Source organism: Papilio machaon, chromosome 23 (assembly GCF_912999745.1).
Source record: "Papilio machaon chromosome 23, ilPapMach1.1, whole genome shotgun sequence".
In the NCBI taxonomy this organism is placed as follows: Eukaryota; Metazoa; Arthropoda; class Insecta; order Lepidoptera; family Papilionidae; genus Papilio; species Papilio machaon.
In genome coordinates this window covers 1,516,764-2,093,479 of record NC_060008.1, presented here as the reverse complement: position 1 = coordinate 2,093,479, position 576,716 = coordinate 1,516,764, and the positions used below count along the sequence as shown (strand labels likewise).

The 576,716-nt window shown below is 33.3% G+C and overlaps 9 protein-coding genes across 20 annotated transcripts in view; 5 read left to right on the top strand and 4 right to left on the bottom strand.

Annotated features, from left to right (window-relative positions):
* The window catches only part of LOC106720021 (mucin-17), an 81,123-nt gene extending 49,604 nt beyond the window's left edge, over window positions 1-31,519 (bottom strand). For all 3 annotated transcript variants that reach the window (XM_045683669.1, XM_045683666.1, XM_045683668.1), the window contains exon 1: window positions 31,226-31,519. In XM_045683669.1, coding sequence (XP_045539625.1) covers window positions 31,226-31,361 — 136 coding nt within the window. In that variant the 5' untranslated portion in view covers window positions 31,362-31,519. The remainder of the gene's footprint in view (window positions 1-31,225) is intronic.
* Window positions 31,520-38,460: 6,941 nt separating this feature from the next.
* Window positions 38,461-172,500, top strand: LOC106719867 (protein pangolin, isoforms A/H/I/S). Of its 5 annotated transcripts, none has more exons than XM_045683780.1 (13): window positions 38,461-38,836; window positions 59,914-60,376; window positions 95,123-95,186; window positions 113,012-113,109; window positions 158,598-158,721; window positions 159,610-159,706; window positions 160,606-160,701; window positions 160,917-161,027; window positions 165,823-166,030; window positions 167,203-167,356; window positions 168,727-168,796; window positions 169,976-170,118; window positions 171,202-171,235. In XM_045683780.1, exons 2-12 carry the CDS (start codon window positions 60,209-60,211, stop codon window positions 170,094-170,096), a joined length of 1,311 nt encoding a protein of 436 aa, XP_045539736.1. In that variant the 5' UTR covers window positions 38,461-38,836; window positions 59,914-60,208; the 3' UTR covers window positions 170,097-170,118; window positions 171,202-171,235. The 5 variants fall into 5 exon arrangements, with proteins under 5 accessions (XP_045539736.1, XP_045539735.1, XP_045539733.1 ...); XM_045683779.1 differs by lacking the exon at window positions 167,203-167,356 and adding an exon at window positions 166,476-166,641 and having other exon boundaries at window positions 171,202-171,225; XM_045683777.1 differs by lacking the exons at window positions 167,203-167,356; window positions 169,976-170,118 and adding an exon at window positions 166,476-166,641 and having other exon boundaries at window positions 159,613-159,706; window positions 171,202-172,500.
* A 4,530-nt stretch (window positions 172,501-177,030) lies between these two features.
* On the bottom strand, window positions 177,031-180,630 carry LOC123722326 (dihydropyrimidinase 2-like). The gene is made up of 7 exons (XM_045683796.1): window positions 180,566-180,630; window positions 180,208-180,356; window positions 179,719-179,906; window positions 178,555-178,639; window positions 178,157-178,306; window positions 177,704-177,829; window positions 177,031-177,110 (listed from the first exon to the last, which is right to left on the bottom strand). Exons 1-7 carry the CDS (start codon window positions 180,628-180,630, stop codon window positions 177,031-177,033), a joined length of 843 nt encoding a protein of 280 aa, XP_045539752.1.
* Window positions 180,631-180,674: 44 nt separating this feature from the next.
* Window positions 180,675-199,545, bottom strand: LOC106719947 (dihydropyrimidinase). The gene is made up of 8 exons (XM_014514442.2): window positions 199,398-199,545; window positions 198,283-198,377; window positions 184,829-185,013; window positions 183,958-184,034; window positions 182,897-183,097; window positions 182,275-182,421; window positions 181,929-182,055; window positions 180,675-180,787 (listed from the first exon to the last, which is right to left on the bottom strand). Exons 1-8 carry the CDS (start codon window positions 199,458-199,460, stop codon window positions 180,675-180,677), a joined length of 1,008 nt encoding a protein of 335 aa, XP_014369928.2. The 5' UTR covers window positions 199,461-199,545.
* Window positions 199,546-219,021: 19,476 nt separating this feature from the next.
* LOC106719932 (endothelin-converting enzyme homolog) lies at window positions 219,022-252,193 on the top strand. 3 transcript variants are annotated; one of them, XM_045683854.1, is made up of 15 exons: window positions 219,022-219,208; window positions 225,708-225,818; window positions 238,802-238,967; window positions 239,975-240,184; window positions 241,426-241,639; window positions 242,063-242,135; window positions 242,513-242,833; window positions 242,968-243,065; window positions 243,766-243,929; window positions 244,430-244,612; window positions 245,175-245,336; window positions 246,284-246,473; window positions 250,468-250,598; window positions 251,051-251,190; window positions 251,863-252,193. In XM_045683854.1, exons 1-15 carry the CDS (start codon window positions 219,176-219,178, stop codon window positions 252,037-252,039), a joined length of 2,373 nt encoding a protein of 790 aa, XP_045539810.1. In that variant the 5' UTR covers window positions 219,022-219,175; the 3' UTR covers window positions 252,040-252,193. The 3 variants fall into 3 exon arrangements, with proteins under 3 accessions (XP_045539810.1, XP_045539809.1, XP_045539811.1); XM_045683853.1 differs by lacking the exons at window positions 219,022-219,208; window positions 225,708-225,818 and adding an exon at window positions 231,799-232,143; XM_045683855.1 differs by lacking the exons at window positions 219,022-219,208; window positions 225,708-225,818 and adding an exon at window positions 237,354-237,412.
* A 5,332-nt stretch (window positions 252,194-257,525) lies between these two features.
* LOC106720064 lies at window positions 257,526-263,723 on the top strand. The gene is made up of 5 exons (XM_014514640.2): window positions 257,526-257,603; window positions 257,849-257,965; window positions 258,193-259,716; window positions 260,524-261,285; window positions 262,348-263,723. Exons 2-5 carry the CDS (start codon window positions 257,899-257,901, stop codon window positions 263,355-263,357), a joined length of 3,363 nt encoding a protein of 1,120 aa, XP_014370126.2. The 5' UTR covers window positions 257,526-257,603; window positions 257,849-257,898; the 3' UTR covers window positions 263,358-263,723.
* Window positions 263,724-266,325: 2,602 nt separating this feature from the next.
* LOC106719979 (glycine receptor subunit alpha-4) lies at window positions 266,326-270,125 on the top strand. Its single transcript, XM_014514479.2, has 8 exons — window positions 266,326-266,549; window positions 266,662-266,845; window positions 267,150-267,376; window positions 267,462-267,544; window positions 268,167-268,301; window positions 268,647-268,823; window positions 269,361-269,566; window positions 269,925-270,125. Exons 1-8 carry the CDS (start codon window positions 266,452-266,454, stop codon window positions 270,096-270,098), a joined length of 1,284 nt encoding a protein of 427 aa, XP_014369965.1. The 5' UTR covers window positions 266,326-266,451; the 3' UTR covers window positions 270,099-270,125.
* Window positions 270,126-287,995: 17,870 nt separating this feature from the next.
* LOC106719877 (growth/differentiation factor 8) lies at window positions 287,996-291,532 on the top strand (the record flags this gene model as incomplete). The annotated part of the gene is made up of 3 exons (XM_014514352.2): window positions 287,996-288,005; window positions 289,407-289,825; window positions 290,514-291,532. Coding segments are annotated over 3 exons (813 nt in total), but the record flags the coding sequence as incomplete, so codon positions are not given.
* Window positions 291,533-294,972: 3,440 nt separating this feature from the next.
* LOC106720057 (latrophilin Cirl) lies at window positions 294,973-575,748 on the bottom strand. Of its 4 annotated transcripts, XM_045683768.1 has the most exons (25): window positions 575,496-575,748; window positions 435,164-435,226; window positions 407,447-407,851; window positions 311,623-311,812; window positions 308,522-308,628; window positions 307,980-308,191; window positions 307,476-307,626; window positions 307,026-307,160; window positions 306,503-306,647; window positions 306,190-306,347; window positions 305,705-305,803; window positions 305,435-305,565; window positions 305,153-305,312; window positions 304,556-304,723; window positions 304,301-304,423; window positions 303,343-303,527; window positions 302,922-303,049; window positions 302,567-302,792; window positions 301,931-302,096; window positions 301,498-301,712; window positions 301,257-301,354; window positions 300,729-300,897; window positions 300,254-300,460; window positions 298,013-298,309; window positions 294,973-296,280 (listed from the first exon to the last, which is right to left on the bottom strand). In XM_045683768.1, exons 3-25 carry the CDS (start codon window positions 407,808-407,810, stop codon window positions 295,444-295,446), a joined length of 4,671 nt encoding a protein of 1,556 aa, XP_045539724.1. In that variant the 5' UTR covers window positions 407,811-407,851; window positions 435,164-435,226; window positions 575,496-575,748; the 3' UTR covers window positions 294,973-295,443. The 4 variants fall into 4 exon arrangements, with proteins under 4 accessions (XP_045539724.1, XP_045539723.1, XP_045539725.1 ...); XM_045683767.1 differs by lacking the exon at window positions 435,164-435,226; XM_045683770.1 differs by lacking the exons at window positions 298,013-298,309; window positions 435,164-435,226 and adding an exon at window positions 299,190-299,553 and having other exon boundaries at window positions 296,187-296,280.
* Between the last annotated feature and the right edge of the window lie 968 nt (window positions 575,749-576,716).

Genomic DNA, 576,716 nt, shown 5'->3' with positions numbered 1-576,716 from the left:
GTGGTTTGGAATATATTTTTAAATAGTTGTACGAGTTAAGCTTGACCTAGAATATAAACTGGATACATTTTGATCTAAACAAACAAGAACGGCGGCTTTCAATCTAAACATTCGAGAATAAATAACTGCTAAATCTAGATATTTAAATTTATATAACACTGGCTGTCACACGCGACTCCATCCGCACGCAATAAAAAAACTTAATAGATGTATGAAAAATAGATAGTAACCAATTCTCAGACCTACTGAATGTACAAGTGAAATTTCAAAAAAATCAGTCAAACCGTTTTGGATAAGTAAGGTAACTAACTAACAATGAGACACGAGAATCTTATATAAGACTAGCTGTCGCCCGTGACTCCGTCCGCGCGCATTTAAAAAAAACTTAATAGCGGTATGAAAAATAGATGTTGGCCGATTCTCAGACCTACTCAATATGCTCACAAAATTTCATGAGAATCGGTCAAGCCGTTTCGGAGGAGTTTAAGCACAAACACCATGACACGAGAATTTTATATATATGATTTTACTTATTGATTCTATTTACCGTCATTTAAAACCATCAAATACATTTATGGATGTTGACGGATCTTAAATTAAATGACGTTTAATAAAAATTGGTGCTAAACATACTTTGTGTAAGCTTTCCACGTAACCTTAGAAACTCGACTTTAATTAATAGTTAAATTCACACTATTATTTGCATTTATAAATAACTAGCTTTTACCCGCGACTCCGTCCGCGCGGAATAAAAAAATAGAAAACAGGGTAAAAATTATCCTATGTCCGATTCCTGGTTCTAAGCTACCTGCCCACCAATTTTCAGTCAAATCGATTCAGCCGTTCTTGAGTTATAAATAGTGTAACTAACACGACTTCCTTTTATATATATAGATATTTTAATGTTTTGGAATATTATTATCAAATTTATTCTTTTTTTACAATATTATAATTTAAAATACTCAGAAAAAATATGATTCTCTTATTATTTCTAAACATAAAATGTATAGAAAAAATTAAACCCATAAAACAAAATAGTATGCAAATCTGCTTATTAATTAGTAGATGTTCCACGACGGGGTACAGTCGTGTGGAAGATGTTTACGACTTTTTATATAAAACTACATTAGGTCATGGGACCGACCTAGTAACACGTAATACTTGTGTCGTACTGTAGGGTGGCAATGTTGACATATTTTCCCATCTATTTAATTTAAAATAAATGTTCATACATTTGTTTAATATTCCTAGAAAATTGGATAGAATATGTTAATGTCACCAAAAATGGTCATAAGTAAAATTTTTGTATGCATCGTATAAAGAAATCAATTTAATGTCAATTGGTTACTGTTTATTATCTACCTGTTTTAAAAAAAACTTGAGAGGTGTCAAGGGACACCCGGATGGAACGAAGTTCCTTTCGATTAATTAGTGAAGGAACCAATGTTTATTCTATGAATAAAAAACTTTAGTCTTCACAAGAAGTACATTTTATATCTATGAATTTTCGTTATATATTGTCACGTCGTTGCCATGGTGAAGTAGCGCTCATATGTCGTTAACATACTTACTATAGCAAAAAGTGTCGTGACAACTTTTCGTAAGAATTTTTTCCGTCTAGCCCCCTTTCACAACGCGCGATAAGGAACTTCGTTCCAAAAGTTTATAGGAATATTACTGTGACAAAATACTCTTAAATCCTTTTGTCCTGAAATAACAATATATTTTTGTACATGTATTTCAGCTACATTGTTATATTAAAAGTGTGGTCACCAAGTGGTACCAAGTTCGGTTGCGATGCCTCGCTGCGCTACACTGCTTGCGATCATCCATTGTTCTTACAATAATTAGTGATGTGACATCGTATATTAGATTTTTATCGATAACCGAAAAAGACAACATTTACAGCACATTTTTTGGAACACGTAATAAAAAGATAAGACAAACTTATATTTAACACAAGAGATACAATTCATAAACCATCCGTTGCGTTTTGTAGAAAATTTAAATGGTTCCTGTTATGATGAAAAATATATGAAAATATATATAATACATATGGGTGAAGTTCATATGTCCACTGCGATTATTAATAAGTTTTTCTTAAGCACGTTCAATAAAACTACATTTATCGAGATCCAACACAACAATGGCCTTCCAACTTACATTGATGGAAAGTGTCTTATTTAACTTAATGAAAAGAATCTTTTTTAATAGGATCGATTACAAAGATTACAAAGTCAATTGTTTGAAAGCTTTATTTTTTACATAACCACAACAAAAGATTCGAAATCGTCTATGGTCACGAAATGTTACAAGGACACGCTTGATTTATTAGACTCAATACAATAGACTTCACAGTAAACATGGTGTTGTGTAACTAAGCAGCGTTAAACTTATAAATGATAAAATAATTCATTACGTATGTGAATAGTTTATAAAACAATTTCACACGATCATTATGAACGTGCTATCGATACTTTTTATCGATAATCTTTACAAATGTTAGAGGGACATCACTAGATTTATAAGTTAAAAACCACATATGGTGTTTGTAAGTGGACCACCGTTATAAACTCATGTGGGGTAAATCAGTGGGATTTGGAATATGTCTAAGTTATTGTCTATCAAATAAACTATAATATTATTTCTTTGAATCGATATTGTCTATTTTAAACACGTTTCACTATTTTCAATATTTTTATCAGATACTAGTTGTCGACCGCGACTCCGTCCGCGCGGAATAAAAACAGCGTAATGAGTAACCTATGTGTCCTTCCAGACTATGTTCTACATCTGGGCCAAATTTCCATTGAACCGTTACAGAGACACCTTCAAACAAACATCGATCCATCCATCTAAATATTAACATATATCATATTTGTAAGATTTTGGAACAATTTAGCCTCACTGTCGACTATGATTTATTTATTGGGATGTTACTGCATTTTTAAATTGGACGTTTAAAGATTTTTAAGTTAAATTTTGATAATGAAATAAGCAAAATATGTTCTAATAAAATTACAAGAACTCGCAACATAACTAGATTGTAGTAACATTTTATGAAGAACGAATTAAAAATCTTGCATTCTCGATACAAAAACATTGCAACAAAAATGTGATCAACACGCCATGCAGTATGTTGTAGGTGACCCTTTACGACGTGTTTGTTTTTTAGTGCGCAGACTCGTGGCCGGACGCGACTCATTCAGTTCTAAGTGAACGAGTTTTGTGTCAATTGCATTGGATTCATACTATGGGTGCGGCAGTAACGTCTCTACCTACTTTAATCTGTCCTTACTGCTAAATAAAGCAGAAGATTTAATGTTAAGTTATCTCCAATACAAGTAAGTGGGAAAGTTTTTCAACAATGACACGCAAAGAATATGTGAGAAAACATTGCTCCTAAAGGAAGGGGGGGTTATTTCATCTCACTTAATCCTAAATGTTTCCTGACAAATACAGATCCCTTGTCAAAGAGAATTAGACGCTTTTGCTGGGTAAACAAATGATTGTTATTCCAATTTCCCTTTTGGCAGTGAAAAACGAAGATCAGAAAGTGATTCGCTTTTATCAAGATATAATACTATAGGAAATCTCTCCGGATGTCGCGTTCTAGAACTTTCTAAATCCTTTTTAGTAGTTGCGGAACGTGTTTGAGACGGACAGACGGACGCGCCATTAGCAATGTTAATATCGAAGGCGTGTGCTGATAACTTTCTTCCATATGTTTGTTTAGTGGGCCGCTCAGGTTATGCATACTGATTACGCATTTGTTTTTAGTAACAGCACCCACTGAGTGTCCGGTACACGAACGAACGATCAGACCCCTAGACCCCTATACATGGCTTCTTGCCTAACCAATGGTATGATTCTGTTTTTTTTTATTTTTAGTGAATAGAAGTATGGGTTAAGATTAAAGTCTGCATTTTCATATTAGTATGAGTGAAGTACCTTTTCTGATGAAGGACAAAGAATAGAGTTCTTTATATTATATTTTTCGTTTGCCGTAAAAATAAGTTTAAATATAAAAAAGTTGACATTGGTATTAACGAAGAAAGTGGTCAAGAATCTGCGGTTTTTTTTTTTTTTTTTTTTTTTTTTTTTTTTGGGACTGAGTAGTCACTGTTTGCCTTGAGGAGGCATTTACAGTTTCACCGGGCTTGAGGTGGCCGGGCGCAGATGGCGCTTAGCCTAAACCTCGTTTAAGAGTAACTAGGCTCGAGGGCTCCCTCAGGAGCCTCGGCTCGGGCTGTTACTTCGTTATTATTACCGGATTGGGAGGTCACCGAGCTCTTAGGTCGCTTCGGTGGACGCTCCATGGAGTGACTGGGCGCAAGGGCCCCCGAGAGGGGACCTCGCCTTGGGCTGTCACTCATTACGCGTTTAGCATTCCGATTCAAGGGTGCCCGAGAGGGCCGGACCTCGGCTTGATCGGTTGCTATTATCTGATTGCTATTATTAATACAGCTAACATTACTACCACTTCGGAAAGCGTTAGCGCTGGGAGAAGAAGTGGCGGAAGAAACTCCAGCAACGCTTCTACTATTAATAGGTGAAAACCTGCCTGCTATGAGGCCGTATCGCGAGAATGATTGTCGCAGCCGACAGCGACTGCGGCGTGTGATCTGTCTGTGATGTTTAGCCTTAGTCTGAGCTATAGTTATTGCATCGTCTTGAAAGTCAAGAACGTGCCTAGGTCTACGATAATCCCGACGAAACTTACCGAGCGCGATTGGATTGTAGGTGGCGGCACCTACAACAAGCGGATTAGGATGACCGACGGCAGAGTCAAAATAACGACGCGACGCCAACTTCAGGTGTTGGGCAATGGTGGGCAAGTCCAAATCTATATGAAGATTGCTGTTGCGCATGTACCACGGGGCTCCCGTGGCTCTACGCAAGAATCTATTTTGAATCACCTGAAGTCGATGTATTTGTTTCGGGGCGATGTGCGCGAATACCGGACTAGCATACGTCATGACGGGACGAACTACTGATTTATAGAGTGTCACCTTGTTCCGAAGGGACATTTTACTCTTTCTATTAATCAACGCGGAAAGACGACCTAGGATGAAAGCCGCGCGGTTCCTGACCCGGGTCACGTGAGCGGAGAAGTTAAGTTTAGAGTCAAGTATGACACCTAAGTATTTAACCTGGTCTTCCCAAGGTATTGGGCTGTCCATGAGTTTAATGGACGGAAGAGCAGTACCTTTCTGGCGTGAAAAGTATAGCGCCGCGCTTTTGCTAGGATTAATTTCGATCCTCCATTTCCGAAACCAGGCACCTAACGTGTTGGCAGCGGTTTGGAGACGTCGACATATAGCATCGGGGGAACGTCCAGATGTGTATACGCAGGTGTCATCGGCGAATAGAGCTAGCTCTACACCGTGTACGCGGGGAATGTCATTGGTGTATAGGGTAAAGAGAACTGGCCCTAACACCGAACCTTGGGGCACCCCGGCTCGAACGGGGTGCAATTGTGAGCACACTCCCTCGACGCGGTAGCGAAACGTGCGATTACTTAGGAAGTCTCGTATTATGCATACGAGACGGTCGGGTACTCCGTACTCATATAGCTTGTATATAAGCCCGTTGTGCCATACTTTATCGAACGCTTTCGCTACGTCGAGGAAGATAGCTCCGGTGCTAAGGCCACGTTGGCGTTTGGCAAGTATGTGCTCCGTGATGCGGTGCACTTGATTGGTGCATGAATGTTTGGCGCGAAAGCCAAACTGTTCTGCAATAGGCATGCCTTTTGTGTCCATAAAGGTGCGAAGGCGTGCTAATATTAATCGTTCGTAAATCTTCCCAAAGGTTTTGAGAAGGCTTATGGGGCGATAAGACGTGGGATTGGAAGGCGGCTTTGAGGGTTTGAGGAACCCTATGACTTCAGCGTCCTTCCACTCGCTGGGAAAGACGCCTTTGGTCATTGCCGCATTATAAATGGCTACGAGAAGTTGTATAATGGCAACTGGAAATAGTTTCGCCACCCTATTGGTGATGCCATCTGAGCCGGGAGCTTTGCGTGGACGTAGATTTTTAATTAGTTCCTCGACTTCGTCGCTAGTAACCGGAGGAATTGAGTCGAGAAGGGGTTCGTTTTTCCTCCGGTCGACCTCGCTGTCCACCCGCCGTAGGTGGTCAGGGTCGACCGGTAGGCTACTGGGGGAGCACTGGGCCTCGAGGCTGTCTGCAAGACATTCGGCTTTCTCTTCGTCCAGCATGGCTGGTGTTGTATTTGGGCGCGACAATGGCGGCATCGTTGAGTACGTGTCGCCTTTAAGTGACTTGGGAAGCTTCCAGAATGCTAAATGTGATGGCTTTATATTTCGAAGCGTTGAATCCCATCGTTCGTTCCGGATGGCAGCTATGCGTGTTTTTACTTCGCGCTGTAATTTACGTAGCTGTTTTCGGTTCGATTCAGTGGGATACAAATCATGAGCTCGGGTAGCCGCGTTCTTGCGTCTCAACAAGTCTCTGGCATCTGGTGGTAGTGCCCAGCGTTGATTGTCTGACTCTGGCATTTGCCTTGAGCAGTCCTTGATGGCGGTTTGGATATGACTTGTTAGAGAGCCGATCGCGACGTCCATATCGTTATCAGAATTAATTATGTCGGGGATGTCGTTTAGATGTGGGGAGTTAATATCTTTGAGCCTGGCACTAAGTTTGTGCCAGTCAACGACTGTCTTCATTGGGGGGTCAGCCGGTGCAGAGGGCCCTAGCTGTAGCAAAACTGGTCGGTGATCTGAGTGAAGCTCATGTATCACCTCAATATTACGTAAGGTTAGGTTAATATTCTTGATGATTGCAATATCAAGCACATCCGGAGTGTGTCCCAGTATGTGGGGGTAGTGAGTGGGCTCTAGTGGCGCTATGATTTCAAAATCAAGTAAGTCCGACAGTGAGTCAAGCTCACGGCCGCGTTTACTGATTCTGGTAGAGTTCCATCGAATGTGTTTGCTATTGAAATCACCAGCAAGGATGGTGGCTCCTCCGATAGATAGAAGCGATTCAAAGTCGGAGCGTATGATGGTTGAGCTTGATCTACAAGGAAGGTAGACCGAAGCTATCGTAATGGGGGCATGGCCAGTCATGGCTAGCTGACAGATCGAGGCCTCTAAGTGCGTTAACGCGGGCGTGTCAATCGGTACACAATGCAGGGATTTTCTATAGTAAATGACAGTGCCACCGCCTGGGGCGCCGGTCCTATCATTTCTAACGATATTGTAATTAGAGACTTTCGGGTCCCTCATAGTCGGTTTGAGAAAGGTTTCCTGCACGAGTAACACGTCGACTTGATGATCGCGAAGGAAGTTATGAATTTCGTCGCGTTGTTTCCTAACACCGTTCGAGTTGAAAAAAGCTACGATAATTGAACGCGGTTTGACTCTGCCATTATTATGCGCGAGGGGCGGATGACTACAATTATTTAACGCGTTTGCAGCCATCGGAGAGCCTAATTGTGTTCGAGAGCACTGACGATGTGCTTGTACTTCTTAATCAAGTACAGTCGGGTGCCTATATTTCCTGACGCCTTTTCGTATTCGTCGGCGAACGTTAAGACTTCCTCCATGTTGAGGCCTGAAAGACGATTGAGGGATTCAAACGGATTCCCTGTCGTTTTAGGTGGCGTAGGCATTGCCACCGGCTTGACCGGTACCGGTTTAGCAATGGGCGCGGTAGATGTATTGTACGCGGGTGCGCTAACGGTGGGCCTGTTACTGCCCCATGCGGGGGTGTTTTGTGCGTTCGTTTTCCACGATGGTTGGAGAGGTGGGAATTCGTTGATTGACGGCGGAAGCAGAAGCGGTTGACGTCGCGACGGTCGCTGGGGTTGCGATTGAATTCGCTTAGGTGCCTTAGGGCACCCGTGGTAGTTAGCGGTATGATCACCGCGGCAAAGGACGCATGCAGGCTTCCCGAAAGCCTCTAAGAGCGATTTATCTTTCGGCCTAGAACATTCCGACGTACCATGATCGCCTAAGCACTTCACGCACCTAGGGCGGGCGAAACAGTTGCGGGCTGAGTGCCCGTACATCTGGCATTTGTGGCACTGACCGGGTAGGCCATTCTTACGTGGCGGTTCAACTAGTAGCCCGCTAAGGCCACAGATTGACTTAACGTCAAAAATGGCCTTCCCTTCGGGCGACAGGTCTAAGTGGACCTGCACCAGGTCAATGGGCAATTTAGTGCGCCTGTTGGTCATGCGGAAGACGTTAATGACCGGAAATTTTTGGTCTTTAAGAGACTGGACGATATCTACGACGGGGATTTCCTTAGGGATGCGTTTAATCACCACTCTAAGGATGCGCTCTTCGGCGAGCGTGTAAGTATGATAGTAAACCTCCTTTTCTTGGAGGAAGCGGGTTACATATCTGAAGGCCTCGGCGGTCTCCAGCTGCATCCTGATACCTTGTGCCGTCGCTGAAGCAACGACCTTAAATTTATTAGACATAGCCGATTGGATCATCGGCCATTTGTCCTGGGCTTGAACATATATTGGCGGTGGCTTTTTATCGAGCAGCGCGCGGGCTGCGGGGGGAGCCGGACGGATATGCGACGGAGACTGAGTTGCCTCGATTGGGATAGCCATAAGGGCTGGGATATGAACCGGCTGGGAAGAGCCGGGTTCGGGCTGGGAACGTGGGCGCGGCGCCTTCTGAGGCACGGGAGATGGGGACGATGATGCTGACGAGGGGGCAGGGGAAGAGCGCTTCTTGCGCTTCTTCTTATTTTTCACTTCCGTGAATAGCCCGCCTGCGTCGTCGGGGTTTTCTGGGGATAGCGGAGAGTCTAACTCCATCTCTTCGGCATCACTATTGGGTACTGACGCATCGCTGGACGTAGAGTCTGACATAGATGGCCCTGAGCGGGCCTGGGATTCCGTGTCTGGTAACGAGGCAGTAAGTGCCTTAAAAACGTCAGGGAATTTAGTCCTGAGAAAATCCAGGACGGCAACTAAGCTCTGGTCCGCCATTTGGACTTATGGTGGACCAAATCTAATTTATATGTAGTCTCCCGGTGGGATGCCGGGGTGTGTATCCCTAGCTCCCTCCCTGCTGGGTTAAGCAGGGAGGATGTGTGCCTACTACGTGTAGCCCTAGTGTGTCCGAGTGCCGATCTTATTGTGCACTCGGGTGTGTACTTAGGTCTAACTAAAGCTACCCGTGGGCTCTAAAAGGCCAAGCGTGGACCACCGTTGACTAGGGCACTACCCAAGGCCAATGATGGAGGTCCCTTCCGGATTACGCGGTTCCCTGAAGGGGAAACGCAGGCGAACGGGGCTGCCTGACTAGCTTCGTTATCACCGTTAGGTATCCGCTAGCCTTTCTCAAAATTGCGATTATTAAGAAATTGCTCAGCGCAGTGAAAACTGCACTTCACAATTTCTTTCACGCAGTTCCCGAAGTCGGAAACAGTGACGTCGCTATCCCAAGAAACCAGATGGCTTGCCAGATGGCAGAGCAATAATAGTTCCTTAGCGGAACAATAGACGTTACGACGTTCTACCTAGAAACTATGATTAGCGCTTACCAGAAGGCGGGCGCAATAAAAATTGCGCCGACACAATCGGCTCGCGAACAAAGGACGGCGGCACCTTTTATGGCGCGCGCAGGTGCGGATTGCTCAACGTAATGTCGGGCGGAGCGACAGATGTGCGGCGAGCGAACACGTCCGTTCGCCTCAACAGTCTGTAGCGGAGTCCAAGAATCTGCGGTCCAATGGAATGCATTAAATACATTCACCGGCAAAATAAACTCGTCTCTTTTAGTGAAATCGACTTATCTTGCATCTCGCTTCCGCTTAAGGTGGACTTCCAACGAAAAAGATGCTGAAGAAAAGCGAGCGTTGTTAAAAGATTTATTTTTATCGCGACTCAAAAACTACGAGTTTTTTAACTTGAGATAGATTTCTAGAAAATATGACGTATTAAATTAATTAAAACAGACATAAACGTTTTCGATCGCATTGTACATAGCATGAACAATATTTATATTTTTATCATCCGAACAGGTAATTGGAAAACAATAAATGTTATTGAATTGACCTCTAAATTCCTTTCAAATAGTAAAGAGTAAATACCGAAAAGATTAATCTTTCGACCTCTGATCCTCGTCAATTCTTTAACTAATAAAGCTGGTATACACACGGGGGATTAGAAAATGTTTTACTGCCGTATTTTTTATTTAATTCACAGCAAACATGAGCAAAGATATATTATTGAGTTCCTTACAATACATACAGTGATAATTACTTCAATATAACAGAGCTGGTTTCAAACTGGTACCCGTTTTGTACCGGAGGCACAGTCGACGGACACGTGGCCGGCCCCGGTCACCACTACTTTCGATTCGCGAATCAAGGTCAAGTGGTAGAAATTTTACGCACCTACGACTTTATGCGGCGACCGAAATGACGTACGCCGGACTTAAAGACGGACACGACAAATATAGATAAATGTGATAGTTGTAATTTTGTATGAAATGCATAAAAAAGATAAGTAAATAAATGAGCACACGTATAACCCAATTTTACTGTACACTCTGAAGCCAAGGTAAGTCATTATATCTAGATAAGTTACACACTTTGTTATAACCTTACCAAAGGGTATACCAGTGCCCCTAAGAATAGTAAGTCATTTGATAGTAACCAAATGTAGTCTATTTTTCCAAAAGACATATCTGGACAGTCTAGACCCGACTGTTTATTATTTTATTATTGATTTAGTGAACTAAATCCTAAATTCTAGAAACTGGTTTTCAGACTTAATACCATTTAAGTGTTTTTTTTATGTTGACAATATTTCTAAATTAATGTATTTTGGTCGATGGTCAACGTGAAGTAAATTTTATGTACATATTTTCCACTTAAGTACATTTTTATGATAAGATGTTATATGTCCGTGAATTATCAATTTTTACAATGTACGGAAGAACATAAAAAAAAAATTGTAAAAAACATATTATTACAAAATTCTCCAACCATCAATTCAAGGGAGAAAACAAAATAAAAATAAAAATCATGTTATTATTTATTTATTTGTCTTTTTTCAAAAAAATATATTCCTATTTGTTTATACATCTAACTTTTATATTAATATGGAAAAATCAAAAACAAAACCAAAGAAGAAAGAATAAAGTATGCTCATATTACTATTAAAATGTATCAAATTATTCTTTTATTTAAGCCTGATAAATTTAAAAGTATGAAACTTGTTTCATCCGACAAATAACAGAGGTACACAAGAAAGTTGACAGTGACCTTGCCATTAGACTCGACAAATGGCAGGAACGTGAGATTCTTTACTTGTGTTTCTAAATCTCACGACGAGCAGTGAAATATTTGATAACGGGTAGAAAAATAGAAGGTAAAATAAATGATTTTACAGATATTTTTCTACGGTTAATTTATAATATAAATAACGATTGCTTATTGAATAAAGACCTTTATATATGCCGAATAATATTAGGTAACGGAAAAATATAAACATAAGTTCCTAACCTAAAGTCCTAAGCATTAGTTCTCATTGCTGAAGAAGCTGTTATTTCTGTTTATTTTCTGAGAATGAAATGGCAATATGTTATTGTAAAAAAAAACAGTCACTCACGTTATTAAATACTAGCTATCGACCGCGATTCCGTCCGCGCGTTATTGAAAAATGTAATAAGAAGCCTATGTGTTGTTCCAGTCTATGTTCTACATATGTGCCAAATTTCATCAAGATCCGTTAAACCGTTCCGGAGACATCTTCAAACAAACATCCATCAATCTAAACATTCGCATTTATAATATTAGTAAGATTTAAAATGCATATTATATTAACTCCGGTGTTATTTTTTATATTGTAGAAGCTAGCACTTGACCACTACACTAGACTTACGAAGGTCTCTTCCTACGTACACAGTTTATACATAATATTATAAAAATATCTCATTGTATGAAACATTAAAACAAAAAAGCTACTTTATACATTGTTAAATTAACATTTTCTTCCCACTTTCAAATCCAAATCATTTATTTCCGGATTTAATTAATAAGTGCTGATAAGGTTTATTAATTGAATATGATAATAAAAATCGTTTTAAAACACATTAAAATAATCTTTAATGTTTTTAAATAATTAAAATGTGTGAAATATAAGAGCCACAAAAACAAATTAAAAGTGTGCATTTCTTGTCATACTTGCAAATTGAAAATACGAGTTTTTTTTCGTAAAAAGTATTAATGTCCACGAAGTTCTTACGGTAAAGGAAAACATCTTGAAGAAACAAAAATACGCACTTGGCCAACGTAGTTGACTAAGAACCAGTCATCCCTGAAATAGGTTAGGCATCTAGTGTTCCAGTAATTAATACATGAGCTGAGGACGATAACAATTCCAAATACTGTTAAATTATTATAAACGTTAGCAAAACATAGCTTTATAATTTAACTAGCTTTTACCCGCGACTCCATCCGCGGCTAATTATAAAAACGTAATAAGAGCGTATGTGTTCTTACAGAATATGTTCTATATGTACGCCAAATTTCGACGAGATCCGTTAAGCCTTTCTAGAGATACCTTCAAACAAACATCCATCCATCCATCTAAACATTCGCATTTATAATATTAGTAAGATGAATTTACACTGGTTTTCAAATATAATGACTCTTTGTAAGTCCGCAATGTAACATAGTTAATAACAAGCAATTCCATATTATTACGCGCCGTTCGAAAAGAACACCGCTAGCTCGGTAACACTACTAACGGACTGTCGGTTAACGGCCATATGTTATCCATACTGTTACACAATCATTAGAATATATCAAGAATCATACATGTTAGTGGGCATTTAAGTACAAGATTTTCGGCAGAAAACGCTCTCAGTAAGGTAAAGCTAAATGTAATACTAAAGTTTTACAGTCAGTCTACTGAAAACTATTAGTTGAACTTATACCGTATTTGTTTCATTATTAAGTGCAAGCTTTTTGGAGTCAAAAATTTCTAACCATTCATTTTCAAACAAAATTAGCGAATTAAAATATCCTTTATAAAAACTTTTAGAACTAGCAACACTAGCAGTTGCCCGCGACTACGTCCGTGCGGAATTAAAAAAATGTAGTAATAAAATAGCCTATATCATCCGGGATAGTATAGCTTTTCAACAGCGATATAATTTAGCAAATCGGTTTAGTATTTTCGAAGTCTATTACATGCAAACAAACAATCAAATCTTTCCTCATTATAATCCTACTTCAACCTACAATCATTTTAATATTATAAATGCGAATGTTTGGATGGATGGATGTTTGTTTGTAGGTATCTCCAAAACGGCTGCATGGATTTCGCTGAAATTTTGCATAGATGTAGAACATATCTTGGAATAACATATAGGCTACTTTCTTTTAACTTATTAAACTTGAATTTTCCCATAATACTAAAACAGTTCAGTTATATATTATTCACAAATTACTGTCCGATACGTCTTTTGTAATCCCGGAACAGAATCAGTATCTAAAGGTTACTCCATTAAAGGTAATTGTACTTATGTAATGTAGCTATTTCCTATGCAATTGAAAATAGTAAACTGTTTATGCAATGATGGGTTTACAAGTGAATCGGTGTTACGTAATAAAATTAGATTAAGCAGAAGCACAACATTCAGTTGAGTTTAAATCAATTACTGTTAAATACAAACTATTTACTATATACTCGATGTCAAAACTAAGTAGTACTTTTTAAAATTAAACTTTATTTATAAAAAAAAAATGTTTTGCAGATAATTTGATATGATGTAGACCACTCTTTAAAATGTTTTGTTTTAACTAATAATTCTATATTTAAGAATTAATGAAAAATAGGAAATTTTAACAGTATTACTTAATTGTGACGTTGATTATAGTAGTCCCTTTCAATATTCTTACTAATATTATAAATGCGAAAGTTTAGATGGAAATGAATGTTTGTTAGAAGGTATCTTCGGAGCGGCTCAACGGATCTTGATGAAATTTGGTACAGATGTAGAACATAGTCTGGAAGAACACATGGAATACTTATTTAGTTTTTCATTTAATTCCGCGCGAACGTTTTAGATAGGCTTAAATAAAAAGTAAATTGAATAGTTTATTGTTTTATTTATATCCCCCAAAAAACTATGACAATACTTTTTATATACAAAATAATTTAACACTAAGTAACACAATAAGTCATGTGAATATTTTGAGCTAACAAAAAATGGTATTCCAATTGTGTTGCAGAATAACTTTCGGTTTCAAAAGCGAGCGCTTCAATTAGCGCGATCCAGAAACAACAGTGTTTACAGTGCGTTTCCACTGTCTGAACAGCATATTGTTGTCACACTTTATTCAAATATAATGTAAGAGATGACAATATAATTTGATACATGTATTTCAGTGTAAAGGTTATGTAAGTTGCAGTGACAGATTTTACTTTTTTCTTTTAGATAAAGAAGAGATGATAAGATTTTTTTGTCCTAGTAGGATAAAAAATCTTACCATAGAGTTATAATTATGCGGAAATAATAGACTAGCTGACGTCCGTCCGTGCCGAATAAAAAAAAAACGTAATAAGTAGCTTATGTGTTCTTCCAGACTTCTACATTTGTACCAAATTTTATCAAGATTCGTTATGCCGTTCCGGAGATACCTTCAAACAAACATCCATCCATCCATTTAAGCTTTCGCATTTATAATATTAGTAAGATTGAATTTGTGTTTTCAGTTTCAGTACAACACTTAAACTTTCGTACCTCCGGTGGAATAAGTTTTTATTCATTTGGCAAAGTAAAGACGGATATAATGAAGTACAAACTTTAGAAGATTAATAACAATTTAAGTAATTTTAGAAATGATTGGTAAATGTTGAGCCTGTCGCTTAATCTTACTTAACATTATACTCGTAAATACTAATTTTCAGATGAATCGATAGCTATTTGTTAAAAGGTATCTTCAGAATTTTTTTTAAATTCCGCGCTAACGGAGTCGCGAGTGATATGTTATGTTTTTATATTGCAAAGATTAACATTTCAACAAAATTGATTTGTATATTCTGTATCGAGTAGAATCTAAATCTTATTTTATAATAATTTTTTCAAGGCAGGAATCTAACACCGATTAACAAAAAGTTGTCGGATGGTCGGAATTCAACCGGAACAGAACGCGCCACTTGCGACGAAAGCGGCCCATTGATCTCCCGCCCCGTGACCCCCTTACTGACCCCAGTTGTTACTCATTGGCACTCAGCTAAGGTGACCACTCATTAATATGTGTATTGTACCGCGATAGTTCACTAACCGTACTAAAGTTACAAATGATTGTTCATTTAGGCACAGGTTAAGAATTCAAGGACAGAAAGAAGTTGAGATATTTTGTTTTTGGTAGTTTTCTTACTTATTTTACATAAAGAACTTTTATTATAAATTCAACCATATCTTGAATAATTAACAGAAATCTAGACATCGCAAATATTAGGTCAGGTTCGAAACTTGTCAATTTTATTACATGGAGCTCTATTCGGACTTTCTTCTTCTATGTGACAAACAGAACATAGCCTAAATAATGAATCGTATACTTCTATATTTAAAAAAAATATTCTATGACGCTTGGCAGTGAAGCAACTCATTATATGATGAAATTTTTTAATCGATTTTTATCAATAATTCTAACTTGTATATTAGGTACGTAATTTGACCTCGTATTTAAGTGATTACCACTCCTAACATAAACTTCAAGTATTTGTGTCAATGCAAATAAGTTAAACAAATTTAAATTAACTTCGAATCAATTTAAAATAGTTTGCGTCAATTACTATGACAAGTACTTGTTCAGTATTTGATCAATTTAGTACGCTGAAGCTAGATAATTAATTAATTATTAGATTAACCAGGTATTTCCTGTGAAAAAGTTAAAACAACATAAAAATATCTAATAATATGAAAATTTTACATCAAATATATAGATCTTAGATAACAAACACATTTCTGGCGTATTTTGACAACCCTAAAAAAGTTTCATCAAAATCTGTCACAGAGGAAAAATATACAAATATTCATTTACTATTTGTATACATAATATGTTATATACAAGATTTTAAAATGCAACAAGTTGTACAAGTTATAAACGCGTTGATGTCTATTACTTCCGCATTTTGTACCGTTGAAAAAACAGTGATAAAGTCACGCTATAAGTTGAACTTAACATCATAATCCTAATTTATTAATAACTTAAGAAAAAGTATTGGCTGTGTGTAAAAATATACTAGTTACAGTTACATACTGTACAGTTTAGAAAATCTTTCCCATCCTTTCCTTATAAAAAAAGGGTGGGAAAGGAACGTGGAGTAAAATTAGGCTTTATTATTAGAAGATTACAAAAATATACAAATATATTAAATTTAATAATTGAACACTGAGTTTCTTATTTGAACAAATACTAAAATTATAAACAATTGTACGTACAATATAATTACGTTATCTAGAACAAATAAAATGAATCGAGTAAAATGTAACCTTGGACCTAGATTAAATACTAGATCCAAATGTTTGCACTAGATTTTTATACGCAACAAGTTTACCTTCATTTCTAATGTACTTTGTTTTAAACATCCATACATAAATATCGTTTAACAGTTTTATAGTACATTGTTGTAAATACATAAATCAATGATATTTATTTATTGTGTATGTTGAACCTGATACAAACTTTTAGTACATAATAAAATACATTTGACCTATTTGGCCACTTTAATCTTTCAAAAATAATAATAATCTCACAGCAGTCGAAAGAAGATAAATATTGTTTAATTTCCTATGGTTTTTTTTTTTATCATAGAGCTTAAAGTACGAAACGCAACGCAACATCCGACGCAACTATTATAGGAAAGCTGTGAAGATGGCATCGAGCAGGGAAAGGGCTGGAAAGTGTAAACTAGAAAGTGACCTCATTGTCGGTGCAGTATGAAGCCTAGTGCATTTGATTGACGTCATAGCTTTCTCTTTACAAAATATTACCTTAAAAGACATAAAGGCATTATATGCGATTCATATACTAGCTGAACTCAATGAAAGACACTTTAATAGACAAAGGAGGAGAAATACCAGAGTGGGGTTATACTTTAAATCTTTTTTGTAAAGGAAAATTATTGAAAGAAGTGGATTAGAATTTGGCCAACGGCACAAACACTAATTAGACGAAATGTGGAAATACTTCACGCCTGCCTACTGTGGGGTCGTATATATCGTGCAAAACATAACGTGTGTGCCTGCATAATGCCACTTAAAGTAAATAAAATTTACAAAATGTCAAAGCATATAAAATAACAATTTAAAACCGGAAAAAAATTGCCAATGGGCAGCGATCGGCGATTCGGCGAATTCAGGTGACCGCTTGCTAGTTTGCATCTTATAATGTGATTTTAAAAAATCTAGTTTTAAAACAAAACCGTGGAAGCCATTGACAATGAAATTGCAAAAAATTAAGGCGTTCAAATTCATTAACCACGGTCGGTATTCGGCGCAATTTCCCTTTTGTTTACAATTGGTCTATTTTACTAACCATTCATAAGCAAGCTTAGTTTTGCGATCGATATTCGAATAATTTTTGTTTATCCATGTCATTCTTAGTTATCACTTTAAATCCAATTGGAATACCAATTGGATATCACTATATCGTGTAGTTTTATTAAGTCGAAATTTTATTTTTATTTTTTTCGAATAAATATCAGGTATTGTTTCAGACGTATATGACAATCGTATAGTTGCAGTAGTTGCAGTTGCATTTTTACTTTTAAAATGTTTAAATCTCGACTTTGAATCTTGAATGATTTAACAAAATTTCAATCACTAAAATTCAAAAAAAAAGTTATAATTCGTCTGCCCATTTTCATTACTTCAAGGTCATTGGAGGATTGTGCAGTGCCCCCCGCTTCCCTTAACGTCCCACTATACTTAAAATGCCTCCAAGGTATTTGAAAACCTCGATACATATTCGTAGTATACAATTAAATGAAGGTATTTATAATGTGGTTACGACAAAAGACCTTGAACAATAACCGAACAGATCTGTTATTAAAGTCCGCGACGTGGCCTACTTTTACGGATTTCCACTGCCGAAACAATTATACTTAAACATATTGTTATCATTATTTTCCATTTTGATTAGACAGAAACAGCAACATGTTTTTGTACAAGTTTCGACAGTGAATACTCACTACCACCTTCACCTGTTTATATCGCGATTATTCGACTAGTTCAGTTATTAATTTTTGATGTTATTATTTCATAATTGCTTACGTATTTGGTTTACAATGACTTAAAATTATAAGACAGAAGAAAACTAACAATGCCACACGTTTCTTGTGCCTTGATTGCAAAAAAATATTTATCCACTTACAGAGTCTATTTGTTTGTTAAAGAAAACAAGTGAAGAAACGATTGGTTAATATAAATTAAGAAGCTTTTAAAAAACTTTAAGACTGTGCTATTACTATATTCAAAGCGCTTTATTATAAAATATTTAATTAAATTCATAATGCATAGAAATTAATAGAGGAACATCAGATAAAGTATAGATGGATTGTGTGAAAAAGGATATGCGTAAGAAGGTAGTGAATTCATATATGACGGCTGATATAAATGTACGGAGTAATACATACTGTGCCTATATCGTAGGGAGAAGGGCAGGTTGATGCTAATGAATACACAGAAATCATTAATACTATTTTAATATTCATTAGTACAACCTAATTTCAAATAAAAATTCAAATTTATGAAAGATAAGCATTAATTTTCAACATCATTATGAAAGGTATGTTTTTTAGATTTTCCTTCCAAGTAAAAGGTATGGGATTTATTAATGTAAATACAAAGATTAAATTAATGCGAAAAATACGAAATGTTATGTCTATTTTTTAAGTACGATTTTCACAAAATACTCTCACAAATAAAATAAACAACACATCCTTTTAGGACCATGAAATACACTGTCTCTGTTACATTCAATTAATGTGTTTTTTTTTCTCAATGCAAACTTCATTGTCGTGTGTGAATGGCATTGTTTGAAAGAGCAACGTTATAAGAACACCTTGAAAGGGATTACATCATTTGAAGTTGAAGTAGCAAATGAGTTTAAAAATGAAAAGAAAATTAGTACTTAAGTGTGAATTAAACTTAAAACTTTTCCCATCATTTTTTTATATAACAAGGTGGCAAACGAGCAAGCGGTCAACTGAATACTCCTAAATAGCGAAGCGACTGTTGCACATAGACATTCACAATTGTAGATGCGTTGCTTACTTTTAATCGACAGAAGAGGTATGTCACAGAAAGAGGACATATTACCTCCGCCTATGCATCCTCTCCTCCGTCAAATCCATTTAATTGAATTAACAATTTTAAAGCATTAAGCTCAAACGTTTATAGTATTACAAAGAGAAAAGATTTCTGTTTTCATATAAAACTATTGGTACGATTTAAAAAACTCTTTTGCCATTAGAAAGCTACATTATCTCTAAGTAACATAGGCTATATTTAATACTAAAAATTCCGCTAGTAGGCAATAAGATAAACAGTTGCGAATGCATACAAAATAGGCATATTTTTTGGTAATTGGTACAATTTAATTCGTCTGTGTACACCCTCCATTTTGACTCTCAAAAACTGAACCCTAAACATGTCAACAACAATCAGAATACTTAACCTCTATACCCGAATTTAACCCTAATTCTACAATAGCGTGTACTTAACGTTGCAATAGTGCATTATGCAAAGTGTTTTCATCACGCAGACCAGAGCATCCGCGTGAAATAGCCACCGACATTTTCATTCGCTCCCTGAGCTGATACTATCTTAGAATACCTAATCTAATGAACGCAAATATGTCACATAACACGCAATGACATAATTTTATTGTGAACAAGTACATTACCAAAGTATTTGCACAAAATAAAATAAATAAATAAAAAAAGTTCATGAACCAAAAACAAAACAAATTAAACTTACAGAATATATCAACAAAAGAGAAAGAAAAAAATAGTTCTTGGGAAGAGGCTCAGCTGATGCTGCTTTCAGCTTGTCACTGAAGGCCACGCTGGTTTTCAGCCTCCCGTAATTACTTTAACAAGGTGCATGTAATTTAGTACAGAGGCAGTTCAGCCATTCATTCATTCATGTGTGCGTGTGTGGGAATAATACAATAATTTAATTTATTACTACAGATTAAAACTATTTTTCATTAGCCTGGAAATATTATCCCGCTTTTTAGCGGTTTCATACAACGAGATATAAGTAATCATGTTTTCCAATACGTTGTGTTACAACTTTGTATCTAAAAAAAGGAGGAAGCAAACCCGCAGGGCAGCATCATGTCCGTTTACTTTCACATCGAGTGAAAGCCGATTGCATTTCGTCATCTCAACAGTCCGTCACTCGTGTTTGTTTTACGTCGTTATCTTTGACATACAGTCGGGGACGTTTATTTCCTACCCATTTCGATGAAATACATTTAATGATGCAATTGGGTTGAAAACTTACTACAGACAGAATACAGCTCTTTGTTTTAATTTATCAGTATTTCTGTCTTAGTATCATATGGGAGCATTCAGGGATAGACATATAACAGCGTACCATCTTTCGGCTTCATCTCTGAACGTGCCATGGGATTGCGAAACGTTAGTTAGTTAATTTATAAAAAAAAAATCTTAATATTCATCACTAGTTGATTAATAAAAAAGCGAATGTTTAGATGGATGGATGCATGAATGTTTGAAGGTATCTCCAGAACGGCTCAACGGATCTCGATGAAATTTGGTATAGATGTCTGAAGAACATATAGGCTACTTAATAATTTTTTTTTGTAATTCTGCGCAGATGGAGTCGCGGGAGACAGCTAATATATAATCAGTTTGAATGTATTTCATATAAATTATAAGAAAAATATATATTATAATTAAATTATAAAGGTCGATTGCGCACGGATACTCTGAGAATCTATAAATGTCTCCTATAAATTGTAAATGTAGATACCTTTATGGATTTATAAATAGGTAGTGAAAGAGCATAAAAACTACGTACAATTTACAAAATCAAACCGAACCAATATAACCAATAATAAGTTGGAATAATTCAAGAATAAAATAGCTTTTTAATTTTTACCGATTCAACGATCCTAGACTACGTAAACGTTAACAATAATGTCGCGGGTTCAAGGTCCATTGCGCTGTCAATAAACAAGTTTGATATCAACATTCATGTTATACACGCAATGTAGGAGACGTAATGCCAATATGTCCGTGTTTGATTTTAAATACCTTATTTGAAATGTCAACCACCTTGTGCTGGTGAAGGGACTTACCTGAAACATAAACGAAACGGATTATTATAGGTTTATTTTGTAATATAAAAAATATTGTTACATTGATTGCGTGTTACAATTTTTTTTTATATAAACTTATTTTTATTATTGCTGACATATATAGTTCCTACGAAAATAAGAAATAAAAAACCATCGATAAAAAGTAGGCAACGCATCTGGAATTGCGGATGTCTATGGGCAGTGGTCGATTCTGTATTTCGACGGATTCATGTGACCGCTTGCTCATTTGCCAAAAAAAACACAGCAATTTAAACACAACACATAAGAAAAACAGAACTTTTAAAAGGATAAAGAAAGGACAGGGAAAATATGACATATAAAATTGAGCTTCCATTCCAATAAAGTAAAAATCGGCCCAACGGTAACCTGGAACAAACGCGGCTTGTGAACAGACAGACGAAAAATTAGTTTTTATTTATCAGCTACGCAAATAAATATGTACGAAATATGTTTTTTTTTTTCGTACACATTTATTTGTACGCAAGCCGCGTTTGTTCCGGGTTATCGCTGTGCCTATTTTTACTTAGATAGTAAGGTAGCTTAAATATGCGGGCATATTATAAGTTACTTTTATAAATACGAATATAAAATATATGTTTAAATTTGTTTATCAACATGTTCTAGAAGTTTCCGAATCATTGAACCTCAGTTCACTTCTATTGCGCTATTTGCGCAAATGTCTCAATGTTTCGCCGCTGTGATATAATATTCGACGCGACATCACAAAAAATATCAGTAATGTAAGTTTCAATTGAAACTTACACAACATTGTTGCCGTTTTAAGAAAAATGCGTGTCAATTCCTGATTTTGTAACCTACATACCTACTTTGTAATTTTAATTCTCTGATAAATGCTGTTGAAATTAGGTAATCCATTGTTTTTGGTTAACTCTGAAGATTTTATGAATGCATTTAATTCATTTTTCATTCGGATTAAAGCGTGAGATTCTTCCAAGTTTATTATTTGAGTTGATCGCCAAGAGTTTCATAGTGAAGATTTCTCCAACCCAATATTCACTAAGGGACTTCTTAAATATTAATTACACGACTATACGTGGGACTCTGAGGTCAAAATCTCCGTTTAAAACATATTGTTACCTTTATTTTGTCAATAATAATGACAGAGATGACGATATTTTTTATACAGATATTAGTCTCAGAAACCCGCGGTAAGTGTATGCCCAGAAGATTAGATGAGTCATACAGTTTACACTGCATGGATTAAGTAAGACATTTGATCCGACTTACTGTTTAAAAATCAAAAATATGCGTCATAAAAAATTACAAAAAACTAGTTATATGTAATTTTTATACTAACATGCAAAGAAATATGTCAATTTCACATTATGAACATTTTGTCAAATTCATTTAAATTCAAAAATTTTCTTATTAAAAATTCTATCCACGGGCCTCCTCGATTCGAAAGCAAGTCCATACAGTCAGTCAGATTTGTCGACAAACGAGCAATCTGTTAGGAGCGGCGGTGAAAGTGAATTCCACTTGACTAAGAAAGGCAGTAAGTAGGCCCTAGCGAATTCAACCCAATGATACGCTCATAATAAAACTTACGTTAGTTGTTTGTACTATTATCGTCTTACAACTTATTAAAGATTTTTTGGATGCATACGTTTCATAAGGCATTAAATAAAAGAAACCATGAACTAAATAAAACTAAAAAAAATTATCCTATGTCCGTTTCCTGGTTCTAAGCTACCTGCCCACCAATTTTCAGTCAAATCGATTCAGCCGTTCTTTAGTTATAAATAGTGTAACTAACACATCTTTCTTTTATATATATAGATATAGATATAGATGCGGAAGTTTAAATGGATGGATGTTTGTTAGAAGGTATCTCACGGGATAACGGATTTTGATGAAATTTGGTACAGATGTAGAACATAATCTGGAAGAAATAATATTATAAAGAAAGACTAAGGTGTGTTGTGAGATGTTACTCAGGGATTGAAGCAGAACGAAGGGTGAATTGCTATTGGTAGTAAGTAGTAATAAATCTTTATGGAATTAAACAAGTTGCAATATTGCTTGCTTGTTTCCCACGCACTAGTCCGCACGCGCGGCTGCACTCACCTCGAGCTGGCGGTATTCTGTTCCGCAACATTCTTAATTATACCTTACACTTCACAATCTCTTAAATAACTATTACAGATTAGCGCAATTTGTTACTGTACACAACAATTACACACATCTGTCATAACATGCGATATACGTTTTTTTGTTTAACACATTTTTTTGTGTTGTGATTCGCATATGTTTTTTTTAATGTTATGACTCTTTTTAATCACTTTTATTAAATAAAAGTCCATTATTATTTTACTTACTTTACTAAAAAAAACTCTGCTAAACTATTTAATTAATAATATTTTTTTACTATTCATAAAACATAGTAAAATAAACATAGTAATCAAAGAGTATCTCATTCTCCAGGGTTGCCATGTCGCATAGATAACATTTTTTAAGTTTGGTAACTTTGAATATTAAATGAGAAGAATTTGATAGCACCGTTGCAACCTTTTTCATAATATAAAAGAAGAGATGTATTTTTAATATCAATAATTACAAACTTTTATTTAATTTCGCCTGTCTCGATGTTTGTAATAAAATCTAGCAAATTAAATTAGATTCACTTTCCGGTTAAAGATTGAGATGAAACTTTACATTCCTGTTTAAATCGAAGTAAACAAAGCTTATAAAAAAATCACAAATTATAAACGATTAAACTATTTAACAATGCATTTGTTTATTCATTCTAATCTTAATAACAACCAATCAGATAAAAAATCATTTCGCATTTAACAGTGCGATGTAAAAGAAGTTTACACGCTATTAAAGACCACGCTTCGACTAATGCAGATCGAGTAAGAAAAAAATTAACTTAAGAAAGTATTCCCTCATCTCTACGTTTCACTAATTCTTGAAATTATATTTGAAGTGTCTTTTGGGAAATACTAAAGTACCGTAAATTTTAGATGGCACTATACTACTAGAAATGTTTATGTATATAACATATATGTAATTATGTTAATCTGTTAACTTTACGCATACTAGACCAAGGTCATTAACCGTAACGTTGAGTTAAACAATACAAACGTTACGCAAGTAATACTGTTCTTGACGAAATGTTAGCAACTAATTGTTTTTGACTCATTAATTTAATTTACATTTCCACATACAGTCGCAACATATTTAGAAATGAAGCATCCGTGTTGCAAATCTATCACACTGTTTTTGTGCTACCTTACTGTGGAAAACGATATACTTTTGTATGCGTACAATTTTTATATGTTGCATATAAAAATAAGTTCGTTGAAATGTGACACTTGTTTCTTAATAGCTCAATGAAGTTATTAAAATTGCTTATTGAAGCATAAAACCTCATTAAAGAACTTGAAAAAATAATTAACCTAGTTCCATATCAAAGTATATAATAGTATTTTTAAATTCGGTACAATTTCATATATTCATTGAACAGGAAACCGGTACGGATACGTAAATGACCTTTGGATGACCTTGATCGGTTATTCGGTTAACAAAGCGGTTAAATTGCCTCCAATCATGCATTTCCTGATCGCCTTAATTATAGTTTGACATTGCCCATATAAAATTATCACACGGCATTCTAGAAAAATATATCAAGGAAATATTTTATTGTCTGTATTTGTAATTGTTATTTAAAATATATATCAGGATTTCCAATCTTATTAATATTATAAATGTGAATATTTGGATGAAGGGATGGATGTTTGTTTGAAGGTATCTCTTCCGAACGGCTGAACGGATCTCAATGGAATTTGGCATAGATGTAGAACTTAGACAGAGTCGCGGTCGATAGCCAGTTGATTATAATTTTTTTGATGAAACTGAATAATATTAATATTGAAAGAAAATCTTACTGGATGTTTGTTTGAGGATATTTTCAGAACGCGTCAACGGATCTGGATGAAATTTGCCATGGATATAGAACATTTTTTAATTCCGAGCCGACGGAGTCGCGGGCGACAGCTAGTTATTTCATATAGCGAGAAATATTTTTACTAGCATTTCCATCTTCAATAAAAAAAATTGTTACGTATAACAATTTTTAGTACACATTCACTCAAACAAAAGGAACAAATTAAGTATGTCGAATTATAGTAATAACCTTTACAAACAAGTGATATAACTTGTGAAAGAGACGCATATTACTTCACAATGACACTTCCGACATATTACGTGGTCGTGACGTGACGTGACGTCATGTGACCATTTACAGTCAACAATTGTCATTTGACCAAATTATGATGCCTCGGCTTGACACGGATTCTTTTCAATGAATTTTTCAACCTACATTTCTCTTAATGATACTAAGTTTTGATTTCATAACTTCTCTCAGTTAACGAGTTATCAAATGTCTGTTTTTGTAGATCATTGGAATATAGATACAATTTATATCTATTCTAGTAATTAAATTACAAGCAAACTAAATATTCCACAGATTTATGTCATATATTTCTCCACTTAGTATTTAATTTCAGTTAGTCTAAGATAAATATTGCTTAACAAGATGGCTATGTGAGGTCAACATCACTTGTCCATAGTTTATCCTTACGAAATATGAGTTATATCAAATGGAAATATCGAAATATTAAAGAAGACTTCGTTAAAGAAGTCTTTTAGCGTACAAGTTCTAAGAATAATAAAATACACGTGTTATCTTTAGTAACCAAACAAAAAACTACAGCGAATAGTCGAGACGAAGCAAATCGAAAAATTAGAAAGTCTATAAGTCCGGATCACTAGCGTCCATCGTACACACACGTACAATCAGGGAATTTGTCGGTGTTACGACTTCAAAGCTACCGTCGTTTGAACGTTTTGCACACATTGAGACAACGCGGAACAACAACCCAATGGCTATGACAAAGCAACTTGTTTAGGCAACTCACTGCTTCCTAATTGGTTATTTGTAATAAGAGGCGAAGCATACGCGAACACCGCGGTTTTCCGCAACTGTATTTCACGCTCACATACGCAGGCTTGACCTTTCGGAGATTGTGAAAGTTAAGACAACTATCAAAGTTGTGATAATGATTACTATCTATTTTATTTTATTGCATCAGAATATAATAATAACATTGTAAAATTTATTCATAATATTTTTTTATTGTTATTAATTAAATTTTTTAAAAATATTTACTATTGTAACTAAGATATGTGTAGTTTTTGCCTTCTTTCTTTGTGTGGAATTAATGCGTAATTGTTCGGACTTGTCTATGACAATACTGTGTTAATATTTTTCCAAAAAATAAAATATGCGATCATAAATTGACAAGTTTATGACAATATTACTTGCAAAGAACATTTCTATATAGTTTTTTCGATGGACCAATCTTACTAATATTATTAATGTGAATGTTTTGATGGATGGATGGATTAATGGATGTTTGTTTGAAGGTGTCTCGGAAGAAGATGTAGAACATACTCTGGAAGAACACATAAGCTAATTATTAATTTTTTTAACGCCGCGCGGACAGAGTCGCGGGCGACAGCTAGCGTAATATAAAAATAAATACATTATATCTCAAAACAGATGATTGTAATGATAACAAGTTTAGTAATTGCTCTCAGTACAAAGTACTGAGCCGTGACCAACAGGCAATAGGTGAATGAACCAGCTTCTCAAATGACCCGACTATTTGAAAGCAATATACAGAAGCCTGTCTGCGAATTTTATCCAGGTTATTTAAAGCAAAATTAATGGTAAATTTGCATTTTGCATAAAAGACATCTCTTAGATATTTCAACTTAATTTTTGTAATTTTAATATAACAAATTTTTAAATTTTTAATTTATTAAAAAGTGAAACGTGGAACGTCCATATTCTAAATTGTAATACAAGATGTTTTGTCATTTAATTTATCTTTTTCTTTAACACTACTTTTTTATTAAATTTTTTTAAACTTTAGATTATCAAATGTGGCATAACTGATAAGGATGTAAGATTTTTTTACTATTGGAGTAAACCATAGTGCTCTCCTTTTCACAATGCAGTCGCAAAAGAAAAGAAACAAGACAATACTATCACGGCTAGTAAAACCTGGCTAGATATAATTTCTTTATAAAATTCGTTTTTTAACCATTTTCCTCACTTAAATTAAAAATAAAACAAGAAATGTGATGTGAATTTGTGAATGTGAATTCACTATTACAAAGGACTTAAAAAAAATTGTAACAGCTTGTTTTTAAAACAAACGCAATGTTTTTATACAAGTATCTTGACAGTGTAAACTGCTGTAGATATATATTGAAAGACAACCTGTATCGACATCCGTATGTCGGCCCGCCCGCTCGCCTGACCCACTCACTGCAGGTTTTTGTGTCGCGAGAAATGGTGCGGTCCCATTTGCAGCGACGATAAATTTACTTTTTTTTTACAATACGTTACTCATTTAAAATTAGTCCAGTGTGACAATATTAAATCAGAACGTATTATGTAAAACTATAGATCAATAGATTGGTTTTATTAAATTGCTATAATTTACTATTAACATTGGAAAATTCTACAATTTTTTATTGTACACGGAATAACGAGCACTCTTTTCTCATATGAGTATGATTGAAAATGAAGAAGTCTGAAGTTTGTTTGAAAACAGAAGACAGTCGAAACGTGGAATTACTTCCACTACACGACTGTCTTCTGTTTTGTAATATTGAACCAAACGAGGGGACTATTTGTGCTACAGCTAATGCTAACACGGACTCTACCATTATTAAAACTGTGTACTAAAAACTGTGTAGTACTACGTACTATATATTCCCTTGGACTAGAAATTGTTTAAAATTTTTAAATAATACATAATCATCTAACAGTCGGACCACACCCTTAGCGATGTAGAATCTAAGTCAATGTGCTTACAACTTACAAAGTGTGTGCGGAGATAACTTAACTCTTTATTACTTAGCATATTTGTACAAGTCAATTAACGGTTTTATTGTGAAAACTGATGGGAAAATATTTTTATGTTAGCTTTTACGATAACTTCGTTAAATGTCTTACTTATAAATTATAATTCGAATAAAAAAAATTATACAATGATACATTTAGTAAAAAATACGAATAAAAATGTATAATTTAAAAAATTATTTTTTTACAAAGTTATTAATCGCGTGTAACGGTGAATGTCCACTGGACGTAAAACTTGATTTATGTCAATTTCGCCATCCCTTTCATTGCTGTTGAAAAAAATAGAGATAGCAATAATTATATATAGTACATATTCCCAGCTTTAGATTTAATATTACTACAATTACAACAACATACAACTATATTTAATCTACAGATTTATATATAAATATCTCAGTATTAAATGTTGAATGCTCCGTTGTTTTATAGACTAATGACATTCCTAACATTAGTTGCAAGATATGAATTAAATAATAGGCCTACTTTTATGAATAATATAATATAAAGTTACCTTGATTGCAATATAATTAATTCTATAAAGTTATGTATAAAGTGTAATATAACTAACATCTCTGACTAACAACTCAAGCCTGTAACCCAGGGGTAAGTAGAGATCACGGACCTTCCATTTAGTGTGACCAAATAAACGAGCAAACGGCCACCTGGATTCACCACAATAACGAGGCGACTGTTGCCTATCTGCCGAATCTATCAGGATTTGACGCTGTAAGTTAAGCTAATTCAAAAAAAAAGTCAATACATTGAATTAAACTTCAAATGTGTTTCGAACTTTTAAATTACTGATAAATAAATGGGAACGGAATTGTCTTTACCAAACTGTGAACTTTCACTGTCACATGTACGAAACATATTGTTATGTCTGTTTAGAGATAGAGATGATAGAAGATTATGAAAGAGATGACCATATGTTTCTGTACACGTGTTTTAAAATTCACACAGTTGAGAGCTGATTCAATACAAGATATACAATAGCTTATATACTTATTTAGTTTTATAACCAGTGGTCGCCAGCGATTTCCTCAACACGGAATTTATTTTAAAAAAAATAGACTAAGTCTCTCCTGAACTCATTACCTACCTTCCATTAAAAGTCACGTCATCATATGTACGAAATATGATTTTTTTTTGATGTTGAAATTTTTTACGGATACTTCAATGATATTAATTGTACAGACTAACGTAAAAATTACGAAGAAAATTGTCACAACTGTCGTTAAAGTTTCTATGTATCTAGAACACAAATATGTAATGGATTATTACAAGATAATCATATAATTATATTTATCTAGTAGCTTTATTCTCTGTATTCAAAAGCGAATGGATATTCAACCGCAAATGACATTTGCCATATTGACCGCTCACCGCTTGCACAAGCGCTTACGATATAGGGGTCAAATGAAGCCCCTTATATATATAAATACCTAAGTGATTTAATGATCAACACATATGGTCAGGGCCTAGTTGCCTTTAGTAGAATTACGCTTTAAAAATATCACTGCGTAGTGACTTGACATTTTCATCTATACCTAAATTACATTTGCTAAAACAAATGTTTTCGTATTATTTTGTATTCGATTTCAATTAATTCGAATAACTCGTTTTGAGGAAAATATTGCGTATTTTAATCCAGAGGTCAAATAGTTGTTTTTCTATCTGTATATTAAAAAACATTGACGAACGTAATATTGGTTTTTTAGTCGATATTCTATTTTTAAAAAGACGATACAACTCGAAGGAAATACATTGTCTTCCCTCTCATTCTCATTGAAAAAAACATAGACAACAATAAACAATCTTACTAATTATAAATGCGAAAGTTTGATGGATAGTTGTTTGATATTTACTTTATATCTCCAGAACAGATAAACGGATCTTGCTGTTTGACACAGATGTATAACATAGTATTTAAGAACACATAGGTTACTAATTTTTTTTAATTTCGCACGGACGAAGTAGCGAGCGACATCTATTGGTTTTACAGGTGTTCGGTTGTAGAAACACACGGTTAACTATCAGACTTTCATCATTACGGAACTACAAGCAATGCAATTTAACGTAAATTTTCCTTTCATTTTCAGCAAAACTCATCACACCGTAAAACAACACCTTGACATTATTAAGTATTCTTAAAACTTATATCACTGAGTCATAAGCATATTAAGCCCCCTACACACCTTCAGTTTTAAATCCACAATTTTGAATAGTCGGACTGTACAGTTTAATCGCTTGTGTGGATAAAATTTAAACTGAGAATTAAACTGTCTTCTCAATTTTACCTAAAGTCATTTTAGTTGAGTAGTTCAACTGTTCAGTTAAAACTGAAAGTGTGTAACAGACTTTAACACGTTCAAGTTTCGTCACTTGAGATGCAGAACGATGAAGAAATATTTGCAAAATATTAAAGTTTTCATTTTGATATTATCAAAAGAGTATTACATTTTCCTTTCATATTTAAGTAATTTTTGCACGTAATTATTTTTTTGGAAAATTTATATTCATATTAATATGCAAATTACCAATTTTCTGATAACATTTATTTCTATAAAATACAAAGAAAGATCTAGAATAAAGCCATCACATGTTTAACTTAAAACGAGTGATGTAAGCGAAGGTTACGCGTTGATGTCTTTTACAACCATAAGTAAAAAAGCTTTTAAGCTTTACTTATAAGGGTAAGACAGCGCCCTCTTGCAATAAACATAAAAAATACAGTACTATTAATATAATATTTTTTTTAAATGGCACAGAAAATATAAATGTAAAATCTGAAAGAGTCTATGCAAATTTACAAACGATAAATTGCTTGAAATAATCTTTCAATTACTCAATAAGACCTTTTTAAGATTGTGATCGTAACTTAACAAAGAACCTTACCTTGACATGTCACTAGAGTGATGCTCAGAATGATCGCGCATAAAATTGTCCAAAAGCTCGTCTTCACCACGAAAAAGTTCTTGAATCCCATTTTGACACTTACACTTCCAGCAACTATTAATCTAGGCTGCAGCATAATAAGACACTATCATAATCGTGTTCCAAAAAAAAAAGTTTTTTTTTTTTAAATTATATTCACAACACTGACACTTGTGAGGTTTTTTTATCGCAGCATATCGTTGTGAAGGTTCCTTTACGTGTGGTGGAGTGAAAGTCGTTCGGAGGTTCGCGCGGCTGACGGTCGACTGAGACCCGACGACCACCTCCATCTCTCACCTCCTCGGAGTCAGGGGTACGCAACATTTTTATGTTAAGCAATTAATTAATTTGGTCTAAACACACTAAAAGAAATTAAAGGCAGCCTATATGCACATTTAGTGATGGTATATTATGAAATCATAATTTTTTCTATATAACAAAATTGATTCATAAGAAAAATTAACAAATAAGTTACTATATCTGATTATTCTTACGGTGAAGGAAAACATCGTGATGCAACCTGCACATATCTGAGAAGAAATTCAATGATATGTGTGAAGTCAACCAACCCGCACTTGGCCAGCGTGGTTGACTATGGCCTAGTCACCCCCTTACTTGGGGTAGGCTCCGAGCCCCTCGGTGGGGACGTATAGTGAGCTGATGATGATGATGATGATCTGATTATATTAATATATTATTTATTCCTATTTTAAAAAGAAATGTATGAACTAGATTCAAAATATATTTCTGACCTCATTATCATGAGACAAGTAAAAGTAACGAGTAAAGTAAAATTAAATAAACCTTTGAAAAAAAAAGTAGACCGTAAAACAATCTCAATACCAACACATTCTAAAGAGATTTAATTTAATGAATACAAAACATTAACAATAAATCGTAACTTAGATTAAATTAAAATAAACTGACATAAGATAGAGAGGTAAGCGGCGATAGCACTCCTCAAAGTTGCGACAAGATTCAATAAAGTTCACTGCATCAGATGTGTTAGTTGTAAAAATGATCCAACAGTTTGTAACCGCTGCTTCGACTTTCAAACTCGACTGTACACAGAGGGAGCTTTACGGGCCGCGTCAGTCGCCTTGTATACTTATACACAAATATTAAATGCCACTTGACTCCAATACTACTCATATTTTATTAAAAAAAAAAAAAAAAGATTTTACAGTAACTGCACACGGTGACTACTACTGACTACTGCAAACCGAGATGTCGTTCCGGAGATACCTTTTAACAAACATCCTTCCATCTAAACTTTCGCATTTATAATATTAGTAAGAGATACAGTCGAACCTAGGTAAATAAGAAACCTAAATAAGCTAGAATAATATCGATCATTGGGCCTAGCACAAATATTTGTGACAATTCCCATTGTATCGTAATAAAAAATATACATTAAAATTTCTGCATCGCCGCTATCGGGCGTAAAGCACACCAAAAATCTCATACCAATTTTGACGTAATTGACGAAGACGATATGAAGTCGATTGTCCCAAATATTCTTACTAGACACACTGATTGGACTGTATAATTAATTTCTAAATGTGATACGTGGAATTGTCAACTCGTATGTCGGCACCTACCCGAGATAGGTAACTAGGCCATAGTCAATCACGTTAGCACTGCGTTCGTTGACTACACATATATCTTTGAATTTATTCGCAGATATGTGCAGGTTGTATCACGATGTTTTTACGTGAATCCTTTAGTTATTTATAAAGTAGGGGAATCTTCCGAGATCGTTGTTTCAAAGGTCGAAAGTCATTGGATGTTCAAGACAAGTTATCTACGGCGTAGTTGTTAACACAGCGCCGGTTATCCTTGAATATTAATTAATTTTCGTCATAAGTAAAAAGTAATATTTCAGTGGTAAGCAATCAAAAATTTGTCGAATGTCTAGAAATATGAAATATGACGAAGGATGAATGATGAATGAAATATAAAAAAGGCGTTACGTTCGTTTTCACTAATTTCGACATTCGATTCTTAATCTTATGTGGAGTGTTATAGGATGTAGTTATAAATGTCTGTTAATCAGGACAGTTATTAAATTTTTCCTTTATTAAACCGACTAACGTAAGAAGAGAGACTATTAAGTCTTGCTTAAATCGTTTGTTATTGAAAGCTAGCGAATGAGTATAAATTAAAAAAATAATTTAAACGTTTATAACATTGGGATAATAATTATTTTCGTAAATATTCTTAACCGGACGTAATAAATGTAAATAATAGGACAAGTAGTATTTTAGTAGTCAACATATTTTAATAGCTATTTAATATAATTAAACATAATTGAAAAAAGGATATAGGATGTATTTAGTATAATTTTCACATCTTATAAACATAATTTTTTGCTTTTAATTAAGCGATTTTTATTTTTTGTAGTCCTGTTACCATTATGAAAATAGCAAACGCTTTAAATGTTGCCTTTTTTGTCGTACATTTAAATTTATAAGACATTAATATTAAAATTATGTACAATAAAGACTGTATTATACTTTGGTACGTTTATACCGAATTTATATATTATTATATATAAATTTACTAATTAAAAAAAAAACAATGTGATTTTTTAAATTTATACGCCCGTTTGCCAAGTGTAAGCAAATACGCGTTAACTCCAATACTTCAATGAAGCATTAACGTGCGACCTCTATTGTTAAAAAGTAAAAACATAACTAAAGAAGTTAATGTATATATGTGTATATTCCGCTAGAGGGCAGAATACCGTTCACTTGGTTTACAACGACATCTATAATACGTCCTTAAAAATAGAAAGCAATACTTGTATATTTTTAAACAGATGGCGCTAGGAACCTTAAAAAGCTTTGCCTTTTATTTATTTTAAACAGAAAAAGCAATCGTTTTGATTTATTTAAATTTCGTAGATTACATTGTTTTATTGAAATAGTGCTTGATGACTAAATTACGGGTTACCATTTGGTATATCATGTCTCTTCTCCCATTTTCATAGAACTATAGGTAGGTATACTTACGCGTACTAGTAATTTTCTATCTCTATCTAGGTAGATATGTATAACTTTTTCTTAAGCTCCTTAGAATTCTAATCCAAAGTTACATATATAAAAATAACTTTTAATAACATAACCTACTATTATAAATAACATGATGTGCCAAGCAAATTGGTTACAACAAATCGCTGACTAGCGGTGTTAGATTACAGAACACCGTCGATAGTGTCGTTTTTCAATGAACATTTTGTTGCCGAGTCGAAATATACCTATCTTAAGACCTAACTTTGATAAACATTGATGATATTGCAATGGTGTTTTTTTTTTCGTAAAATCTTCCAGTATTAAATCGTACACAAATAATTCGTTGAATTAATTCGACTGTCAAGAATGAACAAAATGAAAAATACAACACTGTCAATTTTCTACTTATTATTTTGAAGAATTGTGTTAATTTTGCATGTTTTTATACCACTTTATTAACGTAACTAACGTAGTGTGTTACGAAACATTTTAAGTTTCTACACTTATCCATCATAAAACATCGTAAATGTTACTTTACCTTCGTGCAGCATTATTTCGAAATTAATATGTTTCTTTTCGCTACTGGTAAAAAGATAAATTCAGTTAAAAAGTAAAACTATTTTTCACAAACACACACATTGTTTTTTTAACTAATACCGGTAAAACAACAATGGTTGTTTTTAGTAAAGTGTTGAAATATTTTACACAAAATAAACAACAACAATTGTTCTATTTTTAAACTTAATGTACAAATTTCACATGATATATGACACATTTTACATAATGTAACTAACTATGTATATGGTACATTCCAAATTAAATATTTTTATCTCGTCGCAGAACGCATTACATAATATGTTCATTGTTGGTACCCCTGAAAGTAGTCAAAAGAATACTTTTCAAATATTCGAAGCTCTTTTTATAAAATTAGCAGCAATATTATACGGATGATAAAAATTTATTTCGTACAGAAATCATGCTACTAAATCATAAACCTTACCTAATACAGATTAATTACAAAGTATTGTTTCGCTACTTTTTTAACCGCCATATTGATTTTTATTTGTTGCTGTCAAAAATGAGAAATGAGAGGAATAGAAATGAAATTTTTATTATTTAATATTATTTATTATGATTTTAACTGTATGTTTCTGAAATACCAAAAAATATAAATATAAAATAAAGATAATAATTGAAAAAAATAATCATAATAATTTTTTGGGTGACAAAATTCAACGCTCTGTTAAAAAAATTACTTGATATAACTACCTACTTTCTTATACCTAGATACTTTTATGTCACTAGCAATTAAATACGGTGTCAAGATATTACATTAGTCATGCTTTCTGCGAATCATGTTACAATTTCGTAATTTTTGTTACCGTGATATTCAAACATATAAAGTTATGCAATTGATTGATTTTTGTAATAAGCACATTCATAATTTAACACGTTTTATTACATTTTAGTTAACTAAGTCAAATAAGTATTGATTTTGGTTTATTAATTACCGGAGGCCTAATTTAAGCCCTCTTCTTCGTCCCAACCTTTTCCTACAAGGGTTGGGAAAGGGCAACGCATCTGCAAATGTCTATGGGCAACGATCACTTCGCTATTTTGGCGAATTCAAGTGTTCGTTTGCTCATTTGCCTTTTGCTTTAAAAAAGTATTTTTCACAAATATTTTAATAATATAAATAGATAAAATATTTTTGTTTGTATATTTTAGCAGTTTTAAATAAAAATTGTATTCTTTTCTTTTCAATGGTGTTGCCACTAATGATAGTTTATTTTATTTATCAGTCGTAAAAAATAAGTTTTCGCACTCATGATATTACACAATAAATTCGCTTATTAAATTATTTAATAATTATGAAACACATTTTTCAACGACCGCTAATAAATATTTATAAATGATTATACATTTTGAATCATTGTGCAAATATTATTAATGATTTTTATTTTAAAAATCAAACTTAATTAAGAAAAGAAATATGTACTATGTAAATTTAATAAAGTGATTCACCTGACTAGTGTTTCTTGTTTGTTGAGGGAAAAGCTAGTGACAAACAAAAGGTTCAATATATTTTCATAATTTTCAATTGTTTTTTATTTAAATAAGTTCACCATTGAAATTAAATATGGTACTTTATTTTGGACCGTTGCAATGACATCAACCAACTCCGACAGTTTATAATCTGACGCTTTATTTTAGGTTATAGCGGATGTGAGTTTTAAAAAGAAAATACGTGTCAAGTAGCGATTATATAATTTAAATATAATATTTAATATTTTTATCTTTATTTTGCAACTGACAAATTGTCACTTATCTGTTTTATAAATCAATTCACGTAAACCATCCTACGCAAAATATATTTAGGCAGGAAAATTAACGAACAATTTCCGCTATTTTTTTAACTATAATAAATTTTTGTGTTGCGACTCACTTTTTAATATAAAAATATTTTTTTATTAAAATATCCCTTAATTTAGTGTGACAATATTCATAATTGAAATTTTACTATATTCAAAATACTATATAAAAATTGGGATATGGAAGTTATTAGCACGTATTATTTTATTTATTTGTTTTGCAAAATTGTTCTATTGATTTTATCTGTCACTCTATTCGTCGATGCTTTGGATACCACAAGTTTGCGGACTATAACATTTTGGCGGGAACATTGATTGGACTCGGTGGACATCTGTAATTAATAAAGGCTTTTAGTTGATATGAATATTTGAAATTTTAACACGAAACAATAAGCTTATTGTAGCTTTAGCCTTGTTGTTATTGGAACCCTACAGTGGGTAGATTCTTACAATCTTATCGCTTTTACATTTTATCACGCATGACATGGCAACGTACATCTGTTTTATAAACACCGGACAAATAAGTCGTTCTATGATACCTAAACCTAGTCATAAGTATTACATTCAAACTAATCTTATGATTGGTGCAGAATTAAAACAATAGCCTATTGGATTCGAAACCACAACTTGTTAGTCAATATTATAAACACTACACAAGTTTCAGATTCTCGAATGTTTTAATTTTTTTTAATTTTGTAATCAAAGAAAATTTACTCTTCATTCCATAGTTTACTTTTTAAACAAACATTTATTGAACACAAAATAAATGACACCTATAGCACTAATTTCACTTCTCAACAAAAAAATATTTAAATATCAATTCAAATATGGAATTATGATTCCTATACTAATAATAATTGAGTGTAATTAGCAGCCATTGGAGATCCGTCTCCAAGCAAATGATACAGTGCCGCCAAAATTACGAACCGAAAGCTAAACAAACTATGAATTAGCCACCAGTATAATTTAATATTGCCCGAAGCTCGACCAAAAGGCGTAAGAATCGAAAAAAAGAAATCCTTCCGCAAAGAATTTAGGAGTGTCCGCGGCCGAGACCAAATCCGACCTGCTCGTTATAAATTTTGTGTAAGATAACAATATGTGCGTGTGGGTGTGTGGTACAGTCGCTGACGAGTATAGTTACGGCACGCAATAACGCTAACAAGCGAGAGAGCGGGACGGCGTGATGATTGTAGCGCGGCGTCTCCTTCCCGGCGCTGGCAACATGGCGCGCGGACTCGGGCGCAGGCTCGAATCGTATCGCCTGCCCACTCAAGGTTCGCTGACTGCCGTTCTTTTGTTTTTAATGTTGCTATATGCTAAAATTTTACTTAGAATTGGGTAAAATATTGTTTGATTAAATTACAATATATACGAAGATGCCAAGAAAAGTCTGTCATGTAATTAAAATTTTAAATAGTAATTTTGCTTTTACTTTTCTTGATCTAGATTTACAAAAATTTGACTTTTATAATTTTATTATCATATTCTAGTAAAATTATGTAACGAAACTACCAAAGTCGATTTATCAAAGAATAAAGCTAATACCTTGGTATTTGCGTTAATCATTCCTGAATTAAATATTTTTATAAGTTGAATTAATTAAATTTGGGTGAATACGTTAAAAATTTAATTCATCAATATCCAATAGTAACACAATTTTAAACTAAATTAACTACTCTAATTAATAATCTTATTTTTAGTTTTAAACAAAAATTATTTTTTTTAATTGTTTTGGGAAACGTTTAATGCATACTGGTCACCCCGAACCGCAGACGAAAACAGCGTCAAGCCGAGGACCTGCTCAAACCGAACGTCTGCATACCGATCGTTGGTTTTTTATATGCGCATGTCGGTGCACGGCCGCGCGCCTGTGTGCGTGAGTCTCTGAGCCGGTGTGAGTGTCGGCTCGTTCTCGCGCGCGTCGCACCATTGTTGTTTGCAGTAGACTCGCGGCTCTCGGACGGTTGTGGTTCGCTTCATGCCCGCCGCCCGATTCCGAACGACGACTGCCGGCGATAAACAAAATAATGAGTGTACAACATAACGTGCATCGCGAGTGCAACAAGCGACGACAGTGTGTGATAACGAGAATGTAACGTGCGTGTTGTGTTAAACAAAGTGCGTTTTTGAACGTGTTTTTGGAGTTCGCGGCGCGTGGACAGCGCCATGCCCGTCGTGTTTAGGTATGTGCCGGCCGATTAATTATGGCTCATCAGCGTTTGAAGGGTCACTGGCCCGTGGTCTGTTACCATAACATTGGTTGGAGAAAAGGGCGCCGTTTTACAATCATACACTAGTTTGTATCATGGCATGTCCACATCCGTCATTTCACTACGTTTTATGTGCATTCGGCGCCGTCGGCGTTTGTTATCAGTCTCGAGAAGTGTGTCGGGCAATTTATAATGTAATTAAATACGTTATCGTTCCCGGTGAAATGATCATGCCGCGTGAACGGTGAACTTTGCATCTATTTACGATCAATATAAAAAAATAATTAAAACAAGAAACAATCTGAACCCTCAAAAATAGTTGAATCATTTTCAAGAACCGAGATATCAAAACAGCGTCTCTTTATGTTACAAAAACTTAAACTGAATTAATTAAAAAAGTACCTACCTTATTTTTTTTTTAGTTACTAAACTGTTATCCAAATAAAAAATAAAATAAGTTTAAATATACTATTATAAGTCAAATTAATTTATTTATTAACACGTGTGTTGCAAATACAGTTACAATGCAACTACCCTAATCCTGTAATTTTTACTTAATCGGTTAAACTTTAAATCACACTCAACTTTATAAATTTATAAATTTTGTTTAATTTTATTAATCTAATATAAAGATAACCGACCAAATACCAAACTAAAAGTATATTTTCAAAACAAAACCGTCTACAATAATTACAAATGAAAGTTGTTAAATTTCCGTTATTTTAGATTTTTTAAATGCTCTAAATAATATGGGTTAGCAATATTCCCGCCAAAAGTAGCCACACATGCCATATACACTTTTGGTAATTGAAACGTAAAAAAAAATATACTTCGTATTATATTCGTATGTAATTATTGAAAAAAAAAAAGGTTTTTTTGCCATAAGGAGGTCATATAGTCTTGTCATTGCTTTAATAATGCTAGAAGATGTCCGGTATTTTTTTTAAATTGGCGCCAAATGCTTTTATCTCTGAATTGGAAAACTTGACATTTTGAATAGTCAAACTACAACTTTAATTTTTATTATGTATTTTTAAATTCGCAAAAGATGTTTTGGGAAGAAAAATCTTAGTCTGGAATCTTCTCTATGTCGCCATTTTGTTTACACCCTAATAAGAAATGGAGATTGTTATTTTGTAAAAGGAAACCTGAACGAAGGATAATTTCATATGTTACAGTCGTAAACGTCTTTAATTTAATTTATGATTCAACTTTTTTAAATGGCAACTTAATTACATTGTAATAAAAGTATAAACATACTTAAACTTTCTATAAAATAAGTTATAAGGGTTTTACAGATCATAAATTAAAAAAAAAATTACGCAAAAAGACCATAATAAAGTTTATGGCCTATATGTAAAATAACTTTTTAAAAATAAAACAATAAAATATGTCTTAACCTTAATCTTAAACACTTTATGTAATCGTTATATCCACATTAATATTGTTCAGAAGAAAAAACTTGATTGTATGTGACTATCAAAATTTAAAATCATTGATTCTAATTCCAGGAGGTTTTAGTCAGATAGCTAGGTTCGTTTTTTTTGTAAATTTCTAAATACCGGAGCATTGTCAAGGCGCAGTACTAGTCTTTTACTCGGCAGAAAAATTGTCCCGACGTGAACACTTCCTAATATGAATAGATAAAAATAAAGTGCAAAGAAATCCTTACACAAAAGTCCTTGCTAGGTTATAGGCAATTTCGAGATCGTTACCTATATTCTCCAAACTGCCTAAGTAGTATTGCCTTAAACTGGTATATTAAAGGTTAACCCTGAAAGTATTTCCTTAATATATTTTTACAGAAGTTTATAAAGATTAGTTTGCGTTTCTTAATGTTGTGTTGAAAAAGTGTTTTTTTTTATTTACACTAGTATTTATTTAAATTTAAATACAATAAAAATGTATTGTACATCTTACTTCCCTATTAGGGTAATACAGATGTCGTTTGTTCTTTGTACGAGTAAAAACACATTGAAGTTGGTAATTAGAGAACAAACTGTGGAATTATGAAAATTTCCGTCGGTTACAAATGACATCCCAAGAAGGACATTGTCAATAATTGTGATGGCCTTTGCTCGTTTATTTTTACGTTCCCTCGATAAATAAGAATATAAGCTTTTTGATGCCACAATGCACCTGCTCGATAAAAAGGTGGCTCTCCCTTATACCATGTTTTCTACGTAATAAAAATGTTATAACATATATTAAGCCTGGTATGAGATTCGTAATAATTTTTACCAATAATTACTTCACTTTACTTTAGGTTTTCACCGACGAGACACATGTACAAAAATAAATTGCCATCACTCTCAATAACTTCGAAAAAAAAAACAAAGAGCAATATGTTTCGACCCGATTGACAAGAGGGCAGTTACACATAGTCAATGTTGGCTTTTGGGGGCCTTGTCATAAATATTTCGCATAAATAATAAACTGGAATGTAATTTTCATGGAATATATTGATTGAAATTTTAATATTATTAATTGTGACAAAAAAAATCATACAAAATATAGCAAATAAATTTAATTTAAAAGTTTTGTAGTTACTTTTTTGTTAGTCATTTTTTTAGTTGCAATTTCGTCGTGCCGTGTCTGATACAAAAACCGTCGTGGGTTATTTATAACACCTTTATTCTTTTTAACAAAAATGTAATTCAGAAAAATCCTTTTTTTGTGTTTTTTTTACGGCGCGCAGTAAAATGCAACAAGCCGGGGTCGCGAGTGGACAATTCAAAAACTGTTTTAACGATTTATTTTGCAGGTTTGAAAAATGTTTGACACTTAGATTCATTTCATTTAACAACTTAAATTCTGTGTTTGTTTTATTAACGTTTAAAATGAAAGCTTTTATATGAATATTTAACAATACCTCTAGTTAGTTTATTTTTTGACTATAAGGAGTAATGAACGTGTGATTTAGGTAGTAACTAAATTCCTGTTTTGTCCTTTTGATTTTAGCCGAAGTAATTGTAAGGAGTAAGGACATAATATGATGCCATTAACTTTTGCAGTTAAAAACTGTAGGTACACCATGTTTTCACCGGTGTGTTCCACCGGAGATCCCGAAGTTCCCACATTACCTTTCTTCTCCCAAGGAGCAGGGTATCTTTTCTAAGAATTCCCCCGAGACACCAAAAAAAATTTTGGAATTCATAGAAAATAAAATGTTCTTGATATTCCTGGATTATAATCGTTCTTATAGTGATTAATTTTTAATTACCCATCTTTCACAATTATTATCAGAAATTAAGCCGGTTAATTAACATTTATTCATCTTTTGTACTACAATTGTATAATAAGTATTTGCTTGGGTGCTTTTATTTCGTTCAAGTATAATCATTAACCGAACATTTATTCCTAACATTAGGCATACGTTAAACCGGCGCTTGATACTGGCCGCTTTGTGTTCTCAGAAACGGACGGACGGACAGTCGTCTTATTTCGGCGGCTATACATAATGAATTATTCATTTAATCGCATTTCCTACGCTCATTGCTACCATGGTGGCTAATTAATGTTTAGAGACGTGAATTCACTTGCTGTATGTTTGTTCGTCACGCCTCGTGTGATAACACTAGTGATAAAACCTTTCGTTGTTGATGTTTACGATTTTTTTTAAGGAAAGTGGAAAGTAGTTGTTTAATCTAAGAAGGATTACAAGAATAGATTAGATTTTTTTGAAGAAAAATTCTAATCCCGACTTCTTAATGTAGATTTAGTTTGAGATATCAACATTAAGGGACTGTTTGGTAACATTGTGTATTGAAGTCACCTAATAGATGAACAGACGATGTTCTTTCTGTCGCGTATTCCTTTACATTTTGATGATTCTTCAAGCGATATCGCTAATCGGATATTACTTGGCTCAGGTCTAAGTAGCGATGTAGATGCTTGAGCCGAAATACCATGTACGCTTTACGTAGGCGCTTACACGCGTGCGGCACGCTATGAGAACCAGCGCGAGAGTCGGAATTCTAATGCGCTCGTGTTGTGACGAGCGCGGCAACAGCATACTGAATACCTCCGATGGACAATGTCTATTGCCTTATTATTGTGACACGTAATTAAAAACTATATATTTATTAGTTTTAAGATGCTAGAAATATAGAGCCCTGAGATTGGAGATGTATACGAACAGACGACATGGTATTACTTTTTGGGTATGGATACTAATCAGTAGGGTTATAGACATAAGTGCAGATAGTAACAAGGCAATATGAAATGCAATATATCTCTCCCACTCTAAAAATAACTGTGCTACTACAAAATTTAGACATCTTTAAAATTAGGTATTGTTTTGATAAGTTTTAATTTTTTTTTGTTATATACATTTAAAGGATTAAACTACATATATATGTACTTATTTTACTTTTTGTATATGCATTTTACCATTCGTAGTAAATCATGATTACCATATGTACGCCATTGGAATTGTTTACTTGTTGTTTCTTTGAAATTCCGCTTTTTGTGTCACATAAATCTCGTTTACTTCAATGCATATAGTTTATTGTAGAGACTTGGATACTGTGTTTAGTATTATTATTAATATGTTTAATATTATATTTTATTTATTGGAAACTCTTTAAATGATAGACATCTTTAAGTAACTTTGTCAGTGCCTGAATGATATTTAGTTAATGAATGCTAAATTTAAATCCTACTCCTCTACAAATACAAGGATCACAGCTTCTTCTAAATCGTAATTATGTATGACTTTCTTAGGACTAGAAAATCTCTTGTTGGCTCTAGAAATTTTATAACTTAAGATATATCTAATAGAATAAAATAATTAACCTGGTGAATATTGGTATATATATTTTTTAAACTGGAACCGGATGGAATGAGAAGACGCAAGGTAATGACTTTCAGAAACTATGTAAAACATTCTAATGTTTTATCTATGGGACTATGACTATAGTTTGATTTTAAATGTGATCTGAATTCAAATGTTATTTTCACCAAAAATAAATATGAAATATTATTATCTATTTCTTTTACTCACCTATATTCAGTATTTAAATTGTATTATTTATAAAGTTCTTTTGGTCTTAATTATTCACGCAGCTTTTATTTGTTTTAATTAGTAAATCCAAAATGGTGGACGATTCGGACCGTAACGTTATAAATTCTTTCAGCGGACACGGCATAATGAGGCGTTCCTAGAAGAGACAGGAACGAATGTCTGCTGCATCCGAAAATGAATACAAAAATGAAAACCAAACATACTATTTACTTACCACACTAAAAGTTATCGCATACTGAATCTTATCTGTATTCTAACAAGGTTAGAATTGTCTTTTTGCCGCATCGGTAGCAGCAAAATCGCTAGTTGGAATATCGAAGAGCCGCGCCAACTTTTTTTTGAACTTTTTTTCGGCAAGGGCATAACTAAGGTCACCAAATGCTTTTTTAAATTTCGGACTGTCTCAAATTTATCATATCAATTACAGATCACAAAAACATAGAAAATCTACAATTTATGTAAAACCTGGTATTTATAAAATTTCAAAGCAGTCAAAAAATCTAAGAAGTTTTTTCTGCTGACTTGATGTATTAGTGCAATACTATAGCAACGGATTTTTTCCTTAAAACATCAACAGTTTGGTCACTCTACGCATGACTTGTCCTTCTGACACAGCGCATACTTCGTCGTTGTCGTGGTAAAAGCTAATGAGTAATCACTCGAAGAATGATTGACGATGTCTTAAATAGCTACTGCAATATCTTAATTCGCAAATGCACTTAAGTGTTGTGGAATTTTGACTGTCTTTAGTCAGATAAAATGAAATAAATACCATACTGTCATGTATCAAACTCATAGTTATGACAGGCTGACATATTTTAATATATGATTATTTGTATAGTTAAAAGTTGTAATAAAAACTATGATTAAACTAAAGTTTCGTTCTCTTATTATCTCTGACATATTTAGATATTTTTATTATTAGACATATTTAGGAGTAAGAAGAGCTTACTCCTACATTCTTATCTGCAAGATTAGTCATACAGTTTTTAAAAATTTCCGCGAAATGGAACAACTTTCAATGAATCAAAAGTTGCCTAATATTTTAAAAATAAATTATTCAATAGGTAAAATTAGTCTTAACGTTTTTTAACCCTCCACATCTAAATATAGATACGTGTTAAATGGATGTATGTATGAAGCAGAATTTATTATTAAACATGTCTCGTGTAAAACTGTGGTAGTGTTGAACAGAATCCCACATGGAGCGATAATAATAATTAGCGATGGTGCGTTCAGACGACACTGCGCCCGGATTAGTGTGTAGTCCAAGTTAAAAGCGGATATGCCAATAAAATATTCACTAAAGTACGTGTATACACGTAGTGTAGTATACACGTTATAGATTACTACCATACGTACTTTAGTAGTAGTTGTAATAGATTTCCTAAGGTTGCTTATGTGAAACTACTTTTAAAAAAACTTACTAAGTACCCTATGTGTTCGTCCAGACTATATTTTACATCTGTACCATATTTCATTAAGATCCGCTGAGCCGTTCAGGAGTTGCCTCCTAACAAACATCCATCTTATCTGTCCCATTTACTTTATTCGCTTTTATTTCTCAATTTATATTTCACATATAAATTGCAGTATATACTGGTGAATAATAATACTCTAGTTTTTATAGTTGTTGCATATAGAAAAATTCACGGCCTAAGTCAATGTATACAGATGTACATTTTATAGCTTGATTGCTTGTCTCAGATTTATTTTATCGCTGATCCTATAATTCTTAAACCATCTGATTACAATGAGGTCATCATCATTTATTTGTTAGAATACGTAGTACTCTTTTTAATTAGAAATTGCTGCCATATGAAGTCCGTTCATATTCTACAGCTGACGTTCATTCAAGTAATAAGCATAGTTTCAGAATTTTTTTATTTTCTATGTTAATATGCATAATTTTTTTTTTGTATAAAGTTTTTGGTTTATTCACTTTATTGTGTAGTGTACCTACCTCTAGTATACATAATCTTATTAATAGCAACGCGTTTCAAAATTTTAATTTGATGATGTTAAGCCTGGAACTACTTACATTTGTATATCCGAAGAACGCATTTGATGGTATATATAGGTATTACTATTTTATTTTTTACAAATTTAGATTATAAAGTTTTTAATTTCTAAATTGAATATTAATTTGATACGCAAAACAGTTGCTAAAATGACAAGGGTAGACGAACTCCTCGCCCGGCTACTGCTATAAGGTTTCGAAACAAGCTTTCGAAAGATTACGTAGGCGCGGACAACCCTTCGTATACCGAAGCTCCGCATAATAATAATCGTTTTCCCAACGAGCTCACGCACCTCTGAACCGGTTCACTGTCTCAAGGACCGGTTTACGTTCGAATGTTGCTAATTGAACGAAAATAGATCTTATTACAATGTGTTAAAATCTATTGAATTGAAGTGTAGGTGTATTTGAACATTGTGGTGTTTTAAATATTAAAATTTGTTGGGATGTTTGTTAATTTTTTTATTCGGAGCGTGACTTGTTATGAATCTTCTTCCATAGATCATTCACCCAGATTGATAGAATCTTGGACTATAATTTATATCTTATATGACTGTAGTTTTAGATCTTAATACTTAACTTTATAGTACTGATTAACATTGAGAGGAAACATTTTATTAATAACAAAGTCTTGATAAGCCAAAGCCGTCATGTTGAACTTTTAATTATTTTTTTAAAGTCCTACCATTGTTGATTTTAAACATCATTTCGATTATAAAAAAAAAACTCACTTCATAGCTTCATTAAAAAATAAAAAAATAGCAGTTGCTAAAAAAATAGCATTATAACAGTAGCAGTGCTGTACAGCATAGCGATATATCGTTATGACTCCACTCGCATATATGTTGGAGCGTGTCGGGGTCCATAATTGGCTTGCTACTGGTTATAATAGGATGCTAACAAATGTGCTGTAAATTGCCACCGGCTCCTCGCTTATGATTTAGGCTTTATTAACACGTATAAGAAGATTGAGCAATATTGTTTATAAATTAAAAAAATCGTTTCGAATTTGTTCTGAGTATTTTGTATCTTTCCTATAGCCCCAATAAAAAATACTTGAAAATACAAAACACCAAAGTATTCTCTGTCTACACCACTAGATCTAAGGGGTGTATATGTTTAGCTCTTAATTCACTTTTGAATAGCTGTTTTGTCATATTTTTTTTAAATTCAGTGCTAATGTTTCTATCTTACTAATATTATAAATGCGAATTTCAAGATGGATGGACCATGTTTGATGAAATTTGGCACGATTGTGGAACATAGTGTATAAGAACACATAGGCTACTTATGAAGGTGACAGCTAGTTGCTTAATAATTTTGTTATGACTAACTTTACACTTAAACTTCTTCGTGTTTGAACCTCTTAACTACCTGACTCAAGAATAGCGTTAAGGATAAAACAAAAAGTATCGGTAAATATGTTCATTGTTAAAAGACTGTATATTTTTTGCGTCCTTTGTTCCAATTATGTGACGGAGCACTATTCTAGTTAGTAATAAACGTTGGCTTTTGGATATAACGAGTATATTGTTCGATGGATATTTCTTGTCAACATGCGTATTTAAGATACCGTTTTTGGTGTGACAGTGTGGGGAATAAATCATCAATTAATATTTGATTCATCAGATTGTTTTTGTATTTCAATTGTTTTTTTTAAAAGTTACTTGATTGTGGAACAACAAAATAATAGGTTATTAGCTGTTTGTATGAAAGGAAAGAAAAACGATTTTAAAAGGTCTACACGCAACCTTCCTTTTCTGTTTAATTAACAAGGCGTATGTCGATTGTTTTTTCCTACTATAAAATAAAAAAAAAATATAGATGATTCAAATGAAGGATTTCCATTTCAATATTTTTATCCAGCACTGAATTTATTCTGGTGTTAAAAAATTTTGATGTCAACGACCCCGTTTTGTTTATGGATTCTTAGATACCTTGTATGTTTTAGTAGTTTTTCTTGAATGCCATTCAGTTTACGACTGCCTTCCAAAAATAAAGTTTTCCACTAAACCAACAGCATTGCTAACTTGGAATTCGTAAGTAGCCACATAACGTCCTTGCTAAACGTTGAAATTCTTTTTTATTCTTTATTCTTAAATATGTAAAATGCGAGTAATTTTAGCTCCATTGTCAAGTTAATGGATAACTTCAATCGAATCTTTTTTTTAAAGAAAGTAATTTTATTTTTGTAACGAAACATGTTTTAGCAATGGAAACCTGGATAGGATATATACCGTAGATGTTTATTTAAGCACAATCAATGAATCTACACATATCGAACCTCAGAAGGTACACGTGTAGTACGTTATAATAGTTGCTTAGTCAATAACGATTAATAGATGGCGCTTATAAAATAGACGCATCATTTGAAAACTAATTATGTTATTTAAAACATAAAAGGATATTTAGTTTGAAATTATAATATGATTCATAACAAAGATATTTGTATAAATAGCAATTATTTAAGTAATATTTTACACTAGTTGTCGCCTGCGACACCGTCCGCGCGGAATAAAAAAAAAATTACTAGCCTATGTGTTCTTCCAGACTATGTTCTACATCTTGGCTTAATTTCACCAAGATAGGTTGAGCCGTTCCGGAGATATACCTTCAATCAAACATCCATCGATCCGGACATTGGCATTTATTTTAGCAAGATGTATAGGTAATAACTGGCCACCGACAATCCGCCGAGACTAATAAAAAAAAGAAACAACTAAAGATTTAGGCGGGAGTTAGAGTGTAAAATGTGATACGATTTAAAACATTAGTTTACAATTTTACAATAGTATTATTGTGTATGTCTGTACTCGGCATTAGATTCGTAAGTAAAGTTATAAATCTTACAATGTATTCATTTATGTATGTGCATATAAGTAAGTTAGCAACGATAGTGAAGCAATTGACCACCAGCCGCGGCTGCAAGGGATCGCGGAAACAGCTCACAGTAGGCGGCATTTTTTTGCTCTAGGAAAGATTTGTATAATACTGTACAAAAGTGTTTATTATTTTACATATTTTGTTATGTTAGAAATGTAGTCGGTTAGTCATGAATTCACGATAATCGTCATCGTGAAACTCTTCTAGGTTAGCTGTGATTTTTTTATTATACTCAATTCTGGTCCATCATTACAAATCTTAGTTACAGTTATATTACTTCTTACTATATAATAGTATATATGAAAAAGTTTGGATGTTTGTTAGAAGGTATCTTCAGAACTGCTCCATTAATCTCGCTGAAATTTTCTAGAGATGTAGAACATAGACTGGATTATTTTTTTCCCGCGGACGAAAAAAGAGAAATAAAAATATATAAGAGGGAGAGAAGGCAAAATTAACTTTATTAAATTCACTTGTGTATTTAATTATACCCGTGTGGATTATATTCGGTTAAATATAATAGATTATGTTGCTCTTTATATAACCCTTTTATCAAAATGTATAATTAATAACACAGTTACTACAATAACCTCAACTTACCTGTTAATTAAACGGTGGGCGTGTCCGCTGTTCACGCCTACGGCATCGCAGATAACAATCTCCATATTATAACTGCGTTAACGATGTTTTCCTCGACTGTACCTATGACTATTCACGGCGCGTTGGACTGGATCCACGCTCATAATTAAATCATCGCCTTTTTAATGCACGCACTTTGCTATGTAAATAATCAATAATATGCTAAGACTTTTTTACCTGACTGTACTTATCGATGTTTAATGTAGGAGATGAGCTTTGTTCTTTTTTGTATAAAATCGTATTGTTGGTTTAATTGTTTGATATTGTAGAAGATTTTCATCTTAATGCATTTACTGTTTTTATTTTAGGAAAAGAAGGTGAATTCTTGCCCTATATGGTACTTACGTACCCATTTTACTTTTATATGAATTCAGACAGTTTTCTCGTTTTACTGGAATATGTATGGGGAAATTAAGTCGCCTGTCAAACCCTGACGTTGTGGTATTTAAAATATAAATAATGCATCCACATGTAATAGCGTTGTTCGCAACCTGACACTACCGCATGCTACTGTGTTCTTACGAAATTGGGACTTCAATAACAATCATTCTTAGTATAAATTTGAACCTTAACCTTGGTGCATAAATTTCAAAATCCTTTGTTCCATAAATGTCAGCGTTGGGTATGTGACGAATTCGTAATCTGACACTAAACGATCCTTCGTCATTGCTTTCTTATTAAAAAAATTAAACCACCGGCTCTACTAAGAATTATGAAAATTATGATACATTCGACAATATTTCAATATTGTATTAATGCAAGCGTATAAACAATATACTTATGTGTTGCACTTTTTGTAATATAAGCGTTTGTTAGTTGAAGTTACGATCGACAAACAGCATTAAGTTCCGGAATAAAGTAGAAGTATGTAAGTATGTATTCTTCTACATTTCACCTTAGAAATGATGTCTAATACCTTGTCTGATGATTTCAGATGGTCACATAACCTCTATTGCGCGGTTAGGTTAAACCTTTGACTATCACATGTACTAATATTAGTAACCGGATGGATCTTAAGCTTCGTTTAACCGACAAGTCGAATATAATCTGTGGCAAGTGTGAAGTCAGTAAAACTACACTTAACTGTCGACTACAGGAAGTGCTCACGGTTCGAATGGTAACGACACGTCTCGTAATAACACTGTTGTAAAACATTAACGGTACATTGCTAAAGCGCTCGTCCATTGCTTGCTTTATATTGGTGTAAGGAATAGGCTTCGTGTGGAAACGGTTAAGCTACATTGTTTTAGGATATTACCTGTCTTACTATTGAAATATAAAACCAATGTTTATTTAACATTTACAATTTTTTTAATTAAGGGGATTTCGTTGGACTAATTATATCCTTGTGATATGTCCTAGTTTACGGTGGTTATGTCCATACACACAAAAAACTTGAACAAAGTTTCGGAGTGAAAACTTAATCAAAAAGCATGTAAAATAGAAAATATACAGTTCAAAATCTTGTGAATTACTTAATCTCGTAATTGCTAAAAGACTTTAATTAGTGTTAAAGGGACACAAGAGGATCAAGACGGAATGAATACATTATCTTTACACGTCACTTACATAGCCGGTACTATGATCACTGCAAGTGTGATAATGTCCTTTAAATGCTATGTCACGGCTGTTTTCTATAAAGAATTAATCATTACATGGTCCAAGCGACTTCTTATCACAATTAGTTTTTATGTATCGATCTATCGTTCTTATAATGAAGGCATGAATCAGCAGAAAACTGCCTTTTCTATCTTTTTCTGGATCGAGAAGCCGCGCTGTTAGTACCTAGTTATACTTAGCGGTTAGATCTTTAAATTACAAAGTTTATAAAATTAACTTGGGGTACCCACCGTACTGTAAAAAATTCATTAAATTAGCTTATGTAACTGCTCACTTCTCCATCTAACATTAGATATTTCAAGGTTTAGTTATTAGTTATTAGATTAGACTGACAACAAAAGAAGGCAATCATCGACAGATTGCCTTTTTTTTGGTAACTCCACTTTTCGAATGTATCTACTAAAGTAGCTGTCGCCCACGACTCCGTCAGCGCGTAGTTAAAAAAAATCTTAATAAGTATCCTATGTGTTCTTCCAGACTATATTCTACATCTGTGCAACATTTTATCAAGATCGGTTGTGCCGTTCGGGAGATACGTTCAAACAAACATCCATCCATCCATCTAAACATTCGCAAGACTATATATCGATGATTATGCTAGGTCACCTGTTACATTGATCTCATAAACTCTTGTTAAAAGTATACTTAAAAGTTTCGACTCAATACTTATAACTACATAAAAATATAAGGTTATAATTTTATATCGAGCAATTAATGTAAAACAAACATGAATTAAGTGCGAGTGGCCATTGGCGTACTTATATTTTGTTATGGATTGCAATTCACTTATGAAACAGTTCCTTTGTAAAGGTATATCTTATTGCAAGGTGTGACTCTTATCGTTTATAAATTTATTGAATATCAATCGACGATTTCCACCTGCATTAAACGAATGTATTACTAAAATTATAACTACGTAAGAAATATAAAAAAATCATAAATAAAGTTTCTCACAAAAAGGTGTTTTTGATTTTTGTAATTTAGTGAAAGCGTATTTTTTTTATTAGGAGATATTTTATTCGTTAATAATATTTAATATTTATCTTTGTTATCACCGTTACGTGATATATTTTAAAATCGCATTACATAATGTGAGTATCAAATAATTTATAAGGTGTTTAAAGATAATTGTAGCATGCAAATGTTGAATGTTGGGAGAGCCTCTTTTATACAAAAAAGTGTTATTATAAATATCAGCCAAAGCACTTTGTATGAATCTGCGTGCTCTTAAAAGCAAGTTAAAGAATTTTTTATTTTATTATAAGGTGTCAAACGAGGAAGCGGCCATCTCAATTCTTAATGCCTAAAGTTATCGTTGCTATCTTGAAACAGAAAAGAGCCATTTACCTTTCATATACATCTTCCCTGTTATAGAATAGTATTTTATTTTCATATATATCCCATTTTACTAAGCCGTGTGGTTATTATTTCACCATGATTGTCTACCACAAGGCTCAATATATGTTTTTGTTACAGACAGATTTTTTGTAAGCTTTGTATTCCCGTTGTGGTCACAACGAGGCTCGAAAGTCCATTATGTCCAGATAAGATATTGCGCTCGCATCATTTCGTTTCAATGCAACTGGCGATGTTAAAATTTGCATACTAACAGCTTTTAGGTTGGACCTTGGTACACGAATAGATAAAATACACCGGCATCTATTTACTCGTGTAGGGTTACCATCTGCGTAATATAACTTTATTTCATCAACCTGCCCGTATTCCTAAGGAGTGTTGGCACAGAACTACTCCTCCATACATCTCTAATAGCCGTCATATCTAACTTCATCCCCTTCTTACGCATATCCTCTTTCACACAATCCATCCATACTTTCTTTGGTTTTCCTCTCCCTTTAGCCATAATATAACTTCATTTGTCTAATATCATCATTGACAAAATCGAGACAGTAAAATGTTTTATTACAAGTTTTACAACAGTGTAAATTCACTGTTAGATCAAACATATTATATCTCACGCTTTTCTGTAATCATTACTAGCTTTTAAGAGATCAATGACTACGTGATAACGACACGACACTCTCGTAATGCCATAACCGTATACTGCCAATTTAACAGTGGTAGACAACAATAACAACTACAACATGTGTTGCACCAATGGGCCGGCTAGAACGGTGCTATACCACGACCATACAGAAGACAGGAGTGAAGTGGAAATAATTCCTCGTTTTCTTACCACCCTTATCTTAAAAAAAAAAAGGATGGAAAGTGCATTTGTGCGACACCTCCTCCATCGACTAAAGGTTGGCATCGCATTTGCAATTTTGGATGAAAAACTATGGACAGCGGTTGCTTCGCTATTTCGGCGAATTCAGGTGGCCGCCCGCTCGCTTGCCACATTGTAATATAAAAAAAATGTTTTATCTTTTCCAAACATTTGATGCGTCCATCGAAGACATGTTTTATGGTGACCCTTCCGTAGAATAATGTCTACTTGAATATTAACCATACGATTTCTACCGACTCGATCTCACTTGTCACGGTGTTTTGCATGACTCCTACGTTCAATGAGTTTACCATTTAGTACTCTACGAGTAAAAGTTTTTAGTCGGAGAAAACTGTACAAATGCAACGTCAGTGAATCCGTCAGTTTTGACTTTATAATTGATCGCTCAGAAAATACTGATTGTCGTAATTATGAACTTAGAATTTAAAAAATTTACTGAAACAGCGGTTCCTCTGGTATTGTAGATGTCCATGGGCGTTGATGAACACCTCGGTGTTCCCGCTGCTCGTATTTATCCTGTACAAAAAAAAAAACACAAATAAAATCCTATGACTTAAAAATGTAAATTCAACTATAATAACTGATACTATACATTAGTAGCAGCCATTAAATAAGTTATAAAAAACGTCACTTTACATCTACAATCTCTAGTACTGTATAATAAATTCAAAATTATTGATGATTGACTCCTCAATGTCTGTTGCATTCAATATATGGACATGTGTACGGCCAATTGATACGATACCTATAATTATACTCTCAGAGGAAAATATTTGCTCCGTATTTAGTACTCGACCGTTTCTGAGATTACCCGGAACAAACGCAGCCTTGGAGACAGACAGACAAAAATGTAAAAAAGTGGTTTTCGTTCTAAGCATCGTATAAGAAAGCATACTATTTAGTTGTAATGTCACTTATAATAACACTTACAAAGAAATGCATATATTACAACTTCGGCTGTCAAAGCGGCAGTTCCCAACCCATGCTAAGTAATAACCTTAATGCATTAGACGCTTATTTAAAAACCACTCGCTAACATGATTTGACTAGGGTTAGAATAAATTATTTTATTCATGGATAAGTCCTCAAGATACTGATTTGTTTTCTTTTCTTAGAATATTTATTTTTATACTTAGTGATGTTTATGTGTTTCGTAATCCATACTTCATAACTATGAGTAGGTACATTACTCGAAAATTATTAACATTTTATTGAGGCTCTATGCTATATTAAAAATGCTAATGATCATCTAAACAATTCTTAAAATTGGAGAGTCTGTATATAATTTTGAAAAAAAAATATATATATATATTTAAAACGAAAAAAAAAAATACTTTCTGTCTGTCTGTCCGCAAGGCCGCGTTTGTTCCGAGTATTTCCGAAACGGCTAGATCGATGTTGACGAGAAGGTAGCTGATGCATGCGGGCATATTATAGGATACTTCTTTCCGCGCTGACGAAGTTGCGGGCGACCGCTAGTTTTAAAATGAACTTAAAATAGAAAACTTGTGGTAATCCTAAGCTGATATAAGTAAAGCATCATAAACTTATATTAAGTTAATTTAATGATTGCTATGTCTCGTACAATTTATTTAATTTGAATTGGTCATGTCTCAGTGTGAGCATTTTTCACATTATCATAATTCCTGTGAACTTTACTATCGACTTAGATGAGCGTTTCCCAAAGTGGGCGATAACGCCCCCTTGGGGGCGTTTGAAACCTAGGAGGGGGCGATAAGGGGCCCAAAAATGGGGGGCATTGACATTAATTAAAGTAATGAAATTGTGGTTTTTAAGTTTAAGGAATGAATAAAAATTAGGGGGCTCTGAAATATAATTGATTTTCAAAGGGGGCGGTGAAAGAAATAAGTTTGACAATCACTGACTTAGATGGAGGGATTCAACTTTGGAACAAAACATTCATACAATAGAATATCTATTTGGCATATCTCACTACGTCTTTTTTCTATCTTACTAATATTATAAATACGAATGTATGGATGGATGTTTGAAATCAGAACGGCTGTGTGGAACTTGCTGATATTTCGCATGGATTATTAACATAGTCTGGAAGAACACATAGGCTACCAATTAAGTCTTATTTACCAATTAAGATTATTTTTTAAACTAGCTTTTACCCGCGACTCCGTCCGCGCGGAATAAAAAATAGAAAACGGGGTAAAAATTATCCTATGTCCGTTTCCTGGTTCTAAGCTTGAGTTATAAATAGTGTAACTAACACGACTTTCTTTTATATATATAAGATTCTGCATGAACGGAATCGTGGGCGACGTATCTAATAAGGTAAGTATAGGAAATGGAAAGGTTTTTTTATCCGTATAAATTTTCCCCTTTAATAATTTTTTTTTTTCATATTACATCGAAACAGTTTAAGAACTTGTATTAAACTGCAGGCTTCTATATGCCTATTTAATAAAGGCAGCCGTGAAAATCTAAAGGAATAGAAATAAAAGAAGGCAAACTCGACCACACGTCGCGAAGCTTCTCCGATGGTTTCACATAGCGAAATCGTAAAGGCCACCATAAAAGCTGATACCTAAGCAAGATCCCATTACAACAGCGTCGACCAAAGTATTGCCATTTACAGTTTTACTGTTTAACTGTCTGTTTATTACCTGCAGACTTATATATCCTATTTTCGAATACTTTGAATTGTACCTTTGCGATATCGAACATCTTTAGAGTTTTCATTTACTGTTAAAAATGTTAAATCAAGAAGCTAATCGTATTTCAATGATGGAGTTTGGATTCTATTATGTAAATATACAATCATACTAAGAAAGTAACAATAGTTAGCTATAGAAAATGTAGAAATAGGTGGATTTTACAAATACTCTTACAAAAATGTCCGCGATGTATAGGTAATCTTTATTGTTTTCTTAGGCTTTGTGACAACACTGATGCATAGTTTTATACTATTCTTAAAAAAGTACAGTCATATCCAATATTAAAGGATGACTGACGTTTTCTGTAATTTGTCAGTTGTTTCTGTAATTATAGCCTATTAAAAATCTTTACTTAATATCATCTATGCTTTATTTCATATAATTCGATACGATTTACGTAAAACGTTATGAATTGGAGTTTGAATTATTATAATTGTCTATAAATGCATTAGTTACTTTAAGCTTAAGTGCCTCGACCAATATCGTAAATTGAACGTTCTGGAATATTGCCATGGATACGAATCTATGTTTTATAAATGCCTGGATATAATAAAGAGAATTCATTTGCTAATATATATATATTTTTTTTTCGTTGAATAATTCGTTCACTAATGTTGCCAAATGGAAGGATACAAATGCCTTTTATATGTAGAATATTTTTCATTTAGCTTTTATATTTCGCACATTTTCATTTATGTTTGGAATTTATTTGTAACTTATTCTTGTGTGATCTCGAATTAAATTACATCATACTTAGATTACGTTGCTACAAGTTATTTACTTGTTTTATATTAACATATATATATTTAATGTATTTACTATATGTCAACACATTATGTACTACTCTTGAATACATCTCTATCAGAATTCACTCCCTTCTTACGGATATTCTCTTTCACACAATCCATCCATACATTTGCTCTTCCTTTACCTTTTTAACCATCCACAATCAATCTTATTTCTTTCTTATTTATGTGATCATTATCTCTTAATGTATTAACTAGGTATATATCTTTGTGGTAAACTTTGTTTCTCCATTTATGACTTAACTAGCTGTCCCCCGCGACTCCGTCAGCGCGGAATTAAAAAAAAAACTTAATAAGTAAGCGTATGTGTTCTTCACTATGTTCTACATCTGTGCCAAATACCAAGATCCGTTGAGTCGTTCCGGAGATCCTTTCTAACAAAAATTCATTCATCTAAACTTTTGTATTTATAATATTAGTAAAATTATATCATGTTTTTCTTTATCTATCTTGTAATCTATCACGTGCGAGCATATTTTGCTTCAGATTACAATATCTCGTCTGAAACTTCTTATATTACATAACGCTGAAGATAAACATACCAAAATAGATAGCATTTATTTACCTTAGTACATAATGCGTTTCAATGCCACTTAAAAAAGTAAATTACAAAACTGGTGTCCTCAATATACAATACCGAAAGTCATCATAAAATTATGTTCAGTGTTTTAGGCACACGTAGAAGATAAACATAAAAGTTTTTTTTTTTTATAGAATCTACGTTACAAATTTTTTACGCATACATTACCGTAATTATCGCATTACTGATGCATCTTGGCATAAATAACTTGGCGCTAGCGACCTGTTTCTAGCCCCGTGGCGTTTCACTGCGTTTTCGTTCCAGGGAACCTGTTACTGGAATTGATTATTTCTGCGCATTACTTAAACCTACTGGATTATCTTTCAAGTGTTTATCGTATTCTAGTTATATTTTTGTATGTTTCGGTAGTATGGAGAATTTTTAGTTCCAAAAGAAACACATTGATTGGCGTAGAAATGCATAGTTACGGATTTTATGAAGTCAGTCAATATTTGATTTGTTTGTGTCAAACGCATTATTTTAGAATACTCTACATGTTCGATTTTAAAAATCTACCCATGATGTCGTTGGTTTAAAAACTATTCAAGTGTTTCGTAAGCCACGTTATCATACAGGATGTTGCATAAATGTATAAAACATAGTGATCTTTATACAGCTCACCCTGTATAATTTGTTAGTCAGTGGACATAATATTCACACCTATAGAGTACGCAATCTGTTTGCATTGTATGCATGTAGTCGGTTCCATAATGCTAATGGTGTGTTGTCGTACTATTATGATTGCTCGTGCTCGTGCTATGTTAGGAATAGCTTAGAACTGGCAAATGATATTCAAGTACATACTATGTAACAAATATACTTTAACTGTTAATGTTATATATATATATATATATATATATATATATATATATATATATATATATATATATTCAGTACTATTTACCTTGAATTTCAGTACTGAAAATTGCGTAGAATCCTAATTTTTAAACAGAATCATAAAATGTTTTTGCACAATTGTTTCAGGAGTGAAAACACACAGAAATAGACACATTACGAACATATAACGAATAAAAAATGTTTAAGCGTAATTGCGACAATAATGAAATATCATTTATAAATAAATAACCGTCAATACTTGTCATAGAAAGTAACAAAATGGTTTAACATATATCAGTATTAACGAGGTTTCTTAGCCCTTTCAAATTTGATCCCATTTTTAGTCGTGGGCGTAGATTAAATATTTTATAGTTAACATTTATTTTAACTGCCAAATTAGAATATATTGTTATTTAGGATTATGTAGTAAATCACAATAACTGGATTTTTTTCATTTATTTACTAACTTTCTATAATTGTTTATATATTAAAGCTTATAAACTGTTGCTATACATAATATTTAATTTATTATGTACTCTAACTAAGTTAATATATAATTTTAAATGCGATTTTAATTCAAAAATTATACAATCGTGTTCGTCTTATAACGTTTTTTGCCAGTATTGCTTATTTGTATGGAAATTAAATGGATTATTCGGTACTTAGGTTTGCTGTAATTAAATATTTACACTTTATTTTTAGTTAAAATTAAATATTATTCAACTTTTTAATTACTTATTGTTATAAAATAAAGATTCCATAATTTGTTCTCTAGTAATTAGATTGTTCCACAGTACACGCAAAATACAGAGAAATCAGCATACGTTAATGCTTTATCTTCCACTTGTACCATTCCGTTCGTTGGCTCACCTAGTTAACTGCCTCAAGCACGTACATTTTCTCTTAATAATTTCATGATCTACCTTGCACTGGCAGTTCTCTCAATTTAGAAAAGAATTTTCATTTCCATCAGGAAAATAAGGAATAATGTTCCCTCTAGCGATATCCTTAGCCAGCGTACGCTCATTAAAGCAGGCCTATTAAACAAAGAGCTCTAGCGCTTCGTAACTCACGCCATCATTGACATGCATAACTCTCCTCGGGCGTGTCGGTCGACATTATTCATATTGCACCAAACCTCTACTACTTGTACATACAAACTATGACAAATGCATTCTACGTATCTACTACGAGTATAGCTGCGTGCGCGCACTGTCGGTCGCGTGACTTTCGTCTGTCAAACTAATAATCTCTATTTTTAAATACATTTGCATTTTAGTATAGTCTTACGTTTTAAAGGAAGGATACATATTTAAGAGTAAAGGTGAATAGAGTTTAGTTATAGCAATATTTGTGATCTCAGCAACTCAGTAACGATTTAATGTTGTAATGAAAAATGGTATTACTTATTATTATGATAGACACTAAGCATTGAAGACCTAATACTATTCGTGTCATCTGAATTATTTAAATCCGAAGATAATTAGAACAAAAGTACTTGTATTTTGTTGTATAGTCAATGCGTTATTCTTGAGGGGTTTTCTCAGCGATACTTGGCTTTAGGCCAAGAGAGGCTGTCGACGTCACTTGACAAACTTCTTGACCCGAAATACGCGGACCGCAAAATATAACTGCGTAAAATGGCGACTTTGTCATCTTTATATTATCACCAGGATGATCACTAATTATTTCTTTTTTTCTTTACAGATTCAACACAGCACACAAAAAAGCGGGACGCAAATTTAGCTTAAGTTCAACCTGACAAAAGTTATCTGTGATCTCATTTTAGTTTAGTTGAAATAAAGGGTGCCTAATTTAGATTAGTGATAAACGATTCAAACATTAGCTCATGCTCATCCAGCTCGAAGGACCATATTCAGTGAGTTACTTTTGTGTTAGAGACAAAATGGAATCGTAGTGCGTGGTCATGGATAACAGATAGTGGTGATGGATAGGTGTTGAAGGATGGGATAATGGAAGTTGGGGCGCTGGGTTCTTGAAAATGCCTCATGCGCACTCGAGTTCAGCGGCGAGCTCGGGCGGCGACGACCTGGGCTCCACGGATGAGGTGAAGGTGTTCAAGGACGAGGGGGACGGCGAGGACGAGAAGCGCAGCTCTGAAAACCTTCTCGAAGAGAAGTCTAGTCTCATCGATTGGACCGAGAGTGAGGTGAGTCAAATAAACTACGGCAGTTATTTTAACACTTTATTGCATAACGAAATTGTCAAGTAGAGATAAGATGGTTTACAAATCGGCTTATTTAGCAGAGCAAAGCAAATTTGATTTTAATAATGTTAATTTTCTTATTGCACTTCATAATCCATTGCAGTACTGGTTTTCAACATATACCAATTATATTGATACACCAGATCCGAAGAAGGCTTTCGTTTTATGAATAAAGTTGTACGAAATTAGTTTTTTTTACTTTATATGGGTGGTCGTAGTAAAAAATATATCCGTACAATTGTGTCATTAGATTAATTGTCTGTCAACAAAAGTGCAAAGTGAACGTACAATTTCACGTGGCGCTTGCTCTTTTGCTGCACTGTATCACCGGTTTCCCAGCGGGTGACAGCTCAGGTAGCTTTATTTGGGATTCTTCTCGGTATAGCGCCTAAGAATAAGATCGCAAATTATTTGGGGTACAGAATTATTGACATAAAAATATACATGACATGCAATATTAATGTTTATCTCAGTAGGAATAAGGATAAAAGTGTGCTTTGAGAAATTTATAAGTGCAATTGGTATAAAATAATATTTTTGTAAGAATTTGATGTGCCGGCTTCTATCAAGTTTATAGCCTCTCATTTTTTGTGCCGCACACATCAGTGAATGGATCGATTAGTTATGTTTACTGCACAAGGTGTGTCTCATTTGATAGCCATTTGATGTCAAGAATTTAGATAAAGCATTGTTTATGACAGCATCAAATTTTTATACGAGCTCCGGCTGGCTATTTAATATTCATACGTAGACGCGGTAGTCGACCTCATTATGTCCAATTCTACGCGTAGATTAACATCGGAACTGTTAACTGTAATGAGTAAAGCACTTAATTATCAACGAACGTACCACAAATAACCACAGATAGGCATCGCAGATTAAGATAGTCCTTCCTTTAAATCTCAAATTGCCCGTAAAACAAACAAAAACAACCGCAAACAGCGAAACTAACGTAAAATCAAAACAAGCGATTGAACGGGCGCCATACAAAAAATCCACCTTTCCCGAAATTTATGTAAAATATTGTATGGACGTCTACATAAATTACTCGCTCATTGTACCATTTCCTAAAACTCTATTATTCGCTAGCTGGGGGCGCGTATACAATGAAACTCTACCTGCATTTCGGTATTCCTTATAATAAACACGGACTCCCACCGCTTTTGTCGACGAATTTACCTGTCGCGAGAGGCGAGAGGCGAGCCAGTGCAAACACGACGGACAGATGAAGTGTACTACAAACACCCGTCCCTATTTCCCATTCACTTTTATCTGATCGTGTGATAAGGACAAAAGAATGATTTCTACTGGAATTTCGAAGCGTCGCAGTCACGGATGGTATAAATATTGGATTATACTTAGGTGCAATTCTGTTTTGTATGTCATAATGGTATCGATTATCGTACGTGATGCCATTACAATACACATTGTGAGCCTTCGCTGCGAATGATTTCTTTTTTAGATTATAGCTCTCGTCCGGTCCGGGATTGGATTCGATTCGTGTTAGAGATTTTTACGCCATTTCGAGTTTGGTAAATGCATTCGAAACTACCGCGACGATTTCGTTATATTTGTTCAGGCCACTTGTTACGCTATGTTGTACTAATTTTTTTTTATAGTATTCGGTATTGTACATGAATAGTTTTGTTTACTAATGTTATAATTGGACTGAACGAAAAAAAAGCATAGGATGTTGTGAACTGTCTTTTATTCAAGTTTTTGACCCATTTTTATTATTTCAATTAAATTTGTTTCCAGTTCCTTAGACTTACTTGTATTCTAACATGCTTGTCACATTAATTCATGGCTTTATGACGGACGTAGCTTAAGGATAATATCAGATCGCGTCTCGCTTGCGGTCTAGAAAAAGTCAATGTCTCGAGCGATATCCGTTGCGGTTGGCGTATCAGTAATCATACCAGATGAGCAACTGAGACAAAATCATTCGTAAATAACCACTCTATAGAAATAATTTAAGTTTTATGTTTTGACGAAAATTATACGTTAAACAATATAGTATTACTTTGGTTCAAATATTAAAGGATTGTTAGTTCATTAAATTCTGTAGTTAGTTTTTTTACGCAATCAACGCTTGAACATGATGTCGGTTGTATCTCATACAAAGAGTTCTTGGTCACCCCATTAATGGAAATAGTAGTGTAGTGTAATAGTGTAGTGTTTCATAGAAATGTATGACTAATTGTATTAAATCCATTATTCATAATATTAATATTTTCGTTAAGGTTTATAGTAAACGTTATAATTCACTCGTATATTAAACAATTTTAATGCTAGCTGTTGACACAGTTATCTTTTTCCATTATTGAGCTTCTGGATTTGTTTAGTCTGTGTACCGCACGCGTCTAAAATCACGTCTATATATAGAGAACAACGCGGCGTTGTCTGTGCCCACTTCCGTCCGCCATTTTGGATCCTGGGTTTCTTGGTAGAGGGCGCTGCCAGAACACTGAAATGTGAGACTGAAAGTGGGTGGGTTTAGTCATCTCTTGGTTTTAAACTTCTAATATTTTTGTTAAAAAAACGATGCGTTAAATTCTGTTTTTACAGTTGTTCATATTAATGTAGGTGTAATTAATATTGCCTATGTTAAACGACTCGACCTATCGAGCCCTTACTCTTGAATTAATGGATCTATTTGGACCAATAAAAAATATCTATCCATATTGATACGCTTCAAATCCATTTACATAAATATAGAGAAACTATGTATCATAAATTATTCATTATTTGTATTCGTACGAAAACAAACCTATTAATCTATATACATTTTGATCTAAAGATCAGATACGTAGGTCATTATGTGCCGTCATAAATATACTTTTAACATGTCACTTCTCATATCTGTACTTAAAAAAAAATGTAGCAAAACTAATGATATTTTAGCGTTTAATTTAAAAAAAGATAGATTTCCAAAAATCTTTACAATTAAAACGTTATAAAGTCATAAAAAATTTTAACTGTGTTTTCATAACTTATTTCAAAATTATTTATTATATAATTTAATTTAACATATCGGTAATATTCTGTTTATCAAGACTTGCTATATAAAATTATTTAAATGACTATATTGTAAGCATGAGACATTAACAACGCCTTAACTCAAATCCCCATATTAATTCGGCCTTGGCGCACATTTGGTTAATTAGTATTTATTGCATACCGACATCCCGACTGTTCTCATGCTTAATCTGACGGCTTATTGTCTTTAGAATTCAGTCTATGCTAAAGATTTGTCTCATTACATAAACCCATCATTCCTGACATTATCACCAATCTTGGGAACTGATAGGGCAATCATATCATATAATTTGAATCCTGAATTAACAAACAAGACGATCTCATCTAGACCGTTAACAGACTTGTATGTTCTCTAGAAAAAGTCAATGATTGTTAATTAATCTTCATTTTCATATATCTCATTCAAGATGAGTATAATTATATGAATTAATACACCGACATTGAGTGAAACGGACAGAGTTGTCGCTACCTTGCTACATAATTGAGCATAACTATCGTAACATGGTCGCTTTGAATCGGCTCCGACAGGCGTTTATACTCGCCCCGGGGCTTGCGTGTGTCGGCTACTAGCTGTTAAATTTTATGTCGCCGTCTAGTGACGGTCTTCATTCATGCGCATCCCACTTGTTTATGATAGCCTGGTATTTGCAACTTGTTAACTGTTACAATATGTCTTTAAATGCTTGTGTGTTGTGTAAATACGTGTTTCTGTTTGTACACGGAATAAATGGATATCGGTTAATGTTGCCTTATGATAAAACATCATATTTAACAATATAAAAAAATACATATTGTGAAATGAACTCAATTAAGACGGCGATTGTGACAAATGCAAGTTAATTCCAATATTACATGTAATTGCGACGTTCATCCTACAAATACGGCTTTTACGATGTTAACAATCGAATTTAAATCAAATAATATTGCTGTAAAGGGCATAGCAGAAATTATTAGCCGTTATTAATTTCACTGAGCCGTATCGGGTGAGCGTGGGATCATAAAACATATACTTCCTAATTACGATCCGCGGATAGAAGCTGTTTGTTTCTACGTAGGCAGTCGCAATGGCCTGCATAGCTTTTGTATTAATGCTATAGGGAGTCTGGAAATAGCATTGTAATTACGTTGATGTACCAGCAAGTGCGCTCAACGATACTTTTCTATTGTTATAGACCGGGTTTCGAAATGGTTTTTTTTTCCACTTTTTGTTAATGCGTCGAAATAGCTGCGATTGGTCTGAACTGTTTTTTAATATCTTGTGGTTATCGTCGATGAATAACTGTAAGAAGCTATACCAAGGCTTTGTTATGTTAAATTGCTGTGGAGATAAAAGAACTTTCTTTCGAATAAAAAAAAATATTACTCTCTCGAAATCTGAAAACAATGAGCTGATAATGCTTACATTACTTGTGTGGATATGATTTTTGGTAATAATTATGTGTTCAATTGCTTAAATCTTTATAAAATTTGCGATGAATCTCCGGGGCGGAGAGCAGAGCAGATTTTTCGCTTGCTCTTTGATAAAAAGGCGTGCAAAGGTAAATTAAACCTTGTTTCAATCTTATTAAAGCCCAAAATCTGCTGTGCTACCCGACCCTGGAACTTACTGTGTTTTCCACCGTCAAAACATTCATAAGAAAACACATTTCTCTCATTTTTTTCTAAAGATAAGAGAGATTACTAAATATTTTTGTTCGAATATTAAGGCGTCATACTCATATGAATAGTGCCTTCTAGTTCGATATTTTATAGTCATTGTACTATGTTAACCTTCGCGAATGCATTAGATATGCAAGTTTAGCTCGTTGGTGTGCAGTCATTTGTTGTAACACTGGTGTTGTTTCCGTTTGCATTGCGCGATGAATATGGAAATAAATTGCGGTGGCGACCCAGGTAACGTGATACGACGAGTTTCCACTGTATAACAACATTATTGTTATCCTGTCAAGTTCTTCCTTTAAAAGAAATAATGTTCTTAACGGCAATTTTAACGGTTAAAGTGTGTTATGTATATAGGTGTTATTTAATTGATTGTAAATAAATTAAAATTAAGTATTGTTTTAATCGCCACATAGTCAGTCTTAAAAATGAACTAACTTTTGTATATAAATAGTAGACAAATAGTGAATTTTATACCAAAAAATATAGTCAAACAGATTCAGCTGAACAGATTAACACTAGGTGTAGGTGTTTGATAAATATTGAAATGCTTTCGTTGGAAATATTTGAAAAAATGTAAAAAATTGTGTTACAACCACAAAATTGTTTACCTAACCACAAAAGTGACTATACTAAAGCACTTATGAAAGAGGAAATGCCAAAGATGGGGTTAAATTCAGATATGACGGCTGATAGAGATATATGGAGGAGTAGTACATACTGTGCCGACCCTACATAGGGATAAGGGCAGGTTGATGATGATGATTACTACTGTTTGTGGACATGTCATAGTTCTCATGAATATGTAAGTTCGTACCAAAATAAATATTATTTTAGAAGTAAATACATTGCTCACTTTATATGAAATAATATTAAAATGGTTTAAAAATCGTTCACGCAGTAAATTCGTTTATTGCTCGTTAAAATGATAAGATTACGCTAATCCAAGGTAATCTGGTTTATTAAAAGATAAGCCTTTTAAGTAACGAATAATATTATATGATATAATTTTATTGCAAAATAATTTTTTGCATAGTTTAATTCCGTAAACGACTCTTGAAATATTGTATTCTAATAATATTAAGCCATAATTTGAATTTGACTGCTCACGAAGTTCTAAATGTGTCTGCTAATTTATTATTTTAAAGACAGATTATTAAAGAGTAATACAGACTCCGCTGACACTCCATAGAAATGTTTAGAATAATGATGTAAACGAAGCAAGGAGAGTGGCTGATCAAATAAAAAAAACATATGAAATATATCTCTTATTTAAATGTGCATTACACGTGTGTTAATAAAAATATACTCAAATAAAAATCTGTATTTTAGAAAGTAGGATGTTATCAGCAAATCAATAATGTCCTGTCCAATATGAGCGATACGTTATCGTAGCCAGTAAGCCTGAAAGGTGGCACAGAGTGAAATATTACACGGTGAAGTGGTACGACAACTAGCAACACCGAATGCTTTGTGTGTGACGTGTTATTTACATGTCGCGTCTACGGAATTTAGATGATAGGGCTGCGGAAATTGTACCGTTCTAAAACCACGTGTGACGTAATACAATATTATGTACATGTTTAGGAAATATTTAAAACTTATCATCACTGGGTAAGGCTTGATCATCCAATGAATACCATAAATTAAGTGATCAAAGTACTTTTAAAAATAAAAACAGCAATTAGTTAGTATGAGTACAATTTACTTCTTAGTACGGTCTTAAATCGAATAGAGTTACATTTAGGTTTGAAAAACGCTTGCTGTATGTTCTATTACTGGCCCAATCACGGACAACCAAATCGTACCGCAAATAAAACTTCAGTGATAGTATAACACAAATATCAAGGGAAGCCCTTGTCTGCTAACCCTAAGATTCACAGCGCGTGTTATCATTCTAACTCGTCAGCCTTGGGCTTAACAGGGATAATAACCTTCGTGTTAATATTGATACGCACAACCTGGAAGATAACAGATATCGCCTTTGCTACAATCGATTTTTGTTTATACATTACGTTGTCATACATATCGCTAGCGCTTATAAAGTCTTTACTTGGTTCAAAGAGATTTAAACATAAAATTTAATTAAAGACCTGATTTACCTCAGACAGCCTTTTTATTTAATAAATATTCAAAATGTTCATGTCAACAAAAATGCTTTCAATTAAAGTAAATAACTTTGCCGATAACATAAATTGTGACTTAAAAATATTATAACAAAACATTATTTGGATAGAATATAACATGTCCTAGATTACGTCGATTTCTTTGTCATTGCTATGACGTATGTCATCAGGCAAGTGTTGTGGGACAATGTTCGTTCGGCATTTCTTTGGCTTATCAATTTCAGTCTCAAGTATGGGGTAGCATTTCAAATACTTTAAAACTAGGTTATAGCTTACCCTTTTAATACATGTGAAAACAGTTTATTTCCATACGAAAATAAAATTAAAAACGTTAATTCCAAAAGCTTGTTTCAAGAAGCTCACCATTGTTACTAACCCGCGTGTTCGCACAAAGCGTTTGTTTCCCCCCTTTTTAAAGCGCACATCTAAGGAATGGAATTCTATGAGGCCTATGTTTCCCAACCACAGCGTGGTTCTTTCAAGGCGGGACTGAATAGGCTTGCACGTAATAAGCTGTTTCCCTAGATTAGCGTATTCAACAGCTCGGAAGGTTTTCGTTTAACATCTTGTTCGCAGCAAGATATACGCTTTTTTGATGGAAAATAAATCATAGTTTTTTATCAGTGTAAACTGCATTTAAACTGCAGTGGAGTAACGTTGTTTTGAAATGTGCAATTTGTTTTTTGGAAGAGTTTTTTGACGAAGCACATAAACCGATGCAAATAACTGTGTAGTGTAGATATGACACACTAAATGTACATTAAGGAAATCCCTTATTGACGACAACTTACGACTCTGAATGGATATTAAGGCCCTTCGTACGCAAGGAAACGTTTGAAGTTGTTTCGCAGATTTGAAACTAATATTGTATGTATCCTTGCGTCGTCAGTATCGTGTTTTGTCACATTGTACTGTCACCGAAAAATTATTAAAATTTGTGCAGTGGACTCGTAAATTACACCAAAAATCTTATACTAATTTTAAAATAATTGACGATGACGTTACGAAGGCGATTGTCACAGTTTAAAAACTGTAATTTACAACTTGAGTCACAAGATATGCTTTGGATCTTTATTGTTTCAAATTTTAGGCTAGTAGGTTGTATTGCTTATAGTTTTATGTATTTTTGATGATAGTTTATAAACGTAACCAACTATCGAACGTTAATTAAATTCCGCTACCACTGTTTAAAACTGTTAAATGAAAGTCGTGAAATTCTTTATGATCGCCAGCAGTGTTTGTTTTGCTCAAGTTCAAAGAGTCGAATTAAAAACCGTACCGATATCGACAGTAGCATTTTACTAGTCAAACTGGCTGTAAAGATAAATCAGACAGAGTTAATGAACGTACAGTATGCTCCCCATTGTTAGCGTCGTGCTATATTTAAAAAAAGCCAGTTTATACTTTGGTGTATGTACATCGTAAAATTCGGTACATTACATTAAAAGTTGTAGAACGTTTTTTTATTGTCCTCTAAAAGAGGTTTATTTAAAGCGCTGATTCCACGAAAGATTGATTTGTAAAAATATATATGATGGAAGGTTTTAAACAGTTTTGTTCTTTACTGTACTTTTAATGATTAAAACTGGCTGCTAACTTTGCATATGCACCATTCATATGTATAAAATATATCGTCATTCCTGTCATTATCTTTGACACAAAAGAGATAGCAATATGTTTTAAACGGAGATTTTGTTGTCTGAAACCCACGTGTTTATTTTATTTAGAAATATAAATATATAGAAATTCACATTGAAAAAGGGTTGTTTCTGTAATATTCAGTTTTCATTGTGTGTAAATTTTACGATATTTTTTAAATCGGTTGTAAATGTTACCCAGGCTACATAGGACTTCATACCGTGTTTTAAAATAACTTTAATTTTGTAAATTTTTTACCATATTATCATAACTTAACTTAATCTTAATGTGTGCGAATAACTCTAGCGTGAAGATTTTATAATGAGAACATACTGTTTATTTAAATATTAAGCAGTCGTATTAAACAATTAAATTCACACTACCGTGTCAATTTAACCAAATTATTTTATATCTACCTAACAATTTTACTAACAAGATAACCATTATACAAAAACCCAACCTTGTTACGGTGTGCGACAACCGTATTTTTTATTTATCTCTTATGTTTATAAAATTTTTATTTAAATCGACACGCGTTATTAACCCCAGCACTAAGACTAATAAATTTTTTCGATGCATTAACTTTATTAATTTAAATATTATCACAATAAAACGTTACAAATGACGTAATAGTCTCAAGTTATTCGTACGGGTTATTTATAATAGTAACACGTTCATACAAAAAAAGTAGAGACAAGGAAAGTAAGAAGATATACATTGTGAATCTCAGCTTATTGTAAAAAAGACTTAAATCCATTTATGTTACTATTATACTAATATTATTAATGCGACTGTATGAATGTATGGATGTTTGTTAGAAGATATCTCCAGAACGGCTGCCTAGATCTTGCTGGAATTTGACACTGATGTAGAACATAGCCTGGAAGAACACATGGGCCAATTAAGTTTTTTTTTATTCCACGCGTATGGAGTCGCGGGATACGTCTAGTAAGTTTATAGATAGACTTATGGACCAAGCAAATTAGTTGGCTACCCAGTAAAAATTTATATAAAAAAGTTGTTTATTTACTCAACGCTCGAATGGTTTTACAGAATCGTATAGTCTCGATTAGTACTGGCTAATCGATTTTATAACCGAACGAACGTGAGAGCGTCGATGTTGTTTTTGACGATTTTATAGACAGAGCCTGTTTATCTCGTTTTATATACAGCTCTATTTTAACTAGTACGTTTAATGTTAATTATGTTCTAAAGTTTTATCGGTCCTACTGAAAATACTTCTAGTCGATCTATTAATTTGTTTAATAATATATTTTTATTTAAATTTTAAAGGCAATGTATCATCCTGTATTCTTAGTAGGGGATAAAGAGGGTAGTAAGTTTAAGAATTTATGACTTCATATTACGCACAATTTTTACTGTACTGTTAGCACTGAACATTTTAAAAGTTGAAATGAAAAAAAACTAAGCCCGTAATCTATACAATAAAATCTATAAATTATTTTATGTTACAATCTAAGTAGCTAGATCTAGAGATTGATTCTAGCCACATCTTAGTCCGACATGTCTGAGATAGAAGTTACGACGTTTGCGCAGCGATGGCATTACCGGGTGTCGGTTTACGCCTCACATAAATCGCCTTTGCTCGTCAATCCTTACTACTGCTATTTCTGGACGTTTAATTGCTCGCCCATACGCGGCGGATGCGATCGAGAAAACGTGGTTGGGGGCTTTTTAGAGACAAAAACGGGATTTATATCGTATAGAATGTATTGTTTAGATAACTATTGTTATATGTGTGTTCAGTTGTTTCAAAAACTAAGTTGTGTACAATTGAATCCATAGATTTTTATGTATATCTATAGTACTATAGTGACTAAGATGTTTAAGATCATAAGTTTAACTTAATTCACTTAGTGAAACTTATGCACAAAATTATTTTGTGACACATCTCTTTAAGGTATCAAATTCAACTCATTGTTTGCAGTCTACAAATCATGTATTAAGACACCATGTTTTTACCAATGATGCGCTTCATTTAGTAGACTAGATGTCTACTTTTATAAGATAATCTTATCAACGAAGAAGATATGTTGTATTTATCTGCGGTAGTTTTAAGCTTTCAAGTTATAAAACAAAGTCGCATCGCCGTATCACAGATTTTATCTTAAATTACACAAGGGAATACTAGTTAAATTCTTCAAATGTTTAGCTTCCGTAATCAGCTTACACAGGGCGGCTAACTGACAGGATTACTAATGTCAGGTCTGTGAGTGTAAATATTGCCTGTTTTTTCACTGGTGCAACGAACAACCTCTTTCGTAATGGTAGAATTAGTTGTGAACATGTTTGATAATCGTCGTGGTCTTTATGTTACTTGATTAGTTCGTGTTACATAGTTTTGTACAGTATTATGTGGGTATATTTAAATAAAATTTATTAGAATACCCTGCTGATGTAACTCACTTGTTTGGTTCAATGAATTACGATAGTTTTTTTTTTAAAACTATCACATTATTTTATATTATTTATTTAATTTGTTATTTATTTCATCATCAGCTCACTATACGTTCCTACTAAGGGACGTAATTTAATTTCAACTTAATTTTTTTTTGTATACTTAGTGCTATTGAACATATTATAATGTTTGTTTTGGCACTGAACAGTTCACTTCTACAATTAAAGTTGTTGCAGTCTATTTATCTCGTGTTGAACTAATATAATTTTCATCTGACAATATTATATTAAATGAAACAATACATAAATTTAAATACAAATCTAATAACTAAGTCAAAACTTAAATCATCAAAGACGCCTCAAATGTTTTAGATTTGAGCCCGCGCCCCGTGGCCCGCGCAAACAAACCAGCACGTTGACTCATATTCTCGAACAAATGTTATCTCTCCTCTTTTGTTTGTTTGTAGTATCATTCCGCTGGGGAACCGAACGCAAGACCAGTCACCATGAACTGTAACCCTACAGTACTGTACTCGTGACTTAATACAATCGCTTGGTTCACGTTGAACTGGACATTTTCTTCTATGTTCTTATTTAAATCATAAGGTTGTTTTGGATGTATGATTTCTTTTATAAAACACGCTTTCATGTTATATTCACATGTGTTAAAGCTTGTGTTAGTTTGATTTAGATATTTACTCATACGTACGAGGTGTTATTTAAGCATCAACTATTTTTCGCTATTGAGGTAGACAGAAGTAATGTGAAGTAGTGATGTAAAAAAATTGCGTTTGAAAATTATTTTACTTACTTACTTACTTATTTTTTATGTACTTTTTATTAAAAGGTTTCTATTCTCTTTTGTACACTTGAATGATTGTTTAAACATTGAAAACTATGATATTTATAGAATCAATTGGATCTCGCTTATGTTATCATTCAATATACATTTCTAAACGTTGATGTACTATGTAACTATGGTCTAAACAACTGAGAAGGGTACAGTGAACGCATTGTTTAAATATAAACAGGGTCAAATATAAATTTATCACAAGCAGCGATAGCGTATAAATGTGACTCCCTTGTCCGCACACGCACGACCTTATATTTTTATCTAAAACGGCCATTATTTACAAGTAGTTCGATTTATGTGGCAGTTGTTTTAAAAAGCTTACATATTGATTCTATTGTATCGGTTGTATCCCGAATCGTAGATGAGTTGGCACGTGGATCATAAGAGAACTCTGGTTTTCGATGTGTCAAATTAAATTCCGGGTATACCTATAGTAGCAGTAAAACATTTGACATTTAGTGATTTCCAATATATGCAAATACCTTTAATCAACAAAACAAAACAAAAAATTGTACAATCTACGACCGTTCATCTAACAATCCCAGAAGATTTATAAGCAATCACTGTTTGTATTAAAAAATCAGTAAAGAGTAACAAATTACAGAGGTCACGGCTGAGGCCCGAGTTTCGAGCACCTCGATGAAAGCCGTCTCAACGAAGATTGATTCAAACCATTAGTCTATGTACGCCATAGCGTAGTTACACACTTTTTCATGGAAGCATTTAAACTCTAGTTTAACTCAGCGAGATTGTGATGAGTGGTCAGATTGATTTATGTTATTTTTATACGCAATAGAATGAATCATAGGTGATCACTATTTGGCTCACAGTACGATCTGTGAGCACATTTTCGATAACAAAATCGTTAAAAAAAATATCGTCATTTATTTTTTTATTAATGTCCATTAAAGTTATTAACAAATCCATTAACATTATCTATAAATAAACACGCTAATGCCCTTCCAGCGAGCTAATGGATCATAAAATTACTTCAACACTTGCATATCGTAAACATTTTCAAGTAATAAATATTTTATACTTCGCCCATGTAAAATCTTATATTGTGTTTACATTTACGTATATTAATATCGTATGGAAACATTCATGAATATACTATATGTACATAATTACAATACTGTACATACAATTTTGTAAGAAAATAGTAATAATAAGTTGATGCATAGTATGTACCAAATATGTACATTAGAATTCCTTGTATTAACTTGTCGAAAGACTCGTATGTTCTGGTTAAAATATTCAACAAGTATTTGTATTCGAATTGTAACATAAAGTTAAAACCACATATCTTAATGTATTCCAATCAAATACCATTGAAATTTATTCTAGAAATAAAATTAAAAGCCATGCACGCACCTAATAAAATGTGAGTTTAATGCATTTCCTACATCGACAGCGACCCAGACCCGTAGCGGATAATTTGTCACGGAATGTGTACACTCTAATTAAATCGAATAAATGTATTCAGTCCCGTGCGTAATCTCATAAACTGACGAGATGTTTCGCTTTTGTAATATAACGAGATTTTATCGTAAAAACCGAGAATAAACCGATATACACAACACCTGCTCAGTCAAACACGGCCCGTGATCATTATGTTAATGCTCCTCGGAGAATACCAGCTCCTTCCGAGCGATAATAACCCCTATACTCATAACGTTTTATGTTAAAATTGATCGCGTTGCGATGTAATAAAGCCCCAAGAAAAAAAATGTACCGTGTCGAAACGAACGAGGTATCGAGCGAGCGCCAATTAAACGAAATTAACGCTTATTCCGTGTGTCATAAATCGATATCACGCTATACCGAAGACCTACCGTTACACCCTTAAAGGATTCGACGCGTCGTAACACTGCACCCGACCGAATGCACAATAACGGACCTTGTTTTGAAAGATGAAAGTGTCAGAATTACGTAACGATGGAAGCGCGAGTTACGCCCTGCTAGAACGCCCTTTCCCTTAACTAGAATGAAGGTGACGGCTCGATACGCATATCTCTTGCGAGAGAAAGACGCCAGACAAACATAGCTCTCGAAAAACACTTGTGAGATAACAAAGGCTGACTTCCACGAAGACGTCCAATAATTTGTCTTTTTAATTTTACGGCGGACTGCCATAGCTTTTAAATAATAGTTGTTTTTTTTACTCTACAAGTCGACCTCGGTCAGCCCATTAGGTCGGGAGAGTGCGGTGTATTCGGAAACTCATTACGACTCTTTCGCTGTGAAAAACTCTTTTATGACTCATTGTTCCTACGGCCTTGCACGAGTATTACCTACTCGTAGCAAAAAATAAAGTTCTTTGACCATCGTAGCATTACTAAACGCTTGTTTCTTGTACTGTTAAAGAAGAGGTCAAAAAACTCTTCAATTATATTTACTTATTTTTATAAAAATATTCCAATTAAATACAATGAAATTAAACGAACATAACATAAAGGAAATCGGAACCAGTTCTTTCCTCCTATCGTTTTAGTTGTAAAAACGCTCGTTCCATTTAATAATATTACCAATTAAAAGTCGAGAATTACAGGTCGTCAACTTTAGTGATGTGAACTACAGTTATTATTGGTTATCGAATACAAGAAGATAGAACGTTAAAAGTTCTAATTTCAGAATGCTAACTCACCAAAAGAAAGACTTAGACGTTCCAAGTTTTACTTAGAGACTCAGAATAAGTGACGAGAGTGTTTTACAAATTTTTGGGTATATTTGTTAAAAATTGCAGAACTCATAGTGATTCACATTGCATCGGGGGTATAGATCTAAATTCTAGCTAAAGCCTAAAGGAATATCCGATTAATATTTTATTTGGTTTCGGAATATAAAAAAAGAATTACTAATTGCTCTACTCTAGTCATAATACAAGGAATGTAGAACATTTGTCACCGATAATTTCTGGTTTTTCCTTGCTATTACTAATTGTCTTACTAATAAGTCACATAGGAATAGGCTAATAAAGGCAAGAACACTAGAATTTACACTGTTAGTAATAATCTTTCGTCTCTATGTGAAAAAACAACCCTGTCCTAAGTGGTAAAGGTTTAAAAGTAATTTTTCGAATGATATAAAATAATTTACTCTCTTGATAAATTTTTAATATCAAATATTAATATTATAAGTGTTAGATAACTTTTCTCTACCTAAATTTATAGTAAAATGTTAGCCTGTTGAAGAATGAAATTATCGATAAAGCGTGTTTATATTAATAGACATCACTGTATAAATCGCTCGGATTCGGGAATGCACGGATTCGATTTTTTAATTGTTTCGACCGGATTTCGTACATAAATGACTGGTGTTTTGTTACGATTTAAATGCATTTCGATGCAACGAACTTAGAACTGTTGGCGATTGTGATATCAAGTTTTTTTTAATCGAATTATTTATCAATTGTCCATGTCGCTTTGTTTGATGATACTTTTACGAGAGGGTTATTTTGTTAAGAAGTATGTAGCAACATTTTTCTACCACTTACGATGGAGATAGTAGTGATGTTCCGCCATTGAATGCACTTTCTCAAAGATTGGTCTTAATAAATATAAAACTTTATACAATATGGCCACTAATAATAAAAAAAATAATGGTATTTGTTTACAACATTTAAATGTCGTTTAATCTTTGTCATCAAACCTTTGTGTAGTTTTGGGTTTCTGAGACCAAAATCCCCGTTTAAAACATATTGTTATCTCTGTTTTTTTCAAAGACAATGACAGGGATAACGATATGTTTTATACAGATATTTTGCTCTCAGAAACCTACGGTTAGTTTATCGTCGAAAGAGTTTTATCGAGTCCATTATAAAAGGCAATAAGATGTCGGTCGGAAAACTAATTATTCCCACAAAGATTTAGTTTTAGTGGAGATTACAAGTGGTATTATGGTAACCCCATTCGACGCGCGGCCGGAACTCGTTAATGAGCGATTAGTGTTGCCAGTTAGGGATAATACTTTAGTAATAATAGCTGGGGTGTTGCCGTACGAGGGTCATTTAAATGGGGTGCTTTTTGTGGCTATAATTTACATTATTTTCAATCGTTTATGTCTCGATTTGACATTTTATTACAAACGTTGAATTAATTTGGTTCCATCTTACAAATGTAATATAGGCGTATTTTTATAAACGAATGAATTAACTAATAAAGTTTTCGCCCTTAATAGTTCATACTTCATAGAATAGTACACAAAATTATTTGAAGTTCCAAATAAGAATTTTGATTCTTGGAATCACAAAAAATATAGAGTTTATAATATAAACTACTTAGAATATCTTTCTCAAAAATAAATCTATTGGAAATTGAACCGTATTAACGATTCGCGGAAGGATCAAGTTACATAAAAGCTGTCTAAGAAGCGACGTTAAAATTACGTTCAAACCATTTTCACCTTTAAACTGTAAGAGAAAACGTTTAATTTTTATCGTCTTAAATTATAGGTTCGTAATTCACGTCAAATATAGGCTTAGTCCTTGAATAGTTCTATATTTTATGTTCAATTTGGTGTTGACGGGTATTTTTTAATAGTTTATGATCAGTTGACTAATGTAGTAACCACAGTTTGGACCACCCGCGATAGTTTAGTCTTTGAATAGACCACGTGCAAGATGAAAAGAATATTCGCTCCAGCTTCAGTAAGAAAATGGTGTCTAATTACCTCAATATCTATTTTAAAAGACATGGGGGTGCTTACGGCCAGTGATGGCTTTGCAAAGCTGTGATTTACTTAATCCATTAAAACTTATTAAACTACAGAAAAAGTACTTATTCGCTTATTTGGTAGGTTTTAATTTCTTATGAATTAATACAAGAACAGCATATTATCAAATCAATTGTATTGGTGTTGTAAAACGCTCCAGACGTAAAGAATTGGGAGGTCCAAGTTAACAAGGCTTTGGCAACGAACAGACCAACAAGCTAACAAGTCGAACGCTAACAGTGGAAATAAAAAGCTTTGCGTGATGCACACAGTGCCCGCGGCGAGATGCGCACACGCATGTACCGATAGCAAAGAAGAACTAAATTCTAAATTTGAATTACAATGTTTATTATATTAGTCCATTTCTCAGTCAGTAGTCAGTTTCTACTACTACAATATACTCTGACACTTGATAATGGCACATCTTATTAGGTATATTTATATCTGAAAAATAAATTATTTAGGTGACCAAAATTCCATCTAATGATACGTAACAATGTGGCTAAAGTTACGCAACAAGTTGAACATTACCTTACAAATTTTTCTTTAGGAAGTCGAGGGCACGGAAGGTACTCAAGGAAGTTATTTTACTAAAGAATTTGTCCGATACGTTATCCGTATAAGTGTTTCCGTTGTTTGCTGACCGTAGCCCAAAAAAGCGGGGGGAAGAATGGGCTTTATTTGTTTGGTGCGCGTCGCGAGTGACGGAGCGACGAAGCAAACGCGTGTGGCCAACACCGGTAGCGAGCAAATACCACTGTTGACCGTACCCCTTGCCCCCACCTAAGAAATCCGTCTTGTTTACTGACCGTACTTAGCTACCTGCGCGCCTATCATCCGTCGTGACTTAGTTTTTAGTTCGATTTAGTTTTTATTCTGTTTACGCTTTTATCAATCTAAAAATATACGTTATTATCTTAATTGTAAATTGAATTAGTTGTTTTACGTTTAGGAAAATACCGTAATGTGTTTGTTTTTAATATTATTTTTATACTCGCTATAATAGTTATAGACAAGTTAGCTGGCGCCCGCGACTCTGTCCGCGAGGAATTAAAAAAAAGTATTGAGTTGCATATGTGTTTTTCCAGACTATGTTCTACATCTGTACAAATTTCCATCCATCCATCTTAACATTCGCATTTATATTATAATATTAGTAAGATTTGGGTCAGTTTATAATATCACTAGTAACATTATAACGTGTTTATAATATTACCTATGCTTATGTAATATTATCATTGATTACAATATATAATAATATACGTTTAAATATATCTCATTTGATCATTTCATCTGTGGGATGAAACTGATGTATTAAAAAATTTATTGTTAATGGATACGACATATTCAATTTAAAACATTGTCTACTATTACCAAATTTATTCAATGAATATAAGAAAACATAACTATTGAGTTTTTTTTTCAAGTTAACATACGAAAAAAAATCCAAACTGTCGTTATCTTAATTAATCCACTCTATTTATCTAAACTACATAGTAATAAGAATAAACAGGGCAAGTAAGGTTATCATTCGTTTATTTTTAGTCATATATTTGTATTAAAATAAAAGGTAAACGCCTCAATTATGGCACGATGAGTTTCATGCAAAATAGATAAACATTTATAATGGAACGAATCACGCCATATAGATCGGGACAACATCAGCAAAACTCTTATCTACGACTTGTTATAAGCTACGACCACTAGCAAGCCTAGTTGACTAAGTCAAGGTTCAAGTGACATTTGTTTTTATTCTAATACTAGCTGCTGCTGCGACTCCGGATGTGCGGAATAAAAAAATATTAGTAAACTGTGTGTTCATCCAGACTATCAACGCATCCGTTCTGGAGATACCTTCAAAAAAACATCCATCCATTCATCTAAACATTCGCATTTATAATATTAGTAAGATTAGTAGGAAAATGTTTCTAATGTTAACTATATACCTGGTTTTGAATCTCTGATATAATCTTAAGTGAAATTGACATACCGCATCCATAAAACAGTATAGTCGAATTTCGAAGCTCTGTGGTACGATGTTATCGGATTGCCAGTCATGTGCCCTAACGAACCTGCCTCGTTTTTTTCCCAACCTCCATAGGTACGGGGTTCATTCTTTGTTTTGCTCCTACCTATTGATGTTCTGTGTTTTGGTAGTGCTTTACGGGTTTCCTTTTATGAATAAGGTTTCCTCGGAACAAATTTATTATTATTATAATTAATGAGAGTCTGAAATGTTAATAAAAGACTCGTACCAAAATGTCAAAGGAGATTTATTTTGACTTTCTGCTGTAGTAAAATGTTAAGTTCTAAAGTTTTGAATAAAATTCACAGATACAACAAATTGTCTTATCTCCTTTTCCCCAAAAAAAATTAGTGAAAGAATCAGTACAAGAATTTGTACCAATGGTGATCTGAGAACTTTTTACATCATTTTATTTTTTAGGTACTAAATGTGAGCATACGTATATTCCCTTACATGTCACTTGTAACTCTCGAAAAGCTTTCGATTTTTCTCCCATTCGCTCTCGAGGTAAGTAGCTCAACCCTAAAGAACTGTTGGTGCAATTACTTAAACGTCCACTTGTAACCAATTTGTTGAAACACGAGGGGTTAACTTTTTTTTTTCGCTTTTATACCATTGCGTTGTAGTTATCCGACATTATACAATTTTTTAAATTATATCCGTAAAAGTTTCGACTCCCATATTCTTAACGTAATTTATCTACCTATTATGTATTGTTTAACGACATGTAAAAGTGCAATATATTTTTCTACAGACATTATAAGGTACTTTCGCTTTCACCCCATTTTTTTCTGTCGAGGATTAAAAAGGACAAGTTTTTTTACCGTGTCGAAATCTGAGGGCAATATTTCTTATCTGCACTACACCCACGCTTAAGTCACCGTTATCTCTTGAAACCAAAATATTTGAGCACTCGGGATTTCTGTTGACCCAAGATATAAATACGAGTGGATTTTAAAATGGTTACTTTTTTCCTCTTAACTTATACAAAACAACTATTTTATATTTAAACTGACATTACACTGTTCGATCTAGATATATTGTTTACACGATTTGTACAGTAAAGAAACATTGATGCTATTATATTCTATTAATTGATTAATCAGCCAAGAAAACTGCCAATCCACAGAGTAATTATCAATTATGTTTCTCTTATATACTGTTACCATACTAATTTGTCTAGGATACTATAAAAATGTATGAGTTTGTCCTTTAATAATGCGACTCAAGATATATCTCCTGTCCTTCGTATCACTTATCTTGATCTAGATTATTAGTCGGAGAGAAATATAAAGGTAAACAAAACACAGTAAATCCATTCGGTGTGGTAGACAGTTGGTATAATTAATTTTGATATCTTGTTGGCTCTTAAGTTCGTGCGAATCCCTGCTCAGAACACAATTTAAAGCAGCGTGCTGTAGCGAGATGTGGGCACTGCGCAACTCGCCGATGACCTTGGGCCACCAAGATAATTGACAAGAGTTATAACTTGCTTAGAATTAAAAAATGTGCTTGTTATTATTAGATTGGTTAATTCATTTTACGTGAAATAACATAAAGTTGCCTAAAAAGGTGAAAAGGGAATCATAAGAAAGGGTAATAGTCCTCTAGTTTTAAATCATCAGAAATGTAAAAGAAAAAAAAAATATTAAAATCTGTCTTATGAACATCTGTAGATGATATAAACTGTATGAAAAAAAGTCCCTTAATATTGTTTCTAAAAGTAAACATATGTAATTCTATTATTAGAATTTAATTTAAACAAGACTACAACAACATTATTGATTAGAAGACAAATACAATCGTGTGTCCTAATCGGAAATTAATTACAGACATTCTGTCCGTGTGTAGTACTCGCTTAAATTATACAATCTAATTACCGAATGCTTTGATGAAATCAGATCAACTATGCGTTAACTCGACACTATAAGATACATAGCAGTCTGTCTACTGGAGACAAGCCTTAGTTTGGGTACCTACTTAGTTTTGTTGCTTACTATATTGCTTAGTTTTAAGACTTCTGTAAGTGGACGTAGGCCTCTCATTGATCACCGTGAATTCTTCTCCGTCGTTATCTATTGTGGTGTTCATCACAACTTTGAGTACCATGAGTTGTCTAATGCCATTCACGTATAACATTGTCTTTGAGAAATGCAGATGGAATAACTGAAAACTTAATTTTCTTACTAAATTACTAATATTATTAATGTGAAAGTTTAGATGGATGGATGGATGAATGTTTGTTCGAAGGTATCTTCGATACGTCTTCGGTTCTTGATGAAAGATCATATATAGATCATATTCTAGAAGAACACATAGGCGGCTACTAAATAAGTTTTTTTTTTAATTCCATGTCGACGGAGTCATTGGCGACAGGTAGTATTAAATATTTCTTATTTAAAAACAGAAATATGATTATAAAAAAGCCCGTTCAATGCGAAGTGATCACACAAAAGTGATACATCATTGAGCGAGGCATAACAGCTAATTAAGAAAATAATTTAGCAGAATGCCTCAGGCGTCAGTGACTCGGTCAAGTTGTAAATCATCTCGCAAACTATGCTTGTTTCCTGTCCCCGCCCGCTCTGCGAGACAATACAATGACGAATTGGGGCCGCATATAGTTGAGGTCACAATATGATGGATTCATTAATTCTTATTTCGATATTTGGACCTGCTAATCTTAGTAGTCATAGACAATCCTATAGCTCATTACTAAGTTTCCCATCCCAGGCATGTCTAACAGTTTTATGGATGTGACCAGGAGTCTTTATACGGTTACTTTTCCTGCTTTACCAAACCCTGAAGTTGTAAAACTCCAACACTATTTTTTATGTGAGACTATGACTAGATAAAATGCGGTAGTTTTACAGGTCGCTTGTACTTTTAAATTGACTAATGAGCAACGGTTATCCTAACGAGCATCCGATGTGCCACGTGGTGCGCGGTGAGCTAGGCGCCATAAATACAGACCTCGTCTGCGCCCGACCAGGTAGGCACCAAACGAGATGGATCCTTTTTTACAAACAACCATACGTTTGTTCTAATTTGAACTTTATTGTTCGTCGAATAAGATATAGAATGCAAAGTTGCTGCTTGCAAGTTATTTACATATTTCACTTTGTGCTTTCTCGCTTCTGAAATAAAGCTCCTTTTATACCATAGCCTTGTAACTTCTATTTTAAACTTTATTTGAATTCGGACTCTATAACGCTTAGTGAAGATTGAATTTTGCTTGTACTTGGAAGTATAATTTTTTCTGGTCATACCAGATTTTGGTGTTTCTTTTAGGTGTTTTTTGTAAGAGCGAGTTGACCAGGCTCGATGTGGTGGGTGTTTTGCGGGTTCAGCGATGTAATAACTGTAAATTATCCTCTTTGACTTTATTGAAATTCGTCCGGACGCGTTATAATGGGTGCTTTTTATTGTCGCACGTTCCTCGTACTGTGCTCAGTTTAATGCACTTGCCTGCCTCGGGTTATGACTAGTGTTTTAAATAGATTTACAATTGTTAAATTACTCTTTGGCTTATTATATAGACTAGCTATCGCCCGCGACTCCGTCCGCGCGGAATTAAAAAAAAACGTAATAAGTAGCCTATGTGTTCAAATCTATGTTCTACATCTGTGTCAAATTTTATCAAGATTAGTTGAGCCGTTCCAAAAATACCTTTAAACAAAAATCCAACCATCCATCCCTTCATCTAAACATTCGCATTTATAATATTAGTAAGATTAGCTGTTGCCCGCGTCTCCGTCCGCGCGGATTTAGAAAAAAAATTATTAAGTAGCCTATGAGTTGTTTGCCTATGCCAAATATTGTTCATCGACCCGTTCTGAAGATACTTTCTAACAATATCCATCCATCTAAATATTCGCATTTGCAATATAAGTAAGATTTTAGAACGGCGCAACTCGATGACCAAATTTTAAATTAAGTTTTAAGACTTTACTAAAATATGGCAACAAACTCATCCTATTTAACCTAACAATCCACTAATTATTAAAAATATGCTTTAAATTTGAAAAAAATTTGGTTTTCCTAATTTGATAATGTATTAAATATTGTCATAAAGTTGCATTTTAAATGTAAAATGAAGCAGTAGATGATATAAGATAGAGAATGTAAAGATAAGCGAAATTTTTAATGTAATCAGGCAATAAATCGTTATCCTTGCACTTAATGACGTCAGTCGTTACGTGCTTAGGAAATACGATAAATAAAAAGAACGAATTTTTCAATACCATTTGTTTGATAATTAATTTAATGGATTTTTGATATGATTTTCAATGTCATTTTGATAAATTTCAGGATATCTTTCTTATTTAAACTTATCATTTAGTCAATTGCAGTATATCTTGTAATCTTATAAACTATACTAGCTGTCGCCCGCGACTCCGTTCGCGCGCAGTTAAAAAAACCTAAATGGGGGGGGGGTATGAAAAATATATGTTGTTCGTTTCTCAGACCTACTGAATATGCACACAAAATTTCATGAGAATCGGTCAAGCCGTTTCGGAGGAGTTTAACCACAAACACCGCGACACGAGAATTTTATATTTTAGATAGTATAATACGATTCTCACTACCGTTGATGCAGATTCTGGTTTAAATTAAAAAAGTAGAAATTATCTTAGTAATGCTTCTTCGAAGTAATGTCATAGCAAATGTAAGGAAGTAAAAAAAAAATCCAAAAGGATACAAACATAAAGGAACGTAAAAACAATGTTAAAAAAAATCAAAATATCACAACGACCAAATGACTTTTCCGAAACATTACACAGAAATGTAAGCAGCGTTCTCTTTTGTAGGCTAAGGGCTGGGCTTTAGTACAATTGTAATGAATTCTCGCCCGACAAGAGTGGCAATAAAACAGTGGAGTAGTGTCGCCAGCTCTTTGTTCCGGCACTGCCTCGGAGGGGTCCGAAACAAGCTTTATTCACACCTACATATATTGTTCTTATAAACAAAAGTCAAGCTAAATTTCTTACCGTTGGTTTCTTAGACCAAAATCTCTGTATAAAATATATCGTCATCCCACTCATTATCTTTGATAGGGATAACAATATGTTTTAGAAAAGGGGTTTTGGTCTCAGAAACCAACGATTAGTCAGCTGAATTTTGTAAACGTAGTTTAAAATGTTTTTTTTTTTTTCAGAAATGGTTGAGAAGGATACTTTGGTATCTTTGCTTTGCATACAGTTAAAAAAAATATATTGAAATAGTCTTAAATGAATTAACCACATGTAGTATTTATACGTTCCTAGTGATTTATGCATTGACCGAATATTTAATTCTACTTAATAGTAACTTAACAAGATTTTTTATAAATTGTAGTAGTTAACTAATTAAAGTGACCGACATGTCCAAAAAAAAAGTGCTTTTTGCATAGTTATACAAAGGATTAATGGGACTATAAAAATCTGATGGATGTTGCTATTCATTTAAAACATGTATTAACCTACTTAGCCTTCGTCCTGAATTAACCTACTGAAATGAGACAGCAATAGTTTGTAGTTAGGTGAGAGCGGAACAGTTGCAGCTCGAGGCTAATCCTTCGATTCAATGCTAATGAGACTGGGAGGGATCTAATTGCGTGTGAACGCTCTAACGATATGATAATACTTATACTTGTCTAACATTAACTGTTTTATCGTGGGTTTATGAGAACAAATCGTTTAAAACGTATTGAGTATTGCTATCTGTTTTGTTAAAGACAATGACATGGGTGACGATATGTTTTATCAAGATGTTTTGGTCTCGGAAACCAGTGATTAGTGACTTATATAGAAACGACTAAAACACTCACGTATATATATCCGGTGTCGTCACCGACTAGTTTCAAGCCCTTCGGGGGCCCTTCATCAGCGGAAGAAATAATACCAGTCCCACTCACCCTGATGAAGGCCCCCGAATGGCTCGAAACTAGTCGGTGACGACACCGGATACATATACGTGAGTGTTTTAGCCGTTTCTATATAAGTTAGTGATAATGTCTCACGAAAGTTTGAATAATTCAATGATTAGTGATTTAATAAATAAATACATGTCCAGTTAAAGTAAACAATGCTTAACGGATTTTAAGGGAAGTCATAGGTTTTGATAAACAATGTCAAATAAAGTTTAAAGTTATAGTTTTCCAAATAGCCAGGTATAATGTAATTGTACAAAATCCGGTGTATCGAATATTTGCCCGATGACGCAACAATAAAAGTCAACTTCCACTATTTATCTTACGGAACGATTCGTGACCATCGAAAACCGGGGATACTAAAAAAAAAGAAAGAAAAACTTGGTCCGGTCCGTTCTGAGAAGTGAACTTGTTAGTATCACCATTTATTACTCCGCGGGTAACAAAACCGGCATCGCAGTGTTAATATTAAACGGTACGAAAATATGAAAAATCAATTTCTTGCATTATATTGCGAAATTTCACATTATCAGTTAAACAGTTTTAAATCGGCGTGCATGTTAATTCCTTTTTTTTGTAACTGCCAGAATTTAAAACGCGCGATTATCGTAATTGCTACGGCGTTACAAGCGTTAAATATTTTCGCTTTTAATTCGCATTCATTATTAATTCGAGTTTACAATATTTGTTTTCATTTGGACCATTTGCTTAACTACGATTAACTAATACAGTTCGAAAAATAATAGTAAACAATTAGAAATAATCAAATTTAATTACAAGTGCTTTGGTTTGTATTGGCATCTGTAGTTTAGCTTTGGATTGATGCATTAAAATGTGTCGCAAAGATATGGAGAAATGCATTCTGTATCTAATGTTAAAAAAAACAATTGCGTCCGCGTTGTAAAGGTTAAGGTGCCAGAGGTCGATAATGTGTTTCACTTCAAACTATGCGTAACGAAAGCTTTTGCCCACGACTCCGTCCACGTGGTATTGAAAATAATAATCTTAGTTATCCAAATGTTTTTCCAGACTGTTCTACATCTATGTCAAATCTCAACAAGATCCATTGAGCCGTTCCGGAGAAACTTTCTGACAAATATCTAAACTTTTGCATTTATATATTAGTGAGATGTGTGATGTTATCTTTTAAATAGTATAGGTGTTTTACCGTAATTGATAACAATGTACTTTAGCTATAACATTAATGTGTTACGTTTACACACTTTCATATCCAAAAAAAAAGAACAATTCGTTTACGTTTAATGCTATTTTATCATTCATGGTTTCAATTTTAATATTCAATACCGGATCCACAAAATGCTACCCGTTATTCGTCGGAATATATATCTGATTAATTATTTTAACGAATCAAATTAGTTTAATTTACATTTAGCTCAGAAATAAATATCGATATTTTTATCGATTCAATAATTATCCGTCCTATCCGATTTCTCGATTTTATTCGTAATTTTTTCGATTCGAGTAGTGACCGTATCTTCGCCCTCGTTTATAAACAAGATGATAAGATTGTGTCATTTGTTAACAACATCGATTACCATTAAATTGAAACTGACCATCAGTTTCGAGAAAATTATCGAACTTCGATGAGCGAGAGTTCAAGAGACTGAGATATTTTTCACGCTTGTTGAGGTTTTTCTATAACCCGAGTTTTTCGCTTATGGAGGTCGTCCTTTGGGACCGGACTGTGACTCTCGCTTATAGAGGTTTATAAGATAAAAAAGTAACATTATGTTTAATGGCATTTTGAAATACTTGGCAAATGTTGGACACCGGCCATTTTTATTATTTAATATAATCGATGTAAAATTATTACACAAAACATTTACCGTAGGTTTCTGAAACCTAAATCCCTGTTTAAAACATATTATTATCTCTGTCTTGTCTTAGATAATGACAGGGATGACGATATGTTTTATACAGAGATTTTTGTCTTAGAAACTCACAGTCAGTTTGACATATTTGGATCATAAAAATGACATCGTAAAATGTACTTATAAAAATCGATCGTATAATAGTGTTGGAAGCGATGTTAGTTACGAAACACGTTACGATAGTGTATGTACAGATAAGGCCGCCGTCAAATGGACTATTTGTGTACGTTCAGTATCGCGACATCGATCACCGTCGCACACGGATTATGATATCAGAGATTTGCACAGATTAGCCGGGGTGTTCCGTTTAGGGTTCCTCATATTCAAAAAATTCGATAAATGTATTTGAATACAAATTCAAAACCTTAACTCTTAGACTAGACAGGAAACTAAATGGACTTTCCCTATATTTCTTTTGCCAATCACTTCTTATAACTTGTTAATGTTCACATCAATATATTTTACAGGCTGAATCAATCAGGTATTTATTGGTATACTACATTGGAGGGATAAATTGAATATTTGTACCCATTAAAAACTTTTGATTTTTTTTCAATATTCTGTCCTCAGCGGTATTTCCAAACAGTTACATCTTTGGGACCTTCAAGAAAAGAGTTTGTATGGCAACCAAGGCCGGCTCAGGTGTCGCAGATTTCCATGGGCGTCGGAACAAATATGTTATATTAGGAGTTAAGTTGCTCATTTGCCTCCTTTTCTTATAAAAAAATAGGCTGATTTGTTTAGTTATATATATCAACGAGTATAAAGTAACAACTCTTTGTTGGAACACTATATACTTTAAATGTACATTTTTATCTCAAAGTGTGACCATAAACTTAAGTCGGTTTCTTAAAGTTTTTTTCATGTCGACAAAAATAGAAGACTCGGCTAGTTAGGCGGCTATCTAGCGCCACGAGTGGGCTCAAGTGGAGCGTAGGTTCTTGCCAAGAGGGTTAGAAATTTAAAATACTAGCAGAAATACCGTTAAAATACCTTTTATATTGACATCCCTAATTTTATACTGTCAATATCAGATTGCTTTTTGGAACTTCACAAATTGATCAAAATATGTACTAAACTCACAAAAAAATCCCTTTTCAATATGTGATTCCGTCCGCACGGAATCAAAAAAACAACAAAATAATAGGTAGCCTATGTATTCTTCCAGACTATATTCTACGTCTGTGCCAAATTTCATCAAGATCCGCTGAGACGTTCCGGAGATACCTTTAAACAACGTGCATCCATCTAAACTTTCGCATTTGTAAGATTTAACGTTCGTTAGTTTTATAGTTAGATAGTCCAAATGATCTATTGTACAAAGTACATGTGATGTGGAAGAAAGGGTTTTGAGATAAGATCACTTTTATAAAATAGGTACTCGAGGCACGTTTACAGAAGCTTTGGAATTTGGCGCATAACGACAAAAACCTTTTCACACTGGAAAAATAAAAAAAAAAATAACATAAATTAGGAAATAAATATCCACTTCAAAAAAAGCAAATGTAAAATGCAAATATTATTACAAAGCTGATAAACAAATATAACGGCTTAATTGAGAATAAATAATTTCTAGACAGTTTTTAACGTTTTAACACTAGGACTAGGATTAACATATGTGTGTTCAATTAAAGAAAGTAATATTTATGTTACTATCGGTTCTAGTTTCGATCACGCAATATATTACTACGTTCTTAAAGTCGAGTTCCAACAAAATAATCGGACTATAAAAATAAACTGATGACTTTTTAATTCAAATGAAAGATATAGTATAATTTCGTTATCAGATTTCATCGAGTTTATCTGATCTTATACGTTGATAAATAAATTATCATTAGGCTCTGTGGGATCTTCATACCGGACCCTTAAGGTTTTGTAACACGTGTATAGTTATTTTGGTAATTCTCGTACGTGTAAACTCTTAAGTTATTTGATATTACAGAAACATCTGTTTCAAAACTTTTTCAGATTAAATTTCTATGAACAAAAAGTAAACTTGTATGTACTATACGCGAATGTACTCGTAGTTCTAAGTAAACAAACAAATGTTAATAAAATACGATGTTTTATTAACATTATACGACTAGTTAAGGTATCGTTTTATTAACGCGTGCGGCGTAACGGATACGAGCGCATTCCAGTGAAAAAGCTACTTAAGCGTTGTATATTTATCGAATTGATCGATGGCCGCCGTCAGGAACGTTCCACCTTTAACATATCCTAGGAAATCGTTTAGATTATTCTCGCGTAATTAAATGTGACATTTAAAGGGATCCTTAATTGCTTATTATCTGTTACTACGACGCGTACTGTTGCAAAAAAGTCTTGTAAATGACAAGATAAAGTTCGTTAGAATGATAACAGAAGGTGCATTTAGTAGTTGTTTTTTGACTTACGATTGATAAATGTACTAATACCTGACGATTTACTTTGCTGGTTTACTTTTATTTATTTATTAAAGAGGTACACCAATTGCATGTTCAATAAGCACGAACGGGTACAAATAACACACATACAATAAAAACAAAGGAACATACAGATTACAGGCGTATCTAATATATAAAATTCTCGTGTCACAGTTTTCGTTGCCGTACTCCTCCGAAACCGCTTGACCGATTCTCATGAAATTTTGTGTGCATATTGAGTAGGTCTGAGAATCGGCCAACATCTATTTTTCATACCCCTCCCCATTTTTTAACTGCGCGCGGACGGAGTCGCGGGTGACAGCTAGTAAATCTATATATTTCGAAAATAGCAAGAGGGAATTACCCGCTTTTATACTTATTTTTCACATAGTATTGTAATTATATTATTTTTTAATCCCTGTTACTCGTTTGTTATTTTTTTCGTTTTTTTAATAATATTTGTAACTGGTAATTGCTCTCAGAAATCAACGATTAGTAAGCTATTAAAAGTTTTTATAGGGATTAGACAAAAACACACTGTGTTTAAAAAATGTGTTTACAAAAACAACATTCAACACAAATAATAACACTCTAAACTTGTTAAAGTACGGAAAAAAATCAGAGAATTTTAATTTAATCGTTACAATAAAAGCAAAACACATTTTATTTAATGTGTAAAATAAATGCATACTTTGCCAAGCGGAACATACGAAATGCAAGTAATAATAATTAAAATTTTTAAACGTATAATTCCGTTGTTTTTGTAAATAATCTAAAGTATTTAATTTTAATCTGATACAATCATATATCTCACGATCAACACGTTTATTCAATTAAAATTACATCTTGATGCGAGCGTTTTAGATTATTTTGTTTTTTGTTCTAAGGTCATGAAACATTTACGTTTTGTATTGCAATGGATATATGTAATAATGATGCACGAAATTGTACACTTTAGGTCAATTAGTAAAAAGAGGTAACGATTTTGATATTTAACATTGCAACGACCCGACTACCCGATACTTTAATGCATTGTAAATTTAAGGTACTTGTAGAGCAAGGACTAAGGCATACGAAGAACTTCATACTTTTCTTTTATTGTTTTTTTTTATTTAAGTATTTTCTTTAATACCTAATTAGCATTGCCAAGTTGAGAATTTTAAGGTGAAATAAAAAATATTTCTCATTTGTTTTTACAATACGGTAGCTAGAATTTTATATAGAAAAATCCTTTCTAGGCAAAAATTTGAACAATGGAAGAAAATTACACAGCGTTATTAACGTAAAGAACTATTGTTTAGAACAAAAGACGCAGCGACCGTGATATTAATTTCAGTCGCATGTTTATTTTAATGTTAGCTATAATGGAAGTCGACCTTAATTTTTAACTTTTTTTTATTACAAGACAGATATCAGAATATTAACAACTGAATCTTTTTTAAATACGAGCATATGAAGCGAAATACTTGTATTTCTTACAGACTACAGGAAATCGAATGCGATAGGTTCAATTTGTAATGATTTATTTTCTTGAAGGCACACTAAATGTCTCAACATCAAATAAACTTTCAAAAACTAAAATGTTTTAACAATATTATCGCATTTTAAGGAAAATGCATGCAACGAGTAACTTCTATTTGCAAAATGTTGAAAGTTATTCAGAAAATTAATTTCGAAACGAGGCGATTAAATAGTTCTCCACTTTGTCGCATCGGCAACACGCCATCAAAAAATTTACCCCACAACAGGAATTTAATCAAAGCCATCTGACTATCGTGTAGGTGTAGGGGAAACTATGCCTACACAACTATCTTTTAGGTTTAGGTTACATAAATGCTAACATATTATGTCATTTAGTTTACATCCTATAAGGTTGAAGGAAGATCTTCGATTTTGTATATTATTTGCCACCTGTAAACAATCAAGCGGCCAACTAATTTCAATAAAATATTGAAGTGACAGCTTCTTCCAGTGCCTCTTCAGTCTTGAAGGTTGGCCGCTAACTTGGAATTTTTTTTTTGTCTAATGCAGTGCGAAACAATTCCTCCGCTGAGCTAATCCCCGTTTGTAATATCAGAGAATGGAGTCGTAGCTACGACTTATCCTATGTCCCGCGCATCTCTTGCCTTCAATCTTGCCCATCATTGCCCATCTTGCACATCAGCTGAAGTAGCTTATACCAAGTGACAGCTGCAACCGTTCAAAGGAGACACATAGGAAGGGAAAGGAAATGGAAGAGGACTAGCGTTTGCTATTGTTATTGGTAATGTGAATCGTAGGTATATATGTACCTCCATATTTAGTCGTTGATACAAAAAATGTCGTTGTAAAACAAAATGTCAACTTGTTTGTTCGTTTAGTTCTCTAAAAAATTCATAGTTTTCAATACTGTGTTACAATTCAAAGAATTATTAAAGATGTTCTGTAACTTTTTGGATTGTATTTTGCGGTATTTTTGTTATGACAGCCGTAGAGGGTTACGATGACATACTCAGATGTCAAACTTAACCCTGTTCCCGCTGTCAGTTCCTTATAGGGCAGTATTGTCACATTTAATTAATGTAAACAATACTGAAGTATTTTGCATCAGTTTTCTTTGTGCCTTTTATAGATGTATCAACTTATTAACGTTCAAACATTTAGCGGCTATATAAAAATAGTTTACCAACTAATGTAGTTTATATCGAATAATTAGCATAACCAATGAACTTTAAAAGGTACGTCGTTGAATATATTTATTCTTAAATTGACTTATTTGTAGAATTATTGATGTCAAATTACTTATTAATCTTTCTAGTTTTTCACCTCATTGAGTCAGGTTTTATCTTGTCAATAGTTAATTTCTTGTCCTAGGCTAAAAAAAAATCTATTCTTACTTAAGTATATAAAGTAATATAAGTAAAGATTGTATTAATACATCCAATGCGTACAACAGGTCCTTCTATAGTATATCATTTGAGGAAAATTTTATCCTTTACTTAGTGTTACAATTAGCAAATAATTTTGTCTAACAAATATTTTGACTCTTTGATTCATAGAAGTTACAATTTTGCGTGTATTTAAGTATATAGGTTTATACGTAAATCAACTTTATTGCGACCTAGCCTAGAGTAATGGCAAGTGAGATGTACAATTCAAATTCTTCCCTTGAGTATGTCACGTTATACACATAGTATTACCGAATGGTTAGGAGGTATTTCCAAACCAGTACGACTTAGGGTCCTTCAAGAAGCGTGCGTATATCTTTCTTAAAGGCCGGCAACGCATCTGTAATTCTCTCAATTCTCATGGATGTCCATGGACGTCGATGATCACTTTGGTGTTCCCGCTATTAGTTTGCCCCCTTCTCTTATATAAAAAAAAAGTTAGGCATAAGAGTAATTTCTTAAATTACCAACTTGTTACCTATGCTATCAGTCGAGTGAAACAGTTCCTTCAGATCTGTGAGAGCGGGAAAATATCACGCTGCTATTAGTTAATCAATTCGATGCGAGAAAATATTTAACGACGCTAGAAGTTCAGCCGTTGAAATCGATTGCCCATTATTAACACTGTCCATATTTTATCTCACTGTTTAAACTGTAGTCTTTTTTTCTACTTCTTTCACCTGAATGCTGACGTAATACTTTTTGTTATTTAATTTTTATGTGGCAATTTTTTTTTTAGTTGCTCAAAATATTTATGACACATTAATCTTTAGCCGCGATAAAACTTCTATAGATAAGAGAATAACGATTATCCAAGATTTATAGTATACAATCTAATGCAAATTGTATGATATAGAATTATCCATCAATAAATTATGTTTGGGGAAAAAAAGAAAAAAAACTGTGCGTTTTAAATACCTAACCTTGTTCCCTTTTCGTCTGAAAGTAAGTTAAGCTAGTAAATGGATTAAAAATTTAAAAAACCGTACGTAAAAATTATCAATCCACAACTACCCCTTGACTTGACGTTAAAATGAACACAATTTTACAATCAACATGCTTCTTACTTTGTTGCCGATATATTCTATAAGGATAATAATTGTACATCAATTTAGTAACAAGAAATAAGTCCTTATTTGTCATAGATTGGACATTTAAGATACCTCTTCCTTTTTTTATCTAATTAAATTAAATACTTGTAAATTTTAAATGGATTCAAGTGAACGGATAGCTTTTTTATTTTTATTTAATGAAGGAAAATGTTATAAACACAAAATTACTTACAATTACGTTTGTAAATTGAAATTTTACTTCAAAATAATTTAAATTGTTTTATTTATTAGTCATCCATTAGTAGTCTACACTTGTAGCTAAAAATAATGACAACTTTTCAATGTACTACTTACATAAACACGTAAAGTAAATGATTTCCTACTAAACCGCTATAAAAATCTCTTCAAAGGTCAAATGACTTAATACATCGGGGATACTTGTTACCCTTGATTTGGTATAAGTGTCCGAGTGGGGTAAACTGATTCCGACTTATCCAATTACGTACACCCTCCCTTAAAGAAGGCATTATTATTAGGGGACTATTCTTGACATCACATAACGTTAGAATGTGAAAAAGTCGTAGATTTTCTTAAACAAGCTACTACTTAGATAGAAAATATACTTTTCTTTGCATAACGCTGTCTTTTGACTTACAATCGCACTCAGGGACGTTTAATTGTCATTTAAAGAGTTCCTGAGTGTAGATATCTTATACTTAGCCAGTTGATTAGTACTAGTGACTAATTCAACACAATGCTTAACCTTAGGAAGTTTGATATGCTTTTTTATTTCGGATAAAAATATTCGATTTAGCATTAAGCTTAACATTTCTGTTTATAATATAAGCCGTCTAGCTGTAGGTGTATTGTAAATGCATCTCGATGTACACAGCGTCTTGTGAAGGATTGAATCGGATTATGCATATGTTCTGTACCTGTGAGACTTGCGATATACGACACTTTAAATGTCCTTACCTATTTCTTTGTATACAATTGTTATTTCTCAGTGATTTGTAGTTTGTTTTTATTTTCAAAATAAACGAAAACATAATATTAATAAATTTGGATAGTGTTTTATTCAGATTCACGGACAGAAATAAAAATAATTTAAAAAAAGTCCTATATGTTTCTCTCTTTCTCTTTTGTTAGTGAATTTAAACAATTCAACAGCTTTGACTTCGGTAAAATGATAATCTATATATATCTATATATATAAAAGAAAGTCGTGTTAGTTACACCATTTATAACTCAAGAACGGCTGAATCGATTTGACTAAAAATTGGTGGGCAGGTAGCTTAGAACCAGGAAAAGGACATAGGATAATTTTTACCCCGTTTTCTATTTTTTATTCCGCGCGGACGGAGTCGCGGGTAAAAGCTAGTATATATATAAAAGAAAGTCGTGTTAGTTACACTATTTATAACTCAAGAACGGCTAAATCGATTTGACTGAAAATTGGTGTGCAGGTAGCTTAGAACCAGGAAACGGACATAGGATAATTTTTACCCCGTTTTCTATTTTTTATTCCGCGCGGACAGAGTCGCGGGTAAAAGCTAGTAAATTAATAATAATACAGAAAGTATTATTCTGTAAATAACAACTATTAAAATGGCATTTCTCTATCGTGAATGAAAGAATAGCCTCCCTCTGATATCGTTAAGGTGTCGACATTTCAAACGGCCCATTGGCTCCGTAACGTAGATGGAGGAAATTCGGTTATTGGGATTAATGAAAGCGGAAACATCTCGATTTGTTATGTCCATTATCGTCGCTGATATTGTCGAAGCATAAACTAAACGAAATGAATCGGATTGATACGGTCGCCCCTTTAGTTTTTGTATCTCTATATTTTGATAGTTCACGATAAGTGTAACTTTGTTTTAATTTATGTAAATTTTATAACCGAAAATATGTAACCAGTATTTAACTAAGGAGTTGAATAGTTTCTAAATAACTTTCTAACTAATATATTATGTTAAAGGTAAAAACAATAGCATTTGTTTTAATAATTTATTTCATTTTTGTTTCAGGAAAAATCTGGCGAACCTTATTCCGGGAAATTATCTGTGAAATCGGATTTAAGTCCTGTTTTCGGTAAGTGTTTAATACATTGAAATTTAATATTTTTTCATATTTTTATTCAGTTGAACTCACAGAAGATGCGCCTATGGTAACAGCGGACACGGTATTTCATGCTTGGACCACTTCGTAAGATAATCTATTCAAGTACGTAGCTTATCTCATTTAAGTTATGACGAGAATAGTTCATACTTGAATACCCAATTATCAATCCGGTGTGACAAGTCGTATGACGGGTTCTGGTTATGTTGCCAGGCTTTGTGTTTATATCAATGTTGATGTCAATATTTATTAATTATTCTTACACTGGATTCAACTTTATAGGTATTTATCTATTTGTGTTTAGTGGTGGTTTAAAAAAATGCCTTTAAGAATGATACAGAATTGAATTTTATAAATCAAATCTATGTAAGGTAAACTTTTACCTATATAAGGTATTCACAAACTTATTAAAACAGATATAATTGTAGCACCAATTTAAGAACCAAAACTTTCCAGAATAAATTCAAAGACAATAAATGACATTGTTAGCCAGAGAAATGTGTAGATATCATTTTTCATTTCAATTGAATTCGACTATACTTATCCTTGAATAAAGAAAGAGGTACATAAACGAGCAAACTAACTCATTATTTAACCACTTATAATATTAAATTATTCCACTTGATTAAGCGTTATTTCGATAGTGTATCTACTCATCAGTTTAAGGTATGTTAGTCTAGAATCTATATGCTTTAAGTTTATCAAGTTTGGATAAGCAGATTAACCACATATCAATCTAAATGAATTTATAGCAAACGAAAGAACTTCGTAACAAGAAACGTAATTTGGTATATTATTAAATAATTTGCGTTATTTATGTACATTTAGTTCAGTTAAACTACGATCTATGAAGTGTACATAAATCGTTCAATGTAGTGATGTGAAATTGATTTCAGTGTAAGTAAGACAAGGTGGGAATTATCACCGGGATTTAATGCCGGTGCTCGGCTCGCGGCCATTATGTGAGAATTATGTGTGTTTTATCGCCAGCTTATAATCATCTGTCACTATCGTTACAATATTTTCGTATAATTTCATCTGGCTCCAACTCTGTTTAGAGAGGTCATCGTGGTATATCGATATAAGAAATTTGATTTTTTTTATTGACATTTATGTGTTTACTAACTATCGATAGACACAATGCAAGTTATCAATTTCAATATTCAATTGAACATACGTATTTTTGTTTTGCAAATTAAACTTTGAATATTGTTAGTTATTGCTATAATTAGTAGGTTCAATTTCTTTTTTAATGGCGGTCCTTTTTGATTTCGCCAAAATCCAGTTCATAGAGCTTGGTCTGTGGTTTTGACTGAATCCAGGTGTCTTTAGGTGTGGGCTCTTGTTTATTGGGTGGGTTTCGTGATTGCACAAGGTCACATCAATTTTGGTTATAATTATTTGACAAAGTAATCGACTGTTGAATTACTTACCTAAAACAAGACAAACAATATATATAACAAAACAGATTGTTAGAAGGTTAGTAAAGACAAACAACTTATAGTCTAATGTTATTCTGGTTAACATATTCACATAAAATATTTACAAAAGGAGTATGTACGAGGCCTAACAAAGATTTGAAATTCGTCGGTCTGGGGATAGTGTCCGGTAGCGCTTCGTAAAGGGACGGTCTCCTAGGACAGTTAAAGAAAATGTGTTCTGCTGATCCCTCCTCAAGCCCACATTCACAGAGGGAGCTATCCTTGACCCTTATCTTAGCTAGGTGAACCGGGGTACAAGCGTGGCCTAGCCTTAACCTGCATATTGTGGACGTGACCCTCTTGTTGGCTTTTCTATATTTAAAAAACCAAGGCCGAGCGAGCAGTGAGTCTTGAACATCCGCGTAATGTTTGCCTTTATTGCGTTTCGAAAGGTTCCACGCTTCATTCCAGCATGATATAAGATCATCCTTAGCTAGAGACGTTAGATCTTGTGCATAGGTTGCATAATGAGTATCACTACCGGTTTTCGTGGCATCTTTAGCACACTGATCAGCACCCTCATTACCCACTATACCGCTGTGTCCCGGGATCCAAGCTAGGGTGACTTTTATGCCAGATACGTGACACCGAAAAAGAATTTCTTTGATATTCAGAACAAAAGGGAATTTTGACTTGGACCTGAATTGGTTTGCAAGGATAGCCTGTAGGCAGCTTCTAGAGTCAGTGAATATCACCGTGTTGTGAAGCTTATGTGATTCTATAAACATCAAGGCTTCAAGAATAGCTAGCGCCTCCCCTGTAAAAATCGAGGCTTGAGGGGGGCACTTAAAGTTTAAAATGATGTTGTACTCCGGTATCCAGATAGCGAAGCCTACACAGCCATCAGCTCTTATTTTTGATGCGTCAGTGAACATAGTATGCCAACCATTCCACTTATCATTAACGACAGAGTTAAATTTGGCGTTTGCATCGGGGTCGTCTTTGTTTATTCCGATATTTAGAACGATGTCCGGGCGGTATGGAATTGCATCATAGGATGTAAGAAATAAAGGATTTAACCTACATTGATAGACGGGACAGGGGAGGCTGATAAATCTAACAAAACTAGTGAAGAGGACTGGGTGGGACTTATGTCTCCAGTAACTGCTGGAAGAGATGTGTTCTGAAAGAGTATGTAACTTTGAAATAAGGGGGTGGTTGGAAAGCTGAAAAATTTTGTAAATGAATCTGTCCGATAAGTACTGTCTCCTCAAGTGCAACGGAGGTTCTGCACATTCGACCTGAAGGGCGTTGATGGGAGAGGACTTCATTGCTCCGATTATGATACGCAGACACTTTGATTGGGCCCTGTCTAAGGAGGTTAAGGCAGACTTATTGCAGGGTTCTAGAATGTGGGTGCCATAATCAAAATGGCTGCGCACCAAAGCGTTATATAATAGCTTTTGTGTGTACGGATGTGATCCCCACCATACACCTGACAGGGAACGAAGGATATGGATATTCTTTTCGCACTTTTTGATGATGTGATTAATGTGTTGGACACCGGTCATACGCGAGTCAAAAACGACCCCGAGAAATTTTACTGAGTTTCGCACTGGGAATATTTTGCCATCAAATGAAATAATGACGTCGGGAATAGATCGCATGCGAGAGAATGTCACTACACTGCTCTTCTCAACTGAAAGGGATAGACCATGATTACCTAACCAGTCATGGAGATAGTTAATAGCGGAGTTGAGGCGAGCAGAGGCATCCCCTAAGTCCTTGGCTGAGACGTATAGAGCCAAATCATCCGCGTATTGTAGTACGTTGCAAAATGAATTTACGGAAAGTTCTAGGTCGTAGGTATACAAATTGTATAGTAGTGGGCTTAAAACTGATCCCTGAGGGAGGCCCTTCCATAGAAGTCTAGGAGGAAGTAAAGAGTTTTGGGAAGAAATTAAAATGGCTCTAGCGGAGAATAAATTAAATATGAAGTTAACCATCTTCTCTGGGATACTCAGCTGGATCATTTTTTGTCTGAGTATAGGAAGAAGGACATTATCATATGCGGATGCAATGTCAAGAAATACCCCGACCAAGGACTCTCCTTTAGAGTAAGCAATGCGTATATCCGTTGCAAGGCAACCTACGCTATCCATGGTGCTTAATCCCTTCCTAAAGCCAAATTGACTTTTAGGAAGGATGCCTCTACTCTCCACAAACCACTCCAATCTATTTTTAACAAGGTGTTCTAAAATCTTACTCATGGTACATGATAGGGCGATGGGACGGTAGCTACTTGACTCGTTACTAGGTTTCGCTGGCTTGAGGATAGGGACGATTATTTGTGTTTTCCATTCATCTGGGGGGATTCCTAAAGAATAAATATTATTTAATATGTTTAAAAAAATTAATTTGGACGTAGGACTACATTTAACAATGAATGAATAAGGTATTCCGTCAACTCCCGGGGACGAGTCCTTAAGAGACTCCAAAACTGTAGTGAGTTCGTCCAGTGAAAAAGGGGCCTCAAGAATATCATGAGTAGATGAGAGCGGAGGGGGGAGGGAAGAGAACTCAGCTAAGGTGGGGACGTAAGGGGGAGCAAGTCGACATGAGAATGAATCGATCCAAACCGATGGGTCGTTGGAAGAAGAATTGTGATCTACTGATACAGATCCGCGAAATCTCCTGACATTCTTCCAGACTAATGAAGGGCGGGAACTGGGGGAAAGAGACTCACAAAACATGTTCCAGCCCAGTCTCTTTCGTTCGGATAGTGTTCTGACTGTCCTTGCAGCTACTTCTTTATATCTAATGTAATTAGCTGGAGACATGTGTAACGCGTATTCCTTCTCGGCATCTTTACGTTGTTTACATAAATTAGAACAGTCAGAGTCCCACCAAGGAAGTGATGGGATTTTACCCCTAGAAGCATTTTTAGTAGGAATTGTTGTCTCTGCCGCTGTAAGTAAAGCATTCCTAAAGATAGTGTAAGCATAATGGGTGTTCTCAAGGGAGACTGGAGAAAGATTAGCCAAAAGAGCGTCAACAGACTGAGAGAACTGAATCCAGTCAGCCTTAGATAAATTAAATTTAAGTCGAGGGTTACAAGGGGGGGATATATAATTAGAAGAGTCAGGAAAGGACATAACGATGGGGAAATGGTCACTGCCATGCGAATTGCACAACGTAAACCATGTGAGGCGTGTGGAGATGGCTGGAGTGCATAGAGAAAGATCTACAGCGGATTTTGGGTTCTGGCCAGGGAGTACTCTGCGAGTGGGGGAGCCGTCATTGAGAATGCAGAGATTATAGTCATCAACTAGGTCAAGAAAGGCGGAGGATATGGAATCGTTATGATAACAACCCCATGAAGTGTGGTGAATGTTAAAGTCACCCAATACAACAACAGGTGGGGGGAGGGCACCAATGATTGAGAATAGATTTGTTAGAATGGACATGTTAGGATCCGGTATATAAACGGATAGAAATGATATATCTAAAGTTCTAACAGCCACTACATTGAAACGGTCACTGTCATGTGGAGGTAGGGTCAACTGAGAATATGGGATGGATTTCGAAACTAAAATGCAGCTACCGCATTTTCCGTTGTTTTTATCATCACGAAGGCAGGCAAAACCAGGGACTCTGAAGCGTGAGCCCGGGAGTAGGCGTGACTCTTGGACAGCAAAAATCAAGGGGTTATGTTTATTTATGAGGAAGATCAGTTCAGCTTTTTTTAATTTAATGCTGCGACAGTTCCATTGTAGAATTGTTGGGGACATTGTTGAAAATGGAGATCAGCTGAGTCAATTTTTGGTAGACATTGTTCGGTAGGGCCACGTCATTCATTTTCGAAATGATGTTGATGAGGGTGGATAAAAGAAGTTCTAATAGATTTTCTTGTTGAGGGGGGTTGGGGGATAACAAAGCGCATCCATCGGGGGTGGTAGAAGGTGGTGTATTTACAATATGACGGTGGGCTTCTCTGTCGTAGCCTGGGTTTAGGGTAGCAGAATGAGGGCGTCGGGCTATAGTAATAGTCTTCTTATAAGAAGAGGGTTGAGAAATGGAATGTAGTGGCTGAGAGGGGTCGGAGTGAGCTGTTTGAGGATACGTAGACATAAATGGTGGAGTCATTCGAGCAGTATCGGCAAATGATCTACTCACCTGCGGGAACCTAGCTGATGCTTCTAAATATGAGATGCTTTCCTGTGACATAATTAATTTGATTGATTTTTGTCGACTGTGCTCTGGGCAGGATGTGTCAGTGGCAGAGTGGGGGCCGGAGCAGAACAGGCATAGTGGGGATGACTTCGAGCAGGTAATTCCTTCGTGGGGTTGGGAGCAAATAAAGCAGCGAGGGGCGGATCGACACTGCGTTGAAATATGGCCGAATCGGCAGCACTTGTTGCACTGGATAGTAGGGAGGACATATACTTCAACAGGGAGGGAAGTAAAAAAGCAGAAAATACGCTTTGGAAGCTTTTGACCAGAGAAGGTTAAGACTACAGATTGGGTAGGTATCCAGGTAGGAATATTGTTTTCTATCTTCTTCCTGTTCAGGCGGCGTGCTTTAATGACTGCGCCGCAGCCAGCAGGAACTTCTACCGATTGGACCAGCTCCTCTAAAGTCCATTCTACTGGTACATCACGCACAATTCCCATTCGTGTAACATTATAAGATGGGATGTTAGCTTCAAATTTAGCCGACTGAAGTGCAGGGTGTTCTAGAAAAGTGTTAGCCGCAGCAGCAGATTTAAATTCCACTGAAACCCTGTTGCGGCCAATGCGTTTCACACCATCCTGAATTATATTTTTTATGCTGTTCCTAAATAGAAAGTGTCCGAATTTGATGGGTTTCAAGGTGGTGCCGGCAGACACATCTGATACCGTTTTACTAACGTGGACTAGAAAAGGGGCAATGTCACCTTCGGAGTAACGGGTCTTACGTTCTACGAAATCGGGATGTGTGTACGTAGACTGAATCGACGGCGAAGTTTGTGAAGGGTTTGTAATAGTTTTTTTAGGGGGAATGTTTTCCTCAGTCTGTGGTGGTCGTTTTCTGGGATTGGGCGAATCAATATCCATCTGAGAGGAATTATTTTGCGAGTGGGGCGCACATGATCCTATATAACCTCCCCCGGGATCGTGCGGGTCATCCATGATTCTTACCTATTAACAATAGAACAAACACAATATATTTACACTCACGGTAGATATATACCAACACCAACACGAATTAGTAGCGCAAGTCAACAGCAAATAGGCGAATATTATCAAAAAAAACACCGGGAAACTTCGAAGACACTTGTGTTCACACTCGACGTCACCCGAACTAATTAGTAGGATATATAAGAGTTAAAGGAGAGTTTATAAGTATAGATGTTCTTTACAAAAATGTTCAAAAATTTTAATTGCGATATATGCAATAGTAACGCCTTTTTAACGGATATTTTAAAATGCTTTATTAACGGGAACATTTAATTTTAGTCAATAAATCGAACATATTCTATCAGAACAATAAAAAAATTGTGGTATCGACAGCTTAGTTAGTTAGTTAGTTGTAAGGGCTCGTTTTCCGCAACTCCACGGCTAGCGCGTATTTTGCGTGTGAGCAGGACCTGGATTCACTCCAGCCAACCCAACTCTCCAAAGAATCCCAGCAACCCTTTGATGTTGTCGGTGATCTCTGGGAGTGTTCTCGGCGATCCGAGATGTTTTACCCTGTACTCTTGCACTGCTGGGCAGTGCAGTATCACGTGGGATGCTGTTTCTTCGTCACCCATGCACGCTCTGCATAGGGGGCTGTCCGTATCGACAGCTTATCACAGTCTATTATCGACAGCCGCGCATCACTAACCGGCCACGGCCGAACGCCTCGTTATTTGTTGTTATTAGTGTCGTTTTTTTCTCATTTTTTTCCTCGGGAGGTTTTTGAGAACCGGTTACGGAGTCTAATCTGATCAGTTCACCACGACCCGAGCTCCGTGCCGGACCAGGAAAAAAAAATAATGCAACTGATATACAGTCAGCATCTATAGTCTAAACACAATTATAGACTTTATTTTAGTAAGATTAAGGTTGTATATTCTATATTTGCAATGCGATTGTGAGTGCAAAGAACGATATTGGGTATTGAAGATTGGCTTCAGTAACATAACTTTAGTATGTGTTCTGCATTCTTAATCTGACTTCTTTCTTTTAAATATATTTAAGGTCAATCGTAACATACTACATTGTAGTGCGGATCGCTTTAATGTTTGGTTAACTAAAAGTATGCACCAATAAACCAAAACATATGTCAGCCTTTACAAATTTAAGATATACTAGAAAAAGCCTCGACCAATAATGAAAAAGTTCAGACAGTATCAGTTCTTTGGTTATCAAAATTGAATACAAATTATATTTAGCGATGGTTAGTTTAACTATACTTTAAGACTAGCATAAGACATTTTGTTTATTACAATGATCGCTTTTTTTCGATTTTAATTAATTAATTAATTATAATTATATTAAACTTGCTGTCGTCCGCGACTCCGTCCGTGCGTTATAAAAAAAAACTTAATAGCCTATATGTTCTTCCAAACCATGCTTTACATCTATGCCAAATTTAATCCAGATCCGATGAGCCGTTTTGGAGGTACCTTCTAACAAACATACATCCATCCATAAAAAATTTGGCATTTTAATATTAGTAAGATTACTGTTTCAAATTTGTCTATTTCTGTACATTTAAACAGAGTGAAAATATTTATTTATAAAACACAATTTATCGTATTAATAATTAGGTTATTTAAGTTTAATTCCAATCATTAAATTATGACTTCATTATAATGACATTCGTCGTTCATTTCATGCCGCAGCCGAAGTTATAATTTCATTAATTCAATGCGTTAATACGCGATAAAAACGATTAATAACCTGCCGGTGTATTTTACGCGACATTATTTTATCTCGTTACATTTTGCGTTTTTTTTTTATTGTGACAAATGTGTAATTTGATATCAATTTTAATTTATTCATTGCATACACAATGATTAAAAGATTAATTGATGATTTAAGTGTGAGAACATGGCTTCTAAAATTGTTTTTTTTTTTGCCACACTTCGCCTTTATTTGTTCGGTTGTCATGACATCATCTTCATCTTATTAATATCATTTGTTTTCTTAAATTCACTTTGATTTGATTTTTTGCACAATATTCTGTCTCATTATTAAAGAAAATGATCTAAAGTGTGGCTCATGTTATATCGAGTGACTACGTGATACTGTTTAGCAATGTCTATACCGCGATAGGACATAAATCATTGTCTCATTTTCTTTCAAGATACAACAAATTTTGTAGGTGTTTTCGCAATGGAAACCCATGACTAGATGAAAAGTCTCGTTTTCGCCAAACTTTCTGCCTCACACAGCCGCGTTGTGGAATGGTCTGTCCTCGGTAGTATTTCCAAACCGCTACGATTTAAGGTCCTTCAAGAAGCGGTTTCTCTGGTAATGTAGATGTTCATGAGCGTAAAATAATAAAAAAAACAACAGGAAACACAGTGGTTATAACTTCTATCAATTAAATGATTCGTATGGTTTTCCAATATTTTCGTATGTGGGAATAAAAACATAAATAAATCCTGTGACAAATTATGAAATCATTTTTATTACAAAGTCTCATTTTCATAATTCACTCAAAACTATAGACAAGTTGTAGTAAACTACGTTTTAAAAGCTAATAGCTTTTATATCGAGATAGTGGTAAGATAAATTCGAGGCCATTTATTCTATTTTCGTAAATATTAAAAATCAACGCGAAAGTTTCATCCATCTATCAAATGCAACGTTAAATGGATTTCAGAGGATGTTATGTGTTAGGGTTGACTCATTTTTATTTTAAAAATTTGTTAATGGGCTTAGAGGCTAAGACTAATACTTGGTAATACTTTTAAAACATCCAATGTGACGTGCTTTACCATTGTTCACGTAGTCACATAACTTTAAGTTATGTTCATGTCTTTTCTATTCTAAATGCTCTATGTTCTTTACTACAGTGGTCCATTTAATCATTACGGTTAATGATTACCACAATAAAGTGGTTAACTTTTCCGTTTTAGCATGTTAATGGGTTGTTTCCATTTATCAGATATAGATAATCAAAAATTATATTCAAGGAATCGTATATTATCAAAGACCTTTAATATATCTTGAATCACAATCTAATCTGAAAAAATACGTTAAATGTATTACCTCGCATAGGATTTATTGTCTTTAACGTATTATTTCGTTTCTTTCTCGCATCAAGTAATTTACTATTACTATCTCGCTCACTCTCACAATTCGCGCGCAACCAGTCGGCCTACCTGTCGTGATGCACGCTGTTTTATGTCATTATATCCAGCATCTAATTGGAACTTGATATGCGTTCACAATTAGACCGTCGTCGTTAGGAGATTAACGAGCTTTTTACACTTATAATGTGAGCTGGCGCAAGTCACAAGCATACGGTGTGAATGTAGTCAAAACAAATTGAATTTAAGAATAAAATGTTGAAGAAATTTTTTGTATTAATACAGTTTTTACAACGTTATATTTATAATTAAGTACGATGAAAAAGTTTTGCTATAATGAATTACTTGAGATATCAATCTATCTAATAAATTTGCTGTCTGTCCTTTTTCTTGACCATGAACTCTCCTTCGCTGTAAAACGTTAACTGTCTTGATATAATATGTACTGATGTGGATAAAAATTCAAGTGAAATTTCATATTAATTTATTGTTATTATTGCTTTTGTATCAATTAATGTTTGTCTTTTCTATACATAAAACGCAATGTATTACCTAAAATGTTTACGGAATACCTATAAACTACTAATTGAAATCGCGTATATACCTTTTTACTAAATATTTTAAATCGCTTCCACTTACAGCCATTGCTGACTTATTCATTATACTCGTAATAAATTTTAGGATTTCATATCAATTTATAATTAAATCAATCTACTACTCAATCTTGTTTCTTTGTTACATTAGTTTGCTCATTCGTTAATGTCAAATAATTATGAATTTATTGAACACTAGCCTAGATATATATTTAACTTACTTTAACTATTAAAATTATAAGACTAACTGTAGGTTTCTGAGACCAAAATATCCGTTTAAAACTTATAGTTATCTCTGTTTTGTGAAAGATAACGACAGGGATGACTATATGTTTTATACAGAGGTTTTGGTCTCAGAAACCAAGAGTTAGAGAATTAAAAAAGTATTGATAGATAATGTATATTTAGTAAAGTAAATAGTGAGTTGTCTTTGAATCTTGCAAAAAAAGCAATAGTTCTTAACCATTCAAAAGACAAGCGATTTTTTTTTATTTCTTTATTTGTAATATTCACAATATAATACCTAATATTTTCTCACGGAACCTTTATAGCGATATAAAGTATACGTATAGGAGTCAGACAGGTTCCGGCGGGCGGACGGTGGTTTTTGTAGGCGATAAAGATGGTAATTGCTTCGCAGGGTGTACCTGACAAGTGTTTGGAGCTCTGCGGGTCATCAATCACTGCAGTTCTAAAAAGCCTTACTCCTTTTTTTATGTTTAAATTATAGTAATCTCATACAAGGCAGTCATAATGTCTCTTGATTTATATAAGTGCAGTTTCGTTGTGAGAATTTCATAGTATGGAGGAAAAGTTTCTGAGATTTCCTTATGTTCATGATGTACTGTTTCTGTGGGGTAAACTAACTAAACACGGTGTTAAAATAAATTGTTGACGCTTAATTTTTGTATAGTATGTACTTTTGTCTGCGACTTCGGTCGCGGTTAAAATAAAACTTAGTAAGTAGGCTGTGTGTTATTCCAGACATTTTCTTAAATATACCAAATATCATCCAGATCCATGCAGCCGTTCTGAAAGTACCTTCTAATTAGGTTAGGTACATCTTCTAATAGGTTAATAGCTTATTTAGACATGACTCGATTTTATGTATGTACCTACATATCCATGACATATAGTTTCATATTAACAATGATATAGCATGTGTATTCTCTTACAATGTGACGAGAAAATGTACAGGATTTCTTGCATTAATGAGATAACAACCGTATCTAGAGATTTGCATTTTGCACGGTCCTACCACAACTCTTTCATTTTATTAGTATTAATCATCATTATTTATATTATAAGACAACATATTTAAAAAATAAAAAAGAATGTCTCATGTGAATTTAGTTTTCGTAATGTCCATATGGTGATTCACGTTAGTAAGTGGTAGCCATCTTTTTTACGCGACTGTTGAAAAAAAGGTTAGGTGATATTTATCTTGCTAAAATTATAAATGCGAATGTTTAGATGGATGGATGGTTTGTTTGAAGGTATCTCCGGAAAGGCTCAACGGATCTTTATGAAATTTGGCACAGATGTATAATATGGTCTGGAAGAACACATAGGCGTTATAACATTTTTTAGTTCCGGGCGGATGGAGTCGCGGGTGACAATTATAATGATTAATTTTAAATGAATCCAAAATTGTTTAATATAAATTTGTTTAGAAACTAAGGAAATAGAGTGACTAAAAAAAATAGTTGTGTATTTTATTTGCGATAACCACTAAACTAATATTATTTCATGGTATCGATTTTTATCATTATTCACTATACAAATAATAATTCCCGACAACAAACCGCAAAAAAATACGTAATTTTATGCGACCGCAAACATATACGCAAGTCCATGTCCGGACCCCGGTTCGAACCCCGCCCGCCCAGGTAGTTTTATAACGCTTTATCTAAAGTCCTTTTCAATGTTGCCACTCAGTTTATTTATTAAAACGATTCAATGAATTTATACCTTTTGCTTTAATGCGCAATAAAATTTTATAACACGCGACATGTTTGGAAATATTTACCATTGGGACATTTTTTTATATTAGACCATCATACTAAACAAAGTCTATAACAGTCTGAAATTGCTTTGTTATGACAAAGAGGGATGTCAGATAAGAGTTTCTCAGTACCTACAACTAACACAAGATTTTCTATCCGTTAATATGTAACTTGTAAACCGAAAATTAAATAGTAAACAATGTCACTTTCCTTTAAAACAAAGGTAACAATATAGCGTTTCAGTTGGTCTCTCAAGATTGCTAAAGAGCAACGTATTTTCACCTTAATACTGAACTAAAATTTCGCACACGTATTATGCGAATTTCAAGTTAAATAAAGTTTCACCTAACAATCATGTACGTATAGTACAATTCAAACAAGTACAACAATTCTATTATATCTGCGGAGTGCTGGCTTGCGTAGCTATGTGTTCGCTGCAAACCCCGAGCCTCTGTAAAGTTTGAATATTATAATAGTTATACACGTTCCCGGAACATGTCCACCCCTGACTACAATACGTGCTTGATGCGTCAGATAAGATGCTTATCTATCGTACTTAATGTTGCATCTCTTGGCTCACCTTTTCGCGTACGTGACGTACCAAGGAAAATGTATCGTTGTACATTGGCATATTTGTTACGATTTTACAACATTTTATGTATCTTACTAATATTATAAACTAGCTTTTACCCGCGACTCCGTCCGCGCGGAATAAAAAATAGAAAACGGGGTAAAAATTATCCTATGTCCGTTTCCTGGTTCTAAGCTACCTGCCCACCAATTTTCAGTCAAATTGATTCAGCCGTTCTTGAGTTATAAATAGTGTAACTAACACGACTTTCTTTTATATTAGGTCCTTACATATGAAATTGGCGTTTTTCGTACTGGCCACTTTAATCACGAATTTCTCCTCTTTGGTAAGGAATTCCAAATTCAAATTTATACAGCTATAGACTCATGTATTTGTGGTTCGATGACCGTCATTCATTTGTTTTTTTCTTCTGTTTTTTTTTGTTTGCGTCACTCATTTTACAAAATGGAAAACTTAAAATATCGCATTATTTACGAGTACGAGTTCCGCCGTGGCACTAGTGCTGCGGAAACGACTCGAAGGGTGAATGATGTGTATGGCGGTCGTGTTGCAAAAGAAAACACAGTTCGTTTTTGGTTCCAACGTTTTCGTTCTGGAAATTTCGATCTGCAGAACAAGCCCCGTGGACGGCCTGAGACTCAAGTTGATAATGAAGAGTTGAAGGCTATTGTGGAAGCGGATCCATCGCAAACCACGTCCGAGTTAGCTGCAGGCTGCGATGTTAGTGATAAAACTGTTTTAATTCACTTGAAGCAAATTGGGAAGATTAAAAAGCTTGAAAGGTGGGTACCTCACGAATTGACTGAAGCAAACCGGCAAACGCGCGTCGACTGTTGCGTTACATTACTAAACCGGCACAATAATGAAGGTATTTTAAACCGAATCATTACCTGTGATGAAAAATGGGTTCTTTACGATAATCGGAAGCGCTCAGCGCAATGGTTGGATCCTGGCCAGCCAGCCAAATCCTGCCCCAAGCGAAAATTAACCCCAAAAAAGTTACTTGTAAGCGTTTGGTGGACTAGTGCCGGTATTGTTCATTACATTTTTCTCAAATCTGGCCAGACTATTACGGCTGATGTCTATTGTCAGCAATTGCAAACCATAATGGAAAAGCTAGCGGCTAAACAACCGTGGCTGGTCAATCGCTCCACACCACTGCTGCTTCACGACAACGCTAGACCACACACTGTGCAACAGACGGCTACTAAATTAGAAGAGCTTCAATTGGAAAGTCTAAGACATCCTCCGTACTCCCCGGACCTTGCTCCAACAGATTACCATTTTTTTCGAAATTTGGATAACTTCTTGCAAGGGAAAAAATTCAACTCCGATGGGGCAGTCCAAATCGCCTTCAAAGATTTTATTGATTCCCGTCCGACTGGTTTTTTTAGTAAAGGGATCAATGAACTACCTATGAGATGGCAAAAGTGCATAGAAAATAATGGTTCATACTTTGATTAATTAAATATATTATATTAAAAAATATTCGACTTTTTGTTCCTCCCATACAAAACGCCAATTTCATATGTAAGGACCTAATATATATAGATGCTAATCTTTAGACGGATGGATGGATGGATGTTTGTTAGAAGGTATCTCAAGAATGGTTGCATGGATCTCGCTGAAATTTGGCATAGATGTTGAACATAGCGTGGAAGAACACACAGGCTATTAAGTTCTTTATTAGCTCCGCGCGGACGTAGTCGTACCACTAGTATCTTAATAATAATCAATTTGTGTTGTTGATTCTAATGAGATGTAGGTACTTATCTAACTTTTATCAAAGAAGAAGAAAAAAACCGGTAGCCAGTTCCCTAATCGACGTAGTGTGGTGTGACTTTCACTGTACACTCGTGTGTACACACAGAAAAACGTGTGTACGATTGTGTTTAATACATATTACACGGCGCGGTCCGGACCCGGTCAATATTTGTTTAGGTTTCAGACCTACCGCGGCATAGATTCCGAGAACGACTACGCTCGATCTTATTGAATTATTGTGTACGATTTTATTTGGATGAGGCCTCGTGTGACCGATTTGTTCGTAATATTGCCCCTTGTTTGAACTTTTACTACTGTTACTATTAGAAGCATTTCCCTTGATGTATTATGAATCTAAAATTCAGCAAAAGTCTATACCAACTAGTTTAATACTAAATAGCACTACTAGATACCCACAAATAAGCAATTTACAACATTTTATACGCCGCACACATTCCTAAGAGTTTAAACAGGCGTACTTTTCATGAACCGAAAGTAATCAGCAGTTCTGTCATAATTATGCTTTTATATATGATGATTCAGTAAAAAATGCATTTATTAAGTGGTTCAGAATCTCAAGGCTAGATTTCTTATCAATATTTTATTAACATGTCAGTTCGCACATCAAGTGTTGCCCTCTTTCTGGGAAATAACCACTAGATATATAATTAATTATCTTTTATCATATCTAAATCAATACAATAAAGTTTTTATCTTTATGATAAATGTTTTTGAGTGTCGTATTCAAATATATTGTATTCAATAGCTTCTTAGTTAAATAGTTAGTCAATAATAATTAATTTAACATAACAGTAGTAGATCCCGCAACAACAATATTTGTTAGGTGCATGAATTGGTCGGGTCGACCGGTGCAATACCATGATCACACCGAAGACAGGCGTGAAGTGGAAGCAATTCCGCGTTTCGTCTGATGAGTGTGGTACCGGAGGCCTAATTTTAGTCCTCTTTCCCTTCCCACCCTTTTATTATTAGGAAAGGATGGGAAGGGGAAGTGGATTTGGCGGAAGAGGGGACGCATAGAAAGGAGAAATATCCTCTTACTGTGCGTCCTCTTCTCCGTTGATTAAAGTTAGGCAACGCATTTGCATTTGCGGATGTCTATAGGCAACGGTCGCCTCGCTATTGCAGCGAATCCAGGTGGCCTTTTGCTCGTTTGCCACCTTATGTTATAAAAAATAATAATAATAATATGAACATTAAAAACAAATAAATGAAATGAAGCCTGTTCCGACTATCACAATAAAAATCAGTCTCTTGAATACAGTATCTAATGCACACCAAATACCCTTTACGTGACTATTCTAGAAAATTATACAACAACACGTTCAAATCAAAAAAAGATTTGTTGAATTTATTAGATATATTATACAACTCTATTTATCAAAAGCCATATCACATTTTGGCCAAATACTTAGCCAATATTTGGATAAGTTATAAATAAATTGATATTAATAATATTTAATAATGTAACATGTACGCTGTACATGAAATATTAAATTCTCCGCTCATTCATCACGAGAGCTCTTGTGTAATAAATGAAATAAAAGCAGACGCCATTAGTGTTAGATAAGCGAAGCCGGGGGGACTCATTATAGTAATACTACGCCAGCAATTGAATCGCTGCTGACAAATTGTAAAGGCATAGCGCTCTCCACTTTTATTTATGTAGCTAAATAGAAAGATATATGAAGAGAATAAGGGTCTAAATAAGAAGTTATAATTACTGTAAAACAAATTACATGAATTTTATTATTCAACAATGAGCAAGTTTGTGACCTAATTGTTATGTATCTGTTTCATAACATTATAGTCATATTTTTTTCAACTTTTATGTTTCTTTTGCTATTGAGATAATTTGGTATACGCATTTATATTTATTTTTAAAGATTATTATTAAAAATAAGTATTTATTTTTATGTCATCCATTAGCTTTAATAAGTCGGGTTTTTTTGTTTCTTAAATAAAGGTTATTTAAAGACGATGACAGAGATTACAGTTTGTTTTGTAAAGGTTTTTCGTCAGTGAAAACTCACAGTAATATGCGCGTTTCTAATCAACAAAACAATATATAACGGGGTTAATAAAAATTGTTAAAAATGTCCAATAATAATATTCAAGTCGGCGAAATTAAAGACAATGCGTCCTTTACCAACTCACCGAGGCGGACTATCGTCGAGTACAGTCGTCGACAATTACTCTAAATGAGTCCTCGTCTCGGTATAATTTCCCCGTCAGAAGCCCCCACACTTTACCGACGTGGTTAGCACTGTACTCATTTACTTACGTGACTGTATTTCTATGCATTCAGTATAAATTTACCCAGGAACGTGAAATTTATATAACACTTTCGTTACGTGAGTTACCGTGAGTTTCTGAGACTCAAATCTCCGTTTAAAACATTGCTATCTCTATTTTGATGACGATATGTTTTATACAGAGATTTAAGTCTGAGAAACCAACGGTTAGTTGAAAATCAATTTGGAAATGTTGTAATTTTGTTTGTAAATTCGAAATTGGTTTGTAAATTAAAAAGTTATTCAAGTTGTTTGCTAAAGAAATTACAACACATTGCACACGCTTGTTTCTAATTTATTTACAAACGCGTATAATGTTCGTGAAAAACGTTAATATTTAACACTCCAGTAACGCTGAACGATATCCAATACTTTTACTATATAAAACACAGTTGTACGAAATTTTATTTGAATCGTTCAGTTTGTTAGATGGATACAATTGCCTCTTTCTATTGTTACTCTTACCGGTATAAAAAATATGTTGCCATCCCTCTTATTGACTTATAAATAAGAGACATCAATAAATTTTTACCCAATTACAAAGAGGGTAACACACAATATTCTGTACGTGAGAAATGATATATTTAAAAAAAATAGTGAAATAAGCGAGTTAAAATTTCACTCGCCATAACTTTTTTCAATTTTTTTCCGATGTTTCCGATGTTCCGAATTTATCTTAAAATAAGAAAGAGTTACATTAGTTTATTTCGTTTGAATTTAAAATTTTAAAATGTTTATTTTGTTTGTATTTATTATGTTAAAATTAAAGTGTTTTTTGTGAGTTAATTAAATTAACAATGAATTTATATTTCGTAACAGGTAAATTCGAACATCATCCGGCAAGCTTCAACATGGGATACCTCGTAACTCCGTACCCTTATCCCAACGGTGGGGCTCATCCTCTTCCAGTCTCTATGGTAAGTTCTAGTTATATCTAAGAATACAAATGTAGTACTGTAAAAGCTGATTAAATTGGATTAAAGGTAATTCTTTGGATATTTTCCATAATTCTAAAGTGTGTTTCGAATTTCATTATGGTTATTCAGATGAAATAATATAAAGTATCTCACATTTTTTATCTAAGCTATCAAAAGTATAAAGTTCCAGAAAAAATTTTTGCAGAACTAAGAAAATGCAAATGTTTTGTTATGTATATAAAAACGACAAATAAATCATATTTTAAAGCTATTTCTAACTCTTCATATCGAACACTCAAGATATTTTTATCTAATCGCAATTATCTGCGATGTCCGAACGTGCAACACGACGATTATGCGTCGATACTTCACAACCGTCACAAATCCTTCACTAGTTGTATTAGCTTTCAATGAATATGTAAATATTATAAAAAATAACTTGGGTTGAGCTTGCGAGGTCCTTTGGACGGGATAATAACAAGCATTCATCTATCCAAACTTCGTATTTATATTAATAGCTGACGCTCGTTTATGTGTTTTTCCAGGCTATGTTTTACATCTATGCCAAATGTCAGCGAGATCAATGCAGCCGTTCTGGAGATACCTTCTAACATCCAACTATTCAAACATTCAGTTTTATACCCATGACAATAACCGAGAATATAATATTTTCTAAAACATCGACAACTAGACTTAGTGTCCGGAAGTAATAAGTATAATAACAATTCTGTATTTACGATCAGCTTGCGTCAAAATATATAAACGTAAAAGGATATTTCATAGTGTATTAATCGTATACGCTATTTTTATTTGATTATTTCTTAGTAATAACCTCGCCACGTGCGCGTCTTCGAACCCGGGACCAGCCGGAAACGGTTACCCAAACAGTTTTTATTTTTGTCTTCATCCTGCATACGGACGAGAAATTACCCTATACATATATCTTATGACCATGTTTTATATCTAAATGTAATTTTATTTGTTGTCTCTTTGTCAGAAATTTTGTTAAAAAAAACAATGATGCAAAATATGCATTTTGATATATTTCAGTGGTGTTTAAACATATTCTATAAAAATATTAGGCTGTGGTGAAATTGTGTCTTAAAACTGGTGAGTGTTTCCGTAATAATGTAGATGACAAATCTTAAGTATTCGAAGTGATGAGGCTATAAAATGTAAGGATTTATTAATGTGATTTAAAAAAATTAGAGCATCAATAAATCATAATATTAAAGATATTGATGGTCTGAGTATATACGAAATTTTATTACAATTTTTATGGATTTAAAATTTAAATGCTACTTAATGTTTAATATTAAATGATGTAAATTTTAAGTTTATTTTTTACTATTATTTAAATCAGCAAACATTCATTAATAAACAATAAAAATAAATGGAAACGTAGAAACGCAAGTTTTTCGTTACGAATTCATATCCACGGCTAAGATGCCGCACTTCTATCTTTTACGGCGCTGAGGCTATTTCAAATCGAGTCCACATAATGAATGAATATTTCGTATAAATTTAGTAGCCATTAGTGAGCTGTAAAGTTTATATTTTTATACGCGGACGTAAGCATTAAATAGCGTTTCTTATTAGTATCGACATATTAAAGTGCCCTCAATACTCCAGGCGACTACATCGATAAAATATAATTTTACGAGTCACAAAAGTATAGTCGACCACATAAAATGCAAATGGGGTAGACGGAAAAGAAATTGAAGTTAGAAAATCGAACTACGTCAGGCCCCATAACCGTTCGATACCTAACGCGGAGCAAGCGAGTACGCATGCACGATGCTCGCCATTCAAATCCTTAGAAAGAAGTAAGAAACGAAAAAGAACCTGCGGCGAAAATATAAAAGTTTCGCAGCAACAGGTGGACATACGGCCGTCTCATTCTTTTCTACGCGGCTCTAAGTTTGGTCTCTGTTGTGCGGAGCCACCCCTACGGTCGCCGCCCCCGCTCTGGGGCGGGAAATTCGAAGGAGGGGATGGGATGAAAACGCTTTTCTTTTTGCTCGCGGGGTGTGTTTTAGAGCTTTTGTCTGGGTGAATGCGGACGGCAATTTCGGGGTCGCTTGCTTTTGGCTCCGCCGCGGGACCCGGCCATCGAATGCTTTATTTCTTTTCAAAAAAATGACCGCGATCTCGTAACGCTAAGAAAATGTTTTAATCATTGTGTTCGAGTTAGCTTTTATTATCTGATATTTTTGTACATCATGGTAAAATAGCTTTTACAATTTTTTTATTTTTAAATTAGAAATTAATTTTTACTTAAGTAAACTTTAAGATTAAAAAATATACTTAACGTAAAACATACAGATTAGTTCAGTTTCACGTTGAGTTAATCATAACTAATATTAGATTTATAAGTCATAGCACGGTACAGATGTTAGATCGATTTTCAAACAATAGATATCCCGGTATCAAAGGTAGCTAATGAAGTAAACAGACGCTGTGACAAAGTCAGGCTCCGTGTCAAGGGTGCTGCGGATTACATCTAAACTTGACTATAAAGTAGTTTATTCGGTCTGTGTGTGCACAGCCTAATCCGGTAAAGGTCATTGAACTTTGCGCACTTTGTCTGTTCGTGACATTGTTGATTTTATTTAGACATTTTATTAAGTAATAGGTAAATAGTATTTTTTATAATTTTCCAACTTGTAAGTGGAAGAAAACGTTCAAGATCATATCATATTGTATAAGTTATGAAAACTTCCAACACAAAGTAGCATAAACGATTGTAAGATAAATGAGTAATATAATAAAACATCATTAAGCCTTTTTACTACACATTTTTATTAAATTAAATTACTTTCTGAATGTTATTTTTATAATTTTTTTAAATTAATTTATTTCAATCTCTACACAGTTTATTGCGCATTCAAAAGCGCCGATGTGAGTGAACGTATCATCACGCCTCATCACTATCACGTATGTTCGTGATACCCGCAGTCGGGTGTACCCAGCGTACGTGTAACGGTTTATCTTTGCTACGATATGGGCGATGTACCCAGCCTCGTAGTATCGTGGGTCTGATAGTCAGGACGTCACGGCTCTAGGCACTAAGACTTCCCCTACCACTGACACTGGCTTTGGAAACAGCTTTAGAAATTTAAACACGAAATATTTTTTTCTAGAAAAATCTATTGGTATATAAGTAAAAGAATTATATTCGGTCTCTATAAACCTTCTACGTTGTACGTTATCCGAAAATTTTTATTTTCTTGATTGTCACAAAAATTCTAAATAATAAATGCAGTAAAGAAAGCAATGTCGAGTACAAAGAATCAATATTTAGCCATCGAGGTAATTAGCGTCGCTCAGGAAATACGTAGAGTCCTCATCGATCTCCAGCGGGAGCTGCAGCGCACCCTTAAAAAGAGCGTTCAATTCCCGTCTCCAATTCGTCTCCGATACCGGCCATAATTCCGTCCGGGAAAATCATTACACACGCCCCGGTAATTCGAATTTCGAGAGGCCCGCTACCCCACCCACTACCCGATCCGCTACCCTCCGGCCCGAGGGGGGACTCCCCCTACCTTCCACGCTGCATCTCATTTTCAAATACTATACTAACGGCTAAGCTCCGTTTCCTATAATACCGATCTCGTACGATATGCGCTAAAATGAACCCTACCCCTACCACAATATAGGCTATTTCACATTGTTAATATCGAAACACGCGCACACCATTTGTAACTTTGTACAGTAGAAGGTAAAGTTAGAATTTCTTTGAGCTTTCTTCGCGGGCGCTATCCGGATTTGGACTGTAACTGCGCTCCTGGGAAGGGGAGCGCTTTCCACTGAATAATATAGGGGAGATTTCCTCTCTTATTTTTTCGTGAATTTTTTATTTAAGAAAGGGATAAGATTTTAATGTGGGCGCTCGCTGCCTTTATTACTCGCGATTGCGAGAGATACCCTATTGTTGGGAGTCTTGATGCGTGTGGGGTTTCCGCTTAAAGTATTCTCTATGGCAGATATATCTCGGGGACACCGGCCCCCGCCCGGCCCGGCACCGTAATGACGTTTTAGGAGATTTCTTTTTTTATCCGTTGCTGTTTTGTCAGCCGCGGGCGAGGCGTAATCAGCGGAATTTTTGTTTCATAAATAGCAACTTTGATATGATGCTACTGAAAGAGTTGTCTTTAAATTAATTGTGGGTTTTTATTGCACCATATTTTGAATGTTTGTTACACATTACACACATATTGATTAACTTCATAACACGAATATACTATTTGAGTACGTAGTAAATGAAGATATCGTGATAAAGATGCATATTAAATTGAAAATCGATTTTAAACTGCATTGCAATGTTAAGTAACCTCATCTACAATATACCAATAAGTAAATGTATTACATTGAATTGTTATTCATACTTAACATATGCTTAATCGTCTCGTGAATAGCAAAAACCTTTTATAAACCCACGCGGTAAATGTATTTCCATTCACTTCAACATTCCGAGAATCACAATCGACTTAGTGCGCGTCATCTGTAACTGAGCTAATCTTTTCAAGTCGGTCTAATGATTATTCCGCTCGCAATGACGGGGGCCTTCGCCGGCGTTGGTGGCGGAAGCTAGGCCACATTCCCCGGCACCGCTAGCCCTTGAACCGAACCTCTTTGAACAATAGCGTCATGTTGTATCGCAAAATGTAAGTTTAAGCGGGCATTTGAAATGTACTTACTAAAGCTAATTCGTTTAAGCTTGAATGTCGTAATTAACAATTGATTTCACACAGTTGTTTTCTTTTTTATTAAAATAATGCAGTAACACACTAATACAATGTGCTTACTATTACTTCAAAAGTTCTTAAATGTCCGAAATTAGTTTTAAAGTAAATCGCATTTCTGCTACTTTTCTGACGTATTTATGTATGTAGCGATAGTCACTCAAAACACATAAATTAAAGTAAATATAAACGCTAGGATGGTCTCTTTGCGAATAAAGAATTGAAAAGCTACAGTATATAAACTTGCACAACACATCAAGGCACCGATTCGGAAGTACGAATATTATTAAAGGCTGTTTGCCGGCACGTTTAGGGACAGAAGGTACGACGGCGTCGACGATTCCTATCTAGTCTAATTGTGCATTGTTCCAACTTATTCGGACTCATTATTATAACGAATAATTAACACCTCACTAACTAAGATATGTACTGAATTGATGCGAGAGATAGCTTGTTTTGTTTTGCGTAGTCTTTAAGTAGTATGAAATGCTCTGGATTTTTGTGTTGGTTACTGTAAGTGATCGATTATTTATCTTTTAAAAGTAATTATTTAAAGTATATCTATGTGAGATATTTCACGTAATTATATTAAGCAAGAATCTTTCTAATGTAAATAGCTAGTTGTATGTAGCATTAGTATACTGGGAGTTTGGTCATGGCAATTTGTTACTTTTCTACACTCTGTTCAGTCATCGAACAAGTCATTCAACTAAAAGCTTTTAAGTTACGCTAGATGACGCTAGCGTTGTAACTAGGTTGTCATCTGATTAAGCTTTTATACATTTTAATGATTTAAAAAAAACTTTTTTTTAAATTTTTGTTATAAATAACTTATACTATTGTTATATACTATCCTAAAAATTACTTTTAAATTTTTTGGGAAATATGACGTCAGTCTTCACTATGACTACAGCCCACGGAGTAAAGTGTAAAGTACAAATATATAATAAAATAAATTGTTTTTGTATATCTGTGGCAGATATAGTGCTACTACTGTCACTCTTGATCATGCTGAAATCTGTAGTAAAAAAAGGTAGTTTTTCTCCCCATCTTACTAATATTAAAAATGCGATTGATGGATGTATGAATGTTTGTTTGTAGGTATCTCCGGAACGGCTTAACGGATACGGAACACGTAGGCTACTTATTAAGTTTTATTAATGCCGCGCGGACAGAGTCGCGGGCGACGCGACGGCTAGTTATATCACCTACTGATTTTAGCACTTCTGAGCATAAAGTTTTTGGAGTTTAGGTTTTTCGCCCTTCGATAATGCTATATTCGCGTATAAATAATCAGGCCCTGCAAGGGTTGGGGTGTCGTGGCATCGCAGAGACGGGGTGCGCGGGGGGAGAGCAGTAATACTTTTAAAAGCGTCATAGCAGTCGGCTCCCTTCAGAGGGCTTTGTGCGAGATCTCATTGTGCGTACAGTAGACGGGAAAAGTCGTTTTGCGAAATTAAGAAAAATTGTGTTTTCCCGTACTTTGATACGTCGAGTTCTGAGAGCGTGAATACAGTCGCATCCCTATGAAATCTCCTTATGTTTTGTGTGTGTATTTTTTTTGTTAATGCGTCGCAGTTGTTCAGCTCGAATGTTTATACTTTTATATGTTTATTTTTTACCTATGATACTTTAATATTGTCTTTTTTTTTTTTTGAATATGTTAACTTTTTGTGGCATCGAATTACCTTACCAAGGATTATTAACCACAAATTTTACTCAAAACAAAATAGCTTCAGAATCTTTTCATTGTTGTCGCAATAAAAACGGTGCATACGTAATTGAAATACCAATAAAAACATGTTTTATTTTTATACTCATGAGGCGAATCGCAATTATTATTTTAATATTGAAGTCATTCAAACGTAACGCAAGCCGCAGTCAAGTAGACGACAAACGACGTAACACAATGCAGTCGCTATATCTCCGTTCCGGCCTCGCGGAATCTGAATAAGTTCGCACGAGGTGTACACCCGCTGCACATGGTAATTGCCTAGAAAGTCCCCGCTCGATCCTACTTCCCCATCCCCCATTCCCCACCTGACCTCGTAACACCCCAACCTCCCATTTCTACACCAGATACAAAGTTTTTCGAAAGTCTTATATCGTTGTTATTCGATGTGTTATAGTGGACTTAACTTGATTTAGTTATCATATAAGTGTTTTTATTTACTAATTTTATACGATTTATTCGTCTTAAACTTGACGGTAAATCGAGAGGTAGTGTAATTATCGCTCTTTTATATTTTAGTTTATTTGTAAATATAATGGGCTTAGCACGAATATTTATTGTTACGCGATCGTATCGTAAACGACACAATTTGAGCGTAAAGTACCTCAAAAATCTCATAATAATTTTATTATAATTGACGATGAAAATACGATAGTAATTGTCACAAATATTCGTGCTAGGGACCACAGTAAACTTGACATTGTCATTCTATTTGATCGAAAGTTTTAATTGCATCAATTACCTTTTATACTTGGAACCGTTAAGAAGTTGTGAATAATATATATTAAATACCTAAGTGGAAAGTTCTGGAAACTAACCTATGTACTATGAACATTCTAGTGTCGATTCTAATCAGGGAAATATCTTGTTGATGTTAATAGATACCATCAATATGCAACTTGTAAAGTATATGTTGTGTTATAATTATTCACTTTAACTTCTGAGTCACATACAATCATTATGCTAACTTAAGTTAATTTAGTCTTAACAATATCAAGTTTATTGTTGTAGATAGGGTACCTCTTAGCTTCGCACCAACCTGACTCTTGATGAAAAAAACATCATGTATTCCACACTCCAACAAGGATAAATTGTTAATACAAAGACTTAGCTAAGACAACCTTTTTAAAATTATTATAACCCATAAATGTTTGACTAGTTTCAAACTTTGCATCTTAAGTTATTAATCATCATTAAAAATAAACTTGATAAAAACTAATCCAACAATAAAACAAACTATTGATACAATAACGACCCCCCATCATTACCCACTTGAGAGTAACGGATTAACCCTATCCTTAATACGCGAAATAACCCTTAAGCGAGCGTTCAATTTCACACAAGTGTTGCTATAAATGAAAATATTAAATCCAATTTACAAGCTTACCCCATACATTGCCCCTCGATCATCCGTACTGTTGAATAAAAAAAAACATGAATTATGACTAACTATTATAACCTCTCTAAATCCATTGTGCGGTGTAGTCAATTTGTTGTAAATACCGACCCCGCTTATTTGCCCGCAGAGAAGAATATGATTTTATGGCAGGTTAAATCTATTATAAGTGGGGATTAAGTTATGTAATATTTTGTGTTTGCGAGGGGCAGTTAACGAGCTATTTGACGCCTCCCGACATCGCGTGCGCGCGGGGAGCGCAAGATAACCTGTCATTATGACTTATCTGAGCGTTTAAACACTTTAATATTATGTTTGTTTTCTTGACAGGTGAGTTATGATAACCGTTTGATGCTTAGTTGTTTTTTATTAAAGCTTTTTGCCGGAGTTGATAACTTAAACGTTCCGCCAACTTCTTTTTGTATGTTCCTCGACAATACGCGGAAACAATCTCATTAATTTGTCTTAATTATATGCTTCAAAGGCATCAATCTCAATTCATCTCAATGTTTGTAATTGTTACGAAATATTTTGTTGAATACTTTTAATAATACCTAAATAATTAAGTGCTTTAGTAGATATACATATTTATGTGTAATTTTACCTTCTTACATATCAATAAAGATTTTGTTTTAAATCAAATTTCATTCAAGCTTATTGCAGACGAATACATGATAAGTGTAAGATCTACTACAATGAATTAGTATCCTTTATCTCTTCGTCATTTTTGTTTTTCATATAATATACTATATATAGTTTAATGCCTGAAATATGATGATACTAAGTTAATATTCGTCACGAATGAAATCAAAGGAAAAAGTCTCAGGAGACTCGCGTCCTAATGCGACCCATTCTTCGAACAAAGCGGATTATGTGGATGTTGTCATATCTGGGCCCTATTAACATAATGCGGTGACGCGATTCCCTTGTCAATGTCCTTTTTTGTACGATTATTTCACGCCCCTAACTCAGTGTGCGGTCTAATAGATATCTAATAGGTTTTGGGCCATTTTGTCTGTGGTTCTGTACCTTTGTTTATGGTTATGTTATAGATCTATCTTTATTGCCTGTTTTTATAATGACCATTCCAATTTCTAAAAAGGATTCTGAAACACAGAAGGCAATGATTTGTTTTACAGTTGTGTTAAAAACTTGAGATTTACTTGGGATGAATATTCATTTAATAACATAAGGTGACTGGATATGTAGAACAGTGAAATTATCGTAAAGTCAATTGTCTGTAACGTTTTATTGGTATACGTTTCTTGGTAATGCATAGTTCGATATCGTTCATTTGCTTTGCTACTGGAATGCTTATTACATTCACGCGAAATTAGTTTACTTTTCAAATTACCTTTTTTATTGTCGTACACAAAGCACTCGTAATGCCGTAGCGAGGCACAACGTCGCCTCATTGAAATTACGTCGATTACCGTCTACCCTCGGTTTGCTCACAAAATACACAATTACGTAAACAAGGAAAAGAAAATAAAAGAAAAAAATAATATAAAAAAACCCCTCTCGCTTAACCCGACAACATTGTAAACGAAAACAACGGGCCATTACCGCGGCACTTGCTAAACGAGCCAGTATTTCCCACAAAAACGTGTTTTTAACGTTAATATTTAAGGGTTTATTGTTACCGCGAAAGCTCGCCCCACAGAGTAACCTAATGGGCGGACTGTGCACGTAGCAAAAATCGATTCACCCATATTTGTTGTTAATTATAGTCGGTTGAGCCGTCTTTCCGCCTCCGCTGCTCCGAATAGGATTCGAGACCCTCCCTGGTCCAATTACAGGGTTCTCAAAAGTCTGCCCCCCCCCTCCCTCCACCGCCCGCGCCCTAACCCTCCCCCCATTTTTAGATCGAGCCTCGTTTTAATGACCTCTCGAGCTCCCGATGTTCATTTGTCGCGAGGGTTTTGCCTACGATTATTTTCCCATTTTTAGTCCATGTAGCATTCGAGATTTGAGCACCGTAAAAGTCCTTAGGGCCGACTTCTTTCCGATGTTTATATTTCTTGCAATTATTGGTTGAAATTCCTATTAAAATATCCCAAGTGGTTTTCTGAGTGCCCTATTGTTATAACTTAAGAGGGGAGGTCATTTGTCTGAGAACTAATACTAATATAGATAGGATATTAAGATTTATATCTCAAGTACCTACTAATTTTAGATTGCAAGTAAAATTAAATCATGAAGAAGCTTCTACGCTATATAGATATTTTGGATAATCATGGTAGTAGACCGGAATCAACAATTCACTAAATATCACTTATTCCAAATCCACAGTCATATTCATTTTAGCAACGTGTCTGACAAAGTCAATTAGGTACGTTGGTTCTATGAATCACAACACCACGTTGTAAAATGATGATGATAAATCAGTACACACAACCCAAGTTGATACCAAATACATTTCGGTAAGGTACCAGAACATCGGTCCCGATCACTACACATCTCGTCTAATTGTCGGAGGGTTGCGGGACACCCCATATTAAAAAATTGTCCCCATTAGTTGAGCTATGAAGTATTTCGCAACGAGGGGTCTTTTGTGCCATTTGTTTGGAATCCTGTAATTTTCTATGATTCTGCAGTTTGCCCCGGTTAGGCACAGTAATTATGCATACGGCCCCGACATATTAATTCTGAATCACTTTACCCCCTTTCCAGTCTTTTGTTACACGTTTTTAATCTTCACTAACATTAAATTGTGTCATGGAAATCTGCTGTAATAAACTAATATTCTTGTAATCTAATATTTATCCTTATTTATCACAAAAAGTTCTTAAAAACATTAAGAGATAATTTTATTCTAAGTGTATTGGAAATTCAAAATATAATAAAAATCCGGAAATTTTTAGAATATGAATAAAGTGATTTTATTTTCCTACTTTCTTACCTTTCTTATTTTATAGTAACTTTTATGAAACTGGAAAATAAACAAATGTACCAGGTCTTAAATTAATGAGGAACGTTGAAATAATTCTGACGTTCCTAGTACTATTATTATCTGTGTATAAAAAGCTTTTAATTAAAAACATGATTTGTAAAAACAAACAATTTCACTCGTGACATGGACTCTGCAAATAAAGATGAAATGAAACCCAGGATTGAATTCAAACATACACAGATCTTCATATACAAACATTTCACATTGTGAATTCACAGTACTACATCTTCCCAGGCGATGCAAAGTTTATTTTACATTTAAACCGAACTTTTAACAACCTTATGTCTATAGTAATAGGTTAGAAGCTATATGTACGGACCACTTGGCCGCCCATAGATTTAACAAAGAGACATTTTAGAATGCGACTACACGACATGTGTCATCACATCATGTCAATGGAGGGATTATGATAACCATCGTACGGATGCCATCTAACTTGGGGAATCACCCTTTACGATCTCCACATCAAGTTTAGAACTATAGAAAACACAAACTGTACCTCTAGAAAATACAACTCTAATGAGTTGGGATAGGATTTAAAATGCCGTGTTGTAAAAAAAATGCGAGGGGTGATTCTCAAAAGACAATTTAACCCTAAAAAATGGTGCATCGACATTAATCCGCATGTAATATCGCAAATTTGTCGTGAGTCCGGCGAGCGAGCGGGCCCATCTGTCAGACGGGACGCAATTCAATTTGCTGCCATTGCCCATACGACAATAGACTACAAAATGCACCCACTTGATTGTATGAGCGTTGGCAGGAATTAAAAAACTTAGATCGTTGATTACGATATTATTTAATTTTAAATCTATAGAATGACAATAGGTAGTACAAAAACAAAGATACTTAAATTATAAAAAAACAATCTAAATCCCTGCTTGTTAATTTGGTGTGTTTAAGTTTTTTGGCATCATTCTGAGTATAATGTTAATTGTTACTAATATTACAAATGCGCATGTTTAGATGGATGGATGTTTGTTTCAAGGTATCACCAGAACAGCTGCCTGAATCTCGATGAAATTTAGTAGAGAGGTAGAACATAGTCTGGAAGAACACATAGGCTACTTATTAAGTTTTTTTTAAATCCGCGCGGACGGAGTCACGGGCGACAGCTAGTCTTATAAAAAAAATACAGTCGAATTGATAACCTCCTTCTTTTTGAAGTCGGCTAAAAATAAAATCAAAAACTACGAAAAGAAAATTTTGAACATGTCTCAGTCTATGTAGGTACAAAACTAATCGTTGAATAGCTTTATTAAATCACAGTTAACACATTCCCACAAATATTAGCCCCAAAAGTAACATATTAAACGATGCTCATCAGTTAACCCTCGATACATAATAACAACCCCAAATATGAAACGCGTAATAAAATCCACATATCTGTCGTGCGCGGATAAATTGGTCTTTTTGACGTCTCATTCATACGACGCAGCGAGTCACTTGCTACGGACAGGGCAGGGGTGCCGGGTTCGATGCACGGGCCAATAAAAAATGCATTAAGCGTTTCAATAGAGACACGCGACTGACATCTTCAGGTGACAACTATGGTAACGTGCACCCTAATTGTAAACGTTACTCATATGATGTCTTTTTTATTTTTACCACGGTAGAGACTGTGTGAAAAGTTTTTTTTTTTGTAATTTGTGCATTGTTTTTATTGCACTTGTATTTTGTTAGTAGTTATTTTATGTAAGTTAGAATTTCTCAATCATATACTGAAAATTAGACATATAGACAAAGAGACAGCTATTTTGAGAATGTCAACTAAATTCGGTTTCGTGTCTTTCTAGTGACTTAACATAAAAAGCTTGACTTAGAATGATTACTGCTGATTGCTGGATTTCTGATTAAACTTTTACGGGTTCTTTAATTTCAATTATAAATACTCAAATCGCAATTAATATGACATTGTAAAAATGTATATCCAGTTATGGACATAAATTATTTTGGGGTCGTCGGTCTGGTGTCGACGGCGCGATGGGCGTGCTTACATTGCTTGTAATGAGCACGACCCCAGCACTCTCAGACCGATTAGGATATACGTCACTCTTACAGTTATTGCTTAATTGTAATGCTGAAGAGTTTGAGTGAAGACTGGTTGTGGTTTAAAATAATTGGTCTTTTAAAAAGATAGCATAATAAGAATGCTCAGAAGAAAATAATGTATAATGTTTGGGCACCGTAGCATTTTAGACAGTATTAAATCACGTTGGTTTTCTAGGCCTTAATATCAGTTTAGTATTTTGAAAAATGTCCATCGTTTGAAAATACATACCATTATCTGAAAAATTATTATATAAAATCTATATATATATTTTAAATTGAAATGTCTCTATCGAAAAATGTATTTCCATAGTTGATAACAAAAAAAAATATTTTTTTTCTTTATGTTCCGGGTAATCTCCGGAGCAGTTGGACTGATTTTGTCAATACTTGGACAGGAAAGTAGCTAAAGCACGCGAACATATAGGATACTTTTTTTATTCTGCACTGACTAAATCTCCGGCGACCGCTAATTACAAATAAAAATAAGCCATTAAGAACATAACAATAACTTAAGTTTATATCAGACCAAAGTTTAATACTGAAGTCTTCTTAGAAAGCTTATACGAGCTGTGTTACCAGGAACAACTAGGTCTAAATATAAGCAATGCCTGGGACCTATCTTCCGGTTAGACGAAAACTGTCGTCTGCATAACGATTATTTCCTGTTAACTCGTTTGTTTTGTAAGGCTTAGTGCTGAGGCTTCATATCCGTTGATTATAGATAACATTCATTTTTAATTTCGTGTGCATGGTAACTATGCATTTTAAATAAGAATGTACATGTCAAACCCTCGAAAAGATCGCTTGAAAAGAAAAAAAATTATACACGAGGTAAAATAAATTACAAGATATCTTACTCTTACTAATATTATAAATGCGAATGTTTCGATGGATGGATAGAAGGATGGATGTTTGTTTGAAGGAAAGGATCTCGATGAAATTTGGCATAGATGTACATCATAGTCTAGAAGATCACATAGTATACTTATGTTTTTTTTTCGACGTCTCACTGTTCATGTTCATTCAGAAAAGTTAAATTTAAAAGCGCAGTAGACATGAATATACTTTAATCGTTAGCATTATGTACTTAGCCTAACATTTTACTATAGACACAGCGTCGCCAGCTAGACATTTTTGAATGCCAATTAACCACTTCCGAATCGATTTCTATTTATAAATATGACAACCGTTAACTGACTTTTTTTGTATTTTACTTGAGGCTCTTATCACCCCATACAACGACAGCAACAAAAACAATAATAAACAGTCTTAAAGAGTGTAGTCTACTTTAATTCTAATAATAATAACTACCTATAAAATATTATTTTTAAATTTATCTTACACAAATCTGCCATATTTTAACGAGCACTTTAAAATAACATTTTATAACGCCTCTCGCGTCTCGAATAGTGATTTGAAAGCCAAGACCCAGTCGCCTACTTAGCATAAAGCATCACCCAGTTCTATTCGCACGATAAACCTTCGCCTTCTTACCTAAATCCACACTAAGAACCTGCATTTGGGACCTGAGCAGACGTTGAACGGTGAATTTTTTATAAGCGACGCCGCGAACGAATACGTAAGGGGCTTTTAGCGACAGGGGTTTTAAAAAGAAAACGACCGACTGCTTTTGGGTAACGGTTTTGGGAAAACACTTGACTTTTAAGTTAGTTGAACGATGAACATTTTTGAACTAAAGATTATCTAGATTTAAAAACCTATTAAGATATTTATTTGGGTACAAATCGACATATACAATGAAATGAGTTACATTTCATAGCCAACAATAGATGTTATTACCGTGGGTTTCTGAAATATAAATCTCCGTTAAAACATATTGTTATCTCTATTTTGTTAAGGATAATTACAGGGATTACCATATGTTTTATACTGTGTTTTTGGTCTCAGAAAACAACGGTTAGTCGGCTCTTTGGATAGGTCGAAATATAGCATTGTAAACTTATAGTTTGTCTGTACGTCTATAGAAAGACGTTGATTTCATGGCTATATTAAGTTGACTTTTAAAGGTCTGTTTTTAAACATATTCCGTTTTTCTGCTAAGTAATGTTCAATATTCATCTTTATATTCAGTAGACTGATTTACCCACATGTATAAAAAAACAAGTATAATAAATAGCGTTGTTTACTAGATCATTAATAATTTTTAATGATAATGTATACGCCGCGGTGTCTTCACCGGGTGAGGTAACGTTAGACTATCATTAGTTAGTTGCGTTAACGGCTCATTACACGATAAATAACTGCGATTAATATTCAGCGGGGAACATTGCGTATCGCAGTAGTATGGTCCCGCCCTAATGCGATAGAACTAAAAGTGAAGCTTGACGCGGATATGTCACACCTTAAGATGCATTCACACTATAAAATACCCAGACTATTTTAACGAAGTTAAAATACAATAATAAAAAAGTTTCTATAGACTTCAGTGCATGGACTCTTAATGGAAATATGCTATTGATGTAAAGAACCCATTACTTTTAATTTTGATAAAATCTAACCATTTTCCATAACTCTTTTACGAGTATATAGTTTTACTAGTTGTCGCCCGCGAGTCCGTCCTCGCGGAATTTAACAGAAAACTTAATTATTAGCCTATGTAAGGGTATTAAATAAAAAACCTGTTGCACCGTAGAACAATTTAATAACCTTAATAAGTGTGAAATTATATGTAAATTGCAACAGAAGCTTGTAAAAAGCACACTTTGTTTATACTTCATTCCACGCTAATTAAGTTTTTTTACCCACTGTTGTCTATAAATAACCGTTTAAACCAGGCTTAGCATGTACAATGAATATTTTTTTACCAAAAGTACACTTGTTAAGTGTGTTTATGTGAACAATTGATGGTACATTGCCTACCCATCGGAAAAAGTATAGATAAGAAAAAACGAAATAGAAAAACGTGGTAGCATAAGTATCCTACTGCATTTATTATGTACATTTTTCTGGACTATGTAGGTAGAAATAGGTATTCACAATTTCTCCATAGTGTTATAGACATATAGTCTAACCATAAAAAAATACATAGATAGTGTTTCTTGTGTACATTTTAACATATAGCAACTCTTTTATAGCACGTTAGTATTATACATTAGCAAAAATCATGATTTATGAAATATGATTATACGTAGGCTTCCCAAATACGTTCTATTTTTATTAGATGTATTTTTGGAGTAATACAGATAGTTTTAACTGGGATTCCACTTATGTTTCAGTTCTTTTTTTTTTAAATAATATCAATATATTTGTACGTGTTTGTCGGTAATGGAAACCCATGGCAAGTCCATCTCTATATTTAGCCAGTGATTTAGTAAAATCTTATTTTTATTTTGATTCCCTTATCTAGATCATAGGACGTTTTTCTGTGTAACCGCCTACATGATGAAAAAACGTAAGAGAATTTTTTACACACAATATGTGAGATACATGTCTTAATCGCGCTAAACGACCAAACAAGTATGACTGTACTAGTCGAAGAAATTAATTCCCTTCCCATTTAACATTGAATATCAGAAAACAAAATATAAACTAACTATAACAGATATAATTTAGTACGTAAGTACTAGCCAAGCTTTCGATCTAATTGAACTGTGAGCTTCGCATGACAATTCACTGAAATGGGTTTGAAATAAACGTCCCCAACTGTATGCTTAGAGCTGGAGTCGTTAGCTCGACTCACGCCCGGTCACTTTTTACGATTATAAATTAAAAAGCGAAATAGTCAAGTGTGTACATTATGCTTTTAAAATGTTATGACGGACGTTATGTAGAGGCATGCCAGCCTTGCCTAATCGAGCGCTCACTTATCTGATGAAATGTGAAACTTTATACAGAAAAAAAAAACTCCGGGCCCTGCAGGCGTATAATGCAGCTGCCTGAGAAATACCTTAGCTTCAAGATAAACTTCTTTAAATGCTTGCTTTTTAGGTTTTACGATGTTTATATGATTAATTAATGATTATCGGAAGTAATGTTGAAATATTTATGCACAGCTATGGAAAATATTAATTAGTTGTTCTAGCTACAGAAAGTCTTTTAAATTAACAGTTGATAAGACATTTTGGATTTCATTATTGAGTGGTATTAAAATTTTATCTGTTCATAGATACGTATTTTTAAGCTTATTTTCAACTAGCTTAAAATTAATTTTACAGTGTTTTCATATCTCTTCCTCTTCATAACTAGTAGGGTTGTGGTCAGTGATTATTCATAGAAAAGAAGGGAGTGAATTCTTTCACAAGGGTTCTTAGTTCATTGCCACTCTAAAGCCCGCTATACATGTTGGCCGAGGTTTACCGCGTGAAGGCGAACATCAACGTACATTTGCATTGCTTGTTATCGCTCGACGTCGCTCACAAGCGTCGTGCACAAGCGTCAATGTGTATAGAGCTTATTTGGCTTAGCTTGTCATGACTCGCAGGCGCTCGGAACCACTTGCCTCATTTCGGATCGGTGTAGGCTTTTCTGCACAAATTAACTACGTGTCTATATACGTTTGACTGTGCGCAAATAGTTTGATAGACTTGCTTAAAGTATAGACTGTAGAACTTGACTTGTATTAATTTGCCTACAATTGCATTGGCCTTTACTTGTCAAGCCTCGGCCAACATCTATAGCCGGCTTAAGCAGCACTGCAATTAGCTTGGACAAGCCAGGTGTGTTGTGTGTGTGTGTGTGTGTGTGTGTGATTGTTCATTCTCTGTTCGCACTTGTATCGGTTAGAAACATTGTTACCTCACTCTTGTGACAGTAATCGTACTGTTTACCTAAGTTAACAAAGCTTGCCACTGCGTTTTGTAGTTAGAGTGGGGTTTGCGTAGAATTAGGATCCATTTGATTACTTGCTTATACCTATTTAGTCTAATGATTGATTAAACAGCCCTTTATTGAGATTTTTCGAGTTTTTTTTAGCTCAACAAGATTTTTCATAGTATTTTTCCTACATCTACACTGAGCGTCTCCTTCGTGACCGATAAACTCTAACTGTGGCAGTAACTGGTTTTAACTTTTTACGCAACAAGCGCCAAGCGTGTTATTTACTTATCCTCTTCATATAACTTATGTTAAAATAAATAATTAGTTAATTTATAAACGTTTAAATATTGCGTGTTTATATTATCTAAATAGTGGGCCAGAGTAAAGTAGTCGAGAAGAAGAAAAAATATTTATTCGTATATAATTCAATTTTGGAGTGCAATAAAATCTTTTAAAATCACGTCTTACGTCACGTTAACAAGCGTAAATTAACTGTAATGCCGTAAAACGTCTAAGTTAGTCAATTTTATGGTGATTTAAGCAGAGTACTTAGGAGTGGCGGAGCGCGAGTTGTGCTTGAGAATTTTCAGTAAAAACTTCCAGGCTCGCGAGCATGAATAAATAAGTTTATCTCTTAAGCCGTTGCACCCGCCGGCAGATTGTGATCAGGCCTTGCTCCGGACAGAGGAAATATTTTCATACTGAATTACATTTTAATGTTGTGTATATTAAATGAATAACTTTTCTGATAAAAGAATGTAACAAATGACTACGTATTATTTAGAACATTAATTCAATTGTTTAAACTATTTTTAATAATGTATTTAATAATATTAGCAAAAACATTATTCATGAACTGAACAAGTAATATGATTTGCGTTAATCGAAGTTAACTAAATCATTAGATCAAAATTACGGGTTTACTTGAGTTATATTGTTCAATAATTATTTCACTCCAATTGTCATGTTTTAAACTTAACATATTTTTTGTTTTTTACTTGTAGTATATTTAATATTTATGAAACTGATAATAAATATTTGTATAGGTCCATATAAAAAATAGGCACTTGCAGTATCCTCTTATCTCTGATTTAATCCTCTAGACAGCTTAGTGACACGAACGTGAAAAGATGCTAGAGAAGATAAAACCCACAGATTTGAAATACATTTATCATTGCGAAGAGAAATAAAAAAAGAACGACGAATTTAAGATTGCGTTTACACTGCCAATAAACTTTTATAAAAACGTTTTGTTAACTCTGTTTTTTTCATAATGAATAAGAAAGATGACAATGTGTTTTTATGTAAGTGTTACGGCTGTGTAAATCCACGGTTAAATTTTAAGTGTTGTTGCCGAAAGTGGAATGTTTTTGTGGCTTAAGAGTTGTGAACTTTATTTAAAATCGAATAGTTTTTGTGACGAAGCATTTTTACGTCCATAAATATAAGTTCTCGGAAAGTTATAAAATAATTTAATATATATTGTTAAGTTTTTTTCATATGTTTGAACAACTTATATTATATTAAATGTACATACAATGTTATCACTAAAATTGTATGGCTGAAAAGACAGTTGATATTTACAAGATTTTTTTTTTACACTTAAAAAATTTTTGTAACTAATTTTAGCATCTGAATATCCTTGTTTTGTTAATAATTGATTTATTCATAACAATCTTTTTTGTTTTAGGTAAGTCAACAGTCCATTTTAAAACCATCTGCATCGTAAGTATCAGTTAAACTAAAATTAAGATGTACTTAATAGAAAATCCCAAAGGTTCAAGTCTATTGTCCGCCCGTCGTGTCGTATCCGTCCCGTGATGTTGTAAAGAGGTGCTGATGCCAAATTACGATTCATACCGCGTCTTTATACGTGACGTTTTCCTGCCCACAGAGGGTGCTTTAAACGCAATCCCTGCAACACGAATTTAAGGATAGACAAACACTACAATGTCGGTTTATATTTTCAAGTGCAAATTATGTTTGCACTGATTCAACTTTGTACACGGTCATTATATGTCTATACGGAAACATTTCCTCCGTTGATTTATGTTAACAAACGTTTGGATGGATGGATGGATGGATGGATGTTTGTTTGAAGGTATCTCCAGAATGGATCAACGTATCTCGATGAAATTTGGCATATATGTAGATGATAGTCTGGAAGAACTAAGGCTGCTTATTACGTTTTTTTAATTCCGCGCGGACGGTGTCTTGGGAGACAACTAGTACATAATATTTTTGAAAATATAAAAAAAAAAATAGTAAAATAGTATGCCAACTAATGAAATATGAAACCAACATAAATTTATTTTATCTAGAAATAACAATTATAATGTAAGGCGATTTAACCGGCGTATACTTTATAGCATCAGATAAAGATGACCACATTGATTAGATAAGATTAACATCGAATTCTAACCTCATTACTGCTGTTAAAGTGGTTTATGTCTAACCATAGCTAAATAAATGCTTAAAAAGTAGCTTACAGTTGTAGCTGTTTATAACTCATCATCAGCTCACTATGGGGCCCCCACTGAGGGGTTCGGAGACTACCCTAAGTTAGTTATGATTAGGCCAATAGTCTTAGGTTTTATCACTTTTAAGATTACGTTACGTTATAACTGCATAAGGTTACGTTATAAGTATATAAGTTAGAAGTACATATGGTACGATAAATTCAATCAACAATAAAGTCTCCTTAAGCTACGCAAAATAAAAGCTAGTCCTATATTTCTTTATCCAGTCCCAGTCCTTTATTAAAAAATAATATGCAGAAAAACATTATAACGTCAAATGTTTATTTATCTTGTACGTAAGGACCTCAAAGAAAATTATAATTTAAATGCAAATTGTATGATAACAAAATAATAAACAGTACCCTACATGTCATATGTTATTCATACAAAGAGATGTTAGAAATACAAAGCAAGGTTTTTGTAAAACGAATCTTAATTCAAGACATACAGAGAACATTTTAAAAGCATACAATAATTGTCTCGTTTATTTTCTTACAAATTTCTACACCAGAGATAGAAATAAATATCAGAAAATATATTTATTGTATTTGACTTAAGTTAACCATCTTCCGAGTATGCAATAAGAAACTTTCTCAAACCTTATTTGAATTAAACGAAATGACAAAGATAAACAGATATTGTATACTTTATGTTAATCTTTAAATTCTCTCGTAATATATACTAGCTGTCGCCTGTGACCCCGTCCGCGCGGCATTAAAATCAAAACTTAATAAGCAGTCTATGTGTTCTTCCAGACTATGTGCTATATCCATAACAAATTTTATCCCGATCCGTTAAGCCGTTCTGGAGATACCCCCAACAAACATCCATCTATCTAAATTCTATACATACGCATAACTAGCTGTCGCCCGAGATTCCATCCGCGCGGAATTAAAAAAAAAAACTTTTTTAGTAGCCTATGTGTTTTTTCAGGCTATATTCTACATCTATGTCAAATTTCAGCTAGATCCATACAGCCGTTCTGGAGATACCTTCAAACAAACATCCATTAATCCATTCAAACATACGCATTTATAATATAAGTAAGAAGTAATATATATTTAGTGGCACTTAACAATACGATGTCCAAAATTTAATAGAACCTTTAATACATGTAGATATGTGCATCTCTATGTAATGGAAAAGAGGGGAAAATATTAGGCTTGCATTAGCATGTCAAAGGGCGGCGTCCGCCGGACCCTGGCGTCGCCCAACTGCGCCCTAGTGTTACCCTTATCATACCTAATATAAAATATTCATAGCGTTATACGAATGAAATTATGTTATAAATACTTTCCACTTGAACTCAAATAACTTTGCTGAGACATGTTTGATAGGAATTAAAATAACATTGAAAATGTGTGTGGGTATAGGTGGTTATAGGATAGATTATAGAGGTGTGCAGAGACTATGGGATTAAGTACCTTTTTAATTTAACATTTTAAAATTAATAATTTGTAAATCCGTCTCGAAGGACCAACCCTTAAAGCTTGTCACCCGCAGTAGGTAATTCATAGAAACGTCTATCATTTAACTAGAAAACAAAGCTAAGCGTCGGTTTGCCAGCTTTCGTTCGCAGACGCCGGCGGCAGCGACTTCAAAGGGAGAGCAACCGCACACCCCCGCTCTCATTCCCGCCCCGGGCGCTCGACTGACGAGCGTTTGTTCAATGCGGTAGCGCCATGTATTTGGGGTACCGATCACTAAGTGTTTACCTTTAGGAGTTATGCTCCCAGGTGATATTGTCTCAGTCCAACTTAGAGTGAACAGCGTACTTGAACTTTGTGATGTTCACCTCAGTTCACTTTAGTTGTTAGTATAAGAAATGAAATAACATTAAAAAATCGCTAAGGTAACAATAAAACATTGAAACTCTAGTAATAATATTTTAAAATTTGGACTACGGCGCGCCGCATCTAAAACAGTCGATCCATAGCCAAGCAGGCGACATGTAATGAGACATATCAATATTCATAGACCAGATCGCCTCGTGCCGGAAAGACAAGGAGGGGCGCATCCACGCCTCTCGCTCCCTCACACTTTTTAATTTCGAAACAATCTCGTTGGCAGCGTCCTGTCTCCATTTAAAATTCGAATGCACGCTCCTGTTCATTGTTTGACGAATGCTACGGATATTGTCGTTTTTAATTTTTTTTTTTCGAAGTTAAAAAGTTTGTATAGGGAATTCTTTGCATCGTTGGTGGGCTTATGACACTAAGGATTTTATAGAGGCCAAATTCCTAGATAACTTGCAAATTGAAATATATTATTATACTCGTATTTTAATTATTTTCATTTGTAAACATGTTTTAATTTCTTTAATTTAATTCCAAGCAAAATAATAAGTCATAAGACGTTTTATGTCGTTTTGTATTTTTATTTATACTAAAGCTAAAAATCTGTAAAACTTACAAAATTTACATTCGGTGTTGATTTCAATCGTGTTTTGGAAAAAAAAAAGATCCCACTAACTTGCCGCATTCCGGTACTCGAACGAACGTTGCAACTTGATTTTGGCGCATTATGACGTCAAAAATGCAAACTTCATCATGCGAAGGTTTTCCACCGAATTTGGCAATTTCTCCTACTCACGAATGGTAATACCATGGATTTATAAGTAGCCACTTCGAATTTTGAAACTCGTACGGCATTACGAATCTAGACATAGAATTTTCTTTTTTTTTTTTCGGAAAAATCATACTTAAATTTCAGTGCGCACATTGCCTAGTTAAGAATCCTTTACATCATCCATATCCATATAACCTGACTGAGCTAATCATCAGTATTCAATGCAATACACAATCAGTCTTCTTCCCAGATTATCAACGTAAAATTATCTTGCTTAATAGCAATTGTTTGCTTCATTAATGTTAAGCAATTAACAAATCAAACTCAACAAACAAGGTATTCTATAAAGGTCCTGAAGGTTAACAAAAAAAAAACATCTCGTTTTGTTAAAAAAAAATATAGAAATTATTTCCAACCAGCTTTGTTTTTAATTTAAAAAAAAAATCTTTAATAGAGGACAAAAATAATCGACTTAATATTTTATTGTTTGCCTTGCTATAATGATGTAAGTCGACCATGGGATCTTAGTATATATTTTTTAAGTTTATAAAAAAAGGTTTATTTCTTCCTCCTGCGGTAGTGACAATTTGGGGACAATAAAATGCATAATCGTATCGTTAGTTTTTACCTCATTTAGTTATAATAAGCGCGTTGCATTCCGGAGCACGCGCCACGCGCCTTTAATTGGTGGTCGGCGGTAATTGGACGTCGTCGCGCTGTATTGCCTCGCACCCGCTCAGTGTGCGCTCGCCTTTATGAACATTCGTTATAGTACTACGGGAAAACATTCTCAAAAATTATTGTTTGTTTTTATAATATTTTTTAGAATCGTAAGATAAGTGTCTTACTGTTTTTATTAAGGGTCCTTTACATCTTATATTAATCATCCTGTCATTGTATTACTACATTCTTCTTAAGGTCGAAATATGAAACGTTAGCGTAAAATATGACTGTTTTCATTAATCACTAAAACTGAAAGAATCAGGCGGCCGGCCGTTAAAACTTAAGCCAAAACTTTAAGGTTTATAAAACCTTGTGTGCCAACTTCACTTAAGTGAAAAGGAAAAGGCCACGACACGTCAATAAAGAACAAACAAAACAATATACTTGAAAAATTGCAATAATATTATCAAGCTTAAAGCTTGGAAACGCATGAAACCTTGCAAATGTCTTTAACCTAACACCGCCCTTCGACACTCATTCGGTTAATTAATAAAAACGACTTCAAACAAATCCAACTATTATTGATACACTCAATGGTACGACAAATCCGAATGGAAATATAGGGTTGTCACTTCAAGTGTCTTTTATTTTTATTCTAGTTAAAAAAACAAAGGACAATAGACAATACAATAGAAAAACCCGTCCATTTTGAAATTAATATTTAAACTATTAAGGCATTTCATGCCGTGAAATTTAATATAAAACTGTCGTACTACGTGTAACTTATTGATAATAACTTCAGGCTAAAGAAATATCCTTGCATGAAATTTACATGCCGGGGCAGATATATGGAGTCAACAAAAAAGAAATGAGAGCTTTCAATTGTATAAATACAAGTAATGAAGATGTATCAAGTTGTAAATAAGATACAAAAAAAATTGTCATCTTCCTTTTACAAATTTTAATGAATTTAATTACTTACCACGTATAGTCTGTAATATTGCTGTTTTAACATAATTTTACGACCAACTGTTTGCTAGTTCTGACCATTTTTAGACATTGTTATGCTCGATAAATATTCCTGGAAATTATTACCAATTAATTGTGAGAAGCATTTTTTTCTTCGTATTGTAATATTCTGTTTATGTTAACGCTTCCATTGAATTGATATTGGGATAAATACGTAAAAAAAATTAATGGTGTTTAAAATTCGTATCACGCGCAGCCCTATCACCGGTGAAGTGGTAAGGCAGAAGGGTCCGAGCGATACCTATTGTGTACCAATTCCCACTTGTTGTTTAATACTGGGCCGAGGAGGGTAGTTTCCATTATTTCTTATTGTACTTACACGCTGTTGTTGTACGTTGACATGCACCCGGCTATTGTCGGTGGGGGCCGGGATAGGGCGATGCCAACTCGGGACATTTTGGCTCATTAATTCTTTGCGTTATTCGATGAGGTCAAGTGGACATGCTTGTATTGTCATCACGTCAAATATCTTACTTAATTGTATTATGAAATAATCGATAAGTTTCATTTTATGTTTGCCTTAAAAAAACTTTGCACTATTAATATGTAGATTATGAGTTCGAAATTTTTACGTATTTTTGGACCTGTCCCTTAGCTTCATTGCGAGTATCTTAGATTATTGTTATAAATGCTAGTATCACACATTACTTACGGATTGAGCCTTCGATTAGTTTACTCATAGGATATGAGCAAACAAGTTTAGCAAACAGTTTAACATAATGCGTGCGTGGCTTTGAATACAGAAGTCCGCTATTAGTGAGTTACCATGTTGTCGACAACAATTTACGATGGCGTTCCTATTTGTGATATATTACTTGGCTAATAATGTGAACAATAAAGTGTTTTTTTTATATAAAAACTTACAATTTAACAGCTAGTATAATTTAAACAGAGAATTTAGGAAAACTTTTTCTTCTTTAAACGCTTTTCTCTGCTGTGTGTTAGGTATTCTATTCTCTGATGCTATATTTATATAGTAGATAAGTTGAAAATTAATAGATTTTCTGACTAGATATATGCCCGGTATAAAAATAAATTTTTATATCAATTTTGTGTGCAGAAATTAACTCATAAATCTGTTTTTTTTTTACAAAGTCATATTCAGAATCGAGGTCATACGCCTCCTGCTTGAAGCTAATTAAAAGCTGCTTATTATAATACCATGAGGTAATTTAATGTTTGTCGATGTAGCTAGTACCTGTATCAGTTTAACCCACAAGTTTCATAAAATGTATGTACTGTTGTTAGTAATTTTTAATATTTGAATACAGCAATCAAGTAAACGATTAACAATTTTTGTTCACTTCGAGCACATGCCAAGCTTCAAATGAGACGCATTTTTAATTAAACCCTACCGGAAGCCGCCATGTTGCAGCGCATCCGCCGCGGCGCCATCTTGCGGCGACCGTTTGACAAATTGGAACGCGAGAGTGACGCGCAATTTTCCCGCCTATTGTTCGCCTTTCCCGCACAACAAAATGAAAAGTCGGCTTCCATTTTTATTTATTTATTTTTTTCTTTTTCGGAAAATGTTACGGTTCACCCGTTGCGGAGTGCAGTATTGCGAAATGTTTTGTATTTTTGCGGGCGCGCTTTTCTCACTGTTGAGTTCTGTTCGCAATTTTGACAACGCACAAAAGGTCTGATTGACTTATTTTTAATCCATTTTATTTTTAGGGAAAATCCTACGAAAAACATTCGTTACAGTTTTAGAGTATTATGCATTTGACATGTATTTAGATTGGCGTCGAGTATTTTCGTCACGGTGATGTGGGTGAAGCGAGAAATGATTCGACGCCCGATATCATGCTATGAGCACTTTTTACAGCCGGCTAAATATCACGAATGAACGACGTCGAAATACGATAAAACTGCTTTAGAAATCGAGGGATATATTACCTTATGACGCATGTATCTACTACACTAATTTACATTTACATTTTAGAAACAGAACTCTGAGGTTTAATGGGTGAGTAAAAGGATTAGGTATGTTAAAATGCTAGAGAAATATATATAATAATAAAAGAAGTAATTTTCAAAGTTTCTCGAACATAAATTGTCCCGCTTCTGTAAGTGCACCAGTCTAGATCTTCTACAGTTTAGGACCATTTGTTACAAAAGCAAACAATATTTATTCCAGTGCCGCGGGACAGTGGGTGACTGGACTAGGCGAGCACAATCCGAACTAGTTACCGTCTGCCGCGCGCCTCATTAAAGCTAGCGGCGAGATCAAACGATTCCGAAATACGCGCGCAGCGTAGACCTATGCGATCGTAGACAAGGATTGACTTTAAATCAGCTGTTACGGGATATGGCACGACATAGCATTTTACATCTGTCTGTATGGAATAATTGACCATAGACTACACGATGAAACACCTACGCGCTACAGAATAATAAAATATCTAAACATTGTTTAAGCTGAATTTTAAAATAACTGTAAGCAGTTTGTGACCAGCCAGCAACTGCAATCTTATCATGTCAAATCTGATGCAATGCGCCTTACTACCTTTTGTGTGTAATTTTGGTCATGACAACAATTTATAAGTTTTTATATTCGGGAAAGAGGCTATGCCGATGTTGTCTTAAAACTCCAGAGCTGTTTTATTTTCTGATTGCTCGTGAAGACCGTAAAAAAGGGAATGAAAAGTATTTGCCACTAAGTTCTTTTATATTATTAATTTTAATTCATTCCGAATCGATATCTTATCTGTGCTTTCATAGTACTAAGTGTTACTAGAGAATTGTTTGAAAGAACAGATTTATGCGGTTGTCGACGCGTGCGCAGCCGGGGCCTGTTTTGATATATCCGTTGTAGAGTCCGCGAAGGATAACCGAGAAATGTCCAATGGAAAATCATTTGTTGGCCCTTTGTTGTGTAACTGTTTACATTACGATAACTGGAAACACCAAAGGAGCGAGCGTGATAAATTCACATTTGTTACGTGTTTATAAATAATGCGGTTAAATATCTTCTATATCTGATTTGTTTTTTAAGTTAAACTTTAAGATATATTGAAGATGTAAATATAGTTGATGGAGATATAGATTTTATGAGACTGTTGCGACATTTTTTAAGAAGGCCAAAGGGAAGTTTTTACAAAAATTAAACTTATTGCCACTTCTTTTCGTGGTTGATCCCTAAAATGATTGGAGTATAAATTCATTCAATAAACAATGTTTTCTATGTTCTACTGTTTAGTTTATGGTTCCTATCTGAATGTTAAACTACATTAAAGTCCAATTTATCGGTAGTATTTTCTACTATAAATACTGTTTCTCATTTAAACATTTAGAAGAGATCGAATTTTCTATATCCATTAACTGGAAACGGCTGTAAATTCCTAAGTTCTGTCGTATATCAATAATATATTATGCCTCTTCATTTAAACGTTACAGCCAGGGATTGATTGGGTCTAATTGGGTCGTTATATGGAAGAATAATGACGCAATTAGTAAATTAAACGAGTCGAAGATCGAAACAGGAACGTTGTGATCATTTTTACTTTTTTTTTGTAACAATACGAAAGGTGGAAATTAAATTGGTCCAAATTGTACCTTGGGAAAGTCTCCTACATTAGATTTGTCGAATACAAAGCAATTAGTGCTTTTATATCTCTATATTTAGTGCTATAATTACGAATACATAATGATTTCCTACGATTTAATGAAAATTTATCAATGTTTCGTAACACATTAGTCGTATACGTATTTAACTTCATATACTTTTAGAGTTTTAGTAATAAAATTCAGCTTTAGAATTTAAAAAAGCTAAACAGTTTTAGATTTTATTACGGCTATAACTAAGAGCTCGTTATCGTCTTGGGACGAAAAGAATTCTCAACTAAATCTCGTTGGGCCAATCAAAATCTAGGACAGATTGGACTATTTTGTAAATTTGAATGCCCATAAATCTATATCCGGCTAGTATATGATGCATGTTGCAAAGATATCATCTATTAATTCTCCTCTTATCTCGCGACATATATTAGCTCTCTTTTGAATTTATGCGCTCCTTACGATTTAGGGATGTCAATTTTTCGAGGCACGAAGTCACGTCGACCTGAGGATATCCATGATGGTGCATATTCGTGCTTTGGGTTTGATAGTAAGTGGTGTGGCAGAAATTGCTGAATTTCGATTTGTTTTCGCTAAATGCAAGAAAGAACGTCATTTTTTGTCTGCCATGGAGTCTGTACATTGGTGGTCGTTTCAACGCTAGTGTTTAGCTCAGTTATGAGAGTTGTTAACAGCCCTAATTTTGACATGTATTATTTTTAAATGATTTAGTGTACTCAGTTTTCTAGTTCATCGTTCATCACTATTTGCTTCATCAGACAAAATACAGGATGTGTTAGGCTATCAATTTTTTGGATTTTACCTGAATTATTCTAGTTTGTTTTGCATTATAGTGTCCAGATCAGAGTGGATGTTGGACAATGTTTATTGTGAGTTGTTAACCCTAGATCTTGTCACACGCTTTATTGAGTTGTCGCAGGTGTACATGTGTGGTCCATTCGACCGTTTATGGGTATACAATTGCTACTTTATGTACATATCCTGCTGTGTCATCTCTAGTTACTGATGCGTGATGTGCATATAAATACTTGTCTATTTTTTATGTACACCTTTTTCTACGATTATCAGACAGTTATGCATAAGAGTTGTTAGATTACATGTTGTTATTATAAAACTTTTTAAATTTGACCATTAAAATAGATTATATATGTTTGTTGTTTATGTATCAATTTAAGTTATATGTACAACTGAAACATTAAAATTTTTATAGCGAAATAACTACGTTTCGTGACCAAAGTCGATTAAGAGAAATTTGAAAATTTTTGTCAAGTTTAATTTTCATTAAATATGTGAGAAATTTATATAATAACTAGCTGTCGCCCGCGACTCCGTCCGCGCGCAGTTAAAAAAAAATGAAAAATAGATGTTGGCCGATTCTCAGACCTACTGAATATGCTCACAACATTTCATGAGAATCGGTCAAGCCGTTTCGGAGGAGTACGGTGACGAAAACTGTGACACGAGAATTTTATATATTAAATATTAGTTGTGCAAATTGTCTTGTCTAAGCAATGAGATATAGCGGAGCCGCGCTGTCCCCACATTTTATTTTTACAAATCGTTTCGTCGTCTTTTGTGAGTATATCATTCGTTAAAATTCATTTCGAGCCTCATGGTATGTATGGGCCATCAATTTTATCATTTGACATTTTTATGCATATTTAAAATTTTGCTTTGAAGAGTCGCTCGCTAGATTTATTGTTCATGCGATACTCACAGGCGTTGTGTTCAGCCAACTCTGTTTTCCTTATTTTCCTACACCCTTTAATTGTTACAATTACCATTTAAAAATGACAAACATATACGTATAGTGTGTACACACCTTCAAGTCCATTTTTAGTTTTAACCTAGTTTAATTTACATTTATTTTAATAATATCTTCATTGCTCAAACCTTGTATAAAGTATAGCTACACAGAGCTCAGATTTATTTAACTTTTGCTTGACATTCTAAAAGACTGTGTGTCACTTGACCATTTCGTAGTGTCCTATGATTTATGAAAAGCGACACTATCCGGCGATGCCAAGTAACTGTATATTTTTGCTCATTCTAATAATCTCATTTATATTAAATCTATTGTGGGTGGAACGAAATAGTGTAAATTTTGATTTATTGCCGAATCAAAGCGAGTGCCGACTGGACAGTCCACAGGCAGATTATGAACGGACGTATGTTTCCGACATAATATAGAATTATATAGTTAGCGGAATCATAAATTGTAATACAATACTTACGATGGATGCGTTTTATTGCTCTTTGACGTAAGCACTTGTCATATTTAATCTGTGTAAAAGTGGTAGACGCCAACAACAACATCTGCTTTACGAATTGACTCAACCGCTGAAATATCACGACCATAAAATACAGGCGTGAAGTGGAATTAAATCGGCGTATCGTCTAATGAGTGTGCGTCCCGGAGGTGTTTAGTCTTTTTTTCGTCTTGTTTAGTCCATTCCTTGGGATGGATGGGAAGGGGAAGTGGATTTAGTGGAGGAGGGGACACATAGTAAGGAGATATATTCTCTTCCTGTGCTTCGCCTCTCCGTCGTTTAAAGTTACCTACCGCATCTACAATTGCGGATCTCTATGCGTAGCGGTAGTTTCGCTTTTTCGGTAAATTCAGATGGCCGCTCGTTTCCCAGCATATACTATAACTGTAATTTAAATATATATTTAAATAATAATTCACTAAATTATTTTATGGGTGATGGAAAAATCTTGAAATCGATTCAATTTTCATAAACATATTGAGCCCATTAATGATGTTGATTGTCGGCGTTTGATATAACGAACTAATTATGAAGCTGTTGATAGATTTAAGTTCGCTTTCTAAATTAGCTGGTTTGGTTCATCTTTATTCAAAGAAATTTCAACAATAAACCACGATCTGACATATATCACGTGATTATGTTTGTGAATAAGTAGTATATTCAACTTGTGTTTTATTAAAATCATTAAATAATGTCGGTAAGTAAAACTTTTATAAAACTTGAAAGAAATTTTCATTTTAGTTTTAGAATGTTTAGGACACCAATTGTGCTCAAAACACTCCACCTAGTGCTCATTACAATCCTTGACCCGTGAGGAACAATATTTTTTTTTTAAATAAATTGGTTGATGTCTCTAAAAGTGTTGATATAAGGAATAAGACATAGTTAAAGTAATATAATAACATGTTAAGTATTATCTCATATTAATTAGTGTTCAATAACTCTATCGATAATAATCTATGTAATCATATCACGAGACCGTAATGGAGTTCGTGGAATTAATGTCTTTGAGATGTAGTTTTCATTACCTTAGATTTATGGTGTCCTGGTATCTTCAATCATATTTGCTACTCGTTTTTATTTTATGTCTATATCACCGGGTAAGATAAGATCTATAAGTAATATTGTATGAACATACTAGCTGTTACCTGTGACTCCGTCCGCGCGGAATTAAAAAATAATATAATAAGTGGCCTACGTGTTCTTTCAGACTATGTTCTACATCTGTGCCACATTTCATTAAGATTCGTTGAGCGTTCCGAAGATACCTTCATCCATCCATCCATACTTTCGCATAAATAATATTAGTAAGATTTTAATGTTATTGGAATCATCTCAACACACACTTATATCTATTTCGTCATTTAATGCGTTGGTGTGAAATTGGGTAATGAACAAATAGTAGCGGTCGTGTTTACGCTTCAAAATACGGCGCCGCGCAATTTGTAACACCCCCTTCAAGGGGGAGGGGGTCGACTTCAAAGGGCTCGCCGACAAAGCGCTAAATAAGATGAAAAAAAATATAGAAACGACAATGGACAGGAAAATCGGGGCTTTTCAAATTTTCTCCTTTCCTTTTGCTCCTTTTTTAGTTTCTCGCGCGAGAATTACATTCTGTTTGCGCTTATCGGGTGCGGGTAGTTTGCGTTTCGATCTTTTGACACGCGCGATTAAACAAAATGCTATGGAATTATTCGGTAATGTTTCCGGATTCGAATGTTTTATTACATAAACTACCCTAAAGGATAAGTTTGTGCTTTTTATTTGAAATAATATAAACCCTTTACATGCATATAAGTAGCGATACTATGTTGTCCTTTACCGTCTTTGTAATGAGTAAAATCCTTTTCAAACTCATATAATTCCCGATTAAGTTAATTCCCTGACATATTTATAGTAATATTTCTCAGGACGAAGAGATTATGTCACCTTATCAGCGCTGTTATCAGTTAATACTCGCGATGTTAACACGGTTAGTCACAGGATTGTGGTAAAGTGACATCATCAAACAATAGTCAATCCTGTAGGTTTCAAAGTATTACAAAGTTTGATCGAGCGAGCGAGCTACGAGCTATTTAATGTAATTTCTAAGGTCATAGTGTTTTTTTTAAGTTGCGAACCTTCATATTAGTGAAATAATTAATAATGAAAAAAATGTTCGACATTGTATTAAAAAATCCTTAAATCTGAACATTATATTAGCAATTAATTTTTGGTCACAAAAGGTGCATAACCACATAAAGTTAAGGAAACGTTTGGATTATAATTCATATAAAGTAACAAAAGTCATTTATTGCCGGTATATGGTAATTCTGCTCGTAAAGCATTCTTTATGATACCACCGTGACGCAGAGACCATCCGATATGAACGAAAATGTGAAAGAAAAAATGCAATAAAACTTTTAAATTTACTCTAACTTCACGATTTAGATATGCATTGATGCTTAATGTTAAATTCATATAAATAAAATCTGGTATCATGATGCGAGACTGCCATTAATCTGATTACGTTTTTTTTATTTGTTTCAACCATCAAAAACGAGCAGTTCGTCTAGTGATGTCAAGACTTTATAATAGGTATCTCATTGAATTCATTTTTTATTAGCTCTTAGTCTTATTAGCATATTGCGACTGCGCACATCCTCTATGGGGAAATGGAAACCAATCAATTATTTCGTCCATTCCACTTTTAAGTAACATGGCGTAAATTTGCATATTGGACCGTAGAAAAGCACACATAAATCTTTGCAATTATCAAATTCTCAGGCGCGACTCATCTGCATAGAGGCACACATTGATAAACAGTACGTACGCACGCGCGGCGGCGAGATCAAAGCGAGCTCGACCCCTTTGTATGTGCCGCGGGCGCGTGCCGTCTTTTTCCTTTCTCTTGGCGACATAGGACTCGCAGTGGGTGCGAGCGAGACGGCTAGCAAGCTGATTGTGTTGCCTTGCTCCGTGAATATTTCACCTCGTTATCGAGCCTTGTTTGTGTTAGATAGTGTTAGAGGACATGATTGAATTAAGATTATCGATATCGACAATATGATTTCACCTTATGCTAATTGAATCACTGTTAGCATATTGATCATTTCTCATCTCATATCTTAGAGCTAATCTAGGATATAAGTTTTGCTACCGTTTCATAAACTCAAGCCCTTTTACGAATGTCCTCTTATAACAGTTATTGGTTAATTATGTTAATTAACAATCTCTTATTTGAATGTACTTATTTAACCATGTGCAGAACATGTCTCTCAACCTATATATTAAAAGTATAAAACGATTTGAAAAAACTAATGCCTTGCAGGCAACGAAATGTTGTTTAATCATTTAGAACTTTTTATTTTTAAATTCAATCAAATTAAAGACCAGATTAAACAAATTAATTAAATCAATATTTATCGATAATAGTTTAAAATGTAGTATAGTTCACATCACTAAACGTGGCACAGCTCCCGAGTAGGCAAGACAGGAATCTGCCGATATCGATGCTAGTAATTAAAATAGACTTATTGCGTTTGAGTCATGCCGTATACGTACTTTATGGGAGCGTAACCGACTGGTTTTTTCATCGCCACTGCGGTTTATGGGAAAGCGCGGACATGACAACTGCTAGAAGATTTTTAACATTCTTAGAACCATTTATGATACTTTCTAGAACGTTTTCTTGTTTAGATTTAATTAAAATATTAGGTCCTTACATATGAAATTGGCGTTTTTCGTACTGGCCACTTTAATCACGAATTTCTCCTCTTTGGTAAGGAATTCAAAATTCAAATTTGTACAGCTATAGACTCATGTATTTGTGGTTCGATGACCGTCATTCATTTGTTTTTTTCTTCTGTTTTTTCTGTTTGCGTCACTCATTTTACAAAATGGAAAACTTAAAATATCGCATTATTTACGAGTACGAGTTCCGCCGTGGCACTAGTGCTGCGGAAACGACTCGAAGGGTGAATGATGTGTATGGCGGTCGTGTTGCAAAATAAAACACAGTTCGTTTTTGGTTCCAACGTTTTCGTTCTGGAAATTTCGATCTGCAGAACAAGCCCCGTGGACGGCCTGAGACTCAAGTTGATAATGAAGAGTTGAAGGCTATTGTGGAAGCGGATCCATCGCAAACCACGTCCGAGTTAGCTGCAGGCTGCGATGTTAGTGATAAAACTGTTTTAATTCACTTGAAGCAAATTGGGAAAGCTTAAAAAGCTTGAAAGGTGGGTACCTCACGAATTGACTGAAGCAAACCGGCAAAGGCGCGTCGACTGTTGCGTTACATTACTAAACCGGCACAATAATGAAGGTATTTTAAACCGAATCATTACGTGTGATGAAAAATGGGTTCTTTACGATAATCGGAAGCGCTCAGCGCAATGGTTGGATCCTGGCCAGCCAGCCAAATCCTGCCCCAAGCGAAAATTAACCCCAAAAAAGTTACTTGTAAGTGTTTGGTGGACTAGCGCCGGTATTGTTCATTACAGTTTTCTCAAATTTGGCCAGACTATTACGGCTGATGTCTATTGTCAGCAATTGCAAACCATGATGGAAAAGCTAGCGGCTAAACAACCTAGGCTGGTCAATCGCTCCACGCCACTGCTGCTTCACGACAACGCTAGACCACACATTACGCAACAGACGGCTACTAAATTAGAAGAGCTTCAATTGGAAAGTCTAAGACATCCTCCGTACTCCCCGGACCTTGCTCCAACAGATTATCATTTTTTTCGAAATTTGGATAACTTCTTGCAAGGGAAAAATTCAACTCCGATGGGGCAGTCCAAATCGCCTTCAAAGATTTCATTGATTCCCGTCCGACTGGTTTTTTTAGTAAAGAGATCAATGAACTACCTATGAGATGGCAAAAGTGCATAGAAAATAATGGTTCATACTTTGATTAATTAAATATATTATATTAAAAAATATTCGACTTTTTGTTCCTCCCATACAAAACGCCAATTTCATATGTAAGGACCTAATATAATGTGCTCAATCAGATAAAGTACTAAGTGCAATTTCTACGCCATCTTCCTGTTTTATTTTTGTACTTTGAATTAAAAAAAATAAAACATATTCAATATAGGTCTTTTGATAGTCAATATTCTAATCTTTCAACAACTTGGTATTCTAAATTCTTTGAAAAAGGTTTGTAAGGTTTACTTTTTAATCAAATAAATCACATCATTTTATAAATGTCAGTTCAAATATAAATTGTTACTTTACCGTTCATCCCTATCATAATTAAAATAACTATTTAAATAGCATAAAAGAATTAACATTATTAACTATGAAAACGTCTACCGGCAAAAAGTGGAACGAAACACCCACGATACAATTACTGAGAGAAGGCAAAAAAAGGTAAAACAAATCGAAAAGGAAGCAGCTCGTTAAGGCGGATAATTCTGAGCAATCGTACTAGAATAAAGAGAATACCGGCATTAACCGGTATTAACCCTGAAATGACAGGGCGCGCCGCATCGACCCCCTGTTAATATTTTACAGCAAAACGATGTCGCCTCCGCGCATTAGTTTTTCCTTTTGATGTCTCGGAAACCGCTATGTTTTTATTTTTCCATTTAAATATAAGAATTCGATTTGAGGAAAGTTCTTATACTGTTTGTAAGAGTTTCTTTTTCTAATATTCAGCGATGACTGGAAAGTTCGGGTGATTGTAAAAGTTGTATTAACCCAGAGACAAAAAACCACAATCATTAAATAAAGAAACAAATATACCTAGTAGTAAATAGGAGAGAACAACTATGTTGGACACATTGGGTTTTTCGATCCATACATATTGTATACAACAGTATAAACAAAGAAATCCTAGCGTTATAATAGGTACAATTAGATTAGAAGGACTTAAGTATACAATTGGTTTGAAATATAACAACTATCAAAACATTTTAACTTTTCACTCATATTACATTGTAACATGTGTTAGTGAATAAATGAATTAAATTTCATTAAAATAACACTAGATTATTTTTAAAGAGTTACCTTTATCCAAAGCTCCCACACCCCATGTATCCTTCATAAGTATTACAGTAACAAATTTTATATAAACCCCCGCACCTAAGGTCCAAAGGACCCTAATGCCGCAGGTAGATTTGCGCTAAACAATTCATACATTTATATTTCCTTTGAAGTCGCGCCGCGGGCGCCGCGTCAACTGCAGGGTTAACCCTCCAACCCCTCACCCCGCCTGTTCTCTACACGCCATACGCCACGCTACACGTGGAAAATTGAGTTACGATATTGCATTCATTTAATGTTAATATTACATACGGAAACATTTTTGTATTACATTAATGACTTTGGTGCTTAAAATGACTAAAGTGCTTTTATATTTAACCTATACGTCATTTTTAAAAGATATTAAATTAATTGTTTCACCTATCGTTGGGTTTTGAGACCAAATTCCTGTATATGACATCGTCAACCTTCTCATTATCTTTAACGAAACTAGGATAAAAATATTTTTATACAGGGACTTTAGTCTCGGAAACCTACGATTAAAGACTTTAAGTGGTCACTAAGGGAGTCTCACGGTTCATGTTGAATAGGAGAATCTATACTAGGCGACAGTTAGAGTAATAAACGAGTCGACGTAAAAGAAATTATTTTTTTGCACCAAACATCTCTGTATTCATCATTCGGGGTTTGAAATAAAATGCTAATGCTTATGCTTATTTTCACTCTTAGTTGTACGAACTTCTAAAAAAATTAAAGTTCAATTAAGGTTTCATATCTATAAAAATATTAATCGCTAGAGTCACGGTATAAAAGGGTTGACGTATATTTAAGCTAAAATATATTTAAAACACTGTCTAAGTTTTTTTATGGTACGGCCTTAACTGTATTACTAAAAAAAAACAGTAAGACACTATTTAGTTAAGCACTTGTTTTAACCCTTTAACCGCTGATTATTGATATTAATGACGTAAATTTGGTTATAAAAGAATATGTTTTACCCATAAATACGTAATCACCAAAACTGCTTCACCATCTTGTCACCTTTGTCACCATCGCATTTTGGAAGCTAATGCATAATCATATTTTAACAATAATGACTTCTTGTAATGCGGTAAAAGGTTTTACATATGTCTACACTATAATATAATTGAAATTTTTTATGTTGAGGCTATAATTATTTTAAATAGTACATTTAAGTGTTCTTTTTCGTTTTAATTTGTCGTATAGCGGAGGTGCGTGGGTTAGACCGAGTGCTTGATGAGCGGCTAGCCCCACGTTAACCCTTTGACGTGTCGTATACATTAATTGTACTCTCTTTGTTTATTAAACGACGTCTCCGCACCGCTATTTGTCACCATACAGCGTTCCCACAGCCTTATTCTGAAACTTGTTGTTGGAAATATTTTTATGTATCATTTTAAATTAAGCTATCAACTCGAATCAATGCTAATGAGTATAATAAACATTAGTTTATCAAATTAAATGTATATTAGATCTGTTTAAAATTTTAAATGAATATTGATAAATATGTATTTAAAAATTCAATAATGATTCTTGTTATACTAAATAGTTTTTAATTGGTAATTAAAATTCAGAACACAAGATTTTTGTATGTTTTTTTTTATAAGAAGGGGACAAACGAGCGGCGGGAACACCAAAGTGATCATCGAAGCCCATGGACATCCGCAACACTAGGAGAATGGCAGATGCGTTGCCGGCCTTTAAGAAAGATATACGCTCGCTTCTTGAAGGATGGAAATACCGCCGAGGACAGACCATTCCAAAAAAATTCGCCAGAACCGCTCTGTATGTTCCAATCGGTACCAAAAATATTAAGCCTCCTGTGAGTTGTGTATCCCGTGATACTACTTCCTTAGGACGTTATCTAGACATATGAGTTTAAACTTGCAATATTGTACATCGCATTTTGCTATCAGAATAAGTCACTTCGCTCACGTGCGTGTGTCGTGACATTTTATAATGAGACATAGCGATTAGTGCACCACGCCCAGTCAGCGATTAACCCCGCAGGAATATTAACCTCTACCCCCCACTTATTAAATACTAGCCCCTTTCATTGTAACTCTATTGTATTGTCTCATGAAAAATTCACCAGGTATTTATGTCTTTGACAGGTCGACAAAGACAGCGCGACCTTTAATACTACAATTTACATGAGTATAACTTGACGTCTTAATGTAGTATGAGTATAAGCTGGCGTTTTCTTACAAATGGGGTAGGCAGAACAATCAATGTCAACCTTTTTGTGAGCTATGCAATAACTGTGTTTACTATATGCCGCGGAAGGTTTAAGCACACGATTATTCGAACAAGATATGCGGGGAAAAACTTATGCGTACGTTTCCCCCCACCTGGCGCTCACTTGTGAATCTTGTGCTCGGAGCTAACTATAAGCTGTCATAAAGTTTGAATCTTGTTATACAAACATTGAATCACTTCATGGTAAAACTTTCATAAGTTGGGACTAGTTATACTTTTCTGTTGTTTATAAAAATCCAGACATATAAATAAATAAAAAGCTTTTTTATTATCCACGCGTTTTTACAATAGACAAGATGATTTAATGGAAACTTATTGTACGAAAAGACCGTGACAGGTGACCGCGACTCATCTCGTGACTCAACTAATCTTAAACGTCAAGTTCAAAGTTCAGCGCAAGAATACATTGAAGTCGCAACGTAATATAGTTACCTATGTACGTAGTTGATAATGGTAACGATTTTTTTCGGTAGAATATCAACGAAATGTGTTTGTTTTAGGATACTAATTGAATTGATTATTATTTAGTTTGCTAGCAATTTTTAATTTCTTTAACATATCGCTTTCATTTGTATGAAACATTGAAGATTTTATACAATTAATAACACATTTATTTTATTAAATCACAGCTTAGTTTTTTTAAAAAAAAACAAGTCGAAGTCTATACAAATAACAAACAATAAAGCGATTAAATTATCACTTATTCCGAATTCGGGGTGTCGAGACAGTCGCGCCGGAAATGCCTCGTCTGGTGAAGCGAGACACTCAGATATATCAGAGATGGGAAGAAAGAGATATTTGTCTTAATCACGTGCTTTCCACATACAGACTGTATAACCCATATGTCTTATTTAGGGTTGTCACTATTCCCAAGAATTCTAGATTTGTCTTATAAATAAAAACGTGGTTTTAGAGCAAATGATAGTCGTGAAACGATGATACTGGCTATGAAAACAATGTAAGGACTTTAAAAACAGTATATTTTGGCTTTTTATTTTTGTTATAAAAATAAAAAATCTTGGCGATAGGAGTGCTTTGGTACATTTGTTATAAGTTCGTAGTGTTCATTTTCTTCTTATATCTTATTTGTATATGTAGGTAGATGAAATTGGCAACCCTAACTGACAATTCAGTATATCTGTTGATGGAAACGAAGTCGCGCAATGAAAAATTTTACGATTAGCCGAAGAGACGATTGCAGACAGATAATTTTATACCTTAACGCTAAAAGGGATTTGATACTTTATTGTCGATCATTAAAGTTTAATATCTCATGACAAATTTTATTTCTGGAAGTTTCTCGCAAAAGGGTCTTGTCTCCTTATGTCATGAGACATGCTGCATGTGAAGACGATAAAAGAGATTTCATATATGAGATGTAACTCTTTTCATCGTATGTATCCATTTTTGCGTGGTCGAAATGTTTTACATAGAGAAAGCTTTAAAAATATTAACAAGGATGAGAATCCGACGACCCGTCTGTTTTACAACACGAACTGCATTCCATATAAAGCGTACAATTCATCTCAGAATACGTCATGGCCTCATAAATTACACTTTCTCTTATAAAAGACACAAATTGAATCAGAAATTGATATATGTGTTTTATATTCACAATTAAGTAAAGAGTTTATAAACTTTTATCCATAACAAAAAGTGATAACTTTAATAATAGGTTAAATTATATTAAACTATTGAAGGCAATGTGTTCTGCATGTAACACAAATTAGAATTTAATGTTACAGTATAACCTCGTATACATGTTTGATTTTCAATGATTGATTAACTTTAACTTAGGAAAATTCCTCAGAATAATGCCCGTCTAGCTTGAATATAACACATCTGAACTTGGAAAGTCTATTAATAGTGACTAATGCTACATCAACAAAGTAATAATAAATCAAGTTTCTGTATACGATATCTCTTTCAGCTAATAACATTAATTATATTCAATTTATTTGTTAAAGTATAATTAGGAATATGAAGATAATTAATGATCTAGCATGTGAGAATATACTAAGTTTAACACTTAATAAAGACCAGTAATATATACATAATAAAATCAATTACAACAACTCACGCAGGTAACCTAGAGGGATAGGCAGAAACCACGGTCCTCTCCATTTGACGCGGTACTGACACACCTCTTTCGTTCTTCTACATTCATACGTTGACGCATAAATGTTCTACTAATATTATATAAGATTATGTGCAAGACGTAAAAATAATGTAAAATAACTGCCAGAACCTAGATAATCTCTTTGTAACATAACTTCCAATGTAAAAGTATGACAAAAGAACTTTCCTGTAGAAATGCATGTTTTATCATTTGCCTTTACCAAGCTTCCAGTGTACGTTGCCATTATTCTAACATTAAAATATATTGTACAAAACATATTAACTATTGCTTTCTCTGTCTTACCTGAGATTAACGATGCGACAGTGTTATCCGCGGTGATTCATACCCAGTCAGTGGTAAGCTAACAGATTGAGATTGATGTGTGTACGCGTACGGGGTATTAAGCCGCTGGACAGTTTATTTTTGTTTATTGTTTTTGTATAACTCTCGTTACTGCGGTATGTCTAGTCATGGGTAACTCAACTAAAATTGATGACCTGCAGATCAGCTCACGGTTCACATGTGCTGTGCACGTGTCACGGTGCACATTTAACCGGCTCGCAGCTCAGTTCAATTTACACATACATAGAGTTATGATTTGCGTTTCCAGCTGTGAACTGCGAGTCAGCAGGCAGCTTGCGGCTCATCGGCTCACAGAGTTATGGTTCATGGCGATAAGTTGTGAACTGCGACTTTAGTTGTTGAGCTGCAGCTCAACAGTTCAAGTATATGTGGCCAGAAATTTTGAACCGGTTCAGAGCTGACTTACACATGTCTGGGTGCGTCATAAACTCGTACTAATGCGCTCAATTTGTAAAGATTTTAGAAATGATTTTGTCTTCTCCGGTTTTGTTTCGTACAGTTACTATTTATAAGTGGCCACGATCTCAGTATACATAGTCTTATTAAATTGTTATCCAAAGCTCGCGGTTCTTAGTAATGAATAAAATAACATTGATCGTAGTTCAATAAATAACCCACATACATGTATTTAAACGGTTTTTTAAAAGGAAAAATCGAATCAACAACACATAAGCCGGTAAAAACCGTAAATGCCTGCAGCGTTGCAGCGTTCATCCCCGAAGCCGCCCGCCTCCCCCCGCCCGCCCTGCTACGTTCAAAACATAATTGGCGTACCCTTGCCTTTTACACGGACTTAGCATACGAAACCTCATGGACAGAATTTTAAATAAGATGAAAGTTACTTATTTTATGTGTAGAAATTATTAAAAAATACGTGTAATTTCTGAAATATTGCATATCTAAAAAAGGTTTCTGTTGTTATACAATTTTGCCTTAACTCAATGCTTAAAATTACAAAGATTTATTATTTTACATTGAAATTTACTCTTAAAATCTGGTAACAGTGCGTATGTACACCCTTTAAATTATTATTATTATTTAACTTACTAGAAATTACATTTTTCGATTTAACTTAATCTGGTTAAATTTCAAAGTGTCACTTCCAGATACCTATTTCTAAACAACGCACACCAGTGCACAGCCTCCGGGAAAAGGTCAACAACCTCTCTCCCTCGGAACCTCTCGATATTCGTCAATTTGAATATTCTACCCTCTCCTTTTTAAGGATTAGATTTTTCCGCAAAATCCATTACGTTGTATTCTAAGTTTGTTTACATTGAAGCTTAAACGAAAAATTTTCGTTCAATAAAATAGAAGTTTGTTATGCACTTTTATATTACAGTAAATTTAAAATTCAACAACAGTCTTTTAGTAGTGGAACTCACCCTTAGAATGTTAGTGATAATGATACTTAGAAGGCATTTTGAAACAAATTGCGTTAGTATCTACAAACACAAAATTCATAAATAATAAAATAATTTTTTATTGTTAATTTTTCTCTCTTTTTCCTAACTTTGACAAAAGCATTTTCCTCGTTATATAGTTCCGGTGCTCGTATCCGACTCGCAGGACCAATGACGGAAATTGGTAAGAAATGATCCGGAATAACCCGAAGGAGGGCGGACTGATTTATATAGTACATCGCCAATTCAGCGAACATTTATAATTATACTTGGAAAAACTAGATCTCTTATAAAATTCTTATACGGTCGAATTAAGCTTTACAAATGTAATATTTGTTCTTCTCTTGTTTCTCCGTGTTATTGTTACGAAAAACAATACGCACGGATTAACGAAGAATTGTAGTGAAGAAGTGTACTTGAAACTAGTTTCAACAATATGCTTTCTAACTGGGTTGCCTCTGTGGATGTCTTCATTTCATAACAATTGCTGCGTAAAGAATTTTAATGACTTACAAACTGTTGTACCGATCAAACAAGCCACTACAAGAACAATATACCTCCATTGTTACTCCATTTACATTTCATCTCTATTTAATATGAAATTGCAAGAAAAATATAGCTATTACAAGGTCAGGTGTATCATGAGACTCTTGTGTAAAAGGAACTATATTTCTAGAGCTAGACTGAAAGTTCCAAGGTCGCAGACTAACTCACACACATGCGAGTACCTCCCTGTACTCACACCGCCATAAGCACGTGTACGCTCTCCCCTATACATGGTCGTCATGGCAACGCAGCATCACTCCACGCCCACAACTCCGGGGGCGAACTCTCAAGATATTACGCCCTACTTCGCTCGTATTGGCGAACCAAAGGGGTGTAGTTACTTTGCGCTTGTGTGAGTGTGCTTAGAGCGGTTAGTCTCGAGAAATTCGCCAATTCCATTTCCCAACCAAATTTCGTGCCCGATGCTCGTCGTTATACCGTGCCAATTATGTGTACGGTAACTGGGAATATCAGGAATAGAGAAATATTGTTCTTGAAAACTAAAGTAGGTCTTATTAAAGTGAATCTTTTGAACAAAATAAAAATATGGAATATCTTTGAAATAACTTTTTTACTTCACTACTATTTAAAACTGGGCTATTACTGTGATGATAAATTAAGAAAATTATTAGATTCTTTACAACTCATACATTTGCACAAAAATGATGGAATTGCATGGAAAAGAAAAGCTTGTCTTTTTTTGAATGGAGAAAAAATATAGGTACGTAACGAATGCTAACCAAGCACTCGACTCCATTCGCTACATTCACCGGCCGCTCGTTAACAAACCTATTCAATTTTGAAGTATTAGTCGATTGAGGCAACATTTCTCGCGTCCTACCGCCGCGAGTTCCAATTAGCGACTGGGGCTTGTCGCTTGAGTGGCGGTGACGTCACGCGGCGCTTTCATGCGGTTTCAATAACTACCCTCTCCACGACTCCTTCAATAGCCGGCCACTCCACCTGGCCTTCATTAGGGACCTCAATGTATACGTCGAGCTGAAAAGGCGACGGGATCTACTAATTTAAAAAATACAAGTTTTAACGAGTAAAGTTGTTTAGCTAATAGCTAACTCCCACATCGACGCTGCAATAATGAAATATTAAATTTTCTCAAAATTTTAACGTTATTTGAACAAAGGCCGCTTGCCATCTTTTGTCTGTGGCCGGTCGCGCCATAGACAAATCTTATTATGGAAATATTTTCAAATTAAGAACGCGCTCGGGTCCCGCATTATGCGTCTCGGCTGTCATCATTGTCTAGCCTCTTTTTGTTCGTCCTCGCATGTCGAGGTTTTTCGACCACCGTTTCGGTATTTTTTATTCTCTTTTTATTTATATTTTTTTCGAGCTGTCCCGAGCGTGAATGGTGGGCTTTGTTTGTTCGTGTTTTATTATTAATTAGTGGGGATCCTTTGTTCGTGGTAATTATTCGTCTTAATAAGCGGTTCCTGCTCTTCGAATGCGAACGAGCGCGGGAGGAATTGTCAACGCTTTTGGTTTTTAAATGACTGCTAGTGATAAGGGATTTTATTACTGGTTTTTCGTTAATGGTTTCACCGCTTTTTTGCGCTGCCATTATGTTATTATCCACTAAAAGTATTTAGTAGTATCCAAATTTAATCAACATAAAAATGTAATTTCTGTATATTTTGATGCAATTTGGCTTGCCACAAAAATTGACAAAACTTTATAAGGTCATCCTTAAATGCTGTATGAATTTCTATCGAGTAAGTTTGAGTAGGAAGAGTATTGTTGAGACAATAAGAGATATGAAACAAAAAGGTGACGGCAAGGCGAGCAGGCCGACGGGCTTTCGGGGCCCAACGCTGAAGCCACAATTAATTTAGCCTACGTGTCGCGCGCGATCCTGTCGTTTATTTCGCATAATAAAGTGCTGAAAAGAAGTCCCAGTTTAATTAGAGGTGAGACACTCGGGGTCGGAAGCGCGCGCCTGAATGCCACTCGTCGGACGCCATTTTGCATAATTGGGCGACGGAGGGTAGGACGAAATTTATACGGGCGCCCGCCAATTTACTTGCTAATGACGCGTCGTCTTCCCATAGACCGACCGGCGGGGTTTTTGTTCGCGCCACGCTATATTTCTATGAGAGTTCTTTTTGTTTTTGACCCGGTAGACTTTTTCGGTTTGTTTTTGTTGTTCGTAATTTTTCACATTTACCTAAAGGGTTTTCTACAGCGATGTCTAGCTGTGAGTGAAATTCGTAACGCTTTCGTTTATTTCTTTTTTTGAATTGCAAACATTTCATGTGCTAAACTTTTTGTGTTAAATGACTTTATGTTTTAACTATTAATTAAAAAAATAAATAGATTTTTAGAGATTACTAGCTGTCGCCCGCGACTCACCGGACCGGTCAAGCCGTTTCGGAGGAGTACGGTGATGAAAACTGTGACACGGGAATTTTATATATTAGATATTGTTTGAAAAACTGAATATCATTGCTAATAATAAAGAAGTATTTAGAAAATATTTGTAATCAACTAATAACTTTGTTTTGTTGCAGGCCAGCAAGATGGGTCTCCCGGCTGGAGGTGGGCTTTCCCTGTTCTGTCCGGCGGGAGACCTAGGGCAGCCCCCTCCCGCGCACATGGGCATCCCCCCACCCTATCAGTTAGATTCCAAACTGGGTAAGTAAGCGTATTCAAAATCATTATCCACAACTAAATCTATACATGTATGTATATAGTCTTTGGATATTTTTACATTAACTGTCGCAGAGTCGTGTAACTACGTGTAACGACACCTAGGCCATCCTACATTTACTATTCCTCAGGCCAGTTGCACTGTGCGTTGTGTAAACAGGCCTTCAAAACTAAGTTTGGATTTGGCATTTACCTCCGATCGCACTCTCGGAGATAGCTAGGAATACACAAGTTACAGACTTCTCATACTAACTCTAGACTAAGCAACTCCATTAGTGACCTAACGACTGTGTGTGCGGCAATAAGTGACCGATGGTAGCGACGGTATCCTTTACCGATTTTAAAATTATCGTTGTAAAATAAGACTGGACTGAGCAGCTTCAAGATTTCCTTGTTATAAGCGTATTGATTTCACGTCAATATTGTGGTCACCGCGTGAGTTACACTTTGAATCATTGAACGTGTCTCTTTAAATTAAAGTTCATACTTTAATAGCGGAACATCGTATCAAGTTACTATTTCTGATAATTTGTAATTATATAAAAGTATTTGTAATGCTTATTTATAGAATTATTGAGCTTTTTATGTTGGATACTTAAGTAATTTTACGACTTATATTTTACGATGTCTGTAACAATAATTAGGTTATTAATAAGTGAATTAAATAAGGAGACAGATAAGGATGAGGCAAATGGGAACGAAAAGTAACTGTAAACGTAAACATAAACATAAACAATAATTCTGTTTCTAAATGTTTCTATATTAACTAAAGTCTCAGTACAAGTGAATTAATTTTAAAGTTCAAGTTTGTTAGTTTATTAATATTGGTAGTAGTAATTGAATAAATAGTAAACCAGTTGTGTTGTGCCTCAGCAGCGGGGCTAGCGCGGACGCCCATGTACCCCTTTCCGGGGGGCACCTACCCCTACCCCATGCTCAGCCCGGAGATGTCGCAGGTAGCGGCCTCGTGGTGAGTATATTTATTTATACTACGTTAAGGTTGGCGTTATTAATTTAATACAAGAAAGTACTTAAAGTATATATCCATAATCACAATAAATTTTATGGAATTTTAATAGATAAAATTAACTGTTCAGAAATTAAAGTAACACGTTATCTCTGTATGTGGGATGCAGTCTATTGATCTGCAGAAGTAATAATTATTTATAACCATGACGGTAACGTCAGTCAGTTTATTTTTAACTCAATAAAGGATAAATCAAAACAATTAGGTCGCGTTAAACTGAGCATTTCCAGTATCCGTTTCGATAAACGTAAGAAAATGTGCGACTTGAAACATCTCGTATGACTTTAAAGTGCATTGTTTCTGTGGAGAATGGAACGAGCGCTTGTCGACGAAAAGAGTTACACTTCTTAGATATTTTAAAAGATGTAACCCTTTTCGTCTGTCTCATGTAGTGCGCTTACGTGTGAGGGTAACACAAGTGTACCAATTTGTACCGTAGCTTTTTATTTCACAAATGTACTGCACTGTACGCGTATAGCAGTTTGAGATGTGTTTCGCAGTGTACCTTGATGGTAATACTTGTGCATAACTAGAATCTAGTGACGTCATCTTATTCAAACAAGATTGACTTTTAATTATTGTACTTTGGATTTCCACTCGCTTTCTCATTCTATTCTATACAATATTGACATGACAACATGTTTTGTTAATTGTTTCCGCGACGGAAAGTCATTGTCAGACTTCATCGCTCGATGGGCAAATATGTGTTGAGTAAAGTGCGCATCGTATCACATTGTGGAAAAAAATGTATGATATTTTTTAGGAATATTTTGTACAATACTGTATTTAACTTTGAAAAACAAATAACTTCGAAATTAATACGTTTTTTATTTTATCACAAGGCACACGCCGAGCATGTACCCCATATCTTCGGCGGCCAGCGGTTTCCGGAGCCCTTACCCTACCTCTCTGCCAATCAGCAGTTCTAGTCTATCTAGGTAAGTAGTAGTAATTATTCAAGCTATGCTTTGAATTGATTATTGTAATTTGCGTTAGAATTAAATGGATTTTAATGAGCAGCGGTGGTGACAAAAATATTTTCTAAGCGTGACATCACTTTGTCTTAAACTTTTCACGTTAATTGATATGTGAAATGTTTCTAAATTCGTTTATTGTTTGTTTGTCTATAAATATGACTGTTTTTTGTGTCCAGTGAGTTATACCGGTTCTCCCCGACGCTTGGCGGTGGGCTGGGGCTCGGCTTGAGTCCGGCCCTGGTTCCCGCGCCGCCATCCAAAGTCGATCTGTTCTCACATCATGCGAGGTAAGCTAGATTAAAGTAATCTTTTATGAAGATGATTGTATGACTGATTTTTACAAAAAAAAAAAACAAGAGCAATAGTCCTCGAAAACAGGATGATAAAGTCTTGATTATTTGGTTACAATATTATATTCAATTTGAATTAAAAGTTGTGTTCATGATTAGAATTAAGATATATTTTCGAAGTAAAATCTAAAGTTTTTTGGTATCTTTATTAAATTATTTACTTACTAGCTGTCGCCAGCGACTCCGTCCGCGCTGAATTAAAAAAAAAATATCTTTATTAGTAACCTATGTGTTCTTCCAGACTATGATCTACATCTATGCCATGTAGCCGTTCTGGAGATACCTTGTAACAAATAATCATCCAAACATTCGCATTTATAATATTAGTAAGATTTACATTAATCAAAAAGGTCCTGGTACGAACATATAAAGGGAATACCTTTCAAACTAATATAAAACCATTGTTGATATTTAGAAACTATTTTTTGACCTCTAAGGTCATAGTTATAATAATGACGTCACATATATATTCAAATCGAATTCGTAGAAGTGTTGGAGGTTAGTTCTCATGGAGTTTATCACGTCGATCACGATGCGTATGGAACCGATCTGAGAACATTCTGCGCATTCGTGAATAAGCGGTAACACTGGCGTATTGACGTTTGTTAGCTATTTGTATACCGTATTGTGTTAGTGTCCGGGTGCTCTCCTTAAGTTACTCGTGTGTAGAAAGGAATATCGGTACAGGCATGTGGAAAATAGTTTCTAATTTTTTTATTAAATAATTGCTTGTGAATCGATTCAGGCGATTGTAAATGGTTCTGTTGTAAATCACAAAAAATCATTTCATCTCTATAATTGGCTTTAGAAAAATATACAAAAAATACGTTGATGCCGGTGTATCGGCTGTGGAAATTCGCGGTTAAACTATAACACTTCAAGAGTAAAACTGTAGCTTACATATTTTTACTTGTAATAAAAATATAGCATATAGTCAGCGATCCAGCTGTGTCCCAGCCGTCACGTCACGTCCATAAAGTGACGTGCGACGTCGCCATTTTGTTCCTATTTCCGTGGCACGTCGCAGATTCCAGCCACGCGCCATTAATAACATAGCGCAAACGAGAGGCGCATGCGCACGCAGTATCACAGTGCCTAATTACAACGTTCAGTTGGAACGCCTCGATAGAAATCAACGCACGGTAATTTCACACGAGGGCGCAATAGTCCGACAGAGTATGTTGACAGTGAGGCGGATCAGTACACGGTGCAGTACTGTAAGTAATGTTAGATTAGCCATACCGCTTTTTCAAATAGGTATGAAAGTGACAATAACTTACGACTTTTCTTCTCCCACTTGTCACATTTTTATTTATTCCTACAAGTTTTGTCATGAACAATACACTGCCTTACTTTTCTGCACTCGTGTGAAATTAGCATAAACACCATTATGACATACGCCCCCCGTAACGTATCATTGCGCGATCTTATCACATGAATATTACACGGATAAACTCTGCCGACCCCTGCTTATCGCGAGATTGAAGATAAGCGCGCCACCCCTAGTAGCACGGATTGACAGATGCGTTTTCGAAAATCGTATTAGGGGTCTTATTAAAAATTGTTTTCGCTTTATTCATTTTACTGCTCCTATTATGTTGTATAATAAACGATTTAAGCTAATTTTAGTTTTAAACTAGCTGTCGCCTGCAACTCCATCTGCGCGAAATTAAACAAAAACTTAATAAGTAGCCTTTGTGTTCTTCCAGACATGTTCTACATCTGTGGCATATTTCATTGAGATCCTTTGAGCCGTTCCGGAAATACCTTCAAACATCCATCCATCCATCCATCTAAACTTTCGCATTTATAATATTAGTAAGAAATAAGTAAGAATAATTCACCAAATAATGTTGTCCTAAATACAACGATATCTAAATATATTGATGATAAAAAAATGAAATGAAAAATGACAAAAAGAAAATCTACACAATAAACGACTTTGAGACATCAAAGGCAAACTTTTACTCATAGTCATTTTTATCGAACCTATGCACCCTTATATTTATAACACTAACAAATATAATTCAATAACAAAATAACTAAAATACAAGTAATCCTACAACATTCTTAAATATAACGGTTTATCTGGTCAAGATTTAACAAGCGACTTCACAATGTTGTACTTATTTAATTTGTAAGCAATTACCCCATGATCCGAGAAGCGTGTTACCAAAACCGAGGATGTGTTTAACTGGAAATGCAGAAAGGAATCTGTAATCTTACACCTTTCAACACGTCGTCGTTTCGTACAAGACGCATCAGTCAAAAATACAAAATCGTTGTTATGTGTGGTCACAGTTGCAGCGATATTCTTTATTGCAACATTTTAAATTTTTACTATATTCTTATAGAAATGTTTAAATTATGCTAATACAAAATCTTACAAAAAATTGATATACTATGATCGATTAAATATTATTCCTAAGTAACTATCCATAGACGCTTTAAACATAGTTAAAATGGTCATAAATTTTGACCATAGTTGTCTATAAAATTAAACTGAAGGTAACTTCGATTTAATTTTTTAAATGACAAAACTACGCATTTAAAAGACAGTTATGAAAGTACTAAATATAAACTCACACTCGCCAACACTGGGACAGAACATTCAAGAACATAAAAGTCCAGGTACAATCATGTAAATAAGGCTGCTTGAGGAGAAATTTAATTAAGATGATATATGAGACGCCTCGTAACGGGCATGTGAGAGGTATAGTCGCGTACACAAGCGTCCGCGCACAGATTCCCAGTGAGATAAAAGATTTTTTATGTGTCACATCAGGCATAAAATAACTGAAAATTATATGCAATGATGTGAAGCATGTCTTTCGGTTGTAAAGGTTATATGAGATATAATTAATATTATGATATTTAAATGTAATTAATAAACGTTAAAAAAAGTATTATTGTGTGAATTTTCTATTTTATAAAACAAATTTGCTCAATATTTGCGTATATTTTTTGTAATTTAAACTTATTATATGAAATAGAAAATAATTTTTCCCTTAAATTCTTAAGTAATTTCTGTTTAATAATGTTACTATTTCTAGTTTTGTGAGCGACATTACTCCACACATAATTACCGCGCCCGCGCCTCTGAATACCTCATTTGGAGCGCATGCGCATTGTGCCCGGGATTTTCGTTTCACTCGTTTCTTTTTAACCTTTTACCCATTTTAAACCGCCTTCGCGCATTAAGGAAGTCGTATATTCGACTTCCAAACGTTCCCCGAACTAATTTACTGAATAAAAATCTATATTAGATGTATAGCTATATATGTACATATATATCTGACAATATATTTTATAGGTTCTATTTCGGATACGTACATCTCAGACAGGAAGTCGTTTTTCAGATGTTTCGTTTGTTTTTCAAACATTGTGATTATTAATTTGGTAACGCGTGTTGTTCAGTATATATTTCTGAAACTATGCGCGGGATTCCTTTTGCTTTTTATTTGCGTCGTCGACACATCTGCTTATGTCGCATTTTTTTCTTAATGACTGTAATTTAGACGATGTTTTCTTGTCGTGGATGATTAACTCGTGTTTAATATTTTCGTTTCTTTCACACTGGCTGTTAAATTAATTACAGTGTTGAAAGGAGATTTATTTCAAATACTTTTATATTGATATGTTTAAGGATCATATTTATAATGTACTAGCTGTCGCCAGCGACTCCGTATGCCCGATATTAAAAAATAAACTTAGTAAGTAGCGTATGTGATCTTTCAGAATATGTTTACATCTGTGACAAATTTCATTAAGATTCGTTGAACCGTTCTGGAAATACCTTCTAACATCCACTCATCCATTTGTCCAAACTTTTGCATTTATTATATAAGTAAGATGGTGAAAGAAAATATGTTGTTATAAGTAAGATACCTATATTATAAATCTTTATATAATGTAAAGAACTATTGTTTATAAAAACTTTATATGTAAATTGCGATGTGACAATTTGTTAATAAAATTTAAGTGCCCGTTTACTGTCTAGTCGCAGTAGGTCAGTGGCCAGACTTCCGTCTCAGCACCAATGAGGTGATTGACTGCAGTTTAAAGTGTTAGCTATCCATGGCTCAAGGTCGGAGAGGTACACTAATGTGAATGCAAATTATACCAAGTATTCTGAAAAGACCTTGACATACCAATATGTTTTTGTATAGGTGTTTCGGGAGTGATAGCTCACAATGAGATAGATAAACTCTAAACTAATAAATCTTACCTTTCTCACCACTGCCATCTGCTATGAACGGTTTCTGAAAGGCATACTTAAACTGTTATTTTACAAAGATTAGAAACAAATGTCCTATAGTTCGTCGACAGTCGTTTGTCCTTATGTCCGTCCGTATCTACAATAACCGCGACCACGCGTCTGGCTCTGGCCGCCGGAAACGCCGCGTCTATTTCCAACCGGACGCGCGCTTGTTTACTGTCACCCGTCGCCGTCGCCCGTCGCCTGTCGCGGGCTGCGTGTCGTTAACACCTACCACTATTAACATATCGATATCGACGCCGATAAAGATACTTGATACATCGATATCTTATTGTAGCACGTTACTTCGTACGGTCGGCAGACGAAAATTGAAAATTAGGCTTAAATGAATGAAATTTTCAACTATTTTAAGCATCGTGCTGTGTGCCGTCGTCGTTAATTTAAAGTCATAGTGTCTGTATAAAAGAAAGCGTGTAAAGCAAAAAGTTTAAAAAGCAGTTATGATGGTTCCAGGTCTCAGGCGGAGAAGAGCGGCGGTGGAGGCTCCGGGGAGAAAGCAAACGAGGCGGGCGGCGGCGGAGGCAAGGAGCAGAACAAGAAGCCGCACATCAAGAAGCCGCTCAACGCCTTCATGCTCTACATGAAGGAGATGCGTGCCAAGGTCGTCGCTGAGTGCACGCTCAAGGAGTCCGCCGCCATCAACCAGATCCTCGGCAGACGGGTGAGTCCCGCTCTAAAAATTACACCGACCGTATCTTATTAATGTTATTTTTAATTTTGAAATTCATATCTCAGTATCCAAGTCAAACTGGCCATTTAGTATTCCAATCAAACGATTTAATTAAATAAAATTCACCCTTGACTCTGTGTTTTGTTTCGTATAGAAGCGATATTGTCATTGTTAATCTTGTAAGGAATACGATTCGCGAGGCATCGAGTAAACAAATCGGCGGCGAGACAATGCCGCGCCGCGCCCGAGCCGGCGCCGTATCGCACATCAAACTAGATGCATTGAATAATAACGACGGCGTAACGCGAGGCGACATTCCTCACAAGAGTAGCAAGTGTGGAGCGCCCGCTCGCGAGCGTCCAACGAGCGGCGCGCGTTGGGCGGCCGCGAGCGGCGCAGCACGCCCGTAATGTGGTGTACCCGTGTCGATACGCAGTGGCATTCGTTGAGTCGCGAGGAGCAGGCAAAATACTATGAGAAAGCGCGGCAAGAGAGACAGCTCCATATGCAGCTATACCCCGGGTGGAGCGCCAGGGACAACTACGGTTACGGTTCCAAAAAGAAAAAGCGGAAAAAGGACCGAGGTCCCGCTGAATTGGGAGGTATTGGACCTTAGGAACTGTAACCTGTGAAGGGGCTGGGTCACGTCGACGCTTGTGTACACTCGCTTCACCTCCCCCTCCCGTCCCGCGAGTCCCGCGAGTCCCGCCGACGGCGAGCTCCTCTAACACTACTAACGCCCGCTTGCGTCACTCCGACGACTCTGTTCCGAGCCGACCCGACCCGACCCGAGCCTGTCCCGTATCGTATGAGTGTGCGTGTGTGCGTGTGTACGTGTGCACCGTCGTGCGCCCGGGGCCGTGCTAGAAAAGCGGCCGGCCGGCTGTTGCGTGTTGTGTACTGTACTGTAGACGTCGAGTGACCGCACTCACCTCACCCCGGAAACATTGGTTTGTTCTATGTCTAGGCGCGTCGTTCGACCGCAGAATAGGTTCTGGGAGGAACATAATTGGCCATTCTCATTCCGGTTAGGATCAAAATTGCCGCGGGGACGCGTATAGCGGGCTGTTTTTCTAGCACCAGGATAGGACGGCGAGCCGCTTGGGCCGCGTCGAAGTGCATTTATCTTTTCTTTCCATATTCGCTGGCCGTTGACGGTACAGTGGCACGCACTCGGCCGGGAGGAGCAAGCCAAGTATTACGAGTTGGCGCGTCGAGAACGCCAGCTGCACATGCAACTCTATCCCGATTGGTCGTCTAGGGCTAATACGCAAAGGGGCAAGAAGAGGAAACGAAAACAGGAGACAACCGATGGAGGTACTGCCTTTCGCTCCGTCGCCGTCCCTCCACGCTCCACACATTCCATTCCCCGTTCCTCTCCCGCAGCGAAGACCACGCTTGTCACCGGATCCACCGGAGCCGAGCTGCCCACAATATCACAGTCACGATACCCAAAGTCCGACACGTGGTCTGAACAGCGGACGTCTCAACGAATGCGCTACACGCGCTTCGTCTCATTAAAAAATGAGGTCAATTAATGAAGGATTAACTCGGAGACGTCTGCTGCTTCCTCTCCCGTACCCCTGTCCCCTGTCCCCAGGCCCGCGAGAGTTCAATTACTTTGAACTTGATGCCAACCATGCGTAGTTACTGCCGAATGTATAATGGTTGAAGGGGTCCAGGTTGTAGACTTATTATTCAGCATTTCTTATTTTATTTACTATTTATCGCATTTATTTATTTATACATAATTTTTTGTTACTGTAATTACAACGCTATATAAATATATATACCGAGAATCATCCTGAGTAAGTGGCACTCCTTCGAAGGTTGTCCCGGTTTTTGTTGTTCCGCTCCGCTCCGCCGGCGGCCACCAGTCCGGCCTTGCCGCCATGATGCGTCAACATTTGAACATTAGAGTAATTGCTTCGCAGGGAGGTAGCTCTGTGCGGGCTGGGACAGCCTTCTTGAGATATTGAAATATGCAAAGGTGTAGAGACATATTGTATGCATGAGAGCGGAGAGGACGCGAGGGCGTAGGAGAGCGGCGGCGGCGAGCGCGTCCGCATAGATACGAGCTGCCGATGCTTCAGCGGTGTTCTGTACAATGATACTGGCCAAACAACATATTTATTTTGATTCCGGAGAACCTATTCTGCTTCAATTTGCTTACAAGCGTCATGTTTATTTGTGACTGTTTTGTTTTTCCGTATGACGTAGTTAGCACATTTTTGATAGCGAAAGCGAGTAGTGAGCTATTTTTAAAACCAATGTTTTTCCGTTGTTCCCTTTTATTTCTCCCTTTCCCTTTTCCCGCATGAGACTAACGTGTTTGTAGATGTTTGTTGCATGCACGCTTGTTTGTACTCGTAGTATTAGATGTATTATTTTTAAGGCGCTTCCAACTTGATTTACAGTAAATTTATTTTTGCTAAACGATCAGAGTAAAGAGCATTTGATTTGTATTAAAAAAGCAGCTTTTCAAACCAGATAATTTGATTAACATTATTTTTAGAAAGTCAACTTCCCACATCACACGGTGGAACCGTTAATTTGCCGTTAAAGTTTTAATTTGCTATTAAATATCCATATTTAATGATTATAAAAACAACCTGGTAGTTATGTGCCGATATCATATGAATTATATTCAGCTACGTGTTCTAACAAACTTCCTGTGGGACTTCCAGGAAATAATTTGAAGAAATGTCGGGCGAGGTACGGCCTCGACCAACAGAACCAATGGTGCAAACCGTGCAGGTGCGTATTTAGAAAACAATTTTTTTTTTCTATTATTTTTCGCTTGAACCTGATCAAAATTTTTCTATAACTTGTTTGTCGTTTCAAAAATGATATTGTTTCTATGTGGAAAGACTTGGCTTATCTTTTCGTCTTCACATATCATGGCAAAAGGAGCCCAGTCGTCAGTTTTTTTTGTTTCTCTTATTAGTTTTTTTTTATTGTTATTCAAAAAAATCTGTAGTAGTTGTTGTATTTTATGTTATTGATAATATTAACGTTGATATAATGTTTCGGTTTAATTAAAAACGAGTCTGGTCAAATAGGATTCGTGTACGGCGAAGCAGCAAATATAATTCAGAAAATGTGTCTTTTCACAAAGAAATAAGTTTGAATCGATGTAGACAGCACACGGAATAGATTTTTTTGAAAGTAGACAAAGTGTGGTAGTGAAACAATAGGCAATAGAACATCGGCAATCCAGATCGGCTGCGGGAAGGCAATCATTTGTCGAAGGAAACTTTCAAAAAAATCTTGACACATTTTCTGAATTTCGCTCGCTTATTTTTTTTGGGACTCGACCAGAGATATTTAATGTGACGATGTTTATACTTATCGAAATGTTTTTTTCCACTCATGATTGCCGCTTCTCACGGATCAATGCTGGATGACTGGCACTATTGGTAACTTTTTTTAATCGAATATTGATCGGAAACGAAATATACACCAAACTCCACTTGACTCGAATTTTTTTTATATCTTACAATTGTTTATTTTTCTATTTGTGTGTTCATTATTTCTGCTGTCTAATCTTTTATTGCTGCATTCTTCTAATGATGCTGTTGTATTTTTTTTTTGGTTACTTACCAACATTTTTTCTTGGTCATCCATTTTACTTTTCTTGTAAATTCTATTTCTATCTTTAAATGTTATTTTATTATATTTTCTTTAATGCCTTGATTTTATTGAAATGTAAACTAATTGTTCTAATTTTGCAATTTCAATTTTTCTTTTTAACACATCTTTCTTGCCTTTTATTGGCTATTTTATCTTTCATCGTCATTTATTGATTTTTCTTTCTCGATCTTTGTTAATTCAACTTTCAACTCCGGTACATTATGTATTCTTTCTTTCTTTGAATCTTCACTTATTTGTCTTTCACCACTTTATGTTGGTGCATTGCGTTTGTATGGACATCAGTCCCGAGTCAAGTAGCGTGATGGTGTCGGGAGGGCTAGGGCTGCTGCGGCCGGAGGCTCCACTGCCCGGGGCCAGCCTAGTGGGCAGTCCCGCGCAGGAGCCCACATACGTCAACCTCTAGTGCCGGTCCAACGCCGAAGGAAGTACGGTCAGTTACGTCGTAGCATGGATTTAGCCGATTTATTGTTTTGCAGTATTCTCAGTTTAACTGTAACATTGTTTTTGTCGTTGCTAGTTGTTTAACATATTGTTAATTGTTGTTGTTTTTTTTTGGTTTTTAATGTTATTTTTAGTTTTAAATATTTTGATTGCATGATGTTTTCGTTATCTTGTTAATTGTTTCGTTAATAGACAAGTTTTTAAAGACTATCTTTATTGAAAGTTTATGAATTAGTATTTTCCTTTGTTTGTAACTGGGTCATATTTTTTTATAACTTTTGGATTACAAAGTGAAACAATGATCCATGAATTATTAAAATAAACTAGAAAAGCTTAATTTTTTAATAGTTTACAAATATTTTTATAGTAGATTGGTTTCCATAACTTTTCTATTTCATCTAATAGATGTTTCATTTAATCTAATAGATGATTTGTTGGAAGGTCGTAATTTCGTCTTTGAGTTTTTGATCGACTTTTGTCGAAAATAATCTGCTTTGATCAAAATAGAAAGTTGTGCTTTTTTAATTTGTCGATGTTTGTATTTTTATTTTCGCATTTTAATATGTTTTTCTTTATTCGGAATTCTATTGATTGAGTTTTTTTAGCGTCGCATGAGTGTTCGGATGTTTTCTGTTTGCCTTCATTTGATATTATTGATGTAGTAATATCATTTTTTTTGTTATTTTTAATAATTAGCATGTCTCGAGTTAACGTTTTTACAATTTTTTTGTTTTTATTAAATACGCAAAGTGTGTAAAAACTAATGTATATTTAAATAAATGTTACGAAAATAATCATTTTGCAATGGATAAAAGGTAAGATTACAACAACGGATTATTACAACGTTTCTGTTATAGATTTGTGAACTTTCGTGGTATCGTAACTATTATTTAATTCTAAGGATTCTTATCATAGAAGGACCGGAGCAATCGTAACGGTCGCATAGAGTTATAAAGAAGATAGACTGATCAGGTGAAATATGTACATGTAAAGGGAGTACATCGGTTCAGTCTGTTCGACTTCGTAACACTTTAAATGTTACTCACTTCGGTGACGGTTATTTTCAGGCGGAAGAAAAAGTGCGTTCGTTACATGGAGGCGCTGGCGGCGGCGGGGGGCGGCGGGGGGTTGTCCGCGGGGGGCTCGGCGGGCGCGGGGGGCGCGCACTCGCCCTGCTCCGATGAGGACGTGAAGCTGGAGGAGCTGTCGGACGCCAGCAGCGACGCCGAGCCCGACACGCCCCCCACCTCCGCCTCCAGCCCCGGCGGCCTCAGCGCGCTCTCCTCGCTCGCCTCGCCCGCGCCCGACCCCGCGCACCCCGCGCACCCCGCGCACGCCCCGCAGCCGCACCCCGCACACCCCACGCCGCGCCACCCCGTGGGCACCAACCCGCGCGACGCCAACAACCCGCTGTCCGTGGGGCAGCTCACCTCGCAGTCGTGGCCGCGCGCCGCGCAGACCCGGCCCTCGCACGAGGTCATCTCCGTGTCGTAGTGCCGCCCCCCGCCCGCTCGCAGTGACAGTGACAGTGACACTCTACTGACTGCCGAGTGCTGACAGTGCGCGCCCCCCGGGCCCGCCGCCCGCCATCTGCCGCCAGGCGGCGCCACTCGCCTCATTAAACACATTTATGTCTTACTAATACAAATATGGATTGTTACTTCTTAATCTTGTATCATAGCCTCGTGTTCCTCGGAACGAGTACAATATTTTGAAGTAACAATCAGTTTGAGGACAGCGCCATCTATCGGCGCGTTGACGTAACTCTGTGGCGAGCGCCATCTAGCGGCGAGTGTGAGAACGTTGTTGTGTTGGTTGTGACATGACAAGGTATGTTCAGGAACTGTATAGTAACTTCGAGAATTCACATTTAATATTTTTTCATCAGGTGCTAAATAACACGGGTTTTCTTGTATGACATTCGGGAATATCGACATTTTGTGTACATTTTTTTTATTTTTCAACTTTTCTCTTAAGTAATACGGAAGTCGTGTTTTTATTTCGCAGACAATTTTCATGGCCTAAACATTCACCATGTGTCAGATATTTCTGAATGTCATACGAATGCAATGTACATGAAAACTTAATATGTAATTTACGTAAAACTTCTGTGAAATTAAAAATTTAAACACAACTTCACATAGAAACACTTTATCTCAAACTCCAGTCAATCGTGATCTCAAATATCCACTCTTTCATTGAATTACAGATGAAATCGGATATAACAACATCGAAAATACCTTAAATATTCAATCTTAGTAACCGATAATCTTTTATAATCAATTTGTAATTTAACCCGATGTTGTATAAAACGATTTCTTCTGTATATTCAATGACTAGTCACAGTTATTTGTGCCATTGTGTACAACCGGTTTAAATAACTATTATATTTAACGTTATATAACTTAACAGTTATAGTTGATCAACAAAAGCACTAATTTACATCAAATCACCTTTTAATTTTTTTTTTTACTCTATAATTGTTAAACAGTATATCGTTGAATAATATAAAAGTGGATTAATTCAACATCTTATAAAAGATTTTACTTAAAATTCATTTATATTAGATCATAAATTATGACCGAGATTGTTAATTGCTTTAGTAACTTAAAAAAAAAAAATTATATTCCCATTTAAAAAAATATCTTTACAAAATCTCTCTTTTTCTTTAAGCAGAAAGACAGAGCTAAAAAATTTTCTGTACAAAATATATTTTTGAATATATCATCCATATAGATTTTAATTAATTAATGTCATTTAAAAAAAAAGTGAAATAATTAACAATCTTGGTAAATAATTAGTAGACATCAATAACCACAGATAATATTAAATTATAAAAATTTAAAGCACACAAAAATTTTCACATATAAAAATCAATATTGTTGTCTATATCTATTAAAAGGTATAAAATAATCTACAATCAAATGTAATTCGCCTTTTATTGCTCTCTTCAGAAATATTTTTAATTTTCCAACATTAAAGTAAAGTTTCATTGCGGTGATATTTCTTAGTATGGCATTTATCACAACAGTGGAATTCTACTGTTATACAAAATTGCACCAGAATGTTCCACGTAGTGATTAAAAGGTTTTAGTTTTTTTTTTTAAAAACAAAGTACGTCTCTTAAGGTCAATTTTGTGTAAAGTATAAATAAGTCGACCTAAAAGGGACAGCTGTTTTTTTTTTCCGTTGTGCGGAATTGTTAGACTGTCTGTAGGAATAGAACTAGAACGTCAGTTGCATGAGTCAAAATAAAATATTTAAAAAATGTGTTTAAGGATATTGCCTTTTGGATTTTTTTTTCTTAAAGAAGAATAAAAATTGATTTTATTATTATTTTATTTGTATGAATAAATGTGAATTTTTTTTTTATTATTTTTTTTTATTTGCTTTTAAGAGTAATAAAACTAAGTGATACAAAAATTATTTCTTATTACTACTTTTAAAACTACTCAAAAGTAGTAGAGTAATACTAAAATTACTGGAATAATATAAATAAATAATAATTTTAATGAAAAAAACCTTAACTTACCAGACTTTTATTGCAATTAATGCATTTTGATTAATGGATTTGTATGATTTTTTTATAATAGAAATTATTTTATTTCAAAATAAAAAAAATGGGTTAGTTTAAACAAATTTTCTACACCCTGTATATATTATACTATTAACAATATTGACAAAAGTACATTGAAATGTAATGACAAATAAATGTATTGTAATATTTTTAGAAATTCGGTTATTATGACTTGAAAAATGCACCGCAAATTAAGTTTTTTTTTTTTAATATTGACTAAACAACAATGTTGTAAATGATGGAATTTTTTTTAAAATATTTTTTGCGTCAATGATTTTATTATTTAAAATGAAGGAATGATTTTTTTTGTACATTTTATGTAATTAGAAAAATCCAAAAGGCAACTTCTGACACACCTGTATATGTGTAAGTACACACTAGAGCGGTGTAATTGTATAAAATGTAGTTTTTTAATCTAACTGTGTCATATTAGATGATAAGTGTACTATTCTACTTACTTATATATTATACATTATTGCTATATAAAAAAGAAGTTTAAAGAAAAAAATATTAGTTGAATACTGACTCAAAATATAAAAAAAAAAATCAGAATTCATATGCATTATTAACAGTTATTGAAGACCGCGTTTGTAAATAAATACACGATTTAGAACAGTTTTTTGGTATAAAAAAATAATTATTGCATTTATTATTATATAATAAAATAATAAAAAAATTATCACATGATAAGTTCTCGGATGGTTTATTTTTGTCCAATGCAACATTTTTTGTTAAATACTATTTTTTTTATTGTTATAATTAAGATTTTTAATGTTGTTAAATGCAATATCGAAACTGATTACTGATTGTGTTTTTCGTGATTTTAAATTGAATTTTTATTGAAAAAAACAAATAATTGAATCTGTTAATATGAATAATTTGACGAATTTTTTTAATCTCCTTTGACTCCTTGATCTTTGGCATGATTTTGAAAAAAAAAAACCTGTGCAATATTGATCTATATGAGTATTGTATAGTTTTTGAAGTACATTCAATTGTAAAAATGATTTCTCAAGGACTATTTCTGAATTTATAGAAATTATAAAATGATATATTATTTTGCTTTCAAATCGAGAAGATTTTTTTGTTTTTTTTTGCTTTAACAGTAATATAACAAAAAACCCTATGTGCCAAAACCATCTGGAACTACAAAATATTCAGGGATTTAATGGATGGACAGTAATTTTAAACTATTTCATATTTCAGTGCCAAATTTAACTGTAAAAACTATGGGTATTTTGTTAATACCCAATACCTCTGAAAGGTCTTTTATGTTGATAGATTTTATAGGTTGTTTTTATTGTTAAGGAGGCAAAGACAAGTGGCTCCTGCGTCGGGCCGATTATGTTTTTTTTTGTAGGGAAAATTTTTTCAAATTAGAAAACTCAATTATTAGGTCTGAACTCATAAACTTTGTGTTCAGTTGGAAGGAATATTATTTTAAATAAACAACTTAAAAATTGTATTTTGAATTTTTTTTCTCTTTCTTTGGGTTTTCCATTTATATGAAAACTTGTTCTCTCTCATTTCTCTTTGAAATGACCAGAGACAACAAAATGTTTTAATATACTTATACTAGCTTTTACCCGCGACTCCGTCCGCGCGGAATAAAAAATAGAAAACGGGGTAAAAATTATCCTATGTCCGTTTCCTGGTTCTAAGCTACCTGCCCACCAATTTTCAGTCAAATCGATTCAGCCGTTCTTGAGTTATAAATAGTGTAACTAACACGACTTTCTTTTATATATATATATAGATGTTTACTACGTGAGGAAAAATAAAACATCCTTTATGATTATATTGTTTATTTTGTGACAATGAGTTATAAAGAAAATACATGTTAAGTAAATTGTGTAAAATTGTAAGATAAAGTGATTTTACATTTGTACTGGGGTTTTCTACTTTAATTAGAATGATTACAAGTCATTTTGGATTATTTCAAAAGCTTTAATATTTTTGAATATTTCTATTCACGTACACACAAAAGATTTTTTTTTAATTAGGCGTCATTATAAGTAATTCAATAATAAAAAAAATGTAATCAATGAAAAATAAAAAATACAAACATTAAATGAAAAATAGCTTATTTTAAAATGCATGAATAAATAAAATGCTAGATAATCATGACGGTCAGATATTTGTAATTATTAGAAATTACTGAAATTTACCTGTTTTAAAAATTTAATCCAACATATAAAGTTATTTACCATATTTTTATTAGTACTCTTTGGCGTTTTTTAACAATGAAATCTATCGATATTTAAGTTTATCGATATCGATAATTTTAACGTACAAACTTCCCTAATCGATGACAGCGATTTGACAAGTGCGGCCACAGATAAAAAATTAAAGTGCAGCAATAAATGCAGATTATAGATAATACTGCCTTGTCACGAAATATTTTTTTTTCTATTATGTCTGGAAGTTTTGTGTAAAAAATTACAAAAGATTAGTAAAAAACTTCTGCCACTATATTTTGCAATAAACGTGAATAATTAGAAGGGAAACTATGTGTTGAGATGTAAAGATAAAAATTCTATTATTAACTATTTTTATATGCGTAAGAATCAACAAGAAAAACAATATTTGTTATTTCAAAATCGACTACAATTATTGAAAACTAAAATCTAAATACAACTAAAACTTGCTATAAATTCCAATATTGTTCAGTAAACAATTTTCCTATTTCACATAAATCTATTAAAATACATAGAAAACATTGGTTCCATTTGACATCACATTTTCTAAACCAAAAAAAAACCCTCAATTTTCTATAAACTATCCTGAGATATAAAAGTCAATTCTAAATATAATTCTTAAAAAAAAAATCAGTCTATGAAACTGAATAAATATTGCCTTAAAATGATTAAACAATTAAAAATGTCATGCAATTATTTTAAACAGTCTAACAAAGGGATAACTCAAAAACCTCATCGAATCTATCAAAAGTACAAACAAATATAAACCCTATTGCCTTCGAATAAGTAAATAATGTGATCATTTTGACAGATTTAATAAGGATTTGTGTTAAGTTACTGTAAATAACAGAGTAAATATGTTCGCAACAAAACAAAAATATGCTTTGCGTTTATGAAAAAATGCTTTCAGAATAAATATCATACGTCAAAAAACGACTCACATTTGCCATTTTTAAAGTGTTAAAAATCAATAAACATAATTTTCCATTCATCTTTTTTTTTTCTTAAAGTAAATAATAAAATAAGACATATTAAAGACATTTTTTCACAAGCTAAGCTGTAAGCCGCCGGAGACCGATTCGGACCGGACGAAACCGGATCATACCGGTATGATCCGGTTCTTACCAGAGGCCGGAGGACTTGCCGCCGGGCGGGTTGCGCACGCGCACTGATGTCTTCGTCTCTGGTCCTTCTAATTCCTCTGCAATGTATAAAATAAAGGATTACTATTAGCTAACACACTCATAGTATTTTTAGCAGTTCCTTAGTGTAGATTTGTATAACAAGAGTACCTCTCCGAGTGCGCTGTTTCAATTATAAAACTGAAATTGACAAATACTTCCTCATTTATGTCCTATGAATCAAATTTCAAACACTGGATTTTATTTTTTAAAAACGATTGTGGCGCCCTCAAACCATAGATTGTAAGAGAAACATGGTCAGTGATTTTTTAATTAAAAGATGGCAAACGATCAAGATGTCACATGAATTCGACGAAAGCGAAGCGATCTGCCCATTGACATCCTCAATCAACAGAGGAGGGTACCAACAGAAAGAAAATATTTCCCCTTCCTATGCGATCCCTCTACCATCAAATCTCCATTCCTTTCCCAACCTTTCCTTATAAGAAAAGGGTTGAAAGTTACAGGGGACTAAAATAAGGTCTCCGGGACACACACATAAAACTGTACGAGGAATTACTTCCACTTGAAGCCTCTATGTGGTCGTGGTATTTCACTGGGCAAGTGGGTCGTGGAATAGATGTTGCTGGACCACTGTAAAAGGTCTACTGACTGCTGATGGAGAAGGTGGAGTTCTGCAGGTCTCGCTGTCCAGGTTCCCGCATCTTGCGGCCGGTGGGAGTGCTGCAGCCTGAAGACAATGCGCTATCCGCCAACTGCTTGCTCACTAACTGCAGCTCTATAGAAAATGTATGAATTTGTATTAAATAAATATTACGAAATTGTAAAATTAAATGATATAAAAAGACATTTTATTAAGTACAGTGAATAAGCAAAGCAGATTTTTTGTTACAAATAAAATTGAGCTTTATAAAATTGGAATAAGGTTTAATTTTAATTACGTCTATCCTTATGAAGAGAAAGAGTAAAAAAGACGTTTAAAGTAAAATTAAACTTTATTTCAATTACTTAAAGCTAAATTTTATTTGCGATTAAAACAGCTCACAAAGTGATAACTCTTTCTACTTAAAAACAAATTATATTAATTTTAAATAGAATAATTTACCACTAGTAGGTGTGGGAGTGCCATTAGTGACCCTGGTGGGTAAGTCAAGGCGTGGCGAAGGCGCGTGGGGCTCCGGAGTGCGGGCTTTGGGCGCTTCGCCCCCGAACACATACGGGCTCATCACTGGTGTCTTCACAAATTTACCGAAACCTGAAAATAAATGTTTTTTTTTTAAATATTCTATGAATTATTTAATTATATTCTTTATTTTTGGCTTCGGCATAATTTGTAGAATTTTTATGATTCGCCATTTTACTTATTTACATATTATGAGTAGCAAAAAAACGAAGGAATAATTAAAAAAACAAATTCAATCAAAAACCGAAGAAAATTCGAAGGTTTCGCGCGGGTTTTTTTCTTGAATTCTATTATAAATAAAGTTATAAAGTAGTAAATACCTTCAACAACTCTGAGATCTCCATCGTCGAAACAAACTCTGCCATTGACCACAACGTATTGTGGACTACCCACAACATTCTGACCCTGGAAATTGTCACAACTTAAGTTATTTTAATTTAGTTTCAATTAAGTAAAAGTCTTAACAAAACACTATGAAATGTGGATTACTAACTTATTAGTAATCCACATTTCATAGTGTTTTGTTCCAAATACAAAGACAAAGAGAGATAATAATGATGTAATTCTGTCTCTTTCTTTTATGTGTCATACATAAATTAAGGGGGAGAGAGGATTTTATGAAGTGTAACAATATGTGACAAGAAGTGGGGAGGGATCAAAAAGTTTTTGACATACTTTAGGAAGTTATAATTCATATCTTTATTTCCTACATTTTTAATTTCATAAAATACATCATCAATCTTATCCCTGTTGAGGGTCAGCACATTATGTATTTCTCCATACATCTCTATCAGCCGTCATATCTGAATTTACCTCCTTCTTACGTATATCTTTCACACAATCCATCCATACTTTCTTTACTCTACTTTCCTCTACCTTTATATCCATCCACATTCAATCTTATTTTTCGTTTATATGAACATCATCCCTCCGCATAACATCTCCAAACCACGCTAACCTTCTTCTTAATTAAATTCATGAAATTTTTAATGTAAAATTGCAAAATATGTGATATCACACAAGGTAAGATGTCACACAAGTATAACAACAGGGGAGGGGACATAAAAATCTTTTTATCATCAACAGCTCACTATACGTCCCCACTGAGGGGCTCGGAGCCTACCCCAAGTTAGAGGTGACTAGGACATAGTCAATGCTGGCCAAGTGCGGGTTGACTTCACACATATCATTGAATTTCTTCTCAGATAAGTGCAGCATCACGATGTTTTCCTTCATCTTAAGAATGTCGGATAAATGTACATATGTAAATCAAAAAACACATTGGTACATGGCGGGATTCGAATCCAGGACCTGCAGATTACAAGTCAAGTGCTCAACCCCTGAGCCACCGACGCTCTCTAGAAATCCTTTACTGTGACGTAATTATCTTTAAGTCTGTTATAAATTTGAGCCTCTGCAGTTACAAGTAAAGTCTTTCCTCAGCTAAAGTACTTGGTCCTTCGATGTAGAGTAGCGCCATCTACCTCAAAGATATTGAAGTCTACGGCGTGGGCGTGTCGTGCGGCGGAGATGGTGCGCTGTAGGCGCGGGTCCCACACCACGAGGTCTGCGTCTGCGCCCACACACACACGTCCCTTACGTGGCCACAAGTTGAACACACGCGCCGCCGTCGCACTCGTCACCGACACGAAACGACACGGGTCCATAATGCCTGAGGGTAGAAAGGGTTAACCTTTGAATTTACACATTTTTTTAAATCAAAATATGGCAAACGAGAAAGCGACCACTTGAATTCTTAGACATTTACAATTGCAGCAGAGGAGAGGATGCACAGAAAGAGAATATTTCCCTTTCAATAACCTTGAAATGCGTAGTAAATTATTAAAAATATTCTCATGCTTTCAAGCAAGTTATTTTACAGAATATCTTTGTTAAATATTGCTGTCAAAAAAACCTTAACAAGAAAAATAAATACACAAAAAAAAAAACAACAGATATTAATTTCTACATACCAGTGTTGACTCCTTTCTGCCAGAGTATGGACATGCGGTCCTCGACACCATTTACTCCGTTAGGGATCTTGGAGAAGTCGCCATGACCCTTGGCCTTGTCCTTTTCGTGGAAAGTGCAATTATCGCTGCCAATGAGCTGAACACAGTCACTGGAATAAAAACATTTATATTTCAAATTAACGCCGTTATTTAATTTTTTCAATTACTTGTGAAAATTGTGACCATAAGTTATTTGTAATATTAATCTTTCAAGGAAAATTGAAATACTAAAACGCCTGTAAGAAATGTTGCGGCAATAACTTACAAAACGGAAATATATTGCTATGATAAAAAGCACAGGCACTGATTTCAAAATTACCTTTGCTGCGTACCAATATTAACGAATTGAATTATTTCTGGACCAAAAAGAGAGATGTAGTACATAAGTTACAATCTCTCTTTCTCTCTCCACTGTCTTGTTTCAGTACTCACTCTGCGAGGGCCTCTAGCATGGCTTGCGGGGTGTCAGGGTCGGGGCGCAGGGGAGGGGACATTACATGACCTGCCGCGTGACGGAAGCACGCGTTGCGGTAGTGCGAGCCTGGGAACAAACATAAAATAATATACACGTGTTTTAGACATCAACATTGAGATAAAAACGAGATGACTACCGAAAATTTGAATACGATCCTTTATTTTCTTCGTCTAAAATAAATCTACATTAGTTGGAGAAACGGTTATTTTGTTATATGAAAAAAAAAATCCCGGTCATTTTATCTTTAAAATTCTTTAGTTTGAGATTAACGCCATCTATTACAATTTTACGTAAATAGTTTAGTGTATGATAATTTTTCATTGAACTTAATAAATAAATAGGTATTTGCTTGAAAATTACAGCTTTTTGTTCCGTTACGACTTAAACGCGACTGTTAATATTAATACAGTTAATTATATCTCTATTATTAGTTCCAATCTTCACGACCGCCATCTACCGACACTATCAGCGCCAAGATTTTACGCCTTTATATATGTTTTTTTTTATTTATCATCATCAGCTCACTATACGTCCCCACCGAGGGGCTCGGACCTTACTCAAAGTTAGAGGTTACTAGGACATAGTCAATGCTGGCCAAGTGCGGGTTGACTTCACACATATCATTGAATTTCTTCTCAGATATGTTCAGCATCACGGTGTTTTCCTTCATCATAAGAACGTCGGATAAATGTAGGTACATATGTAAATCCAAAATCGAAAAACACATTGGTACAGGCAGGATTCGAACCCAGGACCTGCAAATTGCAAGTCAAGTGCTTAACCCCTGAGCCACCGACGCTCATAATATAATTTTTTTTATTAGTCATTGTTATCTGTTATTTACTTTTATTATAAAAATATGTTATCGCTTAAACTATTATATTACTAGCTTTTACCCGCGACTCCGTCCGCGCGGAATAAAAAAAATAGAAAACGGGGTAAAAATTATCCTATGTCCTTTTCCTGGTTCTAAGCTACCTGCCCACCAATTTTCAGCTAAATCAGTTCGACCGTTCTTGAGTTATAAATAGTGTAACTAACACGACTTTCTTTAATATATATAGATAAAGTGCATAAATTGGTTGTATACTGTAAGGATACTATGCAGTTGTTTTTATATAAAAAAAGATGGCGAAAATCAAATAGGCACAAAATATTATGTTTTATAGCCTGTCCATTTCTAGACTAGTATTATTTGTGTGATTACCGTCAGTGCCAACAGTAGCTGCGAGAGTTTCTCCATACACAGGCTGCTTCTGTCTCGGGCGCGCGTTCTCCAGCGCCTTCACCGCGCTGCGGGACATCATGTGAACTATGTACAGAGGACTGTTGGCCTGGAAACAAAATAAACATTTTTATATACATAAATCTAATCAAAATAATTTATTTTTACCTATAAAATAAAGTGTAATTATTTTTAAATTGATAATTATAAGAAAATGTTTGTTTTTCTGTCGAGATTTCATGATTTGGGTCAAAAATACTTGTTTATACACTAAGCATAGATTTGTATACACTATGGGTGGTCCTTAACTGTGTCACAGTTATAATACCTGATTGGCGATGACGCAGGCTCTGTTGACAGCCTCAGCTTCGACCTCTTCATCACGGGACAGCTCGTGTCCCTCAGGGTCCGTCTTTCCCGCCGCCAGCAACTTCTCTGTGTTACGAGCGATTATGTGCCCGTTTTCTGCGTGCACCTACAAATGGTAATAGTTTAGACTCAGAGATCCCCAAACTATTTTGGACAAGTGACCCCTTTTCCAAAATGAATTGTTACCTCAGACCCCAAAGGTCAAATTACATACTTTTAAGATCAATTATTATTATTAATTCTGACTTAGGTCAATAGAAGAAGACAGAGTGAGAATTAGCAATGCTTTAAGTTATTGACTCCTTTGGGAATCCCTGGTTTAGACTGTAGGTTTTAGTCAAATCTCATATAGTCTTGTCTTCCCCTTAAAAGGTAGACCAAGAAATATTAATGAAATATATATGCTTCGATAACTTTAAGTTAAAAATTAAGTCGTTGCCACACTTTTATCCAAGGACCTTCATCAAGATGGAGAAATTAAAAATAGTTTATAACAGAATTTTAAGAACTAATATTTAAGTCTACAAAGATTTTATTTCCAGTAAAGTTTCTATTTTACGACAGTTTTGATATAGTCTCACCATCGGTAGTGCTCCCAACTGTTTGCAGGTCTCCATAGCAATGTACAGATGGTAGTCATCCAGCATCCAGGTGTCTTTATACGCCATGAACATTTTGAAGGAGTTGACGCCGTACTCTTCGGAGCAGAGCTGCTGCATCTCCTTAGCAACGGCGGGAGACCACCAGGTAACGCCAACATGCAGCGCGTAGTCGCAACATACCTAAGATATAAAGATTTATGCTAGCTGTTGTTTTCAGGTCCCCACCGAGGGGCTTGGAGCCTACCCAAGATAGGGATGACTAGGCCATAGTCAACACTGGCCCAGTGCGGGTTCGACTTCATACATATCTTGGAATTGCTTCGCAGATATGTTCATTATCGTAATGTTTTCCTTCACCGTAAGAACATCTGATAAATGTACATATGAAATTTGAAAATCAATACAATTGTCATGGTGGGGATCGAACCAAGACGTCGGTCCGGTCAGGAGCTTAACAACTGCGCCACCGATGCTTATTTATTTAGTAAAAAAAAATACTTTTTGAAAAAGGTTCTTACTACCCATTGCCAAAACACCTATACAATAACATATTGTCATTCCTGAAATTTATAAAAACAGACGTAACAAGATGTTATTGTACATGTATATCGGACAAGAAAACCCATAGTAATTTCTTCCTCAAATCCTTTGTTCCAAGTAATCTTACTGCAAAGGATTGGAATAAGTTGCCGACGTTAGTTTTTCCGTCCAAATACGACGCGGAGGCCTTCAAGAGTAGAGTGAAAAGGCATCTACAAAGCTACCGTGTACCATCTTTAGACCACATCATCACGTCATTGGCTGGGATCGTGGTCAAGTGCTAGATTTTTCAATATAAAAAAAAATCTCATAAACGGTTGGACCGATTTTGACGGCATTTTTAATGGAAGGTAACGGATGGATGCCGGAATAAAATAACGTTAAATTAAACGCTGACAAGTTGAGATTAACAGCTGGGTATTTGAAAATACTGCAATAATTATCAATATATATATGGGAATGTAACGAAGAATAATATTTTATAATTATTATTTTTTTACCTTATTATCTGCCTTCTCTCTCCAGTGGTTGTAAGCTTCAATAAGAGACTGGCCTTTTTGAGGCAACACGAAGTCAACTGAAATCATATATTTCAATATTAAAAAATATGTTTACAATTTTTTTAATTGCACAGACTTTAAACCAACGCATTTTACATCTTACATATCATTTATCTGGCTAAAAAATCTGTTTCTAAAAAAAACCTAAAATATTAAATACCTTTTGGTCTAAAAATTTGCAATAAGGTCGAATAAAACATTAATAGTTCGTTTTAAATTGGATTCCTGTATAAAAGAAGTTTTAGAATATTGGTTACAAACAACTGGCCTTGGACTAATCTAACCTTTCTTTAACAATACTTGTATTCAAAAAGGCAGAGTATTGTATGGGACAATCAACGTTTAGTTTGCATAGAAAAGCTATTATTTTTACTAAAGGAATATGTGGACATATATATGTTTAAATATTAACATAGAGTTTTCTATGGTATTTCGGACAGCTCACACCCAGTTATTTATATTTAAAAATTACCTTTTCCTTCACTAAATTTACATTAAGAGGCTCCAATAAGTGACCAGCCAGTGAATTGAATAATTATTTATTAGTTTACTTCTAACAGTGGCTTTTAAGTCAATCACTTATTGATAAGGATTATTTACTAACAGTGATTGTTTTAGTTTTCAGATATGTTGGCGGCTCTTAACTTCTTGCAAGTCGCTACGTAGAACTACGATTATGTTAGGGTGTAGCGGGATGCGGAGGGAGGGCATTGTGCAGCACGTCGATGATCTAGGGCCGCCAACATATTTAAAAAGAGTTATACGTTGTTTCGAAATGACAGTAGCATTAATAATACTGTTGGTGACTTACTGACGGTAGTGGTACCGCCCGCGACCGCTGCCCTGGTCCCCGTGTAGAAGTCGTCAGCTGTCTTCGCGCCCATCATCTCCAGCTCTAAATGCGTGTGAGGGTCGATACCGCCTGGTAACACTAGCTTGCCGGTCGCGTCTATCACCCTGGTGCCGCCCGGGATGATGAGGTTGCGACCCATTTGCCTGAGAACAAAACGGTTAATTAGGTAAAACGCCATCTATATTCAAGTAGAGCAGCTATTGTTCTTTGCTCAACTTTGTTCAACGTTTATCACAATACAGAGCACCCAATACTACATTTACAAACCGTTACGCTCATTGTTTGTATATTTTTCAATTAAACACATTCATGAAGTTATAATTATTTTTCTATAATTACCAACACAAAAGGTACCTACTACGTAACACTACCAGTAAAAAATCACAAATCACGTAAATTTTTTTGGGCTATAAAAATCTGGCTTCGTCACTACAGACGACCCGCTGAGTGATTTATTGTGTAATCCAAAGGAAGCAATTCAATTTAACCAATTGTACCACATTCTGTAACAAAAATAAATTAGATTGAGGTTAACAGGGATCTATTGACCTCAAAAAGGATGGTACGGGAGCCCGAGCTGTTTTATCAATTAGTTTTATTGTTTTTTAACAAAAACGATATATTAAATCAAGCTTAATCATTCAAAACGAGATACATTAGATTTTCAGTTTTTTTACTATACATTAAAAAAAAGTTTTCGTAAATTCCTGTCTTGTAACTTGTCAGTTAAATCGCCCTTAGTAAATTTGAAGATTCTGATTGGTTGTTTTATTTCTAGATTAGAAGATACTAAATCTTAAAAAGGCAAAAGCGTTGCAGCCAATACAGGCACTTATAATAAACAATCTATAGGTAATTAAAAATGGCGGGCGTTTATGACAGTGACAGTTATGGTGACGGATGCCCGCCGCCGCATTAGCCGCTTCCGGCACGCCACGCGGTTCGCATCTTAACGTTCACACATCGAACGCGTTCTCAATTTGAATAATTTTAAATTTGGAACTGTTGTTTATTTAATTCAATGTTGCCATTGATTTTTTTCTTTCAAATCTGTTAGTGACCAGTAATTTTTTTTTAAATAATAGGGAAATTAATAAGATCGCTTCGTGTTTGCGTTGTATCGATCGATATTTAATTAATTTGCCCTATTAATAATGAGAATTAGGATGAGTTGCAATTCTTTACATACTTTTTAATACATCGTCACAATCATTTTAATCGCTAAAATACCTTTTGTCGTGCTTCTCATTTTCTTAAAAAAAAAAAAAACAGCTATAACAAAACGATTTATACAGGTATTTTGCAGTGGAAACGCATAACATAACACTTTGAACCAAAAATCATAAACATTTTAAAACTTGCGTAAGAAGACAGTTTTAAGATAAACGGAAGCTTAAGAATACCATCTTATTTCTCCGAAGACCACAAAGGCAACAGTTATGTGTTTACAAATGAGAGACTTTATCTCGGACGCGCTATGACGTTGATGTGTTGAGAATGGACACGCGCACAGAGTTAGGGCTGCCATCTCTTCGGGTTTGACATCGATGTCTTCAGGTCAGAGTGGTTTCATAGTAACTATTCGGGTGTCATCTGCTAGGGATTTTTTATAGTAGAAGGTAACAAATGAGCAAGCGGCCACCTAATTTTGATAAAATAGAGAAGTGACCGCTGCCATTTGGCATCTGCAAGTTGAATGGTTTTAGATGCGTTGTTTATATTTAGTAGACAGTGAAGGGAACTGAAAGGAGTTTTTTTTTCCCTTTTCTATACGCTAAACACATTTCTGATATGTGGATATCTTTTTTATTTTCACCACCAGAGAGCACCTACATTTATTAAAAGTTGGCAACCCTATAAGCAATTTCACCTATACTTTACAAACTTATTCACTAGCTTTAGTCATAGTAAATCCTCATTTATTTTAAATATTCTCAAAAGAGTAATTTTTAGTACTTCATACGTTTATTCAAACTTTAGGTTCTATATTATTCCCTTATTTACAAAATACATATATTTTTTAAATGTTATTCCCTACATAACATTCCCTACCTAATTAATTACTGCCATTCTAATTATGAAAACGAACGCACCCCAATACAATAACTAAAATAGCAATTAGCCTAATTGTCTGCCAACAAAGTGACAAGAATTAGGGCGCGAAAGGTGGGAGGTGTCACATTAAAATATTCATAATATGACAGGTTCAAAACTACTACCTTTTTCCCTTTTAAAATTGCTGAATCACTTCCAATAACAAAACATGTTTTATGTCTGATATAGACGAATGTTTCTGTAGGTAATATGTACAATTGTATGTATTGTAAGGTGTAAATTAATATGTATGTGGGTTGTATTATGACTGCGAATTAAAACATTTTGGCTTAATTAAAGATTTTTTGATTTTTTGAACCCGTACTTCACTGTATCAGACGGAACTGACTTAAATTACTCTGAAATTCGACTATCGAAAGACTGAAGCTGAAAACTGTACAAAAAAGTATTGCTATTTGTGTTTTTTTTTAAGAAAATGACTGGGATAACTATATTTTTGCATGTGTATTTCGTCGCTGGTATTTTATAAGATCATATACCAGTATGTTTAATATTTGAGTCAATAACTACGCGTTAAGTCTTTAATCGCGGATATTTTTTCCTGTAAACTATATTTTCTCACCGTCACATTGTTGTTACATAACGTAGGGAAGTATACATATATGTATACAATGAAATAGCATGAGAACCTACGCGTAATGATAAATAATGACGGCCCATCACTTCCCAGCTCGGGTTCCACAAACAAGCCGTCAAGTATAATAATATGCACAAGAAATTGTATTCGCCGCCCTTATGCTTTTAAATAACTTTGAATAGGCAGAGCTTATATTTATTTTTATTTTAATACTGTTATTAGTTAATGGCGATAATAAAAGTCAACTGTCGACCACTCAAATTCATGTGTGGCGGCCCTACAGGTTTCCATTCATAAAAACAGTTTATGTAAAAAAAAATCTGCCACGTCGTTGTTTAATATTAAATAAAAAAAACACTATTATTTTTTATTTTAAAAATAAATAACCCAAAGGAGTACTATACTTATAACACTCATAGAATACAAATTGAATGACATCAAAGGTCATAATTAAAGTTCGTTCTAAAGAAACCCTGATATATAAAATAATACTCCTTAGTAAGTTATGGTGCGTGTGATAATATTTAGTAATTTAATAAGAATGGAAAATAAATTTGCATCATATCTACAAATAACTGTGAACAAATCTTTTCTACCTACGCATATGACAGCATTCGATATGCAATCATCATTTATAACTTTGAAAGTAGGTAGTTATAAATTTCACTATATAAAAGACAAACTAAATCAACAGAATTAATCTTACTAACTTACTGATATTATAAATGCGAATTATATGGATGTATGGATTGATGTTTTTTTTTAGAAAATCTGCAGCACGATCCAACGTATCTGGATGAAATTTGGTATAGATGTAGAACATAATCTAGACCAGAGGTGTCAAAATTTTGCAGAGGGCCATATATTAAATTTTGAATTCGTAGGTGGACCACATTGATTTTAATTCCGCGCGGACGTAGCCGCAGGCGACAGCTAGTCATCAGATAAAAATTAAATTAGAAAATACGAAAAAAAAAAATTATTAATTAACGCCATTTTTATTTTCTTACATAGTTGCAGTTAGGGTCATTAAAGGAGCCCTTTTCAGTACAAATTTCTTAAAGTTGTTTCTAAGATCACTTAGTGCAGGTTAATCTAAATTTATTTAATTTGCTTAATTCTGTTTATAAATTTCTGGTACAAAATTGCATGTTTTCAATAATAAGTCGTAAGCTCTTTTCCGTAAAGTCTAGAATTGCGTGCACGTTAACAAAGAATACGTGATCGGAAGAAAATCGTAATAATAAGGAAACGTTATGGGAACATGCACAACGTACTTGACCTGTCCTTTTAATGTTTATCGAAAAATAAACTCTATTCAATAGTTAATAAAGTAACGAATTGAATAAAAAAAATTTTAATGGTCTAGGGTTAGGGTTGAAAAACTTTATTTTTCGTTTTATTGAAAAATAAGCTCTATTCCTCAGATCACAGTAATCAATATTAAATAACTGATATACTTGTCTTTCGTGACTTGCGTTTTGTTTATTAGATTTTCTTAATCAAAAAGGTTTTTATCATGTGATTGGGTCATTATAAGAATCATTGGTTTTCTTCTGAATCGAGGGTTTATTGCTAAAATTAAAGAAGAAGTCCAAGTCCTTTTACAAGTAGGTTTTTAATATGATAAAAAATATTATTAATGTTAAAATATTAACAGCTACAATCGTTTGAATATTATCTTTATATCTTTGGAACAAAGTCTAAAATACACTGGCATGTCTATCGCGTGATTGCGTGTACGTAGTGTAGGGTAGAACGATTGGTACGTAGTACGAACGATAACGGGATCTCCCGTAATGGTTCCTATTTCCGAGTGTACTTTTGTTTACTTTACGCACTTGACTCGAAAAAAATATACCACCATTGTTTCACGTAAATAAACATTATTTAACAACCTTATCAATGGTTTCTGAGACCTTTGTTTTGGCAAAGGAGTGACGATATGTTTCATACCGAGATTTTGGTGTCAGAAATCAACAGTTAAACATATTTTCTTAGTTTCGATTCGTACTTTGGACACTTGTACATCATTGTCATCTCATTTATCCCCTTAAAAAAGGAGTCAGAATACGTTGGAATATAAACGACAATATATCTGAAATTTCCTTGACATTCTATTAAAAAAAAATGGAGAGAACAATGTTTTTTTTAAGCCAGCATTGGAAACATGCTTACCTTAGTTTAGTTACAAATTAAAAGTTATTTATTTGGAAATATCTTAGAAGGTAACGTATCTGGACGATATGTGATAACATATTTTCGCCAATAAAATGCTCTTGCAGTTTGGCGAAATTATTGTATTGTAATCAAATTTGATGTACTGCTTAAATAAATAAATAAAATAAATATGTTGTACACTCAGTTATTCTTCAAGCGAATCAAGGCAAAAAGTTAAATGAAATCGTTATATAACCGTTTGTAACGTCTGCAACAACCGTTCAACAATTTTAACATTAATCATAACATACTGTACTGTTTACGGTTTACTTTTTTTACGGTTTTTCGCTCGGTTCACTACGAAGATGTACCTATGTATTTTACATGCATAATGTACAGTTCATTTATAACTAAAAAAATCTAAAATAATATAAAGGTCATAAGAAAGTAACTAATAACATTTTTAGATATCTTTAGAAGTCTATAAAGAGATGAAGGCTACAATATTATGATGATTTAAAATTTATATACAATGTTCTTATTAAATTAATAATTGTTATTAACTAATACTTTTTTTAAAGCACTATACGATTGCTAGTTAGGTTTTTCACTATGTTTTTTTTAGTACAATTGCATTTTATCTTACTAACATTATATATGCGAAGTTTTAGATGGATGGATGTTTGTTTGAAAGTATCTCCGGAACGGCTCAACGGATCTTGATGAAATTTGGCACAGATGTAGAACATAGCCTGGAAGAACACATACTTATAAAGATTTTTTAATGCCACGCGGACTGTCGCGGGCGACAACTATTGTTTAAATAATTCTAGTTCATTTATAAAAAAGAATTCTGAAACTTGTCCCTTATTGTTAAAATGTTAAGGAAGGGTCAAGTTATCAGTATTAGGATTTAACAGACGTATTTTTCTTCCATTATGAAATTTAGCACGTTAATTGTGTTGTACAGACTTGGCGGGAACAATAACAACGTTACTAATTAGAGCGGGCAGGTGCTTAACCTACGCCATTGTTAAAATGACGGGAATAAGGGCTGTTGCATACAGCTGCGAAAGCGAACAAGAAACGAAGCGAAGATATTGATACAAAACTTAAATATGTTTGTTTCATTTCAGCGGATCGTTGTGCAGATATGCTAATTCGTAAAAACCAAGTATGTATTAAAAAGTTTCTTAAATATACGTCTATTGAGTAGGCTCTGAAATGTCGATAATTTCACTGTAGGGGCTAACATACTTATTAAGACGGCCTATAGGTTGGTTCTAAATTTAGAAGTTTTAGGTGAGTCGGAGCCCATTCAAATATAAAGGAAACTTGGCGTTACGTTTTCACCTAGCTTCGCTTTCGGTTCGCTTTCGCTGTGTACTGCAGGCCTGAGTACCGCTTTCGAACTAACAATTAATATTTTTACAGTGTGTTTACTTCTCACCGCTTTTGTGTATTGTTTGAAAATTAATTTAAAATAACTTCATTAATGTTTTTAATGCTATAGTAGGCGATATTTTCAACATTCATTATTTTATTTATTGCTATCGGCTCTTAGAACGTGTTTTATTTTAATAAGAGATATCTATTGAGAGACTCCGGTACAGATATAACTTTTTTCGTTGGATAGGTCGAAATATATGTCTTTGTACGGGTATACCAGCAGTGGATATACAAGCTAGCGCTACTTCAAAGGCATAAAGGATCATCTAATATTCCCGTTACGTTACGCTAACGTATCGGTGTCGCGGTCAACGGTTAACCGCGGTTCAGCGTAAGTGGTTTAACTGAGTACCGCCCGAGGGAAGTGGGGGGGCGTAGCAACCTTGTTCTTATTAAAATGTCGCTTTAAATAGGTCAACACAGTGTCAAAATGACCTTTATTAAAACAATGATGTCATTTGAATAAATAAAATAACCTATAACAGAGATAAGATTAACGACTAGTTTAATAATTAGTTTTTTTTTCATAATCCTGGAACACCTGTCTCGCTGTTTCTATCACTTGTATAAGTCAGAAGGTAGCATACTATCTGTAAACTTTAATGAACTTTATAACAAGTTGGTTGCTGCAAATATTTTTGTGATTTCTTGTACAATGTTTTTGTCTGCATTTAAAGCATGATATTCACAGTCAAACGTCCTTAAAAATCAGGTCCGACCCCCAGGGCCCGTGATACCTTTGAAATCTAAACTCGTAATGAGTACCAACCCTAGACGAGATTCCCTCTCTGGGCGCTTGAACCCTGTCGATCCATGGAGCGTCCACTGAAGTAACATAAGAGTTAAGCGGCCTCCCGATTCAGTAATAATATTGATGGAACAGGCTGAGCTGGGGCCCTCGAGCTTACGCTACGCGCCCTCTGTGTCCAACCACATTAAACCCGGTGAAACTGTAAATACCTCAAGGTAACCAGTTGCCAATCAGCTACATATTATTATCTTAGTTTTTCCAAGGTGTATAAAAGGGATGACAAAATAGACTTTCTTCTTAGTTATAAATGCTATAACAAATTGCATTATAATAATCTTACTAATATTATAAATGCGAATGTTTAGATGGATGGATGGATGGATGGATAGATGTTTGTTTGAAGGTGTCTCCGGAACGGCTCAACGGATCTTGATGAAATTTGGCATAGTCTGGAAGAACATATAGACTACTTATTAAGTTTATTTTTAATTATGCGCAGACGGAGTCGCGGGCGACAGCTAGTAGTTAATAATTAAAAAAATTCCACGCGTTGTCTAAATTGACTCATTCAATTCGTTAGTTAAATGGAGTGTTCCGCGGCAAGAGCGTGAACTATTCGATAATTGAATAATATTCGGGCACTTATAATGCCATCCAAACTTTACAGCGGCTCGAAATTCTGAACGAGACGTGGCACATAACACGTATGAAATGTATAAAAAAATAGCTACTTATAAACATATCTTTTTCATGATCACCCTGGCCTTTTCCCACTCACGTGGGGTCGGCACACATGGTTTTACAAACCTTAAAGTTTTGGCTTAATTTTTAGCCGGTCGCCTGTCGCCAACCCTGCTTGAGAGGAATATCTTAAAATAAAATATATTATAAACTAAATAATTATAGTTAAATAGCAAAAATATTAAAATTGCTTCTAAAAATAAACTAACAATAAAAATGAGTAATAGAATATTATATATAGAACAAAACTTTAAGCTCTTGTCGCTAGATATATCATACTAGCTGTCGCCCGCGAATCTGTCCGCGTGGAATAAAAAAAAATTCATCAAGATCTGTTCAGCCGTTCCGGAGATACCTTCAAACAAACATCCATCTAAACTTTCGCATTTATAACATTAGTAAGGTAGTATATACTTCAGTGGTACAGTCATTCTTTACCACCTCTATATACTTGATAATCTTGTATTGTATAAACATTTCTTTTTAATTTATTTAATTAAAACAATTTGCATAAAAAATACTAGATAAATATAAACAATCCTTTCACCTTCGTCCTTGAACTTTTATTTCTTTCGCACCACTGACTGGAATAAACAGGTTTTAATATAATATATTAAAAACAAGATTATTGTCGTTGCTTTCATTTGAGCTCGACTATACATTAAAATGCAATAAGTAGTTTTATAAAATGTTATATAAATGAGTCTAGACAAAGAGATAAAATATGTAGTGTCTTTTTTAATCTATTTAAGTCTAGAGAAGTTATGCAAATTAATATGAATTTATTCTAGCTTTGATTTTATACAATTCATTGTATATTACCTATATTAAAGTAATAAGTAGATTTTAAAGAAATAAAGCTTAAAATTAAAAAAAAAAAATTTACTCTTCATGTCAAAAACAGTGTATTTACTATGTTCGTAGTAATCTTATATATAAAATTTCCATGTCACAATGTTAGTTACCGTACTCCTCCGAAACGGCATTACCGATTTTACCAAATTTTATATGCGTATTCAGTAGGTCTGAGAATCGGCTACTATTTATTTTTCATACCCCTATTAAGTTTTTTTTTTAACTGCGCACAGACGGAGTCGTGGGCGACAGCTAGTCTTATATATAAAATTTCCATGTCACAATGTTAGTTATCGTACTCCTCCGAAACGGCATTACCGATTTTTACCAAATTTTATATGCGTATTCAGTAGGTCTGAGAATCGGTTACTATCTATTTTTCATACCGCTATTAAGTTTTTTTGTAACTGCGCGCGGACAGAGTCGCGGGCGACAGCTAGTCTTATATATAAAATTTCCATGTCACAATGTTAGTTACCGTACTCCTCCGAAACGGCATTACCGATTTTTACCAAATTTTATATGCGTATTCAGTAGGTCTGAGAATCAACAATTCGACAATCTATTTTTCATACCCCTATTAAGTTTTTTTTAACTGCGCACAGACGGAGTCGCGGGCGACAGCTAGTATACTATATTTGCAACTTCTACGTATAAATAATGCAAAATGTTTTAAATTTCCGTCAGGCGACAACGGTTCGCAGATACCATCAGAAGGGGGAGAGAAAATTAACTTACAAACACGTTAGGGCTCAGAAGGACGTCTATTGAATTACTGTTACACACATCGACACGTCAGAATTCAAATTAAATTGAAACGGACTTAAGCATTTCAAACAACTATTTACTACTGTTTTCTTACCTTTTCAAGTGAATATGTTTAAGAAAAAACATATTTTTTCAAATAAGCTTTTATAACGTTAAACTTATAAGTAGAGGAAGACCAAAGAAAGTATGGATGGATTGTGTGAAAGAGGATATGCGTAAGAAGGGGGTAAATTCAGATATGAAGGCTGATAGAGATGTATGGAGGAGTAGTACATACGGTGCCGACCCTCCATAGGGATAAGGGCGGGTTGATGATGAAGGTTTTATAACGTTGTTGTTAATTTAAAATAACTGAAGAAGACAAACTACTCGTCAAAATGATTCAAACGATCTCAAGCTCGATGATGTAGCTTTCAGCTTCATCATCATATCAGCAACATGTCATCATAGTGACGCTATTTACATGGATGCAAAAATTCTATTCAATCATTAACCGGGAAGTGGAATTTAATTTGCAAGATTTGATAACAAACAGCGGGACAGGTGAAACTAAATATAAAACATCTAGGTTACTTAACTTGACTTTAGTTAGCAATTCAATTTAACTAGATGGCGATATTCGCAGTCTTAATTTAAAAATCTATGAAAATTGGAATGAAAACACAATGTAGAGTGGATACGATCTTTGAAGAACATTTATCGATTAAATGACCTACTAAAGGGTGTTGAAAATAACAATAGCATATAATGTTTCTAGTGTAAGTGTGCCAAGGCCGTGCAAAATAGAATTTTGTAATCTACCCTCTATATCATTGGCACCAAAAGTGTTTAGAAAATGAAGAATTTTCCAGTAGCCTATCTGTTCTTCCAGACTATGTTCTACATGACTTACATACTACATCGTGCCAAATTTCATCAAGATCTGTTGAGCGCTTCCGGAGATACCTTCAAACAAACATCCATCTTCATACATCTAAACTTTCACACTTATAATATTAGTAAGAATTAAGATAAACAAAATCAGAACAAGTAAGTTAACACAGTATTAACGATAGTACACAACTGTCAAGATGAATCGAAAACCTTCGAATAATTTGACTGCCGTGCCGTGACAATTGTATTAATATAATGTCTCTGTTTTCTCAAAGAGTTTGAAAGGGACGGCAATAAGTATACACACAAGTGACCTGTCACAAATAAGCAAAACTATCTCTGTTACACAATCACACATTTGGCGAGTAGCTTCAATTGTACTGGCCCGTATTGAAGTCGACCTATTGAAGAATCAAGGTGAACTTTTCAAGTGCATAGAACAAGGTCTGTCGTACCTAGACATTCTTAAGTCTTCATTCTTATCCTTATTTTCATTTATACATATTGAATTTTTGCTTGACTATGGAAGAACTATATTTAAGAATTATAACACAAGAAGTACGATATAAAATTGTTAAGTTTATTGTTCACGCTGTGATGGTATTCAGTGATGTTGCTGGGCTGGTATTTACGTCAAGAAGTCACGGCCGGTGAATCTAAAAATGCATTCATGTAACATGCACTTGTTTCTTTATATCTATAAAATGCTTGTTCCACTAAAAATGCGCTCGAACCTGTCTTTAACAGTAGCGAACACGCTTGTGGCAGTGACATGATGCTCACAGAATTTCAGCTTCGCGTGAACAGAGTCTTATCGTTGAGTGGAAAAGGGTCTTAATATTTACCTATAGTAGCAACTTAACGAAATGGAATACGGATAAAAAATGGTGCTTATTTTGTGTGAAAGCATGAAAGCTAGTCTATTTAACAACAAAAAATCGTTGTACATAATTTTAACAGATTGTCTTTGTATGTGCATAATGAAGCCCGCAACCAAAGGACAAATTGCATGAAGCCATATCGATAATCTATTAGTGTCGATTAATCGTCTTATAGTACTACAAGTACATCACTATCTGATAGAGTTGCAAAACAAAACTGTCGATGTTTTTTAATCAAGATCATTCGAGAAAAGATTTGGGAGAGACTAGTGTTGTGTATAGAATTGTTTTATGAGTTACTACCACTCACGCGCGGATTCGCCAACGTGCAATTAAAAAAACTGTTGTAGTTGACTAACAACTAACTAACATCCATCAAAAAGAATACTTTATTACTATGAAATAAGATTAGATAAATATAGGGAACATAGGTAAGGGAAATGTTCTGCATATCTTTAATATTTTAAATAAAACATTCACACGGGTCACGTTGTTTGTTTAGAAAAGAATTACCATCAATTTCACATTCGTATGTGGTCGGATATTTAACGTTCAGACTGAAATAGCTGAATATAATAGCTTACTCAGGTAAATATTTATATTTGAAACATTTACGTAATTTCCATGACCTTTTCTAGGTCGGAATTCAAATTAATTTTATGCGTAAAGAAAGTTTTCAAATATTTTTCATCAACTATTGCAGTTAAAATTGAGTATAATGGAAACTTACCATTGTTATTATAAATTATACACTGATTTATTACTTTTATTTTAATCCTGATAACTGAAAGGAATATTAAAACAATACTCGTTAGTGATAATGCCATCACATCATTAAAATCATCAACACATATTTCGATGATTCTTACGTAAATCGTATGTATCTTAAAACGTTATTGCAAACAATTATTCGAAATTCTTTAATTCTTATTTTTATAATTTCACTTTATAATTTTACACAGATAATAAATAGTAACTAATAATAATCAAGTAAAAGCAGTTAATACTGCGAAAATTATGGGTTATCACTATTTACATTGGAGCCATCGATACTCAAGTACCTACTTAAGAGTTGCTAGTATATTTTGGCTAGCATGCAGTCTGCACGCAGCGTTGTCGCTGCCTGCAGGCTGCAAGCAGACTGCGGCATTCCCGGAGTGCAAGCCGCTGCAAGCGAGCTAGCGAATCTGCAGCTAGCTCGCTTGCAGGTGCAAATCCCCCTGCGCACTGACCCCCCTTTCACGGGATGAAAGTCTAGATTTTGTACGCGACATCTGTCGGTATTGATTCACATCTATTTATATCTCTGGTACGGGATAAAAAACAAAAATGTGCCCTACAGAACATGTCTTTATTGCTGTTTGTTTAATATAATTTTAATTTTATGTTGAGGTCAATAATTGGGGAAAGTATGAACGACACGCGATTGGTCAGTCAGGGACTATTTCAGGTAAAGTAAAAGATAGATGTAATCCTTCTTGAGATAGACTTATCAACAGGTGAAGTACCTGTAGTGCTTCTCTTATTTTAGAAAAGTGTAAAGTACCCACAAAATTAGTTCTTAAAATACCGTAAAACCTTTTAGCACTCCTTATAAGCCAACGAAAGTTGACTGGTACGTCGAAGCTGCGCGATATTATACTCTATTTCGTATAGAATAGAGTCTTAATTGTAACCAACGTAGGATAATGCAAAAACCAGTAGCTAGCCCGGGCTTGCGTCTGCGTGAGACAACCACGCAATGTATTGATTTGCACCAACTCTTTACAATGATGGCGGAATGCGGAGAGATTTGTTATGAAGTACAGAGATATGAGGTTTTCAGATGATTGGAGAGAAGTATACTACAAAGGCAAAGAAGAACGAGGCTTTATACTGGAAGATCTAGTAATAGTTTTCCAAAAGTATTACAATATTCAATCAAAATATTGTTAATTTTTTTAAGTAAATTGAATGATATTCTTGACCTAAAAACGTCCGATTAACTTTTAAAAACAAAAGTTAAACGTATTTTATTTTATTTAATTATAAAATTACATTAAATAATTTGTTATTTTTGCAGGTTGTGTTTACATGACAGAAGGATTTCAGTACACACACGGAATAAATAATTTAACAAAATTACCACCAGTTGTTTTCCAAATCAAATTTCCACATCAAAATATAAAATTGAACCTTAACAACGAGGGATAGAAGACATTATTCAATATACCACAGTGTGTCAAAATTTAAAAGTACTCACTTAATTATTCCATCCTCGACGTATACGTCTGCGTCTTCCATTCCATCATCGTTGACAACACGACCATTCTTGATCAGAAGGCGGTTTTGTGAACTCTGCAAACCAAAAAACTACATCAAAACGTGATTTTTTAAAGGTATATAAGCCGCATCTGATCTGAAAGCCACAATTATTCTATCGATTTCAAATTATCTATACATAGATTTAAAACGTTTTACTAAACTCTTGCGATTTTGCAATAAAATGACACTTTGGTATAATGGTCACATGTCTCAAGCTTTATTAATATAGCACCGAAATGAAAATCTTTAAAAATAACTGCCCTTTGTTATAATGTTTCTTGCTTTGAGTTTCCACTGCCGAAACAACTATACAAAACATATTGCTATCCCTCTCACTCTATTGGAAAAATAAGAGATTTTATTTTAACACAGATTTTAACGCACTATTAATTTTTTTCTAAATTCCTTTATAAAATTGTAGTAAGGTCTAAACATATCGTCCTCCTGTTATTATATTTGACGAAACAGAAATAACAATATGGTTTATACGTAGATTTAAATTGGGCTCAGAAACCCACGGTAAGTAAAACAATGGTAAGAAATTACACTAAAATAAATAAACTCTTTTCTTATAAGAAATGGATGGGAAGGGAAAGTGGATTTGATAGAGGAGGAGACGTATAGGAAAGGGAAATATTGTTTTTCTGTGCGGCTCCTTCGTTGATACCTACCTACCTTTAGGCAACACATTTACAATTGCGGATGTGCATGGGTAGGTGGTCACCTGTATTCGCCGAAATGTCCGAGCGACAGCTCGCTTGTTTGCCGCCTTGTATTAAAAAAAACATAATCCACATGGCTCTCAATAATAACAATCTATGTGCTATATTACTTTAATTTTGATTAATAACCACAAATAATCATAAATAAGAAATTACTTTATTTTATTAAAATATTCACATTTTTCGAATTCTGCAAACGTAAAAGTGCGCAAATGGAAATATTTGTTATTACTATAAATACAGAATGTCAACGACCACTGTCAGGATTTAGCTTAGGAAAAGGATATGCTAAATATGTACATAATTTTGCGAATCTCAAACTAATACTCACTTTTATATTAGCACCGGAAACGGACGTTGCTGTACAATCAACTGTCATGTTAAATGACGCCATACGTCAGGAAAATTGGCGAAGAATTTCGATCGGAAATAAAAGAAAATGGCGGACGCTTTCCTACGACCGACACGCCCTCGTGCGGGTGTTACACTGAAACCGAACGACTCCGAAAATACACTCCCCTCGCAAGCTATAGCTATATTTTTGTTAGAAAGTGACGAAGGATGCACGCTATCCTGTAACTGCGATTTAACTGAATTTAACAACGATACAGTTTTCATGTCATAATATAAAATTTTACAACTAACTGTGATTCTAAAAGTCAATATTTAAACGCACCGTTAAATAAATTGAAATTTAAAAAACAATTATTGTACCTATATTTATTCATTACTCGAAAAAAATAGGTTTTAGCCCTTTTGGTTAATTAAGCAAATTTTGCGGAAAAACCAAACAGGGGTGTGTCTAATTTATTTTCATTGACCGTGAAATATTGCGTGCGGTAAAGTTAGGGAAAGTCCAAGAACCGCAAGTCTTTCTAAACCACAAGGGGGCGCAGTAAAAGTTGAAAGCTTACCACTAGTCATACAAGATTAAACAGCTTTGTTACCCTAACCTTTTAAATGGAATAGTATATATATTACGTATAGTCTGACCAGGAAAATAGAAAAACAGTCATTTGTTTTTTGTGACTAATTAGTCACTGTTTGCCTTGAAGAGACATTTACGGTTTCACCGGGCTTGAGGTGGCCGGGCGCAGATGGCGCTTAGCCTGAAACTCGTTTAAGAGTAACCAGGCTCGAGGACTCCCTCAGGAGCCTCGGCTCGGACTGTTACTTCGTTATTATAACCGGATTGGGAGGTCACCGAGCTCTTAGATCGCTTTGGTGGACGCTCCATGGAGTTACTGGGCTTAAGGGTCTCCGAGAGGGGACCTCAGCTTGGGCTGTCACTCATTACACGTGTAGCATTACGATTCAAGGGTGCCTGAGAAGAGAAGAAAATCTGTCATGAGGTCGTCTCCTTTTTAAATTACCTTCTATATGTAAGCGAAGAAATTAGTTCGATATCTTTTCGCAACGTAATATTTATTTTCGTATTATTTAGGTGTAATACTTGATATATTACTTTCGGAACCTAACTCAAGTCTATTACAAACGGATATTCCTTTGTTATAATTCTGGTCTCAATCAGATCTTATCTAATATCGTTTGGAACTTAAATTTGAAAACTATTTTAAAGGTAAAAGTAAACCTTTAAAACAAATTGCAAGTTACTATATTTCAATTTTAACGTAGATTTTATTAACTGTATTTGTTTTGATTAATTTATTTTCTTACTTAATAATTTAAGTCCGGAAAAATGTAACTTTCTTGTGATTTGAACTCAACAAAACTACTGTCATTAGTTTATTGACTGGATTTTTATTTACAAGAAAGTTGTATAAAGCCTTATCAAGACATTGAAAGTGTGTGATGTCCCTTAATTAGATATTTCTTTACAAGGTATAATCAACTTATACTTCGCACGTTTAACCTTAAATAAAATAGTGTTTTGAGAAAAACTAGACCGCGTCTTGTAATACTAGGGCAAGTGAAAATCTATGTTTCGTATCACTTTCTTACTTCATACATATCATTATTGAATTTAAAAGTAAAATCAGTTTCATACCATCGAGTAAAAACATAAGGCAATAAGCATATTGCTAAAGCGAACCGGAAATATAGCTAACCTAAATTTCATATAAACCGGACATAGTCTGTTCTTAGGAACTATTTAGTACATATTTTCGAACTTTTTGTCTCGTAGACCTATTTTAGAATTTTACGGCTTTCGTTATCGTTTCGTTTTATCATCTGTTAGTTTCTCCTTCAGTCTGTAAATACTCAACTAGATTTCTAGTCATCGTTAACAGTGCTGTACGTGCCTGCAGTGCGAACGACAAGAGTCATCTAGGACCACTTTAGGAATTATTGATTTAGTCTGTTTTCCTTTCGTTTTAATGTCTATCGCGTTTTGTTTCGGTTAGCTTTCGCTGTGTGCTACAGGCCTAAGTAAAAAATAACGCGCATTTGAACCCGACGACTTTTATATATGAATAAATGCATTAATTACGGCTACTTTTTGTTCAAAACAGAGTTCTTTATACGCTACAGTTAGTTCGGTGAACGTTATTTTGTGGTGTTTTAATTACTGCGTAGGTATTTAAATTCATTTTTATTACTAACTGTCGTCTGCGAATCCGTCCGCACGGAAATTAAAAAAACATAATAAGTAGCCTATGTGTTCTACATCTCTGCCAAGTTACATCAAGATCCGTTGAGCCATTCCGGAGATACCTTCTAACAAACATCCATCTATACATCTAAACTTTCGCATTTTCAATATTAGTATGATTTTAAATGTGTTCACGTATTGAATAGAGAAGGGAAATAATGTAATTTTTTAAATTCAAATACAGCGGACAGTTATATGTAAGCAAAACATGTCTCACAGGTTACAGACTATAAAGCATGGCAATTACTTTATATATAGGTATAATATAAAAATGGCGTCATCTATAGGTAGTATGTATGACCTTGGTTTAGATTGCCACGAGTTATTAAGTCTGTATTTAACATTCCGAGTCCTAAAATCATAATTGTTATATTTTAGCGTATTATGAAAATATGTCGCAAAATAATACTATACAGAGAATATGCCAATATCAAGAAATTGCTTACGTTTTGACACAAAACAAATATTATCTTGTGTTATCTAATATATAAAATTCTCGTGTCACAGTTTTCGTTCCCATACTCCTCTGAAACGGCTTGACCGATTCTCATGAAATTTTGTGAGCATATTGAGTAGGTCTGAGAATCAGCCAACATCTATTTTTGATTTTTTTTTTAACTGCGCGCGGACGGAGTCGCGGGCGACAGCTAGTTGTAAATAAGATCTAGAATAGCTTGAATTATTACTGTTAAATACCATGGGCTTTCATGTTTAAAGACCTGTTCGAAAACGTTGTCTATTTTCAAAGAGTTTGGGACAATGGTTAATATGTTTAACCACAATGTAAATCCACACTTAGTATCATTGCCAAATCATGATTATTGTATCGTCACGTACAAACTCGTCAATTCGGCACGTGATTAGAATTGAAATAATAAATTGTTCTAGAATAAATTTAAGTCTGAAATTAAACTTTGTTAACATCTGTTTTAATTTAAAACGATAATAATTATATTTAATGTTGGTCAGATGTAGAAATATAGTAGTGTTTGTATATGAAATGTAATATTTATTAACTGCTAACATACTATACGTTTTGTTATTTACCAAATCGTCCGTGGTCTCTGTCTACCCTTTTAAGTTATGGGCGTGGTCTTATTTAAATTATATTTTTTGTTTACAATTACGCTCCAAGAAGAGCAAACAGATATGTAAGCAGTTTTAATAGCTAGAATACAACTGGACTATGAATGTCTTTCGATTTCGTTATCCTCAAACATTGTGAAACTAATTTTTACCAGACGTTACGGTGTTTATAGAACTTCTAGTAAAACTCTTAGTAACATCTCACTCATACTCTTTTAAAAACAGAGATAAAATGTTTTGGTGCATGTATTCTGGCAGTAGAAACCGACAGTTATATTTGCTCTTTACTAGAAACTTGGCAGCCCTTCGTAGACGTAAATCGATAATTCCCAAACGACTCGAGACATGGGATAGGAAACTGCGGAAACTAGTGTCGCAATATTATGACTCATCGATGTTGAAACGGCTTAAAGTTTGAACGTTATATTACTTTTTAGCCGACTTCAAAAAGAAGGAGGTTATCAATTCGACTGTATTTTTTTTTTTTTTTTTTTTTTTTATGTGTGTTACCGCGAAACTCGGCCCCTGGTGGTCCGATTTTGATAAAAATTATTTTAATCGAAAGGAAGTGCTTGCAGGTGGGTCCCATTTTTTTTTTTTTTTTTTAAATAACTAGAAGACTAGTAGATTTTGAATATAGCTTCAAAATTTGTTGCGGAAATTAGGGACATTTTTGCTTTCAGCGCTTACGTAGGCTAAACTATAGGACCTACATAAAAATGATGTATGGCGAATTGTAGCTCTTTAAATGTGCTAAATAAAAGTCCGCGATAGCATATATCTATCTTTTATAGTTTTCTCACAATAACCATTTTTTTCTTTAGAAACATTAATTAAATTCATGCCCTATTTCCGACGCTATTATTCAAGTTCAGTATTAACCCTTATGTAAATAAATATGTTCATTATCAAGAGAATTTAATGTAGATTATATTTGCAATTGAAACTATATCATTCTGTCTAATAGTTTAGGAGATATCGTAAGAATAAAATTACGCGGAAACGAAAAATGCTACATCGCGTTACAATGAATAGCACAAATTTGCTTTCTGGGCTTACGTAGGTCAAACTATATGACCTACATTAAAATGATGTATCGAGTAATTATAGATCCTTAAATTTGCTAAATAAAAGTCTCAGGTGGCATATATCTATCATCTATGGATGTCTCACAAAAACCATGTTATTATGAACAAACTTCGATTAAATTGCACACGAAAAACAGCGTCGTAAGCTTACGGCGCTATTATATTATATTCGATATGAATCCTTATCCAAATAAATATGTTTGATGGCTAGAGTATTAAATGCAGATTACATTAGCCTTTAAACTATGTAATTCTGATCAATAGTTTGGAAGATATTAAATTATTAAAAACTACGCGCATTCGAAAAATGCTACTGCGGCGCGCGGCTGGACAAAATTAAGGGCACGCTACGATGTATTAGTTCGTTAATTTTCAATTTGTATACCGATTTTGATAATTATTTCATTGTTTAAAGGATAAGTGGTTATCTGCTGCATTCTAAATTAGTTTTTGAATTGAAGTACACACATATCAAATAGGAAAGTCCTTTTCTTTATTTGTCTTATTTATGTCTTTATATGTATTAAGGAAATTTGTAATTAAACTTCAAATTCACTAAAAATTGAGAAATAAAACAAACATTTTAAGAAAAAAAAATAGCCGACTTCAAAATAAAAAAAACTATCTCAAACAAAATGCGCTTAAAAGTAACTTAAAAAAAACAATTTCAAACAAAATGCACTCAAAAGTAACGTAAAAAAACAATTTCAAACAAAATTCACTCAAAAGTAACATAAAAAAACAATTTCAAAAAAAATGCATTCAAAAGTACCATAAAAAACAATCTCAAACAAAATACACTAAAAAGAAACAAAATAATGTCATGAAAACTTCTTTCTTTCTTTCTTCTCTCTTTCAAAAACCCTCTAAACTCTAAAGAAAGTTCTCTTCTTTCTTGTAACATGTCTATATTGTATAATTATTGTTATTTTGGAGTCGGTTTCGGCCTAAGTAGAGACATAAACGTAAGTATGTCTAATACATCTCAAATATAAAATGTCACCTATTTACTTCGGCCGACACCGACTGCGAAATAACAATAATTATACAATATAGACATGTTACAAGAAAGAAGAGAACTTTCTTTAGAGTTTAGAGGGTTTTTGAAAGAGAGAAGAAAGAAAGAAAGAAGTTTTCATGACATTATTTTGTTTCTTTTTAGTGTATTTTGTTTGAGATTGTTTTTTATGGTACTTTTGAATGCATTTTTTTTGAAATTGTTTTTTTATGTTACTTTTGAGTGAATTTTGTTTGAAATTGTTTTTTTACGTTACTTTTGAGTGCATTTTGTTTGAAATTGTTTTTTTTTGTAGAAATGAAGGGAAGAATTATGTTTATAATAGCTGTCGTCCGCCACTTCGTCCGCACGGTTTTAAAAAAACTTAATAAGCCTATGTGTTCTTCCAGACTATGTTCTATATCTATGCTAAATATCATCCAGATCCGTTGAAGCCTTCTGGAAATATACCTTCAAACAAACATCCATCCATCCATCTACACATTAGCATTTATGGTAAGACTAGCGACTCTGTCCGAGTGCAATTAAAAAAAATCTGTACCAGATTTCATCAAGATCCGTTGAACGGTTCCGGAAATACCTTCAAACAAACATCCATCCGTCCATTTATATATCTATCTAAACATTCGCATTTATAATATTAGTAAGATAGTAAAATTAGTAAGATTATGCAATTATGCAGTATTGTACAATTAAATATGTATTTATCCAAGATATTTTTACATGTACAGTGCATGACATGTCTCGAGATCATGTCACCTTTACATTTAAAATAGTCAGTCTATAATTTAACTAGAAAAATTATATTCAATGGAAAATTCTATAAAATGATTGATAAGTTTTCTCCAATTTTCGGCAATTGTCGCAACTTGTCAAACACAACAAAAATCTGTTCGTAATTTGATGGACTTCAATTCGAAAGTATATAAACTGTCAACTAACAAATTGTGATGTTTCAATATATATATATTAGGTCCTTACATATGAAATTGGCGTTTTGTATGGGAGGAACAAAAAGTCGAATATTTTTTAATATAATATATTTAATTAATCAAAGTATGAACCATTATTTTCTATGCACTTTTGCCATCTCATAGGTAGTTCATTGATCCCTTTACTAAAAAAACCAGTCGGACGGGAATCAATAAAATCTTTGAAGGCGATTTGGACTGCCCCATCGGAGTTGAATTTTTTCCCTTGCAAGAAGTTATCTAAATTTCGAAAAAAATGGTAATCTGTTGGAGCAAGGTCCGGGGAGTACGGAGGATGTCTTAGACTTTCCAATTGAAGCTCTTCTAATTTAGTAGCCGTCTGTTGCGCAGTGTGTGGTCTAGCGTTGTCGTGTAGCAGCAGTGGCGTGGAGCGATTGACCAGCCTAGGTTGTTTAGCCGCTAGCTTTTCCATCATGGTTTGCAATTGCTGGCAATAGACATCAGCCGTAATAGTCTGGCCAGATTTGAGAAAACTGTAATGAACAATACCGGCACTAGTCCACCAAACGCTTACAAGTAACTTTTTTGGGGTTAATTTTCGCTTGGGGCAGGATTTGGCTGGCTGGCCAGGATCCAACCATTGCGCTGAGCGCTTCCGATTATCGTAAAGAACCCATTTTTCATCACAGGTAATGATTCGGTTTAAAATACCTTCATTATTGTGCCGGTTTAGTAATGTAACGCAACAGTCGACGCGCGTTTGCCGGTTTGCTTCAGTCAATTCGTGACCTTTATTTTCGAGTACCTTTCAAGCTTTTTAATCTTCCCAATTTGCTTCAAGTGAATTAAAACAGTTTTATCACTAACATCGCAGCCTGCAGCTAACTCGGACGTGGTTTGCGATGGATCCGCTTCCACAATAGCCTTCAACTCTTCATTATCAACTTGAGTCTCAGGCCGTCCACGGGGCTTGTTCTGCAGATCGAAATTTCCAGAACGAAAACGTTGGAACCAAAAACGAACTGTGTTTTCTTTTGCAACACGACCGCCATACACATCATTCACCCTTCGAGTCGTTTCCGCAGCACTAGTGCCACGGCGGAACTCGTACTCGTAAATAATGCGATATTTTAAGTTTTCCATTTTGTAAAATGAGTGACGCAAACAGAAAAAAACAGAAGAAAAAAAACAAATGAATGACGGTCATCGAACCACAAATACATGAGTCTATAGCTGTACAAATTTGAATTTGGAATTCCTTACCAAAGAGGAGAAATTCGTGATTAAAGTGGCCAGTACGAAAAACGCCAATTTCATATGTAAGGACCTAATATATAGGTAAAAGAAAGTCGTGTTAGTTACACTTATAACTCAAGAACGGCTGAATCGATTTGACTGAAAATTGGTGGGCAAGTAGCTTAGAACCAGGAAAAGGACATAGGATAATTTTTACCCCGTCTTCTATTTTTTTTTTATTCCGCGCGGACGGAGTCGCGGGTAAAAGCTAGTAAATATATAAAAGAAAGTCGTGTTAGTTACACTATTTATAACTCAAGAACGACTGAATCGATTTGACTGAAAATTGGTGAGCAGGTAGCTTAGAACCAGGAAACGAACATAGGATAATTTTTACCCGTTTTCTATTTTTTATTCCGCGCGGACGAAATCGCGGGTAAAAGCTAGTACTTTCTAAATATAGGATTCGATAATATCTTACTAACAGCACACTTAGCAATACCAACCTACACATCTTTCTAGGCTGATCAAACAAAAATTTGTTGTACCTATTCTTAGACCAAACCATCAAACTGAGACGGTTTAAGTTTTAACAACTTTCCTTCCTATATCCTAATCATGTTAAATAAAGTCCTATTGGAACTACTTAAGTACTATATTCGCATACCAAAGCTTTTCAATTGTGCCTGTTAAAATTCTAAATTAGTATACGTAATTAACATGGTTAACAGATTTCTTTTATTCCGTGAATACATGAATTTTCAATGAGCTTGTTTACATCGCAAAAGTCGGAAAATATTATTTTGGCATTCTGGCCAACTTCTGTATTTTAGTCTTTGGCAATTTGCGATTTCGTATTAAAATAGTCTGTATTTGAATTGACACGTCGGAAAATAGAGTACCGTTCATTGCCACGTGCCAACTCAATTACGAGTCAACGGTCGAAAATGTTTAATTCCTATACATTTCTATAAAATGTCATTTGATTGCATATACCTGCTGAATATGACAGGTGACTCTTAAGGTGACACTTCGTTGTTTGATAATCGATCCAGAGTGGGAAGGGAATTTAATTCTTTGGCTACAATTCGAGATTATCATATTTTTATGTAGTTGTGACATTTACGTGCTTGCTTTGGCTGAACATAAAATATACATACAACATATTTAACTCGTATCAGAAATAATAATTTATTATTAAAATTGTTATTTAAGACTATAGTGTTACAGAGAAAATCAACACTGTGGTGGTGTATCGGCGCAACACTAGACCTACAAAAATATCAACGCTTATGTCCCCTCACTACAGCTATTTGACACTTGGTTTTAGTAAATTTAGGGCGCAATTGGCTCGAAATGATCTTAACTAATGGCTAAAAATAGGTTATCATTTTCCATATCTAATATTAAATAGTTTATCTCAGAAATTACTTCATATTATGGACTATTTATTTAGTTGCGAGTCTAAGTCCACAGAGGCTGCATACAGATTTGTGGAAGACGATGTGAATATTGATGTTTAGTTACGCGTTGATATATTTTAGCACTGTTTATATATGTAATTTTTTTATTAGTCATTGTTATGTGTTATTTATTATTATTATAAAATATGTAATCGTTTAAACTATTATGTAAAGTGCGTCAAAATGGTGGTATACTGTAAGGATGCTATGCAGTTGTTTTTAAGTAAAATAAATAAAATAAAAAAACTATAAATTAAATAAACTAAATTATTTAAATATTTATACTTACTCTCCTATTTACGTTTATGTCTAGAAAAGTAGACATTGGCGTAATGCCAAAGCAATATAATAGAAATATTGATCTTATGCGGGTAACTGCAGTGATATATTATTCAAAACGATTTCACTTAACAGTATATTCGTAGTACTTTAGTTTATTGTTCGTTAACTTGAATAACTTAGCAACTAATCTTTTCTAACGGCGCTTTTACTTTTGTAAGTCATTAACCTTTTGGTAGTAAAAAATTATCTACAAAACATTTATACATATAAATAAAATTGGATTGTCTTAAAAAACACATTATGTATTAGGCTGAGAACTAAAAACCAATTTTTAAATTCTTGTGTCTATGTTTGTCCGTAAGGATGATCGTCCCGGGTAATCTCCGGAACGTCTGGACAGCTTATGACGGGAAGGTAGCTGATACACGCAGGCATAGGCTTTTTAATTCCGCGTTGATAAAGTCGCACGCGACCATTAGTAAAATAATACATATCAATAAATGTATGCCTACCTCGTTCAAATCCAAGCCCATGTCACCATCGGGCATACTAGTTACATATATTATGTCGCTAAAATTCGTAAATTACAAAATATTTTCAGTTAAAAGCTTTATCTCTCATAACTTAAAAATCAGCTACACTTATTTTACAAAACCACTTCACTTTATTTCATAATTTTTATAAAATAAAAACAAAAAAAAATAGACCGCCATTAATACTAAGATGTTTCTTTTTTGTTTCGGCGTTGAATTAAAATAATATTTACGGGTAAAACGCTGTAATAATGTTTATCGATAGTAGATAAATTTTTAATAATATACTTACCATAGCGTATTAGCGTGCGTTTAACTGAGAGTGACAAAGTGAACTAAACTTATATTCCCAGTAAACTTGATACCTTATCTTTAATAGGCAAAAGACTTGAGATAATTTGCGTGTTTTGATTCATACGTGCTTCAACTTAATGTGTTTATAATTTGTAACTGAGTTTTCACTGTAGTTTTACAAGTATGATCTATGTTTGTACATGCACGAAATATTGTATATGTTTTTCAAAGACAATGAAAGGAATGATATCATTGTAATTTTCGTAAAATTGTACTTACTTAATCTTCCTAATATTATAAATGCGAATGTTTAGATGGATGTTTATGAGAAAGTATCTGTAGAACAGCTCAACGTATCTTGATGAAATTTGGCATATATATATGTAGAACGTAGTCTGGAAGAACGCATCGGCTACTTATTAAGTTTTTTTTAATTCCGCGCGGACGAAGTGTAATTGATATTTTCGCTTGTCTACGGTCTTTGTTAATAGTGTGCTTTATTAGAACACTCAAACAAAAACATATTCTTATCACTTTCTGACGCTTTGGAAAAATTGAGATGACAATTTTTTTGCTGCAGTGTAAACTGTTATGTTAACAATCTCACCGTAACATTGGTTAATCTTATCTTGGTCGGTGTCATGCAATATTTACACAGAAGTGGGTTAACAGTCCGTCAGTGTGTCAGCGAGTTTGTTTTAGCGATCAGCTAAACGATTGTGTAATGTTGCAGAATCATAAATATCACTAATATGTTCTCTTTGGTGTTCTTAGTAGGATAAAATAATTCAGATGTTAATATCTCTGTAGTAGATAAATAACCCTATTTAATTTGGTTATAACAAGATAGAGGCAAAAATTAAAATAGGTTAAGATTCTAGATATGATCGTTATAATTGTATATTTCACTAGCTGTCACACGCGACTCCGTCCGCGCGCAGTTAAAGAAAACTTAATAGGGGTATGAAAAATAGATGTTGGCCGATTCTCAGACCTACTGAATATGCTCAAAAAATTTCATGAGAATCAGTCAAGCCGTTTCGGAGGAGTACGGAAAGAACATTATGACACGAGAATTTTATATATATTTTATTACTTGTTTATTACTTACTATAGGCTAACAGTTTGATCAATTTCGAAGAGTAATGTGTCAGTTGGCCTAATTGTTTTTATTAATTCATCATCATCAGCTACACTATACGTTCCCATTGAGGGGCTCGGAGCCCCCTATTTTAGAGGTAAGGCGGACACAGTCAGCCCAGTGAGGGTTGGTTGACTTCACACATATCTTTGAATTTATTGGCAAATATGTTTATTACAATGTTTTTCTTCATCGTAAGAACGTCGGATAACATATGTAAATCGAAAACAGATTGGTACATGGCGGGATTTGAACCCAAGACTTGCAGATTATAAGTGCTTAACCCCTGAGCGAATAAATTTGAGTTCCAGTGATCGCTTCGCTATTTAGACGGATTCATGAACCTCTTGCTTGTTTGCCGTCTTATTTTTATTTAAATCAGAAAAGGGGTTTTTCTACGGTTATGAAGCGATGGTTAATGATCTTATAGTATAAGACGTGTCACGCATGTGTAACTTGGTTACGGAACTAGTGATGTTCCGTTAGTTTACGCGAGTCCGGAAGTCGATAATTATCGATGGAATAGAGTAGCGTTGCACATATCCTTGTTGACACCACTCTTCGTGTCCGGGAAATGCTAATAGAGAACAAACTAATAAGCGTCGAGTGCTGAGAATGAGAACTGTCTATAATATGGAACAAATTCACAAAGTTATAGTTTTTTACTATAAGAAAATTCTAAATACTTTTTTTAAATTTTATTACCGTCTTCGATAATTCAGTTAATAATATCTTGCAAATATTTAGAATTTGAAGAAAACTAAAAATATAGATTTTAGTATGGAACAGAGTATCGTGATGTTGATAAAAAAACGAGTGCTTAAACACTTTCACATCACTCGAGTACATATTTCGTAATCAATATATTGAAGTGCGTTTTATTCAACAGATTAGCGTGTAATCCTTTTTACCATACAATGGGATGTGTCATACCGCAGATAACAGTGTAAAATTACTTCTAGTTTAAATATTTAATTATTTAAAAACTTTTTTGTAAATACAACACAAGCTTTGTCATCTTATTCCCTTCGAATAAAACATAGACCACTGAACTGTAACCATGAGTTGCTCAGACCAATATCTCTGTATAAAACATATCGTCAGAGCTGGGCATTAACTCGTTAATCCGTTAATCGTTAATTAACGAAGTTAACATTTTGCTTAACGGATTAACTTTTAAGTTAACTTCAAAAAGTGTTAACGCTTTTGTTAACTTCCGTTAAACTCAACTTCCGTTAATAAAAGTCCGTTAATCGTTAAATTAGAAACTTGGAGACGTGCTGTCATTTTGTTTAAATTACGCGCCACGCCACGCTCGTAAGTTCAGCTATGTCGGGCGACTGTCAGCGACTCGAATGGTGAACGAACGAGTTGATAATTGATATATGTGAAGTTCGGGTGCAAGTGTATGCATCAGAGCGTCCGGGAAAGACGTGACCAACGAAGCTCCTAATTTATTACAATATCAGATTTAATGATTTGATTCAATGAATTAGGTTGGTTTCATTTTATTTCATCTCATTAAATTTCATTTTCATTTCATATCAATAAAAATTATCTACCGAAGACTTCGCTGTTTAGGTATAGTTCCCCTTGCCTACCCAGAATGGGTGAAGAAAACAAAAAAAAAATCTCTGTATTCTTTTACGGTTGGCGCCATTTTCCAAACATTTTAGTTAGTTGAGTTTATTGTGTTTTTATTATTATATTAAATTGCTTCATTTTTTTCGCAACTGTATTAAAATAGTTATTTAGTACATGGGCGGAACTGACATTACAACTTGTGTCAACTGTCAACCCTCACCTTCGGCTGCGCCTCGGCTCGGGTAGACATTTGTCGGAACACTTTGCAATGACAGGCTTTCCGCACTCGTAATGAAATATACTATAATACATTCATACTTGTCTCCAATACTAATGTCTTATAGAATTAAGATTAATTTTTATATTAATAAAAAATAATTTTAAAATAATAAAAATTAATTTTCGTAATTAAAATAATCAAATTAATATTTTAAACAAGTGTCACCACCATAAGTGTTAAAGTAGTATGTATAATTTTGGTATGGTTAACTGTTAACGATTAACTTTAACTTGCGTTAAATTTTCGAGAATTTAACGATTTAACGTTTAACGAAGTTAAATTTTTAATTAACGAATTAACGATTAACGAAGTTAACATTTCGATTAACTGTGCCCACCTGTGCATATCGTCATCCCTGTCATTGTCTTTTTTATATCATAAGGTGGCAAACGAGGAAACGGCCACCTGAATTCGCCGAAATAGCGAGGCGACCATTGTCCATAGACATCCGCAAATGCAGATGCGTTGCCTAACTTTAATCAACGGAGAAGGGGACGCCCAGAAAGAGGATATGTCCCCTTCCTATGCGTCCCCTCTTCCGCCAAATGCACTTCCCCTTCTCATCCTTTCCTAATAGGAAGGTGGGAAGGGAAAGAGGACTAAAATTAGGCCTTCGGGGCCACACTCATCAGACTGCACGCGGAATTGCTTCCACTTCACGCCTGTCTTCTGTGTGGTCGTGGTGTTTCACCGGTCGACCCGGCCAATTCGTGCACCCAACAAATATTGTTGTTGCGGGATCTACCACTGTTAAATCTCTGTTTTGTCAAATACAACAATAGGCCAATAACAATATGTTTTAAACGGAGATTTTGGTCTCATAAAATGTGTCATTTTTACAAATGCTAAGGCAGTAGAATTATACGGTAACCAAGTACAAGTTTCTTGCTGAAGTGTTATGAAATGCTTCTCTACACTAGACTTGCTTGTATTGTGCTTTGTTTAAATTTTATTGTTCTATGTAAAATGATACATAGTCTCAAAATTCAACCAACTTGAAAGGAAGCTTAGTTATTTGAATTAATTTTCTAAAATCATTATTATAATAACATACAGAATTTTAATGAAATTTATGACGTCATTAATTTTTACATTTTACCTAACTTGATCATCAGCTCTCTATACGTCCCCACTGAGAGGCTCGGAGCCTACCCTAAGTTAGGGGTGACTAGGCCATAGTCAATGCTGGCCAAGTGCGGGTTGACTTCACAGATATCATTGAATTTCTTCTCAAATATGTGCAGCATCACGATGTTTTCCTTGTTTTCCTTAACTTGTTGTTACCGTATTACCAAATTTACCTAATTCAAAATTATTTGAACAAGGTAATTTTTAAATACTTCACTTATATTTTTACGTTATATAATTCTGGCCATTTTTACATGACTAATATGGTCACATATCACATCTCTGGTCAGTACATCAGTTAATTTAGTCATTAAAAGTAAATATAAATATCGATACATTATATCGATAAGCAACAGCACAACACTATTTGACTATCAGTGAAAGTAGAGTTATAAAGCGATTGTACAGCACGCAATAATTGATTAGAAGCGATAGTAAGAAGTTTTATATTGTTCTCTATACGATAATAGTAACAACAACGGTCTCACATAATTATTATACAACTAGCTACTCCGCATTGTCACCGTAGATTTCCACTGTTGTGAAAATTGTATAACATATTGTCATCCCTTTTCATTCTCTTTGACAAAGTAAAGACCACAATATGTATTAATGCAAGTGTCACTCAAATTCAAGGTTAGAACCGTTTATACTATGTATTGTCCGCGACTTCGTTTGTGTCGAATTAAATAAAAACTAAGTACTTGTTTACCTTAAAGGATGATAAATTATTTTTGCAAACGTCAATTCTATTAGATTTATATCGCTATGTAACATTTTAACCGCAACTTTTAAATACTGGTTGGTTTTAACTGAAACATAAATCATCGTTTGTCCCTTTGTGAGGGGAAATGTACCCCAAGGTTAAATGGAGGCGAGAATAGATTGGCTTGTGGTGATGTGACGTTAAAAACTTGCATCTTAACTTAATACTATTTTAGAAAATCGATAAACAACTAACAGAATAAGGAACATAAACACTAAGGGCACATTATGAAAGAAAAAAAAAATCAGGATTAATCGACGTCCATTGTGTTACAGAGCGGCCACTCCATCTTACATTTAAGGTCTAAAGACCACTTTAAAATTAGTTAACCATCGTGAAATTACATTGTAGAATAAAACAAACAGAAGTTTTAAAATAATTTTCTTAGTGACTGTACTTATACAAATATTCAGAGAACTATATCCGAAATAACATTATATAGTAATGTGCGGTAAAAAAATGTTAAGGACATTATAACAGCTATGGTAAACATAACGTGACCAAATGTATGCGCGAATGTACTAAAAAATGTAAACAAATATGTGACCTTTAACTTTTGACCGTTTCGTTGATTAAATAACGTCAGTTGATTGGTCAGAAAATTATCATTTTGTAGTAAATTGAAGAGCAAAAACGCTAAAAACCATAGTTCGCAATGTAAAACAATAAAAAAATGCACATAACAGAACGGAAGAAAAAAATTTTCTGTAAAGATAACTTATAAAATATAGTCTGTTTCACTTCCTTTTTAAGTAATCCATATCTTTCATTTCTGTCATGTAACGAAATGTGAGCACAAAATGACGCGTTTAAAAAAAATGCCATCGTTTAACACTTACCTAACCTATTAGAGTGAAACTTCGATAGAAATGCGTTTACTCCTTTACATAGAAACCTAAGCTTTATATTTTTAAAAACCGAACAGTTACTTCGAACATAAAACCGTTTCCTTGAAAGGGGGAAGATGACAGGTGGTCAAGTGTAGTTTTTATTTTGTTTTACCCCTACAGTACTTACGAAACGTTTATCGAAGCGTGGCTAATACATGCTCAACGTGTTTACAAACGACACACGAGTTCTTGTTAAATTGTTTATATGCACACGAAATCGTATATAGGAGAAATGACATAATTTACAACCTATACGAACAATTATCTTTTGCCTGCGACTTCGTATACACGGAATTAAAAAAAAAAAATAGCAGCCTATGTGTTCTTCCAGACTATGTTCTGTTGAGCCGTTCTGAAGATACGTAGTGACACGCATTCAAACTTTTGCATTAATAATTTTAGTATGAAATAAGATCTGAATTAATGTTACTGTAACGGAATTCATTAATTAAATAAATTATAAACTTTATTGAAGAATGAAACAATACAATATTTTAACAACTTTGCCTTGCCATTTTATGTAACAATTAATTGGTTTTAAGAATTAGAAAATCCTAGTGATGCAACGGATGTCTGTTTCCGTTTCCGCAAGTGCGGAAGTTCCGCGTGCTTTTCAACATCCGTTTCTGCTTCTGTTTCCGCAACTTTTATAACGGAGATAAAACGGAACTTTACGACGGCTGAGAGATCCAAATGCGCAGCGAGAGACGCGCAGTCCGTGCGCGGCCTTTCGGCACTTGTCGCATTTGTTTGTTTACGTACTATTTTGTGAATTTAAGCGCGTAATATTTTCTGCTGCTGTTTGAAACAATCAGTTTCTCTTGCTGGAGTAAACTGTCTAGTTGTTGTCCATATAAAATTTGACAACTGGCAAAATGTAACTATTTCATACTTACGTGTTATTAAATGTACTTTTGAATAAGTGATAACCATGTAATATATCATCATCATATATAGTTAGAAATATATTTGTCGTTTGTCAACACGAGTGGTTTGGCGAACTTTAATTTGTAAATAGTGTAATTTTGTTTCCTGAAAATAAATTAAAAAAAAAACGCGTATTTTAACTTATTGCAGCGCAGTAAAAATACATACATTGAAGGCTAAAGGACACCGATATCCAATGCCTTAATAAATTAAAAACGAATACAAACTGTTTTTACCGAAAAAAATATTTTTGTAAATATGTTTTTTATTATTATTTACACTTCTGTTTCCGCATCCGTTTCCGTTTCCGTTTCTGCTAAAATTTATTTTTGACATCTGTTTCCGTTTCTGGTTCCTGTAAGACACTTCCGTTGCATCACTAGAAAATCCTATCTAAAAATCTTATTTTTTTTTAATTTCATTTGTAAAACATGTTTTAAAAACATTCTTTTTATTTCTGTTCTATTCAATAACAATAAAAGAGAAGTTAATATTGTTATAATACAGGTTACGACAGTGAAAACTCACCGACCGTGGGTTTCTAAGCCCAAAATATTCGTTTAAAACATATTGTTATCTCTGTTTTGTCATAGACAATGACAGGGATGACCCCTGAATGTCTGAAATCATATGTTTTATACAGAGATTTTGGTCTCAGAAACTGACGTAACCCATTATCCTAACAATTCATTTTAAATGTTAAGTAATCTCTTCAAAACAACTACATCCTTTTTGTTTAGCTATATAAGGATATCCGCGTGATATTGTTATATCATAAATTAGTTATAACCGCTGTCGTAGTGAAAGCTCTCGAACTAAATATTCTTTAATGAATGGGTGGTACCAAAACTTTTTATGCCAAAGACAGCTAAATGACATGTCAAAGATTCTAGTAGTGTGTTTGTAGTAGGTAGGTACATATTTTATCTTCAAAATTACATTAGGACCGGAAAAGAAATCTTCTCGGTTCATAATAATTAAGTAATTTAATACTAATTTAAAAGATTTTAATGAAGCAACTTATTTTCAAAATTACAAGTTTTACACTTTACAGTAGAAACTGCTAAATAAATTCGGCAAAAAACCATGGATTTTAAAGACTAAAATTTAACGGTCTTTTCGATTTGACGACAAATGTTCTATTACTTCTATTTAGTTTCAAATGTGCCTATCGTAATCTACCCAGCTGTTTACAATATGAGCTTAGTACGTGTTTCATCAAAAATTTAGCGACAACGCCCTTTATCCCGCGTGGTCCCAGTCTTCCGACATTTTTTATCCTATACCCTATTGCGCATGACACGTTCAGTCACTGAACCTGGACATTTTGATGGCATATAGTATCTATAACGTAATTGTGAGGTCATTCACCACCATTTGATACTATCACATCTTCACACATCCTAGGATCTACTAATTTAGATAAAACGTTACAAAAATGTATGTCAATAATTCATGAAAAGGTTTTTAAAAAAACATTTGGATACTTTTTCATTAGAGATTATAAATAACTACCCTTTATTTCTTATATCATGAGGTACTTGTATATTTTTTACAGTCATTTCATTTATTGTCGATATATCGGCGTCTTGTATGACGAATTATTAGTGATTATGCACTTCTAGGTTAATAAACCAGGATGATGAAGTATTGTATATTTAGTCAGATTCGTTTTTAGATCTTTTATCTTAATTCTCGCCTGGGAATGAAGATCTCGTGGGAACCATCTCGTGTCTATTTGTATAGTGTTTCGCAAGAATCAGCCAACCTAATTTTGCCGGTCGAATTTAGGTCGTATTTTTCGCGTGAGCATAAATTGTTACGAATTCAACAATACGTACTAAATGACCATTTCCCTACTTATTAATTGCCAAATACGTTTTGATCGGCAATTATTTAATAATATTCGTTTGTAATTTTAAATTTTGCTAGTAATAACGGATTCTGAACATACCTGCAAATGGATCGGGACCTTTTTCACGGGAGCGTTGGTCATTTTTAATCAATAGATTACACTAAATGCACAAAAACGTGTAAAATTTTAATACGTGCGTGTAGGCGGCAACGTAATTACGATTTTCGCGTATCACCAACGGCGGTACCACGCACAATACCAAAAAACACTCATATAACTACTGACTATTTTCATTGACTGAGAGCTCCCCTCCTTTGCGCATGTGTATAAACTCGCGCAGCCCCAGTTTATTGGACGATGCAGTGCAAACAATTATTACTTTGTAATAGTTTCTACGAATTCACCTAGATGGCGTGGAGTTTCCAAGTTCCAAAGTTTTGATTTTTTAATCCAAATTTTTAAAAACGACTACAACCAAGAAACAGATATAATTACAAAAATATGTATTTATAAGCTGCATGAAATATTCATAATCCACGAAAATAATAAAAGTGAAATTGCAGCCTTAATTAAACAAAGAAATCTTCTGTTAAAAAATGTTGAAATTATGACAATAAAATTTAAACATTTTGCCAATAAAACAATCACTATTTTGAATCAAATTTTGATGAAAATGGAATATGTAGTTGTTATTGTTATTTTACCGGAATTACTGGGAAAATGAAGGTTAATTATTATTTCCATTGCGCACCGCTAGATGGCGTTATAATAAATTCACGCAATCGATCATTACATTTGCGAACAGCAGCAAAACGACCCAAGTCGAGTCCCGATCAAAACATTCAATCGGGCCATACGTCGGGGTGTACCGATTTTTCGCGCCCGTTTATTGCACGGGAATAATAATAATACTTAATGACAGTAAATTTTATAGAAAAATCAATGTGAAGTGATACTAAGTGTATTTGGTTCTTTTAAAATTCTGCACATCCATGCCATCGTTACATCTGAAGCCTGGAATTACGGTAACGTATTATTTATGTATGCGATATTATCCAGCATATTTGAGGCTTTGTTGTAAAAATAGAAATGAAATATTTGTACAGACATGAGTTTAGAAAATAGTGTTTGATTTTTTGCAGTTTGTTAATTTTATTACAGTCATTACTATACTCTTAATTTTTTCTATATTATCTTTTTTGTGTACGGGCTTAGAAATTACACAATTCCTTCCTTGCTCCTTATAAACATTCGTAAACGAATATTTTTCTATTTCATTAAATTTATATGTGTAAAAAACATTTTTACATCCATGTACGATACGTTTTGTAATTTTTAATATGTATTTTTGATGCTCCCAAGTATTTTATATATATATATATATATACGACAGATAAAGGACGTTTATTACTGACTCTAATAAGATTTCGCATTTTAGCTCTTATCTGACATATTAAGTGCTTTTCCATCAGAATTAGTTGATAACGCACTCCCGTTAACCAAGGGCATGGGTTTACCTTGTCCTTTTTACGTATTTGAAATCAAACTATGTATACGCAATTTGTAAAGAACGAATTCGGTAGGCGACGTTAAAGTGTAAATAAACGAAGATATAAATTAAAATCAGTTAAAAGTGAGTATTTTTTTCGAATTTTCATTGTCACCTTGAGAACATTTAGTTTCATCAAAATCTGTTCGGTGGTTTATAAATGCAAAGGAGTTAAAATTGCTTTTACTAAAGTAGCTGTTAATGGTTTGATAGTTAATAATTTTAAAAATAAAATAAAAAACCAATCACTTTACGGGATTGGTGGCATCTTGGAAAATTGCGCTGGTTGGAAAAACCACGTCTTTTCTAAAATGCAAGAGTTTCGTTGACATTCGTCAAACGTGCAAATAGCAATCTTTTTTTGAAGGATTTTAGACAGTAGAAACCGAAAGTTAGATTTAAAGCTTCTTTCTTTTAAATGGTTACCTACATTTATACACCCCGTCTTTAAACCCATTTAGGGGAGACAGAAATAGCACATTTTTTCTTAGTAAATTTACAATTTAAATCGAACCTTGACTATAAGGAACTTAGTATTTTATCGACTGAACTTTTCTTATTATTGTTAGGTAATTGTTTTGTTATAATTTACCTGTTGCTACGTTCAAGAGGTAGGGTTGCCAACTTCAAAAAAAAAGAACAAACACTCGATGCTTAAAGACGACCATCAGTCAACTTGTTTTTTTTTTTGTATTCTGCTACAGATATCTATATATCGTTTTTATTCAACGCCTAAATTAACAAAACAGATGCACATCAAATTCTATATGACAGCCATTATATAACACACTTTTTCAGTTATTCAGTGAAAATTGCGTGGAAAAGAAAATTGGTATTGTAAATAAGGGTAGCTAATTTAATAAAGTTATGAAAAAAAAAATACAGTCGAATTGATAGCCTTCTTTTTGAAGTCGGCTAAAAAGGTGTTTTTATAGCGCGATGTGTATTTTGTCTATAAGTTTCGGTTGAGTGTTTCCAGAGGTGGCAGCCCCAGGGATTGGGCGTCGCGTGTCCTTGACTTACCCCTGCCCGTGTTCCTGATTGATTTTTACCCGGTTGGTGAAGGAAATGTTTAGCAACCATTTATTTCTCATTGTTGTTTACCTACACTAAATAAATTTTTATTAATATTTTTAACAAGCGAACGAAAAGCATCAAACTGCGTTATTATAGTATTCTACATTCAACATAACCGAAATTTACACAAATCGTGTCAGACGAAAACCCGTGATCTATTTCTCTTATTAACAGATACTTTTCAAATAAGTACTAAAGATAAGCCTATTTGAATGGATTTCTTTATCGCTTCTTTATCCAATGGGATAATCTATAATGGGTTCACATTAACCCAACCCATGCGGGCCTCAAGAAACTGTACCAATATAAACAGCAAACAAGTACCTGTATCTAACTGATCAGTTTTGGCAAATATGTATTTAAAGTGTTTTAGGCTAAAAGCTAACATAGGTTTAATCGTATCTGTATACTTTGCAGATAGAGTTATGATTAAGTTGAATTGTTTTTACTGCCTCAGTAGATAAATCCACTAAGAACTCATTTCCCTTATTAGATTCTAAATGATGAAAATAATTTAAATATCCTAGCGCAGGGATGGTGAATCAATGGCACATGTGCCATTTTCGGACACGTCAATGATCACAAGATTCACTATGGACTTATGAAAAAAGTGTAAAGCAGGTAATACTGTCAGCTATAGAATGTACGCTACAGTATGTACATAATAATAATAAAAAATTTAAAATTATTTGATGGCACGTCTATGCACACTTTCAGAGTGCCGGCGGGCGCGGGTGCTAGCGCGGGCGCGTGTAATTCAAAATGTATGCAGACGCCATTTGCGTTCACAGTGCTCGCGCGAGCTGCGCGTCTTCATGAGGCGGGCGCGGGCGCGGGTGGTGCGGGAGTTTCTAATGGCTCCGTCCGCCCGTATCGTTCACAGTGATATAGCGTCTGTTAGGCGACTACGCGTGTGGTTCTAAACCATTTTGATTCACCCGCCGAAGCGTCGTCTCGTGTATTCAAAGAATTTATCGGGATACGTCCGTAAATCAGCGTATAATACATAAAATTCTCCAAACTTTTCTCTTCCTTTATTTAAATCGTGTGTGCCAAACTTCATATATTGAAATTTCCATTTCAAATATGAATTTTCCATTAATAAAACAAATCTTCATCCATGTCTTCTAAATACGTAGCAAAGTTTGAGAACGACCTATCACATGTGCAATGACACTCGTAGCTCGATCGCCACTGTGAATACGCAGACGCCAAGACTCGAGCGCCCGCGCCCGCCGCCGCACCCGCTAGTGCAGTCTGAAGAGTACCTATGTCTTCATTAAACATTTTTTAGACAAATGGCACGTTGATGCGTTAAGGTTCGCAACCCCTGTCCTAATGCAATAGAAGTATTAATTTGTAACCTTTATTTATTGTAACTTTCGAAATGTTAAAGCTCTCAATTCTTCGGTTTATTTTAGATTTCGCTACAAGCCTTCGTTCTCGGTGTTTTAAGAACGAATAAAGAACAAATACAACGACATCGACGCTGGAAAGTGTAAACGCTGTAACCCCGAAAGTATGAACTTTACAGGAGAGCCAAAAAATGATAACTCGTGAGCTGATACGCCTACAAGCATGCGGTATTTAGCAATGTTGTGTAGTTTGTGCTAACTTATAATGAAATCATTATCGTTTGATAATGGTTGAAATTATTAACGTGTGAAAAACATATTCGCGACTTCAAGGGTTACAGCGTTTATGCTTTCCAGCGTCGATATATTGATTTATATTTAAACATAGAAGATAGACAGATATCATTAATTAAAAATAAGAACAGAAAAATCTAAATATCCCTTTCAGTTTGTCTTAATGTCAGACTTGTTAAATACGGATCGTTTCCTCCGTAATATCGTCTGCTATCGATATTGGAGTTTTATTTTATTACGCATGCGCAGTTCTTGTTTGCGTTGCGTACGTGTCTATCATTAGATGTACTAAGCCAGGCGCTGGCTTAATTTTTCTACTTTGTTAAGGTGACATAAAGAAAGGATACTGTTCTTATCACAATTGACCTTTTAAAAAGAAATTCGAGTTTTAATGTATTTTAAAATAATTTGAGCACCGTTGACAAAAGGTTTGAATCTTTTTTTTTCAATGAATTATAATGAATTCTAAAGTAATCAATTCATTAGTCGGAGCGAATATGCGGAGAGTCTCAGCATACGGGTAACTAATAATAAATATCACCGAACATATGCGGGGTGTAACGACTATTTAAACTGCGCTTTAAAGAAAACGAAAAAAAAGCAATGGAAAGGTCAATTCTTTTTTTTCATAAAAACGCACAGATATATCCTTTTTATGGGAAAATAAAATGGGTTCATTTATTTCAGAGCTTTATGCATTACAAACATTATCTTTTAAATCTTTTTAATAAGTAATAGAGAACCTGACGAATGTATCACGTCCATGCCAGCTATATTTTATTTATTTAATTGTTAAATGATATTGTGTGTTGTATATTGTGCTTACATAATTTTATGTAATTACTACCTGTCGCTCGCGACTCCGTCCGCGCGGAATAAAAAAAAATTATTAGCTTATGTGTTCTTCTAAGAGTTCTAGACTACATGTTCTACATCTATGCCAAATTTCATCAAGATCTGTTGAGCCGTTCCGGAGATACTTTTAAACAAACACCCATCCATCCATCCATCCATCCAAACATTTGCATTTATAATATTAGTACCTACCTAAGATTAGTAAGATAGTAAGATTTATCAATCTTGTTGTTAAAAGTTTTTGATATAAATGTACAATCTTATCTCAATAGCCATCAAATACTTTGCTTTTATTAATTTTATCGTCAAGTTGTCATAGATTAAAGGTACAAAGGTTCTATTTTGACTTTTCTCAATAAACTGAAACAAAATATTGTACTTTAAAAAAAAATTATTAACTTTAAATAAGTACTTTTTGATTTGCATTTATTTAAATTAACGATGGAAATATGAAAAAGTGTGTTGGTGTTATTTTTGTTTGTTTACAAACAATAGTTTTTGAGTTGGAGTAAACTATAAAAGTATAATTCTCCTAGGTCTCCTAGGTAGGTCAATTTATGCTTCGAAACCTCTTACAAATTCATATTTGTTTTATATAACTAGCTTTTACCCGCGACTCCGTCCGCGCGGAAAAAAATAGAAAACGGGATAAAAATTATCCTATGTCCGTTTCCTGGTTCTAAGCTACCTCCCCATCAATTTTCATCTAAATCAGTTCGACCGATTTTGAGTTATAAATAGTGTAACTAACACGACTTTCTTTTATATAATACTAGCTTTTACCCGCGACTCCGTCCACGCGGAATAAAAAATAGAAAACGGGGTAAAAATTATCCTAAGTCCGTTTCCTGGTTCTAAGCTACCTGCCCACCAATTTTCAGTCAAATCGATTCAGTCGTTCTTGAGTTATAAATGGTGTAACTAACACGACTTTCTTTTATATATATAGATAGATAATATTATAAACGGGGAAAATTTAATTGTTCCTTTGCATTGAATAGACACCGAAACTTCTCTACGGATTTGAAAATTCTTTCACTGTTGGAAAGCTGCACTATCCCCTGTTGACATAGGCTATATATGTTACTATTTTTTTTTGTAAATCACAATATTATATAGAAACACTTTTAAAACATAAATACTATGTTCTATGTTTTTATCACAGTTAAAAAGCAATACAAGTACCACACATTCCTGTCACCATACTTCAATTATTTCCCATACAGGAAATGAATTGTCCGCCATAACGCGGGATTAGTTTTTACGGATATTGTTCTATCCAGCTATCGAAGCGCAATTTCAACTTTAAATTGCTTTGAGAGAACGTTGTTTTCTAGTATTCATTTTAAGCTTTTAAATAACGAATATCTTAATAGTAAAAATCCAAAGATATCAATTATTTAGAACAGTGTCCGCGGTTCAAACCAACATTGGAAAATGTAAAGGCTTTCGCGTTCTTATAAAATTTTAGCTTTTTATTAGTACTTCAAATGTAAATGATACTGTGTCGAGCTTTCATATTTGTGATAATTGCCATCGTATCGTTATCAATAAAATTTGAATTAAAATTTGTGCAACGCAATATCTGGCGTAAATTAAACAAATAATCTCATACTAATATTATTAATATTATAAACTAGCTTTTACCCGCGACTCCGTCCGCGCGGAATAAAAAAAATGCACACAATATAAAAAAAGTTCCTATATCCGTCTTCTAGTTCTAAGCTACCTCTCCATCAATTTTCAGCTAAATCAGTTAGACCGATCTTGAATTATAAATAGTGTAACTAACACCATTATCTCCAGAACGGGTGAACGGATCTGGATGAAATTTGGCACAGATATAGAACATATTTTGGAAGAACACATAGGCTACTTATTTTTTTTTAAACCGCGCGGACGGAGTAGCGGGCTACAGCTAGTTTTGATAAAAGTGACAATGACAATATGAAGGCGATTGTCACAGATACGTGCTAGTCCTACTGGTTTGCAATTCGACTTTTTATCCTAACATTAAGTTGTCATATTTCAAATTTTTTATTTTGAATGAAGATTAATAAACCGGAATAAACAATGTTTACTCGCTTCGTTTCGTTCAGCGGAAGTTCTTCATTAACATTTTACTGAACAATTTATTGTTATTATTCAGTACAATTTAATAATTACGTTACTACGAGTAACTCAGTCAGTGTTTCGATGTTATGTTGTCAAACAGTACTGAGTTTAACTTCTTCTGAGTTTAAATATATGACATTTAAACACAGAAGCACTTGGTTCTTGGTAAAACTTTTAAAACTAAGGTAACAAATAAGACGACTAATATTCTAATATCACACAAAACTAGCTTTAGAAGGATTTGCCACTTTGAAGTTTTAATAATATTATTTTTCACAGATGGCGCGCTACAAGAAAACCGGTTTTATGGATGACGACGCTGGAAGTATCAGCTCTATCCAGCTGAACGAGGGTGTGCGCTCCGGAGGGACCCACATCCGTTACCATATGGTGACTATGCCTCTTTTATATTAAGAATTTACTGGCTAATTTATAATGAAATTTAACGAAAGCAATAACCATTTCTACGAACAAAATTATTATTTAAGTGCAGCAACGTTTTTAATTTATTGTTAAAACACGTGTTTAATAGGTTTATTTTTAATTAGAAATTATTAATAATTGGAGAAAGGAATGCAATTGTTTATTCTAAGACAATATACGGTTGTTATTGTAATGGCTTATATGTAAGCAATAAAACGCCTGCCATAAATCAATAAGCAATATATCGAGATAGCAACACAGATTGCTTACTACAAGCGCATAACCAGGCGTTATTGCACTCGTAGAAAACTTATTCTAAATATGTATAAGGTTAAGTCAATCAAATAATAAAGTTAAGTAAATTTTGATAATAAATTACACAACAAAGATCTCAATTGTTTAATTCAATATTTGAGTAGCGTAACAACATTGTAACTTATTCAAAGGTAGTACAAATTAACGTGCAATATTCGTGCTTTAAAATCATATAGGCGAAGATAACATGTAAGTTTTGACACAGGTACTAGAGACTTACGTTTTGAAATTTTCGAAGTCATATTTTTGGCGTGATAAAGAAAGTTGGGATTTTGTTTGCGACCACACATCTAATTTTAATCATAATAAGATAAATTAAATCAACTTTTTTTTAATATATTACGTACTTACTTAAATTATTCAGTCAAAATAAACTTCCATTTTAGTTTGGTGTTATTAAATTCCTATATTTACATGTAAAATATAAAATTCGCCCACGTTTTATTTACAAAACTCATATTTTCATACAGTCAGACGGTTTCGCGGCTCTCTTATTAGCGGGCAAACTATTTATTCAACAATTTAGTGCTTTGTGGAGTCAATATAAGAACAATATATCGTTCTTTGGTACATTTCCATACGGTGGACAAATGTGTGACGTCATAACACAATAGGAAATGAGCATGCCATCGCTCTTGAACTAACTATCGTAACTGTAGTAAATAATTGTTTATATTCAATGTAAAATCAAGGTAAAGTCCCTTTATAAGATGAAATCTTGGTGTAAAATGTTTGCAATAACTTGATATCAAGAGTTTGGACGACGAACCATTTTTTAGCCGACTTCAAAAAGAAGGAGGTTATCAATTCGACTGATTTTTTTTTTTTATGTGTGTTACCGCGAATCTCCGCCCCTGGTGGTCCGATTTTGATAAAAATTATTTTAATCGAAAGGAAGTGCTTGCCGATGGGTCCCATTTTTTTTTTTTAAATAACTAGAAGACTAGTAGATTTTGAATATAGCTTCAAAATTTGTTGCGAAAATTAGGGACATTTTTGCTTTCAACAATTACGTAGGCTAAACTGTAATTGTTGTCATCTTTTCAAAAATTTATTAGAGACGCTTCAAACCTAGAATGAATTGTATGTATGTATGTATGTATGTAAGTAGAATTTGAGTAAGTTACATGACCATACAAAATGTGAAAACATCAATACTAAGTAAAGGTCGTATTTACGTATAAATAAGCAAATATTTTTTAAAGATCGAACAACTCGTAAGAACTTAGTCAAAGATTTTCCCGTCATGCTGAATTTTCATATCGCAATTTTCCTTTCGCGCTTCGCTGAACGCAAAATAAACGTACAAAAAGATGACGTCGAATTTAAAAAGGAAAAAAAATCAAACCAGACAATCTTAGGTTTGACGCTTGACAGCACTAAGGTAAAAAGAAGATCGGATGTTTTCTTAAATTCAAGACATTGCTTTAGTTATGTTTTTTCATACAAAAATTGTAACTCAATTTGGAATGTTACAATGTTGTATAAAGCTGTTAGAACACCTAGGAAATCTAAAAAGATTGATATTAGTATTATATTAATTAATTTTTTTTTACATTTGAAATTAGGAAACAAAACAAACACTACGTTTTAGGAAAACTTGTGTAGTCAAGGCTAAACACTAATCATTTGTTAACAAGTATTAAACTGTTCAAAATCTAACAAATATGTATAAAGACGTAAAATACTTTGATGTATTCTATACTAATCTTACTAATATTATAAATGCGAATGTTTAGATGGATGTGTGTTTGTTTGAAGGTATATCCGGAACGGCTAAACAGATCTTGATGAAATATGGCACAGATGTAGAACATAGTGTGGAAGAACACATAGGCTACTTATTACGTATTTTTTTTAATTCCGCGCGGACGGAGTCGTGGGCGACAGCTAGTATTGTATATTTACATTTGAGTAATTTTCACGACAGACTTTATAACACACGACACATTATTAAGCGCGTTTGTAATAAAGAGACTTAATTAAAATTCAAATTACCTACTAAATAGAGTCAGACGGCAAAGTAAATTAAAAACATAATTAAAGAACAAATAACGCCTACTCAACTCTGTAAAGGCACTTTGTCTTTTCAATATATTTACTTACTAGCTGTCGCCCGCGGCTCCGTCCGCGCAGAATTAAAAAAATATGTTAGTAGCCTATGTGTTCTTCCGGATTATGCTCTACATCTATGCCAAATTTCATCAAGATCTGTTCAGTCGTTCCGGAGATACCTTCAAACAAACTTCCATCCATCCAAACGAAATGCGAATGCATTTATAATATTAGTAAGATTAGTAAATAGTAAGATAATCGTGGTTTATTTTATCATATCTTTTAAATCTTCAAAGAATTGAGACGAAAAACAGAATAATTGACACTATGTATAAGTGCAAAATATCTACACTCGCGTATGTAACAACTAATGTACTCTGACTCTCCGAGACTTATTAATAGTTCAATTGTTTGTTCAAAAACAGAAGCCTATTCAACTGGTGCTCGGCTTTACAGATACTTAGTTTGCAGACAGGTATTACAAGATTCAAACTTTATAGTGGCTCGAAATTACGTACGACACATTGCACAAAACAAAATCAACAGTTTAGGGGCACTTGGCACACTTTTTTGTAGACCCACTTGGGATTTATCTACGTAGACATATTTTCACAGCTAACCACGAGCTGTAGGGGAGAGTGGGGGAATTGCGGACGCTGAAGGGAAATAACGAACTACATTCTTACTATCAGTAATAATCAGTTGGTCTTTATTAATTATTAATCTTTAGTTATACATCTACAAAAACAATTATACTTATTAAAGGAGATCGATCAACAAATAGAATATTTTTGGCAAAAACAAAACCTTGTCTGTCCGTAATTACCCGTATCGCTCGGGGTAAATTCGGACTGACCCTGAGTTAATTACGGGCAGCATGGGGTATTTACGGACTAGGTCCACATCATAGACAAAAATCACAAGTAAAGCCTTTAGAAGAAATTCCTGTAGTGCAGGTCTCATGAGCCCACTTGTTACACTTTGAACACATAATCCAGTCTTCGGCGGGTGGATCACTGTACTTTTCCTGACAATAAATGCAAAAGTAATCAACATTTCCTTCATTTTCAAAATTATTCAGATTTCTTACACCCTTTGATCCTTTTCTTGTAGAAAGTTTTGACTTTTTTAGCTTATTAGATGTAGTTTTATTTTCTTTTTCTTGAGCTTTTCTTTTCTTGTCTAATTTCTTTTGATCCTTAGCTTCTAGATTCTTTTTTTCCGGTGTACTGGTAAAAATAATGGAATGCTTTTTGTTTACTGCCCATTTGCTACGATGAATTTGTAGAGTAGGGACCTTTATACAAGTAGCTCTAGGAATACCATATTTTTCTTCCGCCTGACGAAAATTTATCTTCTGGTCTTTTATTTCTTGCACAGCTTTTTGTAATGATTCGATGGTGTATGATTGTTCTTTTTTTTCTTATATATTTCCGAGGCATCTAAAAATGAGCAGTTATTGATTAATTTCATAATAGTATATTGAATTAGGGGTAATTGCGGACGTCCGTATTTACCCCGCAAGGCTTGTCCGCAATTAACCCAAATGGGTATTTTAAATCAAAGAGAGAAATTTGTAGTTTTTTAAAACGTTCCATATAAACAAACATTGGCGATTCAAACTCCATTGACAAAGCTATCCATAGAAAATATCACTTTTTACCATCACTTAGTATACAGACTTGTCCCTCGAATTAAAAAACACTAAAAATTAGATCAATTTACACTTTTTTTTTTAATTTTACTTACCTTTCAAACTGTGCGTAGCCGGCTGTCGTAAGTTTTTGCGTGGCACTAAAATGGCGGAAAGAAACAGATGACAGCACCGGGCTGCCGCGGGGAGGAGGGAATGAGTAGATACTTGCTAGTCCGTATTTACCCCGCGTCCGCAATTCCCCCACTCTCCCCTAATAACGTTTGAATGGCACTATATCTCTATGTCTCGCAAAGCCATTGTGCGATCCGAGGTATTTGAAGGCTTGCTTTTGAAAGCTTTTCAAAGCTTTCACTTTACCGCAATCCTTTTGAATTAAATTCACTTGCTTTCCATTGTTAGTTATTCTTTTTGTTTTAAAAAATGTATTATAAAAAAAATTACAGCAAGTGAATACAAAGGTATAAATTATCTTCACAGCTTTACTATAAATAAGCGAGATAAAACTGTTTTTATTAATGTTTTTCCAAAAGTTTTAAGAAATAGTCCATACAACGTCTAATGAAGACAGAAAGATTTCTACTGTATTAGTTGCCTGAACAAGTAAGGCTTTGTAAACCCCACATAAAAAAACAAACTAACGACTCATGAATTAGGTGGCGTATGAGATTGTCCTTCTAACATTAATGTTATGTTTTCATAACTCATCTATATCCATTGAAGGAATTGACGTCCAATATTATATAAATAAATTCATAAATAACGCTTGTGTATTATCGAATACATTATGTACATGCAAATTATCCCAACACGGCCCCAAACATTCGTGAATCTAACGCCAGTTGCTATAGATAAGAGATACAGTAGTCAGTGTACAAAAGCTGATCTTACTGAAATTGTAGTATGACCATATATAGATGGATAATTTTACAGGACAATATGTGTAGTACTTGTAACTGTATTGACATCTCTTTATTTCAAATTTACTGAGAGATGAGAGTGAATGAAACACACGATAAAGTTAATTTTATAGCCGTTATAAAATATTAATGAAATGTTTCTTTTTTGGAAAGTCAAAAACATGTAAACGGTCCTCTTTTTTAAGTCGGTTTAATTGACAAGTAAAATCTTTAATAGACGTATGCTTAGAATACCATGGAATTGCTTAACGATTTATTTCTTTATTTTAATATGTGATTTCACAGCTATATATTATTTAAAATAAAATACATAAAATACATAAAATAATAAAGTTGTTGAGTCATTAAGAAAACTATGATATATGACATGACAAATAAGAAAGATGACTAAATGGTTTGAACTTTCGTAAAACAAATATTTGTTTAGTTTACTCACATTACAAAATCGAAATACAATACCCATGGGTTACGGACACTTTTCCAATTCTTCAGGCGAAATAAATTTAGCTTGAGATTTGAAGAGTTAAAGATTTGAATTATTGATATGATTTTTTTTTTACATACATAGTTATAGGAACTTTAACACTCTTATTGAAAACAAGTAATTAACATAAATACAACATATAAAGCATCGCTGTCATTTTAAATTCAGAAAAAAAAAATCCGTAAATAATCTTAAGAAATAGTCACCGTTAGGCCGGCTGGTTACAGCATGCGCACGCGCCGATGTAAACACAGAAACGATTCAGTTCAGTCCGACACGCGCGGCGCATCACATGTCCGCGTAACAAAAATAAGTAAATTAGGCACGTTTTATTATAATCAGAGTCCGCTCTGAGATATACGTGATCTTTATAGTTGTTTATACAAAATAACCTTGCACTTCGAGCGTTTAAAGATGACTGAGATTGATGTGATTAGGGGGAAATAATTTTTTCCGAAAAATCTCCTTCCTAAAAATTATGTATTTAGTTTTGTGATAATTAAAATATATTAAATACAGCTTAAATTATAAGTTATTTCGTGTTAAATAAAAGTGTCATCGAGATAAATTGAAAATACGATGGCATCAATATCTCAAGAGCCACCATCACCGTCTACTGACATCTCAGATGATACTCCGTCCTCTTCCCCCGCCCCAGAAGTGATAAACAAATTCAACTGGCTCAAACAAAGCAGGAACGCAAGAAATAATCCTTTTGTAAAATCTCGTCCGTCTTTAACAAGGGAAAGCTCGACTGCTGAATTGTTCTCAAGAGAAAATTCGAGTCAAGATTTCTTTCAGAGCTCAAGACTGAACCTTTTCGAAACAGCTCCGAAACCGGAAAACTCTCAAGGATATAAGAAGGTAGGAAGAAAATATAACAACAGTAATTATAAGATGAGTGACAAGGCAAATTTATGTAGCAAAATACAGTAGAACCAGCATAACTGGATAAGCTAGAGCCAATGTCCGGTTCCGGTGGATGACTCTCGCTTATCAAGGTCTGACTAAATAGTAGCAATATTAGGACTTGTTTTGGACATAGCTTGCATTATTATTAGATTAAGAAGTTAGGTACTAAATTAAAGTTCAAACTGAGTAACCAATAATTTTTGTATTATTATACGAAATGTGTATTCTTCATCTCTACCTACCCAACTGTATTACGTGAAGCAGACTGCTTTATCTATTTCATATTTCATTTGAAAAATAACAACAAACTAAGCGTAAAGATAATGGATAATCTAATGTGTTTAAACCCAATGCAACACTAAAATGTGAAAACTGATTCTAAAATTCAATGTTTTTCCTTAAAAAATGATGTTTTTTTTCAAGTAATCCAAAGGTCCTATGAATAAAAATACATGTATGAGCTTATTAATGGTTTTCTTCTATAAGACGTAAAAAATTTATATTTCTAATATAAATAATAGATGCTTTTCAAGGACGTGGGTATTGAAGACGCTAGAGTATTAGATTACTTGTGTCATAATGTTTGCATCGATTCTGTACTCGTACTATTTATCACATGGTTTAGAAATTCGTCTTTCGTATTAAAAAATCACTGCTTCCTTTAAAGATTATTTAAATTGTACTTAGCACTATTACATTACATTTTCATTATTTCAACCACTTTTTTGGCTATCTTTTGGTTGCCTATGTTTTGAATATGCCTTGAATCTTTTGAAAGTCAATTTCATTCTCTTGTCAGTCAGTCATCATACATTTCTGTGATACCAAGACATATCTTCTAAAAAAAATATGGTCCTTCGAGCCGATATTCCATATTATGCCAAATATTTAAAACTGATCGCTTAATCTAGATTTATGCAAACGCAAAACGTAACAATGAAATTCCTAACATATTCAACAAATATTTAGGCATCTATCTACGACATTATCTGCCTTGAATAGCCTCTCGTATGCGTAAAGCGGAAGACTGATACTAAACAGACGCGTTGACGTCACAGATTTTCTTCCAAATATATTAATATAATTTATATAACAAGAACTAAAAATATTTGTTTAAACCATATGTAGTATATGATGTTTCCTTTTCCGTATGCTTTATTTATTAGGTTTTTTCAATTGGCATACTGTTTTTGCAACCATCTTCTTTCTTGATACGTACGGTAGACGGTTTATTATGACTTAGTAGTCTTAACAGCAAAAAGATTAAAGCAATACTCTTCACAGGACTGTTTATTTATTATATAAGTGACTCATCAATAATACCTAATCATATACCTTCTTTGGTTTTAATTAAATGATTATGCAAATATTGGCATATAAAGATAGATTTCGTAAAAATCATGACCAGGAAAGGGATGACTAATGAAATAACAATTTATAGATAAATTTGGAAGACAATAATCATAACGTATTTTTCATTTACATTGATACATTTGATTTAACATAATGTTCTCTTTAAAGATATAGTACGTCGCACGACAAATTGCTCAATTACCCGCTCAGTTAGTCCCCATGTTACTGCCAACATTTCGCGCCGCGTTATTTTTACTCCACTTCGGTATTTCAGGACAGAATGTTTTCATTTCGATACACGTAAACATTTACCTTCGTTTGTAGACGGTGAAATTAAAAGTAATAATAGATACTAACAAGAATAGTGCTTAGGGATGTATAAATAATTTTATTGAGACCTAGGTCAGTGAAATTCGAAGTAAAGTATATATATTGCGATGTTAAAGTGACCTAAAGTATAGATAATGCCGCGCTGTATGCCTTATCTCTTTTAATATAAAACAATATAGTTTGAGAAATTACAAGATGGCGTACGAGTATGTAAGGTTAAGAAGAGTATCTGGCTCAAAGGACCATGAGCTTCTTAATTTATATTCCGGAATGTTTGTCCATTCTCTTAGAAAAAAATTGTAAATAATTGAATTTGTAAGATGAATATGTACGTGTGTTTTATTTAATTTAAAATAGAAGATATATTATTTTATTTAGCTTTTGCTGGCGAATCGTCCGAGCGGAATTAAAAAATAATAATTAGTCGTTTTGTTCCAGACTATGTCCTACATCTATTGCAATTTTCAGCGTAATCCGTTAAGCTGTTTTGGTAGTACGTAATAACAAACATCCATACATTCAACTACATTTTCTAATCTTCCGAATATTATAAATGCGAATGATTTGATGTATGGATATTTATTTATTAAAGTTATCTGCATAACGGCACAACGGATCTTGATGAAATTTGGTATAGATATAGAACATAGTCCGGAAAAACACATACCCTACTAATTAAGTTTTTTTTAACGCGAATTCGCGGCCGACCGCTAGTTTAAAGTATTGGTAAGATATACATAAAGTGCATATCTTCAGAGTTTTTAATACAATTTTTGTGTATATTTCTCGAACACTGATACGTTCGCAATTTATTCGTAATGCATGCCCTTGACACAATCGAATACGTTTATAGATAGTTATGTGTAATTTATATTTACGATCAATTCGTCGTGTAAATAGTGCGGTCGGAATATGGACTATAAAAGCAGACTAGCCCATGCTAAAGGGTGTGTTTTATTGACATATAAAACGAGAGGCAAAGTATGTCTGGAATGTGCCAAATAAAATTACGTAATTCTTTCGTTCTCTGGTTCTGGCTTGTATATCAACTTTAACAATGATAAATATCGCAATGTATCGTAAAAAAATCACCCTGGAAAATAGCAGAACAGAGTGCTCAATGTAAACTTTTCTTTCGTAAACAAAAATTTAATGGGCTCGAGTCGTATCGTAACATCAAAGGAACTGTTTGATTGTGGTACTTTAACTCATGAATTTATGTAAGTTGATTTAATAGAAAAAATTCTATACGAGATCCCGTTAATCAAGTGCACAAAAAAGTGAGCAGAAAAAAAGACCTTTGAAGGACTTTTCTTTGGGTAAATTGCCTCAGTGTTGTTATTTATAATACAAAATGAATACGATATATGAAATAAATGCGAATGTAAATTTAACTGTATGTAAACAAGATTTCTTAAATGTATTACGATATGATAACATCAAAGCAGTACAACATTTAGATTAAATATATTTTCGAATAAATCTGTTTTTAAATAAAAATAATAGTAAAATTTTCTGTTTGTTTACGTTTATTCAAAGTCCTTACCTAATAAATTCTTGAGATATAAATAACTAGCTGTCGCCCGTGACTCCGTCCGCGCGGAATAAAAAAAAATATTAGTAGCCTTTTCTCCCAGACTATGTTCTACATCTATGCCTAATTTCAGCGACATCCGATGAACCGTTCCATCCATACAAATATTAATATTTATAATATTAGTAAGATAATATGACCTCTCATATGCATGTATATGTCTTAGCAACCATAATTGTAATGTATATAGCAGATGTTCGTTTATCGATAAACAAGTGACGCATGCAACAGAACAATTACCAGAAATAACATTTCAATGACTTAAGGTCTTATTGAAATAGAAAGAATAAATAAAAATATGTAATTATTACAGTTATAACAAAAGTATTGAGTCATTTCCATGCAAGGAATGTTCAATATTTATAAAAAAAAATCATACCAATTCTTGACTTAAAAATAAAAACAAATCTAATGGGACGTAATAAATTTTATGAAAACCATACATTTTTCAAGGTAAAATGTGGTCTATATTTATGTGATTCAGACTTTATCTTTCAAATTCATCTAAATTCAATTCAACCATTCTAAAATACACATTTATAATAGAAAGAAAAATATTACTAAATAAAATAACCAAAAAATGTAAGATTCATGTGTTCTGAACTTTTTATTATTGCGGTATACTAGTTATTTATATGAAAAATAAACTTCCCTTTCGGTGTTATCAACGAATTGAAACTTTTTTTTAAATAGTGTAATAATTTCAACTATAGTTACATAGGTCAATAACCTCATTACATTATCTAACCCGAAAACAACTATCGTTCATTCGGACAATGACGTAACTAGTCCTTACCTTATCTACTTCAAATAGACTTTGGAACTTTAAAACATATATGAGAACGTTAGTTTAAAATTTAACTATGGATATCATAATAGTATTAAGTAACACTAAATTAGTTCACTTCGGCCTGTCTCTAATTCCTATATTCTGTTCGCAAATTTATCAGTACTCATGTATTTTGTTAAGTCTAGTAAGAGAATGTTCCTTTTATTTTTTGCGATAACTGTTTTCAATTTAAGAAGAAACAAGCAGTAAAAATAGTTGTATTTTATAATAATCTATTTTTTTATTTATGCGTAAATTTTGGGAACCACTTGCTTTACATGGCTCTTAGTCTATAAGGGCCATTCAAATACTCCAAGAGCTGCCCTACTTTAAGGTAAATACTTAAAGAGGCTTTATAAAATTTGATAGAACAATATCAAGTGGCAGATTTCATACTTTTCATATCTTGAGATACCGGCCCTTTATAGAAGAGATGGTACCTATAAACTGATGAATTTAAACAACACATTTTGGGATCATCATCATCATCATCATCATCAACAGCCTTTATCTGCCCACTGCTGGGCATAGGCCTTTCCCAATGCCTTCCACAGTACGCGGTCCTCCGCCTTTCGCATTCTTATCATTTTGGGATACATGAATTAAATTTTTAATGTTTTGGGTATTATCATTACCTCATATTCGACTCCAATGACGTCACAGCAGAGTGCCTGTGAATGCCAGTCTATCTCCAAAAGAAAAATAATGGTTATTTATCTAAAAGAATACCGTTTCGGTGGCACAGCACAAAATGTCATCGCAGTCTTATGGAATCGTAAGTTTCGACTGACGAAAATCCTGAAAAAAAAAAAAAAACAGACCACCGACCCTCACATACTCTGTGAACGAAAAGAGATAAAAAATGTTTTTCCGGCAGTGTAAACCCACGGTAATAGTATGATCATACAATACATAATAGCAACATTGTGTTCGTAATATAAAACGTGCACCATAATGGTGCGAAGGGACCATTACATTTGAATGTCACATATAAATTACGCTTAGAATAGCGTGTTCGTAGCATCTCTTTGTCAAAGGAACTATTTGATGGCTGGATATTGTCGTGCTGTGACATACCTTTGGAACTACTCTGTGTGATAAAAATGAAAATAAACGTATGTATAACATATCTTTATAAATAATAAACAGGGGAAGCAGAACTATGATTTTAGCATTTAGAAATGTAGGGGTCATCATAGAAAAGGGTTATGGGGTCATCCTTCCTACTACAAATGGCGTCTTGTGAAACTAAAAAATAAACTTAAACAATCAGTAAATTTGGCCTAAGTAGTTATGAAATACATATCTTACATTCGATGGAGTCCAAGTCACAGATTTTTTTTTAATGATTTTATAAGCTCTTAGGCCCCCTAAAATCAGACAGTGACCAACTATGGTATGGAGTTGAATTTAGTATTTTTAATTCAACAAGTGCATTTTTTGTTTCGGTTATATGTTACATACAGGTATATAACTGCTGCGTAATATATTCAAATGTAATTTTGCGCGTCACTCGTTACCCGTATATAATCGAGTTGCTTCTATCAATGCAAATTTCATTGTATTCTCCCATTTACGGTCTTAAAATAATACAGAAATATTCAAGGATTAAAATGGTTTCGGTAGACTACAAACAAGTGATTTAGCGGCGTAAAAAATGTAAAAGTCAAAATATTATCAAATAATGCAAAAGTTATATATAATATTAAAATTGTTTTAAACCTGTGAGTCTAACTCTAGGGTGGCGCGCAGCTTTTCAAATTGTGCTGTAGAGCGACAGTGCAGTGAAGTGGCGAAGGGTCAAAGAATTTGGGCGACTTTTTTTTTCGTCCGCCCGGTTGGTGAAGAGGTTGCGAAAGAATTTTCGAAAATCGGGAGTCGTGTGGAAAAAGTTGAAAAGCACTGAAAAAAAAAATTGATCATATTTTCTATTATAAATATTCTGCTTTCGTGAAATTAACAAGATGGGTGCTTTCTAATCTTTTAAGTTTTATTTTATTGTCTTTATTATTAGGTTGTGATACATCAGAAGTATTGTTTTTATTTTTAAAGAAAATAGGAATATGCAAGTAACTTCCGCCTTTCTTATATTTATTTTTATTCAATTGTTTTACATCTTACTAATAAATGCGAAAATTGAGATGAATGAATGAATGTTTTTTATAATTTCACCCTTTTGATCTTTTAGGACCATCCACAAAATAGGTGACACGAATTTCATCATTTTTTGATCCATACCCCTTTCGTTATCACAGCTGATCACATATGTGAGACCTCCCCACCTAGTTTGATGTCACATATTTTGCAATTTTATATTTACAATTTATGAAAATAAAAAATAGTATAGATCTAAAATATTATATTTTGAAAAAGTGGGATGTCACAATATTTGAGACTCGTCCCCCCTTGTCACACACATCGTCGACCCCCTCTGTCCCGATTCACATGTGACGTAAGTTATGGATGACCTCTTTAACATTAATTTTGACTTATTTCTTTTCCAGGGCGTATCCTTCATAGGATGGCATCAGCGCACCAAGTTGGAAAGAGTCCTGCTTGTTTGCTGCGCGGTCCTGCTCTTAGCAACACTGCTGACCACCTGCATACTACTGCTCGTCAGGAGTCCTTCCTATCTACCAGTCCCACCGTGTTACCGGCCCGAACCCGCAGGTAGGAAAATATAATTTTTAAACCTTTTTTCTACTAAGCGACTATGCCGGACTGCTAGTTCCATGGTAGAGTCATGAGCCTAGGCTAGAATGTCTGAAAATATCAGAAGTTACAAATCTAATCAGTCAAGTTAAGAATATCTCTGAAGTAGTACAAATTTGAATTCCGAAACGTTTACTAAATATTGAAGGAAATATAGGAGAGAATGTTTATTATAGTTTTCCAGGCGATTGGATGGGGGTACCAACGACTGGGGTGGGTATACAAAGGGCGAACTGACCCTCAAGAACACAAGGTCAGACGAGATTTGTATAATCTTAAGGTTAAGGCTATACGAATACGCGGTAGCGATTCTACATAAAATTGACTTTAGTTCACACATCATAGAAATTCATGAAATAATAAATACAGTATATTTGAATACATTTTCCTTGTTTACTGGATTTAAAAGAAAAATAAATGAACAATGTATTTTTCACGCAACTTTGATGTAGCACTGATGTACGAGTAAATCGTGATTTACATATTCTAACCTGGAAAATGTCGCACAAAAAGTATTTATACAAATTCAAAACTTTTTATAACTTATCACTCGTTTAGTACTTAGTTATTTTTCATATATATTTACCTATATATTTGAATCGCTCAGTATATAACTATGCTATGGTCGTCAAAGTTCCTCGTGCGAAGCGTAGCAATTATTTACAGCCTTAGTGCGGTCGATGTAGAATTATTCTGTATTCGCACATACATTAAATTTAATGTATTATATTGTTATTTCTGCTGTCTCAAACAGAAAGAAAGGGATAACAATATATTTGTTTATTTCTTGACCTTGAAAATCCATAGTTGTTTATGGTTTTAAAGTGTCGTAGCGACATATACGGTAAATAAAATTTTCGACTGTGGTAACACAAGCTATCTCTATTTTTACTTAGAGAATGAAAAGGTTGTAGTGCTGATTTTGTAACAATTGAGATTCAACGTAGTTTTGTATTTCTTTCCAGAATCGAACGTATGTCTCTCCAGTTCGTGTATTTACACTGCCAGCGAGGTGATAAGAGCCCTGGATGAGACGCAGAATCCTTGTGATGATTTCTACGAGTTCGCTTGTGGAGGATGGATCAGAAACAACCCGATCCCTGAAGGAAAATCCAGTTGGGGTATCTTCAGTAAGATTGAACTCCAGAACCAATTAACTATAAGATATGCGCTTGGTAAGTTAATATATGACAAAATAATCGCAAACAAACTACTAGAATGCAATCTCTTGACAGTAGTATTACTAACATCAAGGGCGTCGCCAGCAGATGATTAAAGTTAGCTGATGCTCAAGGTCATAAGGCTAGCCGGTGATCAAAGTGAGAGGGGATAGGCAATGATAAAGGCCGGGAAACTACCCGCAGATCTAGGGGGGACTAGTAGTAGTTTTTTTTATTCCAAAGAGAATGTTTTTCAACATGTGCTTCAGTTCGTTAATGAAGAAATTGTAGGTATCATCTTGGTTGTTGGATGTGAAAGGCGGAGGACCGCGTACTGTGGAAGGCATTGGGAAAGGCCTATGCCCAGCAGTGGGCAGATAAAGGCTGATGATGACGATGATGATGATCTTGACATAGCTATTTTACATTTTTCGCGTCTCTATTTAGTCAGATATCCCCCCTGCTCTTCCCTAAGCGACGCTTACGACTAACATAGAAATATATATAAAGAAATTCTTTGCACCAATCCAATAAATTGCATTAAGTGTTGTCAGTAATGAAGCTATAGTCATTTTAACAGATACTAAAATATAGATTTTACTAATAAAATATGAACGAAATACGTTTATACAGAACGTTAATTTTTAAAACAAATAATGAAACGTGTTTTTTTTTTCAAATCACTACACCGGAATAGAGATCATGTCGTTTTACTTATTAAAATTATCGTGCTATTGTTAATTTGATATACTTTAAAAGTATTTCAGCAATTGTTAGAACATTTTTGTATCAATATTACCATGTAACTTGTAGGGATTTTTCTAAATAAACATATTATGATACTGACTCTGGGTACGAATTATGTGTGCAATAAATTATCACTTAAAGTTATCATTGAGTTAAAGTTTTTCATATTATTATTTGAATTGTCAAAATGTCAGAATTGATTTCTGAATAATGACGTACGATGACAGCGAGGGATACAATTTGAACTAACTTCTTGTTCCTTAGGTTTTAGCAAAGCAAGTTTAAATGTACACAACCATATAGTGTAGTTCGTTTTGTAATACTTTCAAAATATTATAGCTAATATTATTAATAATTAATAAAATATGTTTAGCTTCCGTTAACAAGCCGATTATGCCAATTTTTTTCTATATAGTACTTGATACTTCAGTTGACACGTCAGACAGAAGACACTCTTGTTGTTGACGTGCCAAATAAAAAATCTGATATTCATGTATTTAAAATTACAGAGAAGGTAAACATTTCTGAAGCATCAGGTGCAGAAGCAAAGGCCAGGATATATTATGATGCATGCATAGATACAAATGAAACCATAGAGAAGTTGGGAGAGAAGCCATTGATTGGTGTTATCAAACAGCTCGGCGGGTGGCATTTACTGCCCAATACTGTGACTAAACAGCAAAAATGGGATCTGCAAAAATTGATGCAGGATGTGCAGAATACGTAAGTAATGTTCACAACTCATGCCCGGTTTTTGTAACCAGCGACACATTTCATGCCCGTATCCCAGAAGTGTAAGAAGACTACGGCCATCTATTCGGCATTTTCCTGACACATGTCTCTGGCTTCTTCCTCATTCATATATCTACATACATGCTCTCTGGTTTCCAAATATTCAATTAACTTTCAATTAATCTCTAATTAAACATAGTTTAACATTATTTTAATGACTTATAGTTGGTTTTTGAGACCAAAATTTTTGTAAAAAAAACATTTTTAACTCTATTTTGTCAAAGGTGATGAGAAGGATGACGATATATTTACAGCGATTCTAGTCTCATATATTGACGATATAGTTTCTTAGCTTTGTAAACTGTTTTTAGCAGGTTTTTTTTAGTAGAGATAGTACAAGTTTCATATTTACAGATATAATCTGGGTGGATTATTCAACTGGGCGGTATCTGAAGATGACAGGAATTCGTCTAAACACGTCATTGTTGTAAGTTTTTGCTTTTTTTAACGTGTATCTTATTTCTTATTAACATTATAAATGCTAATGTTTGGATGGATGGATGGATGTATATTTGTTATTAGGTATCTCTAGAATGGCTGTATGGATCTGAATGATATTTGGTATAGATGTAGAACAATGTCTGGAAGAATACATAGGCTAATTATGTTCTTAATTCTTGTTTCAAATTTTGAATTGCGGGTCAAAGCTAGTTATTTGTAACGTTGTAATATCTACTTTAATATATACTTAATAATTAATTATAAAAAAAACCCTTAGAGGGAAAGAAAGATATCGTTGTGTTATTGCTGTTATGTCATTTGCTGATGTGGTCTTGTTATTTCATATAATTTTTCTATTTCTAGCTGGACCAAGGCGGACTGAACTTACCGACACGTGATAATTATCTGAACAAAACAGGTCATAAGAAAGTTCTAGATGCATACTTAGATTACATGACGAAGATCAGTGTGTTGCTCGGAGCCAACAAATCTGAAGCCAGGGCTCAAATGAATAAAGTCATTCAGTTCGAAACTGAATTAGCGAATATAACAACCCCATCTGAAGATAGAAGGGATGAAGAGAGCCTTTACAATCCATACACGTTGAAGGAGTGGCAAAAAGTGGCACCGTTCTTAAACTGGTCCATGTTTTTTAATGATGCTTTCAAATTGGTCAATAGAACTGTAAGTGGACACTTTTTCACTATTATCCACCGCTTAAACAAAATTGAATCTGCTAAAACTAGATGGCGCTAGTGTCTAATTAGAACACGGTGTTGAAATATGTAAGAAATCAGATCTTGTTTTTTTTTTTGTAGATATCTGATAACGAAAGACTGGTCGTATACGCTCCGGAATATTTTAAGAATTTAACACGAGTCATCAGGAAATACAGCAAGACTGAGGAAGACCAAAAGTGAGTAGAACTAGTACTTCTAAAATACCGATTTCCGAGAAATTTTAATATGTTCTTATATTGTTTTTGTTCTTCATGTGGGTAGTTATACATTTTTATATTGATGGCAAGCGACCAGATGATTCGCTTAAATAGCAAAGAGTCCGCTGCTCATAGACAGTTGGTTCCCTAACTTTAAAGAACGGAGGAAGGGAGGCACAGAAAGAGTCCGTCTTATGCGTCCTCTCTTCCGCCAAATTCAATTCCTCTTCCCATCCTTAATAAGAAAAGTGTGGGAAGGGAACGTGAACTAAATTGCTTCCACAAGTCGTGATATTTCACCAATAATACTACTAATAAAATGCTACTAATTACTAAGTAACAAATCAAAGCTAAAGTCCTAATCAACCTTATATTATGGGTCATTAAAATGCTTCTGCGTTTTCTAGAACAGGGATCCCCAAACTATTTCAGACAAGTGACCCCCTTTTCCAAAATGAACTGTTACCTCAGACCCAAATGGCCAAATTACCTACTTTTAAGATCAATTATTATTATTCATTCTGAGTTAGGTCAATAGAAGACAGAGTGAGAATTAGCAATGCTTTAAGTTCTATATCGACCCCTTAAGGTTGCACTTAGGGGATCCCTGGTCTAGAACAATAACCAAAATCCAACATAAGTCAGTAGTTATTTTATGTGTAATTTCTCTGTTTTGTAGAACAATAACCAGCTACATGATGTGGCAAGTGTCCCGCTCTCTGTCCACCTACTTGTCCAAATCCTTCCGAGATGCCACCAAGATACTTAGAAAGGCGCTGTTTGGTTCTGAAGGTACTGAGGAGTCATGGAGATACTGTGTCACTGATACTAACAATGCTATTGGTGAGTTATTTTTTTTAATTTTGATGATTGTATTGTGAATGTAAAAATAAATTAAATCATACAAATAGGGATGGGCGTTGATACAACGAATTAGTTGAATACTTTGGTCGTTAACTAATTGTTAACTAGTTAATTTCAACGTTTAATTAGGAAATATTGGTCGTCTCTTTTTCTCCACTAGTCTCTACTAGTTGGTAAAATCAACTAGTTTTTCGACTCGTTGAAAAAAAACAAATAAACAGTTTCGTTTTTTTGACGCCAAAATCGTCAACGACCCATCCTTATGTCGAAGGTAGTACAATAAGAGAACTATTTTTTGGTTACATAAGATTTATTTTTGAATTAAAATCTACTCAAATAAAGATTTCTGAAGGTCGCGATTTCTATTTTAATTTTATTCCCTTATAGTAAATACCGAAATTATATTCAAAATGAATCTCTGAATCGCGTTCTAAAACGTCATCAACGCCATCTAGTTAATCAAAAAGCAATTTGTGAAGGTTTCGCGGTGGGCGCCATGTTCGTGCGCGAGGTGTTCCACGGCGAGGCGAAGACGCAGGGAGAGATCATGATAGACCACATCCGTACAGCCTTCAAGGAGAACCTCAAGAACCTGGACTGGATGGACGCGGAGACGCGACAAGCTGCCGAAATCAAAGCTGACGCCATCACTGATATGATCGGTGAGAGATTTTACATGAATCTTAACTATTTATTCTGTGATCTAGTTTGTGTTCTTGTCTTGGTATTTCTACTGTTTTATTGTTCAACTTGGTACTTTGAAAAGAAACTCCAGAAACATCTGTTTTCTTTCATCATAAAATAGTCAAGTGTAAGCAATTCCGCATAGTTTGATGATTGTGGTGCCGGAGTTCTAATTCTAGTCCACGTTCCCTTCCCACCATTATCTTATAAAGAAAGGATGGGAAGGATAAGTGGATTTGATAGAGTAGGGAACGCATTCGAAGGGAAAATATTTTCTTTTTGTGCGTCCCGTCCTCTGTCGATTAAAAGTAATCAATGTATCTGCAGTTGCGGATATCTATGGGCAGCTGTCACTTCGCCATTTTGGCGAATTCAGTTGTCACACTCATTTGTAATGTCAATAGATTTGTATCCAAACAGAGTATTGTATAATTTTCACACATTGGGTTTTTTACTTTTATTTTAGTCGTATTTAATTTAACATTTTCTTCGTAATTGTACTAATGGTTTAAATATTCTTTAACTGACTTTATTATTTAGGTTTTCCTGATTATATCTTGAACAAGGAGGAACTGGACAAGCAGTATTCAGATCTGGAAGTTAAACCTAACCAATACTTTGAGAACAATATAGCATTCAATGTGTATACATTACGTCACGATCTCAAGAAATTAGATCAGCCCGTTAATAAAACTAAATGGGGTAAGTAGAGAGAATAAATCCAAAAAGTCCATAATAATTTTACAAGAAAAGAATAGGGTTAATAAAGAAATCAATGGAAGAAGCATACATCAAATAGTAGACCATAGATTGAAATTATGGTCATGAAAAAGAAAATACAAAGAAATACATAATACTTAAATCCTGACTTAAGTTCTATCTTTTCTGACTTATATTTGAAACGATGGACATTAGTCTGTAAAACTAAATTATGACATCTCACTAATGCAACCCTGTCAATGTCAAAAAGTGTCACAAATTCATTTTTGTATTGTAACTGTCATGTTCTTTCTTTTATGCCCATACTAGCTGTCGCCCGCGGCTTTGTCCGAATTAAAAAAAAAACTTTATAAGTAGGCTATGTATTCTTCCAGACTATGTTCTACATCTGTGACAAATTTCATTGAGATCCGTTTAGCCGTTCCGGAGATACCTTCAAGCAAACATATATCTATCTAAACATTAGTATTTATAATATTAGTAAGATTGACGAACTAACCGCGAGCCAAATATCCTTGTTTATATAAGTTAGGACACATTTCTATTTCACGCCTTGATTTAGGCAAAATACTAATTAATGATAAGTATATTCCTAAAGTCGTTTATCCATCATCTTTTTAAACATTTATTTACCACAGTGATTATCAAACTTATTTCTTTCACCGCCCCCTTTGAAAATCAATTATTTTTCAGCGCCCCCTATTTTTTATTCAACCATAAAACTTAAAAACCACAATTTCATTACTTTAATTAATTTCAACGCCTCCCATTTTTTGGGCTCCTTAACGCCCTCTAGGTTTTAAACGCCCCCAAGGGGGCATTATCGCCCACTTTGAAAAACACTGATTTACCTCATAAAAGTACCAAATAAAAGTACTTCTAGTTATCTTTGACCATTAAATATGAAAAGTTTAATTTTAAATATTCAGGGATGACACCATCGACAGTAAACGCATATTATACACCAACTAAGAACCAGATAGTGTTCCCTGCTGGTATATTGCAATTACCATTTTACGATGGTGACAACCCTAAGAGTGTCAACTATGGTGCCATGGGCGTTGTCATGGGCCACGAACTGACACACGCATTTGACGACCAAGGACGGGAATATGACAGGTGAGGAAGATCTTACTTTATATACATACTAGCTTTTGCCTTCTCTCCGCGCTGAATTAAAAAAAAACTTTGTTAAGTAGCCTATGTTTTCTTTTAGACTATTTTCTATATATATGCTAATAGAGCAAGAGCCCGTGAACCCCAGACCTTCGTTATTTTATAAAAGCTGAAAGTTTGTCAGCGCATGCTCCCAACACAGGTAAGAACGATGGACTATTATGAAGTTTGGGTTACCGTGGCTTTGGCAGGTAAACGGTACTAAAGGTGTGTAAAATACCGATCTAAATTCATCAAATAATAAAGTGTGATTTTTTGGTATTACCTTCAGAATATTATTAAAAATCACGTTATTGATTGCCAGACACTTAACATCGTGGCAACCCCTTGCCAGACACCCCTAATGTTCATGAAATTATAATTCTACTTATGTTATAGTATAAAAGCTGATTTTTATATATAATACTTAGGTAATAATTAGATGATGTTTCCTCATCAGCCAGACATTTTTGATAGTTCCAACCCCTTGCCAGACAATGATGTAGGGTCGCTGTAGGAGCGAGCGCGAGACAGTATATGTATGGTGGGTGCGAGTGAGATGGCGAGATAGGTCTATCGCGATCCCTCAATAACAGATTATAAAAAAAAAACAAATAAATAATACTCAAAAATTTAATTAAAAATATATTAATAACATTACAAGTTATTATAGAGCAAGAGCCCGTGAACCCCAGACCTTCATTATTAGTAGTAGTAAAAGTAGTATCCATTTCAATGGAATTCTCTGCATATATTCTCTCCAATGAATCAGTATATAATTCATGTAAATGGAATTATATACTGATGACAGCGGCCATTGTTGATAATATCTTCTTCTATGATGCTACAAATTTCATTGAAAGATTCTTGGTGGTACTCTCGATAATGATGCCAATCACTTTTAACAGATATTTTCGCCAATGAAGATATTTTATTATTAAACTGAATCCTACAGTCAGTGTGATAGTATATTTTCGGACTTGCAATACTTTCCAATATACTTAACAACTCATTATACTCTTTTTGATTTTCAATGCTAGACATTATACGAGACTGAAATTGGTTTTTATCACCTTCATAGAGTGGAAGCATTTTTGATCTCACTTGTCTCTTTTTTTTATTGCAAAATAAACAAATTTTTTTACTTATATCAACACTGGTATCACTTTGAATCGAACTATTTACTTCTGTGGTTGCATTAGCATTTTCACTCACTTCTTCAAGTCCGCGAATGTCCACAGCTGCCTGGGAAGGTTGAAGTTCTGTTGATTGAGAAGCTGAAGGTGGGTGTGATACAGTTAACTCAGACAAATGCGATGAACCTGGTATTGAATCGTCTGTTGATATATTTACGTCTTTAGATGGCTCTTTTTCTTGCTCTGTTTCAACAGTCTTTTTAGAATTTTTAGGTTCTGGGGTAAAATATTTTTTCATCAGTCATAAGTCATTTTAATCAGTATAAGTAAAAAAAAATGTTTATTTTGCAATAAAAAAAAGAGACAAGTGAGATCAAAAATGCTTCCACTCCATGAAGGTGATAAAAACCAATTTCAGTCTCGTATAATGTCTAGCATTGAAAATCAAAAAGAGTATAATGAGTTGTTAAGTAGATTGGAAAGTATTGCAAGTCCGAAAATATACTATCACACTGACTGTAGGATTCAGTTTAATAATAAAATATCTTCATTGGCGAAAATATCTGTTAAAAGTGATTGGCATCATTATCGAGAGTACCACCAAGAATCTTTCAATGAAATTTGTAGCATCATAGAAGAAGATATTATCAACAATGGCCGCTGTCATCAGTATATAATTCCATTTACATGAATTATATACTGATTCATTGGAGAGAATATATGCAGAGAATTCCATTGAAATGGATACTACTTTTACTACTACTAATAATGAAGGTCTGGGGTTCACGGGCTCTTGCTCTATAATAACTTGTAATGTTATTAATATATTTTTAATTTTTTTTTTTTTTTTTTTTTTGTGACTGAGTTGTCACTGTTTGCCTTGAGGAGGCATTTACAGTTTCACCGGGCTTGAGGTGGCCGGGCGCAGATGGCGCTTAGCCTAAACCTCGATTAAGAGTAACTAGGCTCGAGGGCTCCCTCAGGAGCCTCGGCTCGGGCTGTTACTTCGTTATTATTACCGGATTGGGAGGTCACCGAGCTCTTAGGTCGCTTCGGTGGACGCTCCATGGAGTGACTGGGCGCAAGGGCCCCCGAGAGGGGACCTCGGCTTGGGCTGTCACTCATTACGCGTTTAGCATTCCGATTCAAGGGTGCCCGAGAGGGCCGAACCTCGGCTTGATCGGTTGCTATTATCTGATTGCTATTATTAATACAGCTAACATTACTACCACTTCGGAAAGCGTTAGCGCTGGGAGAAGAAGTGGCGGAAGAAACTCCAGCAACGCTTCTACTATTAATAGGAGAAAACCTGCCTGCTATGAGGCCGTATCGCGAGAATGATTGCCGCAGCCGACATCGACTGCGGCGTGTAATCTGTGTGTGATTTTTGCGTTTAGCCTGGGCGATAGTAATTGCATCGTCTTGAAAGTCAAGAACGTGCCTAGGTCTACGATAATCCCGACGAAACTTACCGAGCGCGATTGGATTGTAGGTGGCGGCACCTACAACTAGCGGATTAGGATGACCGACGGCAGAGTCAAAATAACGACGCGACGCCAACTTCAGGTGTTGGGCAATGGTGGGCAAGTCCAAGTCTATATGGAGATCACTGTTGCGCATGTACCACGGGGCTCCCGTGGCTCTACGCAAGAATCTATTCTGAATCACCTGAAGTCGATGTATTTGTTTCGGGGCGATGTGCGCGAATACCGGACTAGGATTTTTAATTAAATTTTTGAGTATTATTTATTTGTTTTTTTTTTTTATAATCTGTTATTGAGGGATCGCGATAGACCTATCTCGCCATCTCACTCGCACCCACCATACATATACTGTCTCGCGCTCGCTCCTACAGCGACCCTACATCATTGTCTGGCAAGGGGTTGGAACTATCAAAAATGTCTGGCTGATGAGGAAACATCATCTAATTATTACCTAAGTATTATATATAAAAATCAGCTTTTATACTATAACATAAGTAGAATTATAATTTCATGAACATTAGGGGTGTCTGGCAAGGGGTTGCCACGATGTTAAGTGTCTGGCAATCAATAACGTGATTTTTAATAATATTCTGAAGGTAATACCAAAAAATCACACTTTATTATTTGATGAATTTAGATCGGTATTTTACACACCTTTAGTACCGTTTACCTGCCAAAGCCACGGTAACCCAAACTTCATAATAGTCCATCGTTCTTACCTGTGTTGGGAGCATGCGCTGACAAACTTTCAGCTTTTATAAAATAACGAAGGTCTGGGGTTCACGGGCTCTTAGACTATAAATTATAGCCTAAATTATATATATATAGAGATCTATTCAGCCGTTCTGGAAATACCTTCTAATTAATATCCATACATACATCCAAATATTCGCAGTTATAATATTACAGGCTTCGACCCGGGACTATGTTCGCATGGAAATAAAAAAAAACTTATGTTTTCTTCCAGATTATGTCCTATATTTATGGTAAATTTAATCAAGTAGGTTTTTTTAAATATTCTGACGGAACTAACTGCGATAGTAGCGCCCCTCTCACTCATACACATAACAATGTCTCCTACGAATAAGGACCAATGTACAAATTGACAAAGTTCTCAAAGTTACAACTATATAGGATAAGATGCCACATAGACCCTTTTTCTATAGCAAAAAAAAACATGTTTACACCTGTAAATGTGTATTTATGTTTAGTGCATGTTAACTAGACTTAGATGTAGCCTTTAACATAAAAAAGTAAAAATTTATTACTTTGGCACTTATACATAGGAGCCATAGATAAGTTTGTATGACTATAAGTCAAAATAATTTTCTCTCCTAGATTCGGAAACCTTAACCAATGGTGGAATAATGCAACCATCGGTCGCTTTAAAAAGCGCGCAAAATGTATTCAAGAACAATACTCTAATTACACTATGGAGGGACTTTATTTAAACGGCAAACAAACGTTAGGTAAGACATCGCATAAAAATTAATTAAACTTTAGGTTTAGAATTCTTTTTTATATTACAAGGTGGCAAAGTCGCCGAAATGGCGAAGTAACCGCCCATAGACATTCTCAATTGCAGATGCGTTACCTACCCTCAATCGACGAAGAAGACGCACAAAAAGAAAATATTTAACCTTCCTATGCGTCTCCTTCATCAAATTCACCTCCCCTTCCCATCCTTTTCTTATAAGAAAAGGGTTGGGAAGGGAAAGAGGACTAAAATTAGTCCTCCAGCACCACACTCATCAGACTGTACGTGGAATTACTTCCACTTGACGTCTGTCTTCTGTGAGGTCGTGGTATTTCACTGAGCGAGGACAATTCCTGCAACTGATGTTGTTAACGTTTACCAATGTTAAGATGACGAATATAAGAGTTAAATAAGAACATATCGAAAGTTATAACTTTATTCTAGGTGAAAATATAGCGGACAATGGAGGCCTAAAGGCTTCATTCCACGCTTACCTCGATTACAGCAAGAATGCCAAAGTCAACTACACTCTGCCAGGCTTGAAGTACAACCATAGACAACTCTTCTTTATATCTTTCGCTCAGGTATAATTAACTAGCTATAGCCTACGACTATATCATCTTAAAATTAAAAAATAAATAGCTTAAAGTATTCCCTCATGTATCAGATATCTTCTCATCAAAGTCCCGTCAAAATCGGACAGACATACAATTTTTTTTAAATTGTTTATTAGTTACTAGCTTTTACCCGCGACTCCGTCCGCGCGGAATAAAAAAAAATAGAAAACGGGGTAAAAATTATCCTATGTCCGTTTCCTGGTTCTATGCTACCTGCCCACCAATTTTCAGTCAAATCGATTCAGCCGTTCTTGAGTTATAAATAGTGTAACTAACACTACTTTCTTTTATATATATAGATATAGATTACGCAAATACATCATATGTACGAAATATTACATTTTTTTTTAATATTACCGAATTACACTACAATTTTATTAATACATATACTATTTACTCCGTCCGGAATTACAAAAAAAAAAACCTCAATAAGTACCCTATCTGTCCTTCCAGAGTATGTTCTTTATCTGTGTCAAATTTCATCAAGATCCATCCATCCATCCATACATACATCCAAACAATTCGCATTTATAATATTAGTAAGATTGTAATAATCCTATTTGATATTTAACTAAATACAAATTTCAATTATCTACTGATGAAGTCTAATTAAAAAAAAAAACAATTTTTATTTTCCAGGTATGGTGCTCATCAATGACCAAAGAATCTACCAAAATGCAGATAGAAAAAGATGACCATACAGTTGCTAAATATAGAGTCATAGGTCCTATATCTAATCTTAAAGAGTTCTCACAAGAATTTAACTGTCCGGTTAAATCTAATATGAACCCTGAACATAAATGTGAGGTATGGTAAAAGGAATAAAGGTCATTTTCCTATGAATTAAAGCTTTAGCTACGCTGCATTGTATTAGCAGCTTACATTTGTATAGTATAAATGTAGACCAGGGACCCCCAAAGTGCAACCTTAAGGGGTCGATATCGAACTTAAAGCATTGCTAATTCTCACTCTGTCTTCTATTGACCTTCAGAATGAAAAATAATAGTAATTGATCTTAAAAGTAAGTAATTTGACCTTGGGGGGTCTGAGGTAACAGTTCATTTTGGAAAAGGGGGTTTGTCTGAAATAGTTTGGGGATCCCTGTTGTATACAATAACCAAGATTTCTAATTTTTATTTAGTTGACATTTTTTTTTTTGAGTTGTTTGTATTAAAGTTAAGGAGTAGAAAGAAAAAATAACGATAAATGAAAAATTCGTAAATTTTTTTTATTTTGAAAAAAAAAAACAGAAACTGAAAAAATAGTAACAGACCATTTTTTTAAATAGATTTTAGATGTCTTTACATCTTTATTTTTTATTTCTATGAAATGTTTTGCTTTCGGATGACTAACTGAAGAAATTCCTTTAGGAAAGTCATAAAAATCATATTGTTAGTGTTTCTGAAGAACGATCAAAGGATTTTTATATTTATTACGTACTTTTAATTTAACACATCAATAAAACGGGTATTATGAGTTTTAGAAAACAGAATTCTTTACGATGTCATAAAAAAGTTAACTAAATACATTTTTATTCTATAAAAAAAAACTGCTTTATCTTATAGGCTATCTGTTTTAATGTTTATTTAACTTAAATGTTACCATTTTAAACATTTTACATTTAACCTATAAAAAATGGTTGCTTCGCAATATTTAAAGCTTTTATTTTTAAACAGTATTCTTAAAATAATTATATTATATTGCAACACTATAAATTTTTTTATTTTCTTGACTTATAAATACATAATCACAGAATAAATTTCAAGATCTGTTTTTGATAAAACGCCATAATAATGGCTGTATTTTTTTTAGTGCAATTAGAGTACTAAAATATAGAAGTACTTAATTTTTAATTAATGTTGCCATATGTAAAAAAATCCTTATTAATACCAGATAAAAGGTAAAAACATTTGAGAATATTATATTATTAATTTAAAAAAAATATATTACACAAATATATGTAAACCTCTTTAAGCGAGAATTCAAAAACTTGAGATAAGAACATGTTTATGTACAGATTTTCTATGTGGAAATTCTAAATAAGGAGTTTTTAACCCGGAGCATTAGTATTACATAGTTTCATAAACTACCCTCACATATAATATGTTCAAAATCGGTATAATTTCTATTTTATAATTTACGTTAAAATTATATTTATGTTATTTAATGTTGTGTTAGGATCATTCATTTATATGAATATAGCAAATGTTTATTGTAGCATTACACATATATATATATAAATGTTTGTGTGAAATTCAATGTTTTATATAAATAGGGTTGCCAGGTTGCCAAACCTACTAGCCGGACAGACCAGCCAGTTTGGTCGGACATTTAGGTAGAAAGGTCGGACACCCTGTATTATTTATAATTTTGTCTCAGTATTAATAGGTACACTCTCGTTTTGGAAATGTAAAAAGTCTAACAAAAGCCGGACAACTCCAACACCGTTTATTTTTGCCGGACACGCAATCAATAAGCCTAACTATGTCCGGCTTTATCCGGACGCCTGGCAATGCTATATGTAAAGGAAGATCTAATTAGATATATTTAAATAAAATAACTTATAATTCTAAGCCAAATATAACCGAAAAGGTTATATGACCCGGTGAGCATATGTCAAACTAAATTATCACACCTCACTAGCGCCCTCCTGGCAAATCAGTGTCTCATTATTTTTTCGTATTGTAGCTGTAATGTCATTTTTTTTTCTTTTATGACATTTTCTACGTCTATGTAGGTTTTGCAAATTTTCTGACAGAACAGTACCTCTCACCGGACCAAATATCCTTGTTCGAATTTATTTATAATTCGCCTTTTGTTGATTGGATGAATTTGTATTTTTATTTGGTTTGACACCTGTCATCTGTCACAATTGAGTTTTACCCTAAGATAATTGTTGTAATTTATTTTTTATTTAAGTATAAAGTAAGGCTTTAACAAGTATTCGTTCACATAATGTGACTACATTAGTTAATTAACACTTGTGTCACATTACCAACTTTTTATTTTCTTAGAAAAAAAATATTAAACGTGCTACATAAGAACTTTAAAGATATAGACAAACAAGTATGTCTAATCTGGCGGGTATAAATTCAACTAATTATGTTAATAATGTCAACGTTAAAAAAAAATATCAGTATATCCTTGTCTGAAAACATGCGATATTTTCTTTTACACCATTTTCTATGGTCATGTAGGTTTTATATAATTTCTGTCAGAAGTAACCGCGACAGCAGCGCCCCCCTCGCCAGCTCAGGTATCCTTGTTTAAGTAGTAATTAATGTTCCAAAAGAAGACAATAACTTTTTGTCTTGTCATTTGTACATTAAAGCTCTTCCAATTTCATCACTTCCGAAGATTTATAACCTATAAATATTCAATCCGCAGCACTAAAAGGCAAATAAAAGGCCACCGGGGCATTTTGTATGGATAAATTCCCTCAGTGTTGTCTATTTAGACCAGGGATCCCCAAAGTGGTCGATATCGAACTTAAAGCATTGCTAATTCTCACTCTGTCTTCTTCTATTGACCTAAGTCAGTAATTAATAATAATAATTGAACTTAAAAGTAAGTAATTTGGCCATAGAGGTCTGAGGTAACAGTTTATTTTGGAAAAGGGGGTCACTTGTCCAAAATAATTTGGGGATCCCTGCTTTAGACTCTCAGACATCAAACTTGTATAAAATACTTCATCTATAGGTTATATATCTACTTTCGCTAAAATTAAGAACAAAATACTATTTTTACTAGTAGTACTATAAAACTATTTACTCTTTAGCTTTACTACTTGAAATTATTGTCTATAAATTTATTCGTGTTTAATGTTTATATTAGATGTGCTTCTTAAATAAAAAAAATAATATTCTTTATAGATCTATAAAAGCATATTAAATATTAGTTTTTTTAGTATTAAATTGTTACTTTATCTAACGTTTTATTAAAATCGAATAATATGTAAAACTATAAAATGTTTTAAATAGGAAAAAAACAGTATTTTCCATGAAATTTTATATTTAACGTAAAAATGTCGCACTGAGAGTACAGTGCGACATTTTTACGTTTATCTATTGATTCAATCAATATCTATGGTATACATTTTTTAAGGCATTTTCTGTGCCCCAGTAGATTTTATATATTTTATGACATTATTAACCAATAGCAGCGCCTCTGTCACCAGAATAGATATCCATGTTTGACTAAAATTCGAGTTTATAATCTGACTGACGTCAATGCTGAATTTAAAAAAAGAAAGTAGACTATAATATGCCCGCGTACAACAGCTACCTTCCCGTCAAAGTCCTGTCAAAATCGGTCTAACTGTTCCGACAGACAGCCAGAAAAAAAAATACATCAAGTGAAGTGTGATTTTTTCTCAATATATAGACAATTTTATTATTTTATGTGTAGATACGAAAATTGCTTAAGCCATAAATACCAGTATTACCATAACATAGGATAAATTCTGACATATTACCAACCATTTCGCATAATTTATAAAAAAAAGTAGTTTACTAGTCAAGTGTTGTAATCAAGAATATGTAAAAAAAAAGTTTGTGCAAAAAGGAGAGATATTAATAAAATTTCCTGGCAACACAATTCAGCTGTCATTTTTCCCGCCAATCAACTGTTATGAGTTGAGAGATTCGTCTTTCCTATTTTTCCATCTTTCATTTTGCACAAACTAATGATTATTGTATTTATTTATATATTTTCATAATGTGGTTTTATATGAGAATATATATTTTATATTTCATTTAAAACTGTCTAGTTATTTCAGAATACAATTGCATTGTGAAATGAAGTTTGTTTTTAATTATTTTGACTGATTTGTATTGTGTGATGTTTTATTTGTATGTAAGTAAATTTGTGTAAACAAAAGTTGTTTTTTTCATCCTGCAGTCCTACTCTTGAAATATAATAGCCGTAGTCTGTATTAAAAAAAAAAACTAAATTGGTACCCTATGTGTTCGTCTAGACTAGACTATGTGCTATGTCTATGCCAAATGTCAGCGATATCCGTTATGCAGTTCTGGAGATACGTCACAACAAACATCTATAAATCCATTTAAACATTCGCATTTATAACAGTTTGATGTAAGAGTAAGATAAACTTACAAATATATTAGTCTCTATCTAAGAGCGATGAAAAACGATCGATTTACATCCGTAATTACATATGTAATTACTGCAAATCTTATGAATTCCATCCCTCAATATAAAATAACCGTATCCTTATCAATCAATATCATATATACATAGTATAAAACAAAGTCGCTTTCGCTGTATGTCCGTATGTATGCTTAGATCTTTAAAACTACGCAACGGATTTTGACGCGGTTTTTTTTAATAGATAGAGTGATTCTTAAGGAAGGTTTGTATGTATAATAAATGCATAATATAGTAGAGAAACACTGATAAATTTAAAGTTTTCTAATGTGATGTCGTAAATAAGCACGTTTTTTTGCGCTTATATTGCAAACGCTGGCTGAACCCTACGAGATAGACCAAAATAATGTACTACAGTATTGTTCACCTTAAAAAGTTCAACAAAAAAGTCTGCGATGGTATATGTCTATCTCTTAGGGATAACCCAGCATAACCATTTTTATTCTTTTACGAAGTGATTTTAAACAATACAGCATTAATCCTTATCCATTTAAGTACCTTAAATAAATTGTGCATTTATTCTGTAGTAGGTATATTTTGCATTGCACCCGTGCGAAGCCGGGGCGGGTCGTTTAAAATAAATAAAAAGTCAGTCGGGAGGCCTGACCGGTGCCATCTATTGGTTGCTTTAAAACATAGATTTTAATATTGTTTTTTTTCTAGATTTAAACTAAATAAATTGTAATATTATACGTAATGCGTTCTTATTTTAGAACATACTTACTCGAAAAATCTTAACGATTTACTGATGTAAAAAAGTTGTGACGAGTGAGTGAGTCGTTTAGGCGCTACGCCATCACAATATAATTTCTATATATACAAACCATCAGACATAAAAACAAACTTACATACGCCCTAAAACATAACTATTAATGTCAGTCGGCTAATAAAAAGAACATCTTTTCATCCTGAGTTTGAGTCTGAGTTTTGTTAAGTTTTTTTATGCTTGCAACTACAAGACCTGGTTTGATTGATAACTATATCCCATTTAAGATTGAAAGTGCATAAATAGATTTCAAGTAAGTTAAATTTTAATTTTCTAACTTTTAAAATTATTGATTTTATTGCGAAAAAGTATTTTTCATATTTAATGTTATTGTTATGGTTCTAGTTATGTATTTTTTTTTATTCCAATAAACTTACTAACACAAGATGGCGACCTTCTGTCAAACCGCAACATAAAACGCATTGCTGCGCTATTTGAATTCATGCTGGTAAGATTTCTGATCGTTTTTTTTACTAATGTCAAAATATGAAAACAAATAAACCGGGAAAAACTTGAGTTAATAATTTGACAGAAATAATTTGTATTCACAAATTATATTACTTGTGTGAAAGCTAAAAAGAAAATACGGAATTTCGTTCTTGCCGTATCATTGTTACATTACATTTATTAGCGTTAGCGAATCTTTACGTCGACAATGTTTTTACTATGTGTTAAATGTAAGTTGATTTTCAGCAAAATGACCATTTATTGACGGAATAAATAAGTTATGATTAGCTGTGAAAATGGAGCAAATAGTTGTAAAAACTGAAGTGCAGTCTAATGGTGATATATTACTGTTTTATGTCGATGGTAAGTAATATAGATTAAGTATATCATAATATGTATTTTCAACATTTCCATGTTTAAATGCAGTGCCTAGAATAACTATTCAAATCAGTACCATTCTCATCATACAAGGTGTTAATTTTTATTCATTATGTTTGGTTTCAAGATTTAGTTGTTAGCAATGAATTTACAATGAAATTTTATTGATTGGTAATAGTCTGTTATATTTACTATGATGTCTTTTTTTTTAGAAAATAATAGTCAAGATTCTGGTGGAATAGGGAAACTAGAAGATCTAGGTGACCATGAAGTGGTTGAATTTCAAGAAAGCGACTTTGTGTTTGCTAATGTTGAAGAATCAGTAGACGATTACACTATAAACAATATACAGACAAAGATACAAATAAATGAAGAGTGGCAAGAAGAAGATGTACATAAGTTACTCAAGTTATATGTTGATAACTTAGAAAACATTGAATCTGGTACAACAACAAATCAACAATTATGGGAAATAGCTTGTAGGACAATATTCAAAGATAAAGATCCAACACTATGTGAAATTGGACTACTTAGTCTTAAACAAAAATATGCCGAAATACTTGCAAATTATCAAAAAAAAGGAGTATTAGAAGCATGGCCTTATAATGAGATATGCCACCGTGCCTTTCAAAATGATTATTATGTGAAAGAATTTGTCAACGAAAGTGCAAATAATGAAGAGCCTGATAAGAATATAAAACTAAATGAAGCACCCAAAGTCAATGAAGATAGTGTTTTTATAATAAATAAACCCGGATTGGTTAGAACCTCAAAACATGGTAGTGATGAAAAAGTTGAACATATGCTAAATTTATACTTGAAGTATAAAGATGCATATCATAAGAAAAACTTGTATAAAAGTATTTGGAATAAAATCGCAATGGAAATGGGTGAAGAAGATGCAGAATATTGGCATAAACGCTTTCTTAATTTCAAACAGCACTACATAAGGATGTTACATAGGCGTTATGAAGTTGGTCCTGATAAAATTAATTGGCCATACATGAAAATATTTGATCAAATCTTTGATGGTGATGAAAGATTTAAAAATAAATATGCAGCCAGACCTACTGATGAAATAAATAACCAAAAGGAAGATAAAAACTTCAATGAAACCGAGAGAACAGTATTAGTGAAGTATTGTTTTGATTGTTTCCACGAATTTCAAGATTCAACAATACCAAACAAATTCTTATGGCACGAAATTGGACGGTTATTGGAGAAAAATCCTGAATTATGTAAGGAGAAGTATAGAGAAATGAAAAGTGAACATTTTAAAACTTTAATGAATGGGGAATATGATATAATGAATAGGATTCCAACAGCAATTATACTTGATAATATAATTGCCCGCGAAAATGAGACAGAGTTGAAAAATCCACGGAAAAATGAGGAATATGGACCATGGAGTATAGGAAAAATAGATGAGTTAGTACAATTCTTCTTTGATAATATGGAATTATTTAAAGACTCTGTTTGTTATTATGTCTGTTGGTCTATGGTTGCGGAGAAGTTACAGAAAAATATGCACAGTTGTAAGAAGCAATGGGAAAAATTGACTGCATTATATAAATCTATATTAGAAGATAAAAAGGAGAACCCAGATTTGCAAATAAATTGGAAATACATTGATGTATTTGATCGTATTTTTGACTATGGTATGGATATAAATCTGCTTGAGGGTTACGAAAATATTAAAATACATAATGAGAAACATGAACCAGAAAAAATTGGTGGTAAGTATCAAGTCATTTTAATACAAATTCAATTTTACTTAAGATGTAAAGTTAATAGTTTTTACATTATTTAATTAAACTGGGATAAGGGAGAGTCCAAGTGTCCACGATTTTTTTCTCACTCATAGAGGTTCCTTGCTAACCTGAGATTCTGGCTTATGGAGCTTATAGAGGTGTAAAGGTTGCTTATTTTGTTAGTTGTATGGGTTCGATTTTCTGCAACACCACTGACTTTTTCACTAATTCAGGTTCAACTTTACATTTTATAGTAAAAGGTAGAAAATTATTAACTCGCCTAATATAGTAACTCTCCGAGTAATCACTACAACTTATAACTTACTATGTATGAGATCATACATTAAAAATTATTATTTACCTACCATACATTTAAATAATATAGAATATTCTTGTTATCATCATCAGCTATACGTCCCTACCGAAGGACTCGGAGCCTCTCCTAAGTTAGGGGTGACTAGACCATAGTCAACCACTGGTCCAGTGCGGGTTGACTTTAAACATATCATTGAATTTCTTCTCAGATATGTGCAGGTTACATTACTATGTTTTCCTTCACCGTAAGAACGTCGGATAAATGTACATATGTAAATCGAAAAACACATTGGTACATGGCGGGATTTGAACCCAGGACCTGCAGATTGCAAGTCAAGTGTTTAACCCCTGAGCCACCGTCACTCTTTAGTCTTGTATCTATCATTATTCCTAGAAACTAATACTTGCACAAATTACCTTCGTCAAATCAATATTAAGCTTATAATGTACTTTAATGTTCTCTTTTACTTATTACAGTTAAAAAAGTACATATAGATGATGACAATATCGACGAATATTCAGAAGACGATGAAATGTATGACGAAAGAGGTTTTATGAAGCGATCCAAACGACGTATCGGTGAATCCAAAGCTAACAGAATACTGGAATATTATTTAAAGAATAAAGAAAAATTCTCATGTTCATTACAAAAGAAATTATCACTATGGGAAACATTAGCGAAGCAATTAGGAATCACTGCGGTACAATGTGCACATAGATTTAGAAATTTGAAACAAATATATACAAGATATATACAAAGAGAAATAAATAAACCAGATATGCCGATACTATGGCCTTATTATGCTATGTGTAAGAAAGTATTTGGTTACCGAGCTATCAAATCTAAATTGAAAAATGGCAAAATAGGTTCCGATGACAGTGAAGAATGGGCAGCCAGAGAAATAAAACAACTTATCAATTATTTTGCTAATAATTATGATTCTTTGCATCAAAATTTAGAAGATCATTGCAGATGGTCGGATTTGGCTCGTGTTATTGGAAAGACTGAGTCTGCATGTAGCGAGAAATTTCTAGAATTACGTAAATCTTATAGAAAATTAACTACAATGAAGACGAGAAATCCAGAAATTAAAGTGTCATGGAAATATTATAATATGCTGGATGATATTTATACTTCGAAAGGAAGGAATCAATCAATTAATGAAGATTCTGAGATTTTTATGTGTGATGTTGATGAAGGACTGGATATTGAAAGTATTAAGAAAGAGTTACCAGATGGTAAGTTATTTGATAATATTTCTAAGTAATTTTAAAAGATTTTAGTAAGTCAATCCAAATTTATAGATTAGTAGCCGTGTCAAATATTTAGTAGTTAGTGGTAATACTGTAATAATCCATATATATAAAAGAAAGTTGTGTTAGTTACACTATTTATAACTCAAGAACGGCTGAATCTATTTGACTGAAAATTGGTGGGCAGGTAGCTTAGAACTAGGAAACGGACATAGGATAATTTTTACCCCGTTTTCTATTTTTTATTCCGCGCGGACGGAGTCGCGGGTAAAAGCTAGTAATAGTAGTAAATAGTTTATTTATTAAAAAAAATCTTGTTTTTTGTACAAGTGTTTTTACAGTCTAAACTCAAACTGTAACAACTAGTTGATAACCTAAACTCAATTTAAAAATAAAAATACCCGGCTTAGGCTTTAATGGATGAAATAGAACCAACTTTTGATTGCATTTTAAGCATTAAATATTTTAAAAAACTGATGTCATATAGGTATATATGATGATGATGTCATAGGTGATGACACTCCTGGGAAAAGATTGAATCAAATGACACCTCACTCACCAAAATCGGTTTTCTAGTTTAGGCTCTATTCCGTCCTAACCTACATACATAAAAACAAACTTACATATGTTCGAAACATTACCCTCTTTGTTAGTCGGGTAATAAATAGATCATTATGTAGGGTGAAAAGAAAAGGTCTGACTGCCATATTATTTATCTTACTAATATTATAAATGCGAATGTTTAGATGGATGTATGTATGGATGGATGTATCAAACATACAATTGAAGGTATCTCCAGAACGGTTCAACAGATCTTGCTGAAATTTGGTATTGATGGAGAACAACATAAAGGCTACTAATTTAGTTTTTTTTAATTTCGCGCGGACAGAGTTGCGGGCGACAGCTAGTACTACTATAAGTAACAAATAAAAACTTATATACTGTTCGTAAGAAACGGGATTTTTACCATAATTAAGCTGTTTCAGGTCCTTAGCTTAGTTTAGTTTTGTGGTCTAGAATTTAGAACCTTTATATTTGTATTTTCAGATGACGATTTTGAATATATAATAGTTATTCCAGAAGATCAAGAAATGATAGACAGTGTTGATGAACAAATGTTAACACAAGAATCTGATATAAATCAAATAGACGAGAACATTGAATCGAAACAAATTAATAAATGGAATAAAAAAACTAAAAAACAATTATTAATAAATTATTTGAAATATTTAAGATCACATAAAGGAAAAGAGATTGATTCAAGAGAAATGTGGAAGGAAATATCATTAAAGTTAATGAAACCTCCGATGTCTTGTAGAAGGATTTTATTGAAACTGAAAAATCAACACAGAATGTCTGCGATGAATGAAGATTTAAAACAATCTCCTTATTACAAATTAATTGAAAAGATTCTAAAATTAAAACCGAAATTTGCAAAAATTGGTAACGGAAAAAATCTAGAAGATAAAAAGACATATAAAGATGTAGCGATTTCTAATGAGAAAGTCGAGAAAGCATTAAAATATTATTTGGATAATTTGGAAGAATTTCTAAGTCCGAAATACGAAAAGAAATATGTATGGATGGAGTTAGCTAATACTATAAACGAACCTGTATCAAAAGTTTTTAATAAAATAAATTATATGAAAAATTTATATAATACTGAGAATTTAGTGGAAACGGAGTTTATTGAATTGATGCAAGAAATTTCAGCTAAAGAAGTGCTGTTAAAAGATTTATTAATAACAGATTTAAAACCTCAAAATGAGGGTAGTTTTGATGAATTATGGACCGATGATGAAATAGAACAATTGTTGACATGGTATTTGACACATTTGGATAAATTTAAAAATCCAAAGTATGTCAGAAGTTATCTATGGATGGATGTATCAGAGATATTAAATAAAAGTCCATTAAATTGTTCTAAAAAAATGTCAGATATAAGAACTGAGTATAGAAATATGGTGAAAGAATCGACTCAGGAATTAAATGATTGGAGATTTTATAATCTTTGTCAGAAAATCTATGGCACGGGAAAGAAAACATCTAATGTATAGATTTAGATGTATATTATCTATCTCTTTCATTTCCTTTGAAAAAAAAAGAGAACAATATACAGGTCATACTGAATTCAAGATAATTTAAACATAAGCAATTTTTTTAATATTTAAATTTAGTTTTCTAGTAATAAAAAATTGAAATAAAATGACTAAGAAATTCCAAAACTATATTCATTAGAAACCGCTTAATACGAACGCAGATCCCATTTGTTTAGATGTCGTTAAATCCGGTTTGGTCTAAACATGAAAAAAAAAATTAGGGACAGTTGTAGGAGACAAGTTTTAAATGTGGCTATTCTAAAAAGCTTGAAATAGCAATATATCTAGCGTAGAAAAACTTGATTACATAAAATATTTTTTAAGTCAGGCTAAATATATCTTAGTAAATGTGATTTTTTTATTTAAGAAAATACAACTTAAAATTCTATTACAAGTGAAATAAATTATAAAAATATACAATTTTTGTTTTATTATAACCACATTATTATTTCTCCTTAAGCCAAAAAAAAAGCAATTTTTCATGTTTTTTTATATACCAATAACCCCCAATAATTACCCCTAAAACGATATACGAATTGAGGGTACTTATAAAAAAATAATAGTTCCGGCTTCAGAGGGGCACTGCCCTGCCCCTGATACAGTTTAATTCTGTTTCTAGCTACATTACAATAAAATTGAAGTAAAAAAAAATCGTTGCTGATAAGGAAATTTGTATGTCTGTCCGCAAGGCCATGTTACGGATAATCTCCGATACAGTTGGACCGATTTTGACAGGATTTTCACGCGAAGGTTTCATGCATGCGGACATATTGTAGCTACTTTTTCCGTGCTGAAGAAGTTGCAGGCGACGGCAAGTCGATTGACAAAACTCAGTCGATTATTCGACTCAAAAACTAACCAAGATCGATAAAACCTTTCAGGCGGAAACGATTAAGGAAGACTTACTTGATTTATGAAAGATTGTCCGCAAATCGATATAAGTCGAGTACATATCCTTCAGTATCAAATAGTCCAAGGTCCCGCCTCACTTGACACGGCCCCGCCATAATCCTATTATTTCCTACTCATCTATTTTATTTATTACTAAATAAAGTTCATGAATAATACCATGACTAAAGTATAATAGTTTTTATAAAAGAAATATTAAGTGTTTTTTTTTTCTTAAATATTACTTTAAAGAAATACTGTTGTACTTAAGGTATTTTAGTGGTTACTTATACAGCCTTTTAGCAAAAATTTCTTGTACTATGAGCCCGTTTCACAAAGTTTAAGTAATCCTGAATAAGTCGTTTGGAGTGTCCAAATAAATTCAATGGCGATTTGCAATCGCCAAATAAATTGTTAAACGCAAACTATTTCGACATGAAATTTTATGTGTCAGTTAATTTGTTAGTTAAATCAGCACTTTACTTGAACATTGTGAAACTTAAAGTGGGATTTAAGTTTATTACTTTAATTATAAGACTTTAGTATCTAGAAGTTGTAGTTCAAATTAGTTTATTTGATGAAAGATCAATGAATTATATTCCAGTAAAAAAACATTAATCTCTAGAAGAATTAACATGATACAAAATCCGCTCCGCTCGTCAGCTCGACCACTGCCTTATATTAGAGCTAATTTATTTAGTGTTTCACTACAACCGTAAACAGACGTACAGTGATTACTATATTGTGTTGTGTCTTTATACAATAATGATATCTTTACATGTACAGTATTTGTTAAAAAAAATATATAAAAATATTTTGTGACGTATATCCCGACGATAAAAGACGACAAGTGCGATTTTTTATGTTTCTGAGGTGCACGTAAATTTTGAGTTGATTTTTTTATTTTAATATTTACGATAAGGTTAAATTTATCCTATTTTTTATTTATAAGGGAAATAATTAAGTATTTATTTAAATTGGTGGTTTATATAACCGCGTAAGATATCTAATTTAATTAATAAAGTAAATAAAATTATTAATTTTATTTTAGGTTAAGGACACTCATATTAATTGGAACAAAATTATTAATTGATTTTAACTCTTATATGATGTGATTTTTGTTTTTACTTTACATTGATTAAAAAATCAAACTTATTAATTAATTTCTCTTTCCCTTTTATAAAGAGGGTTGATGGCTCTATTGCTTTCCAATAGAATTATTAGTCATTTTTATTAGCTTAAATTTCTGTCTACTTAATTTATAAAATTAGATTAACCGAACGACGCCTGGTACATAAATAAAATACATTGCCCATTGCAATTTTAAATTATCTTTAAACCCGTATCTAAGTATAAACTTCGTCACGATTTTATAAATTACATAATTCAATCATGTCAAAATAAATTAAATGTTTACTCAGAGGGCGAATTTGCTTGGAAATCCTATGTATCATCGGGATAAAAAATCATTTAAAAAATATAGATCACCGCCATCTATCGTCAACATTATACCAAATTTAAACTAATCCTCAAATAGTATTTACCTTGGTCTTTGTACACATACTTGAATGCACTATGCAATAAGATTCCGTCCCCACTATTGGTTTATTGGGAGGCGAAGCCATACAATGATATCCTCGTTCAACATGGCATTCTTATAATACAGATTATACTATTTTAGATGTAAAACTTATATAATTTGAGATTTATAGAAACATTAATTTGCACACTACTTATTTAAAACTTGATTTCAAATAAGCTTATAGTTTATTACCTAGCTGAATGTGATTAATGCGTAAAACTAAAAAAGAAAAACTTATCCGGAACGTAGGTATTGTATTATTTACGTAAAAAATATAAACTTTAGAAGTATATTATTAAAAAATAATACTTAAATAATTTATAATAATAATAAGTAAAATATATATGTATTTGTAAAAAACCAATGCGTATATAATAGATCGGTATAACTATATTTATTTACATGTGTGTACATAAACCCTTTAAGGGGATTATTTATGTAAGGTGTTGAGATCGCGGTGAACTATTGACACTTGCAGTTTTGTGTTTTCCCTGAGAATGTTATAAAATAAAAATAATATAATAAAATGAACAAATATATTATTGTATCAAGATAATTTGTGTGTGCGATTGTACATTGACAATGATCTTAACAGTGAGACAATTTTTGTTGTCAATTATGTTTATGATGCTGCAGAACAATATGGAAGCGAGTAGAGTGCAAGCAGCTGTCAGTTTTTTGTAAGTAAACTATTAAACTACTCTAAGACGATTCAGTACGGGTTCACCATTACATATTCTTTATTAAGTTTTATTATTTACTAACATATTTCAATGTTAATTATGTTTCTAGAGCAAACGCATCATATCAAGAAATGGAAATAAAATCTGAATCCAGTTTATCACTAAGAGATATACTGCCGGTGAAGGCGAAGTACTACGACAAGAATAGAGCTCCTAAATTATTGGGTCAGCCTACTATTGTATATTTTCATGTTACCGTTCTATCTCTGGATTCGATTAACGAAGAAAGTATGGTGAGAAGCTGATTTAAGTGTTTTGTGAATAGTAGTAATTTCGTTTAAGATTAAACTTAACTAATTATTAACACTTGCAATAATATGAACCTTAAATAAATTTCAAATTTGTTTAGAAAAGGGTAAAGTGGTAAAGAAAGGGGAGACACTGCCGCGGCCTTAAACAATTATTTTTATAAAACAAACAAAAATTACACCTAAACAGTGTAACAAAAAAAAAAAAGGAAAATAAAATGGAGTTCAGAGCTTTACAACTTATTAGACAAAGAGATATATTTTGATTATTCTATGACTATTTTTCCAGACTTACGTAGCTGACATATTCCTAGCGCAATCTTGGCGTGACCCGCGACTCAGACTACCAGAGAACATGCACGAGGAGTATCGTATCCTAGACGTAGCCTGGCTTAACAACATCTGGAGGCCTGATTGCTTTTTTAAGAACGCTAAGAAAGTCACCTTTCACGAGATGAGCATACCCAACCATTATTTATGGCTGTACCATGATAAGACGCTGCTTTATATGTCTAAGTAAGATCCTTATTCCACTAGAGTTGTGACTGGTATTAATTATATGAGCGATAATTTCCACTGAAGTTTTCTTTATATTTTCCAGGTTAACCCTAGTATTATCTTGCGCGATGAAATTTGAGTCGTACCCACACGACACTCAAAGTTGTTCTATGATGATAGAAAGTTGTAAGTGAACTAAATTTAGTAACACTTAAGGCATAGAGTGGTATTTTTAGATCACTTTTAATGTTTTTTTTATGTAAATTAAGTGATATTTGGATGGGGAAGGCTGCTTGCTGTAAATTTAGAATTTACGGAGTAATTAGTGGAATTTAACTTAAAGGGTTATTTGACTCATTAAGTTTTTTTTTTAATTCCGGACGGAATCGCTGTATAGTGCGAAAGTTTTGCTGATTGGATGTTTGTTAAATTTAATTCTAGAACGTCTCAACGAATCTCGTTGAAATTTGGGCACAGATGTAAAATATAGTCTAGAACAGGGATCCCCAAACTATTCTGGACAAGTGACCCCCTTTTCCAAAATGAACCGTTTCCACAGACCCACATGGCCAAACTATCTTCTTTAAAGATCAATTATTGTTATTATTATTATTTTTCATTCTGACTTAGGTCAATAAAAGAAGACAGAGTGAGAATTAGTAATGCTTTAAGTTCTATATCGACCCCTTTGGGAATCCCTGGTCTAGAACAACACATAGGCTACTAAGTTTTTTTTTATTCCGCGCGGACGGAGTTATAGGCAAAAGCTAGTATATTTATTTTGATATATTTTATTTTTATGTTACAGTATCTCATACAGTACACGATCTAGTGTTCATCTGGAACTTAACAGACCCACTGGTGGTCAACCCGGACATCGAGTTGCCGCAACTTGATATATCTAACAACTATACCAGTGATTGTACTATTGAATATTCTACAGGTTAAATAATTTAATATTTATCTGTCTAGTCATTTTAGATCACCATTATCTAAGGAGGAGGAGGTGGAAAATAAGAGGCGTCTAACCTTTCACCTTTTATTTGATTAAAACAAGGAGCAATTTTTTAATAGAATTTAAATGGTTCATTAGTACAATAATAGATGGCGTTAGTTGTGCCATTTACAAACAAATCGTTTGATTACCGCTTAGGTAAACTTTAGTATGAATTTAATATGAAATATCCATACTAAGGGATCATTCATATGTTCATTAGATGACTCTGAGTACGGACTCTAAATGTAATCTTTTTCTAATGGTTTTTATAAGTTTTTAATCTTTTTTTAGGTAATTTTACATGTCTGGCAGTAGTATTTAACCTACGTCGTCGTCTGGGCTATCATTTATTCCATACGTACATACCCTCGGCTCTGATCGTGGTTATGTCTTGGATCTCTTTTTGGATTAAACCTGAAGCTATACCTGCGAGGGTCACCTTAGGAGTCACATCGTTGCTTACTTTGGGTAAGTTAAAAGCTTAACAACTTGGAAAAAGGCTCTTGTGTCTATTACCTGTGCTGGTGGGTCTGAGTTACTAAAAATCTTAGGGGTCGTAATATTGGACCCTGAAGTAAAAATACAACTTGTGAATTCAATATTCGTAAACAATAATTAATTTATTGATTATTGATTAATAATATTGATGTTTAGTTACGCGTTGATATATTAAGCACTGTTTATCTATGTATTCTTTTTTTTTTTTTGCCATTGTTATGTGTTTTTACTGTTATTATAAATGTTATCGTGTAAACTAGTATGTATAGTGTCAAATTGGTTGCGTACTGTAAAGATGCTAAGCAGTTGTTTTTAAATAAATAAATAAAAAAAAATCAATTGAAAGTCTCAGCTTAAAAAAAATATCCAATCGGAATCTACAGCCTCAAATACTTATTATAAATATACCTTAATGCATCACCTTTTCATTACAGATACAAAAACTCATCCAATAGAATTAAGAAGCGTTTATTTTCAATTTAATTTAGAATTTGTTTTTTGTTCCAGCAACGCAAAATACTCAATCACAACAAAGTCTACCTCCAGTATCTTACGTCAAAGCGATAGACGTCTGGATGTCTTCTTGTTCTGTCTTCGTGTTTCTCTCACTATTTGAATTTGCAGTCGTCAACAACTACATGGGACCAGTCGCTACTAAAGCTATGAAAGGATACTCTGATGAAGATCTTTCAAGAGATTTGGACGCGTTTAAGGTTCGATTATTTAAATTAAAATACCTAATTTCGATTTAAGTCAGAAATTAAGTAAACAGTGCAATTTCGAAATACATGAGGACCATTATATCTCACTTTTTTTTTGTTATTTTGTAAAAATTTTGCTATAAAACGAAGTGTATTTTGTGAGAAAAGTTGTTTGACCGAAAATATTTTTGAATTCACTGGTTTTAGAGATATATTATTAATTGTTATGCTATAAAAGATGAATGGAGAGTTGAGAAAACTAATAGTCGTACTCAGAGACTTTAATTGGTCAGTAAGTGAGACGTTAAGGAGATTTATGATGCTAAATCTATACTAAGGATGACTTCTTAACGACTTTTTCTTATTGCAGCACATATTTCCAAACTCAGTCGACCCTCGAGCGAGTACATCTGCCTCGCTCCCGCAATACGAAACTTTCTGCAACGGGAGAGAGACAGCCGTATATATAGATCGTTTCTCCCGCTTCTTCTTCCCTTTCTCTTTCTTTATTTTAAACGTTGTTTATTGGTCCACTTTCTTGTGAGACGTTTTAGTACAAATTGAGAACGTTGTCAAAGAATCTTTCAAGAGTCGAAAAGAGTTTATGTTTTTTTATTTTAAAATTCAGTTTTTCTTCGATTACATGTTTTGAAAATTCTAAATTGATGATTGGTTGTATAATTTAAAAATTAGATATTATTTTAAAGTAAGGTATGAATTTTGTGGAACAAAATATTTATTTGCCTGCAATGTTTTTTATTCTCTTTTATAATCTGTTGTTTCTTTTGCTTTTTATTTATTGTTCTATCTTGAAAGGTACTTCCATTTATTTATTATCATTAGCTGAATTAAGAAAATTATGATTTGAATAATAAATTGATTAAATAAAACCACTTTTATTTTAATTAACCTGTAACTAACCCGAGCGCTAACACGGCTAAGTACAATCGGGTAATCTGGCGGTGTTTTACTTAAGAGCTATAGTGGTTTGAATTTTTTGTACACATTGAACAATAACCAAGAGGACGCAACTTACTGTTTTTAATAATTATTTTAGCTCTGTGCTATTCGCTGCTAAGTAATTGGTGATTTGTAAGAAGGGGTGGAGTTTGTCTTGTTGCAAGGAACAAGGTATTTTTTTATAAGTGGAACATCGCGGATTATCGCGACTGTACAGCGTTATTACTAATAATCGTAGGCCTCCATTGTCTAAACACCTTTTATAAAATATATTATTATCTCTGTTTTTCCAAAGCGATTGAAAGGGATGACAATATTTTTTTTTGCAAGTGTTCTCGCAATGGAAACCCACGCTTAGAACGTATAGACAATGACGCAATCGAGACTTGTCAGACGATGCTAAAAAAAATCAATGCATATGCAAATTTGCATACAAGTCCCCAGACGTATTGCAATCGTCGAAGCGTAGACTTTTAAAAAGGTTATCTAGACATTACAATAGTCTAGACGTGGAAATTAGGCAAGCGATTGAATTATTAATTTTATAAGGCCTTTGGATTTTGGAAGCCTTAAGGCCAAGTCGACGTTTAGTAACTAACTAGCTGTCGCCCGCGATTCCGTCCGCGTGGAATTAAAAAAAACTATGTTCTACATCTGTGCCAAATTTCATCAAGATCCGTTGAGCCGTTCCTGAGATACCTTCAAAAAACATCCAAACATTCGTATTTATAATATTAATAAGAAGTAAGATTTTAAACAAAATGAAAGGCGACTTATAAAAATTTTAGAATAAAATATAATTTTCACTCCTTTAGTTTTAAAAGATTATTAGTCCGAAAATTGAATAAGGGAGTTTCTGTGACCATGAAACAAGTTTCGTGAATAAAATCAACATCCCTTCCCCTTAATGGGTAGTTCAATTAATGAATACAAAGTGTATTGCCGAAAACAACTTTAGAATTGTTTTTATTTGCATACAGTGCGATTGTCTAGACTGTACGTGTGTGGCATAGTAATGTGGTGCTCGTCATATAGTATGCAAGACATACTGAAACATATATGCAGCGAGAAATACACCAGTCACCGTAAAATTTTAAATATTTAGACTTTATAATGAAACAAATATTTGGACTGAAATAGCAAAGTCGACGGTTATATCACTAATAACTCTTATTTTTACTATTATTATTAAAGCGAATGCTTAAATGGATGGATGGATGTTTGAAGGTATCTCCGAAACGGCCTAATGGATCTTGATGATATTTAGCACAGATGTAGAACATAGCCTGGAAGAACACATAGGCTGCTTATTACGTTTTTTTTTTATTCCGTGCGGACTAGGGATTGCAATCCGGCGTCATTTTCAGTCCGGCCGGATACGACCGGATTCCAATCAATCCGGCCGGATCCGACCGGATTGATTAAATCAAGATGATTTTCGCTTTTTAGTACAAAATAAGTAAGTTAATCAAGTGTCACTGCACTTATATGTAGGTAGTTTATTAAAAATAAATCACAAATATATAAAATCGACTTTATTTCTTAACCAATGTTAAGACAAATAGACAACAAAAAAACAATTAAAATTTAGTAGTGTAGGTAACTAGTAATAATTTTACGACGTAACGAGTATCTTAGTCTTTCTAGATTTCACTTTCACAGATAGATCAATTTATAAGTAACAATATTAATTATCAAGTAACTATAATATCTAATAGATACAATTAACCTTACGTAATTAACTGAAATGAGATCAAAATCATTATTAAAGTATTTGAGAATGCTAACAAAAAAGTCTTATAGGTATTTATGATTATAACAGATACCATCATGATTTGATGAATCTGTCGAACGAATGAATGGCAAAAATTATCACAATAATGAGTTTAGAACTCTTTAGTTTAATCAACTTACGATAAATAATTATTTTAAGTAATAATTGTAAAAAAATATAAGTATTAAAAGAAAATCAATATTGATTTTGAAAATAAGATCGTAGAAAACAAATACATATTGTTAATTGTGTCATCAGCTAAACGACTTCTAATAGAGCTGCAAATATATACGCACAACGCATTTGAAGAACCTACTCATGCAACAGCTATATTATTTTCCCACAAACTGCTAGCACCGGATCCGGTTTTCGGATCCGGTATATTGGTACCGGATCCGGTAACCATTAAATGATGCCGGATCCGCCGGATTACCGGATCCGTTTTTCCGGATTGCAATCCCTAGTGCGGACGGTCTCGCAGGCGACGTCTAGTAGTTAATAAACAAAATAAACTGCTTCTATTTATGGAGATGCATCTCCGACTAGCGAATTTAGTAAAATTTTACAACATCCTTTTTGAAGTCTGTTAAAAAAACTAATTACTTTTATATTTGAAATATTACTAAACTTTTTTAGTTTCAAATAACTTTTAGACTAGAATATTTTATGTATGAATATCGTCTAAACGCGCAATATCCAATTAATACTAATTAACGTTTTATCTCAAACTGTCTGTCTGTATGTCTAAATTTAAATTTACTAACATATCGCTGTCAAGACAGTATATAAATTATGATAATAACAAAATAACGTATCATTGTATTAATTTATTAATAACTTGAGTCGATAACGGGTTAAATGTGGATTGGAAACGTTATTTTAGAGTTTATTTTAATGAACACAATTTTTTATTAGTTACCTACTTATTAAGTAATTATTAATATAGTATTTTGCGTGTTTCTGTATTTATTTTAAGTAACAAGGGAGCAAACAAATCGCTTAATTGATCTTTTCCATCGAAAAATATCCGTAGTACCAAAGGAACTGCAGATGGATTGGCTTAAAAGACGAAAGTATTAACTAGTTACGAACTTATTTTGAATTCCTCTAATTAATAACTTAATAGTTAAGTAGTCATGTTTTAATCACCGTTTTTTTTCACTACTAATTTGTATGTACGAAAGATCATTCTAATGTAACACGAAATAATCGCAACAGTACACCAACCGACCAAAAGTTTACGTCGGCAACTACCTCTGTTGCATGAACGGGACGACTCAGTCGGTGAAATACTATGGCCAAGAAAAAGGAAGTGGAAGTCATTCCCCGTTTCGTCTGATGAGTAATTGAATAAGAATATTTGGGAAGGGGAAGTGGATTTCAAGGATTTTTAATGGGTTTAAGAGAACGTATTATGATATCTTTCTGTACGCCACCTTCTCCACCGACAGGTAGACAACGCATCAACAATTGCGGATGTCTATAGGCATGTTGCCTCGCTATTTCGGCAAATTCAAGTGGCCGCTTGCTCGTTTGCCACCTTCTAATATAAAAAATGCTACAATTTTAAGAACCATTTTTAGTACATTCAAATCCACATAAATGTAGTATTTCATTTCTTTTAGTGCCATTCGGTGAAAGACGTGATAATATAGTTTGCGTTTTGAACATTACCAACTGTGCTAAAGCTTTGTATGCAAAAATAAGCACATGAGTAAATCGACTGTCCGTCAAAACTTTAAACTTTGACTTTAAGGAGGCAGGACTTATCGAGCGCAGGCACTATTCTCTGTCACGTAAAATCGAACAATAAGTTCTAAACGTACTTGTTTTCTCGTTTAAGTGTGAGTCAGTGTCAGTTATAATAACGTTTTATTTTTACGCTAGTGCAATCGTGATACGAATGTTTTTAGATACAACATTTTGGTGTAGCGCGGCATAACGGGATTCGAGGGAAGGCACTGGGAAGCGCGCTGATGACCAAGGGTCGCTAACATATTTGAAAAGGCTAATAAATTATGTGGAATTGTCATCTTTAGCTCACCCTCGCGAAAAGTGCCAAAATTGTATTTAGTACTACGGCGACTTTTTACCTAGTCCATTTCTATATAGTCAAAGGCTAGCTGACTCCTTGTCTGAGAATGCGCCCAGTTTTATGGCTATACTGAAACCATAAACGTATGGTTTTCTGAAGTTTACTGCTTGGAGCTTTAAATAAGAATGTCGTGTCGGGAACTTATAAATGTAAAGATGACTGAAATTGATAGTGTTAAGCATGTGTAAAAAAGAACTGCAAACGTCAGGGCTAAAAAGGCGAGAATCAAATAGGCACAAAATACAATACTTGAATAACCTGTCCATGGATACATAGAAGTCAGATATTTTATTCCTCTAAGTTATGAAGAAAAATACACTATTTCACTTTTATAATTGTACACTGGCCGAAACGAAACAGTTGGTGGATCGTTTTGCTTTAGGACATCTGCAATTTATGAGAAAGTTTTGGCGCTATTAACTCCTCAATTTAAAACACTCGAAAACAAATTTGAATCATCCGGATCATTCTATAACTTGGGTAAAACATATTGAATATTTCAAATACTGCACTATAATAATTGAAAATACTGCACCTGAAGCGGAAGTAAAAAAACCAGTAAAAGAAGGGAAAAAACGACTTTCATATCCTTAAGCAGAAATACCAAAAAAATAAATAATAGAAACAAGTAATCAAATAATAAATAAAGAACTAGAAATTTCAGAAATAAAGTACATAAAATTAGAAAAAACGAAATCTTTATTGAACCTCCAGTATCAACAAAAGGTTATGAGATTGGACAAAACGAAAGTTTTATTGGACCTTGACATTGAGTTGAAAAAGATTATTTTAGAAAATGCTAAAATTGACTTGAAACTTTTGAAACATATGCAAAAATACATTTAAATATTGTATTATGCAATTTCTAGTTGTTATTTATAACATCTTCAGTCATTTGGTATTTTACAGACATTTCTTGTTATCTTGTTTGATAAGTAATCGAGGCCATAGCAACAAGAGTTAAACATCAGTTTGTTGCCAAAAATGTCAGTCTACCAATCGTCTGGCCGTTCGAGAATACACACAAAAAAGCAATGCCTTAGTCCTTGAGACATTGAATTTGCATTGAACGCATTCGCGCACGAGCATCTTTGCATTTAAATTTATTCTGTCTGTAAGTTGATTTGTCTTCTAGTCAAGATATGTGATAGTGGCAAATATGGAGATTCCTTCACTATTTCTTATAACAGAAGATAGGAAAAGTGTCCAAAGAAATCATGAAAAAGTTAAGAAGGTTGCAGTTGAGGATATATCCCTTTCTATATAGACTTTAACAGTATAAAATGACATATGACACCTTTTGTTGTCGTTGTCTTTTATGCCTTATCTTTTAAAGCAGGTCTCTCACCTCACCAGCTATTGACCCTCTTCCGAATGGAACAACAAAGTTCATTGGGTTCGTTGGCGTAAAGAACTTAAGAAACGGAAACTGTGTGGGGTCGCCCGCATGCAGAAGACCAGTTTCCGCGTCTAATAATAGGGGATGTTAAGTACAAAGGGATATAAAGACCTCCCTAGTAGTGTAACTTTTCCCGCTTAATAAAATACTAGCTTTTACCCGCGACTCCGTCCGCGCGGAATAAAAAATAGAAAACGGGGTAAAAATTATCCTATGTCCGTTTCCTGGTTGTAAGCTACCTGCCCACCAATTTTCAGTCAAATCGATTCAGCCGTTCTTGAGTTATAAATAGTGTAACTAACACGACTTTCTTTTATACATATAAGATGAATTAAACTTAATCAGATATTTAAAGGATAAGATTATATAAGACACCTATACAAAAAAAAGACAAACTTGAAAAATGAATCAATAACAGACTAATGTGAATAGACATGTCTTTAAACTTACGGCTGTTAATCGCGATAACGTGTTTATTTTTGAAAACTTAGTATATTCCAGTTGATACATTAAAGTTATAATTACAGTTTTCTTCTAATTATAAACATAACCAAAATTATTAATGTGTACGGTAAAGTGTGAGCTAGCAATCGAATGGATACAACAGCTTATTCCAATAAACGATTAATGTTCAAAATATATCGCCCATAAAATTATCTTTCCATGAAACCAATTGAACTGGCTTCCCATTCGGTTTGAAATTAGCCCTATTATTTCCTTCCCCTTTCTCCCACTACAGCGTGGCAATGGCAGTTCGCGAAGCCGTACAAATAAATTAACAACTTCTTGTAAAGAAATTTAAAAGTAATTATAAACTGTATTACACATGAAATAGAGTATAAAATCGTACTTACCGATTTGACGCACGTTGTGAGATTTTGTGACGTAGTGTACACACAACATCGGATGGGAACATTGTCCTTCGGTAGCCTTGGCTCCTTTTATCGCGATGATTGTAATCAAACAGGGCTGTCATGCGGGTACATTCATATATTTCGACGTGAAATTGAAATTTATGATACACGACTCTTTTCAATATAATGTTATAATTTTCACAAAAAATTGTAAATATTATTGTTATTCTATGAAATAAAAATTGTTACTAATCAATAAATGGTTATTAAAAATATTGACATTTTAGCGATCGGAAATTTGGCGCGTAAATAAATGACGTCCAAAAATGTATATGACCCAAATTCGAATGTGAACGTTCGGAAATTTCTCTTGACCCATTTCTCAAAGAATGACCACATCCTGCTCTCCTTTAATTCGTTTGCAAAAAAAAAGAAAGGAGGTCAAAGACCGCGCATCTGGAGCCACTATTGGTCAGCGACAAATGGGCGGCCATTTGCATTATTGTTTAACAGGTTATGATGGAAGGAAAGAAGAATACACAGATAATTAAAAATGATTTGTGGCATGAGGGCGAATGACCCTATTTTGCAATAGTGTGGTTTGACAGTCTCGATAAATCAAATTTAATGATACCTAGTTATTATGTTTGTTCATTTTTTTAAATTACTTCCATTTAGGTGAGAGTTGAGTCCAGAAGGTTCAACCCCTATCTATCCTTACTTGTTCTTTTCTTGATTCCTTCTTCTATTTGTTTTGGACTTTAAAGATGTTTCAAAAATTATCTCTTAGATTGTGCCAATATGGGGCATAATTTCAAAATCCACCTTTGTTCTTGCATTTTGTGCAATTTGGATTTTAAATAAAAAGTAAATTAACAATTATTGCTAAGGGTAATTCGTTATATTAGGCTTTCCCTTGCTGTTCTTGTAATGGTTTATTGTTTTTAAATATTCTTGCGTAGCGATATCTTATGTGAACAGGTAATTGCTGTCTTTTACAAATAAAACATTTAATCGATATCGATGTGTAGTCCATCACTGTGTCACGTTAAAGCGCTGGTAGTGACCTCCGCATCCGGCCGGCCGTGGGAATGGAGTCGATTCCCTCGGGCACAGGCTCCTTTTATATCTAGGCAACTAGATCTTACACGGATACTAGGGTTGAAGAAGGAAAAAATTTTTTTTTTCGAAAAAATCTAGAAGCAATATTAAGCATGTGGCAACACTGTAGAAAAATATTTCTGAAGTCATTAGATAGTACCTTCGAATTGGTCGGTTTATTTAGTACATAATTGAAAGGGAAGTGATGTAACGTAGTTAATTTTGAAAAAATGAAAATTAACAATTTATAAAACAGAAACATTATTGTGAAACTATTTGCAGCAATCGTCCATGTACTGTGTGATAAAGTGGTCATTTACACGTTAATGAAAAATAACCTAATTTCACCTAATTTGAAAAAAGATTGCATTTTTTGTTATGTTACAAAATGTTAAATTATTTTCAAAACGTTTTTATTATTTTAGAGTTTGAATCGATTATTTAAATCATAATTTTTCAAACATGTTTCGTTAATTTTATTTGAATCTCCATCTATATAAGTGTTATGAAAAGTCATTTATAAGTACCGTAAGTGTCCATCGCTTTTCTAGCTCTTTTTTAGGCAAGGAAAGAGATGACAATGTCTTGTGAGATGTTTTTTGGGAATGCAAACTCACAACTTCATACCTTATGATATTAATTAAATTAAGATAACGCGAAATGACGTTGTTATCGAATCATTTATATAAAACTACGTACCGCAGCGGTGACTTTGAACTTTAGTCATGAATATTAACAAATTTACATCTACCTACAATAAAATGCGTCTACCCTCATGTTAATATGGCATAAGGTCGAATATCGATCGAGTTTGTGATGTAGTTTGGAATTGATTGCTGGCAATTCGCATGAGGATCGCGATATTGGCCGTAATTGTTTAATGTAGACGACATTTTGGTGTTCAGTGGCGGGTCAGATATGGGCGGTCGGTATTAGGTCGTACGAATGTAGGCTTATCGTGATATCAAGAGGTTTGTTGTGATGGTTTAAGTGAGTGATTTTTTTCGGTGAGCTACGATGATTGGTCTATTGTGGCACTCTCAGGTAATTTGACTTGGGTCAATGAACTCTGTTATTGTTGATCTATCTAAGATAAGATCAGTCAAAAATGAGAATGTTTGGATGGATGTTTGTTATAGATATTTTCAGAACAGCGAAGCTGGTTTCGCTGAAATTTGCCATAGATGTAGGACATAGTCTGAAAGACAAGACACATTGGCTACTAAATAAGTTTTTTCTCTGTTGTCTTTCCTTTTGTTTCGCCCGAGTGCTACCCATTTTTCGTTATTTTTTTACGTAATAACATGTGCAACTTTCTAACTGGCCAGTTAGATCTCTGTGGAATACAAACTCTGTGTTCTTCTACCAAAGAGTTCGAATCCGTAAAACAAAACGAAGTCTTTTGCCGGTAGTACTATTTTGAGAGGCCCGCATCGTGAAGTTTACTTCCAAACAAATTTACTGAGGCACCTCTTATCAGAATAAAAAGTGACCATTGAGTCGAGTTAGCGAACGTTGTCCCTGATTGTGTCATTTGGCAAGGTTTGTGACCTCAAACGTTGCCGAAATATAGAGATCGTTGAGGTACCACGGGGGAGAGTGTAGTATTAAGTATGGAATTTATTGATTCTGCATATTTTACAAGACAAAAAGAAAGTGGCCAGTAAAAGATTTGTTTGCTCAAGATGTTTATGAGAAAAAGAATTCAAGACATTCAAGTAAAGTTGAACAAAAAATCGGGTGCTTGATTTAATTATTTTATATTGTTGCGTTTTCGTAGGAGTCAATTTTGATCAATAATTCAATTAATTTTATAGGTTACTTAATCATATCTTTTCCTTTGACATTTTATTTGTCATAAAAATAACGTCGCCAAAATCCAAGATGGCGGTACAACAAATTAAGAATAGGACACGACGTTTCACGTCCGAGGCAAAGGTCAATGCCAGGGTTCCTGGGTGCCGTAGTGAATGACCCCAGGATCAAAACATGCATCGCGCACAATAAACGCATTGTACCTCAAATACACGGTACTGTAACCAAGTAACCATTATGATGATTGTGACAGGTGTTTGTTTATACAATGCAACATTTTACATTTTGATCATATTTAAAAAAAAGTAACTTATTAATAGCGTACATTAACTTTATAATATCGATTATCTTATTTTAAAGTATCGCCGTAACTTTCTTTGGTTTTTACAAGCTTTTACTTAATACAAGGTTTTATTGTCATAACCTAAAAATAAGGATCTGATTCAATTTCATAGTGGTATAATTGTATGAAATATCTATTTTATAAAAAAAACGTAACTAATTAGAAACGCTCGACAATTAAAAAAGAAATCTCTACATAATGTAATTAACATTTCAAATTATTTTTACAAAAATTAGTGGCAGAATGGTAATTACTTTTGCCTTATTATTTAATTATCGTTATATAAAAATGAATCTGTCATAAATGGTTACCCTACGCGCGTACGCAAAAGTTTTCTTGTGTGTGTATTTGTGGCGTCAATGTGTCTCACATGGAAAGAATACTTATCGCTAACTTTGAGTGCAAGGTGAGTGCTGCTAATAAAGGCGCGAATTCACAAATAAAATAACATTATAAACAAACTTGAGTAATATAGTTGTTTGAAGAAGGTATATTGAAGTCCTGATCCGTACTCATGTTAAAAGTATAGATAAACACTTCACAATATGAGAATAATAAACAAAAAATCTAAGTCTACCTTTTAATTCTTGGATTCTGTTATAATTCTTATAGTTGACGTCACATCTGCATTTTGTCTTAATATCACGTTTTAAAGATTGCATGAGAACTGTTTACTCTTTTAGATAACGGTTTCCTATGTAGTCACCGATTAGTAGTATGGTTCTTCATTTGGCGCATTTCTGGCTCTACATTCTCGTTTGTAAGTGATACTTCTAATATGGAAAGCGAGTGCTATAATTGCGGTAATTGGAAATTTGTAATCGTTTTTATGTGAAATTCTAAAGAAGGGCGGTATTAATAGCACCCGAAAGCATGTATGCGAAGATGTATGAATGAGGAAGAAGCGAGTCAGGACCGCGCCTAACGGAGGTTCGTGTCTTTGCCTATCCCCTGTAGGTTACAGGCGTGAGTTGTTGCTGTAATCGTTGCTAAGTAGGTTTTAAATGTTAGTGCATAGTTATATTAATTCTATTTAGGTTTTTTTGTCTTTTTGTATATCCCGGACGTAGATAAAAATTGTATGGATGTTTGTAAAGTCTAATAAAATTACTTCATATATAGTTAAGTAAATAACACGCCTTTATTAGCGATTTTGGCGCTGAATCGAGACGTGGCGTTTGCAGATAAGTGAAAAATGTAGACGTAAAAAACTTCAGCAGATAAGTCATAAAGATAGTATTAATAAATACAATTAAAAGAGTCTGATAAAATGAAAAGAGTGCCTATATATTATGTACTGATTTAATATAATTTGATACTTAATTCAATGTAATAAAGTTCAAATTATTTTAGATAAAGATTCGCGAATACAATGATTCAATCTCCTTTTGAGCGAATGTAAACCCACGCGTATCAGTTCAGTAGAGACTCGGTCCATCTCCCAAACGCATCAGTTTGGCGCGGACCGCATTCGGGTACGCGCGTACCGTAAATAAATATGGATATCGGTACAGATTATAAACGCGAATATCGAAAACTCATACGAAATTCGAAGCTATACGACGTTGAAATTCGGTGATATAAAATATATGTGATTTAAATCCTCTTACCGAAACAGATGATTTTCTTTGTTTGCTCATCCTGGTTGGTATAAATTATTTTTTATTTATCTTTTTTTATTTAATACGTACTTATCAAATATTTGAAACGGTTTGTGACTGGTCATAAATATAATATTTAAAAAGTTTTTTGTTTGAAATGAACGTTACATACAAGTAATTCGCATTAACTTCGGATTTATTTTTTTATTTTAAATTACATTTTTAGTTTTTCAATTCAATGGCACCTTTATTCAGATTACAAATATTTGATCATTATTGCTGTGATGTATTAAATAGGGAAACATGGTTAAAATTATAACAAACTAGCAGTCGCACGCGACTTCGTCCGCGCGGAATTAAAAAACGTGATAAATAGCTTATGTGTTCTCTCAGACGATGTTCTACATTTGTGCAAAATTTCATCAAGATCAGTTGAGTCGTTCCGGGGATACCTTCAAATAAATATCCATCCATTTAAACATCCATCTAAACATTCGCATTTATAATATTAGTATGATTGAAAAATGTTCTCAAAAATACGGGTAATTTTACATTTTTTTTTTCGATACAGTAAACAACATTAAATTAAACCCTTATATGACCTATAGATAATTACGAAGTGCCATAGTTACAAAAGCATTTTGAAAAAAAAAACTCTACCGTCTGATTTTATGTAAAAATTCTTCATATAAAATTTATCAAGTTGTAACTTACAAATTTTTATAGCCTCAGAACTCAACTGGGCTAACAATTGCATTAATGCATAATGTTATCCCTATCACTATTTTTATAAAAAAAGAGACAACCAGATGTATTAATACAAGAGTTGCGCAAGTCGAAATTTATAATAAACTAGCTTTTACCCGCGACTCCGTCCGCGCGGAATAAAAAATGACACAAGATGAAAAAAGTTAGTTCTAAGCTACTTCCCCATCAATTTTCAACTAAATCAGTTCGACTGATCTTGAGTTATAAATAGTGTAACTAACACGACTTTCTTTTATGTATATATATAGAATTCACAGAAAGAAGAGAAGTTGTTAAACCGTAAAATAAATAAAAAAAATCTTACAAACTTTTTTAATTTAATGTTTTCTTGTACCCTTTTAAATAAATAACACGCATACAACTGAGATGAAAGATTCCTGGTCGCTATGACGGATCTCCAGCATAGTTTAGGAGCCAGGTGCACCACCATTATGTAATTTGTATAGAACCCTTATATCTAATCATTTTTATGATTCATATTTTTAGTTGGCAAAAAAACTTTAAAGTAGCCTATGAGTTCTTCCAAGCTATGTTATGCATCTATGTCAAACTATAGCGAGATCCATGCAATTCTGAAGATATCTTCTAACAAACAACCATCTATCCATCCAAACATTCGCATTTATAATAATAGTAAGATTATTATTTGTAATTTCTGTACTCCCCTTTTAGTGATGGTCGTGATAGTTTTTATTATGTTAGTGTTATTTTTATGTATAGTGTTATTATGTTACTTTTATATAAGTTTACATATGCTTCCATTAAATACGTATAAAAAAGGAATCGATCATTCCATACAAAACAGGAGATGTTAAAAAAGGTAAAGGAATAAAAAGGAAACCTTTGAAATTTCACTCAATGAAAATTTTAATATTGAAAATTATTACGTTTGTAAATGTTTTTTAAATCTCTATTAAAAATAATGGGGTGCTTTCACCTTTGTATTGGTTTCTTTAAAGTAAAAAAAAAAACTTTGTAAAAAGAGTTTTTAAAACTTATTACTTTACTAGCTATCGCTCACGACTCCGTCCGCGCGGAATTAAAATAAACTTAATTAGTAGCCTATGTGTTATTCCAGACTATGTTCTACATCAATGCCAAATTTCAGAAAGATCCATGCAGACGTTCTGGAGATACATTCAAACATTTATCCATCCATACATCTAAACATTCGCATTTATAATATTAGTAAGATTATATTTAGCTTTTAACCATTGGAATAAATTAGGAAAACATTGCTACCGCTTCCGTCGGGAACAGTAGAGTGCAGTTTTATCTTTTAATTTTGTCTAACGAGATATCCATTGGATTTACTTATCGTAAACAAGTAACTATTTGAAAATAAACCGTTTTACTCTTTGAATAATCTTATATATATAAAAGAAAGTCGTGTTAGTTACACTATTTATAACTTAAGAACGGCTGAATCGATTTGACTGAAAATTGGTGGGCAGGTAGCTTAGAACCAGGTTTCGGACATAGGATAATTTTTATCCCGTTTTCTATTTTTTTATTCCGCGCGGACGGAGTCGCGGGTAAAAGCTAGTTTAATAACCTCCTTCTTTTTGAAGTCGGCTAAAAATAAAACAAACGGAAAGAATATGAATTTAACACTTAAATTTTGTTCAATGAGTATAGGTTCCATTTATAAACATATTTGGATGTCCTCGAAAAATATAACCCAACTGTATTGAAGCCAAATAGTAAAATATGTAACTACACGGTTTTTCCCCGCGAATTTATCAATTAAGAAACTAAATAATTTTGGGGACTATCAAGATATTTTTTTTCTCATTAAGTTTCAACGTAATGATCGATCCGAAAAATCGTTTCGTAGTTTATTTAATACTTTGCGAGATATGAAGTTAAATATAGTATCAATCAAAAAATAGATTAGATTTTTCAATTGCTATTAAAATTCTTAGATCTGTAAAATTTGCAGTAAATGGATTAAATACATTAATTAAAAATAACTCAGATATGCAAAAAAGTTCGTCTACACACAATTCATTTTGAAATATCTGTAAATAATATCAAGAAAAAAACATATTTCGTACGAAAAACAAATTTTATATTTTTTCTGTCTGTCTGTCTGTCAAGTAATCTTCGGAACTGCTGGATCGTTTACCCCGTTTTCTATTTTTTATTCCACCCGGACGGAGTCGCGGGTAAAAGCTAGTTTAGAATATATTTGATGTAATTTACGGATGTTCATTCGTTATAAATATCAATTTGTCTTACGAAAAAATTCAGAATGCGAAATATCTAGGTTATGTACAGAATAACACTATTTTTTATCCAATCTGAAAATAAATTGAGCTCATCGTACATTCGGAAAGAATTTTATTAAGAGATATACGAGGAAAGAAACGCAAGGCCGTCGTGGACATTGAGTGACGGATAACGACTCAGGGGAGCTGAAGATTGGGTCGTTTTGACGTCACATCTCGTCCGCTGTGGGAAGTAACAAATATGTTAAGCGTAGCGGAATATGAATTTTAGCACGAAGCAAGCGTGAATTGGAAGTATTTCCCCGTTTCGTATGATGAGTGTGACAAAGACTATTTCTAGTCAACTTTTGCTTCCCAACAACATCGTATAAGAAAACGATGCAAAGGGGAAGGGGGATATTTTGAGTGGGAAAGATATATCCTCCTGTGCGTCTACTCCTCTGTTCATAAAAGTTAGGCAATGCATCTTCAACCTTTTAACGTGTTGATTTGTATGAGCAGCAGTCGCTTCGCTATTTAAGCAAAATTATGTAGTGTTTACTTGTTTGCCACCTTTTACTATAAAAAATAAATAACAACTTGAAATAAACAATATTTTCGAATGATTCATTATTGAGGAAGAAAGGGCACTATTATGTCGCAACCAGCTGACCAATTACGATATCAACAAAGAAAATCAATCGTCCATAGACTGGAGAGATCGCGAAGGCGCGAAACAAACACACATTGAGGATATGGATGCATTTATAAAATACGTAAACAAACAAAGACTTGGAGCACACCGTTGTAAAAGCGAACCTGAACCGAAGCGAAGCTATATTTGATATAATTTTTTCACGTATTTGAGCCGTATTATCGGTGTAGATACGTTTAGTATTCGTGCAATCTATTATGGAACAAGTTTTTCGATTTGTTTGTGTTTATTCGTTTTTTCCTGTTCGTATAGCGCTTCGTTTTTGCTTTCAAATCTGTGTGCTACAGGTTTAACTGTTGTTGGACACTATGATGTCATAAGCGATGATAACTCCGCCGAAATAACCTACCTTCGCATATCGTTATTGTGTGCGTAGGTCATGTCCATTTGGTATTTTTTTTCATTTGTAAACGTAGGATTAGCAATGTAAAGATATTATATACACTTGATTCTTTACAATAAACAAAGAATTCTTACAAGATCAAAGCATACTTTTATTGCTTCTCCTTCACAATTTTTTAAAGAACGTTGACATAATATTTAGTACTAGCAGTAGACCGCGACTTCGTCCTCTCGGAATTAAAAAATAATCTAGTAATAAATATAGCATATGTCAACGGTAAATAGGCTAGCTTCCCAACAGTGATTTTTTTTAATCGGTTCAGTACTTTTACAGCATATTCAATGCAAACAAACAAGCAATATAAACTTACCTCTTTATAATATACTAGCTGTCGCCCGCGACTCCGTCCGCGCGGCTTTAAAGAACCTAAAAAGTAGCCTATGTGTTTTTCCAGACTATGTTCTACAAGTGTGCCAAATTTCATCAAGATCCGTTAAGCCGTTCCCGAGATACCTTCAAACATCCATCCATCCATCTAAACTTTCGCATTTATAATATTATTAGTAAGATGTAATTAGTATAGATGACTCGTTTCCTTTTACGTGCCCGGAGCGAAGGCTACGCCGCGTAGCGTGATGCTCGTAGCATGAAGTTAAGCCTACAAACTTCCTTTATAATAACTATTAAATACAAATACAAAAAAATGATTCCAGTTGATTTGTGGTCTTTAAATTTAACATTTTCTAAAAAAAAACCTTTTCTGTTCTTAATGATAGGCAACGTAAATGAAGTATGTCGCAAATGACATTAAATTAACCAAACTTATTTACATATAAAAGAGAAATCATTGACAGGGTCGTATTTGTATTATTTTCTTTTAGTGCGATTTCTATTTCTTTTGATGATGTAACAACTTTCTAAAACGCATATAAAGTGTAGGAATATTCTGGAATGATCCAGAGCAAGTGACAATTCTTGTTTACCACGACAATGTGCAATGAATCATAATTGTGTTTACTGATTCACTCGGAAATAAATCTCTCGATTATTATATTAGGGCTCGTCTTAGTCTGCATGGAATTAAAAAAATCTATATCGAATTTCTCTAGTCAATCAATACAATTTCCAATTACAATTGATCCAAGTACACGTCAGCGACTGAAAATATAAAAATGCACCGAAAAAAAAACTCCGAATGATTGCATATTTCTTTTAGTTACAAAAAAAAATAAATCTAAATTTGATACTTGTACAATAACCAGATATGCCTTCTGGATTGTAACTCGACTTACTCAATTGTAAACAGTCGACGAAAGATATGTACACACGCTGTCAAATTATTTCTGATAAATTAGGATCAGTAGGATTTTCTTAATAGTTTAAGAAAAAGAAATTACTTCATACAGGTGGGTGTTGACCTTCGGAGTTGGATGAACCAACTTGTTATTTTTAAACGAACACCTGAGGCCGGTACGAAGAGTTGTTACAATATTTGGAATTCCCTAGATTATGGCAAATGTGTTTTTAAATCTTACTAATATTATAAATGCGAATGTTTGGACGTATGTATAGATGTTTGTTAGAAGGTATCTTGAGAACAGGTCAACGGATCTCGCTGAAGTTATTATAGACTAATTATTATTATTTTTTATTTCCGTGCGAACGGAGTCGCGGGCGACAGTTAATTTTTATATTACACTAGCGTGTGCATAATTCGTACAGTCATATCTGTTTAATGTGATTTAAATATTATTTAATTTGTCATAAATAATAAAGTCAATAAAAATATAATTTAAGTTGATCCAAATTACACATATTTTCAACATTTCATCGAGATTAATTCATATATGATACAAGATTTTATAACGCTAACAAAAAAGTACTGCAATTTCTTATGGTGTCTCACAATTGTCTTTAAGACTTGTATTACCAGTATATCCATCCCTTTTAAACTCTTTAAATAAAACAGAGATAACTATAATGTTCATATCATATGCAACGACAGACAATTCGCGGTTAACGTTAAAATTATTAACAACTCTGTCAAACACATTGCAGTCCAAAAACATCTAATCTTACTTCATACTCATACTAACATTATAAAGGCTAAAGTTTGGATGGATGGATGTTTGTTACTATGAATCTGCAAAACGGCTTATCGGATCTCGATTAAATTTGGCACAGATATAGAACATAGTCACAGATAGGCCTATAAGAACACATAGGCTTTCTAGAATAACGAAATTATGTATGTTGATGTTAATTTTTCAAATTGATTCGATAACTCCACAACTGTTCTACAAATCAGTCTTGAATAAAGTATAGTATACTCCTATTGTTTTTTTAATTCGCTGACAAAGTCGCTGGCACTAATTAAAACTAATTAACTGTACTTTGAACTTTTGCATAACTAATTCAGTTTTTTCTTCTTTGCAGATAATGTCAGCGGGGGATCTACGATAATTGATCACTTGTGTCAAACATCTTCGTATTATTTAATTAGTGTTCACACATGTTAAAATTATTGATTACATTTAGTATTAATCTAATTTAAATTAAGAATTTATATTAAATAAATTAATTAAGAATAAAAAAATATGTGTGATGTTTTACAAATTACTAAAACAAAAGTTTTATATCAAGTTTAATATTTTATTTGTCATTGATAATTGGCGGGAAACATTGTTAAATTATTTATAATCTGTCTTAAAGCAAATTGTCACTAAATTATTATTTGAATTCGTGATACGGAAAAAACTTTCAACACATTAGTTTGTTTAAATTTAGACACATTGCACGTGTACAATTAGTATTTTTGGCACATGTCAACTTTTTTTTCGGCCACTGCAATGAGTATAAATTATATCCAACAATTTGGCAACATTTTATAGATATAAAAAAACAATTTACACTTGCACACTTTCCTAAGTGATACTTTTATGTTCTGAAAAGACGTTTCGTTGCACGCAAAAAACATAAGCTTATTTTCTTGATGTATTCATAGACAAGTTTTTTTTTTATAAAAAATGGTTTAGGTTGGCATTTGAGGTATTTTAAATTTTCCTATTTTAGTAGCATTCATGGTATGTATGAAAGGTTGTATTTCTGTGGGAAATTTAGTGCTCTAAGTGGCGGCTTAGAGTTACTTTGTTTCCGAAGCAAGAAAGGTGATGTAAATGTTTATCATGGTGTTATTAAAATAGTAAAATATGAAATACTTTGCAATATGAAGTTACAAAAAAAAAAATTTTACTAACAAGTATTAATATTTTGTCAGAAATAATATTGTTGCAAATTTAAGATTATTGTTAGATTTTAAAGCAACAACATACTCGTAATATTTTAAAATTGTAGAAAAGATTATTTTAATGTTTCATAATTTTAATTTCGAACATCGTAATTTAATAAATAATTGAGCTTTCGGTGAATTTTGAGGTTATAAAATGCTATGTATTTTTCGTTCTGTGTTAAATTTTATATTGATGCTTTTTTTTCGGCGAATCGTTCGCTAAATCGCTATCAGTTCGTGAATAAGTGTCGTTTAGTATATTTAGGTCACGGTCAAGACGCATCTACGCACTTCCCGATAGCAACTAGCAACAACTAGCGTTATATTTGAACACGGAATGCGCAACATTTTGTTTATTTTTTAATTATTTTCACACAAATTATCACGTTGTTTGATGAATTTTCAGGATACATTAAAGTGTTTCTGTTTGAACCTGGCTCTACATTCACGCTATTGAATTTTATTTTATTATTATTAAAATAATTTCGTTTTTCTTTCATGTTTTTGATTAAAAAATCTGTTATTATCTTTTTTTCTTAGTCTTTATTTTTTTAATCTATTTTAAATCTCAATTTGCATTCTCAGATACGCGGCGCCACAGTCACTTCAAAGGTCTGAAAGTAATCAACTTCAGGTTCACAAGTAAGGTTCTACAGAATGAAGTAGACGAGGCGTTCCTCAACATCCACGTCCAGGAGTTGGAGCAGAGGCTGAACGTGACCTTGGGTCCAGAGGAATTCTTCTCAATAGGGTTACAAGTGAATAGGGTTACGAGAAACAGTCAAGGTAGTAAAGCTTCTGTGCCTTACATGGAGACCTCAATAAAGATGTCCAGGAAAGAACTGAAAATTGGAAGATGGGTCAAGCTGAATGTGACCAATATGGTGGCGGAATTCTTCAGGCTGCCAAGGGAGAACCTAGCAATAGTTGTGAGAGTACAAGACTCGAAGAATAGGGTGAGCTTGGTGGTACCACATCCGAGCTCTGAATCAAATAATGCTTTGGTAAGTAATTTATTACTAGTATTAACTATTAACTGTGACTCTTTCCGTCTTCTCAGTAATATACGGACATTTTTAATTTGCGTAACTGCCAGTATTTTTTGTTTTTTTTAACTTTTGTCACATTTCAACCCATATTTTCATCTATAAACGAGAGATAGTAGTTTTTCTTACATAAATATTGTTGTATGAGTACATCGTATCGTACGCTGTTCTTTTGATATAGCAATCGCATAAATTTCTTGCTAAAGTTATAATTAAACGTGATTATGTTATCAAATTGTTGTTTAAAATTTGTATAACCGGGATCATGGATCAAAATACCTCGTAAGATTGCCAGATTCTGATTTGATTGAAAAAATTATGTACAATAACTATTAACCATATAGAATATAGCTTTCTAACTAGCAAAATCTATATGTCATCTCGAATCAATTTTGTTAATTTACGGTATTTTTAATTAAATTTTTTAATCTGGGTTTAAAATAAACCTAAAAATTGCAATCTTAAAAAATGATCTGGGGGGTCTAGCATGAATATTCTTGGGAACGTTATCGTAAAGTTAGCGACAAAATTTGTATTAGATTTGAACTCATATATTGTCGATGACGTTACTAAAACGCATATGGCAAATATTCGTGGTGATCTCTGATATTTCACAATCACTAATTAACATTTTTATTTGTTACAGATGCCATATATAGAAGTAAGTCTTAGAGACAATTCACACAAACGGACGAGAAGAACGATTGGCATGGATTGCACAGAGAATTCTAAAGAAGTCCGTTGCTGTCGATATCCATTGTCGGTTAACTTCGAGGAGTTCGGGTGGGACTGGATAATAGCTCCTAAGCAGTATGATGCTAATTATTGCAGTGGTGAATGCCCTTACAGTTTTCTTCAAAAGTATCCGCATACACATTTAGTCCATTTAGTAACGCCTCAAGGCAGCGGTGGACCTTGCTGTGCCCCTCGCAAGATGAGCAGCATATCTATGTTATATTTCGATGACGATCTTAACATAATCTATGGTACGATACCTGGCATGGTCGTCGAAAGCTGTGGATGCTCATAGCACCTCTACATAAATTGCTTCAAGTGGCTAAGATTAAAAAAAAAAATTAAAACAAATTCCGTATCTGTCAGTGTACCTAATTACGAGATTATTTATTTTTATGTGTAGTCTGTCCAGTTTGTCAAAAACAAAATGGTTGACTTTAGGCGCTAAAAGTGACATAACCTCAATTCCAAAAATTGCGATTATTTGGCGACTTTTTTTTTTAATTTAATGGTATTATTTTCATCTATTTTTATTAAATGAACAAAAAAATAATTTGTACACGTAATTTGAGTTATTAGTCGGTTAAAAAGAATAAAATATATGTAAAGTTTCGGCGATAACGGTGTTAGCCATTTGAAGCGTAGTGTTGTGTATTGCTAATGTTTAGCTGAAGACTGCGAACCCTAGTGATGTGTGCCGTGAGTGTATATTTTAAACATTTTATAAATTTAGATATAAACAACCCTAATTCTGTAGTTTTAAGACAATCGATAAGTTGTACGACTGTTTAAAATTTACAGAATAAGTGGTATTTTAAGGTTATGACAATATAATTTATCCCTTCACTTCAATGTAAGGTACTTATTTACTATTTCAATACCTTACCCATAATTTTCAGTTTCTTTTTACGCATCGTTAGATTTCAGAGGTCACAGTAATTTCATAATACTTATATATTTTTTTTAACTATCTATGTTTAAGTAAATTTAATTTGTACAGTGTTGCTATGTTTAGCCGTAAAATATCCATTTATATTTATATCAAGCTAAATAACTCATTAGTAATTCAATATAAAGTACATATAAGTATTTTAAATCAATAAATTCTCCTTTAATAGGTAATTGACCTCTGACTTCATTGTGCCGGCGATAAAAATGAAATCAAACTTGACTCGATGCACTGTCAATCTTTTTATGCAACAATAACAAATGTGTTTCGCTTTTAAAACGATCCAACTAAAACGAATCGTATCTCAAAATGGCATTTATAGTTTTACTATTAAGTCTTAAATTCTAAAAGTCTAGACAAACTGTAATAATGTTATAAATAAGTTATCATAACTTTCGTAGGCACAAATAATCTTTTTATTTTAATTAATGTTAGTCTTTTATTTATATAATAATATTATTTTTAGCCAATTGATATGTTTGCCGTAATATTGCTTATAAAGTAGCCGATTTTTTGACAGCATAGAATTGCTATAAAAGAAGATTTTTTACACCATATCATTTTCGTATCAACTTGGTTGTTTTGAATAATTAAACAGGACTGGAACAAAAGCATTCTTGTAACAAACTTCATTAATATTAATAAGCCTTTGTTTTGCAAACATTTGGCAAATTGCCGCAAAAGAACAATTAATTAGATACAATCTAGATTTTTTTTAGCTCTACGTTCATATATTGTTTTATCCATAGATTTAAATCTTTATTATTTGTCAGCCTTAAAAGAGAGGTAAAGTTTTTTATTTCAGAGCTATGATGTAAAATATGGCGCAGGTAAATGTACTTTTTTATCTGAAAATGTAATTTTTCTATGACAGTAACACTACATTTTTAAAGGTAATTTTGATTTTATAGTCAAATGTTTTTTGCATTTTTGAAGTTACAATATTTTTATTTGTGCCTAAGAAAAAAAAATGCATTTGTGACTTTTAAATTGTTTTTTTCTCAGTACTTTCTTGCAGTTGTAAGATAACCAGATTCAACGTTTTCAAATATATTTTAAGTGGCTAGTTAGATTTTATGTTATAAAATGAATTTCTTATTAACATCGTACTTGTGAGATTTCTCTTTAGAAATTTTTTTGGATCTCGTTCAAAATTATTCAATGTTTGTAAAAGAAAAAAAATCTTGAAAAATACCTTTAAAGGACAATTTTTTTTAAGTTCTTTTAGCGGGTAGTGCTTAAAGTCTTTTAATTTAAAAATCCAAGAATAATCGACTCTGTACCTACCCATTATTTTATGTTAGGAATAAATAACGTATTATTTGGAAGTGATTTAAATGTTTTTTTTTAATGTTTCGTAATTTAAGGTTTAGAAAAATTTTCGTCGATATAGAATTTTCAAAAATTAGATCTCATTTTTGGGCAACTGTTTTTTTTCGTGTGCCTTTACAAAGATCTCCCTTTGCTTTTGGATGTCAATTTTTATAAAGATTTATACAAAATTTTTTTTAGAATTAAGTGAATTTGTTCTCTTACTACATTCTCGATGATTGTCAAAATTTTTTAACTAACATTCACATGTCATTAAGGTGTATGAAATAAATTTTCAAATCGTATTTTTGTTTTTGTTTTCCACTGTTGAAATATTTTTAAAAAGACAAATAAATTTAAAAAAAAGAATATGATTGAACATGAGAACAATTGTTATAAATTTTTTCTTTTTTCCGTCATATTTATCTAAAATATCAAATGAAAGAAAAAAACAACAAACAAATTCAATTTGCGGCGGTCCTCTGAGAACAGCCACTCTTTATTTATATATAAACTTTAAATTATTTACACATTTTGTTTTTCCTACACTTTACACTGATAAACTTCGTCAACGCTCTTTTAAAAAATACAATCAAAACTTAAAAAGAAAAACATTATGTAACATAAATACACGTGACACGTAAATATACAAATTACATATTTAGAAAGTGGGAAAAAAATGTCAGACTAGTTTATTACCAATTACAAAAAATAACCGTCCCACGATATTTTTTTTTTATTTTTTCTACCTTATCATTAAAGGTATATAATAAGTTCTGGTCACATAGAACCGATTTCATTTATTTAATTCATAAATAAAATAAAATGGTTAATATTTTTTTAAACATTCCAGTCTAATTATATTGCTTTGACGATCCAAAAACGTACAAGAAAACAAATTGAATTTATTGTACTTTCATCAATTCTAAGAAACAATTCCTTAATATTTATTTGTAAGGCTCTTTCTGGAAAATAAAGTTTATCACAAAAAAAAATATCCCCTACATAACCTCAAATTTACAAAAAACTTTAGTATTACATTATGTCTACAAAAACATCAAGCTGTTGGTTAAAGAAAATACATTAAAATTAATACATTTTTTACTCATTATTGACAGAAACGTTTTTTTTTTTCAAATTACCTTTTACCTATTTTAATATACAAAATGAGGTTATTCAACTGTATACAAAATCAAAAAGAGGTTTATAAGTTAATTTTTTTGTTACAATTGTATACATCAACTAGTTAAAGAGTTAAGTAGAAAATTAACAGTTTATCCGTTCATTTCATTAAAATTAAATCCACTTTATGTAGAAATAATATCGGATCTTTTTTTTTATTCATATATTTTTTAAGTAAAACTTTTTAAACGCTAAGTTCTAAAGTACAGGAAAGTGCACAACATCAAGGAGTGTCAGTCTATAATAGGTTGGATGGATTTCTTTTAAACGTTTCCAAGGTAAAAAGAAAAGCCCACAGCTGAGTAGCCCTTAACCAAGGGCCCCTTAACCTTAGGGCCCTTAACCGCGGGGCCCTTATCCAAGGGGCCCTTATCCAAGGGGCCCTATGCCCATGGGCCCTATGCCCAGGGGCCCTATGCCAAGGGGCCCTATACCAAGGGGCCCTTAACTGAGGGGCTCATAACCGAGTAGGTTAGCGAGGGATGTGCCCAGCGTAGGTTTTTATGGCAGTGTACAAGAGCACGAACAAAGGTCTAATCTAAAGCAATAAATGATACATCACAGATCATTAAAAACTACGATAACGAGAAATGCAATACACTGTGGAAATGTCGTAAGTAACGGAGAGTTAAACATTATGGAGACCTTTATGTGCACCAAATGAATGACTGAACGAGTGAATATGTATAGAAAGGTCATATCTCACACGTACAAAACAGTTTTTTTGATTTTTTTTATAAATTTTTTTACAAGTTCATTAATTTTGTGATATTGTAAATAATACATTTAAAAAACAAAAACTCTTAATCTTTTAGTTACCAAATAATATTTAAAACATTAAAATTATGTAATATTTGTATATGATAACAAATTTAAATTTAATTTCAAAATCATGTTAGGAATTAGAAAAATATAAATATTTTGGCTATAACGAGTGTTATAATTTGTTGTAACACTTCACACTTGTACAAGTAAAATGCGCTAAGTTGTTCTATAAAGGTATCTTATTGTTTAATTCTCCGTCCGAACGAAACCGAAAAGTTTTTCAGTAGAAATAGTAAGGTCACACCGGAAGTACATTCACTAGAACACTAAACTCTAATTATATACAAAATTGCTATTACAACATTCGCAGAATAACGTCGCAAACACTGAAACTTGAGCCGTTATTTTAAATAGGATCACAGTGGAGAAAGTGATTTTATGTTAAGTTTTACATCTAACCGTCTATAAATATAAATATTTCAAAGTCCACATTATGGCAAGTTTCTACATAAAATGCTATCACTTAAAAACCTGTCCACTAAGACGATTCTACGTCCATAGAAAAACTCGAGATATCTGTACAAAGTCTTTAAAAGCGCGAAATATCAAATTATGAGGTCATTTCGCGTGAGATTCAAAAACTAGGTTGTGAGACGGTCCGCGGGTTTCCGGACTGCGGCTGGTACACGTCGTAGGAGTTGTGAGGCTCCAGATGACATACGACGTTGTTCTCTCCGTTGAGCACCGCCGCCAGCGCCCTCATATTGTTCTCCTGAGGCTGATGGTACGTGTGGGCCAGTCTCCCGCTCTCGTACGCATGTCTATCGTACGCCCTATCCAAAGTATCCCACTTCCCGTACTTCCCGTAATGCTCCTGCTCATGATGATGTCTATCTCCAGGACTGTACGATATCAGAGGCCGATGGTCTCCGAAGAACTTGGAAGATGACGAACCGTGGTGCCCCGGGTTCTGCCGGCAGTTGTCGGGTCCGGAATTATCGTCCGACATGTCAGACATCAGAGTCTCGTTTCTTTCAATCTCTTCGTAGACGGGGTCGTCCTGTATCACTCTGAACTCCTGCTCGGAGCCGCGCCGGTACATGCGACCTTGTTGGGAGGCTATTTCTGAGTATGTGTGGTTAACACTTTGACTGCCGTGATGATGTTTACGTCGGTCGTCCTTGTAGTGCTTGCGGAAGATCATCTCCTGGCTGCCGGGAGAGTGCTGGGACATGTAGACGTGTGGGTTCCTGAAATCCTGGTTGTAGCTTCTCGTGGTGTTGTACCCTTGTGGGTGGTGGAGGGGGCTCTCCTCGTCTTTGATGTGCCGGGGAGAGGCCGGGGCGATCGGGGCGAGAGGGGCCTCGCACTCGTACGGGCTATGGATATGGTTTTGCTGCAGTTGGCGTGTTAGTGTGTCGTGGTGCGGGAGAGTCGATGTGTTCCCCGCGTGGTGTTTAGAAGAAGTGTTCTGAAAATTAAATTATAATTACATTCGATTTTTCTAAAGAACTCGTGGAAATTAGTTCGATCACAACTATTTTCGTTATTCAATTTTCCATATTCTAACGTTAAAATATAATTTCGTGTAATTTTTTTTTTAGAAAAGATAGGCGATTATTTTTAAAAGTATCAAAATAGGTTAGGTTACAATTTTATGTGTAAATTATTTGATGTTGTGATCGAACGTGCCTTAATAAAAAAGATAATGTTATTACAAAAAAAAAAAAATGCACGCACATCTAAAATGAATGAAACAGCTCAATTCATATGTCATTGTTTAAAGTGAGACAGAAATACATACATTCTAAAGCGAATGATAATTTTTAAAAATAATTTACTATCATTCTTATTTTTACATAAAAATGTAACAATAAAAAATGTCAAATAACCGACAGCTAACTTAGCACGAATATTTGCTACACACGCCTTCGTAACCATCAATAAAACATGTCTAAATTTATAAGAGATTTGTTAGTGTACTTTACGCCTAGTAGAAACCGGGCGTAAAGTACATTATATGCAATAATTGTAATAAAAATTTTTTGATGACGTTACGGAATTTTATCTCAAATCGTTGTGCTAGGCCCTAAAATCGAGAATTTCGCCCGTTTTTCCTAGGCAAATCACAAATCAAATGAATTCATTTATAAAGTGACGTGTTATGTTTAAACACTTTGAAAAGTGCGTCGATTTGAGCACAGATTTATGTCTCTTAATTGTTTTTACTGATGATAGTCAATAAAGTATCGAGGGACTTCATTTAGGCCCAATCGGTACATTAATTATAGCTAAGAAGGTGCGGTAAATAAAATCTCGATTATTTGAGATTATTAATACAATTTAATTAAAAAATAACAATTTAACTATGAAAAACTTTTATCGTTCCTCTGATCATGCTAACAGCATCTATTTGTATTTTGAAAACTATGAAATGAAGAGTTAAAAAGAAAGATGTGGGATGGGCTAGTATGTACATTAAAGTGCAATTCAGAAATGATTCATGCAAAATAACACTATGATTAGTTTTCATGCAATTATGAACTTTATATACACTTTAGTAAGATCTCTATTCGTAATATACTATATGTAAATAGCCACCACCTATGATAAACAAGAAAGTATATAATAATAATAATCTGTAATTATGTTTATAACTAAAAAATATTTGATAGAAAATACATCTTATCTTACTAATGTTATAAATGCGAATGTTTGGATGGATGTTTGTTTGAAGGTATCTCCAGATCGGCTCAACGGATTTCGATAAAACTTGGCATATGTGTAGTTCACAGAACACATAGGCTAATTATTATGTTTTTTTTAATTCCGCGCGGACGGATTCGCGGGCAACAGCTAGTCATTTTATGAATATAATATAATAACGTTTTCCTATCTGTGGTATACATTTTTAAATCACACAATTATTAAGATTTCCTATAAAAAAAGTGAGGATTACAGACTTTAAAAATCATGTTTCAACTTCCATACAATTACAAGTAATTAAAATCTGCTTATAAGCGTTACTAGTGTCGTATATAATTTGATAAACTATTATAGGTAAGCTACAAATTAGATATCTCCATTTTGTTTAATGTCTATTGACGTACTAAATTTGGCCATTTAATTTTCTATCTATGAGAGATCTCACTAAAGCGTCTAAATCACTCTAGTAGTGTCCACACAAGCAAGCCCTCCCTCACCTTCCACACATTGCCCCCGATCGTGTTGGCCATTAGCGCCCACTCGTTGGCGCCAATCGAGGCCGCCATTTTGTTAGAGAAACAAGATGGCGACCGCGATCTTACATTCTGGTAATCGTTGGGCACTTCTATATTATTCCTGTAGCTATGCATTGAGGCTATGCTCTGCGTGTGCGAGGAGCTGTGCGGTATTTGTGGTGTTGCCACCCGGACAGATCTTGCGTCGTCATTTGGTACGTATATAGGCGCTGTCGGCCTGATATTCCATCTTGATGACTCCGGTTGTATGTTGTAGCTCTGTTCGTAGGTAAAAATATAGTTACAACCTAAAAGTTTTTGGTCTAACTTTAGAGAATCTATTCAATGCTGAATTTCGAAAGGTAGGCACTAATATATAGTAATTGATTGACATGAAATTAATAGTTACTGATAAAATATCTATGGTCAATATAATGTATTACTATAAAGGGTTACAGTTTTATACTTGATAACTTAATATATATACTAATAGAATTATTAGAATATACATATATCTACTTAAATATGTCTATTAATAGACTCAACTAAGACAGACCCAACCATCGACAACCTGAAAAGTGTTTAAAAAAGAGGTCACAGGAGAAATGTTGATAATTTAGAAAATTGACTACTATATACGCATCACATTAATTAGAGATAGGATAACTATTGCAATGTTTAATGTTATGAGTCAGAACATTTAGTCCATAGAATGCAATATTACTTTTTAACCACCACACCACTAAGTTGAAAGTACCCAGATATGTTAGTAGTAAAGGAAGTAAAAGCGTTAAAATTGTTAATTATTGAAGATAAAATAAAAAAAGACAACTTACCGTAAGAAAAAAAAACAATATCAATCGCTTAGAGCGATACATAAAAGACTTCTTTACTAAAGTACTTAGATTATGTTGTACTTAGCAAATTACTAATGACCTAGACTTCAAAATAAACATTTAAAATTAAATAAATTCATTTAAAGACTGTTAGTTACACGGCGAAAAGACACAAAACAATGTTAAAAAAAATAGACAAATAAATTGAGCTGTTGAAGACCAATTGGTTACATTGATAAAAAAGCTTGAGTGGTGTATTTTTGGTGGTATTTAAACGAATCTTATTTTGATAGCAATCCTATCTCAATTAATGCGACACGTACCTTGTTGGACATTTTGTCGGTATCCTGGTGGGTATCTCCCGCTACCCTGGTTGAGTGGACCTCGTAAGTGTGTCATGGCGGCGGGTGGTTCTCTTTCGGGGATATTATGAGCGAAATTAGCCCCCGTGGCATTGAGAGTGGGACCAAAGTTGGAGGAAGGACTGAAACTTTGATTCTCTTGGGAATTTCTTCGATTTCTATGGGGATGATAGTTGTGAGCGGCTGCCGCGGCGGCGAGAGAGGCCACCGCCGCGTTGTTAATGACGTTGTTGTTGTTGTGGTTGTTGTTGTTGACAACAACGTTAAGGGTGTTGATGACGAGGTTGTTGGTTGTCGATACGGCTACCGAAGTGTTTGTTGAGCTCTGTTCAAACGCAATTTTTGTGTCCAATCACTCGACTTATTCAAATAAATAAACACCTGGATCAGCTTAGGCTTAAATAATTGGGCATAATAATGGGCTTAAATAATACAACATAAGTTAAACCTTTTTATTAAAACTATGTCGGATGTTAGTCAAAGAGCAGATTGTCTTATTAAAGCTCTATCATTTAAACCTGATGGCTGATAGGTTCAGTAACTCTAATTGCATAATAATTTCTAAATAATATTGAATGATTCAAAAGCGATATACAAGTTAATAAGCATGATAAATGTTGGGAAGATGTTTACCCACCACCGGTATATTATGCAAGACCCTCTAAACCTAACACATTTTTTCTTTCAAAACTTAAAATTAAAATAACGAATTTATAGTTTGAAATAATTTTTTGTAAAAATACAATTTTATTTTTTGCTATTTGGACTAGGTAATGCCCTATCGATATTTCAAGTTTGAAGTTTTTGCGCTTAAAAAACCACATTTTACATTTAACGACGTTCAGTTATATTTTTATGAACTACCAAATGACAAATTAAAAAATTCAAATACCAAGAACAATCGAAAAAATGTTGTTAAGACTATTCTTAACACAAGTAACAAAGACCATTTATTACTATTAGTATACTGGATTTATTCTTAATACTAGCTTAAATGTTAGAGATAAAGAACTAGTTGATCTTACTGTAACATCTCGTGGGTCGACGACGTCCTCATCAGCAGGTGTACTCTGGTGGTAGCGGCGACTCTTCACGGAGCCAGGTCGCGTGTCCACGTGGTTGGAGGAGGAGCCGGTGGCGGGCAAGTGCTGCGGCTGTGAAGGTGCCGCGAACTGCACACAACACGACAGCCAGGGGTGCCGCCGCCCGAGTCGGGCACATTCCTTCTGGAACTGGATTAAAATAAACCTTTAAATTGATATTAACAAGTACACTAATTTGAGTTTTTAATATGTAAAGAGCATCGGTGGCTCAGGGGTCAAGCATTTGACTTGCAATCTGCAGGTCCTGGGTTCAAATCCGCATCCGAAATACGTTCGATATGTGCAGGTTGCATCACGATGTTTACCTTCATCATAAGAACGTCATAGCAATTTTACTTATTATTATTTATATTATGTTCGCAAGATGTACAAATGAAGAGTAATAAAGGATACTTACGATTTCATTCAACAAGCAGTGAAACACGAATATAAAGAGTCCTTGGAATGAGTTGAGGATGGTGAAGGCGTAGGCCATCGCCACAGTCTGCTCGTTGAGGTACAGCACCCCGAATGTCCAGGTCAGGCCCAGCAGCACCGCCAGCACTATTGATGTGTTCAACCACACTCTGCAACATACATACATTTTTATGAAACTTAAATGTTAAATAAGAGTTACGATAAACCCTATTTTGTTAAATGAAAAAGAAGAAAGACATCAATTACATATACAGTCAAAATCTGTTATAACGACATCGAAGGGACTACTATATTGAGTCGTAAAAACCGATAGTTGTAACAACCGGTGACCGGTATTAATAGGAAAGATATGTATATAACATTCAGCCAGGACCTTTGATTTTGGTCAATTTAACCGGTATGTTGTTCTAAACGATGTCGCCATAAACGGTTTTGACTGTAGTACAAAATGAAAAAAAAAAAAAAAAAATGAAGTTTAAAAATTACTAGAAACAATGCGCCTACTTACTTAATTTTATAGAGCTTCGAATTCTCTTTGGCTTTGATTGATACACTTGTATGATGGCACATCATGTAAATAACCAGACCCAGACAGATCCAATTAGCCTGAAACATAGATATATAACTCATATTTATTTCAAATATCATTTTGACCTCATAAAATAAGTATGGACTCGAAGGACCACCATTTTTAATGCGTTTTTTGCTCCAACATCCACAGTTTCTTCACTTATTTCTTTGTAACTTACCGTAACGACCAAGGCGACGGGTCCAACGAAGCTCATGATGAAAAGGTGGTCTGTGGAGAGCCAGCAGGAGTGCGGAGTGCCGTACCCGGCGGGGCGCGCGGCCGCTGAGGCCAGCACGACCAGCGCGGGCGCCAGGTATGCGCCGGCGCAGTACCACCGCGCTCGGGGACGCTCCGGCTCGAACACCTCCACTAGCATCGCGTACAGGTGGAATCCTGGGACAAGTGTCATATTTAAGCAACTTGATAAAAAGCAAAAAGGTTCTTGATTAGAACCTTTTTGCTTATTAATTAAAATTTGAACTCACACACACAGTGTCTTAATAAAAATAGGACAGAAGTTTATGTTTGTATAATTACGACACTTAAAGATTAATGTACATTAATGGCAAAATTTTCATTAGTTAATAAGTGATAATTTTATCAACGTATACCTTCTAAGAACATCCAAGCGAATGCAGCTAAGAAGAAATAGTGCAATAAGCCAGCGATGATGCCGCAGAGGATCCTGTCCTGCGTCTGGTCGATGCCCACCATGAAGATCACCTCCGCTATCAGCAGGCACCAGCAGAGATGCTTGTGTATCAACACACGGTCCGACTGCAAGAGATACTCACTGAATATATATACAGGAAGACGAAACAGTATTTTTAGGAATATTTTTTAAAGAACACTTCGTAAGAGCAACATAACAGCTCAGTTATTTAATACAATCTACTGTCGTGTAATTTACTTTTAAAATATAATTTTTTTGTGAAGTGAATAAGAAGAACGGAGAAAATTATTTTTAACTAGCTTATACCCGCGACTCCGTCCGCGCGGAATAAAAAAAATGCACACAAGATAAAAAAAGTTCCTATGTGCGTCTCCTAGTTCTAAGCTACCTCCCCATTAATTTTCAGCTAAATCAGTTCAACCGATCTTGAGTTATAAATAGTGTAACTAACACTGACTTTGTAACTAACATTGACTGACTGACTTTCTTTTATATATATAGATTTTAGCAGTAGTTTATAAATACCTCTGTCACTTTAATAGCTATCAGAGATACCTAAAGTAACTGAACTCACCTTCATATTCCGGCAGCACTGGAAGACTATGATAGCGGCCACTAGCGCCACAGCGGATATTCCGCAACCTACGAGCGTGATCAGTCTCAGCGCCATCTCGTGGTGGCGGCTGAGAGCGACGCCGTGCACGTCCATTAGTATCGCAAAGTTGGTGAGATGTGAGCAAGCGCAGCCTGTGTGCGTCAAGTTGGACCACTCCACTTGACAACCTTCTGGAGACCAGCCACTAAAAAAAGGTAATTTTTGACCTTATGTACTCTTAAATTGCCTTTTATTTTTCTTTGTTGTCACAGTATAGGTTATAGTTTTTTTTTTATTTTACAATTAGGGTTATAAAAGTTATAAAAAAACATACTGTAGAGTGTAATCCCAGAAGACGCAGACTGGGTTAGTGACGTTCTCTATCTTCAAATGCTTCATAGTGAGGTGTACCATCTGGGACAGCTGTATGTGGCGGCCATTACCTAAACTTGCTGATATCACCTGAAATATACAAATTATCTCGTACACAATATCTAAAAAATAGTTGGCTTACGTTACGTTGATAAGATTTGGTAAAAAGAAGTATCGTTCGATAGACGGTTGAAATTAATGATCAAACAAGCAACTGAACGATTACAACCGCCCATAGACATATTGGTAATTTCACGCTGTTTTTTAGAGTGTAACTGTAACTCAGAGTCACTAAACGGCCATTAAGTGTGTCGCGTTAGGTAGAATTTGGAACAACTGCTGAAGATCATAGGTCAAGGTGAAATCGTCAGTAAATCCATTACCTTGGAGTTCAAAACTCTAGAGATGTTGTTCTTCTCCCGTTCAGAGTTGATGCTGGTGGAGGAGGCGGCGCTGTCTGCGGAATGTGCAGCAAACTGCGGACTCTTGCCAAATGTCGGAGGCAGGATCTCCTCCAGACGGTCGAAGGCGAAGAACACGATGCGGACCAGGTCGTTCTGTCGGTTATCTGTAAGAATTGGAATTAATTACAGGATACAATGTTACAGCAATTATCTGGCTTGGTTTTATCTATTATATCTATATATATAAAAGAAAGTTGTGTTAGTTACACCATTTATAACTCAAGAACGGCTGAATCGATTTGACTGAAAATTGGTGAGCAGGTAGCTTAGAACCAGGAATAGGACATAGGATAATTTTTACCCCTTTTTTTTTTTTTTATATATATATAAAAGAAAGTGGTGTTAGTTACACTATTTATAACTCAAGATCGGTTAAACTGATTTAGCTGAAAATTGATGGGGAGGTAGCTTAGAACTAGGAGACGGACATAGGAACTTTTTTATCTTGTGTGCATTTTTTTTATTCCGCGCGGACGGAGTCGCGGGTAAAAGCTAGTATATATATAAAAGAAAGTCGTGTTAGTTACACTATTTATAACTCAAGAACGGCTGAATCGATTTGACTGAAAATTGGTGGGCAGGTAGCTTAGAACCAGGAAACGGACATAGGATATATTTTTACCCCGTTTTCTATTTTTTATTCCGCGCGGACGGAGTCGTGGGTAAAAGCTAGTATGAAATAAAGAAAGGATTAACAGGAATCTTATGTAATTTTAGTAAATTAATCAATAGTTATTTGTTTGCTATTTCTTTAAATATAACTGCAAAAATTTTGCTTAATTTATAGAAATAAAGCCTAAAATTAACATGTATTGGTATAGGAATTTACACTTTTTTTTTTAAAATAATTTTGATGACTTAAAACAGACTTCTTTACCTAGTAAAGCAGCCTTGGGTATGGTGATGGTATCCTCGGAAGCTTTCCACTGCTCCTGAGCAATGATCGAGGGAAATGTTTCGTCTTCAACACTTTTTACTTCCAATACCCTGACTGAGAGACCTGAAAATTGAGAATTACAATGTTACAATGGTCTTAGTTCTAGTATTTTCTATAAATTTTTATCCATAGAGTTGTATAGATATAAGACAATTTTACTATCCAATGCTACTATTAAACAACCATTTAACTCACAAATATTCTTAACGATCTGCAGTATAGTCTTCTCTTTGGTTACAGCATCTGCTAGAAGGAATGCGTTTTCCTCTAGTTGTGTGAGCAACGCGCTCGCCACTCTGTTCTGAGCATCTGTGCTCAGATCCGACCAGGATGCACGTTGGCTTTCTTCTAGAAGATTCGATCCTATGAACAGAAATAAACAATATTAATAAGATATCATGACAGAAAGTACGGGATATTGTAATGTATTGAGACCCAATATAGACCCCTGAGGGACTCCAAGTTTAAAATTCAAGTAAAATTCAGATCCGCTATAATTTATCACTTTCACCGTTACCAAACGTCTCAACAAGTAGCTATCGAAGTTTTTACTCAGATATAATTCAAATGGTATTAAGATTTTTTAGAAGGTTACAACGTCAATAGAGTCAAATGCATACTGTTAGTCAAGAAGTGTCATTTTACAATATTGTATTATTTTATGGATCACGCGCCAAATTGAGGACCGTAATCTCTGCCTACCCCTCTGGGTTACGGGCATTAGTTCTGTTGTTGTTGTATTTTATATTTTTTGAGCTCTTTGCCAGTAGCCAATTGGTACAATGATCTTACCAGTTTTGATAACTCCGAGCAGCATATCAGCAACAAATGTCTCTCTCTGTCGAGGGTCGGGGAACGTCTGCATGTTCTGAGACATTCTCTGAGCCAGTTTCTTCATTATGCTGGTGGTTGTCATCATGTCGCCTCCGTACAGTGTCTTTGATGACGTCACCTGAGAAATTAAGATGAGTATACATTGCTTAATAAATTAGTAGACGCAGTTGTGCCCAGTTGCTGCTCTTAGTTACTGCTGTTTTTAGTTTTTTCTTACGATAACTTTTAAAGATATGTTACCTGTGCCAAATCATTGCTGATGCTGAGCAAGGACTCTCCCTCTCGTACTCGCGCCTCCAGGCTGTTGAGCCACACGGAGCGGCACTCACTGAGGTCGGGAGTGGCACCATGCCACGCCGGCATGCCCTCACCTGATACACAAATATAATACATCATCATTACGGTACTCTTCACCATTATCATCATCGAAATCGTCATTGGCTTTATTCAAAAATTGTTACTTAAGTTGTTATGTAGATTTTACAAGGTAACTATGCAGGTAACACTAACCGTATACAAAGTCCCCGTCGACTTGTACATTGTGTGTTACGTCAGCTGCGCCTGCGTTGCGGTAGTCTATCATGTGCTCAGCTGTGTCTCCGTCACGACCTACACGATTAAAATAAATAATAGCCATTACTTAGTTAGGCGGCTTAGACTATTGCCGATCCCAAATCATAATAATTGTAGAGTACGGAAATTTTAAATGGGTGACATTTGAACAATATATTTATCTTACTAATATTATAAATGCGAATGTTTAAATGTTTAGAATGTATCTCTAGAACGGCTCAACGGATTTCGATGATATTTGGCACAGATGTAGAATATAGTCTGGAAGAACACATAGGCTACTTATTAAGTTTTTTTTAACTCCGTGCAGACGAAATCGCGGATGACAGCTAGTTAAAAATAATAGTTAATACACTGGAAAAGCAAAATAGGTTTAAGATCAATTCAAGTGTAAAAAGCTATCAAATCTTGGTACAAATTACCTTTGAGTAAAGCTTCCGAGCCCAGTCTGCGTATGATCTGCAGCTGGCGGTCACTGGGCTGGTCCAGACCGAGGTCGCGGTAGTTCTCTCCGGAGGGAAGACCAGCGCCGCGGCGGCGCGGTCTCTCCTCCACAACGTGCTGAGATGTTAGTGTGCATCTGGAAATTATGTCTTGTATGAACAAACCTGCTAAAGTTAATGAAAAGACTTTACTTTATTCGAACACGTTACTGTGGCGTTAGACTGTATTGATATTTGACGAAAGATATTTTTGTACATGTATTTCGGCTGTGCAAACTCATCGTATACTCACGTCCATCTCGCAAGTCCAGTGGCACCTCCAGGACAGGGCTGGACCGCGTACTGGCCTGCTAGAGTCCAGTTCCAATGCAGCCCGCGGGCTGTCACTTGCGGGCAGTATGCTGCACGTCTGCCAGCATTAGGTGTTGAACTTGTAGCTAGAAAAAAAAACGCGTATTTTTGTTAAGAAATAAATAGTCAACTGTAGTTTTATAATAAGAAACACAAATATAAACTAGTGAAGACAGAAAATAATTGAAAAAAAAGTTTCTCAAAGCTCAAAGAATGATGCAAAAGACTAATGAAGCGTCTTGAGAGTGAAAAGTTTTAAGAGGGTAGTTCGATAGTTAAATTTTTGCTCGGTAGCGATTGTTGATTCTTTTTCTGATAGTAATTTAAATTAAAAATGTACATACACTCTTACTTCTTTATATATATGTTTAACACTTCTTTAACGTTAGGTAGTTAGAATCAAAGAGAACCATAGTCACAGTTTTGAAAAAACTGTTCACTATTGATTTTGTAGGTCAACTTACAATAGATCTTGTTGTCGAATATATCTCCATCAATATCAGGTGTTCTGTTTTCTTTAGGCGGCATATGAACTGGTGAAGTCGAATCTGAGTCTTCGTCTTTCGATGGCCATTGCATTGTCTCTTCTGTTACTGGCGCTAAAAAAATAATTAAGGACAGACTAAGAAAATGTATTAGATTTGCAGACAAAGAAACATTGTGTCTTGTTTTTTCGAGTCCCGAACTTTTTATTGGATACCGAGTCATTGTAAATTTGGCAAATGTATGGGCTGTAATGGGCTAGATATAACTGTCCGAAAATTTTAATTAAAGTAATCTAGACTAAAAATTTGACATTTTCGGTGACATTTAAGGAACTGTTTTAGTAAAAATTAAAAAAGATATATACTATGCTACAATTTTAAATTTACAAAATTAGTCGTTTACTTCTAGATATGTATATATATGCTTACGTATGCCATCATCTCGTTCTTTAGGTTTCTCATTCTTGGGCACATCAGGTTCAATAACTTTGGGTTCTTCTTTAACTTCTGGAATGTTCTCATGCGGAATCTGCGGCGGTTCTCTCTCCGACGATGTATCCGGTTGGCGTGTCGTTGTTTTCTAAAAGGAAAGTGTACTTTAGAAGTTTGTTTTAAAAACAAAGGTACTGAATATATATTATGTTGTTTTAGTTTATTTTAGTTTTAATAGAAAGATTTAATTAATTATAACTATAGGAATAATACGATTTCACTTCACTCTAACCACGATATCTACAAAATTTCTTTAAAATATGAAACAGTGTAATGGAAGCTATGTCGGAAATTTGACGTTTCTATCTTTACAAGATTCACTGCTTCTCTCAGAATTTAAGATGCATAGTGTATATTTTTCATACTAATTTTATGCCTTAGCGGCCACTTAACGACTTTGAGTTAGACAGGAGGTTTACTAAACATATAAATGCCACGTACCTTTGTTCCGATGTCTCCAAGTTTGACCTCCGGCGGTAGTGTGATATGAGGTCTGAATGTTGGCGGCGTGATGACGGTGGGCTTTTTCCTCTCCGTCTGCTGCGTCTGTACAGGGCTCTTGGGTATGGGTGGTAATGTAGACCTCCAGACTGTCGGCTGCGATGTAATCAACCAGGGTGGGGATGGCCGGTTTGTTGTACTCGTTGTGGATGCTGGGAATAATAATAATAAGATATTAATGATATATCTGTGTATTCATAATCGCTATAGCATAATATTACGAAGAAGGGTAATTGCGCAAACTTTTGCATAAAAAAAAAATGTAATTTCTCGCATTTATCATTGAAAAAATAAAGACAGTATGTTTTGTAGATTCGTGAGGTTCAGGAGTATAATAATATTAAAAAAAGATTAACACATTTTACAAAACTAAAAGCGCCATCTATTATAAAAAAGAAATAACATCGCATGAGTTACCCTAAATTTTCTCATGCGAAATTGGAGTGGAAAAATCACTTTAAAAATGGGTGAAGGTAACTTACCGGGAACACATTGGTAATGCGCTTCGAGGTATTTGAGTGTGTTAGGGCACGGGTCACCGAACATGTTCGTACTTGCTAATATACTGCAGTTCTGGTGCATGCTGCATCTGTAAGGATATCGAGGTTAATTGGACGAACTGAGCGAGCGATGGACCGCTACAAACCGAAACTGTAGCTCTAATGAACGAATTGTTACGAACTTTAATTGGAAGTTTGTGTTCCAAATTAACGAATTCAAAGCTTAGTGCAACTCTTTTGTTTGTTTGAAAGGTATATAGGAAAGATTCATTAAATCTTTTAGATTATTTCATTACGTTGTAATAGTCGATATTTGTAGCCTGTTATGACATACATAGATCAGTTTTATAGGACGAGCGAAGAAGTAGTACTATTGGTATTGTTTTTACTGTAATTTGATACGTCGTACTATTTCTGTGCTAGAGTATCATCAAATTGAGTTGTCTATGTGTTCAGAAAATAAAATAAACAAAAAAATCGTATGTTTAAAGAAGAACAAGTGATGTTCACAAAGCTTATCCTTAGGTACGTACAAATGTGTTATAAATTGAAATCGCATCATGTTAAATGTCGGCAATCAAGTTCATTTCTATACGTCGATGTTAGGTGTATGGTCCAAGTTATGTACTTTGTAACGTAAAAAAAATGAAACGTGCCCGTTAAAATGATCTGTTATGAAATACATGAGGAAAGTGGAAAATTGTAGTTGAAAGTGTTTAACTATTTTCTCTAAACCTATTTACTCGTCTCTTCGTTTATCCCACCTTGATCTCTATGAAAGGCTTATAATCAACTAGCTTTTACCCGCGACTCCGTCCGCGCGGAATAAAAAATAGAAAAAGGGGTAAAAATTATCCTATGTCCGTTTCCTGGTTCTAAGCTACCTGCCCACCAATTTTCAGTCAAATCGATTTAGCCGTTCTTGAGTTATAAATAGTGTAACTAACACGACTTTCTTTTATATATATAAGATAGATAACATATTTTATTGGATCTTCTACAGACTATAGCCAGAAAATTAAGACGTATAAAATAATCAGTATTTTCAGTTAAATATTCTCTTTAAATCTTTAAATCCAGTATACATTTAATAATATATTTTAGTTTAACACATTTCCTTAAATCGCTTTAGCGTACGATTTGCGCCGCTAATACGGTCACGCACTTAGGCCGGGCGAGGGTCCCACTTTATTGGCAATCTCGCGGGCCTAACGCGATAAACTTGGGTGTTGCGAATATTTAATTTTCGTCAATTTTCGGCATTCCCTCGGGCTCCGGGATAATGATGGCAGATTATAATTGAAGGACACTTTCACACGATAAGGGATAGGTATAGGTAACGTGGTATGAGCCGTTAATTAACGATGGGTATGAATCTACCTTAATGGTTTTGGGATTTGATATATCGGCAACATAAGACAGGATATTTTTGATGGTTATTACTATATTTAACATTCTTTATACACAATTAATTCAGCTTGGTTTAATAACAATGAACTTAGATGCGTAGTTGTTAAGTGTTTTTGTTTTTTTTTAATTAAAAAAATAACGCAAAAAATAAATCGAATGATAACTCGGATGAAAAGGCAAAATATGCTAAAAATAATTTTAATAAACAAATATTTCGATCCTGAATAAAAGTGCATAAACGTTATTTCCTCAGTTTCACAGTTTAATATTTTCCTTGTAAAGTGGACAAATCAATTATTTCCGAGCGCGCGGAGGGTCCCAGGGATATAATTTCTCGCTTTATTTGTACAAGAATGCCCTCTGACGTTAACGAGCAAGGGAAGTTCAATAACCGCTTTTTATATTATCTCAATTATTATTTCATATAAAAAAATATAATAAATGTTATTGAATCACGAAAACGTTACAAGATTTACAAAATTTGTTCTTTTGTGATCTAATAAAATCTTTCTGACTTTATGTTTAATCTGTTAAAATAACCTAATGGTTAACATTCGTGGATTACATTTCGTATCGTGTTATATTTGGTATCTCTAATAAGACGAAGACGTTTGTTTAGTAAGTGAATATTTTGATTATAAATAGCGTATAGTTTTAGTGTAAAAGTAAACAGATCTATTTTCAGATATAAATGATAGAATATATAAGATATTACCGCTTAGCTAAATTGCAATCGCAATATTAGATAAAATAATATCAACTGAAATCCGAGCGTATTTCAGCGATGCGGTTTTAATTTGTTGCCGTTAATTTGTTATTTGCCGTAATTGTATGTTTGCTGTGCTATAGCGTATTTTGTGTACTGCATTGTATACCGTGGGTTGCCACTGGCGAAAAACATCTACAAAAACATATTGCTATCCCTCTCGCACTCCTTGAAAAAGACAAAGATAAGAATATGTTTTTGTTTCGGCAGTAGACTAACAGTTCTATTGCGCTATTCATTGTTTGAGTGAATCTTATTAGTAAACGATGATATTAGGCTATGTTACTAAATGATGTAGCCTTATAATTTTATTTTTATAGATTACTAGCTGTTGCCCGCGACTCCGTCCGCGCGGGATTAAAATAAAATAGTAGCGTATGTGTTCTTGTAGACTATAATCTACATCTATGCCAAATTTCATCAAGATCCGTACGGCCGTTAGGGAGATACTTTAACATCCATCCATATAAACTTTCGTGTTTTTAATATTATTAAAATAGAGCATTTATTCGATACCAACAAATCTTTCTGCAAGAAAACAGAGCATATGTTAAATTTATATATATTGATTATTATAATTTACTTCAAAGGAAACATATTTTCCAATATCTATTTGCTAACAAAATCAGACTTAAACGTGTACGACTTGCATTAGGGTGCGCTAAGGGTGAGCATTCATTGAAGCAAAAAAAATCGAGCGCCTGCAGGAAAAGTTTTGCAATTTATTGATGTAAAAGGTAGGGACTAGGGAAGGTAAATTGTTACATATTTAGATACAAAATAAATAGGGATTGAGTTGCCGTCGGAGAAATATTTCCTTGTCGTTTAAATAATTTATAAGAACATTAAAATTGTGGAAAGTTCCTACAGTTGTGCTTTTGATTTCGCTGTATTAAGTTATACAAACCTGCTATGTAACACTCGTAAGCTTCTTGTGGACATGCAGTTAACGCTCCAGTCGGTGTTGCCATGGTCGTTGCAGATGGTGATGGAGAACCTGCCGTAGTTGGCTCTGATGAGGTGTATTACGGAGCCTTCCGCGCAGCCGATCTTTAACGTTTTACCCTCGCACGCGTACGCTGTTTCGTATCTTGGTTCTGAAATTAATAACAAAATAAAATTAGTTAGAAATTTCGTAATAGTTTTTTTTTTTTTGTTTTTTTAATTACTTCCGTGTAAGACACAATCATCAACAAATAGACAAGAGACGAAAGAAAACTGAAAGAAGAAAATAAAAGGAACTAACACGTAGATAAATTACAAAGGCTTTGGCCTTTGTAATTTATGGCCTGTTGATTTCCTAATGCAGTAACCAGTACAAAGTGTACGGTAACCGAATTAATTAATATATTTTTAGTGATAGTAATATTCCTCAGGACTACAAAAGGCTTTACTAAATCATTCTACATTCGCATCTGCGATAGCAAAAACAATCGCCGAAAATCAAAGCTCGCAAATAAATCCAATCAAACCGCTCCTATATTGTTCGAGCGATGGTTACATTCAGAAACCATTTATCCTCCCAAAAGCAAACAACGTCCGAAGACAAAACGAAAAACTGTCGACTCAACCTTTCATAATCAATTTCCGAACGATTCATCGTCAGATGTTATTACCAACTTTCGAATACATGGAATCGTTTCTATGAAGATTAAAGAAGTACGAAGTATGTTTCTAGTATGCAACGAGAAGTGAAGATTTATCGTGGTAAGTTTTCGAGTAAATGGGGTGTTAGGTGCGCGTACTCGTATAATAAATCTGGCCAAATTAATGCCGGCACAGACAGATCGTTTAACTCGTTTTTCGCCACGTCATAGCGTGAAATAAGGGGTTTCGATACATAATATACTGGAGCATATCCTTTCTAAGGTAAGGATAAAAATAATGATTTATCACATCTAAAATAAACTGAATTCGTCGCTTAAAAAAGTAGGTTACTCTTAGTATAAGGTGAAGTCAAATCGAATCATAACCTATCTTACTAATATTATAAATGCGAATGTTTCGATGGATGGATGGATGTTTGTTTGAAGATATCTCCGGAACGGCTAACAGATCTTGATAAAATTTGGCGTAGATATAGAAAATAGTCTGAAGGAACACATAGGCTACTTATTAAGTATTTTTTAATTCGGACGGAGTCGCTAGCGTCAGCTAGTATATGATAATTTCAGAGGTTTATAGCAAGGAATGGTGTTAACACATTTATTTACAAGTAAAATAACAGCTTTTAGTTCTCCTAAAACTGTTATAATATCAAAGCAATTAATAAAATACGTTTTTTCATAAAACATAATGTAGATGGCCAGTAAATATAATGAAATTTTCTTAAGGAATTTGTAAATGTAGGCGTCGATGTAACATTTTATAGCGTAGCTACGTTTGCGGTACACAACGCAGTATACCAACGGAAACGTGGTCATTAATCAAAAATTCGAGAGCGATTTAACGTTGCTACAGATTAACGATAATACCGGCCTCGCAATAAATTATTCTGGCCTTTAAACATTGGTTTAACACGCGCTACCAAACCTACAGTATACTACTGTTAACTGACACTTTTTTTTTGACGATGGCAATTAAAGTCGGTGGTAATCTGGCCAGTTATAAAATTGTGAATTTTAATTTTTAAACTAAGTCATAAGAAAAATATTACGAAGGAGATGTTTATTATTATTTTTTTTATAAAAGTAATTTTGAAATTTACAATCAGCTGTGACAATTCAGGCAAAAAAAGTAAACATTATTTCAAAACACTAAATACTTTAACATTACAAGAAGTAACTTAGTATTAACTAGCTGTCTCCCGCGACTCCGTCTGCGCGGAATTAAAAAATAAAAATAATAGCCTATGTATTCTTCCAGACTATGTTCTACATCTGTGCCAAATTTCATCAAGATCCGTTGAACCGTTTAGGAGACACCTTCAAACAAACATCAATCAATGCATCTAAACATTTGCATTTATAATATTAGTAAGAAATAAGATTACAAATTATTTTATGATGACCGAAGCTATTAGGTTTTTTATTAAACAAATTAGCGAGACTAGCATGCTAAAAACTAACTAAAAAGATCATTAGCGAAACTCCTTGGTGTAAAATACTAAAGCGGGAATTTTATTTAAAATATCAAATTATCGATATTTTTATCGACTTAGTCACGCGATACTGCACTTTGTATCGATATTTGAGATTATATCGATATTTCAGATAATATATTTTTTAAATTTTAACATAACACCTAGGGTACGTTGTTATTGGCCAGTCACACCCTAAGGGTAGGGTGAATGGTAATAAAAATGATTTATTGAAGATGTCCATTGGTACTTGTTACGAAGGGGTCGAAAATAATTTACGAGGTATTTTTCATAGATGAGGTAATTATTTTTTCGCTATGGATACGGTATAATTATAATTATGGATTATATTTTTTGAAAATAGTAGATTTGTTTAAAAACATATACAGAAGAAATCTAAGGGTCAAATTGATACCGAGTAAACGAAAAATATAGGTTTATTGCTACATATTAGGTTTCCATTTGCGTGTTTAGTTCGTCCTACAAAACGACATCAGAGTCTGTGGGATTAAGACATTATTACATTAAATTATTTTACTATATTTATACTACTAAGATTACTATGATAGATATCGTGGTATGTTTTTTTAAAAGGTGTTTTTGACAGTCATGAGTTGTTCTACATTTATTTTTCCGCACAACAATTTTATAAATGTTAGTTATAAAAAGTTTGACAGTTGAATATATAAATAATAATAAAAAAGTTACCAAAATAAATGCTTTAACATTTGTCCAGTGAACTTTCTGTGACATGAATTTGAAAAAAAAAACGTTTTAGAAAAACATTTATATTAATGTTTATTTATTTCGAGCAAAGATATTCTTGTACTTTATATGTACGAAAAACGTATTTTTTTATTTTCAAAAAAAAAAAACGATAATAGTAACAACTAGATGTACGCAAACTTTTTTATTCACCCTAAAATGCACCCTGCTAACAAGACTGGTGACATAGAAAACAACATCCATTATTTAAAAGAAAAAAACATAGTTTAAAGTCGGCTATTATTAAGCCTTTAAAACTACACAAGGGTGGGGGATGTATAAACAACATCACTTACAGCCCCCGCATCGCTGTAAAACTGTAATTATTCCGCCAAAGTACTAAACAATTCCTTTTCAAATGCTCTAACAATCCTGCCTTACTGAAAATGAGATTACAAACATACAAATGCATTCATAACTTCCTTAATGCAAAGGAAATAAAGTTTAAAATCGCATGTTACGACTTAATTGAACTAAAATCGTTGCTATCATGGAACCTCGTTAGTATATGTGACTGTCATTTGATATCCCACCGGAGATCCGCACGTTTGAAAGGTAAATAAGTTCTATTCTATGTTGATAAGGTTGAATTTCTTTTGTGATGGATAATAATGTCGCAGATGTATAAATGGCGAATTTAATTTTGTTGTACCATTAATCGGCGTCAGTGGTACTACTGGTGGGAGGTGGGGAGGGGAGGGATTAGAGCGCAAATTTTAATTGTGAGAATTTATGCTATCATTTGTAGTGACGTCATCCTGCGTCCGGTGTTACCAGATCGATGTATTGGTAGATTAGTAGTTTTTGAAATTAAATTTTACAAGTTTAAAATACAAAGGTAATGGTGTCACGCTAAAGACTTTATCATTACACAATTTAATGATTCTTACAGTTTACTGTATACGTAGCTGTTGTATTACTATGTATAAATAAAAAAAGACTGTCTGAATGACTAATTTATGCGCTATTACGAACTGTAATCTATGTATATCTAGGTTATTTTCATCTAGATTTATTCTGCCATTCGGATTTAGGAGGTATAAGAATCCATCCATTCAATATTTTACATTTATACATATATAATTATACTATCTGTCGCCCGCGACGAATTAAAAAAAACTTAATAAGTAGCCTATGTATTCTTCTAGACTATGTTCTACATCTATACCAAATTTCATCAAGATCTGTTGAGCTGTTCCCGAGATACCTTCAAACATCCATCCATCCATCTAAACATTCGCATTTATATTATTAGTAAGAAGTAAGACTAGTAAGATTGTCAAAATCAGTTCACGTTAGTTTACAATATCCATTGTCAGATTATAAACTGACGAAGTACGAAGTTTGCAATGACAGATATATGTACACGTTTTTATCACTCACAATAAATATATTTAAAAAAAAAAGCAACGTATTCTGAAATAAAAACCATGCCAAGGTCTATCTGCGATGTGGATTTCGTATTAAAATAGAACGAAAAGTCGATTGCTTGTCGCGAACATAACATTAACTGGAGCACAAATACCAATTCTCAACATTTTCAGTACACATTCGAATTTAATTTATTAAAAAAACATATTAAACTAGAAATGTTCGATGAAATAATCATAATAACTGTCGTACTCACAGTCTCTTAATGTGGATTTTATATCTCTCTTTGAAAATAATCTGCAAATCTCTATATAAAAAGGCAGATAACGAAACTTACTTACAGAGTATATTATGTACGTGCAAATATATGCAAATACAATAATACCGCAAAATCTCCTTCAATTTCCAAACGTTGCTAACTTACTGCTGGCTATAAATTATAACTTCGTCACCGAACAGGGCTGGCGATGGCGGGAAACTTGTGTACTAAAATGTCCTCTATAAATATCTACAATTGTATATAATGTACTATATAAGTTGTAAAGGTTGTATATACTATATAATTTTTATATTATGTACAACATAAATGTATTAATTAGTATGAATAAAGGTTCAGCTACGGAAACTTTATACTATCAATCGGTAATTTTCCGTTTTTGAAGATAAATAATTGAACCAGTGTTGTATATACTTAAGCTATACTCATAATGGTTAAGTATTGACTAAAGAAGTCTTTAATTGTGGAATTAGTAAAGGAAATTTACCATTAAATAATAAGATAGGAAGAATTCATTTAAATCTGTTTTCTACAACCCTAAAAGAAACCATCGAAAGGTAAAGTGACAAATTGAAAAAGCGCCTTTTATAGTGTATTTTACGAGCTGCCCGAGGATACGTGCAGTGGCAGTTTCCCTTTGCCGCCGCTTGGAGGCGCCACTCTAATGGACTCCTAGCTATCCAGATTCCTCTCAAGATATCCCATTCAAGTGGATAGAAAATATCTTAAGGAAAGCGCTACATGGATTAACTTTACCGCTGAGATGTAGAGTATTGTTTTGATGTATTTTATATTTCAATTTTAAATTATCACAAGTCTTACTGAACTTAAACTGAACTTAAATTTGGTTTAAACCAAAATATAAAGTCTCTTCGTGTTTTAATGAATAAATCAGCGATATAAAATCGAGCATTTTTTTTAATCATCATGGAATGACAATAAAATATTGTTTTGTCTATATTATCTACTATCTCTTGTCCGTGACTTCGTTCGCTAGAATTAAAAATAAATAATTAACACCAGAATAGCCTATACCCTTTTCCAGACAGTAATCTATTTCCGTGCAAAAATTCAATTTAATAATTTTGAAGTGATCTTCTTAAAAAAATTCCATCCCTACATTTAAACATCTATATAAAAGAAAGTCGTGTTAGTTACACTATTTATAACTCAAGATCGGTCAAGCTTAGAACTAGGAGACGGATATAGGAACTTTTTTATCTTGTGTGCATTTTTTTTCCGCGCAGACGGAGTCGCGGGTAAAAGCTAGTTTATAATATTAGCACGATATTCTGTCAACGCGTGTGAAAGCGTTCGAGGTCATATATCTTTCTTCTGGCAGACACGTATTAATAATAGGTTTAAGTTTTATATGTATTTAAGTTTGGTTTAAAAGTTTTTAAATTAAAGCCAAAGTTTACTTTAAACTTACAAATATCACATCGGTCGCACATCGATTGAATTACAATCGACATGAGACCGAATAAAATACAGTATTACATTAAGGAGTCAATAGTATTGGCGTTGGTGCATTGCAAATTTAAGTTTCTGGGGAGTTTTAAATTCGGTCGGTAGAGGGAGCGCCGGGACCGGCTTGACGTTTCACTCTCCAATCGATTTCTGAATTTACGTTGAGACGTTTTACTACTTATTTTATGAGGATATAGCGATTTTAGTAAAAGACGAAGCTGAGACGAAAGAATTGATATAAATTTTATTTTTTTGGTGTAAAGAACTAATCATAATTATTTGAAAACTAGCTGTCGCCCGCGACTCCGTCCGCGCGCAGGAAAAAAAACTTATTAGTGGTATGAATTTTTTCTCGCCTTTTAAACCTTCCCTAGACCTCCACGAACATTTCAAGACTAAGATAAGATAAATCCGTTCAGCCATTCTCAAGTTTTAGTGAGACTAACGAACAGCAATTTATTTTTATATATATAGATTACTATTGTAACACTTTTTAATACCACTAAATTAGTAGTCTTTGGCTTTCAATATAAATGTGCATATAAAATTTTGAAACAATGCCTTCTTATATATTCAATAACGACTTAATTAAGCATTATTAACCCAAACACTTACTTGGTGAGAATCTTGATACGTTTTAAATAGTACTACTTCTCTAAGAGAGGATTTCTGAAATAACAAACACAAGAAAAATGTACAGACGAATTGAAAATTTTCGTCTTTAAAGTCGATTTGTAATAAAAGTGCTATAAAAATACAAGAAAATACTCGTATAAAAATCACCAAGACATCAATAGAAGTTTATATAAAGACACTAGCCCGTGACTTCTTCCTCGAGAAATCAAAGAAACAAACTTAAAAAGAAGCCCTTGCAGACTAGATCCATGCATTTAATCGAGATGTTAATTTTCAATTTTTTTTTCCTTCATAAGACCTTCTTCTGACAATAAGAAGTATAACAAAAATATAATTAGCGAATTCGGTCCGTGTTATGTCGTGACTAAGGTACATAGGTATTAATTTTTTATACACTAATATTAGAAAGAGGGAAGATTTGATTGTTTGTTTGTATTGAATAGGCTCCGAAACTACTGAATTTAAAAAAAAAAAATCATTATTGTAAGCTACACTATCCCCAGGTGACTTAGGTTATATTTATTACTAGATTTTTGCTAGTATATAAAATATATATCTGAATAATGATTGCTTTTACTTTCAAATAAAATTATATAATTAAAACTCGCTATCGCTTCCGCTTATTGATATATACACATTAGAATCACCGCTCAAATTGTCGGCAAGGAAATTTCGAAGTAAGTTGCAAAGCTCTGATAAAATAAGCCCATTGGGGTTTGTAAGAGAAGTACGAACTGCGTTGGGGGCCTTCGGACGGCAACTATGATTGTAACTATCTCGAATGCAGTTAAAGTAAGTAAACTAAGTTAGCTACCGGACTCTAACAGATACCAACTGTGTTTTTACTATTCGCTGTGTGTTTTGATTAATTTCTAAAGTTTTTTTTTATTTTTTTTTTACATTATAACTTACTTATATTATGGCTATATCTTTTCGCTTTCCTCTTCTTTTTTCACTGCCCAGAGCGCTGGACAGAAAGGGGCGCACCAAGTGTGCGCATTACACAGTCTCATGGTAAAAAAGGGGCGCTGTTTAAATTTGCCCAGGGCGCTGGTAGAACTGGTACTATATGGTATAGACATAGCTTTTAAGTTATTACTCTTTGAAGTGACTATAATTGTAGTCATCTTTGCAGATCGTTTACTTAACACTTTCAGTGCCAAGACTTGCCTGACCAGTTCAATTTTATTCGAAAAAATCCACGTGACATGGAATGTGTTAAATGCACAAAGGCTGAAAAGTAAAAATGCATTTACTATGAACCTGAACAAGTAATTTAAAAATATAAGCTTTTTACGCGTCCATTTTGTACCCCAAAATACTTACTAAAAATATTTCAACGTCTTCATATTTAAACGTCACAAATCGCAAATAGGATTATTTAGCTTGGACAACTGAATCTAATTGAGACATCACATGTGATAAAACTGACATACGAAAATAGGCTTTAAACCTTTTCTCATACTGGGCAATATTGCTTGTCACATTTTGATCGAATACTAGTTCCCATATATCGTCAAGGAGTAACAATGAGGGGTCGAGCAGGGCGGAAGAGGGTTCTTAGGGTTTTTTTTAACAGTTTTCGAGCGATATATGCACCCCTGGGTCACGTATCGTATGAAGTAGCTTCCTGGATAAGCGGTTTCATTTTTCTTTTAGGGGACCTTTGAGATTTTTTCTGGCGAATTGAAATTTATCACGTGATTCGGACAGAACAGAATTCTACTTATTATATATTTCTAGTGAAATGTTATTTAATATAATCAAATTGTGGTTAAGTAAATAAAGGCATAGAGTCAAAACAACTTAGGAATAACTTTAAACAACTAAACCTATGCATACTTATACAGGCTATATGGATCAAGCAAAATCAGTGTAATATTTATACTAAACTAGCTTATACCCCGTCCGCGCGGAAAAAAAAAATAGAAAACGGGGTAAAAATCCTATGTCCGTTTCCTGGTTCTAAGCTACCTGCCCACCAATTTTCAGTTAAATCGATTCAGCCGTTCTTGAGTTATAGTGTAACTAACACGACTTTCTTTTATATATTAGCTTTTACCCGCGACTTCGTCCGCGCGGAATAAAAAAAATGCTCAGAAGATAAAAAGTTCCTATGTCCGTCTCCAAGTTCTAAGCTACCTCCCCATCAATTTTCAGCTAAATCAGTTCGACCGAACTTGAGTTATAAACAGTGTAACTAACACGACTTTCTTTTATATATATAGATATATAGATTAAAGAATATTTTGCTATAGTTTGAAAAAATAAATAGCCTGGTGATACACATTTAAAAAACCATCGTCAGTGTTTTAAATCAATATAAGATTAGAAGATCAAACCTTATAAAGCTTCAAGTTTAAGCCTACTCTTCGCAAATAGGTAAATTGCATCGTACATTCCCCCTGTCCATATTACTACTGCATTCGATTTACGCACTCCAAGGCGTGAGGAAAACCTCAGGGGAAGGGTGGCTATGGAATAAGATTTTTTCTCAATCGCCAGAGGGAAGGGGGGACGTTTTCACGTCCGGTTATACAATTTGTGAACGATCGTAGTTACAGGAAATGACGTAGTATATTTGACAGGTTTGATTTATAATACGAAATATTTTAAATCTTCATAAAAATTTACGATTTGTTTAGTTTAGTTACACTTTTGTGATATTGGCTCTAAAACTATTTCCTTTAACTAAATAAATTTATGATAATTTAAAATATACTATGTTCCTTACAATCTAAAGTCTCTGAAATAAATACTATTTGGATACAACCCCACTATTTATATTAAAAACTAGTTGCCTGCGACTTTGTCCGCGTGAAATTAAAAAAATCTAGGAATAAATGTAGCTTAGTTTCCCGGGGGTAGTGTAGCTTTCCAACAGTGAAAGAATTTTCCAAATCGATTAAGTAATTTCGAAGCCTATTCAATGAAATAATAATAATAATATTCTTTACAATATTAGTATTGATAAATGTGTAACGATATTAGGAAACAATTATACGAAGTTGATCAAAGTTTTTTTCCAAAAGTTAGTCTCCTATTATCAACTTCGTCTATATAGTAATTGATTCCCAATTACCTAATTTAACACAAAATTATTATTACTATAGCTTAATATTAAACGATAAGTAAATAGTGATAATAATATTTCGTGGTATACAAAGTAAACGCGTTACATTTTTCGTAGCAAAGGTTGCTTCAGGGCCTCGGGAGAGGCAATAAATAAGCGGGGCCTTAACTGTTATATACATAGAAGACTATATACAGCTATATACTACTGAGTTTTCTTTTCAGCTACGACGCTAGAATTCTGACCTTTCGGTTCGCACTGTCAGCGAGCTTTTGTGTACGAAAATGGCCTTTTTAATGCCATTTCCTTAGCTTTATCATCGATTTTGGATTGTATTCACCAAAACATAAAGTTTAATTTTCAATGTTAATAGCAAATTTGTATTATAACTGTGAATTTTTTGTGTAATTTCTTTAATTCTCTCAAAAAAAAAAAAACAGAGAAAGCTGATTTAATAGGTGTTGTTGCAGTGAAAACTCACGGCATACAATATCTTACTGTAACTATACGTAACCAATACATTACAAACAATACTCATATAAATACAATACATAATATAAACGTAACAAATTCAAAAGCAGAGTAATTAATTATCGAATAACAAAGAGACTGAACCTTTCATTTGTGTAATTGTGGAATTAATCAACTGGAAAGGGGATGAAATGGAAATTGTAACCCCTCAGAAACTTTAAATATACAAACAAATGTGGATCAAAATCAATATTGTCAGAGAAATCATAAATTATTCTCACAGACTTCATCACCACAAGCATAATAAATATATTTTATTTAAAACTATCTGTCGCCCGCGACTCCGTCTTCGCGGAATTAAAAAAAAACTTAATTAGTATCCTATGTGTTACTCCAGACTATGTTCTATTCTACATCTGTGGCAAATTTCATCAAGATCCATTAAGCCGTTCCGGAGATACCTTCTAACAGACATTCATCCATCTAAACATTCGCATTTATTATATTCGTAAGATTAAGTACGAAGTAAGATGTACGTTAAATAATTATCATTCATAACACAGACCCAACTATCTAGTGACAAAAATGCCATAAGATACGATTGTAAAGCAATCTTACGTATAACGATATAGTCAGTAAAACAAAAAATAAAACAATTTGAGGTTATAAAAGTTTTTTCCCGCGTAAATACGTTCAAGTGTAACAAAATAAGAACAGTGCTGGTATTTAAGAAGCCAAATAAGGGTTTCAATGACCGCAGGTAAAGATCAGGTTGCACGGTTTGCGATGTTTTTGCGTGCCTTCACAGCGAATGTAAAAAAAAATATCCTTTACCGCGCGAAAATGTGTTGTTCTTTTTTTTATTTAGAAATTACAGATTAAAAGTTTTATAGGTACAGTCGTGGAAATCCGCGGTGTTACATTTACAGAAAAATAACCTCGTTCCATGCAATTATACAAACTCGGTCTCTTTATAAAAATGACTAATTAGGTAACAGTGAATTATGCAAACGTCTGGATAATAATAAAAAGTCAAGGCAGGAAGGAAGGTAGGAAGTAAAGGCTAAGTGGGAAGCGAATTCGATTCTTTGTACATACTTGTTTGTTATAAAGGTAAATTGGGCGCAAATAAGTCATACGGTGTCACATGACGTGCGGTAGTAATACAATAGGCGGCAGGAATTATGCGGTTGACTGTACCTAAGGGGCTTTGTCTCACGTTATACTAGCTTAGCTCTCACCAAGCTGTACACAACTTCAATACAATAGCTTTATAAATATTTGTTATCCGTACAAAGATAAGTAACGCATTATTCTCAGGAACTTGTAAACGAATTTAAAGTAATTAATTAAAGAAGCCCCAAGTTTGATTCATTTTCATGATATGTAGGAAAAAACCAGTCAAGGTTATTAGGCTACAGGTTACAATATAAAATGTGGACATACTAAAGGTGATGCCACACGGAGGGCGTCGCTAAGGTGACGATAGGCGATATATTCAGAACTAGCTGTCGCCAGCGACCCTGTTGCGCAGCATTAAAAAAAAAACTTTACAAGTAGCCAGTGTTCTTCCAGATTATGTTCTACATCTGTGCCAAATTTTACCAAGATCTGTTGAGTCGTTCCGGAGATACATTTGCATTTATAATATTAGTACGAAGTAAGACTGTAACTGACGACAATCCTTGTGTGTATTTGAATTTACGGTCATCAGACTTTATAAATATTTGTTTGATTTTTAAATTACTGCAAGAATAAATCATTTTCAGAATATAAGCTATCAAAATACACACAATGATGTCACGATCATTATTTTGTTCTAGATATTTCGCCCGGTCCGAGTACTTCAATTCGGTCATTACACTTTATTGTCTACCGGAAAAAAGGTTACTATCTCCGAGGCGTCTCTCATAAAATTTATCCATTAAACCTCTATTAGATAAGCACTGGAGTAAATATTTCTACAGATTATAATATACTTCTAAAGTTTTCCCACCAAAAATAATTTTGTTAACGATAAAATTCAATTAAATATAAAAATTTTCATTTGTTGCAATTTCTTACAAAGACTGAACATCACTATGAGATTGCAGAATAATAGTCAGTGATTATAAAAAAGGAAACAATAGGACTGTACCTTGTACCTGTAATGTGGTTTGGGCTTTAGAGGGTGATAATCTTATTATAATAAATGCGAATTTTTGGATGGATGGATGTTTTGTTAGAAGGTAAATGCAGAACAGCTCAACGTATCTCTATCAAATTTAAATAGATGTAGAACATAGTCTGGAAGAACACATTAAGTTTATGTTAAATCCGCGCGGACGGAGTCGCGGGCGACAGCTAGTTGAACATAAAAATGAATCTGCATTTATTATGTTGTATACTATTAAATCTTTTCAGAACATCCTATATGTATATCACCATGTATAATGTATACCGGGTATTTCGTCCCGGTTCGCAACTCGAAAGTTTCCTCAGCCAAGTTAGGTAATAAGTTCTGCGGTGAAATTGTCTTTGCCCGACATGGGATTCAAGTATTACATATATTGTAAACATGTGTAAAAAATATAAAAAAAATATGTAAAATTAGATTAATAATACATGTTTATTTTTTTACTAAAGAAATACAGATTACAGGCGTTTCATTGATTGTAAAATGTAACCTGCGTTAAACGTAACAATTATAAACTAAAAATTTTCCTTTGTTTTATTTTTCGTAATAATTATTTTCATGAACTCGTTAGGCCAATAAAAGATATTTAAAAAAAAAGATAAATACACCTTCGGCATATAATTTTCTAACAATAAAACGTAACTACACGCACAGTTTTATACGTTAACTTAATTCAGAGAATAAAACTCCGAAACGGAAATGAAATGCAATACGAATGGATGAAAAGAAGCCAAGTATATTTCTCGTACAGGGCTGGTACTTTACACAATTTTAATATTAAACGTGGATACTTAATAGAAAGGGACTTTAATAAAAATTTTGTATAACAATTTTTCATAATAAAATTTTACTTTCATTTCGTATAACTGAACAAAAAATAAGCTATTAATAAAAAAGAAATGATTTAAACAATAATAAATGTGCTTTTCTAGTTCGGTTATTTAACTGTTCTAATTAAACTTCTGGAACTTCTGGAAGATGTTCTCAATGAGTTCTTTAAGTATTAGTTTTTAATGACATTTAAGAAAACAGAAGCAATGTTTTGTTTATGTAAAATTGCTCTTACTTTTTTTAACTCGATATGTCTTTTATCTAAACTAGCTGTCGCTCGCAACTCCGTTGGCGCGGAATTACATAAAAACGTAATATGTAGGCTATGTAATTTTCCAGACTATGTTCTACATGTATGCCAAATTTCATCAAGATCTGTTGAGCAGTTCCGGAGATACATTCAAACATAAACTTTCCAATTTTTTATATTAGTAAGATTAAAATTATAAACCAAATTAACTACCATTACATTTGTATTATAGTCCAACACATTAAATAAATATCTTTACATTATTTTATCATTTCTATTTGATTACCCTATCAAACTACAACGCCTCTAGTTTAATATAGTGGTCACCATTAAAAAATAACGAGTTTTTTCACTATAAACAACCTAAGGCTATTAGAATTATGGCGAACGAAATTTCCCTTATCGCGGTCATATTTTACCGGAGAGCCTAGCATTAAACAGGAATACAAAACGTAGCTTGTAGGAAAAATATAAGAAAAAACAACGCCTAGCAAATTACTTTGCTCAAAGTCGATTAAGTGATCATTACTGGATAAATTACTTTGGAAAACGGGGACAGGAAAGTTGTGAAAAATTATTCATGTCTCTAAACTATAAGAAAGGCGGTATAACGTAATAAATGTATTACTTATGCTTTGTAACAAGGAACATTTACTTTTTTACATTATGGATTTTTTGTCTTTTGGCTGGTCTTTGTCTCTCATCTTAGTAACACATATTAGTATTAGCTTAAGATAAAAGGAACTAGGTGAGAAACAAAAAAAAGTAATAAAGTATCCAATAAGTTTGTCAATGTAAAGTGAGTTAACATCTTTTTAAAGACAATTGTATAAGGAAAACTGAATTAAACTCTACAGAAGCTTAATCAATAGCGACTTGACCTAACGTAATCCTTGAGAAGTCAAAGAAAGTCCTTAAAAAAGACAGTCTGCAAAAAGCGCGCGAAAGACGTTTAACGTGTCATGTCGCCATTTTGAATCATCTTTTGTCAAGTGTCGCCAAAGTCGATTGAGTCACGTATTCCAGTTTTCAACAAATCTCACTACAATTCTCAAGCCAATGTTTTTGATGAAGTATTGCAGACTAGGTTTTTGCCTTTGCATTGTTCGCCTGATGCATTCTTGCATCTATTGTTGAGCACAGTTTATGTACGAAGGTTTATTTTCCAAATTCAGTTATATACCTACACTTCATGATGTGCACTTTTTCTACAAAAATCTATTTGAAAATACTCCTTAAGACTCTGAGATTTTTTTTAAATAATTGCCTCACTTGTTAGTTGTATACTTAATAAATAAATAAGAGCTTGGTGTATACTATAAAATATTGCAGATTGCAACTTTCCCTCTGAAAAAAGATTGATTTTTTTATTAAGTTACCTAAATAAATCATTGAAGTAAGTAAATACAATGATAATGCTAGTCGATGCTGTCATCAATTCATATAATAACATAAATATTGTATAAATTTGAAAACACTAAGCTAATATAAAAAATTTCCACGCGCGTATTTTACTTTAGTTTTTACATAAACAAAGTGAATGAGGGAAACTGTTGTTCAGTGAACTGTATCTGCTGACTGCACATGGAAAGTCGCGACGAACGACAAAAATAAAAAAAAAAACCGAATCATTTCCTTTACTCGTCGACATCACGTACTAATGTGCGAAATAATATTTTTCCCCCGTGAAAGAGGGCGCCTCAGGCTCTTGTCATGAGTGTTCGACGTTGTAATAGGGCTGTCAATGCATATATATTTCTTTAATTACAATCAAACCAGTATGGGAAATTTAATTCCATCTAACATTCGTATTCAATATAAACTGATAGCATATGTACATTTATCAGCGTTACGTCAATTTGATAGAAATTAACTTGTAGTAGAGTTCGTAGCAGGATGCGCTACTGCATGAATGACCCACTAGACCAGTGAAATACCCTGACCACATAAAAGACAGGCGTGAATTAAAATTCTAGTCTCTCTTCCACTTCTTAATCTTTTCCTAAAAGTAATGATAGAGATCAAGAGATCTCAAGTTTTTATCTTGTGGGTATAATGGGATTAGATTATTTTATATTTTGGACAGCCCTGTGATACAGCAGACACAATCCAGCGATCGGGTAATTCAATCCGCGATAGAGCCGCGGGCGCGACGAAAAGTAAAGGTAAACCTCGATAACAGCGCTGCGTATTTATCGCGCTTGTTCGCCGCCTGTTAAATCAATAACGATTATTAGTTGGAAATATCATGTTACCCTTATTATTTCCCGATTAAAGTAACGTAATATTAATCTTTATTTTTTTTTATAAAGTAATAATGTAATAAGAATTCCATTGCGTTCGCGTTAAGTAACCTCACATGATTTAATAATAAATTGATACGACGTTTCTAATATTACCTAATATTTCAATTGTAACCAGATTATTTGAACAAAGAAATCTTTTGTCTTTTAAAACAAAGCAACAAACCAATTGTAACATCGAAAGCGTTAGATGCACCGCAAGAGAATTCAAATAAACGCAAAATTCGTACACAGTTTGAGCATTTGCACAATTTATTTTACAATCCCGTACAATGATTGCGAGATTAGCTTGTCTTTTCAGCCTTTCGCACTGGAATACGTATTCTGGATACATTCGAGTTGGCACAAAAGAATTGGCGCGATATCGCGACGTTGCGGCCGCCATCTTGTCGCGACACCAACGCCAAGCGATCACAAATCGAAACTTCACTCGTGGGACGCGTCACCTTTAAACCGTCCGTCGTTTCGTTTCTAAACGATTATTATCGCTATTCTTCTGGAGATTTTGGAACGTCTCTTCTTTAAGGCTCTGATAAATTTTGTTTCATTTGAATAAAATAAAATAATACTGATAAATGATTTCTTGGACGTCCAAAGATATTTTTAGACAGATAGCAATCATTTTTTAAACAATGTTTTTTATGCATCACTTTAAGAAATTTAGGTATTGTATTAATGAATTTAGCTTACACATGTAATATCTGCAACATGTAAGATCTGGGAAATTTTGGAGAAAAGTATTGAAAATTTAACTCCTGAATAATGTACAGAATTTACAAAATAGTAATATTTCTGGATACTCATGAAAGTTGTAAAAGAAAAGTAGAAAAAATCTACGTCATGCCTTCACAATAATATAGTCCAGTCATTTTAGTAAGTTCACCTCGGAATTCGAGATACCCAGCTGTAAGTCTGTAAATACTTGTATATTGACACCCTAAATGTTGTCTCAAAACCTACATATGATAGGGTGTAAGCAACTATTAAATTTCAAGGTCAAAGGTCACAAAAATCGGGTTTTCGCGCTTTTTTTGGAAATATCTCATTTCCTATGGGTTTTTTGCTATTTGTACTTCTTATCAATATTGTAGAATACAAAATTCTCTACAAATTTTGTTTAAATTTTTTTTTTATACGATGTACCGTTTTCGAGATAGAGGGCGGAGAGCGCGCGGTCACAGCATCACTTCAGCCTCCGGTCGAAAACGCGCCATATAGTTGATGAACTATCAATAAACCAATTATTATAAATATTTGTAAATTTTTTATTAACTGTTATATTCTACTTTATCATTTTTTCCTAACTTATCCACTTTTTATTCAGTATTAATTTATTTAACAACACTTACCTGCCCTTGTAATTGCAGAATTGTTAATGAAAATATAGGAATTATATGTCGCTCTGATATGGTAGAGCATTGAGACAAGCTTGCCCATTACATTGGCCACAAGTTTAAGAGCATTGCAAGCCCGCTTTCCTGCATCGGTATCGCGAACCACAGCCACTCTTGCAGTTGCAGAAAATTGTATTTAGCAAATCTTCTGGAGCAGTTGGTAAAATTGTCATGATAGGCTCCAGAAAATCGTTTCGCATTGCCCAACCCCATACCTGGGGTTCCAAATCATGTCCTAACCAAGTTTGAACTTGATAATATACACGGTTGAAATGTTGATGAGTAGCTGCACTTGTTGGTGCAATATTTGAAAGCTGCACAGGTTTATTAAGTTTTGTAGACTTGACGTAATGCATGTAACGAAGATGATCGAGACTTTTTACAGATTTCGGAGCATTATAGACTGCTAATAAGGTTTGAGTTCCACTTTCTAATAATTTCTGGGCCGAACAATTTTCTTCCTCAAATGCTGCAGCTAGTTCATACAAATTTGTCAGTAATTAATTAATTTGACAAATATTTATAATAATTGATTTATTGATAGTTCATCAACTATATGGCGCGTTTTCGACCGGAGGCTGAAGTGATGCTATGACCGCGCGCTCTCCGCCCTCTATCTCGCAAACGGTTCACCGTATAAAAAAAATTCTTAAACAAAATTTGTAGAGAATTTTGTATTCTACAATATTGATAAGAAATACAAATAGCAAAAAACCCATAGGAAATGAGATATTTCCAAAAAAAGCGCGAAAACCCGATTTTTGTGACCTTTGAACTTGAAATTTAATAGTTGCTTACACCCTACCATATGTAGGTTTTGAGACAACATTTAGGGTGTCAATATACAAGTATTTACAGACTTACAGCTGGGTATCTCGAATTCCGAGATTCTTACCTAATTTAAGCTTAAATGACTGGACTAATAGGTAAGTTTCACATTAGACGTAGTAAGTCAAGCCAAGTATAATAATTTTCGATAATAAATTCGGCTAAGTCCTTTGCTACATTAATTTAAAAATGTAAAACAAAATTAAAAACGTTGGGACGTAAAAAAAATTGACAGCCGTTATAAATCATCCGCGTTACAAATTTTTGATGCGTTATTTTATAATCTGTGACTCCGATCATCGAATAAAAAGTGGTCAAGTGCGATTTTGTCAAATAATTCATGGTTCGTTATATTTTAATTTAAGCCTGAAATATAATACTTATCCATATAATAAATAATACTTTATTCTTAAGATCAAAAGTTATTGCAAGATAGAAAAAGAAAGAAGTGATAGATATTACACTGCTCCAATGACTTTACGGGAATAACTTTATATCAACGAGCTGGATACAAAAAGTTCGATATGAAAAATAGCAATAAATGTAGCCAGAATTATAAAGTTAAGATTTCTATTTATATTTAAATAAAATTACATATTCGTTTAATTACACAGTCGGCAGAGTAAGAATTCATACAAACCCATTACAAAAATTTACATACTATAAAGGTTGAATATTCACATCCTACGGAATCCTAAATACAAAATAATTAATGCAACCCGTGGCATAACAGGATTCCTGGGTCGTGTTACTCGTTCGCGTGATTTCACGAAATAAAAAAAAATACGCGGCGAGCAAATTTGATACACCGAATACTTAAACTCCTAAAATCTTTATCTAAATCGGCCTATAAAAATATGGACATTTATTATCGTATGTAACTATGTTTTATCTGTGTTAATTATGGCGGGAAATTACTTAATAGGCGCCATATTGAAGGGTAAATTTAATCTTAGAATAGTTATCTTAATATGTTTTTCAAACACATATTTAGCGCTAATTTTAGGTTATTTTTATTTTTTATAAATTCAATATAGATATTATATTAGTAATTTCAACGGGATGATTAAAAAAAATAAAAGCATTTCTGTTAATAACGGCCAGTATTTGAAAACAAAGCAACGTCAGAGTGTATTCGACCGCGAAACCAATTCACGAAATATCAGAACCGTCTGATGACTGCTTTTATTGGATTCCTACGTAAATTCCCCTTTTGTTGAGCTCATTTGTCGGATTATGGATGCTAATGTCACTTTTGGATTGCGGTTCGATTTAAATGTCACGATAAGAAGCAATGACACTTTTGGTAAGTGCGTCGCAGAATGTTTGTAAAGATAATAAAAAGCACGAAAAAAATCAAAACGCATTAACATATATCAGAGTAAACAATAATTGAGTCACGTAAATAAATCGACAAAGGAAAAGAAATTAAAATATTAAACGAATAAATAAAGTATTTATTCGTTTAATATTTTAATCATTAACATAATTTTTAAAATTATTCAATTCTTAATTCAAAAAATTGTTGGCTCAACGTACACAGAATTACGTACTAATTAAAAAAAACGTTAATAACGGTGTAGCTGTCACCCTTCAACGCTGTTGTCTCTGGTCACGACTATAGCGTCGCCTTAAGCCTTGCCCACACTCCCGCGCTTTTCGGTGTGAAAATGGGATATAATTTTGGAGGGAATAATCAAAGACCGGTTCGCGTGCCCACCGGGCATTAGCCCGTCCCTGGGTAGGGCATGTTAATGTTACCAGGTACATATAAAGCGGTACGTACGTAATGAGCCGGGGAAAATTGTGTTACCATAAAAATAATTGTGTTTCCACCCCGCACTCCCCTCTGACTACGTCACTCGATTACCTCGGGAGTAATGTGTTGTGGTACGAAAATCTTTTGTTGAGTTTTTGTGTTATTCACTTGTAAGGATAACAACGTTGATGTACGAGATAATAAATAATACTACTTTATTAAATTACGCTAAAGTTTTTTTTTATTCAGTTGAAACAACTTTCAAAGACCAACGAACGAGCACAGAAATTAAAAAATTGAAACATTTATAAAAAAAATAAGCCACAAGACATACCTAGTATCCATCGTGTGGTTACTATGAAGATATAACATTTTGTAAAATATCGTAATTGTTTATTTTGCATATCGATTTCTGTAATGTGACACCAACGATAAATAACAAACAGCTACAGTTACAATACCCTTGGCTATTCGGCAGAATATAAGCTCAGTTCAGAATATTAACCTAAAAAATTTAATTACAAATAAAATGATTTTCCAAAATAAAGTCGAAAGATTTTATTCTAACTATTGAATCGTTTATAATATCTTTATTACTGGAAGATGGATGGATGGATATTTGTTTGTAGGTATCTCCAGAACGGCTCAACGGATCTTGTTGAAATTTGGCATAGAAGTAGAACATAGTCTGAAAGAACACAAAGGCTACCTATTATGTTTTTTTTTTAATTTCGCGCGGACGAAGTTTACAGCTAGTTAAGAATAAAGATGCGTTATGAACTATTTTTTAAATAGCTTTTTTCTTAATAGATCCCGAATTATAGAAATATTAATGAAAAAAGTATTAACTTTACTACATTGTGAAAAGAGCTTTATCGTTCTAGTTAAATTCTAGTTCCCTATAAATCTTAGTAGTGGCACCTAACAATGTAACCGTTCCGGATCTTCGATTCCTTACGATTTACGATACCGGTGACCGGTACGACTTTAATAGTTCCTTCAACACTTAGTACCATCGGGTACAACAAGGCGTGTTTTTGGTGTTATTTTCGGTAGGATTGTTTATGTTTAACATTTGTTTAGTTACGACTGGTTAATGGATATCTGGATAGTTTCTGGGTAGCTATGTTCGTTTTAGTGTTTGGTATTTGAAACTAAAATAAATTAAATTGTAATTTAGGTTTTTTTAACATTGAATCTTTTTATACTTTCAGTTCCGATTCGAGGTCACATTATTAGGATAAAACCGTAGTAGTATATAACATGTTAAATTAACATTTAACTATCATGCATCTACTTCCAAATGAACCTAGTTTATTTTATATAATTTAATGTTAAAAAGGCTTGATAAAAGTACTTTTATCTTAGAAAAATTATCCAAAATAGTATAATTTGAAAATTGAAGAGAAGTTAATAGACGAAGTGTTGGATAAAACTGAAACAATATTAAGCGCAGTTTTATCTAAGCTACAATAACTTTTATAGCAAATACTTCGACTAATATGTTAGGAATCCCAATTAAATCGATCAATTACATTAAGCATAGCAAAACTTCGATAAAGCAATAATAATCCCAACGAACAATCGAAATTAATTTCACACGATTCGGTCAACCCTGTAATACTGGGTCCTAACGACCGGAGTCCACGTAAACTCAGCATAACCCGTAATAAATTACCATCCAATCCAAGTTGGTAATAAGATGCCCTCAGAGTATTCCGCTGGCCGAGCAAACTCCAACCGTGGAATGTGAGATAATCATTAATTTAATTGACTTTGGATACACTTTAGGTAACATTAATAGGAGTTATGTCCCCTAGTTTGATAAAGTTATGAATGGGACATAAGAAATCGTAGGCTCATAGTTTCGGATTGCGGATGACGGAATTTAGTTTGAATTATATTCAATCTTCATGTTAATTCTTGAACAATATTAGCTTTTAATTAAACTGTGAAAGATATGGCGATGGAAATTTAACAGCAGAGAATATTTTAAAGGAACATGAAGAAGTAGAAACAGAAGCAATAAGAATTGAAATTAATATAAATGACTAAATAATTTTGATGTTTTTTAGAGTAAACACATTATGAAGAAAAGAAAATAATTATATCATTCCAAAGTTGTAATTACCCTACGTCTACGTCAGACTAAATCCTCATAAAACATATTTACATTTCCCTTTCGAAAGTAAGCGGAAAAGTTGAATCAGGAAACGATTTAAACTCTCGAACAAAGAGTAAAAACACTCTAAAAAACAATTACACTAAAATTATTCACGAAAAACTCCATCAGACGAGAAATTATGGCTCTAAAAACCATTACGACACATACAAATGTGCATTGAAGCAAACTGAAGTACTGCGGGGTGGGTACTGAAGTGGTAGGGGGTGGGGGTTACACAGACGTGGGGGGTGTAATCTCGTAATTATCGGCTTAACTCCAGACGACATTTGCAGGTGGAAACCGTAGCGTACAGCTGCTAACGGATACCAGTTTTAGGATTATTTTGTCATGACGCAGACTGATAATTGATTTGTACTAAAGCCCTATTATGAAAAACAATATCAATCTTATAAAGATTATTTAGACATTACCTAAGGTAAAAAATTTATTTTATGCTTAATGTTTTAAGTAATAAGAACTAAAGTTTTTTAGACGTTGTAAGAATGTTAGTGATAAAAATTATATATAAATCCAAACTAACTCTCAAACAGAATTCATATTATAAACAAATTTTAATAGCTTTATGTAGATACTATGTTTCGAATGCTATATACAATATGGTGATATAACAACCAGCTTAATAAAATGTAATCTGATAAATAAATAAATGAAAAACTAACAAGTTACATTTACATTTCCAACGTTTTTTTTTTGTTTAAACGTTTAAATTCAACACATTTCCACGAACGTTAAGAGTGCGCAAAAGCTGTAAGTACAAGTCGAAAGCACTATCAGAGGGGCTGGAAAATAAATTGTAGCAACGCATAAGTTCGCAGACATATCTGACAGCGAGGATTCAGGATTCGAGCGGGAACTACGGTGAAATGTTCTCTGGTAATATACGATCATGTACTGGCGATGTATTACGTTAAATGTTTTTCAAGGAACGATATGTTTAAATACAAAATGGATACGAAATATAGTAAAACGGAATTACCAGGTTCACAACTGGCAAGTTTTTAAGCGATAATTACTAATTTAGGGATCAAAAATAGCTTTCTGAATTTAATTACTTTGAAAATTGATGATAGTGCGAGAACCTTTTCTAGCCCGGTGAGGTTGACGCTTTTGTATTTACTTCTGTCAGTTCAGATTAATAGGTCATTGAACTCTTCAGTCTGTTTTTATTCTCTTTACAATTGTAATTCAACTATATCAACCGCAATATTGGCGTATACCGTAAAATAATCCAATCAGATCCGAATCAAATTTACCGAGTCCACAGCTAAAACGAATCCTGTGTACCGGCGCTTGGATAACGTATGGTCGATCGAATTTTAATACCGGATTTACGTACTCTATGGTAATATCAATCTGGGAATTAATGCGGGTGATTTTAAGCCGTAAATTGATTGTGAAAGGGGCGTTATTCGAGTGCATCCGTCTTGATTACTCCCGATGTGGGCAGGGGTCCTTTACCTATTCAGTAGAACAATGCAAATGTTGGAAATGGTTATCTAGTGAGATTATCTACGTTGAGGTCGTGTTGAGGTCTTAGCTGGCCATACCTGTAACAAAAGACATGGTAATTAAAATTTATTCAAATATGTTAATTAAGTCTTAGAATTAGGATTATACTTGGCTAAAATTTTGTGATGTAAATAGAATTACTTAGTGACTTTAAAAAGATGTAGGCAACTAATAAAAATTTCGAGAATATCCATAAGCTATGAATATTTTGCTAAATGACTACAGAACATGACATGACTTAATGTCCTATGTCCCCGTAGTGGGGCAAAAGGCGTCCACAGTGCGCCGCTAGCTCGCTCTATCTTGGGATCAAACGTTTGGTCTCGAGCCATATCAGCCATTTATGACTACAGAACATAGTGTAGAAAAATATAGCATCATAAGACCAAGACATAAAGAAAATAATACTGTCTGATTAAGTTGTAAAAAAAAGTACATACTTTATTTTGTAGTGTCGCTGTTTTTCTATAAAATGAATATCAAAATACTGGTATTATTATTTGCAAAGAATTTATTAAATTCGCTTTACTCGCTCTCCGTCCAGTAAGCTCTCATTTGACATATAATAAATATAAAAAGTAATAAATTGTCCCGCCTTAATCCGTATTAATGGTTTCTTCAAACATATATCATTAATTAAATATAATATGTAATGAATTTTTCGAGACCAGTGAGACAGAGACGCGTGGTTACAATTATCATAATGTTATTATTCTTAATGCCAAAAAGAGATAGCTGATACATTAATAATGTGTGAAAGAGATGAAAGATTTAGACCTCACTGAGAGTCTTCTTTTTAACCGACTTTATAAAAGGAAGATGTCTTAATTTGATTTGTTTTTTTTTGTCGATTACGCTCAGATTTATGATCCGTTTTACGTATTTTGATGCGGAATAGTTGCCATTAGATCCCACTTGAAAAAAAAACAATACAGTAGTTTTTGAGTTATTCTTAAGCAGAATTATTAAAAAAAAAAACAGACAATATTCTTCAAGGATTACGAATCGACTTTCGAGTCAAGTTCAGTCGGGTTGTTTAGGATATTAGAAGACTTCAATTGTCATTACTTCATCCCGATCTAAAAAGTTCAAAAGTTAGAACCTTTTTTCAAATGTTTTTCGCCACATTACTGAATATTTATTGCTTCATAAACATAGCGTCTGGATTGTAAAACGTGACCTCTTTTATTCACAACATTGTTTCAAATGTTTTACCATTGAACGTTTTATGTCTGTTTTTATTTTAATTTTCATTATGCTATTTCACACATGACAAAATAGAAACAATGTAGCAATTAATATCACCTATAACAATATGTTTTCGAATGAAATATCTCGGTGGCTCCTAACTTCGCACTAGTCGCTACGCACGTAACGGGCGAAGCGGTGATCTTGAGCAGCTAAGATATTTGAAATGACATATACGCTGAACTTACATGGGATAGAAACAAGGAGACAATGATTATATGACCTAAAAACAATTCAATGGTCACTCCTATCCTAATCATGAAACTTATTAACAAAATAAGTGATAAAAAATGTTATATTAAATAAATTCAATGCCATCTTTTGATATAAACGTAATATATTTCAAAGGCAGTGCTCTAAGCTGATAGTGTAGACCTTTCAATTTGCCTAAAAGCTTTAGTATCAATATTTGCTACATTGCTACTATGACCTAGGCTTTACTAGTAGTGATATTACATAATCTATATTGAACTGCTATTGCCGCATCTTATTTCATTTTTTTATATCTTTTATTTTTGCTCTTTTTATGAGGGTTTTTAGACACTTTTTAAACTATTTTGCGCAGTTTAGATATAAATAATTGACTACTGGAGGATCGAAACATTTAGTAAGTAGACATTTTGAATCGTGTCACATTGATAATTGAATCGAAACTTTAATATAAAATTCCTTACAGCGACCAAGCGAAAGAGTCTCACGTAAGCTTCATAGTGTTTCCTGTTCGGTCACAAACACATATATTTAGAACGTTACAAAGAAAACATTAGTTTTCATTAGCTCAACGCTTAACCCACTTCCCACTCGCTATAAAGCCTTCGTTTTAACGCTCCCGGTGTATTTTTGCTGCTATTCTTGGCGTGGTATTGTTTTAAGGCTAAAATATTGCAGCATTACATCAGTTGCTTCTACATGCTTAGTGTTATTTCTAAGGAATTGTTTTCTTTGTTTTATATTTTAGATTTCTTTACTGAATTTATTTCTTTTCTTTTCTTATTGACGCAAAGCAATACATAAACCTTAGGAGACCTGATGATAGATAAGGGCAGATAAACAAGAGAAATTAAGAGAGAATTGGGTTATTAGTGGTGGTTAATGTTGGGAAAAAAGTGAACCAGAATTACGAGCGTGGTCGAACTATTCCGCTTCACTAAAGATAAAAAAATATGCTAAACTGACTGCCAGTCTTCAATAATCAAAGAGACACCTCAAGCGGGAGCAGTGTGGGGTTATAGTAAATAGAAATTTCGTAGACAAAATTAAGTTTCTTAAATAACCGTTTTTCAACAGCAACATTCTCAACAGTCGAATGCTATTTTGACATAGCGACTTAACTGTTATTAAGAACATATAGAACAAAAAAAATGTAATACGTTAGAAAAATAACCGTTGAATAATGTAGATATTTTCTCTATTAAAATAACTAAAGACTTCACAAAGGACATTTTACAGGTGAACTGTTACCCTGCTGTTCATGCGAAATAGAGCGAAAAAGTTGTTCGACAGCCGTAAACAAATTCATCACATCATGCGTGATATGAAGGTTCAAATTTTATGAGTTTTACAGCATTGTAACTCTTCATTATCATACGGAATACATTTACGTCTCTAATTTTGGGTATTTTAAGTTGTAAGAATGTAATAAGAGCATGCAATATTTAGCAATATACGTGTACGTTTGCACTGCTTATATCTGTCCAAAAACATATAGCATTCTCGGTTTTTTTAAGAGTTAACGAGATGACAATTTGGTTTCATACAGTTGTTTCAACTAGGTTTGTTCCTACTTCTAAACCTAACTTTATTTTTTTTAATATTCAGTAAGGTATACTTCCATAGTGATATCCAATGATCTAAATTACCACGTTAATGGTTTTAATTTTTAGTTTTTGGAACGAAGTTCCTTATCGCGCGTTGTGAATGGGGGCGGCTAGACGGAAAAAATTCTTACGAAAAGTTGTCACGACACTTTTTTCTATATCACCATGGCAACGACGTGACAATATATAACGAAAATTCATAGAAATAAAATGTACTTCTTGTGAATACTTAAGTTTTTTATTCATAGAATAAACATTGGTTCCTTCACTAATTAATTGAAAGGAACTTCGTTCCATCCGGGTGTCCCTTGACACCTCTCAAGTTTTTTTTTATTGAGAATATTCTATAATGATTTAATACAATTTATCTATATTAATAAAAGAAAGTCGTGTTAGTTAGACTATTTATAACTCAAGATCGGTCGAACTGATTTAGCTGAAAATTGAAGGGGAGGTAGCTTAGAACTAGGAGACGGACATAGGAACTTTTATATCTTGTGTGCATTTTTTTTTATTCCGCGCCGACGGAGTCGCGGGTAAAAGCTAGTTATAAATATTTAAATGTAATATTTTTCAGTATTCCGTCCAACATATCGAGTTCAACTTTCCATTCTCTTATAGTGATGTGTTCAAACATTGTCACCGAGTTCTTTCTCTTCTATGTCATATGTTCATAAACATGTCACCACAAGCTATTAATCTATATCTATACATCACTGACAAAAAACCGTGAAGCAACATAAATGCATTAAGCGTTTTATTCATAAATGTACTTAATACGATTTACATAAACATCGGGAGTCGGGATTTCGTTGCTGCCGTGATATACATCATCCAAGACCGGTCCGGGATGAGTGACGATCGGTATTTTCTTGGTACGTACCACTCTGATATATCAAAGTTAAAGCAAGGCATCTAGTGACACACAGTTAAAGAAAGTGACGAATTAATGACTAGTTTATAATAGCTAGAATGATGTGTATCTCACTTCTTAGTAATATTATAAATGCGAAAGTGTAGATGAATGAATGATTGTTATTGCCTATCTTTAGAACAGCTAAGCGGATCTTGATTAAATTTGGCATAGATATAGAACATAGTCTAGAAGTACACATCGGCTACTAATCAAGGTTTTTTTTTTAATTTCACGCGAATGGAATCGCGGGTAGAAGATATTATAGATTAAAGTAATAAAATAGATTTGATGACTGAGTGAAATTCCATACTTTATCAATGTTTGGTCTTGACAGAGTTAGGTATTTAAATGTAATAAAAGATGAATAATATTTTATCTTATACTAGCTTTTACCCGCGACTCCGTCCGCGCGGAATAAAAAATAGAAAACGGGGTAAAAATTATCCTATGTCCTTTTCCTGGTTCTAAGCTACCTGCCCACCAATTTTCAGTCAAATCGATTCAGCCGTTCTTGAGTTATAAACAGTGTAACTAACACGACTTTCTTTTATATATATAGATATAAAATTCTCGTGTGACAATGTTCGTTCTCGTACTCCTCCAAAACGGCTTGACCGATTCTCATAATATTTTGTGAGCATATTCAGTAGGTCTGAGAATCGGCCAACATCTATTTTGCATACCCCCCCCCTCATTCAGTTTTTTTTAACTGCGCGCGGACGGAGTCGCGGGCGACAGCTAGTAATGTTATAGTTTTATAAAAATTTGGACATTTCTATTTTGTAGTTGTTATTACGTCTATGTTCGTGCTGCCTTTAATTAAGATATCAAAGTAAAAAGTCTTAAAAGAATTTTATTCAAATTCTTAAAGTGAAAAATATCAATTTTGTGGTTGATCGTGTAACATCTAGATAAAAAGTAAGATATTGAAAAGAAAATGAAAATTTTACAGTGAAATGAAAGTTTTCATATTAAGATGAAAACAGTAAAATTTTACGATTTTACTCAAACATGCAAAAAGAAAATCTTATTTTTAAATTATTGTGCTTCGTTGGCGGTTATTAAAACTTTTTAACGGTGTTATTGCTTTCGAAATTTAGCATAAGAGATGAGTTTGTTTTAGTGTTTGAAACTGTGAGTGTGAAATTATGGAAATTTCATATAAAGCAAATAAGACAGAAGACAAATCTATATAAATAAATAACCAAACGTAATAATTTTATACTATGATATAATCAAGAAAACATAATATGTTCACTAATATAGGAAACGGCTAAAACACTCAGGTACATTTGTCCGGTGTCGGCACCGACTAGTTTCGAAACTGCGCCGGCGTCGTTGACGAGGTTGATACCAAAAGCGTCATTGGTGTTCTTGTTCAAGTTTCTAGTCGGTGCCGACACCGGACAAATGTACGTGAGTGTTTTAATTAATGATAATGTGTCACGAAAGTTTGAATAATTTAATAATACGTTCAATTAACAATTACTTTAAAAATTTAAACATAAATAACACATGGAAAATATAATATTAGTGTTCGTATCAACGATTATGGCTAGAGCAAAGCCTGCGCATAGTACCGGAAGATTTTCTAACTATAATTTCAATATGAAAATACGCTCACTAAGTTTTAAAGATGTGAAATTTCAAAAATCTCAATAAACAATTTGAGACTCGTATAAAAGTTTTTATTCCAACACTAGCGGTTTGCTTGAGTTTACGCTCACCAAACTTTACGACCGTGTGTATAATTTCAAGTCGAGTCTAACGACCTTCGCTGACGCGTTGGCTTATAAAGTGTATTGGAAATCAACCAGCATTGTTGTCTATTGTTAATAACATTGTTACATACTGTCTTAACAATGAAAATTTAATAAATATTCTATTTGTAAGGTTTGTAAATTTATACACTGTCATTAGCTGTAACCGCCTACATATGAGTCATCATAAAATCGATTCTTTACGGTAAAGTCTGTTCAATTTTGAAATCAATGTTTGTGGTTAGACTTAAAGAATTTAAATAGTGGTAGATGCCAGCAAGAATAATATCTATTGAATGAATTGGCCGGCTCGCCCGGTGAAATACCACGACAACACAGAAGACAGGCGTGAAGTGGAAGTAATTCCATGTTTCGTCTGATGAGTGTGGTCCCGGAGGCCTTATTTTAGGCTTTTTTCCCTTACCACCTTTTTCATATAAGGAAGTGGATTTGATGGATGAGGAGATGCATAGGAAGAGGAAATATTCTCTTTTTGTGTGTCTCCTTCTCCGTCGATTAAAGGTAGGTAACGCATCTGCAATTGCGAATGTCTATGAGCAGCGGTCGCTTCGCCTTTTCCGGGAATTCAGGTGGCAAAAGAAAAGAACACTCCGGGGTAAAAAAAAATTGACATCTTAGTCTTCTTTATCAAGTGGCTACAGGTACCAATTGAAGGAAAGACATAACACGTATAAGACGCCGCTCAATATTACACCCATTTAATTAATACCTTTCTTAGCCCTAATGACATGTTGAAGACGTTAATTGCGCCAATTAATTATTAAAATAATAGACCCTTTATTAATTGATACGAAAACGTTTACCTTCCAGACCCTGGTCTTAAGAAAGTTCGACAAAAGACTATTGAGCCATTTCGTGTATAAAGAAAATTTATGGGCATATGCATTGAACAAAGGGAGAATGGCGACGCCCACCAACTTTACTTGAAAGCCTTAATTTCCTCCAGCATTCACATTCACTGGTACAGACAAAGATTTGTTCCTGCTCTAAGGTCTTGAATAATGACCTCAATTTAATGATCGTGACAATTTGTACGTTTTGTTGTCAAGGATACTCAAAGAAAATGTAAAAAACTCGCGATTCAAAATATTTCATCGTAAAAGGCTATATAATGTGTAAAAATCTTTTAATTGTAAGACGATTTTCGTAATTTCATTTTTTTGCGTGAAGAAAATGTATATCAATATAATGAAAAAAAGTTCCTAAATTCGAGAAAATGTTTTATGAAAATTAAAAGTAAAAACACCAAAGTTAAAATGTTATTTTATGTTTATATTTATTAAAAAGAAATTTAAATCCAAAACATTTTTACCAAACACAATGCTTAGTATAACTGTAGTCAGAAGAATTAAGAAATTAAATATAAAGATAAGAAAAGAGGTTGTAGTCGATTTACTTTTTATGCAAATATTATAGAGTATAAACACGGGGGTAATTTACCACAAAAAGGCCTTTGGAGGTCTTCTAACATGCCTCACTTTTCTGCTACAAACACTCCATCTAGAGGTAAATCTATGTATTACACATAAAAACGTTAATGGTCTCACGCATTAAGCATTAAATATTAAATCTAAGATTCAAATACATATTCGTATAGCTTTTTTAATTACTAAATTGAGGTTATTTAGGTTTTTTTTATAGGATTTCGTCGACGGTGGGCCAATGCTGGCAGACGTAACGAATTGAATTGAATTAAGTTTCATGCTTCTTTAAATAACATAATGTAATGTGTTACCTACATGTTTGTTGGAAATTTTAGCACGATCTCTACAGTTTAAAGGTCAATGTACAGAAAAAAAATTATAAATAAAAAGAAAAAATGGATACAGACTTTAGTTTTTCATTGAAATTAATAATAGCAATTTCCACATCCATACAATGACGGTGTTTAAAATCTTGATACTTCAAAAAGTCTATTCCACAACAAATTCTTAACCACTAACATAAAACATGATTTTTTATATTAATTTAAAAAGATATCTTGAAAGCGATAGAACAAATAAAAACAGATGAAGTCATTTTTCATTGCCCAAACCCCTTTAAATAAATGTCACTTCAAAATTTCAATATGGCAGCAATTTAGATAATCAATCAACATCTCATTAACAAGTTCCAGGGCGGTACAAACGAAGTGCATCTTCCACCAATTATTCCCCAATCTGCAGAACCACAAAGACATGGGGTGAACGACCGGGGGTTAGGGCAAAGGGTCCCTGATCATTAATAATAGCAGAATTTGCTTTATAAATATTTGTCAAAACATTTTCTGCTTCGGCTATTCTTTTACAGTTTTTCACTTACTAATCGCTTGCTAAATTTTAAGGGTTGTTAAAAAAAAACTTTATTTACATCAAAAAATAATTTCATTTCCACTAGCTTCATAAAACGCTTAATTTTAATATCTCGAAATCATTTACATCCGTAGATATGTGTGCTCAAATAAAATAACGTAGAATTTCGTTAACTCAGAAACCTAATTAAAGCTCAGGTTCTAATTTCGATATCAGTAGGCACTATATAGATTAACTAAGAGAGACACCTCAAAGATCTGAGAGCAAAGCTGAGAGATAGCTATTCAATCTTAGAGCCGAATGCGGTGATGTGGTTATATGTAAGTCAAAGATAACACGAATTCTAAGGATATATTCGTTGCAATTTGCCTAAAATTTTAAGTAAAATTTGAATAGGAAACTATGAATACTACTAACATGCGCACTGTTAGTATAGTCTGTCTTTTGTTTGGCGGATAAGATGTTCAAAAGAAAATTTCCGATCACTTGTCTCTATTATATTGCAGCTTTAGTTTTTAGACTAGCAAGCATACTACTCTGGCTGTATCTTACCTCGTCTTTTTTATGGCTAATGACTGGTAAAAAAAATTAACTGAAAATTAATTCGCGCTTAATCAAAACTTCGTTGAGATTCACCGCGAAAAGATCGCAAAGAAACCGAACAGTAGGAAACCGTACAAAACAAAATTGGACAATAAAACTTTGTCCTAATCAAACGGTTCTAAAAGTGAGTTATCTAAGTTAGAATCATCCAGCCGAGACCCGGATACCCGGCTGATTTATTAACCGGAGACGTGGCCGGTTCAGGTGTGATAAATTTACAACCGAGAACGGCGTTAAACAATTAAGACCGGTGTCTACCCATCGGTTTTTTAACCGGACAAGAGGACCGGGATTGGGAAATAAACGATGGTGTTACTTGTTGTGTGGTACAGACTTTATAGAGTGTATATAATCCTATATATAAATATTTTTGGGAGCACTAACGTGATTTAATAATCGTTGATAACAAAAGAATTAATTCAAACATTATTTTTTTTAAAGCAATATAGAGTAGGATAAAGGCATAGAGATGATGAGTTAATAACAAAATGGATATAAAAAATCCTCTTCCATCAGTAGGACAAAAATAGTGTACGTCTGCGTGTACAAGGGTTACAGCAGAACTTGCGGAGCTCAGCAATTATGACGAGTGACCATTGACCCGGATGCGGCAATGGCTCACTTACATTCTACTACCAGCTCGGCTAAATACTAAATAACTTCACAAAACGTCACACGAGTACAAGCGAAAATAGACTCAATTAATCATTATTTTCAAAAATTACTTTCTGTTAATTACCTTACGTTTATTGTTGAATTGACGAATTTTCAGATTTTTTGTCTTTGCCACTCAGAGTGGTTAAATGAACACTAAGAGAATCCCACAGGGTTGAGAAATGTGCACTTGACTACAGTTTAAGTCCTTAAATGACTGACAGTGCTGCAATAAGTAAAAGTGTTAAACAACTAGATAAACTGCTACTTCTTTAAACGTAGGTTTCTGAGACCAAAATATACTTTTAAAACATATAAATGTCTATTTTGTCAAAGATAATGACAAGGATGACGATATTCATACAGAGATTTTAGCCTCAGAAGCCCACGGTTAGTGCTTCAAAATCGAGAAATCTGCATGTAGAAATCTCTTTATATACTTAAAGGCAATATTATTGTTCATTGCCACCGTTTGCAGAATACATGGTCGGGAATATCTTGTAGATTGTTCGCGGAGATAAGAGTTATTGCGCCACAAGTCAATGCAAAACTGTTGTATGTGTGTGTATGTGTTTCTGTGTTATTTATGAATATTCTCCAATGGATATATGAGCTTCCTGTTTCAATGTTCGAGTGCAGATATGTTCTCTGTTTGGACAACTGATGCCGAGATTCAACAATTTCTTGCTTAAATATTTATCAATGTTACATCCTGCCAGTGTTTAAAAACTTTAAGGGGAGACACTATAGCCCTTTTAAAAAAATGCAATTTTTTTATGTTTTTTTTAAACATTATTAACAACAGATCTAGAAAAGGATTGACTCAACTCAAATGACAGTCGCTGTTCACATTGTTGAATAAAGTTAAAAACTTTTTCCCGGTGAATCAATAGTTTTTTTTTCAGTATATTTAATAATTATTTTGGCTTTGATTCATAATTGAAACACATAAAACTAAATCCATTTACGAAACAAAATCACAAAAAAAACAGAATTTAAATTTAAAGGCAAAACTGAAGTTTTGAATAGTAATTACGTAAGAAAGAAAGCTTTTATTTTTTTATAAATAGTTTAATTGGCTTGTAAAAGTGAGATACTTTGAAACATGAGCTTTTAGATAAAAGGTTTAAAATGTCGTTAGATTTATCTATAAAATTTGTATCTGTCTTTCAAAGATAAACACGTGGGCAGCATCAGATGACTCTCAAGCAATTATTAATGGTTTCTGGCTGAACGTTAACAAATATTACATCAGAAAATATTTTATTTTTCCTCTTTGTCTATCAAATTACATCACTTTGTTATGAACAATAAGAAATTAGTTTCATATTTTCCCGCAAAATGGCGAGGGTATTATATTTCTGCCTATATCTTTCTTTGAAATATCATAAATATTGTAACTTGCCATAAAAATATTACCCAATACTGAAATTGTTTCATATTACCTTAAGCAATGGTACATAGAAAACCTTTAAAGATTGTAGTTACAAAGACTGGCCAAGCCTACGGAAGATATATCGACCTATGTTTTCTACATAAAAACTTATTTCTTTACTATATTTCAAATTAAACATGCTTAAATTAAAATATCAGCGTTAAAATGTTATAACTAAAAAAAAAAAAATTCGCTTATACCATCTATCCTGATTTTACCCTAAATTTCTCGCACAGTATTCTCATTATTTCTGCCGAGCCCCTACAAGTCAAAATGTGATATTTATTTGCTTAGAACTTCAAAAATTAAGCTGTAAAAATAATATATTATATTATATAGTTCTTGGTACTAGAAACTTCAAAAACAAAGAAATACTTGAGCTTTTAAGATAGGTATGACCTTCAATTTCCACTTAACTTATACCTTAAGCTTACTATTGATAAAGTAAATTATGGTACGTTGACTAGACTAATTAGAGATCCTACTAACCACCTTATCCGCAATCTGCGCTTCCACCTTGTCCCACTGAATTATATCTGGTCTTATAGTTTAAGTTATAGGAGACAGCGATTCAGAAACCATTCTGGAGATACCTCTTAACAAACATCTTCGCATTTATAGTATTAGTAAGGTTGATTAAATCATAGGTCTCGATTATCACGGTTTTCAATAGTACTTATATCTGGGCCGGTAGAGGCGCTACTGTCGCGGTTACTGCTGTCAGAATATATGTAAAACCTACATCTTATATATAAAATTCTCGTGTCACAGTTTTCGTCACCGTACTCCTCCGAAACGGCTTGACCAATTCTCATGAAATTTTGTGAGCATATTCAGTAGGTCTGAGAATCGGCTAACATCTATTTTTCATTTTTTTTCAACTGCGCGCGGACGGAGTCGCGGGCGACAGCTAGTAGTAATATAAAAATACAAGATAAGACAGCTACAGTACGAAAAGGATTTTGTGACACTTTTTTTTAAATTGAAAACGGAGCGCTTCTGAGCTGACAAAATTTAGTTTAACTTATGCCCATCTAGTCAGATAACTGTCCGTTTAAACAGCAGAAATACCTGCACAGATAACAAGATTGGCATCGCAACATTTCTTCCGAAATGTTTTTGATCAGGTTATTGAGGCTGTGGAAATTGAAAGCACGAACTTAAAAAAAAAAAATACACTATTTTATTAGATGGTTAAATAAATAACACTTTTAATTTAATAGGAAAGTACGAGTACAATTGCAATTCAATGACAAAGCACATAAAGGCCTTATGAAAAATTCAATATAACCTCTCCGCATACAAAGTGCAATGCATTGTCACCAAACAAATACGGGATCATATTTACCGAAAATAGTCTCCGCTAACCTCTTATTATTCAGACCGCATAGACATCTAGCGACGCCGGTACGGAAATATAACTGTCCAAACAGACGAGATCTCCGGCAACACATTCATCTTACCCCCCTCTAGTACTTTACTGAGGTAGCTACACTGGGGGGGGTAGGTATAAATAAAATGGTCGTAGAATATCTTTGATTATCGACGTGGATTCAAATCGGGCGGCGTTTTGAAATACATCTCCTTACTTGGATGGTTTACGGTGTCGATTAAATTATGTAATGCTCACGTTTAGATACAGAAATAAAGACCATGCGCACGAACATCCTCTACTGTAAGATACTGCGTAATAACTTATTATCATTTAAAATACTTGAGTACTTGTTTGACTTGAGTACTTAAGTTCGAATACTTGAATACTATCACAGTATTATTAAAGGTCAGACCTCCCTATATTATCGTAATAAAGTGATCCGCGAACCTTTATAAAGAGTGATCCATTGTCTTTGACCGTTCAAGGCAAGTTTAAGTATTTCTAGTACCAAAAAAGCATTCATGTTCTTTGCTTGGCTAGACAGAAAAAAACATCGAAAACTAAAATACACATTTAAGAAACATATTTTTCCTTTAATTAAAATAGCATCAGAGCTGACAACTTTATCAATGAATCAATTGGCAAGGCTACTTTAAGTGTAGTAATAATAACACTAAAGAGCTGTCTAGATTCAGGCACGTAAGATGGATTATAGTACAGGACCATCAGTTACTCACCGCATTACAGATGACAACAGAGATAATGTACGTATTCCCTTCTATTTTAATTGACAGAATTATTTTACACATCTCGAATGAACTACTTAATAAAATAAATAAAAAAAACAAGCTAAAGATAAATAACTTATAAGTATAAGTCAACAAAGTTAATTTACTCAATATAATAACGCGCGGAAGAAATAGAATGTCATCTCACTTCTAGAATTCCTAAGAGGTTACAAGCGCTTCCTTTCGATTAAAATAATTTTTATCAAAATCGGACCACCAGGGGCGGAGATTCGCAGTAACAAACATAAAAAAATATACAGTCGAATTGATAACCTCCTTCTTTTTGAAGTCGGCTAAAAAATGGATCGACATACCATCTCGAGGAATACCTAAGACATATAAATTAATCTTAAAGTCTTACTTCTTATCTATATATATATAAAAGAAAGTCGTGTTAGTTACACTATTTATAACTCAAGAACGGCTGAATCCATTTGACTGAAAATTGGTGGGCAGGTAGCTTAGAACCAGGAAACGGACATAGGATTATTTTTACCCCCTTTTCTATTTTTTATTCCGCGCGGACGGAGTCGCGGGTAAGAGCTAGTTATGTTATAAATGTGAATGTTTAGATGGATGGATGTTTGTTTGAAGGTATCTCAGGAGCGACTCAATGGTCCTTGATGAAATTTGACAACATAGTCTGAAAGAACACATAGGCTACTTATTAAGTTTTTTTTAATGCCGTGCGGACGGAGTCACGGGCGACAGTTAGTAATTACATAAATATGACAAATCAACTATGCCTTTAATACGATGACAGTAAATAAATGAGGAAATAGCGTATTAAAAGATAATTGCAGAAAATAAAAGTGATATATTTTTTTGGCACGTGTCCTCACAATGTTCTGTCGAAAATATAATGAGTAAACTTTTCCAATTATAGTTCCGGGGACAGAAAAAATATAGACAAAGTTTCAGAAAATCGACATACAAGTATGTTTTTATTTAACATGATCCGTTTAAGTGATATACTAATGCAATAAGCAATATGAGTTCACAATTTGACGATTTGTAACTGTAAAACTAAACTGTAATTTTTTTTTTACTTTTGCATTAAATACTCTTTATTTATAAAGTAAACATTTTATCAATAACCTGATTGTGTTATTTAATACATAAAACAATATTATTTACGTCCAAAGATAAACATGTTATGAGTTCGAATTTAAACGATATACATTACACACGTAAATAAATGATTTGCACTGAAATAAAGCAGACTGAAAAAATAACATATTGCCGGCAATAATTATATGTCAATATTGAAAATGTTACGAAAATATTTCATAGAAATGTTCTCTGCAATTCTGGAAAATTATTAAATAGTATTAAATTGTCGAAATACATTATACAGAATAAAGCATTTATGTATCACTTTTAAGACAGGAGTAACAGTACAGTGTAATTAACGGCTGGTTAGCACTAAGAAAAAAGTTTAATTTGACACATCTATATGTCAAGTTAGTAAGTAAAACTTAGAATTATAATAAAGTGAAAATATTTTGAATGCCGCTCTATAATAGGTACACTAAATAGACGTAACATTCCGGTTAAAAATATAGCCTTTCGTAATATTTTTGGGGATTCTATTAGCAATATCACAAAATAAAATAAAACACCCACTCCTTATTCCCTGTTCAAAACTAGATGATGCTGTACTTTCCCGCGCGTTTTGTTGACAAGAGAAATTAATATAAACTAGCTTTTACCCGCGACTCCGTCAGCGCGGAATAAAAAATAGAAAACGGGGTAAAAATTATCCTATGTCTGTTTCCTGGTTCTAAGCTACCTGCCCACCAATTTTCAGTCAAATCGATTCAGCCGTTCTTGAGTTATAAATGGTGTAACTAACACGACTTTCTTTTATATATATAGATACAACTGAACTGTGGGGATTTCTGCCGCAATTTGTATTTCAAATGTATTTGATTAAATTTGGCGTGCCCCAGAGACTTACGGGTTTATCATTCAATGTGTCACATCATCTATCTAGTATTACGACGGTACAGAGTTCAAAATAGCTGACGCTTTGCGCAAATATTAGGATGGAAAAATACGGGGAGCTAGTTCGGGCTTGTAATACAATTAATATCAATTTAAATGTTGGAGGGTGCTCATATTTACTGGTAGAATAATAAAATTTCAATTCCAAATAATAAAATCTATATTTTTAAACCTATCGTGCAAGACAAAGATTTAATAGTTATTTTAGTTTACAGAATATGTTCTAATGAAGTTAAAATGATTAACGATTCGCTAGCTTTTGAAGTATCTTTAATTATTCAAAAAAAAATCTAAAAACGTTACGATTTGATTTCTATAAATATTTCGTGTTATTTATAATTTTAATCTTCAATAGCAAGATAAAATTTGTTACAAAAGAAAACAAAATGTTGCCGCTCAACGTCACGAACAAGAAATAAAGACATTCCCCGAAAATTTCCATTAATATTACAAAGAAACAATGTTGCCTTTGCGTCTATTTAGCGATACTTAGCATAACAATAGCGTGCCTCAACGAAATAAAAACAGGCAAAAACGCGTAAGACCCGCCATGACGCGAACAAATAATTAACAAAACATACAGAAATGAACCGGGAAGAAGAACGCTGACAAAATCTAATTATTTTCGACGCCATGTCAGCGAGCTTCCCGCGCTTCGGCTAGCAAAATGGCGGCCAAAAATGGCGGCGTGGTGTCAACAGCGGCGATATTATGAAGCGAGGATACGAACGACAGCCGCTAAGCCTTCGAGCTCTTATTTATATTTAGCAACAAGAAATGTGACGGTAACAGGATATTATTTTTCAATTTTTTTTCTACGTTTACCCTTATTCAAGTTCCGTGCTCCTTTGTCCTAATATTTGCATACATTGAATGATTTATTTGATACTTTGTATGCTATCCTGGTAGTAAAAGTAATAGTTTTTTTTCTTACAAATAAACTGAAATTTAAATAGTACAATAATGTATTGAAATAAATATCAATTAACATTGGTATAAACTAGAGATAACTGCATTTGTGTTCTTAAATTGAAACGATTATTTTGACCAATTAAAATTCACAGAATTTAAATAATGCGTGTCTACTTTAAGAACACATTTGGAGTATGTATTCCTCTTTTACAATATTAAATTAACTGATATATAATATTACGAGTATCTTATAATGGTAGAGTCGCTTGGGAGTGCAGCTCAGTAAATAAATACAGGGTGTATCAAAACGTCAATGCGTTACCGCGTCACCGCGTCACCGGCCACATTAATATGTATGAGCATCGCAACCGATTGTTGTAAATGTGCCAACTTTATACAGGGTGCTTTTATTGTACGCCGGAGGGATGAATTGTAAATTAATCAGCCGAAACTGAAGAGATATAAAAAATTTGTGCGATCTTTTCTATTCAGTAAAATTATTTTAAGAATTTGTAATTTATTTTCTTTTCCCAATGTTGCTTACAACCTTTACACCACAAACAATATAAAATAGTTTTAATGTAACTATATTTTATAGAAATCACAAGAGTTCTGTAACGCTACATTCACACAAAGGCAAGACAGTGAGGTAGAACAGTATTGCTATACTGCTTCAGTTGACAGCAAGTGTGAGATCAAATAATCGTACTAACTTCTGTTCTGCCTTCGTGTGAAAGCTTTAATCTAATAAATCGTGTCAGTGGCAATGAGAGACGAGCAAAGAGCATTGCCCAACAGCGCCCTCTTGCCGTTAATTAGCACATAAAAGCATTCCGAACTAATGTGCCAATGCAAAGCCATTTATTCAAACCAACTCGGATAAAACTGAATTCTATTTAGGCATCAACAAATGCATCGGACGTTTAGACGTGAACGTTAATGGAAAGTTTGCGATTCTGCGAAACTGAATATTTTAGTTTATTTTGTCTGCACAAGACTAAAAAAGCTTACGAGGCAATTGATTCTAAATTTTAATTATTTATTTACATACTAGCAATCGCTCGTGACTTCTTCCGTGCGGAATTATAAAAAAACTTTAATTTGTACCATATAAGGTATTCCAGGTTATCATCGATCCTAAGTGGGAAGGAAATTTAGTTCTTTGACTATACACCAAAAATCCATTACGTTGAAGTATGAACGCATTAATGATCCCCACAGTAACACCTATTTGATACAGGAATGGGACAAAAGAAAATCAGAGCTTTCTCCCCAAAACTTAACATCACCCCCTATAATTAGTCGTTGGTATAAATGCATTCGGCTGCTAATGGACGTTTTGAACCACCCCTCTGCGACTGAGTGACCCGGCCCTTTCATTATACTATTCAATGTTTCACTTTGCACTACCTATTGAGTAGTGCTCCAAAGTATGCATTTCACGTGTATACCTAAGCGTCACAATAGTTTAAATAAGTACTAAAAAAAGATCAGCTACGTCGTAGCCAATTCTCACATTTTGTAGCAGCTACGACATTCTTAATAAAGATACCTAGATAGTAACCTAAAGACCTAAAGCAATTCTGGGGCAGTGCCCAATTCTACGTCGATGTAGCGACATATCGAATTTTTAAATGGCCATAGATTTTTTCTGTAAAATATATGAGGAACAACCTCATATATTATACGTTAAGTAGAAGCATGGCTTAGCGTTTCATCTCAAATATTTTATATCTGTTTTAGGAACACACTAACTTTTTAGTCCCTTTGATGCATGGTGTGTAAGTTTAAGTTTCATAAGTAGATAAAGCAAGCGTCGGGAATTGACTTAGATGACGAGTATAGTGTACGGTCAGGAAAAGTAAGGATTATCGCCCAACACATGCTTGATCTAACGACTAATGAAAACGGTCCTCGCATGCCATGGCAGGAACAGGAAATCTTTCGCGCTACGCATGCAAACGCTAAGAACTAACGAGAATGCGCTCTAAAAGACCTTTAGCGAATGAGCGATCGTTTTGCATCTCACAATTAAACACTAGAGTTTTAACAAAGTTTGTTTTAAAGTTGTAATAAAATGAAAACATGATGATATTAATTGTTGGTTAACGTGAGGTCAGGGACAGGGTGGGCCATTTCGATAAACCGATAGGCCTAAATAAACAGGGAATCCTAATTTAATTAACCTTTGTGAGCAATCAAGGATTTGTGGAGGCATTATTATTACGAGAGTTCTACGACCTTTTGACGGTCAATTGAACATATCTCTAGAACTCGGCTTGTTTGAATTGATTCGCAAAATTAATTTCATTGTTAACATTTTTACAATTGATTAACCCACGTTTATTATGAAATTATTTCTTTACTAAAAGTCTGTATTTTTGTTTATTTGTCTTTTGGTATAAAAAACAATTGATAAACGAAAGAGTTCAGAGTTTATTTGAAACAATAAGACACGTCATTTCTGCGGTTTACTATTGTCCAAGTTCTAGATTGGTTTCATTCTGTTTCTTATATTTTTCAACAGAAGTTATATAAGTATATAAGAATACAGTTACCAGTAACGTTCCGTGACCAAGTTCCGAAGCATTATATATGGGAAGTTATAGCATATACAGAAAACATCAGAATTATAACAGTAGTAGGCGCTAGTAACAACCACATCGGTCGCACGGCGAAATACCACAACCAGACAGAAGACAGGCGTAAAGTGACGATATTCAGAGTGTGCTGCTGGAAGCTTTATTTTACTCCTATATCGTGGATTTGTCCGAGGACAGGACAGAAATATTCTCTTTCTGTGCGTCTCCTACTCCGTCGATTAAAGGTAGGCAAGGCATCTTCAATCGCGGATGATATGCAGCAGTCGCTTCGCGATTCCGGCGAATCAGGTGACCGCTTGCTCGTTTAGCACCTAATAATATAAAAAATCTGATTGTTCGGAATAATTTCAAAAACTACTCTACTTATTTAAAAATTCTTTCACCTATAAAAAGCTATTAAATCATAGATTTGTCTAAGGTATGTAATCCGAAAAACTATTAGCTTGTTTTAAAATTTTAAAGTGAATCACAGTAGTACTCATTCGTTAACATACACGTGAGTGTACGAAATGTTGTAAATGACCGACGCACACATGGGTAATTCTAAATCACGAGATAGAGTAACCAAACAAGTGGAATTAATGGGATATAATCTAGAGAAGCATGTGGCGTGTTCGCGAACTGTCACTCACTTGATTAATGAATAACCCTCCCCCTCTTCTACCCCGATCACAAGTATCAGATTGTAACAAGCGTGGTTCATTCTCCCATTTGATGTTGGTTTTCAAATTTCCTTAATTATAGAGCGGAATGTAGACACCCTATGTGTCTATGTTACATCTGAGTTCATTTGCGTTAATTATGTTTGATTTTCTGTTCTGATTTAATGTTATATTCAGTTAAATCTTAATGGATACGTTTATCAAAATTATGTTAAGATTTAACGATACATTCATAAGTTATGGTTTATCATATAACTTAACATATATATGCATACCAATGTATTTGTTTAATTTGTTTCGAATTTCAACTCTTAAAAGGTTACTGTACCTTACTGGTACAAAAGATGCTCGGAGTTTGGTAGTTACCTATAACAAAAACATTTTAAAATTAATCTTACTAATATAATAAATGCGAATGATTGGATTGATGGATGGATGTTTGCTTGAAGGTAAACGGCTGCATGGATCTCCCTGAAATGGACGGAGTCGCGGGCGACAGCTAGTAAAAAATATACAAGACATTTTATCTTGTTTATTTCAAATGTCAATTTAATTTATAAAATGTATCATGGAGTCAACTACCCTTCTTGTTTTCATTTCGAAAAGTCAATTAGTCACCTCACGATATCTCGTGGCACAGCACAGCGGCAGACGTAAATAAAAAAAAAAAACGTAACTGAAATATTACAGAACAAAATGGCGATGCATTCTGGCGGTTATTGCAGAATCGAATTTGCTATTTTGTATCTACCTTAATTATCTTTGGAAAGTTTCGCGCCGTTGCTCGTGATTTTAATATAGGACCCCTATTTTAATTTTCTTTCTGTTCTCTCGATCTACGTTTATTTATTTCCATTCTTCCGACGTTGTTTTTTATTTCATTACAATTTGCTACCTTTAAATCAATTTCATTTTATTATTTTTCTTTTCAAAAATCAAAATTGCTTAACAGCCTTAGTATAGATTTCTGAGAGGGAGTCCGCACTTAATAACCATTTAACGATGAGTACGGCTGTCAAAAAGAAAGTGTATTTCAAATATTAAAAAATATAATACACGCCTGTGTAAAAAAGGTAATAAAATGCATGAAAAGACGTAAGAACAAAAAAAATCAAGGTGCTTGCAAAATGAATTCAAAGGAAGCAAGAAGGCAGCACATTGTCTCTGCACAATGCAAGAATTTCGTGGCATGCCTTAATAGCCAGTGCCACCTCTTTATGAACTACTTTAGCTATGCACTTACATTTCTTACTACAGTCACTTTTTGTTTTATATTTAAAAAAAAATTAACGTCATCGTCAGCTTAGACACGTGATCAAGGAAGGAATCTTTCCCATTTTAGGTGTGACTAGGCCTTAGTCAACTATGCTGGCCTAATGCAGGTTGATTGACATCACACAAGCTTTGAATTCCTTCCCAGTCATATTCAGCTTCCATCACCATGTTCTGATGAACAGTTAGTTTATAAGTGCTTTTATAAAAAACACGCCACTGTTGATCTTCTACTTGAATAAAGAAATCAAACAAAATATAAATTCAAACTTTGGTGGTTTTTACTAATATACTGTTCGTAAGAAACGGGATTCTTACCACGATTAAGCTGTTTGAGCTCCCGATATTTGATTTGATTTTTTAGTTGCAGCCCGAATTTGATAGTTGCAGTGAGAACGCGGACAGTAGTAGTGGTCGCCGAATCAGAAAGCAGGTAGACCGATACGGCTATCTTTAACATTTTTCATACTACCGCACAATACCAGTGAACATGGCGCATACAACTGTGCCGAAATATCGGGAGCTCAAACAGCCTAATTGTGGTAAGAATCCCGTTTCTTACGAACAGTAAATCAAACGAATTCTTATTTAATAAAATTAAATATGGCCAAGATAACACGATATCCGGCGGAAATCATACGAATACTGGAATGGAATACGATATGCGGCATGGGATTGGGAAGATGTAAAAATGCAGACAACTCGGCCGACGTCGGCCGTGCGATTACATTCTAAACAAGTGAATTAACTTGTTTGTTCTTTGGTTTTCACTGACGAAACACAAATAAAAACTACAATCCCTATTTTCGATGTCATAACAGTAACTTTTTACAACAATAATTACGTGGTTATTCTTAAAGTTGTACTATTAAATAATCATGAATTTCTATTCTATACCAACAGATGTCGCTACGTAATTATCAACGGTTTATAGAATGAAACCATTTAATATACCACACATGTGACTCTAAACATTTGGGCCACTAATTTCTGAACCGCATGCGAATCAAATCGTCGCATTAGTAGCGCATACAAAACAAAATCGGTTAAATGAATAACGAATTTATTACAACACAATAGAGTTCATATTACAATTCCATTTCTTAGAAAACTAATATGAAATAATCAAACATAAAATGGATTTAATGCATTTCAAGTTGTACCATTTGTTATTATAGAGGGAAATTAACTACCATTAATTTATGCTTAGTTTCTGATATTTCACATAAGGGCAGAACGATGAGACAGAGCAGTATTGCAATTGATTAAACGAATACTTTTAAAACATAATTCTACTGCTCTACTGCTTCGTCTGATAAACCTGTAAGAGATAACTGAAAGCGTTACATATGTGTTAGAAAAGGATGGTCAAACATATATATTGTATGTAAAGGCACTTGTTGGTAGATAACGCGTCCAGTCGACTTGTTACAGCCCTATCTGAGCATTCATTATCGTAAAAGTCGGGGGAAACGAATTGGTCTGCCATAGCGTAGGTTACATGAAGGATATAGTTGCATTCAAACTAACTGAACCTACACATACTTGCATCGTCTCTAAATATAACGTTTGTTTAGTATTCATGGAAAATACAACATAAAAGAAAAAAAACAATTACAAATGAAAAGAAACAATAAACACTTTTGAATTCTTACCATAAAGTAATTAAGTTACCTTAAAGAATAACATTGCGTATTACTCGTAGTCTTTATGTGCGAGAAAAATGCCTACGAAAGGACGAATTACAAGTAATTAGTATCGTTTAATATCTTGACATTAAGTGACTCCAAGGAACGATATAAATTAAATGACGAAACCCATTTGAAAATTATCTAAGTTTTGTAGGCTTCGACTGTACGAAAACAATGCCTTTATTCAGTCATTTTTTAATAAATAAGTATCTTTAAATATTGAAAATTATAGTGTAAATTGACTTTCACACAATCATCTGCATTTTTTATCCTGTGGCGCTGACAATGTAAGCATTGTCTAAGCGAAAATTACATTTTGAAGACTCAGCAGTAATCCTTGCATTATACATTTTATCACGACGACAAAATCGAAAGAGCCTTGTCTGTGACGATAGTGTATTTATTAGACTTAGTAAGTCATAGACTTCGTTACAATAATGACCTTTTAAAGTTAGAATCTTTCTTTAGACAGATTTTAGCTCTTGATTTTAAGACGTATAGACGTGAAGGTAAACACTCTATTTATGTAAAAAGCTTCTTATGTAAAAAGCTCTTTATGTAAAAAGCTCTTTTCATATTTTTTTATTGTTTAAATTTAACAGACTTAATGTCTCACAACATAATAAGTCAATATTCTGATCTTTTTATTTTCCTTTGAACTATTATACAAATTAGACTTGAGGTGAATCTTTTTTCTTAAATTTACTAAGGCATTGGATATCAGTGTCCTTTAGCCTTGAGGTGAGTCACCACTGTAGTAATACCTGTGTTAAAACAAAATTGCCACGCATTTCATTATCTTTGACAAATAGAAACATTAATAAGTATTATTATTAATAGTGTCACTTCAGAATTCTACGATTAGACTTTAAAAGCTATAATTTTCGTCTAAAGAATAACGAAACAGTTGAATATCAAATAAACACGACGTCAACAATTCCAAAAACTGTCAGCGCAAATAAAGGACGTAAATCTTTAGGCGGGAAAGTCTATGGCTGTTAAATTATGTTGAAAATTACAATATCCATTCTGAATGCTTGGGACATAGAAATAGCATTCTTAATGTGAACAGAAAGCGACACATGTCATACACCGCACCGCTAACGATGTTAAACTGCTTTGTTCTTAAGATATGCAAAATTCGCTTGAATATTTACTTGTTAATTTGATACATGAAATTCAATATACATTTATAACAAGCATAGCTTAACCTAGAGCTTTGTTAAGCTAGAGTTGGTATCAAATAACATGTTATTTGAGGAATAGGACTACATAATAACTCCAAAAATAACCCTTTATTAGTGAATTCAACCTAAACAACCTGGACAATTTTGACAAGGAAGATATCATTAAATTCATATCTTCCACAGATAATAAAGGTTATTTTTTTTAAATAAAACAGCTTGTTAAAACAAATGCCATTCGATTACTTCTATCGATTTTGATCTCTCCTTTAATTTTTGGAACGAAGTTCCTTATCGCGCGTTGTGAAAGGGGGCTAGATGGAAAAAATTCTTATGAAAAGTTGTCACGACACTTTTTGCTATAGACGAATGAGCGCTACTTCACCATGGCAACGACGTGACAATATATAACGAAAATTCATAGAAATAAAATGTCCTTCTTGTGAAGACTTAAGTTTTTTATTCATAGAATAAACATTGGTTCCTTCACTAACTAATTGAAAGGAACTTCGTTCCATCCGGGTGTCCCTTGACACCTCTCAAGTTTTTTATCTACACAATAGCTGCGATAATTTATAAAGAATGTTATTATTTCACAATCATTACGTTAACAAATGCACTTAACAGATTAGAGTGCATCGAGCGAGCTAATTCAGACAGACAATTCCAGTGTTGTTTATTTGTATCGGTAGAGGGCACTGAATTGTTAAGGGCTTGTTGAGGCGTTACAATCATTAGAGGTTATTCAACCAAGACTAGAATAAAGAAACAGCTCAATTTTAAGTCATATTTAAAGAAAACAAGAATTAATATAAATAAAACAATTTAATTGGGACTCAGAAGGGTAAGCAGAGATTAAGGACATCCATTTTCGTGGTTCAACTCTCTCTTTCATTTATCTACGGATATGTTTTTAAAAAAAAAAAAAGAAAATTGAAAGCATTTTCAACAAAAAAAACATTGTAGTATCTGAAGTTAACAGTAAAAGCAATTCATAAAAACATTTACAGGTCTTTATCACTTTGTTTGATGATTAAATGAAAAATGAAAAAAAAAAAATTACGTAGAGAATTTATAAACTAATAAAATCTCAGTTTGAATGGTTGTGTAACAAAACGGAAAAGGTCTGATAACTTTGATTTCTATTAACTACATTATTTCCGTGCCAATGGCTACAAAGAAACGCTTTTGTGGAATTCTGCCAACTTATTTAATGTTTTTTATTCTGTAACGAATAATTTCTGATTAGAATTGAAATTTATTTAGGTTTATAAATTTTCTTTTGTAATTTTTTTTAGACTTATTTTAATTAACATAGAAATAAAGTAAATTAACCAGATTTCATTAAAAATAAATAAACATTACAATTTAATTTTCCACAAGATCAGTGGGGCTCTGTCTTCTAAACAAGTTATATAACTGTGTTTTGGGAGGAAGGGCCTACTCTTATTTATAAAATAGCTAGAAATAAAAATGACTTAGTAGCCTATGTGTTCTTCCAGACTATGTTCTACATCTATGCCAAATTTCAGCGAGATCATTGCATATGTCCTGGAGATACCTTCTAACAAATGTCCATACATACATCCTTACTCGTTAATTTTTTCTTTAAGTGCAATCATTGGTGAAGGCACAAAACGTATTAACGAAAAAATAAATACGAATGTTATAAAATAATTAATTTCTGCCAATGACATATATTTGAGGACTAGGAAATTGAATGTCGAAAAGACAAGATTCGATGCGTAGCATCGGAGTACAAACATAGTTTTGTGACGTACAGATATCTTTAAGGAAAAATTCAATGTTTGTTTTTTATTACTTTACATTTCGATAAACTTGACCGGAAATTAGAAAGCGATAAAAAGGTGTTTCAAAGAAGTGGAAGTTATTAAAAATTAAAAAATATTGAATCAGAATTTATGTAAAATAAATTCGAGGTTTTGTAAAAATTTTTTTACCGCATTATATTAATTCAGACGACATAAATTGTTTTAGATTCACTAAAAGTGGAATGGTTATTGCAAAATATATCATCATCATCATCATCATCAGCTCACTATACGTCCCCACCGAGGGGCTCGGAGCCTACCCCAAGTTAGGGGTGACTAGTCCATAGTCAACCACGCTGGCCAAGTGCGGGTTGGTTGACTTCACACATATCATTGAATTTCTTCTCAGATATGTGCAGGTTGCATCACGATGTTTTCCTTCACCGTAAGAACGTCGGTTAAATGTACATATGTAAATCGAAAATCGAAAAACACATTGGTACATGGCGGGATTCGAACCCAGGACCTGCAGATTGCAAGTCAAGTGATTAACCCCTGAGCCACCGACGCTTAAAAATATATATCAAGAGATAATAACAATGAATTTTGATCTTAGTCTAAAATGTTTTAAGTTAAGTAAAAACTTTACTAATATCCTAAATAACAAGAATTACTCGATAAAAACTAAGAAGCCCACTCAGACGCTATTCAATTTCAACTAATGATAATTGTGCAGTTTATTGTTTTCTTGAGTAAACTTAAATAAAGTCGAGTAAAGTGAGAACAAATAGTAATAGATTTCGAATTAAAAAACTAAAAGACCCGACCGAATGTAACTAAGGCACGTTGCACACAACGTAAATCTTCGAAACCCGACGATTTTTGTCGCAATACAATGTCATAGAGGTGTGTTAAATACAATATTAGTTTCGACAATTTACGTTCCCTTGTGTACGAAAGACCTTAGACACTCAGCCAAAGAATATGAATAAAATAACATCTCACTCGTCGAAATAGGTTCAGTTTTTTAGGTTACTGGTAATGACAATGGAATCTACATACATACATAAAAACACACACGAGAAAACATTACCCTCCTGATTCAGTCTGGTAAAAATAGTTAAAATAGAACCGAATAGAATTGCAATTCAATCCTTGTATTGATTAGTTTGGTTCTTTTATTCGTGTTGTCGATCATTCGCTTCGGTTGAACGATTACTTATACCCTTCTGCAACCGCTAGGGTAAACAAAAATTTACCATCGGCAGAGACTGTCCGAGAAATTTTAAAAAGAAACAATTTAACGAGAAACATCTACAAGTTATGAAATTGTTATTGCTTTATTTGGTAAAGCATTTTCACATTTTCAGCGTTACAATTGTACCATGTAACATATTTGACAACGACTCTATATACCAAACTTGATAGTTCTGTTCTACCAACAGAAGGTTAACTTGTTTATATGCAAATCTATTATATGTATAAAAGAAAGTCGTGTTAGTTACACTATTTATAACTCAAGAACGGCTGAATCGATTTGACTGAAAATTGGTGGGCAGGTAGCTTAGAACCAGGAAACGGACATAGGATAATTTTTACCCCGTTTTCTATTTTTTATTTCGCGCGGACGGAGTCGCGGGTAAAAGCTAGTATTTAGATAATATGAATATTTGTCCTACTGTGACCAGTGATCTAAACGCCTAGACTGGCTTTAAAATGTAAGAAATTTCATACTATTCATATTTTTGTACGTCACAGACAAAACAGTCAAACAGTCAAAAATCCTTGTTAACCTACACTAGGTTATTATTTAAATGTCAACACGACGTTAAGTGATTTGTGATATTAATATAAAATGATATAGGATAGGAAATGAATAGATTTGGATTTAGATAATACGAAGTGGACGTTATGGTATGACAGGCAATGATTAAGTGCTAGTTAATATTCCCGTTTAAATATTTGTTCTATTTAATAAATACGTACATTTTGAACCTATTTATCTAGTGCAGAATAAAAACAAATGAATTACATTCTATTTTCAAATTGGTATTCAATATCATATTATTATACAAGCTTTTACCCGCGACTCCGTCCGCGCGGAATAAAAAAATAGAAAACGGGGTAAAAATTATCCTATATCCGTTTCCTGATTCTAATCTACCTGCCCACCAAATTTCAAATCGATTCAGCCGTTCTTGAGTTATAAATAGTGTAACTAACACGACTTTCTTTTATATATATAAGATTTACGGTCATGAAAATGTTTAGTAATTCCCCTAATTAAGAAATGAACTACTAAAATTTCTTACTAATAAATGTAGTCTATGGAATGTAAAATTTATTCTGCATACACGGTAATTTAACTTTGGATTCAAGAGTGGAATCAAAGAATTTAAATTTTCAACCAAAGAAAAACTCCTCCCCTACGAAATTAGCAGTCTTCGGTACTATAATTCCGAATGCAAATATTACTAAGAATAGGTGTTTAACAAATGACAGACCAGACTATTTTTAGTCCATATTTCTTTGATAAAATAAATTTGAGGCTTTTCATAAATACGAGAAACATTTATAAATGAAGAGTTTTAAAACTAAGTGCATTGTAATTCTAGGAAAAAAAATCAATACTAAGAAACTTTTACGTAATAAAAATATTATAGTAACAGATAAGTATCTATGGATAGACATATCGATTGAGAAAAATCAAGAAATTTGTTCCAGAATCGCGGCCAATAAAAACTATAATCTCTACCAATACTGATAGTACTTATATTTATTTGTAACATACGATAAGAACAATGTATTCTAAAAAATGATTTGTTTAAATATGTACCTATACATATAAGCTAATATAACGTAATATAACTTTTAAAGAATCTTGTAAATTCTAGCAAAAACTGAATTTATAAGTCTGCATAAAAATGTCAAAGACCCAAACGGCCACTGACCACAGGACGCCTAAAATAAATATTGAATTACCATTTTCTTGGAGACGTCTTTCAGAAGGACATCTTTATAAGCCAAGAGCTTTCGTCTTGCGTTAGATACGTTATTTTTCTTATATTTATTCTGAATATTTTTTATGTTTCGAGTGAATATAAAATAGCGTTATCATCTTCAGATCATTTTAGACAAAGCAAGAAAAAGTATATGTTTCAGAGTTGACTTGTAGCTTAAAAACAAAAAAAAAAACTTAACGCTTCCATTTAAGCGACAATTGGAACGAAGTTCCTTATCGCGCGTTGTGAAAGGGGGCTAGACGGAAAAAAATGTTACGAAAAGTTGTCACGACACTTTTTGCTATAGACGAATGAGCGCTACTTCACCATGGCAACGACGTGACAATATATAACGAAAATTCATAGAAATAAAATGTACTTCTTGTGAAGACTTAAGTTTTTTATTCATAGAATAAACATTGGTTCCTTCACTAATTAATTGAAAGGAACTTCGTTCCATCCGGGTGTCCCTTGACACCTCTCAAGTTTTTTATAATTCTTTTATAGTGTTGTAGTTGTAAAAAAATATATAAATTGAAATAAACGACAAAGCATGACATTACATATTACAAAATGATAACAAATTCGTCATAAGAAGTCAAATTTTAAAACCATCACCCCTTTCCCTAAACATCTAACATTAATAGAATCCTGCCAGACTGCAATTTGTGAAATGGTCAAAACAAAGCAATAAGATTATTCATTTATGCACGCCCCGTAGCGCCATTTTCGTTAAGGCTACGCACAGACTGGATCTAGCCGCACTTGATGAGGCGAACGGTTGTTACCAAAAATCACGTGACGGAACTTTATCCCAACCTCGGTTATTCGCTCGCTTTGTCGGACTATTGCTCTAAATGCATGATAAGGTAGCTAAGAAATTGATAGTCAATTTTTATATTAAAATCTGCAACCTATGAAAGCCACGCTGCTACTGAGTTAGGTTAGAACGAATCGTGAATACTTGGCCTTAATGCTAGACGCAAAAACGAAACATCAGAAGCACAAATTGAACCGTGCACTGTAACAGGTCGGCCGCAGTTCGTGCCATTCATTTGGCTATCAATCAAATTCGTCTGTGACTAACATTCATCTTTCCTTAAAATCGATTGCACTGTCATATTCAGTTCCTATTTCTATGTTTGTTTCAAATTTGAATTTATCTAAAACTAGCTTTTACCCGCGACTCCGTCCGCGCGGAATTCAAAAAAATGCGCACAAGATAAAAAAGTTCCTATGTCCGTCTCCTAGTTCTAAGCTACCTCCCCATCAATTTTCAGCTAAATCAGTTCGACCGATCTTGAGTTATAAATAGTGTAACTAAAGCGACTTTCTTTTATATATATAAAGATAATAATTTCATCAATCATAATACTAGTAGTTCTTTCTAGTATTTCTTCTTTTGTTTTCTGTTTTCTGCATTAAATTATTTTTCTGGAAACTATTTGAAATAGATACAATTGGATTTAAGTTTTTTGCCACTTCTTTCTTTTACTTGTGGCCTATTACTTTATCGCTACTTTTTTTATAAGAGAATTGGGGAAACGAGCAGCTAGAACTCCAAGGTGTTCATCGACGTCCATGGACATCTGCAATACCAATATATTTTCTAATCTGATATGCAAATATATTATGTGTTCCGTTCGATGTCCGAAGTCCTTTATGAGAGAGTACATCGCTTCATTCCTTCCGGTGCGCCCCAACTCACGTCACGTGACAGCTCCGCCAGCGCCACTGCCGACACCAGCGCCTCTAGCGGACCTAACCTGCAACTCCAAAACCCGGGAGCACGCCACCAAGCCACCACCTTGTCATTGTTGCGTCGTTTTTCAAACCGAACGGTCGTCCCTAGGTTTTCAAACAAATAGTTCTTTAAAAAGTTCTTTATTACAAAGTAATGTTAAAAAAAAAAAAAAATTGAAGAAGTGCGTCACGTGATATTAGAAGAGTCTACAAGAAAACTTCGACGGTCGTGAGTATAACAGCGTTAACAGCCGGCTGTTGAACCCTCTAGCTGGCCCAGCCACTTAGGGTATTCAACTTGGCGACTTTCATCACCCTACGGGGAAAGTCGTCGTTGCCGAATGCTGCAGAACAAATGGACGAAACGAGTAAGTTCTGATGGAGCCTCGAGACGTTTGTGCGGTTCGAAGACCCAAATGCAGCTCGAGCATTAACGATAGCAATGCTCGATCCTTGCGTGAGCTGCGGCTTCAGCTTCGCTATCTCCATACTAAAGATCATGGAGGAAATGGAAATTTTATATCGTTATCGATGTCGTTTTACATACTTATGTTGACCTTACACATTACGGAACGCTAGTTCATTGACCTATTTGAAATACTTCGATAATACTTCCATTATTTTTATGTTGCGTACGTGTCAATTTGTACATTATGAGATTACTGAAGCGTATTGTAACAATCAGGAAATCGTTGGGATGTGTCAAACTCCGTACGAATTGCCGAATTCGAAGCCAACTACCTCGCAAATAGTTCGTTATAGAATAGTTAGTTAAATAATTGTCATTACAAGTAAAAAAGTTCACTGTTCTCTTGGTTTTTACAGTATAATCTTAATCGAAAAGGCTATTTCATAGTGTTTCTTTTGTTCAAACCGAAAAAGTATATACCGTCTTAGCAAAAAATAAAAAGAAAATTACAAGGTACATGTGTAATAATCGTCTATAACGAAATTTGCAATGAACCAAGATCGTTAACATGTCATTTGTTTTTTTAAATATATTCTACGTGCCATATGCTTCCAAGATGTTAATTTATTGAAATACATTTATTTCAAATGGATAATCCTACCGTACTGGACGAATTTTAGTATGTCGATTACACTCAACCTTAAGTGCTACGATATACGAAGCTGTAGAATAGTGTGTCAAGATACCTTTTTGGCAGTGCTCACCACGACACGCCCTCTTAGGTTCGCTACACATTCTTGTCTTGTAGCTGTTTAAACTCGTACCGCGTACGTGCTGTTCGTATTGTTAAATAGATTTCTGTCTAATGATTCATACGCTGATACAGAGGCATAGTAATAACTTTAGCAAAGTGCGGTCAAATTATTAACTTCGTAAATAAGTTATTTGTACGTCTATGCCATGCAATGAGTCGCCACCCGGTTTAGTGTTGCTAAGAATAGCTGCATGAAAATTCCTTTAATGGCTGTCATTGGACCCCCCTTTTAGAAGTTATTATTCTAAATCGTACCAAGTGTGAAACTCAAAACAGTCGCGAATATTGACATTATCGAAAAAGAAAGAGGGGGAGGGGCAATAAATAGGATTAGGATAAAACAAGGTGACTATAGGTTATTTGTGGTGGCTGTCTGGCGCAATCTCACCATGTAAAATCCAGAGTTTTAATAACAACCATAGTTAATTACCTTTTATTTATTAATCACCTTTTATGAATTTTTTACTAGCATTTACCCGCGACTCCGTCCGCGCGAAATAAGAAATAGAAAACTGGGTAAAAGTTATCCTATATCCGTTTCCTGGTTCTAAGCCCACCAATTTTCAGTCAAATCGATTCAGCCTTTCTTGAGTTGTAAATAGTGTAACTAACACGACTTTCCTTTATATATATAATATATATATAGATTTTTCTTTGTACTAGAAGTGATACAATCATATCAACTAGTTTTAGAACACATTTGTGTAAGAATTTAAAAAAAATAAAAAATAAAATAAAGATGGAACGATAGTCGATTGTAGCTCCAATTTTATAAGTACCCGCTATTACCCGTACACTCAGTAGCAAAGAACAACAGACAAAGCGAACATTATCTTAATACTATGTTGTCAATTAATCGAGTTGCAACCTTTAGTTTTATTTTGATACGAAATAGTTTGTGGTACTAAGTATTCGGGTTCCTTACAGATATGCTCGATATCTACAAATTTATTGTCGCCTATCGATGGCTCAATATTTTCATGGCGCTAAGGTCGTGCAGACTGCACACTTCGGCTTTTAAGGTGAATATTTTAAGATCACGTTGTAATGAACTTGTACTGTGCATTGCGGTTGTATATGGGTGACATACGTTTGTCATTGAAGCTTGACCTTCGTTTCTGCTAATCCATTACGTCACATATGTTAGCGGATGACGTGTCTGCAGTTGTACCGATGCTGTGTACATCTGTCAATTTTGCCGGTCGTCCGTTTTCGCAACCACGGTTTATGTCAACTAAAATACCTGAACGACTTCTTGATTGTGAATGAACGCAGAGTTTTACGTAACGTACGCGTATCGCTAACAAGTCAAGACTTCCAAAATGTTTGCCCGGGAAAAGATGAGATGGGATCTCTTAACATTTGGCAATTGACCTCTTGAGCTGGCCCTGCCTCTTAGGATGTTCAATTCTGCGACTTTCATCACCCCACGGGGAAAGTTGCATTGCCAATAACTGTAGCGCGACAGACGCTTGTTTTTCCTTAAAGAAAGCATGGAAACTCATACTGCTTCCTCAAACTGGGACAGTACCCAATCCTAGACAGTAGTATTCGCAACGTTTCGGCGATTGAAAAGCTTACTTCAGGCACTAGTCAAGCACCTCGAAGCTCCTACTGCTCCCTTAAGCTAGGACAGTATGACTGTAAGGTGTCTTAGATTGACAAGCGTACTTCTGGCACGAGTGAACTGCTTTAGATATTGTTCTGCTCCCCCAACCTGGGACAGTATTACGTTATGTATACCTTCAGAGATTGACAAGTGTAATTGCACTGGTGAACGACCTGATAGCACGTATTGCTCCCTCAAACAGGACAGTACAATTGTAGAGCCTTCAAGATTGACAAAGTATTTTCCGGTTCTAGCAAAAAGTTTTAGACATCGTACTTGTCCCTCAAAGTTGGATAGTACTTCACGGCTCCTCACCGCTCACCAGACCAATAAGGCTCCGCAGAGCATGTTAAGCTTAACAACAGCAAAGCTGATGCGGTAATAACGGTTCGCTACTTAACAAATTTTAATACAGCCGACTTATTACACTCGAATAGATGTTGTCGCAACTCTTTCAATAGATTTTGGAATACGACTTCGTCAGGAAAAGTTTCGCTTTCGCTGCTGCCATTTATACGTTAACACACACTTGACAGTGACGGAAAAATTTATATGTTGTGGCACTTCCTGGATGGAAACCTTTCAAGCATCTGGGTCAGTTTCACCGACACACTGTCATGAGCCAACCTAGCCCCTAGAAGGGCTGTAACGCTTGATAGATTCATAGATTGAACGTCGCTTTATTTTGTGATATGATCTCAGTACATATAAGAAAACATACGTTTATAGGTGTTCTTATATTGATAAGATGTTTTCATTGCTTTTTAACCGTTTCATTACCTAAAATAAGCTAACTGAAAGTGGAATGTCGTAAATCGCTTAACTTGAAATTAATTTTTTGTTCATAATACAAATTATGCTAAGTACCGACAATCTTGTAATTCCCCGTCTAACAGTTTGAATGTAGTTAGTTTATTCTACTCTTTGAACAGATAATCAAAACGGGGATATAAGTCATCAGTTGACTTTTAAACATTGCAAAATCTTATTTTATTCTCTCTTTTCTTTTTGTCATGTTAAGTCGTACGTAACTAAAATTTCACGAATTAGCTTTACGCATGGCTACGTGTTACTTAGAAAATAACGATTTTACTTCTATCACTGATTGAGTAAGTTATTGTTTTCTCAGATAATATAATATTATAAAGACTGATTCAGGACCACTTATCTTGCTAAATATGTCGAAAGAGCTTCACATGTTTATCTTGGTGTAAGTTAAATTGCATCTGATAGTACTTTGACGTTTTCTGTTTATTTATGTAATGAAAATAGTGCTGGCAACTGCATAACGGAAATTCGATGCCACGAAAATCTGCATAGAATTTCAAAGATAGCGTGAAGTCAACCAAGCCGAACTGGGCCGGGCGGTTGACTGTGGCCTAGTCGTCCCTAGTTTACGGTGGGCTCCGAGCCCGAGAATGACGATGATGCCACGAAAAGGCTAAGCATATGTGTACTACATAGCCGAGCAAAACTGGAGCAATCGCTTTTTCAATTACTTGTATCAGGATATTCTTTTTTCCGGGTTAGTAATACAAATCATCCGAATCGATTAAATTGCGATTAGTGATCAAAATACCTCTAACGATCTTTTTAACGAAAAATTAAGTTTTTATCACATTGTTGCGTTCTTATTTCACAAGCCACCAGAAGATAACAAACAGATCTCTCATAAAGGACTTCGGACATCGAACGGAACACATAATAATGAAATTTTACCTGTTAATAAAATTTGTATTATGTTTCCTGAGATGTCCGAAGTCCAGACAAGGGCTTTCTGGTGGTTATTCCACCAAAATAATTCGGTTATGAGTCGAACAATGACAAGGTGGTGGCTTGGTGGCGTGCTCCCGGGTTTTGGAGTTGCAGGTTAGGTCCGCTAGAGGCGCTGGTGTCGGCAGTGGCGCTGGCGGAGCTGTCACGTGACGTGAGTTGGGGCGCACCGGAAGGAATGAAGCGATGTACTCTCTCATAAAGGACTTCGGACATCTCAGGAAACATAATACAAATTTTATTAACAGGTAAAATTTCATTATTATAACAACATCGCTTATATAAAACTAGAATAATTCCTCAGAGTCTTTACAAGCCACAATATATTTAGTAGCTTTAAAACTGTTCCAATGAATAAACTTTATTAAATAAATCTGTCTACATAAAATATTATGCTTTTATTCGAGTTAAAACCGCAAGCTTCAGCTTTTATTTTATCGTCCCTTGTGAAGTCAGTTCGATAAAATTACGTCATTTCGTTTTACTTCACATCTTGTGTCATTTGTTTTACGACCAACATTTGCGTGTTTGTTTTTGAATTGTCAACATATCGATCGTTCTAAACTGGATTCTATTTGAATAGAGGATTGAATATTGGAATAATTTTTATGCCGGTATCAATAAAATATGGTCACAATGTCCGCAATTCTGTCCGCGCGGATATAAAAAAAACAAGTAGCCTATGTGTTCTTCAAGATTATCTTCTACATCTGTATCAAATTTCATCAAGATCCGTTGAGACGTTCCGGAGATACATTCAAACAAACATCCATCCATCTAAGCATTCGGATTTCTAATAATAGTAAGATTAGACTTATTGTGGATTTTAGTAACACTCATTCATGCGATAAACTATTTTTTCAAATAAATGTAATATGTACTAAATTATTTGTTTTTAAACGTTTTTTTCCAATTATCAAGTACCAAATTCTTCTGTAATAAAAATATTTATACAAGAGTAGAACCGAAAACCGTACTTTAAGATGTAAATTTTCAAAGCCAACTACCTATATAACAGAAGATTTGAATTAGAGGTAGAAAAATAAAAATCAATGAATAGAAAGTTTCGAGTTCCAAAGTGTCATCTCTAAAACTTCAAATAAAGTTTTGCACTTTAATCCCTGGTAATGTAAATTGAAATAACGTCTGTGAAAGCCAGCAAAGGAAATATAAGAGGAACTTTATAAAGATATTTGCTATGTAAAGGATAGTATGGCATTAATTTCTTTTATGAAATGTGCATGCATTTTATAAAATTAAAAAGTCGACATGGTGCAGATCTTTCGGAGAGATTGATGAAAACTGACTAGTAAAATGTGGCACGTAAATTATTTACCAGCAAGTCAAAAGGAGAGTTCGTATCCTCCAGTACAACAATGCCTGTTAGGTACTATATCCAGTCTATAAAAATGTTGCCATCCCTTTCATTATGTTCGAGAGAAACGGAGATAGCAGTAACGTCCGTAAACATCACAATAACTAAAATTCATTAATTAGATTGACTGCTCTGGTGTACATAAGTACACACATGTGTACATAGGGATGTATTATTTATGTCCTTACATCACAGCTGTAGTTAATATAGTCAGTAAGTCTGCGACTGCAACAGTACTGCGAGCTACAACCTGCATACGTAATGATCGTTTTGCATAAGATTATTGTGTATTTACACGAGTACTAAGATGGCGGGTTTCGAATGTTCTGGAACTTGTCTGCTTACGAAATATGAACAATGGTATAAATATGTACATCGAGAATGTTTATGTAATATCCAATTCGGTTAACTTTCATTTGACGCTTAGGCCATTCGTAAACAAGGTAAAGTTAATTTTTGAAACTATTGCAGCGTCGTGAGCATTGCGTACCGCGCTCAGTAGCCACAACGATGAATCGACGCGATTCGTCTGTTCGTTCAGTAACTATAGGCATAGCGACTATAAGACTGACGCGTATAAATTTGCTCCGCCATCTTCAAAATCTCAGTGACTTCTCTCACGAAGATCTTGGCAAACTTGTTGCGAACACCTTAGACATTTTATTGCATAAGTTGCTTAGCGTGCAAAATCGGCAGGTTTAAATATTAACGCCTTGTTTACGAAGGGCTTTATAGTTTGGTCAAAAACTTGCCGTAGCAACATAAATGCGTTAATAACTCTAACCTACAGATCTCCACTGTATTGACATATACTCGTATGTGCTAAAACAAATGTCACTACAGTGGAAGCCCATAGTTATAGTAACAGTTTGCTGTACGATAAACGATTTTAAGTGGGAAGGGAATTTAATTATTTAACTGGACATAGAAGAGATTCCATTGGCGTCGAATCACTTAAAATTAGGTAAGCAGCTTGTTTGCTTCCTTCTCCGAAAAAATCTTTGTCTTTTAAGAATTTTATTTTGAAAAAAAAAAAATATTTTATCTGTGCAAAAAATGTCTAAACTATACCTATCTGATATCTACTTAAATTATTGAAGTTAAAATTATATTCACGTTGTCAAGGCGTGTGCATTTAGCATAATAGCCATTGAAATTCCTTTACACACAATGTCTGGTCATCGTGCTTCGAATTTATGCATATTATTATTTTATTTTACAAGTATTTTGAAAAAAAAAGGTAAGAAGTAGCATCTACTTTTTTGATGGTATGTCATTCCACCTTTAAAATGGTCTGAATATCACTTGATTTAAATGTTCCTCCTGGCTTTATCTTATACAGGCTTATCCATTATCATTTTTACACCTTGAATTTAAAAACTTAAAAAAGAAGAGTTTAAACTTACCTTAGAAAACTTTATTTAATAAGCTCCACAGGGAGTTCCGTTCTAAATTTCGGCAGGCAATAGAGTTTTCATATTTTTCACAGCTCCACAACTAAGACCATATATTTGAAGTGCAGACAATTCATTTTTCAAATGGCGGACTAGAGCAAGCGGCCGCGAAGTTCGCTCGACTAAGGAACTTTCTCGAAAGTTGGTCTCAAACTTTTGATATTCACATCCGTTCGACCGATCCGACTTTACGTTAAATTCTATAATTTGGTCTCGTGCTAACTTCATATATCTATCATTTTCGTATTCAAATATCTCTTTGCATCATGATTGCAGTATGATATACTAAGTAATGCTTTAACTCTTGTTTAGTTTCGTCTTAACCATAAATATGTAATTGTAATAAAATAAAAAAACCATCGCAAATACTTAGAGGAATGTAAATAAAAAGACAGTTTCTTGAAACTGAACATAAATTCATCATTAATTGAATAAGTACTAAAAAGAAAACATAGATCTAATTGAAATTAGAGTACTAAAACTAATAAGTGAAATTAATTAGTAATTACAACTGAGATAAATCTAGTTGAAATAATAGACAAAACTCATAAACCAGAAGCAACAAAGTTTAAAAGTACTGACAAGTTAATAGGCTCAAGGGAGATGAAATACGCGAACATAATATAGTCAAACAGACATCGGAGCCTGTCAATAGCTCTCACAATTTGATTGATTTATTCCCGAACACGACAACTGACCTGACGTTTTTGTATACTCGTAATGTGCTACTGTCGTAATGGTTTCTGTCTTCTTGAACATAAACCAGTCTTTTTTTTTTTGAATGAAAGGTATAAATAATAGGACAATATCAGACTACCATAAATTAATGGAAGGCTGAGAAATTGTGATATAAACTAAATTTCTCATTGATTCATTAACTTCGCCGTGAGTGACCGAAAAGCCTTGAAAGAAACAATTTTTCTTTTCTTTATATTTTACTTAGAACCATAATAGACATACAAAACTGTGAAAGTTTCTAGATAGAACTAGACTAGTAGACAAGGATTATTGTTAAGTAGGGCTTATTATATTAGTTCTACTTATTGTAATCAAATTTGTCGTTATTAAAGAAGTACTGAGTAGCTCCCATATTTAGGAGACTGTAATTTAATCCTCGGGAATGTTTCTTACAACCGCCAGAACAGGATGTGGGAGGGGAGTGGAGGGACGGCTGCGGTGTACCTCAAGGAGGTGTATTAGGTCCCGACTTGTTATTCGTCAATTTATTTTCTTTTGTTTTTGAAATATTTTTTATTAACATGGATTACTGCTGCACTGAGAGCTTGTGTAAAGACCACTAAGGGTTTCCCTGAGAAAATATTTAGTGTAAAATTTCTACATTGAATAGAAGCCTAAAAATACTGAGGCACTTAAATGTATTTTAGACTATAAAATGCTACCTTTCTCTTTTTTCTGTAACAAATACAATTATGCATTCGATACACAATTATGTATACAGCTAAATTATTATCATCAAATATCAGTTTTCAAAAAGACACAGACGAATAAATTACAAAACACATTACAAGTTACGGCATACATCAGTTAAGTTACAGAGGTTCTTTGAAGATCACACATCTAATCACTATACTGCAATTAGTTAACGCTCCGCTGACTTTCCAACTTGTTGTGTGAATCCAACTGTGTTAGCTTCAGTATTTTCAAGTTTAAAGGTGCTTTAATTTATCCTAAACTAGCTTTTACCCGCGACTCCGTCCGCGCGGAATAAAAAATAGAAAACGAGGTAAAAATTATCCTATGTCCGTTTCCTGGTTCTAAGCTATCTACCCACCAATTTTCAGTTAAATCGATTCAGCCGTTCTTGAGTTATAAATAGTGTAACTAACAAGACTTTCTTTTATATATATATATCTTATCTTATCTTTCTTTTATATATATAGATTATCTTGTTTTCATACATCCACTTCTGTTATTAAATCAATTGATTTTTAAGAGTGTACAGAGACAGTATTAGCTTTCAGCCTGTTGATTTTCAAATATAGCATCCTCTCAAAAGTTTTATGTACAAATAATAAGAAATATTGTAAAATATCATGTATCTTAAATGCATATATGATTATAATCATTATTAGTAACTATATTCTCCTTGCATTTTATTCTTCTTGGGAGAACTTTTATCTATATTATTTTGTTTCCAACTATATGTTATCTAGAATTGGTTTCCTTTGAATTACCAAAGCTCCCTCAATAGAACACTCTCTGGCCAATATCTCAAGGAACAAACAAGAACAAGTTTCTAAATCAGCGTAACCATGCACAACTTTACCGGACTAATCCGGTTTCTATTCCAGTCCGCGCCGGTTGTAATCCGGTACGCGGCGGTTTTGTCCGGTCCTCGCCGGTCCGCTCCCGTTTTATCTGATTTGAAATTATAAGCAAGCAGTTTAAGTTGGGACGTACGACCACAATGGTATATGGACAGTATTTCTTGTTTTGACCTATATTTAGTTATGTTTGTGGAAGTTATTAACATTTAGTTGAATGAGGAATCATTTTCAAATTACAACGAAATAAAAATGTTGCGATTTTGAAAAATCACTCAGAGGAAATATAAATCCTATTTTATAATGAGTGTGAAATAAAATAATTTCGTCAAATCCGTATTAATGCCGTTGACATAATCCACGATTTATATCAATGAAACTTTATAAAGCTGGAATTTCAGACAGCCTACTTTACTAATTCTCTCCGAGCGTCATCTGAAGGAATAAATTTGGATTCCGTATTTTATTGGCAGCATCGTAAAGTATTCAATGGCGCCATACGAACACAGTTTAAAACGCGACGATAGTAAAGAAGATTGGATTATTTTTAGTTGTCACCGATAAAATTGTTTGACCTCATAAAAATTTGCAGGTCAAGTGAAAATGCGGTTTATGTACGATTTAGTGGTTTGAAGCAATTGAAATCATAAAATGGACAGACAAATGAAAATTCAAGAGTTCGGTGGCGACGCATAAGTTTTATTATTCTTTTAGATTTATTTTAGGAATAAAAATTCTGACTCCAGCACATTTTATTCTACATATTATGTAGAATTAGCTGGAGATTATTAATTTTCTATTTACGCAGTTTGATAGAAAAGAATTGTAGAGAAGTATAGAGTTGATTCAAAACAAATAACAGAGACAAGTTTAAACATGTTCACGCTGAAAGCATTACACAACAGGGAATCACATATAGAGAACAAACGTCTGCAGCCGATGAGTTTAATTCGGGCGACACGTAAACCAGGTTAATCCCGGTCGTGATAGAATGCGGGCACTGTCGGAGATCACGCGAACTCATTGCTTTAAATCATTGCGACCTAAAGATCTCAAGAATACATAATAATTTTAGTTTGCCATCTTATTATATTAAAACAAAAGATATCAACAGATTTGCCAAATATTGCATAATTGCTGGTTTGTTCTTAGCATTTAGAAATCCGAAGTTGTACAAAATGGTTTCAAGATTCGTCGTCAAATATTAAATATCAGGTAAAATAAGGTCTTTGTTTCACGTTCAACTAGATAAATGTTTTAACGATAAAATTTAACATCAACGTACTAAAAGTTGGTAAACATGAACGTCATAAGTATCGACACATTCCCTGAAAGATATTGATTACAGCAATAAAACTTTATTATACGAAACAATTTTAATGCCCAAATTCTGATTCTACCAAATAAGTGAAATTATATAATACACGGAATATTAACACTAAATACCTTGCTTTACCGATCAAAAGCCTGAGAACTAATACGTCTGGAGGTGGAATTAATAATTTAAAGTCAATTAATGTCTACGACATTGAGAGTAGTATGAAGGTGACATTGACCTTGAAACATTGGAATAAATTACGTATGTGTTGGAAACAATATAAAGTCGATATTTAAACCAGCATCTACTCTAAATAAGAACATAATAATCAAGGGACTGTTTCAATGATATTTTTCAGAAGGCCAAAATAAACACGGCACAGACGTTGAACTTTGTATGCAATTTTAAAAGATAATTTAAGCAATAGAGTGAAACAAAAAGCTATAAACATTTGAACGCGATGTAAACGAGACAGCAATACTTTTATTAAGACCTATACGTTACTGTCTCGCTCGCACAAACAAAGTAAATGATTGCCTCTCCAAAGCAACAACCGCGTCTTGGTGAAATTCAAGAGAGACTCGTATGTAGGGAAATTCAGAGAAATAAACTGTGAGCGAAATCTACAACTATGTTGAAAGTCTTTGAGTCAATATGGAAAATAGTGGAAACTGAATAAGAATTGTGGACCATCTGAGAGAATAAAATAAGAATAACTTTTGAAATGTTTGCATAGTGAAATTTATTTTGAATTTATTTAAAGGAATTTCATCATCATCATCATCAGCTCACTATACTTCCCCACCGAGGGGCTCGGAGCCTACCCCAATTTAGGGGTGACTAGGCCATAGTCAACCACACTGGCCAAGTGCGGGTTGGTTGACTTCACACATATCATTGAATTTCTTCTCAGATATGTGCAGCATCACGATGTTTTCCTTCACCGTAAGAACGTCAGATAAATGTACACATGTAAATCGAAAATTGAAAAACACATTGGTACATGGCGGGATTCGAACCCAGGACCTGCAGATTGCAAGTCAAGTGCTTAACCCCTGAGCCATCGACGCTCTAATTTAAAGGAATTTGTTACCTTTTAATTGGAGGTTTATAGATCAACAGTTAATGTGTAACATTAGTTATTTAAATAATTAATCATATTATAAATTAGTACAATACTTAATATCATCAACCTGCCCTCATCCCTATGCAGGGTCGGCACAGTATTTACTACTCCACTATACATCTCTATCAGCCGTCATATCTGAATTTACCCCCTTCTTACGCATATCCTCTTTCACACAATCCATCCATACTTTCTTTGGTCTTCCTATTCTTTTATAACAATACTTTATATTACAACCAATAGCCGAATTGACAAATACTTTATTCATAAATAAAATACTAGCTTATAAATAACTTGCTAAATAATAATAAAAGACAAAAGACGGTAAAAAGCTGAAATAAATATAGATAAAATGAAATAAGGCGTAATAAATCAAATAGGCCATCAAGAGAAGCCATATACTGAGACTGGCTTAAAAAGGCATTCTGATGCTCAACTGTTGAAGTCTTGCTGGAAATATTATTCCCTTAACAATTCGCCGGGAATCGTGAAGCGACGTGCCGCTATTTCTACAAAATCAATAGGTAACACGTAAGGAACGACGAAAGATTCTATAAGGATAAGGTATTGTCTTAACCTTTAACTTTTAATACAGGACCTGTCAAGCGCTCACATTACACTATGACAAAATATACGATAAATTATATTTACTTGTGTGCTCGATTTTTGCATAGCTGCGTTAGCTTTTACATCAGTATGCCCTCAAAAAAGACATTGTAATTTTACATAAGTATGATTGATATCTTTGACTCAAAAAAAAAAAAAAGTAATTTAGTAGAACTACGGCTCTTTGCTTAGTCCGATTCTTTATAGTCGAAGGGTATCATATAAAGTACAACGAAAGATTCAATATGGATAAGGCATTCTATTGTCTTAACTTTGGATAACTTGAAAGATAAAATTCAAACTGTAATTGGATTTCATTTTTATGTTAAACCATTTTTGGAATGTATGCGTGTCATTTTGTTTAAAGTTTATTTTTATATTAGATACGTGAATGTAAAATATGTTATGATTATATTTTTGTTTTAAAGCATTGTCGCAATGTCTAGCCATGAATCAGCAATTCTCACAAAGTAGAGTGTACGATGCATTGTAATGTTTGCTTTCACAAATATTAAATTCTTAGATTTTTTTTGTTGTCATTTAAAGTTTACTGAAAATACAGCATTTCTTGTTAGAACACCTTTACTAAAACCTAGTAATACTAAACTGTAGAATTCAAGTTTTGTTAATTCATCATCAAGGAGTATGACTTAAAGAATCTTAATTTGACAGGCTAGCTTTCGAGACACAAAAAATCGCAATAACTTAGGCCGAGATTAAGAACTATCAAATTTTGTTTTGGGGTAACTTGGGATACAAAGTCGGTTGTGAATATTGATAATATATTTTATTTGCCCCAGACAAGTTTCAATTACATTAATTCAGTAAGCGTCTTACTAAAATATACTAAGCTATAAAAATCTACATTCTAAAAGATTTAATGTGATTACATTTTCATTATTCTCTACGATCACGTATTATAACTTGTAAAGTTTTGCAATGAAATTAAAAAAAATGTTTACATAGATTTTTTATTTTAAAACTTGGGAAAATTAAAAATAAAAAAAAAATTAATAAATCAATTTAATACATGTAAAAAAATTAATTCATTCATATATTTTTTCATCAATAAAACGAAATTATTTATACTAAAGATAACACTGGGGTAAATCACATAGTTTTCGACTATTAAACAAATAACTGGTATAAGGCTGCTACTAATAAAATAAATGTAATTTATAATATCATAAGTTCAAATTAAGATCAAATATAAAGATGCCCGCTCCATCATGCATCTATTTTCGTAACTCCAATACCAACATTTCACTTTACTTCCGCTCGAGTAGCGAGTAAATCCAACACTACTGAATATAGAATTGAATTTCCCGACTTAGATCCAACTGATAACGTAATGACATTATTAACTTGATGCACTACAACATTACAAGTTTAATAATAAAGAAAAATAGAGTACGGATCAAATACTTGTGGATCCGGAATATTATCCGAAATAGTTGCCGTATATATAATTTGAAGACAGAGCAAAGTGGAAGAAACTAAATAGAAAAGCAAACATCACCATGGGATACGAACAAGGCAGAAAAAGAGAGAGAGAGAGTTACCTTATATATATATACAGAGAACGTGGATAGGTAATCAAAATCTAAGGTAGAATGAATACTGGATTTTTGGTAACAAAATTCCAATGGAATTAATACCTTATAGGTAGAATTGAAGAGAGAATGGACTAGAGCTATGAACATAAGATTATGTTCAGAAAATACAGTCGAATCTGAATAAGCGAGAGTCTATATCTCGCTTATAGAGCTTTCTCTCTAACATGTGTTTCTCGCTTATAGAGCTTTCTCTCTAACAATTGTTTCTCGCTTATCACTTATCCAAGTTTGACTATAAATTATTAAATTGTAAAATATGTAAAACTTTACAAGCGATAAAAAGCAAGCTTTTTTATTCAGATAGGGATTATCGATATTTAAAATTAAAGCAGGATTATTGAAAAATGTAAACAATAGCTTACCTATCTGTTTTCGGCGAGTAAAATTTAATGTCGGATTATTTTTTGTTAGTATCCATTACAGAGAAGATTACTAGTTGACGTCACCTGCTTTATTTATGTCAACTGTTATAGCTTGCAAACAAATAAAATGACAAGTAATATTCAGTTAATATTATTGAGACAATATTCTAAACTTATTAAAATTTCACACAATGAATTTAATTACAACGTTAATCAAAGCCTAAAGGTCCAAAATTATTGGAAAAAAAACTTCATTAGTAGCTTATGTGTTCTTCTATAACCATGCCATATTTTATCGAGTTATATTAAACCGTTCTGGAAATACCTTCTAATAAACATCCATCCATTCATACATTTAAAATTTCGCATTTATAATATTAGTACGATAGTAAGAAGTTAGATAAGATAATTACAATGTTTTCGAAAAGAAACTTGAACATAAAAAAAAATTATAATGTTTTTCGCTTTCATTATTTACAACACGATACGTTTCATCAGACAGTGAAATTAAAATTGCAAATATGTACGTCACTTGTAGTATGGAAACTGCGAAATATCATGACGTAAACTATCCGCTGGAATTAATGGCGATGAAAAGTTTGTACATTTCATTCCCCAAGCGTATGGACAAATTAAAAAAATTAACACAAACTGCACATACGCCAGTTGTATGGATTAATTAAACAAGGACAAAGTACTTCTGTATTTATGCAGAAATACAATTTTTGTATAGACATTTTTAACTGAACAATTTTGTGTTCTTGTTACTCAAAATTGTCAAATGATTTAGAACACAGAATTATTAGAAATGACATCAAAAGTGTCCTAAAACAAGTAAAAAGAAAATTACTTAGAACAAAGAATTTAGAAACATCTATAATATAGGTAGAACAGTTTGAACAAACTGCCACAAATAGAGTATACAACAATAACAAAGTACATTATCATTAATGAAACTTTAATTTGTCATCTATATATATAAAAGAAAGTCGTGTTAGTTACACTATTTATAACTCAAGAACGGCTGAATCGATTTGACTGAAAATTGGTGGGCAGGTAGCTTAGAACCAGGAAACGGACATAGGATAATTTATACCCCGTTTTCTATTTTTTATTCCGCGCGGACGGAGTCGCGGGTAAAAGCTAGTTTAAAATAAAACGATTGCTTCCAGTATCAATTCAGTGATTTGTAATGACATCTATGTTACAATAGAATTACTTAGACAGCGGATCGGAACGGACAGTGAACCGAAATGGCTAATGTGTTTCGACGGAATAACTGAAAAGGTTTGAATTTATAATAAGTTTAATTGGATAGTGGAAGAGTACCTTAATGTAGGATACGAGGGTACGTGAATATATACGGTGAAATATTTAAAATGGAACCCTTATTTAACTAAGACGTATTACGAAACACGATTGAAATAGTTAAATATTTTCATCATCGGAACATACTAGTTTCTGGCAAGCAATAAATACAATAAAAAATAATTTAAAAATTAAAAATAAAACTCTTTTTCACTTCCCGACTTCAAAAAGCCGGAGCCGACTTCAAAAAGATGGAGGTTATCAATTCGACTATATTTTTTTATGTGTGTTACCGCGATGCTCCGGCCCTGGTGGTCCGATTTTGATAAAAATTATTTTAATCGAAAGGAAATGCTTGCAGATGGGTCCATTTTTTTAAATAACTAGAAAACTAGTAGATTTTTTGTATAGATGTTTCAGGAGTAGAAACTCATAATTAGGATATGACATTTATGAATGAAACATCTGGTATAATAAATATACTTTGAAGAACCGAATTAAAGAAGTTTCAAAATCACGTAACAATAGTAATGAATTGTTACCGAGTTTATTTTTGTTTTTACGATAGCGTATCCAAAATAAATTAGATCGTAATCAGGAAATAAAAGTTACAAATAGCCATATTCTCAATTCGTTATAACCCAATTACAATGTCCCTTTAATGACTTTCCATTCCAATTTATAAGAAAGTAGCGGAAATTTATTCCTTCAGCAATTCATATTATTCAAACTATTTTATTAACAAAGGCAATAAGTAAAAACATATATTGTTAAACACTGCACAATCTTATATTTACTTATAAATGCGAATGATTGGATGGATGGATTGATTACCAAGTAACTCGAAGTAACTGCTTTTTGGCACAGAGGCAAAAAACCTATGGTTTTCAATAGCGTAGATAGTATTTTCTGTTTTTTAGTTCTTCCTTATCAGATATTATACCTTTGAAACTTTCTTATTGAATATTTTTAAATTTAATAAAACGCTACCTCTTATGACTTACATCATCACATGAATTCTTTACTAAGTTTTAATATTAATATGCATTTGGCGTGCCACCGTCAGGTTTAAGCATAGATTAAGCGAAAAATAACATAAATAGTATAAAACTGGATATACACAAATAGTTATACGGACTGCGGTACGTTAGTTTGGTGGCGACGTTGATTATTTGAGGAAGGATTTCTTTATCGTGTTATTGCATGCTATTTTAGTTAACTTTATTAATTGTTTTTAGTAATAGTTGCAAATGAAAGATTGGTTTAACGTATTTTATATGAACTTATCGGTGTAAAGTTGACTGCGAACCGTTTGAAGTCAAGATCAAATAAATATATAGGAATTAAATTGATCATGTCAACTAATGCACATAATAAGCACCTTATTTAATTCCGTATCAATTAATATTACAAATATGTTTAATTTCATACGAAGTAGTACAACGTGCTTATAAAATACAAGGGTGATGATTGTAGAAAAGTCTCACAATTACCAGTGTTTTTTTTAATTTGCTTCTTGCTTTTGAATTCGAAATATTGTTTAAAAAACAAAAGCAAATTCTCATAGCAACAAAAATATAAAAACCTAAGTACGTCCTTAAAAACGTCCAACATGTTATTCCTCTAAACATGTCATTTTGATGAAAATTTAAAGGACACTTACATGCTAAGCGTGATGGTACAACGTAATGCTACTTTCACATGAAGGTAGAACAGTTATCAGTGCAGTACTCCTAGTTGAACACATACTGTCAATATAGCTTGTAGACAGTCATATTAGCGACATAGAACAGTTAAATATACTTGTCATACTGTCTGTTGTCTCAACTTATGCGTGCAAACAAAAACAGTACAGTATTATCCTACTAAACAATCCTACCGCCGTCTTACTGTACTATCGCACTGCTCAACTCACACTGTCCACGTGTAAAACAAAGCAACACAGACCAGGTGACACGCGTGCAATAAATACACAGCGAACATGAAACAGGCGTTTGTTTCACGCATAATCTGGTGCGGGAAGTCTGATTTACCGCTGCCCTGTCACAAAAATCTCAGACATTTTTGCTGGGCTTTGATTTACATCGGGAGGGGAGAATGTATACAAAAAATATACGTACAATGGTTTATATTTTTATGAAACATGAAAAAAGTAACATGTTACGGAGCAAATATAATTATCTTTAAGAGAGATAAAATTGTTTGATTTTTAAATATTGTCGTCTAGTTCAATTCGGTGTAACCGTTTGGCTAAAACCATTTCCTCTAGTCAATTTATTTATTATGTAACTTTTTTCTTACAACATTTGGTTCGGTTCCAAAGATTAAACTAATGATCCAAAACATTTTCTTTTAAGACAAAGTTTGTCAACATCCGCATGGATCTTTGAACTAGCAAATATTAAATCGTTTCAAATTTTAAAACTGTTTGATAACATATTTTTATTTATTATGAAAAATGACTTAACAGTTTATCTAAATGATTATTCATTTCCGTACAAAAAGTAAACAATTTATCTGTACAATATAAAATTGGAGTATTTGGTGCAAATATTTGGGAAAATGGATGGATGGATGTTTGTTTGTAGGTATTTCCGGAAAGTCTCAACAGATCTTGATGAAATTTGAACATAGTCTGGTAGAACACATAGGCTACTTATTACGTTTTTTTAATTCCGCTCAGACGAAGTCGCGGGAGACATCTAATGCAATATAAAAAACAGATTTCACGTATGATGTTTTTGCATTGCTTACAAAGAAAATCTAATTATTAAAATGTCTGTCTGTGTGTCCACAAGTCAGCGTTTGTTTCGGATAATCTCTGAAACAGCAGAACCGATTTTAATCAATAGATTACAATAAAATGTACATAACATGCACGCCCAATGGATACCAACATTATAAAGCAAACGATCTCATTCATAATCAAGCTTAAGTCTAAATCAAATTGTATTATTACCTAGCTCTTACATTGCGAAGTATTTGAACTTTTACGATCAATATATAACTTTACACTTTCGTGGTTTTTACTATTATACTGTTCGTAAGACTATTATAACAAAACCGGACAGCAACCGACTTCGAGTACGCGCAATGTGGACACAGTGAGTGTAGTTTGTCGACAACCAAAGGTGGGCATTAACTCGTTAATCCGTTAATCGTTAATTAACGAAGTTAACATTTTCCTTAACGGATTAACTTTTAAGTTAAATTCAAAAAGTGTTAACGCTCTTGTTAACTTCCGTTAAATTCTACTTCCGTTAATTTAGTCCGTTAATTGTTACAATAGACACTTATTGACGTGTTGTCATTTTATTTAAATTATGCAACAGGCTACATTCGTAAGTTCGGCGACCGTCGGCGAGTCGAATGGTGAACGAGAACGAGAGAGAACGAGCGAGTGTGATGCATGTTATACAAATACAATACACCTAGCGGCCGGGATAGACGTGATCAAAAGAGTACCACAGAATCCTTGTTAGAAAATAGTGACGATTTAAACAAACTTACCTCTATCAAATATTGCGAAGTTTAGGCGCTAGACACCTTCAAAGTTTATTAATTATTTCACATTTACACAAATATCTCGAAAAGTCTTTATTACATTTTATTCACATTAAAACTGGTTTTCATTTATTTAACATCACTTTTTTTAGAACAAGATTTTGTTATAAAATCAACATAAGGTTCGAAAACACTTTACTCTTAACACAATAATTGTTATACGTGAGACGCAAAATCGATTAAAAAAGATAAACTCTGCGTTGAATAGCAATCAAAATAATCGAGTGTGCATTACTCTTCAACGTCGTACCTAAAATACAACTAAACTTTGTTGCAGACAAAAATGTTTATTTAATGTTGGAGTTTAAAGACAACAAATAACATAAAAAAAATAGTTTATGGTTCATTTGAAAAAGCGTACAAATAGGATTTTTTTGTCATTGCGTAGATAAGAAACAAACAATGAAAAATAAATTTAAAAATTCGAACGCAATAAACATTCCTCAAAAACAAAAGGGATTTAGGTGTTTATTACCGTCGTTTGTTTTTTTGGGGCTTCTTCATATTCTACGAAAAATAATTTTAACAACAACAAAAATATGAACAAAGGATCAAATGGACAGCCGCACAGAGAATGCGATAACGAACTCGATGGATTTAAGGCCCCAACCCTTCTAATGGTCGGGGATGCACGTGCGCTGCGCAAAGACAATAGCGAAGATAATTTGTTTGTTTACAAAAAAAAAAGTGTACGACAAAACTAGAAAGAATGAGGAAAAAGATAAAATAATTATGTTAGTGAAATAATGTTAAACTGTGTTATACTAAATTTAATATATGAAATGTCGCCACAAGTGTCCTTTACAAAAAGACATCGATTTTTTTACGCATATCGAAAGTTTATTTTAAAATTAATCGAATGTCGTTGAAAATAATTCAAAACATATTCTTATTAATTAACTATAACGATTTTATAGGTGATAAGAAATAGAGAAAACATCACCCGCGATCGGTTGTTTTCGTTATGTCGTGTAACTTATGATCTATAACACTGAGAGTAATTTAACTTGATTTAACATATACCAATAGATCGGACGATAGATCATTAGATGATAGAAATTATCGAAGGCATCTCAGATGTATAGTTTGATGCGTTGAGATGTATCACTGTATTGGTTATCAATGTTATAATAAGTTTCCTCTGATGTTAGAAATTTTATTAATAAATCTATATTAATAAATAAAAAGTACGTAAAAAATGATAAGTCTGTTCGTGGGTCCTTAGCTAAAATAAAATAATAAAATATTTCCAAATTATACATAAAATTAAATGTTCAGTTGTTGGAGTATGAGCAAATGAATATCTGGGTGCAAATAGTAACAGATAAATGTAAATACTGCACAAAAGTTTTGATTGTTTTCTTTTGAATATTATCAGATGTCTTACTGTTTAATAGAAAATTAATGTTGTCTAAATTTTGTTAGCTCTCTAATTCCGTGACGTCGGATTGTCGATAAAAAAATTGACTGAAAAAGTCAATTGTCCATCATTGTCAGTGTAGTATATAAGTGTGTGTAACTATAGTGCATGCTATGTCATTATTATGGTACAGGCATTAGTACATCGCTCCTATTGTCTAAAGTATATTTTAGTATATTATATAACTGAACTATATATAGGATTAGCGATCGGCCGAGATTTCGTAAGCGCAGTAAAAAAATAGCCAAGTTCTATTGAAAGTCTCGACAAAATAGGTCCATATGATTCGGAGATTATTCGTATGGCCATTTCCCGCTTGCGCTTTATACTCGTAATATAAACAAAAATTAACTTTAACTGTTAACTTTAACTTGCGTTAAATTTTCGTAAATTAAACGCTTTAACGATTAACGAAGTTAAATTTTTATTTAACGAATTAACGATTAACGAAGTTAACTTTTTGATTAACTGTGCCCACCTATGTCGACAACAAAAGATAACATCGAGTGCGGACTTAATGTGCAGTGAGAACGCGGACAGTAGTAGTGGTCGCCGAATCAGACAGAAGGTAGACCGATACGGCTATCTTTAACATTTTTCACACTACCGCACAACACCAGTCAACCCGTGAACATGGCGCATGCAACTGCCGAAATATCGGGAGCTCAAACAGCCTAATCCCGTTTCTTACGTACAATATATTTTTTATCATTAAATTAAAAGATTAGTTCATTTTCATAAAACAATTGAAATTTAATTGGAATTGATTCATAAAAGCTGTTGTTGTTTTGAATTCTAAAGAATTATATTAAATGTCATTCAACGTAGTATATTGTAGCATTGAATCGTTTGGAAACAAAGCTTCTAGAGTCTTTATACTACAGTATTAAACAAGTGTTAATTTAAATCTGAACCAATCCTGATACTCCTTAATTACAACTTATAACCATCCCCTAAAGCGCCTGAGGGTAGATAATACAAATTTTAATTGCCACTCGTCTATCTCCCCTCACAACCCCATCTCAGGAAAGTCTGATGGTGACGAAATTGTCTTGTTTCCTTGTAAATTGATGTCTGGATCACGCGGAATTACTTTCAAGGGGTTATTGTTTAATTGACTGTGTTTTACTTAATGATGGGTTAGTTAACATTGTTGCCCTTGAATGGGACATTAAATACCAACCCACACAAACAGGCACACGCATAATATTAATTGAAGTTGTACTAGGAAATGTAGTTTAGTAGTTGACAAGATATTCAATCCGTTTATAGTTCAATAAACACCTATCATTCAAGGACTAATATAAAAACTCAATTGCGTCCATGATCTTTTTCCTAGAAATATCAAGAAGATCTGTGACGTAAAAACAATTAAATAATTTAAGCTGTCCCACTCAAAATCATTTAATGATTACTCAAGCAATTGTTTAGTGTATAATTCGAATAATAAGTCTACACTAAAAGGCTTCCTTAGTGACAGTAACAGTTAAAATGCGATCGTCAACTATTCTTTTACAGTAACGCCATATAACATTAAGAAGATATAAATCAAAGAAAATTTAAATTAAGAAAGTCTAAAAAAAGAACACCTTATTTAAGTCATAGATGAAAAATGCAAGCTGATATTGCAAGCTACTGTCACACGGTAGAACATTGTAGTCGGAGCCAAGAGCGGTTGGGAAGCGAAATATAGAAAAAAAAAAGGAAACAACACAATATACAGGGGAAATAATTTAAAATATAACCATTAATCTGGCTCCCGTGCGGTGACGTCACAGCGCGGAGCGTCAGCAAAACAAAACAGAAATAAAAAGATAGATAACTCCAGATTAGGTACAGGATGATAAATATTCTACTTGTAATAAAAATTATAATTTATTTTCTAATAATTCCTTTCTTTATTTAATGTTTCTAGATATTATAAAGGTACCGAATACATAAAAAACGCACATTTATGAACATACTCGTATTGACTATGAACAGCATAACAGTACCGCTGTAAACATTTGTTCAAGAACATATTATCTTAGTTTTCTTTTAAGAAATTAAAAGTGATGACAATATCTTTTAAAATTTATCGATCGTTAAAACCACTCCTTTTCATTGAATGCCTTCTAAATTAAAGAGCTACTATTTTAATATGCCTTTAAACTATTTATAGAAGCAATTGAAAATTCTCACAAATTAAAATGACGGTAATTACACATAACCTAATGAAGTCAAAACTCGTTAATGTAAATAAATAATTATAACCCAACCATATAACATCCATTTTACAGTGTTGTAAAATTAGCACTTTATGTTGCTTATTCAAATGTAAAGCATAAAATTTTACAACTAGTAAAAAAAGTCTAGAATAAATTATTTACATTTAGCTCAGTTTTAAACATTACAAAGAGTTAATAAGAACGCAACATTACATATTCTAAGATAACGAGCTTTTCTCTAAGACTTAAATCAACAATGGAGTAACATTTAATGTATACAGTTTAGTTAAGGTCGCGAGGCCAATGTATTTTTTTTTAATAATTTAAAAAAGGTTTTATAGCCTCTTATTGGTAAAGTTGTGTATAGGTTTACCTTAGATATAATATTATTTGATTTTAATTTAAATTAGGATTTGGAGCGTATAAACAGAAGATCAAAGTGGATAATAATTTCACTAACATATTCAAGGAATTACCCTTTTGCAATTGGAGAAAAAAAATTAGATATGATAAAATCAAGAGGAAATCATTTTGTGGTTAGTTTTACCAAATCTATCAAAAACTAAATTAATTAAAAACGGCTAAATTCACGTATGATCGTCCAGTGACGGCACCGACTAGACCTCCGACGGCTCAGAAACTAGTCGGTGCCGTCACGATTATAAATAAATTTAGCCGTTCTTAATTAATTTATTATAATGTGTCATGATAGTTTAAAAATGTAATTAATCACCAACAAATAGTAAAGTACAACAAAAAATACAAAACATTAGCGGCTAAAATATGTGCAGAGGAGTTTGTATTAAGATTAATAAAGAAAACAAATACTGCTATCAATAGCAAATTTTAAAACAACAAGATTAAAATGCTATACACAGTTCAGTAAAAGAAAGCCGGAAAAACTCCACCGAACTCCATCAAAGTTAATTAAAAACTTTTATTTTTGTGTTTCTTTTTTTCTCTCGTTTTCCTTGCTGACCGTACTTTGCTCTCGCTTCCAAATTAAACTGCCTTATTAATAGATCGGAGATACGTCGCTTTTGTCCCTACCCTACACTCTTCGCGGATTTAATAGAAAATTTAGACAAGACCCGTGTTGCTCCGTGGGCCTGATTAAAAGGACTACATTTCAGCCGACATCAAATTAAAAGCATCCAAAAGCCGTGCTACACTGCCACGTCGCTTGGTGGATATCTTAATTAGGTCTACGCTGTCTGGTATACCATTATTGTCAAGTGTAGTTAATTATAGGAATCTAAGTTTCGAGACGGAGTTAATTTCGTACATACATACTGTGAGACAGATTGTTACGTTAGTAACCTGCTTATATCTTAGCTAGAAATAAGAACGGATATAATGCACTACATTTCGTTTCACGTTTTGTAGGCTTAAAAGATAAAATTACATATAAAGGATTGACTGATAATCGCAACATAAAATATTAATAGAATAATGCGGTGATAATAACAAGAAAGTAAGTGAAGTAAATGTGTGAAAGAGGATATGCGTAAGAAGGGGGTAAATTCAGATATGACGGCTGATAGAGATGTATGGAGGAGTAGTACATACTGTGCCGACCCTCCATAGGGATAAGGGCAGGTTGATGATGAATAACAAGAAAGTAAGTACTCAAAGTGGCAAAGAAAGGCGAAGAAAAAGAAAGAAGTAAAGAGAGGGAGAGAACGATTTTAATACTTATCTTGTTGAGATATGTAACAACCACTAACCGTGGAGTTCTAAGACCAAAATCCCCGTTCAAAAATATTGTTATCTCTGTTTTGTGAAAGATAATGACAGGGATGACGATATGTTTTATACATTTCGGTCTCAGAAACCAACGGTAAGACTACAAAGACTATCAATTATATAAAGTTCTGAATGACTTTTATAAAAAATCGTTCAAACTTGACGGCAGTGTGTATCATACGAGAACATTATTCGATAACTCGTCTTTGTCTTTTGAAGCAATTTTTCATTACATCATGCTGTATCTATAGAGCTTCTGTTTTCATATTAATGATTTAAATTAAAGCCTTTGATAAGGTAAGCTTGATTACTTTTAGAAATGATAGATGGCGTTGATAAATTTATAAATGACTTTAAAAATAAATACAAATTAAATCAGAAAGATTTAAAGTTACTAGCAGATGCCCACGACTTCGTTCGCTTGGAACTAAAAAAAAAAACAGTAACAAATATAGCCTAATTCATCTAAGAATACTATGTGTACCTTTCTAACAGCCTTATCAATGCAAACAAACAAACAATCAAATCTTACCTCTATATTAGTATAGATGAGCTTAGTATCAATTAACAAAGGTTTAATTTCTTCTCAAAGGTTTGTGATTAAATCTAAAAATTATTTTATTAAACAGCGCTCAAAAAATGCACAATTTAGTAGGTTTAAGCCAATTTAATTTAGAAAACAATTTCGATAATAAGCGTCATATTAATCGTCTAATATCACTTACAAAAAATGCATTTAGATATGTCTGGAACTTACCTGTAATAAAAACAAAGAAAATTTAAAATAAGAAGTCAAATTATTAAAGTGGAAACACCAGACTAATAGGAGTTTTAAGAACTGCATTGTCATTATCTTATAAGTAGAATTTTAATGAAAGAATCAATTAAAAACACAGCTTTAAATGTTATTAAACACGAACCTATTTAACGAAGCTCTCACAGAGCGTGCTCAAAAACTTGGACAATTAATAAATCAGCGCACAGACGTTTGAAGTTGAGACAACCCTAGCAACTGCACTCTTAGTATTACGAGACAACTTAATGCGCATTGTAATGTTACAAAAGTGTAAAGCTTTGATGTCCAAAGATTTAAAATGTATTTGTAAAAAGCCGCGAAAATTGGAAAAACATAATTGTAGTTAGTGATTATAATGATGTCCTCCGTGACGTAATCCGTCAATGGCGAAGCTTGTTATCTTGCTATGTCCGAGAGTGCGATCAGAGATGACTGTAAAATCCGAACTTAGTTTTTAAAGTCCGGTCGCACGGCACAACCGGCCTGAGGTATCGTATGTGTAGATATAGGAAGGCTTGGGTCTAGTTTTTCTAATTTGGCGTTTTGCATTGTTATTGCAGTTAGTATTCTGAGTAAAAGAGATATAACCCCTTATAGCATAAAGTTCTTTATAAAATAAAAAAAATACTTTTTATAAAGTAATTAAAAACTTTATGAAATTTGTTTTGATTAAAAACTTTTTAGAACGAGGAATAATTATTGCCTGTTTATAACTGATAGCGGCCTTAGTAATTAATTAATGTCCTTTCTTTATTCAAGCCCAAAAATTAAAATATAAACAAACTTTGTCTAACTTTAATGTTCAAAAGTCGTTAATGAATTCTTTTTTTACTCACTAATTACTTTTCAATATAAATCAAAGATCAAATCGCGCGGATAGAGTCGCGGGCGACAGCTAGTTGTATTGTATTTGGCATAACATGTCCAGGTACTAGGTTTAACAATTAATCAATTTACACAAGGTAAAAAATAGTTGATTTATTTTAAGTTTAGCACAATTTTGTAACAGTAAAATAAGGGACATTTTTCCTCATTAATAAAGTAGTAGGTAATATGACTATCTGTCCACATCAAATGACCTAAGTATAGGATAGAAGTAGTACATTACATAAGACCTAGTAAATATTAAAGCTATCCTATGTCCCCGTGGGGCGGTTACTGATGCTTCGTGTGACCGATGCATGAATGCTTCATATGTATACTACGTTGCAAAATAAAAGAGACAGCGGAAATAAAATATTCACTTCAACAGATGTATATCATTTATTTGATATTATTGTTATAAATGTCTATTGTATTCTGTGTGTCCATGCCTTTGTTTAACGTGTAATGTAATCACTTTTGCTGCAATTTAGTATACTAAATAAGAATAGAGCAGATAAGTACAGAGGGTGAAGATGTCCCAATTTTAATAACTTGAAAAATAAAAGTTGAACAGGTTTTTTTTTTAAATTACTGTACTCGATTAGGTTACAGATCAGATCGCAATAGGCTTAGATTTATTCAGAAATTATTCAGTTTTTTTTTTAAATCATAAAACTGTAATTAGCCGCAGCTATATTGAGTAGAAACTATTGAACATTTATTGTATTGGTATCGTGCAAGACACTCATAACTTGTGTCTATGAGTACAGTCGACAAAGACAAGTGCTTAAATATTTAGCCATTCCGCTCGGAACGACGACTGTACCTGACAGTGATTGCTATTACAACGTATAGAAAAAGCCCCCTTATTTTTCAATAAGTATACGCTTTATTACATTTTGAAATGTATATTTTCTGTTGTTGACATTTGAAGGAAATCTATTTGTGTCACTATACCCTTTATACGATAAGATATTATAAAGTACTAGCTGTCACCCGCGTTTTCTTCCGTTCGAAAGAGAAAAAAACCTTCATCAGTAGCCTATGTGTTCTTCCAGACTATGTTCTTCATCTATGCTAAGTTTCATAGCACAGATACCTTCCAATAAACATTCATTTAGTAAAATAAATGAATATTGCATTTTGATTACCAATAGTTCATTATAAATAAATATAATCGAAAGTTACTTTAGATTTCGGAAGTTTTCTTTTAATTTGTCTGATGTCACAAGCTATGATGGAACAAACATTACCCTTTAATACAAAAGGAAATAAAGCTCTTTGTTGTTTCATTTACATTATTGATATTAAAAAATAATCGTTTAATTAATTTGTATTTATTAGGCTGTGTAATTAATTGTCATTAATTGACCCTTAATATTTAAGCGGTTCATAAATATAATTTTCTTAAATTTTAGTTAGACACATTACTTGTTTCTTTTCTTTGTTCACTATAACATGTAATTTCAAGAATCGTAATGACTGTAAATGCAAGAATTAAAAAAAAATATAGATTTAAGATTTTCGTGAATGCGATATATATTTTGAGATTTAAAAGGAATGTGTTATAAAGAGATGCTGAGATTTTCCACAATGTGATGCCAGGCACGGACTCAAATTGATGTCACCTGCAACCCGGCAGTCACATGCCTGTGAGGTAAAGATGCGAGAAATACTTCAATCAGGCCACTAATGAAATTTTCTCTCAGATAACATTACCTGGATAACCCATTTTTATGAGATCGGAAAATGTTTTTAATATTTAGAATTTTTTAACATCCTTTAACAAGTATATATCAACAACTTAACTCTATAATTTGATTTTTATATAGTGTCTTACCGTAGGTTTCTGACATCAAAATCGTTTAAAACACATTGTTATTTCTGTTTCGTCAAAAATGGTAATGCAGGGATGACGAAATGTTTTAAAATACTTAATCTAAGCCATAGATCTAACAGATGCATACCATTTCAAACAAATTTTAAGTTAGATTATTTAAAATGGTTAATATTACGAGCGACAGATGGGGCTGTTAACATATCATAACTACGTAGGTCTCGGCTAAATAAATTCATGACAGCGTCGAAATTGCGCGGCATGTTTTATGGAGGTAAAAGAGGCTGCTATTACGTCGTCCGAAGATAATCATTTGGGTGAAATTTCGTAGGGACATGTGCCGTGTACAACCCTAATGTTTTGTTATTCCAGCGATCACCATCGTTAACGCGGCAAAATACAAATTTATGAAATAATTGCGGTGCTGTAATGCTATCCGCGTTTCCGTCGAGATCTCATTCGAGATTAATAAAAATTTTATCGTTCGACACTCCGGTCGCCATTTTGTTTGGTGCGGAATTAATTCAAAATGGCGGCCATAAAACCGCGTGGTTACGCGCAGCGATGTGCTTAATGAGGGACGATTAAAATTGCGTCTGGAATGGCGATAGGAATGCTAATTTTTTTTTTGTTCTGATTACTATTATCAGCGAAACGTTTAGGGTTCCCCTTGCATTAATTAAAGGGATCAATTGAGATAATTTAAAAATTATACATTTAACAGCTCTAAAGGTTACTATGACCTGATTTCAAAGTCTTAAAATTGAAAGACCTTTCGAAAGATCTTTCGATAAATCATTTTGAAACAATTACAGCTTATACTTTCTAATCCGTAGTCAATTTACATAATACCTGTTACGACATTTGAGACAATAAATCATGTGGGCCGGCCTGTAATGTATTAAATTAAATAAACTCATCAGAGCTGAGTATTAAAATTTGAATAAAAATGAAAAGTGCCGCAGCACCGTGCGTAAATCTCTTGGTTCGCGGCGTGGGCGGGAGATTGATCACTCAATATGAAATATGTACGCGCATTGAAGATAATGTATCGCCTACGAGATACGGATGCGGTATATTAAAGGGTAGAACTTGGACTATATTTTGGTAATATACCTTCGTGTGTTTTATTATCTGTCGTGCATTGAAGTTTCCATATTCCTTGTTGACTCCAAAGTTTATATGAGTATTCACGTATAGAGATAGAAATTAAACTGAGATCGTATCGGAATCTATTTCTGTTATGACGGTTTCCACTGTTTAAAAACAGTGAGTAACATAAAAACTGTAGTATCTATCCAACTAGTACCAACAGTTTTATACTCGAATTCAATTGAAAAGTGGAATTATATTTGAACATGTTATTGTTTATTGTCTACGGATTTAGTTTGGAAAATTTTTACTTGATGAATCCAAAAATATCAGCTATTAGTTTTTAATCTTTGATTACTAGTAAATTCATCGACAGCTCTTTTCCTCACTGAGAGGCTCGGAGCATACCCCTAGTTAAAGGTGACTAGGCCATAGTCAACCGAACTGGTCTAGTGCGGGTTGACTTCTCACATATCTTTGAATCTCTTCTTTGCTATGTGCAGTTTCCATTACGATGTTTTTCCTTCACCATAAGAATGTCGGCTAGATGTTAATATGTAAATTGAAAAATACATTGGTACAAGTGCTTAACCCCTCAATCACCGACGCTCTAACTATTACATGAGTGATGAAAGTACCGCATCCACTCATTCCGAGACTTCTTTCTTTGTGTTTGCAACATAAAACTGTCGCCCGACCTCCCATAAATTCGATCCCCCACTAATGAGTGAGATTATGACGTACTTTTTAAGATTCTATTAATTCAATCGACGTCGGTGGTCTTAAATAATTGTTTGTGCATTAAATTGACATTAAGATGTGTCAAATTTTAATTAACTTGATATTAGTGCACAAACAAATTACATTATGAAATTATTTAGTATTAGCTGTCGCCCGCGACTCCATCCGCGAGAACTAGAAAAACATAATAAGTAGCCTAATTGTTCTTCCAGACTATGCTCTACCTCTATGTCAAATTTCATGGAGATCCATATAGCCGTTCTGGAGAACTTTAAACAAACATCCATCCATCCATCCATCCATCTAAACTTTCGCATTAAGATTAACTTTAAAGTCTATATATAAAAGCAGTGGAAAAAATATTGATAACAGTTTCAAAAGATTTTGTATATCACAATTTATTTTCTGAAGAAAAAATAAACAGTAGGTTACATACCTTATTTCAGCACTAACGTTAAAAAAGAACGTAATAGTTTCATTTCAAAGGAATTTGAATTAAGGGTAACAACAGACTAGGTATGTTTGGTAAAGTTAATTCGGAAACAAGACTAATGATCCTTACTTTGGTTCACTACAAAAAAATCGTATTACACTAGCATAGTTCTTTGTAATGACTTCATTTTCGTACCATTGCGTTCTTGGCCCTAAAAATCATAGAGTAAGTAAAGAACAGAAAGTATATTTAAAAATCCACTCTTTTATTGAAATTTTGAGACTTACAACTGTATTACTTAATACAACCATATTGACATGTTACTGTCAAATTATGAGTAATTTTAATTTATCTAGACATTTTATAAATGTACGTTTTATAATACGTATATTAAATCTCTACATTTAATAGTATTAATTACCACAGATAACTAATTTTATTTACTTAATTAATATATTCATTGAATGACATAACGTTTATTGTTATGATCGATCGATTATGCAAATACCAGTTAACACGTCCAAGGTAATTATGTCACGTGAATTAGTTGGAAGCAAATATCATTTGACACTCCCTAATAATATAGTCTTCTAATAAACTAGTCCTGCCCCACGGTTTCATCCGACACATGAAGTTTTTTTTTTTTGTTATATACTGAGGCGGCAAACGAGCAAGCGGCCACCTGAATCCGCCTTAACATAGTCATCCGCAATTGCAGACGTGTTGCCTACGCTTAGTCGTCAAAGGAGGGGACGCAAAGAAATAGGATGTATCCTCCTCCTATACGTCTCTCCTCCGTCAAGTCTACTTCGCCTTCCCATCCTTTCCTTATAAGAAAAGGGTGGGAAGGGAACGTGAATTAAAATATTCGTGCACCCAACAAAAATTGTTGTTGCGGGATCTACCACTGTGAATACAGAAGAAACAGTCTAACAGAAGATTATTAAGAAAGTAATTCTCAATTACTGCCATACTACCGCAACTCAGAGACGTTAATGGTCACTAAGGTATTGTTAAAGTGACCACCAAATGATAATTTGATCGCTGAGTTAAGAGAGCGAATAGAATATCTTTCGCGCGTATGTAAATTTTAATGTATGCGGGTTTGCGTGCAAGTGTCATTGAGACTACTTATACAGATGAACTAGAGCGTTGGTGGTTCAGGCATTAAGCACTTGACTTTTAATCTGCAGATCATGGGTTCAAATCCCACGTACCAATGAGTTTTTTGATTTTGTATTTACATATGTAGGTACGTTAATCCGACGTTCTTACGGTGAAGGAAAACATGTACATATCTGAGAATAAATTCAAAGATACGTGTGAAGTCAAACCACACTAGGCTAGCCTTGACTTTGGTCTAGTCATCCTTGACTTAGTGTTGACGTATAGTAAGGTGATTATGATGAGGTAACTGAACTGATTTTGACGAGAAATCTGTCATTTGTTTTGTATTATTCCTTGGAGGGTCTTAGGGGTACAAGTCGAGTTTTTTTTTTGTTTATCATCTCTAAAAGCTGCAATATTTGTTTTTAACTAAAACAATAGTTATCATGAATGAGTACTGAATTTATTTTACATCTTAAAATTGTTAATATTAAATTAGAACTTAAATAAAATGTACTTTAGTCTGTAATAAAGCGCATCAGCACGTAAGAGCTTTCGTAGTTGATGATAACGTGATACGCCATCTGGGATTCGCACATATAAATAATTTTCACATAAACAAAACGCTATGAGAATATTTAAAATGTTACGGTATGTGACATAAAATTAAAAATGTGACTGAAATTTTAAAAGGAATATGCTTTGCTAATGTTTGCAACATGGTTCCACTTGTATTAAAACATATCCATGTCTCTTTTTCTTTTCAAAAAATGAAAGGAATGACAATACTTTATCTTTACTGAAAGCATCGGAAATTTACAGTTATGTAGCCTTTGACCGTTCGCGCGGAATTGAAAACAAACTTAATTAGTTCACCGAGATTAAGCTGTTCTATAGATACCTTCTAACATCCATCCATCTAATCTTTCTCGTTCATATTAGTAAGATTTATTACTTTCGTATTATTGAAACGTAATTCTCTTGTTTGTATTTTTAACATTTTTTTTTACAATTTAAAAAACGGAAAATTTTGAAAACCTTAAATATAGAGTAATAAGAAAATTTGAAACAAAAAAGTTTGTCATCGTTAAAAAATTCTAACATTCTATTTTAAAATCTTAAATAACAATGAATATTAGAAGACGGAATGTCATTGTAGTTGATTTTGTTTTGTTAGAAATTTCTTTTGTACGTTTTCTGTCTGCAGAAACAATAGAACCTTGCTCTTAAGTCTTGTTAAATTCAAATATGTCAACATTTATAAAACAACATATCTAAAAATTAGTGATCTTAAACTTAAGTCGTATTCCTTTTAAATTAAGTTTGAAAATTCAATTCAAGCAGTCTTGTAACCTAAAAAGATTTTTAAGATAATAAACCATATTAGATTCTAACCGTGGGTTTCTGAAACTAAAATGTCCGTTCAAAACATGTTGTTGTCTCTGTTTTGATAAAGATAATGAGAGGGATGACGATATGTTTTATACATAGATTTAGGTGTCAAAAATCCAGGGAAACTAACATAATTTTTTCTTAGTTTGTTCCCGCATTAAAGAGACACAAAATTCATTTATAATCTGATATAAAAAAGCAATAAAGAGTAAAGTCTTGAAATAAAATAATCACAAAAAAGGCCTCCTTCTAAAATAGTCTAATTGCGCAGTTAATTAAAAATCGTTTCCAAATTCAAATGAAGTAATCGTTAAAAGAATTTATATTTCTTTCCTAACTAATCACGTTGGCTATTAAAAAAAAACAAACGAAATTATCTTAAAAAAAAAACAACCTACAAACCTAGATTAACGAACTGTACAGCTACCATAATAGAAAACCATTGGTCATTAAATCCTATACAATACTTTATATCACTCTATATCTAGCTACTCTATACTATCGCGTTGGGTCATAACATCGTGAGAACCGGCGAATGGCGCTGACTCAGCGTAAAACAAATTAAAACCTTATTACAAGGCAGACATTAGCGATCTGGCCCTTTCAGACGCAGGTGTTTGTGCGGGTAGAAAGAAATTTATTACAATGTTAGTGAAATATAACCTTAATGGTAGCACAAAGGTACTACGTAGGCTCAAAGACCTTGAAATAAATGCAACCTCTAAGAATCAATTGAAGATAGGCACATATTTTGGTTCCGTAATTAAGTCTTGACTTTTTAAAGATGTGCCAAGATCGAGCTAATATTAATTCTGTTTAACTCGATCTTGTTAAAAATATATAATCTAGTTTAACCCGATAAAGTCACATACATACAATTAAAAAGCAAGTAAACATATGAACATATCTATGTAGATTAAATAATAAAAACAAATACGTTACTGAATAACACAGACACAGATGTGAAGGGATTTTTAGCAAATTAATGCTGAATTTTCTTTGTCAATTGATTATCAACTTTAGCACTAAGAAGATACAGTATAATTTAGTAGTGAAATGATATCTATCGCAAGTCATCCTTCCACTTTTGGTGGCGTGTAGCGATGTTGCTCCCAAGTGGGTTGTTCCCTAGACAGGGAGCATTTGGCCACGATGGATGTTTTCAGGGCCACCTTGATTGTATTGGATAAGTTTTATTTTATGGCTCCTAGTCCTAGTATGTTTTATATACTTGTATATTTCTTATCTTTATATATTGCTTTCTTTATTTACAGAAACGGTCTTGTAATTTTAAAGAAGTTTTCCTTTATCCTTATTTACGTAGGTTCTATAAAATTACTTTATCACCGAAACGTATAAGTTACTAATAGTTTAGGAACCAATAAACTAACTAAAAGCGTTCTTAATACTACAGCTTAGACCTTGGGTCTATTGATTTATTAGGATCTAGAAACTTAGAAGCTTAGATCTTTCCTAAAAGGTTCATTGTAAGAATAATTCATAGCCATTATTAATTGCAATGTTTTGAAACTTAAAGACAACTTATAACAGTGGTAGATCCCGCAACAACAATATTTGTTGGGTGCACGAATGGGCCGGATCGACCGGTAAAATAACACGATCACACAGAAGACACGCCTGAAGTGGAAGTAATTCCGCCTTTCATCTGATGAGTGTGATGCCCGGGAGCCTAATTTTACACCTCTTTCCCTTCTCACCTTTTTCTTATTAGGAAAGGGTGGGAAGGGGAATTGGATTTGGTGAAAGAGAGGATGCATAGGAAGGGCAAATATCCTCTTTCTGTGCGTCCTCTTCTCCGTTGATTAAAGGTAGGCAACGCATCAGCATTTGCGGATGTTTATGGGTAGCGGTCGTCTCGCTATTTCAGCGTATCACTTTTAGATATAAAAAACGAAAAAAAAAACATAAAGTCTAGAACAATTAGTTGTTCTAGACTTTATTTTGTCTATAATTAGATAATGTAAGGACAAACCCCTATATAAATTATTACAAGAAAAACAAACATTAACGATTTGTTTTCACCCAGAAACGAAAACATCACTTAATCGCAAGACGGATCGCTTAGTAGGGGCAACCAAACGACTTTCTCCAAACGTCTACCAATACATTAACGGCTTTCAATGGAAAAATAAATGATTCCACTTAACCGCGTTCAATGTAGCGCAAAGAGAAATCACATTGTAATCTCACCTCGATGAAAAGAATGCCTATTAATATTATTTCCCTTTGAGAGTTCCTAATTTGCGATTTTCATAATTGAATGTTATCAAAAGGAATGTCCGTTGAGTTCCACCTTAAAAAAATTTATGCTCTAGACGAGAAAACGACTCTTTTTCCCTTTAAATTGCTTGTTTTGTTCACAGGTACAAAGAAGAATGGTCCTTGAACGTTTAGCATTAAGACAGAGATTGCGCTGTTTGGCTCGTGTTTGTAATTGTCTCTTAAAGAAGCGTTTTTTATTATCATTCATTATTTTTCGCGTGATGCTTGCCAAGTACGAGGGTACGGAAGGCACGAGAATAAATTGTTATATACTATTTAGTTGGGATTTAAACGTTGACCTTTTCGAATTCAACGAGGATATCTTACTTCTGGATTGTCCTGGCTAACATCTATTTTACTGTAATTTTTTTTTTGTAATTTTAAAGAGATTATTTTAAACTGCTTTTTAATGTAATATTATAGTAAAACCGTGGGGGTTATGTGTCAATGACGTGTCAACATTACTAATATTATAAATGCGAATGTTTAGATGGATGTACCTCCAGAACAGCTAATTCTCTCGCTAATTGGCAGAGGTCTAATTCCATGCGGATGGAGTCGTGGGCGACAGCTAGTGAATGAAGGAATGTTCATAACATTGATTTTTTTTTTATTTCACATGTTACAACTTATGTTAGCAACATTTTTTTTCGGGGGTTATGTAATTAACCTATAAACCTATATTATGACTTCTGAATTTTCAAATTATTGTCGGTTTTTTATATCTTTGTCATTCTATTTTTATTAAAATGAAAAAGCTATTTAATGTACTAGAAATCCTTACTAATATTATAAATGCGAAAGTAACTCTGTCTGTCTGTCTGTCTGTCTGTCTCGCTTTCACGCAAAAACTACTGAACCGATTTAAATGAAATTTTGTACACAGATAGTCTAGAGCCTGAGGATGGACATAGGCTACATTTTAACGCGAAAAAGGGGTTGTAAGGGGTTGAAAGGGGGGGTGAAAGTTTGTATGGAATTATCGTCATTTTTACAGGTAGAAGGTTGAAACTTATTTTCAAGGCTAATTTGATAAAGATAAATATGAAATTAAATTTTTGGAAAAATTTTACCCCCAAGGGTGCTAAATAACAATAGGGGATGAAATTTTGTTTGGCAATATGTGAGGTTTTGTTGAATGTTTTCTTTAATATGTTTTGCTATTACCCGTACCAATATTTAGTCTAGAGCCTGAGGAAGGACATAGGGCACATTTTAACGCGAAAAAGGGTTTGCAAGGGGTTGAACGTGGGGGTGAAACTTTGTATGGAATTATCGTCATTTTTACAGTTGGAAGCTTGAAACTTATTTTTGAGGTTGCTAATTCTATATAAATAAATATGAAATTAAATTTTTATAAAAAAATTACCCCCAAGGGTGCTAAATAGGGGATGAAATTTTGATTGGCAATATGCTCGGTTTTGGTGAATGTTTTGTTTAATATGTTTTGCTGTTATCCTTGCCAATATTTAGTCTAGAGCCTGAGGAAAGACGTAGGCTACATTTTAACGCGAAAAGGGGGTTGTAAGGGGTGAAAGAGGGGGTGGAAAATTGTATGGAAGTATCGACTTTTTTACAGTTAGAAGCTTGAAACTTAATTTTGTGGCTGCTATTTGATATAAAGAAATTAATATTCAATATTTGAAAAAAGTTTACTCTTAAGGGTGCTAAATAACAATTAGGGATGAAATTTTGTTTGGGAATATTTTAGATTTTGTTGAATGTTGTGTTCAATATGTTTTGCTGTTATCGTTACAAATATTTAGTTTAGAGCCCGAGAAAGGATAAAGACTACTTTACAACGCGAAAAAGGGTTTGTAAGGGGTTGAAAGTTAGGGTGGAAATTTGTATGAAAGTATCGTCATTTTTACAGTTAGAAGCTTGAAACTTATTTTTGAGGTTGCTAATTCTATATAAATAAATAGGAAATTAAATTTTTGTAAAAATTTTGCCCCCAAGAGTGCTAAATAACAATAGGGGATGAAATTTTGTTAGGCAATATGTAAGGTTTTGGTGAATGTTTTGTTAATATGTTTTGATGTTACCCTTATCAATATTTAGTCTAGAGCCTGAGGAAGGACAAAGCCTACTTTTTAACGCGAAAAAAGGGTTATAGGAGGCTGAAAGTAAGGGTGGAAATTTGTATGGAAGTATCGTCATTTTTACAGTTAGAAGCTTTAAACTTATTTTTTAGGCTGCTGATTTGATATAAATAAATATGACATTTTAAATTTGTAAAAGTTTTACCCTCAAGGTTGCAATGTAACAAAACGGAATAGGGGATGAAAGTTGGTATGGGAAGATGTTTATGTGAATATTTTGTAAGTTTAATATTTTTTGGCATTTTTTATAAGTTTAAGTAAAAACCACAACAACAACATAATTCACGACCCGTAACCCAGAGGGGTAGGCAGAGACCCAGGACCTACATTTGGCGCGGTCCGGCCACACCTCTTTCTATGTTCTTCTACATACATCAAAGCATAGCACGTTGCTTAAATAAAATAATTAGCCCAAAAAAAAATGCTACCCAAAATAGTATTTCACGCGGACGAAGTCGCGGGCACAGCTAGTCATAAATAAAAGTCTATGATTTGTGCATTCGTGCACTTAGGTACTCTACATTAAGATGAAAGACGCTATAAGAGGTTTATATTTGTCTCTAGTATCTGCACTTCGATGCTACTTTATTTAAGTTGACTTAAAAATGACAGTAACTTTTTAAAGTACAAACAGCGCCATCTATTGAATTTTTAATTGCGTAAGGTCTTAAAGTTGGCAATATTTATGGCACTTTAGAAAAAATATACCAGAAAAATATCATAATCGGTCTACCGATTCAATTCTAAGTATGAAACAATAAAAGCTGCCGATAAGCCCGCGTGACGTCACCGAATAAAACCGGGAATGTATCGGGGAAAAAAATGATTTATCTTTCGCAATGCAACCTCAATATTTCATAGAAGTCACACACACCGTATGTCGAACTAAGGATATACCGACATATTTTTTATCCGCCCCATAAAATGGCTATTGTCGGGACCCCTGTTGCAAATGGATCGCTTAAAAAAACTTTCATAGAAACGGGTCAATGGACGTATACATCATACATTGCGTTTTGTGAACTATGTAAGAGAATGTACAAGTAGAAATTCATCAATGGTTTGTAAACAAAATTAAATTTTGACTTCTAAAGATACATATTTATGTGATAGTACACAACGCTTTAAGAAAATTATGACAACAGAAATTCAAAATACTTACTGCTTCTTATAAAATTGCTACCAGAGTGTCCTTAACTGTAGATTTGTATCTGATTCTACACTAAGAGCCAGCTTAAGTACATTAAATAAATCACTACGAATAAAAAGAGAGAACGAATGGATATGAAATTTAAAATGTCTTTCAGTGACTGTTTTAATGAATTTATGCCCAGTTTACATTATTCCAGTCCAGCGCTTGATTACAATTGGAATGTGCGATGTGGATTCCAGTGGAATGAAACTGGGCATTGGAACAAATCATTACAAGTAACTATATCATTAGTCGTGAAACAACTAAGTAACGGAGCATGCATTATTAACGAGGAAACTTTATCCAGTGTCCCTCATTCGACCTCATCAGCGATTCGAAACTGTAAATGCGTTTCGTCTGTACTTGTTTCAAACTTCTTTTTTTTTAGTTAATTCGCCTGTGACAGACCGACGGACGGACGATCCCAACGTTCATTAGCGCTGATTGCATCCCTGATAAAAGAGGCCGTTTTTGATTGTAACCTTTTATTTGATTTTTACAATCGCTAATAAGTTGAGGAAACATTTAAATGATTGTGCCGGCGGTTTTCTTTCGAATAATAAAATTTTCTCTTTCAGTGATATTCTCGTCAATTATTAAGTGTTAGGTTGAAATGTGATTACTGAACTTCTTCATTTCATATAAGAATGTACAGGTCAATGACCTCGATCTGTCATAAACGCTGGAAAAATAAAAAGTCAATAGAAATTAAAAAAAAAAACAACCAAACAATATCATTTTACAGTACATATCTCATTTTTTCTTGCACTGTACACAATTAATGCACATTTTATTAGAAATGTATTTTACACCAAGCTATTAACAGTCAACAAAAATATCAGTTTCCTTTATATTTTTTTTAAATAGCAGCGACTTTGTCGCACTTAATCTAATTAAAAAGACATTAGGATAATGAGAATATTCTGGTATTTTTTTATAAACAGACTCATTCAAAAAGATAAAGGGTAAAGAGAAATGGCGGACCAAATGAAGACAGAATTTACGTGGATCGTGTAAACCGTGCTCTCGGGTATTCACAAAAATTATTTGTGACGACTTTTAAACGATACTTTTTATCTTTCATATAAAAACACGCTTCTTACTATCTATAGGTATAATTTTAACATCTTTCAAACATTCTAAGGTACTTAACCACCTATAAGATATTTATATCTACTTATATTAAAAGCAAACAATTAAAAAAATATGCCTTCGTCAGTGTTATTGTGAAAAAAGTCAACAAAGATAATATCTGCTTTAATATTCATACTAACAATGACGTTTTAAGTTACCTCAGTAGTAAAAAGTTCAGTTCATTTTATGCTAATGTTAACTCAAAAAACGTGCGACCAGCATCACAACCTATAGCTAAATGACCGTAAGAATCCATTCCACTTTCAATTTATCACCGAGAGATGGCGTTGAATGTATGAATGAATTGAAAGTTAGATTACACAATTTAAATTCCCTCTTGCAAAACAGGGACGGAAAGATGAGGTTTTAGGGGACGTAGAATATATTATAGGTGGTAAAAGAGAAGGGAAGGTTGTAACATTTACTTCACAGGAGTTTGGCAGTATTCGTTGCAAAATCTTAATGGATTATGTTATTACACAGATCGGTTTACCTGAAGTTATCCCACTTTCAATGGCTATACAAAACATAAAACCATGTCGGTTTTAGTTTTCTTCAAGCCTTCAGACAGTGGTCAATTAAGGCAATTTAAACGAATCGATAGATTTCATGTTTCTACGGCATCTTCGGTTCTAATCCTTTCATATTTTTTTAGACTTGAATCGATAAATATAATTAAGTCTGTTTGCCACAGTATTTAACAACTTAAGTTTCGTATCAATTTTTCAAAGAATTTAGCAAAAATGTAAATAATGAATAAATTCTATGACTAATGTTTTCAAGGAATCGAAATAAAGCTAGAACACACTTACTGAGAATTACCTAAAAAAAGTTCGCAGACGAGATACTAACATTCATAATTTCTCAATAATCAACGTGTGAACTGAACCTAATAATGTAAAAGCTAGAACTTTGTTTGACTGTTCATTAACATGGCTTCGATAACTGTCATTGTTTATGCGGTGAATGAATTCTGCAGGTTTGTAGGTTAAATTAAATATAAAAGATTAACTGTTTTTTTAAATAGACATCTTACAATTTTGGGTGTTTTTTCATTTACTACCATTTTCGTGACGTTTAGTGTAATAAGTCAGTGAGTACCTCCTTTACGACGAGTAATTATTTTTATACAGAGATTGATGTATGAAAGTGGGGTTACAAATTATTTGCTAAACCGTTTTAGTCGTTTCCTGTCTCATATGATGAAAAAATCTACTAAGAAATGTAACAAAAAGAAGAGTCAATTAACATCTCTAACGTTGTCTAAACAAAAGACGTTCGCGAACTTTGTTCTAGACGCAGTTTCTTTGTACGTAACTAGTACGAAGTATATTCGGTGAGTGTGCTCGGGTCTTAAGTGGGGTTTTAAGCTCTCACCGAGTTCGCGGCCCGATTTACGGCGCGTACACACTAGAGTGTAACGTTTGCAACATTTTTGCAGTCGCAAACTGGGAACTTAATGCGTTTACACGTAGTTATGGTAGCGAAACTTGTTTAATACTCGAATGTTCAAACATTGTTGCGTTTTAGACGATGTGTTTTGTATGTTTAGGAACTTAGTTTTGTATGTTTGTATTTTAGCTTTGCTTCCGAGTTTATTTTGTAGGAAATTAAAAATTTTCACGTGCAATTCATAGCAGCTATATGTTCACAAATTAGAAGGAAGAAAGGATGATTTGTGTAATAAGGCTTTGTAAGACTGCCGACCCACTACAGGGAGAAGAAAGAAGATACGAGTATATGCCACAAATTAACAAAGAAATTACAACATCATATTAACCATAATATTAACCCTTGAAGCATGAATAAGAAAAATATACAATATACAAGAGTCCTTATGATCCGCGAGATCCTCACAATGTGTACTTGTATCAAATTATTTTATATTTAAGTGCAGTAGACGTGTAAAAGCCCGGAGACATTCGTTACCGCTGGACAGGCAGCCGCGGGATATGCATTACTCAGCGGGTTTACAGTTAAGCTTTGTTTTCAAAATGGCTACGAAAAATATATAAATATAACTCTTATATTTTGAATATATAAAATAATTCCAATTATATATATATATATACGTATTTGAATCTGGGCCTATGTCGATAAAATTATAAATAAAACAACATTCGAAGAATCTATTTTGAACGATTAATGTAATGAAAAAAAGAAATAATCGAACCAGCATTTTCATTTGTTACAAAGCGATATTAGTCTGCTAATACCTATATCTAAAGAGTTAGGATATCCTAAATGCGGAAAAAAATAGTAGAAACGCTATTATTCAGCACAATCTTAGTCATTTGAGGTAAACCAAATGAGTAGTTTTTATTTGCATAACCTTGTTTCACAGTTTTGTGGGATTTCATTAAGACGTGGTTATTAATGTATGTTTACGTATGACTAAGCCAGAAATGAGTAATAACAGTAATGAATCAAATACCTATGGTGATAATCATAACCTTTCTCCCTATAATTATTTACAGTATATTACAGTATACTCAATGGTTAAAGATACAGAATAAGAATATTGTCGTCATGGGTTTGAATCCCAGAAATAACACTAAAAGTGTACTAACTTCATAGATTTATCGGCATAACCGAGGTTGGTAGAAAATTATAAAATTTATAAATTAACTCACCTGAACTTCTCGCCTCTGCTTGCATTCTCGTATCAACAAAAATCACCACTAATAACAAGTACATAAGTGTCTTAATCCTACTACAGCACCATCTGCTACCCCCATACCTCCTCTTACACCTTTCCCTATCACCATAATCACTGACAGTTGTTTCACCAAAACTAACTTTATTGTCTAAGCGATACAATCTATTATTGCTAGTATTAGATTTCCTATCTTCTATAGTGCCCCCTCTATCCTCTAAAAGGGATTTGAGATCTAAAAGACTCTTCCTTTTGATCAGGACTTTCTTCTCCAATGGTTCTAGAACTTGCTGCCCCATCATTACAGGCTGATGTTTGGGTCTACTGTTTGATATCTTCATTTGTGGAGTGGTCAAATTATGGCATCATCTTGATTTAACATCTGTAAAGAAAGAAAAATATTACATTAATATTTTATACAAATCCACAAGTTTGTAAAAATAACACCAAAATTTAGAACCTCTGTCTACTCTATACTATTGATGTACTTAATACATATCTGAAGAAAGTATCAGCGATATTGCAATATCAGTAGCTCTATTATTGTTGGCAAATACAATCCTCATGTTGAACGTCCTCATAAATAATATAAATCGACTTGGAACCTCACAAAGGATATTACAAAGCCATTCGGCACATTTAAACCCCGCACGACGATCGCAATAAATCACAAAAGCGCAACTAAAACATTCCACATAATTGGCTTAGAAGAAAAAGTCCGAACACTAAAACCCGCGAACCGTTCAAAAGCATTTAGGAAGCGAAAACATGTAACGACTTAATAAGCTATCATAAAATATGGTTGATGCAAAAAGCTTACGAGAATTGTCGGAGAAACAAGTGCAAAACACAAGACAATCTAACGGGTAATTCATCAAGGGATGTGACAGTATATGTTATCGTTGGCTGTTAGTCGGACCCGGGGGAGTGTGGGAACAGGGAGAGGGACGGCCAGGGGAAGGGAGATCGGGGGAGAGGGAGAGCTTGCACCGAAGACACCTGCGTCCCACTGACGGAGATAAAAGAGGCGAGTAGGATGAACTTGTTTTAAGGCCGCAGTAACTATCAGGTCTAGACTTGTACTAATGAGTTTTTGTTAAGTGCTCGTTATTTTTGATCGATCATCCTGTCTGAGTTGTTGCATGCGGACGGTTAATGTAATTAAATGGTGCATACAAATTAGCGATAAAGATATTAAACGCGAATCATTTAATGTGATATGTAGCACTTCTACGATCAGTCAAGATATGTACTAGATAAATCGTTTTACATTTTTATTTTACAGCATGGAATTCGATAGTTTAATTAGATAGAACCGAATTATAAGATTGAAAAATAAAAACATAGGAATGCATGTCTTCAAATACATTTTTTCAACTTTAATATTAGGAAAATAGAAAAAAGCAACACCCGCTATTTCTACAAAAGCAACGCTAAAAGAAAATCAATCAAACAAATAGTTCCCGCCTTACACCGATACGAAAGCGAATACGGCAATTTTTTACGAGCGCACAAAGCAATAGGGAATGCGCGTCCGAAATGCAAGTCCGGCAGACCAGGTGCAATAGCCCCGGCGCTCAAAACTGTCTCATTAATCTTCCTGGAAAACCGTTCTTACCCGTAAAACCTCTTTTCCACTAACGCGATTAGCCCCGCGACTATTACATAGAAATAAAATTAATTTTACAAAGATAATCTAATATATAAAATTCTCGTGTCACAGTTTTCGTTGCCATACTCCTCCGAAACGGCTTGACCGATTCTCATGAAATTTTGTGAGCATATTCAGTAGGTCCGAGAATCGGCCAACAACTATTTTTAATTTTTTTTTAACTGCGCGCGGACGGAGTCCCGGGCGACAGCTAGTATACGATATATAAAATAGTAATTAAATATCACATTTACATTTGGAAATATAACATAACATATTTGTCAATTAATGCCACAGTAAATAATGAATAATGTCGCGTGCAACCAGAATAGCACGTATAGTCATTTAGTGGAAACAAGGTATTATCTGACATTAGTTACCTGCGCTTCGGGAAAACACAATTCTTATATCTATCTAGTGTTTAATTTTTACACGCTACAATGTAATGTATTATTGTTGCATTGCTCATCTGTTACGGTCCGTAAATTTGTTAGAGGAAATTACGTTTTGTCTGTGGTTTGCTCGCCGCCATTTTGAAAATTTCTTAAAGTACGATCTATATATATATAAAAGAAAGTCGTGTTAGTTACACTATTTATAACTCAAGAACGGCTGAATCAATTTGACTGAAAATTGGTGGGCAGGTAGCTTAGAACCAGGAAACGGACATAGGATAATTTTTACCCCGTTTTCTATTTTTTATTCCGCGCGGACGGAGTCGCGGGTAAAAGCTAGTTGAATATAAAACAAAAGTATTAACCGTTGGTTACCGAGACCAAAATCTCTGTATAAAACATATCGTTATCCCTCTCATTATCTTTAACAAATGGGGACTTAGTCTCAGAAAACCTCGGAAAATCTGTTTTGATAATCCGTTGAAAACTAATAACTAAGGAGTTTTAAACTGACTTTTTTTTATTCTGAAAGTAACATATTAAATGAAAAGTAAAAAGATTAAGTTCGCGCCTAAATCTGATTTTCGTAATGTCATTGGTGTGGTTGTCACAGATAAAAAACCGATAAAACAAATCTCGCTAGACTTTAAACGTTTTAAAGCAGTCTTTACAAATGTCTAGAACCACTTATTCATTCTAGTCAGGCCTTTAGAATATTTTACTGAGTCATAAATATTTAATGTCAGATAATTTCAGTACTTGCAATTATGTTTTATGTGTAATTGTTCATTTAAGTATTATAATTAAAATCTTTTTTAAGAAGATTTAAAAATGTTTAACAGAAGTTTCTCCTGAATTACTTTTTGGTGTTTGCAGCTGTTATAATAACTTTAATGTTTAAAGTTAGTTTTATAAAAGATTTTATTCAGCACATGTCCCGCAACTTATCGGTACATGGGATGAATAGTAGGGTAAATGACATCATAATCGGACACCGTTATTGAAAACGCGTCTTTACATCTCAGACAAGCACCAATGACATTAAAGCTGAGAGAAACAAAACTCGTATTTGCGAAGATCAGACTCACGTCTCGACAATATTTTCATTGCTAACGACTGCAAAAGGAAATTTGTTCGTACTTGTCACGGCAAACTATAGGGGTCCGGTAAAAGATCGTAACTGAAAATTGTTTCTATTCCCCGGGGCCATTGGCAAGTTCAGGTGGGGTCCTAACTTGCTCTCCCTGAGATCTTTCGCAGGTGTTGTGAGTTATCGTAGCTATGCCTGCAGTTTTATTGGCCGTGAAAATATAGTTATGAATTCATAACCGAGGCGCCCTAAAACAGTTAAAATACGATACGGTCTTGGATGTATTTCAATGGAAATATGTTTGGAGGATTGCGTAAATATTTTGGACGGTAGCACTTTATGTTTACGATACAAACAACTTTTTGGATACGCTTACGAATAAGTTATTAAGAAACAATTATTGAAATAAATTATTAGTGGGAATAAAAAACACTTTGACATTTTAATTCAGTGCAATTTTACTACCGAAATATAATAGATTCATAATTAAATAAAATAAAACAAATAATTGCACCAATAAATTAAATGTCAAATAGTAATTGTAATGTAAATAACTTCGTGGAAGATTATACAAAATCGAATTAAATTTGAATAAGTGGTTGCAGACAGTACAGTAAGGAGCTCAGAAGAAATATAAACAGTCATTTATCGTCACAATCCGGGGCCCGGGTCCATTCGTATTTAGCTCAGCCCTCTTTGGGGGGAGTGGGCACAGGTGTAAGTTCCCCACCTAACCGACTGCTTGACGGATTGTTTGTTTTGCCTTTCCCGGTTTGCTAGCTTGTTTGGCGCGAAATTTGCAATTGCAACCTTGTTAAGCGTCGAACGGAAAAACTGCAATCAATTTAAAAGGAGAGCTGTACTATTTGAACTACGCTAAGATAATTTTATACTAATCTTACTAATATTATAAGTGCGAATGTTTAGACGGATGGATGTTTGTTTGAAGGTATCTCCGGAACAGATCAACGGATCTTGATGAAATTTGGCACATATGTAGAACATAGTCTGGAAGAACACATAGGCTACTTACTATTTCTTTTGTTTATTCCGCGCGGACGGAGTCGCGGGCGACAACTAGTTGAATTATATATTGGACTGTAATTATTTTTCTTTTGTTTAAATAGAAGAAAGTAAATGAAAAACCTGTGTACCCAAATATGTGATCGTAACCCATACACGTTAATAACGACTTAAAAAACACAAACAAAGTATGGATGGATAGTGTGAAAGAGGATATCCGTAAGAAGGGGGTGAATATAGATCGGCTGATAGAGATATATGGAGGAGTAGTACATACTGTGCCGACCCTGCATAGGGATAAGGGCAGGCTGATGATGATGAGAGCACAGTTATCCATATTCCTTCTGTATCCATCCCCACCTTCGTAAACTTTATCTTTCATTTCTTAAGCTTTCCCTATTGGTGAACTCAAATAAAAAAATCACATGTTTCAAGCCATTGCAAACGTACAAAACCGATAGAACGTACAGGCCACAGGAACAAGTATAAACATGTTTTGGTCGCATACGCAAGACTAGTTGGGATACCGGACTTTAAATGGTATGTTGGTAGCATAACTAAATTTAGAACTACCAGTAAAGCCAACGTTGCAATTCCTAAAGGTTGGCGTAAGTCATCAAAGTCATTTCAACTTTATACACTACCTTACACGATATTGATACCTTCCCTTGTATGTTGGGTAGATATAAAAAAAATGTCAGTCGTTAATCATACTGATTGTTAGTTTTTAGATTACATATTAGATCGTCAGTAAGTGATACAGTATTAATAGATAACAATATTGACAGGACTTCTATCAAAGCTATAATGTTGTAAAAACTGTGAGAGTTACGATAACGTCAACTTTTTTTTTGTTGAGGTTATCATTTACTTTGATTGCTGTCTATTAAGTAGTACTAATAAGTAGTCTATGTGTTCTTCCAGACTACATTCTACATTTTGCCAAATTTCATCAAGATCGAGCCGTTCCGAAGATACCTTCAAATAAACATGTGCATTTATAATTCGTTTGTTTAACGTTTAAATAAAGATGCGTAGTTCGATGCAATTTTTAAAAACGCCACTTTCTATGAATGTTATATTACGAGAGGTATTCAAGACCTGAGGCCTCGTGAATCCAACACTAATCGGCGCGCCTAAGTACTTATGGCTCTAAGTATTTGTGCTGCAACGTCGGTGGTTGTTTTAAAATTTCATATCCTTAAACGGAGTGAGACAATGTTTATAGCCTGAACATATTGTCCTTATGTTTTTAGCGTAATCTCCCTTGCCCTGTCTACGGTAGATAAGTAATTTTTATTTTTATTCTTTGTACATTATGTGCTTTTGTTTAAATAATACGATCGCAATGACTGTGTGTATTTTTAGCGTAAGGAATTTAGTAATTTTTAATTAAATAAAATTTAGTAGATAATGTCATGAAATCTCAACTATATTGGTAATCCTACAGGTGCCAGCAAGAACAACATCTGTTGCATGAATTGGCCCTGAAATTACGGATGTCTTTGGACAGTCGCTTCGCTATTTCGGCGAACACAGGTGATCGCTCGCTCGTTTACCTCCTTAAGATATAAAAAAATGTGTGATCTAAAATAGAAGCAAATAGTTGTTTCTTGTTAAAAACTAAAAATTACATCTACATACTTTTGCAAGAATTAAGTTTATAATTACAAACAGTACCTTCTTAAAATGTTTAAGGGATTTCTGCCTTCTCTTTACGAACTAGAATGTCTTATGTGTCACTGGGAGTTTAATAAATTATTCATACAGGCGACAGAACTTTAAGAGTCATATCGAGAATGAGTTCCAAGAATTTTGCAATGCACGTAGAGTAAGTTAATCGATAAGATCTCTATTAAAATAGTTCGTTACATTTAAATGGCGGGCGAAGGCGATAGTAGAGTTCATACGATAAGCATCTATAGATTCTAGACCATTTCCCACGGGGGAGACTGCAGTTTGTTGGAGTTGAGAAAGATTTAGAACAAGCGAAGACTTATTACAAAGAAGGTATTACGGTTCTACGGTAGTTCGATACTTAAAAGCTCTTACTGAATTTAATAGAATGGAATTAAAGTTTTAACGATAGAATTGATACAAAATTTTCAATCTTCGTTCTATTTATAACATTACGAGATTACATTGAATTTCCACTACATTAATACATGTATTAAAACATATTCTTGTCTCTGTATTTTCAAAGTATATGAGCAGGATTAAAACATGTTTTTATGAAAGAGTTTGCAAGATGAAAACCCTCAGTAAAACACTTCTTTAATAGAGGTTACATTCATGTGACAGAAACGCACATTTCTGTCATTTTATTATTTAACTGGCTATCGCATGGGATCCCGTCCGCGTTGAATTAAAAAAAAAACTTTATAAGTAGCCTATGTGTTCTTTCAGACTATGATCTACATCTATGACATATTTCATCAAGATCCCTTGAGCCGTTCCTGAGATACCTTCAAACATCCAAACATTCGCATTTATAATATTAGTAAGATTGGTTTGAAAATGTATTAATATAGAAGGAGTACACATCACTATAGTATATATATACTAAATCAATATAACAGTAAAGAAACACACATCTGTGGCCTGTCGTAACTCCACTTTTGAACAATTTGGCGAAAGCATTTCCCTACAAAATCGACGTTCAAGTATTGAGTGGTGCTGTGAAATTTTCATACGGTAAGTGCCCATTCGACGAGCGACTCGTTAACAGTACACGTATAGTGTCGGTTCTAAAACCGCACCCTGGGTCACTCTTATGACTTACAGAATATGGCGTATAGTGAAATCTATATATATAAAAGAAAGTCGTGTTAGTTACACTATTTATAACTCAAGAACGGCTGAATCGATTTGACTGAAAATTGGCGGGCAGGTAACTTAGAACCAGGAAACGGACATAGGATAATTTTTACCCCGTTTTCTATTTTTTATTCCGCGCGGTCGGAGTCGCGGGTAAAAGCTAGTGCTGTATATTATCTGAGGTCAAAATTACCAACATGGTATATGCGAACTCTAAAGATGAATTAGGAGTGGGTCATCAACAGGGGTAATCTTAGGAAGAGATGGATAGATTGCGTGAATGGTGACATGATTAAGAAAGAACAGAGACAAAGAAACAAACAAAGAAAAGACGTTTAACATGATATAACAACTGAAATTACGGACGATAGAACGATCTAGAAGAAAACCTGGTACGCCGACCCTACGTGAAGACGTGAAGACACGGTGACGACATGGTGATAACTTTGTGAAAATGCATCTAGTTTTTTTAGCTGTTTGAAATGTAATGTTGGATATCTTTAAGGATTTACCTATGCATTGTGACCTTCTGTAGCCTAAATTGCTTTACCATTCATGAAGAGAGAGGTGTCATAGAATTTGTACTCTTACCCAGTAATTATAAAGGTCATAGAGATAGTCAGTCGTACAGAAAGTCTGACATATGAATATTTATTGATTAATTCGATTATTTTTTATGAAATATTGAAAAGTTTGTTATTTCTTTAATTAAAGATTGTTTATTTTAAATGAATATCTTCTGAAATAGCGATAGTTTATTAGACATATTTGAGCTCTCTCTCAACTGTGGAAATTAACATACGTAGTATTAGTACAAACGTTCTAGTTCTATTTAACTAAGCACAATGGAAACTTTTCGTGTTTCATTTGAAACTACGAGTACATATAACGCGCTGATGTTAAATAAACAGTGATATAATTTTGTTAGTTGAAGATTTTGAGATTTAACAAGATAGAATTATTGAAAACTAAAACTACGTCGAATGTCTGTTATAGTTCATTACAGAATAAATACTGGAGTCTTATCAGTAATTTATACTGGGTATGACAGGCCATATAGTAAAGCTAACTTTTCTTTTAATCTTATTTTTTGGCCTACTATAATCGTCAGCCATGTTTGCCCTGGACATAGGCTTTCCCAAATTCCCTCTACAGTAAGTGGTCCTCTGCTTTTCGCAGCCAACATCTTCCCGGTTTGCCCATTAATCTGTAGGTCCATCTGGATGTGAGCGCCCCACACTCCTGGTCCCCTTCCGTGGCTGAAGGCCAGGACTTTCCTCCTAAATCAAACTAATCAAAAAATGTTCGGAATAAACACACACAAAACGAATAAAAAAATCAGGAGATGACTTTTAGTGTGCGTTAACCTTTAAATGAATTCCATTTTCGTTCAGAAGTGTCGCATTCAAATTATTGACGGTAATATTTCAAAAACTACGTTACGCGTTATCGCAATCGCGCTTCAGAGCGGCAAACATTAATCGCTTCGTACGGTGTACGAATTAATTCTCGTTTTTTTTTTCTATCTCGATAACGATCGTGTGAAATTGGCTCTCTAGAAGAATTATTAGAACGATCACTCATGTCTCTAGTGACTGATATTCTGTGATTTTAATTGCAAAATATCATTGGAAATGTACGATTGATTTAATATTACAAAAAAGCAATAAATAGTACGTAAACAAATTAAAATGTCTTCTGCATGATTAGGTAGGGTCAATTGCTGCAATACGAAGGTTTTTCATCATCACCAGCCTGTGCCTGTCCATAGCTGGACATAAGTCGTCCCGAATGTCCTCCAAAGTATGCACTGAGCCGGTGATCTAGTGCATCAAAATTTGCAGTTACATTTTGGAATAGTGTCAACCCTAACAAGGGCACGTATTTTAACGAAACTAAACGTCATCGTCGTCAGGTGGTGTTTAAAACGCGCTAGCAAACAGTGTGAAGGTATTCGTTCGGAGACGCTGAGTATAATTACGCATAATTGCCTCGAAAGCGAGCGAAAAGCTAGAACAACACGAATGTTAAACTCATTAACCGGCGCGAACTAATGGGATTTGATGGAAGCCCGGGCAAAAACGCGCGGCGCCCGGGGGCGCGGTTAAGCATGATTTATGTGCCCCGCCACTGCAGCGGGGACTGCGGCCCACTCACGCTAAAATAGAAAAACCTAGCTTTTCGTTACTCCTAGGAGTTAAGGTGCGGATACACTAAGATTATATAACATTAAGACGCGAATACACCAAAAGTAATAAAAATCTGTAAATGCATCTAACAATTTTGATGTAAATTAGTGAAGGATAGCAATAAATTGTGTTTTTGGGATGAAAATAATGAAATTTTCTCTGACGGTCAAAATTATTTCCTTTGTCGATTGGTGTAATTTTAATTATGAAAATATAACTCTGAATCTATAACTTCTAACAAAATATAACCAACTTGTATGGAAATGTTTCCAGTCACCATGTTACCAGTCATTCCGTAGTCAGCTTAGAGTTTGTGAAATATTATTTTGCAACAGTAAAATACCGTTACAAAGTAAGCTATGACTGTGCATAGATTTCATTTGTTATTACACACATACCTTTGTTTTGCTGTTTCACAAATGTGCTGCCATCTTTCTTATACAAACGTCCGTACAATTCTCGAATGTGCTGCCCTCTTTACTACAAAATGTAAATGTACCATTCTCAAATACAATTTGTAAAGTGCGACATACCAACGTGCTTTTGTTTTGCACCAACAAGCAACCAACATTTTGTCAAATATTTTACGTAAACCACGAATGTTCCCGGGGGACAAGCAACAAATGTTACTTGAAATTAGCTTCAATTGTTGTAAGGCACCCAGGTGCTTCCTTTAGCGGATATTTCTCTCTGTCATGTTGGCTGTACTGTTTTTCTTATTTTCTTACGTGGTACAGTTTTAACGAAACAGCTAAAGTTGTGTTTGTATCTAGATAATGACGCTTTGCTTGTTCAGTTGCTTTGTTTAATGACAATTTTAATATATAATTTGTAGCATATTTTTATAAGCATAAATATAAACATAACGAGCCAATGAATATAAAAAAGATAGGGAATAAGAATAATATAATGTCGGTAACATCTACAACAATTTTCAGTCATTGGTACACGTGTAATTGCTTTTTACTATTATCCGGCCTTTGCGAAATTTACTGCTACGAAGAAACAATGTAATTTATCTGTAAGTGGAACACCACGGATTTCCGTGACTGTACCAACTATGTATGTTGATGATATTACAAAATAAAAACGCTTATACGTAAAATATCAGTGGAAATATCACTTAACTATTCCTCTCATAGTCGAAATAAATTACAATAGAATCGGTACAGAATCTACTTTGACAGACGAAATCCCTTTGATGGTTGCCGCAGTTATACGGCTTGACAAAAAGTCGATTTTGTCTATTATTGAATATCAAAAATAATATCTTTAATGTCGAACAATGTTACTTCTTACTACTTATCAGACTTCTAAGTTCTTTCCATATTATGTAGTACAAAAACAATTTACTAATCTTATTATGTAATCGACATTGATCATTGGAGAAGGGATAGTAGAGGATGAAGGCTGTATGTTGATTGATGAATGTTTCTTTGAAGGTATCTCAACGGATCCTGATGAAAATTGGCATAGATATAGACCATAATCTGGAAGAACACATAGGCTACTTATTAAGTTTATTTTTAATTCCGCGCAGACGGAGTCGCGGGTGACAGCTAGTAGTACATAATTGTTAGACGTATGGATTAATTTGATTTTTAATTTTAGTACTCGAAAAATAAATTTCGCATGGTTTTCGTGTTATAATGTACTTATTGTAAAACTTTATGTTTTCCTCCAAACATTTTTGTTATTGCGAAATTAAAAAAAGATTCTTCATATAAACTATTATCATATTACAAAACCGTAGAGTATGGAATGTAATCCGCTTATCGACAACATTTTAAGCATGCTTGTAAAATATTTAAGTCTTCCCTGAATGAGAAAGAAAAAAGATTTCACATAAACGAAAAAATATTATTTTCGGGCGACAGGCGAATGTTTCGGATGGGGAAATATTTGATTCATTTAAATATGTATAAGGCCACATCAAACAGATATCATTTTTAGGGATCGTAGCTTATGCTAGTAACACACGAGGGTGAAACCGGAGACACACGCCGAGGCAGAACTACCCTGTTAGATAAAGTAACGTTCGATTAGCGATATCGTTTTTATATTCGTCAAAATATATCACAATGTATATTTAGGAGGAAATCTACGGAATAAATCCTTGTCACAAGCACGTGACATGCCGACAGTTATAGTCAAACAAGGATATCTGTCCCGGTGACAAAGGCGGTTAGTTATGTCACAGAAATATAAAACCTACTAACTTAGGCACAGAAAATACCATAGGGGAAAAAATTACAAGTCAACTACAGTACAACAAGGATTTTATGACACTTTTTTAACATTGACGCTCTAGTGAGCTGTCATAATTTAGTTTGAATTATACACACCAACTCAGAACGTTGCCGGTTTATATTGTGAGTTCCATACGTTTTTGCCATTTCGGTTAGAAAAAATCGCTATTCGAATATACTATGTCTATGGAAAGTAACTGAGCGATCAAATAATAACACACTGTCTTTTTCACCGCCTCGTTGTTCTGTAGTGTGTAACTAGCATTATTTGAAAATAGTCGGGAAGGTAAAGTCGATATAGGGATCAAGTCCCTAACTGATTCCGGTCCTCCGATCTCAACAATTGTTGACAGCGTCAGCTTTCTTTATGTCTCAAGTCATGTTCGTAGTAATATGATTATAATTCAATAACTTGAAAGTTTTACAATAGTTTTTTTTTCACTCAATAGTCGGATAGTAAAAAAAAAACAATCGCAAACAAAATGCACTCAAAAGTTACCTAAAAAAACCAATTTCAAACAAAATGCACTCAAAAGTAACCTAAAAAAACCAATTTCAAACAAAATGCACTCAAAAGTAACATAAAAAAAAATTCAAACAAAATGCACTAAAAAGAAACAAAATAATGTCATGAAAACTCTCTAAACTCTAGTAGTTAGTAGTAGGGGCTCAGTTTTCCGCAACTCCACGACAAGCGCGTATTTTGGGTGTCTCTAAACTCTAAAGAAAGTTCTCTTCTTTCTTGTAACATGTCTATATTGTATAATTATTGTTATTTCGCAGTCGGTGTCGGCGGAAGTAAATATATGAAATTTTATATTTGAGATGTATTAGACATACTTACGTTTATGTCCCTACTTAGGCCGAAACCGACTCCAAAATAACAATAATTATACAATATAGACATGTTACAAGAAAGAAGAGAACTTTCTTTAGAGTTTAGAGACACCCAAAATACGCGCTTGTCGTGGAGTTGCGGAAAACTGAGCCCCTACTACTAACTACTAGAGTTTAGAGAGTTTTCATGACATTATTTTGTTTCTTTTTAGTGCATTTTGTTTGAATTTTTTTTTATGTTACTTTTGAGTGCATTTTGTTTGAAATTGGTTTTTTTAGGTTACTTTTGAGTGCATTTTGTTTGAAATTGGTTTTTTTAGGTAACTTTTGAGTGCATTTTGTTTGCGATTGTTTTTTTTTGAAGTCGGCTATTTTTTTTTCTTAAAATTTTTGTTTTATTTCACAATTTTTAGTGAATTTGAAGTTCAATTACAAATTTCCTTAATACATATAAAGACATAAATAAGACAAATAAAGAAAAGGACTTTCCTATTTGATATGTGTGTACTTCAATTCAAAAACTAATTTAGAATGCAGCAGATAACCACTTATCCTTTAAACAATGAAATAATTATCAAAATCGGTATACAAATTGAAAATTACCGAACTAATACATCGTAGCCTGCCTTTAATTTTGTCCAGCCGCGCGCCGCACTAGCATTTTTCGAATGCGCGTAGTTTTTAATTATTTAATATCTCCCAAACTATTGATCAGAATTACATAGTTTAAAGGCTAATGTAATCTGCATTTAATACTCTAGCCATCAAACATATTTATTTGGATAAGGATTCATATCGAATATAATATAATAGCGCCGTAAGCTTACGACGCTGTTTTTCGTGTGCATTTTAATCGAAGTTTGTTCACAATAACATGGTTTTTGTGAGACATCCATAGATGATAGATATATGCCACCGAAGACTGTTATTTAGCAAATTTAAGGATCTATAATTACTCCATACATCATTTTTATGTAAGTCATATAGTTTGACCTACGTAAGCCCAGAAAGCAAAATTGTGCTTTTCGTGTAGCATTTTTCGTTTCCGCGTAATTTTATTCTTACGATATCTCCTAAACTATTAGACAGAATGATATAGTTTCAATTGCAAATATAATCTACATTAAATTCTCTTGATAATGAACATGTTTATTTACATAAGGGTTAATACTGAACTCGAATAATAGCGTCGGAAATAGGGCATGAATTTAATTGATGTTTCTGAAGATAAAAATGGTTATTGTGAGAAAACTATAAAAGATAGATATATGCTATCGCGGACTTTTATTTAGCACATTTAAAGAGCTTCAATTCGCCATACATCATTTTTATGTAGGTCCTATAGTTTAGCCTACGTAAGCGCTGAAAGCAAAAATGTCCCTAATGTTCGCAACAAATTTTGAAGCTATATTCAAAATCTACTAGTCTTCTAGTTATTTAAAAAAAAAAACAAAAAAATGGGACCCACCTGCAAGCACTTCCTTTCGATTAAAATATTTTTCATCAAAATCGGACCACCAGGGGCGGAGTTTCGCGGTAACACACATAAAAAAAAAAAAAAAAAAAAAAATACAGTCGAATTGATAACCTCCTTCTTTTTGAAGTCGGCTAAAAAGAGCGTCGGTGGTTCAGGGGTTAAGCTTGACTTGCAATCTGCAGGTCCTGGGTTCGAATCCCGCCATGTACCAATGTGTTTTTCGATTCTCGATTTATATATGTAAATTTTTACGACGTCCTTACGGTGAAGGGAAACATCAAGATTTGTGTGAAGTCAACCAACCCGCACTTGGCCAGTGTGGTTGACTATGGCCTAGTCATCCCTAACTTGGGGTAGGCTCCGAGCCCCTCGGATAGTTTAGAATTTATGTGAATTTGTTCTAATAGACTACCAAAAAAACCAAATTAATTGAGAATTATCTATTTATAAAATGAAATACCTATAAAATATAAATATTGCCATCCTTCTCTTTTTTAAGGAGAAGACAAAGACATAGACATTTCTATCTTACTAATATTATAAATGCGGATTTCTCACAAATTTATCATAGATGTAGAACATAGTCTGGAAGAACACATAAGCTACTAAGTTTTTTTTTATTCGGCATGGACAGAGTCGCGGATTACAGCTAGTAACAACATATGAAGTAAAATAAGTTTTTCATTATAAATATGCTAAAACAACGATGCAGCCAATTATACCTAATGCATTTTAGATTATTAGACATAATGTTAGTAATTTTATTTACCTGAATAGCGTTAGAATATTCAAAGTAAAGCTAACTAAATGTCAGAATTACGGTAATCAGGCAATTCTACTCACAAAGTCAATATGTTTGTTCAGAACAACTTGTGTCACTTGCAGTAAACAAATGAAATTGAACCACTTTTCCTTTATGCCGTTTGTTATTCCTTATTTGAATGAATGATGAATACTGGTGGAAATCGATATCTTGGGACGGGTAGCTATCAGCTTAGACTATGTTTTGGACGGCCTCCAATTTCAGATAGCTTTAACATAAAGGGTATATATTAAAATGTTACACTATATTTGTATTGCGTACTAGAATACTTATAGTTTCTTAGTAGAGTGAATAACGTTTTTAGAATGTTAATATATTGATATGTTTTAATAGTGAAAACTCACGGAAACATGTTTCTATTACAATTAAATGTTTTAAATTTATAAAAAGTAAAAATGAATAATAACATTTAGATAATAATGTAAATTATATGTTGTTGAAATTAGTGTTATTTAAATTTTAAATAGAAATTTTACTATTATTATAACTAAATGTGGAAGTTTGGATAGATGTTTGTAGAGAATAGAGATGTTAGATATCTCCAGAACAGCAAAACGGATCTCCCTCCCAAGTTTTTTATTATTATTACTTTTTTATATTGAAAAAGCTAGCGCTTATCCACGATCCGAAGTGAAGATGAGGTCTAAAGATGATACGCACTAGTTTTGAAATTCTGCTCGGACAGAATCGCGGGAATCTAGTAACTTGTATGGAATCAAATTACATTATGCAAAAGTTCTCTGTTTGTTTCTTTATCAAATTTTACCTTATATTGAAATTATTTCAGTATTGACTGAACTAAAATTCAGAAGTATATAAATAACAAAATTGTAGAAACAGAAAGAAATTATTTTAAAACCAATTTCTAGGCTGTATAAAAACTTTGATATATACCGCGTCGAGAAACTAAAATTGGTTCAAATCGATATTGTTTCAACACGACGCAATATTTCAACGGCGAGTTGGTATCGAATATTGGGTTACAAGTATTTTCTGTTACAACAGGCCACAGAGCAGCGTAACTCTATAGAGGACTATATTTCTGAACGCATCGCTATCAGGTAATGTATGTATTCTGTATAAGGAATGCTGGGATGCTAAAGGTTATAACACATTAGCAAGTTTTAAGCGACGGTTTTAAATGGTACAAAGTTAGTTATTAAACACACTAGTCATTATTAACTCTTTCATAAATACTATGCTCTGAAGAAGTTTAAAATAACAAAGATTTCAAGGAACACCTTTCGGTATGAAATATAACTTTTGTTAAATCGTAGTAGTATAGCAAAGGATTGTATTTAAGTCTCTTATCGACTAACAACGATAAATTCAAGAAGTAAATTACGCAAGAAATAAAAAGACGACGCCTCAAACATAAAATTATCACGAAGCAATTGTAAATACAGTTGAGTGTAATAAATTTACAATAAAACGCTAACGCTTATGTTGTGTACGTACCTTAATGTCTTGTATCGAGGCAGGTAGCCGATGTTGTCTAGTTGCAGTGGGCGGTTGAATTTACATGAACATTACGTTAAAGTGGGATTCGTTTAGGCTCAAGCGAGAACTAAAATGTAATGAAAGTATACGTAAGAAAAAGGGAACATTTAAGACGTGTTTACTATTTCTTGTTTTGAAAATAAATACCTTGCGATAATAGTTCTAAAAGGGAATGTTTTTTAGACTTTAGACAGAAATAAGACTCGATTAGTAAGTCTGGGAATTTACAAATACTGGATCAAGACTATTTAATGTTAGGAATACTTATATTTTAAGAGCATTACATAAGTATAAATGGAAGAGGTATGGACTTAAAAAATTGAGCGAAGTGGTTTACCCTCGTTTACTTTAAAGGTTGGTCTTTTTATCGATAAATCGGTGGTCGAATTTTAGTAATGATTTATATCGAATTATTTATTTCTATAAAATAATTTTAATTTAAAGCTATTGGAGTGTGATAAATTATTCCTTTATAAATAAACTAACAGCCAGTGTCGAATTCTAGTATAGCCACTATTTTCCAATATAACAGAATCAAAAGATAAAATAAAACTTTAAAGTTCATTTTACAACGAAATTCTTTGTTCCTTTCTAGTCATTTCGTTTTTAATATCAATTGCTATACTCAGATGTCTAAAGTCACACTTAATCTTGATTTATTGTATTATAACTAGCTTTTACCCGCGATTTCGTCCGCGCGGAATAAAAAAAATGTACACAAGATAAAAAAGTTCCTATGTTCGTCTCCTAGTTCTAAGCTACCTCCCCATTAATTTTCAGCTAAATCAGTTCGACCGATCTTGAGTTATAAATAGTGTAACTAGCACGACTTTCTTTTATATATGGACTAGCTTTTACCCGCGACTCCGTCCGCGCGGAATAAAAAATAGAAAACGGGGTAAAAATTATCCTATGTCCGTTTCCTGGTTCTAAGCTACCTGCCCACCAATTTTCAGTCAAATCGATTCAGCCGTTCTTGAGTTATAAATAGTGTAACTAACACGAGTTTCTTTTATATATATAGATTTCTTCTAAATAAAACCTATTTTTCGTAAATAATATAGCTTTTTCTTGTACTAATAAATTTCAACTCATAAGAATTGTTTTTGAACTATACCTTAAGGCGTCGTAATTTTTATGCATAGACGAAAGCCGAGTTTATTATTTATGCCCGAGAGTTTATGTAAGCAAGCGTTTAAAATGCAAACAGTATTCGTGCGGTAGTTCCCTTCGAAGCATACTTAATATATTTGTTTATTTATGATCATTATACATTTCTATATTTCAGTTATACAAATTAAAGATTAATAAACTATTAGAGTATTAAAATAAAACTAATATTTATTACAAAATATTTTTTAAGTAGAATATTGGTGATACGAACTTATGGTGTTTAACCCCTTCGTACACAAGGCAACGTAAGTCTTCGAAACTGTACCTGCGTATCTTTGCGTCGGTCGTGAGTATCTCGTTGCGCGTGCTCCGTACATGCAAAGCGAATACATCATGTCAAATATATTCGTTCCGCCATCTTGAAAATCAAACAAACAGGTTGGATGCGACTGGTTTTGGTGACTAAAGAACAAAATGTCGGCGACACCTACCTGTGTACGAAATCTTTACGGCATTGCATTCCGTAAGTCTAGTCTACTTAGCGACTTAAATCGGCGGGTTTCAAAGATGGACGTTATTTTGTGTACAAAGGGCCTTAAAATAACTGTCTGAAACATAGATATTGTTATCTCTGTTCATTCAAGAACTATGAGAAGGATGACTACCTATATATATTGGGTTCAATTGTTTTATTATGTAACAACTTAAATGAGATTTGACATGACCTTGAAAGTACATACAAGATTTTTTTTTCTGTTGTTAATATCTGTTGCCAGTTATGTCTCAATAAGTGCTGTTTTAACAATGTAGATAAAACAAAAGCGTGATAAAAAACGTGCCTAATTTAAAAGTTGCGTATTACTAAACATAGAAGAGCCATATGAAGTCATATGAAGAGCAAAAATAACATTGCGCCGCCGTCGTGTAACTGTTACCTCGCAGTAACAGCCCTAACACGACAATTCCATTCACATAGGGCTGTCACTCATTAGCATAGGAACATAAAGCTTTGAATTTTAAGCGACAGGACCTGTCAAGCGAAAATTAAAATGTTGTCCTAAAATTAAATAAAATATAATTTTCCTCTGACAAATTAAAATGTACACTAAGTTCTAAACATTCTTGCTTTACTGTACGTTTTGTGTAAGTGTGTACTTTTTTATAGATTAGTAAGCATTCATTAAGATATTATGACATACATATGTGAAACTATCGTTATGTGTACATCGACAGTTATTTGTCTAGTCCGTTTCTCTATAGCCAAAGACATTGGGTAAGGTTTGGGTTTGAATTGCAAACATTCTATGTCGCCATTTTTATTAATTAAAAGTACCGCATTTTTTCTTCTCTCGGCACGATTGTTTTGAAAGTTGTCTTAATGTGTACACGGGATTTAACGGGGAGACGATTTTGTGACACTTTATTGGGGGAATTTTTGGTGAGTCGTGCGAAAAAATTCAATTATCTGGCTTTGAATGTGTAGATCCGCTTTACGTCCGCTTTTATTTTAATAATCTATAGTTAATTGTATCTTTAAATGGTAAAATTGATTTATGAAATGTAATGTAAATGTAAAGTTGAATTTAAAGATTAATTGTGTAATGTAATGTAACAATAACAATATTAATCAAAATTGTATTTATTATTAACTAAAACGGAGAATACCATGAAATCCAAGCATTTTGTTGATAATATCAATGTTCGTATCGATTTCGGCTTGCGGCGATGTGGAAACCGATCCGAAATATATATCAACTATCTATACAATATGTCCCAACTAGCCGTTCGTTTAACTATTGTTTAATATATAAAATAATAATAAAAACTTCGACATCGATGGGAAAAGTCAAAGAAAATTAGCACCTGTATAGTTAACTATCTAATAATCAAATCAAAAATTATCGCATTTCACAACCTAAGTGTAAAAAAAACTGATCTTATTGGGTACTTTTCTAGGAGGTAAGTTTTTAATAGAGTTTTTAAGTAGAGCGTCGGTGGCTCAGGGCTTAAGCACTTGACTTGCAATCTGCAGGTCCTGGGTTCGAATCCCGCCATGTACCAATGTGTTTTTCGATTTTCGATTTACATATGTACATTTATCCGACGTTCTTACGGTGAAGGAAAACATCGTGATGCAACCTGCACATATCTGAGAAGAAATTCAATGATATGTGTGAAGTCAACCAACCCGCACTTGGCCAGCGTGGTTGACTATGGCCTAGTCACCCCTAACTTGGGGTAGGCTCCGAGCCCCTCAGTGGGGACGTATAGTGAGCTGATGATGATGAAGTTTTTAAAATGCACTCAATATACGTCTAAAGGTCTTTTGTACTGAATGTTTCCTTTGTCACATCGGCTTTACAAAGAATTTATGTGCTCCATCTTATTTTCTTTAAAAAAAAGTAATGTCTTAATTGACAAAATTTTAAGCTCCATTCGAAAGTGTAAAAAGCAATCTGTGAGCTATTAGCCGCGTACTAAGAGTCCGTAAACAAACGGCAATATCGAAGTTCTCAAGCCGAGTAAGCGCAGATTTGACAAAATAACGTATTCCACACTCGTATTCCAACCGCGGTACAAAGCAGTCGAAGCGAGGAGTTTCGCCTTTCCTTTACAATAAATAAATATATTCGGATATATTGAAAGCCCAAGGGATGGCCAAGCTTCGGCCAAATACAAGTTAATATTGCACACATCTGTAATTATATTAAGATTATAGTGCAACTATAACATTATAGTATTTGTCACACTAAGTCACAGAATCAATAAGTGGCCACTGAAGGACTTAGTGAGAGATCGTTTAATGATTCTGAGTGCGCAGTTAGTATGTTAAAATTAATAACTGAAATTAAAATAGAAGACACATTTATACCTTTCTCGACTAAGCAAATTCAATGAATTGGTAAACTATCATTTATTTAAAATATAAATGAAAATAATGATTACTTTAAAGGAAATTTTAATTATAAAATTAATTGAAAATGTTATAGATAAATATCAAGAAGTATCTTAGATTATAATAGTAATATGTTTTGAAAAAAAAAGGTTTTAATTTTATTCAAGTATTTTTTTTTTAAATTTACAGTACACTTAAATATCCATTTAAAAATCCACTCGATAATCGTCAAAGTAATGATGTACCTGCCATGTTACGATTTTGCTTTATCGATAAAAATGCTAATGTCCCATCCCTCGGAGATAAAAGAGGAGTGGTAAGGAATGATTGCATTGGAGGCATCGTCTTCGCCTGGGGATCGTAAGTGGATTCAGGTACTGCTCGCACAATGGAGCTTTTCCCCTTGACTTTACGTTCAAGGAAAATTTGGGATTTAAAACTGTAGCCTAAATTCTTGGGAACGGTAAAAATAGCTTGGGAATTTTAAAATAGGATATTTCATGTGAATAAATATTTCAGTAGTAACGAATTCCAATACAGTGGATTTTGTTAAGATTTAAAAGCAAAAACAGTGGTAGATCCCGCAACAACAATATTTGTTGGGTGCACGAATTGGTCGGGGCGACCGATGAAATACCACGACCACACAGAAGACAGGCGTCAAGTGGAAGCAATTCCGCGTTTCGTCTGATGAGTGTGGTGCGGGAGGCCTAATTTTAGTCCTCTTTCCTTCTCATCATTTTCCTATTAGGAAAGGATGGGAAGGGGAAGTGGATTTGGCAGAAGAGAGGACGGGCGTGCTCTAACTGGGCGTCCCCTTCTACGTTAATTAAAGGTAACGCATCTGCATTTGCATTTGTCTATGGGCAATGGTCGCCTCGCTATTTCAGCGAATTCAGGTGGCCGTTTCCTCGTTTGCCACCTTTTATCCATTATTCAATGATAGTAAACCAAAAAGACCGAACAATATCACACATTAAATATCTATTTCTATTAAATTTCTTAGTCCAAAAAAAAAACAGGTGCAAAGCCATATTTTTATGGCTTAAAAATTTCTATATCATAAAACAGCAGTATAGAAAAATAAATTAAAAAAGCATACATTATTCGATCGATTATACTTTACATCGGCGAGCTATAAAAGACGAAATTAACAAGACATAAAATTTTAACGTCTTCATAAACATAAATTGTGTCATTATTGCATCCAACGAGCGGTCGAAATCGACTCGGCGTCAAATGTTTCATTAATTCATGTCATAACTTACGCATTATGTTCGGAATTTAATCACGTATCGAGTCGATAGAATCGTTAAGTTATCGATATCGACGACTTACGCCCATCACTAGGGTAATATTATCAAAAATAACACTTCTATCTCGTGCTATTTGATTCTTATTACTTTTACAACTTATTTTATAACTTCACCAAGGTTAGGTAGGCCATCGGTGAAGAAGTAGACAAAAAACATTTTGTTTAATTCAACATAAAACAACGATTTAAAGAATAGTAACTATTATATTTTGGGACTATTTTACGATACATTATTAATAGCAAACAAAGAACTTAACTTAAAAATTTATCAATATGTCTAAGTCAATTGCTCTGTAACTAAGATAATTTTGCTTACATTTTATAACTGAATTTTAAATCGAAGTGACAGAACAAATATTCTTACAATTTCCTTTCATTATTGTAGTTGTCACTCGTACTATCTGTTCCAGCTGAATGTCGCAGTCCTCAGAGACAAGGATATCGGTGCTATGCGGTTAACGAAGCAATGCTTGTTATAGTATTGGTTAGGTTACGTTGATCAGAATCAACTGTTATATTGTAAACTAGTAAATCGGTGGTTTTAGATGGACATTTTAACCATTTGAACTACAACCGGTTACAGATTAGTACGTCTAAAGATGTAGGTATAAAAAAAAGCCTTTAGTTACTCTTTTAGTTTTCAGTTTATTTGATATAAATAAACTATAAAATAAGGTTCCTGATAACCGCAGGCTTTCAATGCTATAACACTCATACAGAAATATATTTAATACCCATTGTATTGAAACGCCAAATAAAAATATGTTCAAGTTTGAGCATAAAAATGATTCCGAACTGCATCCTTGTTAAAAAAATGATAAGGTACAAGAAACAAAAAATGAAAACTCAAAAGTGATTCAACGATGTTGTAGTTGTGCAAATTAAATTCTTCAAAACGATTTTGAGTGAGTTGAATTATTTAAGTAAATCTAAAATCCTTACGGTTTCCATGAGATCGGTACAACTAAGGATTACAGGCTTACAGGCCGGGATGAAACTTATGATAATGTGAGCCCTTCGCGGACGTAACGGGGTTTAAACCCGATTTCGGATTTACAAAATCCAGGTGGCGATGCAAAGTTGGGCAATACATACAAACAATGGCCGGGAAACTTTGTCCTCACTTTTATGGGCTTTGTTTTCGGCCAGGATCCGATTCTAGCTAGTTTATACCGGTTTTGGAATATTTCACTGAGTAAAAGCAAACCCAAAATATCTTAGGCAGTTTACGTTAAAACAATAAAGATATTTTGTAAATAATACCTAAAAATACTGGACAGATTTTTAACTCGTATGGTCTTTGATCATTCTTTAATTTTTCAAATACTCTTTGCATCAAGTACTTTGAAGACTTTAGCTGTATTTTCTAACAAAACATTTTAATAAAATTATGAATGCTAATAAATATAATTCTTGGAAAATAATATTTTTCCTATACAATAATACGTTAAAATTCTGCAAATTACAAAAGCTTAACTAAACCCCGCTAAGTCTGTAACGTCGGAATATGCATACCAATACGTAATGTATGCAAAATAGTAGAAGCAAGATAAGTATAGTGTAACACGCGATTTCGACATTTTGTTACCATTTATACAACACGGGTATCGACCGTGTTACTACGAAAAAGGACTCATATAGTATTAATCTGTTAAAAGAAAATATACTCTAAGAAAATGATGATAAAGTCGAAATTATGATGTTGTAAAATTGTATTATAAGTCATTTTAGAGAATTGGGGGATGACTTATAATAAATGATGGGTCAAGGGTGAACCGTCGATGAAAATCAAAGAAAATTAGAAGTGTACGTAGCGAATTTGTGGGGGGAATTACATCTTTAAGTTCCAAAACAGCCATTCTTTAGATTTGCTGGGCGTGCCGTGGCGTTGTTTCGTCGAGATTGGGGCAATAAATCTACTTGAAGCGAGCGATTTATTCTTTGAGGTTATTTATATAATTTGGTACACGGTTACAGTAGAATTTGCATTTGTCGGATATTAAATTACTTTATTAGTTACTTTAAGACCGTTTACGATGGTAATTTTAAATACGAATGAGTTTTCAAATAACTTCTTGCAACGATAAAAAATAATTTAAGATTTTCTACATAAAAAATGTCTAACATTTATTTAACTAAGATCGATATAGTACAGAATTATAATCACAATAAAGTTTGTTTCACATTTACTCAAACTGAACAAGACAACAATTACTTAATAAGTTTTTCATTCATTTTTCAGACAAATATTTTAATTACTTAATGTAAAAAGTTTATGAATGTCACGAAATTCATTATTTTTTTTACTGCACATTGTAATTGGTGAACGGAAGTCGTACAAAAAAAAAACAATTATTTAATATTACAATATAGGCAATCAAAATAGCGATTTAAACTACGGTCTTATGCATTTATTAGGTCACGGTGTTTTCGTTTGAATATATGACATTCATTTCTTACTTTTAACATAATGTATGCTTCAAAAATAACATGATTTAATACCATATTGTGATGTCATAGTTGACAATTAAAAGGATAAAACATATATAAATACTAGGTGTCGTCCGCGAATACGACAGAGTGGAATTATAAAAAAACTTAATTGGTATACTATGTGTTCTTACAGACTATGTTCTACATCAATGCCGAATTTAATCGTCATTCGTTGAGCCGTTCTGGTCATACCTTCTTACATGTTACATCCATCTCGCATGTACAATATTAGTAATTTTTAATCGAAACTTTTCTAGCTAGTAGATGATCAGGTTTGCTTTATTTTCAAAGTCATTTAAGGGCATATTATCGCAAAAGTATTGTATACTTCAATCAAATATTTTTAAACTGATTTAAAACACGAATAGTAAGCCTACCATTTTGTAGGTAATTAAAAACAATAACAGCTTAAAAGAGCATCTCGCAATTACAATGCCGTATACAAGAGTTGGTATAATAAGCAGGGTCCCACCACGCTTTAGTCACGGTGTCCCCACATTCCGTAGTCAATAGACCGCGGCCGTGGGTTCTTTTGTGCCTCTCGCCAGGCAATTCATTAACGTTACTCTTTTGTTTTAATTTAATATGACATGAAGTCGTGCAGTTAAAATGCGCAACCCAGTTGAGCAAGCGAACAGAAATGTTAATATCACATTATAATAAACTAAATATGAAATTAAAAATTAACTCGGAAACTGTTCGTAAGAAACTAGATTCTTACCACGATAAGGCTGTTTGAGCTCCCGATATTTTGACACAGTTGCATGTGTGGTGCGGACTTAACGTGCAGTGAGAACGCGGACAGTAGTAGTGGTCGCCGAATCAGAAAGAAGGTAGACCGATACGGATACTATCTACCGATACTATCTTTAACATTTTTCACACTACCGTACAACACCAGTCAACCCGTGATCATGGCGCATGCAATTGTGCCGAAATATTGGGAGCTCAAACTGCCTAATCGTGATAAGAATCCCGTTTCTTGCGAACAGTATAGGTAAGAACCACTAAAGTTTGAATTTTTATATTAAAAATGAACTCAATAATGACAAAGCAATAATTTCCCTTAAATTACAAACCATAAATCAAAGGTATATAGTATAAATAATAATATAGTATATGTGTTTTGACTGCTTTGTAAAACGACAGAAGACCAGTTTCATTCTTCTTTCTTTTCATTCATAATTCTTTTTAGTCTGTTTTTATTTTTTATAAAAAGCTACTAAATTATTAGTAATTAGTGAGTGGCTAAGTAACATCGACTGTAGTTAATAAATACTCCATTCGAGAGTCTATATTCAAAGCTCAATTACAACGTAAATTAATTCGTTTTTAAATAAATATAAGAGGTCGGTAACCGAATATCCTTTAAAAAGGCGAATTCAATCAATTCAGGGCTTCATTTCATCTCATGTTTTTTTTAATAATATCGGTAAATCGACACCAAAAGTTTAGAAATAAGAGCATCTATTCTCCGTAGCGGACACTTAATTAAACTAATATTGTATTACAACTCTGTTAATTGATTAAATGTTTGTTTAAAGTTAAGAGTCAAATTTCTCTCTTTTTAATGTAAAACAAAATTGAAATAGAATTAGACAATAAAGGTAAGTTTGATAAAGCTATTGATCAAATATCTCAGTTACGGAGCGTCAAACAAGTATGCATACTATGAAATAATTTTATAAGCATGTAAAATTTAACAAAATCTTTTGTAGTTTGACATATAGAACGACAAAACAATTTGACCCGGTGGGCATAAGTCAAACTAAATTATGACAGCACACTAGCGCCCCTCTGTCAACGTCAAAAAAGTGTCACAAGAACCTTTTCGTATTGTACCTGATATTTTCACACAGAAGTAACCGCGACAGTAGCGCCTCTTTGTACTTACGATATCCTTGTTTGAGTATAATAATTGATTTCCACTGCCTATATAAAAATATTGTTATCCTTTTATACTTTTTAATAAAACAGAGACAACAATTTTTTGTATACAAATGTATCCTTAACGAACACACACAACTACAAAACATCTTACTAATATTATAAAGGCGAAAGTTTAGATGGATGGATGTTTGTAAGAAGGTATCTCCGAAACGGCTCAACGGATCTTGATGGAATTTGGCACATATGTAGAACATAAACTAGGAAGAAAACCTAGGTTATTTATAAGTTTTTTTTTAATTCCGTACGGAGTCGCGGACGACAGATAGCCACTTATAAAAGTATAATAATGGGCCTTTGATTACACAGACTAAACAATAAAATAACTGAACGAAACTGTATTATTAATAACTAACGGCCAGCGAACATTCAAATTATATTCAATAGTTATTTAATTAAAATGGACATACGTATTTATGGAATATTGGTAGTGAATGAATATTTAAAATACTTATTGTAGTACGGAACTATAAAAGGGGGTAATCTATTGCATAATATAATTTTACAACATCCACTGACAGTTTTATAAACAAAATTTATCACTTTTTTACTTAAGAAAATTCTTTTAAATGGAACCATGTAACTAAAAAAACGTATTCCACTATTCCATTAGCACTATTTCTACTAACCCTAGTCATCTAAGTTTCTAGTTTTTGTAATTTACTAACCAAATATGGATCTCTGTTGTCCGAAATAAAAAAAATTGAATTTTGAAAAAAAAAATTATAGTAACGTTGTTACCAATTGGAAATAATTAATAATATTCTAGTGATTGCCCTAATTGAAATAAGAACCTTCTAGAAATAGAGAACTGTGACAGATTATCTCTTATTATAAAACTAGAAACAACCATTCAACATAAATGTTGGAACATAAATGAAAACACCAAAGCTAGTACAATTCTTGTTAAACACAAAAGATTTAACATGTGTTGGTTGGTTATCTACACGTTAGCCTGAACATCGAAAGCCTTTCTCTGAAATGTAGGTAACCTGGATTCCCGCAGATAGCGTTGACGCCGGTGCCCAGGTTTTAGAACATTTGTATGTAGATAAGGTACGAGTTAGACATTTCAGACTACCGTTCCCGGAGAAAAATATTTAGTTTTACAATGAATTTAAAATTGGAATGACTATTTTCTTTTTAATCTTTGTCGACGAAAAAGGTTTTAATAATTAAATTCGATTTTTGCATTGCTAAGACAAAACAGCAAAATGCGAAATAATTTTAAATTGGTGAGGACATAAGGAATCTTTGTATATATTTACGCTAGTTATGTGAGTATGGAACTTGGAATTTCCAGAAACTTCGATCGTTTAGCAATAGAACTATGTAATAGATTTACGTGCCGTCCGTTTACAAAGGCACTTAAAATGACGTCCACAACAACAATTTGTACAATAAACAACTTTGTAAGCGCTAAAGCGCTCGAAGTGCAGGTATTTTTGCGCTAAAAAGCTATGCCCTCATTTGCAAGAATTCCAACACCAAGGTTCTTTTTATCGTTCTTTAAAAACTCCGTGTGCGGGGAAGTTTATTCGAAACACTCCGCTCCAATCCGATCTACATAAATTTAAATTACTAATTGTGGTAGTACCTTTAAATCTTGCGGTAGCGAATATCGACTGAGAGATAAATGTGTTTACGAAAAAAAAGAAATGTAAATTGTTAACTTAACTAACTGTGGACCACACACTGGATTAATGTAGCTTTTGTTTTAACATAAATTTGAATAAACAAATGATAGTATTAAGTTTAAACAAAATAATAGAAACATAGCAATTTTAATTTACGCTAATTAGATAAAAACGTTTTCATATGCCATTACAGAAATTCTTCGTTTCTGTAATTTTAAAAATTCAATACGATTGACACTTACAAATTGTAGACTGGCATTATTATATTGTCTTTGCCTCCTGTCAAAATTCCCACGGCATCGTACCTGCGAAATAAAAAAAGGAATATTAAAAATAAATAAACAACTGGCCGGTAAGAATAGAGCGATCAATAATTCATATCTCCCCGCGTATGTTCGATGTTTAAATATTTGAACGAACTTATGAATCGTATGCCCGCCAAATGTGTAATTAAAAAGTTGGAATGTTTTTTTTTTAAAAGCAAACAGTTAAATAGACAGCCAGCGACAGTCAGTTGTAGGGAAAGTTTACGAGTAAATACTACGATAAAGAGTTAAAAGCACTAGTAGAACTTTTGTTTGTATTAAATAAAGGAACGGCTTTTTACAAGTAACTGTGTTAAAGAACATCGGATTGTGGGAATTTGATAGTGAGTGGTAATTTTCTTTTTTAATGCATTTTTAATAAGAAAACTTATGTTGGGCTAATGAAACTTCTGTTTAATTTACCTAACTCTATAATCAGTATTATGTTAAAACGTAAATGTTTTTGTATTTGATTTGGAATGGTTAAATTTTATAGATATAAATTACATCTTGATTAAAAATAAACATTTGAGGGTCATGTCTAAGAGGATTAGAATACAAGCCGATTTGAACATGATAACCTCCTTCTTTTTGAAGTCGGCTAAAAATACGCAGCGGAAATCGATTAGGCAATTTTTGTTATGGTCCAACTAACATATTTTGGTAAATCTTGTTTAAATTTGGCTAAAAGTGGAAACGTATAATACTAGTTTTTACCCGCGACTCCGTCCGCGCGGAATAAAAATAGATAACGGGGTAAAAATTATCCTATGTCCGTTTCCTGGTTCTAAGCTACCTGCCCACCAATTTTCAGTCAAATCGATTCAGCCGTTCTTGAATTATAAATAGTGTAACTAACACGACTTTCTTTTATATATATAGAGATATAAAACCATATTTCATTATGTACAAGTGAATTCATTAAGAAATGTTCACATGAATTAAGCTTCTAAGAATGTGAACGTATAATGTGAAGCAATGTAATTAAAAATTGAAATCAGTTTCAATGAAAATACACAAGTAATCTACAATTCTAATTTACACCCAGATTGAGTACGAGGAAAGGACGTTAAAAAGAACTTTTAAGGGCGCAATTCAGCAAATAACCGACCGGTAATAACGCTCGGAGCACTATCATTAAATTCGTAAGGTCTCTAATCCTAAAAGAAATCCACCAGAATCCCACATCGAGGGGACCCTTTTGAACTTCAAAGTCAACCGATCCCCAACATTTCCGACGAGCGAAAAAATTGCACCTAAAAAGCGCCAACACTAAAACCGATTTTCAAATCCCCGCATTCAGCAATCCAAGAAACAAATGCTCACCCGTGCAATTTGGACTGTATTTCCGACAACACGGGTTACATTTTAAGTTAACAAATATTTAAATTTATTCATCGAATGAGACAATGCAAATTGGACTTTAAAATAATCAGTGCGAAAGTCGAAAATGTATATATGTGCCGCCAGGGGTGCTCAACTGTTGCGATTTTTCAACGCGGCCCGCTGAATGACGTCTGTATATTTTAGTAGTTAAGTGACAGATGGGTGAGGGCTGCAAACTATTTATTGTGCCATTACAGTTCGGTTGGCAAATGCCCGATGGCCCGGTACCTAGAAAATCGTAGTGAGTCAAGCGCGGCCCGCGTTCTCGCATATTATAATACAATTGTACATTATTTGTGCTGGAGTCGAAAAGTTATCGGTGCGCGTTATTCTAGTTTTATTTGTTACGTATTGACGGATAATAAAAGCGACCCGAAAGCCAATTTACTTTTATTGTCTCGGTCGTGATATAAATTTCAATCTGTTTATGATAGATGCGAACATGAAATGTTCTTGACAGTTTTACAAGGCGTACCTACGCATGATTTGCTGTCGATATAACGGAGCACATTTTATAGTTTCTTACATAAAACACAAGACTAAATAAATTTATATGAAGGTTTATAATATATGGTTTTAATACTCAAAAATTAAGTGAAATAAACATTGTTAGAAACTTTATTTTTATGCTTATTCAGATAATTACGAATCATAATGTTCTGAAAAAATAATTTGAACTAAAATAAATAATACAAGTACATTAAAATTAATCACTATATAACAGCGGAACAATAATTCAACATCTATTTTGTAGTAACGAAACCATTTGAGGTTATTATTAGATCAATTTAACGTTACCAACAATGCAGATAAACGCGTCGAAGACAATGACTCACAGTCATAAATCAGCAGCCATTATTTTACGATGTCTCAACTAGCATCTATCAAATTTACAGCATTTAATAAATGTCATATCACTATGCGGGCTCTGGGACACCACAAAACACAATAACATCAACTTTTTAAGAAGAAAATATTGTAAAGATCGAAAAAACAAAACGTAATTCCATACATGTTCGCATTAAGGTGAATATACACTAGAGCATTTTCTCAAGCATTTCTTTGCAATGTAACGTTTTAACGAATGATATGATAGAGGTAAAAGCATAGTTTCCAAAGCACGTCTGGTTCGTGAAAGGGTGACACACAACATATTATAGAGCGGCTCGTTGTTACAAGTAAATAATGCTCTAGTTTATACCCACCTTTACTGAAGTGATGCAACAGACAAAATGTAATAATATAGTTTTTTTATGTAAAACAAACCTACAACTTTTTTATCCCTTAACTAATAAAAACTAAGATTAGAAACGACTATAAATGAAAACTAGAACACTTTTTTTCCGGAATGCATTCAATGCTTACGAAGTCTTCTAAAAATTTAAAACTCTCTGACCTCATTTCTTATATGACATTTATGTGTTTGTAAACAGTAAAGTAAACAATGTTAATCACTGACAGCAGTAACAGTGATAACCTTGTGACGACGTACAAAGCAATCTGTGCAATATTTTAAAGGATAAGATTTAAAAATGATAGTTCTGTTGGTACGCTTCATGTGTTTCCAACTTCGAAACATCAGTTGAAAGACATATGATTAATATCTGTTTTTTAGAAGTATGAAATCATAGATCCATATTTTTATTTACATTATTTATTTAAGTATAATAGTTCTCGCGAAATTTAAAAACAAACATAATAAGTAAGCTTTCCAGGTTATGTTCTATATTTACGCCAAATTTAATCAAGAACTTATTTTGAACAAGATTCTTTTATGCATTTAAAATACAAATGTAAGGATATATTGTAAAATTTTTTCAAAAAAAAACCATTATCTGAATAATTCAAGCATTCATTATCTTTACGTAAGACGACAATCGGGCTTAGAAAATGATCCCCCGCCAAATCTCCAAATCAAAGTAACACGGTCTGCAATAAAGCTTGGATCTCGCACTGAATCTATTCAAACAACGGTAAGCAAATTTCCCTTTTGTGAGGACCCGAGTTAATGCAAATACTTACGAAAAAGAAACGTATTCCTAAAGAATCAGTAGGATATTGCTTCTTAAAGACCAAATCAAATGCAGGCCCCTCAAGAACTAGAGACTTTGACATACGATTACAAACTTTATACACATACAAATAGAAACTAAATTTGTTTAGAACAGTTTCATTTAACGTTTCTATCAGTTCCGAGAGAGTGAGCCACAATGTCGTTACTATTGCTATATTGACAGTCATTAGTTTGACAGTGGCTTTGACAATAGCTTCAGATTATTCGCTTGCTAATGATCATAGTGTACTTAATTATTTCTACATCATTTAATAACTGGGAAGCGAAAATGTTAGATAGTAAGAGATGGATTTCATTTCATACTCGATTTGTTTTGTATCTGAATCTGTATCGATGTATTCCATTATTTGTTTTTGCCCGCATATTCTTACGCGAGGAAGTAAAAAAAACACTTAGTAGCCTGTCAAGTTTGCTTGCTAACATCCATCCATCTAAACTTTCCTATTAATGACTGTAATTTACGGCATAGATTAGAGAAAAAAGAATCAAACGGTCGCATTTTTCAACAAAATTGCATGTTATGAACCACCTAAATACTGCAGCGCAACTTATAATTACGTTACCAACACGATATATGACAATTATCCATTAACTCGTTTAAAACTAGCTGTCACCCGTTACTCCGTCCGCGTGACTTAAAAAAAAAACTTAAGAAGTCGCATATGTGTTCTTCCACACTATGTTCTACATCTATACCCAATTTCAGAGAGATCCATGCAGCCATTCAGAAGATACCTTATGACAAACATCCATCCATCCATATATCCAAACATTCGCATTTATTAGTAAACCAAAAGTCGAAAACTAAATAACGTTTACAAAAACTAGCAAAGAAAGAAATAATAATGAATAGTTCGTTACAAACTATAATTAATGAAAACAACCGCAAGGGGAATAAACTAAATTTAGGGGGACAAAAGGAACAACACTAGCGCCAATTATTAAGAAATCAATACAATGTTATCAACACAAAGGTTCTTTCCAATAATAAATTCATCAAAGCCACAAATTAAAAGTTTTTAAAAGAAATTTAAAACTTGATCGATGTGACGATTACCTAAGTCAAAAAGTTTGAAATTATCACTCTGCTTATATCTAATAGAAACTTAACCTTGAAAGTGAATTTATTAAGGAAGGTTATAGATTACAGAACATAATTCTATAAGTGACATATCTTTAAGAACTGAGCCAAAAGAAAATAAAAGACGTTAGCATGATCAAGTGATGTATATACTCGTACTTTTCACAACTTAATTTGATTTGAAATTAACTAAATGATGTAACGAGTAAAATCTTCAGTGACTCGTTTGTATTAAAGATTAAAGCCCTATTATATCATAATCCATAAATATACATGTAATTATGAATTCCGTCACCAGGCGAGGGACCTTTCTTGCGACTCCCTCGACACTGTACGGAATTCATTAAAATTTTGAATCGTCTAATAAATTATTTTCGTAACACAACCGCTAGCGACAAATGAAGCAATTATTATATTAAATTAAATCAATTTATTCAAACAGTAATATAAATTAGTTTTAGTTTTGTAAAATGTGCATTAAAATAATTTCACGTCCTAAAGTCTCAACTAGCTGTCGCCCGCGACATTGTCCGAGCGGGATTAAATAAAAACTGTGCCTAATTTCATCAACATATGTTGAGCCGTTCCGGAGATACCTTCAAACAAACATCCTTCCATCCATTCGCATTTATAATATTAGTAAGATCACTATAACAATATCCATTAAAAGGTAAAAGGTTTATTTCCTGTTAACTTATTCGTTTATTTACAAAACGTGACTTACAGAAAAAATGGTATTATTAACACCTTTCTAAACATCATACGCATAATGTATTCACTACGAGCTTCTTAAATTCCGATGAAAATTATTATTTTTTTATAACATAAACGGTTACACGAGCAGTTATTCTTCGAATTTCAAATAAGTATTCTAATTTATGGTCGTTCGGAAAGTCATTTCGCTTTTTCTTGACTCGTGTATTTTCGACAAAGATGCACCACGTCCTTGAAGTTCGGTTAGAGCTGATAAAGGCATTATTAAACATAGAATATATAAACAAACATAAACATATAAAATAGAAATAAAAACGAAATGACTTTCCGAACAACCAATAAAATATCAATTAGTATTAAAATTTCAATGAATACTTTTTTATTATTACAACTTTATGTTTGAAAATTCATTTGATTTTTAACTAGTATCGTTTTTCTTTCATGTTTATTGGAGTTTGTTAATATATTAAATATTGATATTGTAAAATATAATTGCAGATATATTTACTATACTACGTCTTTACCTATTATTATTAACACGCTTGTAAATAGAACTTTGTCTATGTAATAATATGTTCCAGTAACTAATTTTATGACGTTCGTTAAGAAAAAACCATCAAAGTATTCCGATTGCACAGTTTTGTTTCTCTTCAAAGTATGTACCAAAATTTAATTTTTTAATAATCTGAAATCCCGCTTAAATGTATGCATATTTAAAGGCTTTCAAATTAAACGTGAATCAAGCCATTGGTGCGTAACGTTGGAGCGAAAATCTTAACCTCCGCCCGTCACCCTTCTCTAAGCGTACAACCAATCAGCCGGTACGAACGGTCTACGCATATAGATGAACGCAACTTTCGATAAGCACTCATCAAAGCCTTATTGCAAAGTGGTAAGACGCAAATTCCTTTAACACGAATGTTATAAAAGTTTGTTATTTTAACGTAGATTAAGTGGGCGAAGAGGTAACTTTCGGTATTAAGACTTAGAAAACAGAAAGTTGCGCGGAACGAACAGCTTATTTCAAAAGTTTCTAGTTTATAATTACATGCGTGCGTGTTTTCTTTTTACGACGATAAAACAATTTTGATATTTTAAAGAATATTTATTTGGAATTTTGAAGGATTAATAAATGAAATTTGAAACCCGATTTAGAACAAAGGAAAACTTTAGTTTTATTAAAAGATCATTTATACAGAACAGTTTCCCGCGATTTCGTCTCACAGTAATTCAGTAATAAATATAGGTTGCCTATGTCAAAATTATGAAGCCTTTTCAAAACAAACAATCAGATCTTTTCCCCCCTTTTCATATTAGTATAAATAACGTAATCAAAAGAAGGTTAGTCAATTTAATGTAGAAAGCACAATGTTTTTTTCTTTTTAGAAGTACAATAAATTCAAAATCGGCTGAGAGTATATTATCATTTCAAATTTTACCCTGATTTCCTTTCTACAGAAGGATTAGGCATAGTCTGCTTAACTCTTAAACGAAGTTACAATTCTGCGTCGTTTCATCTTTGTCATCACATCCCTCGAGATTCGATGTAACGTGGGGTCCGTAGTTTGGCGGAGGGGCAATCGTTCCGTGCTTATGTTTTTAATGGCTCATACCGCCTTGAATGGAAATATTACTGAGCATTGTGTTCCGTGGAGACAATGCTTTATCTGGTGCCGTCTGGATTGGGGCTCCGGCCACTCTTGTCTACTGTTTCGACTTTAGTATTAGAAATAAAATAATAGACTGACAATTTTTTAATAAAAATAAAAATGTTATTGTCTACAGAACTCTTCAATATACACTAGTGTGTGTGTGTGTGTGTGTGTGTGTGTGTGTGTGTGTGTTTGTGTGTGAATATTGTTACCATAAAAAAAGGAATGTAATATTTTCCCAATATGTGTACTAGTCGTATTCTAATGTTACATGAAATAAATAAACATTTTTATTATTGTGACTAATATTATAAAAAGAAAAGACTTGTATGTTTGGAACGAATAACGTCAAAAATTACTGAACCGATATCACTAATTCTTACACCAATAGAATAACACATTATCCCAGTGTAATCTAGGTTATATTTTATAAGTTATAACATAAATACGAGCCGTTACTAATCAATAAATGAGATTTATACAAGGTTAAGATGATAAGTATCACTATAGAAGATGAGTATTATTCAATTCCAACATATTGGTCTAGTATTTCTTCGATGTTTGTGTGGCCTATATGGATGGCCTTATATGGATATATCAAATACAAACGGAATATCGAATAGAAATTGGAAGCCTCGTAGCAAACGAAGCTATTTTATAGGATCTCTATCAAACGTAGGTATCTCGTAAGGCTAAATAGAAGGTCTATTTAGACTGTCGGGATGAAATTGTATATTTGTATGGCTTAAGACTCTTGTAACTTGTTCATAAAATGAATGGTTATCTATTGTAAGGTAGATTTATGGTTTCTGAGTTTACTCGTGTACCGTACCTCATGTCAGCCTCAATCATATCATATTTGGTAAAAAAAATCAGCTCTCTATCATCATCTCCTTCAAGTGGGTTCTGCGCATAAGGTCTTTTAAACCTTAAAGTTTTGTCTTAATTATTTATAGCCACTTACCTGCAGCCAACCCTAAAATAAATAAAAAGAAACATAAGAAATTTAAATAAATTCAGCTCATAAATTCATAAAAGAAACAAACATTATATAAATAATATAATTTTAATCAAAACTAGGTCATCCTTAAATCTAGAACCAGCTCTTTCAATCGACTATTGATTTTTTATGTACTATTGTATGCTAATTTCAACGTTGAATTTTACTATATTCGTAAAAAAATGGAGTCTATTCCCAATCAAATATTTTTTTAGAAATATATTTTTGAAGAAAAATAAACATGACATAAAACCATGCATGTTTATATACAAAATATTTGTTTGCATTTTATTTGTTTATACAGTTTCTGATACACTGATGTTAAATCATTTCAGAGAAAAGATAAAAAGTTGTAAAAGAAAAATATTTAGAAAGCTGTGAATAAATACCTCGCGGAATGATTTACGCGCAAAGACGCAAGCCCAAAATGAAAATATGGCGGTTGTCAGGCTTACGTGCTGTACTTATCTGCAGGCTTCGTGAAGAGTATAAGTTAAAAGTAATGACTTAGGGAAGAACATTTTCACTTTAAGGGATGATAACACACCTGCAGATCATCTTATCCTGATATATGTATATTCAGTTTAAGATTTTCACTATATTTCTGAACTAATTGAAATAGATGTTTAGTATTATGTTTATACTAACCGTCGCACGCGGCGTCGTCTACGCGGTAATCAAAAAAAATGTAAATAGCCTATATGTTTTTCTAGACTACGTTTTACATCTGTGCCGAATTACATCAAGATCAGTTGATACGTTGCAGAGATACCTTCTAACAAACATCCATCTATCCATCCATCGATCCATCTAAACTTACACATTTATAATATTAGTAAGATAGGATTATATTTGTGATTTATATTTAAATCCATGAATGGAATAAGATGCAGCGGTAATAAACTAAATGAAATTCAAAACGTAACATTATACGAATTTCAAAGCAGCATAGAAAATACAAACACTTTATCTCTTAATGTAATGCTAATGTTGGGATCAATCTCCGCTGGTTTCCTGACGACTTCGTCTAGACAAGACTTAGTGTCAGACTATCTGACTGTTACAAATAGAGCCGGGATCCAACTCGCTAAACTGACTGGGGACGGATTGCATTACGTCGGGCGTAATCTTTGTCAATCTTAAGTTGAAGCGTCAGGTGACTGCGCTTGTTCGGATGTTTTAATTCGTTTTGTATATATAATTGCGGGCTTCCACTGTCGCAAGTCCGTAATATTGTTTTCTCAGTTTTTAATAGATAAATTAAAGTATCATAATATTTTCATACGTATGTTTCGGCAGGGACAATTCATGGAAAGTGTAAGCAGCATCAAGTTAACCAATAAAGTAGTAATTCAGCCTTAACTTTATCATTCTCTCTCTCTCTGTGTCTTTCTAACTTGTATTCCATATGATTATGGGGTCAGCTTTCTTTGTTAATTTTTTCCACTTCTCTCTTGGTACTCACTTCTACCTTTCAGTATTACCTCCTTTCACCTTCTTTTGTGTTTGCTCCTAACTCTTTAATACAGAAGGAAAAGCACTCATAATATTATTATATAAGATAAACAATATTACAAATTTTATACAAACCACATCAATTTAAACTACCCTATTTACTGTGATCATTCATTCCTTAAACAGTAAATATTAATAGAGGGTGTTAACACCGGTGGCATTGAAATTCGCAACACGACATAAATTTTAACACCTTACAAATATTGGCATCTTCAAACAATGGCGTGTCACCCTCCTCGGGGGCTGAAGGTTGTTGAACCTGCGGGGAACCGAACCCGCACTATAAAGGTATACATTATTGTGACCATGTTGGATATTTGGGGATAAAAAAGCGAAAATTAAAATTCTTTAATATTGATAAAACTGCAAAGTACTGGCAGTTGCCAGATGAATTATAAATATTTTTGTAATAAATACAGACTGGCAACAATTAAAAAAAATCCAAATCGGTTCAGTAATTTTAGAGCAATACAAACAAACAGACAATAAAATCTATCCTCTTTATAACAGTACTTTATAAAGTAGCAGTTTGACGAATTTTTTTACTTAAATTTTATCTTGTCGATTATAAAATGACAAAGTTCAAAAACGGTATTTAACATGTAATCACAACATAAAATGTACCGCTTTCTTATTTGCATCCCTACATTGAATCTATAATCGTTTGGAAGAACGGAATCTCAAATGTGATAAAAACAAAACAACATTGCACACCTTAATTTAAAGGTGATCTCACACCTGCTGAATTAAAAGGTGGGGTGCTATCAACAACACACTATGTAATTATCGTTACATATCGATTTAAATACAGAAATGTGCAATAAAACGTACTTTGTAAGAGCAATGCCGACGATAAAGCAGGTGTCGAAGCAACCTCAGGAATAAAACCTGTTTAATTGAATATTCCTTGGACTTTAATCAGACTTGGCGTCTTGTTCACTAATATTTTGTAAAGAGGTCTTTTAAATGGGCTAATACGTGAGCTTCACACATTCATCGTCTCATTGTTAAGTTAATAAGTGAAAATACGAGCTATTTAATTTCTCACTCTGCCAGTCTTCTGCTGTTAAAGACCTTTCCGTTTACCTGTCATGCTCCTTTGCGAATCAAAGTGAAGGCCTTTTTAAGTTTTTATTCTTCAAATGGCTAAGAAATTATGACTCTTTTTTGTTTTGAAGTACGATATTTGAATTTTTAATACTTTAAACTTGAATTTTTCAGTCTTTCCCTTTATTTGATTCGCTACTTTACATATTAGGGCCTAAATTTACAGATTTTGTGTAAACGAACTAAATTTTGAATGTCGTTGACTTAAGCAATTTAGTCTAGAACAGTTTGTCACGTTCATGGAATGGTCATGTAAGAAGGAGACCGTCGGACTTCGAAAATTTGACATCGCAACTTTCCCTTCCCGGTCATAGATTCAGGAGCAAACATAAGACAAGGTCTGCCAAGCCAAGTCTCAGACGAAGATGTCGAAGTTAGAGTGAAATGGATTGGACTAATTAGGAAAACTGACCACGCCACTTTATGGGATACAAGTTAGACACAAAGAGAAAGTGACTAGTGCAATTTTGAAAATAAACATTTGAAGAACTTTAAACCATTTTAGTTTTTATACCAATTATATTTAAGGATAAAAATATCAGATTTAGAAAACTATCGGTTATTGATATACGAAATTCCTCATTGGTAACTATCTGCACGATTTCCTTATCTAAAATTTGATTAACTTAACGTTACAAGATACCGCAAATATAACTATAACTAAAATGAAATACAATAGTAATATAACTAGGGCTGCCTACGCAATGACATGCTGCATATTCGAGCTACTGGTTTGACATTTGTAAGGATGGTGTCCGAGGATCCTTATATAAAAAAACATTACCTATTGATAAATGTATAATTAAGAAACACTGTTACATATTACAAAAAAACGGTTTTATATTTGAATATGATTAGACTGTTCTAAAATTATGGTCGAACAGTCCACAATATTGCAGTGAGTTGGCCATTTTATACTTTCGGTGACACCTACTTCTTGGGGTTACTGCAGATGTGGCAGTTAGTCGTATATTTAATTGTTCACAACACATGAAAGACTTCAGATCAGAGTAGCGTATAAAATAAATAACTGTAGACTTGTTTGTTGCGCATCAAAGTGTCAAGAGTTGAGGAATTAAGTAATGTTTTTCTCGGGAATGAATGTATGTTTTTATATATATCATTTTTTTATTCAGTCAATTATATTTTGATAACCTGTAAACTAAACGAGAGGTGTCATACGCTTCTCATTCCTCTCCTTAATGTCGTAGAGTCAATCAGTTGTTTTTTTAATTAACAAAGAGTGTTTTATTACTCGCTGCCAGTGTTCAGGTTTATTGCCAGCCCTAAATAGAAGTCATGATCAATATAGGCATTCGTATGATATTGATTCTGGCAGCGGCCACTTACATTCAGTAATACATGTGGTTCCCCGGGGGCACAATTACGTGTATCTAAGGCAAATTTACCTTAACTCTGACCTACGGTTACTGCTGCGGTAGTCTAACGCAAGCAAATTAAGTAATACTCTATGCGGTTGCTATTTGCAATTGCTTTACGTAATTACGACCTTTGGAATGTTACAGGAACGTGAAAATTTTAGTAATGTTTAGTAAATTATTATGCTTCTCTAACCCAGTAATTTATATCAAATCTTATACCTAAGTTCAATTTTTAACAGCAAAGATATTGAAAAACCTTATCTATCACTAGCTTTTACCCGCGACTCCGTCCGCGCGGAATAAAAAAAAATAGAAAACGGGGTAAAAATTATCCTATGTCCTATTCCTGGTTCTAAGCTACCTGCACACCAATTTTCAGTCAAATCGATTCAGCCGTTCTTGAGTTATAAATGGTGTAACTAACACAACTTTCTTTTATATATATAGATAGATATAGATTTGGAGTGTGAATAATATATTTATGTATATAAAGAATAATAAGAATTATTCTAACAATCAATAGAAGCCTCTGACTGTGTTAAACCCTAGTTTCACTACTCTTAATGAAATCAAATGAGTACATATACCGAACCGCAAACTGATTCAATACAAAGTCAGCGGTATTGAATAGTATCGAACGAGCTTGTGTTGGAATTTAGGAAAATATTTGTCACCATCCAGACTGCTGAAACGCAGACCTCTGGTTTCGGTCGGATCGATTATTGTCGAGGAATCCTAATTAGTGCATATAAACGATTCCACTGTTCATTGTAGCATTGAATTTGAGGTTACGCAGAGCGGTTTAAAAATACAAGGATATTTTTTTATTTTATACAGTTAAGGCCGCATTAAGACGTTAATGGTAAATAAAATAATCCTTAAGTAGCAATTAAATATATATAAACATATATATTAACGCAAACTTCCACTAGTCGGAGAGACACCTTAAGAAGAGTAAGATATATGTACATCTTTTATTTACGCTTTATTTGTAATTTTTTTTTACATATCAAAATAATTTTAATACACTTACTTTAATTCTTAACAATTAGTGAAACATTAAATAAATTAGTAACCATAACATGTATAAATATAAAATATATTCGTTGATATAAAACTCATTGAAAATTCTGAAGTTAGAATGACTTTTTGTGCCGCTAAGTTGTATCAAAGACCTTGTTAGATTTGAGAGAAATGCGTGGATCGTGCGGAAGCGCGTGAACATTTACATACATTTAGAATCAGAGCTTATTCAAGAATGAAGTCGTCTTCGTGATTATCATTCTGTTTGGGTGTGTTTTACAATTGAAATGAAATACGAAGTTGGGAATTGTATTAAATTTGTGTGAGACTTTCGATGTAGTATTCCTTTATATACATATTTATCAAAATATCTCGGATTGTGGTTATATATATAACCTACTAGCTTACTTTGTGCGCCCCGAGTTAGTAGCTTATGTATTCTTCCAAGCTATGTTTTATACTTTGTGCGCCCCAAGTTAGTAGCGTATGTTTTCTTCCAAGCTATGTTTTACATCTGTACGAAATTTCATAGAGATTAAGCCGTTTTGGAGATATGTTATAACAAAATATTCATCCATCCAAACTTTCGCATTTATAATATTAGTACGAAGTATGTTCAAATAAACGCTATAATCAATATAGTTATTACTATTTTGGGTTATTCCTTAACTAAGTTTTAACTTTGTTAGATTTATTGAATATGTTCAAAATAATTTTGTAATTTAATTTATCAACCACTGTGAAAGTCTAACTTTATTTCCATCAAAATAATACTCAATTCAAAGCTACAATGGAATAATATAAATATTTCTAGCTTAAACTTCGTAACAACAATTGATATACGAAACACATACTTCATACGTGAAAAAAATTATTTACTTATTTTATATATATTGAACTTTTTATTAGTAATAAAACTTCTATTCATTTTATTTTATTTTATTTACGTTTCAAAGTTGTTGATTGATTCATAGGACCGGTGTTGTATTTGATATGAATCAATATAGAGCACAACCCTAGCTTTTGTAGGTAACAGCCCTAGTACGTTTGTTGGCGACAGGGCGGCGGCTTAGAAGTCAATAGGGCTGACATTTAGATCTCCAACCTATTTTCAATAAGGTCAATGGGTATGAAAGAATAAATTAACATAATTTACGCTTACAAGCTACTTTATTGGTTATCGATTTGTTAAAATGTCAACTAAAATTTGGTTTCGGTTAAATAAAACACTGATTTTATCTGTGACAAAAGACAATCGAATATGTAAAGATGACATTTTTTTTTTAAACGAATATAGAAGGGATTGGGATTGAAAATGCACTAACGCAATATTTATTCAAACTTTTATTTTAAAACTAGCAGTCACGCGCGACTCTGATCGTGCGGAAAAAAACGTAATAAATAACCTATATGTTCTTCCAGACTATGCTCTACTGCTATGTTAAATGTCATCGAGATACATACAACCTTTCTGGAGATACCTTCAAACATCCATCCATCTAAACATTCGCATTTATAATATTTGTAAGATATTCTGTTTAAGAATTGGCAACCCTAGAAAAAAAGTATAGCCGGCGCCAAACGACTATGGGGTAGGGCTAGCTCAATATGGATTTATTCAAATATTTTTCTTTTCATTTACTTAGTTGATTGATGTATGGAAATATACATTCATCGTAATAACTTTTGAAAGAGTACTTTCACTTCAGTTACAAAACCGATCATATACCCTAGGTAAGATAATACTCAAGATGACTTTGAAAAAAAACTTTGCAGACTTGAAGTAAATAGAAATCCAAACAATTGAAATATGTACCTGTCTAAGTTTAAATCAATACAACATTGTAACATTAATCTCACACCAGAGAATTCATCATCAGCCTGCCCTTATCTCTACGGAGAGTCGGTACAGTACTATAAGCCGTCATATCTGAACTTACCCCCTTCTTACGCATATCGTGTATGAGACACCAGAGAATTACATACAAAATTATTCAATTAGTAAATTTGACCTATTAAATTAAAGCTCTGAAATATAACCACGGAATATAATATGTCCTGACATGTTCACTAAAAGTTACATTAAATCATTTCAACCAAAACAAAACACAAAAAAGATTAATTACCCGTTTTATGACAATCGCAGTAAAATATTACGTCTCATAGATAAAATCTCGTCACTAATTTATTATGGTACAGTAAAAAAAACGTAAAAGAGAAAAAAGCGAGTCCGTACAATTAAAACAGTTTTTTTTCTACTAGTTTCTCTTTCGAAATAACTCATGTTGAAGGGACGTCTGGTCTATTAAAAAACAACCATTTTTATTTTTAGTATATTCGACATTGGACTTTCTGTCTGTGCTTTAAATTAGCCGCGACGTTTCCAGTTGAGGCGCATAATTTAACATTCACTCATTGATTTAACAATGAATCGATTTTATACTTTATAACTATGGCTATAAAGTTATATTTACATTGAATCTAAATCTTGTCTGGAGTAGTAAGATCGACATATGACGATTTTTGTTTCGACTTTTTCTCAGAGTCGAACTCAACTGCAGTTTATATTTTGCCAGAGATAATAAGGGTATCAAAAGGGACGTTTGAGGGACTGATTGTTTCTTGTTCGGATTTTAGTTTTGAATACAATTGAGTGATAGTTTTGTATATTTTTCTTATTGAGCGTTATCCTTTTCTTGTGAGTCTCTGAAGAAAGTTTCTCTTGACATATTCAACAAACTTTACCTTCCTTTATTTTTAAATAGAACTCAACTAGCATTGTAATTGTAATGTCAAGTCGAGTGTGGTTACTGGTTTTATATGGTTTTACAGAAAAAAAAAACAAAGGAAATAATTCCTTTTTTGAATCGTAAATGTTTACGAATTTAAAGTACTATGCATTAAATTCGAACGGATATAAAATAATGATAAACAAACAATTACTTAAGTCTTTAATATTTTTTTATGAAACGGAACATTACATTATTGCGATTGAAACGTTGACTATTTAATATCATCTTACTAATATTATAAATGGGAATGTTCACATTGAAAGGATGTTTGTTTGTTACAAGGTAGAACGGCTGCATGGATCTCGACGAAATTTGGTATACCTATAGAACACAATCTGGAAGAATACATAGGCAACTAATAAAGTTTTTTTTTATTCCGTGCAGACGGAGTCGACTACGACAACTAGTATTTAATATTCTAATAAAATATATTTTAATATATTAACATGAAGATAATTAGTAATATTATACACCAGTATGAGGTATTTATTTCAATCAAATATATAAAAGGGTTGTTTATAAAATCACTTTTTGATATCGCATCTAATTAACCATCAAGTTGCTAATAATAAAACGTTACATTTGAAACTCGATACTTAAACCAGTCATCACTAATTAGATGAATTAAACACACGGCTATTACGTCCTATTATATCGTATAATGAGATTGATATGCCGGCTAGTGATGTGCTGAAGATATTTAATAAAATATCGACATTCTAAATTTAAATATAAATTGAAATAATGCGATTACAAGCTGACTTTTGTAAATAATGAGATTGGTAAAGACAAGATCATTGTATATTGAAAAATTAAAAGCAAAGATGCTGGCAATTCCAAAAATCACGTCTAACTTAGTATACGAGTATGTTTTACAATTTACTTAAAGTAAATGTTAATTAAAATAAGCGTCGGTGGCTCAGGAGTTAAGCACTTGACTTGCAATCTGCAGCTCTTGGTTTCGAATCCCGCCATGTACCAATGTGTTTTTCGATTTTCTATTTACATATGTACACTTATTCGACGTTCGTACGGTGAAAGAAAACATCGTGATGTAACCCAAACATATGTGTGAATTACCGGGAGAAAAGACGGCGACTCTGCTAGCCACCTGTCAGGTTCCGTCTACAGAAATGGCGAAAAGTGGTTTGCAGAGGTTCATTTGGCCACACCAAATGGAGGTCCGTGATCCCTGCCTTCCCCTCAGGGTTAAAGGCGTGAGATGTGTTAATTAAAATGTGAACTTAATGACAACCAGGTTAAGCCGTTTTGGCTACAGCAAGTGATGGAATAGGAAACAATAGTGCATTAAATAACAGAAGATTAGTCCAAATAATAAGAGAAGTCTGCTGAATAAAAAGAGTAAGTACCCGCGAAGGACATTACCCTCCTGTCTGTTGGATAAAATAAGAATGATTTTTGGTCTGTCAGGTCATCACTACGCCAAACGCGATTCTCGGACGTGTTTTACAAGTGGAACTAATTGTCAGGATGACTTTGTTAAGGCTTTGAACAGAAAATAATGCTGTAAAAGCTCCAGCCGGCTGTCAGTTACATCGCAATAATTTCGCTCTCAGTTACTGAAGCCTTTGAATATCGGATTTATTTCAATCTCCGATGTTACAACGTATTTCCTTTGACGTCGATATTGTATTTTTTTATTTTCTTCTTTGGAATAAAATCAAATTTTGGATTCAAAGAATATTTGGAATAAAAAATCGATCACCCCAAAATGGATAAAAATAATTTAGATAAAGATGTACCTTAATTACTAAGAAAGGATCCTGGATAGGTATTGCTCTATCAAAACGGGTAGTAATAAAAAAAAATCTGAAACAGATCTCATTTAAAATGATAGTTTAAGTATTAAAATCGTATAAAATATTTTAATAGTCGTATTTAGATTTATAAATTGGTCACTAAGGATGTTCTTTTGGGTGTAGATTTGTCGTACTAAAACACTGAGGGAGTATAGTGATTCTGATTGTGAACAGTAGGCAATACGCACACTAACAATTAAGTACGGTATACAAAAAAGAGGGGTCTCTACAAAAGCTATTTTTATGGAGGTTACGATTAAGAAATATGAGAGTCAGTGTGTCGAATCCGTTGACGTAATTGAAACAAATGCTTTGAGACCATTTGCAATGAATAGGGGATTGAATGCGCTCTACTTTATTAGCGTTGACTTTAAGAACGAATTGTTTTTTTTTTATATTATAAGTAGGCAAACGAGCCAGCAAAGATACACATGGACATCTACAATAGCAGATGCTTTATGTATTCTCAATTACTTTATAATGTTGAATAACTTCTTGAAAAATACCGAAATTATAGCTTGATCAGAAATATAAAATCTCTAGCCATGTTGCAGATATATAAGGAACTAATTTATTAGCGCACAAAATGTTAAGTAAAAATGAAACCGATTTAAGTGCTCAAAGGACAAGATCTTTATATTCTTAGCTATACGTTTAATTTCTTTTATAAAAAGTGTCTATTTATTTTCATTATGTTCCCTTTAAACAATTTTTTCTTTGTTTTTTGGTAGAAAAATGACAATACACATTTTAGTAAATTGTATTTCTAATTAAATTTTGTAGTATTACGTTTTTGAAACATTTTTTTCAGCTATAAACTAAGTCTTTTGTGTAATAATAAAAATCAAAGCCAAAAGATCGTAATTAAAGTATTCGACAAAGAAAATATTTATTGGTCGATTTAACAATGCGATGTTGTCTCCATTCAAGCCATAAATTAATAGGTGTTCGCCAGTCGAACAATCAGACGCCTAACGTAGACCAATCTTTGTCCCCTGTACAATATTAAATTAATGTAATAATAAAGTTTAATTTCGCACCTGTCAGTCTGTCAGTACTTTGACAACGGGGAACATTTCTATTTCCGAAAATATTTCGAACCGGAGACGTAGATGGGCTTTTTGATGTCCAAATTGATTTTGCGTTGTGTTCTTAATAACAGAATTAATTTGATTACCTACTTGTTTTGTTACCACTTCCGTATATTTGAATCTTTACCTGAAATAGAAAAAAAAGGTTAAAAATAGTACATCGTCAATACATAGCTTAATTTCAAAGGATTGTTGAATCAAAAAAGTGGAAGAGTTGGTACCTATTTTTGTTTTATTTGTGGTGAGCTTTATTTATTTTTCAGTTATTTATTTCGGCCGGCCCAGATACCGCTGGCGAGACGCCTTAGAGATGGACCTGCGGGAGATACAAGCGATGGACTGGCAAGGTACGGCGCAAAACAGGCGACTTTGCCGATCTCTTGTGTCGGAAGCCAAGATCCACATTGGGTCGCTGCGCCAGCGGAGTAAGTGTTGAGCTTTAAGCTCATTATAAAATCGTTTAACACATATTTATTTAACTATTACTCGAGTTAATTGAAACATTCCTTTTTTAACTTTACAATGAAGTTTTTGCACAAAAGCCACGTTTAAATATGGTTCGATAAAGTTTTCATTAAAACTATTCTTATCACCTAGTTGAGTAAGCTTAGAGACATAGAGCAGAAAAATTATCTTGTAATCTTACTGTTACCTTTTTTTACTCTGTGACTTATCTTACAATTCCCCGCCAGAAGCGTATAAAGCTCTTTAACAAAGAATCAAGCATATTACTAACAAGCTTGATAAAATGAATGCGGAGAAGTCGCGTAATGGCGTACGTTGTACTCGAACGAAGCGTAATATTGTTAAATAATAAAATTTGAAATATAAAAGCATAAAGTATGAAGGAAGATGGTTCTTCCATCTTATGCGGTATATCTATTTAATGATATTTCAATAGACTTTACTTTTATCATTAGACTAGCTTTTACCCGCGACTCCGTCCGCGCGGAATAAAAAATAGAAAACGGGGTAAAAATTATCCCCATCAATTATCAGCTAAATCAGTGCGACCGATCTTGAGTTATAAATAGTGTAACTAACACGACTTTCTTTTATATATATACTAGCTTTTTCCCGCGACTCCGTCCGCGCGGAATAAAAAAAAAGAAAACGGGGTAAAAATTATCCTATGTCCGTTTCCTGGTTCTAAGCTACCTGCCCACCAATTTTCAGTCAAATCGATTAAGCCTTTCGTGAGTTATAAATGGTGTAACTAACACAACTTTCTTTTATTATATAGACTAGCTTTTACCCGCGACTCCGTCCGCGCGGAATAAAAAAATAATAATAGAAAACGGGGTAAAAATTATCCTATGTCCTATTCCTGGTTCTAAGCTACCTGCCCACCAATTTTCAGTCAAATCGATTCAGCCGTTCTTGAGTTATAAATGGTGTAACTAACACGACTTTTCTTTTATTATATACCTATAGATAGATAGATTAGAAGAATTTATGAATTTAAATAAAGTATGAATCATTTAGAAAAAAACATAGACAATGTAAAAATTTTCACGTATGTTTGTATAAATATAAATGTTTTTTTTTTAAATTTTTGTGCACGTACATTTTTGCTTCAATATTTTCCATCCTAAACAATAATCGGAGTATTTAATACATCTGGGTGGTCGTGACCTATTAAAGCTCAGTTTACTTGTTCTCACGTATTCTATTTAAGCCAAGTTGCAGCATAAATCTAAGACAAACAGGCTAAAGTTGTGTACACACTGGGACCCCCAACGCAGCCCGCGTATCCACTTCCGCCGCTTTACTTCACCAACTTTAATTGTAATACACACTGTTTATAGCGCCTTTATCACTAACACTTGCTTAAATACTTTCATTTTGCGTAAAAATATAAAGATTTATCGTTGGTTTCTGAGACAAAACTATTAGTATAAGTATACTGGTCAGACAGTCCGTTAGTATAGTTCATATTAGAAATTTCTTATATATTGAGTCGGGGATCGAATAATTTTAGTAAACAAATCTGACTATGACTATCTTTAAATTGCTTTTCATTGAAATCTAAAAATGAAATGAATACAAACGGCAAATGGTTTCGTTAGTAGTATACGAACAATAACAGTAGATAGGTAGTGGTATAGACATTGCTGGGACCACGGGTAAGTTCCGGCTATCCATCATTGGTACACGGTTCCTGAACGTAATCGGTAATGAAGGGGCAGCGGGGAGAGGTGGCGATCAATGCGGGGAGGCGCGGCTACGCTTGTACTGCTACGAAGTAATGTCACCGGCAAATCGTGGACGAAATCTATAGGCCTAGGCAAATTGAATATTGAATGAATTTATTCACAAATTTATGTATTATATTTTGACTAGCTTTTTCCCATGACTCTGCACGGAAACTCGATTTGTAGCCTATGTGTTCTTTCAGACTACATTCTACAACTAGGCAAAATTTCACCGAGAACAGTTGAGCCGTTCTGGAGATACATCCATTTTGAAATTTCGTACAGGTAGCTTTCATTGGCTGTCGTTTTCTACGCAATCAATAAAATGTCAACTTTACAAATTGTCGAAATATGACTACATTACATGACTGATCGTTGGTTTCTGAGATCGAAAACCCGGTATAAATCATATTGTTATCTCCGTTTTGTTAAAGATAATGAGAGGAACGACGACATGTTTTATACAGGGATTATGGTCTCAGAAACCGACGATTGATGTGTTAATTCGTTCGATATGCATTTATGATTTTTCTCGGAAAAACACGTACGGGCAGTGTTCACGCTTTTCCGGTAACAGTAATACCGTTTGAATTTTAAGCCTGTTGTTGTAGACTCTCGTCTTACATACAAATCCGCGGGTATTTCCTAATCAGAACGTGCTATGAGACTTTGATAGCGTTCACCTGTGTGGAGTTAATAATGAGCAAAGTAGAATTTCTTTGTTTAAAAACTTTACTTAGTTATCTTGGTTTAATAAGGTACACTATAGATATACATAGAAAAACACTATACCGTAAATGCAAAGATATAATTAAAGTTTTAGTAATTATTATTACACCAAAATACATATATATATGAATCCCGAGTTTACATCGTCGTAGAAAAGTTTTTGTAGAGTGTACCACAAAAATGTGTTACAACTTTATCAAATGAGATTTACAAATATATAAACTACAACAAATTATAAAAAAAAACAAGCAATCGTCAGTCGCTTTATGATTTAAATATTTTTTTCAAAATATGAATATAAAAAAATTGGTCCCAACAAACCTATTTGCGGAACACCGGAACATTACGGATGAACCCATAAATAAATCGTACACCAGTTTCAGTAAGCCTCCAAAGGTCATTGGTTAAGATTTATGTGGCTTACATCCGCGAATGGGATCCGCTCTTTGGTAGAACGGAAGATGTTTCAGTTGACTACCTGTCTCTATTGTTTGATAGATCGTTCTTAATTACTATAGTAAATACATTTGTTATTTAATAAAAATAATAATAAAGTTTAATGCTAGGTCAATTTAAATTTCACACGGTACAAGTTTAATTTTGTCATAAATTTTTGTCTCAAAATCGGTATTAAAGAAAAACGTCATTAGTAGCCTATGTGTTCTTTCAGACTATGTTGTACATCTGTGCCAAATTTAATCAAGATCCGTTGAGCCGTTTCAGAGATACCTTCAAACAAACATCCATCCATCCAAACATTAGCATTTATATGCATGAATGTAGAACATAGGAACAACACATAGGCTACTTATTAAGTGTTTTTCCAATACTAAGCGGAGTCGCGGGCAAAAGCTAGTTCGATTATAAATTTGTACAGAGTACAAATTAAAGCGTTATTATTTTGTTCACAAATTCAATTACATTAAGCAATCGCATATTCTAACACATTGAAACATCTTAACGACTAAAAAGGAATAAAGGTACTTATACAAATAACGTTTAATTATCGTCGGTTTTTCATTGTTGAAAACATGTCTAAAAACATATTGTTGTCTCCGCTTTCATATGGAATGAGAAGGATGAAAATATGTTTTGTTACGACAGTGAAAACTTACTCTTAGATGCGTGAGAATAAGATTGGTATCCATATTGTATTGATGTTAATTCATATACAATACAACGTTACAATGCATTTTTATAATGTCAGAGATATCAATGAATAATTTCTTAAGATACCTTCATACATTTTATTAGGCAAATAAAATTAAATAATTACGGTATAAAGAATCTATAATAAAGTATCATGAATATTAACTTTCATATAAAACCTTACTAATATTATAAACTAGCTTTTACCCGCGACTCCGTCCGCGCGGAATAAAAAATAGAAAACGGGGTAAAAATTATCCTATGTCCGTTTCCTGATTCTAAGCTACCTGCCCACCAAATTTTAGTCAAATCGATTCAGCCGTTCCTGAGTTATAAATAGTGTAACTAACACGACTTTCTTTTATATATTTAGATATAGATGCGAAAGTTTAGATGGTTGGATGTTTGTTTGAAGATATCTCCGGAACATGTCAACGGATCTCGATGAAATTTGGCATAGATGTAGAACATAGTCTGAAAGAACACATAGGCTACGTATATAGTTTTTTTTAATACCGCACTGACGAAGTCGCGGGCAAGACTTAGTTTAATATAAATTACTACCTTTCACTTACATATTTATGGTAATTAGATATGTAAAATTGCGAATGAGTTACGTTAATTTAGCGAACATAACTGAAACGTGAAGCAATTATATTCCTAATTGAATTTTCTCGAATGATTTAACGTAATTATGAAAAGATTTTGATTGTACGATTCTCAAATGATATTAACGTAATTACATCTTATTATAAAGATGTATCAAAAGGTCTAATGGAATGTAAATAATTGATTCGACGTATTTTATTTCAATGACTAAGCTCTATCTTTTAATAGAGTCTAATAGTTTTTTTTAGTAATTGTCGGGTATTGTTGAGATGTTATTTAAACGTTTAACAATTGTAGATATAGATTTATCATTAAAGATGATTATATTTATTATCTTATATTAAGTAACTTAATTCACATGTAATGTGACTATTTTTTATTTCGATTAAAATATAATCTTTTTTTTTCTAAGCTGCATCTGCAATCAGTCTTTAAAACTTTAAGCAGGTATGAGAAACGAGTAATTTTTCAGAATTATTTCTCCATCAAGAAACTTCTTCTTTTAAACAGACCTTAGTGAGTCTTGTTCGTTACATGTGACCCTTTTAAGCCTCCTTCTATGGTCACATTTAGGTAAGGTTGCAACCAGGGGATTATAGTGTTTTGCAATTCTTGCTTTATAGCGCTCAGCAATCACCTTGAGCTCTTGCTGGACGGTGTTCACTTTTACTACGTCATGCATCAAAAATATTATCTTGTTAATGAATGATTATGTTAATAACAGCATTTTAATAAAAACTAAAAACTGTAAAATAAATCCATGCTTGCATCACACATTTAAAGTTAGTAAATAAAAAAAAAATAACATTTATTCCTTCGCACCATTACAACGCAATCAAAAACTAACATATTACAAAATAATTATGAATACATAAAACAGAATAAAATTAAAATTACACTAGAATAAAGAAACATTTATAATTAACGTTGCAATGCTGACCGGATAGGGTCCTCCCTCAGCTTTGTATGCTGGGTGCTCCTCTCTGGAACACTCAGCGCTGATCTTCCGCGAAAACCGAAAACGATTCGTAGTTTATAATAATTCGTGAAGTTACCGTTAACTGTAGAAAAAGATGTTATTTCTATTATTTTCTGAATGAATGAGACATAATCACGTTAAAAAGATTAAAGTTTACTGTGGAAAATTGAAAAATATTGTTAAACTTACTTTCAGCACAGATTTTATTTTTAAACAGACTGGTATGTTGCATAAGTAAGACGCCTTTATGTAAATACAACCCTGTCCAGTTATTTATACGGACACTATGACCTCCCCTGGCTCAATAGGTAAAAGAATATTTAATACTAATGCTAGCAGACAAGAAAGAAATAATATTAATTGTTTGTTTTTTAAATCCCCGTGGACGTAGTCTTGGGTAACAGCTAGAAGAATAATTTAAGTCAGTGTCGAGTATAGATTTCAGTTTTGAGTCAATTTTTAAATGATATTTAAATTCAGATCTGCCATTTTTACTCAACTATTTATTACTTTTCGGATGACGAAAAAAGGAATTTGAACTTTATTTTATTAACCTTTAAGTGGTCTTTTGATTACCAGTACTTTTGTTTGAGATTAGGGAGGAAGAGGCGTGTGAGAACTTTGGCTATTACTTTCAATGGGTGTTTAAATTTCGCAATAAAAGTTCCTCGAAGGTTGTTCGGACGCGTATTGTGTGTTTGATATATTTCTAAAGCGGCTTCGAAGCGCCGTTGACTTGAGAACTTGGAAACAATCCCCTAATAAATCTTAAAACCTTTGCGGTGGTAGATTAATATTCTGTTTTTCTTTTTAATATCTTTTTAACATTTCCCCCGACTGACAGGAGTTCGTTTATTATATATTTTAACTGAAGTCAAGATTAGACCCTATTGTAAGTACGAGGTCAGTCGTTTTGGTATTTGTTAGAGATTGGCTGTAAATATAATAACCGAAATTAATTTATAATTTTATATATTTACTTCTTTTTGACAATTCTTTTTCAATATATGAAATAAACACAAAATTTATATATGTGAAAAAATATATATACAGTCCGAATGGAACGCAAGGACGAAATAAGTATTTTATTTTAGTTATTCAACATCTGGCGACCCTGCCAGGATTCCAGGCTTTTACAAAGTCTAGATCCAACAGTATTCTTCAAACCTTTCCACTTAAATTAATTTAATTATTTTAGTAGAAATTTTATCTAAAAAACTTATTATTAATATTATTAAAAATCAGCTAAGCTAGTTTTATTCTCCCACCTAAAATATGTGTATGAGAAAAGAAGCGGTTAAATACCTCCATCTATTTAAGTACCCATACGTGTGGGGTAGAGGCGAACTGCGGTCGTCGATGTCACCTGGGACCCTCAGGTCCGGTACAAGTGCTACTTAGTACTACACAAAATGGCTCGCAATTTACCTTACCCTATTAACTAAAAAGCCACGCGATGACGTAATTATTTTAGCTTAAATACTGAACCAATTATATTATGCAAATTTTAAGCATAAATTAAGTTATAAAATATGTTATTTAACATGTTGCGACAACATCATTAAAAAAGAGAAATAATTTATTTATCACTATTTGTTCTAATTTTATAAATGTTTTTGTACACGATTTTCTTTGGTGTAAACAGACGGTTAAGGATTTCATACTCGCATCATTGTCACGCAAATAAGGTTCAGAATTCGGTATGCAAGAAACCTCTATAAATGAGAGTCATTGTCTGGTCCCGACGGGCGAGCTCCATAAGGGAGAAAAATATCAGGGTCCCTTGGACTCTCGCTTATCCATGTTCAACTGGTGTTCAATTCAAAATAAGTAACAAACGAGTATACTCAAGTAAATCATCAAATAGATTCAGTAATTTATTCGTTTTACACTCCCAATGCGTGTCCTACAATGAAAAAGGTAGGTTTTAAGAATAAGTTACTTTTATCAGCAAATGAGATTATGTAAAAATGTTGAGTAGTTTGGGAATGGGACACGTCCTTCCGAACTTACCAATGTGAGTGAATTTTTTTCTATATTTCTTTCGTATGTGAAATTACCTTTGTAACAAGCTTATTTACATATCAACTTTGCTAAGGTTCATATTTTTACTAATAAAAAAGAAAAGACAACCTCTATATTGATATACGTCCTTAATTCGTATTTGATAAATTAAAGGTTACTTCACATTAAGACATTAGAATAGCAATCTATATATATAAAAGAAAGTCGTGTTAGTTACACTATTTACAACTCAAGAACGGCTGAATCGATTTGACTGAAAATTGGTGGGCAGGTAGCTCAGAACCAGGAAACGGACATAGGATATTTTTTACCCCGTTTTCTATTTTTTAATTCCGCGCGAACGAAGTCGCGGGTAAAAGCTAGTAATTCATAATTACGACAGTGACAATTATAAATTACCAATTATTCGAATCTAAACAACCTTGAAATGATATCAAACAAATATTAAAACAGACAGCATCTGAGCTAACAAGATATTCGAGCACTAAAATCACAACGCCTCCCTGACGCTACCAACTTATAATTGTAGTCAACTTAGATTGTCTCGACGAGGCAAACAACCGCAACAATAACTTCGTCGTAAGGTAATAAAGATCTGATATTATATAAGAAAACCAGTGATTCAAAGCACACTGAGCTGTGTTTTCACTGTCGAAACATCTATGTAAAAACATGCAGTCATCTCTTTAACTCCCTTTGAAAAAATTGTGGTAACAATATATTTTTGTAGGAAGAACTAACAAGGTATTTGATACTGCAAAACAGTATTTAAATGTATCTGTTGAACGCTAATAATAAAGCTTATTTAATTGGAAGTTAACGTTGTTTTAATATAATTAACATAAAAAATTCAATTGTTTTGTCTTAGAGATATGCCACAAAATAATGGTCTACCTATTTCTGGAGTCTACTTTTTTGTTGTAGGGATGCTTCTTAGTTTTTATACAAATATCAATATCGTTTATAAAAAATCTTGTGATCATCTTGGCAAAGCGTCTTGCGAGAGGTCTACTTGAGAATTCATTCCGTTTCACTACACCCGTGACAGATGTGACCTCAGCCACCGCGATCGCCTTGCACTTTTGTATGTGACGATATCGGATTACTACTCTTTGTCACGATATCCAAATAAATCACTTCAAAAGTAAACCCAATTCCTATCACGCGAAAGTACAAAATGAAACGCTAGCGAATTAAAGCTTGTAGTCATTTGTCACTGCCGAACCGAGTTTCTACAAAAACCTATTCCCTGACATAGAATACAATCAAAACGAACACCAAAGTTGGATTACTGTGTATCTAATCTATTTCAAAAGGGGAATAAAACTCAACTATATCTTAAACTCGACCATATCTGTCGGACATATGTCGTACAAGGTGGTAGATTGTAAAATGCCGTGTCTACAAGTTTTATTCGAAATTAATTCAATTATATTCAAAGTTGGTCTTTCAAGTATAGACGGGTTTTGTAAGAGCATTCAATAGCGGTAATATTTTGTAGGAGCTGATATATATTAGTAGAGTTCAAAGGTGATGTATAGCTACGTGAATAAAACTTTTGCACAAGGGTTGAACATTAATACAGAACAGTACAAAAGAACCAGTATTGCTTCATAGCACACAGAAGAGATGTGACAGTAAGTGCGTTCAAAAACTAGCAGTACTTATCTGTGTACTGCTTTACTTCAGTGTTTTGCCCTCGTGTGAAACTAGTATAAAGCACGAATGTTTGATACATTGGGATTAAAGTTCAATGCTAAATATTGTCATAATATTTGCTTTAAGAAAATCCTGTTAAAGCATTACGTTCATAAATATGTTTTATGTTCGTCGTAAATTTATTTTACGCATTACGCTAAATTGAATAGTTTTTTTTTTATGATTAATAAAATTTTCCATGAAACAAGTTTACGCTTTTATAGACATTTAAAAAATTTGAATGTTTGTTTTAAAATAATAAAGTCACTCAAAATTGATAATTTAACTCCAAATTAACTACTGCTGCCTGCTCTGCCTAACTGCCTGCTCAGGGCTTAAGCAGTTGTCTTGCTATCTGCAGGTCCTTGTTTCGAATCCTGCTATGTACCAATGTGTTTTTCTATTTACATATGTACATTTATTCAATGTTCTTACGGTGAAGGAGAACATCGTTAATGCAATCTGCACATATCTACGAAGATATTCAAAGATATGTGTGAAGTCAACCAACACTTACTGGGCCAGCGTGGTTGACTAGCCTAGTTACCCCTAACATAAGGTCGGCTCTGTACCCCTCAGTGGGGACGTATAGTGAGCTCATGATGATGGAGTAAGTAATAAATATAGCCTTCGATAAAATTACGACAATCTTCAAAATAGTATGTATTGTTTGAAATAGGATACGAGTAAAAAAGTAATTAATTCAGATATAACTTCTGATAGGAATTTATTTAAGAATAACATATTGTGCCGACTCTCTGTAGGGCTGAATGAAGATGTGTCTTAAAAACTAAATAACTACAAAAAAAAAGTTGCATTAACAAATATTCGAGTGAACGTTGAATTACGAACGTTGGAATTTTGGATTCCTTTTGTTTGTGCAAATATGAAATGCAATATAACACGAATGAATACAACAATGTGAACATTGTTATGTATCTCTTTGTTATTTTACACTAATTAAAGTAAGGAATTTAATTCATTACTGATTTAAATTATACAGAACATTGCACGTCTCTTGTACATGAAATGGTAGAAAGGTATTATAAAGCATATTTTACTTTAAATTTTAGTTGAAAATCGTATACAAATGTATACATTTTTATTTGGTTTTTAATTTTAACAACATATATATTTTAATAACGTAAATGCTTTGTAAATGAATAGTAAATCTTACTAATATTATAAATGCGAATGTTTGGATGGATAAATGGATGTTTGTTTGAAGGTATCTCCAGAATGGGTCATTGGATCTAGATGAAATTTGGTACAGATGTAAATCATAGTCTGGAAGAACACATAGGCTATTTTATATGTTTTTTTTTTTTAAATTTCGCGCGGACGTATTAAGCGACAGCTAGTGTAATATAAATAACTATTCAACAATTTCAATTTTCAGTTTTCTGTACAATGAAAAATAAAATCTTAAGATAGGCTCTATAGACCCAAAGCCCAAAGGAAAGGTATTTTACTGATTTCAAACAGACAGTAGAAATCTTAATAAAAGCACTAACTAGAAATGGAACTTAAACAATAAATATAATAATTGAATACTGAAATAGACAGCAACTTCTATAATACTACGTTATCCAGCTTCACATTATCTCATAGATTAAGAAAGAGGAATTAAACAATATCTAGTTGTGTTTAATACCTACGACCTTGGTCAAAAGAAACGCATGTTTTACAGCTCAAGTAGAAGAGCTCTATGTCACCATTTTCTTTTCTGTTTAAGAATAAATTAATGTACATACAAAACATACCTGTGCTAACAATTTTAGGTAGTCCATAACTGTTAAATTAAACAAAGTTTCTCTGACGCCAATTTCACGGCGAATACTGTTACCAATTCTGATTAAAGTTATTCAAGCGTCAATTCTGAATGAAGTGACGTGTCTGCGCTGTCAAATTCATACTCTATGACAGCTGCCCACCAAACTATCGCCGGTTCGTTATGAAGCAGATTAATATTTCGTCGAGGTAAATACGTTATGCGCTGGACACTGGCTGGAAGTTGCAGGCAAATTGTCGAAGTTGCCAGTCCTGGGGGATGATGTCCGTTAGGGTTGACACGCTCTATTCGATTTAGCATAATGCGTAAAACTTATTACTAAGTAAACGTAATATTTAATTTTAATTAAGTTATTTCAAATAAACATAAAAACTATTTACAATTACTTTCTTTGGAATTTTAACCGTTCTTATAATTTAAAAACAAATATGCGATATTGTAATCTATAAAAAGGGACAAGTATGTATTTATATATAAAACATGACACGCAACAGCACTCACAAGTCGGAATCCAATATATAAGATTAAGATAACATTATGAACGAGCCAATAAATTCAACTGAGTCCAGATAAAAAAAGAACTTATTTTGTTCAACCCTATTCTCAAGGGAACATTCAAATATTTCGCTATGTAAGACATTTCACTTTAACTTTAGCAATAGTATTTATAAAAATACTAACTGTCGAACGCGACTCTGTCCGCGCGGAATTAAAAAAAAAAACTTTATTAGTAGCCTATGTGTTCTTCCAGATTATGTTCTACATCTGTGCCAAATTTCATCAAGATCCGTTGAGCCGTTCCGATGATACCTTCAAATAAATATGCATTCATCTAAACATTCGCATTTATAATATTAGTAAGATTAACAACGAAAGAGAAATAAAAACTACTATTTAAACAACACTCATGGATATTTAAAAAACATTTGAAGTGTTTATCGCTTAATATTAAATATTAAATTCATTGTATTTTGCTTTATGTACCTAAATTAAGTACGGACCTGAAATATGTTTCAAATTGTTCCCATAAATATAAACTAGAATTTTAACTGAAATGCAAATCCAATGTTATCTATTAATAAATATAAAAACAGAATCCATTCCACGTATTCCATCTGCGTTCCATTACAAGTAAAGCACGCGTGTCCTACATAATGACAGGGACCGTATTTAATTAAATCAAACATTATACCAGTAAAGTGGACACGGTACGCAAAATACGAAATACTAGGGTTGTCAAATATGGCTACATATGTTAACACTTCCAAAACAATCATGTGAAATTGCAGGTTACAGGCACCATGAAATGCATCTGCGCTCGTCTTGCGATAGCGACATCTTGCGGTAATTACTAAAACTTTTACCTTAATAACGAAAGTTTTAGACTATCTTAGATTAATTTGTAATTAATGTTTTGGATGAAAACTATTTATACGTCACTTTTTCTTCAGATTCTACTTGACTACTAACTAATGGTCGCCAGCGGTTTCCCGCACACTTAGCCTTCCATACTATATCGTATTTCTTTGTATGCAATCCTGCCCTTAAACGAAAGGGTGGGTTTCCTCTGTCTAAACATTTATTTAAAATTGCCATCCATTTCATTATTAAAAAAAAAACATGATTTATACAAGAATTACAGCAATAGAATTATGGTAATTTAGAACAATTGACACGGTATTTAGGAGTAAATCTTCGTAATATTTGTAATATGAATTGTAAAGCCAAATATTCTGTCAAACGTTGGAATTAACATGGAATATATCGCCGGAATATCGAATGTTCGGCATCCAGGTATCAATTAGAATGAAAACATCCCGATCGCATACATTACGTATTTCGTACCGAATTCCTATTAACGCGACATATCATTTGGTTACGTAATATTTGTGGTGTGGCAATACTAAACACAAATCTGATTGGATTGATTTTATGTAGTAAACATAAACAGAATTGTATTTTGTATGTAAAATATTAGCAAAATTTTGTTAATTTAATAGTATTCCTTGTTACCAAATAAACACTAGGCTTTTGCTAAGATATGGTTTACAATAATCGCGATCATGAAATATAACTCTCGACTACGTGATCGGAAATCTGTATCCTTAACCATTAGGTTATTGGCGCTTTATTGTATGGGTTTCTATTGTCGATAAGTTCATATAAAACCTAATCATAAACCACATTACCTTAGAAAAAGAACACAACATTTTTAATACAAGTATTACGACAGTCGAATTTACAACTATTAATAATGCGCAATGAAACCAACAATTTGTATCAAAACAATATAGCCATCTCTATTTTATCCATGTTAAGAGAATAAGAGGGATGACATCATGATTTAATACATGTGTTTAAATTGAGAAAAAGCAGTTATTCTATAGTTGTTTTTTTATATCTAAAATGACTTACAATAGGAAATGTAGTCTTATATGGCTGAGTATTGACTCAATACCAAAGAGTACGTACTAATAAATTATGTAACATATTCGTGTCACAGAAATGATATTAAAACACATAGAAGTCATGCAAAACCTATTGTATGAGAAATGGGAAATAAACATGCGAACTAAATGTCAAAATTTGTATATATCTATGAATTTACACTCTCATATTTTCTTTGAAAAAAAAAAAGTAAACGGTATTATATAATGCAAGTATTTCAGCAGTGGAATCACACGTTAAATGTGAATTATCCGTTCGATTTTTTTTAAGAAACAGCTGTCGTTATCAGCTCATAATTGTCCCACCGATGGGATTTAAGTCTACCAAAATAAGGTGATAGCTATAGTCAAGCACGCTGAACCACGCGGCTACATCTATGCTTAATTCATACATTATGTTTATGGCTCGTTGTATGTAAAATAAACAATGTAAATAACGAGCGCAAAAACAAAACAAAATACAAACATTACAATTAACATAATTAGTCAGAAACAAACTTATTACAAAGCATTTAAATGTTTCTAATTACTTTGCTTGGGTTTGCTTTTAAAAACCAAAGAAACATGTTTTATGATAATGTTTGAACAGTGTATTCTCACAGTAATGTAATGTCACCTATACCAATTTTTTTTATATATCATAAGGTGGCAAACGAGCAAGTGGCAACCTGAACTCGCTGAATTGGCGAAGCGACCGCTACTCGTAGATATCCGCAATTGCAAATTAATCGACGGATAAAGAGAAGCATAGAAAGAGGGCTAAACTTAGGCCTCCGGAATGCAAACTCAATAGACGAAACGCGGCATTCCTTCCACTTGACGCCTGTCTTCTGTGTGGTAACATGTATGCTATATTTATTACTAGGTTTTTTAATTCCTCGTGGATGCAATCGCGGTCAACTGATAGTGTTTTGTATACAGAGTTATTCAACATTATTACAAAAAAATAGGGAGAGCGGTTGTCTTAATAATTTCTCATCTTGTTGAATCTTAAATTCACTAAAGTATTGTCAAACAAATTCATTTACTTCAAAGAAGTTGGTAGAAAGATAATGACATACGAAATCTCACCACAAAACATCTGCATTTCTTCGTAATCAGTAAAAAAGGTAATAATAAAAAAACGAGTTTAACAGACCATCAAAAATGTCGTGTAAGAAATGACTAACCGCACACGAACGATTTTTTTCTCGGAACTTCGACATCTCAAACGTTTGAAACTCGATTCCTGTACCGAGAATCATTAAGCGTTATGTTTCGCAATTAAATGCATTGTTTTCGCATTACACCGCCGGCCACCCATTGTACCTTATTACAGTATGACTTAAGCTAAGTATACACGAGGACACAACAGAGCAATAGACAGTGCAGTACTGTCATTTTGTATGATTATGGAATTAACTACTGGTTTATTACATGTCGGCTAGGATGAGTAGTGAATTAATGTAAAAATATAGTTGTACTAGCTGACGCCAGCGATTCCGTCCGCGCGGAATTAAAAAAAAAATAATTTGTTGCCTATGTGTTCTTCTAGACTATGTTCTACATCTTTGCCAAATTTCATCAAGATCTGTTGAGCTGTTCCGGAGATACCTTCAAACAAACATCCATCCATCCATCCATCTAAACTTTCGCATTTATAATATTAGTAAGATATAGATATTGGAGGTACTCTGTATCGACGTGTGCGTTCATACAATAGCGGTACTGCCCTGTTCTACTGGTCTGCTTCATTTTTCGACTTCGTGTGAAACTAACATACGTATGCTATACAATAGAATTTCATTTCGTAATTATAAAAACATCTAGTCCGATATTATTAGAGTTGTATTACTGTTTAAAAATATAATCTGTTACGTAATATATTCTGGTAAGCAACTGTCTCGCTTTATACTACATTTATTTCGCTCTCTTTTAGATAGATCTAATGATCTAAAGATTTTTAAAGATTTTAAACGTGCTTTGTTGTTAGTACATAATAACAAGTAATGGTATGTTATTTTCAATGTATTATTTATTAATACAAAAGTTGTTGAATTATTTTGAAACATGTACTAATGTAAAAAAAAAAGTTAACTACGTAAGATTAGTCTTTAAATTAGAACAAGGTTAGACCTTCTTAAAAAGTAGTACGTAATTTAATAATTCAGAGAACCAACAGAATCCGACGTTGTAATCAATCGTTTCTAAATCCGGCAAACTACACGTAGGCGTACAGATTAGATTTTCAATTTACTAATACCCAATCAAATTTCTTTTAACAATAGCGTACAAAGACACAAAGTCTATTTATATTGGATGGTCTGCCGCTGGGTATTGTTATTTCATTTGGTATTGAAATTTACATTAATGTACAATTTCAAATAGTACTTGATTATTTTTAACCAATGATATTGTAAATCTGCATGTTTTTTCAAATAGAAATAGCATCATCAATGTCAACCTTACTGTTGTAAGTCTCCCAAAACAATGTCTGGTCCTGTGCTACCTCTATTAAGCTTACTCTTGTAATCTTGACTTGGTCATCGGTCCATCTTACACGAGGCCAATCTACACTGCGTCGACCATTAAGTGGACGTTATACTCGATACCTTTTAGTACCTAACGGCTACCCGTTCTGAAAGCAATGTTACTGAAGAAATCAAAAAATATTTCTATGAAACAGTATAAAAAAATGCAACCATAAATTAAAAAGATTATTGTAATGGTGAAATTGATGATACATATCTGAGCAAATGTCATGAGTTGAGGCGATTAAAAACGATTTCGTATGTTAAGGACGACGAAACAATACTACGGTACCAGGAAATCTTGGCTTCGAATCAAATTGTCATCCAGTTATGAAACTGAAACATTAGGTTTATTGAAATAATTTCTTACTGTGAGTTTCCACTGTTGAAACATTCACATTCACATTATTTGCATTAACAGTAAGCCAAAGAATCGAACTTTTCGATTCGATAAAAAAATCCGCGTAGAGTTATCTAGTAACCTCGTATATAAAAGTATATGTTCAAAGTAAAAGGACAATTATCTATTACATCTCGATAATATTTAGATAAGAATATAAGCAACCTGCAAGAGAAATGGTTACCGTTGGTTTCTGAGACCAAAATCCCCGTTTAAAACAAATTGCTATCACTGATTTGTCAAAGATTGACAGGTATGATATGTTTTATACGGAGATTTTGGCCTCAGAAATCAACGGTAGTCTTGTAAAAGATATGTAGCGCATAAATTATGACTTAACCTTTATTCCACATTAATGTGACTTAAAACGTACTTAAATTTCAAATGCTAAATTAAATAGGTTTTACAGTTTGTTCTTAAGCGTTTTTTTTTTTTCAATTGATTTTTCTTAATCTCAACTAATGCAGCAGTATATTCGGTATTCTATAAATTGTTATAACTTCAATTTTAAATAAATAAGACAATGTTTCGTATAAATGTTATCACGCAATGAAAATAGTTGAGAATCTATCTTCAGTGAATCTTCAAGAAACGCACCACGAAGCCATTATTTTAGTAGAAGGTTATAAATAAATTGATCACAAATATAGAAAACGCAATAACACACTCGCGCATTATGTGAAATTTCCACGAGGGTAGCAGAATAAAGCAGAACAGTGAGACAAAACAGTACTGCTGTTATTAAAACTGTCGAGACAGAACAGTAGCAAAAGTCAACGACAAAATGAAATTCAAGTAGGGATATTTCTAGTGATATCGTGGAAAGCAACAAAAAAGTTTATTATCAGTTCTAGCTACATTTTATTTTCACTTGTATTACTTTATCTAGGGTACAGTATTGTTTGGACAGTAAGTGTGCTTCATTGTACCCTCGTGTGAAACCAACATTAAGCTCGTACTATCACAGCATCTCGCTTGGCTTAGATTTATGTGCGAACCGACAGTCGCGCACGTAATGCGGGAGCGAAACGCAATCGAGTGGAAAGTACAATGCGAAGTGAACGCGGAAGCGAAGTAGGAGGGGCAGAAACAAACGTAAAGACGTACCAAGGTTTACATTAGCGATAAAATTATGAAATATTGCAGCGGTTCTCAGGTACCAGGCGGGCATGAATCATGAGGAGTTTTTGCACGGTAATGCGCCGAGCTTTATGAGAGCTAGGTGTGAGATTTGTTACGTTTTTATATTGGATGATTTTATAATGTGCTTAAAAGGATGTACTACACGAAAGTAGTTAAACCAGTGAATATTCTTCAATAAATCTTAGTATAGACAATTATATTTCGCACAACTTAAAACGCCCCAAAAATATAACCTTCCTTTATCAGTCGATTAAATAATTGGGCTGGAAAGTTGGATTAAGTGGTAGATATTGTTGGATTAACTAGATTAATGAATTAACTAGATTTAACAATAAAGCAAAAAAATTATGTATAATAAATAAAAATGCAAAACATTGCATACTTAATTATAAATCAGTTTTTAATCTAACTAGTAGGGCGACCAGTACCAGAATTTATTTTACAGAATTTTTTATTTTCCATAAATGTGTGATAGATTTGGTTTATTTGTTGATAAGAGTTCTGTATTAATGAACCCTTAATTATTTATGCGAGTAAAATACATTTTTAAATTGGTGTCGCTAACCGTTAAGATATTTAATTAATTCAGTAAGATAATCTTTTTATGAAGCTATAAATTGAATAATCAAATAGATAAAATTATAATTTAAAAACAAATCTTTAGCCTTCTTTTCTATATTCAATCTTAAATAGTAAGCACAGGATGCAATAATGTAGATGTTATCTAATCGGCAAATGATCTTTTGTCCTTTTCTTTCATTTTAATTTCATGTGAATAAACAATTGTGGCGATCTTTGGGGAAGGCCTATGCCCAGCAGTGGGCGAAACGAGGCTGAATGGATGGATGAAACAATCTTTAACTATAAATTATAGGAACACGTTTATATCAATTGTCTCTGTTTTTTTTCAAAGACACTGAAAGGGATGGTAATATTATTATTATTATACAGGTCTTAAGACAATTGGAAAATTAATCATTATTATTTTTGCAAAAAAAAAAACACGTTTTAGTTCGTGATCATAAAAGCATAGCTTTTATATTCAGGAAAGTAATCGTTATCGCTTAAACAATGGTCACCCTAATGTAATTCTGATTGGATTGGAAACACAAAGGCCGCGGAACAGTGTGATTGTAAGGCAAACCCGTTTCGTTCTAATTAGGCAGCGCTTATATTGCTTTTACCGGCGAAGCTGAATGCCATTTCTAACTTCATAAATTGCCTTAATGAGCAATGAATTCTTATTTACAATGGATTATGATCGCTGTATCGGCTTACGAGGGAATTGAACTGTTTTAATCTTTATTATGTTAGCTATTGGTACTACGTAGCCGATTCAATGGGATTTTTTACATTACTTTTAGATTTTACTAGCTGTCGCACGCGACTCCATCGGCGCGCATTTAAAAAAAAAACTTAATAGGGGTATTAAAAATAGATAGTAGCCGATTGTCAGACCTACTGAATACGTATATAAAATTTGGTAAAAATCGGTAAAGCCGTTTCGGAGGAGTACGGTAACTAACATTGAGACATGGAAATTTTATATATAAGATAATAATTTTAGTGTACGTCGATATTCGTAATTAGGTTTTTTTCTATGCAGACAGCAGTTTTCTTCCACAAAAAATTGTTTATTTTGCCTAAAACGTCTTGATTATTCACAATTCTATACTAACAACCCAAACCTAACGTGTTTGAAATACTTAACATTTTATAAGTTAGCCTGATTTCATACTTTCTGCTTAAATTACAAAAATATGTCATACCCAACTTGTACTAATAAACCAATGTTTAATGTAAATATTTTGTAATGAAGTAATTATAAAAAGTAATTGTATGACAAATCGTTTGTACTCAATAATTCAATCGGAATAAAAACGGTGATTGTAAAATCAATTATTCTTCTATATCGTAAAATTTAATCGATTTATCGCAAATAACCGGTATGGTATCGATAAAACCCCACTCATAAAATCGGAATTAAATCGATATACGCAGGTTATTAACTTGAATACGTAATTCAAGTTAAGGCTTAAGTAATGTTTGAGTATAAGATCAGCTTATTCTCGTCGCTATCTTTATTACGAGGCGCTAAAAGTTTTTATTGCCTTGAATAAAATTCGATTTGAATCCTAATCGATAAATATTGTAATTAGACTTCAAGGCTACATTACCTTAATGCATTAAGGAAGAGAACTCGAAGCTAACTCGATGGTAATTAACAAAATGGTTTTCTTGAAATAACCACTAGTAGTGGTCAAGTCGTAAGAGACTACATTAATTGCTACTAGTAGAGGACGACCGAAGAAAGTATGGATGGATTATGTGAATGGGGACATGTATCAGAAGGGAGAGTACGATATGACGGCTGATAGAGATATATATATGTGTACCGACTTTCATGAGGAAAATGAGATTAAGTTGAAAGATTATCTTACAAGTAAATTAAGAAATTACATTTCTTTATCCCAGTAACAATAAGGAAGCAATATTAAAGGAATAATGTTCCTAAATTACATATAAGTTTTATCTAAGGCTTCTATTGTATTCACGGAATCAATATAACCCGACAAATTTAAATAGTATTACTTTTCTTGTTACGTCACACACACTATTGTCATTGGGTTTCATATTACTTGTTAAAAATAAATAGTCAAGAAGGCTTTAGAGTATTTTGTAGACTGTTATTAAGTGCGGTTTGAGATTTTTAACCTCAACTTAAGACACTCGATCTCAAATTTTATAAAATTTAATTTAAAAGAAGTGTAAATTAACAGTGGTAGATGACAACAACATCTGTTGCACGAATGCACTGGCTCGACCACAGTGAAGATAGTCAAGTGGAAGCAATTCTGCGTTTCATCGGATGAGTGTGCTGGCCAGAGGTCTAATTTTACTCCGCTTGTCCTTCCCGCCCTTTCTTTATACAGAAAGGATGGAAAAGGGAAATGAAATTAACAGAGGAGGAGACGCATAGAAAGGGAAAATATTTTCTATCGTCCGTTTATTTAAGGTAGGCAAAAAGGATATTAGATGGCTTAATAGTTTGTCACCTTATAATTAAAAAAAAATTGTGTCTGATAGTTTCTAAACCAAGCTAAAGACTTACATACCACTAAGTGTCAGTTAGTGTTAATGTGATGACGTCACATAAGTATTATACAGTAAGTTTCCTCTGTTCAACACCTATATAAAACACATCTCTATGTATCTCTATCGTTTGAAAGAGATTGAAAGGGATAGCTACATGTATCTATACATGTTTGTTAGCAGTGGAAACATTTAATACTAGCGGTGTACAAATGACAAATGAAATTCGACGGGCGACCATAAATTGTGACAGCGTATAATAAAAGATTATCTATCCCCGAAATAAATACACGGGGGGAGGACAATGGATTCTTTATTACGGGAACACTCTATGATCAAAGTTTTGTTTCCCCAATGTGGGTAGAACTCAAAGGGGAGACGAGTCGCGTATTCTGTGAATCACGCGACCAACTAGTGAATGTTAAAATTTCTTGTGGATTTATTTTTTGATATTAAAAATAAAAAACAACTGAAAAATTTTCTTTTGTCATAAATTGTAAAGCAAAAAAAAAATATTATCTTGTCTGACATATGATTAAATAATATATTATATTGGATATAAGTTTTAATTAAATTATAAAAAGAGCTTATATTCTTCGGGGAACAATAGAGTTGACATTTTAAAATACTTACAAAATATTAACATACAAAATATAAATGTAAAATCTCATTGTATGTTCGTTTCATTTTCTGCAATTCAATGACACTGACGGAGGTTAACGTTTTCATTTTGTCTGAATTACACACATTTAAAATATGTAAAACATTCACAAACTCTTAATTTCATTTCCAAAAATTGTATCAAATAAATAAAATTCGTATTTAATTAAATATTATTCATTAATTATTAAGCATTAAAATTAAAATGAAAAGTAACGTTAGTATTGTAATTATTTGAATTAGGAACTGTTTTTTTTTTTGCTAGTCACAGATAAATAAAGACGTAATTTTAATAGCCATAGATACTTGCACGATAATATCTTTCGAACGTACAATATTGACCAGTGACAATCGCACAGATGATAAAAACATTCGCAAATACGATATCGTGTGGAATTTGTACACGCGTCGTACCCCACCCGCTCGATAAAGCATTTTATTTCGATTGTAAATCCGAGGGGCGATTATGAGTGGTGTCGCGTGCTGGCCGTTACCACCGAGCTATTAAAACCTCCTCGGTGGTTCCACTTTCAAATGTGAAGTGAAAAAAGAAAACATTCTTTTTTTGGACTTCGAACGCGAAGTTATTTCCAAACGACCTTGACTTGACAAATGAATTATGTTCCGTTACAAGTAAGGATTTGTAACTTTTTTTTACTACAATGAAAATATTTCGTGGTTATTTTACTTTATAAGTTGCCTGATTTTTAGTATCCATATTGATTGTATGCCATTTACATATTGAAATAACCTTTGATTTAATTAAAAACAACACAGTTTTTTTTACTTATTTTGTTATTTTACTAGTTTCGTATTTACGTAATTACTTTTCTTTCGTATTACGTATGTTTTATTTTTCTGTAAGTAATCATTCTTAAAGTAACCTAGCTAAATATTACGAAAAGAAAAATCAAAACAATAAAAAAATAATGTTCAATTTGATTAAACTTTACTGTATAACAGCATCCACTTAGGTGATTAAAAGAATTAATAAAGCGTAGGGATAGCGTTAGGGTGTTCGCGAAGTATGGGGCTTGTCATAAAAAATATAATATTAACGAGATATACGAACAGATAGATTATCGGATCTGACGATATTGACGCTTACGTGCGGGTGACTGCGCCTTAATGCCAAACGAAATCTTTATTACGAGAGATTTATGACGGCCGTATTGTGTATTCCAATCTTTTGTAGATGGCTCTTCGCTTCACGAACGAGTGGATTATAAGATTATTGAATTATTCGCTAAATTAAAGCGCACACGCGAACTTGAGTGCTTCTCTCCCTTAATTAATGCAATGTCTGTAACTTTCTTTGTGTTTTGATAATACTTTTAACAGAATTTTCTCTCTTTTGCGCTTGTATTTTGTTTATTTACGTACATGTAATAACATTGTAGTTAGGTGTATAACAATGCTTTCAATGCAACATAGACTATGTTCCAATTCTGATCAGAATGGATAAAAGTTTGTCCAATATCTTTTAAGCCAGTACTAGTTATTAAAAATAGTCAATAAACCAGAATAACGTTACACACTCTAGAGATTAATTCGAAAATGGTAAAATTAACTAAATTATAACAATATAATTTACATCACGGTGTCTTAACATAAACGCAATGTTCCACATTATTTGTTTCTTCAGTCAGAAAAAAACACGAGCGTTGCAAACTCAAAAGCGGCTCGCCGACCATTCAACAAGAAGCGTAGCTAAGCTCCACTCCGCTGCCTCTCAACGCGAAATTGCAACATTCACCCAGATTTTAAAAGCCTTTAATAAATAAAATTAGCTCATTAGACCGAGCACTCTGCATACCTACCGGCTTAATTACAAAAACATCTTTAAGATTTCATTAAAATTATTCCGCATATTTACGCTTTAAGTTTTAAAATAAAGCAGCTAACGTGTAGAGGAAAAAACTAAATTCTGACATCAAATCTGATGTTATATGACCACACTTTATTGGCAGAAAAAACTTTTTTAGCAATATTTAGATGCAATACCTAATTTTTTTCTAGTAGTTGTTTCCCCCTCTAAAAATATTATTAGTTCCGATGAAAGGAACTGCCTTCTTTAATTTCTGGACCCACGACTTTTTTGACTTTAATTTCAGTCCATTAGTTAATTTTAGTCTACTAGATGCCAGACCAATTCTTGGCTATCCATGAGTTATCTTACTAATATTATAAATGCGAATGTTTAGATGGATGTTTGTTTTAAGGTACCTCCAGAACGGCTCAACGGATCTGGATCAAATTTGGCACAGATGTAGAACATAGTTTGGAAGCATACATAGGTAACTTTTTTATTCTGCGCGAACGAAGTCGCGGACGGCAGCTAATCTAATATAAAAAACATTATTTATACTACTACAAAAGTGCAATTGTAATTTAAATTTATGTCACAAAATAATAATAATAACTATTGCACAATTGGTAACAATGAAGTGTCATTTGCAATACTTTTGCATATTTCATTGTGTTCAGTTCACCACTTATTTTTCACAATAGCTGATAGAATTGAAAATCATATAAATTGAAAACAGACTGAACAGACTCGATATCTCGATATTGTATAAAATTATAACGATCAGGTAAACTTTATGCTCTTGACATTTGAATAATTATTTAATAAATTGACCTCATCTCATTGGGCTGTTTTGAAAACTGCTGAAATACTTGTTATGTTTTTGTAACTACAAGTTGCCAGCAGTGTACACTTTTAGTTTAAATGTGTTCTAATCTAAAAATCTACGATGCTTATATAAATTTAATCTGCAACGTACAATTATATAGTCTGTGGACCGAGACCGAATATTTATCACAATAGCCTTCGTATCGTCATCGTCAATCTTGACGTCAAACTTGAACTCCTCCGAAACGGCTTGACCGATTCTCATGAAATTTTGTGAGCATATTCAGTAGGTCTGAGAATCGGCCAACATCTATTTTTCATAGCCCCCCTTTTAGTTTTTTTTAAATGCGCGCGGACGGAGTCGCGGGCGACAGCTAGTTATATTATAATTAGCTGTCGCCCACGATACTGTCCGCGCAGAATTAAAAAAAAAATTATTAAGTAGCCTATGTGTTCTTCCAGACAATGTTCTATATCTGTGCCAAATTTCATCAAGATCCATTGAGCCGTTCCGGAGATACCTTCTAACAAACATCCATCTTAACATTCGCATTTATAATATTAGTAAGATTAGTTTGAGATTTGTAGTGTACTTTACGCTCGATATTAAGTTACACTGCACAAATTTTGTTGACCATACGATGGCTATTATCAAAAGTAGTAATGATAGGCTCTCTGGGTATCATTGTTAGATTTGAAACATAATTTGTCAATATAAGCAAACAACTTATTACGTAACTGATAATTAAATCGATTTCAAATCATAGCTCTTAAGTAATAGATTCTATTTTACAATATCAACGTTTCGAATCCTAGCTAAATTCGAATGAATTTGATCAGTAAACAGCACAATTCTACGTTACGCTAATATAAGGGCCCATAGGATGCACCACAATGCGCTCTCTGCGGCTTCCGACCTAGTTAGCTACCTCATTGTATGATACGGGGTATAGTAACAACGTATGTAGCAAAATTAGGACAGTCTCAATCATAATACTGGCGTTAGTAAAGTTCTTTCTAAAATTGGTATTTTTATTTCGGAGATTGCCTGAAACAAACGTGGGCTTGCGAAGACACCATTTTTTTAATTGTTTTTTTTTTTTGTTATACGTTACGCAAATATATAATGTGGAAGTTATTTTTTGATTTAACATGAAATACATTGCAATTTAATTTATTCGTATAGGAAATCCGTTATTAGTAATAATCGTCTGGCCACCCTCATCAGATACTACGCTATACCTGTATCTTTGCGTGCTGTTTATTTCAGTTCAGTGTTGCCAGTGAAAAATTGAAATGAATTTACAAAATAACGGGTGGCTAATTACAGAGTATATTTATTGCCACGACCAATTGTTACGCCGCTAAACGGTTGCAGTTGACAAAGTCGCGTGTCTTGATTCGTTTTTTTTTTAAATAAAATGTGCAAGAATTTACTTTTTGATTGAAAGAGTGTGATAAAGCGTATCGCAAATGACTTCTTCTTTACAGTGGGTTTTTACTTTAGCAAGACTTGTTTACATACAGAAACATTTTAATGTTTTGATACTATGTGATAAATGTCTTGAATGCAGTGGAATTTCCTGGTTAAATATTTTTATGTTGCATTTAGTTTTATGCATTATCTCAAATAAGATCTAATAACCTGTCCTCTGAAGCTTTATTATATTTAAAAAAAATGCCAATCTTTTCATTGTGAATATGCCACGACTGTCAACAAATACGCTTTAATAGAAATCGAGAAGATTATTTCATAATTCTAAACATATATCTGGCATAAAATTAAAAAAAAAACTTCAGTATCATTGTGTCATAAACAAACAACTCATCTAATAAAACTCTCACAGTAATAAAAGACGTGCCAGGTCAATTTGCACGATGTATCTTAAACAAAGCACTGGGACATGCATGCACCAACTATGACCTATTTTTCGTAGAGACAATACGATGTTATTAACACATACGTTTTGTATGTCTCATCCACCAATGTTTGCACAAACAATGCATGATGTAACCAAATACGTAATAAAAAATAAAAACAAAATATAATAAACCTTGACTAGTATAGTCCGACTAACGTATTTAGCCCTGTTAGAGAGACACTTATCGCGATGTATTAAAAAAATATGAACATTCTACTTGACAAAGATCTTATGCTGCTTTTTGATGTGAAACATCTATAAATCTATAGGATCACTTGTAAACCGTATCGTTTGCGTGGCGACGCTTGCCGTGGCGACGGGTCGCCAAGCTATACTAAGGTATACATACGTATATATATTTTATGTGTTTAGTTTAATAATATTGAATATTACTATTATTATTATTATTCCACATACATATTAATTTCCTGATTTAAACATTTTTCTTAATATTATAATTATTATCATTATAATTGCCATTGCCATTGCCTTTGCCATTATCATTATTATTATTATTTATTTAATTATAATATTTAATATTTTATGCACATTACTTGTACACACGATATTTCACATCTGCCAGGCGTCCCATGACGGCTCACAAGTTTTTTTTATCATTGAAAGGGGACAGTTGTGAGCTAAGTAAGTTGGCTGGTTTCACTTTAGCTCACCGGGTCAGATAAATTCATCGCACTACAGTAATAAAAGAAATCTATTTAAAAAATCTTAATGTTCACACTGCTAGTTAAGTTGTTTAAAAAATACTGTCCACTAACTAAAATATAAAAAGAAAAATAAAAACTACTGGCAACAAATACTACGCAAGTAGTAATGGCAAATTAAAAAAAAACTAAATATAACGGTATGCTAGTAAAGCACGTCTACAATAGATTGCCTCGTCAATGCAACACAGCCTGTACTAAGGATTGTCACGTTTACAAAGATATCGCCGTTGCGAATAACTGTTTCTTGCTGCATGCTTTGTTTATAAAGAACCATACGTATTTATTCTAACATTTAAATTCCGTACATTATATGTAAACGTTACTTTATTAATAAAAATAAGTGTATATAGAAATAATACTACGTGAAGTTAAATAAGAAATTATAAGGTAAGAATTTAAATTTTTCCTATTTTATTGTAACCCCAGCGTTCTTACGGTGTAGAATTTTGATGTAACCTGCTCATATCTGAAACGAAATTCGAAGATGTGTATGAAGTCAAGCTTCTCGCACTGGGCTGACTTCTAACAGTGGTAGATGCCAGCAACATCTGTTGCACTAATAGGCCGGATTACCCAACAATACCACGACCACACAGATGATAGCTGTGAAGTTGAATAAGGGTAGGCAACGCCTATCTGAAATTGTTGATTTCTATTGGCAGAGGTTGCTTCGTCATTTCAGTGAGTTCAGGTAAAAAGTAGGCAAGCGTGTTAGATTATGCCCTAGTTATCCCTAACGTAGGATAGACTGCCCATCGCTGGGGTTGTATTTGGACTCGAAGACGTTAAAGTTGAAACATATTTTGTACGATAATTGTTTTTTAATAGATATATCAAATTACCAAATTTTATCATTAAATATACCTTGTATTGAAAATTATATAACGCTATGCAACATATTAAATGCCAAGGTTCTTACGTAATGAGAGATAATCATGAAAATAAAACAATAAGTTTGATTATATAAGTCACAAAACTTCAATAACTAAAAATAAAACAATCGAATGTTATAAAACATCTTTAAAGATATTTAGATAAAACCTATTAATCACGACATCTATTGGAATAAAAGGAAGTTAGAAGTTTAAAAGAAGTTTCCGTCGACGTGATATTAATAGCAGTTACTGAATGGAAATAGCGATAAAGAAATCGCGTGAGTTCAATCATCGCTTTCATCGACACGCAAATACAAAAGGCTTCTTTTGACAAGTTTTACTTTCGTAACCAAATATAAAGAAAAATATTTTATCTGTGCTAATATTTATTAAGGAAAAAATTGTTCCAAATTATCTAAAAAAAATTTTCCGAACACAAGTTATTCTAGTTTACAAACTTGTGTTTTTAAAAAGCATAACCGTGGAAATTTGTTAGTCTGCTACAAACTGAAAACATTGACTAAGTTAAAATAATATTGTCTATTATTTTTTTATCTAGCAACAATTGTTATTAAGGTAAACGTAGACGTTGAATTTGAGCCTCTTTTATAGATAATAAATGAATTTATTTTACATAATTTATTATGTTGTTTGCGGACAAAATTCTATTTTAACTAAATATGTAAGATAACATCTATTGATAGAACATTTCTGCTTCACATATGAATAGCATATTCTGATATATATTTAAATTCGAACCGGATTCAAAATAGTTTGTTTTTATTCAAAATGTCTTTACATTTATCTAACCTCAGTATTACTAATCTTACTAATATTGTAAATGCGAAAGTTTAGATGTACTCGTATGTTAGTTAGATGGCTCCAAAACAGTTTAAAGGAATGGCGTGGAAGAATACATAGCCTACAAATTGTTTCTTTTTTAACCCGCGAGGACCGAGTTGCGGGCGACAGCTAGTAATACTATAAAAGCAATATTGGTTAATTTTGACGTCCTATTTTAAAATAAAATATTGCAAGATTTTATGTCAACTTCACGTAGTATTTAAAGATAGAAGCAATAATTATTGAAGACTAGACTACGTGACGTAACATTGTATTGATGCAATTGAATTAGTGATTATTACAAGACCATTACGAAAATGGGACTCTATTATATTTAACTTTTATACTGCTCGAAGGACCAACTTAAAAACTTACAAGTTTTCATGCGCGACGCCGTCGGAGCTGCAGTAAACTTTACTTTGCAGCAATTGTAAAACTTCTCGATCGCATTTTATAACAGGGACCAGTTGAAACGTGTTGATTGCTTTAGACGAAAGATGCTTTTCGGTACCTGGAAAGAAAAATGTCTAGTTAATTAAAGTGAAACCGGCTCATGGAAGTGATTCAGAGTAGTAGTAGAATAGTATTGTAGTGTACTTCGTTCGATAAAATCTACATAATTTAGATAGAAAAGTGAAAAATTACGCTAAAAGTAAGTAAAAAAACAAAGGCACGATACCAGATTGATTTCCATTTAATTTATTAAGGATACAAGATGAATAAAAGAATAGACAAAGAATTGAACAACGAAGTATATAGCTTTAAAATAATTGAACAAGATGCAGTGTAGAAATAAATTAACATCGTCGGCCCTCGACCGGAATCTTATAGTAGATTTGTAGGCGTACATGGTCTTGGCGGCTCGATTTTATCTAGAGATGGTATCGGACGCAGTAACGCAGACCGGGCACGAAGAACAAATGCAATGTTGCAAAGCGAAATTATCTGCAATGCTAAAGCAATAAACGGAAGAGATTTTAAAGGTAATCCTTGTGGATATTTTTATTTAGTTCATTGACAAAACTATATTCCTATTAGATGTTTTTCCTAATTAATTTAATTTTCGTATATTCCTCAAGACATTATTGAGACTTTTGGCTGACAATGCATTAAACATGATTGAGAAAAAACTAATAATCGAATCTAAAACGACATAATATACAGACGTACTTTGTGTAAGTACGCAATGGTATAATATGGCGTCAGTTTTTTTGAACACATACATCGATCACAAAATTAATTTAATATTTAAAATAATAGGAAGGACAAAGGTTCCGCGACGTCTCGTCGCTGGGACATCCCCAGACTACACTTCTAGTTATTAAATGTCATCTGAATTATTCATAACATGAGGGTAGATCGAAATAACTTGGCAAATTTTATAACTCACTTCAACTAACTGTAAACTCTATTTCGGGATCAAAAAGACTCGTTCGTTGCAAGATTTCAAACATTCCTTTATACTGCTTGCTTTCTAGTTTTGAAAATCAAAGAATTTAAATGCTAAAGAGCCAACTATGTTCATGATTGAAATGTTTTAACATGATGGAGGTTGGTTAAATATTTGATATTCACTTTTTACTCATATTCCTATATGATTATAGTTACCCATATCATGCAATTTAAATTTATTCAATAACGATTTCTATAAAATTATATTATCTTACTAATATTATAAATACGAATGTTTAGATGGGTGGATTTTTGTTTGAAGGTATCTCTAGAACGGCTTAACGAATTTCGATGGAATTTGGCATAGATGTAGAACAAAGTCTGGAAGAACACATAGGCTAGTAATTAAGTTTCTTTTTAATTCCGCGCGAATGGAGTCGGGCGACACCGTCATCAAGATCCGTTGAGCCGGTTCGGAGATACCTTCAAACAAACATCCATCCATTTAAACATTCGCATTTATAATATTAGTAAGATTAAGCCTCTTCAAGCAACTTTATTGTCAAAGAACTTTACTGTGACCCACTTTTTGCTTAAGATTTATATTTTTAATGAAAGTTCTCCGTGCCATGAAAATGTAACCGCTAGGATTTACTGTCTAGTATTTAGTTAACGTAGGTTTACACTACTAATACTGTAATTCCAAAACGTATCACCTTCACTCCGATTTTCTTAGAAAAAAAAAAAAAACAGAGTAAAAATTTTGAACTTATAAATATCGATTTATTTATGACCTCGTAGACTAAATTAAAACTAATTAGACTAATTTAAATACCGACTTTAGAGTGTAAATGCGTTACTTAGTACAATCTGCCTGTAGATGAAACTAATAGTTTGTCCTTGAAAGTTAATATAAATAATTGTTGATATATATATTTATAAATGTTTTTAGAATCTCAAAAAAATAATTCTTCAGTAGAAAATGTCACGAAGAACCCGAGTGTAATTAAGCTTAAACGCCATAATTCAAATAAAGTTAGAAAAGATTCCGACCAAAGAATTAAGGACAAAGGCCTTTTCGGCCGGTTTACATAATAAAACAATGAGATAGGGTGGATGAGGAGTGAGGTTTGGGGGAGGTGATCTTACGCCTCGACGCAACACTTTCTCTGTAAAGCTAGTTTCACACGAAAGCAGAACATTAGAGCAGAGCAGTGCTGATATTAGAATGCACACGCCAAGACAGAACAGAACGGTTGATAATTCACTGTTCTGCTACACAGCATCACTGTCTGCCCTCGTGTGAAACTAGCATTATACGTTATTTTACGTGAATAATGTGAATAATTCGCGTTAAAGCGACTCTAACCGCGAAATTTTAATAATGAATTAAAACATCCTTTCAAAATGTAAATTTTTAATTAGTTGCGATGCGACGTTTCCCTTCAAGCGACGGACACGCTTATATTTATTATTAAATAACAATATTGAGTGTGTTACACTTTTAAATATTTTTTTCCACAATATTAAAGTGATAGCTGTCGCCCCCTACTCCGTCTGCGCGGAATTAAAAAAAACTTAAGTAGCCTATGTGTTCTTCCAGACTATGTTCTACATCTGTGCCAAATTTCATAAAGATCTGTTGGACAGTTTCGGAGATACCTTCAAACAAACATCCATCCATCTAAACATTCGCATTTATAATATTAGTATGATTGACAAATTGATGTATTTAAAATTAAATGTATAAAAACGCTAATTCTCAGAATTATCTTAGGTATTTTATAAATAACATTAGTAACTATATTTAACATTATCTAGATAAAAGGTAGATTTTATTGCAGGAACAAATGAAAATCAAAACTTGATTCAACACTCTAACAAGATTATTTTAATATAACATATATGTAACATGGAATAGATACGATACAGAAGTAAGCTTTGGAAAGTACCAAATATTCATAGAATTTAATGTCCCATTTAAATCAGGTAAGACAAATAACGTCCAATTTTAGTAACCTCTCTATTTGAAATAAACGTATCTAAATACAAATCATTTTAAAGTACTTCCTAAAATTAAATAAGATGAAACAATTCATGTTACTGAATTAAGTAATTTAGAAAATGGACTGCTTGTTAAATGAGGGTAATTACAGAATTATCAGTCGAGCGTTGCCGTCTAATCTTCTGTGAGAACTACCGAAATTACAAACGCTTGCATTGTAAACATGTTGAATGGGCGGAAGGAACAATTGTATAAATAACACCGTTCAATTACAACTATATTTAAATAACATTTTGATTTAAAATAGTTATTATGGCATTAGAATACTTACAATTGTTTGTTAGATTGTTGATTTTAGATAAACAATTCTTCAAATTTAAATAAAATTACTCCTAAGCATACATAAGACAAAACAAAATTTTCAGAAGAAATATTTTAACGTATAAATTTGATTAGGAAAATCTAGCTTACATTATAAAGAAATTATTTGTATAAAAGCATTTTGTTTTTTTTTTTTTGGGGCAAAAAACTAGTTTATAAGCTACGTAGAAAACGAGAAAATATTTGGAAATTTTATATAACCTCTAATTTAGTTCGTGTTATGAAAAACGTTCAAAAAAGACCAGTTCACAAATTATAGTTATTACTAAAGGTTAATCCTACATGACTGTTGTAATTTACGTCTACAAATTATATATGTGTTAAATAATAGCAGTAAAACTCTACCAACAATCTTAAATATAAATTACAAAGATCACAAAGTGTTGTATAAAGTAATATTCATCATCAGTTCACTAATACTTCCCCACTGAGGGGCTCAAAGCCTACCCTAAGTTAGGGGTCACTAGGCCATAGTCAACGCTGGCCCAGTGCAGGTTGACTTTACACTTATCATTGAATTTCTTCTCAGATATGTGCAGGTTGCATCACAATGTTTTCCTTCACCGTAAGAAATCAGAAATCAAAAACAAATTCATCCATAACATGGCGGGATTGGAGCCCAGGACCTGCAGATTGCAAGTCAAGTGCTTAACCCCTGAGCCACAGACGTTCATAAATTAATATCAATTAATATTAATTGAAAACTCTGAATAATGTTATTAATAACATCATAATAGAAAACTTTGGTAAGATTACTGACAATTTTATGAGGCCTGATGACGAAAATGTGTCAACAAACAAAGGTCCTTTGAAAGCAAACAACTTTTAAAAGCAAATTGAAAGACTTCCAACATCCCTTTGTCTTCGCAAAGCTGCAGAAAATCGATTCCCCATCATTTAATAATATTTCTATAAGAAAATTACCCTTTACTCATTCAAGGCAACGTTTTAAGTCCTTTGTTCTTTAAAAGGGACAACACTGGGACTGGCAAAGTTTTCGTAATTAAATTTTTATATCCCCTTTTTCGGTCTCATTTATTTAATGGCACGAAATATTCTTTAACACATTTTCCACAAATCACTGTTGAATTTTAAAAGAAATTATCACTTTAATGAATAGACTTTAAAAATCACGACATGTATATGTGTACTAGCTGTCACCCGCGACTCCGTCCGCACGGAATTAAAAAAATAATAAGTAGCCTTTTGTTCTTCTAGACTATTCTATTCTACATTTGTACCAAATTTCATCATAAATTATGCTTTGAAATGCTATTACGTCCTTGTTTTAATTAAGCAATAACAATTTTTTTTTCGTCAATTTAAGCTTCACAGTCAATTTGTACTTAAATATAGATATCTTATAAATTTAAAGAGGTGTATACACAGGGAGTATATTCAACACTTCTCAACCTTCCCCGTTGGCAACTTTGTTAAATATTGCAGATTTATGTTAAACGCTGTCGTGGACTCCGGTTACTTTATAGCGGCATAAAAAGTTAATTTAAATTAACTCTTGGTGTAACTCCGGCTTTCTTTTTACCCTTCTTAAGAAAATTATTGTTCTTTTAATAGCTTACATGAACAATAACAATTCAAGTTGGAAGTATTTATGTTTGGTTAATTAGCAACGCAATGTATTTAAACATTGCTGTACTTAAATATACATTGGTATCAAATAACAATCCTTCATGAAAATATTTTTGTACCTAACTTCAGAAAACTACAAGAGTAACTAATCTTCAACCTTATAGACATTATAGGGAGGAATAATTAAAAAAATACCCTTGTAAGTACTGTGTAGTCTAAGAGACAATAAGAATTTTGCACTATCAACATAAAAAGTCGTAGAGCGTCGGTGGCTCAAGGGTTAAGCACTTGATAATCTGCAGGTCCTGGATTCGAATCCCGCCATGTACAAAGTGTTTTTTCCATTTTCGATTCACATATGTACATTTGTCCGACGTTTCTTACTGTGAATGAAAACATCGCGATGCCACCTGCACATATCTGAGAAGAAATTCAATGATATGTGTGAAGTCAACCAACCCGCACTGGGCTAGCATTGTTGACTATGGCCTTAGTCACCCCTAACTTGGGGCTGGTTCCGAGCCCCTCAGTGGGGACAAATAGTGAGCTGATGATGAACATAGAAGGTTATAAAAGTTAATAATGTTAGTAGTTAACAGAAAAATAACAATTACTAGACTACATAGTGAAATGCATATTCTAACAGTGTCAATGACCGAAGAGAGCTTACGTGTAAAATCCGAAATAAAAAAATATTTTTTTATAAAAGGCTCTGGATAGAGAACACTCATCGGTAGGTACCTAAACTGGGAATATTAATATTGAAATGAGAACTCTGTGTGCTATTATTTCGAAAACCTTCATTTTGATATCGCATACGAGATTTTTCGCACGTTTTATTTTTGTTTAACATACATTTTTTTAGATTAGGTGTTGTTACATTTTGCGTTTTTGCATTTTTTTTTCACAATACGATGTATTTATTACTATTGTTTTGAACGTTTTGTTTCGTTTTTTTTGAGCCTCGATAAAAGCTTTAAATACGAAGATACTAAAGTTAAAAAGATTTAATAATACAATCTTAGTTAACAATGATTTTAAAAAATATGTAATGAAAAATCTACTGTACTAATGTCGAATTTAGTCGAGTGATTTTGAGAATAACCCCCGTGAAGCTTACTCCCCACTTGTTAGGGATTAAGGTATCCTTTTGTGGAAAATATTGCAGAATGTGCGTTTAATCTGGACCGGGAGAGGCCCACGCTACGGGTTGCTTTTTTTTTCTTCGTTACGAGAAATTTTTTATTTTTATTCGAGATAATCTCGGAGCAATTTCGCTGGCGATTGCTAGGCACCTTTTGTACTTAACGGTGTTACGTTCTGCAATTTGTACGTTTATACAATGTTTAATAAGATAAACTGAGGTAGAACACTCTAGAAGGCTAAGAGTAATTACTTCTCAAACTATAAACATGAAAACTAAGAGCATCCGTAATCAATGATGCATGAATGTGGAAGGGATGAAGAGTAATAGTCTCTGCTTACTGATACTGTCTTTATTGTTTTTAATTTTACGCATAAGATGAGGGTGACAACATATGTATAATTTTTTTCATTGATATTTGAAAACAATTTTATAAATGTGGAACGAGTAAAATACGAACGTTTATTGTTAAAACAAAGCTACGTAATAAGAGTAACGTTGTTATAATATTGAAGGGAATGCGGCATAAAAGCATCGAAAACAATGACATAAAATTTACTCTCATCTTCTTATAAAATTAATCCCGTACAATTCTATCATCGTAATTCAGAAATGACATAAAACTGAGCTCGTTACGCGTTCGCATGGAAGCGAACGACTTTAAGGCGAATTCAAGTTTTTATTGTGTTTTGATTTGTTTTTCCTTCGTTTTTATTGTGAATGTAAAATATTTATACATGACAAACGTCTGTTTCATTTCAATGCTTAGATTTGGCATACGTATATAATTTTACGCTTGTTACGAACGCTGGTGACATAATAAAACAAAAGAGAATCTATATATTTTACAGTATTAATAAGAAACATATCGTCATCTCTTTCTTTTATAAGGGATGAATGAGAGGGATGTCAGCATAGAAGAATAGATCAGAGTACTCGTAGTATTTAATGTTAAAGTTTTAAAACAATCCATCTAAAATATATTGCAGTATAAATGCAAAATCTGGTTCTTAAAATATTGAATAACAAGTCCAGTTTGCAAACGACAAAATATAATACATCAGTGTCCAAGTTTGGTAAACAATAATAATTTTACTTGAACTTTCGAAAGTAAAATCTGTAAAACTCATAGCTTGAAGACATTTTCTATATTTCTGCGGGTTGGCATTGCACATCCGGGATAGCACAGCAATTTTGTCGGTGGAGGTGTCATTTCGAACAATAAATTCCATTAGTTTATTTATATTTTCTACTATTTTCCAGTTGTCTAGGATTAATAATATTTCCTCTGAGTAATAGCATAGCATTTATAAAAAAATATAGTTTTTGCAGCATAAGTTTAATTGACAACAGTTGTAGTTATAGCTTCGTCGAACATTGTCTCGTATAATTTATTGAATAATTCAATTTTAGTGTAAAATTAAAGTCTTTTATAAAATGTCAAGATAGAAAAAGATTCAGAAAAGGTAAGATAAAAACTTAACGTAAGCTCTACATATTCGACTCCAAATGACAAACATTTGTCAGTTACGCTCAGTCAAACATCTATCAGTGCCCACGTTATCGTTATTCTCTAGCTCTTAAACCTCGAATCACAAAATACCAAAATTGGTATGAAAAGCAAACATTAACCATAGAAGAGATATCAAAATTAGACAAGACTAATAACGGATTCTATCTACGTTACTACGTTAAACATAACAGTTTAGATAAGGCGTATTAATTCGTGTGTAATTTATCTCGAATACCTCCATATCTCATCGCACCAGTCACCTTAATCACTCCCCAACGTCGGGATATGTCAGGAAATTGCGCACCACAAATAATAGTCACATAGAAAAAATTTATTACAACAAATGCAGCAATTATTACTTCGAATCATCGAAAACATTAATAAAAAGTCTAATTTTTTAAGGTGAAATAAATAAGACAATGTTAACATACTTTGAAGTGATTAATTTAATTTAAATGCACAAAAGGATAGCACATTTTTTAAGTATTTGTATATGTATGTATGTAAATGCTAGTTTTCACTGCCAAAACACATAAACAAAAACATTATCAATCGAATTATATATGGAGATATAAAATAACAATAAGTTTTTTTAACCACAGTGGAAACATACGGTTAGTTGCAACTAGCTTTTAACGTAACGTAACAAAACAAAAAAAAAACACTTAGGTATCCTATTTGTTCTTCCAGACAGTATGCTATATCTATACCAAATTTAATCCTGATCCACGTAGTCGTTCTGGAGGTACCTTCTAACAAGCATCCATCCAAACTTTCGCATTTATAATATTAGTAAGATGTGTATAATCTAGAAAACGTCTGCACTAATCGAATTGTAATCCTTGCTAAGTTAACCTAAGGACATGAGCATGATTTTATGGATTTCCTAATTAGTATAATAAAATATAACGTGATTTATCTAAAATGGAATAGTTCGGAAGTGAACCAATTTATGGTAACTATTATCTTAACGGTAATAGAACTGAGGAAGGAAATTTCGGGTTCGAACCCTAGTCAATATAAAGCAAAATTAGTTGTAGCCCAAGACATAACGTTATCCTATCTTTGTATTACATCTGACCTTCCCATATTATAGTGAATAAGGTCTATAGTATTTGAATTTAGTATTTAATTCTTCTTCTTCTCAGTCGCTTCAGTCTTTACAGACTGGTCGTGGTCATCAAGTAGGTGCCGTGACCCGTTTAGTATTTAATACTACGAAAAAATTCATAAAATGTAAAAAGACTTATATTTTAACCGAGAGGCTTTTTTTTTGTACTGCTGCAGTATAAAAATCAAGATAAATCTTACTTCTTACTAATATTATAAATGCGAATTTTTAAATGGATGGATGTTTGTTTGAAGGTATCTCCGAACCGGCTCAACGGATCTTGATGAAATTTGACACAGATGTAGAAAATAGTGTGAATGAATATATAGGCTACACATTACATTTTTTTAAATTCCGTGCTAACGGTGTCACTGGCGATAGCTAGTTCATTCATATTTTAATACGAATCAATTAGTTTATTGAAGGTTTATTAAAACTTAATATGATAATCGATTATACTAACATTATTTCTGCTTACTTTCGTATGTTAGAAGCGCTTATTTTGCAAGACAAATCTAATACATTTAATACGACTATTTACAACGCTTCAGACATGAATATAGAGAACCAAAACATGCATTTATTACCGTTACTTTGTTTACATAGTAATTTGTATTTATTAAGTTAATTTTATAAAACAAAAGACTAACAAAATTGTGGTTAACAATAATCCTACGTAGGATCATTAATTTTATTTACTATTTGTATGGACTCGAAAATAAAATTTATATTTCACTTAGCAACAATGTATATAACGTAATAAGTGGGTGAAATTCAAGAACTCACACAAATGCTTATAAAAGATATGTAAATCCTTGTATAAGCTATGTACATATAAGGCTGGGGACACACTGGCGGGGCGCGACTTAAGCGACACGAGCCGAGCTATAGATTCCCGTCTATTGACGCAGCGCCGTCAAGCGTGTCTCTTGCCGAGATAAGAAGCGGGTAGGGTTGAGACATTTTAACTTTTTTTTTATTACTTATTTGACATTTTACAACTCTTAGAAAAAAAAATCAATCGATTTGTCTAAACTTGAATATAACGGTTATATTTTGAGTCCATTTAAATAGAACACTTAAAAGTTAGTTATTACCCTCAACACAATGTCCCAAAGGACGTCATTTGATGGTCATCGGCCTCCGAAATTATTTTCAATTCAATTCATTTGTTTATAATTACAATACAATAGTCTTCAAGCATGATCCTTCGAGTTAACTTCAACTTTATTAACGACGCTTGTAATGTACGGCTGAAATGACCAAAAATCATGCACTTTAAATTATTAAAAAAAACACCGCTTGATTTCTTTTTACACGCAACACGACAAATTCGATGAATTGACTTAATGTAGCAACATATTAATATTCCAAATCGACTATATTCAAAATTTAGTAACGTGTGATAAAATAAAATTTTCTTAGAAAACATACAATGGGTATTGTATGTTGATTGTGCCAAACGATTGCAAATTTAGAATGTCATTTAAATATACACAGCGCACGCGCTCTTTTGAAAAAATGCACAGATAAAAAAAATATTTTGTTATTCAATGTGAGTAACTTATCGTTGTAGGTTCTGTTACAATGTTTGTTGATACCACAATCATGTTTGTGCCAACTGGTAACCAATATTAAAGCATTTTTAGATTTGTTAGATGCTGCAACCAGAAAATATTAAAATGCATTATTGTTAAGGAGAGGACGTTCTCTTCATTAAGGACCTTAAGTCGTAATAAATTTAATATACCTCCGAGGACCCATCATCCTATAATCTAAATTCAATTACATCTAGTAGGTATAATTAATATATAATTCAATATATATTGAATAAATTGCAATAATAAAAAATTAAATAAAAATTATCTCTAAAGTAGCAACCCTACGCAGCAATCTAGGCAGCAGTGCGGGATCCCAGTCGGTGTATAAGCGCACTGCACTCGTATTTTGAACTTGGTATAGCGCGGCGAAATCATAAGTTGGGATATAGGGCCTCATACATTTATATGAAATTTTGGAAGTCCTACTTTGCGTGTATTCACGGACTTTGGTAAAGTCTTGCAAAGTTCTATACAAAACTATTGCAGTCTACTTTTACACCAGTATTATGTGGACAGAAATTTTAATGACAAAAATTCATTACTATTCCTTTTGATTCCTTTCATCTTGGAAACTGGAAATGTATTTTTTATTTATAAGGTGGCAAACTAGCAACTGCACCTTATCCGCAATTACAAATGCGTTGCCTACCTTTAAATGAAGGAAGATGGGAGGTGCATCTTTCCTTTTCTTATAAGAAAATGGTGGGAAAGGAAAGAGAACTAAAATAAGACCACCGGCACCACATTCATCAGACGAAACGCCGAATTGCTTCCACTTGACGCCTGTCTTCCATGGGGTCGTGGTATCACCGGACGAGCCGGCACATATGCAACAAATGTTGTTGTTACTGGCGTCTACCACTATTTTATTATAGCAAAATGCTTTATACATCGCTTATATTTAAGACCACTAGAGATTATTCCATACTAGTTATTGTTTTTTTTCGAAACAATTTCAGTTAAAATTTAATATGCGAATACTAAGACGCCCGCTGATTTATTTTACAAAGTTTTATAAAAACGAAAACAAACTAAGTTCAAACATAGAAAAGCTATCAACTCAGCTTTGACTACTGAAATATAGAGGAAGCGATTACAAAAATAAACAGTGAGTCTAGCATCAACATTTGTGAGAAAATATACGTAACGTTATCGAAAAAACTTGTATTAGATTTCAAAGAACGAATACTCTTATACAAACTATGACATAATTTGCTACGAAAACGCATATCGCAAATATACAAGATAGACCCTCAGTTTATAAATGTTTACAGAATTTTTAATGCGTGAATACTTTTGTGTATTTATTAATATATTGTGCTGTCTACTTCTACACAGATGATTGGTAACTATAGAAATGATTTAAATGAGATTGGTATTTTTGTAACAAATAAACTTAAAACAACTGAACTAATTTCAATAACTATCATTAGAATGCTACAGTATTCCTGAGTAACATAGTCTTTATAAATATATAGCATCAATTTGGTATAGTATTTAATAAATCTAGTAGTCAGTTAATGCTACTGACTTAAGTAAATAAACTTAAATAAGTACATTTTAATTATTAGTAGGTCTTCAGCAAAGTTCACCTTCAAGTTTTAAAGCATGTTCGAAAAACTCTATAAACGTTAAATTATTTGCATAACCCAAAAGAAAAAGTAAAAATACGACGCATATTGCAATATTCCAGAAATCGCCTACGTCATAAGAGCGCCGGATAAATCTTCTTACGTCATATCGGGAAGCCAGTGATTTCGGCTCCGATAAAGATCAATTTCATATTGACATCATAACCTTTAAGGTATAGAACTATAGAGGTTTTCATTCCAAATATTTTAGTTTGAAATAAAACAAAAAAAAACCTTTAGTTATCGCTGCCTTGACATATTAGTTTAAAAGGGGTGATAACATTCAATGTTTAATTGTAAATCATTTTTTAAGCGTATGTCAAAGGATTGAACCAATCAAAATGGAAGCTTAGATAAGTTTTAGGTAAAATAGAGTTACGCTATCATTTACCAATAAGATATTATGTATACTGATAGGTTCCACGTCCATTTGTCAAACCGAAGGGTACCCTGTAATTTTATAAACATTTTGACGTATCTCTAAAAGGATCCTTTCGTGTAATAAAAGCTTTCAAATGTAATTATAATTACATATACGAAACCAATAAATCGAATTCGCGTCCCAATTTGTAGCGAAACAAATAAACCCCTCCCGGCGGCACAATATCCGGGCGCTGACATTCCTCAAGAATTGAGAGTGACGGCCGCGCAGTAATGAGCGCTTGGACGCTTGTTAAAGCCTCTTTGTTCGCTTCCGTCTACGTGGCACTCTTTAAAACCAGCGACATCGCCACTTTGCGACAACTACATCGAGGCATACAACAATTAATTGATAGACAAAAGGAAAGGAAATTTATTTTGTACCGTTAAAGAACTAATTAAGAAAAGCAATAAAGAGCGCAACGAAATATTACAGAGACGAATGTAACAGTTTAAATAGACAACATAGTAACATTAACGTCACTTACTGCCGAAAAACAAAAACAAATCGTCATCTATCTCACGTCACTTCTCGTCTTTTCTCGTCACGTCTCACTTTGAAAAAATTAGAGATAACAAACGATAAAAAATATTTAATTTTTATCTCCACCAAATGTAAACGAAAGGAAACAGCGACAATTGATCAAGCGACATCGCAAACAATCTTCAACTACGGGGCCAATATTTTCTTACCAAAAATTATATTTACCAAAGTTCCAACCGCCACCCCTATTAAATCACCCCCCACGGGGACGTAGACGGGGGGGTTATTGGCGCAAATGATTTCCGCCTAGATCTAGTCGAAGATGTGTCGAGTCCTCGGCCATTGGATACGAATTTATTTCATCTATATAGCTACGAGTTTCATTCGCATTTTATTACAAACTCGATAAAAGACGTCTTCATAACAAAGGATCTTTCGAATATTTATCTTTTTTTTTTTTTTTTATAAGGTACTGCCAAATTTTTTATAGGTTCCAATATTCACAGTTACCATAATTCACACGAATTGGATTTTTCTATTTATTAAGCTATGTCATAATTTTTCTATTCCTATTTATTCTATGGTTTCATTATTAACTATAATTTGGCTTCGCCATCATATTATTATTTTAGAAATTAAGCTGTTGCCGATAAGAAAATATACAAACTAGAATTTAAAAGAAGAAAAAACTCATCATGGACAAGTAAAATAAATACGTTTTGAGCTGTGTAATCTACTGATATGAGTTCTGTATTTATAACTCAAAGGCTAGCGTAATGTGAATCCAGATTTACGAGTTCCACAAAACCGCTGTTTACATCTACGAAAAATAGATAGAACGAATGCGCGGAGTAGTTATTAAAAAATAAAACAACAGTACCCAGTCAATCACCAGGGTAAAGTGACGCGGCGTAAACCCGAGAGCACAATAATTGGCATCCAACGTCCACGCTCCATTTCACCATGTTCCGAGCTTGACTCTTTTTTTTTTTTAATCCCGATATACATACGCGCGTTTGAAGTCCTACAGACAAAGGCTAAATTGGCCAGTATCTATACAATTCATCGAACACGATCCCATCATATGCAAATTATCCAAAAAAAATTGTATAGATAAATTATTTAGCTTTTAATTTTTTTAGTCTTTGATTTGTAACATACCAGCTTTTCTATGTGCATGTGTGTGGAAAGAAAGAATACAAGCAAAATTTAATACTGGCACCGTTAAATCAAACGACATTTTTTTAACGTCATGTTACAACATCGATGTGTTTCTGATGTTCTTTGATTCTAAGAACATACAACTACTTCCTGTTCCTTATTCCGGAATAAGAATATTTCACATAGGAAATGCTTTTCTGTTAAAATTGTTAAATGTAATAGTTTGAACTAATATACAAATAAATATATCGGTAAGTTGCAAATAAATAAAAAATCCGAATTCATGTTGTGAAGTCGCGACCTACATAACAGTAGCATTTTTATTCGCCAGCCACCTCGGCGCGGCTTTAGATTCGATACGACACCTGCCGAACTAAATAAAAGAGTGGGTAGTTCACAAAGGGTCGGGACGCAATTTCCACGTATACCACGCCTAAGTTCTGTTGCGATTGTTCACGCTACGTTCTGTCGTCGATGGGCTTTCGGCCTCCGGATTTTTGGGTCAAAGCTTTTGCTTTTGTTCCGAGCGATTTGTTAGCCTCGCTTGACATCTTTCATTTGGAAATACGAGGCGGAACAACACTATTTTTTCGGGGCTCACGTGTGCACTTAGCGTGTACGTTAGTGGCAACGTAAAATTGAAACATCACTGATATGATATTGATGCTGGGATTTTTGCATTTACGAATTTTCTCGTTCTCAGAATAAACTAAAACTTTCCTGGTTTTACAGTTACAATTTTGCAATAGTAAGCACGCTTTTTGATTATTTAAGATTATTTACAACAAGTTATTCTAAGATGAAGGTACTTACCTTCGCCTATTTAGATGAGTCGACGATCTTTTCAAACTCTAAATATGAGTAATGACAGCGGTCACTTAATCTAAAATGAACCTCATCTGTCACCTTATCTGATAAAAATTACATTAAATTAATATTACACATAATTAAAAACAATTATAAAAGATTACAATAATTGACTTAACAATTCGTACAAGCAGTACAAGCTGTAGGTAAAGAACGTACAGTTACACCGAAATGAATTTCACCAGCAGTTAATTTTAACCTATCCAATGCACTGATAGTTAATAAAGCGGGCACGTTCGCGCCGTGTGCGAAATATGCCGGTGAATATGCTAAATAGTTGCGTTTAGGGAGGAGGTCCTAACAAACTGGTCGTAAATTCATTTAATTAAAAATGAAACTGAAATTTTGCGTGTAACGATATTATTCCATCACTTCTTTTTAATATTTATTATTTGTTATTGATAATTAATTCTAAAATATTAAATCTTTTTATTTTTTATTCTCATATTTCTAACAGAGCGTCGGTGGCACAGTTGTTAAGCAGTCGACCGAATCGGATTGAAATCTACGTCCAGGTTCGAACTTCGCCATGTACCAATGCGTTTTTCAATTTTCGAATTTCATTAATTAATCCCAAATTCTTGTGATAAAGGAAAACGTCGTGATGTAAACTCGACATATCGTCAAAAAATTTAAAAGATATATATGTAGTCAACCCGCACTAGGCCAGCCCTATCTTCGCTAGGTTCCAAATCCTGACTGACTACTGTGTTTTAAAATTAGAAAAAAAAATGATTTCTTTGTATCCTATTAGCTATTGTTGCAACAAACAAAATGTTTGCAGTCGCGATATGAATATCTTGTTAATAAATATCTTAGTCTACTGTTACTACGATAAAATACGTGGGAATGTTATTTAAGGCAAACAATAGATTATTAAGAGGTTGGATTTTATTTTATCGTCTCGAGGATCCTCTCTATCTCGCTGTAACATTCCGGGCGTTCTCACCCGCGGTAATAAGATGTGCGTTGTGAAATCTTAATACTGTATTCTATTATTATTTTGTCTAAACAAAAGAGGCTAACTTTCGTATAGTAAAATAAATAAAGAACTTTTGAACTAGTATGTAATCAATGTATAAATTGAAAACACCAGCACGGCAGCCAAAATGCTTTTTATTCTTCATTAAAATCACTTAATACTCAAACTATGTACATATTTACATTCCATAAAACTCTAATAATTACTACATTCCGTTGTGAACTTCCCGCGCACTATTCTCTTACAATTTTTTACCTATCTTTTTCTATTACAAAATGCAAAGGTCTTGTTGGCCAGTATGCCACCTCTTTGGCAGAACAAACTCCTTGTCTGCCAAAGAGGGATACATAATTCTTCACTCAACAATCAATAATAAGAAAAAATCTACAAAATGACTACTGTATGTCAATTTCTTTCCCGTAATGAATGCGTACATAGTTTAATTTGACCATATGTTATGTAACGTAGTTATAATTTTTTTTCTAATAACACTAAGGGTTAATACCATTTACATTTTTAAGGCAAATACGTTAATCAACACATAAGCATAATAACTTTAGCTAACTATGGTCTGGGGATGACGGGGACGGCAAATTCTGCCAAGTATAAAGCTTAGAACTCTGAAACTGTCTTAATAACTCTGTTAGAAAGGTTCAACTGAGTTGCCTACCGATTACGCCCGCGCACAGGTGGGCTAAACATGTTAAAGCCGAAAACTATTTTAGAAACATATCAGTTGTATATCACCAAAACCTTTGCCTAAATTAAAAATTATAACTTAGCAACAAAAAAAAATAAGCTAGAAAATATATCACTTCTACAAAATATTTAACTTGGAGTCCTTTCAAAGGTAAAAAAAAAAAAAAACTTCGATTTCCACTTGTATTAAATCGTTTCAAGTTCATTTTTATTCCTTTTGATTAAAAAAAAATCCTGCTTTTCTTGCTTTTTTTATTATTATTTTTTTACGACGCATCTAATCTGTGTTAACTATTTGGTGTAATAATTAAATCAGATTAAAACACATCTAATTACACCTTTAATTAAAAAGATAATTTCATACATTCACCACAACATCTTAGTCAATTTCTAATTTGGGTAGGTGGTAACAGGAAATGCGTATAAATATTCACATAATACTCTGACAGTCATTCAAGGATTTATTAACTCATTGTATCCTCATGGAATATGTAATGGAACTGCGCAACTTAAAACAGTCGCATAGACTTGTGAAACTAATAGACAGCTCAGTTCCGTAATAGGGCACCGTTGTGAATGCAAATTCTTTAGTCTGACCAAAACCTATATACGGTAAATGTATTAAAATGCAATATGAACTTTTATTTTTAAATTGATGAAATAAAGTTTGAAACGTTTTATAAAAATATCAAATATAAGCTTTTGTTAATCAGGAATGATGTAAGATTTTTGAAATATCTCCAGTAGTTTTTTCTTAAACTCGTTACAAACACACATAGTTTAAAATTTCTCAATTACGCATAGGGAAGTAACAAGTCCAAATAAATCGTGTTCAAAAAATGTCACGTACCTTTGCAGTACCAACATACCCCACTCTCCCCTCAAACGGTGACAGTTCGCGGGTACCGCACGCACAAAAAGGACACGATATTTGCACAAGGGCCCCAGTGTATTTATTTTGCCACGATTCCCCGTTGTTCGGTACATTGCGGTTAATAGCGGAAGGGTTGCGAATAAACTCGTTCGGGGGTTCGTTTTCATTAGAGAGGGCGCTAGTGTCGTAAAGACCTCCGCTGAAAATTGCTGACGTTTACTTCGATGCTAACTTGATATGGTAATTTTTGATGTGAAACATCTATAGGATCACTTGTAAACCGAATTGTTGGCGTGGCGACGCTTGCCGTGGCGACGGGTCACCACGCTATACTGAGGTGTATATATATATATATATATTATATATATATATTATCATTATAATCATTATCATTATCGTTACTCGTATTATTATTATTTATTTATTTAATTATAATATTTAATATTTTATGCATATTGTACACACACGATGTTTCACATCTGCCAGGCGTCCCATGACGGCTCACAAGTTTTTTTTAATCAAAGGAGTATAATTTTTATACACGTCACAAAAACATATCAAATTAAAAAAAAAAATCAAACTTACATATTTGACAAAATCGCTTTAGGTAAGATTTTTTTATTATTTAAACCACTTATATTAATTATACAGAAATTAGATGTATTTCAGTTAGTTCATCAAACTGTTCTTTCAAACACAAACGTGTAATTTCTCCAGTAATTAACAGTAGTTTTATTTTGGAATTTCCGTACAATATAAATGAAGGAGACAACAAAAATTAAATCGAAACCCGTAATTTCCTGAAACTGTCCTATGATAACAACACCTTTGTTACTTAAACGAAATGAACCTTTTTTGTTTTCTATTTTTTACTTTTAATTTTAGACACGCATGTAATTTGATAATTTCGCCTCGTTTATATGCCTGTAACAAGACTCCCTTGACCCTTCTTAATCGAATGTACGAGGTAAACAAAGGTTCAATCAAAACAGACTCGAAGAACCTTCATTTTGATAACAATATTAATGATAAATATTGATAGAATAATGAACATAACTGAGTGGTCTGATAATCTTGGGAACTGCACAACACAACAAAATGGGGCTAATTCTATTCTCTTAATATTAAAAGAATAAAAAAAACATATCAGAACAATAGTATAAAAGATGTATCATAAAACACAAAGTAATACAAAAATAATCCAATAAAAAGTCAAACAAACCAAACTTAAAAAGACCAAATAAAACATTTGGAATTCCGGTTTGCAAACGAAAATAGCTCGGCCTGAATTCACCGACAACGTCATACATTTCCTATAATACTAGCCGAGTGAAATACGATGGAAATGGACACGTAAAGCTAACAACTTTAGATATTATAACATTCAAACTTTATAAAGGCTCGTGTTTGGCCGCGAACATGTCTGCCCAAATGTGTGCTCTTAAGTCTCACAATCTCTTTGAACAAAGAAACAGAGACGACAAGTCTCTACCTGTCGTAATTTTAGTCGTCACTCCATTCTTAATCCTACCCTTCAACATTCGTATTAAAAGTTCTCCTTGCCACATCAGATAGATTAAAGGTGAAATACCTTAATGTATGCATTATTTGACGTTACGATGTTGTTTACTGCGTTGGATCAAAATTAGACAAACGTCCAGCTGATGTCAAAAATTAAGTTCTGCAGAGTCTCGAGTAAAATTGCAAGCCGCATTAAAGTTTGGATGGTACTGTACTAAACGGGGACCGGCACTGTTGGCCATCATTACAGAACGGAAGGACGTTTTCGCTGGCAATTTAATAAATTCCTCGATTCCACTGCTGCAAAACTGAATTCCAAATTACGTTGGAAATCATTCTACAAATGAAATAGACAGAAAAATCGACGGCACATGGTAGCGAAATAATTACGTTACAATCTTTGGTCGGGATTCGACTTTGAAATTATACTAGGAAAATGCAGATTAAAAAGGTTTTCAGTAATTGGTTTTACTTAAATTATTGTAATAACCTTATAACCGCACTCAGAGTCCTAAATGCTTGCTTAAGCAGCCTCTTATTGTAGATATATCATACCAAATTCCCACTAAGAGAAGCCCTTTTGTGAATAGTCTGTGTTGTACAGATTCAATAGGGCTGTCCTTAAGAACTTACAGTCGATGTCCATAGAATAAACAAATAATTACTAAAATTTTAAACAACTCCTTTTAGAACAAACTGTATTTGAACAATTTACACTAAACAGTAAATAGAAAGTGACAAAATTAAATAATGATACTGGCACATCGGAATTTTTTAATAAAACGATTAAATAGAATTTTTTGTACGGACACTGGCTGCTTTTAATTTCAAGCTTGTTTCGTGGCTGATGTTCGCGGGAACATTATTAAACGAAGCTATGTCGACACTTCAAATCAAAGATTACAATTTAAAACCCCTCTACATTGTTTAACGATAAATTGATATTTATTCTTTGGTACATAAAGTCTTTATTCAAATGACGATAAAGATGGTAACACAACTAGTCAGTGATGTTAGGAAATTAATGTTTCTGTGAGTTCGCATTGCCGAATAGTCACATGAAACATGTTTTCATCTCAGATTTTCACATAGAGCAACAGAGATATCTTGCTGCAGTGCGGACATATGATTAGATTGAATTTACAATGTGTTAGGGATATTTTTTCAAATATAATGTTGGCAGGACTATTTTACATACGTGTTACAACAGTGGAAACCTTCCCTAAGACCTCGGTGCTACGCTATCTTCAATGATATAAGACTGATTGATTTTCAATTCAATATGAATTTATATGATATACAAATTGTCACCTAGCGGGAGCTTTACCTTCACATCTATATATTTCAATGAGGGCGCCACCGTCGCACCCAATGCCCTATACAGGTGATTTGGCCTTTGACAAATATTGGTTGAATAGAATGTCGGGGGAACGCAATATTGGCTGTAAGACGGTTTACGTTCCGTTTTATTGGAATTTCGAAATTTACGTTAACATTTAACAAGTAATGCCGTTTAAATTAGAGATACCTTAAGATAACATATCGTTTTATTTTATGTAAAAGTCTACAAAGGTCTTATAATAAAGTAATATTAAACGTTCTCTCTTTATGGAAATTTTTATTTTACATTTACTGTCGTTTTTAACACTCTCAATGCCAATACGATTTTCATGTAAGTACTAAAATGAACTAGCAATCCTCAACTTTTAATTCTATCCAGAAAATAAACTTTTCGTAGTAATTAAGCTACGTTATATTTGGGATAAAGAAAAAAAAGCGCTATGTTAATGGAAGCGTTGCTAACAATCGATTTTTCATTTATTAGGAACAATGGGATTGCAGAAATGTTTTACCTTATATTTGAGAGTTGGGAGAGTGTTCAAGTCGAAATAAGACTCATTTCGTATCGGAAGGAGGGTGAAATGAGGGGGGAGGGATGGAGGGAATGAATATTATCACGTAACAAATTGGTTTCTGGTACCTTTGTTCGACGTCTCGTGCCCTTGGTAGTTCGCTATAGGTACAGTTAAGACCGTAATGCCCAGGTACTTGTCAAGCTTATGTGAGTTCTCACTGTCGCACAATATATTATCATCTATCGCATTAAAAAATAAATGTTCAATAATACATAATGTGTCTTACCATAAATTTAAAATAGCGTTATTTCATTGTCGTATTTAGATAATATTAATAAATGTACCTGAAACAAGATGAGAAGGAACAATTTTAATATGGCAAATAATTTCGTTTACGTTCAGTACATTGCACGTAACAAAAACTAAAAGTGATACATCGGTACGATTCGTTGCGACTGTACTCGAGGTAAAAACCGACTGTACTTAACATTGTGAAAGAAAAAGATTCTTTTGTGAAACGCATTTCGAGGGTAAAGCCTATCGAGACACAATGCGAACTGTACTCACCTTTTTTGCGCATCCTACTTATACTGAAAGAAGTATTTTGTACAATTCTCTTACGGAAATGGCGACATTTCGAATATGCTTTTGTTTTATGGAGTGAAAAATAACACGTACATACATAAGGACTCTCTCTGATAACTGGTAAATCGCCCTTCTCTTTATAAGGAAAATAGTGGTGGTAGTATAATTGTTAATGGGCCTTTACTACTTTATAAAATTACTTGCTCTTGCCCGCGACTCCGTCCGCACGGATATAAAAAACTTAATAAGTAGGCTATGTGTTCTTCCAGACTATGTTCTACATCTGTGCCAAATTAAATTAAAATCCGTTGAGCCTTTCCGGAGATGGAGATACCTTCAAACATACATCGATCCATCCATCTAAACTTTCCCATTTACAATATTAGTAAGATAATAATTACATATCTAACTTTATGATAATACTACTTGATAGCTGTTTAATAAATAAAAATATTCCAATAAACACATTCAAATTTTTCCCAAGCCGAAGCAATGGAGTCTACGTCATCTCGAAACATTCAGAAATAAAATTAACTCTACTTTACCGTATTCTATGAATAACAATTGTAATGACGTCACAATTTTTTTTTATAATCTCAATTCAAATATAAATAATATTGCAGTACATGAAAGAAAACACTATCGGATTATTAGAACAACAGTATAATGTTGAGAAATCTTTCACGTCTATTTGACCATTCTAAATAGGCGGACGGTCAAAGCTTTGTTGCCGGCCCAATTGGCCTGTGTAACTATTCCGCTGGGACCGGGCCCGGCGAATAAATCAGCCGTTCATTCATTCACTCACTCGTTCACAGGTTACTTTGCCCACTCTATCGGCCTTTTGAAGTTAAAAATGTTAAGGGTATGTAACTAACCTTTGTTTGACCAATACAATACAAAAAAAAAACAAGTAGGTAGATTGAAAGAGACATTAACTGCCGCCATGAATTAAAATTTACACTAAGCGACAATTTAAGTAGCCATTAGGTACGGCATTGTAAACTTTAATTTTTATTATTCCTTTAAGACTAATGTCCAACATTTGTTCCAACATTCCAAATATTTGTCCATTACGGCCAACGCAATAATTCTCACTTTACCAGACTGTCATAACCTTAAGTGACATAAGTGACAAACATAAATTCAGTTAGCTGGGCAACATTTTAATGACTCAATGTGCTGCACCAAAGCGCATACCGAGCCAATAGCAATTGCCCAACAGTTCACGACACAATTACTAAAGCACATTATTTCTCATAAACAAATCGTTTTAAATGTCAACTCGAAACGGTAAACTAGCTAAGGGTGAACACACACTGAAATGTTTCTGAAAATGAAACATTTCACTGACCTACCATAGACTTGTATTTCCAAAAACTTAATTCAAAAACATTGTTGTCCGAAAAAACGAGACAAAAAAATTGTACATGTTTTTCAACAAAGAACCCATGATCATATATAATGTTCTACTTATAATATAAACTTGTGCTTTTTTATTCGACAAAAAAAACGGTTTTAAAATATAGCTAAAAGATGGCACAGTGAGTCGGATACTTTGATTTTAAAAATAAGGTTAGGTTATTTTCCTCAATTCTATTTATCGTGTCTTGTACACAAGATTATATATTTTCCAAAAGGTATATATTTATAGAAATAGTGTCTTAGCACCTAAAATTATTAAAAGGAAGTATAAATGCTAAGGTTTTAGTTAATTAAGAAACCTGAGGTAATCTTGAAGCCAAATTCTGGATAGAAATTCGCAAGAATTTTAAGTAGTCTAGATATAGAACTTTGAAGTTGGTAATGCAAGTTAGACTTTAACAGCATTTTACAGTGAGTGTTAAAATGTGCTATTTTTTTTTCAAGTGAGTTAATTAACTGTACAAATCTGAGAGCCAAAAATAAATAAACTAATAATAAATATAACATTTTCAAAACCTTACTTGGATCTTTATTTTAATATCCTTATAATTTTGCTTTTTAAGTTAAAATAATGTCCTGTTAATTAGAATTATACTGATTTTATTTAAATGAAAAAATAAAATAAAAATTTAATTGCCAAATAAAGGAATAACTACTTAAAAACATTCATTAATTAGTATAACTTCTGGTAATTATCGTAATTATAATTTTAGCCCAGTATCATTTTATATATTCGAAAAAGTAGAAAAAACATAACTGGCGATATTCAAAATTTTTAAATATCGAACATTAAATGATTCTGGCAACTAATAAAAATCAAGTCAAATTGACAAAAAAAAGAAATAAAACAGTAAATTGTACATTTTAACCGACCTATTGACACATTGACCTTTATTCCATTGACTTTAGAGACTACAGCGTTGATTAGAAGGATAAATGTCGGGTTAGCGACGGGAAGTCCCAACGGAAAGATAAAGGAGTCCATTTAATTAAAGAATTTGTATTCATCCTTACGTGTGGTATGAAAGGAACTAAAATCTTCTTAATGAACCTGTTTGAAGGAAAGGTGTTCCGCTGATTATTCGTTTAAGAACAAATCACCTTGCTAAAGAATATTAGAAGAAAAATGGTTTAAAAATGAGGTAAGAAATTACATTAAATATTAATCAATGAATTTATTAATTGCCAACAATTTTAATCATGAAATTTTGTACAAATATCTGTTCAGATCGTTCATGTTTATTTTTTGAGAAAAAAAAAATAGTTTCCCTAACGTATTTCATATTTGCTTTGTTTCTAAAGACTTCATGTTAAGAGCATCTTACGTCACCCGTACCTAATTCGATACAGTGCTCAACTTAAGTAAATGAACGCACTTATCCCGGTCAGTTTCAGCGAGCCGAGCGGAATCATTCACCCGGTCAAACGTTCACTCGTTCGTTCGATCGTTCACTTTGATGTGACGCTTTGCACGCACTTCACACCCAATGGACGTTGTAACGCATTATTAAAGTTTTATTTTAAAGTCTTTTTTTAACACGTGCCTAATAGACAATTGGGTATTGTGAAGCGATTTTCAATGAACAATTTTTGACGTATTTTTCATACGTTCCTTGCTTTAATTACACGCTATTGAACTCGGTAAGCAAGTTCCCGGAACTAAATGTTTTAACGGTGTAATTCTAAACTTCAAGAACACATTCAATGCGTTAGTTATTCCGCAGAATATAAAAGAAATGCATATTTACGCTTAATTAATTAGATAAAAGGGTATTTAAAAACATTATCGGATAGATCGTATTTAAAAAAAGCTGATGCTTTCATCCAAAGGAACTAAATCTAAACGTGACATAATCTATTTTACTGTCAATAGAGTCACATTTCATTTAGAACACGCAAGAGTAATCTTTGATACGTTGTACATACGTATTCAAATCGCGTACGCGCTGAATGTAAACGTAGTCTGATTCATCACGAATACGTGAGATGTATTTTTATTTGTGATGTAGTGTTTCTAGTTGAGCGGACTCATAATATTTGTGCAAACGCTTGAAATATGGAAAATATGATGTGTTAGTTTCTTTGAGCCGAGTTACGATTCTAGTTTTGTTTCATTTTTAAATAGATTAGGTTTAATTTTCATAATCGTAATTAGGTATATGTTTTTGAAATTTAATAAAAAGAAATTAAACTTTAAAGCCCCTTCACTGATGCTCATTAAGCGCCCGATCAAACTATCTAATGATTTAAAGTCTCTACTCTGCAGGGGCTCTTATAGTTACAAATGCTAAATTAAATAAAAAAACAATACTTTGTGTAAGGGATAAATATATTTTATTTTATTTAAATACCTATCTGTTTGTCTTTTATCGATAAATAAATTATTTTAAGATGTAAATATGAAGGCATTATTATTTCCTTTTTATATAAATATAATGCGTTAGGAATAACTATAGACTATAGCAGTCAAAATAATGGTTGGAATATACGAGAAACAAATTAGAGGATGTTCCAATAAAAAAGAAACAAGTTGGAGCAATTTGTGAACCGTGTACCAACACCAGTATGATTAGACCGGTATCGAATGCAACCATGCGCAAATATTCACGCTCACGAAACAAATTTAAAAACATATAACATTCTAACAAATAAAATATAATTATTAATTCTGACAAAATATTATCTAATATATAAAATTCTCGTGTCACAGTTTTCGTTGCCATACTCCTCTGAAACAGCTTGACCGATTCTCATGAAATTTTGTGAGCATATTCAGTAGGTCTGAGAATCGGCCAACATCTATTTTTCATTTTTTTTTTTAACTGCGCGCGGACGTAGTCGCGAGCGACAGCTAGATTTCAATATAAAAGCCAATATTAGATGTTATTCGAGTACATATCGGTTATCTAAATTGTTTATTCTTTCCCATGTTTTTAACTAACTTTTTTAAATTATTTATCTACTTTAAATAGAGTTAGGAGTTATTAGATTGGAAAGATATTCCTTACAATATTTAATTTTTAGAATTTCTACATTAAAACATGATAATTATCACGTCTTAATGTCGATTTAATAATTAAGTGATCATTAAATCATTTATAAAATGTAAATTTACATCTTAAATATGTTTTTATCGATTATTTTCTAAATATAATTAGATAAAAATAATATCTCTCAATTGTAAAAGTTTGGCAAACTGCCAGCAACAAATAAAACGTCCACAACACTTCCCTTGCTATAAATCTCAACTCCCTCGAAACAAATGATTTAACATTAATAATAACACATTTCTAACTCGAAACAAGCTATTCCGCTCTCTAAAATAACAATTGATGGTAAATTATTTATACGTAATTATAATGAATAACGACCGCTAAACGTTTCCGGGTTATTTGAATATAAATCTAATAATTATTTAATAGAGGGGGTTATTTAATTTGATAATTGGACGTTACAAAACATTGTAATTCACTTTCGGGAAGTTCGTTTCGAAAGCATTGATCCGTGTTATAATATATATCTTAAACTTTATATTAAATGGCTCGGAACATACATTTACTACTAACTTACGGCATGACGAGTCTTATACTGTTAATTATAATAATTTGAATATAGTCGATAAAGCGTAGGTGGTTCAAGGGTGAAGCACTTGACTTGTAATCTGTAGGTTCTGGGTTCGAATCCCGCCTTGTATGTGTTTTTTTCGATTTTGGATTTACATATGTACATTTATTCGACGTTCTTACAGTGAAAGCGTGATGTAACCTGCACTTATCTACCCCCAATTAGCTAGCGTGGTTAACTATGGACTAGTCACCCTTAACTTAGGGTAGATTCCGAGCTCTCAGTGGGGACGTATAGTGATCTGATGACGATTTGAATATAACAATCGACGTTTAGGTGATTTCGAGACAAAGACATATTGTAATGTTGGCATACGCGGCACTTTCCTTCAATAATTTTACGCATAATCGTCAGTACTATCTGTTAATGAATTGTCAAAAGCTCATCATTCATTTTATTACACTATAATGACACGACTCTTATTAAACTTGACAACTAAGATAGAACTAGCGAAAAAAAAAATAGTTTACGTTCACTTTTTATTTTAAAATGTTGTTGTTTCGAGTATAAAATGTGATGCAAACGGCTTGATCGTTCTTTTTTAAATTGTAAGGGTAATCTGATTCGTACTCTTCAAAGATATTAGTATTTTATTGTTCTAATTCGTGTTATTTATCTTTATTTATTGTGTATAATGATCAATAACACACAATAATGAGTCTGTTTGGTTCAATTTTCTCTGAAAGTCATACAAGCAGATACTGGTTAATTACAATGTAATCTTTACTTTACTAACCTGTATTCGAATTTAATACCAGTTTGAAATGAACATATCAATACGGACATAAGATTCCTCATCATAATGCTCTTAACTAAGTCGATACGTCGAGACCAATACAACCTCCTTGACCCTCGATCCTGTCTAATTGGCTACGTATAGTGAGATGGGCACAGATAGGTGTAATTAATACGTAGCAATTCCATCATGCAACGTGCCAACGTCGATTATAACATATTCAATCAAAAATGAACTCTATTACAGTGTGATAGAGGTTATTTTAACTTGAATTTATCAGTATTAAACAGGTTTGAATTAACGACAGTAATACTAATACAAGAAGTTTTAATTATGGTAAAAGATCTCTTAAAACCGACGGTTAAATAAAAATTATAAGAAAACCATCCTATCTTTATTCCCTTCTTTATGGTTTGCACAAGTTCTTATCATTCAAAACTATATAGTATTTGTAATTTCTTAGTGTCATTCCTTATTCATGTGACGTTTATAACACAGTCCATCTATCTCTTCCTAGGCCTACCTTTTCAGATGTAACCCTCTTCATATTATACTTGTAAATTCGTGATATACTTTAATTAGGCGTCAATGAAAGATGGTTCGTGACCGCATAATATTCAGAGTAGAACTTACCCTGAAGAAGCCTGTGGACACGAAAGTCTACTTCGTCTCTGAATTAATACGCGCATGTTATTGTATTTTAGTTTAATTAGAAAACTTATTATTATTATTATTGACATTAATAAAAATTGTCGTTACATTGTACATAGCTTTGTAGCTTTAGTTACCTTTAGTCTCTCAACGTTTCTCAGACGTTTAATTAACTATGGTAGGTTGAACAAGGATCCAAGGAGTGCCATTTCCTCGCGTTATGAACAGACGTGAGTACACGTGAAGGACTGGGAACACATTTTTTGTTCAGTTACCTCGTTAAAATGAGATTTTCGAGTTGAAAACTTCGACTACGATGTTACACGACCGATTGTAGTTGAATTAATTACTGTTTATTATTATTTTATGTACTCTCTCACAATTTTACTTATTACTACTATCTTATTAATATTATAAATGCGAATGGATGGATGCATGGATGTTTGTTTAAAGGTATCTCTAGTACAGCTCAAGGGATCTTGATGAAATTTGGACTTAGGGGACGGACGGGCAAGACGGAGAGGGCGGGTAAAACGAATAATCGTTTTAAATCGCTGGTCGGTCGGTAGAAATACTTTAGACTGCCATCTATCATTCCATTATATAACTACACGCACCGTTGTTGACAAAGCGTCGGTCTCACATACTTGTGTCATTTTTTCTTCATAAATATTGAAATTTAGGAAAATAATTAAAATTTTTAACCGTAAGTATACAGAGATTATTTAAATATTGTTAAGGACGATGCAAATTAATTTTTTTTTAATGGAATATATAATTAATGAACATGAAATAATCAAGCTATTTTTTTTTTTATCGCTGTAGTTTGTAATAATTTAAGGTTATGTTATAAAACTACCAGACGGGCAAAACGGAACCGGGCAAAACGGATACTTAATATTTTTTAATTAAGTTTTAATTGTCTTATGTCACCACTCAAATACAAAAAAAAGATACTGCAGCTGCAAAAAGAAAGGCTCCAATCGACGCTCCAGGTCCATCCAGTGTCAAAAGACCACGAAAAACAAAAAAAGCCTTGGAAAAATCTATGACATCTTACCTGTGCACCGTATGCAAAGAAAAATATGTTGATCCGCCGAGAGAAGATTGGATACAATGTGGGACCTGCCAAGAGTGGACACATGAAGCCTGTTCTTCATATTCGGGACGTGGTTCATATTTTTGCGACGATTGTTTTGATTAAAATGCGTTTTCTAATCAGTATTCGTTTTGCCCGACCTGGGTATTCATTTTGCCCGCCCTAGTAGGGCAAAACGGATAATGTTGACTTTTTTTTTTTTTTCAATTTTGAAGAAGAATTTCTTTATTTTTATTTCCATTTAACTTTAATTATAAACGTTAATGACCCAAAGAATTATTAGCCAAAGCTAAGAATAAATATGATTATAATATATATTTTTTATTTTATTTTTAAATTAACATATCCTTTTTGCCCGTCCTTCCCCTACTCTGGAAGAAGACATAGGCTACTGATTAAGTTTTTTATTTAACGCCGCGCGGACGCAGTCGCGGGCGACAGCTAGTTACCAATAATGGACACAAAGGCTAGAAACTCTCACTTAAAATTGTTTCAACGAATCTTAAGAACTAAAAAAACTTTGTTACTCTTGAATATGGAAAAGTCGAAAAGAAAACTTTTTAATAATAGTAATAGATTATGTTAAATTATTTTAACTTAGCTTTGTTCGAGATTTAATATTGTTAGTAAAAATCTATATATATAAAAGAAAGTCGTGTTAGTTACACTATTTATAACTCAAGAACGGCTGAATCGATTTGACTGAAAATTGGTGGGCAGGTAGCTTAGAACCAGGAAAAGGACATAGGATAATTTTTACTCCGTTTTCGATTTTTTATTCCGCGCGAACGGAGTCGCGGGTAAAAGCTAGTATTTAATATAAACAAATTGCATACTCTTGTCTATCATATTTATTGCATATTCATTTTGACTACGGAAATTTCAAGATAAAGACATATTGAAGATGCAATTTTAGTTTTCTATTGGAATACCTTGAAGAAAATATCCCCCTGTAGTCTAATATATGTAACATCACTGATAATGCTACAGGATGTTGCAATATCGTTGGCTTTATATCTTAACACAAAGGATATTCTTGATTATATGAAGGATAGAATATTAAATTTTGAAATGTGTCTTTGATCGGATTTATGTGAATTTGTCATAGATTAAGACATCGTATCGCTTTAATACCTATTACTGTAAGTCAATAAGCTTTACTTTATCTTTATAACGAAATTAACATAGTCATTATTTTCATATTTTTAAAATAAAAAACAATTGAGTTACATTGAACTCTAGTTTCAATCAATCTCAATGTCAATGTTTGTATGTACCTTTTGTTCCCTACGCGTTTCTTAACCTCTGGACATAATTTAATGTAATTTTATTAGTGTATTTTTACGGAATCAGAGATGTTTTGCACCTTAAAAAAATTAAAATAAAAACACTTATTTTTCTTCTATTCTTTGGACATTACTTTTGACATTGCAACGTTTGCTGTTTCAACTAACACAAAATAGTTTTTTTTTTCTTTATTAAGTACTCTTTCATCTGAAGCAAATGTTGGTAATATCTAAAGAATTCTCACAATATTAGATTAGATTAGTATCCCGATTTTGTTATATTTTAAATATTTCTGTATTCTAATTTTAAAACTATTTTAATGTGATTAATATGTTAAGAATAATTAAATTAACATTTTGCTCCTGTCTTCTTTTACTACGCGGTGCTCATTAAATTATTTTATTACTTATGTTAACTGTACGTCTCTGAGAAACTTAATTATGAAATTAAACAACTATTAAAATTAATTGTATAATTATTAATTGTTGGAATAATAACGTGTAATTTTGTGGATAAACAGCATTACGTTTATATTATAGTAAATTTAGCAAACGATGGAATTAAATAAAATAAAATTTAAGGCAATAACCGGCGTATTTTTGCGATAAATAAGCGAAGGGGATAAGAATAATATTATAAAGAATAGGAAAAATGACCAAATAACTACTTTTAAATGTAAATTTCTGATAATATATTATTAAATTGAGCAATTAAAAATTTCCTTCACAAAATCGGTCAAGACATTTTTACAATGTATACGATTGTATATGAATGTATATTATACATTAATGCTGCATAAAGGATAGTGTCGATTGGACACAGTTATAAACCGTCAAGCGATTTGCCACAATCGATTCTATACACCTCGGCAGTTTCATAATACCATGACATCATCGCACACTCTAAAACCACATTTCCACTAAAACATCAGCCGCGCGACTTCAACTACGCGCGACCGATATACATCTGCGGGTTTTGACAATGTATTCGATTATCACTATCTCAATAGAATCGACATAATATGTCAAAATGTATAGAAAAAATACGTGCAATTCAAGTGACATATCTAATGTTATTGAAACTTCCATACATTTTTGACTGCGCGATTTTATCATTGCGCGAAGCCAAAATCGTGCGATTAGTTGCGTAGTGGAAAACAATTTTAACACGTGTCCCGCAATACAATTGGCCGTGGTAATAAAAGTTTTCACTTCACACGTTATTAAGTTATAACGTTATCCCGAAGGAACAATTAACTAATAACCGTGGTATAAAATTAAGTTACTTCCTGCAAGATTTCTTGCTGTTACGTTGGTTACGAAGTCAGAACTTATTAATTTTTCTATTTAAAAAAAACTATTAGTGTAGTTATTTTTATAGTTAAACGTTAGTTATATTACTTTCTCAAATGATTTAGTAAGAATTTTTTTATAAATAAGTAAAATCTTGTTAGCTGTATATCGCTGTACAACGGTACGGCTGTACACTGAGCGACTATACACAGCTGAACAGTGAACGACTCTGAGTACTTCACTGCCGCGTACAGTCACACCTAAAGACTCTTAATATATAATTAGTGTGAGAAATCTACTGTTTAAGTAAGCATAAAAATACTGAAAACAATTAATCACAGTTTGGAAAAATCAAACGCAATATTGCTTGAATCATTAAAAAAATTGCAATAATAACTCATAATAAGCAGCTTAAAAAAATAATTCGTTACAAAATGTTGTCAAGTTAGTTCATTTCTTTACTAAGTACCTCTCGTAGTTTGAAATGAAAGGTGACAGGGGTATTCACGAATTTAGGTTAAACGCCTCTAGGATTGCTTAAAAAGGACTGACAGCGGCGATTTATCCTTTTTACTTGAATTCAACTTAATTATGTGGGAAGTAGGTCGGCAAAGTTGTTACAAGTGATCTCTTCAAAGTGAAAATCTATATATATAAAAGAAAGTCGTGTTAGTTACACTATTTATAACTCAAGAACGGCTGAATCGATTTGACTGAAAATTGGTGGGCAGGTAGCTTAGAACCAGGAAAAGGACATAGGATAATTTTTACCCCGTTTTCTAATTTTTATTCCGCGCGGACGGAGTCGCGGGTAAAAGCTAGTAGTTTATATATAAGGGTACAATACTAACTGTTAATACTTAATTTTTTTAATATCAAAAGGTGGCAAACGAGCAAACGGCCACCGGAATACGTTGCAGATGCGTTGCCTGCTTTACTTGACAGAGGAGGGGACGCACAGAAAAGCGATATATCCCTCTGCTATGCGTCCCCTCCTCCACATAATCCACTTTTCCTTCCCTTCCTTTCCATAAGAAAAGGGGGGAGGGGAACGTGGACTAATATTAGGCCGACACGCACACTCATCGTACAAAACTCGGAATTGCTTCCACTTGACGTCTGTCTTCTGTGTCGTAATACTCAACTATCAAGCTGCTCTGCCGTAAGGAAGGTCGGCAAAATATTTACTACTCTTCCATACATGTCTATAAGTAATCTTGTCTGAATTCACTCCCATTCACACAATCCATCCATACCTACTTCAATCTTCTTCTATGTTTGTAGCCATCCACATACTTAGTAACCATAAGTAAATAAAACTATAAAGAAGCTAAGTTAAATAGTAAATAAGTATGTCAGTAAAATCTTTAAAACAAGTTATCATTCTACACTAATTTCTTATTCTTCATAACTTTGAATATAAGTAATACTTGGACGACTAATTAGGGTAGCTTCAAGTTACAGGTTAAGTTATAAAGCGGCTAAATTCGTCGCTTTGTAAGACGGAACATTTCTGGATTACCTTCTTTAATAACTCGCGGAGACAATTTTAGATTAAGATATAAAGTTAAAAAGGAAAGTTATTTTTTAAGAAGCGTTGAATTTGATTCCCCAAGGACCGCAAAATTACGCTTTGCTGAAATCGTCATAGCTTTAATCGTTTCAATTCGAATTGTAAATAACTCGTGTAATTATATACTTAACTGTAATGTTATTTGCAACATTGAGAAGGTTATTTATCAACTGTCGTATCTTATTTTTCTAGTTAATCTAACAAATGACTAAATTCTTTAATTTACACCAAAGAATAACAATCTTACTGACGAACCATTAGATTCATTATTCAACAGTAACTTAACGTAAACATTTAGAATACTGTGTACATTTCTAATTGAACACTAAGGGGAGTTAACGATCCTGAATGAGATAGTAAGTTAAATTAATCTATATATAAAAAAGAAAGTCGTGTTAGTTACACTATTTGTAACTCAAGAACGGCTGAAACGATTTGGTTGAAAATTGGTGGGCAGGTAGCTTAGAACCAGGAAACGGACATAGGATCATTTTACCCCGTTTTCTAATTTTTATTCCGCGCGGACGGAGTCGCGGGTAAAAGCTATACTATATATATAAAAGAAAGTCGTGTTAGTTACACTATTTATAACTCAAGAACGGCTGAATCGATTTGATTGAAAATTAGTGGGCAGGTAGCTTAGAACCAGGAAACGGACATAGGATAATTTTTACCCTGTTTTCTATTTTTTTATTCCGCGCGGACGGAGTCGCGGGTAAAAGCTAGTAGTATATAAGTAGATCAATTGAAAACTAAAAGGTACGTAAAACACATGAAGCTATAAGAGTATAACTTCATAAAGCGAGATCTTTACGAACGTTCTATCACCGAAATACGTTTTTACGATTGTAAATGAGATGTTACTCTCGTTCTTTTATTAAATTTGCACAGCCCTGACGCTTTTCTTTTTGTTAGACGTACTTTTGGTAATATGTTTAACAGTAAAACATTTTCGGTGTTATACCATTTTCTAGTACGAATTTTGTTAATTTCATCTATCTTTATATATAAAAGAAAGTTGTGTTAGTTACGCCATTTATAACTCAAGAACGGCTGAATCGATTTGACTGAAAATTGGTGGGCAGGTAGCTTAGGACCAGGAAAAGGACATAGGATAATCTTTACCCCATTTTCTATTTTTTTTTATTCCGCGCGGACGGAGTCGCGGGTAAAAGCTAGTTAAAAATAATTTAAAGTATAACACACATTTTTGGGTAAGATTAAAATGTTTATGTATTAATATAATGAACATAAGACAACACCAATAAAATTTAGACAAATATTTTACATATTTCCACAGTTACGATGGTTTTATTTTGACATATTTTTTCATTATGTTTTCTTCAAGTTTTCTAATACTCAACTTTAATTAAATGAAACTAGATTAAAGAGCATATTTCATTCCAAACTTTGTACTGTTTTTATCTATCCTATAATCGGAAGATTATTATAATATTAAAAGAAAGCTAAAAACATATTAAAATTTACTCTACTTTAGAGTTGACATACAAAAAAAAATATACAATAAAATAAAAGCAAATCTACATATGACAAAAGAAAGTGAAAAATACACAATACATATTTAAAAACCTAAAGTCCAAGCTTCAATCCTCTTACAAACGCATTCACTCACGTACATCGTAAAACTTGCCCTGACAAACGTCTCAGCTTCGCTAATTAAGCCTGTAATTGCGCCATTAGGGTTTATGTTCAAATTTTATTACCGACCGGACTTGTGGTCATCATGAATCACCCTTGTACACTGAAAGGGAAAACGCAAACTTGCGACGTTCGATACAATACTAGGCTATTATTCTACTTAATCAAATGATTGATGTGACATCAGTAATAAATTCAAAGACATTTTGATTATTTTTGGAACGAAGTTCCTTATCGCGCGTTGTGAAAAACGCTAGACGGAAAAAACTCTTACGAAAAGTTGTCACAACACTTTTTGCTATAGTAAGTATGTTAACGACGAATGAGCGCTACTTCACCATGGCAACGACGTGACAATATATAACGAAAATTCATAGAAATAAAATGTACTTCTTGTGAAGACTTAAGTTTTTTATTCATAGAATAAACATTGGTTCCTTCACTAATTAATCGAAAGGAACTTCGTTCCATCCAGGTGTCCCTTGACACCTCTCAAGTTTTTTTTTTACAATAGAGAGTTACGACTAAAGTCAACAACCTCCGTGGAATATATGCTTGTATATTATTCGATTAAAACTAAATAATCTTCTTCTCTTGACGTCTATTATATACTTACTAAAATTATAAATTTGAATGTTTGGATGTATGTTCGGATGTTTGTTTTAAATGACTTCGGATATGCGCCTTCGTCGATACACAAGACTTCGCGACTATGTTTTTGTTAGAAGGTATCTCCAGAAAGGCTGAAATTTGTCATAGATGTAGGCATAACATATTCTGGAAGAACACATAGGCGATTAATTAAGTTTTTATTCTATTATTTCCGCTGGGACTGAGTTGCAAGCGACATCTGGTATGTTATAACTACATTACCTCCTTTCCAATTCAGTTCTTAGTATATCTGGAATTTACCTGTAACAAAACAGTTAAGATTTATTAAAATAATCCATTCAATAAAAACTATGCTGAATAAACTCTTGATTCTGGGATATATATATATATATATATATATATATATATATATATATATATATATATATATATATATATATATATATATATATATATAACTAACTAGCTTTTACCCGCGACTCCGTCCGCGCGGAATAAAAAATAGAAAACGGGGTAAAAATTATCCTATGTCCTTTTCCTGGTTCTAAGCTACCTTCCCACTAGTTTTCAGTCAAATCGATTCAGCCGCTCTTAGTTATAAATAGTGTGACTAACACGACTTTCTTTTATATATATAAAATATTATAAATGCGAATGTTTGGATGGATGGATGTTTGTTTGAAGGTATCTCCAGAAAGGTTCAACGGATCTTGATGAAATTTAGCATAGATTTAGATCACAGTTTGGAAAATCACATAGGTTACTTATTATATTTTTTAAAAATCCGCGCGGACGGAGTCGCGGGCGACAGTTACTTTAATATAAAAGCAATTGTATAGTAGCATGCAAAAAGCAAAGGTATTATTATTACAATGTTCGATGCAAAACACACGTCAGTGGACCCAAGATCGAAATCTATTCGAGTGTTGCAAACAGCGCCACTTGTTATGTTTTTTTCGACCATTTTCCACGTAAGATGCAATGATAGATAGCCTGTTGGCGTGCGAACAGGGATGTCACGCTCATTATCTCACTATCGTTTTAATGAGGTATAGTTTTTTTTGTTAATTATCAACCAAAAAAATGTATTAATTTCAATCATGTTACTAAAGTTAAACTTGTTCATACTATCTATATATATATATATATATATATATAAAAGAAAGTCGTGTTAGTTACACTATTATAACTCTAGATCAATTGAACTGATTTAGCTGAAAATTGATGGGGTGGTAGCTTAGAATTAGGAGACGGACATAGGAACTTTTTTATTAACTATAAAAAAGTCCGATTTATTACTTGAAATATACAATTGCTCTAATCTGTTGTAGAAAATTTAGTTGATTGCCTAGACTTAGTATCAACATAATATTTGTGTCCTTTCGAATTCTGTCAGACATTTGAATATCGAACACTTTATTTAGAAATAAGCTTAGTTCCTGTAAAAATTTCGTATAAATTACTATTATATTTTTGAATTTACATTTTATTTTACTGGCAACCCTTGTAGTAAACGGACACATATCCTGCTCGGCATCACTTCGAAGCGCTAATACCCCTAACTTACTATTTTTATTCAGCCTCCGAGGTTATTATTGAGGCGAAGTATTATAATATAGGTTTATTATAGTCGGACAGGCTCTCATTAAATTCCTTTGTGTTAATAACCAAGTTAACGCACGGAGAATCGACTAACTCGAAACTAGTGTGTGCTTTTTCAAGGCTTTAAAAGTAAATTTATCTATAAAACTTTAATAAGCTCTTAAGTGCTAGCAAAGTTACTACAGTTAGCTTTTTTAAAATTCAGTTTTTTTTTTTTTTTGTTAATGAATGATTTTGTACATCAACAAAAATTGTGTTGTGTACATATACAAAAATGTCTACGTAGGAAGATGAAATTTTAAATGAATTGTAAAATTTTTGCTTAACTATGGTACGTCATGTTTTATTATAAAAACGGAAAACTAATGTCCGGTTTACATTATGCCAGTATAGTAAGACAGTAGCACTGGCCTGGACTGTTTTGATTCATTGGCTCAGTTAATATTTACGTTATATCAATTGATTTTGAACGCTACTGTTATACTGTACTGGCATAAAGAAAACCAGGCATAAAGAGAGAGAAATAAAGAACTAAATAATTTTTTTCTTAAATCAACGTAAACTAATGTTAGAATTCAAGCAGTATTTATATTATCCGATTTATTTTTGTACATGAAAACGTGGAATTTTATTATATCATCGTATGCATAAATAATAAAGACATATTTCAAAGTTTATTAGTTTGGCCCCACTGTGAGCTGGGGACGTGCACGCACGTTTTGTATGTAAGTTTGTTTCCCCGGGTGTCATGTTACACGGCCTTTTAAAAACTTGATGGCGCGTAATAAATGTTTTTTGGCTGCACCGATCTTGTCTCGAACCACTGATCCGTGATAATAAGGGCTTGGTCACACTGTCACTTAGTATATAGTTATGATTTTTGAGGTTAGTTTATTTTTCTACAATTAACAAACATTATATACCCAATGTAGAACTAATTTATTAAGGACTAGCTTTTACCCGCGATTCCGTCCGCGCGGAATAAAAAATAGAAAACGGGGTAAAAATTATCCTATGTCCTTTTCCTGGTCCTAAGCTACCTGTCCACCAATTTTCAGTCAAATCGATTCAGCCGTTCTTGAGTTATAAATGGTGTAACTAACACAACTTTCTTTTATATATATAGATTAAGAACATGTTTTCCAAAATAAAAATATGTAGTTAAATTTTCCTTCATTCCATTAGTCATTTATGTATTAAATTCATTGATGAATTAGTCATACTATTGTTATTTTATGTTACCTTATATGCAGTGTCCTCACTCACATACCTATATTTAGAAAGAGACCAACTATGGTTACAATTTAATACGTCGATTTGTATAACGCGTCTGAACAATACTGTAATAAAATATCAACACATTGTATTTGTCATGGTATTTTGCGGTTATGTTTGTACGAACAATTTTTATATTTGCTACAATGTATTGGGTAACATAACACCTGGCTAAAGTACTTATTATTCAATGTCTTAAGTGCTTCAGCAATATGATTTATAACAGCATATATTTTAACTTATCAGAATTCCTTAGATAAGAACGTGCTAGGCTTTTATTAAAAGGCAAAAAGAATCATTGTTGTTATATAAATGAATTTTACTCTTACAATTTAAAGCATTAACGTTTAATTATTTTACCAATATCAATGTTTATCAAGATTTCTTCTACGTACACATCACCAGTTTATGTCCTTGACCTATATTTTTATAAGCAGGAACTAATTACAGACAGTGCATAAATTATGCTTTTCATAGCAAACCTCTCAACAAACACTCAACGGTAACAATTCGAAGTTACCAACTTCAATTTACAATGCTTCGAATGAATTCTGACTCGGCCCGCGCTATCCTAGCAAATAACAATGGACTATAAACTGAACGATATTTGTGAGAAATAGGGACGGATTTTAATAAAGGTTTCGGGGACATGATCGAACTGGAACATATGATAGAGTACTGAAATAATAAGTAATTGTATTTTCAAAAACAAATCAAATTTTAAAATTAAAGATAATCTCCAAAGTTCATGCAACATTAAACATTGTCAAAATGACAAAATTGTGGTATACAATACTTTACGTTGGAGACTTCGAAATATTGTCGTGGAACTGTTATCTGTACCGTACCAGACACTTGAGTGGAAATTAAGTGAAAATTGTAAAGGCGTGAGGCGGGGGTCGAGGCGTGGGGTACATCTAAATAAATGTTTCCTTACGGCGGAGCACATCGGTGCAAACATTCGATATCGTCGGACAAAAAGATTCCCCTGCATTGTGAAACTCGCACAATGGACGGCGCTGAGAGGAGTTGTAATTACTATTTTCCTACTGCCGTCTTTTCATTGGGTATATTTTTCACAAAATGGAATATACCGCACATCTTTTGTTGGACTTTTCATATCAACGGCTTACGTGCTATCGAAGTGCAATACGAATTACCACTTACCAATTGTATTGTGGCTATATTTTTTACAATACTTTCAGCTTATTTTCTTGTACGTTGGAGTCATATGAAACTATCACTTTATAATTTACTTAATAAAATGTAATATCTACTACTTCAGAATTAGATAAGTTACGGACTTTAATGTTGCATAGAAATTTAACCCACGCTATTTTCATACTCCCGAATGTGCCATATTAAAATTTTTATGTTAAATCGAATAATGTTAAGATAAATCTAATAATAATGTACTAACAATATTAATAATACAAAAACAAGATCATTAAACCGCTGATAAACCATAGACGGTTGTTTTCTTTCAAACAGTTTTTTCCAAGCAGCGTCAAGGTGCTGGGTTGCCCGAGCGATTTTATTATTCATACGATCAGTACTTGTTCCAATTAAGTGACTTAATTGGCTTCAATAGACAGAGAACTATATAATACAAGCTCTACCACGAACCAATGACAGCAAACGACCTGCAGGGTTGAGGGTATTTACCTCGATCGAGCAACTGTAATTATAGCGCATAAAAGACCTAAAATACTCTGCTGTATACTTCAAATTACAACAGGTTCAGTAAGTAAACTTCAATATTAATACACGCTATTGTACTCTCTATTGACATGAAAATTAATTTAGAAATTCTCAAAGTATAAACACATTAAAGCTTAAGATATTTTATCTTTAAAAACCTTTTAAGATGTAAAGGTCAAGCATTGTCTTTAAAAGTTTTCTAGCGAGTTATAAGAATTTGAAAATAAAGCGTTGGTGTCAGTCAACTGGTTGTTACGGCCTTTTGTTGTTGAACATCGAGACAGGTTCCGGGCGAGCCGGTCCGAAGTGTAACGACTTAGTAACTCCGTACTCCTTTGTGGGCGCATTCCGATAGGTACGCGGTATGTCTAAGTAAAATGTGGATAATGAAGAGTGCTTATTGTGATTTGTGTGGCATAGCCGGTACTAGTTGCTTCTAGCAGTGTTACGTTGCCCACGATTTATACCCCGGCAAGGTCTTTAACTCGATGCGAATAAATTGACCATACTTAAGGCTATTGGGTGCTTGAAAAATTGCGTGCGCGTGGTTACATTTAGATTGCTTTTTTGTGGCATGAATACACGATTTATGAAATGTATTAATCGATGTACTAGATGTTTGTTAATTTCAGGTTCAAGTTTAAACAGGGAAAATATTATTTCATAAGAATTGTTTTGTTTTATAACGTTATCTAACAAGTTTGATGTTTCTTCCGTCTAGTGTCCTTGCAGACTAGTTTGTCCGTTGCCTTATTACTCTACATTCTGTTATTCCCAACTTCCTTGAGTGTAATACAATTTTCTGGAACAGAATTACCCTTGTAATGACATCAGTGGCCATTAATCCTTTATACTTTGATCCTAGTCACGATCTCATTATCTTATCCAACTAGGATCTTCCTGCATCTGATCCTTGTCGGGTTTTATTTAACTATAGTTGTAAATTAGTTTAAAATTCACTTTGTTGTCTCTGTTTATTCAAAGAGAATCAATGGGATATGTATTAATACAAATCACTGCAGTGGAGTTCTAGGGTTATATACACTAAGGGTTCGTTCATACAGACCGAAAGTGAGAGCGCAGCAGATTTTTATTGAAATGGGTTTCAATTTTACTTTTCACGTCTTTTTACGCTTGCTTAAAAAGAAGTGCAAAATAAAATTAAACCTTATTAAAATCGTATAAATTTCAATTTTATTTGCGACAATAATTTGCTTTGTTCTACGCCTTGGTCTGTCTGTACGGATCCTTGTACGACATTAAACATTATATGAAAATGTATATAAAATTAATAAACATTTGAATTGTAGAATTTATTACTCGTCAATTTAATTTAAAAATGTGTTTTTGAACAATACAAAATGTATGCAACAGTGATAAAACATTTTACGTGCGTTGAGTAAATTAATAATTTAACAGCATGTCTATCGTTTGTGACTCAATAACTAAATATGAAATGTGTTATATATCATTCATATCAGTGACAGCTTTGAAATTGCACCGAAAATTGCCGTCTGAAAAATTGCTTTTTGTTTGTATTACGCGCTTTTTCCACTAGATTATTATTTAATGTCAACGCAATATTTTTCTTATCATTTCAAAAAGAAACATGCACTTTTGTAAACACATTTAAAAGATAAATTGATAACTAGTTTAATATGAAAAGATATCTTAATAAAGCATTATATACCGTTTTATCTAATATATAAAATTCTCGTGTCACAGTTTTCGTTCCCGTACTCCTCCGAAACGGCTTGACCGATTCTCATGAAATTTTGTGAGCATATTCAGTAGGTCTGAGAATCGGCCAACATCTATTTTTCATTTTTTTTAACTGCGCGCGGACGGAGTCGCGGACGACAGCTAGTAATATTATAAATAGGGTCTTAAAAGGAAAGTATAACAAAAGAAATGTAACACAAAGCAGTTACCCGCGACTTCGTCCGCACGGAATTAAAAACAAAAACAAAGAAATACAGCCTATGTCGTCCTTCCCTGTCTAGCTTCCTGTCAAGAAAAGAAGTTTTCGGTTCAGTAGATTCGAAGCCTATTCAATGGAAATAAACAAATCTTTCGTTTTTATAATATTTGTGTTGATTAAAGGAATTGAATGAACTTAATTTCAGTCACAAAATTCTCTATAAAGTAATTTCCCATGCAACGTTATTTCTAATCTCATCGTTACTTCTCAGGGATCATATTCTAGATAAAATCTACCACAGACTTAGGTATTATATATAAGTACTATATATTGACTTATAACCTTTGATAATGTCCCACGTAACAGAGCAATGTACTCTTTCATTTCTGATAAAGAGACAAAAGTTATTATCTATTCATTGAAGTACAGTTGATTGTTGAATCGCACTGGATGAATGAATTAGTTAATGGATGTATAAAAAGGTTCTTTTGTTAAGAGCCTTGAGCACTATAATACACAATTAAGTCTTTATCACCTTTATGTATGGAGATACACTTGACTTTTCAATATGTATGTATGAAATTCTATTAAAATATTAAAGATGATTTTGTAATCTGACATGACATCTAACTATGTTCTACATCTGTGCCAAATTTCATCAAGATCCGTTCAACTGTTCCGGAGATACCTTCAAACATCCATCCATCTAAACTTTCGCATTTATAACATTAGTGGTAGGATGTTAATAGCTAAGTATGCGAATCGTTTCAATAAAAAACATATGTTCTAAAAAAAATTAATGGTACTTAAAAAATAGTAGACATTTCTCTGAAGGTGGTCTATCAAATATCTATAAAGATAAATGTTCACCTGAAAAATATCTATATTCAAACATTTAGTTTTTACAAACATCATTCAATTTATTCTATCACGTCTGTTGTCTACAAAATTAAGCAACTACACAATAAACAAACTCATTATTGGTCCTAAACAAAGACTCTACCATTATATTGGTAAGAGACGAGAGCTTAAAACCCACACAAATATAAACAATGATTCTATTTATTATAAAATAAAACTAGGAGTCACCTTCAACTACGTTAGCACAGAATTTAAAAAAAAAATAGACTAACATATTCGAGTGCATCACCTTTCAGCCAAAGTCCCGTCAAAATCGGTCCAACTGTTTCGGAGATTATTCGAAACAAACGCGGCCTTGATATCAGACAGACAGACATAAATTTTAAAAATTGCTTTTTCGTTAGCAACATTACAAAAGTACGAAATATTTTTTTTTCTAAATATTATTATTATACATTTGAAATTTTATAGTAAATTTTACTTAAAAGAATAGACAAATCTATAGTGTGTATAAATCTTTATATTTAATTTCTTCTCTTCTTTAAATAAAAATGCACGTTTTCATGTCCGTTCTATACATTGATATAAAATTATATTGACTTTAATTTATTGTTGTTATTGAAACGCATTTAGAATTCAGGTCGTAATTTTAGTAATCTTATAAATATAAAGTTACGACTAATTTGTACAGATTTTTAAACGTTAATATGCAAAATCACAAATTACTGTACCGCTAGCAGTAAATCTTTACTTAATTCCCTTCAAAAGTGTCGTTCAAGTGGATTCGTTTAACGTTCAAGCAATTTACATCTTCTTATCTAACAGGGAACAGGGTAGGGTAGTTTTTTAACCCTCCAAGTGACGCTATGACAGATTCACCGGCGGGCAATATAGCACCTGCGTCATCCCGGTGCTTCGATCGGCGATTTTTCGAGTGTTATTACCATATTTTGTAGCTACGCTCTCACTGAGGCATTATGCTAAGAAATTGCTTTTCACAATATAAGAGGGTGTCAGGTAAAGTACCCACTTGTAGAAAGTAGACCACAAAATGCTTTTAAAACATCAAAATTATTTTTTTCGTCATTCATACAATATGTTTAAACTAAAATTATATCTATACTATAATATTTATATATTTACTAGCTGTTACCGACAACTCTTTCCACGCGGAATTTAAAAAAGACTTAATTAGTATCCTATGTTTTCTTCTTGTAACAAACATATTTTTTATATCATAACATGGCAAAAGAGCAAGCGGTCATTTGAATCTCCCTAAATAGCGAAGCGACGGCTGCCCATAGACATCCGCAATTGTAGATGCATTGCCTACCTTAAATCAACAGAGGTGGGCATGCACGGAAAGAGGATATATCCTCTTCCAATGCGTCCCTGTCAAATTCACTTCCCATTCCCATCCTTTCCTTATTAAAAGGATGGGAAGGAAACGTGGAATAAAGGCCATCCATCCATCTAAACATACGCATATATTAAACATGCGGTAGTTAAAAAATTTTGTTTAACATCCATTGAATAAACACATAGCAAATAAAAGAATTCTAACATGCTTGTAATAACATATTTATTTATTTTTTCCATTCAAGTTATGACATTATCATCAATTATTGAATTCGTATGATTTATCTATATACATTTAAATATAAAACCTTCAGTTAATTTAATGCACAGATAATAGAAACTCGTTTTCAAATGCCATAAGATATTGCCAATAAGGTCATTGCCCTAAAGTATTCACAACCTAATACAAAACTATGATTAACTCAGTTTGAGACTTTTTATTTTCAACTGACATCTGAATTGTTATCTGCAATATTTTAATTTGCTGATTACATTTCTAATTAAATAAACTTCAAAATAAATGTTCAAATAAGAGTTACATTTGAACAAAAATGTTAACATTTCGCTGAGAATCCTGTTTAATCAGGTACCGATTCTTGAAAATTATAATATATTATTAGATATTTGATCCAAAAGTATTTTAAAAAAAATAAACTAACAGCCAAATAATGAATTTAACTCTACTTCTAAATAATCCTTGCAATAATATAAACTCAAATCGAACGTAAACAAAAATGTCAGACGTTCCGTAATGACGGATGGAAAGAGACTGCCATGAGCAGCAGCACATGCTTCCTTATAAAACCTTTTGTAAGACTACCCCCAACAGTCCTTCCGTTCCTAACAATTTATAATTTCATACTAGCAGTTGCCTTCGACATCGTTCCTATGGAGTTGGAAGAAATTGGAGTTATTAGAAAATCTAGTACGTAATGAATATAGCCTATGTCAACCGAGGATAGTGAAAGAAATCTTTCCAAATATGAAAAAATTCTTCAAATCGGTATCGGAGCCTTTACAATGCAATCAAATCTTTCTTCTTTATAATATTAGTAAAGAAGAAAGTAATTTCTTAAAGAGAAGTCTTACTGCCAAATTTTGATGATTACGTGTTACGATTATACGCGTTTCGTCTGATGAGTGTGGTACCGGAGGCTTATTTTAGTCCTCTTTCCCTTCTCACCCTTTTCTTATTAGAAAAGGATGAAGGAAGGGAAAGTGGATTTGGCGGAAGAGGGGACGCATAGGAAAGAGAAATATCCTCTTCCATCAACGCATCTGCATTTGCGGATGTCTATGGGCAATGGTCGCCTCGTTTGCCACCTTATGATATAAAAAAAAAGATTACTTAATCAGTCTAACAGTGCTGATTGATCACTAAATAACTTAGTAATCAATGTCTCTGAGTGCAGTGAAGTAACTAATTCTTGCGAACACACGATACCTTATTTTTTATCACCATATTTACGATTCTATCGTCAACCAGTTTCAAACCATCTATAAAAATATACGACTAACATTATCGTAATTTAATTGCGTTGTAAATTTTACAACCAAGATATCAAGTTACATATAGATTTTAACGTTACTTAATTTTTTTATGAGATCAAGAAAAAGGAATAGGACATTCACCTAAACGTAAAACTTCCTAAGGCAGTAACAGTTCTGCAGTAGTAGTAGTCTCCCTTAGTGTAGTTTTAGTTTGACATAACAATCCTACAATTACTTTAGTGACCAAGCAGGTTTCCATACATTTACTAATATTTAGAACCAATCCAGATAAGCTGGAAACTTGTGCTATGATATGATTCAAGTCAATATTCAAATGACTGGAATTGAACACATTACCCTTAGATCGGTAACCTGAGGCCTTAACCAACAATCCATTGACGCTTTAATTATTGAATTAAATAAAAAAGAAAGTAAACCACAAAATCAGTTTGTTACAAAACAAAATCTGAAAGCTTTAATTCCAAATTTAGCAAAAAAAATTGCCATATCTTGCTATTCACATTAGCTTCAGGTATGAAGTAAATAAAAACAAAGTAAACAACAAAATCAGTTTGTTACAAAACAAAAAAACTAAATCATTAAGTCTTATATGCAGTGTATGATAAGTTAGTAAAGAAACAACCGTGTCTTGATATTAACATATACAAATGAGATAGCACCAAGTCGAGCACACGGCCGAAACGTGTTGCGGAATTATAATTTTGTCATCTGCATAATATATGACTAAAAATATAGTGCAGCATATATGAGAATAAAGCATGAACTAAAATAGAACACGTTCATTTTAACCGCTGTTTACTACTTTAAAAAGAACTATACAAAATATAGTTATCTCTATTTTTTTTAAACTAGAGAAAAGGATGGCTACTTTTTTAAATGTGTTTCAGCAGTGTGACCGCAGGGAACATATTCAGTACACCGAATCACCTGGCAGGTTCGTTTCCATACCGAGAAACCGTAATGGTATTGAAAGTTTTTATATTTTAAAAATTACCAAACAAAAGTCTGACATTTTATGTTCTTTGTCTTGCTTTGATATAAAAGAAGAGATGCAGTAATGTACCCGGCATTCTAAAGTAAAAAACATTAGACACATAATTATGCATACTAAAGCAGATTTCAACTCGCACGAAACTTACAAGGCACTCGTAAAGAGGGTGCTAGTGTGCTCTCAGCTTTATATTCAACGAGTCAACTCTGTATTTGTCTTGCAGTGGTGAAAGAAACGACTGCATTCGTAGAATCGTTTGGAGTCCAAGCGTCCGGATTTGCATATCACACGTTACAGAACTGATAAAAAGCGAAACTCGACAAGTCCATTGCTAAAGTAGCTTAAAAGTTACGTTCCAAATTTAAATATAAGTAAATTACTTGCTGCAGTTATTTATTTTTTTATCATAACCAGCCAGTAACGATTAACTTTAGAAAAAAGTTTTTAATGTATTTAAATGTTATTACAGGTATTGTTTATTTTGAATAAAAACAATGGAATGTTGGTAGTTCGAATACCCATCCCCCGAAAAGTATAGCAGATTAAAACGGTAAATATTTTACATAACCTTTTATCAAGGTATCGTAAATTCCTGTATACCAAACGTCGCTACCTTTATCGGTAAAAGGAGTTTGGAATAAGTTAAAAATAAATATTTCTAAATTTGAAATACATTTCAATCAGTCGTTTCTTCGGAATCGTCTCATTTTCTCGTGTTTGGACAGTTCAGTTGGCATATTAATGTCATGTTAAAGAAATTTGAATGAATTGATCTTTACATCAATTTATCTTTCTATGGGGGGTTTAGACCGCGGTAATAACAATTTAAAATAAGCTTTAGTATTTATTACCTACATAAACTAACATCACATAGTATAGTGTAACAAAACATTAATTTGGTACGTGTTATACTAAAGGTTTATGTCTTGAAGATTGAGAATGATTTCATCAGCAAATTATAGATGGCGCTTACCGAAATTTAATTTACATAGATCACGGTAGTAACATTTTAATAATTAGTTATAGATTTTTAAATCTTAATATTAGTGACTGGTTTAATTCATTCAATCCGCCTTGAACAATTAATACCCAGACTTAGGCGTATTTAAACAAAAATCAAAAGTTATATTTAATAAATAAATAAATAACTGCTTTATTTTGACTCATAAACACAATTATATGGAAGCCTTGGTTCCTGAACTAGGGCAAAGCCCTGTGTTTCAGGAGACAATCCCTTTCCCCATTATCATCATCATTAAATTAATTTTACATTTAGTGACAAAAGAAAACAAAACAATCATTTATAATTTAAAAAAAAAAGAAATAACTAACTTTTTTTTTCACAATTAGACTTTTTTTTTCATACGTGTGTTTTAGATTGGTGTGGGTGTTTGCGTATGTGCTCGTGTGCTTTGTGTGGGTGTGGTGTGTGTACATTTGTGAGTGTGTGTTGTGTTATATTGAAGACATAATAGAGATAAATTCGCATCTTACCTTATCATAAGTTTATAATAATAACTGTCAACTAGAACTTGATATGAATAAATAAAATATATTATAACGTAAGATAGTCTTACGTAATTATTTTTGGCTTATCTGTACCGCTTTTGACGTGATCGGCATTCATAGTGGATGTGGGCGTTTAATGACATACTGTAAGAAATCTCTAAGATATAATAATAGGATCTCTTCAGATAAAGTAATAAATTAAACCTATATATCAATCAATGAATCAAATAAATTATATTTAAGCGTTTATAATCCTATATTAAAGTATTATTAAAATACAGAAGACTTCGTATATGAGAGAAGGGAAACAGGTTTCGTATCTTTTAGAATAAGTAAATTGACTTATGAACTCGTAGCTAGCTTACGACTAGCTTTGGTAATCTTTTACGCATGCTATTTAGAGTCATCAAAGTCTAAAATAGGTGGAAGGAATTATTAAATAACGAAGAAGACATCAAACATCTCATTTAATTTTTAATGTCTAAATTGAGATATGTAAATTAAAAGACATTTTACTTCTTACTAATATTATAAATGCGAAAGTTTAGATGGATAGATGTTTGTTAGAAGGTATCTCTAGAAAGACTCAACGGTTCTGGATGAAATTTGACATAGATGTAGAACATAGTCTAGAAGAAGACATAGGCATATAACATATAATTAAGTTTTTTCGTATTCCGTGCGGACAGAGTCGCTATTGACAGCAAGTTTCGTAGAAATTACATATCACTCTTCTTTTGTTTTTTTAGCCGACTTCAAAAAGAAGGAGGTTATCAATTCGACTGTATTTTTTTTAATGGTCAAGTAACAAAATTTTCAATCAATACAATTTCCTTGGCTAATTAAAAAACATCAAATACCCGTTGTCTACAAGTTAAAGTTAATCTAAGATCACAAAAGAATTGTATCTTAGAAACGTAGGAGTAAAAGCCGTCTCCAAAGCAAACAAAAGGGAACAGTTTTGACAATAATTAATGATCATCTCCAACATAGATAAATAGAACCGCATCATTAATGAGATAAAAACTATTTATCCTGTTTTACTGGAATTTGGAGCTCGGATTTAGTATAAATTATTGCTTATACTTGATAATTTTTATCTATAGAATATTTTGTAGAACATAAAACTGTTCGTTGGTCAATATTTCGTAGTAAATGTCTGGTGGCTGATAAATAAACCGTTACAATCAAATCGAAAAAAAAAGTTATACAAGTTCTATTTTTAAATTCTTAAAAGAAAATGTCAATACAATGTAGAGCAACCAGGTTTGAATATCGTTCGTGAATCAGTACGACAATAAAATGATTATTTCTATAGTTTTACTTTAGTAGGAGGTAGCTAATGACCCAAATAAATTTACTTCTTATTTTTCTAACTGTAAATGAATCTAATCTTCTGATCCGAATATACAGATATGCATAACATGTGGTGACCTATTTGTTCGACTGATATTTGTCTTAAATGTTTAAAAATACGTCTACACACCCGAGGCCCAAAAGTAATTGAGACACATCCTAATTATTAATTTAACAGTAAGAATGATATGAATATAAATTCAAAGTCAATTTTCTAATATTACACTAAAACTTATCTACAACCTAAAGTAGGTTATAACGAAAAAATTAAAACCGTTCAAATTTAAATGTCAACAGCACAAAATCGTATCGAATTACGAACCGACTCGACCAAGTCACGTTCAACAAAACTCATGCTAACTTTAACGTTGAAACCCGTGTCTAATTCGACACAACGCATCCATAGATTAGCAACGTTATAAAAATGGACAGACTGCTCGTTTTTTACGTTCAATGGAACACGCCAATAATTCAATGTCTTTAGCGATACTTCAATAGAGTCAATCAGTTTCGATAGGCACTTCAGTATGTAAATAATTTAATTATAATTAAATTTTACTTTTCATTTGGAAGTTCTCTAAGTGGACTCGAATAGTTAATGAGAAATTATTAAGTTCTTTATCGCATTATTAAATTTTATTACTCGAATGTAATATAAAATGTTATTAATTTTTTACTTCGTTCCTTCGTGAATATAAGTCATACTAAGGAAATTTATTCTTAGTAATATTAATGAAATTTTGTCTATTTTATTCTATTCACGATAGTTTCCAGACATTAATCTAAAAACAACAACCTCCAAATACCTTAAAACATTTCAAAAGGTACACATCTGTCAGAGATCGGGATGAAATAAATTAAAGCAAAACACAAGACCCTGTAAAATGGTCCCTCAATATTTGAACTGCACTTAAAGAACTGACGAAAAAAAAGATACATCCGGCAAGTTCGCGCCTAAACCGCATGCAGTCGAAATGTAGTCAAAGATCAAGTAAAAAACAAAGTAGTTAGTAGATAAAATTACTTTTTAATTACTGACCTTCTTGTATTTTTCGCCAATAGTCTGACTCTTCATTTATTAAATGTAATAATGGTCAACCTTCAACTTGACAAAATCAACAATTTGTAAAGTAAATTAACATTATGTTTTCGAATGCACCAACGACCCATCTCTACAGGGCAGGCACATGTAAACACTCAAATGACAGGGCCACTGCGCTTCCTGTCTATAGGGTGAACATAAAAAACAAACCCACATCAAATTCCACCATTCGGTCGCACAAAATACCATCCAACTTTTTCTTGTTTCATTGCAAAAAAGTGTCCATAAAACCTTAGTACGACTAAAACTTAAATACTAGTGTTTTTCTGTCTAACAACTCTAGAAATTCCAAATTTCTTTATAGAGTACAGTATTTACTTAGGTATAATTTTAATGTATAATACAAGGCGCTAAAAAAAATTAGTACCTCCAAAAGAAAGAACTCGACAACGTCTCACTTCTCGATGTTTTTAACTTTAATCGGCGCGCTGCCGAGCCTATAATTTGTAAAACAGGTGGGGGTCCATTTTGGACATTTAAGTCATGTTTTTGTTGAAATTAAAACAGTATTAGAGGATATTACCAGGCAGACCGCGAATGCGTTTAACGACTCGCTTCGGTTTTGTTTTCGTCCCGATACGATACGATCATTATACGAGTTTCACACGAGGGCTGAGCAGATTATAATCTATAGTACACGGTAGTAAATAATCACGTTGTCACCAAAATCACTAAACTAACGAAGTGACTACTGACCATAGATATTTATTTAGAAAAGCGTTTGTTTAAAATTGAAGTAGTTAAGTCAGTACTGCTATTGTTGTACCGAGAGAGAACAGATATCAATAGCAGGCAGTACAGTAGGTACTATTACTGTACTGCTCTTCGCTGTGTTCCCCTCGTGTGAAACTAGCATTACCGATTTAATGTCGGTATGGAATCTGTTGGCGTTGTTACATCGTAATTCATGTTATTACGGATTGAATATTCAATTTTCGTGCGAAAATTTGCTGTATAACATTTGCAAAATACGTTTCATATTGCAAATTTTACACCAAAGCTTATGAAATTGTAATAAATGCATAATTTATATATAATCTCAAGTAAATGCATATTTGGTGTAAAGTTATTTTAAGAAAATATTTTTGACCTGAAGGTAATAATATAAACTACTTTAATACGACATCAGTTAACTACTACCAGCATACCTGTTACCAGGAACAACAGATCCGGTTAAGCACATTATAAATAATATCGATGAAACAAAAGGAACTCCACAATCCATCGCATTGAACAGTTCAAAGGATGTTTGCTTCATCATTCATGCATTAATTCACACTATTACAAAATAAAGCAGTTATTATTTGTTTGTTCGTCCGAAGGCTATCCTAAACCTTGTAGCTAACGTAAAATTAGTCCGTGAAATAGCTATAACCTTCGTACAAATATCTTTATAGGCTATTTATTACGTTTCTTTTTCAATTCGGCGCGGACGAAATCGCGGGCGACACCTAGTATACAATATCTGTGTCCCTGACAACTCTGTTAACTGCTTTTTGTATGTTGCTTATTGTTAAAAAAAATCATCCCGTAAAAAATGTTAACTATTAAGATATCCTTAGTTGTAGCTAGAATGTGCTGATAAGATAATTGTTAGTCATAATATTTATTGTCAAAGCAAAGTCAACAGAAAAAAAAATTAAAAGTTTTATTCTGAAAACAGCACAAATTAACAAACAATAAGTCAAGGAATCTTTAGTTTTTAGTTTCCAATTAGAAAACGAAGGACAATGAAATCTTAAAGAATAGTTAACGAAGAAGGAAGACAATAGTAAAAGAAGATCAACAATTTTTTTGTGTAAAAACGATTCATTAAAAACTTCTTCGCTGCGCATTGTAACTGCCAATTGGAGTGTTAAAATCTATCCAGGCTATAAATTGGTTAAAGATTTAAAGTTATTTAAAGGAAAGATATAAATCTTTTATATTGTTACAGTTCATTTCTATTGCGTTTTACGAACATAGAAGAAAAGACGAATTGTAAAACTTTATTATCAATTGAATTTAAAGCTATATACAGAGACAAGGAATTAAATTCTAATCCCACTTAGAATGGAATATTCTACAAACTGTGATCATAAGAGCTACAATTTCTTATATATTCTCATACTAAATGTAGTGCAGCATTTTAACGCTCAAATTACAATTCATGTTTGCATATTCCTTTTAAAACAGGAATGGTGTAAGGTCACAATATTTTGGACCAATCATTGATCACAAAATTAATTATGCACTATAAAAAATGTGTTACGAAGGTTATAAGATCAACGCAAGTGTCCTTCTGCTACGGAATGTATCAAATAATCACAAAGTAAAAATGATTTGATGAAAATATCTTTAGAAAAATGGCGCGTTGAAACGTACAGGTTCGCCTCTTCTAACATAGCATTATCATACATCTAAAAAGTGATATAATATATAATAACATTAAATCATAGACGTAATATCGGCACATACTGTTTTAATATCGTATATCATTGAGCACAACAGTGCAAATAAGGAAAACAAGGGTGGAAAAGCTTTTTGCGATATTACCCTAGCGTCTATCGTATATCACTCTAATCGCGTTAACTCTTCTTGTATTAAAAGAGCATATTTTATATTTGTCTCATGTTGGCACACGTCCAGAACTTACTGCCAGAGATGAGTGAAAATGATAATAAAATTACTTACTATGCTTTCTCGATTTAACTTAAGTGACTGCTTAAGTGGAACTCGATTCGGTTTTATTCTGATTATTAAATAATTTGCAACACAGTTGATTTTGACTCTTAAAGTTTTTACTTCATTAACGCAAATCTTCTCTAACATTACTTCAGGAAATTAAATTTATAACTAAATTATATTGAAAAAAACTTAAACTAACTAAGAATAAATAAGAATAAATTACTAACAAATACTTCAAATTGATTAGAAAATGTAAAAAAGTAAATAATCTTAAGAAACCGGAACAGTTCCATGGAGTTATTCAAGCGTTTATTTACATAGTAAACAGTTCGAGTACAAAATTGATTCGTGTTAGGTAACACAATTATGATGGTAGGGGTCGCGGGCGTGCTGGTAAATCACTTCGGTGATTACGTCGAATACAGTCGGTCTAGTAATTAAATTACAACACTCCAAACTTGAAGAGAGGCCGTGGGATGTAAACACGAAAGCGCGTCCTCTGTACTACAGACTACGGTAGGTATATAATATACATATAGGTAGGTATATAATTATATTATAAGTGAGAATCTTTTACTATGTATTGTGAAACCTTTTATTACAATAGATATATAAGAACTATTGTTAAAATTCCTAACTCTTGACCTAACACTTTCCATACATATAGGTATAACCATTTCATACTTTTACGCATAATTGTTTGTCGAGTTCGGGTGGTCCGATATCAAAAAACCTATTATACAAAATCACAAATGACATACATTAAAAAAACTTGAGAGGTGTCAAGGGACACTCGGATGGAACGAAGTTCCTTTCCATTAATTAGTGAAGGAACCAATGTTTATTCTATGAATAAAAAACTTAAGTCTTCACAAGAAGTACATTTTATTTCTATGAATTTTCGTTATATATTGTCACGTCGTTGCTATGGTGAAGTAGCGCTCATTCGTTTATAGCAAAAAGTGTCGTGACAACTTTTCGTAAGAATTTTTTCCGTCTAGCCCTCTTTCACAACGCGCGGTAAGGAACTTCGTTCCAATAAAAAATGCGTATTAACAAGATATATTAAGAGTAAAGTAATTTAATTTTTTAACTACACCAACGTCAAACTTAAAAAAGATGAATTCGAGTAGGTTAGCTTTCGCTAAAACAAAAAATCTTTGTACCTAAGTACTTAACACATGTCTGATAAGAAACGATAAAAGGTGTGAAAAGATTACGTAGATTAGATTACTTTCAAGTTACAAAACATGTTGATTATGGAACGAAAAAAGCGTGTCAGGCAATCCTAAACACTTCAGGTTAGAGCACTGATTGTAAAACAAAATCATAGTATATTCACAATTTACAGAAGTATCAAAAAATGGTGATAAATTTATTTACTATTATAACATGACGATACTTATACGTAAATGTTCTTTATTTCAGTTATACTGTAACTTAGATGTGAATTTATTCAAAACAATTTTGAAATTATACAAGCTAGATTGTATAAGTTCCCTCAATTGTTGAAGTTTAATTACTTAAGTTTTCTAATACGATAAAGGCTTTTAGATTAAAAATTTAAAGTTTTGTAACATTTAATAAAACTTGATTTGTTATTTTGTCGTTGAATATTTTTTCTATGGTATCTAATTGTGTACAGGGCCGTATTCTAACATCATCATCAATCATCAGCTTGACCTGTTCCCTACGGAGGGCGGAGTATTCCATATGTCTCTATCATCCATAATATCTAAATTTACTCCCTTCTCACACCCACTCTTTCACATAATCCATACATACTTACTTCGGTCTTCCTCTATCTTTGTATCCATCCACATTCAATCTCATCACTTTCTTATTTACGTATTCAGGGCCGTATTCTACTACGAATGTTTATCTATCTTACTAATATTATAAATGTAAATGTTTAGATGTATGGATGTTTGTTTGAAGGTATCTCCGGAACAGTCAACGGATCTTGATAAAATTTGCACAGATGTAGAACATAGTCTGGAAGAACATATAGGCTACTCAAGTTTTTTTAACTCCTTGCGGACGGAGTTGCGGGCGACAGCTAGTGTAATAATACTGTGTATATAGTTACAGTTTTAATAAAATCTTTAACTACAATTTTAATACCTTAATGATATTCAATAAAAGACTACAAAAATATCTGCAACTTAGCAAGAGACGATACCGCCGAGTTTGATTGGAACTGCCTGAATGACAGAAAAATTCAAGATTCAGACTTTTCATTACTTTATTTTCAACTTATGATAAAAAGTAGTATCGGAAATGGATTCTGCTGTAATTAAAATAAAAAATGTCTAAGAGTATATTAAAATTGGTTTAAAATTACCTATTACAAGAAAACAAAGTATTAGATATAGTTTTTAGTTTAAAAAATACATTTTGTATCGCCTTTTATATCCGATTTACTCTATGTTGATTACTTTTAACATTAGGCTACTTTAAAATCTATTTTTAACTTTTATGTTTTGTTTATTTTATGAATTTTCACTATTTTATTTGTCATACCCAAGCCACTATACCATTGAGAACTTCGGGCATTATTGACATGTTTTTAAAACCTTATTATAACATAGAAACTGGTTTAAATTCATATACAAATATTTATAAAGCTTAGCTATACGTATGGACCAAGTAAACATAGCAATGTATTTTGAAAATGTGGATAATTCGATCTTTTATAAATAATTTTCTTGGAAAGTGACCATCCATGCCCAATTACCTCTAAATGCAAAACCTAACTATGTATATAGAAGTAACGTAATTCAAATAGTACAAAGGACTAATGTAAATTAATATTTTACAAAGAATACTTCAGTAGTAATACAGTGAAAGTATAATAGACGTCTGCTGAGAGACATTTTCTACAAGCATAATGTTTCGAATGAAATAACCGTACGATATTTTGAATGGATGCCAAGATTTTCTTGTAGTGCCGACTTGCTTTACTCGACCATAACAAAATATAAAATTGTCGCTTGTATTCGACAGAAATTTACTTAATATTACACATATTTGAAATATACTTTACGAGTATCGATATAAAATAGTGTAATCATTTTTTTGAAATGCAACTTCATCTTTTTTATTATTACATTAAAATATGGTTAAATTAATTTTCGAAATTCGAATTCGAGGAATGTAGATTATAAATACAGATATTATTTTGAGCACAGCTGTTGAGTGTTTTTACCAGGGTCCGCCAACTTCGAACGAAAAACAAGAAACTTCACACAGAGACAATTTTGTTGTTGTGTTAACTGGGTTCCATAATATGAACGAGATAGAGCATATATCTATGCCGTTTTCGCTCGCGATAGTCCAAGCTATACTTGCCATATAAAAAAAATATTTCATCCTTTTATTATTATAATAAAATATTTATAATTAAAAATAAGAAAACATGATTTAAAAAAAATCCTATTATTAATTGTCTTATTTCTTACATTTGTATTTATAAATCAAGATATACGATCACTTGTTATCTTATATCTACATCGCAAAAAAATGTAGTAATGGCAATTGCCATCAATTAAAATTGCCATTCTATGTCATCTGACGTCTGTTCTATTTGGCTATCGCCGGCTATCAAAAATGCCTCTAGATTATTTGCAAGTACAAACGAATCGTCTTCACAATTACGACGATGGCCGCTGTGCTTGAGGTTTGTAATCACAGCAGTTTTGATTCCGGCGACAAATTGTGACACATTGGGGTTATAATTTGATCCACAACTAAATCTGATACAGCCGAAGCAGTTCTCTAGAGCGTCTTGATTGAGGCGCCTTGTTGCTATGTTTTTAATGCCTATATCTTTTAAATAATGCCATAATTTTTCAATGGCATTAATTGTGCGTATCCATCCTTCTTGTGACGGTGGAATCGTTCGCGATCCTACAAATGACAGGCTATCAATGAAAATTTTCGTTTCTTTAAAATAATTTAAATGTTGACTATTATTGCTCATATTTGTCGATAACTTTTTTCCTCGCCTCAAATCCTTTAAGTCTGCATTTAGAGAATCAAACAGCATATCCATTTTATTTAATAAATTTGCTGTAGCAACACACTCAGCAGGAAGTTCATCTGAAAAATATTAAAAAACTTAATTAGTTATATGCAATTATAGACCAATACTATTACTACCAGTGACCGCGGCCTCGCTTGTGTGAATATAGTTTGTATTAGTTTGATAATTACATTATAATGAAAATTGTGATTTCATAATAAAATCAATAATTTTTATATCTTTAAAGCGATTCTTAATTAAAAAAAATCGGGAACTAAATTTAATTAAATAAATGATGTTAAATTACTCTGTTTCATTTCATTATTCCTTTAACTAATTTAAGTTAATAACTTTTACTAACACAATATATTGGAAATAATGATTATTTCATTTTAAAATTATTCTTTCTTTAAAAAAATCTTACATTTGCCAAATTATCAAAATAATCATAATTTCCAATATAAATTTTTAACTATAAATAAATTAAAATACTAAACGTATATTCAAAATTCCCGCGTTTTATTTTTTCATATGGGCGACCATTATGGCGCTAGTAGTATAAGCGTATAGACCAAAGTTATAATACTATAGTATGTAACATGTCATTCTTCTCTCTATAGAGAGTATTATATTCTTTGGTTTTTACGTTCATTAAATTCTGAATACGCCGAAATATACATTGAGTTATTAAGATACAAATATCAGTTTTTTTTTATATAAACGAATATTCTCCTTGTCCAAAAATATGGCATTATTTCGCCAAAGAGTAAAAGACCTCCAGCATGGCGCATACTCATAGAGTATATTTTAGCAAACAAATTTCAACTTACTGGTGTTGTTAAAAGTTGTAATTCTTGAGCTTCTTTTACCTTCTTGTATTGCCAGCATCATCTAAAAAACTTACTCATCTAATAGTATTTATTTTGTATACATGTCAAGTGAAAAAACAGAGTTTTTCTAACATTGTCTATTGATCCTGCTTTATAAGGAAGCAATTAAAAAAGTGAAGAATTAGCGATTAATATGCGAGAACTTATGCAAAATTTCTAGTTTTGATAATTATTTTGGAAAATAAATACTTCTAGTTATTAATTATCTAACTTTATGCAACGTGAAAATGAAACTAAAGCACTAAATTCCTATTACTTTTAAATAACTAGAAAAAAACGTTATATTAAGTGGTCGGCGAGTATTCGTTTGAATTGAACCCTTTATGTAGGTACACAGCCTTCATTAAATACTAATAAAAGAATGTAAATTTTAATTAGTCACATAAACAAACAAATTTATAGAGAGGTAATGCAACGGCAGACGATCGTAATAGGGTTGCCACCACTTTGGATTAGATCCGAATTCTACGGGTTCGCATAATGCATATACGTACTATGGGTTTGACATAACTAAATCAAGTCTTCGTGAATCACTAGATGTCAAAGAAAGGGTTTCTAAGTTGTTTGTTTTTGCTGCAAGTATTGAAAGCTGATAGCCCTATGGTTAATTATAAGGTTTGGTACATTTAGACATTTTACTTGGGGCCCGCTTTTTTTAAGCTCTTATATAATAGAGGATTACTAAAATAGGCTTCACCACACTACCTCTCTACTCTCGCTTTAATTATTAATTAACCAACGATGGATAAAATCTACATCATTTTATTATCCCTTAATACAAATAAAATTTAAATAACTTTTATACGTTTACCTTAAACGTTCCAATTTACTCTTTCGTAATCGTTCAATGACCATCTGCATCAATTTCGTTTTCAGATTGATGATAATAAAAATCTAGGAGGAGGTGATAATATCTAAATGGTTAGGTGACGGAAAGAAAATTAAACGAATAAAAGGTATTCTACAATCGCTTAGTTAACTCATTCATAGAATTTAACGTTAGTTTAAACGCATTTCAAACACCATACAAAAACAGAAGTAAGCGTTAAAGGTGAATGGAGTGAAAAAGAAGTATTAAGCTAGATTTAACGAGAGTTTAATGCGCTAAAACTGCTTTCTATACGTTCGAGAAGTTTCTGGTGAAATGTAAGGGTACATTTCCATTACCGACCGACGAATACGAGAAACGATTTATTAAAACTGTTGAACTATTCCACCAGTTCGTTTCCATTGTGTCAAATAGAAATGGTAACACTTAAATAAGCTCATATAACATTAAAAAAATGTATTGCGATTTTTTTAAAAGCAACATCTGAAAGGATTTTAAAAATATTTTCGGATTTAAAAATTTCAAGTATAATTTATTCGTAAAATATACACAGATCAGATGACAGTGAAGCACTAAGTGTCAAAAATTGGTCACTAAATGAGTACTAAATGGCCCTCTAAAACTCACAAACTGAATCCACATTTATAGAGACTAAATAACGTCTCTGAGTGCATTATTTTAAAAAGATCTTAATTTCGATAGAATCGTAAAAACAATTACATGGACTAAAGAAGAAATAAATTCACAAATAAAAAAGCCAGTGGATGCTAGACCACGTTTTGTTAATTCAAACTTGCAACTACAGGGTGTTCAAAGTTTTACAGTGGCGATTAGTTCACAGGAGCTTTAAGTCTAACCAGCTTCGGAACTATGCGGTGGTTGTTGCTACAGTTTACTTGTAACATACAAATTATTTGACAATATAAATACAATGTGTAACAAATGTATATATATATATATATATATATAAAAGAAATAATATATCTATATATATAAAAGAAAGTTGTGTTAGTTACACTATTTATAACTCAAGAACGGCTGAATCGATTTGACTGAAAATTGGTGGGCAGGTAGCTTAGAACCAGGAAACGGACATAGGATAATTTTTACCCCGTTTTCTATTTTTTTTTCCGCGCAGACAGAGTCGCGGATAAAAGCTAGTATATATATAAAAGAAAGTCGTGTTAGTTACACTATTTATAATTCAAGATCGGTCGAACTGATTTAGCTGAAAATTGGTGGGCAGGTAGCTTAGAACCAGGAAACAGACATAGGATAATTTTTACCCCGTTTTCTATTTTTTATTCCGCGCGGACGGAGTCGCGGGTAAAAGCTAGTTGAAAATAAATTTCAGTAATATACATTTAATTCGAATGCAAAAGCATCGACTATATTATTAACTAGATTTTTTATCATTCCCATCAATTACTTAAATCAACAAATTATTTTTTCAATAAAATATAATTCATCGATATATAAACTTAATTATTTCTTTTAACACATGAAAATAAATAAGAAAATGGCGCTGACTTTTCTCTAAACTCTCCTCAGAGTTTTAAAGATAAAGTGTTAATAAAAGTTAAAAAGGAGTTAAAGAAAAGGAAGTCGTAAGACTGGTCGTTACTGTGCAACAATGCTTAATAGAAACTGCCAGTAACTTTTTTTACATTGCAGTACATTTGTTACGATTTCTTGGTTAATTTTAAAATCGGATTTTTTAGTTTTATTCAGTTAATATTAAAAAATCTAAAAAAAAAATTAAAATGCAATATCTTAGTTAAAAATACGAGCACATTTATTTATTTAGTTACATTAAACATATCATTCATTTTTATAGGTATATACTCAAAATGACAATGTAAACGTTTTCCCACACGTAAAATGATGTTTTTCGAACAAAAAAATTCTACGAATTTGTAAGCTCAATAATTGGTCGGACACTAACGGAAACGATTTCGTTTCTAACGTAGATTATTTCCATAAACGATTCCCGCAATCGCCACAATAAACGATTAACGGAAAACCGGTAAACGAGAACGGACAAGAAAGGCCCAACCCTAGGGAATAATAGCCGTAAACCTTGGCACAACACTATTAGCCCCTTCGAATATTCTTTTCTGGTTGAAATTGTTAGTGTACAGATTAAAATATAATTTCAGTCAAAATTATATCACATTACTACTGGTCTATTATAACTATACTAATATAAATAGATAGATTCGATTGGTTGTTTGCATTGCATACAAAACTACTGAACCGATTTGAATTTTTTTTCAATGTTGGAAAGGTACAGAAAGGCTATATTTTTAAATCTCAAGTCATAAAATATAATATTGTTAGATAAGAACACAGAAAAATATAACTTAACCCTTGTATAACAAAGACAAATTACGTTTTATTGCCCAAAGATATAAGAAAACTATCCCATTTATGTAAATAAAAATAGTACCGACAATTCTTAGACTAATTCATAGTTATAAATGAACAGATAGCATGGTATTTTGTTGCAAGTCATTGTAAGACCTCAGCGATTACATGACAAAAATTAATTTGAACGAACACGGTTGTTACGATTACTGGTAAAATGTCTATTAATTTCCCCAGAGCCTTCGGTAATTTAATACAATTTTAATACGAAACGAAATCGTAATTTTTATTTCATGTCATTTGTTACATAATTGATTATTATCATTTTTCTTAGTAGAGGTAATATTTTTCGTAGGTATGTTTATCAACCAGTCCTCATGGGATGAGGTCGCATTTGTAGTCTATAAGACTAGATGAATTTTAAAATAAATATTTAGACATTACTATATGAAAAAATATTAATTCAGACGAGTAAATTGTAAATTAAATCACGCTTTATATTTATTTATGAATTCGAAACCTAAAAAAAAGAACTTAAAAGTGTATTTAAAAAATCCCTAATGACGTACAGGGAATGCGGAAGTATCAATGTCGTAAGATGTCATGTCATTCTGAATGACGTGTGCATTGTTTGCAGCGGCATTTAACTGCGCAACAACGTTTTCTCTTCGGGACAAATTAATTTTTAATTTTGTTAGCTTCATTAACACAAAAGTAAATAAAATAATTTATAAAGTTATATTGTACTAGCTTTTGGCCGCGACTCCGTCCGCCCGTAATTAAAAAACAACTTTATGAGTAGACTATATGTTCTTCTAGACTGTGTTCTACATCTGTGCTAAATTTCATCAAGATCCGTTGAGCCGTTCGGGGATAACTTCAAACAAACATCCATCCATCTAAACATTCGCATTTATAATACTAGTAAGATGAATGATTATGGTATAATGTTTCTTCTTCCTTATCGTCAGTTTCCAGTTATAGAAACCAACTACGCATATGGTATTTCTTAAAAAAAAAAGGATCAAAAAAGAATTTATACGGACTTCAACTAATTTGTGTAATCTTTCTACCTTTTGACACCTTATTATCCTTTCTTATTTTTCACTTTCAAGAAAATCAAAGGAATTAATTTAGGAAACATAAATAAGTGACAGCCGAGCCAGAAATCCGTTGCTAACCCAATTTCTGCAGGCGGTGCGCGGCCGAGTCATTATGTATTCCTTTACCACACAAGTCCTTTTCTGGTAAAAAGGGCCTCCAGTGGCCTATTTGCAGAGTAAATGGTCTGGGTTTAATTGAATATATGATTGGGCGCTTAGAAAACTTCGCCTCTTGATTTAAAGACATCGATTTATTCACACGGAACCTACGTAATTTTCTACACGAGGGCGATAAAGAAAATGCAACCTTATGGCTACGTGATAAGGATAATAATTGTTTTGAAAAGGATTTGAAGGTTATTCGGCTTCGGTGGCTTTATAGAAGAAGAGTAATGGCTTCCCCAAAAAATATAAGCTCGAGAAGTTTATGTGAAAAGTTTCGTTGAGTTTTCGCAAATAAGACGACTCGTAAAATACAAATTCAAAAATAATAAACGAAGAAAATTCGAACTGGATAATCTAAACATTTGTAAACCAATTGTAACCACAGGCAGATATTGCGAACATTTTTTGTGATTTCCTACGTCGTAGTATGTTCTAAAAGTCTTAAATTCGTTAGGGTCTGAGATTCTTCTGAAGTCTTAAGAGTTGAGTTGGTTATTATTAATATTTTTGAATACATTTGATATAAAAAAGTAAAAGGAAGTTTGCAAATTAATTATCAAAATAAAATTAACCAATAAAATTTTCTTAATAAACCATAACACGAAATCGGATTCGAACATTAGTAAAAAAAATATGACCACGTATTAAACGTATAATAGGGTAACTTTTTTTTAAATTAGGGTAAAAACCCAACTGAGGGGTAGACAGATAAAATATTGTATCCCTTCCAGCTATACCAAGAAAATGGCGAAGTAGCCGAAAAACCTGCGTCGAATCGGAGCCGAATGCCCGAAGATGTTTTTCCACGGTTAAATTTATGGGAACACTTAGGGCGTTCTTACTTTATTCGTGAACGTTTAAAATTTTTCGCTTCGTAACTGCGTAGCTTTTATTCTTTAGTTAATTGATAATGTAACAAAAAACATTTGTTGATTCACTTCAGTAAATACGTTCCGAACAATATTTTATAGTTAGAACCAATGACAATAAATTAAAAGATTGTCAATAAAGTCACTAGCGTTATGACCTTCATTTGGAAACCAACCAATGATTTCTAATTCCATTCTAATTATTAGTTAACAGCGTTTTCTAGAGGATGCATTACTTCCCTATATCTCCACTTAGAATCCGAAACAGTACTGGTCAATAGTTAATTTAATATCGTTTCTAAAAACCGCTTCCCGCTGTCACTTGGACCACAAGCTACATACCAGCATCACCTCAATTCCTTTGTTAACACAACATTTGTTTTAAAAGAATCCTAGCTAAATTACAAACTCGCGAAAAGCGCTTAGGTGTTTCAATTTTAATTAATTTAAAAGCTTTGTCCGGGACTACATCGGTACACAATGCTATTGTAAATTTTTTCTTCGCTTCCTACAGAAAATCCTGGAATTTCTCCTTCATTAAATATCTCCCTATTCGGCCGAATACAAGTTGTAAGTAGCGAAATACGTTGTATTTACGTATCTTAATGTTTGTAAATTTTTTATTGAATATTTCTTGAGATTCCTGTACTAATATTATAAATAGGAAAGATATGATTGCTTGTTTTTTATAAGAAAAATAAACACAAGTATAAGCTGGAATTCTTATCAACTAAGAACACATACATCAATCTATCAAATACATTAAATATTCACGATTTAAAAATGATTTTACAATCCACATTATTCATTCAATAAACAAGAAATGCAATTAGCGGTCACATAATCATAAAATTGTCAGATATATGCAAATAAGTGGCTTTTAGTTCCAACCATACATATGTATGGACTATGTTATGAGTCCATTTTAATGTACTGATAAAACTTCACATAAATAGCTGTCCACGCACAAAATATAACCCATTAACTTTGGATTTCCGAGACCAAAATGCCCTTTTAAAACTTATTGGTTATCTCTGTTTTGTCAAAGACTAACAAGGATGACGATATGTTTTATACAGAGATTTTGGTCTGAGAAACCCACGGTAAACATTCTACAGTCGTAGGTTGATAAGCTAGAGTCCAAGGGATCGCAATATTTTTCTCGATTCTCGGTTTCTCTAACCAAAGTTTCTCGCTTATGGAGGTCGTCCTGTGACCTGGACAATGACTCTCGCAAAGATTTCTCGCTGATCCAGGTTCTACTGTATCACATGTTGGTATCACCGACTTTTAATCTTAATAAAAACACTCTATAGCTAACCGATCTATCCGTTGCTCTCGCGGCCGTATACAAGTAGTTATAATCTATGTCCGGTTGTTGACACTAAATCTTTGAATTTTCTACCCAAAATGGCTTTTGTTCTGGATGTTTTTTTATGTAGTAAATCACAGTTTTATTTCGATTAATTAATTGTATTCGGTTAAATAGTGTTTTTTTTTTGTAACTCAATTTATAAGTAACTTTTTGTGATTCATATAACTAATAGTCGACTACGAACCCTACTATAACTGTGAATAGTATTAAATATGATTCTTTCCTTGTAGTATTTCTAAAAGGAAGAAACATTTTAAATTATTTGCCAACAAACTACTGCAAGTATTTACAAGTTATGTGTCTGTAAAGAAACTTTAATTTTCTTAAGTCTTTAATGAAGTAAATACAGCTAAATTAAGCAAGAAATAAAAATAGCTAGTATGCTATAAAAATAACGTAACGACAGTTGCGAATAATTGTAAAGTACTTTAGAGATAAGACAATAATACTAAACTCGTATAAACCGAGAGAAATCAAAATTGCGTTAACTCAACACCGAAATGCAAAACTATACGAAAATCCAACAGCATCACTCGACAATATAGATTTTATTACCATCGTTAAAGGGACTAGAATCGCATGAACGGGAACAATGAGAGAACGTTAGGAGTTGAAACTAGGTTTTGTGCTGCGTTCCATAAAGCCAGCGTAATAATGAACATTATACGACAAAATACAAAACGCGCGGTGGTCTATACAAAGTAAAGCGTAGTCGGGTCTTGTCAAGCAGGTCGTATAAATTCAAAGCTCTCATCCGACGAATGGCACGTAAACTTTGTCCGGGGAACATGGCCAGCGTAAGATTGTGGCGGTGACTACACTTCTGATGTAAAAAGTCAAGACAATGGACCGCTTTTGTTGTTTCTATTCGCAAGATTTTCATAAAAGAGCATGCATTTAGAAGTGCATGGATTTTTGCTCGTAATATTTGTGATGAGCAATCCATTACCAACTAAGAAACAGTTTTGAAATATTCTCTTCTAAGATGTATTTCCTACATTTTTAATATCTTAGTAGAAATATACGTTATCCAAGTTATTTCACTTTTAGAACAATAAAAAGATAACAAAACAACAGTTTAACAAAAAATAATCGTCATCCTCAATGAAAATGTAATAAAACACACAATTTTATAATTTTTAGCTAACAGCAGTTTGAGGAAAGATATAATTTTTTTACTAAAAATGATCACTTAAGGAATAAAACTTAAGAAGAAAAGATCGGACAAGTCAAGAAATTGATTTGACGTAAAAATTTAGTCGCTTAACATTAAAAGAATAGATTAAATAATGATGCATTTCTATCAGATTTTTAATAGGAAATTATCCCTGGTTATAATTCAATATGGTGGCAACAGTCTAAGAAAGCTCATGAAGGCGAGATGAGCAAAGTTATCGGAGGCACGTCAACGTAGCGTCAACGTTACGTCGGCGAGTCGGTTATTTCCTCGCGAGAAATAAACGTTGAATTTTTATCTATTTAATACATTGTATTGCTTTCTTACTTCATAACAATGTATTGACGGTAATAGCTTACAAAGTAATGGTTATCAAAATAATTTTGTATTGACTATATTCTATACGTCTTACAATTATGACAAACACATAAAGAATGCTTCTAAACGTACGAAATAGTGTTTATGATGGAGTAATAAACAGTTTAATTCGGATGCTTTTTAGGCTAAATAAAGCATGTTATTAATTATGAGATGTAAAATAATTAATTTTATACAACAGACCCATCAGGACCAATAAATTGAAGTAATAAACGAAACCTAAAACGGAATCCTATAAAACAAACGTAAATTTCTCCCTAAGAACTCTGTAGAACTAAAAAAAAGTTATTCCTTTTTACCTTGAACAGCCACAATCTAATTTCAACTCCATTTAACAAAGGATTAGATTGAAACTCGGTTGCGACTATTTTATCAAGAGAAAGGCTGTATCTAAACTCAATGCATTTACATCCTTACATTCTTTAAAATTAAGATTAATTTCCTTCACACGACAGATGAAAGGCTTCGCCGCGTGTGGGGTGTGAATTGTAATACATTTCTGATGACTTTTTAATTCGAGACTTGTGTGAACCGGACCTAAGTCTCTCTCAATAATAGACACATTACTGCTGTTGTTAAATTGGTGATTACCCATTTTGTTGAGTTGACACGAAGATGCACAATAGCCCGCTCATTACTTACATAACAATGGTCGCGAACGACATAATAAAACGCACCCATGTTACTACGATGACAATTTACTAGACGCTTAATAATGGCGCTTCAATGACATTGTAAATGACACGTCTTGATAGCAAATAGAATTTAAAAAATTATATTATTTACCGTTGTCTGGAATATCTGTGTAATATGTTACAAACGCCTTCTACCTGCAATAAAAAAGGAACTGGTTAAAAACAATAAATGAAGGTGATTAAGTTAATAAAATTAATTTTAATTCCTTACTGCGACCTTAAGTGAAACCTATATAGTATTGAATTATTGTGGGTAGGCCTCATGCAAGATGGACCGATGATCTGGTCAAGGTTGCGGGAGTATCCTGGATGCAGGTTGCACAGGACCGATCATCGGGGCGATCTTTGGGGGAGGCCTATGCCCAGCAGAGGGCGTTATGAAGCTGAATAGATCGATATATAGAAATGCAACGTGACCCTAGAAAGATCGGTTAAAAAATTTAGTACTGTAACAAAGTGTTGTTTCGAACTACCCACGCTTTAACAGTGGGTTCCAAAAACTTAACTATCCAAATATTCCAAATTCGGAGATATAGAAATCCGACTAGGATTTATGAGGGTATTCTAGGAATATTGAACGGCAACGGGGAAAGCCGGGTCAGGTACGGAGCTTGAGTGTTACACAAACAGACAATGTTTGTTCGCTAGATTGGGGGATTATGGCTACGTTCTTCACCTTACGACACGTGACTGGAGGGGCTTTTTATTTAACTGGAGTTTTGTTTTATCAACCGTTCAACGAATTTTGAAGGTTCTTTCAACAAAGACAATAGAATCGGTTATTTTTTATTTTAGATCGTTTAATTTGAAGCTTCTGTCTATTAATAATAAACAGTAGATAGTCCGTTGATTTCTGAGACCAAAATATATAAACATATAGTCATACCTGTCAATATCTTTGACAAAACAGAGATAACAATATGTTTAAAGATACCCGTTAAAATAGATCCAGTCATTCCAGAGACTACTCGGAACAAATGTGGCCTTGTGATCAGACATACAGATCGATAAAATAATTTCAAATTGGATTACCGTTTTCAACAACGCAACATCATGTGTACGATATATGTTTTTTCTCGATATTTACAGACACAAATTTTATTAATGTCTATGTATAGCACAAAATAAGAGATTTGTAGATATTTCTAATAACAATCACCGTTAAAGTTAACTTTTCAAGAGATTGTATTATAATAGAAAAAGTATTCCGTGAATTTCTTTGTTTCTTGTTCTGATGTTTGAAATACGAACGTTTTGATTCTCACCAAGAAATATACAGTGCCGGGTGAAATGCGAAAAGTTTCTTCGCCGGAGTTTAGGTAAGGCGTTAAATAAAACATACACGTTGATTTACGTAACACGTGTTATAGATGTTTCTATATAATTATTTCGTATACATTTTGTGTATGAAACAACTTGGTTATTAAAAAAGTATTTCCTTTATTTTTCAATGGTTTTTTTATAAACGATAAAATCAAAAATATAATTATTAAGGCAAAAAACGTACACGACTTAGTCGAATCCGCGTATAAACAATAAAGCTAGTGACCATTCTCTCAATTTTTATTTCCGCTATTAAATTTAGTAAAATATTTATATTGTCTCCCTCTTTTTATCCATTCATTAATGCAAGTAAACCCATGTTAAAGTCAATAAAGAAATTAATATTGTCCTGTCAATCGTTGGGAAATCTTTTAGTACATATTTAGCTAAAAGAAAGTCCTGATGCTAAAAGCTAGCTGATACACTGTGACACATTTCGACGCTAATATCTGAGTGTTTTAAGGTGTTTTATCGCAGCCATTATAGATGGCGTCCCTCTACATCAATGTTACTTTATTGACGATACCAAGTACACTTTGTTTTATCTGCTCCTCTCGATGTTATTTAAAACTTATATTATTATAAAAAATATATAAAAATAATTGCAACTGTAAAAAACATCTTATCTACAAAACGCCCCTTGATGATCACCATAATACCAAGAAGCCACTGGGATTATTATTTTTAATTAAAATTTCCTGTGACAGAACACTACAACAATAACATATAGTCATGCCCTCTTAAAAAGAAAAAACAGAGAAATCGTAATTTTTGTCCAAAGCCATGGTAATAATTTATTCAATAGTTTCACTTTATAAAGAAACATTCCTTTTTTAAAATGTTAATATGTCCTAACTATGAAATTTCACTTTAATCCACATTTAAAAATAAAAAAAAACATATTTCAAAGTAACCAGCAACGTTAAAACAAAACTAAGACTATGTAGGTTTTTAAAAAAAAAATAGGTCAGTTACCAGAGACAAGTTATCTAAGACCCTACTACGGATCTTATGAGAGATGATGAGAAAGTATATCAAGATCGCACTGAAGCGTAGTTTTAACACACTTTCTTTTCTTTTTTTTTTCTTGAAAGATTTTTGCAAGTGAAAATGTTAAAGCGGGCTAAAATTTTACAAAAAGCTTGAAGAAATAAACGAAAGCATTTTAGGAACAACAGAGAAACGACTGTTTGTTTTTATCATTATAAATACAAAGTTGATATTATTGTATAAGGCTCTTCGTACAAGGCAACGTCGAAACTAATATTGTATGGTTGCGACGAGAGAATCGCGTTGCGCGCGCTCCGTATCCACAACATTGAATCGTCGACGCAAATCGTCTGTTCGTTCAGTACAGGCATATCGACTACACGTCATAAAGATTTGCTCCACCATCTTAAAAATTACAGCGTCTTTTCTCACGACGATTTTGACAAACAGGTTGCAAGCGACTGTCTTTGACGATGACAGAAAGAAATGTCGGCGACGCGTTCTGTGTACGAAACTGTATTATATTCCGTAAGTTCGTATAATCTGGTTCCGTAACCTTGTGTATAAAGTACCTAAAACTGATATAAAATAATTAACTTTCCGTTATACGAACTATATTCTAAAAATCACATTTTAAACGTAGAATTCCAAAAGATCAGTATTATCCGGTGACATCAAATTTAATAAAAAAATATATAATTGACACTAATGACCACATGATGTATAAAAAATCCGTGACTTAATAAAGGATGTACAAAAAATCTCGTACAAAAAACCGCAATACATTACATCTAATAGTAAAATGATTATTTCCTATGATTCAAAGACGCTGTATCCTCGATAGTTATTGTTCAGAAAAATCGAAGGCTCCAACAATGTACGGCATTGTGTAGGGACAAAGTAATTTGCTGAAGTGGTAACACTTCGCACCCCTACTCCTCACCCCTACCCCCTTCCATGTCGAACTTCCCCACTCGATAAGGCACATCCACTTTATAAACTTATATACTTATAAGGAAGTTTTTTGGTTCTTGATTATATTTGGCAAGAGCAGCTGTCGTAAAGTATCATGTAGCCATTGACTCCAAAATTAACATAAATATCTTTTTTCGGCATTTAAAAAATATCTTATGGTTTTTTGGATCTAAAATCAATAAATTTTCACATAAATAAAAGAATATTTAAAAAATGTTTGACAGAAACCGTTTTAGAAATACCTCACTGATTCTAAGTAAATCAATCGGCAATATAAAACACTTGGTTTTCAAAAATAGTGTCAATTAAAATTATATTTAAAAAGTAAAGATAGAAAACGCATTCGTTTGATAAACCATTCACGCATTAAAGTCACAATGCAATAAGATCTTAAATGGCAAATCAACGTTACTATAAAATGTTTAAAACCTCTGTTCCTGTTGATAATAAAACGCGCACGTCGCATCTATAAAGTCAAAGTCAATTTATTCATACACATTGGACGTCTCAATCGTGAAACAAAAAATAATTCACGAAGCAAAAACACCATGACACGAGCGTCTACCGGATGCCATAAAATGGAAACGACATACCGTAACACATAAGTTTTCCCTTAAAACAGAAGGTAAAGGTGCGTACACACTAGCGCGCAGTTGTAACAAACATATGGCAGTTAAATGCAATAAAATAATTCAATAGTATTTTAACCCCAGTAAAAGTTTTTTATTTAAATTCGTCGCAGCAAATAACTACAGACCAATATTAAGAACAATCGTCAAATTTGTGTCATAAATTCAAGGCAAATTTGTCAAAGACTACCTTTATGAAGGATCTCAAAACCATCTTTGGTACTGATGACATGAAAAACGTTGCCTTTCTCCTCCGAAGAATTTAAACAGGGGGAATCGTTTAACCACCGGTAATTTCTCAAATTATAGTAATTTTCGTTTTAAAACTGCCGGGTTGCGTCATGTTCCAGTCCATCTAATGTGACAGCGGCCGAGCTGTACTCAAGCACGCGCGGGGGACGCCGGGGAGAGACGTAAGCGATTCCAAAGAGCCGATGAAAGCCCTCCAGAATATCGAACGCTAGGGTTGTCAACCAAAGTAAAATCCTAAATGTTTTAAAATGATGTGATATTTTATTTTTAAATAGGTACAAAATATTGTGTAACCTATACTTCATTAAAATGTGCTAGGACCGTAACAAATACCATTTCTCTTTTTCTTTGTTACGTATAGTTGACATATTTTAGATCCCACCCCATTTCGGTTACTTAAACTCCCGGAATGGCAGGGATTAGATTTTTTCCGTGTCCGCATTGCGTGAAGGTTCGTGTTTATTGTGGATCAAATGGGATAATTGGCTCCGATCGGCGTTGATTGTTCTATGATCTTGTTTAATGCGGGGATCCTCGAGTTTGTTTGTTTGTTCATCGTTTTAACGCGTCGTCGCGGACGTGTTGACTTAGTCAACACCTTTTCACTTTCAATCAGAATTTCGTTAAGAAATAATCTTATGATGTATTTTTCGTTACACAAATAATAACAGAAAATATTTATCTTTCGACCTCAAAAAATAGTGAAACATTACTCCTAGATGATGTGTAGGTAACAGAATTAAATAAAAAATCAAAACCAATGTTTACACATTCAAGCAGTTTTCTTCAAAAATATATAAATTAAAAACAACGCGAATATATTTGACTTTAATTTTTATAAAGATATTGTTGGTCACCCCTGTAAAAGGAGACCAGAGACGCACTCATGTCTACTGCGGTTGCAAAAATCCACTCTCCAAAGGTTACCCACCCCCATTCATTAGGCGATAATTCCATTCGCGTGACAGAAATAAAACTACAAGTGTAACGCGTCGCGGTCGCGTAATGAGCGCGTGAAATAATTGTAGAGCGTGCGCCAAGGAGCTGATTTGGCAACACTGTCTTTAGTAATTAATTTCACATGTTTGTAAGATACTTTCGTACAGTACCACGCTATTTGCGTATTCCTGATTGACAATGATTGGCAAGACTTTTTATTAACAGAAAAAAAAAATAAGTTGCGCGGAAAAATGCAACTCGCCACCTGCATTCGCCGAAATAGCGAAACGACTGTTGCCCATAAAAATTGACAATTACAAATGCGTTGCCTACATTTAATCGACAGGGAACGCACAGAAACATAATACTCCCATTCTCAATCTTTCCTTATAAGAAAAGGGTATACGGGAATGAGGACTAAAATTAAGCATAATTTTCAGTGTCATTTAATTTATAGCTGTATCAAAGATAAAACTGTCCAGCATCATTTAGATCATCTTAAACTTAATATGAACTGCTTAATCATTTACAGCTGCAACATGAGTTATATCCTATCATAATAACTGACTTATTAGTCACTGACTAATTAGTGACTGACAAATAACTTCGATCGTAAACAGAATGACATCTGACGGCATATTTAAAAAAAAAACCTTCATCGTCTCACACCCGTTCTATTTAGACAGTATTTCAAATGAGTCGGTCGGTGTCATTTTTACAGCAATACATCTCAGTCGGGTATTAATTATAAAGCTTAGCACATACACGCGGGCCAACTGTAAAACTATTAACAGTAGGGTAGTCCAAATAGTTTGAAATAGTTTCGTTGGCCGGCCGCCAGGAGCGCTGCGTTGTGATAGATCGCCCCGCCTTGCTTTTGACACGGTTGTAAACAAAAATAATAAATAAGAAGTTGCTGCGAAGCCGGCATATTTCGGTTGTGTACAGATTTTATTACTGCTTACTTCTCTCACGTTGAGTTTTATAACTTTTACGTAACATTAGAAATGGTAGGATAGTTTATGGGAAGGATCGGATACCTAACTTGGGTACAGTTATTTATAAGAGGTTTTTTATACATCGTAAAGTATATATTTTTTACATAAAGCGTTTACGAATATCTGATAGGTGAATTTTGAATATGAAGCATAAGAAATTCTGAATATTTCAAGGACAAATAAATACACTTGGTGTAAAATACTCTACTAAGTTTAAGTCATAGCGACTTAAGTGTCGTTCATATTTTATAAAAGTATTAGCAGAAAGTATCAAATACACGAGTATATGTTAACAATTTCTAACTACACTATAACATTACACCTCTGGAGTGTTCCTGTTTGTACATCTATCCCTGTTGACTAAGTAAATTTTCGTCTGTTTGAGTTGGGATCCAGTACAATAACTAACTAAAGTGCCGAGCGTTATAATACAGGCAAAATCACCACTATAAAACTAACTACCCACATCAATAAAACTTAGAAAATACGTTAAACTTGCACTATTAAGAAGAATGTCTCAAGTCCAAACTTTACTATGTCGAGATTTAATTTTTCACAAGTGTACACTCGGCTTTACAAGCTTATATTTCTAAGTACCTTCGCACAAGCCCTTTAGGGAAATAAGTTCTTTAGCAGGCCGTCCTTCAGAGCCGTCGTTTACTAGATGGCACGCCATCTAGCGGTAATTACTAACCTTTCCTTTATGATCCTAAATGTCGTACTAAAAATGAACAAAAGCTCTTAATTATAAATAATCTGTGGTATACTCGGTTCTCTCTGATTCATTTTCTCTGAACCTTAGTATATGATTATATACAATTTTGGCCTCTCCAGAACCCTGCAGCACTTCCGGGAAGTCTAGCGAGTTCCGCCGCTTGACTTCCGGTAGGATACCGCGGGTATTTTGTAATTTTTTTCACAAGAGACCCGAGTTACATTTATGGGAATATAAAGTTTCAGAGAAACATGAAACGTTTTTATAGGAAAATTACAAAAGAACAATTATTTCATAAATATTTTTCCAATATCATCTGAAAAATGTTTGGTAATGAATTCGCGTAATGGCTTTCATTTGTTTACCATGTTTTGGTATTATCTATTGTTATTCATATCTGAGATCATTATTATTTCACAATTCACATCCAAAAATTTAAATAACAGTCTATACTAGTGGTTAACAGTTGTATAAATATTTAAAGTCTTTACAATACAAATAATTGATTTATGAACCGAAAATAATAAACATAGGTTTACATGGAGATTGTTTACGTCAGCTGCATCTTGTCTTAAGCATAAACAGGGACAGACAAACGACCACGCATCAACAAACTTAACATTACATCTACACAACTACATCATGACCCTTCGTACAATTGTAACACATCTAAAATTAAAACAACCAATCTCTAACTCATCCGCAAATAAAACATTGTTAAGTAACACAACACACAGCACTTTCGACTTTAAAACAATAGAAAGCAAAGTAACTGTTTTCGAATTCCCGTAACAGCACAGCAAAGATAGTTAAAAAAAACAAGGCGATGACAAGCATTAAGTACAGCTATCACAGACGCGCTGAAAAGGGGGTGGTTCTTTAAATCAATGTGGTTCTTATTTTAGAATTTCTTATACAAACATGCGACCTTACGTTAGCAACTGTTTTCAATTTTCTGTAAGAATGATGTGATGATAAACTAATTATTTTACTAAGAAATCTCGCCTTATTCACCTTTAAAAGTAACCGTAGGTAGACATTGCTGTTCAGTAAAAAAAAAAAACAGGTAAAGATAACTTCATGTACAACTCATTCGCAATGTAAACCTGCGGTTTTCATCACGTAATACGAGCATCAACTGAATTTTATCCAACTGTACTTTACATGTATTGAAAGCTTATAGAAGTACTAAACTTAGTTAGTACTAAAACTAACGATGTAATGTTCTTAATACTTGTACATGTGCAAATGACATCATACATATATTGATTTCCAAACAGGATGACTCATACTCATAATAAAAGATAACAAAAAGAGCAATGGAAAACTTTACTTTTATGTAACAAAATATTATTGTAATATATCCATAATATTCATACATTTATTCTCTCATAGCATACCGACATATATCAGTCATACTATTGTATAATAATACCTATATAATAAACAATTATCTTTCAATAATTTACCTATACACAACTACGCGATGTTAACTTATAACTAAAGCAAATATGGATGCTTAATTCCAAATTTTGTAGCACAAACTAGCTTAATATTTTCAACTTTAAATAGCCTTTAAACAGTCGAAGTTGTCATAAAGTTGATGTACGGATGTATCAAGAATCTCTCTATCTCACTGCCGTATCCCACATGGTGGTGTGGTCGGCTTTCCCAATCAGTTTCCTCCACCTCGCCCTGTTCTCGACATCTTCAAGTTAATGTACGGATGTATCAAGAATGTTAGTATAAATTCAAACTCGTTACGTAAACAGTTATGTCATCCACATTGTCCATTGTTTATAACGGTAAATTAAAAAAATAAACTAAACGTTGGCCCCAACGGTAAGAACATAAACAAAACAAATCACCACTATAACAATGTTTAGAGATTACAAGGAAACTAAAACACAATGGATGTAAGAGTTGTTCCAACATAAGAACCGATAACATTTGAATCGTTACTAAGAAAAAAACACGTAGGTAGTGAACAAAGGGTTTAATTTATCCTTATCTCACTCCTTACTAATATTATTAATGCGAAAGTTTGTATGTGGACATGGATTATGTTTGTTATATGGATTGATGGATATTTGTTAAAAGATATCTCCAGAACGGTTCAACAGATCTTGTTGAAATTTAGGACAGATGTAAAACATAGTCTGAAAAAAATAGGCTACAACGTTTTGTTTTATAAAGCGAACGGACCGAGTCTGTATAAATTTGACCACTAAGAACTAATTTTAAATTTTAAGAAGAAAACAAGAAATACAAAAAATAATTATTTATTTAAATTACAGTTGGTTTCTGATACCGTACTCTCTACATAGAACATATCGTCATCCCTGTCATTATCTTTGACAAAATAGAGATAACAATATGTATTAAACGGAGATTTTGGTCTCAGAAACCTACGATTAATATTTTATTCCGTTTGTTAATTAAATTGACAGTATTCGCTGAACCCGATCGTTGCATTAGGTACTAATGTTATAATGTAAAAATACAAATCAAAAGATTCTTTAAATACAACTAGCTTTTACCCGCGACTCCGTCCGCGCGGAATAAAAAAATAGGAAACGGGGTAAAAATTATCCTATGTCCTTTTCCTGGTTCTAAGCTACCTGCCCACCAATTTTCAGTCAAATCGATTCAGCCGTTCTTGAGTTATAAATAGTGTAACTAATACGACTTTCTTTTATATATATAGATAGATGAATGTACCCTTTGAACATCTAATAAAAGTTACTTCTAAATACAGTAGTCAGTGACTTTCTTTTATATTATTATATTATTAAATAATAACAAACAGACGTATCGTAAATGAGTTTTTACAAGCTGTACAGATTGTAGTCTAAATCTATTTAACATCAAGATTGAATACAAGCTCGCGAAGCTATCTAGAATTCCAGATAGATGGAATACTTATGCAAATGGATTCAGTTGGAGTGCGGGATAGAGTGAGGGGAAATATAGCCGAGGTAGATTAGGGCTGCTGACTACGGATTTAACTTCGTCGACGTATATCAATAGAGCTGTTACTTGCTAAGTTCAGTGCAGTTTTGTTTTGATTTAGTACTCCTGCGTACATCTACAGCAAGAATTATAGAGATGTTTTAAATAATTTCTTGTTCCAAATAAAAGTGCATTCAATTGTGCAAATAATGCACTATGCATTTTACGTTAATAAAAAATATTTATAAAGAATACGATTCCACATATTGCACATCCAATATGTATATCATCATCATCATCAGTTCACTAATAAGTCCCTATTGAGGAGCTCTAAGCCTACCCAAGGTTAGGGGTGACGAGGTCAATCAACCACGCTGGCCCAGTGCATGTTGACTTCACAAATATCTTTGAATTTCTTCTCAGATATGTGCAGCATCACGATGTTTTCCTCCGCCGTAAGAATATACTTCACTTCAATCTTATAATTTAAAAAAAAAATCAGATGATTTTTAATAACTGATAGAAAGAATTTATTCAAGCAAGTTAAGTTACGTACTTGTGTTGTAATCAAAATAACAAACTGATTGTAAAACAAAACACATCATTTTTTATTAAACAATAATATTTGTACAATACTGTTGAGAAAACAATACTTTCGTGTTCTGAATAACCTGATCTAAATAAAAGAAAACAAAATTTTCAATTGCAGACTGATTCTACCCTCGGCTTCTGTGATTGAGATATACGCAGATCCCTCTTAGATCGACTTCAAAGTTACATTCAAGTGATACCGTATAGTTTTATAAATTGGACGCAAAATCTAACCTTGGTTCAATGAGATTTATAGGTTTTTCCTCTAACATTTACTAAGATTATATAGGTACAACTTGGCAACGTAAAAATCGCCAAAAAAGAAACCTACAGCGGCTTTGTTTATGAATTGGTTTACTTTTTTACTCATCAGTTTTCAAATACCGTAATATTAACACAAATAAAAAATTTACTTTCTCTAAAAAAAAGTAGACAAATATGTTTTTACACGAATTTTTACGGCAGTGGACATCCAGTTATAAAATTAATTTATTGTGAGAAAGAATTTATTTGAAAAAACTTAATATATACGATTCTATACTTTTTGATAGTGTAACTTTCTTTTTATAAAAAAAATAAACAATTATTAATATCCGTTTAGTACTTTATGTTTTCACTTTACAAATAGACAAATATATGTTAAAATTGATGTAGATTTTATAATTTAACCGACCACCGGCATAGATGTATGATTAAGTCAGTAAATAGTCGATTTCACTCACTTATCAAGACCCAAAGGGTTTAAAAACATCAGAGATAAATCACATTAAAGCGGTCACCCATCCAAAGACCTCACGCGTCGTTACTTAGATATTGAAAATAAGTATTTTGTATATTTCTATGTTTAACACGTACATTACGTCAGCGAAGACCATTTTATCTATGTTTAGTGAGGTGATTATGCCTATTTTATTTCTATCGAACATCGATAATCCATATATTCTTTCATTTGTAACATTCTTTTATTACATTTAATGTAACATAAAAAGTAATGCTTTAAAATAACATATCAACAAAACAATTGTGAGAAGTTATAGCAGATATTCCTTGGCTCTTATTTTTATACGTAATACGAATAAAATAGTGATCGTGGCAAATTTTTATCGACAAAATTTATCGATAAAACTATCTATATTTATCAGAAAAAAATAATACCTGGAATCATTTTAAAGGAACAAGAGTAAGGTAAATTTATGAAATCAGGACATCAGATGTAAAACTTAATAACCACCTATATATCGATAACTGTGTCGTGAACAGCATCAAACGACTCATAAAAACCCTACCTAGCTCCGCTATAAAATACCCTCCGTATTCGATATCGGACGAATAAATGGGTTCCTCGTAAAAATTGTGGCGTTATATAAAAATAATTACGTATTCCGGATTGGTTAGAAAACGTCAGGTTTGGCAATAAATGTACAAATAACGCATTATCCGAAAATTTTATTAATATACGTAATTACACCATGATTCAGCTTGCAGTTAATATTAGCGAAGCTGTACTTAATATTTTATAACACAAGAATATGCCACGGCTTTGCTCTAATAAAATAAATAAAATAAAAAAATGTTATTCACTAATATAAAAGCTTCAGCAATGGTGAAAGGAATTTTACTATCGGTTTCATAGCTTAGAAATTCATAGGTATAGTTTGGTTCAGATATCATGACGGCTCTTAATTTTGCTGCGCAGGAATCGGGATGCTCTTGGACCGCCAAAATATTTTAAAAGCACTATAACAAATAAAGCTTAATTTGAAAAAAAAATATTTGAAATTTGAAAAGATCAACTTACAAAAATCTTTTACTACGCATCTAAACATTCGCTTTTTCGTTGCTTTAATTTGTAGGTACGTGGTTTTTGGTACACAACCTGTAATTTTAGGAGCTGCAAATGTTTGGCCATTCGAATTTAGATCGAAATGTTCCTGTTTTTTTAAACATTTCTCTTGATTGAGCCTGATGGAGCGAGTGTTCGTTCCCGTAGACGTAGTACGAGTGAAAATAAATGTTACTAGTTTGCTAGCTTCGTGATGAAGGTAAATATCGGCAAAAATTGTTGCGTGTTTTAAAGATATTGAGAAAATATAATAATAAGTAATAAAGCCTTTGGATATTTATAGGACATTGATCCGAACATAATCTAGGTAACATCAGATTTTATTATGCTTAGATTTTTATTTTAAAATATTTTAAAGCTATAAAAGACTACACTTAAACATTTTTAAGTTGCCCGAATAAGATAAAGAACGTAAATTTAAAGTAGTACGTAATAAAAGAGTATCCGTCTAATTATCTTTCAAGAAAATTACCTCAAAGCTCATCTAACAAGAATTTGTTTAACAAAACGAACGGTCCCCACTGCGGCTGTGTCGATTAAAAACTTGATCGCAGTTTTATACTTTTTTATAGTTGTTTTTTTTTTACTCAAGGCTATAAAGTTTTGTAAATTGCGCTAGGTCGTTAGGTAGCCGTGGATGGAATGGGGTCGCAACAACGCCTCAATGTTTCGGATCATTAATTTGACACTTGGAATAGCTTGGAAGTGTTACAATGGCGTTTTGTACCGCCCACAAAACGTCGGCGGGTTAAAGGTTGGCCATCCTTTTAAATGCTATACCATAATTGTGCAACATTGCTTTTGTTAATGGATCTCTAATGAGTAATAGTGAAGGGAACGCCAACAAATTGAGAAACATGCATAATTTTTAAGAAAATTATACGTCTTCATTAAATCTTTTATTTTACATTTTTCGAGTTAGTAACTAAACGTTTGTCGGAGCTCGTACTTGTCTATGAGTCAGTTGACGAATACGTTATGATTACGACTTCCAGGCACAGTAAAATGAAGTATTCTAATAATGGGCTATATATTTAATTAAAAAAGACTGTCAACCATTTTTAAATCAAAAAGGAGGATCTATAGCATTGTTTTTAATAAATCTTGTTATACCCAACAGGGAAACATAACCGAATATTAAGTAGGGAAACGTTTAAGATAATTAAAATCGTGGGACCGTCTGAGTTTCGTTGGCAAACTTTAAGAGTTTCGTTGAAATTTACGTAAAGCCTTTGCAGTTGTTGCTAAGTACTCGGGCAATTTAGAGACAGGGGGTCCTAGTGATGGTCAGATGTAAGTTTGTATACGTTAATAGTGGATTTTTTGACAAAACATGTTAGCGAATAAATTTTGAAATACATATCATTAACATACTAAAGAAGTAGAGACATATATTTCGCTAAACATTTGAATCTTGACACGTAAGTCTTTTGTTTTTAATAAAGAAAAAAATATACTTGACTAGTTTTCGCTGGCGACTCCGTTCGCTCGTCATTAAAAAAAAACGTAATAAGTAGCCTATGCGTTCTTCCAGATTATGTTCTACATATGTGCCAAATTTCATCATGATCCGTTGAGCCGTTCCGTAAATATCTTAAAAAAAACATCCATCCATCTAAACATTCGCATTTATAATATTACTAGCTGTCGCCCACGACTGTATCCGCGCGGAATTAAAGAAAAACTTAATCAGTATCCTATATCTTCTTCCAGACTATGCTCTACCTCTGTGCTAAATTTCATCATGATCCGTGTAGCCGTTCCGTAGATACCTTCAAACATCCATCATCAGTAAAATATTAGGTATCGGTCAATGTTTTTTTTCTTGAACGACTTTTACTCGTGTTCCTTCGCAAGTATTACAGGTAATTCACCTAAACGTTTGTGCTGAACTGTAAATAAGACTTTTGATTTATGATACATTTTTTGATACCTATTCCTTCTTGGTTTAAAAGCTGCCCCTAAATGTATTATGCATATTACTAGTAACGTGCCCCCTTGCTGAGTGGATAACATTAAATATCTGAACAGTACAATAAAATGATTATTAACATTACAAGACGCAAAATATATTGTCTTCTTTAATACTAAACATAAAATGCGACGCGAAATGTGCATACAATTTTTTGGAAACAGATACCTTACTAATACAATCAAATAGTATACCAATTACTAAATCTGTTTTATTAACAGTTGTAAATCCTAAATTATTGGTAAGTTTCTACTGTCGTAACATCTAGATAACAATATTGCTATCCTTTTCGATTTCATTGAATGAATAACATTGAAAATTTCAAAAATCGAACTTAATTTAATACAGCTTATCAAAGTGAATTCCCAAAACGACTACCTGATAGTCCCAGCGCTGGGATAAATGTATTTGTTTCCGATATTTCACATTTATGTTTTTTTTTTCTTATCTAAGTATTTGTGAAATCCCCAAGAATATTCCAACAGTCTGTTACAAATCACAAAAATGTGTTAAACAACAATAACAACAAAGAATAAAATTTTGTTAACGTGATAAACTGTTGTTAGAATTATTTTTCTAACCTTTTCTTATTAAGATTTTTAATATAGATGACATAATTATACGATTCATAATGAAATGTTATGTAAATCATACATTTCATCCACAAACTCCATACATTTATCATCACACAAACTATTACAGAACTTTATTTAAATATATGTTACAGAAATTCAGATTTATTACACTAAATTGACACGCACTTTAAGCACAGGTATAAATGATATAGATAACTTTTTTTTTAAATCGTTTGGCGCCAAAATGAACAATAAAAGAACCCCAGGTAACAACCCCGGCACTGCACCTATGGGACAATGGAAACTGGACGCGGCGATCCTGAGTCAGCTGCGTTACAGCCATTTTGAATTTTTTCAATAACGTAATAGATAGGCAAAGGCAATTTTAATTTACAGCCACGCGTAACTCTGTCAAAATGCTTTAAGGAACAGCTTTTTTATATGTTCGTTTTAATGTCCATAAATACGGAAATAACTTAATAAGTATTAATTTATTGAGTAATTTTAAATGTATTTAATTCGAAGAAAATTGTAAAATTCATTTGAAATGTGGAACTGTTTTTGACATTTTTTTTATTAGAAAATACGTGAACCACTAATTCCCCAAAAAATTCGCGTCCAGTAAAATCACAACGAGAATTACACAGAGAAACTTTTTTAATAACACTCTCCCGATTCAATCTCAATCGAAAAATCCCTAGCAGAAAAAAAGCCAACACAACGGTAAGAAAAATGTATAAACATGTCAGGGGACCGGTTCAGGTACGTTTTTTTATTCAACCGTCCCACCTATGTGTGAAAGGGACGGACGATCCCCTTTTACAAACGATATAAGGTGTTACACACAAGTCCAATAGCTCAGCTATTTTATATTATCTGTTGGAGAATAGAATCTATTGCGCAATTTGGAACGCGTTCCAAATTAGATCGGGAGGTTTAATTTCAATTCCATTTATTTTAAATTTCTGCTTATCTATTATTGACATATTATGTGATAGAATTACAGACTAATTTATTATAATCTTGTCGTATTAAAGTTTTAAAATTTTAAATGTAAATATTACTTTTTTTATTATAATTTATCAGTTAATAATCCGATTCCGAAACTGAACTGAAATTACTTTTTTATTTTGGTTTTCCATAGAGGCTTTTGCTCCAATCGTAAGAAGGTACGAGAGGTCTTTCTGTCCAGTTTTTAATTCTGTGATTACACGTATATATTTGAGTTAACGGACAATGAAGATTAAACTAGTATCGGAACCCTTAAAGATCACAAAATAGAAGCGAGAGGCAACTATATTTGTATCTCTTTCACGGCACTGCATTCACGAGGACAAAGAATAAGTAGTAATAAAGACGTGACATTCGTGCAGATGGTTGATAAAACTTAATACTTGGCAGTTTGTTCGCTCTTCGACTATTAAAAGGCAGGAACAGATACGTTGTTACACGCTCTTTAGTTGCCGAAGCTCATGAAAACATTAAAGGAAATGGTTCTGCCGAGCGAGGTCGTATATTGCCTTCCATGTTGGTGGTATCGGGCCTTTTTTACTTTTGCTATTGGCTTGGAATTGGCGGGAAAAGTAAATGGCCGATTCAACGTCTCAATTTAACTGAAGAGGCTAACTTGATTGCGCTTAAAGTATTTCTGGCATTCGAATAAAAGCAATGCAATATCTAAACGCCCCGACGATTTTGTTTTGCAGAAATTATTAATCAACTCAAATGATTCTGCCCGTTTTAATGAGACAGATCTTTTGATAATAAAAAAATGTACTTAGATTTAAACATGTATTCTTTTCGTTTTTTCAAAACTTGCGTTATTTGTCATTGTAGTTGCAAGATGCTACCTTCATCTAGGCCAATTAGTGAAAGAGACGTACAGTCCCTTCTGAATGTAAAGGGACAAGTTTGGGATCCAATTTTTACCTGATGTTTATTACGAAAGCTGACAGTGGGCATTACAAGGGACGCAGAGACGGGGAAAACTACACGTAAATATTACAGTACCAAATTCCCACACAATTGAGATTGTATGGCATTTTTATATTCTAATAATAAATAAAAATCTAAGTGTGTTTTGCCCCTGTACATCCCTCCTAACCACTAGGAAGATTTTGATGTCATTTTATCAGGCTATTTTTAGTACGCCAAAAAATCCCAAATAACTGTAGGTACTGATAGAAATGCCATCAGATATATATTATTTATTAATAATTTTATAATTGCGAATGTTTAGATGGATGGATGGATGTTTGTTAGAAGGTATCTCCACAACGCCTCAATGACCTTGATGAAATTAGGCACAAAAGTAGGATATAGTCTGGAAGAACATAGGCTACTAATTGAGTTTTTTTTTTAAATTACACGCGGACAGAGTCACGGGCGACAGCTAGTTGATTATGGTATTTTTAAGTACACGGCTGACCCAGTGATAAAAAGACAATCACATTTTTTTATAGGTTACAAATTTAAATTAAGGCATTTTTTAAATTTAAAAACTATTATTAAAAAAATAATATATAACTAAAAAAAGGAAAATAGTTCCGATTCGCTTAGTAAAAAGGTATCCTTATTTTGATGAGTCGAAACTTCTCAAATGAGCTCCCGGATATAACCTTTAAGCCGATTTCAGAGTCATACGAATCTCGTAAAACCCGAGCAAGACGTTCGCTTCGACAATTTAACGATCCTGTCACTTTGGATACGTTACATTTCTCCTTTCGTTTGCAAGACACACCATGTTTGTGAAGAAAAGGGCCAATATATTAGACTATTTGAGAAGTATCCAATCTCACAGAATCAATCGTTATTGGAAGTCGTAAACTAAAGTTAGCGGGATCGTTCAGATGATTATTGGATCGAAAAAACTTTCGAACACATAATCTTCAAATGACAAAACTTTAAAATGGCTGATTTATTAACAAAGATTTTTAATGACATTTTAATGAAGCGCTTTAGTGAGTCAAGTCTTTGCCATACAATCCTGTGTTGCCTAAAAATATAGTATCCTTAATAGATCTCCCCCCTAAAATATAAAGAAAAGGTACAAGAAATTTGTGGCTCAAAATGCGCCAATGTTTTCATTTAACTATAAGCTTACAAAATTGCTGTGATTATTATTAAATTTACATACATATCTTAATACTCTAATTCTATCTCTCATATATTCTCTATTCTAGATGTAGAATTTAGTCTATAAGCACACATAAGTTACTATTTTTTTTTTTAATTGCACACGGATGGAGTCGCGGTCAAAAGCTAGTGTACTATAAAAGCTGGTTTTACTGTATCAAAATAATATCTTAGACCGATAAAATGTTAACTTAATATTCCGATCGCACCCAAAATAAACTTCAAAGCAAACCCTCCAAGCTATAAAATAGTTTTCTTATGCCATTCCTGACTAAATAAAGGTTTATTTAGTGTCGAATTTTGCTAAATAGACGTACAGTTAGATATTCAAGCTAATAAACGTATAAATAGTGAAGCTAGTTTATTAAAACTAAACGTGGCTAAACTATTGGCAACGCATCTGCAGTTCCTCTAGTGTTGCGGATGTACATGGGTGTCGATGATGGTGTGGTGTTCCCGCTGCTCGTTTGTCCCCTTCTCTTATAAAAAAACGTGGGTTTCCGAGACCAAAGTCTTTGTTCGAAACATATCGTCAAAACAAAGATAAAGATATTTAAAACGTATATTTTGGTATCAGAAACCAACGGTAACAAAGCAAATTAATATAATGATAATCTAAGAAGACCAAAAAAAAAATTTAATCGAAGATTTTATTGATTTTAAAACTTTTAATATGAATTTCAGATAACTAAAGATTACGAAACACAACATATTGCGTATCAGTGACACAATTTATTGGAATATAACTTAATTATTAATTATTCGCGAATTTCTGTTTAATGTTTCATAGAATTCGTTTTAAAGCCACTTTTGAAATCGGTACTGACCATTTCTCAATATGCACTGAATTGTTAACGCTTCGAAGAATATAAAAAAATATTTAAACCAGTGGTCGTCAACTATGGGATCAAGTGGAAGCAATTTTGCGTTTCGTCGAAGGAGAAGGGGACGCTTAAGAAGGGAAAATTCTCTTTCCGTGCGTCCCCACCTCCGTCGATTAAGGATAGGTAACGCATCTGCAATTGAATTCAGGTGGCAGCTTGCTCGTTTACTAAAAAAAACACTCGAGATAATAAAACAGACTAACTACGATGTACAGTCAGGTCAATGAACTTTAATTTTTTTTAGGACGAAGAGACGAACAGGACGTCCACAATAGGGTACTTTAATTTTAATTTAACTATAGCGTACTTGGTGACCAAATTGATGGAGAACAGAGCTCAGAAATAAGACTCTTGATTTAAGCCAATGCCAACCTAACAAATCTGTAATCATTGAGGAGTTTGGAACGAAAATTATCTTTCTTCTTCTTCTTGTAGTGCCTCTTCGACTAGCGAAGGTTGGCGATCAGTTCTCCATATTTTCTTTTGTCTCTTGCGAGGCGAAACAGTTAGGCGGCACTCGTAACCCCTGTCTACTCTCGGATGTTACGCAACCAGGATTTTTTTCTGCGACCAACACTCCTTTTACTTTTCCCATCGAGATGAGTTGGAGTTCGTGTCTGTCGTGCCTGAACACGTGACCGTGAAAATTATCTTTACCTGGCGATAATTGCTTACTTTGATATTTACTTCGGAATTATCATGATATTTACTATAAATATAGTAATATACAGTAAAGTAAAAATATATAACATAGCTTTTGCCTGCGACTTCGTCCGCGCGGAATTAAAAACAAACATATTAAGTAGCCTATGTGTTCTTCCAGACTATGTTCCATGTCAATATTCATGGATATCCGTTTAGACGTCCCGAAGATACCTTACAACAAACATCCATCCATCCATAGTAAGGTACTAAACGTTTTCGATACTTTCTAGTTAAATAACTATAATATTCAACAATGCATTAGCAAAATGTTTCGGAAGATTTAAAGAAAAGGCGAAGGAATGGACAATGACCATTCTCGTTCCAGGAATAGATTTAACATAGATACTGCGGCTTAGACACTGCTTGTTAAAATGCACTAACTAAAACCCTTAGTACACAGGTGATTGTACGACGAGATTGAACACAGCTGCTAAAGATTTTTCTAACGACTTCCTCGAAACAATTCAAAATGAATTTAAATCACAAATGCAAGTTTTTTTAATAAAACGAAAAAAAAACTGTCTTAAATATAATAATTTAACTTTAAATACTTACTAAGTAAAACCTTAACCGCTTACAAATATTTTAAGTGATAATTTTTATCTTCTACTAAAATGTTCTTTTCTGTAATTTTAGCATTAAAGTTAATGTAACCACTCAACCTATCCATATATTTTATCTGTACATGAAATCGTAGTACTCTTGAAGTTCCATTAATTTTCAACTAGAGAACTTTTAAAGTCCAACATTACACAATATGTTACGTATATTTTTTAAACAAAAAATTCTTCAGATTCCCAATATATCTACATGGCTTAATAAATAGTTGTGAAGCCACTTTAAACACTTTGAATGACGCATATCTCCTACTTTTGACAAAATAACTTGTTCTTACCGAATATCTTAAGATGGTTCTTATTTCATCGGCTTAAAGTTCAAAATACGTTTAATTTGAGTTACTCAGATGAATATTAAGATAGTTTTTCACTGTGTGCTTTTAAGGAATCTGCTTCTTAAGTAATATTGTGACTGAACGTTGATCGTTGTTTCCGACAGCATTTTATGTGTTGAGTGAAATTTCAAAACTTACAATTTTATGGCCGGGTGACATGTTAAATATTAGAACACGGTTCTTTACTACTAGTGTCAATTTGTTTACAAAAATAAGTTCAAAAAATGTACAACTACGAGGGTGGATTGAAAAGTACTCGGCCTAACCAAGAAAATAAACACATACTAAATCAGTTATATTTTTTTTCTACATAATCACCATCAAGTTCAATACACTTTTGCTACCTCCCCTTCCAAGCATTTAGACCGTTGAAAAAAAATGATTCTTCCTTATTCTTCACACAATGAACTAGTCTGAACTGAACTAAATAATGTGGGAAGATTTGATTTTTAGAATTGAATGGATCTGTGTTAGGCCGAGTACTTTTCAATCCACCCTCGTAATATAATCTCGATAAACCTCAGTCTTATTTTCAATCATAGATTACTCTACTCAAGTAAATAGACTAGTATCACTAGAAAACTTTAATCGTGAAATTCCGCTTTACTGGCACATGTATTGACAACTATCTCCATCGCTTTCATTCACTTTGACAAAATAGAGACCACAATAAGCATTAATACTAATGTCACAACATTCGATATTCCCAATGTTAAAGCTTTATAAATATTTCATCTTGCAATTATCTCTGGAATCACTTCACAATTTACTTGTGTATAAAACAAGTCATATAAATGGCAAGTCGCATCCAATTATGCGCACGCGCACGATTCGTATTTTGTCACGGTGCCAAGAGTTCAATTTAATTAAACGATACAAGTCTTACCAGTAGACAGGCTAAAACAACAAGATTTGCTGTAAGTACCACTAAGGTAACCAAATATAACTTATTCTATGGACAAGTACATACAGACAGCATAATTACTTTAAAATATTTATCTGTAACATATTAAAAAGAAGGCAAATCCATTGGGACATTTATCAAATGTTTGTATCTTACAAAAAAGTATTCTAAGGATAGAAAGATATATAGTTAACAACACCAAAAAATTCCGTTACGGTGTCATCGTGATTTATACGTTCGGTAATTAAATTTGTACGATCCCAAACCCTAAAGAGGGACAAATGTTCTAATTTTAAATGTAACCAATCAAAAGGCGAACTAAAAATGTTTTAACCTAAATAATCTGTCTTACTAATATTTTAAATGCGAATGTTTAGATGAATGGATTTTTGTTTAAAGGTATCACACCGCAACAGATCTGGATGGAATTTGGCATGGATATAAAACATAGTCTGGACACATAGGCTACTAATTAACTTTTTTTTTAATTACGCGCGGACGAGAGCCGCGGGCGACAGCTAGTCATTCATATTGATCGGAATACGAAGCATTTATAATACTAATATTATAAATTATGTTACTAATGAGAAAATTTTAACCGCGTGCGATTTCGGTCAAAATATTGAAACAGAATTTCATTGTGGTTTTCATATATTATTTACTTATTAATAATATTTATTGATTATATATCACTTTTGATTTAAATCACAAACAAATGTAATGTATCATAATTTACGGCTTCAAAGTAAATTATTTATTTCAACATTACAATGATATTGTAGTTTTACAAAAAAAATGTGTTCATTCCTTTTTTAATATATTGAGGTTTAATTTTATAAGACCGAATAACTTTTACTTTTATGTTTTACATATTACCTATATAATTGTATTGTATTAATAAAGTTGTTGGAGTTTTTTTTACTCTAAGAGGTTCCACACATTTCTTGGAATTAGAAAAGTAAAAGATTAAAACAGTCAGATGTCTTTAGAAACAAAGGGCGAAGATATGCTTACTTCGAGTCGAAACCTAGGTCAGTTTTTAAACTTTAAAAAAAAGTTAAACTTCCATTTATTAGTACGTCATAATTTATTACTAAAATCCACAAGATCTTACCTGACAAGGTAAATAAAAAAAATAAAGTAAGATAAGATATCTTTCGCATTACTATTTAACACAAAAAAATGATAATTATAAAAACAGTCCATCATATCGTGGTCACCCTATAATCATAACTGACCGTTTGAATAACGGTGAACCGATGATCCAGTATTTTTGTACTGTTAAATGCCGCTGTATGATAAATCGACAGCTTGCATCTCCTTAAGTCGTCTAAGTAACTATCAGTGTAAGCTGTTAAACAATGCTCAGTTAAATGGATAGCTGTGCCCAATAGTTACTCAACATTTCTAACAATATAATACGTAGTACAGATGCACTGATGACGTATGACTCATAATGTAAACGAATCTTTTTATTATAAGAAGCACACGAGGAATTCACTAAAATAGAGAAGTGACCGCTGCCAATAGACATGTTCAATAGAAGGTTGGTTAACAGAGGATATTTCTCTCTCCCGCCAAAACCACTTCCTCCTTTTCTCTCCTCCATTCCTTAAAAGAAAAAGTGTGAAGGTGAAGAGTATTTTTAAAGTGCTTAACTTTTTATCATTTTTGATGTACAAATATGGTGAATATAAGTAACATACGAAGTGCATTTAAATCTTGGAGGCAAGCACTTTTACCTAGTCAATTAACCCTGGCTGCCACGACACATGTCGACATCTGTTCGACAGCCGATGGGGCACGTTTCCGGACGCCATTCGTTTTTTACGCGCCAAATTAACGCTTGCGGCCATGTTCAAAAATCCATGACACGTGCTATTTCTATGTACCGACACTTGCGTTCAGAAATGCACAACAATTTGCCTTTTTATTTCAAATATAGAACTGTCTTAAAAAAACGAAATACGACTATTTTGTTGTGTCTTATAAGTTAAATTGTTGCCAGTATTAAAATTATTAATTAATTTCTGTTTAAAAACACAATCAACAGTGAAGACATTTTTTAATCATACAGAGTAGGTACTAGGAAAGCATCAAAAAAGTAGTGTCTGATAAGGATGGTCAAGGTCGACTATCGACGCTGTCAAGTTGTACAAACAATTTACTAAATAACAAGTTATATGAATGTTATAACTAAAATTATATAAATTACTGTAAATGTATTTTATTAAAAAAAAATTATTAAACCTATAATTTCCGATTCCAATGATAGTTAAGATTTTCGATGCTTTTCCTGCAAAAATCTTAAAAGAAATCGATGTTTATTATTAGAATATTCTAGAACTAAATTCTCACCGATGGCCTACAACGACTATTCAATGATTTGTATGTAATAGATTTCCAACGAAACGCTGTTACTGAACTCAACCGAGATAGTATTCTAGGAAAACGCTAACGCTTACTGAAGATGGATAAGTTTAGGTCCTATAGAATATAGTAAGAGAATTCTAGCAAACAAGACTTTGCACTACAGCATGTACAATTAATTTGGCCTTTAAAACATTTAGTCTGTTTGAAATCTTTATAACTTAATAAATTCGAAGAACACAGGAAATATATAGAAGAAGAATAATAGATAGAAGAAAAATATCAATATGTCAAAGATATAGTATATTATAACAACCTACGCCTACTGAATATATTTTATTTAAATCCAATCTTTATCACTAACAGCCATCAATACAAGCTTTACGATACATTTTACGACTAAATCAATGGATTCGTCTTGTAATGTAACTCTTAAAACGTCTACAGATAAAACGGAATACACATGATATCAACTTTTTTAGGTTATAATTTAAAATGATAACTTTAGTTCGTTACAAAATGTAACGAAAATCGCTTAACATAAACTATAATAGCCAATAATATTCTAAGCAAATGTATTAATAATTTCTAGGCTATAAAAATTATATGTAACAAATATTTTTTTTGCATATTAAATAAATAATTATGTGGTGAGAAATAAAAAACACTAAAATCATAAACCACTAATTAGTCTTCGATTTAAATAATTATAAACTAGCAGACATGATTCTAAATTCAAAAATATCTACATATGCGTGTTTAGAATAGATTTGACTGTGTAACTTCATTTGCATTTAATTTCTCGACATTTTGTAATCTACCCTAGTTCTATAAATTTTACAATTCCATAATGATAACATCAAAAACATAATTACTAGTGAAAGTGGATTTTAACATAAAAGTAAAAAAAGCTACGCTTGATTTAAAAATGTTAACATTTGTAAACGTTTTTAAATTTTACCTTTCAATAGTTAGAAAAAAAATTCACACTTTAATTTAAAAAACGATAATTGCAATCAAGTTTTTCGGAAACAAAAGAAAGTTTTAAAAAACATTCATAATGATAAATTAGAAGGAAAACTTTTTCTGTACAAAACAATTATGTTTACATTCGTTCATTTTGTAACCCAAACGGTAATACATTTAATTTCTGTAATTTAAAATTAAATTTTATTATCTGTTCCCGCGGATCTTTTTGTGGCCAGTGAGAAAACACGGATTTGTTACTCTTATAACCTATAATTACAATTGTTTCAGTAGAATCAGTCTGACTAAACCTATCCATTATCCGGCGGTATATAATTAGAGACAAAGATTCGCCGTAAATTGTAATACATCCACGAAATTATAGTGAACTTAATTTGTTTTCAAACTAGCAGTGCCATCTACCGAAATAGCTTTATCATACTTCATTCAAATTGTTTTTTTTAACAAAAATATGTACACATAAACAATGTAATAATGTCAAAGAGAACCGAGCTTTTTATTTTTACTTAGATTGTAGAAAATTAAAATGATAAAGTTTTGTAACCATTGACTCATTTGGTGGAACTAATTGAACGAAAACATCACGTCTTTGAAAACGAAAAAATAAATAACAAAAAACGTTTAAACTGTAAGTCAGTCCGTTGCGTTGTAAGATCGTCTGTCTCGCCACAAAAAGTTATCAAAACGCCGAGCCGGGGTCAAAGGCGGGTAACACCGTTGAAGTCGAGCGCCTAATTAATAGTCACCCACTCTCACCTCACCGGGACTCGAACTGAACGCGTTCCCATGATGTGTCCGATGCACACAGCCACGCCGGGGCCAGGCCGGGGCCCAGCGCATCTACATTGCAAATATACAAACACCATCTACAATCAGCGATTCATATCGACGCATTACAACGCGTTGGTTTACTCGGACGCGGAACCGACACCGTGCCTATCGATTTAACTCTACACGAGGGCCGCAGAAAGAATTCCTTACAACAATGAGCCGGTGTAACAATAAATACCTTAATGATATCCCGAGATCGGAGAGAAAAGACGTCCGGCGACAGCAGGCGGTACCCGTCCCACTCTTTTCAAAAAGTAATCCAACACAATAACATCTCATTCACGGAACATCACTTAAAATGGCACAATCTCACATGGGCACAATACGTATGTAATCCACGGCACTGGTTTTACTTTGGCTACAAAATGATGTTTTTCTCGTAACACGACGCGACTACGGTACTTCTCCCGCAGAACAACCGACGCGCACGGCAGCCGGGCACGGACTGAACTGGTTTGCCGGGCGGGTGGAGGGGGTTGGGGGCGAGGGGACGTCGACGGGTGCGTTTGGTTCGGTTTTATGAAAATATTTCGTGAGTAATGCACGTGTTATGTTGGAGTGCGTCGGCCTAGAGCGTCCTCCGATCTTTGATTGTGGTGCAGCGTTGCGAATGATAAAGATTAAAAAATATATATGTCGCTCGTAGACGAGACAGGTTGGGAGGGTTTTTGTCTTCCTACGCTTTCCATTAGATGGATGCAAGCATGCTTGCCTAGTATCTGAGATCAAATTTACAATGTATCGACACTCGGCGTTGTTATTCAATGTGACGTAAAAGCCTCGGCATTCAACTGTTCTGATAAAACTTGAAATTTATTTATATTCTTACTTGAACTTAGTACTTCGAGTTATTAGAGGTTACTAACCTTTGATTTGAAAGGCCGCTTGCCTACTACTAAAACTACAAATAAGATGTTTTACGAAAACTTCATTATCGTAAGTTCTTTTATGAGCTAAAAATTCTTTATTTTGTACATTGAGTGCATTAAACAAGTTTGACGTTTAATCATAAGGCGATGTTTACCAGTATAATTATTCTTTTTCCAAATTCTGAAAATGTAGTTTATAAAAATGAAATAAACTAAAATACTTGTTAAAATGTTAAATTCCAAAACATATTTTTCAAGTACATTATTGTTTTTATTGTTGCAAAATTATTTATTTGTGTTTTAAAAATTATATTTTTATACTTTACTAAAATCTTACAAATAAAATATAAACACAAAGAAGAGTTTGTTTTCGATTTATTTTCTATTTGAATTTTGCAATTTAAATGACAACACTAGGGAAATTTATCACAAAAAAAAGCCTCCGGAGGCCTTCTAACACGCTTCACTTTGGTTTAGAACGCTCCGTATAGAAGTCTGATGACGGATATGTAAATTGAGATTTCGTGATT

Bases quoted from the DNA above. Each gene is read 5' to 3' on its own strand.
- LOC106720064 (XM_014514640.2), top strand. From the start codon at position 257,899: ATGGAGCAAATAGTTGTAAAAACTGAAGTGCAGTCTAATGGTGATATA. The intron at 257,966-258,192 runs GTAAGTAATATA...CTTTTTTTTTAG, and splicing joins ATTACTGTTTTATGTCGATG to AAAATAATAGTCAAGATTCT. The intron at 261,286-262,347 runs GTAAGTTATTTG...TTGTATTTTCAG, and splicing joins TAAGAAAGAGTTACCAGATG to ATGACGATTTTGAATATATA.
- LOC123722326 (XM_045683796.1), bottom strand. From the start codon at position 180,630: ATGTACTACATCTCTCTTTTTGGTCCAGAAATAATTCAATTCGTTAAT. The intron at 180,357-180,565 runs GTAATTTTGAAA...TTTTTATTCCAG, and splicing joins AATATTGGTACGCAGCAAAG to TGACTGTGTTCAGCTCATTG. The intron at 179,907-180,207 runs GTATGTAGAAAT...TTCTACCCTCAG, and splicing joins GCAGAAAGGAGTCAACACTG to GCATTATGGACCCGTGTCGT.
- LOC106719867 (XM_045683776.1), top strand. From the start codon at position 60,209: ATGCCTCATGCGCACTCGAGTTCAGCGGCGAGCTCGGGCGGCGACGAC. The intron at 158,722-159,609 runs GTAAGTAAGCGT...GTTGTGCCTCAG, and splicing joins TCAGTTAGATTCCAAACTGG to CAGCGGGGCTAGCGCGGACG. The intron at 161,028-165,822 runs GTAAGCTAGATT...TGATGGTTCCAG, and splicing joins CTGTTCTCACATCATGCGAG to GTCTCAGGCGGAGAAGAGCG.
- LOC106719932 (XM_045683853.1), top strand. From the start codon at position 231,859: ATGGCATCAATATCTCAAGAGCCACCATCACCGTCTACTGACATCTCA. The intron at 232,144-238,801 runs GTAGGAAGAAAA...TTTCTTTTCCAG, and splicing joins ACTCTCAAGGATATAAGAAG to GGCGTATCCTTCATAGGATG. The intron at 240,185-241,425 runs GTAAGTTAATAT...TTAAAATTACAG, and splicing joins AACTATAAGATATGCGCTTG to AGAAGGTAAACATTTCTGAA.
- LOC106719979 (XM_014514479.2), top strand. From the start codon at position 266,452: ATGATCTTAACAGTGAGACAATTTTTGTTGTCAATTATGTTTATGATG. The intron at 267,545-268,166 runs GTAAGTGAACTA...TTTATGTTACAG, and splicing joins TTCTATGATGATAGAAAGTT to TATCTCATACAGTACACGAT. The intron at 269,567-269,924 runs GTTCGATTATTT...TTCTTATTGCAG, and splicing joins GAGATTTGGACGCGTTTAAG to CACATATTTCCAAACTCAGT.
- LOC106719947 (XM_014514442.2), bottom strand. From the start codon at position 199,460: ATGGCGTCATTTAACATGACAGTTGATTGTACAGCAACGTCCGTTTCC. The intron at 183,098-183,957 runs GTAAAAAAATAA...TTTATATCTTAG, and splicing joins GAGAGAAGGCAGATAATAAG to GTATGTTGCGACTACGCGCT. The intron at 182,422-182,896 runs GTGAGACTATAT...TACCATTTGTAG, and splicing joins AGTTGGGAGCACTACCGATG to GTGCACGCAGAAAACGGGCA.
- LOC106720057 (XM_045683768.1), bottom strand. From the start codon at position 407,810: ATGAAGATATCAAACAGTAGACCCAAACATCAGCCTGTAATGATGGGG. The intron at 302,793-302,921 runs GTATGTTTTTTT...ACCTTTTTTTAG, and splicing joins TTCTGGGATTACACTCTACA to TGGCTGGTCTCCAGAAGGTT. The intron at 301,713-301,930 runs GTATACGTTGAT...CACTTGTCCCAG, and splicing joins CGCTTGGATGTTCTTAGAAG to GATTCCACCTGTACGCGATG.